General features: G+C 35.3%; 2 protein-coding genes, 1 long non-coding RNA gene and 4 other non-coding genes across 7 annotated transcripts in view; all 7 read right to left on the bottom strand.

Moving 5' to 3' along the window:
* Positions 1-86,620, bottom strand: part of eya (eya transcriptional coactivator and phosphatase 2) — a 630,584-nt gene extending 543,964 nt beyond the window's left edge. Inside the window, exons 1-2 of the mRNA XM_069822274.1 lie at positions 86,537-86,620; positions 52,641-52,871 (exon numbers count right to left, since the gene is read on the bottom strand). Of these exons, the coding sequence (XP_069678375.1) occupies positions 52,641-52,871; positions 86,537-86,620 (315 nt within the window). The remainder of the gene's footprint in view (positions 1-52,640; positions 52,872-86,536) is intronic.
* Positions 62,549-62,621, bottom strand: TRNAS-GCU (transfer RNA serine (anticodon GCU)). The gene has a single exon. It is a non-coding gene; the product is annotated as a tRNA-Ser (tRNA).
* TRNAS-GCU (transfer RNA serine (anticodon GCU)) lies at positions 63,131-63,203 on the bottom strand. The gene has a single exon. It is a non-coding gene; the product is annotated as a tRNA-Ser (tRNA).
* On the bottom strand, positions 63,422-63,494 carry TRNAS-GCU (transfer RNA serine (anticodon GCU)). The gene has a single exon. It is a non-coding gene; the product is annotated as a tRNA-Ser (tRNA).
* Positions 64,150-64,223, bottom strand: TRNAS-GCU (transfer RNA serine (anticodon GCU)). Its single transcript has one exon. It is a non-coding gene; the product is annotated as a tRNA-Ser (tRNA).
* A 13,764-nt stretch (positions 86,621-100,384) lies between the features above and the next one.
* Positions 100,385-350,918, bottom strand: LOC138697086 (uncharacterized). Its single transcript, XR_011331512.1, has 3 exons — positions 350,825-350,918; positions 350,305-350,483; positions 100,385-100,743 (listed from the first exon to the last, which is right to left on the bottom strand). It is a non-coding gene; the product is annotated as an uncharacterized lncRNA (long non-coding RNA).
* Positions 350,919-374,809: 23,891 nt separating this feature from the next.
* On the bottom strand, positions 374,810-394,131 carry IFT52 (intraflagellar transport 52). Its single transcript, XM_069820052.1, has 7 exons — positions 394,046-394,131; positions 393,752-393,882; positions 390,130-390,347; positions 388,714-388,852; positions 386,396-386,693; positions 382,646-382,891; positions 374,810-377,824 (listed from the first exon to the last, which is right to left on the bottom strand). The coding sequence occupies exons 1-7, from the start codon at positions 394,058-394,060 to the stop codon at positions 377,528-377,530; spliced, it is 1,344 nt and encodes a 447-aa protein (XP_069676153.1). The 5' UTR covers positions 394,061-394,131; the 3' UTR covers positions 374,810-377,527.
* Positions 394,132-405,000: the final 10,869 nt, after the last annotated feature.

Below are 405,000 nucleotides of genomic sequence, written 5' to 3'. Positions count from 1 at the left end.
GGAGTTTAATAGCTCACTTCATTACTACACTAGCACGTAATATTCAATCAGTTTTTCTATATTATTATTATTAAATCAATAACTAGTAAATAACTGATAATAGTCATCAAAAGATTAAAAAAAGAAACTAAAATGGAGATATAGCGTAGTATTTATTTTATCATTCAAGAGAAGATGTAGGCACGTATATAAGAATTATAGTAACACTTGCTAATAAATAATAATTTTATTTATTTATTTATTTATTTATTTAATGTGCTGCACAACAGCCAGTGGCCAATTACAGTTCAGCACAAATATAACAAAAACATAAACTTACTTACAAATGGCTTTTAAGGAACCCGAAGGTTCATTGCCGCCCTCACATAAGCCCGCCATCGGTCCCTATCCTGTGCAAGATTAAGCCAGTCTCTATCATCATACCCCACCTCCCTCAAATCCATTTTAATATTATCCTCCCATCTACGTCTCGGCCTCCCTAAAGGTCTTTTTCCCTCCGGTCTCCCAACTAACACTCTATATGCATTTCTGGATTCGCCCATACGTGCTACATGCCCTGCCCATCTCAAACGTCTGGATTTCAAGTTCCTAATTATGTCAGGTGAAGAATACAATGCGTGCAGTTCTGTGTTGTGTAACTTTCTCCATTCTCCTGTAACTTCATCCCGCTTAGCCCCAAATATTTTCCTAAGCACCTTATTCTCAAACACCCTTAACCTATGTTCCTCTCTCAGAGTGAGAGTCCAAGTTTCACAGCCATATAGAAGAACCGGTAATATAACTGTTTTATAAATTCTAACTTTCAGATTTTTGGACAGCAGACTGGATGATAAGAGCTTCTCAACCGAATAATAACACGCATTTCCCATATTTATTCTGCGTTTAATTTCCTCCCGAGTGTCATTTACATTTGTTACTGTTGCTCCAAGATATTTGAATTTTTCCACCTCTTCGAAGGATAAATCTCCAATATTTATATTTCCATTTCGTACAATATTCCCGTCACGAGACATAATCATATACTTTGTCTTTTCGGGATTTACTTCCAAACCGATCGCTTTACTTGCTTCAAGTAAAATTTCCGTGTTTTCCCTAACCGTTTGTGTATTTTCTCCTAACATATTCACGTCATCTGCATAGACAAGAAGCTGATGTAGCCCGTTCAATTCCAAACCCTGCCTGTTATCCTGAACTTTCCTAATGGCATATTCTAAAGCGAAGTTAAAAAGTAAAGGTGATAGTGCATCTCCCTGCTTTAGCCCGCAGTGAATTGGAAAAGGATCAGATAGAAACTGACCTATACGGACTCTGCTGTATGTTTCACTGAGACACATTTTAATTAATCGAACTAGTTTCTTGGGAATACCAAATTCAATAAGAATATCATATAATACTTCCCTCTTAACCGAGTCATATGCCTTTTTGAAATCTATGAATAACTGATGTACTGTACCCTTATACTCCCATTTTTTCTCCATTATCTGCCGATAATGGCCAATTACAGTTCAGCACAAATATAACAAAAACATAAAACAAAAATAATTATTACACATAAATATAATTACAATTAATTACAATAATGACGATGAATGGATAGCTAAGAATACTATGAGACAATGTTAATTGAGTATAATGCCTACATAAATGATAAATCGTTGCCAAGAGCAAACAAAGTCTATACATTGAAGAGATCGAATTCGCAGCCATGCATGCTGACATTTTTAATGCATCTGGAGACTGGTGAAAGAAATTTCGAATTTCTAATATAGAAAAGTTTGTGGGCTCTCATATCTTTTGTTGGAATACGTAAGGTAATATTGTTTAAGAAAGAGTCACAGGATATATCACCTTTGAGGACTTTACAAAAGAACAGATAATCTAGCTCATGGAGTCTAGCATATAGATTTTGACAATTAAAATATTCACATTTTCTCTCATAACTATACCCGGAATTAATGGGCAGAAATCTGAATGAACATAAGGATATAAATTTTCTTTGTATATTTTCTAATTTAGCCGAGTCCGTAGTTGTAATAGAGTTCCAAACTACAGATGCATATTCGAGTTTCGATCGCACCAATGTATAGTATAGCATTAAAAGAGAATCGGGCGTGGAAAAAGAATAAGTTATTGACCGTATTATTCCTAGCATTCTGATTGCGTGATTGTAAATGTAATCAACGTGACTATGAAAATACAATTTACTGTCAAAGAATATTCCCAAATCTTTTACACAATCCGTTCTGTTAATTAGTACATTATTTAGATAATAATTAAATTTCAGTGAAGAAGTTTTTCTAGAAAAGGTTATTACATTAGTTTTGGATAAGTTAATTTTCATACCATTGTCTTCCGACCATTTAGCGACTGAATTAATGTCACATTGAAGTGACTGACAGTCAGTACTACTTTTGATTGTGCGAAAAATTTTTAAATCGTCTGCAAATAATAAACAGTCAGAACTTATTCTTTTACATATATCATCTATGAATATAATAAATAGGAGAGGTCCTAAAGTAGATCCCTGCGGGATAATAATAATAATAATAATAATAATAATAATAATAATAATAATAATACCTGTTATGCCTGTGTATTCAGCGTAATGCCCTGTAATGTCGCTTCTATATACTACTACTAATTGAACCGTTGAGCAAAGTAACATATTTCATTTTATCCGCCAGAATAACGAGTAAATTCCTCTTCCCATTCTGTACGAAACCTTCTGTTCCTGCTAGAGACAGAGGGTTTGTAGATCGACATGGTACCGACACTGCTTACCATCAGTACGTGAGCGAGACAGAGAGCAATGTACAGGAAACTCCCCTTACTAGTATGAATGTCTTTGATTACACGATGCAATCACGATACCCAGTTTGCTCACCGCTGGTATATATGAACTTCAATACATGAAGTAATTGCACAGAAAAATGTTATTTTTGGCTATTTCTTTATACTTCCGAGTTAACGATTAATAATCGCTATAGCGCGTCAAGTTGAAAGCACATCGTTACAGCAACTGGTGATAAACTGAATACTGACAATGTTGAGCTAACGTTCGCATTGTAAGTTCACAAAAAAATAAGAAAATAAATACCCCGAAAAACAATTTCATCATCATCATCATCCTTCACGAATTAGGCCTCTGTAGACCTGTTTCGGCCCATCTAGCAGTCTTCTTAACGGTCTTCCTGGTCGATGATGTCCTCTAGGTTTATACTGCATCATAATTTTTGGGATTCTTGAATTTTCCATTCTTCTTACATGATCTAGCCAACTGAATTTGTATCTGCTGATTTTTTCTTCTACTGACTCTACTTCTAATTGTTCTAAAATTTCTTCATTCCTTTTTCGGTCTAAAAGACTATATCCTGCTGTCCTCCTGAAAAATTTCATTTCTGTTGCTTTGATTCTGTCCATGTCTTTTTTTCTTTAATGTCCATCTCGCTTCCGTATAAAAGGGAGGGTAATGCTAGTGTATTACATATTTTTATTCTTGTAGATTTTTGTACTAATTTAGATTTTAATGTATTGTTTATTATTCCTAGAATTTGTGTAAATTGGTAATTTTCTTGTTCACATCTTTTTCATTTGGATAAGATATTTCACAACCCAGATAATTGAAATTTTGTACTTGTTCGAGGCATTGGTTATTGTGTATTATCTTACTTCTGACTGGGTCTTGTCGTAAAAATGCCATTACTTTTGATTTTTGTGCTGAAATTTCCACCCCAAAATCTTTTAATATTTTATTTAATCTATATAATCCTCTTTGTAAAGTATTCTCTGAATTGGAAATTATGACTTGATCATCGGCATAGAGTAAGGTATTTAATGTTGGAGCACGGGTTATTTTGATTCCTGATGTGTAGATTTAGTTCCATTTTAAAATAATTTCATTTATATAAATATTAAATAAAGTTGGTGACAGTGGACAACCTTGTCGAACTCCATTATTAACTAATTTTCTTTCGGATATACAGTTATTTATTTTGACACTTATTTTGCTGTCTGTGTAGATTTCTATAAAAAAAAACTATAGAGGGATTAGTATCCTCAACATATGTTATATGTTTAATTTTTAATATTAATTGAGTTTACTTGTACGGCAACATATAGTGTACTCACACCATACACATGGGCTTACTTATTTCTGATGATGGCTCCATAGAGCCGAAAACGTTTAAATAGATATATTATGTAACAAAATATTGTATAACCAATATATTTGTTAAATAAGGATAAGCATAGACGGCACATATAATAAATTTTAATTGTCATTTATAGTAATTAGCTTATCGGCCCCATCATGCCTCTTAAATATGTTATAAGATATTTAGTACGATTTTAAATGAAAAATTAAAAAAAAAAATTAACTGTGCATAAAAAAGGAGTTTACTATTCTGAAGAAGAAGAAGAAGAAGAAGAAGAAGAAGAAGAAGAAGAAGAAGAAGAAGAAATATGATGATATGAGGACGAATGTTGGACAATAAGTTGAAACGCAAGAACGAAGGAATAATAATAACAGTGTCTAAAAAATTTCTTGGCACGAAAGGCTTAAAAAAAACTATGTCAAGGTAATTCCAGATATGAAAATGAGAGCAACACAACATAAACAAAAGAAGAATCAGAAAAAGACTCGAAAGATGAAAGACTTCCGTGGTAGCTATTAAAACTTAATGTACCTCTTAGTATCAAATGACACAGTGTTTTAAATACAGAAAATATAGCTTGTTTACGCAACAAATTAGTCCTGTTTACCCGCAGCTGCAACGGTGCACTTGGCGGGAGATGCGAAGGCAACTGCCGGCAATTTCGAGTTCTCGTCAGCGGGACACGCCGCCAAGCCAGGAGGAATTTCGCTGTCAGCGGTGAATCGTAACTGCACGAGAAAGATAACAAAGCTCTATCTTACAATCTAACCACGAGTGAAATTTCATTGAACACTACAAATAGACCTCCGTGTTAGCGTCCTATTGGGAGAAGACAATAAATATACACCAGAGTGTTAGTATTGTAGTCTACTAGGTTCGTTCCAACAACAGTCAGGAACCGTCCGTAACCATCGTGAGCATGCGCAGTACAAAAAAAGCGTTCCAACACAATCCGAACCAGTCCTGAACCGGAAACATGTACTGCAGTCGGGCGTTCCAACAAGCTTTTGACACGGGTTCGGAACGGTCAGAAATAGTCCGCGGATTGAGGCATGTACGGAAGAGTACGCGAGACGCGCATGCGCATAAGCTCACCAACGTCTCCTGGATACTGAAGAAAGACATGATCGACTGTTCACATCAATGAGGTTAAAGATGAAAAGTGACAGTGCAGACGAATAATAAAACTAGAGATTTAATTTAAATTTTCGCCAAAAAGAAAGGGAATGGAAATTATTTGGATATTGAAACAGTTAATTACAATTTCAACATGCAGCTTTGATTAAAAATATAATAAATAACGTACATACATTAATAATTAAAAAAAAAGAACTATTTTTAGATGAGAGTTCCCCAGTACACGACGTTGAATTATCGGAATTCTTGCCTTCCATATTTTTGTCATCTTTTTATAGAAAATGATCGAAATTCTATTTTCTGCAATTAGAATTAGCTGCGAAACGATAATAATTAAGCATCCCGTTCTTAGCAAAGATGATCACAGTTATAGCATCTCTGGATTTAGTACATAACGGTCCGCGAAAGCGTTCCAACAGCGTCCAGTCCAGTTTCAATCCCATAGCAGATGCTCAACTAGCGCATGCGCATAAGATGGTACAGGAACCGTACATGAACTGATCCATGAACCGCTTGTTGGAACGAACCTACTATAAACACAAACATACATAACATTTTAGTATCTTATTCGGAAGCTGCTAACAGGTTATCCACGAGCACGCCAGGGTCCTAGTAAAAGCCACCGTAAATAATGTCAATAATTTCAGGTTTTTTTTTAAAGATATTTCAAACAAAAAAGTTTAATACAATTTTGCTCGTTTTTGCTTCCTTTTCGAAATAAAAATTGTTTTATACTGACTATTACACTTTTATTACGTCACACAACTTTCGACCAATAAAACGATACGAAAAGACGTCTTTCCACCAATCATGGCTGCTTATCGCACAATTTTATCGCCTCCCTAGTATTTGTTTAATTTTATCGCTTCCCTAGCATTTGTTTATTTTTATCACTACCCTAGCATTTGTTTCTTTGTTTGCCAACATTTCAAACTGCACTGGTCTCGACGTCAAAAAACAGAGAATTACAAACCACTCCAGTCGATGCACAGCACTTTCAAATATGACTCGCATTGGCATTCAAGAAAAAGAATTAATAAAGATCACTGGTCATATATGAAGAGCACCATTCGGAAATCCTGAATAAGTTGAGGGATACACCATGTACATCAATGAGTTCACTTCTTTTACGCACACGTCCAATATAACATCAACTGAACCACCAACCACTAAAACATTCAAATTTGAAGATTGTACTTTCAATAATTGTTTCTTTTAAAATTATTCATGTTTATTTTTATTTCATCATCGTTAATTAAAGCGTTTCTTGTTTATTTCATCATCCCTAATTAAAACTTTTCTAACACTTGTTTATATTATTTAGGTTATGTTTGTTATAGCTTCAGCTATATGATATTATGGATAGTCACGTATCAGAGAGTGTTTAATACTAAGATTTATTGAAAATTATTTGTCAAGTGACGTTGATTACTGGGATCTGGATGAATGAAGTGGAATGCAAATGTTTTAATAAAAATGAAACTGAACCAACAAAGCCTTCTTGACTAGTAACCGTCTACAGAGTTCAATGAAGATTCCATAGTTGACACACCTGATAACATCACATAATTATAACACACCACTGCCATTTAGCATGCATCTAGCGTAATATCTGTAATGTTCAGATGGTACAATAATACATTAATTGAAGACAGTTGTATTTTCGTAAGTCAATTAATATTTTATTGTATAGAAGTACTTCGTTACTTCTAATCTTTATACACTTTCTTCTAATCGTGTAATAATCAATTAAATCCCATTCGAGTTTTGATTTTCTCTAGATAAATCAAAACCTCTAGTGAGTTTACTGTTGACTATTTTGTTTATATGACGTCATTCCATTTTCGGCCAATGAAGTGTAATAAAATTTTGAATTCCAACCAATCACAGTCATACATCGCGATAATTTCTGCAATCGATTTATCAACAGTAATCTCACTAGACGTTTTGATTTATCTAGAGAAAATCAAAACTCGAGTGGGATTTAATTGACTATTACACGATTAGAAGAAAGTATATAAAGATTAGAAGTAACGAAGTACTCCAATACAATAAAATATTAATTGACTTACGAAAATACAACTGTCTTCAAATGTATTATTGTACCATCTCAACATTACAAATATTACGCTAGATGCATGCTAGATGGCAGTAGTGAGCAATGCCTTCTCATGACTCGTCGAGAAATTCTCGATCTATTATACACGATGGCAAAGTTACTAGTCAAGAAGGCTTTGTTGATTCAGTTTCATTTTTAATTAAAATGCAACATTCCACTTCAATTATCCGAATCCCAGTAATCAACGTCACTTGACAGATGATTTTCAATAAATCTTAATATTAAACAATCTCTGATACGTGACTATCCATATCATATAGCAGAAGCTATAACATAACCTAACTAATATACACAAGTGTTAGAAAAGTTTTAATTAACGACGATGACATAAAAAAATAAACATGAATAATTTTAAAAGGAATAATTATTGAATGTACAATTTTCAAATTTGAATGTGGTTCAATTGATGTTATATTGGACGTGTGCGTAATAGAAGTGGAACTCGTTGATTTAGGCCTACATGGTGTATTCAACTTATTCAGGATTTCCGAATGAATAATTTTAAAAGGAATAATTATTGAATGTACAATTTTCAAATTTGAATGTGGTTGGTGGTTCAATTGATGTTATATTGGACGTGTGCGTAATAGAAGTGGAACTCGTTGATTTAGGCCTACATGGTGTATTCAACTTATTCAGAATTTCCGAATGAATAATTTTAAAAGGAATAATTATTGAATGTACAATTTTCAAATTTGAATGTGGTTGGTGGTTCAATTGATGTTATATTGGACGTGTGCGTAATACAAGTGGAACTCGTTAATTTAGGCCTACATGGTGTATTCAACTTATTCAGGATTTTCGAATGGTGCTCTTCATTTATTTGTAAATCGGATTTCAGAAGATGCATAGGTATGATCAGTGATTTTGATTAATTCTTGTTCTTGAATGCCAATGCGAGTCATATTTGAAACTGCTGTGCATCGACTGGAGTGATTTGTAATTTTATATATATATTTTTTGACGTCCAGACCAGCGCAGTTTCAAATGTTGGCAAACAAAGAAACAAATGCTAGGGACGCGATAAAATTAAACAAATGCTAGGGACGCGATAAAATTAAACAAATGCTAGGGACGCGATAAAATTGTGCGATAAGCAGCCATGATTGGTTGAAATACGTCCTTTCGTACCGTTTTATTGGTCAAAAGTAGTATGACGTAGTAAGAGTGTAATAGTCACTATCAATTTACCGCATGGTCGTTCTTTTGTTTAGTCAGTGTCGCCAACTGTTTCCATGTAAATCGATGAGCATGAATGAACCCATTCTACTAAATAAAGTGCGAAATCCTACTTCCACATCTACAGCTTCATCTTATAATTTCATATCCATTGTCTCTGAAGAAAATGACACTCCTTCATAACAAATGTTCATTTAATCAATGTATTAATCAGGTTATTTGTAATTATATTATAAATGGTTTAAATTAAATTATGATATCAGCAGATAATGAAAACGTATTTCTGTTATAATAACAAGAGAGAAGTGCAGTACATGTAATTAACATTTTAAAACCTGTATTTCGCTTTTCTCAATTGGCATTACTGAATAACAATAGATTTCTTTATTGCAGTGATCGTTATCCATGTATTTCGTCTTCACAATGTCTGAATAGGTTAAGTATTCATAAATATACAATAATTAATATTAATATTTTGTGAGCAAATTTTAGGGATATAGGCTATTATTTACATTTTTATTTCATTCACGAAATAATCCTAATAAATGTCACTGGAGATCCGAGATTTCTCAAATAAATCTACTCGCGAAATGACATTACTATAAACCTTCCATAGCGTGTTTTGTGAAAGCTATTGATTCCCAATATACTCAGTCAATTTAAGAGAGCAATGTAATATGATAATAAATGATTGAAATAATTTTTAGTAGGTTATTATACGACGCTTTACCAACATCAAATAATTTTAGTTTTGTCCTTTAAATGTGCAGAAATATGACCCGAACAAATGTAACATTTTAAAATTCCTTTGCAGAACGAAAAGTAATATTAGTTAAGATCAAATTTCTGCTTATTTAATGGATCTTCTGTGTCCGAAGTTGCGTGTTCGATCCCGGCCTAGGTCAATGGCATTTAAGTGTGTTTAAATGCGACAGGCTCATGTCAGTAGATTTACTTGCATGTGAAAGAACTCCTGCGGGACACCGGCGACGCTGATATAACGTCGGCAGTTGCGAGCGTCGTTAAATAAAGCATTATTATTATTATTATTATTATTATTATTATTATTATTATTATTTTCAAGATGCGAGGCAAGCAACTCAGTGCGACGAAGCGTTGAGCCGTATCGAAAAAGGATAATAATAATTTTATGTATGGTATTCTCTATCTAGGATACTATCCCCCCCCCCCTTCAGAAATCTTAATTCACATCCTGGACTTACTTGGCAAGATTAGTCTATAAAAAATTAGGAAATTTTAATACAACTCATCGTCAAACCAGTCACTAACAAAATTAAACTACAGAGAAAATTGGATCCAACATGTACAACGCATGGAAAAGAACAGGCTAGCATTGCAAATTGTTAAGTACAGTATTATATCACACAGGAGAAGAACCCAAGACAGATCCATGAAAAAACTTCTCGAAAGCTACTGAGACCAAAACAGGAACTGGGCCTACAGCTTGGATTATTATTATTATTATTATTATTATTATTATTATTATTATTATTATTATTATTATTATTAGCGTGTTTCAAACCATGACATTCAGTACATATTCAGCTGCGAATATTTATAAGTTACGGCACGACGAATATTCACAATTTACAGAGCCTGTGAGGTGAAGATGATATGGCCTTCGCAAAAGTCATTAGACACTCGCTGAGAGATCTCAAAACAACTGCATGCATTAGGTATGATAGACTAAACACTGGCCTGCAATGACATGGTAAGGGTCGGCGAGGTCATCACTGGAACTTACTGGATCTGACGATTCAGAACACCTGACGCAAATATCAGCAAGAACAAAAGCTTCACTTAATCTTAGTACAAGCCACGTTGGTGACTACTACGCACATTTTAATTGGTTATCTTACGACGTTTTATCAACTGCTAAGGTTATCTAGCGTCTAAATGAGATGAAGGTGATAATGCTAGCGAAATTAATCCAAGGTTCAGCGCCGTAAGTTACCCAGCATTTGCTCTTAATGGGTTGAGGGAAAATCCCGGAAAAAACCTCAACCAGCTAACTTGCTCCAACCAAGACTTGAACCCGAGCCCGCTAGTTCCACGGTCAGGCTTGCTAATCGTTACTCCACAGCGGTGGACTGCACATTTTATTAGGCTTGATCAAGTCACAACGATATCGTCTGTCCATTTGCTCGATGTACTTCGGAAGTCGTTCCAAACGCAACAACCATTGTCTTTTTAGTTGGTTATTAAATGACGCTGTATCAATTACTAGATTATTTAGCATCGATGGATTGATGATAGCGAGACGAGGCCGAGGATTTGTCATAGATTACCTGACATTCGCCTTACGGTTGGGGAAAACCTCGGAAAAAACCCAAGTAGGTAATCAGCCCAAGCGGGAATCGAACCCGCTCCGGAGCGTAACTCCGGATCGGCAAGCAAGCGTCTTAGCCGACTGAGCTAAGCCGGTGGACAACAGTCATTGTTAACTCACTTAAATTTTCTGTGACGTCATGGGTATTGATGGCTGAAGAAGTATAATGGGTAAGAAATTAAGAAATAGGCTCTTTGTCTAATTTCTATACTAAACAACTTCAGCAGTATCATCATAACAACCATCACTACCACCTTACTTACTCATGCCTCTTAAGGAACACGAAAGTTCATTGCCGCCCTCACATAAGCCCGCCATCGGTCCCTATCCTGAGCAAGATTAATCCGGTCTCTAAAATCATATCCCACCTCCCTGAAATCCATTTTAATATTACCCTCCCATCTACGTCTCGGTTCCCCAAAGGTCTTTTTCCCTCCGGCCTCCCAATTAACAATTTATATCCATTTCTGGATACGCCCATACGTGCTCTGTCCATCTCAAACGTCTGGATTTAATGTTCCTAATTATGTCAGGTGAAGAATACAATGCATGCAGTTCTGTCTTGTGTAATTTTCTCCATTCGCCTGTAACTTCATCCCTCTTAGCCACAAATATTTTCCTAAACGCCTTATTCTAAAACACCCTTAACCTCTGTTCCTCTACCACCACCACTTAAAAAGAACAACATATCTTTAGACTTCATAAGAAATGTACTTAATTTTGAACATGTGGTGGCAGTCCACCGCTGTGGAGTAACGGTTAGCTTGCCTGACCGTGATACGAGCGGAGTCTGATTCAAATTCTGGTTGGGACAAGTTATCTGGTTGAGATTTTTCCCGGAATTTTCCCTCAACCCATTAAGAAAAAATGCTGGGTAACTTTCGGCGCCGGACCCTGGACTCATTTCGTCGGCATTATTACCTTCATATCATTCAGACCTTGATAAGCATAGATGTTGATAAAGCGTCGTAAAATAACCCATTTAAAAAAAGTGGTGGCATAGTGCACAGAAGCCGCTTAACTAGAAAGAATAAATAAATAAAGAAACACAAGGTAACGTGTCAGTGAAAAAAAAAAAAAAAAAAAAAATCACAATTTTCCTTGGTTGAATTTCTTGAACCTGGACAGACCATAAATGCTGTCCGCTATATGCAGACAGTTTTGAAGCTCCGTCGTGCATTGCGCGAGAAACACCCTGGAAAGAAGATCATCCTGCAACACGATAACGCGTGGCCTCACACTGATCGTGTCACCGTGGAGAAAATCAGAACATTTGGATGGGAAACTCTTCCGCAACCTCCCTACAGTCCCGACTTGGTACCCTCCGACCACCATCTTTTCGGTTCTGTAAAGGAGCAGCTTCGAGGCCAACGCTACGAGACGCTGGAGGACATCCGAAAAGCAGTGCGTCAGTGTCTTCCACAGGAAGGGACTTTTTAAACTTATAGTGCAGCGAGAAAAATGAGAGCAAAGAAATGGAGACTATGTTGAAAACTGACAGAAAAGTCTGTAGATTAAGATGGTGTACCTGGTTTGTCTAAAAAATAAAAATTAAGATTTATAGCAATGGGTTGCTCATGACTTTCAGTATGACCCTCGCATAAAGCATTGCAGTATTTCGACTGGCTTGTAGTGACTTTTAACTACTGTTGTCACGCCAGGAGAAGGCGGCTGAAGTACTTAGACGGGGCGGAGGGGAAACAGTCGCGCATGCGCACCGCGCTGTTCACTGCAATATTCCTGTTTCACAAACATCTACTGCACGTGTCTATGAATCTTTGCGACTTTGTGAAAATAATAGTGGGGTTTTTACTGTAGTGTTTTATTAGTTTCAACAAGACAATTGTTTTCAGTATACCACAAATCTTGTATTGCTTTAGTTATCCTTTGTTTTTCGTGTTAATAGTGTTGATAATACGGTTAATAGAATTTATGTTATTGTATATTGTTATTTAGGTTTATAGCAGTTTTTTGTTTATTGTAAATATGTCGACAAAGAGGAAACAAGGATTGACAACCTATAGCGAAGAAAGGATTATTATTAGAAGTGCAAAATAATTCTGTGATGAAGAAAAAGAACAACAGTACCTTTGCATTCCTCTTACGAAACCTATAGCAAAGGTAGAAAAGTACTCTAACCTATCCACAAGAACAATACAGCATATAAGGAATGAAATAAAAGACTGCACAGAAGAAAGTGCGTTGTCGACACCTGAGGGAGGAAAAAAAAATGTAAACGTCCAGACTACCGAAACGCAAATGTAGAAGACTTCGACGGGAGATTGACAAAAAAAAATATAATTGAGAATTTTTATTTGAAAAAGAAAGAGGGCCACCGGCGTAGCTCAGGAGGTAGCGCGTTTACCTGCTGATCTGCAGTTGTGCTCGGGAGTGAGTTCGATTCCCGTTTGCGCTGACTACCTGGTTGGGCTTTTTCCGAGGTTTTCCCAAGCGGAAGGCGAATGTCAGGTAATCTATGGTGAATCCTTGGTTTCATTTTGCCAAATACCATCTCGCCATCATCAATTCAATCGACACTGAAGAAGCTAATACATAGTTATTACAGTGTCGTTAAATAACCAACTAAAAAAAAAAGTAGTAACAAGCTTCTACCCCTACTACAAGAGAGAATTGTTTTGAAATGAAAGACAACATTAATACGAATACTGAAGAAAAAGGATTTCAGGTGGAAGAAGTGTGCAGCAAAAAAAAATTGAGGAAAACACTGTAAATTGGAATACGTGAAGATATCTACAGCAAATAAGAAAGCTTAGGAAAGTGGAAAAACAGATTTTGTATCTGGATGAAATGCGGATAGATAGGCCTACCAATTTAACGTTTCCCAAGTTCTGGCACGATAAAAATGTTACGGGAGTTTTGACTACCGTAAATGTGTCCAGAACACTCATTGTTGTTCATCAGGATGCGGGCGGTGGAGCTAATGGCTTTGTTGAGAGATTCGAATTAATATACACGGCTGGAACATAAACAGATGATTATCATGGACAGATCATACTCCAGCAATTTTGAAAAATGTGATAATAATAGTCATAGCGACAGCACCGAAGATGCGGAATCTTTTATGTCTGACTCCGTTCCCGTGTAGCCAAGTAAGTGGACGAAGTTTTCAGGTCAGAGTGTAGCGTAAAGTTCCCCCGTCCCGCCTATCTACTCCCCGCGCCAACTCGTAGCGCGAAGACAGTACGATGTACGCCCTTTAGTAGCAACATCGGCATATTTTTTAAGTTGTTTCTTATTCTCGTTTTCATGAGCTTAAAAATGAGCTATGTTCAATTAAAATGTGAAAGGTGTGTGATGAAAAGTTTCCCTTGTAAGTCCGACAGGTGGGACTCGGGTGACAATAGTGAATCCGAGAGACAGGCGGGCCATCCTTCCTGGACTCTGCACGTAAGATCCTATCATCCATTGACGAAGTTGGAGCTCCAAATCTTTACATTAGATTGTAGGCTACTGGGTGGCGCAGATTAAAGTAGCCCGCCTCCCGTTTGAATGCGAATGCGATATTTTGACTGCTTGAAATTCCATTATCGTATTCTATCGTATCTTATCCAATATAGCTGTCCATTTTTAATTCTTCAGATGCTTTAGAATTCACTTCGCACACCTCTGCCATCTGTCTTCATCAAAGAGCAACAAGAAAATGTTTTCCATTTCGAAAAACAATACATATAAATAGAAAATGCATTGTCGTAGACATTTTTTGGTACATAAGCCCTTACAATTGCATCACAATAACCAGTCCAGTTCTGCTTTTGGAACAGTGGTAGTTATCGCAGTAATCTATGTCAACAATGGCCAATGGGTCAAGAGGTGAATGAAAGAAAATAACATTTCAAAACTGTTTTCTAATTATTTACATTCTCTGTTAATGTGTTGACCTTAAAGTGAGTGTAAATCCGATTGTCGGCTGCCGATAATAATCTCAGCGTTGGTACTACCAACTTCGTAGCAATCATAACAATTTTTTTAAACTTTATTAAAGTCAGTTATAATGTCTGTTTTCATGCTAGAAAAAATAAAAATACAGATTGTATAACACGAAATAATTGAAAATTGTACCAAAAAAGTAGCTGTACGTACCAGGGTACAGATCACTTAAAATTGTACCAGATCCGTACAATTGTACCAAAAGTGGCAACACTGATCATAACTGAGAAACAGCTACAACGATGGAAAATTTTATGCAATAATCGATTCTTCCTGTCAGTATTTCATGTCATCAGTCGAATTACACATGTCTGTTCGCATTCTGCAAAACGACTTACTGGATAGAAGAAAGAGTCGAAATTGTGGAGTCCACACCTGTGGAGTAACGGTTAGCGCGTCTGGCCGCGAAACCAGGTGGCCCGGATTCGAATCCCGGTCGGGGCAAGTTACCTGGTTGAGGTTTTTTCCGAATTTTCTATCAACCCAATATGAGCAAATGCTGAGTAAACTATCGGTGCTGGACCCCGGACTCATTTCACCGGTATTATTACCTTCATCTCATTCAGACGCTAAATAACCTGAGATGTTGATACAGCGTCGTAGAATAATCCACTAAAAAATTGTGGAAGCATATGTGAGAACAGGTTCGATTAAGGACACCCGCGAAATTTCCTGGGACAAGTTTCGGAATAGAGGACAACCGGCAAAGAGAGCAATACAGGGTTTGGTTAAAAATTGACGAGCTACGGAATCTGTACAAAATGCGAAAAGAGAAAGAGTTCCTTCAGTTCGCACACAAGAGGTTACTTACTTACTTACTTACAAATGGCTTTTAAGGAACCCGAAGGTTCATTGCCGCCCTCACATAAGCCCGCCAGCGGTCCCTATCCTGTGCAAGATTAATCCAGTCTCTATCATCATACCCCACCTCCCTCAAATCCATTTTAATATTATCCTCCCATCTACGTCTCGGCCTCCCTAAAGGTCTTTTTCCCTCCGGTCTCCCAACTAACACTCTATATGCATTTCTGGATTCGCCCATACGTGCTACATGCCCTGCCCATCTCAAACGTCTGGATTTAATGTTCCTAATTATGTCAGGTGAAGAATACAATGCGTGCAGTTCTGTGTTGTGTAACTTTCTCCATTCTCCTGTAACTTCATCCCGCTTAGCCCCAAATATTTTCCTAAGCACCTTATTCTCAAACACCCTGAACCTCTGTTCCTCTCTCAGAGGTAGAGTCCAAGTTTCACAACCATACAGAAGAACCGGTAATATAACTGTTTTATAAATTATAACTTTCAGAATTTTGGACAGCAGACTGGATGATAAGAGCTTCTCAACCGAATAATAACACGCATTTCCCATATTTACTCTGCGTTTAATTTCCTCCCGGGTGTCATTTATATTTGTTACTGTTGCTCCAAGATATTTGAATTTTTCCACCTCTTCGAAGGATAAATCTCCAATTTTTATATTTCCATTTCGTACATTATTCTGGTCACGAGACATAATCATATACTTTGTCTTTTCGGGATTCACTTCCAAACCGATCGCTCTACTTGCTTCAAGTAAAATTTCCATGTTTTCCCTAATCGTTTGTGGATTTTCTCCTAATATATTCACGTCATCCGCATAGACAAGAAGCTGATGTAACCCGTTCAATTCCAAACCCTGCCTGTTATCCTGAACTTTCCTAATGGCATATTCTAAAGCGAAGTTAAAAAGTAAAGGTGATAGTGCATCTCCCTGCTTTAGCCCGCAGTGAATTGGAAAAGCATCAGATAGAAACTGACCTATACGGACTCTGCTGTATGTTTCACTGAGACACATTTTAATTAATCGAACTAGTTTCTTGGGAATACCAAATTCAATAAGAATATCATATAATACTTCCCTCTTAACCGAGTCATATGCCTTTTTGAAATCTATGAATAACTGATGTACTGTACCCTTATATTCCCATTTTTTCTCCATTATCTATCGAATACAAAAAATCTGATCAATAGTCGATCTATTACGCCGAAAACCGCACTGATGATCCCCAATAATTTCATCTACGTACGGAGTTAATCTTCTCAAAAGAATATTGGACAAAATTTTGTACGACGTCAACAAAAGTGATATTCCTCGAAAGTTACCACAGTTGGTTTTGTCCCCCTTCTTAAAAATAGGTACAATTATGGACTCCTTCCATTGTTCTGGTACAATTTCCTTTTCCCAAATAGCAAGTACAAGTTTATAAATTTCGCTATATAATGCACTTCCACCCTCTTGTATTAATTGTGCTGATTCAATTCAATTCAATTTATTTGGCCATTAGACATACAGTTTTAGGCTTCGTCAGAATACATTGAAAAAACATATAAATACATTTTAAAAAACATTAATAACAGAAACAGTAAAATTTAAGTAATACAATGAAAACATGAAATAATCTGAAGCTTTTAAATTGAAGAAAACTAACTTAATTGCAATTAAACTTCTATATTAAAATACAATTTCATACAAATGTGTGTTGAAAAACTCAGCAACAGAATAAAAAGGATTATTTAATAACCAATTGTAAAATATAGTTTTGAAGCTATTGATTGGTAATTTATAATATTGACTTGGGAGCTTATTATATAATTTCATCCCCATAATTAAAAAGTTTGTGTTGCTCTTGTGTAATCTACAATATGGAATATTAATTTGTTCACTATTTCTAATTTCATGATCATGTATATTGGCCACTAATGAGTAATTGTCGATATTTTGTCGAGTGTAAAGTACTAGATCATATATATATACAAATTTATGATTGTTAAAATCCGTGATTGTCTGAAAACTGGCCGACAATGTTCCAGATAGTTTGATTGACATAGAATTCTAATGGCCTTCTTTTGTAAAATCAAGACGCTTTCAATTTTGGTTCCATTTCCCCAGAAAATTAAGGCATATCGAATTATCGACTGAAAGAAAGAAAAGTAGGCACATCTATACTAATAATAAATCTGTAGCCCAAATTTTTCTGGTAATTTTCGATTTTCTAAAAATAATTGGTCCTAACATATATAATTAACCACCCTGAAACCGAAAATCGTTTTTTTTTTTTTTTTAATTTTTGTCTGTCTGTCTATCTGTCTGTATGTTTGTTACCTTTTCACGCGATAATGGCTGAACCGATTTCGATGAAAATTGGAATATAAATTAAGTTCGTTGTAACTTAGATTGTAGGCTATATGGCATTCAAAATACGTTATTTAAAAGGGGGGTCATAAGGGGGCCTGAATTAAATAAATCGAAATATCTCGCTTATTATTGATTTTTGTGAAATATGTTACATAACAAAATTTTCTTTAAAAATGATTTCTGATAAGTTTTATTCTCTGAAAAATTTTGATAGGACTGATATTTAATTAGATAAATGAGTTTTAAAATTAAAATAACTGCGGTGTATTGAAATAAAAAACAAATGAATTCGTCTATAAGGGGCCTTGGACACAACAATCAAAAGCTATGAAACATAGCCTACAGACAATATTTCTGTGTTTGTATGAAGTAATAACGGAAGCTAAATTAACCAATTTGTATAATTAATTATTTCATCATTGGAAAGTGTAGTTTCTCTGGATGGACATAATGCTATAATGTTATTACAGTAACTTCTGAGTGAATTGAGGACAGGTAAGATTAAAATAGCTTCTTATGCACAGAAAACTTGATAGGTTATTCTGTATAGGCCTATTCATTTCCTGTATTTCTTATAATAATGTTTATGAACATATTCAATTTATCTCAGAGAATTAACGAACTACGAGAGAAAACGGAACACTTTTTATTATTAATTTCGTACACTTATATAGGTCTACGAGAGAGTATTGATTTAGTATGCAGTAATAGTACGTTAGCTTAGCAATCCATTATTTTATAATTCAAATTTTAACTATGCTCAATTGAATCGTGTTAAAATACATAAAATACATATGCAATAAATGCAATGCAAAAAAATTGGTAATGAGCAGGGAAAGGATTTATATGTAAATACATATTTACTTATAAAGCTAATATAATTTATATTTTGCATTATCTTTATGTTTCACAATGTGTAGGGTTGAAAAATCCTACTTTTATTTTCCATATTTTTCCATATTTTAGAGTTTAGTACATATTTTCGTTAATTTCCATATATTTTCCATATTTCATATAAAACAGTCCATATTATATTAGGTTTAACAATAAAACAAAACAAAATTCCATTAACTTTTAAAAATACATTTCAACAATAGAGATTTAAACACATGTTCAGTAATCCCTTTAACATCAGAGTTATTTGAAAATTAGCAGTCCTATCAACAATGGGAAAGTAAGTTACAAAACTGTATTAATTTAATTTAAAATTTTTAACAGACTTCAGTTGTGCAGCTCAACAGTTAAATGCCAGTCAGAGTACACATAGGTTCAGTTTTGTAAATCATACTATAAAGACGGTAAATATGCCAAAAGTACGTCATTCAGTCAATTTAAAATCAAAACTAACAAGTTACATTTCAGAATTTAAAGAAGATGGTTTATCAACTGACAATAAAATATTATTTTGTAATTTGTGTCAGTGTGCAGTATCATCTACACAAAAGTTCCTGGTGCAACAACACATTACAACTAGTAAACATCAGGCCAACAAACAACTAAATTCCAAGCAGAGACAATTGTTTTTAACACAACCAACAACATCGAATGTAAGATCTGAGTTTAACATCGACCTGTGCCGTTCTCTCATCTCTGCTGATATTCCTCTCTACAAACTAAAGAATAAGGTCTTCAGGGAATTCCTTGAAAAATATACTCAACATACAATCCCGGATGAGTCAACACTTAGGAAGACGTATGCTCCATCCATCTACGATGAGACAATACAGAAGATAAGAGATGAAATTAAAGATAGTTCAATTTGGGTTTCCATTGATGAGACTCCCGACAAAGAAGGTAGACTTGTTGGTAATGTAGTTATCGGTTTGTTAAGTGAACAATATTCTGAACGAATTCTTTTACATTGTGATGTTCTAGAAAAGTGCAATAACAAAACTATAGTTAAACTGTTCAACGAAGCTATGGGTATCCTGTGGCCAAAGGGTATTATGTACGATAATGTGTTATTCTTTATTAGCGATGCTGCCCCTTATATGGTCAAAGCTGGACAAGCATTATCTGTTGTATATCCTAAATTGACTCATTTTACTTGTGTGGCGCATGCATTTCATCGTGTGGCAGAAGTGGTCAGAGACAATTTCCCTAAAGTAGATTTGTTGATTTCATCAGTGAAAAAAGTATTTCTCAAAGCTCCCAGTAGAGTTAACGTGTTGAAAGAAATGTACCCTGAAATTCCATTGCCACCAAAGCCAATTTTAACTAGATGGGGTACATGGCTAGAAGCAGTTGAATATTATGCCGAACATATAGACTCTATTAACAATGTTCTCCTTGCATTGGACTCTGAAGATGCAGTCTCAATTGATACTGCGAAAACAGTTACCTGTGACATAAGTGTGAAGAATGACTTAGCTCACATTCAGCATACATTTTCATGCATCATAAAAACGCTCAAAAGTCTCCAAAATAGGCACCTTTCACTATCTGAAAGTTTTGAAATTATAAATAGTACTGTGGAACAACTGAATCGTGGTAGAGGTAAAGTTGCAGATGCAGTAAGAGCTAAGGTGGACACTGTACTTTCAAAAAACCCTGGATATGAAGAACTACAAAAGGTTGTTGCTGTGATGAGTGGTGAATCAACAGTGAAGATTAACTTGGACTTATCCCCAGCAGACATTGTGAAATTGAATTATGTACCAGTTACTTCTTGTGACGTCGAACGCTCTTTTAGTCAGTATAAATCTATCCTCAGAGACAATAGAAGAAGATTCACTTTTCAGCACTTGAAAGAAATGTTTGTAACCTATTGTTATGGTAACAGACAATAAAAATTGTGTTTTGTTGAAACTACATTGGAAGATAAGGTACGTCCATTATATTTTTTGTTTAGTTTGATTAAAATGTACCAATATTTAACGTACATAGTCATTTTTTTATAATTTTAAGTCCATATTTAATTCCATATTTTGGTAAAAATCCATATTTAATTCCATATTTTGGTAAAAATAACTACATATATATTTACATATTTCATATATTTTTAGTCCATATAAATCCGTTCCCTGGTAATGAGCCAAGCAGATTATGTTGCGCTGTTGTAAAAGTTGTTCCTCCTGAGATTCAAGAGCTCCCACAACAAATTAAAAACTTCCTAATTCGAGTACATCCGTTATCAACACACTTTTTCATAATATAATATAAACATAATAATAAATCTGTAGCCAAAATTTTTCTGTTAATTTTCGCTTTTCCAAAAATAATTGGTAATAACAATTAAGAAACATGTTAAAGGAATTGTCATTGCACCAAATGAGTGGTCTCTGGATCAAAATGATCGCATTTTAATATTTTAAATACAATTTAAATTAAGTAACATATTAAACGATTTATCCTTCTATCAAACACGAATGTTCCCTGGATCAAATGTCCTATTTTAATTATGTAATTACTTTATATTTATTTCTAACGGGTGCAGCGGAGCGCACGGGTACGGCTAGTATTAAATAATTTTGAGAAACGAAGTAGTTAATGAGGACATCCGCCGAAGGATTATTCAATGTCCAAAGAAGTCTACACGTAAAAAGGTGAGTCATTTTCAGTACTTCGCTCCTGTATTTCTTTTTGTCTGTTATTTATACTCGCTTTAACATCTTCGGTCATATCGCGAGTTACTCTTTTGAGTGAAATCCGAAGGTCTACTGTTCTCCAACCAGGAGATTAACCGTGAAAGGAATGTGCTTACTATTGCGTCATCTATTGGAGCGAAGTAGGCAGATAATATTACCGTTATAACGTCAGTTTAAAAAACATGCGCTCTCCTGCATATGTTATTTCCTGTATGGAGGGATTAAAAGACCAGGAAATTAACCGTGATCTAATTTTGTAACTAGGGTAGTATAAATATGTGTGTATCAATGTTATCGTTTGTGCTTTGAGAGATAGCCAATGGAGATGCGTCTACCCACGTGTGTGATCCTTATGACATCTTATGGCATCAGCATTCATAGCATCACCCCGCTACGTCTCATTCCCCTGAGACTTTCTCGTGGTTGGAGTACAGTATGTTTGTTGTTGAGACTGGTTCTATTGTTGTGAACTAGATGGCGACTGTATATGTATTACTGATTAGTTATGAATATGATTTCGGTGATGAATGAGGCCGGTGATATTCAGGGATGTTGTGGCCCGAATTTCCTGGCATTTGCCTTACGGTTGAGGAGAAACCCTGAAAAACCTCAACCAGGAAATTCAACCCGACCGGGAATCGAACCCGGGCGTAAGAGACCAGCATGCTGATCCCTACACCACAGAGGTGCTCTTCTGTATTTACTCTATACTTACACGGACTACTTTTATCTGCACCATCCTGTAGATTGGAATTGAAAACCCCCAGATATAAGTTACCAGACATCACCCCAGCCTATATAATATATTTAGAATACTAATACAGACGCTGTATTGCGTCAACTTGGGTTGCGAGGACAAAGGAGTAAGCGATGGCACGCCAGCCAACTCCTCGCCCCGTTCCGTGATCAATTGATCAATCTCAGCCCCCCTCGCGTATATGGTACCTAAGAGGTTACGTCCAATTTCGGCTTCCCCTTCAAAATTTTCTAGAGCTCCTTCAGGGGAGCAGCGTAACCCGGAGTGAGACTAGTGGCCAACAGGCTTGGAGCTCACATATTTAGCTATGTACAGCCCCAACCCCTTGCAAGGACGCGTTTTGCGTACCTTTTAAATTTTCCCCCAATTCTCCTTCGATTTTTCGATTTTTCGATAATACAGACGATAGATGAAATGAGGGGGAAGTGAAGTGTTAGTGGAATGATGAAGAGATTCGTAAGTCTTTCTGGAACGTCTGTTTTGTTCACAAATTCCACCCAGACCTAACCGGGGATCGAACCCGGGCCGCCTGTATGGAAGGTCAGCGCGCTACTACAGTAGACATAGATGCAAGCAACAAAAAAATACTCTCCCCGTTAACCAAGACGTTTGCGGGGACCCTCTGAAACTCGCTCATCGGCCTTTTCGATCAATTGAAACGAGTGCTGAGGTCGGCATTCCAGGTACTCCCCGTAGCTATAATTACGCACGGCCACGCAGCATGTACATATATAAAGAACTCTTTCAGCCATTTGTGCAGGACAACAAATCGACTCGGGCAGACTTTGTCAACTACACAGAGCGTACTGCGCGGCGAACTGATACGGGTGTTTACAAAGTGTCGGCCTCTCCCCATTACAGCCCACCGGTGGGCCCCGTGCCTAATTACAAGTGCGTTATAATGGAAATATCTTAATGTTGCTACAATACTCTTTCCGATTAATTACAAGATGGAAATGTCCGAAATTCATATTCATGAAATAGACTTCATTAATTCGCATCGTGGCAACCGGCGCAGCTTAGAGGTTAGCGTGCTGGACTCGTGTTCCAAAACTGCGCTCGGATCTGAGTTCGAATCCCGCTTGGATGGAGTACCTTACTCAAAAATGGCTTTTAGAGAAACTGGAGGTTCATTGCCGCCTTCACATAAGCGCAATTTAAAGGGAAAATGATTACAAACTAAAAGGTACTGGTGATGAAGGATGGGTGGAGCGGAGGAAAAATTCTCTCCGGCACCGGGATTTGAACCCGGGTCTTCAGCTCTACGTGATGACGCTCTATCCACTTAGCCACATGGAAATATCATATATACTTCGATACAGCGTAATAATATAGAAGGTACTGGGTTCAATTCCAGAGGGTGGCAATTCTTGTTGCCAAAACTTCCAGAGATTCGCTCATCCTCCTGACAAATTGGGCACTGAGCCTTTCCCGGAGGTAAAAGGCAGTGCCGACCACACCATCTCATTCTAGTGCCGAGGTCAAGCAAGGGTTCGAATCCCACTTGGGCTGATTACATGGTTGGGTTTTTTCCGAGGTTTTCCCCAACCATAAGGCAAATGCCAGGTCATCTATGGAGAATTTCGGCCTCATCTCGCTATCTCCAATCCCAACGACGCTAAATAACCTAGTAGTTGAGACAGCGTCGTTAAATAACCAAATAAAAAGCATATAAAGGAAACATAAGAAGTCAGTGTGCACGTACTGATTGTACTTGTTCATTAAATCCTGTCATAGCCGGTCTACACACAAACTGTTGTCAGGAAACTCATATATTGTCATTTAGGGCTATCATAAAGTAGAATTAAGATATGAATTGTAAATAACTTAATTATGTATCATGTTTAGTTAATAGTTCATTATAGCCCATGTACAGTAAGTTTGTTAATGTGCATGAAAAATATTTTTATATTTAAGTCTGACTTTACTATTTTTGTCATTGTTTCAATATGTATTTCAGTTCTGGTAGTGTGGAAGAGAAGGCCTCATGGCCTTAACTCTACCAGAATGAATGAATGAATGAATGAATGAATGAATGAATGAATGAATGAATGAATGAATAAGTAAATAAATAAATAAGTAAATAAGTAAGTAAATAAATAAATAAGTAACTAAGTAAGTAAATAAGTAAATAAATAAACACATAAATAAATAAATACATAAATAAATAAATTAATTAATAAGTAAGTAACTAAGTAAGTAAATAAGTAAATAACTAAGTAAATAAATAAATAAATAATATGATCGCAGATATACACAATAAACACACGTGAGCATAAATGTTTCATACAACCGTGTTTCTTTCGGTAACCATTCTAATTAAAATTAAAAACAGGACGACGTGCCAATGATCCAGTTCTACGAAAGACAAATACTTGAACGTCGCTTTCATCAAAGGGCTCGACACGATTCAATGAAGACGAAACTAGAGGGAGCGGAAAAGCTATCGGTCGATCTACAACTATCAATCAGACATGGTAATTACGAGCAGGGTTTCGTGTCCGACACAAAATATATTTGTAAAACTGTTAAAGTATAAGCACGCACAATTCCGACGACCTTCCATCCAATAAGAAACCCAAGCTGTGCTTAAAAGTAGAAGGAGAGCAGCAAGATGCCAGATCCCTCGCCTTCTTGATAGGAATTCAATCACAGACTGTGTACACAGCACTAAAATAACACAAATTAAACAAACTGTTATTCATTAAATATGAATCTTACTGCACAAAGCTATAGGCCCAGGATTGTCAAAACACCCCGAAAATCGACACTGTCACGATTTCTGTAATCCTGAAGGTGTCCCGCCCGAAAAGGGAATGTAATATCGTAAAAATTACGCCTTTGTGAAATTAATAAAAAACACAAAATTTAATATGGAAATATCAACCGAAAAAAAACCAAAAACAAATGCCTTTTTAGGAAAAGATCCAGTTCCATCCAAGATCATTATAAATGACACATTAATAGAACGTGTGATTTCATTCAACTATTTAGGTTATAATCTATCATTCATCACTGATGTTGATGATATAGGCAACAAAATCTCAAAATTTCTAAAAAGTGCTGGAACAATCAACAGTGTATTCAAACCTTCCCAAATACAGGGACATCATTTTATTTTTACTAACATTTTTAATGTTAACCTGGCTATACCTTTGGATTAATGATTGACACCCGGAAACACCGTTTGCTACCTCCTTCCACGACTGGAGTTCGATGATACTGGCGGAAAATACAAACAAATCACTTTCCTAGGTACAGGAGGGAAGAAAAGTAGTTCATCCATTTACGTAAAGTAGGAAATATCGCGATTTTGAGTGTGACAATTTTCATTAGGTTCTGTTTAATCAAAATATAGTACAGTATTAACAAAAAGTGTTTTTACTCACGAACTGAGTTATCCATGCGAACGTATTCATTATGCAGTGTATATTATACTGTCTACAGTACATTAGCGTACGATATAGAGAATGAAGTTGAAATGAAAAAAAAATCATAATATGGATATTTAAACACATTTTTGAAAATGGAGGCCGTTCATTTCGATACAGGCTTCAGTTCTTTTGTGCCTATTATCGCACTATAGACTATTGCATATAATTCCAATTACCAGTTTCGTCCTTCATACTTAGTAACTCATGTTGAAATAATTCTGTACCTGCTCTATAAAAGAGTACCTTACGTACTGTAAATTCAGTCTTCACTTCTGCCCGACCCGCACAGATAAAATTACTCACACATGCTATCTACTGTCCGTCCAAGTGGTTATGTCGCAGGATCGTAGAAAGGGAGGGGAATCACGTGATAGTTAATTATTTAACGAGGCCCTTTAATTTAAGTTATTTTAAACAGTAGCATAATATTACGTAGACGTCCAATTAATTCCTAACAGAAATTAATGTTTTCAGAAAAGAACTAAGAAAGCCCAGCCACTAGTCTTTACAGTGGTGCGAGCAGAAGCAGGTGGGGGAAATCGGGATGCGACGTAGGCAAACGGACGACAGTACCTGTGCGAAAAAATGATTCAATATTGGAAGTTTTCGTCACTAGAAAACGCGAACATATTTCTGAAACGTACTATAATCACTAACTCAGTACTGCGGCCTTGGTTCTGTGTGGAGGACAGTTGGAAATTCGTTAGTAGAAGGGGGTGGGAGTGAAGTACATTCAAAAACTCAGGTACAATAAAAGTTGAAGTAAAAATAAAATGATGTCCCAGTACAAAGACATATAAGGCTGAAAATCTACAAAACTCTCGCACGACCAGTTTTGGCTTATGGCAGTGAAGTATGGACACTAAGAAAATGCGACGAAAGACGGCTAACAACTGCCGAAATGAGATTCATGCGAAAAACTGCTGGTTACTCTCTTCTCGACCATCATCGGAACGTAGATATCTGAAGGAATTAAAAATTGACTCTATTGTCCATTATCTGTAGCAATACAGGCTTCAGTGGCAGACACATGTCAAGAGGAGGACCGCTCTATATGGCCCAGGAAGATTTTATTGTATGTCGCAAGCGGTCGAAGAAATTTAGGAAGACCTAGGAAACGCTGGCAAGAGACCGTAACAGATCCATTGAGGTCTAACACTTGAAGGCTGATGATGATGATGACGATGACGATGATGATGATGATGATGATGATGATGATAAAAACACATGTTTGCGTTGAAAATATATTTTCGTTTTCTTCCTGAAATAAACAGTCTCCTATGTATTGTTGTTTAGTCAACTATCCGAAAACAGGTCTGAATCTCATAAGTGACATCAATAAGGCACCACTCATGAGGCAACTAAGCCAGGAGATAATGGGGTAGGTTGGCTAGTTCCTTTCCACTCCTCTATGCCATACATCACTTGGCTAGTAACGTATTAAACTGATCAGACTTCAGATATATGGACACAATAATTTTGTTATTCCTCTGACACATATCGTCAAGTGAGATGTACTGACTGACAATAGATAATGGCATCATAATAGAAGTCATGACGTTTTAGTTGGCATGGTAATATCTTGTAGCGTATGTACGGTAACTGACTATACTAAAACTCATATTATATTTGGAGAACTTTAAAAGATATATATTTTTTCAATTGTAATATTCAAACCGTACTGTAAGAAGAAAATTACTTTACAGACTTGTAATTGAAGTTACATTAATAAGAACGTACCTTTCTGAACAGATTCCATGTCTCACAACACAAATCACTAACAATTGGGTCTTTTTCACTCACATAGTGAGTACGACTGAACGGGAACGAGAAGGGTTAGAAGGAAGTCATCGATTACTACTTACTTACTGGCTATTAAGGAACCCGGAGGTTCATTGCCGCCCTCACATAAGCCCGCCATTGGTCCCTATCCTGAGCAAGATTAATCCATTCTCTATCATCATATCCCACCTCCGTCAAATCCATTTTAATATGATCTTCCCATCTACGTCTCGGCCTCCCTAAAGATCTTTTTCCCTCCGGCCTCCCAACTAACACTCTATATGCATTTCTGGATTCGCCCATACGTGCTACATGCCCTATCCATCTGAAACGTCTGGATTTAATGTTCCTAATTATGTCAGGTGAAGAATACAATGCGTGCAGTTCTGTGTTATGTAACTTCCTCCATTCTCCTGTAACTTCATCCCTCTTAGCCCCAAATATTTTCCTAAGCACCTTATTCTCAAACACCCTTAACCTATGTTCCTCTCTCAGAGTGAGAGTCCAAGTTTCACAACCATAAAGAACAACCGGTAATATAACTGCTTTATAAATTCTAACTTTCAGATTTTTTGACAGCAGACTGGATGATAAAAGCTTCCCAGCCAAATAATAATAGGCATTTCCCATATTTATTCTGTGTTTAATTTCCTCCCGTGTTACTGTTGCTCGAAGATATTTGACTTCTCCATCTCTTCAAAAGATAAATTTCCAATTTTTATATTTCCATTTCGTACAATATTCTCGTCACGAGACATAATCATATACTTTATCTTTTCGGGATTTACTTCCAAACCTCTCTCTTTACTTGCTTCAAGTAAAATTCCCGTGTTTTCCCTAATCGTTTGTGGATTTTCTCCTAACATATTCACGTCATCCGCATAGACAGAAGCTGATGTAACCCGTTCAATTCCAAACCCTCTGTTATCCTCGACTTTCCTAATGGCATACTCTAGAGCAAAGTTAAAAAGTAAAGATGATAGTGCATCTCCTTGCTTTAGAGTTGTTTATACCCTTCTAAAATAGCTTGCCGCTGATAAAACAGTGAAAATTATTCCTCACAATATTCTCTAAATGCTAACGAAGATGATTTCATATTCATCTATGCTTAACTAAGGAAGTCTAAATTTGATTTATGTCCACCTAGATTGGGAAAATTGTATATTGTACATCGGCTCGAACCGCTACCATAGTAATCGCTGGACCATCGAGTACAACTCTATTTTTTTCTACACAGTAACCAATTAAACTAGTTCGTCACAGCTACAGCACCATGTAAGAAATATCTGCCGAACTATGCTAACAGAATCGATCGTTACTGCCCCTCATGCGAGCTATGAGTAAATGGCAATGTAGTAGCATTGGCCAACATGGCGTCGACGAATGACTGAAATGTGATCTACACTTGTGTTAGAGAGGCTCACTGGCGCAGTGGGGGGCCAAGGTAGACGGAAATGTCCTCTAGCCATGATCGGTAAACCGAATTGCGTTGATTTCTGTGTAGAGTCCTCGTATCGTTGAGGACCTGACTTCAACAATAGCGACGGATATCGTAAGAAGCACTTCCCTTGGAGCTAGCCATTTTCTAAAAGGCTCAAATTACATTATTATAACATGTACTTACGAGAGGACTACAAATTATTTCGCAAAAAAAGAAATAGCGTTTTTCGTTAAAAATCTCCAAAGTATCAGTGTTCGATTCCGGGCAGTGAGTGGGGACGGATCCTTGCACTTGAGCTTGCTTTGGCCCACTGAGCGGCCTTTATTATATGGACGATTGTCGAAGTCCGTTGATCCGGGTGACATTCGTGAATCCGATGCTGACATGTGGGTCATTCTGTTTCAGTTCTCAAAGAGCGAGGTCCCATCCCCTAGACGAGTACCTGAGAAGCAAACCCTCTGCAACGTCTGTATTGGCCACCAGAGTTACATTAAATACGACCTAGCCGAGGATCGAACCCGGGCTGTCTCAATGAAAAACAAGCACGCTAGCCCTTAGCCATAGACGCGGTATCAAAATACATATCGTCGTTGTTCCTTGCAATAACGCCTATGTGACATATTTATCGATTTTCAGATTTCTGCTCTATTAAATAACTTAATGATACAGCAAATAATACAATTTCCTATATGTAATTATATTTCTTTTCGAAAATTTAAGAATTCACAGTTTCCCACTGCCATAGATTGAATAAATGTGTTTTTCTTCCTACTGAACAATTTTATATTTTGCAGTTATAGGAGTTATTGCGGGAACAACGACGAGATGTTGAAGAATTTACTGTCAACTCATTTCATTTTATATTTTTATGAAAATATTGGCCTTGTAAGCCAAAAATAAGCAATACTTTTTTTTTAAATTCACACAAAAGATACCGTAACTACATCACATATTCATTTTGTATGAGGTCTCGCCCACCTCATTGAGGGGTTCGGCCGGCGCCGTGGATCGTGTCCCGGCATAGCTCATTTGGAAAGAGCGCTCAGCGCGCAGAGCTGAGAGGTCCTGGGTTCGATTCCCGGTGCCGGTACGAATTTTTCTCGTATTAAATAGTAATAATACTGTAACTACTTAAACTGTTGTTTTCTAGTCTGCACACATAAAGCATACTTAATTACTTATTTACTTACATATGGCTTTTAGAGAACCCGGAGGTTCATTGCCGCTCTCATATAAGCCTGACATCGGTTCCTATTCTGAGCAAGATTTATCCAGTCCCTACCATCATATCCCATGTCCGTAAATTCCATTTTAATATTATCTTCCCATCTATGTACGTCTCGGCCTCCACAAAGGTATTTTTTCCTCAGGCCTCCCAACTAAGATTCGCGTACATTTCTGGATTCACACATACGTGCTACATGCTCTGCCCGTCTCAAACGTCTGGATTTAATGTTCCTAATTATATCAGGTGAAGAATACAATGCGTGCAGTTCTGCGTTGTGTAACTTTCTCCATTCTCCTGTAACTTCATCCCTCTTAGTCCCAAATATTTTCCTAAGAACCTTATTGTCAAACACCTTTAATCTCTGTTCCTCTCTCAAAGTGAGAGTCCAAGTTTCACAACCATACAGATCAACCGGTAATATAACTGTTTTATAAATTCTAACTTTCAGATTTTTTGACAAGACTAGATGGCAAAAGCTTCTCAACCGAATAATAACAGACATTTCCCATATTTATTCCCCGTTTAATTTCCTTCCGAGTGTCATAATAATAGTAATAATAATAATAATAATAATAATAATAATAATAATAATAACGAGAAAGTCTATACCAATAACGTCAATAACTTGCTTCTTCCTGTCTATAATATGAAATCAAAACAGTACAATCAGAATGTGAGTCCGTGTGATTTCTACGTTTCACATTTGTTTGTAATATGAACCAGGAAATTATAGACACAACACGGATACTTATACTACTATACAAATGCTGAGTAATGAATTTGCTACGCATTACGTAATCACGATAAACTTATTTCTCCGTCATGCGTTACGTTCTCCTTTCACGAAGACTTACAATCCAATGAGGTGTAAGGGAGGGTACATTAGATAGTCACACATTGCGGGGCTCCCTGATCGTGTGGTCTGCACGACACACGGTCACCGCTGAGAAAATGTAGCGCAACACGTGACATGATATAAAGACCCAATACCATAGACAAAAGACGAATCTCTTCACTCCCCACGCCTGGAATCGAACCTCGCACAGTTTGGATAGGAAGCTCATACACTGCCCCAAGAACCAAGACGGTGGACATTATACATGCACAGAGAACAGCAAAGAATTCACATCGCTGCTGTAACACGTCCAATCAATATGACTGATTAAGACATCAAATCGGCGATGAAAACCAAAATATTTTACCGTTTATACACCAGCTAATTAGTGAATTTAAGAATTTTTGGAACTACGTAGGTACGTAGGTAGTTCTCAAATACTGGACTTCACGCATGTTCGTGTATCTTTTTAGTCCAGCGTTTCTCAAACTATGGTCCGCGGACCACCTGTGGTCCTCGTAGTCTGCCCTTGTGGCACTTCAAAAAGGGCAGAAGAAAAAATAAAATTCAAACGAATTACGTATCACTCTATAGCTGAAAAGCTCAGAGTTTGGAAATGACACATGACAATAGCCTTTCATTTTTTCTCTCAGTACTGACATTTTATGAAATTTATTACCCTATCCGCCTACTGACTTCCCACTCTATTCTCAGCAACAAAAAAGGGATTTAAAGCACTATGAACGTGGCGTTTCTCGCCATCTTTTCCCTGCACATCTGGCCCCGCCCCTGTAACCCGCCCAGGGGTCGAACCTTTTCATGTATTTATGACTTTCTTAATTATTTTGCCGACACCCTCTCTGCACATTGAAATGGTCACGTACTGTACGTCGTACACCAACAATACAACTCTGAGGTCACAATTTGAAACTTATTTTCCAAGTAAATATGACGAATTTTCATGGGTTCGTGATCACTTTCATTGCGATATTGAAAATAACAAACTTTCATTGAGTGAAAGAGAACAGTTAATTGAACTCTCGAATGAGACCGGACTTGAAATGAAATTCCAAGCGGAAGGTATGGTTAATTTCTGGACCACATCACAAGTGAAAAGAGAATATAGTGAACTGTACAATGGTGCTTTAGAAATTATAATTCAATTTGCTTTTACGTATCTGTGTGAGAAAGGGTTTTCCATCACTAACTCTAATAAAAACAAAGTACCGAAATCGACTCGATGTATGTGACGATCTCCGATTTAAGCTTGACAGCATACATCCAAGTATAGAACAACTGTGCAAGAATCGGCAGGCTCATCCATCTCATTAATGTGAGTAAAAGGTAAAGGTATCCCCGTAACATGCCATGGAGGCACTTGGGGGCATGGAGGTAGAGCCCCATGCTTTCCATGACCTCGGCATTAGAATGAGGTGGAGTGGTCGGCACCACGCTCTGACCGCCTTTTACCCCCAGGAAAGACCCGGTACTCAATTTTATAAGAGGCTGAGTGAACCTCGGGGCCGTTCTGAAAGTTTGGCAACGAGAAAAAATCCTGTCACCACCTGGGATCGAACCCCGGACCTTCCTGTCCGTAGCCAGCTGCTCTACCAACTGAGATTTATTATTTTTAGTTAATTTTTAGTTAATAAGTTAAAGATTATGCAAACTCTAATAGCCTTGAATTAGTAAAGAAACAAAAATTACTTTTCTTCTATTAACATTAGCTTAATTAGTTAATACTAATATAAAATAATTTAATTTAATTAATTTTAATTAATTGATTCTATTTTAAAATATAAGTAGCTTATATGCTATAAAAATGACAAATTTGCTTTCGAAAGGAACAAGAGTAAGGTGGTCAGCAGAACTGTTCTGACTTTAAAAAGTGGTCCTCACTTCAAAAAAGTTTGAGCAACGCTGTTTTAGTCGATTATTCAGTGACGCTGTAGCCCTAAGAACTGCTAGGTTAGTCTACTTCACGTCAGTGAAACAGGTGATAGTAAGATGATTTGGCGAGATGATGCCGAGGATTCGCCACGTGATTACGAGACATTTGCCTTACAGCTGGGAAAGACTCGGGGGAAAAAACTCAAACAGGTAATGAGCTCAAGCGGGAATCGAATCCACGTCCGAGAGCAACTCCGGATCGGCAGGCAAGAGCCTCAGCCGACTGAGCTACACCGGTGGCTGATGAAGGATATTACAACAAATAAATAATAATAATAATAATAATAATAATAATAATAATAATAATAATAATAACGCGTGGATCCCCTTTCTCCTGTGGCCCCTAGACAACTACAGTCCAGCCACGTCTCTGCCCAGACTTATCAAATGCTGGGCCTGATTTCGCGGAAGCTAATCTTTCATTATACGGTGATCCACTGTACTACTTGCAGAGTCTGCAAGTTCATATCTGAGACCTTTTTCTTCGAAACGATACACTCTCAAGCTGGTGACATAAAGGACAAATGAATCTCGAATTTCATATTGTGACCTGACTTAACGGATGATAAGTTCATCAAATCGCTGTTTCAGTCCTTTGCAAATGATATGGTTTCAAATTTTCATCGTTGAAAAAACTAGTGACTGTTATTACTATTGTAGTCACATTGTATTTATTTATTTATTTATTCATTTATTTACTTACTCACTTATTTATTTACTCACTTACTCATTTATTTATTTATTTATTTACTCACTTACTCATTTATTTATTTATTTACTCACTTACTCACTTATTTATTCATTTATTTATTTACTCACTCATTTATTTATTTATTTACTTACTCATTTATTTATTTATTTATTTATTTATTTATTTATTTATTTACTTACTCATTTATTTATTTATTTACTCACTCACTTATTTATTTATTTACTCACTCATTTATTTATTTACTCACTCACTTATTTATTTATTTATTTATTCACTCATTTATTTATTTACTCACTTATTTATTTATTTATTTACTTACTTACTCACTTGTTTATTTATTTATTTACTCACTTACTCATTTATTTATTTACTTATTTACTCACTTATTTATGTATTTACTTATTCATTTATTTATTTATTTATTTACTCACTTACTTACTCATTTATTTATTTACTTACTTATTTATTTATTTATTTACTTATTTACTCACTTATTTATTTATTTATTTATTCATTCATTTATTTATTTACTCACTTACTCACTCATTTATTTATTTATTTACTCACTTATCTATTTATTTATTTATTTACTCACTCATTTATTTATTTACTCACTTACTTACTCACTTATTTATTTATTTATTTATTTATTTATTTATTTATTTATTTATTTCCTTATTTATTTATTCACTCACTCACTTACTCACTTATTTATTTATTTATTTACTTATTCAATTATTTATTTATTTACTTACTTATTCAATTATTTATTTATTTATTTATTTATTTATTTATACTGGCGAAGTTAAGACCATAGGGCCTTCTCTTACATTCCACCAGGTCATAAAGTTCATAATACTAACATATAACAAAATTGAGGTTCTGGCTGATAATTATGTACATCTATTATCAGGCAGTATATCTCACTTGGTAATATGTATCAGAGGAAGAAAATTGGAAGGAGTCACGCAATAAGAGACCAAGCGCCAAAAACCTGTTTCGAGACAGTAGCCATTGAAATAAATCTGTTTTTATATAAAACATTTTATGCAAGAAGTATTACAACTTTCATACTATTACAAAAAATAACTAAAATAATACGAGAAAAGACTAACCGATTTTTAATAAGAGACCGGCTGTTGAATTATTATTTCAAAGCAAAATAAATAAATGAATTTTATACAATAAACGAATTTTTGCTTATAAATAGCAGCAAAATTCAGATATCATATTCTTGGGTTTTTTCCGAGTTAAATTAGCCTGCCATCAACAGATCTGTGCAAATATCTCTTTTTTTTTTCTTTTTTTTTTTCAAATTGTCGGTTGGTCTAATATTGCGTAACTCGGTCCAATTGTTTGTATTCATCTGAAGTCTGATTAGTGTAATATGTAGCTAGTCGGCGATGTATGCAATGGAGGGGGAAAGAAACTGGCCGCCCTACCCCATTAGCTCCTGGTCTAGTGCCTCATAAGTGGTGCCTTCTTGGTATCACTTGTGAGGTTCAGATCTGTCTTCGGACAGTTGACTAAACAACAAAAAAATAAATAAATAAAAACAAAATTGACACAATACAAAATGAAAATAATACCATAATAGAAAAAAAGGATTGGAATATAACATAAGCTAATGAATTAGTACAAATAGATAAGAGGGAAAACTTAAGGAAGAATACAACACATTGAATGTAATAAAATAATAAGAAACGAAATTTAAATTAAAGCGACAATAGAGATATCTATGCTAATAAATTAATCTAGTGATCAAGGGAGTGAAGACTGTCAATTTTTTTACTTAAAATTTACGAAATAATCCCAACATTTGAGTTAGAACTGCTCTGAATCCTTTTATTAATATATTATTATTATATTATTTATTATTAAATTATGGACGTAAAATTCTAAACCTTTATTCGCAGATGTGCTTTGTGCGAGTAACAGTTCGAAGATTTTAATTTTTTTCAATATTCTGGATAGCACATGCATGTTTCTTTTCCAGAAATGATACTGTTGATCAATGAACCTTTTAACTGCTATCATTTTAGCTTCACACATTTATTAGAAAAGTATATGATAATCTTTGTAAACAATATCCTCCCCGGAAAACAATGTTTTACATAAATTACCCGCTTTAGTTTGGGTACCTTTAACCATGCTACATAAATACACATGGGATGAATGCATACGAATCAGACATACAGGCTACGGAATATATAAATGGAAACTAATGTAGATCTTTACGAATTAAAAACCTGAGAAACACCTGGACTGCCTTGTATTTCTCTGAATCTATATTAATAATAAATCTGTAAGCGAAATTTTTCTGGTAATTTTCGCTTTCCAAAAATAATTGGTGTTAAGATGTATAATTAATCATCCTGAAACCGAAAATCGCTTTGTTGAAATTTTTGTTTGTATGTCTGTCTGTCTGTCTGGATGTTTGTTACCTTTTCACGCGATAATGGCTGAACGGATTTCGATGAAAATTGGAACATAAATTAAGTTCGTTGTAACTTAGATTTTAGGCTATATGGCATTCAAAATACTTTATTTAAAAGGGGGGGTTATAAGGGGGCCGGAATTAAATAAACCGAAATATCTCGCTTATTATTGATTTTTGTGAAAAATGTTACATAACAAACGTTTCTTTAAAAAGGATTTCCGATAAGTTTTATCCCAGGCAAAATTTTGATAGGACTGATATTTAAGGATATACAAGAGTTTTAAAATAACAATACATTTCCACCGCCGCCTCAGATTATAGTGTAGTTGTTCCGTAAATTCTGTGTGCAAAATATTAAATTTTTTAGTAGGAAGAAAAACAAATTTATTTATTCTATGGTAGCAGTGCATAGGAGATCGTGAATTCTTACATTTTCGAAAGAAAGAAATATAATTAAGTTTTATATATAGTAGACTGTATTATTTGCTGCGTCACTATTTAAGTTATTTAATAGAGCAAAAATCTGAAAATCGAGATGTGACATAGGAGTTATTGCAGGAACGACGACGATGGCTACAATGAAATCAAAACAAATGACTCCGTCTATTTAAGGCGGCCTTGACGTTTATCAATATTAATATACAGAGAATATTTTGTGTGTTTGTATGAAGTAATCTCAGAAGCTAATTAACCTTCACTATTTGAAATTTGTAATTTCTCTAGATGGATGTAATGCTACAAATGAGGACAGAGGTAAGATGAAAAGAACTCTGTACGCACAAAAAACCTGATATTCTGTCGAAATATTGTATAACTTGATTATTGCAACTTTATTTGGTCCACATAAAATACTCTAATTTTATACGCTCATTTTACCATAGAGATCACTGGAGCTGAGTTATTTTAAAAGTTGTCATGAAATGGCGTTCCTGCGCTCATAATTTACCCTTATTCGTTTCCTGAGTTTCTTAAAATAATATTTATGTAGGGTACCTCATTTTTTTTATTTGCATAAACAATGATATACAACCGAACGAGTTGGCTCAGGCGGTAGCATTTGAGACACGCATTCGGGGGTCCCGGGTTCAAACCCCGTGGCCGACCAATCTGACTGAGGTTTTCATGATTTCCCTTAGTTATATGGGATTGGAAAGATACATGCCATTATTCATCACCGCCTCAATTACCAATACCAAAAACATTAATCAAAGTCTATAATCAGTTACATGAACACAAGCCATCTACAATAGAAACAGGAACTCAACAAGAGTAAAAACGGCCTACTGATATACCGACACATTCTAAACATGCGACATGACCACAGATGTTAAGACGTGAATAAAATAAACTTAACAAAAAAGAAAAAGATGCACAGTAAGATTAACATAAAAATTATCTTCGTACACAATCACCTCTATTAAATTGGAGTGATTTATTAAAGGATACATTCAAGACTAATTTAGAAAAATGTTAAACGAATTATATTTGCACCAAATGAGTGGTCTCTGGACCAAAATGATAGCATTTTAATTATTTAAATACAATTTAAATTAAGTAGCATATTAAACGATTTATTCTTCTATCAAACACGAATGTTACCTGGACCCAATGTTCTATTTTAATTATGTAATTACTTTATATTTATTTCTAATAAGTGCAGCGGAGAGCACGGGTACAGCTAGTATGAAATATGATTCGAAAATAGAACCTGTCTACTACAGAAACAATAGTTACTTTAACCCACTTACGTCATTTCCAGTTTAGTTGCAGTAACACTTCAGAAGCGTGGATATTTTAAACCTCTAAGGTAAGGTGATGTATGTTTAAAGCTTATTTAAAACCTAGAGAACATTATCATCTCAGTCCAACAAACGTGTCCTGAAATAGTTTAATTTAATAATATTTTGGTTATTTGGATTGAAATTCAAACTACATTGAGAATTCTTCTTCAAAAAACTGAATTATAGTAACAACGTCAACTTAATAATGGAAACGTATACATATGAGTTTATTAATATTTATAATATAGTCCCGTCGCTCTAATTTCCGGCAGCCAATCACGTTTCAGGTCGGCTACATTTAAACGTGTGCGTCTTGTGATTCGCTGAGAAAGACGTTATTCATTTCTTAAGGCTCGATAAATACTTAATATAATCGCCCGCCATTTTGGCTCTTTCGTTGGCGTTCGCAGAAAGCACACGAAGACGTTATTTGCCGCTCAATTATTTGCTGAATTACAGTGCGTTTGATTTATTATCATAGGAGCTACGAAATGATAATATTTAACGGTATGGCAAATATAGTATAGTAGCTCGGCAACGAAAGAACAAAAATGGCGAACGATACTACCTACCTAGACTTTATAGAGCCTTCATTTCCTAAGACGTAAGCAAAGAGGAGGAGTCACGCCGGGAATAACAGCGTCGCGACTATAACATCTGAATTTAAACCCAAATAACCAAAAAATTATTAAATAAATCCATTTCAACCTAAAATAAACGTATATATTTTGTAGGTATTCAATAACGACTTAATAGCACACCAATTTCAAGCACAAAATAAGCTTAAAAACAAGAAACAGAAGACGCAAATTTCATTTTATATTACGTAGAATCATTACACATCTCAACAGACACCACGACATTAATTAGTAATATTACCAATTATTTTATGAATTATGACAAATATAAAATGGAGATATAAATTACATCAACAAAGCTTTACATAAATTGAGCTATATATTCGAACATAATATCATATATTTAAACACAAAGTTTGAAAATGTATTTGAATTTAAAATTGTGACAATTTAAAATACCGTACACATATAACTAAAACCATTATAACATGAGTTTTATGTACTTCAATATTAAATAGAATATAATTAGTTATACAATGTAGACTTATTTATAACCTAAAAATTTTTCCAACAAGAAAATACATAAAACTCGTGAGTCATTATTACTTATTAATACAACACCAATTTGATGGTTTACTGTAAGAGAAAACGAAAATTCCATTATATAATTTAGATATCGTAGAAGCAAGTTGTATCTGATGATGCCGTAAAAGGCGAAAACGTTTATACATTATTTATATTTAACATGCATTAACAAATGTTAATATTAAATTGATAAATCATAAGATTGAACATTTTAACATTATTTATTGTATTGTCTACTCACGCTTTCAGTAAACACTGAAAATGGAACCTTACACAGCATATAAATACATGAAAATATCTGGAAAAGGCCGCAAAGCAAAATATGTATTTCACAATGAAAAAAATCCATAAAATTACCACAACGACGAGAAACCAGAAAAATGGCCTAGAATCTAAAATCATTATCTTCAGCAATGAAGAGTTTTTGTATATATGGGTATTGTTTGTTATGTGCCAATATAGAGACAACATGCCATCAAAATCCGGACCTTGATCATAAGTGTTCAGTTCTTCGAAAGAAAGGTGAGCCTAGCGTAAAGATAAAAAAAAAATTAATTATGCATTAAGAGAATTATTGCGAGAAGAAAACAAAGAACTTAATATGTTCAATTTCTATGTAGCACAATTCATTGGTATATCCATCTAATAAATTAAATTCACAGTAGCTTTGTAAATTGTGACGTAATAAACTATGAAATATCAATAAAGAAATCTGAACTTTCTAATGTAATCACACATCTTATTGAAAAACAAGAATTTGATATTAGTGACGCATTTAGACCTATATAGGCCTAGATTGGATTTAAGAAATTTAATTCATGTCTGCTGATACACTATTAACTTAAATATAAGCAAAATTAAATTAGCATATGCTAAAACCACTTCTTTTGTTTTTGGACAACTAAAAAATGTATTTTCAGCAAAACTCTGGAATTAAAAATAAGACTAATATTGAAAAAAAATAATAGGTACTTGGTGATTATTAGAGCCCGGACGTTTGGAAAAATGCCTTTTTATTGGGTGGAAGTAAATCATTATTTGCATAGATATAAATGTGATTTGGAGTAAATCAAAGTGATAGGGCCATTTTATTTTGCCTATTTTGCCTCTTTTAGATGTTTTTTACTATTGCGCCTTTTTTTTTGTCATTTTAAAGCAATATTTCTTGTATATTTCCAACTTTCTAATTAACTGTAATGTAATGTGTATGGAATTTAAATATTTGAAACAATGACTAACTTCACTAACAATAGTAAATAAAAGTAATTTATTTCGATTCTTAATTTGCTAATAATCGTGCTTTAATGATATTGGTGTAATATGAATAATGATCGACAATCCACAGTTACAAATATAATATTGTCATGTCTTCACGATACCAACAATCAGCTTTATAATTTTCTATATTAAGCTCGTTCTCATAGAAGTTGTCACGTAGCATTTCCAATTGTTTGCTTTCATATTTTCAAATCTTACTGTTACAATTTTGTGCTACACGTGTTTATTATTGTAGGAGAAAGAAATCTGAGTGAGGAACAGTCATTTATTGTCGGGTTACAAAGTGTAAGATCGGTTAGCTAGAATGCTTAAATTCAGTAAACCATTGAAAAGTAAACTTCATGCTTACGTTAGTGAATTTGGTGTTTTCAACCGATGGAACAGTTTTGTTATGTGAGGTTTTTGAAAAGACAGTTAATCACGAAAAAAAGTATTTTCTAAGTCAACATGTGTCAACTACGAAGTAAATATGTGAGTTATGATATAATTTAAATTTATTGCTAAAATATGTGAGTAGTTTAATATCAAAGACGGACATCTGTCTCCGTAATTTTGATCTAGAGGCAATTTTTTGTTGTACAGTGTTCTTTGGAATATTTAACATAATTTATTTTATAAATGTAGTGTTAGAGTTTGCATATGGTTTCACTATAACTGGAAAGGGCTTGAAAAATTGTATAAAAATTCACAGCTATCTAAATTTCGATCTGAGGTCAGATGTCAGTCTTTGATATTAAGTTACTCATATTATGTCTTTTTCAAAGATTATTGTGCCTTTTTTAAGTTTTATTGCCCTTTTTGCCTGCCTATTTTAACTGTTATAAATACCTAAACATCTGGGCTCTAGTCATTATGAATCAAAATACGTAGAATGGAAGGAGATTCGCTCTTACTAGACATGTATACCTAATTTATGACTCTAAAAAAATGCATTTCGACAGTCCACACACGTTTCTTACTTCTTTCTGAGATTCAAAATGGCAGAAAATTTGACTTTTTCATTGTTAGTAATGTATAAAAGTAACGTTTCAAAGCTTGGTTTTGTACCTTCTGAAACTTGGTGAACTTTTTATACTTCACTATAATGAGAAAAGTCCAAGCTATAGCTCTCCTGAATGACCTACGATGGATGTTCCCCTCATTTTAAACAATCTTTCTGAGACATCATGTTTCACTGCCATATGTTGGAGTCAGAGAGTGACTAACACAGTTTGATTTTCTTTCCTTTCTGGTCAAATACCGATCACTCTGTCATCTGTTCCACACACACATTTCTTAAAAAATGTTATGGTTTATTTAACGACGCTCGCAACTGCAGAGGTTATATCAGCGTCGCCGGATGTGCCGGAATTTTGTCCCGCAGGAGTTCTTTTACATGCCAGTAAATCTACTGACATGAGCCTGTCGCATTTAAGCACACTTAAATGACACCGACCTGGCCCGGGATCGAACCCGCAACCTTGGGCGTAACATTTCTTAATAATCTCTCTTCATTTAACGTAATGTATCCAAAGTGCATTATAAACTGTTGCACAGAAAGAAACAGTTTACGCCTAATACTAGAACCCGGATGTTTAGGCATGTATAATAGTTAAAATAGGCGGCCAAAAAAGGGAATAAAAACGTGAAAAAAGGCAAAATAATCTTTGAAAAAGGCATTATAAATTTTAAAAAGGCATAACACATTTTAGCAATAAATTTAAATTATATCAACATAACTCACATATTTATTTCGTAGTTGACGCATGTTGACTGATAAAATACTTTTTTTTCGTGATTAACTGTCTTTTTACAAACCTTACATAACAAAACTGTTCTATGGGTTGAAGACACATGGACACCAAATTCACTAACGTAAACACAAAGTTTACTTTTCAATAGTTTACTGAATTTCGGCATTCTAGCTAACCGATCTTATACTTTCTGTCACTCGACAATAACCGACTGTTCCTCACTCAAATTTCTTTCTCCTACAATAATAAACAGGTGTAGCACAACATTGTAACAGTAAGATTTGAAAATATGAAAGTAAACAATTGGAAATTCTACGTGTCAACTTCTATGAGAACGAGCTTAGTATTTAAAAGTATAAAGCTGATTGTTGGTATCGTGAAGACATGACAATATTACATTTGTAACTGTGGATTGTCGATCATTATTCATATTACACCAATAGTATTAAAGCACGATTATTAGCAGATTAAGCACCGAAATAAATTATTTTTATTTACTATTTTAAAGTTAGTCATTGTTTAAAATATTTAAATTTCAGACACATTACATTACAATTAATTAGAAAATTGCAAATAAACAAGAAATATTGCTTTAAAATGACAAAAAAAAGGCATTTATTACTAAGAAACACCATAAAAAGACAAAATAGGCAAGATAAAAATTGGCCCTATTATTCCAAATCACATTTATCTATGCAAATAATAATTTATTTTCACCCAGTAAAAAGGCATTTTGCCAAACATCCGGGCTCTGCTAATTACTAAAGCATAGAGTAACGAAAGCATTATGTCAGAATAATGAAGCAATTATAGATCTATAAGCATATAGGCTATCCTAGTTGTACGCGGAAAAATAAAAGATGACAATTATTTTTGCATATTAATACAACTAAAACATGTACAGGCACGCTACTAGAAATTAATACGAATATCTAAAAATGTTAAACGATATTTTAAATAAATTGAAATTATAAACATATATGATTGCGAACGAAATTCTGTTTAATTACATGATATATAACTTCAACCAAATTGAAGTATAAAGCTCAATAAAATATTTAGAAGCAGTATATGTGACGCAAACAAGAGAGCACTAAAAATAGAGTAAGAAAAGACACTAAATTAAAATATCACATTAAAGATGATTGCAGTTCCCACCTTATTACAAGGTAGTGAAGTGTGGACTGTAAATAAAATTCAATATAATGCTGCTTATCTACGAGCGGTGAAAGATTACATGAGGTTGAAACGCAAACTCAATGAAGATACCCGCAAAGAATAGAAGATTATATTACTAACAATTCAAGATATGATTATTAGTACAGAAAAAATGGGGTAATCACACGGAAAGGATGAAGATTAACTCCCGAAAATAGCCTTTACCTATCAACCACAGAGAAAAGAAATTGTGGACGCCTATGGAAAAGATAGGCCTAGAAAAAGGAATAGGCCTGCGCCTAATCCTTGATGAAGATGAAGAAATTTCAAGCACCGCCCTCAAATACTGTCGTGAAAAATCCTCATAATGAATTAGTTGACGTTCAGGCCAGTTTTACTCGCCTGTTCTCTCTTCAAAACTCCGAAAATGACCACGGCACTCCGTCATACATTTTTTTCAATAATCTTCTACCTCTTGGTGTGAAATTATGCATTTTATTAAGGTTCATTCTTACTTTGTTCTAACAAGTTGTTTCGTTAAACATTTATTTTAGTTGAAATATTCTGTTTCTGTTAAATTTTACAAGTTTCTATCTTATTCTTTAATTAATTTTATAGGTATATAACGAATATACCCAGCCAAAGTCTCAATAATTTTATCTGTACCGCCTTATTGCATTCGAACAACTGTTAGCATAAATTTAAATATTTCTCTGTAACTTCGTATTTAATAAATAATAATCACTGACACTATGAGACTAATTTATTTAAAATAATTATATTTGATCTCATGAAGAGTACCTAATGTTAGGGACTGTTAGATATGAAACCAATTTAAGAATAGACTAACGAAATATTTTTCTAACAATAGTAGCTGTTTCAGGTTTCTCAATGTTTAATTATTATATAATTTATTTCCAAGAAATAGTCTGCCCAGGCATGCTGGGTTGCCAAAAACACAGAATAACACACATATAAGAGTAATAACGATTACAATGAAATAGATGAGTCAAATTGAAATGTGAACTAGGAGCTTAAATTTAAGAAATAATAAATTTGTACATATATTGTAACAATCACACACTAACGGATAGAAAGGGGGAGGGGGATTATGATATTCCGTATAAATGATTTTTCAGAATCGCTACAGACCCTTTAATGCTAGAAGTAATTACTTTTGGAACTAGCCGTACCCGTGCGCTCCGCTGCACCCGTTAGAAATAAATATAAAGTAATAACATAATTAAAATAGGACGTTTGATCCAGGGAACATTCGTGTTTGATAGAAGGATAAATCGTTTAATATGTTACTTAATTTAAATTGTATTTAAAATATTAAAATGCGATCATTTTGATCCAGAGAGCACTCATTTAGTGCAATGACAATTCCTTTAACATGTTTCTTAATTGTTATTACCAATTATTTTTGGAAAAGCGAAAATTAACAGAAAAATTTTGGCTACAGATTTATTATTATGTTTATATTATATTATATTATATTATGAAAAAGTGTGTTGATAACGGATGTACTCGAATTAGAAAGTTTTTAATTTGTTGTGGGAGCTCTTGAATCTCAGGAGGAACAACTTTTACAACAGCGCAACATAATCTGCTTGGCTCATTACCCAATTTTTTTTGCATTGTATTTATTGCATATGTATTTTAATACGATTCAATTGAGCATAGTTAATATTTGAATTATAAAATAATGGATTGCTAAGCTAACGTACTATTACTGCATACTAAATCAATACACTCTCGTTGTTCGTTAATTCTCTGAGATAAAAATGAATATACAGAATAACCTATCAAGTTTTCTCTGCATAAGAAGCTATTTTAATCTTACCTGTCCTCAATTCACTCACAAGTTATTGTAATAACATTATAGCATTATGTCCATCCAGAGAAACTACACTTTCCAATGATGAAATAATAATTAATTATAGAAATCGGTTAATTTACCGTCCGATATTACTTCATACAAGCACAGAAACATTGTCTGTAGGCTATGTTTCATAGCTTTCGATTGTTGTGTCCAAGGCCCCTTATAGACGAAGTCATTTGTTTTTTATTTCAATATACCGCCTTAGATGACAGTTATTTTAATTTTAAAACTCATTTATCTCATTAAATATCAGTCCTATCAAAATTTTCCAGAGACTAAAACTTATCAGAAATCATTTTTAAAGAAACTTTTGTTATGTAACATATTTCACAAAAATCAATAGTAAGCGAGATATTTCGATTTATTTAATTCAGACCCCCTTATAACCCCCCTTTTAAATGATGTATTTTGAATGCCATATAGCCTATAATCTAAGTTACAACGAACTTAATTTATATTCCAATTTTCATCGAAATCGGTTCAGCCATTATCGCGTGAAAAGGTAACAAACATACAGACAGACAGACAGACAGACAGACAGACAGACAGACAGACAGACAGACAGACATACAAACAAAAATTTCAAAAAAGCGATTTTCGGTTTCAGGGTGGTTAATTATATATGTTAGGACCAATTATTTTTGGAAAATCGAAAATTACCAGAAAAATTTCGGCTACAGATTTATTATTAGTATAGATGATATCATGAATTCCAAATGTTTTGATAGCATATATCACAGAATAAATATTTAAATTATCTCTTTATTATTATTATTATTATTATTATTATTATTATTATTATTATTATTATTATTATTTCTTACCAACGTTTATTATTGCCTTACTAACATTACTTATCCAACTTTCATTATTTACTTTCATGTTGTTTTGCGGTCTAGATTTTAATTTAATAACTATGTAATCAATATATATTATACGCATAATAAAATGACGAATGGTATGTTATAGTTCGTTTGACAGCAAAACAAATAATTACGTATTGAATTACAGGTATATTGTATTCAATTAGAATTAGAGTCTGGCTGGGCGGAAGAGAAGGCCTACTGGCCTTAGCTCTGCCAGATTAAATAAATATATTATTATTATTATTATTATTATTATTATTATTATTATTATTATTATTATTATTATTATTACACTCGGCAAATAAATCTGCTATGAAAGAGTTAGGCACAAGGTTATTTAATAAAATGTTAGTGCAATAAAAAAGGTTGAATAACATATAAATACATATAAGTATATCTGAATTAAGCATCCAACATTTAGGGTTTACATGAAGACCGAAAAAAGAAACTCTTGTCACGAGAAAGAACTTGAAATTTACCAGCACATATTGTACAAAAATGTATTAATTCGGATACAATCTAAAAACCGATAAAAGTTGCCTACCATAATAATGAAGTAAATATTAAATTACTTTATAACGATTTCAGAGAAGTCTGTACTATTAAGGCAATAATAATAATAATAATAATAATAATAATAATAATAATAATAATAATACGAGACATATGCGGAGTTTCATGAAGATAATTCCACAGATAGTAACAGTATATTTCTATTACAAAAAAGAGTAATTAGAATAATAGTAGGTGCCAAATCTAGGGAATCGTGTAGGACTATTTAAAAAAAACTACAAATAATGCCCGTGGCTTGTCAGTATACTGTATCTTTTCATTAATAATCTTCCTCGTATGTAATCGTGAAAACTTTGAAACTAATTCAACAGTTCATAGCATAAATACACGTCAAAAGAATGACTTTCATACTTAATCGGCAAGTCTATCGTGCTAACAAAAAGGAGTGCGTTATATGGCAGTAAAAATTTTTAATAGGCTCCCTAACGATATAAAAAATTAAACTCAAAACATAAAATTATTTAGGCCAAATTAAAGAAGTACCTAATTTCTCACGCCTTCTATTCTGTAGGTGAATTCATGACATTCAACAACGCTTCATGAAATTGATACTAAAACTTTGTGTTGTACTAGTAGACTATATTGTAAATCTCGTCTGTATATATTTCATCTAGACTGTGACTATAAATTAAGACTTTATAATAGTATTAAGTTTTTTGACTTGTTCCATATTCTAGCTGTAAGCAGTGTATGAATACCTTTGAATGTTAATAAATACAATACAATACAATATAATACAATACAATATGTCGGTTTCAATTTTATTGCAATAACGGAACTCGTGAGGGATAAGAAAAATATGTATCTGCAAAAATGCGCAACTGAAATGGCCATTAAAATAAAAAGTACAACAATCAAGATAACCAAAATGATGATAACGAAGAAGATAGTTTTATTAATCACCAATACAGAGTGGAGAAATTACTATACATAAATATCACTTCAGTAGCATGGCGAATGAAATTTCTCAACAAAATATAAAAAAATAGGAAACGCGTGGTAAAATGTACTGCTCTTCCATTAGAATGTAATGCTAAAATCGGAAAAGGAAACTTTACCAAAACATTAAGAGTTGATAATAATATGATGATGTACATAAAATGTTATGAAATAGGTTTTAAGAATGTTACACGACCACTGTGTGATAATATTCAATTAATGCGTTATGACATTATTATTAAAAGAATTGGACTTAGCGTCATTCAAGTTTCAGAGGAAACAAAATAAAGAAATCACTTTTTAATAGCTATGTTGGAAATGCGTAACCTGATTAAATCCGGATATTTCAACTAATGACAATTGAATAATATAACTTAGCAACGTCAAAGGTCCTGCGACGTGAACATTATTTTTCCTACTCCTTTAATTTTGTTTACCATTTTATCTTAAAACTCAGCTTTGATAGTTCGATTTTGGGGGGAAGATTTGGTTATGATGTCATGAAATTCCTAAACAGGATAATGGTGATTGCCATTTAATAACAAACAACATACAAACGATATTTTGTGAAATGAGTTGATCCCGCTAAGAGAAATTTTAAATAAGTATAAATCATTCCCAAAACACAAAAGTGTTACGGAAATATCACTTTAATGTAAGTATCAAAACTTAGTATCGTTTATCACCATCCAACTATAACGATCAGTTAAAATAAACAAAGAGCAACCTTAAGGAACACAATGTTTTTATTCCGGTAATAAAAAATAACGCCCTAAAATACTTCAAAATGGATATAGCCCACACGACAAGAGGCTATCTCCTCTATTTGGCAACTTCTACACTGCAATAGGCCTCAATTTTTGGATTTACAGTTGGCTGTTAAGGAAATATCATGTTAATATAAGTATCAAAACTTGGTACCGGTATCATTTATCACCACCCAACTATAACGATCAGTTAAAATAAACACAAGAGCGCCCTAACGGAACACAATGCTTTTATTGCGGTAATAAAAAATAACACCGTAAAATACTTTAAAATGGATAGGCTATAGCCCGCAGGACAAGAGACTTCTCTATTTGGCGTCTTCTACACTGCAATAGGCCCCAATTTTTGGATTTACAATTGGCTGAAAATTAATTTAGATAATTTGGCATACTGGTAAAAATGTTTCACTTCACTTTAAAGGGTTAAATATTAAAAAAAAAAAAGTATTCCTCGGATCGAGAGATCCCTTACCTGTATGGTTTGAAATAGATTACAATAATTTTTATGCGGAGAGTTGATTGAAAATTAATTTAAAGACTTTTAAAACGAAGAACAATTTGTACTTAACACGAAAGGATTACATAATTTTAAAATGGAAGTAAGTAACGGGAAAAGGGTACCTCTCTTCCACTTGTTTATATGTAATTAATTAACATTAACCTTTTGGTACGCAGTTCATTGAAAATTAATTTAGATATTATATTACACAGGCGAAAATATTTTCCACATAAAAGAGTTACAAAAATTTTAAAATAGTTGTGGCCTACGTGACGAGAGAATCATTCTATTTATTTGTAGAATACAACAATATTTATTACGAAATTGAAAACTAGAAACTCTGTTACGACAATGGAAATACTGAACTTTACGCCAAAGAGTTACCTAATCTGTTTCTGGCTAAATGGAAGAGAAGGCCTGATGGTCTTAACTTCGCCAGAATAAATAAATATATAAATATTATTATTATTGAGGATAATAGTAAAATGGATTGAGGGAGGTGGGATATGATGATAGAGACTGGATTAATCTTGCACAGGATAGGGACCGATGGCGGGCTTATGTGAGGGCGGAAATGAACCTTCGGGTTCCTTGAAAGCCATTTTTAAGTATTATTATTATTATTATTATTATTATTATTATTATTATTATTATTGTTATTATTATTATTATTATTACTATTATTAATTTTAAGTGACTGTAGCCTATTGGAAGAAAGAACATACCTCTTCTATTTGTTTATCTGTAAAATACAACAATATTTATTACGAAATTGATTGAAAACTAGAAACTCTGTTACGACAATGGAAATACTGAATTTCACGCCAAAGAGTTACCTAATTTCTTTCTGGTTAAGTGGAAGAGAAGGCCTGATGGTATTAACTTCACCAGAATAAATAAATCAATATTATTATTATTATTATTATTATTATTATTATTATTATTATTATTATTATTATTAATTTTAAGTGATTGTAGCCTATTGAGCGAAAGAACAAAGCCTATCTCTTCCTTTGTTTATTTGTTAGATACAACAATCTTTATTACGAAATTGATTGAAAACTGGAAACTATGTTACGACAAAGAAAATACTGAACTTCACACCAAAGAGTTGCCTAATTTTAAATGGCTGTAGCCCACTGGGCGAAAGAACATACCTCTTCATTTGATTATTTGTAGAATACAACAAACTCTATTACGAAAGTGATTGAAAACTAGAAACTCTGTTACGACAATGGAAATACTGAACGTCACAACAAAGAGTTAGCTAATTTTAAATGGTTGTGGGCCAATGGGCAAAAGAACATACCTCTTCTTTTGTTTATTCGTAGATTATTATAAATTTTAAGTATAAAGTAGTTGAATGAAAATTCATTTAGGTATTGTATTAAACTTATGAAAGTGTTTGTAGTTTCCGGATGAAAAGTCTCTCTACTTGTTAATTTTTACATCAGAATAAACCTTATGTATTAGTTTGGTTCTCTCTGCTTGTTAATTTTTACATCAGAATAAACCTTATGTACTAGTTTGGTTGATAATTAACCAAACACCGAGTTATACTTATAAAATCGCATACTTCGTGTTTGTTGCTTACAATTTTTATGTACGAAGTCGATTGATAATCAACCAGAAACTGTTACAATAATTATAAAATCCTGGACTCTACAACAAGGACTTAATTTATTTTAAAATGTTTTTGTTTATGTAACAAAATAACTATTTTCTATATGTCAAATTTTAAATTACAATTGTTATAGGAATGAAGTTGACTGATAATTGATCAGACATTCTGTTATACTTTTAAAATCTCGGACTTCGCAGTAGAGAATTAATTAATTTTAAAATGTTTGTTGTAATTTACGGGACAAAATGTCTCTCTTACTTGTTAAATTCTACATCAGAATAATTTTATGTACCGGTACGAAGTTGATTGATAATTAATTAAATTTATACTTATAAAATTCTCTACTTCACATCATTTTTATTTGTACTATATAGCCTATTAATGTTGGTAACCTTAATAATTTTATTTACGACGCTAGTAGAAAATTAATCTGACAATCTGTAGTAAAGTATCGTACTTCAGAATAAAGATTTACATAATTTAACAATGTATGTAGTTCAAGGAAAAAGCGAAATGCCTTTATTTATGTCAGGGTTGCCAGTTGTCCCGATTTGGCGGGACATGTCCCGATTTTCATATAAAATTCCCGGGTCCCGCTTCGATTCGAGGCGGGACGCAAAAAGTCCCTCTTTTAGAGAATTAACATCACTTGAGTAATTTTATCATTACGTAGTAACTATTTTCTTCTAGGCCTAAATAATTACATTAAATTTCAATTTATTTTCTTAACAATGTAGGTTTGCACATTGGAAAAAAAAAACGAATATTTTGGCAAGTGTATGGTTTGTAACAGCGAATTCAGTGGTGAATATGATATTTCTAAATATTTAAAAAGAGACGTTCATCAGAAATGTATGGCCCAGAGAATGGACAGAAGCTTGTTGAAAATGCTGAAGTTCAGTGATAAATATGTAGGAAGCTCTAAAAATGTATGCTAAATGATGGGTTTGGAGCATTAATATGCTAAGGCACAATTTAAATATGAATTTAGGTGTAAATCAATTTTGCCATTGTTATCAATTAATAAACATTGAAATTTAAATATTTTGTCACATATGATGCCAGACAGAGCTATTATTAAGTCATTTAAGTTAATAATTTGGCATAACCTATTGCCACAATCCCTTCGGAAAGACCCCAGAGAAATGTGTTTTAACTTACAGCCAGATAAATATTGTGTGTACTTGGATATAGCTTTTATTAAAATTGCAAATTTGAGATTCATATTAGTTATTTCAGCTGCGGGAACATTTTTATTTATTATTCTTTTTTATTTATTTTGTATAGTCATGAAAATGTCAACTCTGCCCAAATTCATATCACTCTTTCTTTAAGACAAAACGTAAGTAACAATACCATCCTATCGCACCTCCTCATACTCATCTTCTTTCACAATAGCCCTGCCAAGACCCTGGAATTCGCTACCTGCTAGCATCAGGGACTGTCGAAATAAAATTGAATTCAAACGAAAACTTACTAGGCACTTGGTCAGTAATTGATTTCTTGTAAATAGTTTCTTTAATCTATCACAAAATATTTCAATATTCAGTAATTTCATCACTATACAATTTTGTTATTCTAGATTTAATTTGTAATTCAGTAAATATAAAATATTCTTTGTTTCTCTATGATAAATTATCTAGCTTTAATTATTCAGATAATCTTTTCGTACTTTGATTTTATTGTAATTGTAAATTTAATATTAATTGTATTGTTATTTGTAATTGTAATTGCAAATTTAAAACTAATTGTAATTTTATTGTTCATATTGTAGTTGGAATCTCCTGGTAGAGGGGCAGAGAAGGCCTGACGGCCTTGTCTCTACCAGGTTAAATAAATAAATAAATACTAAATAAATAAAGTAAATAAGTACTACATATGGTGGAAAAGGATGTCCCTCCTTGGTAGATCTAAAATCTGGCAACCCTGCTTTATGTTATTTGTAGATTACTATCATTTTTAGGTACGGAACAAGCTGACAATTAACTTGGTTACTCCGTTATGCTAGTCTAAAAATTTTACGCAAACTATCGTCTTCAATAATTTGGAATTTATGGAGACTTCTCTTTTAACATACTGTGTATAGATGGAAATAATTTAAGTCCAAAAATATTCATAAAATAAGAGCGGGATGGGAGTGCCTCACCTGATAGCAGGACAGGGGCGAATAGTTGTGGTAGTACGGGACGTTGTAGAGCATCGCTGCTCCAGAGGATGCGGCGTGGGGCGCTGACAAGAAGCTTCCTGCAGTGTCCGATGATGGGGCAGCAGCACAGTAATTGTTCGTCTCATTGGCCACTTTGAAAATGTTAATTCGACGAATTAAACGCCATACATACGCTAGGAACAAGTAATGACAAGTAATACGACACTCGGACTGTACAAAAAACGTCACAATTCAAGGTCACTCGAGGAGGTACTCGTAAAATACACCTCACTGAAGAAGAATGGATTCATTGTACGTCAATTCAAATCTTGTAACACAATATGTCTGGTTACTAGAGTGCCCTTTCCAGCACACTGAGAAAATAATAGAAACTGAAACACTGTTAATTCGAAAAGAGCACAATTCATGCACAAAAAACACGAGACACAGTCTTGGTTCACTGTCCAGGAATTTGCTTCTTTACCAAGTCACGAAATATTACAACTTTTAAAGTGCATTAAAAATGTCGAAATCGTAGTACTTGCAATGTGTTAAAAATCACGAACTAATATTCCACATACACTCCACTAAGTTATAATCGTTTAGTTTCGTGTTACAAGTCACAGTGGTAAAAGTTCATTTCATTATAAATTGCTTTTATAACTCAAACAAATAATTTTATCGTTATAAAATCAGTTCCCGTAGTTGAATTTAATCGATCACTCTAGCTTGTCATACTTATATAAATGTCAACGCTAAACTGTAAAACAGATTAAACATAAAGACAAATCACAACTGATATAAACTCTGTAGTTTTAAAACTTGCCGCAAAACTAACAAGATCGTTCGAAAAGGTGCGAACTGGGTAGAAATGCACGGAGAATGGAGAGGAGACAACAGACGATCGACGAACACGAACGGAGAGAAGCGACTATGCTTCCCTCACGCGACGGCTGCTTGAAACTTCCCCAAGTCTCCTAAATCACGTGAGGCCTTCGCAGCAAGAGCGGTATAACAGCACGGACGTAAAAACGTCACGTGGTTGTTAAAAGACATGTCAACATAACGACATTTTTTATGCAAATTACACGATAAGAGAAGATTTTCTCGGGGTTTTTACGCAACTGTTTGAGTAATACTATAAAATGTACATCATCTCATTGAACTTTCCACTATTTGCATGTTGATTTTGCCATACACAAAACATCGCATGCGCAATTAAATTTCTTTAATAACAACGTAAATAATTAACATAAACGCACTTAAAACAAAGTGCATAATTTCACAAATATTGTTTTATCAACACATCCTAATCTACATCAACCTAACAACTTAATAGTTGCATTTGCTCGTATTGGGTTGAGGAAAAACCCTGGAAAAAACCTCAACCAGTTAACTTGCCCCGACCGGGATTCGAACCCGGGCCACCTGGTTTCGCGGCCAGACGCGCTAACCGTTACTCCACAGGTGTGGACAATAATAATAATAATAATAATAATAATAATAATAATAAGTCTAATATAATGTAATATAACGTAATATAATCATATATAATTTATTATTATTACTTTTATTATTATTATTATTATTATTATTATTATTATTATTATTATCATCATCATTCTACAAATGAAACGTTATAGGCCTAGTATAAACTCGCTAAAATAAGACAAAAGATTACATTCGTTTCGATAACAAAAAGATCTCTGAAATGTAAAGTTATATCTATTATTATTATTACTTACTTACTTAGTTACTTACTTACTTCTTACTTAGCCTACTTACTTACTGGCTTTTGAAGAACCCGGAGGTTCATTGCCGCCCTCACATAAGCCCGCCATCGGTCCCTGTCCTGAGCAAGATCAATCCAGTTCTCTACCATCATATCACACCTCCCTAAAATCCATTTTAATATTATCTTCCCATCTACGTCTCGGCCTCCCCAAAGGTCTTTTTCCCTCCGTCCTCCCAATTAACACTCTATATGCATTTCTGGATTCGCCCACACGTGATACATGCCCTGCCCATCTCAAACGTCTGGATTTAATGTTCCTAATCATGTAAGGTGAAGAATACAATGCGTGCAGTTCTGCGTTGTGGAACTTTCTCCATTCTCCTGTAACTTCATCCCTCTTAGCCCCAAATATTTTCCTAAGCACCTTATTCTCAAACACCCTTAACCTATGTTCCTCTCTCAAAGTGAGAGTACAAGTTTCACAACCATAAAGAACAACCGGTAATATAACTGTTTTATAAATTCTAACTTTCACATTTTTCGACAGCAGACTGAATGATAAAAGCTTCTCAACCGAATAATAACAGGCATTTCCCATATTTATTCTGTGTTTAATATCCTCCCGAGTATCATTTATATTTGTTACTGTTGCTCCCAGGTATTTGAATTTTTCCACCTCTTCGAAGGATAAATTTCCAATTTTTATATTTCCATTTCATATACAATATTCTCGTCACGAGACATAATCATATACTTTGTCTTTTCGGGATGTACTTCCAAACCCAGCTCCTTACTTGCTTCAAGTAAAATTCCCGTGTTTTCCCTAATCGTTTGTGGATATTCTCCTAACGTATTCACGTCATCCGCATAGACAAGCAGCTGATGTGACGCGTTCAATTCAAAACCCTCTCTGTTATCCTGGACTTTCCTAATGGCATACTCTAGAGCAAAGTTAAAAAGTAAAGGTTGTTATTATTATTATTATTATTATTATTATTATTATTATTATTAGTAGTAGTAGTAGTAGTAGTAGTAGTAGTAGTAGTAGTAGTAGCAGTAGTTGTCGTCTGCATAGTTACTTCAATAATAAGTATGGAAAACTTTGTGTTCAGTTATAGTATCACAATCTACACTCCCAACTAAGATATTTAGAATACATGCGCATCATCTCTTCAACGATTTTAAAAGAAATTATTACAAACTGGGTACAGTGTATCCTGATGCGTGAAAACCACAAACTTAATAATAATAATGATAATAATAATAGGTAATAATAACAATGATAATAATAATAATAATAATAATAATAATAATAATAATAATAATAAGGAAAAATAATTTAAGCATGGTAAATCCCTTACGTAGAGCCTATTTTAGCCTGAATAATTAATATATCTTCTCTAACATTAAGCCTATGTACTCCTTATGCAAACCTACCTTCAGCTACTTTTTTAAAAATTACGATGTTTTATTTTAACAAAGTTCGCAACTGCCCAGATTATATCAGCGTCGCCGGTGTGACGGAATTTTTAACGCAGGAGTTTCTTTAAATGCCAGTAAATATACTGACATGAGCCTGTCGGATTTAAGCACACTTAAATGCCATCGATTTGGACCGGGATCGAACCCGCAATTCGAGCATAGATAGCCAGCGCTAAGGCTAATATTCCACGTATAAACTAGCGCAAGCTAAAACACAGCATTACACTAATGAATACACAACGCCGGTCCTTACTGTTGATTATAAAATAACTATCGTTTTTTCATTATTGGATGGATTAGTAATACGGACTAGTATAGTGTGAAATTTTATAATTTAATTTTAATAGCAAAAATAAATAATCAAACAATATTGACAAGTACTTATACAAATTATTTTTCAGAAATTTCGAGAACGAAAACGTTCCCCATAGTCGCCTGCTTATCACAATTGTGGTTGAAAACAGACCCATAGGACTCAAACCCGGCTGATATAGAAGGAGTTTTTAGGGCGAAAACATTCTTAGCAAATCTTCCTTCGAAAAAGAAAATAAAAATAGAGAAGCCCATCTCGTAAATTTATATATTGCCCTTCAAGAATTTCGTTAGTTATAAGTCATTACTTGTGCTATCATTTCAATTATTGTGCTTGTTCCTGAATCACGTATGTAATTTGTAACCGTAAATCATTGCTTGTAATATCCTTTTATTACTCTTCACTGTTCCATTGTTAATGGATTAAGAATTAATTTGAAAGTGAAAGACAAACTTTGTTATATTAATGTATTATTGATTATCTTTTTAGATCGTGTATCCTCAAGGATCAATATTAGGTCCCCTACTTTTTCTAGTGTTTATAAATGATCTTGCCCCCCTTATAAAAGATGTAGGTCATCCCATATTATTTGCAGATGACACAAGTATAGTAATTACAGCCAATAACTCCAACACATTCCTATCTTCAACAGAGGAAATTCTCTTCAAAATATGTGACTGGTTCTCAGTCAATGAATTAATATTAAATTGTAACAAAACTAACAAAATTCAATTTAAATCCTGTCCAAATTCAACCTCGCAAATTTGTATCGCAATAATTAACAATAGATCCCTATTAGAAACAACAACAACCAAATTTCTTGGCTTAAAAATCGATAATGTATTAAATTGGAAAAATCATATTAAAGAAATTACACCCAAACTAAATTCAGCTTGTTTTGCTATTAGATCTATGCAAAAGATAGTAAATATCAATACCTTAAAAACAATATACTTTGCATACTTCCACTCCGTAATGAGTTTTGGAATAATATTCTGGGGAAATTCCACAGATAGTAACAATATATTTTTATTACAAATAAGAGTAATTAGAATAATAGTAGGTGCCAAATCTAGGGAATCGTGTAGGACTATTTCAAAAAACTACAAATAATGCCCATGGCTTGTCAGTATATCTTTTCATTAATAGTCTTCCTCATATGTAATCGTGAAAACTTTGTAACTAATTCAACAGTTCATAGCATAAATACACGTCAAAAAATGACTTTCATACTCCATCGGCTAGTCTATCGTGCTATCAAAAAGGAGTGCGTTATATGGCAGTAAAAATTTTTAATAGCCTCCCTATCGATATAAAAAATGAAACTCAAAACATAAAATTATTTAGGGACAAATTAAAGAAGTACCTAATTTCTCACGCCTTCTATTCTGTAAGTGAATTCATGACATTCAATAACACTCCATGAAATTGATACTAAAACTATGTGTTGTACTAGTAGACTATATTGTAAATCTCGTCTGTATATATTTCATCTAGACTGTGACTATAAATTAAGACTTTATAATAGTATTAAGTTTTTTGACTTGTTCCATATTCTAGCTGTAAGCATGTATGAATACCATGGAATGTTAATAAATACAATACAATACAATACTCTGAAACGGTTAGCCATTCTTGTATATCTTTGAATCGATTATTCCTCAAACATCTCATTAATCTTTAATAGGATCCATTCTTTCATTAAGGTACATTCTTCTACACAATTCATGTGAATTGTAACCTTGACCACAATTTTGTTTATTGGTTATAAAATATGTATTTTGATGTCAACTATAACCTTAATATACCTCAGGGTGAAATACGGTTTATTAAATTCGATAATAAAAATAATTACAGCACAAAAAAGAATCCTATCCATGAATGAGAGAGTTCCATGCAAAATTTATAGTCTACTTCTAGACACGTCAAACATCAACTCTGCTATGAAGACATCATCCTTGTCTACTATTCAATATCCGAGAAAAGCAGGGTTGCCACATAAAGGAATCGAAACCGTCGCAATAACTTATGAAATATGTCGTACTTCAGCATACAATTGTAAATTTCTCAACTTCCTCATATACTTCAAGTCCACCGCTGTGTAGTAATGGTTAGCACGTCTGACTGTGAAACGAGCGGGTCAGAGTTCATATCCCGGATGAGACGTGTTATCTGGTTGACGTTGTTTCCGGGTTTTCCCTCAACCCACTAAGAGCAAACGCTGGTTAACTTTCGGCACTGGAGTCATTACGCTTCATGTCATTACGCAGTTGATAAAGAATCGCAAAATAAATATATCTACCAGTAAATTTTAGTTCCAATTAAAAATACTACTAATTATAGTACACATCCACAATGACATTCAGCATTGAAACAAATCACCACCCATTTCTTCATCATCAACACTGTCATCGCAGTAAGGCGTGCACGATGACGCTTTGTTTGAATCAACTTTTTTACATTTAAAGTCAGCAGAAGTCGACCTTTGGCCGGCGAGGCGGCAGATAGGCCAATAAATGCGGCGACTGAAAATTATATCAAATTAATTCATCTACAGTCGACTCAAACCCGACACCTCCATAATGTCGGCGCGTTTAGACTTCTTAATGCTACTGCGGGACTATTTAATTGATAAAATATTTCCTTTATCCTAGATCACGTATACAGTATATCCCAGATAGGTCGCCTTATAGGCTTTGACGTTAACAACTTTTGTCAGGTTTACTACGCTGCCATCTAGTTGTTACACAAGGAATCGCGTCATAATTCCCATTTGAATTTCATTAGCGACTGTACTGCTATCTCGTGTTCGTTTACGGCGGACGAGTTCTCTTCAAAGTGCTAAAGATTTTCACATATCGATGACCTATCTGATACATATATGATCTATCGAACAAACAAGGAATTTAACAAAATTAAACTCGTATTATTTTTATATAATTGCGCCGTATACTTGAAACCTACAGCTCATGATGACAAATTATGACTTGCATGGCAAACATGGTTACCAGATCAATTTTCAAAGCATCCCCCCCCCCCTTAAAAGCATGTATCTTTCATATTAGTCCACGACATATTAAATGAGGAAAACTTGTCTAAAAGGAACGAATTAACCATCAATTTTATTTTAATTATAAACCAACATTATAAGTTCCCAATTATTTTTTCCCTTCAGTGAAATCCGTGGCGCTACAGCCCGTGAAGGGCCTAGACCGACCGACCAGCCGGCTGCTGGTCTCACGCCCACATGCGGAAGCAGAGGTGGACGATCATCCAACCAGAATGGAGGTATCGTATGGTTAGCACGATGATTCCCCCAGCCGTTTTAGCTGGTATTCGCAACCAGATTTCGCTACCTATCGTAGCTCCCCAAGTGCATCACGATGCTGGGTGGGCACCGGTCCCATATACTGGCCGAAATTTCATGAGAAAATTTCTTCCCCCATGAGGACTCGAACCAGCGCGCACTCCGTAATGCGAGTCCTAGGCGGGATGCCTTAGACGGCGACGCCACGGCGCGGGACCTTCAGTGAAGTAGTCGTACAAAATTGCGTACGACATAGAGTGCGGTCGTACCTCGTACAATTAGTCAAAATAGTCATAGTTAGATTAGATTAGATTAGATTTATTTATTTAACCTGGTAGAGATAAGGCCGTCAGGCCTTCTCTGCCCCTCTACCAGGGGATTACAACTATAACATGAACAATAAGATTACAATTAATATTAAATTTACAATTACAATTACAATAAAAATTAAAGTACGACAAGAATACCTGATTAATGAAAGCTAGACATTTTATCATAGAAGTTAAGAACAAAGAATATTTTTGTATTTACTAAATTACAAATTAAACCTACAATAACAAAATTCTATAGTGATGAAATTACCGGATATTGAGATATTTTGTGGTAGATTAAAAGAACTATTTACAAGAAACCATGTCTGAACGAGTCTCAATTACTGACCAAGTGCCTAGTAAGTTTGCGCTTGAATTGAATTTTATTTCGACAGTCCCTGATGCTAGCAGGTAGCGAGTTCCAGAGTCTTGGCAGGGCTATTGTGAAAGAGGATGAGTATGAAGAGGTGCGATGGGATGGTATTGTTAGTATTGTTTCATGGCGAGAGCGTGTGTTCAGATTGTGGTGGGAAGAAAGGTAAGTGAAGCGAGACGACAGGTACGAAGGAATAGAAGAGTTCAAGATTTCGAAGAGAAAGAGAAGTGAATGTAAATTTCTTTTCTTATCTAGTTTAAGCCAACCTATTGCTTCCAGGGATGGGGTAATATGATCATATTTACGAACATTGCTTACAAAACGTACACACAAATTATGAGCACGTTGAAGTTTCATTTTGTTGTCGCTGGAAAGGTCAGTCAGTAAAATGTCAGCATAGTCAAAATAGGGAAATACAAGGGTCTGCACAAGGGACTTTTTTAAGCAAGAGGGAAGATGAACATTTATCCTTTTTAGCACATGAATAATAGAATATACTTTTCTGCAGGTTTCTGTGATTTGCATGTCCCAGTTGAGATTATTATCCATGTGAATGCCAAGATTTTTTACCGAAGAACTGAAAGGGATATGCACTGTACTTACTTTAACGGGGGAAATGTCGAGGTGCTTTACAGCGTCGGTTTGCCGTTTGTGTCCTAATATGATTGCTTGTGTCTTTCCAGGATTGATATTAAGATGGAATTTCTTTGTCCATGTCACAATCGAGTCAATGTCTTCGTTCAATTTATCTATAGCGTCATTTATTCGATCTAAGCGGGAAGAGATGTAGCATTGAAGGTCGTCAGCATACAAGTGATAGTTACAATGCCTTACATGAGATGTAATATCACTGACATATATTGTGAACAACAATGGTCCGAGTACCGAACCCTGTGGTATACCTGATGTTATGTTAAGCCAGGAAGAGCTTCGATTCCCGGATACAACACATTGTTGTCTTTCCCGTAAGTAGGATTCGAACCAACTCACAGCAGTCTCTGACAAATGCAGATTTCTCAATTTATGGGTGAGCAGGTCGAAATTTACAGAGTTGAAAGCTTTGCTAAGGTCAAGAAGTGTTAGTATTGTTACTTTATTAGAGTCGATTGCTTCACGAATGTCTTCGGTCACTTTAAGTAGAGCAGTGCTTGTGTTGTGTCCAGTTCTGAAACCTGACTGATACTTGTCGAATAGTTTGTGTTCGTTCATGTAGTTAGTAATTTGTCTGTGTACGATTCTTTCCAGTCGTACGTATGGCAATCCTGTAGACAAGTAACTGCTCCTATAAGCCTATGCCCTCTTGCCAGGAATGCAATTTTTCATAACTCAGACCAGCAAAGTGAGGGGAAAGGTCTACTTATCACATATGAAGACGTTAGCAATCCTACAATAAAGTCACCGTTTTAATACTATTCTACAATTGCTTGATATAATTATCTATAGTCCCGACGCTGTTATTTCAGGCGTGACTCCGCCTCTTTGCTTACGTCTTAGAAAGTGAAGGCTCTATAAAGTCTAGGTAGGTAGTATCGTTCGCCATTTTTGTTCTTTCGTTGCCGAGCTACCAGACGAGGAATCTATTTGCCACACCGTTAAACATTATCATGTCGTAGCTCCTATGATAATAAATCAAACGCAATGTAATTCAGCAAATAATTGAGCGGCAAATAACGTCTTCGTGTGCTTTCTGCGAACGCCAACGAAAGAGCTAAAATGGCGGGCGATTATATTAAGTATTTATTGAGCCTTAAGAAATGAATCAGCGAATCACAAGACGCACACGTTTAAATGTAGCCGACCTGCAACGCGATTGGCTGCCAGAAATCAGAGCGACGGGATTATAGATTCTAGTGTCACGTCTACTTCTTACGAATTCTAAGTAACTGTTATCTTTGTAATAGTGCCCACCATTATCATATCGACCCTTATGTCAAGATACACACACATAATGATAACTGATCACAGTATTAAAAATTCTTCTTTATATAGCAATTGTATTTAATTACTGCCGTTCTGTTACGTCCATAATGAAATTGCTCTAACAATTCATTTTTAATTTCTATGACATCACTTCTTAATTACAAGGAAAAAATTTCCGGGTCCGAGTATCGATCCCGGGACCCTTCGCTTAGCGTGCGAACGCTCTACCGACTGAGCTACCCCGGAACTATACACGACACCGTCACAATTTTTCCTTTTATAACCACACACCTCGCATGAGCTGACAAGACGCCAGAACTCAAATGTGAGTGCACACAAATACTGTGTGACTTAAATTGTGGCTTTCTGTTAACGTGCCTCCAGTAACGAATGTATTATATAAATCTGGCTTTCAGGTAGTAGCTCCCTGTAAAGCAGGTTTGAATAATTTCAAGGAAAAAATTTTCCGGGGCCGGGTATCGATCCCGGGACCCTTCGCTTAGCGTGCGAACGCTCTACCGACTGAGCTACCCCGGAACTATACACGACACCGTCACAATTTTTCCTTTTATAACCACACACCTCGCATGAGCTGACAAGACGCCAGAACTCAAATGTGAGTGCACACAAATACTGTGTGACTTAAATTGTGGCTTTCTGTTAACGTACCTCCAGTAACGAATGTATTATACAAATCTGGCTTTCAGGTAGTAGCTCCCTGTAAAGCAGGTTTGAGTAATTTCAACGAAAAATTTTTCCGGGGCCGGGTATCGATCCCGGGACCCATCGCTTAGCGCGCGAACGCTCTACCGAATGAGCTACCCCGGAACTATACACGACACCGTCACAATTTTTCCTTTTATAACCACACACCTCGCATGAGCTGACAAGACGCCAGAACTCAAATGTGAGTGCACACAAATACTGTGTGACTTAAATTGTGGCTTTCTGTTAACGTACCTCCAGTAACGAATGTATTATACAAATCTGGCTTTCAGGTAGTAGCTCCCTGTAAAGCAGGTTTGAATAATTTCAAGGAAAAATTTTTCCGGGGCCGGGTATCGATCCCGGGACCCTTCGCTTAGCGCGCGAACGCTCTACCGACTGAGCTACCCCGGAACTATACACGACACCGTCACAATTTTTCCTTTTATAACCACACACCTCGCATGAGCTGACAAGACGCCAGAACTCAAATGTGAGTGCACACAAATACTGTGTGACTTAAATTGTGGCTTTCTGTTAACGTGCCTCCAGTAACGAATGTATTATACAAATCTGGCTTTCAGGTAGTAGCTCCCTGTAAAGCAGGTTTGAATAATTTCAAGGAAAAAATTTTCCGGGGCCGGGTATCGATCCCGGGACCCTTCGCTTAGCGTGCGAACGCTCTACCGACTGAGCTACCCCGGAACTATACACGACACCGTCACAATTTTTCCTTTTATAACCACACACCTCGCATGAGCTGACAAGACGCCAGAACTCAAATGTGAGTGCACACAAATACTGCGTGACTTAAATTGTGGCTTTCTGTTAACGTACCTCCAGTAACGAATGTATTATACAAATCTGGCTTTCAGGTAGTAGCTCCCTGTAAAGCAGGTTTGAATAATTTCAACGAAAAATTTTTCCGGGGCCGGGTATCGATCCCGGGACCCATCGCTTAGCGCGCGAACGCTCTACCGAATGAGCTACCCCGGAACTATACACGACACCGTCACAATTTTTCCTTTTATAACCACACACCTCGCATGAGCTGACAAGACGCCAGAACTCAACTGTGAGTGCACACAAATACTGTGTGACTTAAATTGTGGCTTTCTGTTAACGTACCTCCAGTAACGATATCTGGCTTTCAGGTAGTAGCTCCCCGTAAAGCAGGTTTGAATAATTTCAAGGAAAAATTGTTCCGGCGCCGTGTATCGATCCCGGGACCCTTCGCTTAGCACGCGAACGCTCTACCGACTGAGCTACCCCAGTAACTATACACTATATAGTATGCAAATCTAACTTTCGGGTAGTAGCTCCCTGTAAACCAGGTTTGAATAATTTCAAGGAAAAATTGTTCCGGGGCCGGGTATCGATCCCGGGACCCTTCGCTTAGCGCGCGAACGCTCTACCGACTGAGCTACCCCAGGAACTATACACTATACAGTAAAATGTATTATCCAAATCTAGCTTTCGGGTAGTAGCTCCCTGTAAAGCAGGTTTGAATAATTTTTGCAAATTTCTTGACTCGAATGAGACATTTCCCATCGTGATAGGTGCTGTAGTTTTCTAAAAATGTTTTTTTTTTTTTTTTTTTCGTTGTTGGTAACTCTATAGCATCTATTAGATGCTTTATGGTTGTGCTAACAGATGGCGTTATTTGTCAACAATGTGACGCTGAAACTTGTGTTCAGGTTACTGCCCAGCAACAGTCCTGATGTATTTTTATACATGTGATGATTAGTTAATTAATAATAACCCGGCACACTCATATTCATAAAAATTTCCAAGACTCTAGACACCCAGGGAATTCCTCTTCCTCAAGAAAAATTCACCGAGAGCCTAATCGCGAATCTAACCTGGAACCTCCCGATCTGGACGCCAGCACGCTGACCAACAGACCACGGAGGCAGTCAAAAATGTTTCGTAAGCAACAAAATTATACATATAGATATAAGTATAGTTAGATCATTTAAATTAGTCTCATTTGGTAGAGAAATTTACAAGCTAGGTAACGTATGAAATAAAAATACCGTATATATAACAAACAATTTGCAACATTTATCTAATTTTTATCTCTTGCGCATACTACACGTAGTCTAACATCTCTATATAAACGCGAATTATACATAGAGTAAGAAGCGGGGTGGTCTGGCTTGGTGATAGTAGGGATATGTATGCGTTAACAGTGAAAGGACTGTATAAATCTGAATTTAGGCACGAAGATATGAAGATGGACTTATAAGTCAGAAGATAGAAAAATAAAATAATTGAAGACCTCCCTCAAAGAAGGTTGTATGTCATAGTCATATGAAAAAATATACATGATATACAACCTTCTTTGAGGGAGGTCTTCAATACGAAGATGGAAGAAAAATAAAATAATTGAAGACCTCCCTCAAAGAAGGTTGTATGTCATAGTCATATGAAAAAATATACATGATATAGAACCTTCTTTGAGGGAGGTCTTCAATACGAAGATGGACTATAGTCTGAAAATAGGAGCTGGACCGGCCAACCAGCAAAAAGATGAATACAAAAAATAAAGGAGCCGCAACGGGTTTAAAGCCTACTTATAGTATGAATACAGGAATCTAGGGAGATTTGATGATGGACTTATAAGTCAGAAGATAGGAAGATAATTGAAGACCTCCCTCAAAGAAGGTTTGTATGTCATAATCATATGAAAAAGTATATGATATACAACCTTCTATGACTATGACATAAACCTTCTTTGAGGGAGGTCTTCAATATGAAAATGGACTATAGTCTGAAGATTGGAAGACAGGAAGATGGACCGGCCAACCAGCAAAAAGGTGGAAACAGGAAATAAAAGTACCGTTGCGGCTTAGCAGATTCCTACGATCCCAAGTCAGCCTACCGGCGGTGGTTGCCGACCCCGATTAATTTTTTCCTTCGTTGCTTTGCTTATGATGAAAGACTGCCCGAAGATGGGTAAAACATAACTGGTCAATGATGAAAATTTGAAAATAAAATTTTCAAAATGTGTACGTATGGCCATGAAACGATCAGGCCCGGGTTCAAATCCTGGTTGGGAGGACAAGTTACCTAGTTTTTTCTCTCGATCATTTGAAGAAGAATTGCTGGGTAACTTTCAACTATACATTTACAGTCTTAATAATAAACCGTGTACAGTTTTTATACGAGACTTATGCAGAGTTGAGACACAAAACGTTACTAATAAACCGTGAATAAGCTATGGACGTATAAACAGGCTGTAACTATACAATGGGAATTGCTTTGCTGTAGTAATATACACGAAACCCCTTGTTTAAGCGTTGTATATAGGGAAAAAATGGCTGCCCCTCTAACAGCTGTTCGTATCGACTGTCATTTTATGATGACGTTTACCTTGTAACCACAGAAGAACAAACCACAGATCATAGAATTATTAGAATAATATTGCTGTAGCTTGTACTCTTTGACCAAAATGTAGTGTGGTAATCGATTAGAGCCAGTTGTACTATCGATATTTAACACGCCACACTAGAGCGCTCTACCGGATCCAGTAGAGAACCTCAGATATTCTATTATCTTTCGTAACGAAGTAATGACGAAACTATGACGTAGCTGTGTAACAGTTATACTGTTATACACGACGTATGTAGTGATTATTAGTAAGGAATTTACACACCACTTATAAACGAGCTACTCATTGTATAAGACAGTTAACGGTCTGTATATAGAGTTTTTATTAGTAAGACCGTTATTATACCTCAACTTCATTCTGGACATGAACTGATAATCCAAATGTAATTTAACAATGTTAACAATTGAAATACCCGCGCGGGAAGGCAATGGCAATCTTGCGAACTTCATTTCCAATAAGCCACGCGCCCCTATTTTTTACTTATCATCATAATCATCATCATCATCATCATCTTCATCACGGCATAAGCCTTGTGGCCGTCTTCAAGAAAACTGATCCGACCATCCCATCCGTGGACTGCCGACATTTCTTCTACCTACAGGTTTATACTTTATACTAGTGGCTTGTGCAGCAAATGCTGCAAACTGAGTTCATTAGACGTTCAAATATACATTTTTCAGATTTATTTTCAATGAAGAATACCAAACATTCGGAAAGTTATTTGCTTCCATAAGTGAAAGCGTGGGGGGGGGGAAATAAAAGAGGAATAGAAGAAGAAGAAGAAGAAGAAGAAGAAGAAGGAAATAGAAAGAAAGACAGATAGAAATAAAGCAGAGACAAGCAGTAAAGAAAGGTCAGAACCTGCGACTGCTGAGGATATAGCAATGGTATTAGATATGATTAAAAAATGTGGGGATGTGATCAAAAAGTACTAGTAAAGGGTAATTGTATTTGTAAATGATAGAGAAGTATAGGGGAGCGAGAAAGTGTATAAGCTGATGTGTAGAGAGAAATATAAGTATTTATAGGAAGTGAGGGTATTGTGAAAGGATTAGGTATAAGTGGAATAGAGAGAAAGTTAAAAGTGAGAGCAAATATGAATGAGTGAAAAGTGAAAAAGGGTTAAGAGAAATGAACAAGTGACAGCATAAAATTAGTACCCACATTTGAACGTTGGAACAGTAAATGAATATAAGAGAAAGATAGGAGAAAAGGTCAAAGAACAAATAAGGCAAATAATTCAATATGATAATTTATAGAGAATAAGTGAAATTGAAATCTTAGTGAATAGTAGTTAGAGGGAAAAGGGGGTTTGAAAGGCGTATATAAATTTAGACATATTACGATTAATGATCAAATAGAGAATAGCAAACGAAATGTAGGAGAAATACTGAAAGGGAGATTGAACAAGTAATAATAAAAAAAAAGGTACATAGTTTAATTGGTAGAAGTTGTGTAGACGTGTACTGCAAATATGTGTTACTGTATGTGTTAATGGTGGTACCGGATACAGAAATGTGAAGTACACCATTACATGTAAAGAAGTGCTGTGACCAAATATACCAAATATCAAATATTTGCTTCCATAACAATGAAAGATACTCTCTCTCGAGCCAATACTGAAGAGAACCACGCATATAAATATCGCACACGGCCATTAAATATATGAAAAAGACCCAACCCCACTTGATTAATAATTACCATATTGTTATCTTACGTAAGTTTTATAGCATTCAGTAACATATACTATATAGCCGCCACTCAGTAAAATATAGAAATCAAAATCTAATTTAAGTTATTCTCTACATCTACTTATATAACCCCAAAACGTTTCACTTTCATATCATCAATATAGCATTAATATGTATAATTAATGAAAAATAGTCACATCAAGGCATTAACTACAATAATATTTCATTTCTAATGGTAATAATGTCATCAAACCACTTCAAGTTTTGTAGTTATTAATATACAATACACAGCTGTGCCCAGAAAATTACACACCACAGAATCGAACCTGTAAATTATTTTTAGTAAGTTAAGTTTTTAATGACCAATTTAATTTGAGCTCTAAATATGTCAGCATTCTTGCAGATCATGGCCTTCGTGTAATATTGTTTACTGTAGTATGTGTCTTGTTTTATTCTGAAATGCAACACGGCCGACTTGATGCTCGCTTCGCTTCTCCTTTACAAAAAAGCGAAGGGAATATCAAGTCGGCCGTGAATGCTATTAGCTAGTTCTCAAAACTGACGACAGATGGATTTTGGAAAAAAGGAAAATGATGTAGGAAAATTGACATTTCACTGAAAACTACTATTTTTCCGAAAAACTTTGGGTTCGAAGCTTCAAAATGAGGGGTCATTTATTAAAATCCGTTCTGCCGTTTTCCCGTAATTTCCATTACCAGTTCAAATTATATATATAGATTATTATTTGTGGTATACGATCTTCATCCATTCTTTGTATATGATCTTGCCATCTTTGTCTGTATTCAATGATTGTTTCATTTAGACTCTGAATTTCCAATTCTTTTCTAATATCTTCATTTCTCTTTTTATATATGAATCTATAACCTGCCACCTGTCTCAAAAATTTAATCTCAGCAGCCTCTATTTTCTTCTGTTGTGAGATAGTCAAAACCCAACTTTGACACCCATAAAGCAAGGTTGGGATCGCCATTAGTTTGTAAAGTTTTAACAGTGTTGCTCTATTACAATTTTTGAAAGTTCTTTTTATTGTATTTATTTGTAATATTTCGAAAAAAAAAATTGCGATAGTTATTCGAGAAAATACGGTGGGCTATTTATATTGGCCCCTTTCTTTGCTGGACACTGTACGATATAAGATAGGCACTGCCTGTATATACAGATATGTATAACTTTCTTTTGTAAAATAACTTTTAAAAATAATTCACATTATTCCGACATAGCCTAGGCATACATGTAAATTTGAATTTAAAAAAGACTTTCAAAACGGCAGAATACGTATAATCTATTAGCCTATATCAGTCAATTTAAAAGCTAGTTTTTTATGGTTTATTTAACGACGCTCGCAACTGCCGAGGTTATTTCAGCGTCGCCGGTGTGCCGAAATTTTGACCCGCAGGAGTTCTTTTACATGCCAGTAAATCTACTGACATGAGCCTGTCGCATTTAAGTACACTTAAATGCCGTCGACCTGGACCGGGATCGAACCCGCAACCTCGAGCACAGAAGACCAACGCTATGCCAACTGCGCTACCGAGGCCGACTTCAGAAGCTAGTACAGTAGTATCAGAGTTGTAAGCTCCAAAACCGGTTGTGGAGCTAGAGAGTGCAGTCGGAGCGTGAACTTGCTTATGTCTGTGGGAACACCGGAGCACGCAACGAGTCATAGTGGAGCGCTCCGCTCCGTTTAGTCTCTGTCTGACAACGCTGAGCTAGTACAGGGACATCATTTTATTTTTACTTCAATTTTTATTGTACCTGCGTTTCTGAATGTACTACTCGACTCCCACCGCTTTCACTAATGTCCTTGCTAACGTCAGTCACACAAACTTATGGCTAGCAGTGAAGCAAACAGTACAAAGTACAGTGTGTTTCAGAAATATGTTGCGTATTCTATAGAAGAAAGAGCTTATATTATTGAAGTTTATTTTCACACAGTTATGGTGTGTAGCGTAACTGAATTTATCTGTGTGGACTGAGCACAAGTGAAGATTAGAGTTCCCGAAAGTACGGTACCCTATAATATGGTACGGTACTTAACAGCATTATTTAAACAAGAGTTTTGTTTTACTGTTTGTAGGTATGAAGGACAATGATGGAAACTGGAATTACAATGTAACCGAATGTGAACAACAGTTTTTCTTGTTTTTTTTTTCTTCACAATTTCCTGATTATATCATTACGGAATATTTTCGTAGAAATGTCATTAATCTGGTAGATAAATTTAAAGCAACACAGTGTACAGAATGGAAGAAAAGTGTAATATGGCCAACTAAGGTGACAGAAGATGCTGTAGAAGATGCTAGAGAAAGGATGGAGTGAGGTCGTAATAAGTCGGTCAAGAAGTTAGCTGTAGAAATTGGGGTTTCTTACGGAAGTGCTCACAAAATTCTCAGGAATAAATTAGGTTAGCAATATGCTGAATAAAGTAGACATTACATAATGTATATAACCGCCTGAAGAATTGAATTTGTGAAAAAAATTGTTACTATTCTACTGTTTTTTGATAAAATACTGTAACGTAATGACAAACTGAAAATCGTAATACTATATTTCCCTGTAACATAAATGGATGCACTACTTTTCTCTCCTCCTATAGCTAGTAAAATGATTTGTTTACATATTTCACTAGCAACTCCAAACTCCTGTAATGGGAGGGGGGTAACAGTGTTTCCGAGTATAGCCAGGTTAATGTTAAAAATGTTAGTAAAAATAAAGTGATTTCCCTGTACATCATAAATATACAAACATAAAAAATAATCAGGAGTTCAATACGTTCTAGCTCCCTGAAACAGACACGAGATCACGGACTTACAATCCATCGCAAAAGATGACAGATACTTAAACCAATCTTCTCTGCTAGGAATCGAACCTGAGTCCGTAGATTTATTAGTGAATGTACTATCAGCGGAAGCTATTAGCCCTACATGGTACTGCAGTAAGTTTCCGATTACTCGAATGTGAATATGCGGTTTGCAGGTCATTCTTGCTTCCTTCCCTGAATTTGCATTGCGAGTGGTATCTTTTATGACGTAATAAAGCATCGCCTGCATTCAGTTCATGACAGGCTGTTATTACAATTTACTTGCAACTTAAATCAAGCACCATGTCTATTGTTCTTTGTATTCGGACGGAGAAATTAAAAAATCTATACTAATAATAAATCTCTAGCCGAAATTTTTCTGGTAATTTTCGATTTTCCAAAAATAATTGATCCTAACATATATAATTAACCACCCTGAAACCGAAAATCGCATTTTTGAAATTTTTGTTTGTATGTCTGTCTGTATGTTTGTTACCTTTTCACGCGATAATGGCTGAACCGATTTATATGAAAATTGGAATATAAATTAAGTTCGTTGTAACTTAGATTTTAGGCTATATGGCATTCAAAATACTTTATTTAAAAGGGGGGTTATAAGGGGGCCTGAATTAAATAAATCGAAATACCTCGCTTATTATTGATTTTTGTGAAAAATGTTACATAACAAAAGTTTCTTTAAAAATGATTTCCGATAAGTTTTATTCTTTCCATAATTTTGATAGGACTGATATTTAATGAGATAAATGAGGTTTAAAATTAAAATAACGCCACCTAAGACGCTGCAACGAATTAAGAACAAATGTCTTCGTCTATAAGGGGCCTTGGACAACAACAATCGAAACAGGGGCCTTGGACATCAACAATCGAAAGCTATTAAACATAGCCTACAGAGAATGTTTCTGTGTTTGCATGAAGTAATATCAGAAGCTAAATTAACCGATTTGTATAATTAATTATTATTTCATCATTGGAAAGTGTAGTTTCTCTAGATGGACATAATGCTATAATGTTATTACAGTAACGCCTGAGTAAATCGAGGACAGGTAAGATTAAAATAGCTTTTTATGCACAGAAAATTTGATAGGCTATTTTGTACATTCGTTTTCTGTATTTCTTAAAATAATATTTATGTACACTCATTTTAATCTCAGAGAATTAACGAACAACGAGAGTGTATTGATTTAGTATGCAGTAATAGTACGTTAGCTTAGCAATCCATTATTTTATAATTCAAATTTTAACTATGCTCAATTGAATCGTGTTAAAATACATAAAATATATATGCAATAATGCAATGCAAAAAAATTGGGTAATGAGCGAAGCAGATTATCTTGCGCTGTTGTAAAAGTTGTTCCCTGGATCAAACGTCCTATTTTAATTATGTAATTACTTTATATTTATTTCTAACAGGTGCAGCGGAGCGCACGGGTACGGCTAGTAAATAAATAAAAATAGAAAAGTTACACGTGTGAACAATTCAGATAGCCTACATCTGTTTCGTTAGTATTTCTAAGTCTTCGATTGCAATTGTCTTTTTTTTTTTTATTATCTTAATGGCTGAAAAACTAAAACAGTTCTACTTATAAGAACGAATCTTATTTATTTATTTATTTTATTGCTAGTAAGTTTGAAATGAATACAAGTTAATAAATACAACGAAAGATAAACTAACCACTCCTGAATGAGTAAGACTCGTGCTCAGGAGGGGATTCCAATACAGACAAAAATAAAATTAAAATTGAGAGTGAATACAGATCTAATAGTGTGTAATATGTTTAAACCCAAACTATAAATCCAATACAATTTTCTTTCAGTAATTTGGAGAGGATTCGTGGTTGAAATATGATTGGAATAAAATTTGTTTAATAATCTGGGACCTTGACTCATGCTAAGATAAAAAGCTGCATTGGTTCAGACAAACGGAGAGAATTTATATTTTTAGTTCTACATTTATGTATATACCTTTCAAAGTTATTAAAATTGCTATGAAAATATTTTAATAAAATAAAATAATACATTTGTTTAATATCGAAAACTTTGAAGTGTTTAAACAACAATTCAGTTAGATAATCTTTCTGCTTATTTAACCAAATTTTTAATACTTTTTTCTGTAGTAAAATTAACGGATAAAGGTTGGATTTATAAGTTCCACCCCAACCTATGATAGCATCTATACTAATAATAAATCTGTAGCCGAAATTTTTCTGGTAATTTTCGATTTTCGACAAATAATTGGTCCTAACATATATAATTAACCACCCTGAAACCGAAAATCGCTTTTTTGAAATTTTTGTTTGTATGTCTGTCTGTCTGTATGTTTGTTACCTTTTCACGCGATAATGGCTGAACCGATTTCGATGAAAATTGGAATATAAATTAAGTTCGTTGTAACTTAGATTTTAGGCTATATGGTACTCAAAATACATTATTTAAAAAGGGGATTATAAGGGGGCCTGAATTAAATAAATCGAAATATCTCGCTTATTATTGATTTCTGTGAAAAATTTTACGTAACAAATGTTTCTTTAAAAATAATTTGCGATAAGTTTTATTCCTTCAAAAATTTTGATAGGACTGATATTTAATGAGATAAATGAGTTTTAAAATTAAAATAACTGCCATCTAAGGCCGTGTAATGAATTAAAAAAGAAATGATTTCGTCTATAAGGGGCCTTGGACAGCAACAATCGAAAGCTGTGAAAGATAGCCTACAGAGAATGTTTCTGTGTTTGTATGAAGTAATATCGGAAGCTAAATTAACCGATTTCTATAATTAATTATTATTTCACCATTGGAAAGTGTAGTTTCTCTAGATGGACATAATGCTATATTGTTATTACAGTAACTTCTGATATAATATAATATAATATAATATAATATAATATAATATAATATAATATAATATAATATAATATAATATAATATAATATAATATAATATAATATAATATAATATAATATAATATAATATAATATAATATAAGTTATTTGAAGGGTTCAGAACCATAGTGGGCCAAGCGCCATTTACTGAATACGTAGAAAACAAGGGTTAAAATTAAGTTATTACCATAATTCAATGGAAACCTATAACAAGGAAAATAAAATATACACTTTAAATCTAAATGATGTCAATGTTCATTAAACTATGGTTGCATGTAATAAAAATTAAGAAACATGTTACAGGAATTGTCGTTGCACCAAATGAGTGTCTCTGGACCAAAATGATCGCATTTTAATTATTTGGATGCAATTTAAATTAAGTAACATATTAAGCGATTTATCCTTCTATCAAACACGAATGTTCCCTGGATCAAATGTCCTATTTTAATTATGTAATTAATTTATATTTATCTCTAACGGGTGCAGCGGAGCGCACGGTTACGGCTAGTACATAAATATAGATTGAAATATTGCTAAATAAATTATACGTAAACAGTTAATTGACAAAATAGTTCTTAGAATAACAAAGTAACATAATGTTTTACGTAATTTATTACAAATATAATGAATATGATTATTCCATTTTAAATGATTATCAATAATTATAACTAAGTATTTAACCTCATTAACTTAATTAATAACTCAAAAATTGCAATTTATATCGGAACAATCAGTATTATGTATTTTAATTTGTAGTACAGATGAAATTGGTTTATTACCTTTATCATTTAAAGAAAATGGGATAGCTATTGTTTTATCTTTATTAATTACAAGTGAATTTAAATCGAACCATTTTTTATTAATTTTAAGCCGCAATTTGCATTATAATAAGCATCAGTCCAAGTTTTTCCACTAAAAAGTAAAACAGTATCGTCAGCATACGAATATAAATCACCTTCATATTCTTTATGGTCTATCCTTAAAAGGTCATTAATATATATTAAAAATAAAATCGGTCCAAGGACTGAGATGACAAGAGATTGAGAAATTAAGGGCGAATCGGATTCTAAGCTGGAGGTGGATTATGAAATATAATATAAAGGAAGGAAATTAAACGCAGAATAAATATGGGAAATGCGTGTTATTATTCGGTTGAGAAGCTCTTATCATCCAGTCTGCTGTCCAAAAATCTGAAAGTTAGAATTTATAAAACTGTTATATTACCGGTTCTTCTGTATGGTTGTGAAACTTGGACTCTCACTCTGAGAGAGGAACATAGGTTAAGGGTGTTTGAGAATAAGGTGCTTAGGAAAATATTTGGGGCTAAGCGGGATGAAGTTACAGGAGAATGGAGAAAGTTACAGAACACAGAACTGCACGCATTGTATTCTTCACCTGACATAATTAGGAACTTAAAATCCAGACGTTTGAGATGGGCAGGGCATGTAGCACGTATGGGCGAATCCAGAAATGCATATAGAGTGTTAGTTGGGAGACCGGAGGGAAAAAGACCTTTAGGGAGGCCGCGACGTAGATGGGAGGATAATATTAAAATGGATTTGAGGGAGGTGGGGTATGATGATAGAGATTGGATTAATCTTGCACAGGATAGGGACCGATGGCGGGCTTATGTGAGGGCGGCAATGAACCTTCGGGTTCCTTAAAAGCCATTTGTAAGTAAGTAAGTAAGTAAGTAATATAAAGGCTGCACAATGTCAAGAAAAACAAGATCTATTACGCAAATATCGCTGAAGTGTGGTAAAACTGGTGGTAATTCGAAACTTGAAAGTTTACAAAAGTCAATCTAAGGAAAAAAATCAGATGTAGGCCTACATGTAGTCCTTCTATATTAAACTAATTCAGGGCCCAGATCGACCAGCCGAATGATGGCCACATGCGGAAGCAGAGGTGGACGATCATCCAACCAAAATGGAGGCATCGTGTAGATAGCATGATCCCGCCAGCCGTTATAATGCATCGCGATGCTGGGTGGGTACCGGTCTCTAGCCAAAATTTCTTCCCCAATGAGGACTTGAACCAGCGTGCATTCTGTAACGCGAGTCCTAGGCAGGATGCCTTAGACCACGACGCCATAACGCGGGATGTCCTTCTACAGTGGTTAAATTTAAAATGAATTGGTGGGATATAGCCCTACTTTCTCATTGTACACTACGAAATAACTTGTTTTTCACATTATTAATATTAGCCAACATTCCTGTCTGCGATATACACAATTAATTAATTGAAGATTTTAGTCCCTCGGGATTTTAGAGTCGTTAAAAATCTTACTCTTCATTAACAAGGATAATCGCAAATTTTATAGTCCATAGCAAAAGTATCTACGTATATTATATCGACTATTTCGTTTATATGGCGTCATTCCATTTTCGACCAATGAAGTGTAATGAAATTTTTAATTCCAACCAATCACAGTCAGACTTTGCGATAATTTCTGCAGCTAGATTTATCGCTATCAATTTATCGCATGGTCGTTCTTTTGTTTAGTCGTTGTCGCCAACTGTTTCCCCGTAAATTGATGATCATGAATACATTAAGATGCAACTACACGGTTAAACTTTTCTTTCAACTTTAAAGCAATGAATGCAAGATTGATATTTAATATTAATTAATAGGGCCTATATTTACGCAGTGAAGACCACGTTCAAAACGGCGCACCATGTAGACACAAAATCTTTATGCATCTTAATTGAACGTACCTTTTAAACTTGATTCTATTCTTCCCAGATTGCACGCATACGCGATTGGAATATTGAACTGTGTAGTTGCAGTTTTAGTTCCGTTACACACTACAGCGAGAATGCGTTTGTCGAGCTATAAAAATGCTTTCGTGTAGCACTCATTGTAAGTAACGGTCGAAACAAGGCACAGCTGACATTGGTCCTGCTTCCACAGGTAGGCCTAACGTAACCTATAAAATTGTAGCCTATAACATTTGTATTGAAATTAAACTATTAATAGACGTTCAAATTTATGTAACATCATCGCATATTAAACTCAAAGACCTTGCATAGTAATAATGTCTTTGATCAAACTGCCTTTCGTATGGCGTAATAAAATTCGTGTTTTAATTAAGCCTATCTATACAGAGATGCTTCACTGTGTAGCAACATGTCTCACTGTGAATACATAAGCATTGATATATAGCTGTCCCCACTGTTACTGTTAAATTAAATTATGATTTCAGCAGATAATGAAAATGTATTTGTTATTATAATAATAAGAGAAAAGTGAAGTACATGTAATTAACAATGTTAAACCTGTATTTCGATTTTCGCAATTGGCATTACTGAATAATAACATCGAATTTCTTTATTGCAATAATCGATATTCCTCTACGAGTTTTTCAACTTCACAATGTTTGAATACGTTAAGTAATCGTTAATATACAATTATTAACATTTTGTGATCGAATTTTAGGGATACATTATTTAAATTTTTATTTTATTCACGAAATAGTCCTAATAAATGTCACTCGAGGTCTGAGATTTCCCAGATAAATCCACTCGCTTCGCTCGTGGATTTATCGGCACATCTCAGACCTCTCGTGACATTACTACAGATAAAAATCGACATAATATTGATATTTATCGACATTTTCTTGAGTACAACATATGAATATAACATACGAGATTTGATATTTTCTGTGCCTATTCTATTTTGTTTGTAACTACGATTTATAAATTAGTATGAACATATAATTGTATAATTTTATTATTGTATCTTATGTATATTCCTATGATTGAGGTTCTCACTGATATATACCTCTAATGTCAGGCAGTACATCCTACTTGACGATCTGTCAGAAGAAGAACAATTGAGGACCGTTTTTATAAAAACTTGCTAACTGAAAAAAACTAAATTTTACAGGAGAGACAAAAAACTGAATGAAGACAAATAGGTTATAAGTGCAACCATCACACTTTGACACACTATAATGAAGAGAAATAATTCAATTTTACTAAGATAATTTTAACATCGTGTAGAGGCCTGTTTTATGTTAACGAATCCACCAGAATCTCAATTTTGCAAATTTTTCTGTTAGTAAGTTTTGCAAAAACGGTCCTCAATTTGTTTGTATAAATCTGAAGTCTGATTAAAGTAACATGTAGCTAATCGGCGATGTATGCAATGGAGGGGGAAAGGAACTGGCCACCCTACTCCATTATCCCCTGGCCTAGTTGCCTCATAAGTGGTGTCTTTTGGTATCACTTGTGAGGTTCAGATCTGTCTTCGGACAGTTGACTAAACAACTTATTTATATTCCATGTCCAAACAATGTATCTGTGTAATGGAAATTAAACTACTACCAAATAGCTTAGGCCTACTATAATAATACCGGACAGCTGTATACTAGCAGTATTGACGTGAGCGCGAAATATCGCGGACTTGACATCTAGCGGAGCGGCGTGGAATTACGTCCACATATACAAATATTAACATAGCGGAAATCGGACTATTGTTTAAAACGTGGGTTACTAATGTGGAATAATATACGAGACACTTAAGAAATGTTGAATAGTACCGTATTTAATGTAACATTATTTTATATCAAAGCTGCATATTATGAGAAATATTGCACGCTTCATATTATTTTCCGTAATTAATTATTGTTGCGTATGTTTTCTTTGCTTTAGTGAGACAAAATTAATTCTGACATTAAGAATGAATTCACAATAACGCTTTATATACCCATTGCTGACAATTGCAAAGATAAAAATGGTAGTAATCTGATGCTTGTAATAATTAGTAAAGGCATGTGGACAACAATAAAACTTAATTTGAAAAAAAACCTTAAAATTTCTAATATATTTTAACTTCTATTCATTTATTAGGCCTAAATAAAAGAGCTAATTTTTATTGTTGTATCAACACAGAGACAAAGGCATTAGGACTAATGAAGAATTTTGTTGACTCACGTTTTATGAACCCTCGGAAATCGAAAGTACGATTTGGAGCAATTTGTAATGCTGTAATTGTAGCAATTATAAACAGCACATATACACCCTGACATTTTAACACAGCACTAATTAATAAAACTATTAACTAGCCCAGCAACAATATACATTGCAGTTGATTACAGCTTGTTTCGCGAGTACCTCCACACCGGCCGCCTAGATAGCAGCACCAGCGTCGTTCGCGCGAAAAACTGCTAGCTGTCCGGTATTATTATAGTATGGTGTTTGCTACTACTACAACACCGATATTGTACCGACGGATACCGATATATCGATAACCAAACCTCTAACCCACTGTAGTGAAGGACTAAACATCCAACCGAAAAGTAAGTAGTATATATTTAATTACGAAGCATTCCACCATTCGAGTGACTTCTGAGACTAATATCGTATCATCGGAGAACGCGAATTCGATTATGCGCACTGTTCAAAACATACAGAGGTGAGCCTGCCTGGAGAGAAGTAAAAAATAGGTTGCAGCCGCCAAATTACTCTTCAAGGAACGACCACTCATATAAATTGAGGGAAAGAAGACAGAGGACGGACACTGGAAAGTTTTCTTTTCTCAATCGTATTATTAGGGACTGGAATGCTTTACCTGCAGACTTACTAAAGGCTTTACCAATAACCAAAAATGTATTTAAAAATAGGCTTAAGGACTTTATTAATAGACGGTAGTATATTATACACACTATTTAAAGGGTGTATTTGATTCTTGTTATTTGAACTGTTCTATCAGTGAGGAAGTGTGTTGTGTCAGGGAAGTGTGTAGTGTCAGTGAAGTCTATTGTGTAAGTGAAGTGTGTTTGTGTCATTGAACTGGCTGTGCAAAAGTGCCGAAAGGTACTTGTGCAGGTATAAACCCGTCACACTCGTGGGTCTTAGTTCGAACTTATGGTTAAGATACAAATTAAATTTACTTTAAATGTTATTTTAAGTGATCGTGCTTCATTTAATTTAGGATGCTCCTTATTATTATTATTATTATTATTATTATTATTATTATTATTATTATTATTATTATTCCGGAGGAAATTAAACACAGAATAAATATGGGAAATGCCTGTTATTATTCGGTTGAGAAGATTTTATCATCCAGTCTGCTGTCAAAAAATCTGAAAGTTAGAATTTATAAAAACAGTTATATTACCCGTTCTTCTGTATGGTTGTGAAACTTGGACTCTCACTTTGAGAGAGGAACATAGGTTAAGGGTGTTTGAGAATAAGGTGCTTAGGAAAATATTTGGGGCTAAGAGGGATGAAGTTACAGGAGAATGGAGAAAGTTACACGCATTGTATTCTTCACCTGACATAATTAGGAACATTAAATCCAGACATTTGAGATGGGCAGGGCATGTAGCACGCATGGGCGAATCCAGAAATGCATATAGAGTGTTAGTTGGGAGGCCGGAGGGAAAAAGACCTTTGGGGAGGCCGAGACGTAGATGGGAAGATAATATTAAAATTGATTTGAAGGAGGTGGGATATGATGATAGAGACTGGATTGATCTTGCTCAGGATAGGGGCCTATGGCAGGCTTATGTGAGGGCGGCAATGAACCATCGGGTTCCTTAAAAGCCAGTAAGTAAGTAACATTATTATTAATTATTGTTTTTTTATTAGTTGTGTTTATTATTAATTGTCATTATTTAGTGTAATTAGTTACCACTGCCACCCATTTGCTGTGTGAATACATACATACATCAAAACCAAAAAAATTTCCTTACAAGGATATACACGCAAACAAATGCAGAGACGGGAACGCATTGCACGTTGCAACTGTGGGAGACACTTGTGCCACTGTTGCTCTAAGGCCGTGTCGTGAATCTATAGTACAAAAGCGCAGACCGACCCATCTAACAAAATGAGAGTAGCAAGCCAAACCCACAACGAAAATGGTTAACCAATCATAACACGTTTATCCATCTGACGTCACTGAAACTCCTGTTAACAAAATAAAAGGGAGATGAGATGGAGTGATGGGGGCTCCTAAAACTGGGTGCTCTATCCATGAGATCCAGCATGTGTGAGCAGAAGGGAGGGGGGACAGAAAACCGGTTCACTCGTGGAACCTTCGTGTCAACACCCTTCAGGAAATAAAATGATTAATTTCCTGTAAGCTGCACTTTCTCCATTCACAGCTTCTTGTATATTTTGGAGATGAATGTGAAGTGTCACGCATAAATTTCATTGTAAAAGTATTTAAAGTCGTGGCTCGATTTATAACACACGTTCAGTGCACACAGAGCGATTTCGTCAATTCACAGTAAAAACTTCTGCCCCGTGCGGAAGAACAAGAATGTATTTCTTTATTAATAAATACTTACTTACTTACTTACTTACTTACTGGCTTTTAAGGAACCCGAAGGTTCATTGCCGCCCTCACATAAGCCCGCCAGCGGTCCCTATCCTGTGCAAGATTAATCCAGTCTCTCACCTCAAATCCATTTTAATATTATCCTCCCATCTACGTCTCGGTCTCCCTAAAGGTCTTTTTCCTTCCGGCCTCCCAACTAACACTCTATATGCATTTCTGGATTCGCCCATACATGCTACATGCCCTGCCCATCTCAAATGTCTGGATTTAATGTTCCTAATTATGTCAGGTGAAGAATACAATGCGTGCAGTTCTGTGTTGTGTAACTTTCTCCATTCTCCTGTAACTTCATCCCGCTTAGCCCCAAATATTTTCCTAAGCACCTTATTCTCAAACACCCTTAACCTATGTTCCTCTCTCAGAGTGAGAGTCCAAGTTTCACAACCATACAGAAGAACCGGTAATATAACTGTTTTATAAATTCTAACTTTCAGATTTTTGGACAGCAGACTGGATGATAAGAGCTTCTCAGCCGAATAATAACACGCATTTCCCATATTTATTCTGCGTTTAATTTCCTCCCGAGTGATTAATAAATACTGCGCCTTGTTTTATTATACTTCCGAACTGCTGAGCCTAGTAGCTATGAGATGACCAATGGTAATGGAGTAATGGTTCAAGAAGAATAGTGGGGAGGAGGTCAAAATGTAGACAAAGCACGCAGCGAATAGGGATTATAAAGAATGGACACTGAGCGAATTTTCCTGTGTTTTGTTTCTCTGTGCGCCGGCGTTTAGTTCCACTTTCAAGCGCTAGAGGTTAGTGTAATCGAGCATACGCTAAGATAATTGAGAGTAGAGTTGAGACACAGGATCCAAACATCGCCTACCTTATTGCATAATCCAGTAACGCTTTGCTTCAAATAAATTCAAGTTAACAGCTTTTCCTTATTTCTCAGTGGCAAACTAGCATCTGCTGCTGAATTAGCCGTGAAGAAGAAAGTCAATAAGTATGCTCATCTTTTAGACAATTATATCTTTGTCCCATTTGCTGTGGAGACCTTCGGTCCTTGGAGTCATGACGCTAAAGTTTTGGTATCTCAAATCGGCCAAATTTTGATCTCCATTACTGGTGATCGCCGTTGCACTACTTATTTGCGTCAACGCTTAAGTATTGCTATTAAACGCGGAAATGCAATGAGCGTTTTGGGTACTCTTCCAGAGTCCAGCCCTTTGGACGAACTTTTTCTCCTGTAAAATTGTTTATCTCTATGCAAATGTTTATGTTGTAATAATATTTTTTTTTATATTTCAGAAATAATAAATTATATTATAGAATAATAAAATACATTATAAAATTAAGTATCGAATTCGTTTAATATTTGTATATAATATAACATAGGGATATGGTTTTACTTCTCATAGGAGTTTTGTTTTTCCATTTTCAGCGTTTTTACATATTTTAATTGTTGTTGTGGTCAACGTCTCAACTCTCATTATAAAGGAACTATAGGGCCGTATTCATTGACATTTTTAGCGCGGGCTTTCGGTGGATTATCAGCGTTTTTTGTATCCATAAACCAGTGTTAGCGATAGGATATGATTTGAATTCTGTACTAGTAACCAGTGGATAGCCGGGCTAGCTTAGTACGCTCGTAGCGCGTGCTGCGAAATGTCTATGAATAGCACCCTTAGAGTCTAGCCATTACAGTTAATGACGGATTTATTATTTTATGGATCCAATTTATTTTATTTAAGTACATAATGTACCTAGATGTATTAATTATATGTGTTATATTTCCGCTGTGTCGACTGCTAGCTGGTGTGATGTCAGCGCCAACTCTAGGGAGAAAGCAGAATCTCACGCTCTAGCTGGCTTGAAGGTCATTGAAATCAGTCCGGCTACATCAAAGGTACCGACGCGAAGTGTCCATACTTAATAACCCATATGCTGGAGCACCTTTCCATAACCGATTCTCACCTTTTTCTTCTCTTCTCAGGTTCAAGGTTCGGAATCATGGATTTTTACAACGTAAGGGAAAGGAGGGTAAAGGTTCATTCAATATGAAAATTAAACATAACATAAGCGTTAACTTAAACATGTAAACGTTACGGTAAAATCAAGAACATTCACAATGGGGATATAAACATAACTGCAAAGATACTTGGTAACCATGGAAACATAACAACAATGTCATTTCCTCATATTCTGTCGTATACTTCAGCGCTCCACGATTGTGTTCTGTTTGCAAATCACGTAAGCATTAGCATGAAAGTTTGGAGTTTGCAAACTTTCATGTTAACGTCTAACGGCAAAGTTAATGTCAGTGTTTATGTGAATCATTGTGAATGATCCCATTTGGTAACCTGGGCGCAAACTTCTGTGTTTATATAATTTATAATTGTTACCATAACATATGTATTCTGTAGGACCAAAAAAAAAAAAAAAAATCTTTACGTAGATTCTGTGATTATGTTACGGTTATGTTTAATTTTCATCGTGACCGGGCCTTAAGTGTGAGCACCTACTGTATTATTGTCTGTGGAATCTATTGTATTATAGATGGAATATTGAAAGATTGTTTAATGAATGACAATATTATACAGATTATAAATTCAGCAGATGGACTTTAGGAGAAGCTACAATTTGCTGATGATCAAATTATACTACCAGACGACTATGACGATATTGAATACATGAGCAGAAAAATCATTGAAGAATATGAAAAATCTGGATTAAAATTTAATTTTGAAAAATCTCATTATATGGTTATTGGGGGAAAGAAACAAAATCTGATAACTGAAAATAAAGGTGTTATTAAATATAGTAATAAATACAAATATTTAGGTGTTAATAGCCTACACTTGTAACTGAGTTTTTTTTACATTATTCTAGAGTACAATGCCCGCAACAGAAATATGAGATTTGGTAATAAATTTAACTATAACTGTAGAAACGAGAAATAATAGACACTGATTACAAAAAAGGGCCCCAGAATAATAGTCGCATACAAATCCTTCGTAAATTGAACATAACTCGCGCACTCTTATCCGCTCATTCTGTGCATTTCTACATCCTTACTTACTTACAAATGGCTTTTAAAGAACCCGGAGGTTCATTGCCGCCTTCATATAAGCCCGCCATCGTTCCCTATCTTGAGCAAGATTAATCCAGTTAATCCTAGGCTACTATCATATCCCACCTCCCTCAAATCCATTTTAATATTATCCTCCCATCTACATCTCGACCTCCCAAAGGTCTTTTTCCCTCAGGTCTCCCAACTAACAGTCTATACGCATTTCCGGATTTACCCATACGTGCTACATGCCCTGCCCATCTCAAACGTCTGGATTTAATATTTCTAATTATGCTGTGTCAGGTGAAGAATACAACGTGTAGTTCTGTATTCTCCTGTAACTTCATCCTTCTTAGCCCCAAATATTTTCCTAAGCACCTTATTCTCAAACATCCTTACCCTCTCTTTCTCTCTCAAAGTAAGAGTCCAAGTTTCACAACCATAATTATAGAACAACCGGTAATATACATAACTGTTTTAGCCTATAAATTCTAACTTTCAGCTTTTTTGAGAGCAAACTGTATGACAAAAGCTTTTCAACCGAATAATAACAGGCATTTTCCATATTTATTCTGCGTTCAAATTCCTAAATCCAACTGAAAAAATTTTTCATTCTATTCATGTACGTAGTAATCTGTCCTGCCTCATAATCTTGTGAGTGTAACGACTCCTATTTGTAGTATATTATTACGAAGTTAAGAAACACAAGCACTAAGTTAACTTGTGAGTGTAACAACTCCTATTTGTAGTATATTATTACGAAGTTAAGATATACAAGCACTAAGATAACTTGTGAGTGTAACAACTCCTATTTGTAGTACATTATTACGAAGTTAAGAAATACAAGTACTAAGATAACTTGTGAGTGTACAACAACTCCTATTTGTAGTATATTATTACGAAGTTAAGAAATACAAGTACTAAGATAACTTGTGAGTGTAACAACTCCTATTTGTATTATATTATTACGAAGTTAAGAAATACAAGTACTAAGATAAATTGTGAGTGTAACAACTCCTATTTGTAGTATATTATTACGAAGTTAAGAAATACAAGTACTAAGATAACTTGTAAGTGTACGACTCCGGATAACGTGTGAGTGTAACGACTCCTGTTTGTAGTATATTATTGCGAAGTTAAGAAATACAATCACTAAGATAACTTGTGAGCGTAACGACCCGGATAACTTGTGAGTGTAACGATGCCTATTTGTAGCATATTATTACGAAGATAAGAAATGCAGGTACTAAGATAATTTGTGAGTGTAACGACTCCTATTTGTAGTATATTATTACGAAGTTAAGAAATACAAGTACTAAGATAACTTGTAAATGTACGACTCCGGATAACGTGTGAGTGTAACGACTCCTGTTTGTAGTATATTATTGCGAAGTTAAGAAATACAATCACTAAGATAACTTGTGAGCGTAACGACCCGGATGACTTGTGAGTGTAACGATGCCTATTTGTAGCATATTATTACGAAGATAAGAAATACAGGTACTAAGATAACTTGTGAGTGTAACGACTCCTATTTGTGGTATACTATTACGAAGTTAAGAAATACAAGTACTAAGATAACTTGTGAGTGTAACGACTCCTATTTGTAGTGTATTACGAAGTTAAGAAATACAAGTACTAAGATAGCTTGTGGGTGTAACGATTCCTGTTTGTAGTATATTATTACGAAGTTAAGGAATACAAGTACTAAGATAACTTGTGAGTGTAACGATTCCTATTTGCAGTATATTATTACGAAGATAAGAAATACAAGTACTAAGATAACTTGTGAGTGTACGACTCCGGATAACGTGTGAGTGTAACGACTCCTGTTTGTAGTATATTATTACGAAGTTAAGAAATGCAGGTACTAAGATAACCTGTGAGTGTAACGACTCCTGTTTGTAGTATATTATTGCGAAGTTAAGAAATACAATCACTAAGATAACTTGTGCGTGTAACGACTCCTGTTTGCAGTATATTATTGCGAAGTTAAGAAATACAATCACTAAGATAACTTGTGAGTGTAACGACCCGGATAACTTGTGAGTGTAACGATGCCTATTTGTAGCATATTACTAAGATAAGAAATGCAGGTACTAAGATAACTTGTGAGTGTAACGGCTCCTGTTTGTAGTATATTATTACCAAGTTAAGAAATACAACCACTAAGTTAACTTGTGAGCGTAACGACTCCGGATAACTTGTGAGTGTAACGACTCCTATTTGTAGTACATTATTACGAAGTTAAGAAATATAATCACTAAGATGACTTGTGAGTGTAACGACTCCTATTTGTAGTACATTATCACGAAGTTAAGAAATATAATCACTAAGATAACTTGTGAGTGTAACGACTCCTATTTGTAGTATATTATTACGAAGTTAAGAAATACAAGCACTAAGATAACTTATGAGTGTAAGACTCCGGATAACTTGTGTGTGTAACGACTCCTATTTGTAGTATATTATTACGAAGTTAAGAAATAAAACGATGATGACCATAATATAATTTAATGATAATTTTTATATATTTAAGTAACTTGCGCCTGACAGTCACTTGTCCACTTACCTCATTCTCCAGGTCCACGTTGTAGTCGAAGAAGTGGGGCTCTGTGTACATCCACTCGCAGCAAGTTTGTAGGTAGGCGTCCATCACATGTGCTGAGCCACTCGAGTGAGTGTGCGACACCTTGGATACTCTCCGCGAGTGTAGCGGCCCTAATCCCACCGAGTAGAACCCACCAAGTATGCGTCACTGTTAGGGCTTGCAAGTTGCCATAAGCTACTAGCAGAGCTGGAAGTTCGCACATCGAACCTATGAAGTTAGATACGTTGTGTATTATACAGGGACATCATTTTATTTCTACTTCATTTTTTATTGTTCCTGAGTTTTTTTAATGTACTTCACTCTCACCCCCTCTACTAGTACACTTCCAACCGTTCTCCATACAGAACCAAGGGTATACAGTCAAAGTCGCCTTACGGTCACAGTAAATACGAACAGTATTGTCGGACCATCGGATCTATGCCCCTTCAGCGCTGTCGTCGTTCTTGGAAAAGTTAACGCCTCTACTCACCCCATTCCACCCGTTTCTCTCCCACTACGTCAAACACCAGGCCACGAACCTTGCTGAATAGGGATGTTGCCAAACTTCCGTCAAACAGTATCATGTCTCTTGAATATTGCTTATAATACTGTAAGGTTAATTATTATTTATTCATAATTTAATTTAAGTAGGTCTAATGACGCTGACTGCCTTATGCCAAATGCTATTATTTGCTTAATAATATTTCTTTCGCCACTCCGTGCTACAGTATTCATGTTGAGTTGACAACACTGGACTGCAAGTGCAAATATTGTCAACTGTCCCGCAAGAAGGCTCAAAATTGTGAGTAGTGGGGGAGAGAAAGAGAGAGGGATAGAAAAGAGAGAAATAGGAATGCAGGGAGAGAAATGAATTGCCGAGGCTGAAAAGGAATTAAGGTTCAGTTCGCATATCTTACGGGGGCACAGATCCGATGGTCGGACTATACTGAGTTAGTGAAATATGTTCGCGTTTTCCAGTGACGAAAGAGCTTTCAATATTGAATCATATTTTCACGCAGGTACTGTCGTCCGTTTGTCTACGTCGCATCCCGGTTTCCCCCACCTGCTTCTGCTCGCCCCTCAGTAAAGGCTAGTGGCTAAGCAGTCTTAGTTTTTTCTGAAAACATTAATTTCTGTTAGGAATTGGACGACTTCATAATATTATCCAACTGTTTCAAATAACTTAAATAAAAGGTTAATTAATTAATTGCCATGTGATTTCCCTCCTTTGTACAACCCTGCGACAAAACCACTTGGACGGACAGTAGATAGCATGTCTGAGTAATTTTATCTTTTCGGTTGGGCAGAAGTGAAGATTGAATTTACAGTACGTAAGGTACTCTTTTATAGAGTAGGTACAGAATTATTTCAACATCAGTTACTAGTATGAAGGACGAAACTGGTAATTGGAATTAGGTACAACAGTATATAGTGCAATAATATGCATATTAGAACTGAAGCCTGTATTGAAACGAACTTCCACCATTTTCAAAAAGTGTTTAAATATCCATATTATGATTATTTTTCAATTTAACTTAATTCTCTAAATTGTACGCTAATATGCTGTATACAGTATAATATACACTGCATAATGAATACGTTCGCATGGATAACTCAGTTCGTGAGTAAAAACACTCATTGTTAATACTGTACTGTATTTTGATTAAACAAAAACCTAATTAAAATTATCAAACTCAAAATCGCGGTATTTCCTAGTTTACGTAAATGGATAAACTACTTTTCTTCCCTCCTGTACCTAGTAAAGTGATTTGTTTGTATATTACGCCAGTATCATCGAACTCCAATCGTGGAAGGGGGTAGCGAACGGTGTTTTCGATTCTCAACAAGGTATAGCCAGGTTAATATTAGAAATGTTAGTAAAAATAAAATTATGTCCTTGTATATGCTTTAAATTGAATAGTAATCTACAGGGACATCATTTTATTTTTACTTCAATTATTATTGTACCTGCGTTTCTAAGTGTACTTGATTCCCACCCCTTTCACTAATGTCCTGCTAACGTCAGTCACACAAACTTACGGCCGCTGTTGCTAGCAGTGACGTAAACAGTACAAGGTACAGCGTGTTTCAGAAATATGTTGCATTTTGTATAGAAGAAGAAGCTTATATTATTGAAGTTTATTTTCACACAAGTATGGTATGTAGCATAATTGAATTTATCTGTGTGGACTGAGCACAAGTGAAGATTAGAGTTACCGAAAGTACGGTACCCTATAATATGGTGCGGTACTTAACAGCATTATTTAAACAAGAGTTTTGTTTTACTGTTTATAGGTATGAAGGACGATGATGGAAACTGGAATTACAATATAACAGAATGTGAACAACAGTTTTTTTTTTCACAATTTTTTATTATACCATTACGGAATATTTTCGTAGAAATGTCATTAATCAGGTAGATAAATTTAGAGCATCAAAGTGTACAGAAAGGAAGAAAAGTGTAATATGGCCAACAAAGGTGACAGAAGATGCTGTAGAAGATGCTAGAGAAAGGATGCAGCGAGGTCGTAATAAGTCTGTCAAGAAATTAGCTGTAGAAATTGGGGTTTCTTAAGGAAGTGCTCACAAAATTCTCAGGAATAAATTAGGTTAGTAATATGCTGAATAAAGTAGACATTACATAATGTATATAACCGCCTGAAGAATTGAGTTTGTGAAAAAAATTGTTACTATTCTACTGTTTTTTGATAATAAACTGTAAAGTAATGACCAAATTGAAAATCGTAATACTATATTTCCCTGTAACATAAATGGATACACTACTTTTCTCTCCTCCTATAGCTAGTAAAATGATTTGTTTACATATTGCACTAGCAACTTCAAACTCCTGTAATGGAAGGGGGGTAACAGTGTTTCCGAGTATAGCCAGGTTAATGTTAGAAATGTTGGTAAAAATAAAGTGATGTCCCTGTATATACCTCTATTGATGAATTGGTTAGGGTCTATGCTTGTAATTTGAAGTAATTTGCATGATATGTATTATTAATTTCTGTGTATCTCAACTGATTGCATTGTTTATGCCTTAAATTGAATTAACTTGTTATGTATTATATTTAAAACTCAACTGATGAATAATCGTTTGCGTTTGTAAATTTAATAATCTGATTGGCTATGTATTGTATATTTTTAGTAGAGCCTCGATGTAGCTCAGTCGGCAGACTCGCTGGCCTGCTGATCCGGAGCCGCGCTCGGGCCTTGGTTGCCACTCCCGTTTGGTCTCATTGGTTTCTTCCGAGGTTTTCCCTAGCCGTGGGACTGATGCCGGATGGTCTATGGCATACATGGGCACAATTTTCGGTTACGTGAGGCACTCGATTTGAACTAGTTTGTTTACTAGGAGAGGAGACTGCAGAGTAGGATGGGAAATATAAACTGCTGTGACCTGCGTCACCTTATCGTAATCGCTAAGGCGGTCAGTGGCGAATTATTAGGAAAGCGCTTGGTTAACGTGAGAGACTCGAAAACTTTTATTCGATTTGGCAAATTAATTCGGCAGCTTTAATCATAAACCTCTTTACTATTTCTCCATCACTGAACTGATATAAATCACAGGCGAGAAATTGCGTAACTAGCCAATAATATTCCATCACGTTGTCTACGTTTATTTTCTTGAATATTCTGGCGTTTCTCGAGATTACTTAATAGATTTGCACGTTCTTAACCTAAAATAATTTCAGAAAATCATATTTCGTTTTCTACGCACATTTGATATATTTTTTATAAATTTCTTTTGGAAATAATACGTACAGACGACATTTAATTCCTCGTAGGCTACCTTTTAATGCAGCGTGTTTAAGGTATAATATCGTATTTAGTATACTATGCAAATGTTAAGATCATAAATTTTCTTCGGAATAGTACGAAAAATAGCATTTAATTTGTCTTACCTTCTGATTCAGCATGTTCTTTATGACAGAAGGAGTAATGTCGTTGTATATTAAATTTATTAATGCCGAATAGGATTTTCGAGCATAACATACATCGTATGTTCTCCCCTTCTAAACAGCAAAAAAACTCTTCCTTCCATTTCTCATGAAATAATCGTTTTCTAAAGCGTACACACTGCTTTGATAATGGCATTATGCCACCACTGATATTGCTTATGAAACTGATATAGAACCTGTCCACGCCTAGGAGCTGCGTGAGGGAGGAACGGGGACTGTGAAGATGATGTCACTCAGAGCGATAAGCTCTGTGAAGGTCAGTGAGGCATTATTTCTCAAGTGAGGCACGATGCCCATCTCTGGTCTATGGCGAGTTCTCGGCCTCACTTCATTTCAGCCCCTTTGATCTGATTATCTGGGTGGGTTTTTTTCCGAGGTTTTCCCTAACCATAAGGCAAATGCCAGGTAAACTTTTGGCGAATCCTCACGCCTCACCTCATCTCACTAAATCTCGCCAAAATATTGTAAAAAATTGTAGAAAATTGCAAAATTGTAAAATATTGTAAAAATTGTAATTGTAATCTTGTAAATTTTTTACTTGTTCCACATCTTAAAGCTTCATTGCTTATGTAAGATCTGTGCAATATAATAAATGAAATGAAAAAAAAAATACACTTCGGACATAGATGTATGAGGTTAAATCGATGTAGATTAACCCAAACTACATTATCCTGAAGTATTTTACATTCCTCCTGAGACACCCTGTATAGGCATACACCTATAGTTGTCTCTTCTATAAAGATCTGTATTTGCAGTTTCAGGGGAATTTTCGAAATGAATTCATTAATAATTCCCTCGTATGTAGCTACAATTTATTAAGAAAGCAAACCGTTATTTGGAATATTGAGTGCCTTATAAAGCGAGTAATAATGAAAAAGGCACAACCAACAGAGTAATGCAAAGACTGTGTAGAAAAATATGAACCGCAAAACTGGTCACTTTGTAAACCTGTTCTCTTTTCTTAAGAGAATTATAGCCGTACTGGAATCCGAACCGAGTAACTTTAGAATGGGAGATCTCATGTTTCCTCCTTTAAGGTAACACATTCTTCCTTCAAGTCTGTACATTCTTATTGCACGATCACTGTGACACATCAAGAACAACTAACAATAAAATTCATAGTTACTCGAAGCTATGGAGTGGTAAAAAGAAGTTTGATGAACGGAACACAGCTCTCCAAACAAATAAAATTGTATAAAGTGACGGCACTCCCAGTGTTCACCTGCAGCCTTAATAATACTATTTTATAGTTCTACACAACGCAAAAAGAAACAATTCATAATATACCGTGGTTACAAATTATTACACGATTTCAGAAGGCTATATTTTCACCAATATTGAACATAAATACATGATCTTACCACCATATTTGAAGTTTTATACAGACCTTAGATGCACTCGATTTGAGTCCCACGTGTAATACTGCAGACGTTTAGGCGGTGATCCCAATCTTGCCAAACTCTCTCAAGCATGTCTTGTGTGATGTTCCTGATTGCTGTGTTAATGCGCCTTCTCAATTTAGCCAACGTCGCTGGAAATGGAGGTATGTAAACATTGTTCTTGACGAAACCCCACAGAAAGGAAACACCCTGAAATCCGGTGAAAGGGGTGGCCATGTGCAGAAGGTGTTGTCCGTTGCACGATCAATCCATCGACCTGGTAGGTGTTGATTTAGGAAAATTGGTAATGTCATAACTAAGCTTAGTATTCCTGCTACCAAAAGACTCAAGTTGCGGGTAAATAGTCTATATAGTAAGTGGAATCCGGGTGATGCAGCAGAGAAAGAGACAGACAAATATGTTCTTACTGCATGTTCGTAGAGTACATCCAACCTGAAATAAAAGTAGAGCAACTACTGACTTTATCATCTAACGGCGCAACAGCTCGAAGTTGGCCAGGGCCTACCTGCGTGACAAACATTATTTCTTCATAAAGTATGGGTACAAAGTGCTGACGGATTTGGGGCTCATTTTGAATATGTTCCTTCATGTACTTTTCTAGAAATTCTCTAAAGTGTTTATTTTTCAATTTATTAAGCGGTATATTGGCATTGGCCATCATGGCACATAGATCCCTGCAAAACATGGATTTCTTATCGTACTCTCAGAGTTTGATGGTAACTTACTGCTTGTTTTGAGTTACGTTCAACCATATTTCTTTGCCTTTTTGTATTGCAGTGTCTTTCAGTGCACTGTTTTCTTGTAACTTTCATATCTACCTTGCACAACTTACATGTAATGTAAATTATTATTGGCTCCGAACTCCTGAATTAAGTCCTCCAGCCTTTCATACTTCGAACTTTCTGTCTTCGGCATTTTACCTCCTCACAAACACAAATGTTACGTTAAGTAAATAATACTTTTACACTTCATTAGTTTAAAGCACTCACTATGGCCGTGTTCCGGCTTTAACACAAACTAGAGTGAGCGTGAGTAAGATGCGGTTCTATGTTGTATCAGACGGGACGTATCCCTAGGCTGTGACGTCAGGTACAGTATGAGAGTAGGCAACTGTATTCCAGCTTAGACGTAGCTGAAATACTAAGCTTAGTCATAATTCATGAACGAGGAGGAACGGGATTCATTTTCCAACAAGACTGAGCCCCACATTGACGTCCGGAGGTACTTAAATCAACATCTACCAGGTCGATGGATTGGTGGTGCAACGGACGCAGACAGCATCTTCTGCACATGACCACTCCGTTCACCGGATTTCACAGTGTGTGATTTCTTTCTGTGGGATTTTGTCAAGGACAATGTTTACATACTCCACTTCTAGCGACGTTGGCCGAATTGAAGAGGGGCATTAACACAGCAATCATGAACGTCACACAAGACATGCTTGACAGAGTTTGGCAAGAATGGGATCACCGCCTGGACGTCTGTTGTATTACACGGGGGGCTCAGATCGAGTGCATCTAAGGCAGCGGTGACCAAAACTCGAGCTGCAGTGATTACATGTGACAGACAGCCTATGAAGTAAGGAGACGGAGGAAAGGTACTTGGCGTGAAAACTACAACCAGTGGTGGTTCCTGTACTAACATCTTGATCAATCCCGCGGATAAAAATCTCAAACTTTGCTGTATCAGTAATGTCACTGCTGTCATCAAGAGCCAGTGAATAATATACGATTTTTCTTGCTTCTTTTTTTAAGCTTCCTCTTGAATATAATCATGAATTTTCTAAATTCTTCTCTCGACACTTGATCAAGAAATTCGCAGTTTTTCAAAATTAAAAACTTCTTATGGACAAGTTATTTAAGCTATTTTAAACATTACTCTTTTGAGAAATTCTGTTCTATTAAAAGGCTTTAGAGCACGAGATATTTCAAATCCCATTACGTAGCTGACTTCCTAACATTTATTTGTGTCATCTTTCTCTTCCTGGCTATGATTTAAGGCATGTCAATTATTCCTGGAGTTTAACAGTTCGTTGACACATAATATTGAATCAGTTTTACTACAATATTATTATTAAATGAATAGCTAATAAAGTTACCCTCATCTAAATATTTAGAAATTAAAATTGAGATAAAACGTAATAACTGTATCCTACTAGGGAGAAGATCTAAAAAAATATCACTATTCATGCACGTACGGAAGACTTATAGAAACACATAGTCCACACCTGTGGAGTAACGGTCAGCGCGTCTGGCCGCGAAACCAGGTGGCCCGGATTCGAATCCCGGTCGGGACAAGTTACCTGGTTGAGGTTTTTCCGGGATTTTCCCTCAACCCAATACGAGCAAATGCTGGGTAACTTTCGGTGCTGGACCCCGGACTCATTTCACCGGCATTATCACCTTCATTTCATTCAGACGCTAAATAACCTGAGATGTTGATATAGCGTCGTAAAATAACCAAAAAAAATAGAAACACATACTTAGTCAGTAATAATAATAATAATAATAATAATACATTATTCAGCGTGGCAATTAATGTTTCTATATACTCCTAATTGAACCGTTGAGTAAAGTAAACATATTACACTTTTTCCGACAGAACAACAAAAAAGTTCTCCTTCTCATTCTTTACGAAACCATCTCTTACTGCTTGTAGAGACAGAGTTTGTAGAGCGACATGATACCGCCACTGCTTGCCTTCAGTACGTGAATGAAACACACAACAATGTACAGGAAACTCCTCGTACCCGTTTGAATGTCTGTGATTACACGATGTAATCACGACACCCGCTTTGGTCACCGCTGATCTAAGGTCAGTATAAAACTTCAAACTTCCCTCTTTGAAATGGTGGTAAGTTCAATACTGGCGAAAATATAGCCTTCTGAAATCGTCTAATAATTTGTAACCACGGTGTATTATGAAACCTAATGCAACATATCCATTTACCTTACATGTAATTCACAAACCAATTGCCTTTTATTAATGTCATTCTGAAGAAAAACCGAAAACAAAGAACATTCAAGTGACAATTTTTATCATTTTTTGGGGGGGGGGGAACTTCACATTCTTCATCGCTTTTCTATTTTCCAGCTTGTGTTTCTTCAAGCTGTCCTTGTTTGTATTCTTTTTTTACAAAGCTGTATCAACTACTAGGTTACTTAACCACGATGTAATAGATGATAGCAAGATGGTATTTGGCGAGATGAGGCCGAGGATCGCCATAGATTACATAACATTCGCCTTACATTTGGGGAAAATCTCGAGGAAAAAACCAACTTGGTAATCATCCCAAGAGGAAATCGAACCCACGCCCGAGCGCAACTCAGGATCAGCAGGCAAACGCCTCAGCCGACTGAGCTACGCCGGTAGCTTTGCTTTTCATTTTTAAATACTCGTATTTCATTCCGATATGTTCTTTGTAAAATAAAAGCTTGTACAACTTCAGTTGGAATGTGTGAAATAGCCATATATTTTTAAATGTCCATATGACACTATTGAACAAAAGAGCCAAAACACCCTGTGCAAATGCAATCGTAACGAGAGAGGACACGATATTTCAGGAAACACTTTCTGAAAGAATAAGAAAAGCAAATCTGCATATACGGACTAAGGGGCTACATCGTTATGTAGTGAACACACAAGAAACTTTAGCTGTGCGGAGTTCTAACATGACGGTGGAAGGATCCAATTTGCATGTTCTTCTGCAGTGCCCGAGATATTACTTCTCAATCGACAGAAGAGAGCTTGTTGTCGAATCAAAAGGCAAGCACCGCCGGTTTTGTGCTCGGGTTTCGTATACGGAATTTTGCTAACAGAAATTATTCCGGATACCAATAACAAGTAGTACGTAGTCCAAGGAGGTTGCTGTTCCTTCAGACAGGCGCCACAAGTCAAACTTTGGACACTTCTTTTGCAAGAATTTGGAAGTTTCAGCATCGTGTGCTGTAGAAAAGCCAATTTCTCTCTATGTATCGGTGTATAATTTTGAAAGTTTCCTTTGTGATATTTTTTTAATGGAGTGATAACCATTTATTTTATACTAGCCGTACCCGTGCGCTCCGCTGTACCTGTTAGAAATAAATATAAAGTAATTACATAATTAAAATAGGACGTTTGATCCAGGGAATAACTTTTACAACAGCGCAAGATAATTTGCTTCGCTCATTACCCAATTTTTTTTGCATTGCATTTATTGCATATATATTTTATGTATTTTAACACGATTCAATTAGCATAGTTAAAATTTGAATTATAAAATAATGGATTGTTAAGCTAACGTACTATTACTGCATACTAAATCGATACACTCGTTGTTCGTTAATTCTCTGAGATTAAAATGAGTGTACATAAATATTATTTTAAGAAATACAGAAAACGAATGTACAAAATAGCCTATCAAATTTTCTGTGCATAAGAAGCTATTTTAATCTTACCTGTCCTCGGTTTACTCAGACGTTACTGTAATAACATTATAGCATTATGTCCATCTAGAGAAACTACACTTTCCAATGGTGAAATAATAATTAATTATACAAATCGGTTAATTTAGCTTGTCGTTCATACAAACACAGAAACATTCTCTGTAGGCTATCTTTCATAGCTGTCCAAGGTCCCTTATAGACGAAGTCATTTGTTTTTTAATTTATTACACGGCCTTAGAGGCCAGTTATTTTAATTTTAAAACTCATTTATCTCATTAAATATCAGTCCTATCAAACTTTTCAAGGAATAAAACTTATCGCAAATTATTTTTAAAGAAACTTTTGTTATGTAACATTTTTCACAAAAGTCAATAATAAGCGAGATATTTCGATTTATTTAATTCAAGTCCCCTTATAACCACCCTTTTAAATAATGTATTTTGAATGCCATATAGCCTAAAATCTAAGTTACAACGAACTTAATTTATATTCCAATTTTCATCGAAATCCGTTCAGCCATTATCGCGTGAAAAGGTAACAAACATCCAGACAGACAGACAGACATACAAACAAAAATAAAAAAAGCGATTTTCGGTTTCAGAGTGGTTAATTATATATGTTAGGACCAATTATTTTTGGAAAATCGAAAATTACCAGAAAAATTTCGGCTACAGATTTATCATTAGTATAGGTTCTTCTGATTTAAAAAATCTCACTTAGAATCTATGGACTATTTTGCCATATTCATTACTGCCCACATCATGAGGACTGTGAAGAAATCATATAGGACGTCTGTTGACTTGAAAACATATTATAAAATTGGTAAAAATCGGAAATAAATAATTGATCGGTGTAGATAACCTTAAAGTGATTATTTAACACGTTAAATAAAGATGTAGACCACTTAAAAATGAACGTGTAATGCGTATTTCACTTCATTTAATACATGCAAGGCATACCAAAAGCCTAAATTAACCTAACATAACCTGTCATAGATTCGTATATTAGGACTACAAGGCACATCAAAAGCCTAAACTAACCTAACCTAACCTGTCACAGATTTCCGCACCGTAGAACTTATAAAAATGCAAATTGGAAGATTCAGCATCGTGTGCTGTAGAAAAGCCAATTTCTCTCTATGTATCGGTGTATAATTTTGAAAGTTTCTTTTGTGATATTTTTTTAATGGAGTGATAACCATTTATTTTACATTTTTCTGATTTCACACATCTCACTTAGAATCTATGGAGTATTTTGCCATATTCATTACTGCCCACATCATGAGGATTGTGAAGAAATCATATAGGACGTCTGTTGACTTGAAAACATATTATAAAATTGGTAAAAAAGGAAATAAATAATTGATCGGTGTAGATAACCCAAAAGTGATTATTTAACACGTTAAATAAATTTGTAGACCACTTAAAAATGAACATGAAATGCGTATTTCACTTATTTAATACATGCAAGGCATACCAAAAGCCTAAATTAACCTAACATAACCTGTCATAGATTCGTATATTAGGACTACAAGGCACATCAAAAGCCTAAACTAACCTAACCTAACCTGTCACAGATTTCCGCACCGTAGAACTTATAAAAATGCAAATTGGAAGATTCAGCATCGTGTGCTGTAGAAAAGCCAATTTCTCTCTATGTATCGGTGTATAATTTTGAAAGTTTCTTTTGTGATATTTTTTTTTAATGGAGTGATAACCATTTATTTTATATTCTTCTGATTTCAAACATCTCACTTAGAATCTATGGACTATTTTGCCATATTCATTACTGCCCACATCATGAGGATTGTGAAGAAATCATATAGGACGTCTGTTGACTTGAAAACATATTATAAAATTGGTAAAAAAGGAAATAAATAATTGATCGGTGTAGATAACCCAAAAGTGATTATTTAACACGTTAAATAAAGATGTAGACCACTTATAAATGAACGTGAAATGCGTATTTCACTTCATTTAATACATGCAAGGCATACCAAAAGCCTAAATTAACCTAACATAACGAACGTTTTTCAGTAAGTAATCTTAAAATAATAATTATCTGCGTCTCTATATAATAACTCGTATATATTTTTGCACTTATTATCATTTCTCCATCTCAATTTTCAGATGAAACACATACATAACACACGAACATCAGCTACGCAAACTATCTTATATCTTACGACAATCCTCAGCTATGATTACTCTTAAAATATCTATTTTATCATCATCATTATAAATTTTAAAATTTTAACATTATTGACAAATTTTAATCATGATTGTATATTTTATTTGTAACATGAGCTATATGTATAAAATATCCGTCCAATTCAATTTCAAAATCCAAAGATTATATCAATAATTATCCTGTATTATGTCATATTTTACATAAAGCTCATGAATCTCATGTATTGCATACATACATTGTTCTTTATTCTTTGTTATTTGCATAATTTACTATTATAGGTCCAGATTATATGTTTTTTGTTATATCTGAAGATGCCCCAAACGCCGAAAACGTTCATATATTTTATTAAATAGCAAATAAACATTTGCAAGTTGATATGTCTTAAGATTGAAAATTTATTATATACTTATTAATAATTCACCAGGCATATTGAAATATAAAAATGAATTGTAAAATAACTAACATAACCTGTCATAGATTCGTATATTAGGCCTACAAGGCACATCAAAAGCCTAAACTAACCTAACCTAACCTGTCACAGATTTCCGCACCGTAGAACTTATAAAAATGCAAATTGGAAGATTCAGCATCGTGTGCTGTAGAAAAGCCACTTTCTCTCTATGTATCGGTGCATAATTTTGAAAGTTTCTTTTGTGATATTTTTTTTTAATGGAGTGGTAACCATTCATTTTATATTCTTCTTATTTCAAACGTCTCATTTAGAATCTATGGACTACTTTGCCGTATTCAATATTTCCCACATCATGAGGGGAGTGACTGTGTTGCACCTCGATGAAGTCGTTAAGAAATGGCAGAGCGGTAACAAAGTAGACGTGAGTTACCACCAATTTTATCGACGATTCATTACAGCACAATCTGTATAACATAGTTAAAATAAACGATAACAAATTATCTCAATATACTAATAAAAAGTAAATGAATGGATAGTCTGCAAACAGAATTTGCTCTACACCAGGCATGTCAATTGATGCCCACAGGAGCAAGCGCGCGCTTTAGAGCCCAGGAGAGCCTGAGCGCTTTACAGTGGAAAGGAAAGAGACAGACGAAAGAGGTAGTATATGCAGCTTGGTCGAGCTATACACAAGGATGGCCAGCACTGATTCAATAGATAAAGGGAAGAGAACTTATTAAAACTGTATCCATGTCAATTTTTTTATTTGTCTGAGAAGTATAAGTGCATTATAAGAATGTAAGTTTTAATTTTAATGCTCATTTTTCACAAGTTTGCTTTTTTATTCAAAAGGAATATTTTCTCAACTTTTCGTATAGAAAAGTGAAATTTTCAGGTATAGGCCTATTTATTTAGTAGCCTTACAGAATGTTTTCGTAAATCTAATATACCGTAAATACGTATTACTGAAGATAGTATATTGAAATTTTTGAAAATATTCGCATGGAAATTGTTTGTAAGGAAATGAATTAACAAAGCAGCTACTGTTACATCATAAGCAAAAGATACGTGCCCATGTGTTGTAAAAATGTCAGCTCTATAGCTTCAGCACATTTCGAGAAAATAATTTAATATTCTGATGATAGGAAGTTGCTCACAAATATCACCTTAAAAGCATAATGCGATAAGAGTTTTGTTATGTAATATTAGTTACACTTAAAACAGACACAGTACCTAGGTAACTTTGCTTTGTACTGTAATATTATTTTGATTAGTTTATTGATTACTTTTGTAAGGCTAAAGATACGATCAATATAAATTCCAACTTATCATGTCATACTCAATCTCTTTAGAATATCACTTTCTTTATGAACGATGTGTTTCATCCACTTAATACAGTATAATATTATACCACTATTGAATTTAAGTGAATATTCCTTCTTAACTCTATATTATGTTATTAAGATTTAAAACACAAGTGCAATATTAAGGAATCAGTGTTAGTACTTTTGTTTTACAGACAATATAGATAATATTAAACAGAAAGAAGCCATATAAAATAACGACATAAAATTTCACGTTCCGTTTGAAGTTTGTGCACCACTGTTTTCTTAATCCAACAGGTTGCTTATTCATACACACAACACTTCCTCTTTCCATACTTAGCGCTTGCTGCCCGCGCACGACGTCAAGGTCAGAAAAATGCGCTTGCTTTGACATCACTGCTCTACACTATCGATGAATAATACCATAATTCATAACTTACGTATATTCGGAGACACAGGGTAGGTCCACTCACCTGCAAAGAGACAAAACGATAAAATTAATGGTCAAATATATGAAACAGGCACGGTAAACAGCATGGTGAATATAAATTAGACTGAATAAATTTGACTTTATAGAGCTACCCACGAAAGGGAGACGAAATTATTGCATCCAGAGTCTCCTCATGTTCTTTTCTTACATTTATTCGAATCACAACTCGAACCTTAAACTTCTTACAGCAATTTATCCTACGAAGAAGTCCTATGAAAACAAATAACAACAGCCGTTTTCTGTTTATGATTGATAAGAAATTCACATGCAATGCATGTGCTCTTCCTTGGTCCGATAAAAATAGAATTCTTGAGTCTCGCAATATCTCCAGTTCGTAATTATAGAACATAATACTCAAAATTGTAGGATTTCTAATTAATGTGGTCAACGTGGCGCAAGGCCAATCTTCCGATAGATGACGGCAAACACAATCGGCGAATATCTGATCAATATAGGCCTAAGTACAGGGACATCATTTTATTTTTACTAATATTTCTAATATTAACCTGGCTATACCTTTGGATCACCGGTTGATAACAGTTTCCTACCCCCTTCCACGACAGGAGTTCGATGATACTAGCATAATATACAAACAAATCACTTTACTAGGTGTAGGAGGGAAGAAAAGTAGTTGATCCATATACGTAAACTAGGAAATATCGCGCTTTTGAGTTTGATCATTTTCATTAGGTTTCCGTTTAATCAAAATACAGTACAGTATTAACAATGAGTGTTTTTACTCACGAATTGAGCTGTCCATGCGGACGTATTCATTATGCAGTGTATATTATACTGTCTACAGCACATTAGCATACACTATAGAGAATGAAGTTAAATTTTAAAAAAATCATAATATGGATATTTCAACAAATTTTTGGAAATGGTGGTCGTTCATTTCGATATAGACTTCAGTTCTAATGTGTGTAATTCCAACTACCAGTTCCGTCCTTCATACTAGTAACTCATGTTGAAATAATTCTGCACCTACACTGTAAAAGAGTACATTACGTAATGTAAATTCAATCTTCACTTCTGCCCGATCCCAAAAGATAAAATTACTCAGACATGCTATCTACTGTCCGTCCAAGTGGTTATGTCGCAGGGTCGTAGAAAGGGGGGAAATCACGTGACAGTTATTAATTACTTAACGAGGCCCTTTTATTTAAGTTATTTTAAACAGTTGTATATAATATTACGTAGACGTCCAATTCCCAACAGAAATTAATGTTCTCAGAAAAGAGCTAAGACAGCCCAGCCACTAGCCTTTACAGAGAGGCGAATAGAAGCAGGTGGGGGAAACCGGGATGCGACGTAGGGAAATGGACGACAGTACCTATGCGAAAATGATGCAATATTGGAAGACCTTTCGTCACTGGAAAACGCGAACATATTTTTGGAACGTACTGTTTACTATGACCGTAAGGCTACTATGACTGTGTATGCGGTCTTGGATCTGTGTGGAGGACGGTTGAACTTCATTAGTAGAAGGGGTGGGAGTGAAGTACATTAAAAAACTCAGGTACAATAGAAATTGTAGTAAAAATAAAATGATGTCCCTGTAGAAGGCAAGTCTCATTTTTTTTTTTTCAGGGAAAGAAACTCGGTTTTACTCAGTCTGAAACCTTTGGAAAAGTCAATAAATCAATACGAAACAAAGTTTTATTGCTATAAAAGAGACAGGCGTTCTGTGGAATTACAATATGCGCGAAAGAAACATTTTCTGTTGAAATCAAGACTCGAAGCAGGGACGTCTAGTTTGAATTTCGCAATCAGTCTCGAAAGAGTTGCGTGGCGCCGTGAGATGAAATTCTATGCCCGTGTGACGTAGGGATGCTTGCTGTTGCAGAACATGACAGACATTCAAGTCAGCCAAGGGTAGCAACAAGACAACATGCAAACCGCTCCCAGTCTACTTGCTAACTCGAGTGTCCACCTTCACTGGTAACTGCGTCACCCAGGATACAAAGCGCAAGCAAGATACCTCGCCATCATCACCATCATCATTGCATTGTATTGTATTTATTTACATTCCATGGTATTCGTACATCGCTTCACAGCGTCGTCAAAAAATCTTAACAGTACTAATAGACATAGTCACAATCCAGTTGAAATATATACAGAGAATTTTATCAGCTCCACCCATCCTTCATCATATGGCAATGCAGAATTCTTGCACGGAAATATCATATGTACTTCGGTACATCACAATAATACTTTTGGTACGGGCTATTCCATATGAAATCGATCAGTAAAAAAACCTCTCATTTTTTTATACTCTAATTTTTTCCCTATTTATACAAGGTGCTGAGGAGAGTGCATTTTCAAAAATATACTATCGAAAGTCAAACATTTTTCGTATTGTTGAGCGACAAATTTATCGTATTTTATAAAAACAAGCCTCTTTCAGCGCTCAGAACTCTGGAACCATTTACTGCAGAGCATTGAACGAGAGCTCATTTTGAAGCTGACATTTGGTAGGTTATGTTAAGAAGTAATCATTATTTTTATTGTATACAGAGAGACAGATAATCTGATTTTACTTACTTTTAGGCTTTTTGCCAATTTGTAAAAATGTAAAAAAATATTGAGAAAAAACCTTGCATTATTAAGAGGGATTCGGCATTGTTTGCTTAGTGGTAGGGCAATAAGTTTCGAGGGTATTAAATAAATTATTTTGACACGCCTGGACTTGAACGGTGCACTACCGCACGCACTGGCCGAGAGCTGAAGATAAGCGAGCGTTGAGCGTCATTTTACTCCTGTGTTTATGAAAACCTGTGATAAAGCTAGCACAGCCATGCGCTGCTAGACGACACATCACGTGTTTATGTGTCCTGGCTTTGCTTGTCTCGGCTAGATCCCGCCTCACAGTCAGCTGGTTAGTTCACGCGCGTACTATTTATTTTCTTTATTTGATATTTCAATACTTCCTTATCAAGGTGCCATCAGTAAAATATGTGTTTATTTGTACTTTCAATGCGGAATCTAACTAAACATTTTTAAAATATTTTTTCCTGGGCAAAGGCGTCTTAATGAGGAAAAATCTAAATTTCTCCATTTCCATAAAAAGTAAGAAAATCTGTTTATATGTCAATATAAACTTCAATTTCTCAGCATCAAAATAAAGCATGATTTTCATCATTGGGTGAAAGGGTTTCGGAGTTACAACAGTTTAAATTTGCTAATTTTATGAAAATACGATAAATTTAAATATTTTTAATTTAAACACTATGAAGTTCTGATGCCTCAAACTTTGCACAAAGCATTGTATCACAGTTCTCTAAATACAAAAAAGTTTCATTGTATAGGGACATCATTTTATTTTTACTTCAATTTTTATTGTACCTGAGTTTTTTAATGTACTTCACTCCCATCCCCTCTACTAGTGAACTTCCAACTATTCACGTCACAGAACCAAGCGTATACAGTCAAAGTCGCCAAACAGTATTGAGTTAGTGAGTATAGTATGTTCCAGAAATATGTTCGCGTTTTCCAGTGACGAAAGAGCTTTCAATATTGAATCATATTTTCGCAAAGATTCTTTCGTTCGTTTGCCTACGTCGCATCCCGATTTCCCTCACCCGCAACTGTTTAAAATAACTTAAATAAAATAATTAACTGTAACGTGATTTTCCCCCTTTCTACGATCCTGCGACATAACCACTTGGACGGACAGTAGATAGCATGTCTGAGTAATGTTATTTGTGCATTGAATTTACAGTACGTAAGGTACTCTTTTATATAATAGGTATAGAATTATTTCAACATGAGTTACTAGTACGAAGGACGAAACTGGTAATTGGAATTAGTCTATAGTGCGATAATATGCACAAAAGAACTGAACCCTGTATCTAAATGAACGGCCACCATTTTAAAAAATGTGTTTAAATATCCATATTATGATTATTTTTAAATTTAACTTCATTCTCTATATTGTACGCTAAAGTGCTGTAGACAGTATAATATACACTGCATAATGAATAGTTCGCATGGATAACTTTACTCAGTTCGTGAGTAAAAACACTTATTGTTAATACTGTACTCTATTTTGATTAAACAAAAACCTAATGAAAATGATTAAATTCAAAATTATGATATCTCTTAGTTTACGTAAATGGATGAACTACTTTCCTTCCCTCCTATACCTACTTAATAAAGTGATGTGTTTGTATTTTACGCCAGAATCATCGAACATCAATCGTGGAAGGGGTTGGCAAATGGTGTTTCCGGCTCTGAACCATTAATCCAAAGGTATAGCCAGGTTAATACAGGGACATCATTTTATTTTTACTAACATTTTTAATATCAACCTGGCCATACCTTTAGAGAACCGGAAAACCCGTTCGCTACCCCCTTCCACAATTGGAGTTCGATGATACTGGCGTAAAACGCAAACAAATCACTTTACTAGGTATAGGGGGGAAGAAAAGTACTTCATCCATTTACGTAAACTAGGAAATATCGCGATTTTGAGTTCGATAATTTTCATTAGGTTTTTTATTTAATCAAAATGCAGTACTGTATTAAGAATAAGTGTTTTTACTCACGAACTGAGTTATCCATGCGAACGTGTTCATTATGCACTATATATTATACTGTCTACAGCACATTAGCGTACAATATAGAGAATAATGGAGTTCAAATGAAAAATAATCATAAAATGGATATTTAAACACATTTTTGAAGATGGTAGCCATTCATTTCGATAGCCTACAGGCTTCAGTTCTTTTGTGCATATTATCGCACTATAGACTAATGCATCTAATTCCAATTACCAGTTTCATCCTTCATACTAGTAACTCATGTTGAAATAATTCTGTACCTACTCTATAAAAGAGTACCTTATGTAATGTAAATTCAATCTTCACTTCTGCCCGACCCGCATAGATAAAATTACTCAGACATACTATCTACTGTCCGTCCAAGTGGTTATGCCGCAGGATTGTAGAAAGGGAGGAAATCACGTGACAGTTAATTACTTATCGAGGCCCTTTTATTTAAGTTGTTTTAAACAGTTGTATAATATTACGTAGACGTCCAATTCCTAACAGAAATTAATGTTTTCAGAAAAGAGCTAAGACAGCCCTGCTTTTACAGAGGGGCGAGCAGAAGCAGGTGGGGGAAATCGGGATGCGACATAGGCAAACGGACAGTACCTGTGCGAAAATATGATTCAATATTAAAAGTTCTTTCGCCACTGGAAAACGCGAACATATTTCTGGAACGTACTATACTCAGTATCTCAGTGCTGTTTATTATAAGCGGCCTTGATTCTGTCTGGAAAACAGTTGAAACTTCATTAGTAGAAGGGGTGGGAGTGAAGTACATTCAAAAACTCAGGTACAATAAAAATTGAAGTAAAAATAAAATGATGTCCCTGTATTAAAAATGTTAGTAAAAATAAAATGATGTCCCTGTATTTAGAAATTGTAAGGTCAATTTTCTCTATATTTCGGTCGATTTAAGATGGAAAGCTAGTACAAACTTCTAACATCTGGTCATAACTATCGATAGTATCGATATTACTATCGACTATCGCCCATCACTGCTTTAAAGATATATCGCTCTCGGCCAGGTTTGAAACCGATAACTTCGAATATGATAATTAATAGGCAGTTGTGATGGTTACTTAGGAATTTATGTTATAGTAGTCATAAATTGGTGGGACTGGAACCTAAAGGGTTATTCGCGGAAATATGAATATAACGAGGAGTGGCAGACTGTTTGTGCCGGTGTAGAGTAACCCTATCTCGCGCGCGCCACAGTGGGTTTGACGTACCTGACGCTGCATCGTGCGTTCCACTTACAACACGCACGCTGCAGTTGTAATTGAAAGCCCGCCTTGTATCAAATGCATGCCGGCGCAAAAAACAGCCAACTTTGTGAATATAACGTAACGGCACATAAAAGCGGTTGTGAATGCACCCCCTCCCATGTCCGTTTTCGTATCTCGCAACGCCAATGACGTGATTCTTTAACCTTAATACTCAGTGTTAATGAAGTTATTATTATTTTCAAGTCTACTGATCATTTGCGCAAAGTTAATCCCGTCAATAAAACTAGACGATGCTCCATAATAGTGGTAATACTATTCTGTCAGAGGTCAGCTTAAAAGCGCTACAACTCTCAGGGGTTAAAAAAAGTGAAACTGACACCAGGTAACACAATGTAATGCAGGGACAACAAATACTCGGATGACATTAAACAGGCATTCGTGACTGAAATACCGGCCACACGACAACATGTTGACTTCTTATCATGTAGGTCCACAGTTCGATTCCCAGTAATAATAATAATAATAATAATAATAATAATAATAATAATAATAATAATAATAATAATAATAATAATAATAATGATTTATTTTAGCTAGCAGAGTTAAGGCCGTAAGGCCTTCTCTTCCACTCAACCAGCAAAAAGTGTATATAAATATGCATGAACTTACAAAGAATCCAACAATTTGATTTAGATGAGAGTTACATGTATACAAAAGTTATTTACAAATTAAACAACAAAATACTATGAACTATTAATTAAACACTGAAATAAACTGTGTAGCAGAATTAAACTAAAATACATAGAATGTTAATATATTTCAAATAATATTAGGTAATAGAAAGAGATTATTACCAGACAATTAAAATACAGCACAATCAGGATGATGTCTAAAGAAAGAAGTAACAATGTAGTCAGTGATAGTTTAAATCAGTATGATTGGAGTGAAATGCTAATAAGGTTATCTTTTAAGCTGTTTTTAAAGGTGTTTGTTGTCTTGCAGCCCCTAATACTTTGTGACAAGGAGTTCCATTGGCGCGAGGTGGATACTGTAAAAGATGATGAATAACAAGATGTTCTATGAAGAGGTATACTTAGCGTGCCACAGATAAGTGATCTGGTATTTACGTCGTGGTTAGAGTATAGATAAGAGAAACGAGACGAAAGGTAATTTGGTGTTGAAGTGTGCAGAATTCGAAAGAGTAAAGACAAAGAGTGTAAAGTTCTACGTTCTTTAAGTCGGAGCCACGAGAGACTTGCGAAGGACGGTGATATGTGATCATACCGTCGGATGTTGCACACGTATCTGACGCACATATTCTGAGCTCGCTGTAACTTGACTGACAATTTAGAACTTAGGTCACTTAACAAAACGTCACAATAATCGAAGTGCGGCGTGTGAATCTCTGCTTAGTACCTATAGTTGTTCTCAATCTTACCGGTAAACATCGCAGTCATCAGCATCAGCATCAGCAGCAGCAGCATTAGTATGAACTGTAGAACCATCAAACACAATTAGATAAATAAATGATTAAATGGCGACCTTACTCGTGTTAATTATGTAAGCATGTGTGGCTTACAGCTGTTTCGGTTGTACTTGACACCATCCTCAGAGCCTACTAGATCTCGGCGCTATCTCAACTTCGCTGTCTGTTGTGTGGGTGCGTTCGTGTGATGAAGAGTTGTGTCAAATAGTGTGTGTGTTCTGAAATTGATCTGTGTGTTGAGAATTTGATCAGGGTGTGTTTTAGTGTATCTGTATATTTCATATTGTTCTAGTGTGTTGAGTTTTTGGTTTTTGGGTTGTATGTGTAGGATTTCCATGTCTGTATTTATGTTATTGTATGTGTGGTTAGCATTAGTTATGTGTTCGGCATATGTAGATGTATTGTGTCCTCTGGTTATTGCTTTAATGTATTCTTTGTATCGAGTTTGGAATGATCTGCCTGTCTGTCCAATGTAGAAACTGTCGCAACTATTGCATGTGAGTTTGTATACGCCTGTGTGGTTGTATTTATTTGTTTGTGTTGTTTGTGTGTTGAGATGTCTTTGTAGTGTGTACACACTACGTTTTCCTAAAGTAATAGGTTTGTTGTCTACAATATTTTGGACTTATTCGATTTTAATAGAATACAGAGCACGGAAAGACAAGTCTGGGAGTGTACTTAACTTATTTTACACAAAAAGTGGACTTAATCGGTTTTACTAGTAATAGAACGATTTTTTTGGATCAAATTTCTGCACATTTAAAGGACAAAACTAAATTCCGGTCAATCATTTATAATAATAATAATAATAATAATAATAATAATAATAATAATAATAATAATAATAATAATTCAACGCTCCCTTAAATTGACTGAGCTTATTGGGAATGAAATCAATGGCTTTCCCAAAACATGCTATGAAATTTCAATTTCATTTTTGTTTTGTTACCGATAAGCTGCTATAATTTAATGTGTAACACTTTTATTAAGCCGCCAATGCTTATCTACTACAATAATCATTTACATGAGTAAGATTTTTACATGAACGTTTTCGATACTATTTTTTGTATCATCTTCAGATGCATTATAATTATTATTATAATATAATATAATATAATATAATATAATATAATATAATATAATATAATATAACACAATATATAATATATTATTATATAATTTGCTAGCCAAGCAAAACTTGTAAACTTAAGAGCTAATTTATAATTATAATGCATCTGAAAATGATACAAAAATAGTATCGAAAACGTTCATGTAAAAATCTTACTCATGTAAATGATTATTGTAGTAGATAAGCATTGGCGGCTTAATAAAAGTATTACACATTAAATGCTAGAGAAATGTTTCGTATAAAACCATTTTTATCTCAAAAAGGAAGTAAACGAGCAAAATCGTATTAAGCTTTTTTATTTGAAATATCTCAAAGAGTAACCCCTGAAATTAATGACATTACTTACAGTTTTCTCTATATAAAGGCTCATTCCGGACTAATGAAGGATGAAAATTTTTCATCCTGTACTTTCTGCATCTACCTATTATAATTTTATAAGGCTTATTCTAGTCTCATGAAGGACGCAACTGGTCAATCCATCGTTTCTTCGGCCTATTTACAATCATATAACGCTCGTTCCGGTGTCTTGAAAGATGGAACTGTTCAATCTAACGTTTTCTTGATCTATCTACGATTCTACAAGACTTGTTTGGAAATCTCTGTCGGCGCTTCCTCGACCTAAAAATGTTTCTGCGTGAACGTTTTGTTGCCTAAATGCTACTGAGAATGAAAGAGGATGAACACAAACTCGCATTCACTTAATAAGATCAACTAGTTCAAGAACTGACTTTTAGGTCCTTTTCGTCTCGTTTTGATTTTAGGGTAAACATTGATAATTTCGTGGCAGTGGTTATTTCGTGATACTTTTTCTTTGCTCTTTTGTGAACTAACCAATGGTGTTACGACATCCAAATTTCCGCCAACGGATTGCATATTTTGTCCAGTTTCCAGAAACATACAGCTAAGCTTTGTGTGACTATTGTAGTTGCTTCAGTGAGCTTTTATGTTTGGAGAGAGCAAGTTTGCGTCGACTTCTCAGGCATACAAACTTTGTGTATGTTTGTAATTACATTACAGGCTTATTACTAAAGGTAAGCATAAGATATTTGGTACAAAGATTTATTATATCTTCATTAAATTTTAGGAAATGTTTTTGGAATTTTAGATACATCTGTAGTCGCCATATAGGCTTAGCTTTACTGATAGAAATCTTAGCTGTTTGAGGCGAAATTTTGTTGAGTATTAAGTGTTACAATTTTTAAAACAGTATAAAATGTATTACAATAGGAATTTTAGAAATCTGTAGACAGGATGTGATAACAAAAAAAAAAAAAAAAAGAAAAGAAAAAGAAAACGGAGACGCAATGGGTTTAGTGTAGCTTCTGTTTGATTTGTTATCATGCTAAGTGTCAATGATAAGTGCTAGATGACTTGCAAGAATTGTAACAGAAGATGGAACATGGCTCCACCATTTTGGACCGGAGACAGAGGCAGACAATGGAGTGGCATCATGCAAAGAAATAGAAATTCAAAAGTGCACCTTCGGCAGGAAAAGTTATGGCTACTGTTTTTCGATTCAGAAGGACTTTTGCTTGTGGACATCATGCCACACGGAACCACCATTAATTCTGACGCATATGTGGCAACTCTCAAGAAACTTCAAGTTCGACTGAGTCGTGTTCGACATCGGGAGAAGCAGGATGTTCTGCTATTGCACGACAACGCACAACCATATGTCAGTCACAAGACCACAGACCAGATCAGAAAATTCGGATAGACAACGCTGAAACATCCGCCTTACAGTCCTGAACTGGCACCGTGATTACCATCTCTTTGGTAAACTGAAGGATCCCTTCGTGGAACGAGGTTAGAAGATGACTCCCTTGTGCACACTGCTAAAGAGTGGCTCAGACGTGTTGGTCCAGACTTTTACCGTGCTGGTCTACAGGCCCTCGTTCCTAGGTTACGTAAGGCAATTGAAAGGGACAGGGATTATGCGGAAAAGTGACATTTTGTTCCTTAAGGATGCATCTACATTCTGTGAAAATGGGAAAGCTGTAGGATAAAAATATGATTTTTAAACAAACTTTATGCATTACTTTTGGAGTTATCCTAGTAACATAGGCTATAGTAAAGTCCGTAATAAAGGTGTTCACGCTTTCAGGGCAAAGAAGATCCCTTTTCAATTTCAATTTTTACTTTGATTTCATTCTTATTATGTGTTGATATGTATTTCTATGTTTTCTTATTATGAATATTAGACGAAATTACTATGTTTGAAGTCTTGTAACAATAAATGAGAATTTCATTTGACTTTAATGAATTTTTCCACAATTCTTCTACCTCTCACGAAATTATCAATGCAATATCACGAAATTACCGAGGTTATCACGAAACAACCAACCTTTCAGCTTAAGTTGTAAAAGTGGTTTTTGGCACATATTCAAGAACGTATCTAATCTTTTGTCTCCAGATTTGTACAGCAAGTTATCGTCTTTTAGATGAAAAAATCGGAATAAGGATATATTTACACATTTGCATTTTAAATTAGTTTTCATGAAATTATCACGAAATTACCAATGTTTACCCTACATCAACACTAGATACAATCAGCAAAGTTTTCCAGTTTTCTACCAAATGACCTGCATGGCCCAACACTACCAGCTCAGACAATTAATATGTCATAATTATTATAAGGAAAACAGACCCAGCTGCACAGCGTTAAAATAAAATTAATAAATATTTAATGACTGTATAAGTAAAACAAGCAAATTTGATTAACAGGTTGTTAATAGAAAGCTCCTTTAATTTTCTGATTAGTTTGTTGTTTGCTAAGTGGTTGATTTGTGTATTTCTTGGTTTGTTGGTTGATTTGATTTGGTTGGTGGATTGACTTATTGGTTAGTGGTTGATTGGTTTTTGCTTGACTAGTTGGCTGGTTGATTCGATGCTTGATTGTCTTTTTAGTGTCGTGGGATTTAATCGAGTAATCTAATTGTTTAATCGATCAGTTTCTATTGTAAGATTAATCGATGAAAAATATTTAATCGAATAATCGAGTCGATTAAAATTAATCGATTGTAGTTGATATTACAGTAATTATTATTTTGTTAATACAAACTCATGCTAAAAATTCCGACAATATTTCTCTCTCAGAAATTGCTTACTTAAAGGCACAATAGTACTGTTATTTTCTAACTGTAAACCAGGTAGCGTAGGGAAAATTATTGTACAAACACTTCAGAAAGAGTTGGATATATGAGGACAGTGACCTAGTCTACCTCTATTGAAAGTTGAAACACAATGCGAAACCCTTATTAAGTTTTATGGTTTTCCAAGAAAACTTCCACCTTGTTGTCAACTCATCTTCCTAGCGTATGAAATACATACTTTTCTGGGATTCGTTCCCCTCATTCCTTATAAAATAGCCATGTCTACACTGTGTGCAAGTGAGAGCGTAACTATCTTCCTCTCTTTCTAAAATCTGGTAATTCGATTACAATAGGGGCCAGTCTTCTGTTTCGACAGCTGTACTTTTGTAGGTGCTTGCAGTTTCTGTACTGAGTTTGTATATGAAGGTTGTGTGTTTAGTTTGACAAAGAAAAAAAATCAGTTTTCTGTGGTCTGTGAAAAGTGTAAACTCCATTATGTCATATGAGAATTTGAGAGGTAAACTCGGTGAAACGTTTGGATTTAAATTGAACGATCGTGGAGAAGCGCTTGACAGAAAAAGTTTTTTCGTGTTTAGTGATGCAGGAAACATTGTTATTAAACGTAGAGCGGCACTTAATTCGGAGCATGTGAATGCACTCACATGTTTAAAATCATAGATGAAGCAGTATTAACTAGGCGAGTCTTCATACTGTTTGTTATTTTTGCTTGTCCCAAAAATTCCCGGGGAAATTGATACAATAAATTATAAGCCTCATAATAAATATATTAGTAAGTAATTAAAATATTTATTTTGTAATATAACGATATAATATATACAGATATACAACACTTAATAGTCATGCTTATCACCGAACACAAGTTAAATTTAACAATAAGTGCGTATTATAGTATATTAAGTCATTTTTTCAACTCGATCAAAACTGGATTAATGTATCGATTAATCGATTAAATTAAAATTGTTAACCGATTAAATATTTTGATCTATCGACAGCACTAGTATTTTTGCATTGTTTCTTAGTGGGTTGGTCGATTGATTTATTGATGGATTAATTGATTGGTTTTTCCGTGGATTTTTGGTTGGTTTCTAATGTTTCCAGATATGAACAAAGATATTTATGGAATTCTGTTAACATACTAGACTTTAATTTCATTCTAAAGTAGAGTTAGATGTACTTGTTAGATGGAATTCTTTAACTCCGATGGTAGGGTAGTAAGTAAAAATAACGACTAGGGACATTGAATCTTAGAGTGAACGAGAGAGGCCAGGTATATTTCGATTGGACCTCTCTCATCCAAATATAGGATTAGGCCTATTTTACGTATTGAAAGTCTACGATGTAGACATTAAAGCCATACTAATTAAGATAACCATACACATACATTTTCAGGATGAAATTAACAGAAAGGATTGATCAGCACTTACATGAATTTTGTTCTCAGTCAAGAATAAAAACATTCAACATAAATAACGGTCGGTTTTATAGACAATAAAAGGGGCAACGTTTCCGACGATAAAACCCATCCGCTCTTAAAGATCCAATAATAGAGCATTGACTGCATTCTACTACCGCATGATTGATGCACATTTAGCTCCCATTCGATAGTTTCATTCATGTTCTACGGATTAATTCGGTGCTGCTTCACGAAATGTGAGAAGGAAGAAACTGTAATCAATTTTCATGTCTTGGGTTCATGCTCCCACGGTGAGCTCTCTTCACATATTTTTTATTTTTAAAAGTTCTCCCCTCGGAACAACGGACAGAAGCCCATAAAATACAGAGGAAGGAAGATGACTTAAAAAGCCTCGTAGTAACATCCTTGTGACAGGAAGTGCAGATCGGTGCATGTGTCCATACTATTTTATGCTCTCATTCATCCCACGACAGCTCTACTTGGTCATCTGAGAAAGAGGGGGAATTCCCATAGGCGCACGTGAAGCGACGCTTAAAACAATAGATAAGAACTCGTCGATTGTCAGAACTTTTAAGAAAAAAATATTTCGTACAGATGACACATACTTCAGCATTAGTCTATAAGTTCAATCGTTTCGTAAAAAATGAGCTACTTTATCATAATGTGAATGATTACTTACTTACTTACAAATGGCTTTTAAGGAACCCGAAGGTTCATTGCCGCCCTCACATAAGCCCGCCAGCGGTCCCTATCCTGAGCAAGATTAATCCAGTCTCTATCATCATACCCCACCTCCCTCAAATCCATTTTAATATTATCCTCCCATCTACGTCTCGGCCTCCCTAAAGGTCTTTTTCCCTCCGGTCTCCCAACTAACACTCTATATGCATTTCTGGATTCGCCCATACGTGCTACATGCCCTGCCCATCTCAAACATCTGGATTTAATGTTCCTAATTATGTCAGGTGAAGAATACAATGCGTGCAGTTCTGTGTTGTGTAACTTTCTCCATTCTCCTGTAACTTCATCCCGCTTAGCCCCAAATATTTTCCTAATCACCTTATTCTCAAACACCCTGAACCTATGTTCCTCTCTCAGAGTGAGAGTCCAAGTTTCACAACCATACAGAAGAACCGGTAATATAACTGTTTTATAAATTCTAACTTTCAGATTTTTGGACAGCAGACTGGATGATAAGAGCTTCTCAACCGAATAATAACACGCATTTCCCATATTTATTCTGCGTTTAATTTCCTCCCGAGTGTCATTTATATTTGTTACTGTTGCTCCAAGATATTTGAATTTTTCCACCTCTTCGAAGGATAAATCTCCAATTTTTATATTTCCATTTCGTACAATATTCTGGTCACGAGACATAATCATATACTTTGTCTTTTCGGGATTTACTTCCAAACCGATCGCTCTACTTGCTTCAAATAAAATTTCCGTGTTTTCCCTAATCGTTTGTGTATTTTCTCCTAATATATTCACGTCATCCGCATAGACAAGAAGCTGATGTAATCCGTTCAATTCCAAACCCTGCCTGTTATCCTGAACTTTCCTAATGGCATATTCTAGCGCGAAGTTAAAAAGTAAAGGTGATAGTGCATCTCCCTGCTTTAGCCCGCAGTGAATTGGAAAAGCATCAGATAGAAACTGACCTATACGGACTCTGACACCTGTGGAGTAACGGTCAACGCGTCTGGCCGCGAAAATAGGTGGCCCGGGTTCGAATCCCGGTCGGGACAAGTTATCTGGTTGAGGTTTTTTCCGGGGTTTTCCCTCAACCCAATACGAGCAAATGCTGGGTAACTTTCGGTGCTGGACCCCGGACTCATTTCACCAACATTATCACCTTCAATTCATTCAGACGCTAAATAACCTAGATGTTGATATAGCGTCTTAAAATAACCCAACAAAATAAAAAAAAATGTAGTTTATTTTACTAAACTATTATTCCAAAGATTATATAGAGTGTTAGTTGGGAAAAAAACCTTTGGGGAGGCCGAGACGTAGGTGGGAAGATAATATTAAAATGGATTTGAGGGAGGTGGGATATGATGGTAGAGACTGGATTAATCTTGCTCAGGATAGGGACCAATGGCGGTCTTATATGAGGGCGATAATGAACCTCCGGGTTCTTTAAAAGCCAGTAAGTAAGTATTATTCTAAAGATTATACACAACTAAATTAAAATCTTTGCATTATGGATTCATCCCAATCGATCATCTGGCACGTAGATCATTACGTAAAACTCCGATGAACTAGTCAAAATGCATTCACTCTACAATCAACAATACACCTCGGCCATAGTAAGTAAATTCCAATATCTTATACAGGGACATCATTTTATTTTTACTAACATTTTTAATATCAACCTGTCTATATCTTTGGATTAAAGGTCTAGAACCGGAAACACTGCTTGCTCCCCCTTCCAAGACTCGAGTTCGATGATACTTGCGTAAAATACAAATCACTTTACCAGGTATAGGAGGGAAGAAAAGTAGTTCATCCATTTACTTAAACTAGGAAATATCGCAATTTTGAGTTTGATAATTTTCATTAGGTTTCTGTTTAATCAAAATACAGTACAGTATTAACAATGAGTGTTTTTACTCACGAACTGAGCTGTCCATGTGGACGTATTCATTATGCAGTGTATATTATACTGTCTACAGCACATTAGCGTACACTATAGAGAATGAAGTTAAATTGAAAAATAAACATAATATGGATATTTACACACATTTTTGAAAATGGTGGCCCTTCATTTCGATACAGGCTTCAGTTCTAATGTGCATATTATCGCACTATAGACTATGGTACGTAATTCCAATTACCAGGTTCGTACTTCGCATCAGTAACTCATGTTGAAACAATTCTGTACCTACTCTATAAAAGATACCTTACGTACTGTAAATTCAATCTTCACTTAAAATTCAGACATGCTATGTACTGTCCGACCAAGTGGTTACGTCGCAGCGTCGTAGAAAGGGAGGAAATCACGTGACAGTTAATTACTTAACGAAGCCCTTTTATTTAAGTTATTTTAAACAATCGTATGGGTATAATATTACGTAGACGTCCAATTCCTAACAGAAATTAATGTTCTCGGAAAAGAGCTGAGACAGCCCAACCACTAGCATTTACAGAGAGGCGAATAGAAGCAGGTGGGGGAAACCGGGATGCGACGTAGGAAAATGGAAAATGATGCAATATTGTAAGGTCTTTCGTCACTGGAAAAAGCGAACATATTTTTGGAACGTACTGTTCATTATGACCGTAAGGCTACTATGGCTGTATATGCGGTCTTGGATCTGTGTGCAGGACGGTTGAACTTCATTAGTAGAAGGGGTGGAAGTGAAGTACATTAAAAAACTCAGGTACAATAAAAATTGAAGTAAAAATAAAATGATGTCCCTGTAGTACGTCGTTGTGAACTTCGGGTCGGTGTTAGCGATAGGTGGACAAGGGATGGGTGAGGGCGGTTCGAACGGAAAGAGTAGGCCTAAGTTACAGCTGTACAATCGCACTCAAAGTTCTAATTAAATTCTGGCGATATCTCAAAGTTGCGGACAACAATGCTAACGACCAGTGAGCAGCACCCTGCACGAATCTAATTAACAGTCGATACATGCCTGCAAACCAAAAGAAATGAACTGTTCAAACAGGACTCGACTATAGTGTAATTGCAATCGTTCAAATTCCCTTGCAAAGCATTTGTTTCTGATGTGACGTAAAGCGTGAGAAGGAAAGTAAAACAGGGAGCGAAGAAATAAACGGAAGAAATGGGATGCACAATACTGTTGAGCTTTTAAGTTTTCAGGGTGATTTTATTCAGAAGTTCACTTTTGGATATTCCACCGTTTGCTGGAACTTGACATCTCCAACATGTCGAAACTGCATACAGTTACAATTATTAACTTCGGCGTAGCTCAATGGTTAGAGCGCTTGATACGTAGAACCAAGGACCCGGGTTCGATCCCCTGCGCGAAGCGAATTTTTCTCCTCTAATTTGAATTGTTACCGTAACAGATGTATTCTGTAGGACCAAAAAATTAATCTTTACGTAGATGCATACAGGTTGCCCTGAAGACGGAAACTGTATGTAATTCCGAAACGTTGGAAATGTTAAAAACCAGGACAGGATGGAATACTCAAAAGTGGTAGGCCTACAGTTTTAGAAAAAAGTTTTGTCCCACAGATACATGATTAGAGAACGAGCAATCTGGTTCACAAGAGAACGACTAGTTGAGGTAATGAAATTAGTTTTGTTTCGTTGTATGTCTGATCATGCGCACTGTCTCCTTTTTGGGACTTGTTATGTATCTGTGTGACAAAACGTTTTTCTAAGACTGTACGTATTGACAATAATAATTTGTTAACGAAAAGTAAAATTATATAAATTGTTGCAATTTCCTCAACTGTCAAAACTTCTCCCGTCATCAACTCGATCTGATTTCAGGAAATTTTCTTCAAAATGGCAATTCTATCTAAAACGCATAACTTTGATAAAAAGCGTTCTATGGATGCGACATCAATTGAATGCCAAGTGCCAATAGAGTTGCCATACAAGCAAAAAAATCGGGACTGCTCTTATTTTGGAGCTTCTATAATTGTCTGTCCAAATTGGAAAATCTTTAAAATGTCGAATATTTTAAATAACAAAATATACGTTAAGCCTAGGCCTAATAATAAAAATGCTCTATTATCGGACAGTACAACTCACTTAACGATGTGTGTCAGAGGAAGAACAATAACTGTTTTTTTATACATCTGAATCTGATTAGTGTTAGCCTATATGTATCTGGCAGTGGCGACTCGTGATATTTTTGTATGTAGTATATGAGACTGACGACTGATGACCAAAACAGAAACTAATATTAATAATAATAATAATAATAATAATAATAATAATAATAATAATAATAATAATAAGGCATGCAAAATCAATACAAGTAGGCCTATGTTAGTCTTCGACTCAACATTCTGAAACTGGCAATTTATTAATAGTGAAGTTCGATTCTCCTCCCCTTTTTATTTGCGAAGATGGCTCCTAAGCCATTGTACTGCCCGATATTTACCGATGTTCCGTCGTACGTTTGCGCAATTAATTTCTTGCTACAGTTAAATTCTTCTAAACGATCAAATACAACTTCAGATATTCTTTCGGCTGTCCTGTCATCTCAACGTCCTGTTAATTCTTGCATTTATTATAGCTTATTTTATTTATCTTTATGTAATTTTGTTTTTTATTCAATTTATTTTTTATATTATATCATTTTAAATTACTTATTATTTCGTTTATTCTATTCTTTTAAAATGACCAATGAACCGCATTTAAGGAGGCTACAAGAGTACTTGAAAATTCTTATGTAGTCTCTGACAGGGTCTCCATCACCCAGAAAGAAGGGTCGTAGTATTAGAATACGCGGTCATATCCTCAAACGCGGTTAAACTCACGCTATACCCCTCCCGCCACTCCCTCCCCTGTCCACTAACTTCAATGTTAGAAATACCGCTTGCTGCAAGATATTTGGATGGTTCCTCGGAGATTATTTCTGAACTGTGCAGTGGCGACAACTCACGACAGAAAGTGGAAGCTTAAGGAAATTAATACGTCGGGACGCATTGAAAATCAAAATCTGTAATTAAAATGTTTTCGCAGGAGTTAACATACAGGGTGATTCATTATTACGTGTAAATACTTTGTGTTTATATTGTAGAGGTGAAACTAAGACTAAAACGTTCTATACAACTTTTTCTCAAAACCTTTAATTCCAGAGTTCCAGTAGATGGCACCTACGTCGTAGTAACTGCATAGGCATTACTGTTCTCCCACACATTCGGTGCGGTATTGTGGGGAATCAGTTACTCGGACCTCGAGTTCTACCTCCGCGGTTGAATGAGGAACTCTACCGCGCATACTTGGAACGCGAATTGCATGGTCTGCTACATGATATCCCTCTTGCAACGCGAGTGAACTTATGATTTAAGCACGATGGTGCTCCTGCGCATTACTGCCGCAACGTAAGGGCGTATCTCAATGCTGCGTATCCAGGTCAATGGATAGGTCGCGCAGGGCCAACTCCTTGGCCAGCCAGATCACCGGACATGAACCGTCTGGACTTCTACCTTCGGGGCCGCCTGAAGTCGTTAGTGTATGCCTCTGCTGTACCTAACGTAGAAGTACTACAACAGCGAATTGAACATGTGTGTGGAATTGTTCGTAATGAGTTGAAGGGCTGTGTAATGTTCAGAGATCACTAAGGCGGCGAGCACAGGTATGTCTTCAAGTTGAGGGACAGCACTTTGAACATGCATTAGACTAAGAATTGTGCAAATGTGTAAAGTCTAGAAGAAATTCCTTTACATTCTTTACTGTGTTTGGTTTTAGTTCACAAAACGTGCATAAGTGGACTGCCGAGGATATGGGTTTAGTGACTTTGGTTGTTTTTGTATTGAAGTCCAAATGCATTGTACGAAAGTGATAATTAGTTTACATTTAGTGTGTTATCCTTTCTTTGTTTGGGAGCGCAAGTACCACGCAAAATGGCGTTAACTCTGGAATTAAAGGTTTTGAGAAAAAGTTGTATAGAACGTTTTAGTCTTAGTTTCACCTCTACATTACATACACAAAGCATTTACACGTAATAATGAATCATCCTGAATATTTTCTATCCTCAGAGGCACGAAATTAAACTGTAGGATCATTCTCATATCCTCCATGGAAGAATCGCCACTGGCATCTGGTCAGCGGTGTGTACAATGGAGGGGGAAAGGAACTGGCCACTCTACTCCATTATCTTCTGGCTTATTTGCCTCATGCGTGATGTCTTATTGGTATCACTTATGAAGTTCAAACCTGTCTTCAGACAGTTGACTAATAGCACTTATGAAGTTCAAACCTGATTTCGTACAGTTAACCAAACAAAACTACTAATTCGAATTTCAGTAATTCCGAATTCGCTATAATTCGGACAGCTCTTTTGTATTTTGTGCACATATCACTTGGAGATTAATATTCAACACACTGAAGGTAGAAGTGAAAACAAAGAATTAAAAATGCGGTGATAAATTCAAATTATACAAAACAAGATACATTCACAGTCTACTATATACAGTCACGAAGCTTGGGGTGATTTTTTGCAAATCTCGCGATTGTTGCTAGCCGCTTGGAACGCTGTGAGTACTAGGAACAATAGACTGTGCCACAGCCATCGTGATCTAATACAGGCCGTAAGGCAGACCATGTGACTCGCTTAACCCGATCACGAAGGGCGGCGTTTCAACCATATAAATTAGTTGGAATGCATAAACAGTAACACATGTTTCTCTCAAATGTAGTGTAATTCCATTAATAAAATTTAAAACAATGATTATGAGACACTTCAGACATAATTCACTTGTGAGTTAAGGTGTAATATTATTTATGGTGTGAAAATTACGTTGTTCGTATGTGTAATACCTGCCTTTATTTCGATTAAATATTGCGAAATTCTTGTACATTCATTTATGCACGATTCAATAATTTTCAATTGCACAGCATGGATATTTAGATATGTTGAAATTATAGGTTATGTACCAGTTGCCCCTTTCTGTCTAAATTTTGTGATCTCCAATGCCTGCCATTCATATGAAAATTATAGGTTATGTTTACTATATTTAACTTATATTCCTAAATTCGCAATCATACATTTTAATTAAGCATAATGTCATGTATGATACCCCGGACATTCAATTTGTCTGTATTTTAATACTACAACTGAGTACTGAATTACTGTATTTATCTACTACATAAGAGACGAAGTAACACAATTGTACGTACACTAATTTCATAGGAGTGGTATGGTACATCTTTTGTCTAAAATTAAGGAAGGTAGATGTGCTAAATTGAAATCACAATATAAATTCTTTTTTATTAAACCTCAAAATAGCTTCCATTCTAAACTTGAAATGTTGACACGAACAGATTATGTTAACATGTAAAAGTCTCTTCACATTAAAATAACACAGTTTTGTAATTATTTCTGCAACATATTATGCAACAAGAAGTAAAAGGAACTTATGGACACATTACACTAAATAAAGCTTAGCAATGATAAGCAATAAAATTATAATATATTTCACTGAGCTCCATACACTAGAAAACCCGAACAAACATTACGGCCTGGTCTAGATCGGAAAAGCATTGACTGTGCCATATTTCGCATTTTTGTGAAAAGCTATGTAAACTGTGAAATGTTCGTTATCGGTTGTAATAAATGTAAATGGCTAAAATACAATAATTTGAATAATAATATGGGACAAGGAGACGTTTGTAGTACTATAAATTGTAAGAAAAATAGGTTAGAGTTATCTTTCTTCCGAAAGATACAGGAAGGTGAGTTTATAGAATATAATATATATTTTATGAAAATAATATATAAACCTTATGTATTTCATATTTCAATAGTGGAAGGAAGATGTTATTTTTTTCAAAAGAACGCGATATCGAAAGTACAATATATTTTATGGTCTGCTAGGGAAAGAGTCTGTGATGAGGCGATAGTAGCGATCCTGGTGGTGAGCACCTATCTATGGATGCATATTTCAACTGTCTATGTTTGCATATTTAGTAAGTATTAAGCTTCGTGACTGTATATACTAGACTGTGATACATTTAGATACATTAATTAAATTTGTGAAAGTGTTCTTCATCTCCGACTTCTACTCAATCTAATCCAAAAATATTTTGCATGGATGGAGCAGAAGTGAAGTTTGGAAGTACCGCAACTCGAAACAGGTTCAGGCGCTTGTAAACAAACGTAAGTTTCACCTACTTCCCTCGCATCAAGGGTGAGCCGAACTGAGTCATTAACCAAACAACAAAAGAGCTCGTAGCCCTAGCTACGATGGCTCTCAGCAGCCTAATGATACCGGCCACGTGACCTGGACAATGTGCAGCATCCTCCACGACCTGCTAATGGGTCGATGTGCATATACACGTGACCGACGGCTTTTACCTTCCTCACAGTATGATCTGCTCTTCTGATCCATATTATCGTACGACTCACTCCATGAATTCGGCTTCCTGTCATACTGTGTAGGCTATTTATCTTCTACACTAAATAGTGGAACAGGTTTCGAATTTTAATTATCTGTGCTGAAACATAAACTAGTTAAATAAGGGTATAACGAAACTCTGAAGACAGTGGAATTATTTTCGTCATATTCAAATTTCGTTAAACATTCAAATCACGCAATACAATAATGAATGACGAAGATGTAGATGTTCTTAAAGGTACCGCAAACTGGGGTAAAGAGGATCACATGTGGTAAAGTTGATCATATGTGTATTGTTAGATAAGTCAACGCCACATGGATCGCACATGCAAAGAAAACCTTTCTTCTATAAATGCCATTAAAAATAGCTTTCTTTGAATGTGTGATCCATGTGCCGCTGACTTATCTAACAATACACATATGATCCACTTTACCACATGTGGATCCTCTTTACCCCAGTTTACGGTATATGTACGTGAACGACCACAAATATTATCAGGAAATGCAGGCTTTAAATTTCTAAACTTTTATAAGAAAATTAACTCACAATTGGACAAAAATTACAAGGTAGCACAACGAGACTTATTAGAACTTAAAATATCTGATAAAAGTATGAAAAAGGTTACTAATAATATTTTTCAAACCAGTTTTATCAGAGTATGAAAAAAAAAAATTCTGCAGTTCCATTATTTTGTAACCGTAACATTGTTATGGTCTCTCTGACATCTTTAATATTTTCCCTGGATGTAATAAACACTTATTTCTGAAAAGTAGACTACTCTCAGACATGTAGAGTTGTTTATTTTAATACAATTAATTTTTTATTTGTTCTATATAAAGTACATTAAAATTTACGTAATGTTTTGTGACCTAATTTTTCTATTTTCAAAAAAGTGGGCATTATTGTAGTCTACCTTTTGCATAAATTCATGTTAAATAAGTGTACAAAATTTCAGAATTCTATCTCTAATGGTTGTGGAGTTATGAAATAATATGTGTGAAAATTTTCAAATTTTGGAAAATTTAATTTAAAGTAAAAAGCGAATTCTTAAAAATATTATTAGGAACCTATTTTATACTTTTATCAGATATTTAAGATCCAGTAAGTCTTGTTGTTTTACCTTGTAATTTTTGTCCAATTGTGAGTTCATTTCGTTATAAAATTTTAGAAATCTAGAGCCTGCATTTTCTGATAATAATTGTGGTCATTCACGTACACATACCCTTAAGCGATTATTTCTTTGCTACAATGGACTTTTTCTGGTCTTCGTATAAGCTTACTTGTTCAAAAAAAATCTTTAAAAATATCAACAACAAAAAACAACAGAGCCTAGTGAATAAAATAAAAAACAAATATATTCCACACAGTACAACATTATCAATTTTCGACGTAACTAACCTATACACGAACATACACATAAAAGATACACAACAGATACTAGAACAAATGCTCAAAAGCAACAACACACCACAAGAACACATTAAAGAAATCATCCACACCACAGACATCATCACAAAACAAAACTACTTCACATACAATAACAAATATTACACTCAAACCGAAGGCCTACCCATGGGATCACCCATTTCCAGCATACTAGCAGAAATATTCTTACACTGCATAGAACAGACATACATACTAAACAAAGACAACAACAAACACGCAGACAACATCATATATAGGCACAGATACGTAGATGACATACTAATATTATACAAAGGAAACAAAAGACAGATCCAAAACCTGCATCAACGCATAAACAAAATACACCCAAAGCTACACTACACATTAGAAATTGAAAACAACAAATCCATACATTTTCTAGACATCACAATAACATAAGTAGACAACAAACACACATTCAAAGTATACAGAAAACCCACAACAACAACACACATACACAACACATTCAACCACCCAACACAACACAAACAAGCTGCATTCCGAACAATGGTACACAGACTACTCAACATACCAATGAACCAACAGGATTACAACGAAGAACTAAACACAATCAACACATTCAACCACCCAACACAACACAAACAAGCTGCATTCCGAACAATGGTACACAGACTACTCAACATACCAATGAACCAACAGGATTACAACGAAGAACTAAACACAATCAACACATTCAACCACCCAACACAACACAAACAAGCTGCATTCCGAACAATGGTACACAGACTACTCAACATACCAATGAACCAACAGGATTACAACGAAGAACTAAACACAAACAACACATTCAACCACCCAACACAACACAAACAAGCTGAATTCCGAACAATGGTACACAGACTACTCAACATACCAATGAACCAACAGGATTACAACGAAGAACTAAACACAATCAACACATTCAACCACCCAACACAACACAAACAAGCTGCATTCCGAACAATGGTACACAGACTACTCAACATACCAATGAACCAACAAGATTACAACGAAGAACTAAACACAATCAACACATTCAACCACCCAACACAACACAAACAAGCTGCATTCCGAACAATGGTACACAGACTACTCAACATACCAATGAACCAACAGGATTACAACGAAGAACTAAACACAATCAACACATTCAACCACCCAACACAACACAAACAAGCTGCATTCCGAACAATGGTACACAGACTACTCAACATACCAATGAACCAACAAGATTACAACGAAGAACTAAACACAATCAACACATTCAACCACCCAACACAACACAAACAAGCTGCATTCCGAACAATGGTACACAGACTACTCAACATACCAATGAACCAACAGGATTACAACGAAGAACTAAACACAATCAACACATTCAACCACCCAACACAACACAAACAAGCTGCATTCCGAACAATGGTACACAGACTACTCAACATACCAATGAACCAACAAGATTACAACGAAGAACTAAACACAATCAACACATTCAACCACCCAACACAACACAAACAAGCTGCATTCCGAACAATGGTACACAGACTACTCAACATACCAATGAACCAACAGGATTACAACGAAGAACTAAACACAATCAACACATTCAACCACCCAACACAACACAAACAAGCTGCATTCCGAACAATGGTACACAGACTACTCAACATACCAATGAACCAACAAGATTACAACGAAGAACTAAACACAATCAACACATTCAACCACCCAACACAACACAAACAAGCTGCATTCCGAACAATGGTACACAGACTACTCAACATACCAATGAACCAACAAGATTACAACGAAGAACTAAACACAATCAACACATTCAACCACCCAACACAACACAAACAAGCTGCATTCCGAACAATGGTACACAGACTACTCAACATACCAATGAACCAACAGGATTACAACGAAGAACTAAACACAATCAACACATTCAACCACCCAACACAACACAAACAAGCTGCATTCCGAACAATGGTACACAGACTACTCAACATACCAATGAACCAACAAGATTACAACGAAGAACTAAACACAATCAACACATTCAACCACCCAACACAACACAAACAAGCTGCATTCCGAACAATGGTACACAGACTACTCAACATACCAATGAACCAACAGGATTACAACGAAGAACTAAACACAATCAACACATTCAACCACCCAACACAACACAAACAAGCTGCATTCCGAACAATGGTACACAGACTACTCAACATACCAATGAACCAACAGGATTACAACGAAGAACTAAACACAATCAACACATTCAACCACCCAACACAACACAAACAAGCTGCATTCCGAGCAATGGTACACAGACTACTCAACATACCAATGAACCAACAAGATTACAACGAAGAGCTAAACACAATCAACACATTCAACCACCCAACACAACACAAACAAGCTGCATTCCGAGCAATGGTACACAGACTACTCAACATACCAATGAACCAACAGGATTACAACGAAGAACTAAACACAATCAACACATTCAACCACCCAACACAACACAAACAAGCTGCATTCCGAACAATGGTACACAGACTACTCAACATACCAATGAACCAACAGGATTACAACGAAGAACTAAACACAATCAACACATTCAACCACCCAACACAACACAAACAAGCTGCATTCCGAACAATGGTACACAGACTACGCAACATACCAATGAACCAACAGGATTACAACGAAGAACTAAACACAATCAACACATTCAACCACCCAACACAACACAAACAAGCTGCATTCCGAACAATGGTACACAGACTACGCAACATACCAATGAACCAACAAGATTACAACGAAGAACTAAACACAATCAACACATTCAACCACCCAACACAACACAAACAAGCTGCATTCCGAGCAATGGTACACAGACTACTCAACATACCAATGAACCAACAGGATTACAACGAAGAACTAAACACAATCAACACATTCAACCACCCAACACAACACAAACAAGCTGCATTCCGAACAATGGTACACAGACTACGCAACATACCAATGAACCAACAGGATTACAACGAAGAACTGAACACAATCAAATACATAGCACAAGAAAACGGATACAACCCCAACATAATAGACAACATAATACGTAAGACAAAACATAATCACAAAAAACATTAGAATAATAAGAATACAACACAAACACAAGAACACAAAAAAATACATCACACTAACATACGAAAACAAAAACACACACAAAATTGCAACCTCATTCAAGAAATTAAATTACAACATCGCATACAGAACAAATAACATTCTACAAAAACATCTCAACACACAAACAACACAAACAAATACAACCACAAAGGCGTATACAAACTCAAATGTAACATCTGCAACAACTTCTACATGGGACAGACAGGCAGATCGTTTCAAACACGTTACAAAGAACACATCACAGCCATAACAAAATTACAAATCACCTCCACATATGCAGAACACGTCACAAATGCTAACCACACCTACAGAGACATTAACACAGATATGGAAATCTTACACATTCCAACCAAAAAGCCAGAAACTAAACACACTAGAAGAATATGAAATATACAGACACACGAAAACACAGCCCAATGAAATTCTCAACACACAACTCAATTTCAGAACACACACACTCTTTGACTCTACATTACACCACACGAACACACCCTCACAGGAAAAAAAAACAAGAGGCGCCAAGACCAACAACGGCCAGATCTGAGGTTGACCCATAAAAGGTTGAAACAGATACGATATAATTTAACATAAGAAAGTCATATAATACATATTCCGAAGTAAAAATATCTGTTTATATTTTCTCTTCGATGTTTTCCTGGCCATCATATTCTCTGACTTTCATGCTCTACCGCTTGCCGATTGCAGGGGACTTGTTCCGCATGTTAAGTAAATAAATAAATAAATGTAATAAAATTCAAAACCTACTGTAGACGTAATACATTAAATATGCACCAAGTGTTCATCAGTTCCCAGGCTACAAACGTGTATTCCTTGAGGTAATTCATTCCAGCGCTTCGTATTAAGCCATCACTTATTCTTTGAAACGATAAACTGACAATGCACACTTTCCGCGTGTTTCTTAGTTACTCGCCGAGTCGATACAGATCCCAGTCATCAAAGACTACCGACGCGACGGCTTTCATTATGTGAATTTTGTCACTGTGTTTGCTATTATTCCCACCGGCTTATTTTTCGCCGAACTCCTTATATCACTACCTACTCTTTTAGGACGGCAGGAAGTCGGAAGACTCCAAAGCGCTGGGCAGAAAATTGGCCATCACCATGCTTCGAGACTTGGGACCCGATAAAATAAGTTTACTGTGCATGTACATTCTGAAAGTAAATATACATTACACAATGACAATGTCAAAATAATGTGAAAAGCATTTATTCTCCTATCTTTTATAAGCATTTGTGTTTAATTATACACAGTGTTAATGGTGGAAATAAACATGTAGCAATTTTAATTTCTTCATTTATCCTATTGGTCGTCTTTAGGAAGTGCAGTTACAGTACCGAATTGCAATGTACCTACTACAAGATACATTCTCAGTGTCTCAAACGTAAATCTTTTCCCGTTATCTGCCAAACACAGTTTGTAATGTGAAAAGCTGCGCTCTACGTCGCATGACGAAAAAACCTAACATCATTGCAGTCTCTAAGAGACAGTCCTTCATTCTCGGGTGACTCTATGTCCACTAATTTGCTGTTTATGTTACACAATGTTCCATATCCGTTATTTTTTACCTAAAATTGATTTCCACTTCTATTTTGTTCAGTAACCGGTGTACTTGGTGTCTCATTAATTCTCTGTGTCATTTCCTCAACTAATTTGAGGGCTTCCGGCATCCCTTGCTCTGACTTTTCTGTGTAATAGTTTCAGGCACAGTTTAAAAATGGGTTTGTATGAAAACCAAATTATTCGTCAGAACCTTCAAATCCAGAGCGTTTTCCTTTGCGTATTTGTTGGCATTCATTCTACAGTACTCCCACCCACTGTACGCTTTACCACTATACTCAGTACGCCGTTATGCGGATTTCCCACTGAACTGCCTATCGGGTCCGAAGTCTCGAAGCCTGGTCATCACCATCGTCAACTGATTCATCATCAAGTCATCATTAAAGAAAAATAGGGCTCACCTAAACAAAGGTAAAAGAACAAAAAGTTACAGTGCCCCTTCGCTGAGACTATGAGGTGATTAGCTGAGTACATAATGGATTACGGAACAATTTTGAAATGAGACTGATAAGTACTGAAAGCAAAACTGTCTCAGGTCCTAATACTCATTACTAGACAGTGGATGCGGGATAACTTATCGTTGAATGTAGGTGCACATTTACTATATATTACATTTTTGTTTTCATTCTGACCATTGGCTCAACAGGTTTCAAACGTAAACAGATGACGTCAACATGCTACTGTATCTACGTAGTCATAAGGAAAAGAAAAATGAAGTATTGTAGCACATACCTCGTCATCATTGATGAAATTACCAGCGTTGCAGTAAACGACGATATATTCTCGTAAGTTATTAAATCTGAATCGTCTCCGCCTATCGCTCAAGGGTATATGTACGTGAACGGCTACAAATATTATCAGAAAATGCAGGCTCTAAATTTCTAAAATTTTATAAGAAAATGAACTCACAATTGGACCAAAATTACAAGATACCACAACAAGATGTATTAGAACTTAAATATCTGATAAAAGTATAAAAACAATTACAAATAATATTTTTCAAACCAGTTTTATCAGAGTATGAAAAATAAAAACAAAGAAATTTTGCACTTATATAATTTGGTAACCATAACATTGTTGTGGTCTCTCTGACATCTTTAATATTTTTCCAGCATGTAATAAACACTTATTTCTGTAAAGTAGACTACTCTCAGACATGTAGAGTTGTTTATTTTAATACAATTAATTTTTTATTTGTCCTATGTAAAAATATTAAAATTTACATATTCTTTTGGAACCTAATTTTTCTGTTTTCAAAAAAAAAAAAAAAATGGGCATTACTGTAGTCTACCTTTTGCATAAATTCATGTTAAATCAGTGTTGCGGAGTTATGAAATATTGTGTGTGAAAAATTTCAAATTTTGGAAAATTTAATTTAAAGTAAAAAGTGAATTCTTAAAAATATTATTAGTAAACTTTTTAATACTCTTATCAGATATTTAAGTTCTGATAAGTCTTATTGTAATACCTTATAATTTTTGTCAAATTGTTACTTAATTTCTTTATAAAATTTTAGAAATTTAGTGCCTGCATTTTCTGATAATAATTGTGGTCGTTCACGTACATATACCCTTAAACAGTTTTTGTATCGAGAGAATTTCTGAAGAAAACCTCTAAAATGGGGATCACTCAATTTCTTAGAGGAATATTTGCACATGTTGCACATGTATTTGCAAAATGTTTCGTTTAGACCCGCACAACTAAATGATGATGATGATGATGATGATGATGATGATGATGATGTAGATGATTCCTCAGATTTCATTTCAACGCATTTCCTGTGCGATGTACTGTTGCAATGTTTCTCTATAGCCTGAGTTGTTCTGGTTTTTATTTTAATTTTACATACATTACACACGATATTGTCATCGTTAAAACATAAAATGTCACTCCCATACTTAATTGCACTTCGTATCTCTGAGCGAATTGAACGTTTTGCCTTCGAGATTATGAATGGATCAGCACAACACAACTGCACACATTGCGTTGCAATGAGCGTATTCCGAATCTCAGCGCTGAGCAATCTGATGGCATCACGGTGTTCCGAATTTCACCGATGGCGTCACTGATGCTCCACCGGCGTCGCACCGGTGCCATCAGCTTGCAGAGGTGGTGGCAGTCTCCATCAGCCGCCATCAGTGAATCTGATTGGTTCTTGCATAGGGCGGGAATTAGCAGACGAATGACATCGTGCACTGTTGTGTCATGGCGGTGTGTTCTGCTGTATTGTTTGTAATGAGCACAACGTAAAAATAATATGTCAATGGCTTATGAGCGAACATGTCAACGGACCAGTTATTACTACCGGTTCAAGAAATAAATTGTTTGTGCTCTCTTTTCATTGAATGAGATGGCAGTACGGAAATTTCGCAAAATTTTGCTAGCGTAGCACAGACAACAACTTATACAGTCGCCATGACAGCTATCGATCCTTCCAGCAGTTTTGTTCCTATTTTGCTGCAGCGTGACGTCATTGTTGTCCACCGGTCCGGTGAGATTCGGAATACGCTGACTATTATTATGTACGTTGCTGTACTCGCCAGGTACACAAAAGACGGACGACGAGGCACGTGCCATATGCTCTGATAGGAAACAATTTCACTTTTCCTTAATTCATCCCACATACACGTCTGCTTATTACAAATCTCGCATAATCCACCGGCATAAAATTTTGTCGCTATTCGTAAAAAGTGGTCGGTTGAGCTACGCCTGTACTCATTTGAGAACTATATTGGCTAACAATGTAACTGCAATTCTACATGTGTCCTAATGCCAGTTTACAGAACCAGTTAATTGTAGGAAGATGGGAGATTGGGAAGTTGTGTTTCGTGTTGAGACAGCTTTCTCAAGACTAAATGCATCAGCGTCACATGTCCAAACCCATTACCAAATGCCAAACTTTTATGTATAGACATATTTTCTCATTTTCTTCTGGCCGATCAGATGTCATTAATGGAGTGACGACGTGACGTAGACATTACAACGGCAACATCCATGGCATTACTGGTACGAAGTAATATGATTAGGTAAGCACAGTGACCATAAATGGCTGCAGGGCGATGTTGTATCGTTCTCGCCTGTCGTAACAGGACTCTACCCATAACAATCAGGGTCGTCTAAAGTGGAGGCCACAAGGCAATTAAGAAGAAATTCGAATTCTGTATAGTAACATGACGAATGTAGTTGTTATATAGTCTGATTCGTTAGGGCATGGATGGGCATCGTGCCTCACTTGAGAAATAATGCCTCACTGACCTCCACAGAGCTTATCGCTCTGAGTGACATCATCTTCACAGTCCCCGTTCCTCCCTCACATAGCTCCTAGGCGTGGGCAGGTTCTACATCAGTTTCATAAGCAATATCAGTGGTGGCATAATGGCATTATCAAAGCAGTGTGTACGCGTTAGAAAACGATTATTTCATGAGAAATGGGAGGAAGGGTTTTTTTTGCTGTTTAGAAGGGGAGAACATACGATGTATGTTAAGTATGCTCGAAAATCCTATTAGGCATTAATAAATTTAATAAACAACGATATTACTCTTTATATCATAAAGAACATGCTGAATTAGAAGAATGCTATTTTGCGTACTATTCCGAAGAAAATGTATGATCCTAACATTTGCATAGTATACTAAATACGACATTATACCTTAAACACGCTGCATTAAAAGGTACGAGGAATTAAATGTTGTTTGTATGTATTATTTCCAAAAGAAAATTATAAAAAAAATATCAAATGTGCGTAGAAAACGAAATATGATTTTCTGAAATTATTTTAGGTCGAGAACGTACAAATCTATTAAGTAATCTTGATAAACGCCAGAATATTCAAGAAAATAAACGTAGACAACGTGATGGAATATTATTGGCTAGATACGGAATTTCTCGCCTGTGATTTAAATCAATTCAATGATGGAGAAATAGTAAAGAGGTTTATGATTAAAGCTGCCGAATTAATTTGCCAAATTGAATAAAAGTTTTCGAGTCTCTCACGTTAACCAAGCACTTTCCTAATAATTCGCCACTGACCGCCTTGGCGATTACGATAAGGTGACGCAGGTCACAGCAGTTTATATTTCCCATCCTACTCTGCAGTCTCCTCTCCTAGTAAGCAAACTATTTCAAATCGAGTGCCTCACGTAACCGAAAATTGTGCCCATGTATGCGTTAGGGTATGAATAATTTTAATTTATTATCATAAAGCTATTATGATAGTATGAAAAATTTCTTGCTAGTTATATTATGATTAAAACATGGGAGTTTCCATATATGACAATCAACAATGCATAAACTGAAAGGAAAAATGAAAATCGTAGATGATTAAAATGGCTACAACAAATCAACAGCGGGCACAATGTGTTCTTTGGTATGATAAATTTAAGTGTTAAAAGAGTTCAAAGGGAATTTCGACGTGAGTATGGTGTGCGTAATGTACTTAAATACGATTCCATAATCTTGTGATATCGAACATTTGTAGAAACAGGTTCTGTGTTCAAAAAAAAAAAAAAAAAAAAAACATGCAAGAGGTCCCAGGCGAAACCCAGTACGACAAAAAAAGCTATCTCTTTTGTTCACACCATGTTAATAATGTCAAAAGAAGTGCTTATACAAATTTTGGCCACTCGACCGCAATTACGAGGGCCGTAAAAAAATAAGTTCGCCAGGAACCGTTTAGCAGAAAGAAAACATAATTTCATTGGAAACATTGGAACAGACGGAGCAAATGTTGATCTATTTTTCAACATATTCCCCACTGGAATTGAGACAACTGTCATATAAGGGATCGACAGAGAGACGTAAACGGCTGTCAAACGCTGGTTCCGATCCCAGGCGGCTGACTTCTACGACACAAGAATACAAAAACTGATGCTATGGTATGACAAATATCTCAATTGCAGTGGGGGGATATGTTGACAAATAGCGCAACAAATGCTCTGTCTGTTTCAATAAATCTTTCCAAGCAACTATGTTATTTTTCTGTAAACGGCCCGAGACAAAATCACTTTCTGGACGCTCTCGTAATTGCGGTCGAGTGGCCAAAATTTGTATAAGCACTTCTTTTGACATTATTAACCCTTTCTAACCCAAATTAAATTTACAAGCAATCCATGTTGAAACAAATAGCTGTATTAGGACCAATTCAGTGACCAAGTTACGGGAGTGGCAACATTTGAAACAAAACTATATTGATGAAAATGTATTCAAATAGAAGTTATCCAGCAAAATTTACCTTCATATGTAACACACAAGTATATAAATGCTATAAAGTTAATTATTGCCATATGGTATCTATAGGTAAGAAAGGGTTAACATGGTGGAAGAAAAAAAATTAACTTTTTTTATCTGCCCCCATCAGAATGTTTGCTTGTGAGAGTATAAATGACTCAAGCTTTTCAACAAATCACCCCTCTTATGTTACAACGGACATGGGCTGAATTGCATCACCGTTATGAGTTGTGCAGGGTGCGCAATGGGGGTCATGTTGAGCTCTGAGGAATCTCCCATCTTTCAGTGTTGTATGCACAAAGTTTCAACAAACAAAGTTCATTAGTAAATGTTTTATGGTGTTTTTATTTTATCCATACCCAAACGGATCACCCTGTATTATTAGGCGTAGGACCAAGCGATTCAGTAGCCAAATTTTATAATTTAATGCACATACTCAGAACTGGATTACGTAATTACAATAATAATCATTAATAAGGACAACTATCACCATCATTCATCATGAACATTTTCCGTCCTCACTCTTGTGATGTTTATGAACCAGCAACGTTCACAAGTAACAACACTCCTCACTCATGTGGGGAGCGAGATGCAAGTCGTTGGTTAAGATAACGCAGCACAAGAAAAAATTCGTATACCAAAGCACCTATGAGAAAGAATAAATCTCCATTCTCCTGCCGGGAATCGAACCCGAACAATTTGGTATGAAGCTAGCAATACTACCTCCTACGTAATAACAGGTGACAAACAGAACTATTAACATTAAATATATTTAAGGACATTTTTAGCAACGTAGTTAAAGGAAAACTGACTACTTTACGTAAAGATTACTTTTTTGGTCTTACAGAATATATCTGTTATGGTAACAATGATTATTAGAGGAGAAAAATTCGCTCCGGGCGCCGGAATCGAACTCGGGAAGTATTGGGAATAAATTTGAATAAGGAACAAGAAAAAGTTTCCTTCCCAGGCAGGATTCGAACCACGAAAGTCTTAGTTACCACTCTATCGTGCTCTGGAGTGAACAAGGTTCTGAAATCAACTACAAGGATCGGTCCAGTTTTTTTTTTATCACTACTGTACATTGTACTCGTAAGTACCAAAATGCCTAAGCTTAAAATTAAAATTTTTAGTGCATGTTTTCGAAACTATGAAGCATATTTTAAAGATTTTGACAGCATAAATGCATGTATATTTTAGATATTTTTAATGTATATAAATCCGATGTCTATTTACCAATTTTAACATTTTTTTAAGTTTTAAGTTTTTAAAAAGTTCTATATTTTATAACGCGTGTATGTATCCAATGCCTATCCACTTCATTTTATGTGATTCTGGTTCCGCATATTGCGGATAGATGGCAGGACTGTGACCCACTTTCAAGTTGCACACCACTTCGGCGGACCAAGCTATGCATGATGTGTATCTGTGAAGAGTTATGTCGTGTAAGTGTAAGGAATGGGTGATGATGATGATGATGATGATGATGATGATGATGAGTTGATTGGGAGAAGGGGAAACATGGTGCCGACACGTTGCATACTTCTGTGGAATAGCACCAAAAGCTCAATGTCCCAGTCCGACGGACGAATAACAATCTACAGTGACAGATGCGTTCTCTTCATATGCAACATATTATGCCTTCTCTTCATATGCATTGCAGAGTGATTTAATCCAGGAATATTGGTGCACAATCTAGTGATTAGAAGTTGTGTATCGCCACATCTCCTAGTCCAGAGGTAAAAATTTTACATAGGCCTACAATCTCTGACCCCGCCGGGAATCGAACTCGGGCGAACATCAAGGGAAATAAGATGAATGATTTTGTGAGATTGAAAAAACTTTATTCCAGAGGATAAGGAGCAAATTGTTCATGATATTTTGAACTGACCAGCGATAACAGCAGTTCCAAGACAAAATGACGACTAGAATGATAGTGTGTTGTTAAGAAGTAAATTTTTATAAGAAGAATAATTTTGCATACATTAATACAGTATTTTCCAGATTTGGCTATATTGCAATAAATATCATCAATGTTCATTAAATAAAAATAACATTTAATAGTTTCACACTTTGTATTCTCAATTTTTGTTGAAAGGGCATCATTTTGTAAATAAAAAAATTATAAAAAAGTAATTATTAATATAACATTACAATTTTTGCCATTCTATATCGTACATAATGAAGAAACAGAAATAAAATAATACATTATGCAACGAGCCTATAATGATAGTAATTAAGATGCGAGTATGTTTGTTTATGAAACGAGCGCAAGCGAGTTTCATAAATTTTCATACGAGCGTCTTAATTACAATTATAGGCAAGTTTCATACGACTTTTTATGCTCGACCACATTTCTAGCTTGAAATTATTCAGAAGTATTCATTTTATTTGTATTTGACTGAAGCTCGGAAGTGACCTTGTGCATAGCTCGTGAATTGTGAGATGTGCGCAGACGCGAAAGTATTGATTTTTTCCGAGGAACAATAATGTCATTGACCTTATTGTAATGTAGAGAATAACATGAACTAATTTTGATATAACCTGGAAATTGATTTAGAATTGAAAAACGAGATGACAAATTGCATTTATTTGAATATTATTTACAATTAACGCTAATTATTATAGTAACAGAACATAACTTTCTGCGACAGTATTGGATATCCAACCTCCGTGACTTTCCCTCGTTGTCTTTCGATTGCATATCCGAGAATAATCGAAAACCTGAACTTTAATGAATAGGTGTACTTTAATTACATGCATTAAAGGACTGCTACCAGGTGTATAATTACTACATTTCGGCATGGTCGAGCATAAAAATATTATTTAAACCTCTCTTTCAATTAATGTAATTTTTTTGTTGGTTTCCTCAAATTTACGTTAATTGACTGCTGCCCTTTAAAAAAAGAGAAAGATATTATGTTTATTTATTTGTTCACTTATTTAATGCGGAGTTATAGGCTAAATGATAATTACATAAGGCTTGTATACAAGGAAACCAGGCTAATAAAGTGGCCGACGATTTAGAAGGCAGGCTGGAAGCACGTTGAGACCCCTGACGCCGTCGACCGCAGGTTGTCCCAACCCATACATTACGGCTGTTGAACCAGCAGGGTCGAAGGGTGATTAGCACTGACAAACACTTATACGTGTGGTCCAATGTTCTCCTCTGGGCTCACAAGATTTCCTACAGAGTTAAGATTGTTTTCTTTTATTTTTTGTAAGAGATGGGGGGTACGAGCGGGAGGCACCTGTCTCTTCGCGACACCTCCACTTATAGCGCCTTACCAACCAGTCCCTACAAGAAACCAACATCAAAAATGCGGGTACAGAACCTCACATTAAAATTATACTTGCTGCAGATGCGGTAACCCTATTTGACTTCTTGTTATATCAACTGCAGAGGAACTGACAGATATGATAGACTTACGCAGTATACATGTTTGTCTTTCTTGTTTCTCAGGTTATAGTAATAATAATAATAATAATAATAAGAATATTATTATTATTGTATCTCCAATGGGGGTAGCCCTATTTTACATACAGTAGCGTGCAAATTAATCCCAACAACGTAATTACTTATGCAAAAACACTCAAATGGGATAAAAAAAAAAAAGGATCTAAGACATACCTCAGTAATCTATGTGGCCTCCCTTGTTCCTAATAACAGCTCTGAGACGATTTGGCATGGATTCCACTAATTTCCCACAAATATTCTTCATTTCTTCATCGCGAAACCATACACCAATGAGGGCACAAATCATCTTCTCCTTTGTAGAACAATCCATTTTTTGCATTCTTCTTTTTCAAATTGACCACAAGTTCTCAATGGGGTTGATGTCGGGTGAGTTGCTTGGCCAGGGGAGTACCTGAATATTCTTTTTGTTGAAGAATTCTGTAGTTTTTCGAGACGTATGGCATGGTGCCAGGTCTTGTTGGAACACACCTCTGCCATCCGGAAATGATGTTTGCAGCTGGGGTACGATTCTGGTTTCCAATAAGTGAATATATTTGTCAGAATTCATCATTCCCTTGATAGGTATTAATGCTCCAGGCCCTTCATGTGTAAAACAACCCCAAAACATTACTTTAGGGGGGGTATTTGGGTGCTTGTTGGAGATGAGCTGCTGTTACTTTTTCGGATCCTTTCCGTACGTAAGAAACACGGTGGCCGTGGACCTCGAAATGAGACTCATCGGAAAAAAGTACATTCTTCCAGTCATTCACTGTCCAGTGTTGATGTAATTTTGCCCACATTAAGCGTTTTTTGCACATAACAGGGGTTTGCAGTTGCTTCTTAATAGGCTTACGAGCCCTTCGTCCAGCTTCCAAAAGCCTACGCCGCACTGTTGTGACGTGAATATTCGCCCCAGTGGTAGCCATTAACTCGCGGGTTAAGTCGACAGCAGTTAGTCTAGGATTTAATTTACTTTTCCTGACAATTAAACGATCATCTGCAGGCGAAGTCTTCCTTTTCCGGCCACAGTTTCCTTTTTTCTGGGGTGTGATGGATCCAGTCTCCCTGTATTGTTTTATGATCGAATTAACAGTAGCCAAACCGATGTGACATTCTGCAGCAATTTGCGTCTGTGTCATAGAAGAATGCTCTGCTAATGTTATAATTTTAGACCGTTTTCGTGGAGTTGTATCCATTTGTGAAGATGACAGAATGTACACAGGATTGCAGTATTAAGTCTTCAACACAACTGAAATGCTTATAAGTACAAAACGACAGGCAAAATGTCACATATTATAAAAAAAAATAATGACAGACCTTCAACAATGGAATTACACGTACTACAGATGTCAATTAAAGCGGTATGAGCAACTGTGAGGCCAACAATGACAGAAAATGTAAAAATATGTCGTGTTCGGATTAATTTGCACGCTACTGTATGTATGCTAGGGCTATAGTTTTACACAAAAAATAGGCCTAAGCATAAAACAAATTGAAAAGAAAAATAAATTAGATTACACAATGGAAATAAAACCTAAACAATCCGTAATTTAAACATCGCGATTGCAAATCAAACATCAGGCATCAATTGAGACATGCAGAAAACAGTATAAACATAACATTTCTTATAGCCGTACTCTATAACACAATTAAGCAACTTTCCGTAACATACATCATAAATTAATGCACAATAGTCACACAAACACAATCAAACATCCCATAACTATGACTCACATACACAACAAATCAAGCATCCTCTACAACACATACACTTCAACATGATAACTATAATTTTAAAAGTTACAAATTTGGCTCCAAAAGAATAAATAGACACTGTTACTAAATACTGTTATTTTCTACAAGGTCTTAAATACACCTGTAATAAATCTGTGAAATTTATTAATAATAATAATAATAATAATAATAATGATTTATTTTAGCTGGCAGAGTTAAGAACATATGTATACATATGTATGAACTTAAAAGAATTCAACAATTTGATTTACATAAGAGCTACATGTATATAAGAGTTATTTACGAATTAAACAACAAAATACTATGAACTATTAATTAAACACTGAAATACAAACTATGTAGCAGAATTAAGCTAAAATGTTAATATATTTCAAATAAAGTTAGATAATAGAAAGAGATTATTATGAGATAATTTTGAAAGTACAGCACAATCAGGATGCATGTCTAAAGGAAGGAGTAACAGTGTGGACAGTGATAGTTTAAGTCAGTATGGATTGAAGTGAAATGCTAAGAAGGTTATCTTTTAAGCTGTTTTTAAAAGTGTTTATTGTCTTGCAGCCCCTAATACTTTGTGACAGGGAACTCCATTGTCGCGAGGTGGATACTGTAAAAGATGATGAATAACGAGATGTTCTATGAAGAGGTATAGGAAAAAAATGAAAATAAAATGTTTAGACATATTTTCTCATTGCCTATTTTATGTGTGTCGTAACAATTCAGTATGCAAGACTGTTGCACATTGAGCATAGTGTACCTTGAATCATTTTGTTTTTTTGTTTCTGATTTTTGCTGCCACCTAGCCGACTCAAACTGAAGTAGATTGTAGAGAAAGCCGCTAGGTAGCTCTGGTCACAGTTCCAGTTTGATTTATTATAAAGTGTGAGTTCTGTGGACGAAACCATTTTTTGGTGCCAAAAGTCAATATTTTGTTCATTGTTATATTATGTTTTTTTAACAGGAAACCAAATTGTATTTGTAACTATCAATCAAGTACGGTGTGTTCCCTACCATCTGGTAAGTAAATGCATATGTTAGTTTCCATGATTTATTCTCATTTCTAGTTTAGGAAGCTAAATTTGTTTATGCTCGACCATGCCGAAATGTAGTAATTATACACCTGGTAGCAGTCCTTTAATGCATGTCATTAAAGTACACCTACTCATTAAAGTAAAGGTGTTTTCAGCCAATGACAACTCAGCTTACAGGTGGTCAGCCAATAACGAGTCAGCTTTCTACCGTTATAAAACCGCAAGTATCGATTATTCTCGGATATGCAATCGAAAGAGAATTAGCGAAAAGTCACGGAGGCTGAAAATCCAATACTGTCGCAGAAGGCTATGTTCTGTTACTATAATAATTAGCGTCAATTGTAAATAATATTCAAATAAATTCAATTTGTCATCTCGTTTTTCAATGTCAATTACATCAAGGTCAATGACATTATTGTTCCTCGGAAAAAATCAATACTTTCGCGTCTGCTCACATCTCACAATTCACGACCTAGAACAAGGTCACTTCCGATCTTGTCAGATACAAATAAAATGTATACATCTGAATACTGTAATTTCAAGTTAGAAATATGGTCGAGCATAAAAAGTCGTATGAAACTCGCCTATAATGGTAATTAAGAAGCTCATATGAAAATTATGAAACGAGCTTGCGCTCGTTTCATAAACATCCAAACTCGCTTCTTAATTACTATCATTATAGGCTCTTTGCATAATGTAATATTAAACGTGCACTCTCTTGTACCTTAAAACACAAAACATCTTGTATCAAGGAACCTATTCCAAAGTACAATATGTTATCGGTTTTTGTTTTTCTTTCATTTCAAGATTGTGCCACGAAGTAAATCTGGAGTTAAGAAGACCCCAATAGATCCAGATGCCTTGAAGCAGTTATGGCTCCTCCAGGAAATAAAATCGCAATCAAAGAAGCCTGCAAATGATGGCAAATGCTGTACATTTCTAAAATTATTGTGAGTTTTTACAGATATTGCCTGTGCTCTAATTCTCCAAGGCGAATCGTTGGTGAATTAAGTTCAACTTCCACACGCCATACCGTCGTAAAGGGGGCAAGAAGAACAAGCTTTGACCTTCTTTTTAGTCGTAGCACGGGAAGATAGCGGTCATCACGCTCCTTCCTTACTTACTTACTTACTTACTTACAAATGGCTTTTAAGGAACCCGAAGGTTCATTGCCGCCCTCACATAAGCCCGCCATCGGTCCCTATCCTGTGCAAGATTAATCCAGTCTCTATCATCATACCCCACCTCCCTCAAATCCAATTTTAATATTATCCTTCCATCTACGTCTCGGCCTCCCTAAAGGTCTTTTTCCCTCCGGTCTCCCACCTAACACTCTATATGCATTTCTGGATTCGCCCATACGTGCTACATGCCCTGCCCATCTCAAACGTCTGGATTTTAAGTTCCTAATTATGTCAGGTGAAGAATACAATGCGTGCAGTTCTGTGTTGTGTAACTTTCTCCATTTTCCTGTAACTTCATCCCTCGTAGCCCCAAATATTTTCCTAAGCACCTTATTCTCAAACACCCTTAACTTATGTTCCTCTCTCAGAGTGAGAGTCCAAGTTTCACAACCATACAGAAGAACCGGTAATATAACCGTTTTATAAATTCTAACTTTCAGATTTTTGGACAGCAGACTGGATGATAAGAGCTTCTCAACCGAATAATAACACGCATTTCCCATATTCATTCTGCGTTTAATTTCCTCCCGAGCGTCATTTATATTTGTTACTGTTGATCCAAGATATTTGAATTTTTCCACCTCTTCGAAGGATAAATCTCCAATTTTTATATTTCTATTTCATACAATATTCTGGTCACGAGGCATAATCATATACTTTGTCTTTTCGGGATTTACTTCCAAACCGATCGCTTTACTTGCTTCAAGTAAAATTTCCGTGTTTTCCCTAATCGTTTGTGTATTTTCTCCTAACATATTCACGTCATCTGCATAGACAAGAAGCTGATGTAACCCGTTCAATTCCAAACCCTGAACTTTCCTAGTGGCATATTCTAGAGCGAAGTTAAAAAGTAAAGGTGATAGTGCATCTCCCTGCTTTAGCCCGCAGTGAATTGGAAAAGCATCAGATAGAAACTGACCTATACGGACTCTGCTGTATGTTTCACTGAGACACATTTTAATTAATCGAACTGGCCACCTTAATCCGCAAGGAAGATTTCAACTGCTGTAAACATTCAGAGGAATAAGGGAAAATGCTGTGAATACAATGAAGGGGGATGTACAGAGATGCAGGCAGCCTATAAATCCGCGGATGCTGGCGTGAGATGGGGCCTCCGATAAGCGGAGCCCTACCTGGAGAGCAGGCAGGCCGTGGGTGCCGCTCAGCGTACTCTTACACTTGCCTACACACGTCAAATTACAGAGCAGTCCGAATTACGTGTCAATAGCACCGACGACGCGACGGCGAATTCCAACCTAATATTCGTGATTTTACTCAGGATAAAATAGCACGCATTCCCGTTCCGAGTTTATATTGGGACAGTAAACTTCAATTCAGTCACATAATGGGCTCAAAACCGTGCAAGCTTTGAATTGTTTTCTTCTTTTGTTTTCGTCCTCCTGAGACTGGAACATTTGCCGTTTCCACCATCCATTTAAGAATAATTATTGATATTGATATTTATTTATACTAAATTAATGAAATTCGAAACTACATGTTGGGATCCCTATAGAATATATCAGATAAATTCCTTAGAAAGAATCCAGTATAGGACAGCTAAATTTGTTAAAGGTAAAAGAGAAGATGGAAACGATACGATAAAAGAACTTAAATGGAAAACTTTGGAAAACAGACGTAGGAAAACTAGAATAACACCAATGTATAGAGCACATCTCGGTCAGAAAGCATAGGTAGACATAACAGCTCGGTTAGAAAAGCCAACATACTATGTATGGTAAAGTCTGTGTGATGTATCTTGTCTCACTGTGAAAAGAGAGAGAAAGGAGATATGTCTTACTTCGTCTGTGTTGTTATGACGATGGGGGGAGTGAAGCGATGCCGTCCATCCATCCAGTGGCGGAAGGGACTAGTTGATACCTTCTGTAGCGCAAAATAAAATAAAAAAATATCTTTCTTCGTACCGGTACTGTGTAGTTCCGTCACTGAGCTTGTCTTTCAAGAGACTGAGTTCCGGTAGTCTGTACAATAACAAGGTTTTGAAAGGAATCCTGAAAATTTACAACCCTCCTATAATCTCCACCCTCATTTGAAGGGACTTGGTTTTCTTGCTACTGAGACAAGATAAACCTTACCAGGTATAGGAACGATCATGATTTTAAAATCAAATTTAGGAAACAGAAAACGGATGTAGGTAAATTCTCATTTTTAAATATAACTATAAATGATTGGAATGACCTACCTGCAGCGGTCTTTGAGGGCTGTCCTTCCTTAAGGAGATTCAAGAATAATTTAAAAAGTTGTGTATAAAGTGCAAATTAAAATTAAGGTGACATTTAACATTTAATTTTTTAAGGTGACATGTACTTATTTAGCCTGACGAGTTACTTCCTTGGTTTGAATTGTAAATTATTTTAAAATAGCGTGTAAGAGGGCTTTAGACTAGAAATGTTTAGCTTAAATGTAGTTCTGTTTATAAGTATGCATAAGGGTGTAATTATTTGACTTATTTCAACTGTTGTATCAGTGAAGCGAGGTGAGTCAGTGAAGTTATGGTTTTACAGTGCAGTGAATAGTTCCGATCAGTAATAATTTATAGCGTCAATGAAATGTGTTATATAGTGTCAGTGAAATGTGTCCTAAATTGTCAGTGAAATGTGTCCTAAAGTGTCAGTGAAATGCGTCATAGTGCCACTACAGTGAATGAGATGAGAGTAAAGTGAAAGACTATTGAAACTTATGTAGGGCCTATACATATGTAGGTTTTATTGTAAAATTAGGTATTTTATGTTTTATTATTAATTGTAATTATTGTGTTAAATTGTATTGTGTATTCTTATTGTATTGCGTATATAATTGTATTGTGTATTGTATAACTGTATTGTGTATTATTTATTATTTTATTGTGTACTGTTTATCACTTTATTGTGTATTGTTTATACTGTGTATACCACTGCCACTGGGTGCTTGCCCACTTGCAGTGTAAATAAATACAGACATACAATTATACAAAGCAGAACAAATCAGGGACACCCGTATGAGCAAAGCTCGTGTTCGGATGTAGTTCCATCATAATATAGAAATACATAAATTAATGCTTATTTCCGAAGACATTCTGAGGAAAAAAAAATGTCATATAAACATTTGTCCAAATATCAATATTTTCAGTGTTACACTAATTTGAAGTTGTGAGTAAAATACCTTTTTTCTTTAGTTTTAAGGGTAAAAAATATTGCAAATAGAGAATGAACTATTCAAAAGTATCATTTCGTTAACTGACTAGTGTTCTGAAGCTAAAAATGTGTCGTTAATTGCTTTGTACACATTTTGTTTTTCAATTTTTAACTAAAAATTACAACATCCTTAAGCAATTATCACAAAAATTGTTACAAATCATACGACTTTAGGAACTTGATTCTTTACAGTTTAATTATGCATCCTAATGTACAGTCTTAAAGAATTCACAAACGCGGCGTGATTTGTAACAATTGTGATAAATGCGTAAGAAAATGTAATTTTGTAGTTAAAAATTGAAAAAAAATTCTGTATGAAGGAACTATTAAATTCACAACACATTTTTAGCTTCAGAATACTAGCTAATTAAGGGGAGAGGATGGTATTTTTTAAATCTTTTTTCCTATTCGGTGTAAAATATTAATTTTTTGTATGTAGAGAGCTCATTGCTGTAGCATCTCAACCAAAAATAAATAATTTGAAAAAATTATTTGGGGACCCAGATTTGAAAAAAATATATACCTAATGCAGGATTTTACTTAAACCGATATATCTACACCATTTTTAAAGGTAGATTGATCCCGTTTTTTGCAATGTACTTGCAAAATCATATTCTACAAACTGTCTGTAACAGAATTTTGATATTAGTCCCTACGTTTGTAAAATAAAAAATTAAAATTTAACAACACTTTTCTGAATTCCTTTTTTGCAAACGAACGGACGTATTTTTAAAATGAAATCAATTAACAAAATTCTGTTACAGAGAAAAGTTTCATAATAGTTTAAAGAATGTGTGTTCTAAATTTCATGTATGTATCTTTAATAGTACAGAAATTATATCCAATTTTGTCTGGCAATGTAGCAAAAAAATGAAGTTACCGTAAACCGATAAATGGGAGCGAGTAATTTAAAAATGCATAGCGCAGGAAGTTTAAAAATGGCGTCTCAACATCCGATAAGGGCACAAATACCCACGAAATGTTATGCAATGCATTCCACATATATCAAAGAATATTTCAAAGAAAAAAATTTTTTTTTTGAAAATTCAATTTGTCGGAAACAACAATAAAAGGGGGCGAGTGATTTAAAAATCCATAATGCAGGAAGTTTAAAAATGGCGTCTCAACATCTGATCAGGGCACAAATACCCACAAAATATTATGCTATGCATTCCACACATATCACAGAGTATTTTAAAGAAAAAAAAATCTTTTTTAATTTACTCATTTTCCACCAAAAAATACCATCCTCTCCCCTTAAAGAAATTATACTCCTGAATAGTTCATTCTTTATCTGTAATATTCTTTTATTCTAAAACTTCAAATTTTTTCGTCTTCGTTTATTGTAATAATAATAATAATAATAATAATAATAATTATTATTATTATTATTATTATTATTATTATTATTAATTTAGTCTAGCAGAGCTTAGGCCAGTAGGCCTTCTCTTCCGCTCAGCCAGACTCTAATTCTAATTGAATAAAATTGCTTACATAGTTATTACATTAATATCTAAACCATAAAACAACATGAAAGTAAATAATGAAAGTTGGATAAGTAATGTTAGTGTGACAATAGTAAACATTGGTATAAAATAGTGATGATAATAATAATAATAATAATAATAATAATAATAATAATAATAATAATAATGAGATAATTTAAATATTTATTCTGTGATATATATAACCATTAAACATTGAGAAACCTGAAACAGCTATTATTGTTAACAAAAATTGTAAAAAAAATATTTCGTTAGCGTATTCTTAAATTGGTTTGATGTCTGACATTACTCGGTAGGGAATTCCAAAGTCGAGGAACAGCCACAGTGAAAGAAGATGAATATGAGGATGTTCGGTGGGAGGGAATGGATAATATTGAGGAGTGTTGTGATCGTGTGTCTAGGTTATGATGGGTGGATAAATTTTGAAAACGAGACGCAAGATAGACAGGAGTGGAGAAATGCAATATGTGAAAGAGAAGGGAAAGACAGTGGATTTTCCTACGGTCTTCTAGACGGAGCCAGGACAACCGAGGGATGGTGTTACGTGATCAGCCCGGCGAATATTGCAGACGAAACGGAAAATATTGACGTTAGAACAAATGTTTATACGACATTTTTTGCTTAGAGACGGTAAACCCTCGTAAATCACTCTGTATATATATACATAGGGTGAACCGTAAGTAATGTCATTAATTTGAAGAGGATATTCTTTGAGATATTTCTAACAAAATAGTTAGTACAATTTTGCTCGTTTTGCTTCCTTTTCGAGAAAAAAGTTTTTTGTGCGAGATCGTGCGTATTTGCTTGCTTTCCGCACAAAACCAACCCGCGGTAAGTGTGAAATACCACATTCAGTATTCCCATCGTAACACACATAACAATTTCCCTCTTCTTACCGCTTAAGCGCGATATTAATTTTACTGCTTTAGGCTTTTAACATATTATTTTTAAAGACGTTTAACATAGTAATAATTATAAATTGGAAACTTACCACTGCAATTTCGCCTAAATTGCACTGTTAATTATTGTTTTTAAATATTTGCAAAAATTAAGTAAAGTCTACTACTCCACGAAACTTATTGCATTCCTGGTACAAGTAACATTAAGGAAGCCGTGAAAAAATCAACAAGATTCCAGATGCCGATGTTATTACTGCAATATGTTATATAAATAATATTGTTAAAATATTAAAATGAAAAATAAATCATTATATAACCTTACCGTTTGTTTTAAGTTCGCATTTATAGACTGGGGGAAAAAAAAAGACAGACGTATATCACGGCCTGCTGGAATATAGTGAACACAGAAAACATTTTATAGCAACAATGTTGAAGATAGATACTTTTGTTTTGCTAATTTGCCGTCATTGAACAGAAACCAAGATGGAGATTTCATTGCAACTAATTAGAAATTCCTCTTTCAGGTATATAATAAACGATCTTCGCACAAAATAATGTACGATACACGAGCGGTATGTTTGTTTTCATGTTCTCGGAAATTAAAAAAGCTCAACTACGTTTCGCTTTTTCAATCTTTTCCTCGAACATGTAAACATCAACATACCGCTCTTGTAACGCATATTACTATTATGTGAAACATTTCACAGCATGTTTTGGGAAAATAATTGATTTAAAGCTAGTGCTCTGCCAACTCAGCTAAAATTTGAAAACTGAAAGAAGGAAGACAGACTTGCTCAAGAAATGATATCGAAGTGCATGAGAACTCATCATTTTGTGTCGAGGTAAACAACATCTGCATATTTTCTGGAGACAAACGAGATATTAAAAAGCCTATTATCAAATCAATAAACTAAAAAGTAGATAAACTTGAATAAGACCAAAATTCAGTAGCTATGAGATCAATATTATTTTATGTTCAAGAAGACAAATTACATTTATTTTAAATTCCTACAGTCAAATTGATTGGCCACAACTGCTAATGTGAAAATGATAGTTGATTGATTTATTCACACATGCTAACAAGCATAATGAATTCCAGTTTTTTGTCGAGACTGTACGGTTTGATAGCCTCAGCATCAAGTCGTGAGAGGAATTTATAGTGGAACGGTTGTGGGTGTTAATTGTCTCCTGTTTTATAACGTGTTGTTTTATTGTATAGACACCACCACTAGATTTGTCTCTTTCCCTCACGCGCGCGTGTGTGAGTACATCTGTTCATCTCTTTGACTACCTCCATCTTTCTTTGTCACTGCCCAAGTTTTATACCTTGTTCCAGCTCCAGGTAAGCCATCGTCTGCGCTGCCGAGACCGGAATGCCTGGCAACCAAGACTCTTCGGCGCTTGTTTCAGATGCAGAGGGACGTAACTACTTACTATCAGACTTACTGTTAGCACAGTCTAGTACATACAGTCACGAAGCTCAATACTTACTTACTCACTGGCTTTTAAGGAACCCGGAGATTCATTGCCGCCCTCACATAAGCCCGCCATCGGTCCCGATCCTGTGCAAGATTAATCCATTCTCTATCATCATATTCCACCTCCCTCAAATCCATTTTAATATTATCTTCCCATCTACGTCTCGGCCTCCCTAAAGGTCCTTTTCCCTCCGGCCTCCCAACTAACACTCTACATGCATTTCTGGATTCGCCCATACGTGCTACATGCCCTGCCCATCTCAAACGTCTGCATTTAATGTTCCTAATTATGTCAGGTGAAGAATACAATGCGTGCAGTTCTGTGTTGCGTAACTTTCTCCATTCTCCTGTAACTTCATCCCTCTTAGCCCCAAATATTTTCCTAAGCACCTTATTCTCAAACACCTTTAACCTGTGTTCTTCTCTCAAAGTGAGAGTCCAAGTTTCACAACCATAAAGAACAACCGGTAATATAAATGTTTTATAAATTCTAACTTTCACATTTTTTGACAGCAGACTGGATGATAAAAGCTTCTCAACCGAATAATAACAGGCATTTCCCATATGAAGGGTACACGGGAAAAACGAACAATGTCACATTCCCATTAAGGGTGAGATCGTGATCTATTTCAGTATATTACTGCTAAATTTATTGATGTTTCTACTTGAAATGTATGAAATGATGAGTGTATCCGTGGTTTTAATTCTCCTTTACCACTTTTGGTAAAAATAACACTAACGTTTGTAGTAATACAGTGAATTAGATAATGACATCACCCTTAACAGCATTGTGACATCGTTCTTTTTTCCCGTGTACCCTTCATATTTATTCTGTGTTTAATTTCCTCCTGAGTAACATTTATATTTGTTACTGTTGCTCCAAGATATTTGAACTTCTCCACCTCTTCAAAAGATAAATTTACAATTTTTATATTTCCATTTCGTACAATATTCTGGTCACGAGACATAATCATATACTTTGTCTTTTCGGGATTTACTTCCAAACCTAACTCTTTACTTGCTTCCAGTAAAATTTCCGTGTTTTCCCTAATCGTTTCTGGATTTTCTCCTAACATATTCACATCATCCGCATAGACAAACAGCTGATGTAACCCGTTCAATTCCAAACCCTCTCTGTTATCCTGGACGTTCCTAATGGCATATTCTAGAGCAAAGTTCAAAAGTAAAGGTGATAGTGTATCTCCTTGCTTTAGCCCGCAGTGAATTGGAAACGCATCTGGCAGAAACTGACCTATACGGACTCTGCTGTACGTTTCACTGAGACACATTTTAATTAATCGAACTAGTTTCTTGGGAATACCAAATTCAATAAGAATATCATATAAAACTTCTCTCTTAACCGAGTCATATGCCTTTTTGAAATCTATGAATAACAGATGCACTGTACCCTTATACTCCCATTTTTTCTCCATTATCTGTCGAATACAAAATATCTGGTCAATAGTTGATCTATTACGCCTAAAACCACATTGATGATCCTCAATAATTTCATCTACATATGGAGTTAATCTTCTCAAAAGAATATTGGACAAAATTTTGTACGCCGTCAACAAACGTGATATTCCTCGAAAGTTACTACAGTTAGTCTTGTCCCCCTTCTTAAAGATAGGTATGATTATGGACTCCTTCCATTGTTCTGGTACAATTTCCTTTTTCCAAATAGCAAGTACAAGCTTCACGAAGCCCAATACGTAGGGAATATGCATTCAATGACAGTTAAAATTTAGTTGCTAGCCATTAGGATCGCTACTATCGCCTCGTCACAGACAATGCGAAATAGTACCGGCACAGTCTATTGTTCCTAGTACTCTCAGTTGCTAACCGCTTGGAGCGATGTATCGCAAGAAATGCAAAAAATCACCTCAAGCTTCGTGACTGTATATATTAAACTGTGCTGTTAGTATGTAAGTTCAAATCTATTGGGCATCTTGACAAATTCTGACACAATTTAGCATTTCATTTTCTTATATTTGTCAGTGAATTACAACGTTCAATTTTTAATTTAACAAAATTGGAATTAAATACATGAAAATCAATAAAGGAAAAACTAAATTATGGCCTTTAGCATATAACTTTTTTATTTTTGTCAGTGAATTACAATGTTCAATTTTTAATTTTAACAAAATTGGAATTAAATATCATATGAAAATCAATAAAGAAAAAAGTGAAATTATGGCCCTTAGCATATAATAGGTCTATAATAATGTTATTATTAAAATAAATTAAACTGCCAAGTATGACAGCCTTATCATTAATATTTTAGTCATACGGATGACTGAAAAATGGGTGGTAGTTACACGCTATCCATAATTTGAAATATTCTAGACACCCTATATGAAGTGTCATCGAAACTAAAGAGACGCCATTGTAATCCTGAACGACCATTTTTAATACCTTAAAGACTAATTCGAATAATGTTAAGGGATGCTCATAAAAACACCTCATTTAAAAAAATAAATAGTTTTATAATCGAATGCACCAATTTAAATTAATGCGAATTTCAGTCGTATTGAAGAAAATCTTATTCTTAATCCATCTCTCAAGTTTTATGATGTTATCTCAAAAACCTATGAATAATTAAATTAATAAAATTATTAATTTTTGTTCCGACGGTTGAAAATCGCTTGCTATGTGTGGCGGTCGCAGTATTCGCGAGACTTCATAGCGATGAGTAATCTCAACTGACCTTGATCGCGCATCATTCTGTACGACGGGAGAGCCTACCTGCTGAGCTCCTTTATTCCGGAAAGTTATTTTTATTAAAAACTGACATAATATTTAAGTCACCATTCTGAAATGTTCACAGTGGAATCAATATACCCTAAAGAATTAAACACATGTTTTTTTCGTCTGTAAAAATGAATTGCATTTTGTGTTCTATATTAATTTAAATTATTTTACGGCGGGTAATTACTTAAAAAATTATACATTTTTTTTTTATTTTGAGGGAATTATAAACAAGGCTCTCCTCTTTCGAATTACATTGAAATCACTTTTCCATCTTCCTTTACATAGTAAGAAAACTTCAATGAATGAAACCGTGTTCTTTGCTAAACCAATGTTTTAAATGCTGATTGCTGCCAAACTATGAAGGATATAAATATAATATTGCGTGAAATTCATATTTAGAACATTCAAAATAACCTAGTACAATATTTTTAACTTTTGAGACATCATGGTTCAAAAGCATACTTTTTTGCATGGAATGACCCACTATTAATGTTACTACTTTTGTTATTGTTTCAATGTACAGGGACATCACTTTATTTTTACTAACATTTTTAACATTAACCTGGCTATACTCGGAAACACTGTTACCCCCTTCCATTACAGGAGTTTGGAGTTGCTAGTGCAATATGTAAACAAATCATTTTACTAGGTATAGGAGGAGAGAAAAGTAGTGTATCCATTTATGTTACAGGGAAATATAGTATTACGATTTTCAGTTTGGTCATTACTTTACAATATTTTATCAAAAAACAGTAGAACAGTAACAATTTTTTTTTCACAAACTCAACTCTTCAGGCGGTTATATGCATTATGTAATGTCTACTTTATCCAGCATATTACTAACCTAATTTATTCCTGAGAATTTTGTGAGCACTTCCGTAAGAAACCCCAATTTCTATAGCTAACTTCTTGACCGACTTATTACGACCTCGCTGCATCCTTTCTCTAGCATCTTCTACAGCATCTTCTGTCACCTTTGTTGGCCATCTTACACTTTTCTTCCTTTCTGTACACTCTGTTGCTCTAAATTTATCTACCAGATTAATGACATTTCTACGAAAATATTCCGTAATGATATAATCGGGAAACTGTGAAAGAAAAGAAACAAGAAAAACTGTTGTTCACATTCGGTTATATTATAATTCCAGTTTCCATCATCGTCCTTCATACCTATAAACAATAAAACAAAACTCTTGTTTAAATAATGCTGTTAAGTGCCGCACCATATTATAGGGTACCGTACTGTCGGTAACTCTAATCTTCACTTGTGCTCAGTCCACACAGATAAATCCAATTATGCTACACACCATATTTGTGTGAAAATAAACTTCAATAATATAAGCTTTTTCTTCTATAGAAAATGCAACATATTTCTGAAACACACTGCACTCTGTACTGTTTACTTCACTGCTAGCAACAGCGGCCGTAAGTTTGTGTGACTGACGTTAGCAAGAACATTAGTGAAAGGGGTGGGAGTCAAGTACATTTAGAAACGCAGGTACAATAAAAATTGAAGTAAAAATAAATTGATGTCCCTGTATATTTCACTTCTGATAGTGTGAAAGAAAAGGCCTCATGGCCTTAACTCTACTAAAATAAAGAAATGAATGAATGAATGAATGAATAGATACCTTAAAATCTCCTGCGTACTTCGTTCGTTACTTCTCCGTAATTATATTCGGAGTAGTTGGTTACTCTTGTGGATCGAGCATTTTTAAAGATGAAAACGGGAAGAATATATTTTTTTTCCTCTCACCCTTTTTCTTTCGCTTGAGGACGAAGATAGACTGAACATTGGAAATGTTGTGAACTATTTTATGTATATTATTTCGGAATATGTATGATAAGACTTTCTTGTGTTAAATTCTAACGTACCTCGTTTACATGTTTCCACCTATTTATGGGTCATCTTCAGAACTGGTCGTTGTTGGTCTTGGAGCCTCTTATTGTTTCCTGTGAGGGTGCGTTCGTAGTGTAGAGTCAAAGAATGTATGTGTTTTGAAATTGAGTTGTGTGTTGAGAATATCGTTGGGGTGTGTTTTCGTGTGTCTGTATATTTCATATTGTTCTAGTGTGTTTAGTTTCTGGCTTTTTGGTTGGATGTGTAGTATTTCAATGTCTGTGTTGATGTCTCTGTAGGTGTGGCTGGTATTTGTGATGTGTTCTGCACACTGTACTCCAACCACGAGAAAGTCTCTGGGGAATGAGACGAAGCGGGGTAATGCTGTGAATGAATGTTGATGTCATAAGGTCACACACGTGGGTACTCATATCTCTATTGGCTAGCGTCGACCTGGTTGGCGAGTTGGTATAGTGCTGGCCTTCTATGCCCAAGGTTGCGGGTTCGATCCCGGGCCAGGTCGATGGCATTTAAGTGTGCTTAAATGCGACAGGTTCATGTCAGTAGATTTACTGGCATGTAAAAGAACTCCTGCGGGACAAAATTCCGGCACATCCGGCGACGCTGATATAACCTCTGCAGTTGCGAGCGTCGTTAAATAAAACATACCATTTACCATCTACTGGCTAGCTCTCACAGCACAAACAATAACACTGATATACACATTTTTATACTACCCTAGTTACAAAATTAGATCGCCGTTAATCTCCTGGTCTTTTAATCCCTCTATACAGGAAATAACATATGCAGGAGAGCGCATGGTTTTTAAACTGACGTTATAACGATAATATTATCTATCTACTTCGCTCTAATAAATGACGCAATAGTAAGCACATTCCTTTCACGGTTGATCTCCTGGTTGGACAACAGTATGTGGAGGTGTTTTGTAATTTTGTTATGGCTGTGATGTGTTCTTTGTAACGTGTTTGAAATTGGAACAGATACGTAGATGACATACTAATACTATACAAAGGAAACAAAAGACAGATCCAAAACCTGCATCAACACATAAACAAAATACACCCAAAGCTACACTACACATTAGAAATTGAAAACAACAAATCCATAAATTTTCTAGATATCACAATAACAAAAGTAGACAACAAACATACATTCAAAGTATACAGAAAACCCACAACAATAACAACAACAACACACATACACAACACATCCAACCACCCCACACAACACAAACAAGCTGCATTCCGAACAATGGTACACAGACTACTCAACATACCAATGAACCAATAGGATTACAAAGAAGAACTAAACACAATCACATACATAGCACAAGAAAACGGATACAACCCTAACATAATAGACAACATAATACGTATGACAAAACATAATTACAAAAAACATAAGAATACAACTTAAACACAAGAACACAAAAAATACATCACACTAACACACGAAAACACACCCCAACGATATTCTCAAGACACAACTCAATTTCAAAACACATACACTCTTGGACTCTACACTACGAACGCACCCTCACAGGAAACAACAAGAGGTGCCAAGACCAACAACGACCAGTTCTGAAGATGACCCATAAATAGGTCGAAACATATAAACAAGGTACGTTAGAATTTAACACAAGAAAGTGTTATACATATTCCAAAGTGATAGAGTGTTAGAAGTTGTGTAATCAAGATGTATATATTTTTTATCAGAAATAAGAAAGATTCATTCGAAACCCCTTTTGAATTATTTTAACTGAAAAAGTGACGTCAAGGACATTTTTTTCAAACCATTCAAGACAAAATATTCACACTAAAACTTGGCCTGATAGAATTAAAATGTTTAGCATCTCGCAGGCAGTTGGAGTTTCATGTGAGCAGACAGACGTCAAGTGCGATTACAAGTGCAGGGGCAGGGACGGGCGATAAATCAGGGACGCTGCGAGGTACAGATGTATGCCACAGTGTAACCGTAGCTCCTAACTTCGCCTCTCTAATTGGGAAGAATTTGTCGTGCTGACGCCTAGCACGCAACTTGTTATACTTGTCCGAGATCAGATCTAACTTCCAATTGGAACTTCACGATTACAAGTTCCAAATTGTGCATCCACAGCGCTATAAAATATCCTGTTTTACTGTTCTAATAAACAGCCAGATTCAAGAGTCCAACACTTTAAGCATTCACAATCGCCTCGTGCTCCTCAGATCCAACATACAGTCCGACAACAAAGCGGCTCTACATTTTCACGCTCTACTGTTTGTTTACCGGTTACTGAACGACTCTGTTTCAATTGCAAGGTTATCTAGCGTCTGTGGAATCGGGGAACGATGCAACTCGCAATATACAATTTTTATTGAAAAAATAAATGAAGTTTCAATATCATCGTTTAAAGTCCGTAGGCCTAATTGTTATTTCAGGTTTCGAATTATACTGTATCTAAGGGCTGTATTCATAAACGAGGCTTTGGATGAAGACTTCCCAAAGTCGAATTTCGTAGTAAAGTTTTAACTTTGTTAAAAGTCTATTCATAGACAATACTTCTGAGACTTTGACTTTGACTTCAGTAAGTCAAGATTTGAGAATCTTGTTCTAATGTTGGCAATCACAATCACTGCTTTCTAAACGAATTAAATTAACAGACAGTTGAAATAGAGTAAGCATTGCCACAATCAAAGCCATCCTTTGAGACACAAATCAATGAAACAATTGAACATTGGTACAAGTTAAGCGATTGTTAACCGTTCTTGCAGCTTTACATAACAATAATTTATTCGAGGGCTTAGTGTGAAACTAATGTGAGTATAAAAATTGGCATTTTTATATCGTTACACCTTTCGATAATAATTCGTTTTTCTACTTGGTCACAAAAAATCGTAACTCAGTTCCGAACAGTCTTGCATTCGTATATAATAAAAAAAAAAATTCGTAACTACAAAACATGATGGTATAGTTCATCTGAAATAGTATTGCCTGTTAAGAATTTTGTTGTGAATAAAACATCGATTGTAGTTACAGTACGTTAGGTTCATATTAAGCCCTCGATTTATTTCATTATAAAATAATTTTATTCTGAACATATGAAAGATAAGAAGATACCAGCAATGACAAAGGTATTCCCTGCATGTCTGCAGAAACTACATAAAAATTAATTGAAATCTATATTCAGAAAACATTATGACGACCGCAAGGATTATACTCGTAAATTAACTGCATATCCAACTGTATAACCTATCCTCTGTAGAATTAAATAGGCAAATCAATATTAAGATATCAATCCTTACTTGTAGCGTAAAATCGCGAAGAAATAAGTTCGATTATTGGTGGAATACCATGATCCTCTTTGACTATTATTCATCAATGAAAGTTGAACAGGAAGTTGAAACATGACGAGGATATCTAATGCTATCAATCTGTACCTTGATTTGAATTTATTATCTATATCTAATAATACGCTAAGGAACATGACCAGCTTTAATAATCTCCTAGATGTCCTCAATATTCTCGGAAAATTCAACAATTTTCGAAATATCAGCCATGTTCCTTATGTCCACGAACGAAAGTCAAAGTCAAAGTCTAGATTTTCGGCCACTTCGAAATAAAGTCACGATTAAAGTTTACTTTCGTCAAAGTGTCGACTGTGAATAGGAAAATGGTGACTTTGTACTTTCCAAAGTCAAGTTTGATCCAAAGTCTCGTCTATGGATACGACCCTTATATAATTATGGTATTCATAGTCGGCTAATAAGTCGTACTTTGCTAAGTCTGAATTAATAAGGGTCGTATTCATAGACGAGACTTTGGACCAAAGTTGACTTTGGAAAGTACAAAGTCACCATTTTCCTATTCACAGTCGATACTTTGAGGAAAGTAAACTTCAATTTTGACTTCACTTCGAAGTCGCCGAAAATCTAGACTTTGACTTTGACTTTCGTTCGTGGACAAAACGAAAATTATTGATATTTGGGAAATTGTTGAATTTGCCGAGAATATTGAAGACATCTAGGAGATTATTAAAACTACTCAAATTCCTTAGCGTATTATTATAGATTATAAATTCAAATAAAGGTACAGATTTGATAAACAGACAGTATTAAATATCCTCGTCATGTTTCAACTTTCATTGATGAATAATCAAATAGGATTATCTGTTCCACCAATAAATAATACAACTTACACTTCATCGCGATTTTACGCTATAGGTAAGGATTAATAGCTTAATATTGATTCTTACTATTTAATTCTATAGAGGATAAGTTATACAGGTGGAAATGCAGTTAATTTATGATCCTTACAGTCGTCATAATTGATGTTTCCTGCATATTGATTTCAGATAATTTTAAGTAGTTTCTGCAGACATGAAGGGAGTAACTCTGCCAACTGTCAGCAGGATAATATGTCTCTTTCATAGTCTATCGTTGGTGGAATCTCATCTTCCATATCTTCACAACAACATTATTTTACAATGAAATAATTTCAGGGCTTAATGTGAAACTAACGTAACTACAATAGATGTTTTATTCACAACAAAATTCTTAACAGGCAATGCTATTTCAGATAAACTATACCATCATGTTTTGTAGTTATGAATTGTATTATATACAAGACTGTTCGAACTGAGTTACAATTTTTTGTGGCCAGGTAGAAGAACAAATTATTATCGATTGGTGTAAAGACCTAAAAATGTCAATTTTTGTACTGACATTAGTTTCACAATAAGCCCTCGAATAATATTATTATGTAAAGCTGCAAGAATGGGAACAATTGCTCAACATGTACCGATGTTCAATTGTTTCACTGATTTGTGACTCATAAGATGGCTTTGATTGTGGCAATGCCTACTCTATTTCAACTATCAATTTAATTCGTTTAGAAGGCAGTGATTTTGATTGCCAACATTAGAACAAGATCGTCAAATCTCGACTTACCAAAGTCAAAGTCAAAGTCTCAGAAGTATTGTCTATGAATAGGACTTTTGACAAAGTTAAACCACAGTCTACTATATACAGTCGCGAAGCTCAATATGTACTAAAAATGCAAACATGGGTAGTTGCCCACCACTAGGATCGATACTATCGCCTCATTATCGCAGATCTCTCTCCTAGTAGACGACAAAATATGTTACACTTTCGTTGTGTTCTTTTAGAAATATTAACACCTTCCTTCCATTATTGAAATATTAAATGCATGAAGTTAATTTATTATTTTAATGAAGTATATTAAATTCCACCATAAACTCGAAGATACCTGCAAGAAATAAGTTAATATAATTTTTGTTTGTGCAAAACGAACTGAAATTTACTATAATCGCTTCACTCATTCAAGATTATAGCGATAATTAACTATGAAACCAATAAATATTAATTTGCATTTCCCTTTACAGCAATAATAATGGAAATATGAATTAATGGAGTAACGTACGTGTACCGGTTCTTGTAGTGTAGGCTTACGTAGTTAACAAAGTGGGATGAGGTTAAGCAATAATAATCACACCAGAATTGGAAATAAAACGTGATCAATAAATTTTATTGTAACAGACTTACTTTTTCTACGTCTCTAGTAAAGTAACAAATAAAAATAACAACAAAATTAACAGCTATAATTAAAAACATATCCTTTGAAAAAAAAGTAGGCCTAAGCAATAATAATCCCACCAGAATTGAAAATAAAACGTGATTAATAAATTTCATTAAAACAAACTTAATTTTTCTACGTCTCTAGTAAAATATTATTTCAATTATTGTATTTTAGCCATTAACATTTTCATTACAACCAATAACGAACATTTCACAAGCATCAATGTGAAATACGCAACGAGCTAGCACTCGATGGAAATACGACACAGTCCAAAGTCGATCGTGGACAGTCTATTGTTTCTAGTTGCTAACCGCTTGGAGCGCTTTATCACGAGATTTGCAAAAAATCACCTCAAGCTTCGCGACTGTATATAGTAGACTGTGGTTAAACTTTACTACGAAAGTCGACTTTGGGAAGTCTTCATCCAAAGTCTCGTTTATGAATACGGCCCAAAGTGTGACTTATGCGTATACAAATAAGTAGAACTTATTCTTACGAGAAATTGCAAGGTTACTGTCACGACAATGTAAATCAGATAGTCGTTTTTCTTTTGTCTGTAAATTTGTATGCAATTGAGACGAGATTTAAGTTCGACTTAGCTATATATTATAAGTATAACTTATCTCGACTATGAATACCGGCCTTAGACTCAAGTATGACGTAATGAAACGGAATCGACTAGCACAATAACAACAAGTTTTTGAGAAGGCGAAGACAGTCCTTTTCAACGTCTTTAAAACTATATATAACAAACGCAGTGTGGATATGAATAGGACAAGGACGAGGCCATCACAATAACGTGCCTCATAGTCGCTTTGTTCACAATAACCCCAAGCAACACATCGTAGAATTTCGGTCCCGCAGTGAGAAAGTCACTTATGCGAGTGGTCTGAGAGTATGAGTAGCGGACACGGCGAAGCCAAGTCTGGATTTATCTGCCGTCAATAGAAACTTCTGCTGTGAAAAACAAAAAAAGAACACGTTGGAATTACTTCAACTGTCACCGGAAAGGGAGGGGTCACAAGAATACACCTTTTCGCCCAAATTGAACGGGTGTTTCAAGTACATAAAATCTTGTTTTAATTCCCGAGTTTACAAGACAAATAAAGCTTCAAGCGCAGACAATAAAAATAAAGTGTTGTTAAAAATTCCATTTCTAATACAAAGACCGTGGCAAAGCGCCAGTGAAAACCTTGACACTCCGTTTCCCACCAGATCAGAGGTCCGATACTGGCGACGGCCTCAACGTTTCCGTACAAACATTTATGAGGAAACACAACGTTTTATCTGGGAATTATCTTGAAATCTCGTCAGTATGTTAAATTCAGATTTTTATTGTAAATATGCCTGAAAATATCGCGTGTGGAGCTGAGTAAGAGCGGTTGTTGGGCTGTTTAATAGCCCCCGTGGGGGCCTTACCGTCCGGCAGAGGACCTGACGTATCACGGACCGCAATCACTTGTAAATGTTCCGTGGGGCAGAGCCATACTTCTTGTGGACACAGCGCAACCGCTAAGGCCGCGTTGTGCATGCGGTCTCTCTATATCGCTCTTAACTTTCTGTTCCTATAATATGGGGGACGCAGTAGAGTAATGCTGCAAGCCGGAAAGTCGCGGGTTCAGATCCCGGTGGGATCATGGATTTTCTCCTTCGATTTAATCCTTTCGGACATACTATGACTCTGGGGTTCACTCAGCCTCTAACAAAAATGAGTACCAGGGTTATTTCCTTGGGAAGTAAGGGAGGAGAGCACGTAGAATTGACATTCTTACTACCATCTACTGGGTGTTCAGTCCAAAATGTGTCATGACTCGCTGTATGTCGTCATGTGGCTAGCCGATGAGCCTAGACAATTCAATCTTCCTACACTTCCGCAGAGGAGTATTACCTATGTGCCAGAGAAGTTGCCTAGCAAGTACGGCGTTCATTCTGAAGAGTACTTACCGATACGTACGGTAACGCCAGTAGTGGCAGGAATGTGAACTGTTTGGAAACATGTACTGAGGGTTGGGATATGGGAAGAGAGTTAAGACGATTACTTAGTATTTGTTGACATTAACTTCGATGCTCAACATGGACATGGAGCATTTGATTTGTATTGTGGAATGTTGCCGTACGCAATCGATGATAACAAATATCCTGCGTACGACTTGCCCGCGCAAAACACAGTTCGAAAGAGGTTATGGTAGCACACATACCGTACAGGCCGCCATCTGTTGCTAGCACGTTCAAGTTATACCGTACACGTTCTCAAGTTCAGATTGAACGCCTTGATTAATAGGCAACTTCTCTGACATAAAAGCTCAAACTCGCTTCAAATCGCTAACTCACAACAATGACGTCATGACACACTTTGAAATGAACACCCAGTAGTATGAATTGTCTCTACAGGTGGAACCCTTAACCTTCCACCGTCCTGTGGACTGTGGACCTCCATGGCTCGTGATGGGGATGACTTTACCAAAGTTTAAGTCGAAAAAATGCACAAATGAAAAATATTTGTGCAAATTGCGAAATGCTTATGAAACATTCTGAATCACTGTATAGAAAGATAAAGTTAATAAGTTTAGAGAAACAAAAAATATGTAATTTGCTTCTTGCAGTGTTATTACTTCCAAACAAACTTATCGCACTCTAGATATACACCATCTTTCATAAGTCCGTGAAACATTTCAGAAATTCACCACAAATAAATTCTGCAACGGATACCGAATTTTATTATGCTGAAATAGAAGCAAACGTATCCAGTTTTTCTTTTTATTTCACAGATTCTCAATCTTTCAGCCTCCGCTGATACAGCAAACATCTATGTCATAACTAGGGCCAGAAAGTTTATGCCCTAAAAACCTTAAAATGTGCCAATAAATATTCACTGATAAAATTCTATAATTATTGATTTTTTTGTTGGGTTATTTTACGACGCTATATCAACATCTAGGTTATTTAGCGTCTGAATGTAATGAAGGTGATAATGCCGGTGAAATGAGTCCGGGGTCCAGCACCGAAAGTTACGCAGCATTTGCTCGTATTGGGTTGAGGGAAAACTCTGGAAAAAACCTCAACCAGGTAACTTGTCCCGACCGGGATTCGAACCCGGGCCACCTGGTTTCGCGACCAGACGCGCTGACCGTTACTCCACAGGTATGGACTATAATTATTGATATCACTAACAAATAATAATAATAATAATAATAATAATAATAATAATAATAATAATAATAATATGAAATAACAATAATAAGTGAAACTAGATGAGATTAAACTTAAATTTATGTTGAGAGCGGCATACTACTGTATTGTGAGATTCGCTAGGTGTGCCGCGAAACTTTCAATACTTTACTGGTAAAAATTCTTATAATAATTTCACTCAATATAAGCTTTCAAAGATAGAATATGATGTTTTTATTTTACAAATCCAAACTATCTATTTTTATGCAACATAAAATCAACTTTATTGAGCTCAAACGCGAAAATATGCCACAGTAACATAAATATCATGAAATATTAGGCTATGCATTTATTTAACAGAAACGTCAAACTATACAAATAGAAGCAACATAACATTTGGTTTGATAAGCGTAAGTGTTGACGATTCGTGAAGATAATTAATCAGCAATTAATTACAGCCAATGGAAAAATATATGCAAATGTATGAACTTCCTGGCCCTAATGGTAACTGATAATACATAATAATTCCATGTGCGTGTGAGCATATCGCAGTCGACCAGAGCCACAGCTTTGGTGATGCAGTTGAAGATTAGTGGCGAGCAGAGGCACAAACCCCAAAAGGAAAAAGTCACGGGGTTAAATCTGGGGACAGGGGTGGACACGAAATTAACGCGTCATCTTTTTGTTCTCTGCGTCCTATCCTTTGTGGCAAATTTTGATTGAGATACTCTCGCACGTGTTTGTGGTAGTGAATCAGACAGCAGTCTTGTTGAAAGATGTAATCATTACCCGTTTTCATTCAGCTGTAGCATCAGCCAATTTTTCAACACGTTCATGTAAATCTGAAATTTCTCATACCATTTCTTGATAATGTTGAAACGAGTGCTGCCTTCTGGAATTCTTCTAGTAATCATCTATGTATAGCCACAATGGACGAGGCTCTTCAGTAGAATTAGAAACACACAAAATGACTGTTTAGATTCACTGAACGCCATATTAGCTACTATTGTCTCCTAGCGGCAAACTAAGGCAACTATGAGATCGGACTTTTCCTTTAAAAGAACCTTAGAGAGTTTGTCTCTCAATCGGCGTAAGAATTACCACCATCTACGTCTCGGCCTCCCCAAAGGTATTTTTCCCTCCGGTCTCCCAACTAACACTCTATATGCACTTCTGGATTAGGCCATACGTGCCACATGCCCTGCCCATCTCAAAACTTCTGGATTTAATGTTCCTAATTATGTCAGGTGAAGAATACTAGTTCTGCGTTGTGCAGCTTTCTCCATTCTCCTGTAACTTCATCCCTCTTAGCCCCAAATATTTTTCTAAGCGCCTTATTCTCAAAGACCCTTAATCTCTGTTCCTCTATGAAAGTGAGAGTCCAAGATTCAGAACCATACAGAACAACCGGTAATATAACTGTTTTATAAATTCTAACTTTCAGATTTTTTGACAGCAGACTAGATGACAAAAGCTTCTCAACCGAATAATAACGGGCATTTCTCATATCTATTCTGCGTTTAATTTCGCCCCGAGTGTCATTTATATGTGTTACTGTTGCTCAAAAATATTTGAATTTTTCCACCTCTTCGAAAGATAAATCTCCAATTCTTATGTTTTCATTTCGTACAATATTCTCGTCACGAGACATAATCATATACTTATTGTATGGATTCGTAACAAGCTGTTTTTTACGGTAAAGGGTTGTTAGCCTTTCGCCCAACCCCCAAGCTGGAGGGCCACCCCTTGTCGGCTGTCCACGACTGCTTATTCAATATATTCGCAGCTACCCTCCATATCCGGAGGCCGTCTCCTCTATCCGCAACCTAAGGACGCGCCATGCCGTGGTGATGGGAACCCACAAAATATGGTCTGATGAATTTACATTACGTTAAAATACGTATATTTTTATGAGCATTACATATATTTAAAGGATATGACAAATCAAATTCTTTACGAGTAGGTCCTTCAAGATTTATGTATGTATGTATGTATGTATGTATGTATATATGTATGTATGTATGTATGTATGTATGTATGTATGTATGTATGTATGTATGTATGTATGTATGTATGTGTATTTATTCACACTGCAATGGGTATATACCCGGTGACAGTGGTAACTAATTATATTCAATAAAGACAATAATAAACACAATTAATAAAAAAATACAATTAATAATAATACTAATAATTAATACTAACAATAATTTATAATAATAATAATAATAATAATAATAATAACAACAGGGAACATCCTAAATTAAATGAAGCACGATCACTTAAAATAACATTTAAAGTAAATCTAATTTGTATCTTAAACCTAAGTTCGAACTAAAACCCACGAGTATGATATGTTTATATCTGCACAAGTACCTTTCAGCACTACACTCATTTCGCTGTCAACTCACTCACTGCACTGGAACTACGACACATTTCACTGATTCTATCCTGATTTCACTAACACTTCAAAAACATTTCACTGTTCACATACTTTGTACTACCACTATAAACTATAAAGCTTCACTGACAGGAACACGTCTCACACAACACACTTAACTGACACAACACACTTCACTGACACGACATAATTCTTCACTGATACAACACTTCAATAACAAAATATCAATTACACCCTTTAAATACTGTGTATAATTACCGTCTATTAGTAAAGTCCTTAAGCCTATTTTAAATACATTTTTGGTTGTTGGTAAAGCCTTTAGTAAGTCTGCAGGTAAAGCATTCCAGTCCCTGATAGTACGATTGAGAAAAGAAAACTTTCCAGTGTCCGTCCTCTGTCTTCTTTCCCTCAATTTATAAGAGTGGTCGTTCCTTGAAGAGTAATTTGGCGGCTGCAATCTATTTTTTACTTCTCTCCAGGCAGGCTCACCTCTGTCTGTTTTGAACAATGCGTTCTCCTGTCCGTAAGTGTGTCCCATTTTAATGGTGAATTTTTCCGACAACACTTGAGAGTCCGTTTTTTAATCTTTCCCAGTGTCTTAATATGTTCTAGTCTGTAAGGATCCCAACATGCAGCACCATATCCCATTACTGGACGTACTAGTGATTTATATGCAATCTCTTTGGATTTATCAGAGCCTTTTCTTAGTACCCTCATCACAAAGTGTAACGCTCTCCATGCTTTGTCCGCTGTATCTGTAACGTGTTCCCCCCAGCCGAGATCTATGGTTAGCAGAGTGTTAATTCTTTTATTGATATGCAGTTTATAATTTCAGTTTTTACAAGATTCATACAACTAAACTATCGCTCACCACCTACATACAGTATGCAATGGATCGCAGCATAAAATACCACAACACGTTCCGTTATGACCGTAGGATGGCAAATAAGTACCACCACTTCTTTGGAGTTGATTGTAACTCTGTAATACCACTTGCGCCACAGTCAAGGATAAATAATTTGGTCGGTGCAGCCTTAAGTACACGTGATTTCTGTCTAGAAATTTTTGTAGTGGACTTTTACAGCTCTTTTATTTTTATTATTACAAGGTAGAGGGAGAAAGCTTTATAAAGGATTAACGGTATTTTAAAACTGCATAGTACCCAATAACTTGCTTGTGACAGCGCCTTTATGCGACCAGTTCATGAATCCGCACTGCACGACTTGTGACACTATCGAGCTTCGAGCAGCGATGCTCGTAACTGATTGCTTTAATTTACACCCAGTTCAACGCCCTTCCTCATACTGATTGTTACGCATTCTTCCCAGACAGATTTCCAGCTTCAACAACTTCTACAGCGAATAGTACTTCGTAAAGATGTCTCTTAAGTTCACAGATAGACCTCGAGCATTAAATTCTACTCTGGATCAACAAACAGGAGCACCGTTAGCCGTATGCTTACTGCGTGGACTTTCCAAGATGAAGAGTTCAGTTCAAATTCCGATAATTCTACGAGGTTCTTTTGAAAAGTTTTTCCTCTCAATTTTTTGTTTGAAAATGGCTATAGTTATTTGAGTAAAACAAAGTGGTCACTTCCTACAACTTTATTGTTGATATCAATATAATTATCCACACAATCGCCCTGGCGATCAACAGCAGTGTCACCAATTCAACGGTTTTCCCGCTAAATCTAGCTTTTTTTGGGATAACAGTCTCGCGGGGAAAAATTATATTATCCCGCTTAGCGGAAATACTAGCGGTTTTTAATCTTTAAAGTTTCTGAAATGAAATTCATATTAGCATTATTGGCGGCTTTCATAATTACATTTAATTCGTTCAGTGTGTATTTTTTAAATAATGTACGTGTTAATGTGGTGATAATTCCATATGTAGGCCTATGTTACTGTTAAAATCCGAAATCCGTCAAAACCAGTTTCAACTAGTAAAAACTAGTTTAAGTAAATACAGATAGATAGAAAGTGAGTTTTCGTACACTCTAGAATCAAGGTCAGGTTAAGTTTGATTTGTTTAGGTTTTTGTTTGGTAAAATCCTAACAAAAAAAAAAAAAACAAAACAAAACAAAAACCTAAACAAACCAAACCCAACCTGTCATTGATTCTAGATCTTACGAAAATTCGCTTTCTATCTACATTTTAAAACTAGTTTTTACTAGTTGAAACTGGGTTTTGTCGGATTTCGGGTTTTAACGGTAACATATATATATATATATATATATATATATATATATATATATATATATATATATATATATATAGTGCAATAAGAATTGAAATATGTTATATCTGTGATAAAAGTGTTCAAAATTGCTTTATAGCGTCACATTGGCAATGATAAAAGTGTGCAGTATTCGTTACATTGGCAGGTAGATGCTCTATCTTGACCATTATTGTTATTATTATTATTATTATTATTATTATTATTGTTGTTGTTGTTGTTGTAAAATTGAACAATAATAAGTAATAAGTACACATTAAAATCTAGAGATATTTGTTAGAAAATCGCGGGTTTTCGAAAGTCATCTAGCGGGATTATATGAACAACTGTTGGCAACACTGATCAACACATCTCTCTCAACGAGAGACCATTTTCTTTAGGGTAAACTAGGGTCTGTTGGACACTCTGTACTTTAAAGTGTTACCTCGCCACTTGTGGGCACCACATTCTGCTAGAAGTCAATGTCGGAAGTAGCCACGAGTGGGGCTACTTTCGTCATTGACTTCTAGCAGAATGTGGTGCCCACAAGTGGCGAGGTAACACGTTAAAGTACAGAGTGTCCAACATGTACGACTGTCCAACAGACCCTAGTTTACCCTATACCGTAACTGTACAATATTTCACTTCGACGGCAGAATCACAGCCTCACTTCTTTCTGAACTGCTTCGTTAGAAATTGAAATTTGATGGCGCCAGATCGGGACTGTATGGAGGATGATCAAAGACAGTGAAACCAAGTCCCATAGTCCACAAAATTTTCGAAATCCCAGTTCTGCGATTATCGCCTGCACACGTTCCGTCCTTTGTCACACAATTTGAGAGTTGCACCAGATTCATTACAATCACGAACAGACCAACGTTGCACAGTACTGATGTCTGCACATTCATCTCCTCAAACAGCCTTCATTCTCCCGATGAATGTAAAATCGAGGTCACATTTTCTGCCATCAGAAACTTTATCACAGCACGCTACTTCAGACGCTGCTGTTACATGCCGCCATCTTTCAGACTATAATTCAGAGCTCTCTAGAGGCAGAAGTACGAAATTTGCGTCAGTGAAGCAGAAAAGTTAACTGAGTAGAATGTAGACTGGGAATTGAAAATAATTACAGTACGCTTATATACATACTAGGTTCAAAAAGTTCCCGGAATTTGCTAGTATCATAGAAACAACGTACCTTAAACACTATTCTACAGCATTCCCTTCAAAATAGTTGCCTTCCGCAACAACACACTTTTGCCAACGCGTGTAGAGTTCCTGCAAGCAGGCCTGGAAGCCATTTTGTGAAACCCGTCTTAGTGCTCTCGTCGCGTTTGCGATAACCTCTTCAGCATTGAATCTCCGTCCTTTCAGATGACTTTTCAGACGGGGAAACAGAAAGTAATCAGGTGGTGAGAGATCAGGAGAGTATGGTGGGTGATCCAAAGCAGTTATGTTGTGCCTGGCAAGAAAATTCTTTACAATAATTGCGCGATGAGCAGGTGCATTGTCATGCATAAGGAACCAGTTTCCTTCTCTGGACGTTTCCTTCTCACTGCGTCCCGGAGGCGACGGAGGATTTCTACGTACAATTCTTTCGTTACAGTACGACCTTCTGGAATGAACTCATGGTGGATGAGACCCTGAAGAAAACTTCCAACATAACTTTGCCTTTGGAAGTGTCCCTAGGAAATTTCTGCTTCCGAGGGGATGTTTTCGATTTCCACTCAGATGACTGTCGTTTAGGGACTGGGTCGTACAAGTAGCACCAAGTTTCATCACCAGCAATAATTTTGTTTAAGAAATCACCATCTTCATCAGCCATACTGATCATGTCCCCAGCAAGAGTCATTCTTGTTTCTTTCTGTTCTGCCGACAACATTTTCGGAACTAACTTCTGAGACACGTAATGCATGTTGAGATGCTTGTGAAGAACATTGTATACACTTCCGACTGATATTCCGACCTCTGCCACTATCTCTTTTATGGTTTTACGTCAGTCGTCCCTCGCAACATTAAGCACACGCTGAGCGATTGCTTCATTTGTTGCAGTTGTTGGTCGGCCGCTGCGTACGTCATCTTTGATGCTATCGCGGCCACCAGAAAAGCGTTTATGCCAGGCATACACTTGAGTTTTTTCATTGCTGCTTCGCCATATGCTTCTTCCAACAATCTTAATGTCTCTGCAGGAGTTTTGTGTAACAAAACACAGAACTTCATGTTTGTACGTTGCTCTGTGGACATAATTACAAAATGCGACGAACAAACAAAACACTATGATAAACAATTGCCTACAACTCAAAACCAACAATCGCCATTATCAACAAACTTTAAGGAAATGACATCATGAATGTTACCAACAAAACAAATGTATAATATCCCTTGTTATATATTAATACGAAAAATGGTAGTAAAATTCCGGGAACTTTTTGAACCTAGTAGTATATCGTCATCTTTATTGATAATGTGAGGTCAGCTTTTCCTAAAGATATATTTTCCTGTCAGATAGCCCATCACAATTCACAAGTGAATTCTTTTCGGGGTCAAAGTCTGCTTAGTTTTTTCGTCTTTCGATCATTCTCTTACTATACATATCTGATACAAAAGGAATGTCCTGACATAATATAATTTTTAAGGTAGGAATTTAAAAGGCAGAGAAGCAACGACCGAATAGTTGAACGTATAGGGAGAAAAAGCCAAATTCTATGGCTGTTTTTCGTAGTGATATTTTGCTAACGAACCGCTGACGTTGATACGACATTGCTAAATAAACTATGAACATACCTGACTTTAATTTTAAAATACTTCCTCGGAGATTTATATCTCCTGAAGTACATTCAGAAAGATAAAGTTCTTCACTGGAGAGATGACAATAATTTAGTGATGTTAACGAAACTTCCCTGATAAAATCTCTTAAAACATTTGAATATCAAGTTGCTTTAAAATATTTTCAGTTGGATATTTCAACCGAAGGTGGCGATGAAATTGGGTGCTGTTACTTATTACGAAAGGGTATTAAACAACAGAATAAATTCACATCTATACACTTGAGTATATTTTATTATTTATATCGGAATTCTTTTCACTTGCTCACATTGCAGTTACCATGTAATATTTCTCTTTTCAATTATACGAAGTGTAAAACAAGAAATATTATGATGCTTTTAAAAATGTATTTTGAGATTTTCACTCTTTTTCAGGATCCCTTATCCTGAAAGAATTGCTATTGACACGTTTTTAAATAGCGAGGTTTCAAGTGACATGTAATAACACAAACTTTTACGCAAGGAGTGAACCAACTAAAAATTTCACATTTTGCGATTATTTTTTTATTTTTACTATCTGACCTTCCAAGGCTTGCCTTTAGACACACAATAAAACACAATTTACAATAATGGTTGTACATGAATGTGCATATGAAAAAATATATAGATAGCTTTATTGATACAGGTGAAAAATAATGATACAAAACTGAGTCAGAGTGTATTTATATTAATATTTATTAGGTTTTCAAACATCAGGCACACAATTCAATTACTAATCATACATTGATCTCACTGTTGCTTATTATTTTTATTTTTCACCTCTATCAATAAAACTGAATATCGCAAAATGTGAAACATGTAGTTGGTTCACTCTGGCATAAGATCCTCCAATTCTGAACAACTAAACATTTGAGGTTATAATACGATCCAGAAAAACAATCGATCGGTTATAATGCCGGTAAGCTGTATAAGCCGCGCGCTGTACTATTGGTTCATGATTCACAGGAGTACCAAAAAGTGCATCCCAATTTACATGAAGATATCTGTCATGGATGATTTTTGTTGTTTTTTTTTTTTAAGTAGCTTTAACTTCGAAGTAATTTTTACGACTCTTTGATTGTTTACAGCAGTACACTGTAGTTGTTACGTTGGATTGCTGCTAATCCATTCATCACCAAGCCATCTAGCGGCCACTTACACTGGCGTTTAAAGATAAATGTTGAATGTTATGTTTTATTTAACGACGCTCGCAACTGCAGAGGTTATATCAGCGTTGCCGGATGTGCTGGAATTTTGTCCTGCAGGAGTTCTTTTACATGCCAGTAAATCTACTGATATGAGCCTGTCGCATTAAAGCACACTTTAATGCCATCAACCTGGCCCGGGATCGAACCCGCAACCTTGGGCATAGAAGGCCAGCGCTATACCAACTCGCCAACCAGATCGATATCTGATCCTACTAATCGATAGTGACCGATAATTTGTTGGTGTAAGTGTGACTTCTTTAGTTATTACTTCTAGGAATAGATGGTGAAGATAATAGTCAGTGTTGTCAATCGTACACAAATATACTAGCATCATAGAATTCAATATTTCATCCTCCTCCGCTGATTGTAAAACAACACTGGGTTTAACTGGAAACCGCTGACATTGTCAATTTTGAGAATAATTCATGCTTAATATACCGTACAAAATCATTTTCCCCCAAACTTTTTTTAATCGCCCCAATAATGGTGTCACCTATTGAGAACTAGTGGAACTATTGGTATTTCAAAGTTTGTCAATTTGTTATATGGAAAAATATATAATAGGATGCGAAACTTACTGAGTTTCCCGTAACACATGCTAGAGGCGCTAATGTAGAAATTGATCTTGCTGCCACCTGTTGGGCGGAGGAGAACTTATTATATCTAGCAGCGCACCAACTAGAGAAAATAAAAACTAATAACTCCATGTATTTAGCAGCGCACCTGGTGACGAAAATGTTAAACTATGGAGAAAGTATTCCCTCCCTCCCACCCTCATCCATATACTCAAACTAACTCAATTTAAAATAAAACATTTACATTTTTATTCCTCACAGCATCTTCCTCTGAAAATTCTTACCGGAGCCAACAGGAAGATAAAAGAGACGATCTATTTTACACTACCCAATTAAAATATAACCAGACAGAGACAGAAAATAAAGCAAAAGATTAGATAATTGGGATTGTATTCTTTGGGCATTTAGTGTACAGCGCAATGGAAAAGTCTGCAAAAAGTACTTAGAAAGTTCAATTTATTATATTACTATTACTTTACAACAACACTAGTTTTATAATGTCCATAAACATCACTGTTTAACATTCATTGCTTATACACACACGTAGTATCACTTTATGTCCACTTATTAGCAAGTTTCTGGCTGCCATCTTGTCTTCTCGAGCAATGTCTCGAACGCACGAATAAACAGAGAACTCTGGGTAACCTACCCAACACATAGTTCTAATGTTCACCACCTTCGACGTCGGGCGCTGATCATCTTATTTGAGCCCCTGCCGTCAGATGCTGCTGACCGCAGTTTCGCATCCTATTATATATTTATCCATGCTTTAGTTTTTACTTATCCCGTGTTAGAAAGTTCGCTTACACGATCATAAAATCGTACGTTAGATATCTTTGAACGTCAGTGTACAATGAACAGAAATTGCGACCTTATGAAAAATTATCTGTAGCCTATGTTTTATAGTGGAAATGGGAATCAATCCGGGATTTATCTAACCAATCCGGGATTTATCTTTTAAATAACTAGGTTCCTACTTCTTTCATGATCGAGGAATCTGGGATCTCCCCAATGCACGTTTAGAGTTTTACCGCTGAGCCACCTTACTCGTTATATGAATTTTATTAATCATAACAGCATAGTTATTGTGTACATTATATTAGTAAACGTATATAGGTATTTAAGTAACTCCTATTTCATAGCCTACATATCCGGATTCTAGTCATAACTGTATACGTTTCAACGGAGTTCATTGTGCAACTTTTTTCTGTGAAGTTGATGAAAAGTGTATGATAATAAAAACAAGGTTTAGTGAAGCAGAAGAGAAAAAAAGTCGGTGACTGCGCAGTATGTTGTCGCTGTCACACATATTAGCGACTTATTTCTACAATGTGGCCGAGACTTGGCTGTAAATCGTGTTTCCCTTCCCCTCCGCCCTTCTCTGTTCACCTCTGTCACAAAATAGTGCCTCCTTGGTCGTGGGGGTGCTTGTATTTTGTTGCGTTTTTATAAAGCCTTATTACTTGTAAATTTTACGATAGTTTTTGGTGTTTCTGAGTTGAAGTCAGAATAATGGTCAATAAAAACGAACTAACGCGGTGTAAATAGGAAGGAAGATACATGCACCGAGCTCGTCTTTGAATAATGCAATAAACAACAAGTCTGGTCGTCGACTCATATTCGAAAAATAGCGTGTAATGTTTTGAGTCTCCTAGTTTCCATCACTTAAACAAAAAAAAAATCGTTATTTAAAAAATTACACATAATTTACTAATAATTTTTACATGAGGTGGAAAAATTCAAATATCTTGGAGTAACAGTAACAAATATAAATTACACTCGGGAGGAAATTAAACGCAGAATAAATATGGGAAATGCCTGTTATTATTCAGTTGAGAAGCTTTTGTCGTCTAGTCTGCTGTCAAAAAATCTGAAAGTTAGAATTTATAAAACAGTTATATTACCGGTTGTTTTGTATGGCTGTGAAGCTTGGACTCTCACTTTCAGAGAGGAACAAAGTTTGAGGGTTTTTGAGAATAAGGTTCTTAGGAAAATATTTGGGGCTAAGAGGGATGAAGTTACAGGAGAATGGAGAAAGTTACACAACGCAGAACTGCACGCATTGTATCCTTCACCTGACATAATTAGGAACATTAAATCCAGACGTTTGAGATGGGCAGGGCATGTAGCACGTATGGGCGAATCCAGAAATGCATATAGAGTGTTAGTTGGGAGGCCAGAGGGGAAAAGACCTTTGAGGAGGCCGAGACGTCGATGGGAAGATAATATTAAAATGGATTTGAGGGAGGTGGGATATGATGGTAGAGACTGGATTAATCTTGCTCAGGATAGGGACCAATGGCGGGCTTATGTGAGGGCGACAATGAACCTCCGGGTTCCTTAAAAGCCAGTAAGTAAGTAAGTAAGTAAGTAAGTAAGTACACAAGCATTCAGTTATGAAGGAATATTCACATAACTTCCATAGTAGCATTAATTATACTATACTAAGCGAATGAAACACATCATTCATAAAGAAAGTGATATTCCAAAGAAAGGGATTGAATATGACATGGCAAGTTGGAATTGATATTGATGGTATCTTTAGCTTTATAAAAGTTATCAATAAACTAATCAAAACAATATTGTAGTAAAAATCAAAGTTATTTAGGTATATGTTTTAACTGTAATTAATATAACATAAAAAAAACTCTTATCGCATTATGCTTTTAAGGTGGTATTGGTGCAGAACTTCCTATCATTAGAATATTAAATTATTTTCTCAAAATCTGCTGAAACTATAGAGCTGACGTTTTACCAACACATGGGCACATATCTTTTGTTTATGATGTAACAGTAGTTGATTTGTTAATTCATTTCCTTACAAATATTTTCCTACAAATATTTTCCATGCAAATATTTTCAAAATTTTCAATAGGCTAGCTATCTTGAATACTACGTATTTACGATATATTAGATTCATCGATAACATTGTTCAGTACCTGTAAGGCTACTAAATAAACATATCTGAAAATTTCACTTTTCTGTAAAAAAGTTGAGAAAATATTCATTTGGAATAAAAACGCAAACTTGTGAAAAATGAGCATTAAAATTGAGACTTACATTCTTATAATGCACTTATACTTCTCAGGCAAATCTAAAAATTAACATGGATACAGTTTTAATAAGTTTTCCTCCCTTTATCCATTGAATCAGTGCTGGCCATCCCTGTATATAACTCGACCAAGCGGCATATACTACCTCTTTCGTCTGTCTCTTTCCTTTCCGCTGTAAAGCGCTCAGGCTCTCCTGAGCTCTAAAGCGCGCGCTTGCGCCTATGGGCATCAGTTGACGTGACTGCACTATTGGATTATAAACGAAACGAAGAAATTTTGCAACAATTAGAAGTAGAATATACAGTAGCCTACACAAAATTCAAAACCGCAAAAACAATTCTCTCCAACACGTTTCGTGAATGCATAATACAAGATTGCCTGTTCTTCTTACAAAGAACAATGCACAAGAACGTCGAAGTCTTGGGAAACAGCTCTTGCTCGTAACGACTGCCAGACCTAGCAGAAGGAAGAACTCTTCCATAGGCACTGGGTGAGTCCAATTGAAGACCTTGGTGCAAAAACCGGTTTGAATTGTAAATTATTTAAAAATAGCGTGTAAGAGGGCCTTAGACTAGAAATGTTTAGTTTAAATGTAGTTCTGTTTATAAGTATGCATAAGAATTATTTGACTTATTTGAACTGTTGTATCAGTGAAGCGAGGTGAGTCAGTGAAGTTATGGTTTTACAGTGCAGCGAACAGTTCCGATCAGTGATAATTTATAGCGTCAATGAAATGTGTTCTATAGTGTCAGTGAAATGTGTTACAGAGTGTCAGTGAAATGTGTGCTAAAGTGTCAGTGAAATGCGTCATAGTGCCACTACAGGGAATGAGATGAGAGTAAAGTGAAAGACTATTAAAACTTATGTAGGACCTATACATAATTATGTAGGTTGTGTTGTAAAATTAGGTGTTTTATTTTATGTTTTATTATTATTGTGTTAAATTGTATTGTGTACTCTTATTGTATTGTGTATAAAATTGTATATGTGTTGTAAATTGTATTATGTATTGTAAATTTTATTGTGTATAGCTTATCATTTTAACTGTGTATTGTTAATATTGTATATACCACTGCCACCGGGTGCTTGCCCACTTGCAGTGTAAATAAATACATACAAGTCCAGAAATGAAAATTTTACAGAAGGTAAAAAAAAAAAAAACTTTTCACAAAATTGAATGTGCATTAATTTAAAACTAATTTCTTACACGATAACTTAGGAAATTAGTAGATTTTTTTTTATTTGGTTACCAATATTCTTGTTAGTTCTCTTTCGCCTATAGAATTTTTTTAAAATGGCGAACTTGAATGTTTTTAGCTCGAAGAAAAATACAACAGATTTCTCTATCATATTTGAACTTCATTTACTTCTTATTGGAAAACTTATTTCTTGTGTGTGAAATATGTGTAAGAGAAAATGGACATCACATACAGCATCTTCTGCGAGGAGGGTGAGTACCAAATGTTGTGTTATATATACCGAACTCCTGACAGCACACATCGTCGTTTAGCGGCCGACCAAATTCCCGATCTATGTGATTCAGACACATCATCAGCAGCACAGCAATGACAAGTAACAACAGCAACAGCAGCAGTAACATTATCAACAACTACAGTAGCATCAGCAACGACAACCAATAGTTAGCCTACAACGTTAGGAATTGTAGTAACTAGGGGGCGGATTTTAGGATATTTGCATGTTTTATTCATTAGTTTGCAAATCATATGCTACTATTATATAAATGCATTTCAAGTTATTTGTAACCAAAGGTCAAAAGATTTTATCTTGCATATATAAGCATATTTAAGGGGTAAATGCATATTTCTGCTTTTAGTGCCCATAAAAGCATATTTCGTTATTTTTTTAACAATCTGGTGTTGAAACCAAGATTAGGAACACAGAAAATCGAAAAAAAAAATGCAATACAGAAGAAACGCAAGACATTGAATATTTTATTTATGGCAATCTGACAACATAGACCAGTCATGTCAAATGATGCCCACAGGCGCAAGCGCGCGCTTTAGAGCTCAGGAGAGCCTGAGCGCTTTACAGCGGACAGGAGACAGACGAAAGAGGTAGTATATGTTGCTTGGTTGAACTATATGCAGGGATAGCCAGCGCTGATTCAATGGATAAAGGGAAGAGAACTTACTAAAACTATATTCATGTTAATTTTTAGATTTGTCTGAGAAGCATAAGTGCATTATAAGAATGTAAGAATTTTAACGCTCATTTTTCACAAGTTTGTTTTGTTTTTAATTCTAACTTCTTTTTTATAGAAAAGTGAAATTTTCAGTTATAGGCCTATTTGTTTAGTAGCCTTACAGGTACTGAAACAATGTTTTCGTAAATCTAATGTATCGTAAATACGTGTTACTGAAGATAGTGTATTACAAATTTTGAAATTATTCGCATGGAAAATATTTGTAAGGAAATGAATTACCAAAGCAACAACTATTACATCACAAGCAAAAGATACGTCTCCATGTGTTTTAAAAATGATAGCTCTATAGCTTCAGCAAGTTTAGAGAAATTAATTTAATATTCTGATGATAGGAAGTTGCTCACCAATATCATCTTAAAAGCATATTGCGATAAGAGTTTGTTATGGAATATTAGTTACACTTAAAACATATACATAGGTAACTTTGCTTCGTACTATAATACTGTTTTGTGCGAGATCGTGCGTATTTGCTTGGTTTCCGCACAAAACCAATCCGCGAAAAGTCTAAAATTCCACATTCAGTATTCCCAACCTAACACACATAACAATTTCCCTCTTCTTACCGCTTAAGTGACATATTGATTTTACTCTTTTAGGCTTTTAACATATTATTTTTAGAGAAGTTCAATATATTAATAATTATAAATTGGAAACTTACCACTGCAATTTCACCTAAATTGCACTGTTAATTATTGTTTTTAAATATTTGCAAAAATTAAGTAAACTCTACAACTCCACTAAAGTTACTGCATTCGTGATGCAAGTAACATTAAGGAAGCCGTGAAAAAATCAACAAGATTCCAGATGCAGATGTTAGTACTGCAATATGTTATATAAATAATATTGTTAAAAAATTAAAATGAAAAATAAATCATTACATAACCTTACCGTTTGTTTGAAGTTCGCATTTATAGACTGGTGGAAAAAAAAGATAGACGTATATCACGGCCTGCTGGAGTAGGCCTATAGTAAACACAGAAAACATTTTAAAGCAACAATGTTGAAGATAGATATTTTTGTTTTGCAAATTTGCCGTCACTGAACATAAACCAAGATGGAGATTTCATTGCAACTAATTAGAAATTCCTCTTTCAGGTATGTAATAAACGATCTTCACACAAAATAATGTACGATACACGAGCGGTATGTTTTCTTTCAATTCTCAGAAATTAAAAAAGCTCAACTACGTTTCGCGTTTTCAAACTTTTCCTCGAACATGAAAACTTCAACATACCGCTCTTGTAACGCATATTACTATTGATTAGCTCATTGATTACTTTTATAAGGCTAAAGATACCATTAATATAAATTCCATGTCATAATCTCTTTTGGGGGGGGATATCACTTTCTTCTCAGTGTTTCTTTTATGATTGTAAGAGTTTTGCGGTCTAATTAAACGATAGTATTGTTATTATTATTATTATTATCAGGGAAAGGATTTATATGTAAATACATATTTACTTATAAAGCTAATATAATTTATATTTTGCATTATCTTTATGTTTCACAATGTGTAGGGTTGAAAAATCCTACTTTTATTTTCCATATTTTTCCATATTTTAGAGTTTAGTACATATTTTCGTTAATTTCCATATATTTTCCATATTTCATATAAAACAGTCCATATTATATTAGGTTTAACAATAAAACAAAACAAAATTCCATTAACTTTTAAAAATACATTTCAACAATAGAGATTTAAACACATGTTCAGTAATCCCTTTAACATCAGAGTTATTTGAAAATTAGCAGTCCTATCAACAATGGGAAAGTAAGTTACAAAACTGTATTAATTTAATTTAAAATTTTTAACAGACTTCAGTTGTGCAGCTCAACAGTTAAATGCCAGTCAGAGTACACATAGGTTCAGTTTTGTAAATCATACTATAAAGACGGTAAATATGCCAAAAGTACGTCATTCAGTCAATTTAAAATCAAAACTAACAAGTTACATTTCAGAATTTAAAGAAGATGGTTTATCAACTGACAATAAAATATTATTTTGTAATTTGTGTCAGTGTGCAGTATCATCTACACAAAAGTTCCTGGTGCAACAACACATTACAACTAGTAAACATCAGGCCAACAAACAACTAAATTCCAAGCAGAGACAATTGTTTTTAACACAACCAACAACATCGAATGTAAGATCTGAGTTTAACATCGACCTGTGCCGTTCTCTCATCTCTGCTGATATTCCTCTCTACAAACTAAAGAATAAGGTCTTCAGGGAATTCCTTGAAAAATATACTCAACATACAATCCCGGATGAGTCAACACTTAGGAAGACGTATGCTCCATCCATCTACGATGAGACAATACAGAAGATAAGAGATGAAATTAAAGATAGTTCAATTTGGGTTTCCATTGATGAGACTCCCGACAAAGAAGGTAGACTTGTTGGTAATGTAGTTATCGGTTTGTTAAGTGAACAATATTCTGAACGAATTCTTTTACATTGTGATGTTCTAGAAAAGTGCAATAACAAAACTATAGTTAAACTGTTCAACGAAGCTATGGGTATCCTGTGGCCAAAGGGTATTATGTACGATAATGTGTTATTCTTTATTAGCGATGCTGCCCCTTATATGGTCAAAGCTGGACAAGCATTATCTGTTGTATATCCTAAATTGACTCATTTTACTTGTGTGGCGCATGCATTTCATCGTGTGGCAGAAGTGGTCAGAGACAATTTCCCTAAAGTAGATTTGTTGATTTCATCAGTGAAAAAAGTATTTCTCAAAGCTCCCAGTAGAGTTAACGTGTTGAAAGAAATGTACCCTGAAATTCCATTGCCACCAAAGCCAATTTTAACTAGATGGGGTACATGGCTAGAAGCAGTTGAATATTATGCCGAACATATAGACTCTATTAACAATGTTCTCCTTGCATTGGACTCTGAAGATGCAGTCTCAATTGATACTGCGAAAACAGTTACCTGTGACATAAGTGTGAAGAATGACTTAGCTCACATTCAGCATACATTTTCATGCATCATAAAAACGCTCAAAAGTCTCCAAAATAGGCACCTTTCACTATCTGAAAGTTTTGAAATTATAAATAGTACTGTGGAACAACTGAATCGTGGTAGAGGTAAAGTTGCAGATGCAGTAAGAGCTAAGGTGGACACTGTACTTTCAAAAAACCCTGGATATGAAGAACTACAAAAGGTTGTTGCTGTGATGAGTGGTGAATCAACAGTGAAGATTAACTTGGACTTATCCCCAGCAGACATTGTGAAATTGAATTATGTACCAGTTACTTCTTGTGACGTCGAACGCTCTTTTAGTCAGTATAAATCTATCCTCAGAGACAATAGAAGAAGATTCACTTTTCAGCACTTGAAAGAAATGTTTGTAACCTATTGTTATGGTAACAGACAATAAAAATTGTGTTTTGTTGAAACTACATTGGAAGATAAGGTACGTCCATTATATTTTTTGTTTAGTTTGATTAAAATGTACCAATATTTAACGTACATAGTCATTTTTTTATAATTTTAAGTCCATATTTAATTCCATATTTTGGTAAAAATCCATATTTAATTCCATATTTTGGTAAAAATAACTACATATATATTTACATATTTCATATATTTTTAGTCCATATAAATCCGTTCCCTGATTATTATTATTATTATTATTATTATTATTATTATTATTATTTATGAGATTTATTTATTTCAACTTATAACTCGTGTTTGACCCCACCCAAAGTTTTCCAAAAGTTGGCGCCAGTATGAAGGTGATAATGCCAGCGAAATGAGTCCATGGTCCAGCACCGAAAGTTACCACAATACAAAGGTTATTCCTGGATAATAAAATAGCTATAGGATAACAATGAAACAGTAACTGAGTGAGAATACAAGAAAACTTGCAGTAGTCTGAAAATACCTGTCATATAACACTTAGGTCATTAAAGTTTTGCAGGATTTGCCTGACATCGAACTGTTCTCTTTTCTGAGAATTCATTATGCAACAAACTGAGTTAAGGCTCGTCCGCTCGGGATTCGAAATGGGATCTCTCGAACACGTCGGTTTTTCATGATAATCTATTACAAATATGGGCCTGAAGCGACATGCAATGCGGGGCAATTCATGTTTTGTTCTGCGCACACTACACCGGTAATGAACCACAGACAGAGCATTCAGGACGCTTCGCTCCGGGGTTCGATTCCCTGATCTCCCGCACATGCTGGAGGCACAAGCAAACAATGCCCACATCAATACTGTACCTATAACGTTACACGAGCCTGTATTAAATAGATGTCAAATCAGGTAACAGACATACAATGGCAATCAAATCCACTGGACACTTTCTGTTGTTTCAATTCCGTAGAATTTACATTATAATAGAATTTACATTATCTATACTAATAATAAATCTGTAGCCGAAATTTTTCTGGTAGTTTTCGATTTTCCAAAAATTATTGATCCTAACATATATAATTAATCACCCTGAAACCGAAAATCGCTTATTTGAAATTTTTGTTTGTATGGCTGTCTGTCTGTCTGTCTGTCTGTATGTTTGTTACCTTTTCACGCGATAATGGCTGAACGGATTTCGATGAAAATTGGAATATAAATTAAGTTCGTTGTAACTTAGATTTTAGGCTATACTGCATTCAAAATACATTAATTAAAAGGGGGGTTATAAAGGGGCCTGAATTAAATAAATCAAAATATCTCGCTTATTATTGATTTTTGTGAAAAAAGTTACATAACAAACGTTTCTTTACAATTGATTTGTGACAAATTTTATTCTTTGAAAAATTTTGATAGGACTGATATTTAATGAGATAAATGAGTTTTAAAATAAAAATAACTGCCATCTAAGGCGGTGTATTGAAATAAAAAACAAATGACTTCGTCTATAAGGGGCCTTGGACATAACAATCGAAAGCTATGAAACATAGCCTACAGACAATGTTTCTGTGTTTGTATGAAGTAATATCGGAAGCTAAATTAACCGATTTGTATAATTAATTTTTATTTCATCATTGGAAAGTGTAGTTTCTCTGTATGGACATATTGCTATAATGTTATTACAGTAACTTGTGAGTGAACTTGAGGACAGGTAAGATTAAAATAGCTTCTTATGCACAGAAAACTTGATAGGTTATTCTGTATATTCATTTCCTGTATTTCTTATAATAATGTTTATGAACATATTCATTTTTATCTCAGAGAATTAACGAACAACGAGAGTGTATTGATTTAGTATGCAGTAATAGTACGTTAGCTTAGCAATCCATTATTTTATAATTCAAATTTTAACTATGCACAATTGAATCGTGTTAAAACACATAAAATATATATGCAATAAATGCAATGCAAAAAAAATTGGGTAATGAGCCAAGGAGATTATGTTGCGCTATGTAAAAGTTGTTCCTCCTGAGATTCAAGAGCTCCCACAACAAATTAAAAACTTTCTAACTCGTGTACATTCGTTATCAACACACTTTTTACATAATATAATATAATATAATAATAAATCTGTAGCCAAAATTTTTCTGTTAATTTTCGCTTTTCCAAAAATAATTGGTAATAACAATTAAGAAACATGTTAAAGGAATTATCATTGCACCAAATGAGTGTTCTCTGGATCAAAATGATCGCATTTTAATATTTTAAATGCAATTTAAATTAAGTAACATATTAAACGATTTATCCTTCTATCAAACACGAATGTTCCCTGGATCAAATGTCCTATTTTAATTATGTAATTACTTTATATTTATTTCTAACGGGTGCAGCGGAGCGCACGGGTACGGCTAGTAACTGGATAGAAGAATACAATTATGTCAATTACCATTAAGACATGAGGTCATAAAGTAATTATATTAGAATACTGTATATTCTTCCACAAGTACAAATTGCGACGTGCAATAAATACATTAATAATGGGGATTTATGGCTAAAATGAAATGAAAATGCCCCAAAAAATGACCGAATAAGACAAAAAAATGCTCTTATGAATTGTAAGAGGTAAGAATGCAAAAAAAAAGTGCCCTAACAAATATGTCTTAAAACACTCAGTTTATCACATAACATATAAATACTAAAGCGGCTATGTTTCTGGCTTACTAGAAAAAAGATGCAATTTCATGCCATACTTATGAGGGTCGAAGCTGTCTTCGGACAGTTGACTAAACAACATTCACAAGATGTAGAATTTCCGGTAATGTGGTTCCATGGCACAAGGTCATCGTGGTAAATACGAGCTATTCCATCTCAAATCGACTGGAATATAGAGAATTTTGACCTTTTTCTGTCCGTAGGCAACTGTGATACAATGCTTTGTGCAAAGTTTGAGGCATCAGGACTTCATAGTGTTTAAATTAAAAATATTTAAATTTATCGTATTTTCATAAAATTAGCAACTTTAAACTGTTGTAGCTCCGAAACCCTTTCACCCAATGATCAAAATCATGACTTATTTTGATGCTGAGAAATTAAAGTTTATATTCACACATAAACAGATTTTCTTACTTTTTATGGAAATGGAGAAATTTATATATATATATTTTTTTCATTAAGACGCCTTTGGCTAGGAAAAAATATTTTAAAAATATATAGTTAGATTCCGCATTGAACGTACAAATAAACACATATTTTTTACTGGTGCACCGTTGATAAGAAAGTATTGAAAATATCAAATAAAGAAAATAAATAGTACGCGCGTGAACCAACTGACTGTGAGACGGGAGCTAGCCGAGACAAGCAAGGCCAGGAGACAAACACGTGATGTGTCGTCTATCAGCGCATAGCTGTGCTAGCTTTATCACAGGTTTTCATAAACACAGAAGTAAAATGACGCCCAACGCTCGCTTATCTTCAGCTCTCGGCCAGTGCGTTCGGTACTGCGTCGTTCAAGTCCAGGCGTGTGAAAATAATCTATTTAATACCCTCGAAACTTATTGCCGTACCACTAAGCAAACAATGCCGAATCCCTCTTAATAATGCAAGGATTTTTCTCAATATTTTTTTTTTTACATTTTTACAAATGACCAAAAAGCCTAAAAGCAAGTAAAATCAGATTATCTGTCTCTCTGTATACAATAAAAATAAGTATTACTTGTTAACATAACCTACTAAATGTCAGCTTCAAAATGAGCTCCCGTTCAATATTCTGCAGTAAATTGTTCCAGAGTTCTGGGCGCTGAAAGAGGCTTGTTTTTATAAAATACGCTAAATTTGTCGCTCAATAATACAAAAACCGTTTGACTTTCGATAGTATATTTTTGAAAATGCACTCCCTTCAGCACCTTGTACAGGGACATCACTTTATTTTTACCAACATTTTTAACATTCACCTGGCTATACTCGGAAACACTGTTGCCCCCTTCCATTACAGGAGTTTGATGTTACTAGTGCAATATGTAAACAAATCATTTTACTAGGTACAAGAGGAGAGGAAAGTAGTTTATCCATTTATGTTGTAGGGAAATACGATATTACGATTTTCAGTTTGATCATCACTTTTACGGAATTTATCAAAATACAGTAGAGTAGTAACATTTTTTTCCAAAAACTCAACTTTTCAGGCGGCTATGTTCGTTATGTAATGTCTACTTTATTTAGCATATTAATTATTGATGTTATCATACAATATAGAGAGTGCATTTAAATTGAGGGGGTTATAAGTAAAGGGCTGTAAGTGCACTTAAGTTACTTTTGAGAAAATGGGGTTTAAATATTTAAGCTTTCGTAAAATCGGTGAAATTTTTTATTTAAATTTTAATGTGTGATGCGATTAAAATATCCCTTTGCCACTAAAATTTTAGATACTTTTGCTTACACTGGATGCACTTAACTCATGTTATTACAAATGTCACTAGCATTCCTTTGCTTCTAGCCACCTCAATTCAAAAAAGCTAAACTAAATTTTTAAACAAGTTGCTGAAAATAGTTGCCGTTCATTACAATGCAGGCTTCAATTCAGTACGCATATTATTAAAAACATTTTGAAGCATATTCTGTGAAATTGAATTGATCGTTTCTTGAATATAATTTTTTAGTACGATATTATTAATATAGGTTCTTTCTTCTATAGAAAACGCAATCATATTTATGAAACACACTATACACTGCAGTGTTTACTTCACTGCTTGAAGACTTCGAATGCAACAGCGGCCGTAAGTTTGTGTGTCTGACGGGAGCAAGGACATTAGTGAAGGGGTGAGAGTGAAGTACATTCAGAAATGCAGGTACAATAAAAATGCAAGTAAAAATAAAATGATGTCCCTGTATAAGTAGGGAAAAAATTAGAATATAAAAAAGTGAGGTTTTTTACTGATCGATTTCATGTGGAATAGCCCATACATACAGGTACGTACAGCCAATTTTATGGTGGGAATCGAAGCAGAATCTGTAGCTGGGAACGCCACCGCCAGGTTCACAGAGATAGCCAATGCATAGACACAATTATTGCGCCTTGGAAAAGTCCAGACGCTTGATGAAGGTTGCGAGCAATCGATTGGAAAATTTGAAGCCGATCCGAGGTGACACTCACGTCCGAGAAACAAGAAACACAACAGCCGTGAGACAGCGAGGGCAGACAGCTGGCTGCTGGACTGGCTGGCACAGATGTGTGGCCTGCCTGCCTGCACTTCGCGAGTCAAAATACCAGGAGACGCTGAGCTGCACCGATTGCTTCATCTTGAGACGATTAGTAGGGGGCAAAAAAGGGGACTGTAGTGTTTTGTTACTTCATCGGCTAACACACGGAACTGCAATCTTAGAAATAAAACAAAAAAGACAGACAAAAGAAAAAACAAAGACAGAAGAGTGGAAGGAAAGGAAATAGCGAAGAGAAACGGGAAAAGCTTATAAAATAGATGGCGAGTAAATTATTCCGTTATCTTTGGTTCAGTTATCACGCTTGACATCCATATAATTATCAAGATTTATAATGCTCTGGACTATAAATTCGTATAAGTACAGGGACATCAATTATTTTTACTTCAATTTTTATTGTACCTGAGTTTTTTAATGTACTTCACTCCCACCTCTTCTACTAATGAAGTTCAACCGTCCTCCACACAGAACGAGGCCGCGTATGCAGTACTGAGTTAGTGAGTAGAGTGCGTTTCAGAAATATGTTCGCGTTTTCCAGTGACGAAAGAGCTCTCAATATTGAATCATATTTTCGCACAGGTACTGTCGTCCGTTTGCCTACGTCGCATCCCGGTTTCCCCACCAGCTTCTGTTCGCCCCTCTGTAAAGTCTAGTAGCTGGGCTGTCTTAGCTCTTTTCTGAAAACATTAATTTCTGTTAGGAATTGGACGTCTACGTAATATTATATCAACTGTTTAAAATAACTTAAATAAAAGGGCCTCGTTAAGTAATTAACTGTCACGTGATTCCCCCCCCCCTCTCTACGACCCTGCGACAAAACCACTTGAACGGACAGTAGATAGCATGTCTAAGTAATTTTATCTTTTCGAATCGGGCAGTAGTGAAGATTGAATTTACAGTACGTAAGGTATTCTTTTATAGATTAGATACAGAATTATTTCAACATGAGTTACTCGTACGAAGGACGAAACTGGTAATTGGAATTAGGTACAATAGTCTATAGTGCGATAATATGCACAAAAGAACTGAAGCCTGTATCGAAATGAACGGCCACCATTTTCAAAAATGTGTTTAAATATCCATATTATGATTATTTTTCGATTTCACTTCATTCCCTATATTGTACGCTAATGTGCTGTAACAGTACAATATATACTGCATAATTAATACGTCCGAATGGATAGCTCAGTTCATGAGTAAAAACACTTATTGCTAATACTGTACTATATTTTGATTAAACAAAAACCTAATCAAAATTATCAAACTCAAAATTGCAATATTTCCTAGTTTACACAAATGGATGAACTACTTTTCTTCCCTCCTATACCTAGTAAAGTGATTTGTATTTTACGCCAGTATCATCGAACTCCAGTCTTGGAAGGGGGAGCAAGCGGGGTTTCTGGTTCTAGACCTTTAAGGCTGGTTCACAGTAAACCGGGAACGAGAACCAGAATGAAAACGAGAAGCAGAGGACGTGAATATGAAAATTTTTGATTTACAATAAACCGAGAACGTAGACGACTATGGATATCGATATATATGTCAATAACGATATGTAAAGTCGATATTACGCATTCTGATGTTATTTGTGTATAATTGACCAATGGCGTTCTCTCATGAGTACAAGGCAGCCAACATAAACACAGGTTAACCAACTTCGAAATTTCAACTGAAACATTTCATTAGGTACGGTACTATAAATATGCCCATGCATCTTTATTATCACAACCTATTTTAAGTCTACCATAATGTAAAATAATTGGAGAAGAAACATTTGTAATAGAACAAAAATGAACACAACAGTAGTTATTGAATTGAAGCATGAATATGTAATGTGTAATACAACAAATACAGTAATAAAATATGATTCGCTTACGATCGGTGTTCAAAGATGCAGCTATTGAAAGCCACGTATTCTCCTTCATTTTCTCATCGATATACGAGGCGCGCCGTTTATCGTAAACGTGAGGATTTTCCTCAACACTCAATATTAGAATCTCATCAAATAAAACTTGCTCCATGATGCACAGCACAGAACAAAATAATGCATAGGTTATGTCACGGTCTTCTTGCTACAAAGTATACGACGACAAAATAGCTTTTAGATGGCAATAGAATGAATCTAGTTGGCTGTGATCGGAAACGTGAACGCCAAAGTTGAAACTTGGCCAACTCTCCGTTCCCGATCTCGGGCTCCGGCAAGCTTTTCGTTAATTGTGAATGCTCACATTTAAATGTACACATTTTAACAATTTTACCGTTTTCGTTTTCGTTCCGATTCTCGTTTCCGGTTTATTGTGAACCAGCCTTAACTCATGAAGCTGTACTAGAAAGAGTGGTTGAAGAAAGAATAATGCTGAAAATGATCAGCAAGAGAAAAATAAATTGGTTGGGTCACTGGCTAAGAAGAAACTACCTACTGAAGGATGTACAGTACTGCAAGGAATGGTGAACGGGGAAAAAAGTTCGGGCCAGAAGAAGTTTTTTTAGTAAGTTATTTTACGACGTTTATCAACATCTTAGGTTAGCGGCTGAATGAGATGAAGGTGAAATGAGTCCGGGTCCAACACCGATAGTTACCCACCATTTGCTCATATTGGGTTGAGGGAAAACCCCGGAAAAAACCTCAATCAGTAACTTGTCCCGACCGGGAATCGAACCCGGGTCATCTGGTTTCGCGCTAACCGTTACTCCACAGGTGTGGACTGCAGAAGAAGTTATCAGATGATAAGGTACATGGATCGTATGCGGAGACTATGAAGAAAGTGGAAAATGGGGACGACTAGAGAATGCTGGGTTTGCAGTGAAAGACCTGTCATTGAATGAAATGAATGACTAAAGGCTGATCTACAATAAACCGGAAATAAAACGACAACGGGAACGAGAACGGAAATATATTTATAGTCCCGTCGCTCTAATTTCCGGCAGCGAATACGTTGCAGGTCGGCTACATTTAAACGTCTTCGTCTTGTGATTCGCTGATGAAGACGTAAAGCATTTCCTAAGGCTGGATAAATACTTAAAATATAATCGCCCGCCATTTTGGCTCTTTCGTTGGCGTTCGCAGAAAGCACACGAGGACGTTATTTGCCGCTCAATTATTTGCTGAATTACAGTGCGCTTGATTTATTATCATAGGAGCTACGACATGATAATGATTAACAGTGTGGTAAATAGATCCCTCGTCTGGTAGCTCGGCAACGAAAGAACAAAAATGGCGAACGATACTACCTACTACTTTATAGAGCCTTCACTTCCTAAGACGTAAGCAAAGGAGGAGGAGTCACGCCGGGAATAACAGCGTCGCGACTATAAATGTGAGCATTCACAATTAACTTTCACGTTCCCGTACCCAGGATCATAGCTTCTAGTTAATTGTGAATGCTCACATTTAAATACATTTATTTTAACAATATTTCCGTTCTCGTTCTCGTTTCCGTTCTCGGTTTTTTGTAGACCAGCCTTACAGGTCTCCTTTTCGCGTAAAAATGTTTACCAAAATGAGGACAGAACGAACGGGCCACGGGATCTCAAGACAAGACAAAATAACACAACATGGTGTAATAACAGTTTATGGGTGGTAGAAGGGAAGATTCATTTGTAACTATATGCAGGGGACATCCTCCACTCCATCCGGAAGACTTACGTCCTCCGCGTGTTTCTACAAGGAACTGGGAGACTATTTCATTACATGGCGATTAGTATAAGGTTACAGACAGTCTTTTTTACTGGGTATTTAATGGAATTTTTATTGGGTCATTGATGAATCCGCTGGGAGCAATTCTGTGTTTTGAGGAAGTTGAAAAAAGCTTCCCGACTCCGTTATGAAGACATTTTGTTTACAATTTTCTCTTCTGAAGATGACGCGTGCTCATCAGCTGTGCATCTATATATTAGCCCAGGGTTTCTACTGGGGGACGTGCTGTCTAGAATTACATCTGCGGAATGATTTAAAAAACGACGCATAAAGAGTAGGATTTCTTCAAAAATACTTGGAAGTCTGTATCTTGAGAACCATTTTAAAGTGTAGTAACAACAAAAAGAAACTACAAGCCATTAAAGAAAGAAATCTAACTATGGGTATTGCATTAGACATAATACAGTCCATTTTGTGTGCGTTCTAGACACACTGGAGCCACGAGAATCAAAAGGATGCTCTGGCCAAGAGAGTGGCTCAAACTATACCCTTACGGCCAGAATTAATTAATCATCATCATCATCATCATCATCATCAACCACAGGGATTAGGCCTATTGGCCTGTTCCGTCTTCAAAGTTTATGTCGTCTATCCATCTTGTTCTTGGTCTACCAACATTTCTGTGTCCTCTTGGTTCATAGTTCAGTATTACTTTAGGTAACCGGTCGTCATTCATTCTTCTTATATGTTGGTACCAATTATGTTTTTGTTGTTGTATTTTCTCAGTCAAATTAAACATATTTAGTTGTTCTCGTATATTTTTGTTCTTTTGATGATCTAAAAGAGTGAGACCAGCAACACTTCGAAGGAATTTCATTTCGCTGGATTCAATTTTCTTTTTAGTTGTTCGGTTTATAGACCAATTTTCTGAACCATAGGTTAATAGTGGGACAGCTAACGTTGTATAAAATTTTAGTTGTGTTGAACGTTGTGTTTTATTTTTTAAGGTCCTTCGTATTGTTCCACACATCTGTTGAAATTTACTCATTTTATTTTTGACGTCTTCTTCTTTTACGTATGATATATTGCAGCCTAAATAGTTAAAGGAGGATACCTGTTCTATGATTTCATGATTTAAAACTATTTTACATCTTCTGTGATCAACTCCTTCAAATGCCATTGTTTTTGTTTTATGATTAGAAATTTTAAGATTATATTTTTCCATTATTAATTGTAGTTGATAAGCTGCCACCTGTAAGTCATCCTCCGATTCTGCCATCAAGATCTGATCGTCAGCAAAAAGCATGGACTTCAATAATGTCGTGCCTATATTTATGCCGGTTGTTATTTTATTCTGCCATTCTTCTGTGGCTTTATCTATGTATATATTGAATAATGTTGGAGATAAAGGGCAGCCTTGTTTAACACCCTGATTTACAATTATTGTATCACTCGTTTTGTTTCCTATTCTTACTGATATTCTTGTCTCGTATAAGCTTTTAACTGTTTTCACTAGGTGTGTTGGATATCCTTCTTTGGACAGTATATTCCATAATTTATTTCTTAAAACCTTGTCAAAGGCTTTTTCGTAATCCACGAACATTATGTATGTAGGGAGATTAAATTCTCTTCTTTTCTGGATTATTTGTTGCATCACAAACACACAATCGGCACAATTAATTAACTAATTAATTAATTAATTTAATCTGGCGGAGTTAAGGCCATAAGGCCATAAGGCCTTCTCTACCACATCACCAGAATACTGTACTCCAACCAGGAGAAAGTCTCAGGGGAATGAGACGCAGCGGGGTGATGCTGTGAGTGAATGTTGATGTCATAAGGTCACACACGTGGGTACTCGCATCTCCATTGCCTAACTTTCAAAGCACAAACGATAATACTGATACATACATATTTATACTACCCTAGTTACAAAATTAGATCACGGTTAATTTCCTGGTCTTTTAATCCCTCCATACAGGAAATAACATATGCAGGAGAGCGCATGTTTTTTAACTGACGTTACAACGGTAATATTATCTATCTACTTCGCTCCAATTGATGACGCAATAGTAAGCACATTCCTTGCATGGTTAATCTCCTGGTTGGAGAACAGTACAAACACACACTGGTTCCGATCCCAGGTGGAAGACTTCTACGACACAGGGATACAAAAGTTGATCCCACGATATGACAAATGTCTTAATTCCGGTGGGGAATATTTTGAAAAATAGCTCAACAATTGCTGTATCTGTTTCAATAAATATTTCCCTTAAATAGTGTTTTATTTCTGTAAACGGCCCCAGTGAAACATTTTACAGCCCTCGTAATTGCACTCGAGTGGCCAAAATTTTTGTAAGAACTTGTTTTGACTTTATTAACATGGTGAAAGAAAAATATTAATTTTTTTATCTGCCTCCATGAGAATATTTGCTTGTAAACTTGAGGACTATTTTGAAAAGTAAACACTGTGTGAATTTACAGACGTGGACAAATTATTAACAAAATTTACTATTTTTATGATAATTCTGTTTAGAAAATTTGACTTTTCAATTTAGATTGCAGTTGATTCTGCATGTTTCCATCATTTCAGTAGACAGAAATATGCAAAAATGTGAACTGTAGTTTAAATTGAAGAGTCAAGTTTTGTAAAAAATATATAATAAAAATCTTCAATTTTGCTAATAATTTGTAAATTAGCAAAAATGTCAACTGCATTGAAGAGCCGAATTTTGTAAAAATATAAAACAAAAATCTTCAGTTTTGCTAATAATTTGGAAATATCCAAAATGTCAACTGAAGTCCAAATTGAAGAATCGAATTTTGTAAAAATATACAATAAAAACCTTCAGTTTTGCTAATAATTTGTAAATATGCAAAAATATCAAATGTAGTCCAAATTGAAGAGTTAAATTTTGAAAAATATACAATACAAATCTTCAATTTGGCTAATTATTCGGAAATACACAAAAAGGTCGACTGTAGTCTAAATTGAAGAATCATATTTTCTAAAAATATATAATAAAAATCTTCAATTTTGCTAATAATTTGTCCACGTCTGTATTTATTTATTTATTTATTCATTTATTCTCTTATTCATTTATTTATTTATTTATTCATTGATTTATTCATTTATTGATTTATTCACTTATTCATTTATTCATTCATTTATTTATTCATTTATTTATTCATTGATTGATTGATTTATTTATTTATTTATTCATTCATTGATTTATTCATTAATTCATTTATTTATTCATTTATTTATTTATTCATTCATTCATTTATTCATTCATTCATTCATTTATTCATTTATTGATTTATTTATTTACTTATTTATTCATTTATTTATTTGTTCATTTATTTATTCATTGACTTATTTATTTATTTATTCATATATTCATTCATTCATTTATTCATTTATTTATTTATTTATTTATTCATTCATTTATTCAGTTATTCATTTATTTATTTATATAGTTATTTATTTATTTAGTTATTTATTTATTCATTTATTCATTCATGTATTTATTGATTTATTTATTGATTGATTGATTTATTATTTATTTAGTTATTTATTTATTTATTTACTTATTTATTATTTATTTATTTATTTACTTAGTTACTTACTTATTTATTTATTTATATATTTAGTTACTTACTTTTATTTATTTATTTATTTAGTTATTTATTTGTTTGTTTATTTATTTATTTATTCATTTATTGATTTATACATTTATTTATTTATTTATTTAGTTAGTTATTTATTTATTTACTTATTTAGTTATTTATTTAATTATTTACTTAGTTACTTATTTATTTAGTTACTTACTTATTTACTTTTATTTATTTATTTATTTATTTATTTGTTTATTCATTTATTTAGTTACTTATTTATTTAATTGTCAATTTTTTTATTTATTTAATCTGGCGAAGTTACGGCCATCAGGCCTTCTCTATCGCACACCAAAATACAAATAGGCACATACAAAAAAAAAAAAAACAAATGCAGAGAGTAGAAGTGTGATATGTCATGTTCACAAATAAATAAACCTGGGATAAAATTTGAAACCTCTAATTATATTACTCCGATTTAGAATATAAATATTAAATTAATAATAAATCGTACCACTTGATTTTGCATCCATGACAGTTACATAACAATGAGGCAGTAAGAAAGAGAACAGGTTCATCCGGTAGTCGAACTCTGAACGTAATCTAATAAAGGCGAAATTCAACCCTCATGTACCCACAATGCACACCAACTTCAATAAGTGAAAGGTAACACAGTGTATATATCTTCCGAAGCGAACCGCGGGAGAAATGCCAAAGACATTAATACGTCTTGTAATATGTAAATTAGACGCACTGATGAAAAAAAAAAAAACTTAAGAAAACATGTAAAGATTACATAGTTAAAGCTTAAGTACGAATGTGTCTAAGTTACCGCTAAGGTATTGCATTTAACAAGTTATAAGCTGTTAGAAGGAAATAATAATAATAATAAAAAAGTGAAGTGAGATAGTCATGTAGCAGTGACGTGTCTGCTGGACCTCATTAATTTTCGTTAGTGACGGTCTGTCTGCTTTGGAGTGAATTTATGGGTAATAAAGAAAGTAATTGAAAAACAGAATTATGGTAATGCTAACGTAAAATATAAGGAATTTCTTGGACATACATTTTGTTTCCATGCATATACAGAAAAAGGAATTAACGTCGCGTTTTCCGTATTCTTCATAGACTGTCTTCATAATTCTTGACAAGACAAATATTATAAAGTATTTTACAATACGTTGAAAACCGTCAGGTGGTAAAAATGGTTAAGTTTTCCATCATATCCGAGGCTCGTAGATTCAAAAGAAGGCTAAAGATGAGAAAAATCTTTAGTAAGACTTCCATTTGGTAGGAAAGTAACGCTGGTGTAGGCCAATCTTATAGAATAATCATGGTGATAGGGCATTCATATTTCTGGTGGAAAAAACCAATGTTCTTTAGGGATTTTCTCGGGAATCTCCCACACCCCTTCATCATTCATCCATCACTCTATATTCCAATATTTACTCTCATAATTTCAATAATCCATCCGGCTATCTACCATTTAAGAATTAACTGTAATTCGATTTCCCCAGAATAGTTTACAAGACTATAATATCCATATAAACCCTTACTTACTTACTAACTTACTTACTTACTGGCTTTTAAGGAACCCGAGGTTCATTGCCGCCCTCACATAAGCCAGCCATTGGTCCCTATCCTGAGCAAGACCAATCCAGTCTCTATCATCATATCCCACCTCCATCAAATCCATTTTAATATTATCCTCCCATCTAAGTCTCGGCCTCCCCAAAGGTCTTTTTCTCTCCGGCCTCCCAACTAACACTCTATATGCATTTCTGGATTCGCCCATATGTGCTACATGCCCTGGCCATCTCAAACGTCTGGATTTAATGTTCCTAATTATGTAAGGTGAAGAATACAATGCGTGCAGTTCTGTGTTGTGTAACTTTCTCCATTCTCCTGTAACTTCATCCCTCTTAGCCCCAAATATTTTCCTAAGAAACTTTTTTCTCAAACACCCTTAACCTATCTTCCTCTCTCAAAGTGAGAGTCGAAGTTTCACAACCGTAAAGAACCGGTAATATAACTGTTTTATAAATTCTAACTTTAAGATTTTTTGACAGCAGACTGGATGATTAAAATTTCTCAACCGAATAATAACAGCATTTCCCACATTTATTCTGTGTTTAATTTCCTCCCGAGTGTCATTTATATTTGTTACTGTTGCTCCGAGGTATTTGAATTTTTCCACTTCTTCACAGGATAAATTTCCAATTTTTATATTTCCATTTCGTACAATATTCTCGTCACGAGACATAATCATATACTTTGTCTTTTCGGGATTTACTTCCAAACCTATCCCTTTATTTGCTTCAAGCAAAATTCCCGTATTTTCCCTAATCGTTTCTGGATTTTCTCCTAACATATTCACGTCATCCGCATAGACAAGCAACTCATGTAACCCGTTCAATTCCAAACCCTCTCTGTTATTCTGGACTTTCCTAATGGCATATTCTAGACTTCTAGAGCAAAGTTAAAAAGTAAAGGTGATAGTGCATCTCCTTGCTTTAGCCCACAATGAATTGGAAACGCATCTGACAGTAACTTACCTATACGAACTCTGCTGTACGTTTCACTGAGACACATTTTAATTAATCGAACTAGTTTCTTGAAAATACTAAATTCAATAAGAACTAGTGGCTTGTGCAGCAAATGCTGCTGCAAACTAAGTTCGTTAGACGTTCAAATAAAAATTTTTCAGATTTATTTTCAATTAAGAATACTTGTCTTTTTAATAGTTATTTGCTTCCATAATAATGAAACATACTCCCTCTCAACGGATTTTTTTAGGCCAAATACTTTTTCTTGAATCTATCCAACTTCAGTTTTTGAGTTTCAACGCGAAAACGCAAGTATCAATATCAGGACGATAGCAGTAGCTATTTCAGGCCATTGTGGATTGTAGGCAAAAGTTAAAAAAATGTCAGGTTTGCTAAGCCTTCGAACAATAGCATTTTCGTATAGCTGCTGCATGTAGAACTTGAAATATAGAGCGTAAAATCATTTTATCCTACTAAGAGATCTTGCTGAAATGATCTGGAGACTAGAAAATTTTCTAGGCTTATTATTTTATCAGTAAGTAATACCTTTTGATCTTTTCTTAGGAACTGTAATTTTTGCGCTCTCTCGAGCCAATACTGAAGACAATGACACATCAATATCTACACTACTCCGCCATTAAGTATATGAAAAAGACCCGACCCCACTGGGTTAATAACTATAAAAATATTTGATTTTTAATAACAATATTATTATCTTACTTAAATTTTGTAGTTATATGTAGCAGCCACTCAGTAAATTATAGAAATGAAGATCTAAATTAAGATATGCTCTACATTTACGTAGGCTACATAACCTAAAAACGTTTCGCTTTCATGTCATCAATATAGCATCAATATTATGTACAATTAATGAAAAATAGATGCATCATGAAATTAACTATAATAATATTTAATTTCTAATGGTAATAATGTCATCAAACCACCTCAAGTTTCGTAGATTTGAATATCCAATACACAGCTGTACTCAGAAAATTATACACTGCAGAATCAGTTTTTAATAACAAATTGAATTGAGCTCTAAATATGTCGGCAATCCTGCAGGTCATGGCCTTCGTGTAATAGCCTATTGTTTATTGTAGTGTGTGTTTTGTTCTGAAATTCAATCAAGTCGGCCGTGATTGAATAAAATTAGTTCTCAAAACTGACAACAGATGGATTTTGGAAAATAGGAAAATTATATAGGAAAATTGACATTTCACTGAAAACTACTATCTTTCCGAAAAACTTTGGATGCCAGGCATGAAAATGAGGGGTCACTCATTAATATCCGTTCAGCCGTTTTCCCGTAATTTCCATTACCAGTTCAAATTATATATATATATATATATATATATATATATATATATATATATATATATATAATATAAAAGGGCACAACATTATGAATAATAATACTTACTTACTTACTTACAAATGGCTTTTAAGGAACCCGAAGGTTCATTGCCGCCCTCACATAAGCCCGCCAGCGGTCCCTATCCTGTGCAAGATTAATCCAGTCTCTATCATCATATCCCACCTCCCTCAAATCCATTTTAATATTATCCTCCCATCTACGTCTCGGCCTCCCCAAAGGTCCTTTTTCCTCCGGTCTCCCAACTAACACTCTATATGCATTTCTGGATTCGCCCATACGTGCTACATGCCCTGCCCATCTCAAACGTCTGGATTTAATGTTCCTAATTATGTCAGGTGAAGAATACAATGCGTGCAGTTCTGCGTTGTGTAACTTTCTCCCTTCTCCTGTAACTTCATTCCGCTTAGCCCCAGATATTTTCCTAAGCATCTTATTCTCTAACACCCTTAACCTATGTTCCTCTCTCAGAGTGAGAGTCCAAGTTTCACAACCATAAAGAACAACCGGTAATATAACTGTTTTATGTAAATTCTAACTTTCAGATTTTTTGACAGCAGACTGGATGATAAAAGCTTCTCAACCGAATAATAACACGCATTTCCCATATTTATTCTGCGTTTAATTTCCTCCCGAGTGTCATTTATATTTGTTACTGTTGCTCCAAGATATTTGAATTTTTCCACCCCTTCGAAGGATAAATCTCCAATTTTTATATTTCCATTTCGTACAATATTCTGGTCACGAGACATAATCATATACTTTGTCTTTTCGGGATTTACGTCCAAACCGATCGCTTTACTTGCTTACGAATACTTATGAATAATAATAATAATAATAATAATAATAATAATAATAATGTTACTGTGTTGGTGTATGTTTAAAGGCAGAAAAATAATGAAAAATTACAGAATCATTTGAGTGTTCAGGACGATGACTGCACTTGAATTGATAACCCTGAGGTGCAACCCTTGCACCCGCCGGGACTCGACATCCCTCCCACCCAGAGCGGACATGTCAGCAAGTCGCAGCCACCCAGAAGCAAGCGTTTCGCTGCGTGGCGCTGGCACCACGGCGTCTCCAGCTGCGAAGACCCGCTACATTACTTAGTCGTGTCACCTCAAGGATGACCGCGCGGCGCGAATAATGGGTATCTCCTGCGTGTGTCTTCATTCCAAGTTTATTATTTCATTACAGAAAGGGTGCCCAAGCACAGCAGGGACATTATAAGTCTTCGTCCGTTCTCTACAAATTAAGTCTATTGGTTTGAAATACTGGAAATATCTACTTAGACTACTTACAAATAGCTTTTGTTTCATAGTATATCAAATTTTACTTCTTTCCGTACTCCAAACCAGTACGGAAACTGGAACTTTAAGTTATAGCTACTTTCCGGACTTCAGGCCTACGAACATTGAGGTGGACAGCAGTAAAATTTTTGGAAATATTCAACATTTTTTTTCCTGCATTACTCTATCTTGTACAAAAATGAAAACTGGTATGTGTAAAACACTGTCCTCCTATATGAAAAAAAATATATATATTTTGTGCGAGATCGTGCGTATTTGCTTGGTTTCCGCACAAAACCAACTCGCGGTAAGTCTAAAATTCCACATTCAGTATTCCCAACCTAACACCAAATACTCTCTAACATTAATACTGGAAAGCTTTCCTGTTTAGCATTGCAAGCGGCGGCGAAAAGTAACAGTGCTGTCATCTAGCGGCTTGAAACGTTCGCACACTCCGTGCGTCGTGCTGGGTTACGTGAGGAAAAGAGGAGAGGTGTGCATTTGGTTTCAATAAGAAGCTGCAAAGCAATAAATAGTATACTTTAGAGTCACTTTGTTCATAACATTTTTAATTAATAACAAATTACAAAGTTATTAGAATAGAAATGAATTGATAAATTCTCATATTTTCAAATTTGATGAAATTTAGTTTTGCATGACTTTAGCAGCTTTCATATATCGCTTGTTTTGTTTTTTAGCTGTCTGGTTGTCCATTTTATTTTTGATGTAACAATTTATTAACACATTGAAATATTTATCAATGAAGACATTGGCACAGTCACTGCAAATGGACACGTTAACAGGCAGCACTACCATTTTAACTAGCTCTTTTTTACACCAATTCTAGTTTTACAAATAACATGATCAATTTCTTTGAAAACATCAGAACACAATTGGCTGAGCATTAGAGAAACATCATTAGGGAAACAATTTTTTGAATCTTTACAGTATTTTTTATTTGCGATGTGCGTTGTTACGTCATCGTTGGGGTTTTCTTTACAAGATAAATTTCTTCGACAAATTTCGTGATTCATTCTGGTACACACCCAACCTGCAACATAAGACCTTGCATTTTCCTTGCAACACGGTTTCTTCATTTGTATGCTGTACATTTTTGTCATCAACAGTTACATCCAAATCGGAGACATCTGTAATACCGCCTTCCCATTTTTTTCTTTCTTTTTAAGCGCACTTGCGACATAATGAATTCATCACTAGAAACAATTTTGATTAAATCAGTATTTGTACTGGTTGTCTTCAGAGCTCTCACTTCCGCCCGAAGAGATGAAATAATTTTTTTGTGTTTAGATACCAACTTTTGAGCTGCAATCAATTTCTTAGAAAGTGTCTTTATCTGAAGATCCTGAGCCATCTTTGACCTTTTAGGATTTCTTTCATCTTAAAAAATAAACAGGGACTTAATTTAGTGAAATATTAATAACGTCTTGAAAGTCTAGGGCTAGGTAAATAATATTTTGCGAATAACTAACTGAATCAGTTTTTATGAGAAAACATGAGTTCACTCACTTTCTTCACAAAATCAATAGTTCGTATTTTTATGTTACTTATCACAATATGCGTCTATTTAGTTTCAAAAAGTCATGACGTTCAGTATTTTATATGGAGAAACTATAAAGAAATAATGTTTGGTATGATGGAAGTAAAGTAGTTTTATGCAGTTTAATAACTGATTCACTTAGCACAGAGAACATGTTATTGCTAACGTACAGGGACATAATTTTATTTTTACTTCAATTTTTATTGTACCTGAGTTTTTGAATGTACTTCACTCCCACCCCTTCTACTAAGGAAGTTCCAACTCCACACAGAATCAAGACCGCAGATAGTAAGCAGTACTGAGTTACTGAGTATAGTACGTTCCAGAAATATGTTCGCGTTTTCCAGTGACGAAAGGGCTTTCAATATTGAATCATATTTTCGCACAGGTACTGTCCGTTTGCCTACGTCGCATCCCGATTTCCCCCACCTGCTTCTGCTCGCCCCTCTGTAAAAGCTGGGCTGTCTTAGCTCTTTTCTGAAAACATTAATTTCTCTTAGGAATTGGGCGTTTACATAATATTATATAGCTGTAGCTGTTTAATTTAACTTAAATAAAAGGGCCTCGTTAAGTAATTAACTGTCACGTGATTTCCTCCCTTTCTGCAATCCTGCGGCATAACCACTTGGACGGACAGTAGATAGCATGTCTGAGTAATTTTATATTTTCGGGTCGGGCAGAAGTGAAGATTGAATTAACAGTACGTAGAGTAGGTACAGAATTATTTCAACATGAGTTACTAGTACGAAGGACGAAACTGGCAATTGGAATTCGATGCAATAGTCTATAGTGCGATAATATGCACAAAAGAACTGAAGCCTGTATCGAAATGAACGGCCACCATTTTCAAAATTGTGTTTAAATATTCATATTATGATTATTTTTCAATTTAACTTCTTTCTCTATATTGTACGCTAATGTGCTGTAACAGTACAATATATACTGCATAATTAATACGTCCGAATGGATAGCTCAGTTCATGAGTAAAAACACTTATTCTTAATACAGTACTGTACTTTGATTAAAGAAAAACCTAATGAAAATTATCAAACTCAAAATCGCGATATTTCCTAGTTTACGTAAATGGATGAACTACTTTTCTTCCTTCCTATATCTAGTAGAATGATTTGTGTTTTACGCCAGTATCATCGAACTCCAGTCTTGGAGGGGGGAGCAAGCGGTGTTTCCGGTTCTCTAAAGGTATAGACAGGTTAATATTAAAAATGTTAGTAAAAATAAAATGATGTCCCTGTACTATCTGATTATGAGGTACCTGGTAGAGGACTATCGTCGTTTCTGTCTGGAATCGGAGAACCTGTCGCCTCCTCGATGGAAGGTGTAATGCGTTTCTTTGGGGACCTTCGCGGTTCTTTCATCGTACTTTGACCGATATTTTCGGAAGAAGGAGCTGTTAAATTCAGTGAAGGAATAGCTGTTCTCTTCAGTCTGTTATTTAAAATTAACAGGTCTATGACTCATTTGAAACTTCGGTACTTTTCCAATTACACATTATTTTTACTTACCCCTGACTTTTCAAATTAGGTTTATTGAAGTCCGATAATCTAAAGTGATCTGAACATATTCTGTGATTTTTGTACAGAAACTCTGTTCCTCTAGTTTTAAACGCTTCGTCTAGGTCCTGTCTTTTACATTTATTTACCCATATGGCACATCTATAAGACAAAAACAAATAATAATAATAATATGATGATGATGATGATGGTGAGGAGACGAGACCTGTCATGTGAATCGTGCGAGTGGGGAAAGAATGAGCTAACAGAAAGAGAGTTTGTTTCATGATTAAAATTATACGAATCTACTGACACGAAAGTTCATCTTAGACTAATTATCTTTCTTCTCCATACCCATTGGTGATAGCCACAACACATGATAAGGTCACAGAATAAGTTATCTACTGTCTCCTCTACTGTAATAATAATAATAATAATAATAATAATAATAATAACAATAACAATAATAATAATAATAATAATAATAATAATAATAATTATTATTATTATTATTATTATTATTATCATTATTGATGTTGTACCTCACAATATTCTGATAAATAAATTAAAAAACTTTGGTCTCTCTTCTAACTACGTGAGCTGGTTTGAAAACTATTTAACTAATAGACAATGTTGTGTTCGTCTTGGTGATTCTCTCTCGGACCCATTTAATTGTTTATGTGGAGTTCCCCAAGGATCTACATTGGGCCCTCTATTATTTTTATTATTTATTGATGACATATGTAAAAGAATAAGTTCAAACTACCTGTTATTTGCTGATGATCTCAAAATCTTTCGGTCAATAAATAGTTCTGCCGATTGCCAAACTCTTCAAAATGATATTAACTCCATTGAACTTTGGTCTGACATTAATGGAATGAAAATTAATGAAACAAAAACTTTTGTCATTTCGTACTCTCGAAAAACTACTTCCATAAAATTTAATTATTCTCTTAATAACGCCTGTATTATTAGGAAAAATTCTATAAAAGATCTTGGTGTACTACTCGATTCTAAATTATACTTTCACGATCATGTTCAATATATTTATAATCATTCAATAAGAATGCTTGGTTTAATAAGGTCTATAACTTATTCTTTTTCTACTCCTGAGTCACTATTAATTCTATACTTTACTTTGGTTCGCTCTAAACTTGAATATGCATCTGTAGCCTGGAATTCCATTACTTCAACCGATTCGGTTAAATTGGAAAATATTCAAAGAAAATTTATTTCCTTATGTGCTTTTCGATATATATACCCAATTCCACTGACTTTAACTATGATATTACCTGTAAATATTTTAACTGTTGTAGCCTTTATGCTAGACGTCTAAATCTTGATTATCAATTTTTTTGCAAAGTTATCAAGGGTGATATTGATTGTGAGTCTATCATAAACAATATCAGCCTTCGTATTCCTACAAAAGGTTTAAGATTTCAAAAAAATTTTTATAACCGAAATTCAAAATCACTTTCTCCAGTCTGTAGATGCATAAAATATGCCAATTTGCATGGGCACAATTTAGATCCTTTTAAGGTTTAGTTTCGTTTTGATTATTAGTTTTTACTGTTTGTACTCAATTGTATTCATGTATGTTTTTGTTATTTATGATATTATTTATTTTTGTTTTGCACCTTTGTATCTTCTGTTTGTGTATTGTGCTGAACTATAATTGGCCTCTGGCTGTTGTTCAGCACACAAATATTAATAATAAATAAATAAATAAATAAATAAATAAATAAATAAATAAATTATAATCATCCTGTGGCAGAAAAGTAATAGACTACTCGTATTTATATGACTACTCACTCACCTATCTGTATCTTTCGGAAATCTGAAGAACGATCTAGCATCTTTTTGCCAAGCGTAATTTTTACAGAAGAACACAGAACAAACAGTTCCACTTTTCCCTGACATTTTGTGGAACAACCATGAGAATAATCCTTACGACTTACACCACGTGTTGAAGTACAAAAGTCTAGTTAGATGCAGTTCACCGCGCTACGTGTCACGTTATCCTCACTGTCAACATTCCCTGCCGCTAGATAGCACTGATGAGTCATTCGCCTCTCTTATCGTGAACTTTCCAGTATTAATGTTAGAGAGTATTTGCTAACACACATAACAATTTCCCTCTTCTTACCGCTTAAGTGACATATTGATTTTACTGTTTTAGGCTTTTAACATATTATTTTTAGAGACGTTCAATATAGTAATAATTATAAATTGGAAACTTACCACTGCAATTTCACCTAAATTGCAATGTTAATTATTGTTTTTAAACATTTGCAAAAATTAGGTAAACTCTACAACTTACTCCACTAAAGTTACTGCATTTCGTGATGCATGTAACATTGAGGAAGCGGTTTGTTTTAAGTTCGCATTTATAGACGGGGGAGGGGGGGGGGAAGCAGACGTATATCACGGCCTGCTGGAGTATAGTAAACACAGAAAACATTTTAAAGCAACAATGTTGAAGATAGATATTTTTGTTTTCCAAAATTGCCGTCATTGAACAGAAACCAAGATGGAGATTTCATTGCAACTAATTAGAAATTCCTCTTTCAGGTATGTAATAAACGATCTTCGCACAAAATAATGTACGATACACGAGCGGTATGTTTTCTTTAAATTCTCGGAAATTAAAAAAGCTCAAATACGTTTCGCTTTTTCAAACTTTTCCTCGAACATGAAAACTTCAACATACCGCTCTTGTAACGCATATTACTATTTACGATTTGAAACAATTATTTATATTTATTTTTCCAGAATTCAAAATAGTAGCAGTTTACTGTCCCGTGTTGAAGCGTTTCCCTTATAACTCATAAACCTTTTAACTTTTTCATGTAATCTCTCTCTTTTATTTAATGGTTGAAACTCATGTTTATAATGTCATGCTGTTTCAACTACATTCCTTAATAAATAATTTTTTTTTTTTATTTTGTGTTAGAAGAAAATACTGATATTTAAATATTGTTTAAATAAATTTATTTTTTATCAGACAATCTATCAAAGCTAGAGAAGTGATCTTGTATCATCATAATGTAGATATGATATGAATAAATACACACAAACGATACATAGCACAAGAAAACGGATACAACCCTAACATAATAGACAATATAATACGTAAGACAAAACAAAACCACAAAAAACAGAAGAATACAACACAAACAAAAGGACACAAAAAATACATCACACTAACATGCGAAAACAAAAAAACACATAAAATTGCAGCCTCATTCAAGAAATTAAACTACAACATCGCATACAGAACAAATAACACTGTACAAAAACATCTCAACACACAAACAACACAAACAAAGAACTACAACCACACAGGCGTATACAAACTCAAATGTAACACCTGCAACAACTTCTACATAGGACAGACAGGCAGATCATTTCAAACACGTTACAAAGAACACATCACAGCCATAACAAAATTACAAAACACCTCCACATATGCAGAACACATCACAAATGCCAACCACACCTACAGAGACATCAACACAGACATGGAAATACTGCACATCCAACCAAAAAGCCAGAAACTAAACACACTAGAACAATATGAAATATACAGACACACGAAAACACACCCCAGCGATATTCTCAACACACAACTCAATTTCAAAACACATACACTCTTTGACTCCACACTACGAACGCACCCACACAGGAAACAAGAGGCGCCAAGACCAACAACGACCAGTTCCGAAGATGACCGAAAATAGGTCGAAACATGTTAACAAGGTACGTTAAAATTTAACACAAGAAAGTTTTATCATACATATTCCGAAGTGATACAGTCTTAAAAGTTGTGTAATCAAGATGTACAAAAAATATCATCACAGAATGTTGAATAGTTTTTTAGTTACATGGGAAACGCTTCATCACTGCACAGTGAATTGAATTTTGGAAAAAAAAAAAATGTTAATATTTTTTTATTGTAAAAATATATATATATTTTTTTTTCATATAGCAGAAGGACAGTATTTTACACATACTAATTTCATTATTGTACAAGATACAGTAATGGAGGGGAAAATGTTGAATATTTCCAAAATTTTACTGCTGTAAGCTGTACCTAACCCCTGAAGTGACGTTATATAGTACTATAAATATCTAAAATATGAAAATACAAAAATGTTGTACAACCAACATTAATTTATGGCTCTGAAACTCGATGTAACAGACCACGAACATGCAAATACTCGAAACTTCTGAAATGAAAACTCTTAGAAGAATTGTATGGAGAAGTGAAAAGAACTAGAAGATTTGAAATGTGGATATGGAGAAGAATGGAACTCTTAAATGGACAGACAGAATAAGAAGTGAAGCTAGAAAGAGCGAAGAAACAATAATGCTGAAACTGATCAGGAAGAGAAAAAAGAAATTGGTTGCGTCACTGGTTGAGAAGAAACTGTCTACTGAAGAATGCACTGGAAGGAATAGTGGACGGAAGAAAAGTTCGAGGCAAAAGAAGATATCAGATGACAGACAACATTAAGATCATGGATCATAAACGGAAACTAAAAGGAAAACGGGAAATAGGAAAGATCTGAGAATGCTTGGTTTGCAGTGAAAGACTTGTATATGAACAAGCTTCTTTTTAGAAATTTCTGTACATTGGCAAACTCGGTATCAGATATGTTTAAAACGTCATATAGGCCTATTTCTGTAAGAATAAAAAAATCTATGATTTGCAGCAACACAATACTTTTTCTTTTTTATTCGTATAATCATTTAGAAAAATGTTTGCGGAACTGTTATTGTTTCGAGTTGATTTCATTATTTTACTTTATAAATTAAACAATTACTCGTAATTTGCCAATTATAGCTATATTTCACATTTTTGGCTATAATATCTATACTTAACTCTTTTTAATTTATTTTTATTTGGTATTTTTCATTTACATCTATATCTGTGTCTTTTATTTAGCTAGTATCCATTTGTTTTTTTTTTTATTTTTAATTTTTCATTTGTGACTACATTTGTATCTTGCATTTGTTTCTGTTTTATTTTTTTCATGTTACATGCAATTCTATGTTTTTTAAACAAATCGATGGCTCAGAACGAGACTGTTACAACTAAAAAAATTCACTTTTTGAGTTATTACCATCATTTGAATACTTGAATTGAGAACTATGCTATGTGAAAGAGTTAAAACTCTATAAATTTCCTAGTGAGACATAAATGCACATTGTTGTGCCATGATTCTCTGATTTGCCATATAGAATGGAAAACTGTAAATGGCTCTACTGAAAAATCTCTATTTTTGAGTTGTAACAGTCTCATTCTGAGCCATCGAAATATCTGTACTGTCTACTGTAATTGGGACTTTGCCTTGTTAAAGAAAGAAAGAAAGAAAGAAAGAAAGAAAGAAAGAAAGAAAGAAAGAAAGAAAGAAAGGAAGGAAGAAAGGAAGGAAGAAAGAAAGGAAGAAAGAAAGGAAGAAAGAAAGAAAGGAAGGAAGGGAGGAAGAAAGAATGAAAGAAAGAAAGGAAGGAAGTAAGGAAGAAAGAATGGAAGGAGGAAGAAAGGAAGGAAGGAAGAAAGGAAGGAAGGAAGAAAGAAAGAAAGAAAGAAAGGAAGGAAGAAAGAAAGAAAGAAAGGAAGGAAGAAAGAAAGAAAGAAAGGAAGAATGAAAGAAATAAAGAAAGAAAGAAAGAAAGAATGAAAGAAAGAAAGAAAGAAAGGAAGAAAGAAAGAAAGCAAGGAAGAAAGAATGAAAGGAAGGAAGAAAGAAAGCAAGGAAAGGAAGGAAGGAAAGAAAGGAAGAAAGAAAGAAAGAAAGGAAGGAAGAAAGAAAGAAAGGAAGAAAGAAAGGAAGTAAGAAAGAAAGAACGAGAGAGAGAAAGAAAGAAAGAAATCAATGAATAAATAAATAAATAAATAAATAAATAAATAAAATATCTGAAAGTTAGAATTTATAGAACAGTTATATTACCGGTTGTTCTTTATGGTTGTGAAACTTGGACTCTCACTCTTAGGGAGGAACATAGGTTAAGGGTGTTTGAGAATAAGGTGCTTAGGAAAATATTTGGGGCTAAGAGGGATGAAGTTACAGGAGAATGGAGAAAGTTACACAACACAGAACTGCACGCATTGTATTCTTCACCTGACACAATTAGGAACATTAAATCCAGACGTTTGAGATGCGCAGGGCATGCAGCACGTATGGGCGAATCCAGAAATGCATATAGAGTGTTAGTTGGAAGGCCGGAGGGAAAAAGTCCTTTAGGGAGGCGGAGACGTAGATGGGAAGATAATATTAAAATGGATTTGAGGGAGGTGGGATATGATGATAGAGAATGGATTAATCTTGCTCAGGATAGGGACCAATGGCGGGCTTATGTGAGGGCGGCAATGAACCTCTGCGTTCCTTAAAAGCCACTTGTAAGTATAAATAAATAAATTCAGTGACTCATCCCACAGTTTTGTGTCCTTCGCACTGAAAATCCTGTGAATTTAACACTGTCCTCTACAAGGATCACTGCTTCTTCCTTATTAGAAATCAATATTGCTGATTATGATAATTATTACGTATTTGATAAGATACTGCAACTACCATCATGTTCCTGCCGCTATGCTCCCTTTCAATGGACAGAGTCTTGAAAATAAAAGGTAACTAGAACGTCGCAAAACTTGACACGCGAAAGGAAGTGGTACCCGTACATTTGGTGTGCAGATGTACAGGTTTCATGTAGTGAAATACTGGCGAAGTCACAAAGGTGACTGTCTGGTTGGGGTCGAATCCCATTCATAATGCGCTGTTATTGGGGCTGCATCGGCACTTCCAAGCAGGCGAGAGGACACCAAGTATGCGCTGCAAATGTCAATATTTGTGCATGGCCGCCAAGAGTTAATGACGTCAGCAGCCGCCTAAGCTATTTGATCTTTTGAATGAGCGACACCTGAGACCATACCCACGTTTCCTCTAGCAAAGAACTCGAAATTGCATCGACTGTGAGCAGGGAGAAAACTGGGGCAAAAATCTTTCTTGAACGATTTTGTTTCTTCACCTCCGTTAAATTATTATTATTATTATTATTATTATTATTATTATTATTATTATCACCACGGCATGGCGCGTCCTCAGGTTGCGGATAGAGGAGACGGCCTCCAGATATGGAGGGTAGCTGCGAATATATTGAATAAGCAGTCGTGGACAGCCGATAAGGGATGGTCCTCCAGCTTGGGGGTTGTGCGAAGGGCTAACAACCCACCACCATAAAAAACAGCTTGTTAGGAATCCCTACAATAATCAGGATAACAGGCAGGGTTTGGAATTGAACGGGTTACATCAGCTTCTTGTCTATGCGGATGACGTGAATATGTTAGGAGAAAATACACAAACGATTAGGGAAAACACGGAAATTTTACTTGAAGCAAATAAAGCGATCGGTTTGGAAGTAAATCCCGAAAAGACAAAGTATATGATTATGTCTCGTTACCAGAATATTGTACGAAATGGAAATATAAAAATTGGAGATTTATCCTTCGAAGAGGTGGAAAAATTCAAATATCTTGGAGCAACAGTAACAAATATAAATGACACTCGGGAGGAAATTAAACGCAGAATAAATACGGGAAATGCGTGTTATTATTCGGTTGAGAAGCTTTTATCATCCAGTCTGCTGTCAAAAAATCTGAAAGTTAGAATTTATAAAACAGTTATATTACCGGTTCTTCTGTATGGTTGTGAAACTTGGACTCTCACTCTGAGAGAGGAACATAGGTTCAGGGTGTTTGAGAATAAGGTGCTAAGGAAAATATTTGGGGCTAAGCGGGATGAAGTTACAGGAGAATGGAGAAAGTTACACAACACAGAACTGCACGCATTGTATTCTTCACCTGACATAATTAGGAACATTAAATCCAGACGTTTGAGATGGGCAGGGCATGTAGCACGTATGGGCGAATCCAGAAATGCATATAGAGTGTTAGTTGGGAGACCGGAGGGAAAAAGACCTTTAGGGAGGCCGAGACGTAGATGGGAGGATAATATTAAAATGGATCTGAGGGAGGTGGGGTATGATGATAGAGACTGGATTAATCTTGCACAGGATAGGGACCGCTGGCGGGCTTATGTGAGGGCGGCAATGAACCTTCGGGTTCCTTAAAAGCCATGTGTAAGTAAGTATTACTCTGCAGATTCCTAGGACGGACCATAGGTAGTTTACTACTATGGAGCCAGTTGCATCCAAGTTAAAATAATGAATTTCAATTGACGATGTCTTTGCTAGTGACGGTAAAACTGTGCTGTGCAAAGTGTATGACAAACGCATTTAAAAGTTGAACTTCATGTCACAAGTAAAAAACTTGCTCCGTCGAAAAAAAAAAAGTTCTTCTTACACAAGTGGTGCTGGAACCTTCTTCGTCTTCTACCAGTGAATTTAATAAAGTTTTGTGCATGGCAATGGTTGCTGCAAACATACCGTGGTATAAGCTTGGAGTGCCAACGTTTCAAGCATTTCTACACAAATACTACAACTTCAACATTCCGGATGAATCAACACTCCGGAAAAATTATTTGAACTCCAGCTACACTGATACAATGGAAACGATTAGGGCTGAACTTGGCGATTCCTACGTATGGGTTACCGTTGACGAGACAATCAATGAGAGCAGAAAATATAGAACAATATTTAATTATTAATTGTGCCTCCATACAATAATTAAATGAGGTTGAATCACATGTGCACCTGTAATTGAAGGGTTCAGAGCCATAGTGGGCCAAGCGCCATTTATTAAAAACGGAGAAAGTAAGGTTTAAAGTTAAGTGAATACCATAGTTTAATGAAGATTGATATGTCGTTTAGTTTTAATATGCATAATTTATATTACTTGCTACATATGTCATTAAATTAATTAACTAACTTAATTTTAACCTTGTTTTCTTAGCTTTTTATTTATGGCGCTTGGCCCACTATGGCTCTGAACCCTTCAATTCTTACCGTTGTGCAAAAATACATCTAAAAAAGCTTAGGGCCGTATTCATAGACATTTTTAGCGCGGGCTTTCGATGGATTATCAGCGTTTTTCGTATTCATAAACCAGTGTTAGCGATAGGATATGATTTGAATTCTGTACTAGTAACCAGTGGATAGCCGGGGCTAGCTTAGTACGCTCGTAGCGCGTGCTGCGAAATGTCTATGAATACGGCCCTTAAATTTTACGTTACATATTTTTTATTTATTACATATTTATCTACATCTTTTTCCATTTTAGCTGCATATTATACCATTTTAGCTAAATATTTCTTATTTTCACATTACATAAAATCCGGGTTCTAGTTATCACCTTCGAATTTGCTGTAGAGGTCCAACAGATATTAATTTTGCTTCATGAAATAAGTACTATGTTTTATGTTCCTTTCTTTGGTACAGTGTCGTCTTAAAAAGCGGTCTTTTGTAAATATTCAGTCTAGATTAAAAATTGTCATAGGCGCATAGTGTGCAATAACGAAAATCTAGCTGGAAGTCCAACAGATATTAATTTTGCTTCATGAAATAAGTACTATGTTTTTTTTATGTTCCTTTCTTTGGTACAGTGTTGTCTTAAAAAGCGGTCTTTTGTAAATATTCAGTCTAGATTAAAAATTGTCATAGGCGCATAGTGTGCAATAACGAAAATCTAGCTGGAAGTCCAACAGATATTAATTTTGCTTCATGAAATAAGTACTATGCTTTTTTTATGTTCCTTTCTTTGGTACAGTGTTGTCTTAAAAAGCGGTCTTTTGTAAATATTCAGTCTAGATTAAAAATTGTCATAGGCGCATAGTGTGCAATAACGAAAATCTAGCTGGACAAAATTCGTAACTTCTCTGCAAACTTTCTTAGTCAATGGTTCTTTTCTGCTGTTAAGTCAAACACGGAACAGTTACCGTACGCCCCACCACTGAAAAAAATTAATTACTGGTAAATGCGCAAGAACGCGCAAACTTAAAAAAAAAGGATTCAACACTCTAAGGCCCAATTGTATAAAATTCCCTGACTAAAGATCAACTTTGATCGAAGATCGAAAAATGTACCGAGTTCAAACACTTCTTCTATTGTATAAAACTTTTCTGCGATCATATTACCTTGGTTCAAATGCAATCTAAGTTCACGTGAAAAGCATTTGGCAACATCGCATAAACAGGTGAAATACGTGATGCGCGGACCGCGTTATACAGGTTTGTTCAGTGTTGCCAATCTTGCGACTTTAACTCTTTTTCAACAACAATTTCTTTTAACTTTTATATTGCATAAATAGGGATTTAGTGACCTTTTTAGCACCCCATAGTGACAAAATTTAATCTTTCTTCGTTGATAATTAGAAATCTAGCGACTTTACAACTACTTTTTGGCGACTTTCCATATTACACTCTGTTGGAGACACTGGTTTGTTTGTGCAATGTAAATAATGGTGGACAATAAGAAGAAGGTTGACTGTTCTCCAAGTTGTTATCATGTTATGGTCTTTGATACTGCTAAACATAATAAAGCTTTATAAAACGACAATTTTCGTTTAGTAATACAGTTAATTGAACATTTATGAATGTACCTATCATATCCATTAATAATTAATGGTTGTTATAAACATAATATAATTATAGGTTATGTTATTTGATACTGCCTTACAAGATAGAGCCTTATAAAATATAAGAATGTTTGTGTATTAAGGAAAGAAATTGAAAGAAATATATATAAATGTACCTAACACATCTAATAATATTAATAATAATGGATATGTTATTTGCACAATCTGTCACTCGTATAGTTCAAACAGAAAAGAAATAACTGAACTTGGATCATCTAACTTAATCGGAGAAATTTCTTCAGTCAAAGTTGACTTTAGTTTGAGACAAATTAATCTCAGATTAGACTTTATACAACACAAAATTCCAAGTTCAGCTGAAACAAGGATCAATTTAACCTCTGATCTAAGATTAAATGGTTTATACAATCGGGCCTAAATGATGCTGTATTAAATGGTAAAAGAATTGCTGTAACCGACGTGACCGGCTATACTAAAACTCACATTACATTTGGAGAATTTTAAAAACATCAGTTTTTCAATTGTAATACTTAAACCCTACTGTAAGAAGGAAAATATTTTATGCTCGACCATGCCGAAATGTAGTAATTATACACCTGGTAGTAGCCCTTTAATGCACCTCATTAAAGTACACCTATTCATTATAGTTCAGTTGTTCAGCCATTGTACCATTATAAAACCGCAAGTATCGATTATTCTCGGATATGCAATCGAAAAACAATTAGTGAAACGTCACGGAGGCTGGAAATCCAATACTGTCGCAGAAGGTTATGTTCTGTTACTACAGGGACATCATTTTATTTTTACTTGCATTTTTATTGTACCTGCATTTCTGAATGTACTTCACTCTCACCCCTTCACTAATGTCCTTGCTCCCGTCAGACACACAAACTTACGGCCGCTGTTGCATTCGAAGTCTTCAAGCAGTGAAGTAAACACTGCAGTGTATAGTGTGTTTCATAAATATGATTGCGTTTTCTATAGAAGAAAGAACCTATATTAATAATATCGTACTAAAAAATTATATTCAAGAAACGATCAATTCAATTTCAGAGAATATGCTTCAAAATGTTTTTAATAATATGCGTACTGAATTGAAGCCTGCATTGTAATGAACGGCAACCATTTTCAGCAACTTGTTTAAAAATTTAGTTTAGCTTTTTTTGAATTGAGGTGGCTAGAAGCAAAGGAATGCTAGTGACATTTGTAATAACATGAGTTAAGTGTATCCAGTGTAAGCAAAAGTATCTAAAATTTTAGTGGCAAAGGGATATTTTAATCGCATCACACATTAAAATTTAAATAAAAATTTCACCGATTTAACGAAAGCTTAAATATTTAAACCCCATTTTCTCAAAAGTAACTTAAGTGCACTTACAGCCCTTTACTTATGACCCCCTCAATTTAAATGCACTCTCTATATTGTATGATAACATCAATAATTAATATGCTAAATAAAGTAGACATTACATAACGAACATAGGCGCCTGAAAAATTGAGTTTTTGAAAAAAAATGTTACTACTCTACTGTAGTTTGATAAATTCCGTAAAAGTGATGATCAAACTGAAAATCGTAATATCGTATTTCCCTACAACATAAATGGATACACTACTTTTCTCTCCTCCTATACCTAGTATGTTGCATAAAGGAATTTCACATATTTATTACAGGTGTATTTAAGACCTTGTAGAAATAACAGTATTTAGTAACAGCGTCCTATTTATTCTTTTGCAGCCAAATTTGTAACTTTTAAAAGTATGGTTATCATGTTGAAGTGTATGTGTTGTAGAGGATGCGTGATTTGTTGTGTATGTGAGTCATAGTTATGGGATGCTTGATTGTGTTTGTGTGACTATTGTGTATTAATTTATTATGTATGTTAGGGAAAGTTGCTTAATTGTGTTATAGAGTACCGCTATAAGCAATGTTTTGTTTATGTGTTGTAACTGTTTTCTGTATGTCTCAATTGATGACTGATGTTTGATTTGCAATCGCAATGTTTAAAATACGGAATGTTTAGGTCTTATTTCCATTGTATAAGCTAATTTATTTTCTTTTCAATTTGTTTTATGCTTAGGCCTAATTTTTGTGTAAAAATATAGCCCTAGCATACATATGTAAAATAGGGCTACCCCCCATTGGAGATACAATAATAATATACCTAGTAAAATGATTTGTTTACATATTGCACTAGTAACATCAAACTCCTGTAATGGAAGGGGGCAACAGTGTTTCCGAGTATAGCCAGGTGAATGTTAAAAATGTTGGTAAAAATAAAGTGATGTCCCTGCATAATAATTAGCGTTAATTGTAAATAATATTCAAATAAATTCAATTTGTCATCTCGTTTTTCAATTCTAAATCAATTTCCAGATTATATCAATATTAATATTCATGTTATTCTCTAGATTATATCAAGGTCAATGACATTCGTCCCTCGAAAAAAATCAATACTTTCGCGTCTGCGCAAATCTCACAATTTAGAAGGTCAGTTCCGCTCTTCACTTAGATAACCATAACATGAATACTTATGAATAATTTCAAGTTAGAAATATGGTCGAGCATAAAAAGTCGTATGAAACTTGCCTATAATGGTAATTAAGAAGCTCGTATGAAAATTATGAAACTCGCTTGCGCTCGTTTCATAAACAAATATACTCGCGTTTTAATTACTACCATTATAGGCTCGTTGTATAATGTACTATTATAAAATCTGTAATTGAAGTTACATTAGTAAGAACGTACCTATTATGAACAAATTCCATGTCTCACAACACAATAAATCACTAACAATTGGCTCTTTTTCACCCACATAGTAAGCCTCTCTCTCTCTACGACTGAATCGGAACTAGAAGTGTTAGAAAGAACACAAAGTTTATACCTTTCTAAATATAGTTGCCGGTGATAAATCAATAAAAGCTATTACTCACATTCTTCAAATGTTAAAGAACACAAATTCATATTCACTTATCCATATCTAAACAAATCGGAATTTGATTTCTGTCCACCTAGATCGCGAAAATTGCACACTATGAGGCGTAAGGAAGTAGCGGCTCGAAATGCACAATCTTTTAGGTAGATGATGATGATAAATGCTTGTCCAAATCACTACCAGCGGCATCACACGATGATTTATCCCGCTGCGGCGGGCGGCAGACCATGGGTCGCGGAACACATGTTGCCTAGCAGTGGGATACAGGGCGTAGGACGTCATAATTCATCATTAAAACAGCACGTCGAAGTCTTAAAAAGTGTCTTCCTCCCCCGATGATGTATGGAAATTCGTCGCCCCTTGGTAGATGCTAAGGAAAATGTTTGTGGGAGCATATGTAGTGGTAGGAGAGGGTGTGTGACCGCAAAGTGTCGCGGGGGTGCTAATTTGTTCCGGAGGGAGGAGAGACTGGGCTCACATCATTAAACTCGTCCTTCCTGCTCTTCTTCCCTTGTTAAAAAGTTTGAACTGGATCGGGGAAGGGTACTCTTACCCTATGCAATCATTAGTGGTCTCTGTACTTCTTCCTTGTTTGGCAGAAGAAGCTGGACCAACACTGATAGAAGAAAACTTTTATGGACGGTTTCTTCAAGTATTTCTAGAACATTTAACGGCTGTTAAGCTCTAAAAAAGTTTGTTAAATATCGTTTTTTCATCTTTTTTAATACTAGTTTGGCTTAACAAATTGTTAACTGCAAATCTAGGTTTCAGGTATAGCGCTCTACCGATATAAAGGGAAAAATTGAGTCGGTGTCGGTTATAGTTCCTAGGTAGCTCAGTCTGTAGAGCGTTGTTGCGCTCAGCCAAAGATCACAGGTTCGATACCCGGCCCAAGAATAATTTCTCCCTTGAAATTATTCATATTGTTAACTTTAAATGTAGAATTTTAGGTAGTTAACTCATTTGACAAATAGTTAAATATGGCATGTGACAACACAGCTGTTCAAACAGAAGTACTTACTCGTTTACTGGCTTTTAAGGAACCCGGAGGTTCATTGCCGCCCTCACACGAGCCCGCCATTTGTCCCTATCCTGAGCAAGATTAATCCAGTCTCTATCATCATATCCCACCTCCCTCAAATCCATTTTAATATTATCCTCCCATCTACGTCTCGGCCTCTCCAAAGGTCTTATTCCCTCCGGCCTTCCAACTAACACTCTATATGCATTTCTGGATTCGCCCATAAATGCTACATGCCCTGCCCATCTGAAACGTCTGGATTTAATGTTCCTAATTATGTCAGGTGAAGAATACAATGCGTCCAAGAAAACGTTGAAATGACAATAACACAATAATTAACCTCCACATAATCAGAGTGGGCTTGTGGTATACTTTGCGTCTTCATGATGACGGTAATGCCAAATTTTGAACCCGTTCTAATAACGAAGCGTAAAAAAAAAAAAAGATTAATTAAATTACCGCGATGTGTTTTGATGCCAGTCTGGATATATTACAGGGTTGGGGAGCGTCAGAGTGATAAATGTATTTAAAACTGAACGATCCCAATCGTTTTGACGCCGCGCGGTCATGTTGCGATATTTACAATAGTGACGTACACAGTGCACAGTGGGTCCATTGTGGGGCTGCGCGCTATCTAAAAGCAGCGCAGCACGCTGTGTCTAGACAGGAATGCGTGTGAGAAATCCGAGAACACTAATGCGGATTTCTTTTTTAACTTCGCACGCCATCAATTGGTTGCACCTCAAACCACTGGTATAAATAAAGGCAAGAGGTGTGAAGTTGCGCCCACGCGCCTCACATGCCTCCAGAACGTAATAACAGCATGGATGTGCTGCGATAAATACATTCCATGTGCAATACTCGCCGTAACTTCAAAGCCCTCTCGTAAAACGCGTGGCGTGAAATGAAAAGCAATGCCAGAAAGCGTGGTTTACATCAATACAATGCACGTGTAGTGTACTGTGATTTCCATCAATTTTTCCGAAGCGTGTTCTTATTTGTTGTTCGAGTTTGGTTATAGTTCAGCATTTTATCAACAGTAATCTCACTAGAGGTTTTGATTTATCTAGACCAGCCGTGGCGAAAAGGCCATGGTGCGCCGAGCCACTGTGTAAGCTGCAACGTGCATAGCACCTATGGAGGGAGGCGGACAACCGAAGGGGAAGTTAATGTTTAGAACGTGTAACAAAGAAAGAAATGAACAAGAAAACATAGGTCACATTATCACAACCTAAAATTAACTGTCTTCAGAATGTCTCTGCGACAAAGTTTCAAAATCAGGAATTATGTCACTTACTGCCAATCGTAGTTGATCACGAAGGTATTTGTCTGTCAGTCGTGATCTAAATTTGATTTTTACTATTTTCATTGTTGAAAATAATTTTTCACAAACGTACAGCGAACATGCCTTCAACAGAGCAAGCGAAAAAACGAAGCTTCAAATATTTATTTTTTTCCAAGGATTTGAAAAGTACAATATTTGTCAAGTCCTTACATCTAGCTTTCATTTAACGTCACGTTGTAAATCTGTGAGTTTAAATTGAAAATCTAACCGCATTATTCGTACATCTGCTGTAAAAGAATCGACGTACAGAGATAATAATAATAATAATAATAATAATAATAATAATAACACTTAACCTTTTAATGTTTCATCAGTAACATGTAGTAACTTGTAATGCCGTTTTATGTTATACAACCGTTTTCCCAGTAATATTTGTGAACAAATCATACATTTAATATTTTCATCATATTGTAAGCAAAAGAATGCATCCTCCCATCCTACTTGAAACTTTCGTTTTTTATAGAGGTACATGCTTTCGAGAGAGATATTGCGACGATACGCCACTCGCAGGTCCGAGACAAATACAAATAGAACGGAGTTTGACTCCAGTGAGTAAGAGGGTGGGGGTTGTAGGTAGGAAGCGAGAGAAAAGCACTGCGAGCCACAATGTGCTGGTGAGTCGCATTTTCGCCGCGGCTGATCTAGACTATTACACTTTTACTACGTCATACTACTTTTGACCAATAAAACGGTAGGAAAGGACGTATTTCAACCAATCATGGCTGCTTATCGTACAATTTTATCGCGTCCCTAGCATTTGTTTAATTTTATCGCGTCCCTAGCATTTGTTTCTTTGTTTGCCAACATTTGAAACTGCGCTGGTCTGGATGTCAAATAAAAAAAAAAAATTACAAACCACTCCAGTCGATGCACAGCAATTTCAAATATGACTCGCATTGGCATTCAAGAAAAAGAATTAATAAAAATAACTGATCATACCTAATGCATCTTCTGAAATCCTATTTACAAATAAATGAAGAGCACCATTCGGAAATCCTGAATAAGTTGAATACACCATATAGGCACACATCAACGAGTTCCACTTCTATTACGCACACGTCCAATATAACATTAATTGAACCGCCAACCACATTCAAATTTGAAAATTGTACATGCAATAATTATTGCTTTTAAAATTATTCGTGTTTATTTTTTATGTCATCGTCGTTAATTAAAACTTTTCTAACACTTGTGCATATTATTTAGGTTATGTTATAGCTTCTGCTATATGATATTATGGATAGTCACGTATCAGAGATTGTTTAATACTAAGATTTATTGAAAATCATCTGTCAAGTGACGTTGATTACTGGGATTCGAATAATTGAAGTGGAATGCAACTATCTTAATAAAAATGAAACTGAATCAACAAAGCCTTCTTGACTAGTAACATTGCCATCGTGTATAATAGATCGAGAACTTCTCGACGAGAAGGCATTACTCACTACTGCCATCTAGCATGCATCTAGCGTAATATTTGTAATGTAATAAAGAATAGAAGAATTAATAAAGTACTCTAATGCAATAAAATATTAACTCACTTACTGAAACTCTATTTCACTAATGTTAACTTCACCAAAAAGTTTCAACAGAACCGCCATTTTCAGTTGACTGTCTATGCGGTAAACAAATGACGATCGCAAAAGTATGTTTTATAGTACCGTAAAGAATTTGCAGTTTGAGATGTTGGCAAATACAGAAAAAGATGGTAGGAAGGTGATAAAAACAGGAGAAAGTATATAAAGATTAGAAGAAATAAAGTACTCTAATACAATAATAGTACATTATGCAACGAGCCTATAATGGTAGTAATTAAGACGCAAGTATGATTGTTTATGAAACGAGCGCAAGCGAGTTTCATAATTTTCATACGAGCGTCTTAATTACCATTATAGGCAAGTTTCATACGACTTTTTATGCTCGACCATATTTCTAACTTGAAAGTGTTCAAAATTATGGTTATGTGCGAACTGACCTGCATTGTGAGATGTGCGCAGACGCGAAAGTATTGATTTTTTCAGAGGCCGAATTTCATTGACCTTGGCACAGAATAAGATGAACATTACTCTGGTATAACCTGGAAATTGATTTAGAATTGAAAAACGAGATGACAAATTGAATTTATTTGAATATTATTTTCAATTAACTCTAATTATTATAGTAACAGAACATAACTTTCTGCGACAGTATTGGATTTCCAGCCTCCGTGACTTTTCGCTAATTCTCTTTCGGTTGCATATCCGAGAATAATCGATACTTGCGGTTTTATAACGGTACAAAGTTGACTTGTCATTGGCTCAACACCTGTAAGCTGAGTTGTCATTGGCTGAACACCTGTACTTTAATGAGTACGTGTACTTTTTATGACATGCATTAAAGGACTGCTACCAGGTGTATAATTACTACATTTCGGCATGGTCGAGCATAAAATATATATTAATTGACTTACTAAAATTCTACTTCACTAATGATACCTTCACCAGAATGTTTGAACGCAGCCATCATTTTCAGTCGACCATCTATGCGGGAAACAAATTACGATCGCAAAGCATGTTTTATAGTACAGATGCCTCAAACTAGGAAGCTGCCTGGAGAGGGGAAGTAGTAGAGCTAACGGAGGGGCCCACCTAGGCTCCGATACCCAGGTATAGTCATATTATCTGAAAAGTTGACCTCTTGACAATGTATTCAAGATGTATGCAGCCTTCTCAACTGTTATTAGAACTGAGCTGTACCGTTCTAGTCCACAGTGCACAGCAGTAGGCGGACAGTGGTAGGGGAGAAGTGCTCTATGCGCCTGCGCGAACGAGACAGCTTGCTAGTTTGAGGCATCTGTACCGTAAAGAATTTATACTTTGAAATGTTGGCAAACAAAGTAACAAATGCTAGGGTAGTGATAAAAACAAATAAATGCTAGGGAAGCGATAAAATTAAACAAATGCTAGGGAAGTGATATTATGCGATAAGCAGCCATGATTAGTTGAAAGACGTCCTTTCGTACCGTTTTATTAATCGAAAGTAATACGACGTAGTAAAAGTGTAATAGTCAACATTATCAATAAACAAATTGAAATTTCATGAAAACTATGTTTACCAGTTACTTTTTACTGTTATTTGGGTGTATCGTGGACAATTATTATATGCAGATACATATGTACCCTATATAAAATTAAAAAAAAAAAAAACTAGATGGAAGGACACACAAAAATGTGAACTAAAAACGAATGTGATAGAACGGGAACAACACATATTATAAGAAAAAGTTATTATATGTAAAGTGCATATTGAAATCAAATTCAATTTAACATAGGGACATCCCATGCAAAATCGTTCAGCAACATAGAAAAAAAATCAAGCGAATACAGAAATTCATTTCAGCCCATATCAGCTTCCTCTATGCAATAATTTTCATTATATATAAAATGTTGAACGTAATAGTAATTTATGTAACTAGTGTATAATCTTGGTAATTATGACACAAGTGAATGCTAATTTTCAGAAGTGTTTATAATGAAGATAAGAGACGTGTTACATACAACGTTTTGTGCTATTTTAGCATTAAAATACGTAAAAAAAAACGATTATAAATTACGGTCGTACAGTTCTTGAAGATTAAAGGGGACTGGGGCACAAAAACGTCTTCACAAATCTCCACAAAAAAAATCACAAGGTGTTAAACCCGGTGACCTAGGTGGCCACCTATTAAGACGTCATTTTCTTGTCCACAGCGTCCTATCCAACACTGTGATAAATTTGTGCTGAGATAGATTTACGTCATTGTGGAACTAAGCCGGACAGCGGCAACTATGCGAGACAGGCTTTTTCCTAACGAAACTTGGAGAGTTTCTCGTTCTATCGGTATAAGAATTACAATTATCCGTTGCTTAGTTTATTTGTGGTGAGTTTCTACAATGTTTCACCGACGCATGAAAGAGGTGTATATAGTGACGGACACCAGACTGTCCAAAATAGCACATGACTACAGACAATCGGGAAGAAAAGAGATGTAGGGAGTGCAAAGAAAGGATGGAAGATCATCAGTGAAGTCACAAGTATTAACTCGGAACAGGCAATGTTTTTAATCCTTGAAGAGGAGACGAAGGAGTGTAGGAAAACATAAATGAAATATATTTTATGCTCGACCATGCCGAAATGTAGTAATTATACACTTGGTAGCAGCCCTTTAATGGACCTCACTAAAGTACACCTATTCATTAAAGTTCAGGTGTTCTACCAATCAGAAAATACCATTGTAGCAATATGAAAGTGCAAGTATCGATTATTCTCGGATATGCAATCGAAAGACAACTAGCGCGAGATTTCACCAATTGCACAATAAATCACCTATATTTGAAATAAAGTCAGTTCTGTTACTATAATAATTAGCGTTAATTGTAAATAATATTCAAATAAATTCAATTTGTCATCTCGTTTTTCAATGTCTAATTCAATTTGAAGGTTATATCAAGATTAATGTTTATTTTACTCTCTAGATCAGACGTCTCCAAAAGCGTACTCGCGAGTAAGCCCCTGAACGGGACCGAAGCCAGTACGTAATGAGCGCGTTCCGCCTCACCCATCCCCACCTGTACTGTACTCAATGTTTATGCGCAAACGAAGAGCAGTGGCGGACTGCCATTATCACTGTGTTGGTCGGAGTGTTCCTCCGTTTCACAATGTCTTCTAATCATGGACGTAGTACATTCAAGAATGAATAGGAAGAGAAACTTTTTTGTGTTAGTGGGGAGAATGTGAAATGCTTAATTTGTTCGAAAATTTCTAGGGGTGTGTTAAAATTCAACATGCGACGACAATACTCGACTCTTCACAAAGAATATCATACAATTACAGGCATGTTGGACATGTGAAAATAATTTATTTTGGGGCTATCTGTATAACTGTTGCTTATACATAATAATCAGTATATTACAATACGTTTACAATCAATTCCGCATGACAAACACATAGTTTTTCGTTTAATTTTAGGTAAAATGCCTAGGCCTACAAATATTTTGATAAATAAAAAACAATAAAATACAAACAAAAATCACACACGTGTCCTCAGTCTTAAACAAAAAAAGCTTCTTGCTATCTATGTTCTAGCTTGGAATATTAGAAAATCAATTAAGCCCTTTACAGAAGCATCATTTGTAAAATCGTGCATACAGGACGTTACTAAAATACTGTGTCCAGAACAAAGTCAAAGTTTAAGAAAATTAAATTGTTTCCAATTAGAGTTCAGAGAAAAATTTCAAGATTTTAAATGTAATTGAATCTGAAGTCGAAACCACAATTAACCAGTTTGTAGTTTACTCACTTGCATTGGACGAAAGCACAGACAGAAATGACAAAGCTCACCTAGCCATTTTCATCCGAGGAGTTAATGAACATTTTACTGTGTCTGAATGTCTTCTAGATGTAATTACAAAATACAACTGGAGAAGATCTTTTCCAGGCACTGAAAGGCACCATAGAACAGAAGAGGTTGAATTTGCAATGGCTTGTGTCAATAGCAACAGACGGGGCTCCAGCTTCATAGTATGTCAAAATAATATACAAACGTATATTTTTTATTCTTTTCATGTTATTATTTGTAAACATAAGCAGACCATTGCCGCTATCCCCCACTGATCGCTTCCATTTGTTGAGGTACGAGTCTCTCCCCCTTCTCTAGCCTTACAGCACCCTGTGTTCGGCGGGTAGCATCGAGAGCACGAATGACGATACGCTTTTTGGAGACCTCTGCTCTAGATTATATCAAGGTCAATGTCGACATTTGTTTCTCGGAAAAAATCAATACTTTCGCGTGTGCGCACATCTCACAATTTACGAGGTATTGCACAAAGTCAGTTCCGCTCTTCAGTCAGATAAGAATAACATGAATACTTATGAATAATTTCAAGTTATAAATATGGTCGAGCATAAAAATTCATATGAAACTTGACTATAATGGTAATTAAGACGCTCGTAAGAAAATTATGAAAGTCGCTTGCGCTCGTTTCATAAACATACTCGCGTCTTAATTACTATCATTATAGGCTCGTTGAATAATGTACTATTTCCATTGACATATGCAGAATTAAAGCAAGTAAAATAATCAGCTAAGGAAAAGTTTTAATACATCTCTTGAGCATGCCTGACATATCACTTGCAATATTTATTTAGCATATAAATCTGGACCTGTCATTACATAGTGGAGAATGAACCCGATGTGTGACACTGGTTTACAGTTGACACTTGTGTTAAGACCGTCCTCTACTACGGGCAGAGAACCGGATTTCACGTCTCCTTTAAATCTTAACAGTTCACACTTAGCGGATAAAACAACTCTCCCTTCTTGAAAACAAAGAAACGTTAACAGAAAATAAATTTAAAAGCCAGAGAGCGAAGAAAGACCTGTGCTTCATAGTTTTAAGTTTCTTCAAGCCTCTCAATTTCACGCCGTCACCCCTAAAGGATTAGGGTTCTGTGATGAATGTCATCGAGTTTATTTGTCAAATTTAACGTCTGATGCAACGCCGTTAGAAAAGCGGTTAGGGCGTTAGTTTTTCATGCCGAAGACCCAAGTTGAAATCCCGGCGACTCTTCAACTGTAATTTTTGGCTGGCAAAGAACGTATTGTGTTTATCTTTTGAGACGAAAGTTTAGGAGCATCCATTATACAGGGTGTTAAAAAGGGCCTAATATTTTGAGGGGTGGCAGTATGCATCACAACAAGAAAAAAAAGTTCAATAAACATAAGTCCTATCCTGAGCAACATTAATTCAGTTCCTATCATCATATACCACCTCCCTCAAATCTCAGGTCTTCCAAATAACACTCTATATGCATTTCCAGATTCACCCATACGTTCTGCATGCCCTGCCATGTCTGGATTTAATTATACTCATTATGTTAGGTGAAGAGTACAATGCGTGCAGTTCTGCGTTGTGTAGCTTCTTTCATTCTCCTGTAACTTCATCGTTTTTATTAAGTACATTTTAATTTAATATATTGATGAAATAATGTATGTATTTATTTACACTGCAAGTGGGCAAGCACCCAGTGGCAGTGGTATACACAGTATAAACAATACACAATAAAATTACAATACACAATACAATTATACAATACACAATAAGCCTACAATTTTAAACGCAATACGATAAGAATACACAATATAATTTAACACAATAATAATAAAACATAAATAAAATACCTAATTTTACATTACAAGCTACATTATTATGTATAGGCCCTACATAATTTTCAATAGTCTTTCACTTTACTCTCATCTCACTCACTGTAGTGGCACTATGACGCATTTCACTGACACTTTAGCACACATTTCACTGACACTATAACACATTTCACTGACACTATAGAACACATTTCATTGACGCTACAAATTATCACTGATCGGAACTGTTCACTGCACTGTAAAACCATAACTTCACTGACTCACCTCGCTTCACTGATACAACAGTTCAAATAAGTCAAATAATTACACCCTTATGCATTCTTATAAACAGAACTACATTTAAGCTAAACATTTCTAGTCTAAGGCCCTCTTACACGCTATTTTTTAAATAATTTACAATTCAAACCAAGGAAGTAACTCGTAAGGCTAAATAAATACATGTCATCTTAAAAAATTAAATGTTAAATGTCGCCTTAATTTTAATTTGCATTTTATACACAACTTTTTAAATTATTCTTGAATCTCCTTAAGAAAGGACATCCCTCAAAGACCGCTGCAGGTAGGTCATTCCAATCATTTATAGTTCTATTTAAAAATGAGAATTTACCTACATCCGTTTTCTGTGTTAACTGTAAGCTAAATTCAACCTGAAAATTGAGGGGTGTTTAGCAAAAATGAGTTGTCCAAAATCATATTTTGTGGGAATCTTGAAAAAACTTCGCAGCATCAACAATTATTGGCATTTCACGGTGGTAATTTGTATGAACACACTTCTTAGTTTTATTTTTAATTGGGTTATTTTACGACACTGTATCAACAACTCAAGTTATTTAGCGTCTGAATGAAATGAAGGTGATAATGCCAGTGAAGCGAGTCCGCGATCCAACACCGAAAGTTACCCAGCATTTGCTCGTATTGGGTTGAGGGAAAACCCCGGAAAAACCTCAACCAGGTAACTTGCCCCCACCGGGATTCGAACCCGGGCCACCTGGTTTCGCAGCCAGACGCGCTGACCGTTACTCCGCAGGTGTGGACTACTTCTTAGTTATTGGATTATCTGCAATATGTTGTTCACATATAACGCATAATATTTGGGTAATTTGAGCAAAAATTTCTTTGGACAAATGACATTTTTACTTAAGTTTCACAATGCAGAATGCAATAAAACACACTAGCGCATGCAGCTGCTACTCTGGTTCGATGGTGCTGCCAACAATGTGTAGATCAATGAAACCTCAATAAATTTAAAGGAAATCAATGCCTAAACAATAATAAATATTCACGTGAATAACCTAAAGAATAAGAATAAATACCAGAATAATATATTCCATGTTGACTATAAGAATACACATATAAAGTATAAGCAGCACTGAAAAAAGATATAAAAATCAAAGTACATATAGTTAGTCCTGGACAAGTGATAATCTTGCAAGAAATAGTGTGGACTACTGACGTTTTAACAGAAACAGAATTTTTCAGAAGCCATTCGACATTGTACTATTTACGTTTTCATAGAACTGAATACATGTGCTTATGCATGTCCCAGAGGAGCATCAGATGGCCGCTCTAAATAAATGAGCAGATTTTGGACAACTGACGATTTTGCTGAATACCCCTCAATCTATACTAATAATAAATCTTTAGCCGAAATTTTTCTGGTAATTTTCGATTTTCCGAAAATAATTGGTCCTAACATATACGAGTATAATTAACCACCCTAAAACCGAAAATCGCTTTTTTGAAATTTTTGTTTGTCTGTCTGTCTGGATGTTTGTTACCTTTTCACGTGATAATGGCTGAATCGATTTACATGAAAATTGGAATATAAATTAAGTTCGTTGTAACTTAGAATTTAGGCTATATGGCATTCAAAATATTTTATTTAAAAGGGGATTATAAGGGGGTTTGAATTAAATAAATCGAAATATCTGCCTTTTTATTAATTTTCATGAAAAATATTACATAACAATAGTTTCTTTAAAAATAATTTCCGATACGTTTTATTCCATGCAAAATTTTGATAGGACTGATATTTAATGAGATAAATGAGTTTCAAAATTACAATAACGCCATCTAAGGCGGTGTAATGAAATAAAAAACAAATGACTTCGTCTATAAGGGGCCTTGGACGACAACAATCGAAAGCTATGGAACATAGCCTACAGAGAATGTTTCTGTGTTTGTATGAAGCAATATCGGAAAATAAATTAACCGATTTGTATAATTAATTATTAATTCACCATTCGAAAGTGTAGTTTCTCTAGATGCTATAATGTTATTACAGTAACTTCTGAATGAATCGAGGACAGGTAAGATTAAAATAGCTTCTTATGCACAGAAAACTTGATAGGCATTCGTTTCCTGTATTTCCTAAAATAATTTTTATGACCAAATGAGTGGTCTCTGGATCAAAATGATCGCATTTTAATTTTTTAATACAATTTAAGTAACATAATAAACGATTTATCCTTCTATCAAACACGAACGTTCCCTGGATCAAATGTCCTATTTTAATTATGTAATTACTTTATATTTATTTCTAACGGGTGCAGCGGAGCGCACGGGTACGGCTAGTTGTAATGTATATCTAGGGACCGTATTCCGTCCTAGGGTGTACGGAGATACGGTTAGTTGTCTATAGACTACATTGACGTGACGTGCTTAATAAAATCTGTATTGAAACAATGAGAAGAGAGTTCGAAGAGGTTTGCTGTGGCTATTTCAAAATAACACATCACATTTTTTTAGTAGTGTTTCCGTACAATTACGAAAAACTTCAGGGACAATAGCAGCCCTCTAGGTTCGAATTCCGTACCCACAGAACATGAAACCATCGTCCTAATTTACAACCAACCCTCTCGGCGACCTGCTTATTCAGTCCCTACAGCCCACACTCGGATGTATGTAGTAAAACCACTCAGATGCAATCACAATATACCCCACCAATCAGAGTGCAAGATGAGCAGCCAGTGTTACAGATAGGAGAGGAGGGCTTCAACAAGTGCTATATTGAGCCACTTCACCGGAACCCTGCTCCAGGCTACAAAATGGTTGCGATATATCAAAGAGGAGGCAGGAAAATTGAATTGTCATAACGTGAAGAATGTAATAAATGCTTCAGCTAAAGGCTGGTTCACAATAAAACGGAAACGAGAATCGGAACGAAAACGGTATACAGTGAAATCTGTCTAAAGCGGCCATCTGAAGTTACCTTGTAAAATGGCCGTTTTATCAGGTGGCCGCTTGATTAAGATTGCGGTTTTTATGAATCTGCATGAAAATACTGAATTTCATTGACTTTTTAGGACTGTGCGCGTACGACAATCGTGCATATCAATGTCAGCCTCTTCCATTCTTGGCAACTAGCATATTCAAAACTCGCTTGCAGTACCTCAGTTTAAATGACTGAATAATACCTTGTTCAAGGGGCTGGAGGTGTGATGTCGTATTTGGAGGAAGAAACACCAATTTCACGGATCACATTGCGATTTTGTCGTTTAATCTTGGAATTGAAATCACATAGCCAATTCTCAAACAATGATGATGCCATCCAAGCTTCATTGTTGGCTGTCCACTTCACCACCAGTAAGCCCATGCCAACATTTTTTAAACATCTCGGTTTCAATGATTTCCCTATCATTAAGAGTGGTTCTTTTTCTCCTGCAGCATTACAAAAAAAAAAAAACAGCAGGGTTATTCTGTCTTTTGCCAACTTCCCCCCTTCACACTCTTTTTTCTTAAAAGGGCTCTGAAAAAAAAACCTGTATGAAAAGAAGAAACATTCGTAAAAGCTGATCCAAATAGAGAAAGATAGAAAGAGGAGGAAAAAATATAAAAATTCGAATGGCTAACTACTAACCTAAAACATACTGTGACATTTTCGATAGAAAAAGACCGTGTTCCAATCCTTTAAAAACGAGTAAGAATTTATAGCTGTGCAGGGTCGGAATGGAAAGTAACAAAAGAGTCATAAACAGTAACCAACTAACCCCAAGCTATGGAGGGTGTACTGTTGTACACTTAGCTATTGTCCCCTGTCCTCTAACCATCGAAAAAATAGGTCAGACAGTATCCATGAAAATATTTTTTGTTGGACAGTGACTGTTATAGTCAGGTTCCAATCCAAATAGACCCCGGCCGCTGGCCGGCGCATGAGGTGGCCGCTAAATAGAGAGAGAATTTGTACTGATCTTATGGAAAATCCAATTGGTTTCAGAGAAAATTGGCCTTTTGGCCAGGTGGCCGTATAAATAAAGTGACCGCAAAGGCAGGTTTGACTGTATTTGTTAAAATGTGTACATTTAAATGTGAGCATTCACAATTTACGAAAAGCTTGCCGGAGCCCGGGATCGGGAACGGAGAGTTGGCCAAGTTTCAACTTTGGCGTTCACGTTTCCGATCACAGCCCACTAGATTCATTCTATTGCCATCTAAAAGCTATTTTGTCGTCGTATATTTTGTAGCAAGAAGACCGTGACATAACCTATGCATTATTTTGTTCTGTGCTGTGCATCATGGAGCAAGTTTTATTTGATGAGATTCTAATATTGAGTGTTGAGGAAAATCCTCACGTTTACGATAAGCGGCGCGCCTCGTATAAAGATGAGAAAATGAAGGAGAATACGTGGCTTTCAATAGCTGCGTCTTTGAACACCGATCGGAAGCGAATCATATTTTATTACTGTATTGGTTGTATTACACACTACACATTCATGCTTCAATTCAATAACTACTGTTGTGTTCATTTTTGTTCTATTACAAATGTTTCTTCTCTAATTATTTTACGTTATGGTAGACTTAAAATAGGTTGTGATAATAATGATGCATGGGCATATTTATAGTACCGTAACTAATGAAATGTTTCAGGTGAAATTTCGAAGTTGGTTAACCTGCGTTTATGTTGGCTGCCTTGTACTCATGAGAGAACGCCATTGGTCAATTATACACAATTAACACCAGAATGCGTAATATCGACTTTACCTATCGTTATTGACATGCATATCGATATGCATAGTCGTCTACGTTCTCGGTTTATTGTGAATGAAAAATTTTCATATTCACGTCCTCTGCTTCTCGTTTTCATTCTGGTTCTCGTTCCCGGTTTATTGTGAACCAGCCTTAAATCTCTGCTCACAACAGGTTTGTGTTATATATCCACTGAATTATTATTATATTTTTTTTAGTTTTTATATATTTTGCTATAAATATTTAAATTAACAGTTGATAGAAATAAATTAGGATAATACTTTAAAATAGATTCACGATAAATGTGTTGTATAAAATTTAGAAACTGCTTGTAATAACATTGTTTGACGGAAAACTTTGTAACGTCTTCAGAGATTTCAACCCACAAAAATTTAATCTACATTCTAGTGAATATTAGGATTAGTTATTTCCTTAGGTTATAATATAGTATACATTTCATGAAACTTGTTAATTGAAATATAAGATTGTATTTTAGTATTTAATTTCATCTCATTGCATTTCATTCATTCATGCGTATAAATTATAAAACTTTGTAGAGATTTGCTGAATTTATAGATTTGTAAAAGTGTGTTAATTTCATAATTTAAACGTAAGATTAATTCACTAGGAGACTTCATTAATCAATATCATATTATTATTATTATTATTATTATTATTATTATTATTATTATTATTATTATGTATTTATAACCCTAACATACCTATCTCATGTAAAATAGGGTTCTCTGTAAAATTGGAGTGTAATAAATAAATAATAATACGTACATTATGCAACGAGCCTATAATGGTAGTAATTAAGTCGCGAGTATGTTTATGAAACGAGCGCAAGCGAGTTTCATAATGTTCATACGAGCGTCTTAATTACCATTATAGTCAAGTTTCATACGACTTTTTATGCTCGACCATATTTCTAACTTGAAATTATTCAGAAGTATTCATTTTATTCTTATGTGACTGAAGAGCGGAAGTGACCTTGTGCATAGCTCGTAAATTGTGAGATGTGCGCAGACGCGAAAGTATTGATTTTTTCCGAGGAACAGATGTCCACATTGACCTTCATATAATCAAGAGAGTAAACTAAATATTAATATTGATATAACATTGAAATTAAATTAGACATTGAAAAACGAGATGACAAATTGAATTTATTTCAATATTATTTACAATTAACGCTAATTATTATAGTAACAGAACGCAACCTTCTGTGACAGTATTGGATTTCCAGCCTCCGTGATTTTTCGCTAATTGTCTTTCGATTGCATATCCGAGAATAATCGATACTTGCCGTTTTATAATGGTACAATCAGTACAATGGAGATTTCTCATTGGCTGAACAACTGAATTATAATGAATAGGTGTACTTTAATGAGGTGCATTAAAGGGCTACCTACCAGGTGTATAATTACTACATTTCGGCATGGTCGAGCATAAATAAATAAACAGGTTTGTGTTATACAGGTTAATAAATTCATACGTAGCCTAAATCTGAAGGAAAGGTTGATAGCGTAGTGGAGATTAAAATCACTTTGTGTCCCATGTGACGGTAGCTCAGTTCAAGAATGCAAGCTTGTCTATCCGCGAATCTGAATTCGATCCAGTAACTGAGTTACAAGATGTCCATAATTTATTTTCCTCTAATAGTTCTGGCGCTAGGGTCATGTTACTGCGGGGAAGTACAGAGACTGTTAGTTTCAGTGGTATTCAATCTTTTTTGCTAGCGTATCCCCATATCTTTGTACCCACAAACTGCATTGCAATAAAATTATATAAAAAAATAACAAAAGACTATGATTGATTCTGTATGCATAATAAGTTATTATTATTGTTGTTATTATTATTATTATTATTATTATTATTATTATTATTATTATTATTATTATTATTATTATTATTACAAAAAGATCCTTCGAGGTCCATGAAGAGGTTCACTGCGTTGTGTCTGAAGGCGGTGGAATTAGAAGAGCGGACATCGTGTCTCTAGACAGACTAATAGTAAAAGTTTTATACTGGACCCAACTGTTATTTTTTAGATGAGTCAGACTCAACCATCTGAGGTCAACAAAGAGAAACAACAAATTTATGAGCCTTTTATTCCGTATTTTCGAGAAAAATATCAGATAGAAGGCACCTGGGAAGTACATGGTTTAATGATCGGAGCGAGGGGCACCATCCCACGATCAACTGTAAACACTATCAAAACATTTGGAATCCATGACATCATTCCAAAAATAATTACTTCTAGCATTAAAGGGTCTGTGGCAATTGTGAGAAATCATTTATACGGAATATCATAATTCCCCCCCCCCCTTCTATCCGTTAGTGTGTGATTGTTACAATATACGTAGAAATTTATTATTTCTTAAATTCAAGCTCCTAGTTCACATTTCAATTTGACTCATCTATTTTACTGTAGCTAATCGTTATTATTCTTATATGTATGTTATTCTGTGTTTTTGGCAACCCAGGATGCCTGGGCATACTATTTCTTGGAAATAAATTATATAATATATATATAATTATTATTATACTTACAATAGTTACTGATGAAATAATAACACTAACGAATTATGTAAAATATTATTGAAGCATGGAAAAAACAAGAGTTAGGCCCGTTGTAACCAAAGCCACCGTTTCTGGCTCGTGAAATAAGTAATGGGAACGTTGAGCGCGAGTATCTTACCTTTGTCACAGTTTTTGGACGAAAAAGCTGACAACTGTGACTGGCAGATTGCTGACGTCACATCTGTTTAGATAGTGGTACCACTTTCAGCCGAAGTGGCAACAGATGCTACTAACTGGACAGTGTATTCAAGGACACATCCCAAAAATGCAAAGTATGAGTATCTTGCCTTTTACGCAGTCAGTAGGCAGTAAGACTGACAACTGTGATTCGCAGATTGCTGACGTGACGTGTTGGATAGTACCGTTCTCAGCTGCACTGGCAACAAGTGCTCACTGACTGGCTTTTTACTCAAGGACACGCGCCAAAATCGCTGGCACTGGCTGTACATACTACAGCGAGAAATATGTAATACGTTTGTCGAGCTATGGAAAATGCTTTCCTATAGCACAGAGTAACGCTCGAAATAAGGCATAGTTGATATTGGTCGGCTTGCGATTTTTTGAAAACATAGCTGTCCCACCACCTGTATTTCCCGCTCCCATAGGTAACCATACCTAAATGTAGCCTATTAAAATTTATTACGTGAACGAAATTGAATAATTAATAGAAAGTCAGACGTTCAAATTTCTGTAACTTTATTTCTATCAGCGCATATCAAACCCAAAGACCTTGTATAGTATTGTATACAAGGTGTTTGATCAGACTGCCTTACGTATGGCGAAATAAAATTCGTGTTTTAATTATCTATACAAGAGTGTTGTAGAGTGTTGGCGCGCTCAGCCAAAAATCTCGGGTTCGATACCCAGCCCTGGAATAATTTTTCCCTAGAAATTATTCGAGTACTGAAAAGATTTGTATAATACACATCACTGTTCGTTAACAGAAAACCACAATTTAAGTCACACAGAAAAAAGTATGCACTCAATGCAGGGTGTTTGACGTCTAAGTCAACCCACTTGAGATATGTTGATATAAAGGGAATAATTAAGCCGGGGTCTGATAGAGTTCCTGGGTAGCTCAGTCGTTAGAGCGTTGGCGCGCTCAGGCAAAGGTTCCGGCCTCAGAACAATTTTTCCCTTAAAATTATTCATTACAAAGAGCAAGTGGACAGCTTCAAATACTATACGCAGTAACATGAATTGCTGCCAGGAAGTCAAAAGGAGGATAACAATGGCAAAAGAAGCTTTTAACAGAAAAAGCAGCATCTTCTGCAGACCTGTAGAAAAAAAACTAAGCAAGAGACTAGTGAAACGCTTTTTGTGGAGTGTGGCATTGCATGGGGCAGAAACATGGACATTACGACGAAGCATATAGAAGCATTTCAAATGTGGATATGGAAAAGAATGCAGCGTGTGAAATGGATAGAGAAAATACGAAATGAAGCTGTTTTGGAAAGAGTGGTTGAAGGAAGAATAATGCTGAAACTAATAAGGAAGAGAAATTCTATGTAAGATCGTAACAGGGTTTATGGCTTAAAATTTTATCAGGAAGATGATGACAATAATGATGACATATTTTTATTATTATGTTCCATTTAGAGCAATGCCGGATAATGGATTCGTAGATACTGAGTGTGGACAAATTCATCCGACAGTTTAGGAGCTAGACAAGCAGAGAGAGGAAATTGTTCAAGTCTCCTTCAAAGGAAGCTTTACCTGAAAGCCAGATTTGCATAATATATACGTCACTGTAGGTACGTTAACAGAAAACCACGATTCGAGTCACAAAGTTTGTGTGCACTCAAAGTTGGGTTTCTGGCGTCTTGTCAGCCCACTTGAGTTGTGTGGATATACTTACTTACTTGCTTACTTACTTACTTCTGAGTAACCCGGAGGTTCATTGCCGCCCTCACATAAGCCCGCCATTGGTCCCTATCCTGGGCAAGATTAATCCAGTCTCTATCATCATATCCCACCTCCCTCAAATCCATTTTAATATTATCTTCCCATCTACGTCTCGGCCTCCCCAAAGGTCTTTTTCCCTCCGGCCTCCCAACTAACACTCTATATGCATTTCTGGATCCGCCCATACGCGCTACATGCCCTGCCCATCTCAAACGTCTGCATTTAATCTTCCTCATTATGTCTGGTGAAGAATACAATGCGTGCAGTTCTGTGTTGGGTAACTTTCTCCATTCTCCTGTAACTTCATCCCTCTTAGCTCCAAATATTTTCCTAAGTTGTGTGGATATAAAGGTAGAAATTGAGACGGTATCGAGTGTAGTTCCTGGGTAGCTCAGTCGGTAGAGCATTCGTGTGTTAAGCGAAGGGTCCCGGGGTCGACACCCGGTCCCAGAACAATTTTTACCTTGAAATTGTTCACGTCTGCTTCACAGGGAGCTTTATCTGAAAGCTAGACTCGCATAAAGCAGAGAGATGGAATGGGCAAAATGACATCTGCCTTCACAGGAATGCTGAAAAAACGTGCATTTCTGCAAAAATCTCCAAACTGATTTTTGAAAAACATAACAAATTCTTTCTTTTATACTTCGTATAACAAAAAACTAGCAATAGTATACGTTGCTGTATTGCTAGGGAGAAGAATGAACGGAGGAGCCAGTCAATTACACGAACATCATGGGCCATTCCCCCTCCGTTTACGTACAGCCAACATATGCAGCCGTCATGTCGTAATATATATTGAGTCGTGTTTGCAGTCAGGACCACATAGATTTCCCATCCCTTTCCCTGCGGACATGGAAGAATTTCCCGCCGACGGCGACAAGTTTCTCTTCCAGTCCTCGAAATACTACAGTCAGTTTAAAAAGGACTTGCACTCTTGGGCTCTATTCCACAGTAGTATACTACAGTACATTACAAATTACAACTGAATATATATTCTTCAGGACCTCGCCGCCCTGTTATGGAATATTCTCTATTTCATTACTTATATAGTCATCACGTACACTATTAATGAAGAAAAATTCGTTCCGACACCGGGAATCGAACCCAGGAACCCTCAGCTTGACGCGCTGAGCTATGCCAACTGAGCTATGCCGGGACCCGACCAACAGCGCCGGCCGAAATCTTCTCCTTAGTGTCTTCAGTTGCCTATTACCTGCATTTTAGACATAGTCTACATGTCATAGGCCTATTTAAATGACTTTTTTGCACGATCGTGTTTTTTTGTTGTATTTACAACTATTATTGTTAGGCCTTGAAAGTTAGAATTCCCACACAGAAACTTGTTGCTAGGGAAACCATTCTTCACAACATAAAACTATACTGAAATCTGAGAGGATAAAAAGAAAGGAGGGAGTACTTCAACCCAAATATGCTTGAAATCTGTGCGACGGATATAACGTCAAACTACACCTTTTACGCCCCATAATCCATCGCAAAATATCGCCAATTGCCAAATATTAAATTGCTACTATCGGTTTTGGTCATACGTAAACGGATTAGAATGGATCTGGAGGTAACAGGACTACTAGCAGATTATTATATCAATGTATGTTTCACTGTATATTTATTAAAAGTGTTATGGTTGTGACATGGATTGAACACTTCATTTCCACATTCTTTCTCTTATCAAGAAGGATGTGGGCATTCCTTCATATGTTAAAGCATAGGGGGACATATCAACGGACATATTCTACAGTTGAGTCGAACAGAATATTAGCTTATTTATAAAAAAAAATAACTCCTGTTGAACTTAACTACACTTTTGAAATATTCACAACACGAAACAATTTGTAATCGTAATAATACTAAACAAAACAGCTGATAAACACACCGGAAAAAGAGATGAACTATGGGTAATTTGACGGCCATAGTACTACACCTTTTTGGTTCCACTGTTTCAAGCTTATGGCCTGGGGTTGACTGAAATAGACTCATTACAGTGCACGTATTGTTACTTAGTTACCACTACAGTATAGCTTTGCGAAGGCTTTGGAATAATATTGCTCTAAAATTTCAATACAAAATATATTGTATTTGCAATTTTAAAAATATGATCGTATATGGCCATTTGAACAACAGTTTTTGTTCACTGGTAATACATACATACATACATACATACATACATACATACATACATACATACATACATACATACATACATACATACACACATACATACACACATAATTTATTATGAATGAATGAATGGATGAAGCCACTGTGTCCCATGAAGGGCTAGGGCTCCTACAGGAGGGGAAGCTCGGTTGGTGTGGTTCACATGAGGAGCTATTTCACGTGAACAATATTCACATTCACATTCACTACATGAGATACACTAGAGTTTGTCAAATTTTAGTTCTATATGAGTTTGTTCACTATCTGTCTCCACTCGTTCCTGTTGCGGGCGATGGTTGACCAGTTCCCTCCCAGCTGCTGCTTGAATGTATCTGCCCATCTTCTTCTTGGCCTGCCTTGTGTTCTCCTTCCTATGTACGGGTCCCACATGGTGGTTTCTCGCGCCCATCTCCCTTGTTGCTGCCTTGCTACATGACCACCCCACTTCCACTTCGTTATGAGGGCTTTTTGTGTGATGTTCTCAGAAGCTGTAATTTTCTGCAGTGCCGTGTTGGAGACCTTGTCTTTCAGTGAAACGCCAACTATCTTCCTCTCCATTTTCCTTTAATTTATTATACAGTAGTCTAATATATCTTACATAATTACAGTAGCCTATATTCTTTTGAGGATCTCGCTGCCTTCTCATTGAATATTATGTACTTCATGACTTATGAAAGAATATTTCTCCATTAATACTATATACGCGATGACTATGTAGGCCTATTTATTTACTTAATTAGTCTACTTATGATTTATAGGAAAGAACGGTAGCTAATATGCTCATCACAGCACCTTCTTCAAGCAGCCTATAATACTCTACAATATCAGTATTTTTAATTGGTTTATTTTATCACGCTTTATCAACTGCTATGGCTATCTAACGTCTGAGTGAAACGAAGGTAATAATGCCAAAGAAATGAGTCCAGGGTTCAGAGCCGAAAGTTATACAGCATTTGCTCTTAATGGATTGAGGAAAACCCCCGAAAGAACTTCAACCAGGAAACTTGTCCCTACCAGGATTTGAACTCGGGCCCACTCGTTTCACGGTCAGGTATGCTAACCATTACTCCACAGCTGTGGACTTATAATGGGTGTGATCTTGTAATCAAATTAGACCGTACTTCCTTCTTCATTCAAAAGTCCCGACTTTGGTTTAGGGTAATGAATGTCGCTAGAATAATAATAATAATAATAATAATAATAATAATAATAATAATAATAATAATAATAATAATAATAATAATAATAATAATAATAACAATAATAAGCCCGCCATTGGTCCCATCCTGTGCAAGATCAATCCAGTCTCTATCATCATATCCCACTTCCCTCAAATCCATTTTAATATTATCCTCCCATCTACGTCTCGGCCTCCCCAAAGGTCTTTTTCCCTCCGGTCTCCGAACTAACACTCTATAGGCATTTCTGGATTCGCCCATACGTGCTACATGCCATGCCCATCTGGATTTAATGTTCCTAATTATGTCAGGTGAAGAAAAGAATGCGTGAAGTTCTGTGTTGTGTAACTTTCTCCATTCTCCTGTACCTTCATCCCGCTTAGCCCCAAATATTTTCCTAAGAAACTTATTGTCAAACACCCTTAATTTCTGTTCCTCTCTCAAAGTGAGAGTCCAAGTTTCACAACCATATAGAACAACCGGTAATATAACTGTTTTATAAATTCTAACTTTCAGATTTTTGACAGCAGACTAGATGACAAAAGTTTCTGAACCGAATAATGACAGGCATTTCCCATATTTATTCTGCGCTTAATTTCCTCCCGAGTGTCATTTATATTTGTTACTGTTGCTCCAAGATATTTGAATTTTTCCACCCCTTTCAAGGATAAATCAATAATAATAATAATAATAGTAATAATAATAATAATAATAATAATAATAATATTCCGTTGAGAAGCTCTTATCATCCAGTCTGCTGTCCAAAAATCTGAAAGTCAGAATTTATAAAACAGTTATATTACCGGTTCTTCTGTATGGTTGTGAAACTTGGACTCTCACTCTGAGAGAGGAACATAGGTTAAGGGTGTTTGAGAATAAGGTGCTTAGGAAAATATTTGGGGCTAAGAGGGATGAAGTTACAGGAGAATGGAGAAAGTGGCACAACGCAGAACTGCACGCATTGTATTCTTCACCTAACATAATTAGGAACATTAAATCCAGACGTTTGAGATTGGCGGGGCATGTAGCACGTATGGGGGAATCCAGAAATGCATATAGAGTGTTAGTTGGGAGACTGGAGGGAAAAAGACCTTTAGGGAGGCCGAGACGTAGATGGGAGGATAATATTAAAATGGATTTGAGGGAGGTGGGATATGATGATAGAGACTGGATTAATCTTGCACAGGATAGGGACCGATGGCGGGCTTATGTGAGGGCGGCAATGAACCTTCGGGTTCCGTAAAAGCCATTTGTAAGTAAGTAATAATAATAATAATAAAAAAAAATAATAATAATAATAATAATAATAGTAATCATTACCAGCAGAATCATGTGTGAATCTTACAAGCCATGGGGCAATTTCGCTGCAAAACAATATCTCGGTATAAAGGCCCGCGAGAACTTCTACAGGGAAAACGTCAATGAGGGACGTTCTGCGGCGAATTTCTGAACTGTCATTGGAGGCTGCCAACTTGTGAGTATGTCTGTACTGCATAACTAGCATATTTATGTTCGGCGCTCTCTTAGCATGTAACAGAGGAGCGATGTGTTGTGAAACCGTGATACCCCGTGTCGCAGTCACAAGGGAAGAAGGATGGCGTGGAAATGGGCTTGTTTGTTGTTTCCGGACTCCTCTCAGCCGATATATTGAATTGCGTAAACACGTTATTCGTTAAATATCGTTTATTTCTGTAGAGTTCATTACACTGGAAATCTGTTGCAGGCCGGGAAAGAGTTCAAATTGTGCGGAACCACGATGATATGGCTATCGGATATCTCTATTCTACTGAATCGGTTTCAATTCATCGAGTTGTGGAGTAACGAAAAAATTACCACAGTGTTATTATTAGGCTATACTGTTAGCACCTAAGTTTGAAAATAAAACTAAGTTCTGGATACCGCCACACAGAAAAGAACCACGTTACACGATTTCGAACCAATTAAGTGGGGAGGTACACCATCGGTCTGCAAAAAATTAGTGAAATTCTTTTTTTCTTATATCTTAGCTACTATAAAAGCTAAATGAATAAAACTTTTCATGCTTAATACACATACATTACGCTTTATAAAACACTATTCAGAATATTAAAATAGCTACTAATTACCTGTAAAAATAATATCATCATCATCATCCTTCACGAATAAGGCCTCTGTAGACCTGTTTCGGCCCCATCTAGCAGCCTTCTAAAAGGTCTTCCTGGTCGACGATGTCCTCTAGGTTTATACTGCATCATAATTTTTGGGATTCTTGAATTTCCCATTCTTCTTACATGATCTAGCCAATTGAATTTGTATCTGCTGATTTTTTCTTCTACTGACTCTACTTCTAATTGTTCTAAAATTTCTTCATTCCTTTTTCGGTCTAAAAGAGTATATCCTGCTGTCCTCCTGAAAAATTTCATTTCCGTTGCTTTGATTCTGTTCATGCCTTTTTTCTTTAACGTCCAAATCTCGCTTCCGTATAAAAGGGAGGGTAATGCTAGTGTATTATATATTTTTATTCTTGTAGATTTTTGTACTAATTTAGCTTTTAATGTATTGTTTATTATTCCTAGAATTTGTGTAAACTTGGTAATTTTCTTGTTCACATCTTTTTCATTTTGATAAGATATTTCACAACCCAGATAAATGAAATTTTGCACTTGTTCGAGACATTGGTTATTGTGTATTATCTTACTTCTGACTGGGTCTTGTCATAAAAATGCCATTACTTTTGATTTTTGTGCTGAAATTTTCATTCCAAATAAATAAAATAATATCAAATTTGCATCATTTTTTACAACCGTAAAGCATTTACATAATAAAATCTAAACTTAGGCCTAATGAGGCCTAAATATCTGGATGATTCTGTTACAGAAATATGAGTTGAACAAAAATTTGAAATTTAAATGCATTGGGTATGTTACATGGTATGGCTAGATCAGGAATGACGAACCTACAGACTGTCTGTGTGGAATCTGTGAACGGACATTAGGAATATGAACTGACAAAATATACGATGGCCTAACAAAAGAAAAACTTCGGCAACCAATGTCTACGTATAGCGAAAGGTTTGTTTTAATTGGATATTTACGACACTTTATCAACTGCTACGGTTATCTAGCGTCTGAGTGAGATGGTGTTAAAATTGCAGCGAGATGAGTCCAGGGTCCAGCGCCGAAAATTACCCAGCATTTGTTCTTGATGGGTTGAGGGAAAACCCAAGGAGAAACCTCAACCAGGTAACTTGTCCCAATCAGGACTTCAATCCGGGCCCGCTAGTTTCACGGTCTGACGTGCTGACCGTTACTCCACACCGGAAGGAAGACCATGAACAGATCACATAGGAGAAATTACGGAATAAGTCAAAACTTTTCCGGAACGGATATCCGAAAATTTTATTTGTAAGCCATCTTGCTTCATTGCAACGGACTCTTGCCCCAGAATAATAATAATAATAATAATAATAATAATAATAATAATAATAATAATAATAATATTATTATTAATAATAATAATAAAAATAATAATAATAATATTTACTTACTTACTGGCTTTTAAGGAACCCGGAGGTTCATTGCTGCCCACACATAAGCCCGCCATTGGTCCCTATCCTGAGCAAGATTAATCCAGTCTCTACCATCATATCCCACCTCCCTCAAATCCATTTTAATATTATCCTCCCATCTACGTCTCGGTCTCCCCAAAGTCTTTTCCCCTCTGGCCTCCCAACTAACACTCTATATGCATTTCTGGATTCGCCCATACGTGCTACATGCCCTGCACATCTTAAACGTCTGGATTTAATGTTCCTAATTATGTCAGGTGAAGGAAGCAATGCGTGCAGCTCTGCGTTGTGTAACTTTCTCCATTCTCCTGTAACTTCATCCCTCTTAGCCCCAAATATTTTCCTAAGAACCTTATTCTCAAAAACCCTCAAACTCTGTTCCTCTCTTAAAGTGAGAGTCCAAGTTTCACAGGCATACAAAACAACCGGTAATATAACTGTTTTATAAATTCTGACTTTCAGATTTTTTGACAGCAGACTAGATGACAAAAGCTTCTCAGCCGAATAATAACAGGCATTTCCCATATTTATTCTGCGTTTAATTTCCTCCCGAGTGTCATATATATTTGTTACTGTTGCTCCAAGATATTTGAATTTTTCCACCTCTTCGAAGGATAATAATAATAATAATAATAATAATAATAATAATAATAATACAGGCTCCTTTAAAAATAGACGCCAAAATCTCAGAAATTAATTCCTAATATGTAGAGAAGAAAAACAGATTACATCAAGAGCAGTTAATAGCCAATCCAGAAAAAACTTTACAAAAAATATAATTCATTAATTTTCATAATCAGCAAGTGTTCTCCATTCGACTATAGAATCATATCATAAACAGAGATTCTGCATTAACATCTGAGACGACATTTTGCTGTCGAGATTCCCAAACAGCCTTACAAGGCAGAACTATAAAGCTTTCTTGCAAAACGATTTGGCTTATTTCTTGGATTATTATCTAAGTTACCATTACCACTATATCGAGGACTACACTTCATGCATGATGACGCTTCCGCACATTTTAGTCAACATGTCCGCGAGCACCTCGATGAAGTATTTCTTCGTAGGTGGATAGATATGTGAACCAACAGCTTGGTCTCCATGCTCACCTGATTTAAATACATTAGACTTCTTTCTGCACAATTATGCGAAGTCATTGGTGTATTCGACTGCAGTGGATAATGCAGAAACTCTTCGAGACCGAACTGTGACAGTTTTTCAGATGATTTCCGCCGTGCCAGGAATTTTGGACTGTGTTCAGGGCTCAAAGAGGCGACGAGCTTAGGTTCGTATTTAGACAGGAAGTGGATTTATGTTAAACATTCCTGCAAGGTGATGTGAAAAGATTTCCTCATAAAAACCTTAATCCATTAGATACTAAGCTTTTCCGGTCTCATGCTGATGTAGGCTAATATATATTTATTTCCTTTCTACATAACTTATTAGGACTGCATTCCAAACACCCTATAATAATAATAATAATAATAATAATAATAATAATAATAATAATAATAATAATAATAATAATAATAATAATAATAATAATAATATTAATAATAATAATAATAATAATAATAATAATAATAATAAAGGTAAAGGAATCCCCGTAACATGCCATGAAGACACTTGGGGGGCATGGAGGTAGAGCCCCATGCTTTCCATGACCTCGGCACTAGAATGAGGTGGTGTGGTCGGCACCATGCTCTGGCCGCCTTTTATCCCCGTGAAAGACCCGGTACTCTATTTTATAGGAGGCTGAGTGAACCTCGGGGCCGTTCTGCTGAAAGTTTGGCAAGGAGAAAAAATCCTGTAACCACCTGGGATCGAACCCCGGACCTTCCAGTCCGTAGCCAGCTGCTCTACCAACTGAGCTACCCGGCCGCAATAGTAAAATAATAATAATAATAATAATAATAATAATAATAATCATACTTGAAGCAAGTAATGAATAGGCTCGGAAGTAAATCCCGAAAAAATAAAGTATATGATTATGTCACATGACCAGAATATAGTACAAAATACTTACTTACTTACTGGCTTTTAAGGGACCCGGAGGTTCATTGCCGCCCTCACATAAGCCCGCCATTGGTCCCTATCCTGAGCAAGATTAATCCAGTCTCTACCATCGTATCCCACCTCCCTCAAATCCATTTTAATATTATCTTCCCACCTACGTCTCGGCCTCCCCAAAAGTACGAAATAAAAATATAAAAATTGGAAATTTATCCTTTGAAAACGTGAAAACATTCAAATATCTTGGAGCAATAGTAACAAATATAAATGACACTCGAGAGGAAATTAAACCCAGAATAAATATGGGAAATACCTGTTTATTATCCGGTTGAGAAGCTGTGTGATCTAGTCTGCTTTAAAAAAAAAATCTGAAAGTTAGAATTTATAAAACAGTTATATTACGGATTGTTCTGTATGGTTGTGAAACTTGGACTATCACTTTGAGAGAGGAACAGAGGTTAAGGAGCTTTGGAAAATACGTAGATGGAAAGATAATATTAAAATAAATTTGAGGGAGTTGGGATACGATGCTAGGGACTGGATTAATGTTGCTCAGGATAGGCACCGATGTTGGGCTTATGTGAGGTCGGCAATTAAACTCAGGGTTCTCTAAAAGTCATTTGTAAATAAGTAATTAATAATAATATAATATACTATAATATAATATAATATAATATAATATAATATAATATAATAATAATAATAATAATAATAATAATAATAATAATAATAATAATAATAATGGTGTATATGTGTATAAGAGAGAAATAAATCACTGCAACACAAGAAAGTACACAAGCTTATGTAGGTACGTTCGTATTTGTCTGTAAGTCGAAATCAAGAATGCTCATTTTGGAACCTTAACAACAGACATTAATAACGAAGTCAGAACAAAGCTAAGAAAATGATGATGAAGAAATTTAAGATATAGGCTATTATGTAACACAATTTTCCGCTCCATTATTTCGGAACTATTAACTAAAAATAAAATTCCAACAGACCTATTTGATTTTTAAATTATACCTTTTATTTCTCCAGGGGTATCTAAGAAGGAGAAAGTCCACCTCTGTAAAGTAACGGCTAGCGTATCTGATCGTGAAATGAGCTGGCCCGGGTCCAAATCCTGGTTGGGACAATTTTTCCGGGGTTTTCCCTCAACCCATTAAGAGCAAATGCTAGGTAACATTCGGCGCTGGACCCTGGACTCATTTCGCTGGCATTATCACCATTTCGTTCAGACGCTAGATAACCATAGCAGTTGATAAAGCGTCGTAAAATAACCAATTAAACAGAAAAAGGAGATAGAGAAAGAAGGAAAGGAGAGAAAAGGGAGAATTGAAAACAGGATGAAGAAGAAAACGAAGTAAAAAAGAAAATAAAGAAATAGTAAACAATAAAAATGAGAAATGCAAGAAGAAAAGCGAAAAGGAAAGAACAAATAAACAGAATAAAATGTCAGAAAAGAAGAAAGTAGGTAGAGAAATATATGAGGACAAAAACGTCAGGAAAAGGAAGAAGGGATAAATACAAAGAGACAACAAAAATAATGCATGATAATATGTATTATCAATTTCTGTATATCACAACTGATTGAATTGTTCATGCCTTAAATTGAATTAACTTACTTGTTTTGTATTATACATATAGCTCAACTGATGAATAAGCGTTTGCGTTTGTAAATTTAATAATCTGATTGGCTATGTATTGCATATTTTTAGTAGCGCCATCGATGTAGCTCAGTCGACAGACTCCGGAGCTGTGTTCGGGCTTGGGTTGGATCCCCCTTTGGTCTCATTGAATGGTTTTTTTCCGAGATTTTCCCCAACCAAAAGGCAAATGCCGGGTAATCTTTTGGCGAATCCTCGGGCCTCACCTCTTCTCACTACATCTCGCCAAAATATTATAAAAAATTGTAGAAAATTGTAAAAAAAATTGTAGAAAATTACAAGATTGTAAAACTGTAAAAATTGTAAAATATTGTATAAATTGTAAGAATTTGTAAAAATTGTAATTTTAATATTGTAAAATTTTGACTTGTTCCACATCTTAAAGCTTCATTGCTCATGTAAAATCTATGGAATATAATAAATTAAATGAAAAAAAAAAATGAAAAATAAAGCGAAAGGAACGACAGAAAAAGATAAACGAGGAAGAAATCAAGGAAAATGCAATGTAACAGTGATATTGAAATGCACGTTAATGTTTGTGTGCGTGCAAGAGCCCAAAGACACTTTTATCTGGAGTGCAATCTATGTATAAATCTTTTCGCTGTAAGAAAAATCCTAATTTAAACAATAGCACGTGACTGAAGTGAGGCTCATTGGCCGCTGTTTGGCGCCATAGATTCTCAGTACGTGTTCCCGCCTACTGTTGTACATTCTGTTTCATGTTAAACATTTCCCGTTACTCGTCAAGTAGGCCTAACCTCACTACAATGCATTCGTTTGCTTAGGAAACATTTACTTTATAATTACTGTATTAAATTATTTTTAAGTCTTATGTCTTCACAATGGACAGTTGAGGATGCAAAAGTCATACTTCAGTACCACGTGCTTACGTAAACAACTACGAGCTCAAGTGACGCCAGCTTGTTATAAGAACAGACTACCTCGGTATTACTGTTGGTATTCATCCGCGTTCATAGTACATAACAAAATATAAAAGTAGCTTTTCTTTTACATAGCGTTTTACATATGAGTGAAGTTATATGTTTCATCGTATTTAACAACTAGAATTCAATTTTTTATTTTCAAATAATACAAGATTGTAGTTTCCAAATACGAACTATATTTTGTGCGAGATCGTGCGTATTTGCTTGTTTTCCGCACTGAACCAATACGCGGTAAGTGTGAAATACCACATTCAGTATTCCCAACGTAACACACATAACAATTTCCCTCTTCTTACCGCTTAAGCGCGACATTCATTTTACTGCTTTAGGCTTTTAACATATTATTTTTAGAAACGTTTAACATAGTAATAATTATAAATTGGAAACTTACCACTGCAATTTCACCTAAATTGCAATGTTAATTATTGTTTTTAAATATTTGCAAAAATTAAGTAAAGTCTACTACTCCACGAAACTTATTGCATTCCTGATACAAGTAACATTAAGGAAGCCGTGAAAAAATCAACAAGATTCCAGATGCCGATGTTATTACTGCAATATGTTATATAAATAATATTGTTAAAATATTAAAATGAAAAATAAATCCTTATATAACATTACCGTTTGTTTTAAGTTCGCATTTATAGACTGGGGGAAAAAAAAAGACAGACGTATATCACGGCCTGCTGGAGTATAGTAAATACTGAAAACATTTTATAGCAACAATGTTGAAGAAAGATATTTTGGTTTTCCGAAGTTGCCGTCATTAAACAGAAACCAAGATGGAGATTTCATTGCAACTAATTAGAAATTCGTCTTTCAGGTATGTAATAAACGATCTTCGCACGAAATAATGCACGAAATAATAAATGTTCTCGGAAATTAAAAAAGCTCAACTACGTTTCGCTTTTTCAATCTTTTCCTCGACCATGAAAACGTCAACATACCGCTCTTGTAACGCATATTATTTTTCCTGCGTCATGTGAGTGTTTCGACTGGGAGCCAATCACGGGTATGACAGCAACGTGCTTATGTTTACATTATGATTTTTCTTACAGCGAAAACAGTATAGTGTTAAGGTTCTGTCATACTATAGCTAAGGAGATCAAACTACCAATCCAGAAATATATTGATTTTCCCTAAAGGAGGTGACAAGACCCCAGACCACCGAACGGGAAATCTTGATATTGTACATAATGGTTATGTAAAGCGTTTGTTTAGCTACCACCATTGTATGAGCCGTGTACGAACTGCATTGTTCTATTACTGCATGTCCATGATGAATAAAACAGCATGGGACTGGGGATATTTCACTTCTTTTAATCCCAAACCACCCACGACCACAGCTATTCAACTGTGGACCCGCACATAATTTACTAAGTGATGCCTCTTCATTACTTCCGTGAGTAAGAGCAAGACAGATCTACGTCATCGTCATCTCCCTTCAAGGATTGGTAACTATAGCCTGTTCTGTCCTCATTTTTGTGAGAATTATAAACCAAACATTCGACACGTAGGCTATAACTAACGACAAAACACAACAAGCAATACACGTCCAATCCCAAAGGCAGGATATATCTTCAAGACTCTACAGCAGCCGTGGCGAAAATGCGACTCACGAGCACATTGTGGCTCGCAATGATAGCTGTGCATTTCCTTTGCTTCCTACCTCCCCCAACTCCCACCCTCTCACTCACTGGAGTCAAACTCCGTTCCATTTGTATTTGTCTCTGACCTGCGAGTGGCGTTTCGTCGCAATGTCTCTCTCGAAACCATGTACCTCCACAAAAACGAAAGTTTCAAGTAGGATAGGAGGACGCAATTTTTTGCTATCAAAATGGTGAGAGTATTAAATGTATGATTTCTTCACAAGTATTACGAGGAAAACGGTTGTATAATATAAAACGGCATTATACTACATGTTACTGATGAAACATTAAAAGGTTAAATGTTATTATTATTATTATTATTATTATTAATATTATTATTATTATTATTATTATTATTATTCTCTAACAACGTCTGTATTATTAGGAAAAATTCTATTAAAGATCTTGATGTACTACTCGATTCTAAATTATACTTTCACGATCATGTTCAATATATTTATAATCATTCAATAAGAATGCTTGGTTTATAACTTATTCTTTTTCTACTCCAGAGTCACTATTAATTCTATACTTGAATATGCATCTGTAGCCTGGAATTCCATTACTTCAACAGATTCGGTTAAATTGGAAAATATTCAAAGAAAATTTATTTCCTTATGTGCTTTTCGATTTATACCCAATTCCTCTGACTTTAACTATGAGATTACCTGTAAATATTTTAACTGTTGTAGCCTTTATTCTAGACGTCAAAATCTTGATTATCAATTTCTCTGCAAAGTTATCAAGGGTGATATTGATTGTGAGTCTATCATAAACAACATCAGCCTTCGTATTCCTACAAAAGGTTTAAGATTTCAAAAAAACTTTTTATAACAGAAATTCTAAATCACTTTCTCCAGTCCGTAGATGCATAAAATATGTCAATTTGCATGGGCACAATTTAGATCCTTTTAAGGTATAGTTTCGTTTTGATTATTAGTATTTACTGTTCTTGTTATCTATTTTATTTATGTATGTTTTTGTTTATTTAAGATATTATTTATTTGTTTTTGCACCTTTGTATCTTCTGTTTGTGTATTGTGCTGAACTATAATTGGCCTCTGGCTGTTGTTCAGCACACAAATATTAATAATAAATAATAAATAAATAATAATAAAATAAATAAATTATTATTATTATTTCGATCCTTTTTCAGCAGATGTACGAATAATGCGGTTAGCTATTCAATTTAAACTCACAGATTTTGTAATGTAGCCCTAATGTTACAATGAAAGCTAGATGTAAGGACTTGACAAATGTTGAACTTTTCAAATCTTTGTCAAAAAATAAATAACCGAAACTTCGTTCCTTCGCTTGCTCTGTTGAAGCCATGTTCGCTGCAACTTACGTTTGTGAAAAATTATTTTCAACAATGAAAATAGTTAAAAACCAAATTTAGATCACGACTGACAGACAAATACCTTCGTGATCAACTACGACTGACAGTAAGTGACATAATTCCTGATTTTTGAATGTCTGTCTCAGAGACATTCTGAAGACAGTTAATTTTAGGTTGTGATAATGTGTCCTATGTTTTCTTGTTCATTTCTCTCTTCGTTACACGTACTAAACATTAGTTTGTAACATTATACTGTATAAAATTATATTTAAGTGCTTGACGTAAGGAAAATGAAAATCCGTTAATAAGTCAGACAGTTGCTTCACTTCCCCTTCGGGTGTCCGCCTCCCTCCATAGGTGCTATGCACGTTGCAGGTACACAGTGGCTCGGCGCACGATTACATTTTCGCCACGGCTGCCGTAGATTAATAGTACCTGAAGGAACCCTGTGTCTGATACAGGGCTGCAGGCAAAATTTGTCGACCACTTCTTTCAAATTTAATTTCGACGCTTAATAAATCTCTGAAGTTGAAAACGTAGTTTAATGAAATACTAATACAGGGACATCATTTTATTTTTACTAAAAGTTTTAATATTAACCTGGCTATACCATTGGATCAAGCTTGAGAACCGGAAAACCGTTTGCTACCCCCTTCCACAACTGGCGTTCGATGTTACTAGCGTAATATACAAACAAATCACTTTACTAGGTATAGGAGGGAAGAAAAGTAGTTCATCCATTTACGTAAACAAGGAAATATCACGCTTTTGAGTTTGATAATGCCCATTAGGTTTTTGTTTAATCAAAATACAGTACAGTATTAACAATGAGTGTTTTTACTCACGAATTGAGCTGTCCATGCGGACGTATTCATTATACAGTGTATATTATACTGTCTACAGCACATTAGCGTACACTAGCCTGTAAAAGAGTACCTTACGTACAGTAAATTCAATCTTCACTTCTGCCCGATCCGAAAATTACTCACACATACTATCTACTATCTACTGTCCGTCCAAGTGGTTATGTCGCAGGATTGTAGAAAGGGAGGAAATCACGTGACAGTTAATTACTTAACGAGGCCCTTTTATTTAAGTTATTTTAAACAGTTGTATGGGTATAATATTTCGTAGACGTCCAATTCCTAACAGAAATTAATGTTCTCAGAAAAGAGCTAAGACAGCCCAGCCACTAGCCTTTTGCAGAGAGGCGAATAGAAGCAGGTGGGGAAAACCGGAATGCGACGTAGGCAAATGGGCGACAGTGCCTATGCGAAAATGATTCAATATTGAAAGCTCTTTCGTCACTGGAAAACGCGAACATATTTTTGGAACGGACTGTTTACTATGACCGTAAGGCTACTATGAATGTATATGCGGTCTTGCATCTGTGTGGAGGACGATTGAACTTCATTAGTAGAGGGGTGGGAGTGAAGTACATTCAAAAACTCAGGTGCAATAAAAATTGAAGTAAAAATAAAATGATGTCCCTGTACTATTAACATCACAAACGCTAACAAAAGTAAATACATACTGAAAGAATAGAACTGTACCGTTAGGACACTCTTGCACGCAGCCAGCTGGTATCTACCAGCATAGTGATGCATGGACACTGATTAACATTAGTGATAATATACACGTAGGCAGACACGACACATCTTTGCAGTCCCCCCTCCCCTTTATATTCTTTAGCAAGTCCCTTTCTTTTCAATCCAGCATCCTTTATTGCAGCGACCCCTATTTTCTTTTGTTTCCCCTTGTCTTCTCTCGCTGTTGTGTGTTTTTCATTATTGCACCTTATTGTGGGCATTTTGCTGTCACACACAAAGCCACTTACGAGATGCGAGAAACATAAAATTGAAAAGGAAAGAAAAGAAAGGAAATCTTACATTAGAATACAGCTACGTAATATATTATTGTCATCACCATCAATAAATAATAATAATAATAATAATAATAATAATAATAATAATAATAATAGACTAATAATAATAATAATAATAATAATAATAATAATAGACTAATAATAATAATAATAATAATAATAATAATAATAATAATAATAATAATTTCGTCTTCGGTGATGTTGTCATTGCCATCCGATATTTATGGGTTCAAACCCAGTGGAGGACGACAAAAATCTATAGTAAGGAATCAAGCTGACGAGTCCCATGCCATAGATTTACAACACGCAAAAGTACACTGTCCTTGAATGAAAGTATTCCAGGTAAAATTTATCGCACATTTCTTGCATACACTGCTCCGCCGATTTAGTAGAACGGGTTTGAGTCTAAAGAAAGCATAAAACAGTACAATGTGGTCTGTTGTGACGAGAATTCAAACCCCGCATACCGTTAAGGCGTCATGTCACAAACACGTTCAAGTCTGAGTATTTCTGACAATGTAAATATTATTCAACGCCTAGAAAACGGTGCAAATATTAAGGATACTGCTGGAGAGTTTAAGGTAATATTTATTTAGCCTATTTACGTGTTTATTTATGTACATATATATATATATGTACATATATCGGATTCCTTAATAGCCATTTGTAAGTAAGTATATATATATATATATATATATATATATATATATATATATATATATATATATATATATATTGCCACCGGCGTGGCTCAGTCGGTTAAGCGCTTGCCTGCCGATCTGAAGTTGCGATCGGGCGCGGGTTCGATCGCCGCTTGGGCTGATTACCTGTTTGGGTTTTTTCCGAAGTTTTCTCCAACCGTAAGGTGAATGCCAGGTAATCTATGGCGAGTCCTCAGCCTCATTTCGCCAAATACCATTTCACTATCACCAGTCCCATCGACGGTAATAACGTTGTAGTTGATACAGCGTCGTTAAATAAACAACTTAAAAAAATAAAAAATATATATTATTTATTTATTTACTTATTCATTCATTCATTCATTCATTCATTCATTCATTCATTCATTCATTCATTCACTCACTCACTCACTCATTTACTTAATTATTTGCTTACTCACTTATGAGGTCCAATTTACGTATTTGTTTATTTATCTATTTTATTTATTTTTATCTATGCATTCATTTATTATTGTATTCTATAGCTAGACTAGGTATATTCCAAGAAATGAAATAATTTATATTAACGACGCTGTATCTTGTGTCAAATTCACTTTTTATAATGAATTCATTCATTCATTCATTCATTCATTCATTCATTCATTCATTCATTCAGTCTTCTGCCCAAGGCCAGATCTTTCACTGCAAATCCAGCATTCTCCATTCTTTCCTATTTCCTGCCTTCCTCTTTGTCTCCTCATATGATCCATATATCTTAATGTCGTCTATCATCTGATATCTTCTTCTGCCCCGAACTCTTCTCCCGTTCACCATTCCTTCCAGTGCATCCTTCAGTAGGCAGTTTCTTCTCAGCGAGTGATCCAACCAATTCCTTTTTCTCTTTCTGATCAGTTTCAGCATCATTCTTTCTTCACCCACTCTTTCCAACATGACTTCATTTCTTATTCTGTCTGTCCACTTCACACGTTCCATTCTTCTCCATATCCACATTTCAAATGCTTAACAACTCTTAAATACCCATTCCCGTATGATCGGTGTTTTCCTGTCCATAACATTCCCCGACTTACATGCTCTATCGCTTGCCGATTGCAGGGGATTTGTTCCGCGTGTTATAAATCTAAGTAGGTGAAAATTGACTTTACCCTATATCGACGGAGCAGTGTGTGACGTAGTGCCTCACGAAAAACTTTTAGAGAAACTAAGCAGGCTTCCAATAGATAATCGAGTAGTAAGATGGATAAATAAATTCTTAGAGAACAGGATCCAAATGGTCAGACTAGAAAAAGAAATATTGGAAATGGGAAATGTAACATCAGGCGTATCTCAAGGGGTGGTTCTTGCACCTCTATTGTTTCTTATATATATATATATATATATATATATATATATATATATATATATATATATACGATATAAATAGAAATACTACGTCTCAGGTAAGGTTATTCGCGGACGACTGTATAATATATAGACAAATTAATGATGAATCCGATATCGCCGCCTTACAAAACGATCTTAACGTTATTGAAACCTGGACGACAGAAAATAAAATGAAAATCAATTTCAGTAAAGTAAATCAATATTCTTCTGTAGAACGCATAAAGAAATTTGTCTCGGATATCAGCTGAATGGTACATCGGTGCCACAATGAACACTTGTAAATACCTAGGTATATATTTAAGTAACAAACTGGGTTGGGAGGAGCAAGTCACTAATACATTTCTCAATGCGTATTCTGAAGAAATCTAACCGAAGGTCAAAAGAATTAGCGTACAAAACCCTTGTTCGCCCAATTATGGAATATGTAGCAGTAGGTTGGGATCCGTAAAGACAAACCATATCGATTCAATAAAAAGATTCAACACAAGGCATTAAAATATGTCAAAATGGGAAAGGGACATGTTGAGGAGATAGTAAAAGACTTAGGGTGGGAATTTCTCAAATCAAGGCGACGAAAAACCAGACTCACCGCATACAATACTTAGGCAGGGCTGATCATATTAGGAAGATTAAATGCAGAAAACAAAGAACGGACGTAGCAAAATTTTCCTTTCTTAACCGCACAATAGTAGACTGGAACAGCTTACCTGCGGCAATCTTTCAGGGTGGTCCTCCCAAAATCAATACATTTAAGGAAAAGTTGAGAAGATTAGACTGAAAATGTAATAATTGTAGGTGCAGTAATTATCTAAGTTATGTCATGTAATTAATTAAGTTGATATGTAATTAAATAAGATGATATGTAATTAAGTTTATATGTAAATAAATTAAGGTGATATATAATTAATTAAGGTGATATGTAATTACTTAAGTTGGTAATAGTTGGGTGAAATAGAAGTACTTATAAGTTAGGTTTACTTTTGCTTATTGTAGGCGTTATTATAGCATAGTTTTTTTTATTTATATTCCTAGGTTTATTGCATCTATTTATTTATAGTTAGAAGTAAATTTACGTTTACTTTATTCTTTTTATTGCTGTAATTATTGTATCACTGTAATGGTAGACTATTATTGTATATTATATCTCACTGCCACCGGGTGTAGCTATACCCAATTGTAGTGTTAATACATACATGCATACATACATACATACATACAGTAGCGTGCAAATTAATCCGAACACGACATATTTTTACATTTTCTGTCATTGTTGGCCTCACAGCTGCTCATACCGCTTTAATTGACATCTGTAGTACGTGTAATTCCATTGTTGAAGGTCTGTCATTATTTTTTTTATAATATGTGACATTTTGCCTGTCGTTTTGTACTTATAAGCATTTCATTTGTGTTGAAGACTTAATACTGCAATCCTGTGTACATTCTGTCGTCTTCACAAATGGATACAACTCCACGAAAACGGTCTAAAATTATAACATTAGCAGAGCATTCTTCTATGACACAGAGGCAAATTGCTGCAGAATGTCACATCGGTTTGGCTACTGTTAATTCGATCATAAAACGATACAGGGAGACTGGATCCATCACACCCCAGAAAAAAGGAAACTGTGGCCGGAAAAGGAAGACTTCACCTGCAGATGATCGTTTAATTGTCAGGAAAAGTAAATTAAGTCCTAGACTAACTGCTGTCGACTTAACCCGCGAGTTAATGGCTACCACTGGGGCGAATATTCACGTCACAACAGTGCGGCGTAGGCTTTTGGAAGCTGGACGAAGGGCTCGTAAGCCTATTAAGAAGCAACTGCTAACCCTTGTTATGTGCAAAAAACGCTTAATGTGGGCAAAATTACATCAACACTGGACAGTGAATGACTGGAAGAATGTACTCTTTTCCGATGAGTCTCATTTCGAGGTCCACGGCCACCGTGTTTCTTACGTACGGAAAGGATCCGAAAAAGTAACAGCAGCTCATCTCCGACAACCACCCAAATACCCCCTAAAGTAATGTTTTGGGGTTGTTTTACACATGAAGGGCCTGGAGCATTAATACCTATCAAGAGAATGATGAATTCTGACAAATATATTCACTTATTGGAAACCAGAATCGTACCCCAACTGCAAAAATCATTTTCGGATGTCAGAGGTGTGTTCCAACAAGACCTGGCACCATGCCATACGTCTCGAAAAACTACAGAATTCTTCAACAAGAAGAATATTCAGGTACTTCCCTGGCCAGGCAAATCACCCGACATCAACCCCATTGAGAACTTGTGGTCAATTTGCAAAAGAAGAATGCAAGAAATGGATTGTTCTACAAAGAAGATGATTTCTGCCCTCATTGGTGTATGGTTTCGCGATGAAGAAATGAAGAATATTTGTGGGAAATTAGTGGAATGCATGCCAAATCGTCTCAGAGCTGTTATTAGGAACAAGGGAGGTCACATAGATTACTGAGGTATGTCTTAGATCCTTTTTTTTTTTTTTATCCCGTTTGATTGTTTTTGCATAAATAATTACGTTGTTCGGATTAATATGCACGCTACTGTACATACATACATACATAATTACATACATACATACATACATACATACATACATACATACATACATACATACACACAAAATGTGGAAGTAACACAAATGGCCATATCAGTGGCTTAAGTGAGCATGGGTCTTTCTGACACTTACCCTGTAGTGCATAACACACACCCTGCTGGAAATGGATCGCGGTTCTCTGGATTTTAATCTGGGAGAGTTACAATTTGAGCTACACAACAGGAACAGTATTATTATTATTATTATTATTATTATTATTATTATTATTATTATTATTATTATTATTATTATTCCTTTCAAATGTTCAATTTGTATCACTGTAGTGTCATAGGCCTACAATTGATGCTAATACCATTACAACAGAGATATGAAAGTTGCACTCGAGTGAGATTAAACGCAGACAACAGAGAATACCGACTGGTAGCTAAGGTTAGCAGCCTCAATAACAAGCTAAAGCGATTTTCGTAGCACGTGCAGCTTCCGCTCACATTGTGCGTTACACTTTTAAGTGCGCGGTATGCAAGTAAATATGGATCTGCTACTTGCACACCGGATGCATTAAATGATGCACTTTTACAACTGCCGCGATCGCGGACGATGACCAAATAAGAACAAGGGTACGTTCACGTGCAACCAAACCTTAGTTCACAGTGTCTTACGTCTATTACTATCCGTGACAAATCGTACAGGAAGCCGTTTGTTCATTAAATTACTCATAAACGGAACCAGGACTAATTTTCGAAAGGTATGTAGATTTATTACAGAGGAGAATAAATAAAATATGTCTCAAAACATACTGATTATCCTATTCAGATACCCACACCTGTGGAGTAACGGTCAGCGCGTCTGGCCGCGAAACCAGGTGGCCCGGGTTCGAATCCCGGTCGGTAAAAGTTACCTAGTTGAGGTTTTTTCCGGGGTTTTCCCTCAACCCAATACGAGCAAATGCTGGGTAACTTTCGGTGTTGGACCCCGGACTCATTTCACCAGCATTATCACCTTCATATCATTCAGACGCTAAATAACCTGAGATGTTGATACAGCGTCGTAAAATAACCCAATGAAATAAAATCCTATCCAGAAGCGCACGCAAAGGGGGGTTACCGGATTTGAACCCCCCCCCTTGAACTTAAAAAAAAATACATATTTAAATTTTAGTATTCTTTTGTCTATGATCGTTTTCCCTCTTCTAATTTTCACTATCGGAGTAACAAAATCTACATCGACATAAGGCATAGAGAAGAGAAGAGAAGAGAAGGGGAGAGGAGAAGAGTGAGAGGAGAGGAGAGGAGAGGAGAGGAGAGGAGAGGAGAGGAGAGGAGAGAAGAGAAGAGAAGAGGAGAGGAGAGGAGAGGAGAGGAGAGGAGAGGAGAGGAGAGGAGAGAAGAGAAGAGAAGAGAAGAGAAGAGAAGAGAAGAGAAGAGAAGAGAAGAGAAGAGAAGAGAAGAGAAGTGAGGGGAGAGGGGGATGAGAGAAGAGAAGAGAAGAGAAGAGAAGAGAAGAGAAGAGAAGAGAAGAGAAGAGAAGAGAAGAGAAGAGAAGAGAAGAGAAGAGAAGAGAAGAGAAGAGAAGAGAAGAGAAGAGAGGGGAGAGGGGGAGAAGAGAAGAGAAGAGAAGAGAAGAGAAGAGAAGAGAAGAGAAGAGAAGAGAAGAGAAGAGAAGAGAAGAGAAGAGAAGAGAAGAGAAGAGAAGAGAAGAGAAATTAAAATAAAAATTAGAAGAGGAGAAATGTATCGGAAGAAAAGAAAGGGAGGGGAAAGATGTAGTATAAGAAGGGGAAGAGAGATAGAAGAGGTGAAGAATGGAGAATATTTAAAAAGAAGGGAAAGTGGGGAAAAAGAGAAGATAGATGCGTTTAGAACAGGAGAGAGAGAGAGAGAATAATAAACGAAAGAAGACGGAAAGATACAAGAGAGGACAGAAGAGGAGAAAGAGAAACGAGGACAAAAAGAGAGGGGAAAGTAAGTAAGAGAGGAGGGGAGAGAAGAGTGAAGAAGGAAAAAAAGAAAAGAGATAAGTTGAGTAAATAAAAGAGAAGCAAAGTTATTTTGTTATTTTAGCCGCAAATAATTAATTTGAAGAGTGTGACTTGTTAGTCACTTGTTTAATGATACTTAAAACTCACTTGTATTCATTAAAAGCTAACTAGGTGTACAGAGTTCAATTACATTTCTAAGAAGGCATTTAAACTTGACTTGCTGTTGAAATTTGCAAATAAAGTCCCTCGACCACTAATTTTCCAGTACATTCTCCCTGCCGAGAAAACATTAAAAGCATAAGTAGAAATTCTCGATGTTAAAAATCACATTATAAACAACAAGAAAAGTCTGTGAACGACCTGTGGAACAACGTCAGCGTTGCAATAAACCTGAATAAAGCAGTAAACCTTATACGTCCTCATGATGCAACGCAGTATCGCTATGGTAACCGCGGTTAATAGAGCAAAACAAGCGAAAGACACCTCGTAAAAAATGCCACGATGATTCACCGTGTCAAATAACAAATAAATGAAGCGTAAAATGATAATAATAAAAAGTTTTTGTGTGCTATAATATACTATCCGAAGCAACTCAACTGAAGTTATGTTTCCTGTCATATGTATAATAAAGGACCTACACGAATGAATAAAAACAAAGTTAAAAACACGTGATACATCAAGACCCCCGTTCACCGTCTCTTTCTGACACCGTGGTGCGCACTTCACTCCTCACTCTCCGCTGTGTGCTTAGAATACGTTTTTATTTGCTGGATTATTTATTTGATTTGAAGTTGTCCACTTGTTTATGAAAAAACAGAAAAAAAGAGATGGTAGTGGTAGAAATGTTATCGTGATCAAAACTGAGTTTTACACGACTCTTAATAGATAAAACAAGCCTAAACTTTGACCACATGCACACTCAATTTTCTTTCCGCTATTAATAACTCAAACTGCATTAAAAGACGGCAAGAATGTTAGTTTCTTGTGTCGGGTATCAGCAGTTCGAATCCCGAAGGGACAATAGGCTTATTATTTTTAAAGGCGAATATGATATTAAAGTGTGACTAGCCATAATAATAATAATAACAATAATAATAATAATTATTATTATTATTTATACTGGCAGAGTTAAGGCTATAGGGCCTTCTCTTACACTCTACCAGGTCACAAAGTATACAAGCAGTTAAAATTTAACAATAAGTTAAAGAACAGAATACTAACATATTACAAAAAAAAATAATAGCATAATAAAATCGACAGTAAACAACATGAAAATTATACAATACTAGAAAAAAGAAGGTAAAATACATTGGAATATAGTAAAAGCAACTCATTTAGTACAAATGGTTAATATGGAAAACGTAAGGTAGAATATAACAAAATGATATGTGATAAAATAATAATAAAAAAAGAAAAGAAAAACGAATATTAAATAAAATTCACAATAAAAAGGCTATGATAATAAATTCATCGGCTGATAACGAGAACAAAAAGGGGAAAGGAAGGAAAGAAATATATAGCCCATATTTTTACAAAACTATCGCAGAGAAAAGGACTTATAACTGAAAAGAATCTGAATTGAAAAAGTGCAATTTTAATTTATTTTTGAATCTAGACAATGTCCGACAGTCTCTGACATGTTGTGGTAGAGAATTCCAGAGATGAGCTGCAGAGACGGTGAAAGATGAAGAGTAGAAGGATGTTCTGTGTTTAGGAATGGAGAGTGTGATATGGTGTTGTGAGCGAGTATCTATTTCGTGATATGAGGACAAATGTTGAAAACGAGAAGCTAAGTAGCTAGGGTTAGAGCCCTAATGGATACCAAAAAATGAAGTCCGTGTGTGTGTGTGTGTGTATGTGTGTGTGTTTGTATTCGTTATATAGGATTGTAAGCCATGTACTGTGGATTCCTATCACCACGGAACGGCGCGTCCTCAGGTTGCGAAGGGTAGCTGCAAATATATTGAATAAGCAATCGCGGACAACCGATAAGGGGTAGTCCTCCAGCTTGGGGGTTGGGCGAAGAGCTAACAACCCATCACCGTAAAAGAGAGCTTGTTTCGGAACCCCAACATAAGTTCTGTATGGTTGTAAAGCTTGTACTCTCACTTTGCGAGAGGAACAGAAGTTAAGGGTGTTCAAGAATAAGATGCTTAGATAAATATTTGCGGATATGAGACATGAAGTTACAGGAGAATGAACAAATTTACATAACGCAGAACTGCACGCATTGTATTCTTCATCTAACATAATTAGGGACATTAAATCCAGACGTTTGAGATGGGCAGGGCATGTAGCAAGTATGGGCGAATCCAGAAATGTGTATAGAGTGTTAGTTGTGACCTTTGGGGAGGCCGAGACGTAGATGGGAGAATAATATTAAAATGGATTTTAGGGAAGTGGAATATGATGATAGAGAATGGATTAATCTTGCACAGGATAGGGACCAATGGCGGGCTTATGTGAGGGCGACAATGAACCTGCGGGTTCCTTAAAAGTCATTTGTAAGTAAGTAAATAAGTAATATGGGTATCTCACAATGAAGAGATGTTCATTTACCTGAGTCGATATACAGGGACATCATTTTATTTCTACTAACATTTCCAATATTAACCTGGCAATACGTTTGGATTAACGATTGAGAACGGGAAACACTGTTTGCTACCCCCTTCCACAACCGAAGTTTGACGACACTAGTGCAAAATACAATACAAATAACTTCACTAGATATAGGAGGGAAGAAAAGTAGTGCATCCATTTACGTAAACTAGGAAATGTACGATTTTGAGTTTGATCATTTTCGTAGGGTTTTTATTTAATCAAAAAACAGTACAGTATTAACATAAGTGATTTTACTCACTAACTGAACTATCAAATCGGACGTATTTATTATACAATGTATACTAAACTGTCAACAGGACATTAGCATACAATATTTACAGTGCATTTAAATTTTAAAAATAATTTTATGATTATAAATTGAATTAATCTACTTGATATTAATTGCACAAATTTGTATAGCTTAACGAAAGTATGCTACTTTGTATTTTATATATTTGTATAGTTTTGGCCGATGAATTGTATATGCTTTAAATTGAATAGTAATCTATATAGCTCTACTGATATTGTTCGTGTTTGTAATTTGAAGTAGTTTGCATGATATGTATTATCAATTTCTGTATATCACAACTGGTTGAATTGTTTATGCCTTAAATTTAATTAAATTGTTTTGTATTATAATTAGACATCGGATTTTTAGGCACTAAAAATTGCAGTTTTAGGCGCCTAAAATAAGCTCAAAATTTGTAAAATTAGGCTCTATTTTAATGAAAATAGGCATTTTAAGCACATCAAGATATCATACTTATTTCTTTCACTGAAATTTTTAGTTATACACTAAAATACGCACAAAAAAGTATGTTTAAACATTAAAAAAGAATACTATATTATATTTATAAACAGAGCTGCACAAATTTAATATATTGAAACTAATGAAATAATGATTATTGATATCAAGATTACTCATTTTAAGTTATTGAAATTCAGTTCCATGCTCAGACTTTATTATAATTATCTGCACAGTACACCACCAGAATTTTTTCTAAATTCTCCACAGTTAACCTTTGCCTTTTGTCACTGAGAATCATTTTGAAAGCAGAAAAACTTCTTTCAACCGAAACTGATGTGAGAGGCGCAAATTTTAAATTAGGTACAATAGAAACATCAATACTTACTGGAACATTTACACTTTCCCCCGATATCACTCTTGATACTTTTTCCTACAATGAAAATCCTACATTCTTATTTAATACGTTGTCCCACTTATTTTTAACTTTTTTCCCAGTTTCGCCCAAAGCAGAATGTATGTTCACTTGAGCTTCCTTTACTATTGCTATTTGGCTACAAAGAGATTGTTTTTCACGTTCTAATTGTTCAATGCTTGCAGGTATGAAAGAAAAGTTTGATGTTATGTAGGCAATATCGTTTTTCACTCGTGAGTCATTCAGACAATCTTTCACTGCTTTCACACACGCTGCACTATCAGTTTCAGGTAATTTATCAATAACTGTGACCACTTCTTTAAAATACTTAGAATAATACACCACTGACTGAATCCAGGTTCCCCATCGTGTAACAACCGGCTGAGGTGGGAGTGGGATATCTGGAAAGTTCTCTCTGAATATTGAAATCCTGGATGGGGCTTTACAAAAACATTTTTTTGTGTTAGAAATAAACGAATTGACAAGAGGAAATTCATTCCGGATTGTTTCAGAAACCCTGTGAAGGCCATGTGCTAGACAGGTTACATGCGTGAGGTTAGGATAAAATGTTTTAAGAAGTGGAGCTGCAGCAACCATGTATGAGGCAGCATCAGTACAAAACAACAGAACTTTAGAATCGTCTATATTACCTGAGTATAAAGACTGTAGGCCTTTATTTACAAAATAAGCAATGGCTTGGCTATTCACTTTCGAAAGTTCCTTAACACATACGAGGTGTGGAATCGAAGGTCCATCAGGACTAAGTTTTTCTACTACCATATTTGCTATATACCTATTCATAGGATCTGAGGTTTCATCCACAGAGACCCATATGTAAGAATCACCTATATCCTCCCGAATGGAAGCTAAAGTTTCATTCTATATTCTGTCTAAGTAATTTTTTCTTAGGGTCGACTCAGATGGGATATTTTGTTTGCAGTATTTTTGTAAAAACTGTCTTAAAACCAGATTTTCAATTGCATTCCAGGGAATCTTAGCAGCAACAAACGCTCTGGTTAAATCAGCATAGAAATTGCTGCTGAGATTGGATGAAGTAGGCTGTGTTAGTAAAGCTTGTTGCAGTTGATTTTTCTGCTGAGCTTTAGCCTTATGAGCCGCTCCTTGCACATGCTGCTTTAGGTGGCACTTCTTTTCTTGCGAAATCTAAAAATGTAAAATAAACTGAATTAAAATAAAATCCTAATTCTTGTATTGCCGTATTTCTATCACAAAGTTAGTGGGTTCGAACAATCAAAATTTTAATGACCTGCAAATACTTTAACTATCGGAATTTAAAAGGTTAAAGTGCAGTGGTCTTAAAAAGAATTATACCTCAGGATAGCTCAGTCAATGTATAAATATTATAGGCCTACTCATTAAAATTAATAGAATTTATATATTTCAACTATTGTTACATACCTGTTTGCTACAAATCTTGCAGAATATTATTTTTCCATCGTAAGTGAATTCTGAATATTCTGTTAGCCATTGCCGGATCAATGTAGATTTTGCACTTATATTTTTCGGCATTATCGCGTTAGACTTCACAGGAAAACGTCCTACCGCTCAAAACTTCTCAACACAAATAAGTGAGGGAAAGAGCAACTGTTAACGAGCATTTAAATGAACCGTTGTTATTGAGATTCAATTGGACAAAAATACAAAGTTCCACTTATTGTTGCATTTCCTGGTAGTGTTAACACTAGGAGGGCCATTCTTTTAAATATTTTGTAACGGTTTACCCTACTAATTCGCAGTTTTACGACTTCTCATAAATATTTCAAAAACACTCTTTCTCCAAAAATTGTGATTTTATGACACTCTGAAGGGCAGTACAGCTAATCGGTTTCAGACCGAAAACAGTCATTTTTATAGTACGGTATAGTATATCTCTGAATCGGTAGCAGCACATGTTGTGATTGTTGCCTGCTTCAAAACTAAGGTTGGTTCTTTGTCGGCATTTATGCCTCCAAACATGTTAAATTCGGTGAAATCTATTGCAAGTGTCGTGAGATTCAAAACATTTTGTTTCCTTTGTCAATGGTTTCATGGCCGGTGTGAAGCAAACTTTCCACTTTTTAAATGCCTTAAATTTCGCAGTGAATACATGTATAAATTATAAAAAGTAAGAGTAAAATGCGAAACTTTACAGTGAGTTAGGCATTTTTAGGCGAATATTAACAAATTGGGCTCTAATAACCGTTTTAGGGCATTTTAGGGCACTATAAAACTCTTTGAATACCTTTCAATTTCCATGAAACACAAATATTAATAATTATTTTTACTTTTCTCCTAAAGAAACAAAATAGGCATTTGCCCTAGAATCCGATGTCTGATTATAATATAGCTCAACTTATGAATGATCGTTTGCGTTTGTAAATTTAATAATCTGATTGGCTATGTATTGTATACTTTTAGTATTGCCATCGATGTAGCTCAGTCGGCAGACTCGCCGGGCCGCTGATCCGGAGCTGCGTTCGGGCTTGGGTTGGATCCCCCTTTGGACTTTGGTTTCTTCGGAGGTTTTCCCCAGCCGTGGGACTGAAGCCGGATGGTCTATGGCGAGTCCTTGGCATCAACCCCTTTGATTTGATTACCTGGTTGGGTTTTTCCGAGGTTTCCCCCACCGAAAAGGCAAATGCCGGGTAATATTTTGGCGAATCCTCGGACCTCATCTCATCTCACTACATCTCGCCAAAATGTAAAAAAAAAAAAAAAAAAAAATGTAAAAAAAAATGTAAAAAAATGTAAAAAATTGTAAAAATTGTAGAAAATTACTAAATTGTAAAACTATAAAAATTTGTAAAAATTGTAATTGTAATATTGTAAAATGTTGACATGTTCCACATCTTAAAGCTTCTTTGCTCATGTAAGATCTATGGAATAAAATAAATGAATGAATGAATAAACAAATTATTGAAAATGGTAATCATTCATTTCGATACAGGCTTCAAAACCGTTTTCAAGCATATCTCGCGAAATTGAATGTATGGTTTCTTGAATGTAATTATTCAATTCGTCCATTGTTGTAGGATGTTTAGAAACACATGTGTTTCACAGTAACCCCAAAAAAATAAGGTAAAGCACTCAAATCAGGCGACATGGGGAAGTCATAATCCTACGTCTGTTGAAATAATTCTGCACCTACTCTATAACAGTGTACCTTACTTACTGTCAATTCGATCTTCACTTCTACCCGATCCGCATAGTTCAATTTACTCAGATATGCTATCTATTGTCCGTCCATGTGGTTATGTTGGAAGGTCTCAGAAAGGGGGGAAATCACGTGACAATTACTTACTTATCTAGGCCCTTTTATTTAAATTATTTTAAATAGTTGTATAATATTACGTAGAAGTCCAATTCCTAAGAGCAAATGTTTTCAGAAAAGAGCTAAGACAGCCCAGCCACTAGCCTTTACAGAGGGGCCAGCAGAAACGGGTGGGGGATACCGGGAAGCGACGTAACTAAACGGATGCACAGTACCTGTGCGAAAATATGATTCAATAGTGCATGAATGCTCTTTCTTCACTGTAAAATGCGATCATATTTCTGTAACATAAAAGGTGCGTCAGAAAGAACGGATGGATTTCAAACTATTGATACGCAACGAGGAGAGAGATATAGTGAGGGGGACCACGACTGTTGGATCAGCCATAGAATGCAGTTTCAGTTGAGAATATGGTGTTGGTCTGGTGTACAACGTGCTTTCATCGTAGAGACATTTTTGAAAAATGAAGAGTCTGTGATCGCCACTCAGGACTCATTTCGACATCGGATGTCACGCTAGGATTCCAACTCGGAATACAATTTTGCGGTGGGTGGCTTCATTTCGTATCACAGGTTCAACATTAAAGAAGAAATCACCTGTACGAAATTCTATTGCACTGAGATTGTCCGAGGCTACGGTAAGATCTCGCGCCCTGCGACTTCTTTCTTTGGGACCATTTGAAGGCGTAAGTTTGTAAACATCGATCACATACACTGGACGAACTGAAAACAGCGATTCGTGAAGAAATCGTGGCAATTGCACCAGCTATGACTGTGAAAGTGATGGCGAACAGCAGAAAACGCCTCGATGCCTGTATTGAAAGCCAAGGACATCATATGAATAATGTTGTTTTCCATAAATAAACTGCATGTATTGGTGAATATGTTGATAACAATACATTTTTGATTTGATGAATCTTTACAATTTTCTTGCCATGTGAAATCCATCCGTTCTTTCTGACGCACCCTGTACTATACTCACTCACTCTGTACTGTTTACTATGACCGTAAGACGACTTTGCGGCTTTGGTTGTATGTGGAAGTTTGCTACTAGAAGGAGTGGGAGTGAAGTACATTAAAAAACCCAGGTAAAATAAAAATTGAAGTAAAAATTAAATGTCTCTGTATTTAAGGCCAGAACTTTCACATGTGGTCTTTTATTCAATGAAGCCTCATTGTGGTCTTCTGTATTTCCAAATATTAAAATTCTCCTAATACACCCTGTACATACGGCAAAGACGAGAGAAACCATTATGTCTCAACCGCTGCATGTTCCACTCTGTTCCCAGTCTTAATGTAGACTCTTTGTGAGAGAATATACACCGAACAATGCAGTGCAATAGCTTTAAAAGGAACGACAATATTAAATCCGTGAAAATATATCCAACAGCAGCAAATTCGTAGATAGTAAAAATAGACAAAACAATAACGCTCTCTTGTGAATGATATTTTACAGCTGCTTGTGCCAAGTCTGAGGCTGACGGTTCTGTGTCTTGGACCATTTCCCACTAATTCATGTCGGATCAATTCATTTTTTCTTTCAAAATAAGATATAACGGGCTAATGAATCACCGTACGGTCTAAGTTCGGAATCTCCGCTAGAAATTTTTGTTTCTTTAGTTTTTAACTTCGTATAAACGGTTTATTTCACTGAGTGAGATACTATTAAGCCTACTTACTATTTCTGTTACGATTCTTCGTTTCAAATAAGCAGTCATCTTTATTTCCTTTATAAACATTCTGATAATTTTCATATTCTCTATTGCACTTAATTTCAATAGACTAGCGGACGGTGTTTTATCACAGCTGCCGGATTTCGATATCAGGCAGATCCTGTGAGATGTCCAGTGATCAAAACGGTAGTGGAAAAAGCTTTCCTCGGTCCATTTTTTTTTAGTTCAACTCGCATTTCTTCATTCCTTATACTTGTAATTGCGTCCTAGGTTCACGGACTTCAAATCCAGCAGAGAAAGATTAATTTTTAAGGTCAATAAAAGTCAACAGCATGCCTTCCTTCGGAAGGAAGCAACTTCATATTTACAGCACATAAAAAGAACCCTATTGGAATAAACTAATGGGCCCAAGCGGGATTCGAAATCAAGACCCAGATCAAGTCTGGATTACGATTCCCACTCACAGCCTCGAGACTATACCGGTGATCATGTTTCTTTTATACAGATTTGTTATATTTTCCTCTATATAGTGCTATGTACAGAATATAGCCGGAAAAAAAATGCAATCTTGTACTCTCACATTAATAGATTATTACTCACTTACTGGCTTTTAAGGAACCCTGAGGTTCATTGCCGCCCTTACATAAGCCCGCCTTAGGTCCCTATCCTGAGAAAGATCAATCCAGTCTCTATCATCATATCCCACCTGCCTCATATCCATTTTAATATTATCTTCCCATCTACGTCTCGGCCTCCCCAAAGGTCTCTTTCCCTCCGGCCTCCCAACTAACACTCTATATGCATTTCTGGATTTGCCCATACGTGCTACATGCCCTGCCCATCTCAAACGTCTGGATTTAATGTTTCTAATTATGTCGGATGAAGAATACAATGCGTGCAGTTCTGTGTTGTGTAATTTTCTCCATTCTCCTGTAACTTCATCCCTCTTAGCCCCAAATATTTTCCTATGCACCTTATTCTCAAACACCCTTAATCTCTGTTCCTCTCTCAAAGTGACAGTCCAAGTTTCACAACCATACAGAGCAACCGGTAGTATAAGTGTTTATAAATTCTAACTTTCAGATTTTTTGACAGCAGACTAGATGACAAATGCTTCTGAACAGAAAAAAAATAGGCATTTCCCATATTTATTCTGTGTTTAATTTCCTCCCGAGTGTCATTTATATTTGTTACTGTTGCTCCCAGATATTTGCATTTTTCCATCTCTTCGAAGGATAAGTCTCCAAGTTTTATAGTTCCATTTCGTACAATATTCTGGTCACGAGACATAATCATATACTTAGTCTTTTCGGGATTTACTTCCAAACCTATCGCTTTACTTTCTTCAAGTAGAATTTCCGTGCTTTCCCTAATCGTTTGTGGATTTTCTCCTAACATATTCACGTCATCCGCGTAGACCGCGTAGACAAGAAGCTGATGTAACCCGTTCAATTCCAAACCTTCTCTGTTATCCTGAACTTTCCTAATTATTATTATTAGGCCTATTATTATTACTATTATTAGGCCTATTATTATTACTATTATTAGGCCTATTATTATTACTATTATTATGATTATGATTACTATTATTATTATTATTATTATTATTATTATTATTATTATTATTATTGTAAGCCTCCAAGTCTGGCCACATATGCCGTGTTTGCCAATTGACAAAGAATAACTAACAGTGAATTTTACAATTAATATTGAATGGAAAGAAAACAATTTTTTTATATAAACGGAAATTAACTTGTTCTATGTACTTTTTTTCTACCATACAAATTATTCGGAAATATCATGACAGAGTAGCCTATTTAATTATAGTTATATCATCTTGCAACTTTTATGAAGTTCATAATTTTTCCCTCCATTATTATTATTATTATTATTATTATTATTATTATTACTATTATTAGGTCTATTATTATTACTAATTATTATTATTATTAGACCTATTATTATTACTATTATTACTAATATTATTATTATTATTATTATTATTATTATTATTATTAGCCTCCAAGTCTGGCCACATATGCCGTGTTTGCCAATTGACAAAGAATAACTAACAGTGAATTGTACAATTAATATTGAATGGAAAGAAAACAATTTTTTTATATAAACGGAAATTAACTTGTTCTATGTACTTTTTTTCTACCATACAAATTATTCCGAAATATCATGACAGAGTAGCCTATTTAATTATAGTTACGTCATCTTGCAACTTTTATGAAGTTCATACTTTTTCCCTCCATCATCATTATTATTATTATTATTATTATTATTATTATTATTATTATTATTATTATTATTATTATTATTATTATATTACTATTTTGTTCAACTAAAATCCAGCATCGACAGTACAGCTCAAACATAATGAAATCTATTCTCAGCATCAGATGAAGCACCACGAAACAAAAATGAGTACAAAACAATCTGGTTTCACATTTTCATATTCTAATTAGGTTATAGGCCTACTTTAGAAAACAAAGGCACGAAATTTGACATAGATGTAATGCAACAATGAATCTACCATTTGTCACGAATGCTGTAAGAAATAACAAATTCCAGTGGCGTGCTGTCAAAGAGATGTGCGATGTATGTCAGTGGCGTTGATTAACAAAAACAAAAGAGAGCACTAAAAGACAATAGACGAGCAGTCTCGCTGTGTCAGTTATCCACTCTCCACGCCGACGTTGGGCGGCTGCCCGCATTGTTACGAAAGCCAATTGGGACAGGAGTGCCGGGTACTCGTGCAGGGCATCCGATGACCGACAGACAAGTAGCCTTTCATCTGTCATGGAATTCCCGACACGACGTGGGTCATCCCGGTCGTTACTGGCTTCGTATCTGGGAGAGAGGAGCTCGGGGTTCATCGAAGTAATCAATCACTAATTCTCTTCAATGCATTTTGATTATATTATAATAAAGAAATGTCACCGACTTCACAGTGTAATTTGTTACAAAAAATATATGTACAATTTAGAATTTCATAACAATTAAATTCTTTATTATGTGATATGGAGAAGAATGGAACGTGTGAAGTGGACAGACAGAATAAGAAACGAAGCTGTGTTGGAAAGAGTGGGTGAAGAAAGAACGATGCTGAAATTGATCAGGAAGAGGAAAAGGAATTGGTTGGGTCACTGGTTGAGAAGAAACTGCCTACTGAAGGATGCACTGGGAGGAATGGTGAACGGGAGAAGGGTTCCTGGCAGAAGAAAATATGAGGCGTTCAGAAGTCAACATGATTAACTCCACTTTTGGTTATTTCAGAGTTTCTAAGTTGGCAATGTATTAAATTGACCATATTTTCAGTGGTCAAAGTGATTAACTCCATAGTTCAGTAAAAAAGCCCACAGCATGCAATTTTCTTCTTGACTACAACACAGAATCAATTGTGTGTATTCAACTTTAACCTTGAATATCTCAAAATCTTTGGAAAAGGAGTTAATCATGTTGACTTCTGAACGCCTCATTTATGGATCATATGAGGAGACTAAGAGAAAAGCAGAAATTATGAAACATTGGAGAATGCTGGGTTTGCAGTGAAAGACTTGTCCTTGGGCAGAACACTATGAATGAATGAATGATCATGTGTTGAATGATATCACTGTTTACGGTATACTTTCTTGTAGGCCCTACTATTAGTAAATAAAAGCATTTAATAATGCACTCAAATAAGACCAAGTATTGTGTTCTGAATTGCACACCATAGCATTTTTAATAATGTTAAAAAAATAATAATTTGTATTTATAAACTGCTGGCGGCCTGGTAGCTCAAATGGCCAACTTGATTTTGGGCGTCTCAGGTTTCTCCACTCCTTCGGTACACAATGCAACGCTTTTCTGTGATATCCTATCGGGATATTTATTTAAACGTTACCTCCATTTGAAGAGGTGGAAAAATTCAAATGCCTGGGACCAACAGTAACAAATATAAATGAAACTCGGGAGGAAATTAAATACGGAATAAATATGGGAAATGCCTGTTATTATTCGGTTGAGAAACTTTTGTCATCTAGTCTGCTGTCAAAAAATCTGAAAGTTAGAATTTATAAAACAGTTATATTACCGGTTGTTCTGTATGGTTGTGAAACTTGGACTCTCACTTTGAGAGAGGAACATAGGTTAAGGGTGTTTGAGAATAAGGTGCTTAGGAAAATATTTGGGGCTAAGAGGGATGAAGTTACAGGAGAATAGAGAAAGTTACACATCATAGAACTGCACGCATTGTATTCTTCACCTAACATAATTAGAAACAATAAATCCAGACGTCTGAGATGGGCAGGGCATGTAGCACGTATATGCGAATCCAGAAATGCATACAGAGTGTTAGTTGGGAGGCCGGAAAGAAAAAGAATGTTTCGGGAGGCCGAGACGTAGATGGGAAGATAATATTAAAATGGATTTGAGGGAAGTGGGATATGATGATAGAGACTGGATTAATCTTGCTCAGGATAGGGACCAATGGCGGGCTTATGTGAGGGCGGCAACGAACCTCCGGGTTCCTTAAAAACCAGTAAGTAGCCTGTTATTATTATTACTTACTTACAAATGGCTTTTAAGGAACCCGAAGGTTCATTGCCGCCTTCACATAAGCCCGCCATCGGTCCCTATCCCGTGCAAGATTAATCCAGTATCTATCATCATATCCCACCTCCCTCAAATCCATTTTAATATTATCCTCCCATCTACGTCTCGGCCTCCCTAAAGGTCTTTTTCCCTCCGGTCTCCCAACTAACACTCTATATGCATTTCTAGATTCGCCCATACGTGCTACATGCCCTGCCCATCTCAAACTTCTGGATTTAATGTTCCTAATTATGTCAGGTGAAGAATACAATGCGTGCAGTTCTGCGTTGGGTAACTTTCTCCATTCTCCTGTAACTTCATCCCGCTTAGCCCCAAATATTTTCCTAAGCACCTTATTCTCAAACACCCTTAACCTATGTTCCTCTCTAAGAGTGAGAGTCCAAGTTTCACAACCATACAGAAGAACCGGTAATATAACTGTTTTATAAATTCAAACTTTAAGATTTTTGGACAGCAGACTGGATGATAAGAGCTTCTCAACCGAATAATAACACGCATTTCCCATATTTATTCTGCGTTTAATCTCCTCCCGAGTGTCATTTATATTTGTTACTGTTGCTCCAAGATATTTGAATTTTTCCACATCTTCGAAGGATAAATCTCCAATTTTTATATTTCCATTTCGTACAATATTCTGGTCACGAGACATAATCATATACTTTGTCTTTTCGGGATTTACTTCCAAACCGATCGCTTTACTTGCTTCAAGTAAAATTTCCGTGTTTTCCCTAATCGTTTGTGTATTTTCTCCTAACATATTCACGTCATCCGCATAGACAAGCAGCTGATGTAACCCGTTCAATTCCAAACCCTGTCTGTTATCCTGAACTTTCCTAATGGCATATTCTAAAGCGAAGTTAAAAAGTAAAGGTGATAGTGCATCTCCCTGCTTTAGCCCGCAGTGAATTGGAAAAGCATCAGATAGAAAGTGGCCTATACGGACTCTGCTGTATGTTTCACTGAGACACATTTTAATTAATCGAACTAGTTTCTCGGGAATACGAAATTCAATTAGAATATCATATATTACTTCCCTCTTAACCGAGTCATATGCATTTTTGAAATCTATGAATAACTGATGTACTGTACCCTTATACTCCCATTATTATTATTATTATTATTATTATTATTATTATTATTATTAGGCCTATTATTGTCATTATCACGAAACAAATGTTTAAGACTTTCAAATAGTCCACCTACAGTACTTAAGAAAGCAAATAAGTAAGGTGTAAATCGTGAGAAAAAGCAGATCAAAACAGGGTGCGATTTAATAGCAGTGGACTTTAATTTTATCTGGCTGAATTCTGCAGTAGGAAGCCACATGCGAGCTACCTCCCAGACTGCAGGACAACACGCACATGTCCGACCATCTCTAGTTGTCTGTCCGTCTGTCTGCAAGCTGTCCACGCCTCGCTGCCTTCTTCTGTCAAGTCTCTTTTTCCCTGCCCGAAACAGCGCGAAAGAAGAGAATCCTACGCAAGGTAGTATATACGTCTTGGAATACTAAGACGAACTTATCGGTTCCTCGGGGGTAATGTCTCTATCCAGCGTCTATATTCTAGTAGTAGAACTCAACCGAGGCAGCTGACAATAATCCTTAGCAATTAATATCAATAAGTACTGCTTCAACTTAACATTGTACCAGAACAATGGAAGGAGTCCATAATTGTATCATTTTTAAAAAGGGGGACAAGAATAACTACTAACTTTCGAGGAACATCACTTTTGTTGACATTGTACAAAATTTTGTCCAATATTATTTTGAGAAGATTAACTCCATATGTAGATGAAATTATTGGGGATCATCAGTGTGGTTTTAGGCATAATAAATCGACTACTGGTCAGATTTTTTGCATTCGGCAGATATTGGAGAAAAAATGGGAGTATAAGGGTACAGTACATCAGTTATTCATACATTTCAAAAAGGCATATGACTCGGTTAAGGGAGAAGTTTTATATAATATTCTTACTGAATTTGGTATTCCCTAGAAACTAGTTAGATTAATTAAAATCTGTCTCAGTCAAACGTATAACAGGGTCCGTTTCTGTCAGTTGCTTTTCCAATTCACTGCGGGCTAAAGCAAGAAGATGCACTATCACCTTTACTTTTTAACTTTCCTCTAGAATATGCCATTAGGAAAGTTCAGGATAACAGAGAGGATTTGGAATTGAACGCGTCACATCAGCAGCATGCTTATGCGGATGACGTGAATATGTTAGGAGAATATCCATAAACTATTAGGAAAAAACACGGGAATTTTACTTGAAGCAAGTAAAGAGATAGGTTTGGAAGTAAATCCCGAAAAGACAAAGTATATGATTATGTCTCGTCACAAGAATACTGTAGGAAATGGAAATATAAAAATTAAAATTTTATCCTTTGAAGAGGTGGGAAAATTCAAATATCTTGGAGCAACAGTAATAAATATAAATGACGTTCGGGAGGAAATTAACCGCAGAATAAATATGGGAAATGCTTGTTATTATTCGGTTGAGAAGCTCTTATCATCCAGTCTGTTGTCAAAAAATCTGAAAGTTAGAATTTATAAAACAGTTATATTACCGGTTGTTCTTTATGGTTGTGAAACTTGGACTCTCACTTTGAGAGAGGAACAGAGATTAAGGGTGTTTGAGAATGAGGAGCTTAGGAAAATATTTAGGGCTAAGAAGGATGAAGTTACAGGAGAATGGAGAAAGTTACACAACACAGAACTGCATGCATTTTATTCACCATCTGACATAATTAGGGACATTAAATCCAGACGTTTGAGATGGGCAGGGCATGTAGCACGTATGGGCGAATCCAGAAATAAATACAGAGTATTAGTTGGAAAGCCGAAGGGAATAAGACCTTTGGGGAGGCCGAGACGTAGATGGGAGGACAATATTAAAATGGATTTGAGGAGGCGGGATATGATGGTAGAGACTGGATTAATCTTGCTCAAGATAGGGACCGATGGTGGGCTTATGTGAGGGCGGCAATGAACCTCCGGGTTTCTTAAAAGTCATAAGTAAGTAAGCCTATATGTAATGACATCTGCGGAAAATGGCAATATCTTCCTTACGACAGGACAAACTTAGGAGGTCGTGCACTATATCGTCTTTGAACCTTGATTGTAACTCAACCTTCTTACGTTGCCTTCGAAACCATCTTGGCGCGCTCGTTGACTGTCCGCCTTTCCTAACACGAGATTTTTTTATTGTCTTTAAAAAGAAATCTCTATACAGTCAGGTTAAATCTTGAATAAAAGCACCCTCAACACGGATTCAGTTGTAACGCATGCGTAATCATAAAATAAGTTCCAACTTATTTATAGGTCCTCCTCTAGTCGTGTTGCTGAATTCTGCTGAACCTGACATTACTAGGTGTATAGTTTAGTCTTTATTAGTAAGTACTAGGTTTATAGTTTAGTCTTTATTAGTAAGTACTAAGTTTATAGTTTAGTCTTTATTAATAAGTACTAGGTTTATAGTTTAGTCTTTATCAATAAGTACTAGGTTTATAGTTTAGTCTTTATTAATAAATACTAGGTTTATAGTTTAGTCTTTATTAATAAGTATTAGGTTTATAGTTTAGTCTTTATTAATAAGTACTAGGTTTATAGTTTAGTCTTTATTAATAAGTACTAGGTTTATAGTTTAGTCTTTATTAATAAGTACTAGGTTTATAGTTTAGTCTTTATTAATAAATACTAGGTTTATAGTTTAGTCTTTATTAATAAGTACTAGGTTTATAGTTTATTCTTTATTAATAAGTATTAGGTTTATAGCTTAGTCTTTATTAATAAGTACTAGGTTTATAGTTTAGTCTTTATTAATAAGTACTAGGTTTATAGTTTAGTCTTTATTAATAAGTACTAGGTTTATAGTTTAGTCTTTATTAATAAGTACTAGGTTTATAGTTTAGTCTTTATTAATAAATACTAGGTTTATAGTTTAGTCTTTATTAATAAGTACTAGGTTTATAGTTTAGTCTTTATTAATAAGTATTAGGTTTATAGTTTAGTCTTTATTAATAAGTACTAGGTTTATAGTTTAGTCTTTATTAATAAGTACTAGATTTATAGTTTAGTTTTTATTAATAAGTATTAGGTTTATAGTTTAGTTATTATTATTAATAAGTACTAGGTTTATAGTTTAGTCTTTATTAATAAGTATTAGGTTTATAGTTTAGTCTTTATTAATAAGTATTAGTTTTATAGTTTAGTCTTTATTAATAAGTACTAGGTTTATATTTTAGTCTTTATTAATAAATACTAGGTTTATAGTTTATTCTTTATTAATAAGTATTATGTTTATAGTTTAGTTTTTATTAGCAAGTACTAGGTTTATAGTTTAGTCTTTAAAGTATTAGGTGTATAGTTTAGTCTTTATTAATAAGTACTAGGTTTATAGTTTAGTCTTTATTAATAAGTATTAGGTTTATAGTTTAGTCTTTATTAATAAGTATTAGGTTTATAGTTTAGTTATTATTATTAATAAGTACTAGGTTTATAGTTTAGTCTTTATTAATAAGTATTAGGTTTATAGTTTAGTCTTTATTAATAAGTATTAGTTTTATAGTTTAGTCTTTATTAATAAGTACTAGGTTTATATTTTAGTCTTTATTAATAAATACTAGGTTTATAGTTTATTCTTTATTAATAAGTATTATGTTTATAGTTTAGTTTTTATTAGTAAGTACTAGGTTTATAGTTTAGTCTTTAAAGTATTAGGTGTATAGTTTAGTCTTTATTAATAAGTACTAGGTTTATAGTTTAGTCTTTATTAATAAGTATTAGGTTTATAGTTTAGTCTTTATTAGTAACTATTAGGTTTATAGTTTAGTCTTTATTAATAAGTATTAGGTTTATAGTTTAGTCTTTATTAATAAATACTAGGTTTATAGTTTAGTCTTTAATAATAAATATTAGGTTTACAGTTTAGTCTTTATTAATAAGTATTATGTTTATAGTTTAGTTTTTATTAGTAAGTACTAGGTTTATAGTTTAGTCTTTATTAATAAGTATTAGGTGTATAGTTAAGCTTTATTAATAAGTATTAGGTTTATAGTTTAGTCTTTATTAGTAACTATTAGGTTTATAGTTCAGTCTTTATTAATAAGTATTAGGTTTATAGTTTAGTCTTTATTAATAAGTACTAGGTTTATAGTTTAGTCTTTATTAATAAGTATTAGGTTTATAGTTTAGTCTTTATTAATAAGTATTAGGTTTATAGTTTAGTCTTTATTAATAAGAACTAGGTTTATAGTTTAGTCTTTATTAATAAGAACTAGGTTTATAGTTTAGTCTTTATTAGGAAGTACTAGGTTTATAGTTTAGTCTTCATTAATAAGTACTAGGTTTATAGTTTAGTCTTTATTAATAAGTATTAGGTTTACGGTTTAGTCTTTATTAATAAGTACTAGGTTTATAGTTTAGTCTTTATTAATAAGTACTAGGTTTACGGTTTAGTCTTTATTAATAAGTACTAGGTTTATAGTTTAGTCTTTATTCATAAGTACTTGGTTCATAGTTTAGTCTTTATTAACAAGTGTTTGGTTTATGGTTTAGTCTTTATTAATAAGTACTAGGTTTATAGTTTAGTCTTTATTAATAAGTACTAGGTTTACAGTTTAGTCTTTATTAATAAGTACTAGGTTTATAGTTTAGTCTTTATTAATAAGTACTAGGTTTACAGTTTAGTCTTTATTAATAAGTACTAGGTTCATAGTTTAGTCTTTATTAATAAGTACTTGGTTCATAGTTTAGTCTTTATTAACAAGTGCTTGGTTTATGGTTTAGTCTTTATTAATAAGTACTAGGTTTATAATTTATTCTTTATTAATAAGTACTAGATTAATAGTTTAATCTTTATTAATAAGTACTAGGTTTATTGCAATTATTTATTTATAGTTAGACTTAATTTTACACGTTATTTTATCGCTGTAATTATGTTATTTTATTCAATCTTAGCATTAAAACACGTTTGTTATGACGCTACATAATCCTGCACAATTGGCCTATTTCTGGCACTAAAAAGGAACTGAAATTCCATTGCTTGAGTATTGAATTTTGGTAGTTGAAATTATATTTATTATTTAGAATTATTAAAAACAGAATTGAAATAGAAATTATTATTTATTATTTCTAGTTTTAGCAGCAATAACTATAAAAGAGCTGAAATGCCATTTATATCAATGGAAAATGTGGATGTACCAAACAAATTAGTTTAAGTCACAAGAATAGGCATTTAGAAAGTAAACAAATGTAATTTCGGAGGCGGTAGAGGGCGCGGGAGGATTATGCACCCCAAAAGGCTCGAGAAGAATGCGACGTAGCAATTCCGCAATCCAGGTTCTGGCGGAGGCAAGGATTGTAATTCCCCCAATGAGTGTTCAAGTGTCGACAAGTAATGAAACGGTGCGCTTATTAAGGCTGTGTAGTGGAAAGACGATTCCTCGCGTGTCTCTGCCTACCGTGTGCTCCAAAACGTCAGCCGACGAACGGATATTTCGTTAGCAACTGTCACATGGCAACTTGTCAACAGTGAAGAGGATGCTGCCTTGCGAGCAATATCTCTCCACTTTGTTTGCACCTTCTCATTACACGGAGTGAAGCAGCAGACCTGTCTTAGTAGGTCAGACGTCGGTCTTTCACCGCGGAGGCTGGGATTCGATCCTACATAAGTCCTGCAATCTTTCACTTTGGATTGGTTCCCGAAAAAAAAGAAGTATTACCTAAACCAGCGTTTCTCAAACTATGGTCCGCGGACCACCTGTGGTCCTCGAGTTCTGTCCTTCTGGTCCTTCAAAAAAAGACAGAAGAAAAAATAAAATTCAAACGAATTGCGTATCACACTATAGCTTAGAGCAGCGTTTCTCAAATTATGGTCCGCGGACCACCTGTGGTCCTCGAGTTCTGTCCTCCTGGTCCTTCAAAAAAGACAGAAGAAAAAATAAAATTCAAACGAATTGCGTATCACACTATAGCTTAGAGCAGCGTTTCTCAAATTATGGTCCGCGGACCACCTGTGGTCCTCGAGTTCTGTCCTTCTGGTCCTTCAAAAAAGACAGAAGAAAAAATAAAAGTCAAACGAATTGCGTATCACACTATAGCTTAGAGCAGCGTTTCTCAAATTATGGTCCGCGGACCACCTGTGGTCCTCGAGTTCTGTCCTTCTGGTCCTTCAAAAAAGACAGAAGAAAAAATAAAATTCAAACGAATTGCGTATCACACTATAGCTTAGAGCAGCGTTTCTCAAATTATGGTCCGCGGACCACCTGTGGTCCTCGAGTTCTGTCCTTCTGGTCCTTCAAAAAAGACAGAAGAAAAAATAAAATTCAAACGAATTGCGTATCACACTATAGCTTAGAGCAGCGTTTCTCAAATTATGGTCCGCGGACCACCTGTGGTCCTCGAGTTCTGTCCTTCTGGTCCTTCAAAAAAGACAGAAGAAAAAATTAAATTCAAACGAATTGCGTATCACACTATAGCTGACTTTGGAAATTACATATGGCAATCGTCTTACACTTTTTCTCCGAGTACTAATATTTTGTAAAATTTCTTACCTTACCCGTCTACCCACTTCCCACTCTACTCTCAGCAACAAAAAAGGGATTTAAAGCACTATGAACGTGGCGTTTCTCGCCATCTTTTCCCTGTATATGTGGTGCCGAGCCTGTAACCCAGCAGGGACCACCCGCATTCATAACAGAGGACCAAAGTACCGAAACTTTTCATGTATTGATGACTTTCTTAATAGTTTTACCGACACCCAGTCTGCACATTGAAATGGGCACGTACTGTACGTCGTACATCAATAATAGAACGTGTCAAATTACATTATTATACTTGTTGAAAATCGGGAATGTTTCTGAATTAAATTTTTTGTTTGTTTTCCCAGATGACGATACAAAAAATTTTAAGACTCCGCCTATTTTAAAATTCGACAGGTTTACTTTTTACACTTCCCGTTTCAATTTCGCGGGTTTCACACACTCGTTTAAAGCACTTCGTAACAAACAACGCACCGAGGTTTTGGTTCACTCTCATTGCCACACCAAGTAAATCAAAGTTCCAAATAACTCTTGTCATATTTACGAAAGTATTTTTTCTTTGAATAGATTCTAGTAGGGCTATATATTTCTTTAATGGCACTATAATTAATACATATATTTCTTCACACACAGGGCTTCTGATCTATTAGCACTGCCTAAATGAAGCGTATCATCATGTTCCTTTCTTTTCAAAGATCCGGATCAAAACCAGTTTTCCATAATTTATAATGGACACTGTTTGTCCACACCTGTGGAGTAACGGTCAGCGCGTCTGGCCGCGAAACCAGGTGGCCCGGGTTCCAATCCCGGTCGGGGAAAGTTACCTGGTTGAGGTTTTTTCCAGGGTTTTCCCTCAACCCAATACGAGCAAATGAATCAGAAAATTCAGAAACCTCACATGTAGCCTACACTAAACCAAATTTTTCAGGAGTAACAAAAAACTGTACAGATATTGTTGTCTTGGGATTATAATATTTAGATTTTATGTATACTTATGATGGGCAAGTAGAAGTATGTACACAAAACCCTGATACTCTGGGTCAAATAGTAAAGAAAATGAACATTATATTTAATGTACATGTGAGGTTTCTGAAATTCTTAGGTGCAATTAAAATACTTTTCAGATTAACTGGAGTATACTTCCTTCTTCAATGTTTTATAAAATCACAACGTTGTAACAGTCAATCTTCTGGGTTTTGTCGCATACAACCGATTGTATATGTTAGGATAGAACATATTTATATCATCTTCGTTTGGAAGGTACGATTTGAATTTCTGAAGATCTACCGTTTTCTTCCGGTTTATAGATATACTCCCTGGGAAATGCAGAAACCGCCAAATATATACAATATATGGGGTTTCTGCCTGAACTGAGATATTTGCACACTAGGAGTGGGCACATGTGTCCTTTCTGTTTGAAACAATGCGTCTACATCTGAAAAGCATGAAATTCATGTAGGCCTAATCTCGATTTTCATAAAATGTCGACATGTGGGATTTCTGCATTTTCTGATTCATTCATAATGAAGCAAAGCTTAATTCAGTAGAGCACATCTCAAAATTTATGATGTAGGCTACTGCACTCACTCACATAACAATAGCATGAATACTTATGAATAATTTCAAGTTAGAAATATGGTCGAGCATAAAAAGTCGTATGAAACTTGCCTATAGTGGTAATTAAGACGCTGAATCAGAAAATGCAGAAATCCCACATGTCGACATTTTATGAAAATCGAGATTAGGCCTACATGAATTTCATGCTTTTCAGATGTAGACGCATTGTTTCAAACAGAAAGGACACATGTGCCCACTCCTAGTGTGCAAATATCTCAGTTCAGGCAGAAACCCCATATATTGTATGTATACGCGTCTTAATTACCACTATAGGCAAGTTTCATACGACTTTTTATGCTCGACCATATTTCTAACTTGAAATTATTCATAAGTATTCATGCTATTGTTATGTGAGTGAGTGCAGTAGCCTACATCATAAATTTTGAGATGTGCGCAGACGCGAAAGTATTGATTTTTTCCGGGAAACGAATGTCGATGACCTGATATAATCTACAGAGTATTAGTCTTGATATAACCTTGAAATTGAATTCGACATTGAAAAACGAGATGACAAATTAAATTTATTTGAATATTATTTACAATTAACGCTAATTATTATAGTAACAGAACATAACCTTCTGCGACAGTATTGGATTTCCAGCCTCCGTGACGTTTCGCTAGTTGTCTTTCGATTGCATATTCGAGAATAATCGATACTTGCGCTTTCATATTGCTACAATGGTGTTTTCTGATTGGTGGAACACCTGAACTTTAATGAATAGATGTACTTTAATGAGGTCCATTAAAGGGCTGCTAACAGTGTATAATTACTACATTTCGGCATGGTCGAGCATAAAATAAATAAACGATTAAGTGATTTTTCCTATGTCACCCAATTTTCGCAAAATTCCGGGCGTAAGTCGCCAAAATGGCGTTCGTCGTAATTCTTAAAAAAAAATGCTCGCAAAATTTCTGTATATGTACCCCAAAATGGCGAAATATCACCCAATCTGGCAATCCTAGGAGAAGGTTTTATTAGAATTATTCATTTCTGGGTTACATTTCACATTAACAAGTTTTAGATTATAGTTTTACCCAAATAAAAACTGCATACATCATGAAGTTTTAATGTTTCTGTGCTTGTTGGATAGAGAATAATTAAGGCTTATTTAAGCTTGACGTGGCACGTTGTTTTATTTTAGCTTGCGCTCGTTTCATAAACATACTCGCGTCATAATGAAGCAAAGCTTAATTCAGTAGAGCGCAAGCGAGTTTCATAATTTTCATACGAGCGCGTCTTAATTACTACCATTATAGGGTCGTTGCATAATGTATTTTATTGAGTAGTCCTTTGCTGATACATCGCTAATCCAATTCAATGCTTGACATGAAATATTAGACTTATCATTGTTGATAGGCCGGAACTTGTTTTTATCCAAGAAAGCTTTATTATAGTTGTTTATAGTTGAACGCCGGAACTTGTCATCGATCTTTGACACTTGTTTAAACAAACGTATGGCTCTTTCTTCCTCACCCCAGGAAGTAGGCCTACTGCGCTATTTTTTCTTAATCTGAGGACCAATAAGCTGATCAATACTGGTACTTACAGACGAAGCATTGCAGAGAATTTTGTAACAACGTGAAAAATAGCAATCCAACCGTAGTTTCTACTCCAGCTCCTTAAATATTTAATTCTTCCAAAGGTGTTAATATTCAGATTGGTTTAATTTGTAGAAGAGGGGAGGTTAACAGTGACTTATGTTGTGCAAAATTGGAGAAGTGGGGAAAATTTGAAGAGATCGGCATAAAAACCAATTCAAAGCCATAAATACTAAATTTATAGAATGTATTACAATATAAATGAGGACATAATGCAAGAACTTCAAATAGAACCCATTATGCAGTTCATCAGCAAATATCAATTTCAGTGGAAGGGTCATTTCGAACGAATGGATCGATGCAGAATTCCAAAACCACTGTTTCATTACCATCCGCATGGCAAAAGATCTCTGGGTCGTCCGAAGAAGAGATAGACTGAAAATTCTAGTTTGAGGCCGTAACAGGCTACTCGGCTAATACTTGTTAGGAAGACGATGATTACATAAATATGACACAAAGAAACGAGATTATATTATTATAAAAACGCATACATTAAAATTACTTATTTTTAAAATAGAAAATTGGCGTCATTGGGCTACACTAGGACCAAGATTTGCCGACTTTAGGTAAAATCAATCTGGCAACCCTCACTTCCCCTGTAAAATTTAGTTTTCTAAACTTAGGCTGTTGTTTTATTGGGGACCTCAATAAATTCCTTAGAAAGAATCCAGTATAGGGCAGCTAAATTTGTTAAAGATGAAAGAGAAGATGGAAACGATACGATAAAAGAACTTAAATGGGAAACTTTGGAAAACAGACGTAGGAAAACCAGAATAACATCATTGTATAGAGCACATCTAGGTCAGAAAGCATGGGTAGACATAACGGCTCGGTTAGAAAAGCCAACGTACTATGGTAGGAACGATCATGATTTTCAAATCAAATGTAGGAAACAGAAAACGGATGTAGGTAAATTCTCATTTTTAAATAGAACTATAAATGATTGGAATGACCTACTGCAGCGGTCTTTGAGGGCTGTCCTTCCTTAAGGAGATTCAAGAATATTTTAAAAAGTTGTGTATAAAGTGAAAATTAAAATTAAGGTGACATTTAACATTTAATTTTTTAAGGTGACATGTATTTATCTAGCCTGACGAGTTTACTTTCTTGGTTTGAATTGTACATTATTTAAAAATAGCGTGTAAGAGGGCCTTAGACTAGAAATGTTTAGTTTAAATGTAGTTCTGTTTATAAGTATGCATAAGGATGTAATTATTTGACTTATTTGAACTGTTGTATCAGTGAAGCGAGGTGAGTCAGTGAAGTTATGGTTTTACAGTGCAGTGAACAGTTCCGATCAGTGATAATTTATAGCGTCAATGAAATGTGTTCTATAGTGTCAGTGAAATGTGTGCTAAAGTGTCAGTGAAATGCGTCATAGTGCCACTAAAGGAAATGAGATGAGAGTAAAGTGAAAGACTATTGAAACTTATGTAGGACCTATAGGCTACATAATAATGTAGGTTGTATTGTAAAATTAGGCATTTTATTTATGTTTTATTATTATTGTGTTAAATTGTATTGTGTATGCTTATTGTATTGTGTATAAAATTGTATATGTGTTGTAAAATTGTATTGTGTATTGTAAATTTTATTGTGTATTGCTTATCATTTTATTGTGTATTGTTAATATTGTATATACCACTGCCACCGAGTGCTTGCCCACTTGCAGTGTAAATAAATACATACATACTTCTATTTCCACAAACGTTAGACATTTTACAAGCAATGGTACAGAGCATTCCTCCCAATGAAACAGTTCTGCATGGCTATTACCTGTAATTCATACTCTCTGGTACAGAGACGTAGGAAGTAAGGAACTCTGACAAGGGAAGGGTTTCGGCTCGAACAGGAATTTTTGGTTAAACATTTGTACAGACGCTTACCTCACAATGGTGATAACGTCCGTAAAAGCATTCATTTGTGTAACTCTCCGTTTGGTTGGTATTGGTCAATGCACTTCTTTAAAAATGTACATGAGGATTCTCTATAAAATGCATGAAACAGCATGGAGCAGAGCAATAAGCACAACACACAGTGCAACACCTGAACAATCTTCTGAACCACACTCCACTGCTGAAAAATCAAATGCCACCTGAATTACATTTTTGAAGTCCGAGACTTGTTCAGGATTCACGTAACCAGCTGACTGCCAGGAATACTGAAGCATAGGGCGGTATACTGGAGCAGACAACTGGTTATGAACAACAGAGTGCATTTTCATTATAAACACTCGATTTCCCAAGTTAAGTTCTGGATTCTCAGCAAGAGTCCTTATGCAATCTGTTATCCTCCGGGCATATATTTCGTATTGTCTAAGGAAATAGATATTCAGAGGCTGGAAATATTTAGTTTTTTTTTTTTTAGGTGGAATGATCATACATTCCATGTCCTAGCCGTGGAATTATTCATTTATTAAGGTTGCGTCCTTGTGCGCATTCTTTGACTCTCACAACAGTGTACATTTTTGCTTAGCTGCAATATTTTCAGACAGAACGTTGGAGAAAAACGTTCTTACATGTGGCTTTAGACATTTTACCACTCGCACTAGCTTCTAGGCTAGGCTAGGCTTACGGGTAAGGTGTCCCATCCCCTTAATTTGTGCAGTGCTCTCCCCACCCCTCAACTTGTACAGTGCTCTAACAGACAAACCACACATTACACAAACGAATGCTTTTGGGAGCTTTGTAGAGATGTAAAGATGGGCCTGTTTACAAATTTTGGATACGAAATTCCTGTTCGAGCCGAAACCCTTCCATTGTGAGTAGTCTAGCCAATCAGTCTTAAAAATGGATCACCCTGTATATAGACAGTGAAAACACACCCTTATCCTGCGACTACGGAATCCTCTCAGAGCGGTTGCGCCTAGGAAACGCGCTGTAGCAGGGGTTGGCGCTGTATAGGAAATTTGAGCCGTGTTTCAATTATCTCGGCTTTAATGTGATTTCTGACGAGAAAATTGAATAGCGTCTCCTGCAGTTATGTTGTATTATACGTCTAGAGCGAGACAATTCATTTTCTCGAAGAACCGAACAGCCGCAAGGAGAATAACTGGTAATCGGGTGTAGTTCTCCATGGAAATCTATCACAAACCCGTGTAGAATATCACCGGCGCTAGGCACACACATTTCAATGAGTGAAATGTACTTAAATCTTCTACAGTTCTATTCCAAACAGCGGATATCGAAGCTATATTTTATGGCGTTGCAATACATGCTAGACTATAGCTATCCAGAGTCCCGGCTAACATTACAAAATCTACACAATTAACACAAATGATTTCATATTCTGATTAAATTCTATGTAATATTACCAAATTTAATAATAATAATAATAATAATAGTAATAATAATAATAAGTAAATTGGAAGTAAATTCCGAAAAGAAAAAATCTATGATTATGTCTCGTGACGAAAATATTGTACGAAATGGAAATAAAAAATTGGAAATTTATCCTTTGAAGAGGTGGAAAAATTCAAATACTTGGGAGCAACAGTAACAAATATAAATGATACTCGGGAGGAAATTAAACACAGAATCAATATAGGAAATGCCTGTTATTATTCGGTTGAGAAGCTTTTTATCATCCAGTCTGCTGTCAAAAAATCTGAAAATTAGAATTTATAAAACAGTTATATTACCGGTTGTTATTTATGGTTGTGAAACTTGGACTCTCACTTTGAGAATAAAGTTCTTAGGCCCAGTTGTACGAACATGGAATAAAGTCCTGTTAAAATTAATTCCATGGTTACGCGAGAAATGTGTTGTACGAATTCGGAATAATGTTTTATCCGGAGGATATCTTCCGAATAAGCTATTCCATGCTTTCAGTCGCTGTTAAATTGTTATCTAGAGAATAAATTATAAAATGGCAGCAACATTAGGCATGAATCTTTGTGATAATTTTGATGGATTACTATAATAATAAAGTATTTTTGAGAACGTGCAAACAAACAAAAAGAGTGTAATAGGTCTGATCTATGAAATAAGTATGACGATAAAGAGTTTCTGGCAATATTCAGACTGAAAAAGGACCTGTTTTAAGCGTGTTGGAATAAATGATTTGAAACACATGATAGACAGGTAAAAATAGTTCACATTATCATCATTGTAAAGCAATTGTATCTTTTTAATAAATAAAATTAAATTTTAAGCAAATTCATAAAACAGTAATTATTATAATATCAGTATCACTTTTTACATTCCTGTAGGTAGGAGTCTGAGCATATAACCTAACTTTAGACTCCCATGCTCTTGTCTTTTGATAGATGTTATGACCTCAGTTCTTTTTTTTTTTTTTTAGCACATTCTTATAATCATTTATTATCTCAACTACCTTAAGTGCATATTCTATCTTATAATTGTGATTTCTAATTAATTTCGATGTATTTATTTCTTTATAATAAACCCCGTAGACAGAATAGTAATAATATGTTCAGAAATATTAAACAAAAAATACTGGTATTGTGAATGCACTTTATAAACAAAACACCATCTAAAGTATTGCCAATCTCTGTTCCAATTATGCTAACTATGGAATAGACAACCTTGGAATAAATGAACGTCATACAACACGATACTCCATTTATTCTATGGTTAGGCTATTCCACGAATTGTTATTCCAAGATTTATTCCGCGATCGTACAACTGGGCCTCAGGAAAATATTTGGGGCTAAGAGGGATGAAGTTACAGGAGAATGGAGAAAGTTACACAACACAGAACTGCATGCATTGTATTCTTCACCTGACATAATTAGGAACATTAAATCCAGACGTTTGAGATGGGCAGGGCATGTAGCACGTATGGGCGAATCCAGATATGCATATAGAGTGTTAGTTGGGAGGCCGGAGGGAAAAAGACCTCTGGGAAGACCGAGACGTAGATGGGAAGATAATATTAAAATGGATTTGAGGGAGGCGGGATATGATGGTAGAGACTGGATTAATCTTGCTCAGGATAGGGACCAATGGCGGGCTTATGTGAGGGCGGCAATGAACCTCCGGGTTCCTTAAAAGCCAGTAAGTAAGTAACAATAATAATAATAATAATAATAATAATAATAATAATAATAATAATAATAGGCTATTATCTACTAATTAACTGCAAGAAAGTGAACTTTTATAACAACTGAAAGAGTTGCAATCCTTCAAACACAAATAGGCTATATGCGAATTCAAACCCGACTACGAGAGATTGATTTTTAAGGGAACTAAAACGTTTAACAAGGCTTTCTTCAGCAGTGTAGTGAAACTAGAAGACTTGAGTCATAGATTTACACCACATATAACAATTCAAAAATTAAAGAAGGAAAACTTGCGAATGCGAAATGAGGCAGTGGAATAACTTGGCAGCTTCAAATACTTGGAGTGTAAGTAGTAATACGAGTATGAGCTGCTGCCAGGAAGTCAAAAGGAGGCAAAGGAAACTTTTAATAGGAAATGGAGCATCTTCTGCGGACCTATGGAAAAAAATTAGGGCCTTGTGTGAAGTGTGGCATTGTATGAGTCAGAAACTTGGACATTACAACAAAGTGAAGAGAAACGACTGAAAACATTTGAAATGTGGATATGGAGAAAGGAAAAGAAAAATAAGAAATGAAGTTGTACTTGAAACAGTGGATGAAGAAAAAATAATGCTGAAACTGATCCGGAAGAGAAAAAGGACTTGCCTAGGTCACTGGCTGAAAAGAAACTGCTTACTGAAAGATGCACTGGAAGGAATGGTGAACGGGAGAGAAGAAAATATCAGATGACAGACAACATAAGAATTTAAGATATATGGATTGTATGCGGCAACGAAGAGGAAGGCAAAAAAGAGGGCAGACTGTAGAATGCTGGGTTTGCAATGAAGGACCTGCTGTTTGGTAGAAAGCTATGAATTAATTAATTTCGAAGAAAATTATGTATGAATGAATGAATTAATCCTATCCTTGAGTAAGACGGCTTCAAGCAAAATTTGCCGGTCATTTCTCTGGAGACAGAATAGGGCCAATATTAACTGTGAATAAAGTGTATAAGATTTTCTGATGATATGGCATTGTCAGCAGAAAATGATACTACGGGATATGCTACTGGAGCTAAATGACAGCTGTGAGCAGTATGGGATGAAGATAAATGCCAACAAGACGAAGACCATGGTTGCCGAAAGAAAAATAAAGAAGGTAAACTTGCGAATTCTAAATGAGGCAGTAGAGCTAGTGGACAGCTTCAAATACTTGGGGTGTACTATAAGCAGTAACATGAGCTGCAGCCAGGAAATCAAAAGGAGGATAGCAATGGCAAAGGAAGCTTTTAATGGAAAAAGGAGCATCTTCTGCGGACCTCTGGAAAAATAACTAAAGGAGAGACTAGTGAAGTACTTTGTGTGGAGTGTGGCATTGTATGGGGAAGAAACACGGACATTAAGACGAAGTGAAGAGAAGCGACTAGAAGTATTTGAATTGTGGATATGGAGAAGAATGGAGAGTGTGAAATGGACAGAAAAGTAAGAAATGAAGCCTTGCTAGAAACAGTGGGTGAAGAAAGCATAATGCTGAAACTGATCAGGAAGAGAAAAAGGAATTGGCTGGGCCACTGGCTGAAAAGAAACTGCTTACTGAAGGATGCACTGGAAGGAATGGTGAACGGGAGAGAAGTTCGGGGCAGAAGAAAACATCAGGCGACAGAGAACATTAAGAATTTAAGATATATGGATCATATGCGACAGCGAACAGGAAGGAGGAAAAGAGCGGGGATTGGAGAATACTGTATTTGCAGTGAAGGACCTGCAGTGACGTAGAAAACTATGAGTGAATTAATTTGACAGAAAACTATGAATCAATTAATTTATCCTATTCTTGAGTAAAAGGGCTTCAAGCAAAATTTACCGGTCATTTCTCTGGAGACAGAATAATGGGCGAATATTAATTGTAGCTTCAATAAATTAATCCTTGTGTGCCACCTGTATTCCATACATCTTTCAAACATGTCATGTTTTACGGAAGTTGCTAGCGGTGAAGACTGGCAAGGTCAATAATAATAATAATAATAATAATAATAATAATAATAATAATAATAATAATAGTTACTGTACTTACCTACGGGCTTTAAAGGAACCCGGAGGTTCATTGCCGTCATCACATAAGCCCGCCATTTGTCCCTATCCTGAGCAAGATTAATCCAGTCTCTATCATCATATCCCATCTCCCTCAAATCCGTTTTATTATTATCTTCCCATCTACGTCTCGGCCTCCCCAAAGGTCTTTTTCCCTCCGGCCTCCCAACTAACACTCTATATGCATTTCTGGATTCGCCCATACGTGCTATATGCCCTGCCCATCTCAAACGTCTGGATTTAAAGTTCCTAATTATGTCAGGTGAAGAATACAATGCGTGCAGTTCTGCGTTGTGTAACTTTCTACATTCTCCTGTAACTTCATCCCTCTTAGCCCCAAATGTTTTCCTAAGCACCTTATTCTCAAACACCCTTAACCTATGTTCCTCTCTCAAAGTGAGAGTCCAAGTTTCACAACCATAAAGCACAATCGGTAATATAACTGTTTTATAAATTCCAACTTTCAGATTTTTTGACAGCAGACTGGATGATAATAAAAGCTTCTCAACCGAATAATAACAGGCATTTCCCATATTTATTCTGTGTTTAATTTCCTCCCCAGTACCATTTATATTTGTTACTGCTGCTCCCAGGTATTTGAATTTTTCCACCTCTTCAAAAGATAAATTTTCAATTTTTATATTTCCATTTCATACAATAATAATAACAATAATAATAATAATAATAATAATAATAATAATAATAATAATAATAATAATATTTGAATAAAGTTGCATTATGACACTCAATAATCTGATAACAATTCTCGGTTGCAAAAAAATTGATGCATAACGAGCTTATGTGAGAAATATGGTAATAACAGATTATATTTCCCGAATGAATCCCTTGATCCAATTCGCGACTTCACCCTTGAGACAAAACACTCGAAATTAACCGGCCTCAAGGGAAGGAAAAGCCTTTAGCATACGGCTCTGTCACCTCCCAATTAAATTTAGACGCCCACCTCATCGGATCCCCTCTGAATCCATTAATAGAATACATACGCCGGAGGGATCCCCGCTCTCATAAACCTCGGCTCTCGCTCCTTGCACTCATGCGTTAATGGCATGCCATGAATGAAAAAGCGGCGTATTCGTTACGTCACACTATTACCCCCGCGTATCAAAATGGTGGACTATTCCGTCAATTATTTTCTGCTTAGCTGTTGCAACATTATTCTTTCTCCAGAAAATACTGACATCAACCGCGATGTATGCCAGGGTTGATAAGCAGCTTCAACGTTGCGTGGGAGGCACGGTCGTGATTTCGAACCCCGAATATGACATGGAAGTTTCTTGTCAATGTTCAATCCAGTGTTGTCTCATGTGAAGGCCTAATAACGTACTATATGTAGCTATGATTCTTCGAAGAGTTACATTTTACAGGAGAGATCACTTCTGAAAACTAGGCCCCGAAAAAGTACAAGTCTCCAGGTATTGATCAAATTCCAGCAGAATTAATACAAGAGGGTGGAAGCGTATTATCTAGAGAAATTTATAAACTTGTACTTGCAATTTGAGAAAAGGAAATTGTACCAGAATAATGGAAGGAGTCCACAATTGTACCTATTTTTAAGAAGGGGAACAAGACTACAGTAGACTTACTGTAGTAACTTTCGAGGAATATCACTTCTGCTGACATCGTACAAAATATTGTCCAATATTCTTTTGAGAAGAATAACTCCGTACGTAGATGAAATTATTGGGGATCATAAGTGCGGTTTTAGGCGTAATAGATCGACTATTGATCAGATTTTTTGTATTCGACAGAAAAACTGGGAGTATATTTTTTTATTGGGTTATTTTACGACGCTTTATCAACATCTAGGTTATTTAGCGTCTGAATGAAATGAAATGAGTCCGGGGTCCCGCACCGAAAGTTACCCAGCATTTGTTCGTATTGGGTTGAGGGAAAACCTAGGAAAAACCTTCAACCAGGTAACTTACCCCGACAGGGATTTGAACCCGGGCCACCTGGTTTCGCAGCCAGACGCGCTGACCGTTACTCCACAGGTGTGGACATGGGAGTATAAGGGTACAGTACATCAGTTATTCATAGATTTCAAAAAGGCATATGACACGGTTCTTATTCAATTTGGTATTCCGAAGAAACTAGTTCGATTAATTGAAATGTGTCTCAATGAAACTTACAGCAGAGTCCGTATATGTCAATTTTTGTCAGATGCTTTTCCAATTCACTGTGGGCTGAAGCAAGAAGATGCACTGTCACCTTTCCTTTTTAACTTCGCTCTAGAATATGCCATTAGAAAAGTTCAGGATAAAAGAGAGGGTTTGGAATTGAACGGGTTACATCAGCTTCTTGTCTATGCGGATGACGTGAATATGTTAGGAGAAAATCCAAAAAAGATTAGGGAAAACACGGAAATTTTACTTGAAGCAAGTAAAGAGATAGGTTTGGAAGTAAATCCCAAAAAGACAAATTATATGATTATGTCTCGTCACCAGAATATTGTAGGAAATGGAAATATAAAAATTAAAATTTTATCCTTTGAAGAGGTGGAAAAACTCAAATATCTTGGACCAACAGTAACAAATATAAATGATACTCGGGAGGAAATTAAATGCAGAATAAATATGGGAAAACACGGTTATTATTCGGTTGAGAAGCTTTTGTCATCTAGTCTGCTGTCAAAAAGTGTGAAAGTTAGAATTTATAAAACAGTTACATTACCCGTTGCAGTGTATGGTTGCGAAACTTGGACTCTCACTTTGAGAGAGGAACAGAGATTAAGGATGTTTCAGAATAAGGTTCTTAGGAAAATATGTGGGGTAAGAGGGATGAAGTTACAAGAGAATGGAGAAAGTTACACAACACAGAACTGCACGCATTGTATTCTTCACCTGACATAATTAGGAACATTAAATCCAGACGTTTGAGATGGACAGGGCATGTAGCACGTATGGGCGAATCCAGAAATGCATATAGTGTGTTAGTTGGGAGACCGGAGGGAAAAAGACCTTTAGGGAGGCCGAGACGTAGGTGGGAGGATAATATTAAAATGGATTTGAGGGAGGTGGGATATGACGGTAGGGACTGGATTAATCTTGCACAGGATAGGTACCGATGGCACGTTTATGTGAGGGCGGCAATGAACTTCCGGGTTCCTTAAAAGCTATAAGTAAGGTATATCTGTAGATAATATCAATAACAATCTTCTTCTGGAGACTAACAGAATTGGGCCCTTAAGGTCCGTTCTTAGTCTTACGACAATTGATCGGACTTCATCCTCCGTTACCTCTGTACATTCCTCCGTCCAATGGCACACAATACATCGCGCTCTTCGGGAATCTAACAGCTGTCAATCGAAATACGTGCAACTTCCATTGCTTTATATAGGCCTATTGTATTATATCTTGCACTATAGCCTACTACTGGCTCCTGAACGTTCTCCTATTATTTGATTTGTTCTGATAAAATTTGTCAGCGATGTAAGAAATCTCATCTGTCTCGCCTCCAATCTCCTTTCGTCATTTTCTTTTTTTTTTTGCGAATCCAGGTTTCTCATCCAAACTTCATTCTTTTCTTGCCATATTTTTTTTCCCCAAAAGTGTCTTTTTATTTTTTTTTTCATTTATTTTATTGTATTTGCACATTTTATTATAGAGATCCTCTTTAGCATTATAAGAAATTGAAGTGTGTGATCCCATTTATACAGTATCATTATGTTTGAGACCTCTATCATTATATTTTAAGTTTCTTTTCTTCCAAAACAACGCCAATCCTTGTCTATAAGTTTGAGTTATTGTGCACGTCACTTGAAAACTCGCTCTTTCCGTAGATCGGTGGATAAAAAAAATTGCGCAGTCCTTTCATAAAAATGGACTTAACGCGTTTTGGGATCCCGCTCTTCAATTATATTTCCAAGAAGACTGAACGCCTTTACTTATCCGATGATTTTATCATCGATGATTATTTTAACCGATCGTAATTCCTTTTCTTGCATGACCATTTTGATTCAGTTTTTTTTACGAATATGTATGTACGTATGTATGTATGTATGTATGTATGTATGTATGTATGCATGTAGGCCTATGTATGTATGTATTTATTAACACTACAATTGGGCATACACCCGGTGGCAGTGATATATAGGCCTAATATACAATAATACCATTAAAATAATACAATAATTACAGCAATAAAAGAAAAATAAAAGAATAAAATAAAATAAACCTAAATTTATTTCTAACTGTAAATGACGAGATGCAATAAACCTTACTTACTTACTTACTCATTTACTTACTGGCTTTTAAGGAACCCGGAGATTCATTGCCGCCCTCACATAAGCCCGCCATTGGTCCCTATCCTGAGCAAGATTAATCCAGTCTCTATCATCATATCCCACCTCCCTCAAATCCATTTTAATATTATCTTCCCATCTACGTCTTGGCCTCCCTAAAGGTCTTTTCCCCTCTGGCCTACCAACTAACACTCTATATGCATTTCTGGATTCGCCCATACGTGCTACATGCCCTCCCCATCTCAAACGTCTGGATTTAATGTTCCTAATTATGTCAGGTGAAGGATACAATGCGTGCAGCTCTGCGTTGTGTAACTTTCTCCATTCTCCTGTAACTTCATCCCTCTTAGCCCGAAATATTTTCCTTAGAACCTTATTCTCAAAAACCCTCACTCTCTGTTCCTCTCTCAAAGAGAGAGTCCAAGTTTCACAGCCATACAGAACAACCGGTAATATAACTGTTTTATAAATTCTAACTTTCAGATTTTTTGACAGCAGACTAGATGATAAAAGCTTCTCAACCGAATAATAACAGGCATTTCCCATATTTATTCTGCGTTTAATTTCCTCCCGAGTGTCATTTATATTTGTTACTGTTGCTCCAAGATATTTGAATTTTTCCACCTCTTCGAAGGATAAATCTCCATTTTTATAGTTCCATTTCGTGCAATAAACCTAGGACTATAAACAAAAACTATTCTATAATAACGCCTACAATAAGCAAAAGTAAACCCAACTTATAAGTACTTCTATTTCACCCACCTATTACCAATTTGAGTAATCACATATCACCTTAATTAATTACAAATCAACTTAATTACATATCATCTTAATTACATGACACAACTTAATTACACTGCACCTACAATTACATTTTCAGTCTAATCTTTTCAACCTTTCCTTAAATGTATTGATTTTGAGAGGACCACCCTGAAAGATTGCCGCAGGTAAGCTGTTCTAGTCTACTATTGTGCGGTTAACAAAGGAAAATTTTACCACGTCCGTTCCTTGTTTTCTACATTTAAACTTCCTAATATGATCAGCCCTTCCTAAGTATGGTAGTGTTGCTAATCTAGCATTGATATCGGTCCATGCTTTGTGTCCCATTTGTGCCTTAAACAATGCGGTGAGTCTGGTTTTTCGTCGCCTTGACTTGAGAAATTCCCACCCTAAGGCCCAATTGTATAAAACTCCCTGACTAAAGATCAACTTTGATCGAAGATCGAAAAGTGAACCGAGTTCAGACACTTCTTCTGTTGTATAAAACTTTTCTGCGATCAAATCACCTTGGTTCAAATGCAATCTAAGTTCACGTGAAAAGGATTTGGCAACATCGCATAAACAGGTGAAATACGTGATGCGCGGACCATGTTATACAGGTTTGTTCAGTGTTACCAATCTAGCGACTTTAACTCTTTTTCAACAACAACTTCTTTTAACTTTTATATTGCTTAAATAGGGATTTAGTGACCTTCTTAGCACCCCATAGTGACAAAATTTAATCTTTCTTCGTTGATAATGAGAAATCTAGCGACTTTACAACTACTTTTTGGCGACTTTCCGTATTACACTCTGTTGGAGACACTGGTTTTTTGTGCAATGTAAATAATGGCGGACAATAAGAAGGTTGACTGTTCACCAAGTTGTTATAATGTTATGGTGTTTGATACTGCTAAACATAATAAAGCTTTATAAAACGACAATTTTCGTTTAGTAATACAGTAAATTGAACATTTATGAATGTACCTATCATATCCATTAATAATTAATGGTTGTTATAAACATAATATAATTATAGGTTATGTTATTTGATACTGCTGAACACGATAGAGCCTTATAAAATATAAGAATGTTTGTGTATTAAGGCAAGAAATTGAAAGAAATATATATAAATGTACCTAACATATCTATTAATATTAATAATAATGGATATTTTATTTGCACAATCTGTCACTCGTATATTTCAAACAGAAAATAAATAACTGAACTTGGATCATCTAACTTAATCGGAGAAATTTCTTCAGTCAAAGTTGACTTTAGTTTCAGACAAATTAATCCCAGATTAGACTTTATACAACACAAAATTCCAAGTTCAGCTGAAACAAGGATCAATTTAACCTCTGATCTAAGATTAGATGGTTTATACAATCGGCCCTAAGTCTTTTACTATCTCTTCGTCATGTCCCTTTCCCATTTTGACATATTTTGCTGCCTTGCGTTGGACCTTTTCTATTGAATCGATTTGGTTTTGTCTGTACGGATCCCAGCCTACAGCTCCATATTCCATAATTGGGCGAACAAGGGTTTTGTACACTAATTCTTTTGACCTTCGGTTAGATTTCTTCAGAATATGCATAGAGAAATGTAGTGCTTTCCAGGTTTTCCTTGTGGTATCAGTGACATGCTCCTTCCAATCCAGTTTGTTACTTAAATATGTAGGCCTACCTAGGTATTTATAAGTGTTCACTTGTGGCACCGATATACCATTCAGCTGATATCTGAGACTATTTCGTTCACATGACGTCATTCCATTTTCGACCAATGAAGTGTAATGAAATTTTGAATTCCAACCAATCACAGTCACACTTTGCGATAATATTTTCAGCTAGATTTATCGCTATCAATTTATCGCATGGTCGTTCTTTTGTTTAGTCGTTGTCGCCAACTGTTTCTCCGTGAATTGATGATCATGAATACATTAGATGCAGCTACACGATCAAACTTTTCTTTCAACTTTAAAGCAATGAATGCAAGATTGATATTTAATATTAATTAATATATTCACGCAGTGAAGACGACGTTCAAAACGGCGCACCATGTAGACACAAAATCTTCATGCATCTTAATTGAACATACCTTTTAAACTTGATTCTTTCAATATTCTTCCCAGATTGCACGCATACGCGATTGGAATATTGAACTGTGTAGATGCAGCTTTAGTTCCGTTACACACTGCAGCGAGAATGTGTTTGTCGAGCTATAAAAAATGCTTTCGTTTAGCACTGATTGTAACGGTCGAAATAAGACACAGCTGACATTGGTCCTGCTCTCACAGGTAACATAACCTATAAGTAGCCTATAAAATTTGTATTTTGTGAATGAAATGAAACAATTAATAGAAAGTTAGACGTTTAAATTTATGTAACATATCAAACCCAATGACCTTGAATAGTAATAATGTCTTTTCATCAAACTGCCTTCCGTATGGCGTAATAAAATTCGTGTTTTAATTAGGCCTATCTATACAGAGATGGCTTCACTGTGTAGCAACATGTCTCGCTGTGAATACATAAGCATTGGTATATAGCTGTCCCCAAAATTACTGTTAAATTAAATTATGATTTCAGCAGATAATGAAAATGTATTTATGTTATAATAAGAAAAGAAAAGTGCGGGCCATGTAATTAACATTGTTGAACCTGTATTTCGCAATTGGCATTACTGAATAATAACATCGAATTTCTTTATTGCAGTACTCGATATTCATCTACGAGTATTTCAACTTCACAATGTCTGAATAGGTTAAGTATAAATAAACAATTATTAACATTTTGTGATCGAATTTTAGGGATATATTATTTACATTTTTATTTTATTCACGAAATAGTCCTAATAAATGCCACTCGAGGTCTGAGATTTCCCAGATAAATCCACTCGCTTCGCTCGTGGATTTATCGGCAAATCTTAGACCTCTTGTGACATTACTACAGACAAATTTCTTTATATAAAACATTAAATATTACATTTTTAGCAATAATTACGTATCAATCTAAAGACGGCGGATGTGAGAAAGACGGAAGCAAAAACAGCAAGATAACATAGTATATGAAATATTTTACAAGTATGAACTTTAAGATGAAATTCTTAGATCATATGTCTAAAAATATTTTGTCGCCACTTTCGAACTAAACGCAAATCACTTGTGCAACGGCGTCTCTCTGCCAGCATATGCCTAAGTGTGTTGTACGAGTCAAGGCAAAAGTGGTTGAGAGTAAATCCCAACGTTAAAACAAGTGACATCTGTTCGGCGTTTCCTTGTGTTCAAACTTTTAATTAAATCACACAAAAGCAGCAACGAGAAAAAAAAAAGTCACTGTCCTCTTACATAACAAACAGGAGCGAAAGAAAATAATTAATTTCTGGCAGGGCATACTACGAGGTAAAATGGGTGTTATTATTTGAAGCGAAATGCCCACCCCTTCCTGCAACCCCGGCGCGCGGAGGTTCGAGCGCTGCATCCGTGCACACAGCCCCGGCTTCTAGTACACTCGTTATCACCATGGCAACGCATCCAGTCCCATCCCATCTCAACCTACCAAGTGAATCAGTCCGCCAAGACCCGCCTCCCGGCAATACCGTGCTAAAGCGCTCGCTGATTCATAACAGCGTCCTGCACGAGAAGTTACCAGGAATACTACTACCGCTTCAAGGAACAAGATATTAAGACGCATGGTGATGAAATGATGAAGGAGCTAGACTCTCCTTAATGCCATAATAAGCCCCGCAATTTCAGAATCTAAACACATTTATTTATTTATTTACTTATTTATTTATTAACTTATTTAGTTATTTACTTACTTATTTACTTATTTATTAGTTATTTACTTATTTACTTACTTATTTAGTTATTTACTTATTTACTTATTTATTAGTTATTTACTTATTTACTTATTTATTTAGTTATTTACTTACTTATTTACTTATTTATTAGTTATTTACTTATTTATTTAGTTATTTACTTACTTATTTACTTATTTAATAGTTATTTACTTACTTATTTAGTTATTTACTTACTTATTTACTTATTTATTAGTTATTTTCTTATTTACTTACTTATTTACTTATTTATTAGTTATTTACTTATTTACTTACTTATTTAGTTATTTACTTACTTATTTACTTATTTATTAGTTATTTACTTATTTACTTACTTATTTAGTTATTTACTTACTTATTTACTTATTTATTAGTTATTTACTTATTTACTTACTTATTTAGTTATTTACTTACTTATTTACTTATTTATTAGTTATTTTCTTATTTATTTACTTATTTACTAGTTATTTACTTATTTACTTACTTATTTAGTTATTTACTTACTTATTTACTTATTTATTAGTTATTTACTTATTTACTTACTTATTTAGTTATTTACTTACTTATTTACTTATTTATTAGTTATTTTCTTATTTACTTACTTATTTACTTATTTATTAGTTATTTACTCATTTACTTATTTACTTACTTATTTACTTATTTATTAGTTCTTTTCTAATTTACTTACTTATTTACTTATTTATTAGTTATTTACTTATTTACTTACTTATTTAGTTATTTACTTATTCATTAGTTATTTACTAATTTACTTACTTATTTAGTTATTTACTTACTTATTTATTAGTTATTTACTTATTTAGTTATTTACTTAATTATTTACTTATATATTAATTATTTTCTTATTTACTTACTTATTTACTTATTTATTAACTTATTTACTTATTTATTTATTCTCGTAGAGTTAAAACCATAAAGCCTTCTCTTCCACACTACCAGGAGTGAAATATACATTCAAACAGTAACAATAGATTAATAATAACTTAATACTTAAATATAAAAATCATTATCTAGCAAATTAAGGAGCTTACTGAAATATTGACTAAACATGATACATAATTAAGTAATTTACAACTTATATCCTAATTGTACTTTATCATAGGTCGTATTTACTTACTTACTTACTTACTTACTTACTTACTTACTTATTGGCTTTTAAGGGGAGTCTGTACTGCCATCCCATCAATGTAAAGCAGAGTAATAAAAGATAAAGACCGTAATTTTAGCCTGTTATATACAATAATACTTGAAGACTAACCCCTAAAAATTTCAAATGTGTACCGTATCTTATGTAAGTCCTGAGAAAAGTGCATCTAAATTAGATGAAATTTACATTGCTGGGATAGGCAGTACAGACTCCCCTCAAGGAACCCGGAGGTTCATTGCCGCCCTCATATAAGCCCGCCATTGGTCCCTATCCTGTGCAAGATTAATCGAGTCTCTATCATCATATCCCACCTTCCTCAAATAGATTTTAATATTACTGTATCCTCCCTTCTACGTCTCGGCATCCCCAAACGTCTTTTTCCCTCCGACCTCCCACTAACACTCTATATGCATTTCTGGATTCGCCCATAAGTGCTACATGTCCTGCCCATCTCAAACGTCTGGATTTAATGTTCCTAATTATGTTAGGTGAAGAATACAATGCGTGCAGTTCTGTGTTGTGTAACTTTCTCCATTCTCCTGTAACTTCATCCCTCTTAGCCCCAAATATTTTCCTAACCACCTTATTCTCAAACACCCTTAACCTATGTTCCTCTCTCAAAGTAGAATCCAAGTTTCACAACCATAAAAACAACCGGTAATATAACTGTTTTATAAATTCTAACTTTCAGATTTTTTGAGAAGCGACTGGATGATAAAAGCTTCTCAACCGAATAATAACAGGCATTTCCCATATTTATTCTGTTTACTTTCCTCCCGAGTATCATTTATATTTGTTACTGTTGCTCCCAGATATTTGAATTCTTCCACCTCTTCAAAGGATAAATTTCCAATTTTTATATTTCCATTTCGTACAATATTCTGGTCACGAGACATAATCATATATTATCATAGGTCTAAATGACAAATTATACAATTTGGCTAACACAAATTAATTCCATGTAAAAGTGTGTATTCTTAATTTAAATTGATTAACCGTTCGGCAATCCCTGACGTGACCAGGTAAGGAGTTCCATAGACGACAAACTGACACTGTGAAAGAGGTTGACTTGAAAGAGGTACGGTGACGAGGAATCGATAATAAAGCCTGATGTTGATTCCGCAATGTACTAAGGTGTTCAAAGCGATATTTTGGAGTAGAAGTAAGTAATATTCTAAACAGAACAGATAAAGAATGTTTTGTTCTTCGCTCCTTCAGGCGTACCCATGAAAGAGTTTAAAAAGTTAGTGTTATATGGTCAAATTTACGAATATTGCAGATGAAACGGACACATTATGAGCACGTTGTAGTTTTTAAGTTAAATTGACGGTTATAATTTGTGAAGAGAGAATCGCAGTAATCAAAATGGGACATCACTAGTGTTTGAACAATGTTCATTTTTATGGAAAGAAGAAAACATTTCGCTGATAATTTAGAGAGTGGAGCAATAAAAATAGTACTTTCTTACAGATGTGAGTTACTTGACTATACTATTTTTCTTCGAAACGTGTTTTAGCATTTATAGAATTCTAAGAATTTTTACGAGAGATGAATAAGGGATTGGTGTGTTGTTAAGTGTAAAGACTGAGGGGAAAAAAAAGACAGTTAAAAACTAAATGTTTATGCCCAATAATTACAGACGTGGACAAATTATTAGCAGAATTGAAGATTTTTATTACATATTTTTACAAAATATGATTCTTCAGTTTAGACTACAGTTGACATTTTTGCGTATTTGGAAATTATTAGCAAAATTGAAGATTTGTATTGTATATTTTTTACAAAATTTGACTCTTCAATTTGGACTACATTTTATATTTTTGCATATTTACAAATTATTAGCAAAACTGAAGATTTTTGTTATATATTTTTACAGAATTTGACTCTTCAATTTGGACTACAGTTTACATTTTGGGTATTTCCAAATTATTAGCAAAACTGAAGATTTTTATTTTATATTTTTACAAAATTTGACTCTTCAATTTAGACTGCAGGTGACATTTTTGCATATTTACAAATTATTAGCAAAATATGAAGATTTTATTTTATATTTTTTACAAAATTTGACTCTTCAATTTAAACTACAGTTGATATTTTTGCATATTTCTATCTACTGTAATGATAGAAATATGTAAAATTGTCAACTGTAGTCTAAATTGAAAAGTCAAATTTTGTAAACAGAATTATCATAAAAATCGTCAATTTTGTTAATAATTTGTCCACGTCTGTATAGCTTGAGTCTTACTTGGATTAAGAGCGAGTCAGATTTTGGACGCCCAAATGGAAACGGCGCACAATGGCAAAATGAGCTTATGTATGGATCAATTCCGAGTCCTATCATTGAAAATCCAGTCAGAGCTTACAATACATTTTCCTAATAATAAGAATTATTCTGACCTGTCCCAAGTCGAACAGGCCTCCATATCGCAACATCATATTATTATAAACTAGTGTTGTGGGATTTAATCGATTAACCGATCAATTTCTGTTGTAAGGTTAATCGATCAATTTCTGTTGTAAGATTAATCGATCAAAAATATTTAATCAAATAATCGAGTCGATTAAAATTAATCGGTTGTAGTTTATATTAATTATTACTTTGTTAATACAAACTCATACTAAAAATTCCGACAATATTTCTCTTTCGCAAATTGCTTACTTAAAAGCATAATAGTACTCTTATTTTCTAACTGTAAACTAGGTAGCGTAGGGAAAATCTTAGCACGAACACTTCAGAAAGAGATGGAGATATGAGGACAGTGACCTAGTCTAGCTCTATTGAAAGTTGAAACAATGCGAAACACTTATTAAGTTTTATGGCTTTTCAAGAAAATTTCCACCTTCTTGTTAGCTTATCTTCGTAGCATATGAAATATATACTTTCCTGGGATTCGTCCCCCCCTCATCCCTTATAAAATAGCCATGTCTACACTGTGTGCAAGTGAGAGCGTAACTACCTTCTCTTTCTAAAATCTGGTAATTCGATTACAATAGGGGCTAGCCTTCTGTTTCGGCCGCTGTAGGCCTACTTTTGCAGTTCAGTTTCTGTACTCAGTTCGTGTATGAAGATTGTGTGTTTAGCTTGATAAAGAAAAATTCAGTTTTCTGTGGTTTGTGAGCAGTGTAAACTCCATTATGACATATGAGAATTTGAGAGGTAAACTCGGTGAAACGTTTGGATTTAAATTGAACGATCGTGGAGAAGTGCTTCAAAGAAAAAAAGTTTTTTCGTGTTTAGTGATTCAGGAAACATTGTTACTAAACGTAGAGCGGCACTTAATGCATGCACATGTTTAAAATCATGGATGAAGCAGTATTAACTAGGTAAGTCATCATACTTTTTGTAATTTATCTTTGTCTCAAAAATTCCCGGAGAAATTGACACAATAATATGTATCATAATAAATATGTTGTAATACAACGATACAATATATACAGATATAAAACATTTAATACTTATGCTTATCACCGAACACAAGTTAAATTTAACAATAATTACGTATTACAGTATATTAAAACATGTTTTCAACTCGATCAAACTCGATTAATCTATCAATTAATCGATTAAATTCAAATAGTTAATTGGATTAAATATTTTGATCGATCAACAGCACTACTTTTATTGCATATGAGCTGCCCTTAAACAAATACTTTCTTAGTGTTGTTATTATTATTGTTATTTGTTATTGTTATTAACCATGTATTGTGGGTCCCTATCACCACGGCATGGCGCGTCCTCAGGTTGCGGATCGAGGAGACGGCCTCCAGATTATTATTATTGTTATCCAAATATTGAAACCCTATTTTACCTTTGGTATATTAGGGTTGTAGTTTGTTACATGTGAAATACAATATGTAGTGATAATACACAATTTTAAAGAATTAATAGTAGGTGTGAATCATAGTTACAATATAAATACACTAATTAAGAGACAGTAAACAATACTAATACGTTATGCAATAATTACTTTCAATTAAAACAAAATGAAATAAAATTAGAAATTATAATCGAAGGTGTAGAGAAATTGCAAGATTATTACATTAATTTGTGATCTTATACATAATTTTAAGCAATATTAATGAGATAATGCACATAATTGGCGTAGTTACAAATAAAACACCTATTATATAGTTGGTTTGCGATAGTAAAGAAAAAATAAAAACAAAATTACTTATGGTTACAAACTATATACCTGTCATCAAATACTCAACAATAGTAAAATCTATAATACAAACATAGTTATTGTTGTCATTACTATTATTATGTCCCAAAGATAGACACCTTGTTTTACATAGTGCATTAGGATTTTATAACATCATTAATTTATATACAATTAACAGCTACAGTCTTGCGTGGATGTGGTGTATAAACTCTGTGAATTGTTTGTAACAACATTTTTTTCTAAGAAAATGGTAAAGGGGTGTGGAGTAATTTAAATTGCAATCCGAGATATGATATCTTAAAAAGTGTCTTTTCCTTTCGAACACTGGACAGTGAAAAATCAAATGTTCAACAGTCTGATTCTCTTTGCATATGCACAGAGATTCTTCTGCACTTTTGATCCTAAATCTTTCGAAGTAGGAACCGAATTTTCCATGGCCGGTCATAAATTGGGTGTAAAAGAAGTCGGTTGAGAACTGACTGCAACATAGTCTGTCTTGTACATTGGGAAAGAATAATTTCTTGGTCACAGAGCCTTTAACACTAGAGTTCCAGTAAGTATTCCACTTGAGTGTAGTTGTGTGCTTGATCTTCTGCTTGATGTACGAAATAGGACAGGTGGAATATTTATATTCTGAGTTGGTTGAGGCCGCTTGCTTCGCTAATGTATCCGCTCTTTCGTTTCCTTCAGTACCTGTGTGGCCGCGCACCCACATTAAGCAAATACGACCTTCAAATTTAAGTATTAGGGATCTAATTTCGACGGCTATAGAATGCAAGTTGTATTTATCGTCAATGGTTTGTAAGGCAGATTGAGAGTCGCTGTGAATACATGAGTCAATCCCGTTGGTAATGCTCCATTTCACTGCTTGCAAGATGGCAAGGAGTTCTGCTTGCAACACGGAGCACATGGGCGCCAGGCGGAACGTGGCAGAGTGGACTTCAGTAGTGTTGTAGTAGGTAACAAAAGCACAGCCCACCAAGGTGACGTCGTTCTCCTTTTGCAACCGAGAGCCGTCAGTATAGATGTTGTATTCATGTCGATCTGTACATGTATTTGATGCACGGTGAAAATCTTTCGGATGACCAGTTAATTGAAAATGTGATCTTTTTTCCACCTCAAGATATGATTCTTGTTCTATAAATATCCCATTTCTTTTCACGTTAGAGATTTCAGCTTTAGCCATGGCTGTTAAAAACAATGGTGGTATACCCGCGATCACTAGGGCTGCGTCTGTCGATGTGGTTCTGTAAGCCTTCGTGATTCGTAGAATGAATCCACGCTGGATTTGTATCAATTTATTTTGAACCCACTTTTTGTGAAGTATATTTTGAAATGCCGAGACACAGTATAATATCAATGGTTCGAAAGCGCCATGATATATTGTTCGCAATATATCAGGACTAAGACCCCAGGTTGGTCTGGTGGCCCTATGCAAAGCAGATTGAAACTGGTGTGATTTAGTGACTAGTGAATCAATATGTGCCTTAAAAGACATACGTTTGTCGAGAGTGACGCCTAAATACAAGAGTGTCTCTACTATGTCGATATCCTTCATGTCCATCTGTATGTGTGGTAGGTCGTAATTTCTTTTCCTTGTAATCAGCAAGGCTTTTGTCTTAAGAGGGTTGAACTGCAGTTTGTTGTCTTTTCCCCACTTGGATATGGAAGTCAGCGTTTCATTGGCTTTGTTTTCAATACAGTTTATATTGTCAGCTGTTATTAGGACGAGAGCGTCATCAGCATATGCTATTAATTGACAATCATTTGGCAGATCCATCTGTAGCAGGTCGTCATACAAGATATTCCAAAGCCCTGGACTACAGCAGGAACCCTGGGGACATCCTTTATTAACGTCTTTCATTAGAGTAGTAGTTCCTATCGTGAGTTGTACTTTGCGATTGCTAAAGTAATTTTTGACTAGGTTATATAGGTTTCTAGGACAACATTTTTTCTTCAGTTGAGACATAATTTTAGGCCACCAAGCGTTGTCAAATGCCCCCGAAATGTCCAGTGATATGAGTAATCCGAACTGCCGACGTCTTAGAGTTTGATTTGCCCAGTTCACAACATGAAGCACTGCATCTTCTGTGGATTTTTGCGGTGTGAACCCATATTGATTCCCTTTTAACATATTTGTATTATACAAGTTATACATAATTCTATCTATAATAAGTTTCTCCAAGAGTTTTCCCATAACAGGTAGCAGACAGATAGGCCGATAGGCGTTTGCTGTTCGGTTATGACAGTGCGGTTTTGGTATTATTTTAACATTTGCGATTTTCCAGCAGTCAGGAAAGACTTGCAATGACATACATTTATTGAAAATACTCACAAAGAGATCGGCACAGCTCGTATGTACATTTTTAATTATATTGGCAGAGATTGCATCAATCCCTGGTGCTTTTTTATCATTCAATTTTTTTATTGCCCTCTCTACCTCTTCTGCTGTGAATTGTGGTTCATCTTCCGTGTCAGGTGACAGCTCGGATTCAAGTCTGGTACGCTTGTGCACATCCGTGTCTATAGAATCATCAGGAAAGAATTTATTGATTAGGACACTAGCTGTTTCGTATGTATTAGAGGTAAACCCGTTGTCGGTTTGGATAGTATTGAGAGATCTGTTGAAGTTCTCGGGTTTTCGACACATTTTATAAATTATCCCCCATGGGTTTTGTGGACTTTGCGATGAGCAGAACTCCTTCCATGCCTTAGTTTTAGCCTGCAAAATTTTGTTTTTGTAATCAGTTTTAATGTTGTTGTAACATTGACGGCCTCCAGATATGGAGGGTAGCTGTGAATATACTGAATAAGCAGTCGCGGACAGCCGATAAGGGGTGGTCCTCCAGCTTGGGGGTTGGGCGAAGGGCTAACAACCCATCACCGTAAAAAAACAGCTTGTTACGAATCCTTCAAATAAGCCTCGGAATGGGATCTGGGAGCAACAGTAACAAATATAAATGATACTCGGGAGGAAATTAAACACAGAATAAATATGGGAAATGCGTGTTATTATTCGGTTGAGAAAATTTTATCATGCAGTCTGCTGTCAAAAAATTTGAAAGTTAGAATTTATAAAACAGTTATATTACCGGTTGTTCTTTATGGTTGTGAAACTTGGACCCTCACTTTGAGAGAGGAACATAGGTTAAGGGTGTTTGAGAATAAGGTGCTTAAAATATTTGGGGCTAAGAGGGATGAAGTTACAGGAGAATGGAGAAAGTTACACACCACAGAACTGCACGCATTGTATTCTTCACCAGACATAATTCGGAACATTAAATCCAGAGTTTGAGACGGGCAGGGCATGTAGCACGTATGAGCGAATCCAGAAATGCATATAGTGTGTTAGTTGGGAGGCAGGAGGGGGAAAAAAGACCTTTAGGGAGACCGAGACGTAGGTGGGAGCATAATATTAAAATGGATTTGAGGGAGGTGAGATATGATGATAGAGAATGGATTAATCTTGCTCAGGATAGGGACCAATGGCGGGCTTATGTGAGGGCGGCAATGAACCTCCGGGTTCCTTAAAAGCCAGTAAGTAAGTAAGTAAGTAAGTAAATAAGTAAGTGTTGTTATTAAATTCAAGTGGTATTTTATGTGTGAGCACTATTCCTGTTGTTCACAGTCTTATACATACAGGTACATGAATAAACAGATGTAAACACAGTACCGGAGCCTGCGGAGAGTGTGTGAACTGTTGACTCGCAACTTGCCTTCCGTACTGAGCGAAACCCTCCGTACACCTAACTTGTGTTCAAAGTAACCAAACGCAGAACTCTAATGACGGGCATGGTTGTTCATACGTAGTCTCTAAATACGAGCTGTAGGCACAATCTAGGCATAAAATTTGTTTGTTGTGTATGTCGGTGTGATGTCACATGATGTCAGAAGTAAAGACCGGCATGTGATGAATCTACATCATCAGCGGTCCACGGTGCAGGCCTATCCTTTAGCATAAGACCTAAAATGTCGAAAAAAGATAGACACACAGATAATGCGGAACTGTTAATATGGCCGACTATGCATTATATCGGTTAACATCTGCATTAGCCATGTACAGGGACATCATTTTATTTTTACTTCAATTTTTATTGTACCTGAGTTTTTGAATGTACTTCACTCCCACCCCCTCTAATAGTGTACTTCCAACTGTTCTCCTCACAGAACCAAGCGTATACAGTCAAAGTCGCCTTACGGCCTTACTAATAAAAACTCTATATACAGACGTTTAACTGTCTTATAATTATACAATGAACAGCTCGTTTATAAGTCGTGAGTAAATTCCTTACTAATAATCACTACATACGTCGTGTATAACAGTATAACTGTTGCACAGCTACGTCATAGTTTCGTCATTACTTCGTTATGAAAGGTAATAGAATATCTGAGGTTCTCTACTGGATCCGGTAGAGTGCTCTAGTGTGGCGTGTTAAATATCGATAGTAGAACTGGCTCTAATCGATTACCACACTACATTTTGGTCAAAGAGTACAAGCTACAGCAATATTATTCTAATAATTCTATGATCTTTGGTTTGTTCTTCTGTGGTTACAAGGTAAACATCATCATAAAATGACAGTCGATACGAACAGCTGTTAAAGGGGCGGCCATTTTTTCCCTATATACAACGCTTAAACAAGGGGTTTCGTGTATATAACTACTGCAAAGCAATTCCCATTGTATAGTTACAGCCTGTTTATACGTCCATAGCTTATTCACGGTTTATTAGTAACGTTTTCTGTCTCAACTCTGCATAAGTCTCGTATAAAAACTATAAACGGTTTATTAGTAAGACTGTTAAGGTCGTAGTAAACACAAACAGTATTGAGTTAGTGAGTATAGTACGTTCCAGAAATGTATTCGCGTTTTCCAGTGACGAAAGAGCTTTCAATATTGAGTCATATTTTCGCACGTCGCATCCCGAGTTCCCTCACCCGCAACTGTTTAAAATAACTTAAATAAAAGTAATTAACTGTCACGTGATTTCCCCCCTTTCTACGATCCTGCGACATAACCACTTGGACGGACAGTAGATAGCATGTCTGAGTAATGTTATCTGTGCGGGTCGGGCAGAAGTGAAGATTGAATTTACAGTACGTAAGGTACTCTTTTATATAATAGGTATAGAATTATTTCAACATGAGTTACTAGTACGAAGGACGAAACTGTTAATTGGAATTAGATGCAATAGTCTATAGTGCGATAATATGCAAAAAAGAACTGAAGCCTGTATCTAAATGAACGGCCACCATTTTCAAAAATGTGTTTAAATATCCATATTATGATTATTTTTCAATTTAACTTCATTCTCTATAGTGTGCGGTAATGTGCTGTAGACAGTATAATATACACTGCACAATGAATACGTTCGCACGGATAACTCAGTTCGTGAGTAAAAACTCTTATTGTTAATACTGTACTGTATTTTGATTAAACAAAAACCTAATGAAAATTATCAAATTCAAAATTATGATATATCCTAGTTTACGTAAATGGATGAACTACTTTTCTTCCCTCCTATACTTAGTAAAGTGATTTGTTTGTATTTTACGCCAGAATGATCGAACTTCAGTCGTGGAAGGGGGTAGCAAACGGTGTTTCCGGCTCTGAACTATTAATCCAAAGGTATAGCCAGGTTAATATTAAAAATGTTAGTAAAAATAAAATGATGTCCCTGCATAAAAGAGTCACTAAAGGAAAAACTGAAAATATATCAAAGTCATCGTCCTCACGTGTACCATAAAATTATTAATACATTAAAAACTTTGTATTTGGACACCCCCATATGTTAGGCACCTCATTATACTGGACATAATATTTTCTTGGAACCGGACAAATTTCTATGTTTTTACATGTCCAATATATCCTCTATGTTGGACACCCATCAATTCTGGAAGCTGGTTATCCCTTATAGTTCTATTTTGGACGATTCTCTTATTCTATTGTGTATTTCTGCTAATTGTTTAGGGTTGTTTCAATGACCCTTATGTTTCACAAGGACCTTTAGCACAGTGGAATGAGAGGAGGTTTCCTTGTGCAATATAGCAACTGTGAACCTCTTTCTACTTTCCTGGAATTACCCACTTTGTCCTTTTTGTAACTGTACTGTGGCTAAATTTGAGTATGAAGTGAAGGGGTATTATTTTTCGTATCAGTGAACTTTATGATGCAAAATTATTTCAATAGTCCTGCAGTTCCACACTGCACTGTTGATGTGTTTACCTGCGAGTGTCAGTTTTTCCAGTTTGTATAGTGCCTTAATCCTTTGAAGTACAAATTAATTTTTTATATTTTTCATATCATGGATCATACCAAAGCATCAATCAATTTTTTTCAACATTTTAACACTGCATACACTTTCAAAACACAGATGGCATCTCTATACTCAAGAGGTGGTTCCTTGGTGGAAAATCTGTGCCATAAAATTTAGAGAGAAAGAAAACGGTGGTTCTTCTGGACAACCACTATGCTTCAAAGGGTTAATGCGTAAGCGGAAGTTTGTGGACTTAACCACTGAGAGAAAAAAAGAAATTATTCTGTGTTATAGCGTTACTGACGTACTTACAAATGGCTTTTAAGGAACCTGAAGGTTCATTGCCGCCCTCATATAACCTCGCAATCGGTCCCTATCCTGTGCAAGATTAATCCAGTCTCTACCATCATATCCCACCTCCGTCAAATCCATTTTAATATTATCTTCCCATTTACTTCTCGGCCTCCCCAAAGCTCTTTTTCCTTCCGGTCTCCCAACTAACACTCTATATGCATTTCTGGATTCGCCCATACGTGCTATACGCCCTGCCCATCTCAAACGTCTCGACTTAATGTTCCTAATTATGTCAGGTGAAGAATACAATGCGTGCAGTTCTGCGTTGTGTAACTTTCTCCATTCTCCTGTAACTTAATCGCTCTTAGCTCCAAATATTTTCCTACGAACCTTATTCTCAAATACCTATAATCTCTGTTCTTCTCTCAAAGTGAGAGTCCAAGTTTCACAACCATACAGAACAACCGGTCATATAACTGTTTTATAAATTCTAACTTTCAGATTTTTTGACAGCAGACTAGATGTCAAAAGCTTCTCAACCGAATAATAACAGGCATTTTCCATATTTATTCTGCGTATAATTTCCTCCCGAGTGTCATTTATATTTTTTTACTGTTGCTCCAAGATATTTGTATTTTTCCACCTTTTCGAAGGATAAATGTCCAATTTCTATGTTTCCATTTCGTACAATATTCTGGTCACGAGACAATCATATATTTTGTCTTTTCGGGATTTACTTCCAAACCGATCGCTTTACTTGCTTCAAGTAAAATTTCCGTGTTTTCCCTAATCGTTTGTGGATTTTCTCCTACCATATTCACGTCATCCGCATAGACAAGAAGCTGATGTAACCCGTTCAATTCCAAACCTTGCCTGTTATCCTGAACTTTCCTAATGGGATATTCTAGAGCGAAGTTAAAAAGTAAAGCTGATAGTGCATCTCCTTGCTTTAGCCCTCAGTGAATTGGAAAAACATCAGAAACTGGCCTATACGGACTCTGCTGTAAGTTTCATTAAGACACATTAGTTGTAGGAAAATTGCAGAAGAGTTTGGAATTTTAAATCAACAGTTTCAAACATTAGCAATAATGGGACCTAAATATTCAATGCATGGGAATAAAATTGCAGTGGGGAAAGAACAAGAGTTCGGAAAAGTGTTCGTGAGGAATAAAATGACAAAGTATTTGAATACTGTAGTTCCTTAACATTATGTACAACAATTCCTTTCCATTGCACGCTAAAAATATCTACTTCCCTCTACCTTGGGCAAACCGTTAGGTTGGACAATTTTTATTGAACCATACGTGTCCAGGTTAGAGAGGTTTCACTATAGTACTTTAATGGTTATTGGCTATCATAACCTACAAACTCTTTGACGGTCTGTACTTTCGTAACGAAGCATTTCTGGTCTATGGTTACTTAACAATATAGGCCTATGTTTTCTTTCTACTAAAAGAATGCCCAGATAATTCCTCTCCTCACTGCATATCTGCAAGTATACGCCTATGTAGGCTAGTATTACATGTTACCCTCAATGTCATGTGTGAAATATTTATCTGTGGACTTATCAATGCATAAGGAAGGCAATGACACATTCAAGAAAAAGCCACTGAGGTATGCAAATGGAAATATGTGGCATCAATAATGTATATGCAGACATTCACATTTTACACGTGAGAGCAGCTTGAAAAGAATTCGATACGACTATGAGTCAGTGGATGTAAATGCTTTATGAGTATAGAGGCGTAAATATAGTTTGAAGTGCCCACACAGAAATGTCTGCACATTCCTCGAGATAGCAGTAGCTTGTAAAATGCAGGTTCTACAGTCCGAGCTAGTGTTCATACTTCCACATAAAGAAACAAAAAAATAACACAAAAATTGTATTAAATTAATTTCTACTTTATTTTTAATATGATCCTCTTGTCTATGGTTGTGAAACTTGGACTCTCACTTTGAGAAAGGAACAGAGATTAAAGATGTTTGAGAATAAGGTTCTTAGGAAAATATTTGGAGCTAAGAGGGATGAAGTTACAGGAGAATGGAGAAAGTTACACAACGCAGAACTGCACGCATTGTATTCTTCACCTGACATAATTAGGAACATTAAATCCAGACGTTTGAGATGGGCAGGGCATGTAGCACGTATGGGCGAATCTAGAAATGCATACAGAGTGTTAGTTGGGAGACCGGAGGGAAAAAGACCTTTGGGGAGGCCGAGACGTAGATGGGAGGATAATATTAAAATGGATTTGAGGGAGGTGGGATATGATGATAGAGACTGGATTAATCTTGCACAGGATAGGGACCGATGGCGGGCTTATGTGAGGGCGGCAATGAACCTCCGGGTTCCTTAAATGTCATTTGTAAGTAAGTATGGCCCTCTTGTCACCGTCGGATTCTCGAATGCCACCCCTGCTATCCGTCGGACTTTCACAATCACCGCATATAGGGAGTACAATGGACCTAAACGTCCTAATGAGTCCAGACAGCTAGATTTTGGTAAACATTATTATAGCGTAGTGCCCATTACTTGTGGCTATTAAAAATTATGCTGACTATTACACTTTTACTACGTCATACTACTTTTGACAAATAAAACGATACGAAAGGACGTATTTCAACCAATCATGGCTGCTTATCGCACAATTTTATCGCGTCCCTAGCATTTGTTTAATTTTATCGCGTCCCTAGCATTTGTTTAATTTTATCGCGTCCCTAGCATTTGTTTCTTTGTTTGCCAACATTTCAAACTGCACTGGTCTGGACGTCAAAAAACAGAAAATTACAAACCACTCCAGTCGATACACAGCACTTTCAAATATGACTCGCATTGGCATTGAAGAACAAGAATTAATAAAGATCACTGGTCATAGCTATGCATCTTCCCTGAAACCCTATTTACAAATAAATTAAGAGCACCATTCGGAAATCCTGAATAAGTTGAGGAATACACCATATACATCAACGAGTTCACTTCTTTTACGCACACGTCCAATATAAAATCAACTGAACCACCAACCACTAAAACATTCAAATTTGAAATTTGTACTTTCAATAATTGTTCCTTTTAAAATTATCCATGTTTATTTTTTATTTCATCATCCTTAATTAAAACTTTTCTTATTTCATCATTCCTAATTGTAACTTTTCAAACACTTGTTTATTATATTTAGGTTATGTTATAGCTTCTGCTATATGATATTATGTATAGTCACGCATCATAGATTGTTTAATGCTAAGATTTATTGAAAATCATCTGTCAAGTGAGGTTGATTACTGGGATCCGAATAATAGAAGTAGAATGCAACTGTTTTAATAAAAATTAAACTGAATTAACAAAGCCTTCTTGACTAGTAACCTCCATAGAATTGAATGAAGATTCTATAGTTGGCACAACTGGTAACAAGAAAATAGTTAATCATAACACACTATTGCCATCTAGCGGAATACAATGGTACAATAATGCATTTGAAGACAGTTCAGTATTTTCGTAAGTCAATATTTTATTGTATTAGAGTATTTCGTTACTTCTAATCTTTATATACTTTCTTCTAATCGTGTAACAGTCAATTAAATCCCACTCAAGTTTTGATTTTCTCTAGATAAATCTGCTCGTGTTCCGCTCGCAGATTTATCGATAAAATCAAAACATCTGGTGAGGTTACTGTTGATAAACATTCTTTTGTTTAATTCCAAACATCTCAGATAAATGGTCTCTCCAATCCTCTCATTAGTCTAACCATAATTATTACTGTTGCCATGTAATAACTAGTAAGTTGTGCGAAGATCGTTTATTACATGCCTGAAAGAGGAATTTCTAATTAGTTGCAATGAAATCTCCATCTTGGTTTCTGTTCAATGACGGCAATTTTGGAAAACAAAAATATCTATTTTCAACATTATTGCTTTAAAATGTTTTCTGTGTTTATTATACTCCAGCAGGCCGTGATATACGTCTGTCTTTTTTTTTCCCCCAGTCTATAAATGCAAACTTAAAATAAACGGCTTCCTTAATGTTACATGCATCACGAAATGCAGTAAGACTTTAGTGGAGTTGTAGAGTTTACTTAATTTTTGCAAATATTTAAAAACAATAACTAACAGTGCAATTTAGATGAAATTGCAGTAGTAAGTTTCCAATTTATAATTATTACTATATTGAACGTCTCTAAAAATAATATGTTAAAAGCCTAAAGCAGTAAAATCAATATGTCACTTAAGCGGTAATTAGAGGGAAATTGTTGTGTGTGTTCGGTTGGGAATACTGAATGTGGAATTTTAGACTTACCGCGGGTTGGTTTTGTGCGGAAACCAAGCAAATACGCACGATCTCGCACAAACATATTCAATATATGGGCCTATCTTGTACATACAAAGGAACAAAGAATGCCTGTCATGGCGCCTGCTTGTGCTAGTCATATTTAGTGGTAGTGCAAGGGCAATAAGAAATCAGACGTCTTTGTGATAGGTTCTGACGTGAAATAGTGGCAATGCAATCAGAAGATAGTGACAGTGGTCCTAGTAGGTTCTACTGCCAAAAAATCTACATATACAGGTAAAAGGTAAAGGTATCCCCGTAACATGCCATGAAGGCACTTGGGGGGCATGGAGGTAGAGCCCCATGCTTTCCATGACCTCGGCACTAGAATGAGGTGGTGTGGTCGGCACCACGCTCTGACCGCCTTTTACCCCCGGGAAAGACCCGTACTCTATTTTATAGGAGGCCGTTCTGAAAGTTTGGCAACGAGAAAAATTCCTGTCACCACCTGGGATCGAACCCCGGACCTTCCAGTCCGTAGCCAGCTGCTCTACCAACTGAGCTACCGACGGAAACAAAATTGTAGAAAATTATAGTAAACAATTCATAAATTTAAAGCTTGGTTTTGCTCTGATGAAACAAACTGTAAAAGGTCTAGATGTAGGTTCTGGCTTTTCCGTTCCTGCTGTTGTTGGTCATTCTAAGGATCCTCCCAAGGTAAGGAGACAACAAAGTGTTTAAAAATCATTTTATACGTTGATCTTTAAATTTTAACAATTATTTCCTTGTAAGAATTAAAAAAAATCGATTAAATAAAACACTGTGGAGGTAGTTTACGTAAAATAATCAGAATATGCCTTTTGTATGTAGTGTACGATCCTTCAATCAAAAGTACGATAATCTGGAACCAATTGTGCGATCCAGTCAAGCCTCAGGGTTGGCAACGCTGGTTGGCAGTCTTCTGTCAGCAGTTCATTTCATTTCATTACTCGAACCACATGCTTCTGTTCTCATTCTACCAGATGACAATCGATCAAGAGAAGAGAGTGCAAATTGTGGAAGCATATGTGAGAACGGGTTTGTTTAAGGAAACCCGCGAAATTTTTGGGGCAAGTTTCCGGGTATAAACCAAACAGCAAAGAGAGCTATACATGCCAAGTAACAAAACACTATCAGATAACTTCCGAATGAAATTTTTACAAGGCCTAAAGCTATACACGTCAAGAGGCTAAACAATCGGAGTTGTGCGCTTTGGAATTGTTAACACTCCCAGGTTTTACCTTATGGAGTTATTCTTTCTATAGTCTACCTTGGTAACTGATACACGAGTCTACAAAAAGAATGCTATGATCACTGACAGATGGAAAGTATACCTCTTGAAACAACTTAAAGAGGTGAGTTTTCATAAGCTTTCCTGATTTTGAGGGCAATACATAAACATTTGGGGCATTATCCTTCAGAGCTGCTGTATTCAGAAGTATTTGACTTCCATCAAATTTATAACAATGTATTATTGAATTTCGTACATAAAAACCGAAAAATATTTAATTTATATTCACTTACTTACTTACTTACTTACTTACTGGCTTTTAAGGAACCCGGAGGTTCATTGCCGCCTTCACATAAGCCCGCCATTGGTCCCTATCCTGAGCAAGATTAATCCAGTCTCTACCATCATATCTCACCTCCCTTAAATCCATTTTAATATTATCTTCCCACCTACGTCTCGGCCTCCCCAAAGGCCTTTTTCCCTCCGGCCTCCCAACTAACACTCTACATGCATTTCTGGATTCGCCCATACGTGCTACATGCCCTGCCCATCTCAAACGTCTGGATTTAATGTTCCTAATTATGTCAGGTGAAGAATACAATGCGTGCAGTTCTGCGTTGTGTAACTTTCTCCATTCTCCTGTAACTTCATCCCTCTTAGCCCCAAATATTTTCCTAAGCACCTTATTCTCAAACACCCTTAACCTATGTTCCTCTCTCAAAGTGAGAGTCCAAGTTTCACAACCATACAGAACAACCGGTAATATAACTTCACATAAATATTAAACCAAAAGATCAGACAACATACACTTGACAGTACCTAAATGTACTACAACTGTACAACATACAATCACAGTAGCAACTTCGGTCCAAGGCTTTATAACAGCCGTGGCGAGAACGTGACTCGCGAGACATTGTGGCTCGCAGTGATAGCTGTGCATTTCGCTTGCTTCTAACCTCCGCCAACCCCCACCCTCTCACTCACTGGAGTCAAACTCCGTTCCATTTGTATTTGTCTCTGACCTGCGAGAGGCATATGTCTCTCTCGAAACCATGTACGAAAGTTCCAAGTAGGATGGGAGGACGCATTTTTTTGCTGTCAATATGATGACAATATTAAATGTATGGTTTGTTCACAAGTATTACGAGGAAAACGGTTGTATAACATAAAACGGCATTATGCTACATGTTACTGATGAAACATTAAAAGGTTAAGTGTTATTGTTGTTGTTATCATCATCATCATCATCATCTCTGTACGTCGACCCTTTTTCAGCAGATATACGAATAATGCGGTTAGCTCTTCAATTTGAACTCACTGATTTACTATGTGATGTCAAATGAAAGCTAGATGTAAGGACTTGACAAATGTTGAACTTTCAAATCTTTGCCAAAAAATAAATATCCGAAGCTTCGTTCTTTCGCTTGCTCTGTTGAAGCCATGTTCGCTACAACTTACGTTTGTGAAAAATTATTTTCAACAGTGAAAATAGTAAAAACCAAAATTTAGATCTCGACTGACAGACAAATACCTTCGTGATCAACTACGACTGGCAGTAAGTGACATAATTTCTGATTTTGAAACTTTGTCGCAGAAACATTCTGAAGACAGTTAATTTTAGGTTGTGATATTGTTCATTTCTTTCTTCGTTACACGTACTAAACATTAGTTTGTAGTCTTGTACTGTATAAAATTATATTTAAGTGCTTGACGTAAGGAAAATGAAAATCCGTTAGTAAGTCAGACAGTTGCTTCACTTCCCCTTCACCATAGGTGCTATGCACGTTGCAGCTTACATAGTGGCTCGGCGCACGATTACATTTTCGCCATCGCTGCTTTATAACAAGATAATATTTAAATTCCCAAACATACAATTTGCTAATGCTTCTTACTTTAAAAAAAATCAATTAAAAAATTGCTGTTTACAGAGAAAATTTGAAGTTCAATTATTATTCTTTTTCATTTTTTTTTTCTTTTACTCTGTTATTTAATAAACTATCTTAACATTATGTGGAATGCCGTATGCTGTAAATTGTATAGTAGTCTGTATAGCTCAACTGATGAACTGTTTATGATTATAAATTGAATTAATCTACTTGATATTAATTGTGCAAACTTGTATAGCTTAATGAAAGTATGCTTGTAAATTGAATTAATCTGCTTACTTTGTATTGTATATGTTTGTATAGTTTTGGCCGATGAATTGTATATGCTTTAAATTGAATAGTAATCTATATAGCTCTACTGATAAATTGTTTGTGTTTGTAATTTGAAGTAGTTTGCATGATATGTACTATCAATTTCTGTATATCACAACTGATTGAATTGTTTATGCCTAAATTTAATTATCTTGCTTGTTTTGTATTATACATATAGCTCAATTGATGAATGATCGTTTGCGTTTGTAAATTTAATAATCTGATTGGCTATGTATTGTATATTTTTAGTACAGCCATCGATGTAGCTCAGTCGGCAGACTCGCTGGGCTGCTGATCCGGAGCTGCGTTGGGGCTTGGGTTGGATCCCCCTTTGGTCTCATTGAATGGTTTCTTCCGAGGTTTCCCCCAGCCGTGGGACTGAAGCCGGATGGTCTATGGCGAGTCCTCGGCACCACTTCATTTCACTCCCTTTGATTTGATTACCTGGTTGGGTTTTTTCCGAGGTTTTCCCCAACAAAAAGGCAAATGCCGGGTAATCTTTTGGCGAATCCTCGGACCTCACCTGATCTCACTACATCTCGCCAAAATATTGTAAAAAATTGCAGAAAATTGTAAAATATTGTAAAAATTTGTAAAAATTGTAATTGTAGGTTCAAACTCTTGCACACGTCCTGGGATCCTGTCCGCAGGGCGAAGGTCTGCGAAACGCTAGACACCACCAAGTACGATCAATTATAGCCACTGCCCTTAAAGATGCCGATTACAACACCTTTGAAGAAGTACATGGTCCCTCCGTCACTGGCAGTACACGGCGCATAGATATAATAGCTTTCAAGGAATCTACAAGATCTGGATTCATAACTGATCCCACTGTGCGTTTCGAAACGAATGAGGAACAGCCAGCAGAAGTGGATAAGGAAAAAAAGAATATCTACAATCCTACCATTCCATATTACCTCCAAAAGTACCAGCTAGAAGAGCTTGGAAGTAATCGGACTTCTGTTGGAGCAAGAGGTACCGCTACTCTCTTCATGAAAGATGTGTTTAAGTGTTTAAGAGGCTTGGAATACCTACATCTATTATTCCGATTGTAACTTTAGCTGCATTAAAAGGATCAATTGCTCTCCTGAAGCATCACCTATATTCGAAATGAAACCAAGTTCATTAGCATTCTTTACCTTTTTGTAACACTTGCCCCTCTAAAACTAGGTATATTTCAACCAATCACAAAATGTATTTGCAGCTATGTACTTGTAGGAGTTTCATTGTCAAAACAAAATCAATGGTTCACTGAACTTGTAAACATTTTTATGGTTAAGTACTCTTTGTCCCTTGTGGCAGCTCACGAATAGTGAGAAGATCACTAAATTATAAATTCTAATAAAATGTAAAATTTTGACTTGTTCCACATCTTAAAGCTTCATTGCTTGTGTAAGATCTATGGAATATAATAAATGAATGAACGAAATGAATGAATGAATGAATGAATGAATGAATGAATGACTGAATGAATGAATGACTGAATGAATGACTGAATGAATGACTGAATGAATGACTGAATGAATGAATGGACTGAATGAATGACTGAATGAATGAATGAATGAATGAATGAATGAATGAATGACTAAATGAATGACTGAATGAATAAATGACTGAATATATGAATAAATGAATGACTGAATAAATGAATAAATGAATGAATGACTGAATGAATGAATTAATGACTGAATGAATGAATGAATAAATGACTGAATATATGAATGAATGACTGACTGAATGAATGAATGAATAAATGAATGACTGAATGAATAAATGACTGAATAAATGAATAAATGAATGAATGACTGAATGAATGAATGAATGAATGAATGAATAAATGACTAAATAAATGAATGAATGAATCAATCAATCAATGAATGAATGCCCCTTGAGCACGAGTATATAACTAACTCTTTCTGGGGGTACTACAGTGTTTTTATATAAAAAGTCAATATGTATCTTTGTTCGGGCAATAAATTATTATTATTATTATTATTATTATTATTATTATTATTATTATTATTATTATTATTATTTTGGACTCTCACTCTGAGAGAGGAACATAGGTTAGGGTGTTTGAGAATAAGGTGCTTAAGAAAATATTTGGGGCTAAGCGGGATGAAGTTACAGGAGAATGGAGAAAGTTACACAACACAGAACTGCACGCATTGTATTCTTCACCTGACATAATTAGGAACATTAAATCCAGACGTTTGAGATGGGCAGGGCATGTAGTACGTATGGGCGAATCCAGAAATGCATATAGAGTGTTAGTTGGGAGGCCGGGGGGGGGGGTAAAAGACCTTTAGGGAGGTCGAGACGTAGATGGGAAGATAATATTAAAATGGATTTGAGGGAGGTGGGATATGATGATAGAGAATGGATTAATCTTGCTCAGGATAGGGACCAATGGCGAGCTTATGTGAGGGCGGCAATGAACCTCCGGGTTCCTTAAAAGTCAGTAAGTATTTATCTTTGTTCTGGCAATAAAGTATTATTATTATTATTATTATTATTATTATTATTATTATTATTATTATTATTAAACATTTTCTTCTTCACGATGGCAATGGACATATGAGACATACATGAGTGGCAAGCGATTATTTTGAAAAATCATATCTCGAAGGATAGACCTTCTCCAAATGTAGATATTTATAGGAAGATTTCTTATTTTAAATGGAACATGAGGGGGAAAAATCGTTGTGAAAATCCATTATCACTTGGTGAGCCTCTTTGCAAGTGAAAAAAAAATAAATAAATTTTTAGTCAAGCACGTCGGCGTCGGTCAGGGATGGAACTCCAGATATTATAAATACAGGAACAGCGCACCACGACGAGGCAATGTCATTCTCTTGTATAAGATTCAAAACTCTGTTGCTAAATAATGAGGCTACAAATGTTACTCTTGGACGGAAGGATATGGATTTAACAGCGAGGACTTAGGCCGGTTATGCGCTGCCAAACAGTTGTGCGATGAGGGCCCGGGTGTGTTACCTGATCCGGCGACAGCCCCCAGCACCCCATCCCCCTGGTAGCTATATCAGCATGGGGGCGGGGCGTACAAGAACAGCAACAACGACTTAAGTCACCTGTCAAAATTCAATCAACAAGCACGTAATTGCTGCTCAAATGTGACAGCCTTGAAAACAAGATGAAGATAGTGCTGAATGAATTACCGGTCCTTCGTGTATCGATATACGACTGCCCGCTTATCACAGTGGAGCAAAATACCAACACAAACACACCTGTCAACCGCCGACTTCAAAGGTACAGACGCACGGAATGAAGGGACGTTCGTATATTCTATGGGCTCTAGGTTCTTAATCTTTGATGTGCATATCACGGAAGAATGGTCGTGATATGGAGTTGGTCATGGCCTCTCTGGATATGCCATATGATTGGTTGGAAGTAGAGACAGGAAAAATTGTTCTCTTTACGAAAATGTTTTGTTTCAGTTAGTCTGAAATATCATGTTCCAGATACATACTAATTGTGAGTGTGAAACTCTGATATTCGTATGTCGTGTTGGAGAGAAGTTCCGGAAGACAGAATTACATAACACATTGTTAAAATTAGCATAATGAAATTATATGTTCTATAAAACAACGACGGTACCTAGGGTTGCCAATTTTTTTTTATTTACCTAGAGAAAATCAAAACTCGAGTGGCATTTAATTGACTATTACACGATTAGAAGAAAGTATATAAAGATTAGAAGTAACGAAGTACTCCAATACAATAAAATACTAATTAATTGGCTTACGAAAATAAAACTGTCTTCAAATGTATTATTGTATCATCTCAACATTACGCTAGATGGCAGTAGTGCGTTATGATTAGCTGTTTTCTTATCAGTTGTGCCAACCATGGATTTTTCATTGAACTCTGGGGACGGTTACTAGTCAAGAAGGCTTTGTTGATTCAGTTTCATTTTTATTAAAACACTAGCTGAAAGCACCCGGTGTTGCCCCGGTTTTCCTTTCTGCTTCTATTTTTAATTAAACTGGTTATTAAATTTTCGGAAATCTCGGAAACCTAACTATACACAACCAAAGCGAATTGTCTTTACTAAGCTTTCCTCGCCCATAAAGATGAATCTTTACTTAACGTCACTTACATGAATTAATGAACTCCTTAGCCAAATGCCTGCCAGGGTTAACTCAATTTAAAACAGTTGTAAATCAGGCACCGAAAAGAAAGCATTTCATCATGTGCCTGACGTTAAACTGTTGTTTTAAATTTATTTATTTGTTTTTATTTATTTATTTGTTTTTATTTATTTATTCTGGTGTAGTTAAGGCCATTAGGCCTTCTCTTCCACACCGCCAGAAATACAAATAAAGTAATAGAAAAATTAAACTCTAAACAAAGTAAAACCCAACGAAAATATAATTCCTTCTCCTCTTTCAGATCAGTTTCAGCATCGAATCAATATATACATATAGCATTTAATTTATATTGGAAGATTTTTTTTACCTCTTGACCAGTGTACACCCACTTATATCATACCTAGTTTTTTTAATATAACTTGAAACTATATCTCATAAATTCAGAACATATTATATTTTTTCTGATTTTATACACAGAATACAGATATAATATAAACTCGCAATAAGTCATTTTTTAACATAAAGACTAATAATCTGAGAAACGTATAGGCCTACCGGTATTTTAGAAATTAAGAGATTTTTATTTCCACAACGCTTAACATACTAAATTTGCAACGTGAACAACAATATTTTGAGAATTAATACAATGTTATTTTCAGTGGGCTTATGTACATTCACATACTACATTAGCAACATGACAAAAGTATCATTGAATTGCTTATTGATATGTGTAAAATCTTTTTTTTTTCACTTCTTTTTATAAAATATAGTTGAGGATGTGAAAAACACGCAGTTTTTAAGTTAATGTCTGAAACTTTGAGCGACTGTCCTTGAGCTTCATTGTAATATGGGCATTTACAAATGCTAGTGGCATTGAAATTGCAGTTGCTTAAAATTGAATAAGTATCCTAGCAATACGTGGAATAAAAACATCTCCTTTTATTTTTGCAGTTAATATTGCCAATTCTATTAGGTTTCGTATGTTTTTCACACCAATTCTTATTCGTGCATAATTTTGGTGGGTCAATATTTCGCAATAGTACTATTGGTTATTCAATATTAAGTAAATTATGTGGTAGCAATCCTTGTAGTGTCAAAGAATTCTAGAATTCAGTAAAGTTGTATAAAACAGTTTGCTCACTATCTACAAAACTGCATCCAGGAATTCATAATACGGTCCTGGACCGCGTAAAGATACTTAATGCATGAATTATCTAGTTTTAGCCTTCATGATGTGTAACAACAATGTAATTTAATTTCGTGTTAAAATTTCCAAAGGCCTCGTGAAAGTCGATGTTGAATACAACAGACAATAATAAAAAACAATTGACTGTAGAAGATTTTGTATTTTAATATTATGCATGAAGATTTGATCTATTTATTTTTTTTTATAATTTTAATTAATTTAACTTCCATTTGCACAATTTTAATGTAGCCTATGTTCTTCTCCTGGTTATGAAGGTTAAATATGCAAACTTTGGCACATATCGGTCAAAGCGTGTAGATTTGTATAGGGAACATACACACACATACATACATACATACATACATACATACATACATACATACATACATACATACATACATACATACATACATACATACATACCCACATTCAATTTTATATATCAAGATTTGCACTTCAATCATCAGGATCCCAGTAATCAACGTCACTTGACAGATGATTTTCAATAAATCTTAGTATTAAACAATCTCTGATACGTGACTATCCAAAATATCATATAGCAGAAGTTATAACAAACATAACCTAAATAATATAAACGAGTGTTAGAAAAGTTTTAATTAGGGGTGATGAAATAAACAAAAAACATTTTAATTAACGATGATGAAATAAAAAATAAACGTGAATAATTTTAAAGGAAACAATTATTGAAAGTACAATTTTCAAATTTGAATGTTTTAGTGGTTGGTGGTTCAGTTCATGTTATATTGGACGTGTGAGTAAAAGAAGTGAACTCGTTGATGTACATGGTGTATCCCTCAACTTATTCAGGATTTCCGAATGGTGCTCTTCATTTATTTGTAAATAGGGTTTCAGGGAAGATGCATAGCTATGACCAGTGATCTTTATTAATTCTTGTTCTTGAATGTCAATGCGAGTCATATTTGAAACTGCTGTGCATCGACTGAAGTGGTTTGTAATTTTCTGTTTTTTGACGTCCAGACCAGTGCAGTTTGAATGTTGGCAAACAAAGAAACAAATGCTAGGGTAGTGATAAAAATAAACAAATCCTAGGGACGCGATATAATTAAACAAATGCTAGGGACGCGATAAAATTGTGCGATAAGCAGCCATGATTGGTTGAAAGACGTCCTTTCGTACCGTTTTATTGGTCAAAAGTAGTGTGACGTAGTAAAAGTGTAATAGTCAATTAAAAGTGAAAGGAGAACTCAAGTTCTCTATGGACTCATTATTCTATGCTGCGGTGTACGATCTCACTTAAGAAAAAGTGGACATCAGTAAATACAAGTACAATTGTTAACTTTTTTAAAGCGGAAAAGTAAATTGTGAAAAGTTACCTACCATTAATGTGTACAACAAATAAAATTTCTACTTTACGACACTCAGTGCGATAAAGTTGGTAATTTTTCACTTTACGACACTCAGTGCGGTAAAGTTGGTCATTACAATACTCGTTTCAATGTTATGTTTCACTTTACGTTATCAAAGCGGATAAATATTATTTTATTCATATTTCAAATATGTTCAAGCATTTTTGTGTAGGCTAAATAAAGTGGAAAAGAACAGCTCAATTTTGCACTTATTTGATAATTTGGTTTCTTATAAAAGAATAAAGTCACTCTTTGTATCTATTCATTACTAGACTACATAGTGTACATGAAAAAGGCCATGTAAACTACACATAAATTACACGTCGAAAACAAGCGTATACTTAAAATTATACTTTACGACACATCACTGGTTTAATGTAGACCCACCACCTGTCGCGCATTCTGTACAGTCTATGACGAACTAAGTAGTCTATACTTCTCGACACTAGCGACATCTATGCACCACACTCGTAAAGTCGGGATGAATAACAAGTTAAGGGCCCTGCCATTGGACAAATAGAGCTGATATATGAATGACAGAAACAGCTACAATGAAATTCCTGAGCTATACCACTTTGATAACATAAGAAATAATTTTCTTTTCCATAAAAGAGTTAAAACCACAGGACTTGTCAAAGAGAGACAGATAAAACAGCAAATAAAACAGAAAACTAATTAAAATAGATAAAAATACAATAAATTAGGACCACACGTATTTCATCTAAATTGTAGGGACAGAGGTTTGTTAAAATTCTTTTGATGTTACTTCCAAATGGCTTATATAGAACCCGGAGGTTCATTGCCGCTATAAGCCCGCTATCGGTCCCTATCCTGTGCAAGATTAATCCACTCTCTATCATCATATCCCACCTCCCTTAAATTAATTTTAATATTATCCTCCCATCTACGTCTCGGCCTCCCCAAAGGTCTTTTTCCCTCCGGCCACCCAACTAACACTCTATATGCATTTCTGGATTCGCCCATACGCGCTACATCCCCTGCCCATCTCAAACGTCTGGATTTAATGTTCCTAATTATGTCAGGTGAAGAATACAATACATGCAGTTCTGAGTTATGTAACTTTCTCCGTTCTCTTGTAACTTCATCACTTTTACCCCCAAATATTTTCCTAAGAACCTTATTCTCAAACACCCTTAATCTCTGTTCCTCTCTCAAAGTGAGAGTCCAAGTTTCACAACCATACAGAACAACCGGTAATATAACTGTTTTATAAATTCTAACTTTCAGATTTTTTGACAGCAGACTAGATGACAAAAGCTTCTCTACCGAATAATAACATACATTTCTCATATTTATTCTGCGTTTAATTTCTTCCTGAGTGTCATTTATATTTGTTACTGTTGTTCCAAGATATTTTAATTTTTTCACTTCTTCGAAGGATAAATCTCCAATATTTATGTTTCCATTTCGTACAATATTCTGGCCAAGAGACATAATCATATACTTTGTCTTTTCGGGATTTACTTCCAAACCGATCGCTTTACTTGCTTCAAGTAAAATTCCCGTGTTTCCCCTAATCGTTTGTGAATTTTCTCCTAACATATTCACGTCATCCGCATAGACGAGAAAGCTGATGTAACCAGTTCAATTCCAAACCCTGTCTGTTATCCTGAACTTGCCTAATGGCATATTCTAGAGCGAAGTTAAAAAGTAAAGGTGATAGAGCATCTCCTTGCTTTAGCCCGCAGTGAATTGGAAAAGCATGAGATAGAAACTGGCCTAAGCCTATACGAACTCTGCTGTAAATTTCACTAAGACACATTTTAATTATTAATCGAACTAGTTTCTTGGGAATACCAAATTCAATAAGAATATTATATAAAACTTCTCTCTTAATAATAATAATAATAATAATAATAATAATAATAATAATAATAATAATAATAATAATAATAATAATAATAAAGTATTTTCCACACAACAATCTTATTCTTCTGTAATTTCTTTTATAATTGCAATGCAGTTTGGGGGTACAAAAGTAAAAGAAAAAAAAGTTATTTTGGAGGTAAGCTATAGTCGCGACGCTGTTATTTCCGGCGTGACTCCGCCTCTTTGCTTACGTCTTAGGAAGTGAAGGCTCTATAAAGTCTGGGTAGGTAGTATCGTTCGCCATTTTTGTTCTTTCGTTCCCGAGCTACTATATGAGGAATCTATTTGCCACACAGTTAAACATTATCATGTCGTAGCTCCTATGACAATAAATCAAACGCACTATAATTCAGCAAATAAATGAGCGGCAAATAACGTCTTCGTGTGCTTTCTGCGAACGCCAACGAAAGAGCCAAAATGGCGGGCGATTATATTAAGTATTTATCGAGCCTTAAGAAATGAATAAAATCTTTATAAGCGAATCACAAGACGCACACGTTTAAATGTAGCCGACCTGCAACGCGATTGGCTGCCGGAAATTAGAGCGACGGGACTAAAGCAGAAAAGATTGAATACCACTGGACTCTAACGAAACGATATCTGTGTCTATAGCTTTATACGGCCTAGTAGATGTGGGAACGAATCCGGCGTTTGAATTTTAAATAACTAGTTTCCTGTTTTTTATGACCGAGGAAACTATTAACCATCCCGTTTCAATAAAAAAAATAGATAAAGGCATATTTTCTGACCTCGCTTTAATAAATTGAGACGAAGGTAGATGATTGGAAACGATTAAAATTGCTTCAAGCAAAATCGCACTACTATGTACAGTAATTATTGGGAATTGACCATAATTGTGGGGCGAAAATGCTACAGGACTACAGTAAACGTCGATTAACAAGCAAATACTGGAACAAGAATCCATAATTGTAACCCAAACCTAATAATATCTATCAATTACCTCCACACTATGTTTATAGATATTTATCATACACAGTGTGTAACTGGATTCGGTAGACTCTATATATATTTTACAGTTATGCTACCATTTACGTGACACTTGGGGAAGTGTTTACGTGATAAAAATACACAAATATTTGCAAGTGTTAATTAAATACCACTTACGGTTTAACCAGAAATTACTCTTTCTTATTTCAAATGGAACATCCTGTATATTAGTACATATTTTTGCTCCTTTATAAATTCTGAATCCAAAGATGTATAACATGTCCATATTTGAAGTGACAGTCTTTTGTTTAATTCAACAAACTGCAATACGGTACTCGTTTTTTTTTTTTTTTTTTTTTTTTTGTACTCCTGCATTATGAACAGTCTTTTTCGTTAGTGAAAATCGTGCATAATATGCCACATTATTTTAGCAGAGCCGTAAAATATTAGCATGCCAACTAAAACGTCATGACTTCTATTATGACGGCATAACTTGTGCCATAAAGTTAACATTATGAAACAATTTGCCGAGGTTATATCAGCGTCGCCATAGTGTTTTAAAAAGATAATATAGTGTACAACTTAAATATTATGTTGTACGGCCAATTCATTGTTTTTTTTGCCCAAGGACAGGTCATTCACTGCAAACCCAGCATTCTCCAATATTTTCTCTCTTCCGACTTCCACTTGGTACTTACTCTCCGGATATGATCCATATATCTTAATGTCGCCTATAGAGGATTCCACGTTAGGAAAAAAGCATCGAGTATATGGGACTATTCCATCAAATGACCAGTTGCCATAGAAACTCCTACTAACCTCATAGCTTCTACAATGTACTAGGCAAGGCCCCTAAAACCAATACTTTTTTCTTAACGTGGAATCACAGTCTACTATATACAGTCACGAAGCTTGAGTTGTGAGGGTGCTAGGAACAATAGACTGTGCAGGTACTATTTCGCATTGTCTGTAATGAGGCGATATTAGCGATCCTAGTGGTTAGCAACTATATATGGATGCATATTTACTATGTATTGAGCTTCGTGACTGTATATACTAGACTGTGGCGGAATGCTCTTATATCATCTGATATTTTTTTCTGCCCCGAACTCTTCTCCCATTCACAATTCCTTTCAGTGCATCCTTCAGCAGACAGTTTCTTCTCAGCCAGTGACCCAACCAATTCCTTTTCCTCTTCCTGATCAGTTTCAGCATCATTCTTTCTTCACCCACTCTTTCTAACACAGCATCATTTCTTATTCTGTCTGTCCATTTCACACGCTCCATTCCTCTCCATATCCACATTTCAAATGCCTCTATTCGCTTCTCTTCACTCCGTCGTAGTGTCCATGTTTCTATCCCATAGAAAGCCATATTCCACACAAGCACTTTACTAGTCTCTTCCTCAATTATTGTTCCGAAGATCCGCAGAAAATGCCTTACAGGTATGCAGGGGCTTGAATTCTCGTCAGTACAGGTCACATTGTACAGACCCAGAAAGAAAATCAGTTCGGAATATGTATGATAAGACTTTCTTGTGTTAAATTTTAACGTACCTTGTTAACATGTTTAGACCTATTTTGGGTCATCTTCAGAACTGGTCGTTGTTGGTCTTGGCGCCTCTTATTTCCTGTTAGGGTGCGTTCGTAGTGTAGAGTCAAAGAGTGTATGTGTTTTGAAATTGAGTTGTGTGTTGAGAATATCGTTGGGGTGTGTTTTCGTGTGTCTGTATATTTCATATTGTTCTAGTGTGTTGAGTTTCTGGCTTTTTGGTTGGAGGTGCAGTATTTCCATGTCTGTGTTGATGTCTCTGTAGGTGTGGTTGGCATTTGTGATGTGTTCTGCATATGTGGAGGTGTTTTGTAATTTTGTTATGGCTGTGATGTGTTCTTTGTAACGTGTTTGAAATGATCTGCCTGTCTGTCCTATGTAGAAGTTGTTGCAGGTGTTACATTTGAGTTTGTATACACCTGTGTGGTTGTATTTCTTTGTGTGTTGAGATGTTTTTGTAGAGTGTTATTTGTTCTGTATGCGATGTTGTAATTTAATTTCTTGAATGAGGTTGCAATTTTATGTGTGTTTTTGTTTTCGTATGTTAGTGTGATGTATTTTTTGTATTCTTGTGCTTGTGTTGTGTTCTTCTGTTTTTGTGGTTTTGTTTTGTCTGCAACACCTGCAACAACTTCTACATAGGACAGACAGGCAGATCATTTCAAACACGTTACAAAGAACACATCACAGTCATAACAAAATTACAAAACACCTCCACATATGCAGAACACATCACAAATGCCAACCACACCTACAGAGACATCAACACAGACATGGAAATACTGCACGTCCAACCAAAAAGCCAGAAACTCAACACACTAGAACAATATGAAATATACAGACACACGAAAACACACCCCAACGATATTCTCAACACACAACTCAATTTCAAAACACATACACTCTTTGACTCTAACTACGAACGCACCCTAATAGGAAATAAGAGGCGCCAAGAGCAACAACGACCAGTTCTGAAGATGACCCAAAATAGGTCGAAACATGTTAACAAGGTACGTTAAAATTTAGCACAAGAAAGTCTTATCATACATATTCCGAAGTGATACATTGTTAAAAGTTGTGTAATCAAGATGTAGGATATAGAAAATCAATGCTTACTGAGCATGCGCAGTTTGTTATAACTGGAACTCAGAAAATTTAGTTGGGCAAATTTTGTTTCTGGATCTGTACTGTTTTCCCTCCTTTCTTTAGACTCAAACGCATTTTACTAAATAGGCGGAGCAGTGTACTTAAGCCTGACGTCATGCGACGAAAGAGTTCAAAGTACAATCACATACATTTTCGTAGGACTTAGGCCCAATTGTATAAAACTCCTTGACTAAAGATCAACTTTGATCGAAGATCGAAAAGTGTACCGAGTTCAGAACTTCTTCTATTGTATATTCTATTCTATTTTCTGCGATCAAATTACCTTGGTTCAAATGCAATCTAAGTTCACGTGAAAAGCATTTGGCAACATCGCATATACAGGTGAAATACGTGATTCGCGGACCATGTTATACAGGTTTGTTCAGTGTTGCCAACCTAGCGATTTTAACTCTTTTTCAACAACAATTTCTTTTAACTTTTATATTGCTTAAATAGGGATTTAGTGACCTTTTTAGCACCCCATAGTGACAAATTTAATCTTTCTTTGTTGATAATGAGAAATCTAGCGAGTTTACAACTACTTTTTGGCGACTTTCCGTACACTCTGTTGGAGACACTGTTTTTTTTTTCAATGTAAATAATGGCGGACAATAAGAAGAAGGTTGACTGTTCTCCAAGTTGTTATCATGTTATGGTGTTTGATACTGCTAAACATAATAAAGCTTTATAAAACGACAATTTTCGTTTAGTAATACAGTTAATTGAACATTTATGAAAGTACCTATCATATCCATTAATAATTAATGGTTGTTATAAACATAATATAATTATAGGTTATGTTATTTGATACTGCTGAACACGATAGAGCCTTATAAAATATAAGAATGTTTGTGTATTAAGACAAGAAATTGAAAGAAATATATATATAAATGTACCTAACATATCTATTAATATGAATAATAATGGATATTTTATTTGCACAATCTGTCACTCGTATATTTCAAACAGAAAAGAAATAACTGAACTTGGATCATCTAACTTAATCGGAGAAATTTCTTCAGTCAAAGTTGACTTTAGTTTGAGACAAATTAATCTCAGATTAGACTTTATACAACACAAAATTCCAAGTTCAGCTGAAACAAGGATCAATTTAACCTCTGATCTAAGATTAAATGGTTTATACAATCGGGCCTTAAGCATTCAATCTCAGATCTTTTAACGTAAGAAAGATAGGTAGTATACGGTGCATCATACGCTACGAGAACGAACTTGAAGGGCTTCAGAAGATGGTCGGATTAATATCGACCGTGAAGCCACTCTTACACGATCAAAGAAGTTTATAGACAACTTGTGTGAGAGCCGAGTAAAGCAGCCTGTTACAGCCTGCCCCATCCATCAGTATCTTCCTGAGTTCACCTCTGTAGTACCTTGTCAAACTTTAATCTAAAACTCGTTGGCCTTAAAGATGTTTGCTTAGGTCAATTTGTTACTACACCACTTTATATCAGGATGCCGCTGTAAACAAATTTCATGTTTTCCAATCTTGGTATAACCAACGTTACACAACGATGAAAATAATCAAATTCTCAAAAGCGTTTATAATTAGAGATGCGATAAACTATTCTTTTTAAGAAACAGTTTCCACTGTAACTGTTTCATGAACGAAGCTGTTCCAAAATAACAGTTTCTTTAGGTTAGTTACCTCAGCACGTAGTCATAAAGAAGTAAATAATAAATAAGAATAATTAAATATATTTATAAATATATAATTTATTTCAAGAAATAGTCTGCCCAGGCATCCTGGGTTGCCAAAAACACAGAATAACACACATATAAGAATAGTAATGATTACAGTAAGATAGATGAGCCAAATTTAAATGTGAACTAGGAGCTTAAGTTTAAGAAATAATAAATTTGTACATATATTTATAACAATCACACACTAACGGATAGAAAAGGGGGGGGGGGTATTATGATATTCCGTATAAATGATTTTTCAGAATTGCCACAGACCCTTTAATGGTTGAAGTAATTATTTTTGGAATGATGTCATGGATTCCAAATGTTTTGATAGTGTTTACAGTTGATCGTGGGATGGTGCCCCTCGCTCCGATCATTAAACCATGTACTTCCCAGGTGCCTTCCATCTGATATTTTTCTCGAAAATACGGAATAGTAGGCTCATCAATTTGTTGTTTTTCTTTGTTGACCTCGGATGGTTGGGTCTGGCTCATCTCAAATCTAACAGTTGGGTCCAGTATAAAGCCTTTACTATTAGTCTTGTCTAGAGCCACGATGTCCGCTCTTCTAATTCCGCCGCCTTCAGACGCAACGCAGTGCACCTCTTCATGGACCTCGAAGGATTTGTTTCTAAGGGCTTGTGCTATTAGTTTTCGGATGTTATGATGGCGTGAATTTCTCAGGAGTTCTCCATGCTGACAGGATCCTAGGACGTGTGCTAAGGTTTCAATCTCGTTGCAGTATCTGCAACGGAAACCGTTCAAGGATCTCCCATGAAGACTTCTCACTGGTGCTACGTTAGCATTCATCTTAATTGCGTCCCGCAAATTAGTTAGCAGTTTCGATTAAATCGACAGCTCTATGATGAATCGCTGTGTCCAAGATTTGAAGCAGGGAATTCCGCTCGTCTTTAGGTTTGATCCCTCAGCACGTAGTTATAAAGAAGGAAATAACAAATAAAAATTAATAAGTAAGTAAGTGAATAAATTTATAAATAATTTAATGAGTTAGTCGTTTCGATTAAATCGATAGCTCTACGAAGAATCGCTGTGTCCAAGACTTGACGTAGGCAATTCCGATCGTCTTTAAGTTAGTTGCCTCAGCACGCAGTCATAAATGTTAGTCGTTTCGATTAATCGATAGCTATACGAACAATCGCTGTGTCCAAGATTTGAAGCAGGCAACACCGCTTGTTTAGGTTAGTTCGTTCAGCACGTAGTCATAAAGAAGTAAATAATAAATATAAACAAATAAGTTAATAAATAAATTGATATATAAATTAATGAGGTAGTCGTTTCGATTAAATCGATAGCTCTACGAAGAATCGCTGTGTCGAAGACTTGACGTAGGCAATTACGCTCGTCTTTAAGTTAGTCACCTCAGTACGCAGTCATAAAGAAGTAAATGTAAGTCATTTCGGTTAATCGATAGCTATACGAACAATCGCTGTGTCCAAAATTTGAAGCAGTTCGCTCAGCACGTAGTCATAAAGAAGTAAATAATAAATAAAAATAAATAAGTAAATAAATAAATTGATATATAAACAAATTAATAACGGGTTGACAAGCTTTTATAACCCAGTCTGCTGTCAAAAAATCTGAAAGTTAGAATTTATAAAACAGTTATATTACCGGTTGTTCTTTATGATTGTGAAACTTGGACTTTCACTTTGAGAGAAGAACATAGGTTAAGGGTGTTTGAGAATAAGGTGCTTAGGAAAATATTTGGGACTAAGAGGGATGAAGTTACAGGAGAATGGAGAAAGTTACACAACACACAACTGCACGCATTGTATTGTTCACCTGACATAATTAGGAACATTAAATTCAGACGTTTGAGATGGGCAGGGCATGTAGCACGTATGGGCGAATCCAGAAATGTATATAGAGTGTTAGTGGGAGGCCGGAGGAAAAAAGACCTTTAGGGAGGCCGAGACGTAGATGGGAAGATAATATTAAAATGGATTTGAGGGAGGTGGGATATGATGATTGAGAATGGATTAATCTTGCTCAGGATAGGGACCAATGGCGGGCTTATGTGAGGGCGGCAATGAACCTCCGGGTTCCTTAAAAGCCAGTAAGTAAGTATAAATTAATGAGGTAGTCGTTTCGATTAAATCGATAGCTCTACGAAGAAACGCTATGTCCAAGATTTGAAGCAGGCGAGACTCCATTCGTCTTTATGTTAGTTCCCTGAGGACGTAGTCATAAAGAAGTAAATAATAAATAAAAATAAATTAATTAATTAATAAATTTATAAACAAATGGGTTAGTCGTTTCTATTTAATCGATAGCTCTACGAAGAATCGCTGTGTCCAAGATTTGAAGCAGGCAACTCCGTCTTTAAGTTAGTTCCCTAAGGACGTAGTCATAAAGAAGTAAATAAAAATAAATCAGTAAATGAATAAATGAATTTATCAATAAATTAATGAGTTTATCGTTTCGATTAATTCGATAGTTCTACGAAGAACCGCTGTGTCCAAGATAGATGCAGGCAACTGCGATCGTCTTTAAGTTAGTTGCCTCAGCACGTAGTCATAAAGAACTAAATGTTGGTCGTTTCGGTTAAATCGATAGCTATACGAAGAATCGCTGTGTCCAAGATTGGAAGCAAATTAGTTTCAAATTTGCCGTTAGGTGGAATCGTTTTGTGTGCTTGTCAAGCTCCTGACATCTCTTGGGACTTACAGGAAGCACAAGAAGATCGACTCAATCATTACAATGCGTGTATTTGTAAATGAAAATGACGACCAGCAACTCAACGCCAAGGCACCGTAGGATATGCTTTCGTAGTAAGTATACAGTAAACGTTATATTTTAAAGATAAAAAATATAATATAAGATGCATGTGCAGAGACCCGAAGTATAGTATAATATACCTGGTTTTGTATATCCAAACTATAACCTGGAGAATTTTTTCAGTATTTTCCGTCATTTCAGTAACATTTTTTTGAAGTGAAGAATTATATTGAACTTTAAAAATGAAACAAAAAAAGTCTCATGACTCAGGAGGGTATGTATAATTCTACAGTTTCATTTTGAATTTTGTGAATTAATTATGGTTTGTTATTATGATTATATTACAAGTAAAATTGAAGTTAAGATGATAAACCATAAATAGTTTTAAATATAAATAAATCGTACTCTGTATTTCGTGAACAATTGGTTTCTGATCTTTGGTTCCCTATCTTTCATTGTTTAGTTGGGTGTCCTCTACAACCCCTGAAAGTTTGTCGGTTGGATTTAGATCCACCCTGTAGAGGGATCCTAAACAAGCAATTCAGATCCAGAACTCGTATATAAATTCAAATTTCCATGTTATGGCATAAAAATAATATTACTAGTCAATTTGGTATTCCCAAGAAACTAGTTCGATTAATTAAAATGTGTCACAATGAAACTTACAGCAGAGTCCGTATAGGCCAGCTTCTGTCTGATGCTTTTCCAATTCATTGCGGGCTAAAGCAAGGAGATGCACTATCACCTTTACTTTTTAACTTCGGTCTAGAATATGCCATTAGGAAAGTTCAGGATAAAGAGAGGGTTTGGAATTGAACGGGTTACATCAGCTTCTTGTCTATGCGGATGACGTGAATATGTTAGGAGAAAATCCACAAACGATTAGGGAAAACACGAACATTTTACTTGAAACATTAAAGCGATAGGTTTGGAAGTAAACCCCGAAAATACGAAGTATATGATTATGTCTAGTGACCAGAATATTCTACGAAATGGAAATATAAAAATTTGAGATTTATCTTTCGAAGAGGTGGAAAAATTCAGATATCTGGGAGCAACAGTAACAAACATAAATGACATTCGGGAGGAAATTAAAAGCAGAATAAATCTGGGAAATGCCTGTTATTATTCGGTTGAGAAGCTTTTATCATCCAGTCTGCTGTCAAAAAGTCTGAAAGTTAGAATTTTTAAAACAGTTATGTTACCGGTTGTTCTTTATGGTTGTGAAACTTGGACTTTCACTTTGAGAGAGGAACAGAGATTAACGTTCTTAGGAAAATATTTTGGGGGTAAAAGGGATGAAGTTACAGGAGAATGGAGAAAGTTACACAACGCAGATCTGCACGCTTTGTATTCTTCACCTGACATAATTAGGAACACTAAATCCAGACGTTTGAGATGAGTAGGGCATGTAGCACGTATGGGCGAATCCAGAAATGCATATAGAGTGTTAATTGGGAGGCCGGAGGGAAAAAGACCTTTGGGGAGACCGAGACGTAGATGGGAGGATAATATAAAAATGGATTTGAAGGAGGTGGGATATGATTATAGAGAGTGGATTAATCTTGCACAGGACAGGGATCGATGGCGGGCTTATGTGAGAGCGGCAATGAACCCCCGGGTTCCTTAAAAGCCATTTGTAAGTAATAAATAAGTAAGAGATATTTTTTAATAATGTTTCATTTGCGCATTTAAAACTAATATGTTTGTTTTATTTTCAGGCCCTATCGTCTAAGAGTGTGGCCCACTGTTTAAGAACTTCTGAATTCGTCGTAAGTCAACTTAAGAGTTTGAAATATTTCATTTGTTTGCGAGTCAAGAAACGATGACTTTTTAGTTACAGTGATAGAGTCTTGTGTAAAATAGCACGTGTTTTGTACAAGGAATTTTAATATTATAAGACAATCCAAACTAATTAAAAAGGATATAAAACAGAAACGCGTTGTGTTCCCAACTGAGGATTATCCATAATTCTAATGTTAAACTTTATGTTAACCGTATCCAACCGGTTTACGTGGTGGCGTCTGGCAAGGAAACTGCCGGTAATTAATTTTAAGACAGGGAGTAATGCCAATATGGCTGACATTACGCCATGTCTTAAGATAGAGTCCTTTGTATCATTCAAGTACTATACGCATTATACATACTGCACGATTGGATCGTATCTAGTAAACCCCGCCCACGACTTCCGTTGCTATGGATACATCGACGGCTTTATTTTTTCCAGAGATCGAAACTACGGCGTTCGCCAAAGAAAACAGGCTAAGACTGGAAAGCGATGTCCACATGCAAAGAAATGCAACGAGTTATTGGAAGAAAACAGCAGAGTCATATTAAATGGCTCTTCCCCCGTAACGTACTCCTCCATTGTTAGCGTAATCATACTTTATAAGGCCGCATCTGTGACTCTAGCGTTACCACTGATCTTCCATCCAGGCGGCCCAGGTTCGATCCCCGACCATATCGTGATTGAATGTGAGGTGAACAGTTTTTTCTCGAGGTACTCCCGTTTCCCTCTACCATTTCACCAATACTCTCCACCTTCTTTCATTTCATCTATCATCTGCAATAACTAAAAATAGGCTGAGATAAAGTATTATAGATAAAAAGGTTTCTGATAGTGATATACGAAGAGTTTAGAGTATGAGTCGTCATCTCAGTGCACTATGGTGCAGGCCAGAGTGCTGCATTGGAGTTAAATCGCTCGCTTGAACTCGGTCGAGTGTCGCACCCTCAAGCGAGATACGATCGGTCGTGATACGCTCGTAATAAATAGAAGCACAGTACAAGGTCATCTCACCGACATGTCTTATCTTGTATGGAAGGCGACAGATAAGATACACATATGTTTTGCTCACACGGTAAAAATAAGGCTTTATTTTCTGCGTTTATGACAAACGTTTAATGGAACAGTCAATGGAACGTACCAAAACAGGAACATGAAGTTACAAATAAAATAATATGAAAAACTTCGATATACAGTTATTATTCCTAATTAATAATTATTCAATATTTGATTTACCACATATATAATATGATAGGTTCATACATAGTGTTCCGCCTATATACTGCGACAATGTAGAAACGTTTTACAAAATATTATTGATATAGCAATAAATTAATAACAATATTAGTACAGAGATAACGTCACAGGAAATATAATAAAACGAATAATCATGCTGCACAACTGTTACAGACGCAAAGATTGATACCCTAATTATTAGAGATTATTATTATTATTATTATTATTATTATTATTATTATTATTATTATTATTATTACTAGAAAACTTGATACAGTTCTTGCATGATCGTGATTGTGTTCTCCGTTTATAATAATTACATTTACATCCAATAACATCTATCAGATGTGGCAAAAACAAAATCACTCCTGTGTGGGGAAAAAAAAAAACATTTACCTACAACATTTATATTACATTTTAAAGCAAGTTTTGTAGTTGTACTATGCAGAGGTTAGTTAAACACTGCAAAGTTTTGAAATGATAAACATCTATGATGTTACTTGACAGTTCATCACTGTAACAAGAACGAATGTCTAACGCTCGGCTTATACCGTTCGAGGATTTATCGCTCGTGACAATTTTACCCATCATGCATGTGCGCTACCTATCGGATTATGCTATGAACTACTTGGCGCTCGAGCGAAAACGTCCGATGCAGACCTATGGTACAGGCACAGTTTGCACTCTATCTCAGTTCTATCCATTAGACATCAACTGTGCAGCAGGAGTTGGGGGGGGGGGGGAGGAATCAGGTGATGGCAGTGGCGTCCATTCACTTCTTCAACTCTTTTAATCAGTTTCTAACAGTTATAATTAAAAAATATGAATTTTAAGAGGAACTGTGTAATAAGTAAATCACTTTTCAGTTTAAGACAAGAAACCAGGTGTATTTTCCCGTTATGTATTGTAACGGTTTTGAAAGTAAATATTTTTTTTCTTTCACATTAAAGTAATTGAGAACTTACAGTCCCATAATGCATTTTCACTGTTACAAAATATTAAACAAATAGAATCTATTAGTAATATTTAAATCATGCCATCCTATTCCTTTGTTGAAGTGTCGTCAATAAAATAAAATTTCACACGCTATTGGAGGTGAGTTAAGTGGGCCATCCTGTATACAGATAAATATATGTGGAACATATAAAGAACTGTATCATTGAAGCCTGTACTAAAGTCACCCCGAAAAATGCTACAAAATGTTCTATCCACATTCTCAATTTTCTCTTCATAATATCAAGCTCTTTATGTAACCCCAAAAGGAAAAATCAAGGGGTGTTAAATCTGGAGACCTGGCCGGCCATTCTACTGGTCCACGCCGATCAATCCAATGTCCAGAGAACTGTTCGTTCAGTCTGCTGCAACATTTCTGTGGCTTAACCTACCAGAATGAAGATTGATATCAATTCTTTCCTGTTTCGATAATGCCATCACGAAAATCAAGAAATTTGTTACAGGAAAGCTTCAAATAATCACAACAATGCATTAACCACACAGTAAAGCAGGAAAAGGTAATTACCAGAATTGCATAAAAACACCTTTTCCAAAGCCTCCTTATTACCGTACCATGTTACAAAATATCTGTAGATGCAATACCGGTAACTAATGTTTGTGTCATTATGACAGTTATCTTTAAATAGCTTGAAAACGATTAGAGATATCTCAAAACGGATTGCATCATTGTTTTTCTCAGAAAATTTCACATGATTTTGAGTACCTATATGACCCCCTTTCCATTTAAAATTTCAAAGTTGCATTCAAAATGTCGGCTTATGAGATAGCTGAGAGCTATACTAAAAGCCAGGTTATGAGCCGACTAAACAGGAAGTAGATGGCAGGGCGAGAGGAAAGTGCGGGTTAGAGGGGTAGCCTGTGCAGCGATGACACGTTGAGTATGGCGGGGCGGAGGGGGGAAGGAGAACGGAGCTTTTCATTGGACCTCATGTGAAAATGTCGTATGCTAATGAAAATCAGACAACGGAATCACGGAGACAGTGAATACAAATATATTGATATAGGTGTACCGCAAGGAACAATTTTGGGACCTATTTTATTTCTAATATATGTTAATGATCTGCTAAATATAAATTTAGAAAAATTTAATGGATCTATATATTCATATGCGGATGATACAATAGTTATTTTCAGTGGTTTTTCTTGGCAGGAAGCATATAGAAATGCTAATATAGGTGCTAACATTGTTAAAAAATGGCTTAATTCCAACTTCCTTTCTTTAAATATATCTAAATCAACTTTAGTTCCTTTTTCGTTAACAGCTGCCAGTGTTCAAAATTTAAAATTTAGCGATAAATATAGACTAATAATACACAGTGAAAAATGTTTAGATCCCAAAAGTTGTAAATGTCCACCTTTGAAAGAAGCCACGTATGTCAAATATCTGGGTATCATTATTCATCAGAATTTAAAATGGCCTCATCACATTACTTATCTTTGTAAGAGGCTTCGTAAAACAATTTATAAATTCGTTAATCTTCGATGCTACTTACCTATTAGAGTTCTACGAAATGTTTATTTGGCCATTATTCAGTCTATCATTCAATATGGTATAATTGTTTGGGGTGGAAGTACAAAAATTAATCTTAGTCCGTTAAATTTACTACAAAAACGAATAATTAAAATTTGTTTCAAGAAACGTTTCGATTATCCAACTAAATTAATTTATTCTGAATTTAATGTATTTAATATTGAACAAATTTATAAGTATACGCTGTTAAAATTTTATCATAAAAATCGTAATAAGTTTGTATTACAGACACACAATTATGACACAAGACGAAATATTAATTCAACATTAGTAGAACCTAAATGTCTCACATCTGCTGGTCTAAAGCATAGTATAAATTTTGGCCCTCGGTTGTACAATGCTTTAACTAAATTACACCCAGAACTTCTAACATGTAACCCACTAACATATAACAAGAAAATTAGAAACGTGTTAATATCTTCAATTTGATTAAATAAATTGATAGCCTATGTGTATGAATTAATCAATCTATATTATATTTGTATTCTATAATTTTGAAATATATATTAGTCCTACTTTTCACGTGCGATATTATTCTTCTATAGTGTTAATATTATATTATATAATTCCATTGCCGCTGTAATTATATTTTAGTTCCTATTTTATTTTACTTATTTATTTATATTATTGTTATTTTTTATTTTAATATTATATCTGAATTGCGACCGAGCACGAGCGCTGCTCATTCGGTCTCAAATTTTGTTAATACTACTGTATCTTCTTTTTATATTGCTTGTATTATTTTATTTGTATTTCTCTTTGTTTGTTTTGTAATTATATTTCCTTATTCTGTATATCTGAAATAAAAAAAAAGTGTAGCCAAACTTCCCAGTTCATTTGCAGTACCACGTGTATTACGAGTCGCATTTCGTGCCAGCGTCATTAGCTCGTGCTTTCTTAAAAAAACAGTAATTTTAATTACTAATGTTGTTGACAGTGTTATCGAGAACTATACACAGTAGTTACTTTAAACATATCGGTGACAAACGCTGAACATGCTTTGAATCTCGCGCCACTATGTGGCAACAGAGCTCAGAAAGAGAACAACAGAACGTTGCTTCCGGTTCAGTCGGTTCATAACCTGGCCATGGATAAATATATAATAGGATGCGAAACTGCGGTCAGCACCATCTGGATTTGGGGGTTTGAAATAAGATGATCAGCGCCCAACGTCGTAGGTGGTGAACATTAAAACTACGTGTTGGGTACATTTCCGAGAGTTCTCTATTTATCCTTTCGATTCGAGATATTGCTGTACGGGGGAGTCGAGGAGACGAGATGGTGGATTGAAACTTACTGATAAGTGAACATAAAGTGATACGTGTATGTATAAGCAGTGTATGTTAAACAGTGATGTTTATGGACGTTGTAAAAATAGTGTTGTTTAAAGTATTGTAAAGTAATAGTAATATAATAAATTGAACTATCTAAGTAGTTCTTGCAGACTTTTCCATTGCGCTGTACAATAAATACCCAAAGAATACAATCCCAATTATCTAACCTTTTGCTTTATTTTTTGTCTCTGTCTGGTTATATTTTAATCGGGTAGTGTGAAACACATCGTCTCTTTTATCTTCCTGTTGGCTCCGGTAAGAATTTTCAGTAGAATATGCTGTGAGGAATAAAGCTGTAAATGTTTTATTTTAAATTGGGTTAGTTTTGAATATCGATGAGGGTGGGAGGGAATACTTTTTGCACAGTTTAACATTTTCGTCACCAGGTGCGCTGCTAAATGCATGCAGTAATTACTCTTTTCGCTACTTGGTGCGCTGCTAGATGTAATAACGCCTCTCCCACAAATAGATGGGAGCAGGATCAATTTCTACAACAGCGCCTCTAGTATGTGTTACGGGAAACTCATTAAGTTTCGCATCCTATTATATATTTATCCATGACCTGGCTTTTAGTATAGAATCGAATGTGTCACTGGTAGAGCATTTGGTCTTACAAATACTGGTAACACCTATAGGCCCTAGTAATCGAAAATCAAGCATATGGAAGATATTTATATGGTTTCAGACTTTTTATTCACCCTGTATATAGATAAATAGACAAATAAATAAATAATAAATTACCTTATCTAATTCTTGTATAAACGTTACACGCAATCATACGGATTTTCTCAAATCTCCCGTCACTTTTTACCATGTTTTGCTAGATTACATTCCACGATGAAATTCAAATTTCTGCTGACCAGTCCAAGTATGAATGGTTTCTTTACTTAAAAAATATATTTAATCTCCACTACGAAGTAATTATTGTTTTTCATGAAAGTAAGAGGAAACAGTGGATGGATCGAGACAAATCTGAACAGGTTTCAGGTTTCAGATATCTTCAGGTTTGGTAAAACGATTAACAATACCCAGAATACGACACCCGCACTGCCACCGAACTCCTCAACCTCCTGGAGCCACAATGCCAACAGATATAATACCCCACCGTATAAATCCAGTTCAAAGGATTATGACCACAGAAACTGACAAGCGTTACAGAGTTAACAGCACTTTTTTGCTTAATCGTGGTTTTAACGCCCCACGATTTATAATTTTTCTTCTAAATTCAATTCTGTACAATAATCGCTTTTAACGCTTCGTTCAACAGAGGAATCAAAGACGACTTGAGCTCCCCGTCTTACGAGGTGGCCACATGGCTTGATTTATGGCTAGTACTGTCAGAATCATGGAGTCGAATCAATTCTGCTGATACAGTAACTGGTCATTTTCAGAAACGTAGTGGTTCGATTCCAAATGCGGACAAAGACCTTTCCCTTTCTAATTAGGTATATGAAACTATTGTTGTTATTGTTTAGTCAACTGTCTGAAGACAAGTCCGAACCTCATAAGTCACACCAATAAGACACCACTCGTGAAGGAACTAAGCCAGGAGATAATGGAGTAGGGTGTCCAGTTCTCTTCGCCCTCCATTGCATACATCGCCGACAAGTAACATAATCTATCACTAATCACACTTAAGGTTGAGAGTTTGAAAAATAAGTTTTGATTTTTTTCATGAAAGTGGAACATGTCTTCAGGATTCCTGATACCAAAAAAAGCGGTTTGTGCACAAAATAACAAAATTTGTAAAATACTCAGCTGGATTAGCTGACCAACTCAGCAAACCTGGAGTCCTGCAAATTCAGAATGCACATTTTATTTATTCATTTATTTATTTATTTATTTATTTATTTTTCATTTATTCTCTTACTTATTTTTCATTACTTATTTATTTTTTCATTTTACTTCTTCATTTTTTCATTTATTTACTTTTTTCAATTATATACTTATTTTTTTCATATTTACTTTTTTCATTTATTACTAATTTTTTCATTTATTTACTTTTTCATATATTTACTTATTCTTTCATTTATTTATTTTTTAAATTTATTTATTTTTTTCATTTAATTATTCATTTTTTTCATTTATGTATTAATTTTTTATTTATTTTTCATTTATTTATTCATTTCTTTTTCATTTATAAATTCATTCATTCATTCACTACTTATTCATTTGTTTATTTACTTATTTACTTACATTTTTACGTATCTATTTATTTATTTACTTATTAGTTACTTGTTCACTTATTCCTTTTTTACTTATTTATTTATCTATTTATTCATACATTTACTAATTCACTTATTTACTCACTTATTTACTTGGTGACTTTTATTTATTTACTCATTTTTTAATTAATTAATTTAATTAATTAATATATTTTACTTACTGAATTCATTAATTAATTTACTTAATTATTTAATTTATTTACTTACTAAATTAATTAATTAATTAAATTATTTATTTATAAATTTATTTACTTATCAACTTATTTATTTATTTATTCAATTAATTAATTTACTTAATTAATCAATTTATTTATTTACTTATTCAATTAATTAAATTACTTATTTACTTAATTAATTTACTTACTTATCAATTTATTTATTTACTTATTTAATTATTTATTTATTTACTTATTTATCTACTTATTTATTATCTATATATTATCTTTATCTGTTTGTCTATCTAGTCTAGTCTAGTCTATTTTATTTATTTGTTTATTTACAATTTGGTTTCTTAAATGTACTTAAGGAAATTAATCGTATTTTAATCGAATTGAATAATGACATGAAAACAAGAGACAAGAGAGTATTCAAGAATACCTGAACCACTAATGTCTTCCAACGGACTTACTAAGATTTGAACCTGGATCTTCGACATGACAAAGCAAGTACTAATCAACCGACTAATAATGAGTTCGGCACTACAATAGTAATAAAATAAAGAGAGAAACTTTGAATTATACTCCATGGCGTGGTGCACAGTCTGTTGGGAGCAGCTGGCTATTTACTTCGAGAATATATGACGGTGTAAAGAAAATAAACGGCTACGCGAGGACATCTATAACTGCTTGAACCGGTGAGATATTGCAGCGAATTAAAAATTAGTTGAGAGCGAGCTGCTGTCTGCGCAGGCGCATTAATCAATGTGGCGGACCGGTTCTGCGGAGCCCACCTCGAAGCGGACCGCCGAATTTCCAGCATTCCCAACAATCGCTCTCTGAGATACCCTGTCGCAGTAGCCGCCCCTGAAATAGAGTCCTTAAATTCGGACTTTTATCTCATTCAGCATCCGATGTTTCTATTCACACAGGTTGGCTTGTAAATATTACGCATTCAGCTTTCGTAACTCAAATACCTGGTCAGAGCCCACGAAGCAATAGTTTATGGTTTCATTTTATGCTAATCTTCAATTACATACAAAATGGATACTATAGTCCCGTCGGTCTAATTTCCGGCAGCCAATCACGTTGCAGATCGGCTACATTTAAACGTGTGCGTCTTGTGATTCGCTCATGAAGACGTCATGAATTTCCTAAGGCTCGATACTAAAACTATTATACTTGATACTAAAACTATGTGTTGTACTAGTAGACTATATTGTAAATCTCGTCTGTATATATTTCATCTAGACTGTGACTATAAATTAAGACTTTATAATAGTATTAAGTTTTTTGACTTGTTCCATATTCTAGCTGTAAAGCAATGTATGAATACCATGGAATGTTAATAAATACAATACAATACAAATACTTAATATAATCGCCCGCCATTTTAGCTCTTTCGTTGGCATTCGCAGAAAGCACACGAGGACGTTATTTGCCGTTCAATTATTTGCTGAATTACAGTGCGTTTGATTTATTATCATAGGAGCTACGACATGATAATGTTTAAGGGGAGGTAGAGGTGAAATTTTCGAACAAAACTGAAGAAAAAATGAAAATTTGTTTTTTTTTTTTTTCATTCTTATTATCTTTATCTTGATATTCCGATGTTAGTTTTTGATTTTGTGCCCTTAAAAGTATGAAATTAAAACCAAGATAACTGTATTACTATATTATTCCCATAATAAACTAATACTTATCATTATTTATATACCTTCTCTGAACAGATAAATACAAAGAAATGTTGAAATTTTCTTACAATATGGTGCATAGAGCATTTTATATCAAACGATATAAAGTTTTATAAAATTATTAATATTTACAGAATTATTGTACTTAGAAAGTTGAAACTTGGTATATCCATTACTATAATCCCGTCGCTCTTATTTCCGGCAGCCAATCACGTTGCAGATCGGCTACATTTAAACGTGTGCGTCTTGTGATTCGCTTCAGATGACGTTATACACTTCCTAAGGTTCGATAAATACTTAAAATAATCACCCGCCATTTTGGCTCTTTCGTTGGCGTTCGCAAAAGCAGACTAGGGCGTCATTCGTCGCTTAATTATTATTTGCTCAATTACAGTGCGTTTGATTTATCATCATAGGAGCTACAACATGATGATGTTTAACGGTGCGACAAATAGATCCCTCGTCTGGTAGCTCGGCAACGAAAGAACAAAAATGGCAAACGATACCGCCTAGCTAGACTTTATAGAGCCTTCACTTCCTAAAGCGTAAGCAAAGAGGAGGAGTCACGCCGGGAATAACAGCGTCGCGATTATAATAACATACTTAGTATCCATGATCAATTTCAAACAAATCGGATAAATTTTGTGGATTTTGAAATATTCACCTCTGCCTCCCCTTAACGGTGTGGCAAATAGATTCCTCGTGTAGTAGTTCGGCAACGAAAGAACAAAAATGGCGAACGATACTACCTACCTAGACTTTATAGAGCCTTCACTTCCTAAGGCGTAAGCAAAGAGGAGTAGTCACGCCGGGAATAACAGCGTCGCGACATAAAGGCTGGTTCACAACAAACCGGGAACGGAAACGACAACGGGAACGAGAACGGAAATAATGTTAAAATAAATGTATTTAAATGTGAGCATTCACATTTAACTATTGTGAATACTCGCATTTAAATACATTTATTTTAACATTATTTCCGTTTTCGTTCTCGTTGTCGTTTCCGTTCCCGGTTTGTTGTGAACCAGCCTTCACTTAAATGCCGCAAGCGAAGATCAGAACGTAACAAATAGAATCAATATAAGTGAGTCGTCTAATATCAAAAACAGCGCCATCTATTTTAATAATTTTTACTAAAGTGACAAAAAAAATAATTTTACCGTGTTCTTTTCGTACCAAATAGCTATAACATAGACAAAATGTACTAAAAATTTGAAATTCTGAGGAACAGGATTGTTAACATATTTTTTTTTCAGTTGGTTATGGGTACCAAATAGCTATAACATAGACAAAATGTACTAAAAATTTGAAATTCTGGGGAACAGGATTGTTAACATATTTTTTTTTCAGTTGGTTATGGATACCAAATAGCTATAACATAGACAAAATGTACTAAAAATGTGAAATTCTGGGGAACGGGATTGTTAACATATTTTTTTTTCAGTTGGTTATGGGTACCAAATAGCTATAACATAGACAAAATGCACTAAAAATTTGAAATTCTGGGGAACAGGATTGTTAACATATTTTTTTTTTTCAGTTGGTTATGGGTACCAAATAGCTATAACATAGACAAAATGTACTAAAAATGTGAAATTCTGGGGAACGGGATTGTTAACATATTTTTTTTTCAGTTGGTTATTTAACGACATTGTATCAACTAATCGATTATTTAACGTCGATGAGATTGGTGATAGCGAGATGGTATTTGGCGAGATGAGGGCGAGGATTCGCCATACATTACCTGACATTCGCCTTACGGTTGGGGAAAACCTCGAAAAAAACCAACCAGGTGATCAGCCCAAGCGAGAATCGAACCGAGTGCAACTCCGGATCGGCAGGCAAGCGCCTTAGCCAACCGAGCTACGCCGGTGGCCCCAATAGATATTAAAAAGCGCATAAGAAGACGTAGGTACTGTTCTCACCGAGGAAAATTTGGTTGACAATGGACATCGCTTGGAAAATTCTTCTATAACAATCGCTTCGTCGTCCTTGGCAGGAAATAGTACACCGTGTCCATGAATTATCCTTACAAATCCAGATGTAAATAACTAAATAATGAAACGAGGTATCTTAGTTCTGCTTTTTTTTTTCATGTGAAAGAGAATCTCTCAAAGGTTGCGGCGTCTCTCACCACAAAACTTACGATTGTGAGCAACGAGATTTGCCTTCCTAACGTATCGTAATATTATAATACCAGTAAGTTCTTTCAGTGTTGTCAACTGGACGGAAATCCCGTCAAAACTGACGGAATTTCAACGTAGCAGACGGGAAAAGAATGGCTTTGACGGGTGACGGATTTTCTGGCGGAATTTACGATTTACATCCGTCTTTTGACTTTTTTAGCTGCTGTCATTTTAATTGTTTAATTTTTGGGGGATTTTACTTTTTCTTTGAACAGTCCTTACAAGAGGCCTCGTCAATGTGATAGTATAAAAAACAATGTGTCAATATTTAAAATATTAAAAGAGTAAAAAATAATAAAATTTAACTAAAAGACTAAATCATTTTCAAAAAATTCATTCATATTGTAAAAGGGATTATTTTGTAGCTATCTCTTAATCTGGAATTTAAATTGTGTTTCATTAAGTGCCTTTACATTTGTAGGTATTTTATTATATACTTTTATTGCAGTAATTACATAGCTTGATTGTGTTTTTTGCAGCCTCACATGTGGTACATTTAATTGATCATTATTTCGTGTTTCATAGCGATGCAGATCTACTATACTTGTGTGTATACTGAGTGCGTTATATGGCAGTAAAAATTTTTAATAGCCTCTCTATCGATATAAAAAATGAAACTCAAAACATAAAATTATTTAGGGCCAAATTAAAGAAGTACCTAATTTCTCACGCCTTCTATTCTGTAGGTGAATTCATGACATTCAATAACAATTCATGAAATTGATACTAAAACTTTGTGTTGTACTACTAGACTATATTGTAAATCTCGTCTGTATATATTTCATCTAGACTGTGACTACAAATTAAGATTTTATAATAGTATTAAGTTTTTTGACTTGTTCCATATTTTAGCTGTAAGCATGTATGAATACCATGGAATGTTAATAAATACAATACAATACAATAATTAGTAATATTCTTGTTTACATACATTAAAAGTTCAGAATTCCACGTAATCAAGTCACAGGTTAACGAATTATTATTTTAATCAAAATTGGTAAGTAAGTTGTGTTAAAATTTGCTTTTTATTTGTATTTTTTTATATAGTGAATGGTTCTTTTTTTATTTTGGCGGATTCTGACGGATTTCCAGATGCTAGACTGACGGGGATACAATTTATGTGTTGGCAACACTGAGTTCTTTAAGGTTATCACTTGAGACTCTCATGATGAGAAGGCATAACATTGAAAAAAGTGCTGTGACATTATTATTATTGAAAAACTGACTTTCTTCCGTTGGTAGACCATTGATTAAATTAAATTTGAGCTGACTGTTGCCAATGTTATTCATATCCTTTTCCTTGTGGTTTAAGTTCATGTACTCTTCTAAAGAGTTATGAATAAAATTTAAAAAGTATATAAAAAATAATAGTAATACGGTAGCTTAAAAACCGCCCCCTCATATCTGCCGTCCTAGGCAGCTGCCTAAGCCTAAATACGCCCCTGCATAGATCAGGTTCGGTCTGAAGGTCAAGATAGAAGATATCGCTATAGCTGACCTTCATGGATACATCATCCTGCTTCATCACCATCTTCATCATGATCACTGAAAACATTATTTCTTTCTCCACTTCATCTACATGAATTTAAATCTTCATTTTTGAACACACTCTTTTAACACTTATATAATCACAGATGTTAACATTATAAATTGGTGTTATGTTACCTGTATGTTGTATTCGACAGATAATGGAGAAAAAAAAAGTATAAGGGTACAGTACATCAGTTATTCATAGATTTCAAAAAGGCATATGACTCGGTTAAGAGAGAAGTTTTATATAATATTCTTATCGAATTTGGTATTCCCAAGAAACTAGTTCGATTAATTAAAATGTGTCTCAGTGAAACTTACAGCAGAGTACGTATAGGCCAGTTTCTATCTGATGCTTTTCCAATTAACTGCGGGCTAAAGCAAAGAGATGCACTATCACCTTTACTTTTTAACTTCGCTTTAGAATATCCCATTAGGAAAGTTCAGGATAACAGACAGGGTTTGGAATTGAACGGGTTATATCAGCTTCTTGTCTATGCGGATGACGTGAATATGTTTGGAGAAAATCCACAAACGATTAGGGAAAACACGGAAATTTTACTTGAAGCAAGTAAAGCGATAGGTTTGGAAGTAAATCCCGAAAAGACAAAGTATATGATTATGTCTCGTGATCAGAATATTGTACGAAATGAAAACATAAAAATTGGAGATTTATCCTTCGAAGAGGTGGAAAAATTAAAATATCTTGGAGCAACAGTAACAAATATAAATGACACTTGGGAGGAAATTAAACGCAGAATAAATATGGGAAATGTCTGTTATTATTCGGTTGAGAAGCTTTTGTCATCTAGTCTGCTGTCAAAAAATCTGAAAGTTAGAATTTATAAAACAGTTATATTACCAGTTGTTCTCTATAGTTGTGAAACTTGGACTCTCACTTTGAGAGAGGAACAGAGATTAAGGGTGTTTGAGAATAAGGTTCTTAGAAAAATATTTGGGGCTAAGAGGGATGAAGTTACAGGAGAATGGAGAAAGTTACACAACGCAGAACTGCACGCATTATATTCTTCACCTGACATAATTAGGAACGTAAAATTCAGACATTTGAAATGGACAGGGCATGTAGCACATATGGGCGAATCCAGAAATGCATATAGAGTGTTAGTTGGGAGACTGGAGGGAAGAAGACCTTTGGGGAGGCCGAGACGTAGATGGGAGGATAATATTAAAATGGATTTGAGGGAGATGGAACATGATGATAGAGAATGGATTAATCTTGCACAGGATAGGGACTGATGGCGGGCTTATGTGAGGGTGGCAATGAACCTGCGGGTTCCTTAAAAGCCATTCGTAAGTAAGTTATGTTACCTGATTGACTAGTTTCGTTATTTATTTATTTATTGAAATAACAGCAGTACATCAGAAATTTAAATCGACAATGACTGTAGTCTTTCCGTCAACTTTTCTATCACTCGGCTAAAAAAATAATTACTATTATTTCTATGCTTTTGTATCTACTCTGTCCATTGTTGGCACCCGGTGACTGCAGGGATTCGTTATTGTAAGTTTACAATAAATTTATATAGTTACTATAAAGGAGAAATATAACAATGTAACTTAGCATAGCCTATATCAGGGATACAATTGTTTTAAAGACACTAACAATGTTATCCACCATGTAGCCTATTGTTACTAACTACATAGCAGAAGACAGTCCTCTGTTAACAAAGATAAACTTCAGCAACATCTACAGTTTTATTCAGCTAATTTTGACTTCGGCCCACTATAACAAAATATGTTTTGAATTTATTTCCCTCAGTCAAGCAAGTCCTTTAATTTCCTGTACTGAATATTTTGGTAAATGATTTCTATGAGAAAATATTAATTACAGATATAAGTTATTGGTTAACTTTAGCAACAAATGCAACAAATATTTTTATAGGACTAATAGTTTCAATTCATATCCTTGATATCAGTCTGTTGTTTTGCATATTTAATTCCTCGTAAACTTTTATTGATAGCGAAAAAGCTTTCGACCGTGTTAACAGAAATAAGCTCTTTCATATTCTGGCAGATGATTCAGTTCCAAACGCAATTATAGGAACAATTTACGAATTACATAACAACAATATTATCAAAATTACTGTCGGATCGGAACATACCGAATGGAGACTGATAAACTGTGGAGTTCGTCAAGGATGCCCCCTCTCACCACTTTTATTCAATATATACATCAACTCCATCATCAGACATTGGCGACTAAACAATTCATGGAAACATCCCATTCTTCCGAAATTGTACTCTAGATACATTATTATATGCAGACGATCAGGTTCTTTTTGCTACAAATGAAGACGAGCTGCAATACTCAATACATAATCTGAATATAATAGCACAAAATTTTAATATGAATATTTCCTCAAACAAAACAAAAAATATGGCGTTCCAAGGTAAACAGCCAGTTAGGAGTAAAATTTGCATTGGAACAGGTAAACTCATTTAAATATTTAGGTCATAATTTAACATATTTACCTGTTACTGACATATCTGAAAATATTCAGCATTTTAATGGAGCCTTAAGAACCATCAACCGGGTTTTCACAACCACGAAAACCCAAAAACATACCAGGTTAAAAGCATATAAAGTTCTAGCAAGACCTGTCCTCATGTATGGTAGTGAGGCCTGGACTGTCTGAAACTCAGATGTTCAACGCCTAACAACTGCGGAAATGAGATTTCTAAGGAGGACTGCCGGCTACAGCTTGCTTGACCACAAAAGGAATGAACTAATTACACAAGAATTGAAAATTACACCTATTTATGAACATCTTAACCACTATAGACAAAAAATGGCTTAACCCTGCCAATAGGATGGACCGTTCCAGACTCCCAAGACAAATTCTCCGCTATATACCACATGGAAGACGATCTTTGGGACGCCCCCTGAAAAGATGGACAGAGACCATAACAGGCCACTAGGCCTAATACCTGCAAGGACGATGATGAATTTCTCGTAAAATTAAATTATGATAGTATAAAATAATATTAAACAAGGAGAAATATCACAGCATGAAAACCGTACAATGATCTCTATGCTATGACAACATTAAAATGTTAATATTGAAGTTAGACAAGTAAAGTACATCAGTAGTCTTTGCATTGAAATGCTAATGGAAAATATATTGATAGATTGATACTAGCATTCACAAATTTCCACTTGTGCAAAACTACAGTACACATGCAAGAAAAAATGTATTGTAAATTACCTTTTCTGCTCTTGACTCTTCCTTCCATTTTTCTTTCTTCAGTATTTCTTTCTCCTTCTCCAAGTCTTCTGGAGTTACATCCCAGCGGCGCTTTCTCTTCTGACATTTATCAACTGGAAATGGTGAACTGTCACACTGAGGAGCCATATTATCTCTTGTCATTCCCATACACAATCCCCCTAAAACAGAAACATTACAGGTTATGTTCAATATATCCTTCTTCAAATAACGTACCCTATTTTGTTGTGGTAGTTGGTCAGCAAGTCCTTCTATTTAAAATTGCATCACATTATCATTTACTACATAAACTAACCAATGTTGGAAATGTATTACTTGTAGTCAGCATGAAAATGCTTGTGAGGTTAGGATTCCCAGAACCTGTTGATTCTGTAAACTCGGCTTGATTTTTGTCACTGGTGACATTATGATTATCCACAACATGATGAAATACCTACACATTAATTCATCTTTATAATGTGTATTACACTCATAATCAATTAGTTTTATGTAATAACCTTACCTTGTTAAACCTCCACGTTCAAAACTCTTATGTCAAATTTTAAGTTTGGGTTCAACCATAGGTGGCAGCACCATACTGTCAGCTTGTACTGTCATCTATTGTATTACGTACGAAACAAGAGGGCTAAGCCCTCTTTGTACGAAAGTCCAGCTTGGTGTTATATTCCAAAAACAGCCTTTCAGCCTCTTCAAATTGTTCAAAATAAAGTGCTCCGAATAATACATAATTCAGACTGGTACACAACAAATGCACAAATACACTTTGATTTGGACATGACATTTCTGAAAGACTCATTATGTGAACAAGTTAAGAAGTTTCATAACAGTGCAAATTCAAGTGAAAATCCATTCATCAAGCGTCTTGATCAATACAATGCAAATTTCTACAAGAAACACAGAACACCAAAATCCTTTTTAAGTGAATAACATGCACTTTTTCACAACCGCTAACTTCCTTAAATCTACACTAATGTCTCTGTGCCCAATTGTTTTGACAGTTGGACATGAACAATATTTGTGCATTATTATTTGAATTTACACAAAAATACGAAAAGGCAGAAAACATATTTGTTTTGGAACTTTATCAATAAATTGCTGAATGTGAAAAAAAAAAAAAAAAAATGTACGAAAGTAGTCTTTGTCAATTATCACATCAATATGCTTCGACCCAGTATAACAATTTTTATGTGAGCTGTTTGCAAAATTGATTGAAAATATATGTCAAGAATACCCACAAAATTATCTTTATCTAAAACATTGAGAAATTTACAGTATAATGTGCGTCCATATTTCAAACATAAATCACTCAATTTTTTTCTAGATAGGTAATAATGTGCTTTGATAAATCCTGTAGGTATTATAACAACTAGCTAGAAGCTAGAATTTGAAAACTCATTTTTATAAAATCTTATTCCATAAAGTCAGAAAATAGCCTGTGTTTTGATACTTGATCATTAATAATAAAGATTTTTTAAAAATCCATGACACAGTCCAAACTGCATATTTGTTGCAACTTCCTGGTATCAAAAGTCCAATATCATATTAATATAGACGAAAAATGACTTAAAACGTGACCCAATACTATAAATCCAGATAAGTGTCAGTCCATAAAGTTTACAAGGTGTAAGAAGAAACCCAGAACTTATCTTGACAAGAGATAACTTTTTTTGTCATAAGCATATTGAAACAATTGAAGCAAAACGATCTGCAAGGATATCTCAGCTCTTTTCTATCTTTAAATTTTCAACTCTAAACAGGAAAAAAAAAAGTTATAATTTATAAAATGTTAATTTTTACCATCCTAAGATGTAGAATGCTCTAGCCTAGTACTACATGTCAAGAACAGTGTACAAGCCCCTACAAATTTTGTACAACAAAGTTTTAAAAATAATCTATTCTGTTGACCAATACATATAGTGCTTCAAGATTTACAAGTCAACAAATTCTATGCAAACACTGAAAATAATTATGATTTCTTCCTTAAGCAAATTGGACAATGTAACTCTACACACAGGACACCAAAAATGTTCATTATGGATTAAATATAGATAAAAATGTATTTCAATTATTATCTGTTTTTGCGAGAATAGGTCACAAACAATGATGTAGGGTATTATAGAACTCTCAAGGTTTTTCCTATTTCTTACAAAGTCAAAAATACTTTGTGTTTTCTTGAAACTTATCCTTAAAATGTAAAACATAATAAAGTTATTCACACTTTGATTAAAAAACAGTTGTGTTGGAATAATCCCTATGAAAATTCTGCTAGCATCAGGATAATTTTATTGTGAGTGGAAGAGAAAGAATCTAATGTCTTCTGTACTATTTTCTTTCTATTAGTCTGGTTATCAAGATATAATACATTGCCATGTTTTATGCTCTTAACTGACTCATAAAATAAAATACCAATAATGCAGTATGCAGTACACATCACATGATGGCAGATCAAAGTGATGACCAGAAGAGTTGTGTTTTGACAATGGCAAGAAATGGTCAGCAAATTTTTCCGGTACCTAAGTAGTCTGTTGTCAATCTACTAAACGTAACACCAGCTTCGTATCCTTTCTGAAAGAAGTGAAAAATTTTGGAAAATTTTATATTGAAGGTAACGACTAAAAAAAAAAATATTTCTTGAAGGAATAGGTAAAAGATCCTAGACTATATTTTTGATGTAGTCTTTAAAACATTTCAGTGAAATAATCATGCAGATATTTAATTACAGCTCGATCCAGCGTTAATGGCCCCTGTCCTTGGTTGTTTGGCTAGTGAGCGAGCTGTTTGTTGCGTCATAAGAAAGAAATTTAATCACAAATGTGCTTAGGAGGGGAAGAGGAAGAATGAAAATAATATCTATGCTCAAGCTGAGGGACACTCATAATTGTAAGATATGTTTTATTATGTAAATGCTTTATGGTTGTACAAAAATTTATGCAAATGTGATATTATTTTTACAGCTATTTTAATATTCTGAATAGTGTTTTATAATGTGTAATGTATGTATATTAAGCATGAAAAGTTTTGTTCCTTTAGCTTTTATAGTACTAGCAGAGATATAAAAAAAATGAATTTCACTACATTTTTGCAGGCCAATGGTGTACCTCCGCCCTTAAGGTTATTCATTCACATTCATATTTATTATAATCATAAGGCATTCAAGTAGTGATTTCTCTCACATTTCTGCATACGGTTCACCATTGCACCTGATTACAATTCAATCATATATCCTAAAATATTTCTCCCATCATCAAATCTCCCCATAGCTTCCAATTACCTAAAGTTAAACCCTATTTCAGTCCACTATTTTCTTTCTTTATCCTTTCTGTTATATAGTATTTTCATCTCTTCACATTTTTTTTTATCTTCCCTCAATTCCATTCCCGAATACTATGCAATACCGTCTACCTTACCCTTGTTTACAAACATTCTCGACTACAATCTACTCATCCATCTCTACTATCATTGTCATCTTTCATTACTATTATCCCTATTTTTCTGTTTATCTTAAAACCTTTTTATCTCTGACCAGTATTCACTAATTTTTCTACTTTCTCATCTGCATTACCCTATTATATTATTTGTCTCATTTATTGTTCCAATGTTCTACTGTTTGTAATACTTCCTTGCTATTACTTGTTCAACTCACTTATCACTTTATTGGCTAACTTTTATGGTTCACTCTCACTACTAGTACTCACTTTCTACTTCCTCCACTTCCCATATTCTTCCTCTCTCAATTACATAAAACCCTAAATATTATTTACTTACTATTTATAACTCGTATTAGTCTCTCTACTTTTATTGCTTTTCTTCTCACTGTTTTATTCTATTCATATTCTCTTTAACACTTCACTACTCATTCCTCTATCTCAGCATTTCTCAAACTATGCTCCGCAGACCACCAGTGGTCCTCGAGATCTGCCCTTGTGGTCCTTCAAAAAAGACACAAGAAAAAATAAAATTCAAACGAATTGCGTATTACATTATAGCTGAAAATCTCAGAGATTGGAAATTACAATGGCAATCGCTTTCACTTTTTCTCCCAGTACTGACATTTTGTGAAATTTATTACCCTACCCGTCTATTGACTTCCCACTCTACTCTCAGCAACAAAAGAGGGATTTAAAGCACTATGAACGTGGTGTTTCTCGCCATCTTTACCCTACACTTCTGGGGCAGCACCTGTAACCCAGCCAGGGACCACGCGAATTCATTACAGAGGACCAAAGTACCGAACCTTTTCATGTATTTTCTTATGTGGTACACGCTAGTAGTTGTCTATGTCTCTGTTAAAGTGCCCATTAGACATAATGAAAAACTGGCTTCGATCCATGTCTTTGAAAAGAAAGGAACGTGTTGAACGCTTCATTTAGGCTCTGCTAATAGTTCAGAAGCTGTGTGTGAAGATATTAATATCAATGATTCTAGAACAACTGTGTAAGAATCGACAGGCTCATTCATCTCACTAATATGAGTACCAACATTTTTTTTTTTTTTTAGTTAATAAGTTAAAGATTATCCAAACTCTAATAGCCTTGAATTATTAAAAAAAATAATAATAAAAAAATAAATAAATAAAAAAAAAATTTCTTCTATTAACATTAACTTAATTAGCTAATACTAATATAAAATTAACTGAATTAAATTAATTTTAATTTAAAATATAAATATACTGGTATTAAAATATGCTACAAAAATTATAAATTTACTTTCAAAGGGAACAAGAGTAAAGTCGTCTGCGGAACTGTTGACTTAAAAAAGTGGTCCCCACTTCAGAAAAGTTTGAGAAACGCTGCTCTTTCTTATTCTCAGTTCCACTTCATTTACACTAACTGATCTAATCCTCACATTTTTTGATCGCATCGATACCTCCGACTAGGCCAGATTTCTCTTCTAGTTCATTTATTACACCTCTCACGTCTTTGTTTGCACTTTCTTGTTTCTTTAACTATCACCACAGTCTAGTATATACAGTCACGAAGCTTAATACATAGTAAATATGCATCCATAGATAATTGCTAACCACTAGGATCGCTAATATCGCCTCATTACAGGTAATGAAAAATAGTACCAGCACAGTCTATTGTTCCTAGCACCCTCACAACTCAAGCATCGTGACTGTATATACTAGACTGTGATTTAACATAACTTGCTAACTTTTTTACAAGTTTCCTCTAGTTTTTCGCACATCTTTAGTACTCTATCAATATCTCCCACGGTCGCTGGACTTGGATCATCTGTGCTCTCCTTCTCTGTTACATTCTCGAATTCTTCTTTTTTCTCATCACACTCCCTTTCGTAACTTACACTTGTCAACACTCCTTTCATTACATTCTCCACACTTACCTTAGAAGATGATTCTACTATTATTCCCAACCCTGGATTCCTCTCCTTCTCTTTCCTTCTCGTTTCCTCTATTATCCCCTCACTTGATTCATATCCATCAGTAGCTCTCCCTTCTTCACTAGACTCATTCATCATTACACAGATTAAATCTTTCTTTCTCCTATCATTCGCATACTTCTTTGCAGCTGTGTCTTTTATGCCACTTTTCTTTGAAGTGTGCTTCTCTGCTTCTGCTAGCTTGGTAAAATTTTTCTTGATTTCGGAATATGTATGATAAGACTTTCTTGTGTTAAATTTTAACGTACCTTGTTAACATGTTTCGACCTATTTTCGGTCATCTTCAGAACTGGTCGTTGTTGGTCTTGGCACCTTTTGTTTCCTGTGAGGGTGCGTTCGTAATGTAGAGTCAAAGAGTGTATGTGTTTTGAAATTGAGTTGTGTGTTGAGAATATCGTTAGGGTGTGTTTTTGTGCGTCTGTATATTTCATATTGTTCTAGTGTGTTGAGTTTCTGGCTTTTTGGTTGGACGTGCAGTATTTCCATGTCTGTGTTGATGTCTCTGTAGGTGTGGTTGGCATTTGTGATGTGTTCTGCATATGTGGAGGTGTTTTGTAATTTTGTTGTGGCTGTGATGTGTTCTTTGTAACGTGTTTGAAATGATCTGCCTGTCTGTCCTATGTAGAAGTTGTTGCAGGTGTTACATTTGAGTTTGTATACGCCTGTGTGGTTGTATTTGTTTGTTTGTGTGTTGAGATGTTTTTGTAGAGTGTTATTTGTTCTGTATGCGATGTTGTAATTTAATTTCTTGAATGAGGTTGCAATTTTATATGTGTTTTTGTTTTCGTATGTTAGTGTGATGTATTGTTTGTGTTCTTCTGTTTTTTGTGGTTTTGTTTTGTCTTACGTATTATGACATCAACACAGACATGGAAATACTGCACATCCAACCAAAAAGCCAGAATTCAACACACTAGAACAATATGAAATACAGACACACGAAAACACACCCCAACGATATTCTCAACACACAACTCAATTTCAAAACACATACTCTCTTTGACTCTACACTACGAATGCACCCTCACAGAAGAGGTGCCAAGACCAACAACGACCAGTTCTGAAGATGACCCAAAATAGGTCGTAACATGTTAACAGGGTACGTTAAAATTTAACACAAGAAAGTCTTATCATACATATTCCGAAGTGATACAGTGTTAAAAGTTGTGTAATCAAGATGTATTTTCTTGTTTATACGTTTTTTGTTTCCTGGTTCGATGTCTTCTTTCTGCATGTGTCACCCTCTTGCTCCGACTCCTGATTCATCATTTTTCGTTCCATGCTTTCCATTCGTAACAGCTGTTACGTCCCTTTACTACTCGGTATTAAACCAACCCATTGCTTTCCCAACATTTTTTGACGTTCCATATTGTGCTTTGCTAAATTTTTATTCTCTCTAGTTTGTACCTTGCACATCCATTGGTCCACTACATATTCTACATTAACTCCAATTTTGTCTTTTCGTCGGTTGCTCTGTTCGCTTGAGATCATTCTCCTCTTCTGCTTTCGAGTCCCGCTGTGCGTGTTTGTCAGTCTACCTCTGATATTTCTCTGCACATCTCTGGATGATTTATGTTCTCCTCACAAACTCCAGATCATAGTAGCTCCCGTTGACTTTCAGCTTGTCTTAATGTATCTTAGCAAAATGTCCCTTATTCCTTGCTGCTTTCATGAATGGTATCAGTGATTTGAGTCTGCTTCTTGTTTCATAATTTACGTTTTTTTCAACCCTTATTTCCATTTTCCTTAATTTTCTCAAACTACTTAACGTTAATTCTCTTTTGCAAAGCAAAGTCAAATGACTTAAGTCAAAAGACAAAGCAATACCGTAGCATTTGTGGAGGTGTATCAAATTCTACATTATTTAGAATTTCTCGTTAGAGATCTTTCGTTCTCCACTCTGTCCTAGAGTAGTGATTGACAGAATTTTTGTCACCACACTTCTTCAGCTAAAGAGACGAATTGAAGCCGAAACAGAGAAAATGCAAAATTACAAATAGAATTTACACACTTTAAAACAAGTTTGTGTTTTCGCAGATCATTGTCAAAGGTTTAGTCCTTTGCAGTCTTTGGATTTTCCAAAGGCTTTTGCCCATGATACACAAAATGGGACGATATTTTTTTTTACTCAGTTTGCAAATCTCCAGTTTCAAACTATTCAGTCCTCATCAGCACGATGAAGTCGTGGAACAGTAATCTTGTCAGAAATATTGCAAAAGCAAAGTCAAAAGGCATCACAGGCAAGTGCCTTAGCAGACTGAGCTATCCTGGTGGCTGGAAAAGGGTATCTCAGACAGATTATTACACTGGTAAGTACGAGAACTAATACTGCAAATAAACTCCAGGAATCTGAAAACAAAGCAACTTATAGAAATTCAGAGTAATTAATAAATATAGATATTTTGATATCATCATACAATTTTAATAAATCTTCCTTCATAACATTTACATGACTGTAACTACTATACAAACAGGGTACAAGAAATACAAGTGAATAACACATTATACTTGCTATGTGATATCCAGTTAACATTATCTTCTATTTACACTTGCAATCTAATTAATGACATCTAATTAACAGGTCCTCAACTTTACTGAACTGTAAAGTACAAATACAAAAGGAAACTACCTACCAAATCAGGAATTCTAATAGAAAAGGTTATGAAAGCAAGTAATTTAATAGCCATACAAAAACTTAATATTAACATTGCTAACTGTAAAATTAAACGCAGAAATTACACAATTTACATAAAACAAAATGTCAAGACATCATGAAACAAACAAATTTCGTTCACATCAATATTCAGAAGTTAGAATTTAAAAATAGTAATTTTGCATTTGTGAAGTAGAGTCAAGTAGGACTAATATGATCCAGTAAAAAAAAAAATTCGGGCTAATTTGATACAGACTTTAAAATGTACCAAAGGCTCAGTTTGAAAATGTTTAAAACTACGATTATAGAAGTACATTTTATGCTCTTCAATACTATAAGGACTAACACTGGTCATTTTGACCAACACATTTTATCGTGAATTTTTCTCTTATTAGAAACTTTTATTTGAAATAATATCTTACTACGGACTTAGTGACTGCAATTAAAGGGTTAAGAGTAAATTTCAGAACATAATTTGAGACCGGTATACTCTCTTCAACAAAAAAAATTTTATGCTAAGCTGAAAAAATTTGTTTTATTAACTGTGTATAACTACGGTACTAACATATTAAGTCTACCATTTCTCAGATGCAATTGTTCTTAACATAATGCGCAATGAATTATTCATGTTCATCAGATTTATATTATATATTATGTTTTCTGATTGTTGTTGTTTTCTAATGCCAGGCGTTTGACAATAAAGCCATTTGACCTCTTGCACTCCAATATTTTTCAAAGATATTGTCATGGTCAGCCACTGAAGCACAGATTTTGAGGTGTTCCGAATCCATTTCTTGGTTTGAGTTGCACAATGGGCAGTTAGGGTACTGATATATTCCAATTATTCTATGCAGGTGTTTGGCCAAACAGTCATGGCCTGTTGCCATTATAAATGCAGCTACAGACGATTTTCGTGGTAAATCGGGAATCAACTGTGGATTATGACGCAGAAAGTTCCATTTTTCCCCTTGGGATTGAGTTATCAAATTTTGTTTGTTAAAGTCTAAGTATGTAGATTTAATAAATCTCTTCACAGAGTAATACGTAGATTTAGTAACAGGTCTGTAAGTAGCAGTGCTGCCCTTCTTTGCTAAAGCATCCGCATTCTCGTTTCCCAGGATTCCAAATGGGATGGTATCTATTGTCTATTGGTTATTATAATCACATCTTGCTCACACATACGTTATTATTTCAGAACACTGGCCACACAAAAATTTGCGCAGATATGTGCTGTCTTGTTTCTGCTATGACAACCTCCAATCTTACAGGTCTTCCTCCTTGGTTTCCTAGACACTGCTGGGATATACAATCTTGCGAGATATAATTAGGATCACCAGTCTCATTCTCATCTTCGTTACAAACACTAACTGGATATTCACTCTCCGAATACGAGGTCTGTCTAAAAAGTATCCGACCTTTAGCCAGAAAAAATATTTCAAATACCTGACGGGGTTGGGACCCTAATCCCCTTCAAAGTAGGCTCCTTGTGCTTGCACACACTTAGCCCACCGATCCTTCCACTGCCGGAAACACCTCTGGAAGTCTTCTTTTGGAATGGTGTTCAGCTCCGTCGTCGCATTCCGCATTATCTCTTCTCTACTCTCAAAATGGGATCCTTTCAGTGGTGTCTTCAATTTTGGAATCAACCAGAAGTCGCAAGGAGCCAGGTCTGGAGAGTAGGGAGGTTGGTGAACGGTTGTAATTCCATGTTTGGCCAAGAAAGTGTGTATCAATTGGGATGAATGTGCGGGGGCGTTGTCGTGATGCAAGTGCCAGTTGTTCGCCGTCCACATGTCTGGTCTTTTGCGCCGAACTGCATCACGGAGTCGCCAGAGAACATCGTGATAGTACTCCTTTGTCACCATTTGTCCTTCCGGTGCGTATTCGTGATGCACAATTCCACGGACATCAAAGAAAACAGTCAGCATCACCTTGATTTTGCTTCGCACCTGCCGCGCTTTCTTCGGCCTTGGAGACTCGGGATGCTTCCATTGCGACGACTGTCTTTTTGTTCCTGGGTCGTACCCGTACACCCATGACTCATCTCCAGTTATCACGGTGTTCAGAAACCCAGGATCAGTGTTGGCGGTGTCCAGAAGGTCCTGTGCAACGTCACGACGGAGGTCTTTTTGTTCCGGGGACAACAACTTGGGCACGAATTTCGCAGCCACTCGGTTCATGTTCAAATCATCACACAAAATTGCATGTGCAGAATCTTTACTCACTCCAACCTCTTCGGCAATCTCCCGCACGGTCAAACGACGATCTGCCATCACCAAATTTCGCACCCTCTCAACAACAGCTGCACTCCGAGCAGTTTGGGGCCTGCCACAACGCTGCTCACTCTCCGCTGATGTGTGGCCATTTTTGAATCGGTTGAACCACTCCTTAATTTGTGTTACACCCATCGCATCTTCCCCAAACACCTGCTGAATCTTACGAATTGTTTGACTTTGAGAATCACCAAGCTTTTGACAAAATTTGATGCAGTATCTTTGCTCAATTCGTTCAGTCATCTTGCGAGAAAACTAAATCCGACAAACACCTAGAACAGCACCTTACTTGGCGACCACCAGCCAGTGACTGGCACAAGCGAATGCGGTGAAAAAATTCAAGCATGCGCATTACAGTTCCTCCTTCCACCATGCACAGAGGCGCCGCCTTAGAATCACAACTTTACGCGGGAAAAATTAAGGTCGGATACTTTTTAGACAGGCCTCGTATATTTCTGACAATGTTTCTAAATAATGCAGAATTCTTCATCACTCATAATCTTTTATGCCAGAAGTTCTTCATCGCTCGAATCTTTTCGTGCCATGTTTGGAAAAGAACTACAGTAAATGGTGAATAGGAATGTTTGGACAGACTAATGAAATACTTCATGCAGTTGTCAAAAGAATTGCTGCTGTCATTAAAATACATTGACTGTATTGTAATGTCACAGAAAAGTGGTTATAAACTCCTTATTGTTGTTCATATGTTTTGAGCATCAACCACTCTACGTAAAGGGAATATTTTCGGTAATGTGAAAGACTTTCTGCATACATTCAATAAAATTGCTACATGGCGACGATATATTGAGTTCATTGTTAGCTGGTGGAAGACGATCATAAAACAGCAATATTTGCAGTTTGCTGCTGCATGAAAATAAGAGAGAGTGGACTGGTCAAAATGATCTGTGTTGGTCCTTCTAGGTAGCTGTACTTGTTACACCCATAAATAATATTTGGAACTTGAAATTTTCAGGGAACCTAAAGAGAGTAAATGCAATAGAAGTCTCGAAGAACGAATTTGATGAGCCAATATACAGAGGAGATACAAATAAATGAAATATCAAAATTGGTCAAAATGATAGGTTCGTCCTTCTAGTGTTAAGGGGCAACATTGAACAAAGTTAAAAAAATCATTATCAGCCTCATAAATGTATTAAAAGAAAAGGTAGTTTTGTTGCTGGAAAAAAATGTGATGTGATACTCTGTGTTATTACAAAATTTATCTGGCGGACTAGTTTCAACATGGTATTCATCATTGTCTGAATCCTAATTAAAAGAGTGTATTCAACAATGAAAAAAAAAATAAATAAATTTAACTCCAAATCCTTCATATATGTCTAAGTAGCACATGACTTAATTTTTTTTAAATTTGTACTGTATATCCTTTGATAGAAAAATTACAGCAAGATTTAATTTTTTGTATCATAATAGCCCTACTTGACTTTAGTGTAGTTGACAGTGGCTCTGATGTCATGCAAACACAAGAGATGTCATATTTTTCGAAATGGAGATGATACTGGAGGAAGAATTGTGAAGTGTTGGTGGAATGACAAGGGAAAAACAGGATAACCTGAGTAAAGCCCTCACAATATTGGCAATGTCCACCACAAATATAACTCTGCTATCATCAAGATTTGAACTTGAGTCTGCAGCCGTCATAAGACAATACTCTGACAACTGAATTATCAAGGTGGTATAGTTCCACAGTGGAGAAACATATTTAAAATACAAAAGTGCTATAATAAATTAACAACATAAACAGAATAAGTTATACTACTAGCTTCAAAAAGTTCCCGGAATTTTACTACCATTTTTCGTATTAATATATAACAAGGGATATTATACATTTGTTTTGTTGGTAACATTCATGATGTCATTTCCTTAAAGTTTGTTGATAATGGCAATTATTGGTTTTGAGTTGTAGGCAATTGTTTATCATAGTGTTTCGTTTGTTCGTCGCATTTTGTAATTATGTCCACAGAGCAAAGTACAAACATCAAGTTCTGTGTTTTGCTGGGGACATGATCAGTATGGCTGATGAAGATGGTGATTTCTTAAACAAAATGAAACTGGTGCTACTTGTACGACCCAGTCCCTAAACGACAGTCATCTGAGTGGAAATCGAAAACATCTCCTCGGAAGCAAAAATTTCCTAGGGACACTTCCAAAGGCAAAGTTATTTTAAATGTTATGTTTTATTTAACGACGCTCGCAACTGCAGAGGTTATATCAGCATCGCCGGATGTGCCGGAATTTTGTCCCGCAGGAGTTCTTTTTCATGCCAGTAAATCTACTGACATGAGCCTGTCGCATTTAAGCACACTTAAAGCAAAGTTATGTTGGAAGTTTTCTTAGACTCTCAGGGTCTCATGCACCATGAGTTCATTCCAGAAGGTCGTACTGTAACGAAAGAATTGTACGTAGAAACCCTCCGTCGCCTCTGGGACGCAGTGAGAAGGAAACGTCCAGAAAAGTGGGTAGAAAACAACTGGTTCCTTATGCATGACAATGCACCTGCTCATCGCGCAATTATTGTAAAGAATTTTCTTGCCAGGCACAACATAACTGCTTTGGATCACCCACCATACTCTCCTGATCTCTCACCACCTGATTACTTTCTGTTTCCCCGTCTGAAAAGTCATCTGAAAGGACGGAGATTCAATGCTGAAGAGGTTATCGCAAACGCGACGAGAGCACTAAGACGGGTTTCACAAAATGGCTTCCAGGCCTGCTTCCAGGAACTCTACACGCGTTGGCAAAAGTGTGTTGTTGCGGAAGGCAACTATTTTGAAGGGAATGCTGTAGAATAGTGTTTAAGGTACGTTGTTTCTATGATGCTAGCAAATTCCGGGAACTTTTTGAACCTAGTATGTAAATACATAAAATTACAACCACATCTTCTTCTTCTTCTTCTTCTTCTTCTTCTTCTTCTTCATTGGGGTTTAGGCCACAAGGCCTATTTTGACTTTAGGGGGTTATGTCGTTTATCCATTGTGTTTTAGGTCTTCTAACACTTCTACATCCTTTCGGCTGATAGTTAAGGAGCAAATCGCAATATAGCGAACGTAGAAGCTCCGCCCACGACCCCTTCCACTTTTCCCCTACTAGCTCACCAGACACTCTACGTGATAGGCTAGTGTTGTGTCGAATGCACATTTCATGTGGGTGGGGATAACTTCCCCTACTCGCGTTCGCTATATTACGATTTATCCTAGTTAAGGAGTATTTATGTTTTGGTAATCCATATTCTTCCATTCTTTGAATAAGTTTGTACCAATTTTGTTTTTGTACTTCTATTCAATGGACTAGATTGTACGTATTTTATTGGTATCTTATGTCTTCATTTCTCTGATGGTCTAATAATGCATAACCTGCAACACTTCTGAGGAATTTCATTTCACTGCTCTCCAGTTTTCTTTTAGCATTTCTGTTTAAAGTCCAGTTCTCTCGTACCCAACAGTCTAAAGTGAAATTACAGAATTACAAAATATAAACTTACCAATTAATTCACTCATCAAATTTTATTTTGACTAGAATAAAACCATCACGTATTCCAATGACAGTGTGATACTACTGTATAATACACAAAGTACTTCAACATTCTTTTGTACGAGGGGGATCCAGGAAATAACGACCGTTCGCGCATACCCGCCGCGCAGCTGACTCCCCTTCCTTGTTTGAAGGTCAACTGGCTTCCTTAACATGTGTTCTCATAATGTTGTGAGTACTGGTTGCAACAAGTCGCCATTGTGCATTTTGTGTTACTTCAAAATGAACGACGTGATTGATAATCCCGCCAACTGTGAGGTGAGGAGTGTGATTCGATTTTTGAATGCCCGACATTTGAAACCTGCAGAAATTTACCGGCAATTGAAAGAAGTGTATGGTGATACTGTAATGAATGAAAGAAATGTGAGAAAATGGTGCGAAATGTTCAACAATGGGCGAACAAATGTCCACGATGAAACTCGACCCGGACACCCATCACTCATCACAGAAGACCTGAAGACTAAAGTGAACGACAGAATCTTGCAAGACAGGCGCACATCACTCGACAAATTGCATATTGCCTTTCCTGACATTTCTCGTTCTTTGCTTGGTGAAATTGTGTCGCAACATCTTGGCTACCACAAAATCTGTGCACGATGGGTTCCACGGCAACTGAGTGACCAACACAGAACTCAGAGAATGGCCTCAGCATTGACATTCTTGATGCGATATCACACAGATGGAGACGCCTTTCTTGATCAAATTGTGACTGGTGATGAGACCTGGGTGTCTCACAACACCCCAGAGACCAAGCGCCAATCACGTCAGTGGCATCATCCCTCATCACCCAAGAAACCGAGAAAATTCAAACAGACTCTCTCAACACAAAAAGTCATGGCTACTGTCTTTTGGGATCGCAAAGGTGTTCTTTTGCTGGATTTCATGCCAAAAGGCACTATGATCAATGCAAATCGTTATTGTGAGACTTTACGAAAACTACGGCGAGCCATCCAAAACAAGAGGCGAGGAATGCTTTCGAGAGGAGTTGTGCTTCTTCACGACAACGCCCGCCCGCACACTGCTGCTTCAACTCGAGAAATGCTGGATCAATTCGGTTGGGAAATCTTTGATCATCCGCCCTATAGTCCAGACCTTGCTCCTAGCGATTTTCACCTTTTCACTAAGCTGAAAGACTTTCTGGGTGGTATGCATTTTGGAAGTGATGAAGAGTTGAAGAAGACAGTGAACACCTGGCTTAATGAACTGGCGGCAGAGGAGTATAACACGGGAATTCTAAAGCTAGTGAACAGATACGACAAATGTTTAAATGTAGGTGGTGATTATGTAGAGAAGTAAAGGATGCTTCAGTTATGTAACAGACTTTGTTTTTTCAAATAAATATATATTTTTTTTAATTATTACAACAAAACGGTCATTATTTCCTGGATCCCCCTCATATGTAAATAGACGCCATTTAATTGTTAGCTCTACTATAGAATTCATAGGCACAAACTGGATTTTTTTTTGTGTAATTTTGTCTTTAGAGTTTTACATATCTGAAATATTCAAAATTATTCAGTTTTTATTTGTCTACAGGGAGTCTTCCACTCACTTTGATGGAGAAATTGCAACAATCAACAGGGCTTTAACACAACTTATTCCATGTTGAATCTTTCGTACACTACTTTTAACACTTGAATATAAATAATTGATTAAATGGCGATCTTACTCGTGTTAATTATGTAAGCATGTGTGGCTTACAGCTGTTTCGGTGCTACTTGACACCATCCTCAGAGCCTACTAGATCTTGGCGCCATCTCAACTTTGCTGCCTGTTGTGTGGGTGCGTTCGTGTGATGAAGAGTTGTGTCAAATAGTGTGTGTGTTCTGAAATTGAATCGCTCCATACAGAAAGGGCTTTAGTCCATTAGACCTAGTTTTGAGAAAACTAAAGAAAACATTCTGTAAATGCCTACTCTATTCCTTTCTGCATAGAACTCTGAGCCTGACGCTTCAGTTTCTATCTTTCCAAACATTGGACTAAATACCTTTCTGCACAGGCCGATGGAGCCACCCATAAAGATATGATTTTCATCTATGTCTCGTTTTTAAAAATTTGTGACTGAAGCCCTTTCTGTATGGACCGATTCAATTGATCTGTGTGTTGAGAATTTGATCGGGGTGTGTTTTAGTGTGTCTGTATATTTCATGTTGTTCTAGTGTGTTGAGTTTTTGGTTTTTGGTTTGTATGTGTAGGATTTCCATGTCTGTATTTATGTTATTGTATGTGTGGTTAGCATTAGTAATGTGTTCGGCATATGTAGATGTATTGTGTCCTCTGGTTATTGCTTTAATGTGTTCTTTGTATCGAGTTTGGAATGATCTACCTGTCTGTCCAATGTAGAAACTGTCGCAACTATTGCATGTGAGTTTGTATACACCTGTGTGGTCGTATTTATTTGTTTGTGTTGTTTGTGTGTTGAGATGTCTTTGTAGTGTTTTTTCTGTTCTGTATGCTATGTTGTATTTCTGTTTTCTGAATGAGGATGCGATCTTGTGTGTGTTGTATTTTTGTTTTGTCTTCGTTATGATGTTGTCTATTATGTTTGGGTTGTAACCATTTTCTTGTGCTATGTATTTGATCGTGTTCACTTCTTCATTGTAGTGTTGTTGGCTCATGGGTATGTTGAGTAATCTGTGTACCATTTTCCTGAACGCAGCAAGTTTGTGTTGTGTGGGGTGATTAGATGTGTTGTGTAAAATGGTACACAGATGGTGTAGTAGTGGTGGCTGTAAGCCACACATGCTTACATAATTAACACGAGTAAGATCGCCATTTAATCAATTATTAACAACTTATTTATCAAATTAATATATTAAAAAATGCTGTTATATTAAGTGACTCAATTTCTGCAATCCAAGCCATAGCTTCAATCAATAATCTTACAAATTCCAAAATTGCAGAAATTCATTCATTCATACACATACTGGCAAATCAAAATAAAACCCTGTATCTCCAATGGATCCCTGTCCATTGTGGCATTACAGGCAATGAGATTGCAGATTGTTTGGCAAAGAAAGGAACTAAAATATTACAAGTACCCTTGAAAAAGATATCTTATCACAGTGCCAAATTGTTCATACAAACACAATTTCAAATCAAAATTCTGTTTAAAATTGAAATTTTTGTTCACCAAAATGCATCTTGCGTACTCTAGAAGACTCTTTGATGAATCAAGAACATCTATGAAAATATCCAGCTTTGGCATCAAATCTTCTGGATTCGGACTCTAGATTATACTGGGAAGCTAGAAGGCGAATGGAGAACTTCCAAGTGCCTGGGCAACAGATACTACTACAACGACATATCTGAAATAATACAAGGTTGGGAAATGCTTTTTACAAAATCGAGGAAAAGTTTGAAAAACGAGTGGAGCGAATTTTTCAATTTCCAAGATTTTGTAATGCACTTCACAAACGTGTATTGTACAACATTATTTGCACGATCATATTTTTATAATTGCATATACAATATATTTTACATTGAAAATTTAGAGTAATATTATTCCAAAGCCTTCACAAAACTCAACTGTAACAATAACTAAGTAACAATAAGTGCATTGTAATAGGTCTATTTCAGTATAATTTTATATTATGAAGAATGGTTTCCCTAGCAACAAGTTTCTGTGTGGGAATTCTAACTTTCAAGGCCTAACAATAGCTGTAATACAGGAAAAAAAAAAACACAATCGTGCAAAAAAGAAGTATTTCTAGCTTACACTATACAGACTTTACAAGAGAGTAAAGGTAGTCCCAAGTTCGACTAATTCCTTAAGTTTTCTTAATCTGGATTTCTGGAGGACAATAGGCCTAATGCAAACACACCAGCAACAGTAAATACTATTTCCTTATATTGACAATTTAATTTATTTTAAAACTAAATCGGACAATGCCTAAATTTAATACAATGAGCTTCCGAAAGAAATGGGTGATAATTTTTTGTTGACAGTGTGAATAACATTTCAGTCATATTATGACTGTAACACCATACACAAATTATTAGTTACACTTTGTCATATACTAACAATAATAATTATGATATTTTACACATTCTGTGAAAAAGGATCAACGTCTTCCTTGTAATAATCTGACCACAATTACAGTAACAGAAATGTCACACATATTACATTATAGTGTGTTATGTTTGTATGTAATGTAGCTATGTTACAACTACACATGTGTGCCTCAAGTGTTTGTGTGTTCGAATATGCGAGAAGTGGATCTAATAAACAGAGAAAACGACATCAATTTTATTTAAGTAGGATAAATAAACCATGAGATAGGCATTCTTTGTAATAATAATTTTAGAGAACATTACTGGTTTTGTAGTATTGTAAACAAGATTAACATAAAAATGGGTCATCTTCAATTACTGTTTTTTTTGTCATACTGGTGTTTTTCTCGATATCTTTATAATACTACCTGACAAGGCTTAAAAAAATATACGTACATCCTTCAGAGATTCGTTAAAAAGAGATTCTACTGTACATGCAAATAGATTATGTAACTTTTTATAACATATTAGAACTCATAAGGATGTCAACTGGAAAGAATAACATACACATGAGGAACTCAATTTCTGTTAATAAAAGATTTGTTGCTATTTTCATGTTCTTAACCAATGATATTAAATTTTCTACTGCTACTCCACCGCAAGTGCCGGGAAAAATCATCCAGGAAACTTCAATCTCTACTTTTCACTCTTCACAGGTACTGATAATCTTATACACATCAATAAAATCAGAAAAAAATTGAAGATGTCAGTATTGTCCCTGACTATGACATTTTAGAAAACCTGCTCTCTACAAAGGCAGACATAACTACAAGGAACTCCAGTCTTATTATATCATCTGATAAACTGATTCACGCCATTGTTTAGTCGGGGAAATGGTCAGGCAGGGCCAGACAGGAAAACACTAACTGATCCAGACATGCAATCAGGTTGCCTCATGGCCACTAATTCTGGCCATATACACGTCAGTATTTCTTCCGAATATAATTAATCCATTCAGGCCATTCATCAGGCGCCTTGAGGCTATTAATAGATGTGTGTAAGGGGCTTGAGGTATAGACAGTCAGTCCGTTTTTAACAGATTCAACGTGGTTTACTAGATAATGATATAGAATAGTATGGCAGAGGATCTGAAAATATTTGCCACTGCCACAATCAGTGGCGGTTCCTCGGGGGAGGGAAGGGAGGAACGTCCTCCTCACATTTTCTTCTTTTGAAAGTAAATACCAAATAAAATATGTGCCTTGAAATTCGAGGAAGATTCGATAATTTTTAGGTTCACAGCTATAAGAAAAACTCGGTTGATCGAGTTTTAAACGATGCGCGCTCATGTGCTGCTAGAAAACTGTGAGAAAGACGTGAGATTGTTTGTGAGGAGGAAAGTCAATCCATTCCTCCTTTACTGCAGTTAATACACATAGACAACAGCGCACTAGCGGCCAGAGAAAGAAGCAGAGTTTTAAAGCGAGTAAATGAACGGAGAGGGAGGAGATCCTCCTCTGAATCAGTCATGGGCGGAAAATAGAAACCGACTGGTCGTGCAGCTAGCTCGCTACTGCTGTCACCTAACGATGTTGCATTCAACCAGACTATAACACATCTAGGAGGAGGCACAACAAAACGCTATGAAAGACACCATGTAAACTTTTTTTTAAATTATAAATAAAAAATATTATTCATTGCACTTTATATAGGCTACTATGCATTGTTTGAAACTTTCAAGGATATTTGAAAGTTAAAGTCGGGTTTATGTAAAACAAAGAGGAAGTAGTTTTACATAGTCGGCCCCTGAAATTCACTTCTAGTCATTGTTTACTAGACAGGGCAACAGCCAAGTTGTCAGTTTTGTACAAATATATTTGAAACTGAAAGTAGGTACTCCAAACTACATCATTTTTAACATAAAAAATTAATCGGCCACCGGCAGCTTTGAACAATAATGGTAGTATGACTTTACAAGAACTGACATTCTTCAAAAGTATGTGATACTGAACTTGTAAAATGTACATGTGGCAACACAGACCACGTGAGTGGGTGCAGTGTTCTCACTTTCCTCAGATTATTTCCCATTCCCATTTTTCCGTAAAACGGTTCCGGTTACGAGTTAGTAGCTAGTCTCTTCCAACACGTGTGATGCTGTAGTGTGCTCGAAAAATGCTACGAGGTTGTGAATTTCCTTGTAATTGCTCATTTGTGCAATTATTCAACAATGAATGGAAGTGAAATCATAATATATTTTGGACAATTTAGGAAACTCAATTTACAAGAACAGATTATTGCTATACAGAAGGGAAGGCCAACCCCAACACTCCCTGGTCTTACATGTATGCATGTAGGCTAATTTGTAGCATGTTTCATTCAAGAAGATGTCATTTAGTGCTGTTAATTTCTTTCCTCCTCTTAAGAAATATGCAGGAGCCGCCACTGGCCACAATACTGATAATCTTTAATTGAATTTCACATTATCTTTGGACACATTTCTCATATCAAGTTAGGAGACTAACACGTACTACATGCACCTAAAAAAATGGGAAATTCAATTATGAGTACCGATATTATAATTAAGCTGCGGATTTATGCCTATATGCCTATTTTATTCCTTAACCTGAAGGCGCAAGATTTTAGGTTACATATCCATTTTATGGCATTGTGAGTATAATATGCGAATTCTATAGTGCCTATAATTACCTACTTCACTAGTAAATGCCTATTATTGTACTAAGGAATATGTCTCGTTTTCTTTTACCTATTTGTTATATTGGAAAATAGATGTCGCTGGTATCGTTCGATCAGTCACCTAGATCCTGGATTACATTTTGTGGGATTTTTGCTATGCTATAAAAGAGGTAACTAAAAAACGCAAATTTCGAGTTACCTAGTTCTTGCATTCACACGACGATATTATACTTGAATTTATTGATCATTCTATCAATATTTTTTTAATCTGTAATTTGTTTCTTTTTTATCCAGCATAGGGCAGTGATACAGAACTATCGATAATTCTGTGTGTTACGTTTTACTGCCACCAGAGTGTGGAGAAATCTTATAATTTAAAATCAACCAATAATAAAAAAAATGTATTTCGAAAGCCACATGAATCATTGATGGTAGTTGACTAGGATAGTTGTTTTAAACTGTGTATCCAGTTTGTGAGTTGCGTATGGAATTGTGTTTTCTGCTGTAGTACGTGGAGATATGCCAAGGCAAAAGTAATCAAAAGCACTGACAGGAAAATACATTGGCATTACTGCATTCCCACTGGTTTGGTCCCCAGCTGAGTCTGGATCCCTGAAGTACTGTCCCATCACTTGATGTGAAGTGGAAGGGAGTTTCTCTCAATTTAAGAATATACAGACAATAAACATCAGTTTTCATTCCAACATTTGGAGGAATATTTAGTTATTCACTGGCATAATGACATTTCTATAAAAACTAGTGTATAATGCTACACTATGATCGTGTTATCCATTAAGAATTAGAAATTGTTAGTGCCTTTTTAAATGCCTATTTTCGAATTTTGAATGCCTATTTTGCCTGCCTATTTCAACTGTTTTTAGTGCCTAAAAATCCGCAGCTTGATTATAATACAACAACTTAGGTAATCAACAGTAGAAAATAATGAAGATAAAAAAGTGGTAAGTATTGAGATTCGAACTGTAACCCTCTCACAAACTAGTTAACTATTAGCCCATGCTCAGACCTGTGGCAAACAAGCTACAAATGATGGGAAATCATGAAAACTGACAACTAGAGATGGCCGATATTTCACAAACCGATATTTTGTCACAGGTATTTTTTTGTCACAGATAAACCTGTGACTGATGACGCGAAATATCTGTGACAAAATATCGCTATCGAAATCTGCTCCGTATTCAGTACTCTGCGACTGATATTTTTTCCTTTACGTCGTGAGTTTGCGCATGATACAATAACAGCAATCGGGCGGAACGATGGTTACCAGTACTTTATCTTATGTAAAATCCTGTCTGATCAACTGTATTGTTTTGTAATTATTTTCCAATATTTTTCCGAATACTTACAGTAGGTTTCGTTAATTTTTATTCTATGACTCAATATTATAATGTTAATGCACGACTTAGGCCCGATTGTATAAACCATTTAATCTTAGATCAGAGGTTAAATTGATCCTTGTTTTAGCTGAACTTGGAATTTTGTGTTGTATAAAGTCTAATCTGAGATTAATTTGTCTCAAACTAAAGTCTACTTTGACTGAAGAAATTTCTCCGAGTAAGTTAGATGATCCAAGTTCAGTTATTTCTTTTCTGTTTGAAATATACGAGTGACAGATTGTGCAAATAAAATATCCAGTATTATTAATATTAATAGATATGTTAGGTACATTTATATATATTTCTTTCAATTTCTTGCCTTAATACACAAACATTCTTATATTTTATAAGGCTCTATCGTGTTCAGCAGTATCAAATAACATAACCTATAATTATATTATGTTTATAACAACCATTAATTATTAATGGATATGATAGCTACATTCATAAATGTTCAATTAACTGTATTACTAAACGAAAATTGTCGTTTTATAAAGCTTTATTATGTTTAGTAGTATCAAACACCATAACATGATAACAATTTGGTGAACAGTCAACCTTCTTCTTATTGTCCGCCATTATTTACATTGCAAAAAAAACCAGTGTCTCCAACAGAGTGTAATACGGAAAGTCTTGAAAAAGTAGTTGTAAATCCGCTAGATTTCTCATTATCAACAAAGAAAGATTAAATTTTGTCACTATGGGGTGCTAAAAAAGGTCACTAAATCCCTATTTAAGCAATATAAAAGTTAAAAGAAATTGTTGTTGAAAAAGATTTAAAATCGCTAGATTGGCAACACTGAACAAACCTGTATAACATGGTCCGCGCATCACGTATTTCACCTGTTTATGCGATGTTGCCAAATCCTTTTCACGTGAACTTAGATTGCATTTGAACCAAGGTAATTTGATCGCAGAAAAGTTTTATACAATAGAAGAAGTGTCTGAACTCGGTTTACTTTTCGATCTTCGATCAAAGTTGATCTTTAGTCAGGGAGTTTTATACAATTGGGCCTTACAAAATAATTTATTCAATATATAGAATAGAAAGGATCAATTTTTAAAACGATTGGAATAATCACATAACCTCAATTTCTCCATACCCAACTACATTTAAAAATTATCAAATGATTCACTACCGACAATATAACCTCTTGGTACATGAGGTTAAGTTTCGACATGTTACTGTTTAGTTAGGTAGGTATTTATTTGTTAATGGTACATGTACATAATTTATTTGTTGGATTTTCCCATAGGCTATAAATCACTGATGTGTGGTGTGTATAGAGAAATCGTATTCACATTTCATTGCTCTTTAATATTTCGTGTTAATTTTTATCAGTGTGACAAAATATCGGTGTAATTCATGCATATTATGCTTACTTATTGATATAAAATATCGGTGTGATAAAATCACCGATAAAAGTCACAGATATTTAATTGTCACAGTCGCAGTTGTCACAGATACTGGAAAATATCGTTTAAGCTCATCTCTACTGACAACAGACTTTTAAATTATAATATAGGTGTGTTTGGACCTACTATTTAAATATTACAAAAAATTTTACAGTCTGTACAAAAGAAACCAAATGACCTGGAAATGTACAAAACTTGCCCAGACATGTTCAAACATTTTTAACAAGAGCCAGAACAGGTCACATTGTCACTCAATTGTACCTACACCGATTTCACATTTCTGATAATCCTACTTGTCTGTGGTGTAATAATCATGATGAAGATCTGGAACACATTCTTCTATACTGTCCGCCCATAAACCACAAAAGAAGTAAATTAAAATCATCAGTGCCAGTTGCAGAAGACACAGCCCTGCAGTATATATTGACTGGCTACTAGCAACAGGCATCTATAATGAACATAGATCAAAATACCCCTCATTTCTCGTGAAAAACAACAACTGAATAGACTACAGTGGACTATAGTGGACTTTATGTTGTCAGCAAACAGCTGGATACATTAAGGCCCAATTGTATAAAACTCCCTGACTAAAGATCAACTTTGATCAAAGATCGAAAAGTGAACCGAGTTCAGACACTTCTTCTATTGTATAAAACTTTTCTGCGATCAAATTACCTTGGTTCAAATGCAATCTAAGTTCACGTGAAAGGATTTGGCAACATGTCATAAACAGGTGAAATACGTGATGCGCGGACAGGTTTGTTCAGTGTTGCCAATCTAGCGACTCTAACTCTTTTTCAACAACAATTTCTTTTAACTTTTATATTGCTTAAATAGGGATTTAGTGACCTTTTTAGCACCCCATAGTGACAAAATTTAATCTTTCTTCGTTGATAATGAGAAATCTAGCGACTTTACAACTATTTTTGGCGACTTTCCATATTACACTCTGTTGGAGACACTGGTTTGTTTGTGCAATGTAAATAATGGCGGACAATAAGAAGAAGGTTGACTGTTCTCCAAATTGTTATCATGTTATGGTGTTTGATACTGCTAAACATAATAAAGCTTTATAAAAAGACAATTTTCGTTTAGTAATACAGTTAATTGAACATTTATGAATGTACCTATCATATCCATTAATAATTAATGGTTTTTATAAGCATAATATAATTATAGGTTATGTTATTTGATACTGCTGAACACGATAGAGCCTTATAAAATATAAGATTGTGTATTAAGGCAAGAAATTGAAAGAAATATATATATAAATATACCTATCATATCTATTGATATTAATAATAATGGATATTTTATTTGCACAATCTGTCACTCGTATATTTCAAACAGAAAAGAAATAACTGAACTTGGATCATCTAACTTAATCGGAGAAATTTCTTCAGTCAAAGTTGACTTTAGTTTGAGACAAATTAATCTCAGATTAGACTTCATACAACACAAAATTCCAAGTTCAGCTGAAACAAGGATCAATTTAACCTCTGATCCAAGATTAAATGGTTTATACAATCGGGCCTAAGAAGATTGATTGATTAAATATTGCAATAAATTTGGTTTGGATTTCATTGAAACATGTTTCTACAGTCCAATCGCCACTTGTTAGAAATGTTAAACGAAAATTCAGAAACATTTCCAGCATCTTCTATAATTTCTTTACTACAGTACTTACTGAGCATGTGCAGTATGTTATAACTGCAACTTCGAAATACAAGTGACCCAAATTTAGTTTTGGGTCTGTACAAAGATCTGATTTTGAAAATATTTTATTCTTTTTTAGTTCTACACTTTATGAGCATGCATTTTGTTAGTCCTAGCTTCACAGATCTTAAATTCTTTCCCTGTTGTTTCGCTTATCCTGAGGGTTGTAGTAGATAATTTACTATTTATTTTGAGTAAGTATTCTGTCCATATTTTGAACTTCGTTTCTATTTGATCTAATCTAGTCTAATCTGTAGGAATTTTATTTCAGCTATTTATATTTTATTAAATTCATTTTGTACTGGCACTTGGTTTTCATCCACAAAGCAATGTTGATACAGCCATGACTTTACAGAATTTAATGTTCTTTCTTACTACATTGTGAACTGATCCATGAAACACAAACTGCTTGAAAAATCCTAAATTTGGTCAATTATATCAGTGTCATATTTGTAGCTAATTGCAGTCAATAGTTAAATATATAAGCTGCCATAAAATATAATAACTTCTGAATATGTATGGTAAGACTTTCCTGTGTTAAATTTCAATGTACCTCATTTACATGTTTCGACCTATTTATGGGTCATCTTCAGAACTGGTCACTGTTGGTCTTGGCGCCACTTGTTCTGTTTCCTGTGAGGGTGTGTTCCTGTGGTATAGTGTAGAGTCAAAGTGTGTGTGTGTTTTGAAATTGAGTTGTGTGTTGAGAATATCGTTGGGGTGTGTTTTTGTGTGTCTGTATATTTCACATTGTTCTAGTGTGTTTAGTTTCTGGCTTTTTGGTTGGATGTGTAGTATTTACATATCTGTGTTGATGTCTCTGTGGGTGTGGTTGGCATTTGTGATGTGTTCTGCATATGTGGAGGTGTTTTGTAATTTTGTTATGGCTGTGATGTGTTGTTCTTTGTAACGTGTTTGAAATGATCTGCCTGTCTGTCCCATGTAGAAGTTGTTGCAGGTGTTACATTTGAGTTTGTATACGCCTGTGTGGTTGTATTTGTTTGTTTGTGTTGTTTGTGTGTTGGGATGTTTTTGTAGAGTGTTATTTGTTCTGTATGCGATGTTATAATTTAATTTCTTGAATGAGGTTGCAATTTTGTGTGTTTTTTTCATTCAAGAAATTAAACTACAACATCGCATACAGAACAAACAACACGCTACAAAAACATCTCAACACACAAACAACACAAACAAACAAATACAACCACACAGGCGTATAGAAACTCAAATGTAACACCTGCAACAACTTCTACATAGGACAGACAGGCAGATCGTTTCAAACACGTTACAAAGAACACATCAACAAAATTACAAAACACCTCCACATATGCAGAACACATCACAAATGCTAACCACACCACAGAGACATCAACACGGACATGTAAATACTACACATCCAACCAAAAAGCCAGAAACTAGACACACTAGAACAATATGAAATATACAGACACACAAAAACACACCCCAACGAAATTCTCAACACACAACTCAACTTCAAAACACACACACACTTTGACTCTACACTATACCACAGGAACACACCCTCACAGGAAACAGAACAAGTGGCGCCAAGACCAACAGTGACCAGTTCTGAAGATGACCCATAAATAGGTCGAAACATGTAAACGAGGTACGTTGAAATTTAACACAGGAAAGTCTTACCATACATATTCAGAAGTGATACAGTGTTTAAAGTTGTGTAATCAAGATGTATATATAATAACATAACTATTTTTGATCAAAATGAGTTTCTTCTTTAGTTTTATGTTGATGATATTTTAAAATTAATTGTTTTACATATCTCATTTAATTGGTGTATTAACATCTAATTTGTCCTTATTCTTTGAAATATCAGTAGGTATAATCACATAATCTACAAAACATTGAATGCTTCTTTTTCTACACAAGTATTAAAAATAAGTTATACTATTCAATGAAAAATAATAAAAAATTCTTGATAGGTACAAACTGAGATCTTGCAAGTTGGGAACCTGAGCTCTAAGAGTGCGCACATCTCTGTCGATTTCAAATGCACTTAATCACAATTCATCATATCAGAATGCAAGATGTGTTAAGGCACATCAATATATCAGAATACAATACATAGGGACATCTGATCATTCTCCGAGATGTCCAAGTTTCTTGAATTCAGCTATACGTAAGCTGACAGCATTTAAAACTTGTCTAGCATCCATCTCCATTCCTGAAACAGGAGTTCCACTGCTCACGCCCAGAACTCTGCCGCACTCTCTAACAAAGTACTCCAAGTCTGCCTCGTCATTGCCACTGTCTCCCCCACTCAGGCACTTGTTAGCCAGCTGTGCCAGGCGAGATCGCTCCGAACTGAATGCCTCATCCAGGTCAAACAGTTCCAGGCTTGGTGGCGGCAATTCACGAAAGGATGGTGGAAAAACCTGAGAAAATAAAATCGACAATAAGTAATTGATGAACTAGCAGACTTACTCGTGTTAATTATGTAAGTTTGTGTGGCTTACAGCTGTTTTGGTGCTTCATCGCACCATCCTCAGAGCCTACTAGATCTCAGTGTCATCTCGAACTTCTCTGCCTGTTATGTGGGTGCATTTGATTGTTGAAAGATGTTGAAAAGTGGAGTCAAATAGTGTGTGTGTACTGAAATTGATCTGTGTGGTTGAGAATTTGATCGGGGTGTGTTTTAGTGTGTTTGTATATTTCGTAAAGTAAACACTGAAATACTGAAACAATTGTCTTTAGAGACAATTAATATTAGGTACCCTCCACAAAACTGGCTTCATTTATACACCGACGGATCCTTGATCTCCAGAGAACAAGGTGCCGGTGCAGGTGTTACGTGCTGTCTCTTCTCACTTTATAGATCTCTTGGATATGGAAAAACAAGTTTTGATGGTGAAATCATTGCAATAAGTGAAAGTCTCAGGAATCTTCTATGCCACATCAATAAATTTAAGAATGCAGTTATATTGTCAGACTCCAAAGCAGCTATTCTATCAATCGTCTCTAAACACACACCTTCATCTCAAACAGCAGAAATAACTAAAATGCTCTCTCAATTAATATCACTCAATAAAAGAATTGTATTCCAATGGATACCATCCCATTGTGGAATCCTGGGAAACGAGAATGCGGATGCTTTAGCAAAGAAGGGCAGCACTGCTACTTACAGACCTGTTACTAAAACTACATATTACTCTGTGAAGAGATTTATTAAATCTACATACTTAGACTTCAACAAACAAAATTTGATAACTCAATCCCAAGGGAAAAAATGGAACTCTCTGCATCAAAATCCACAGTTAATTCCCGATTTACCACGAAAATCGTCTGTAGCTGCATTTAGATTGGCAACAGGCCACGATTGTTTGGCCAAACACCTGCATAGAATTGGAATATATCAGTCCCCTAACTGCCCATTGTGCAACTCAAACCTAGAAATGGATTCAGAACACCTCAAAATCTGTGCTTCAGTGGCTGGTCATGATAATATCTTTGAAAAACATTGGAGTGCAAGAGGTCAAATGACTTTATTGTCAAACACCTGGCATTAGAAAACAACAACATATTTCGTATTGTTCTAGTGTGTTGAGTTTTTAGTTCCTGGGTTGTATGTGTAGAATTTCCATGTCTGCATTTATGTTATTGTATGTATGGTTAGCATTGGTTATGTGATCGGCGTATGTAGATGTAATGTGTCCTCTGGTTATTGCTTTAATGTGTTCTTTGTAGTGTGTTTGGAATGATCTGCCTGTCTGTCCAATGTAGAACTTGTCGCAACTATTACATGTGAGTTTGTATACACCAGTGTGGTCGTATTTATTTGTTTGTGTTTTTGTGTGTTGAGATGTCTTTGTAGTGTGTTTTCTGTTCTGTATGCTATGTTGTATTTCTCAACACACTCAGCACAATAGAACAATACGAAATATACAAACACATTAAAACACACCCTGATCAAATTCTCAACACACAGATCAATTTCAGTACACACACTATTTGACTCCACTTTTCAACACCTTTCAACAATCAAACGCACCCACATAACAGGCAGAGAAGTTCGAGATGACGCTGAGATTTAGTAGGCTCTGAGGATGGTGCGATGAAGCACCGAAACAGCTGTAAGCCGCACAAACTTACATAATTAACACGAGTAAGTCCGCTAGTTAATCAATTACTTATATTCAAGTGTTAAAAGTAGTGTACGCAAGATTCAAAATGGAAAGTCGACAACTTTACATCCAGTTTTAATTAGAGGTGGAGTGTGACAGCATTTTGCCGTCACAGCTCTAAACTGTGACTGCTCCAGAAAAATCGCTGTCTCATATAATAACGATTCTGTCAGTGTGGTTTTTGTGTTCAGATGATTCTTGGAGATTGTAAATGTTTCTCATCACGAGCCAATGACAGTTGTTTATATTTATCGCTCTTCTGTGAATTGAATTGATATACTGGTGCTATGTCTTACATCAACAGTAGTGATTAGCGCAGCAAGTATACTAAAAACAAGACAAGCTCTTAGCTGTGTTATCAGGATGTGTGAGCATATATATTCGCCGAAGAATGTTTACGAATGATTGGATAAATCATTCGTGGAAGAATGTAACAAGTGCACAGCTTCAGTATCAAAGAGTTGCCGACGTTAACCTTTTGAGTGGGATGAAAAAAAATTAGAATCTCAGTTATGTTGTCCTGCAAGTTAATCTTCTGACTTGCAGTTGTCTGGACTCTGGAGCTTTCACATACAGAGTGCACTGTAAGCAATTTCATTAATTTCAGGGGGTTATTCTTTGAGATATTTCAAACAAAACAGTTTAATATAACTTTGTACGTTTTTTCTTTCTTTTCGAGGCAAAGATTGTTTTATATGAAACATTTCAATGAGTTTTATGGGAAAATTATTGACTTAATTCCCAATATGCTCAGTCAATTTAAGAGAGCAGTGTATTTTGATAAATTTGAGATTTATCCTTTGAAGAGGCGGAAAAATTCAAATATCTTGGAGCAACAGTAACAAATATAAATGACAGTTGGGAGGAAATTAAACGCAGAATAAATATGGGAAATGTCTGTTATTATTAGGTTGAGAAGCTTTTGTCATCCAGTCTGCTGTCAAAAAATCTGAAAGTTAGAATTTATAAAACAGTTATATTACCGGTTGTTCTGTATGGTTATGAAACTTGGACTCTCACTTTGAGAGAGGAACAGAGATTTAAGGGTGTTTGAGAATAAAGTTCTTAAGAAAATATTTTGGGCTAAGACGGATGAAGTTACAGGAGAATGGAGAAAATTACACAATGCAGAACTACACGCATTGTATTCTTCACCTGACATAATTAGGAACATTAAATCCAGACGTTTGAGATGGGTAGGACATGTAGCACGTATGGACGAATCCAGAAATATATATAGAGTGTTAGTTGGGAGACCCGAGGGGAATAGACCTTTGGGGAGGTCGAGACGTAGATGGGAGGATAATATTAATATGGATTTGAGGGAGGTGGGATATGATGATAGAGAGTGGATTAATCTTGCACAGGATAGGGACCAATGGCAGGTTTATGTGAGAGCGACAATGAACCTTCGGGTTCTTTAAAAGCCATTTGTAAGTAAGTATGTGTATTCTGATAATAAATGACTCAAAGAATTTTAGTTTTGTCGTTTAAATATGCAGAAATCTAAAGGACGAAACTAAATCTTTTTCAATAATTTATTATTATAATACTCTGCTTTCTTAAATTGACTGAACATATTGGGAATTAAATCAATTATAGCGTGCGTTCCCAAAACACGCTATAAAATATTTAATATAAAACAATTTTTATCTCAAAAAGGAAGCAAAAACGAGCAAAATTGAATCGGTGATTTCATAAAGGGCATGAGTCACTGAAACAATATTTTTCAGGAAAGACAAAAAACATTGTTACGTGATAGAGGAGGACACTAAAACTTCGAAAATAATTATGTGTAATACCCTAATGTAGATAAATATTCAGAATATATTAATGACTAGTTATTGTGCATGAATACACTGAAAATAATTGTATTGTTCTATGACTTGTGCCCTTTGTGCAATCAACTGACTTATATTACATTCGTACATGTACAAATCATGTGCTAAACTGCAAAATATGTGTACTTTAATTGACATATATCAAATTCAACACATACTAACATGTAAACTCTGTTTTTAATCAGCTTCATCCTAGTTATCCACAGAAACTTCTCGTCTGTTGGCTTCTTCCCCACGGGTTGGCCATGCTATCAACTCAGTATAAAAGGGAATATGTTCTGTTGGTATGTACTGAAGGGATTTCTTCATGTCGTTAATTTTTTCCATGTTAAGAGGAATCTTTCCTTGATAGGCTCTTGCAGGACCTGGTAGAGATGTAGTACTCCAATGATCTCTTGCAAGTGCAAAAGAATGTTCAGTTGATCCATCAATAAATTCTCTTGTTTTTACTTCACCACGATGTTCATTGGAGTATGTAAACATTGTAAACAGTGATGGTTGAAAGCTTACTTTTTGATCTCGTGGAATCTTTTTCCCTAGACTTTCACTGGAGAGACAGGTTTTTTGAAATAGGTAGGCCACTAGGCTGTGAAATTTAGAATTTCATCTGTTTTCACATGTTTTATGACGTTAAAACTGTTGACAGCAGAATGGGCATGAAGCATGACTCATGCCCTTTGAACAGTCAACGAGAATTTAACATGGCTTTATCTCAGACTGAGTTAATGGGACCCATGCCCATTCTACAACCAACAATGTATCGACCTTCAAGACAATGGACGTTCACAAGTCACTTTGTGAAAAAAGTTGACTCATGCCCTTTATGAAATCACGGATTCAATTGTATTAAACCTTTTTGTTTGAAATATCTCAAACAATAACCACCTGATATTAATGACATCACTTACGATTCACTTTGTGTACATCAGTCGCCATCATTATCACATACAGGGTAATGGCGATTTTTCAGAGCAGTGACTTTGAAACTGTAGTCACAGTCAGAGCCAGTGACAAAGCTGTCACAGCGACAAAATCACAGGTCTTCAAATCACACCCCACCAATAGTTCTAATGGAAGAGAGCAGTAAATTATTGGCAACTTATCTGTACAAACACTTATCCCCACACAAGGAACACTGTGTTGGATACCCCTAGACCATGCTGCTGGTTCCTACAAGCTGTTCTATCTTGTTTCTACTCCATTCTCTGAAGTGAGAAGAGGTTTAAATACTTACAGCTGCCTGCAAAGGTGGTAAAGGTGTCTCAAACTGAGGTGTGATAAGTCGCAAAGGCTCGTGTTTCACGTTCAGTTCCTGATACGCCTGGATGGCAGCAGGTACACAGCCCGTATTGATTGAAAACAGGCGCTGGTTAAAAAGTTTGGTGTAATCTGTAGGAATCTCGTCTGCTGATTCCTGAAGGCACACTCTTGGTTTTTCTGCTAGTCTTGCTGTATCAGGTACCATGATATAATCCGATATCTGAAATAAAATAACCAAGTATTGACAGATAATTCTATATGTGGATCAATAATAATGTTATATTGAAAAAGCAATTTCTATGACAAATAAAATAATCGTAGTCATGAATATGAACGATTAGGGAAATTCTACTTGAAGCAAGTAAAAGGATAGGGTTGGAAGTAAATCCCGAAAAGACTAAGTATATGATTATGTCTCGTGGTCAGAATATTGTACGAAATGGAAATATAAAAGTTGGAGATTTATCCTTCGAAGAGGTGGAAAAATTCAAATATCTTGGAGCAACAGTAACAAATATAATTGACACTCGGGAGGAAATTAAACGCAGAATAAATATGGGAAATGCCTGTTATCCGGTTGAGAAGCTTTTGTCATCCAGTCTGCTGTCAAAAAATCTGAAAGTTAGAATTTATAAAACAGTTACATTACCGGTTGTTCTGTATGGCTGTGAAACTTGGACTCACTTTGAGAGAGGAACAGAGATTGAGGGTTTTTGAGAATAAGGTTCTTAGGAAAATATTTGGGGCTAACAGGGATGAAGTTACAGGAGAATGGAGAAAGTTACACAACACAGAACTGCACGCATTGTATTCTTCACCTGACATAATTAGGAACATTAAATCTAGACGTCTGAGATGGGCAGGGCATGTAGCACATATGGGCGAATCCAGAAATGCATATAGAGTGTTAGTTGGGAGGCCAGAGGGGAAAAGACCTTTGGGGAGGCCGATACGCAGATGGGAAGATAATATTAAAATGGATTTGAGGGAGGTGGGATATGATGGTAGGGACTGGATTAATCTTGCTCAGGATAGGGACCAATGGCGGGCTTATGCGAGGGCGGCACTGAACCTCTCCGGGTTCCTTAAAAGCCAGTAAGTAAGTAAGTAAGTCATGAATATGAGACACAAGTAGAATGCATTTCACAACAATTCAATTCTCTATCACAGAGCTAGGAAGTTGATGACCTAAAAATCACAGAAAAATAACCTATAAAATGACCTTAAAATTAAACAAAAATGACCATGATTTTAACAGGTTGATCCATTCGGGTATGGATAAAATAAAAACTCCATAAAACATTTACTACTGAACTTTATTTGCTGAAACTTTGTGCATACAACACTGAAAGAAGGGAGATTCCTCAGAGCTCAACATGACCCCCATTGCGCACCCTGCACAACTCATAACGGTGATGCAATTCAGCTCATGTCCAATGTAACATATGAGGGGCAATTTGTTGAAAAGCCTGAGTAATTTTTACTCTCAGATCATCAATGTTCCTGGGTTTCTGTGAATAGGCAATGTCTTTAACAAAACCCTACATGAAAAAGTCAGGAGAGGTTAGATCTTGGGAGTTTGAGGGCCAAGTCAAGAGATAGCTGCTTCTCATACTGGGTTTCGCCTGCGACCTCCTGCATGTTTTCTTTCTTTTTTCTTTTTTTTTTAACACAGAACCTGTTTCTACAAATGTTCGATACCACAACATTATGGAATCGTATTTAGGTACATACGTACACCATACTCACGTCGAAATTCTCTTTGAACTCTTTTTAACACTCTCAAATTTAGGATACCAAAGAACACATTGTGACCGCAGCTGATTTGTAGTAGTCATTTTAATCATCTATGATTTTCATTTATCTTTTCAGATTATGCATTGTTCACTGTCATACCTATATGGAAACTCCCATCTTTTAATCATAATATAGGCCTAACCAGCAAAGAATTTTTTCTACTACCATAATAGCTCTATAATAATAATTTAATATTATCCATACCCAAAAGTATCAGACTGTATAAACAAAATAGTATATTTTCATATGTGGAAAATACATTATCACCAAACAAAGTCACTGTAGCAAAAAAACTTCGTTTTACTTTTGACATTTTTACGCCTTCACTTGTGAGATACTGCATTCTGCTGTGTTGAATGGGGGCAAGCACGTAACACACGTGATCAGCAATATGGAGAGTCAGATCGAACAAAGATTCACGAAAACTGTAGAAAAGTATAACACACATCAAAAAGAAAAAGCTACAATGGATTGGACATATTATAACAATGGATAAAGAAAAGTTGACAAAAAAAAATTTTTAGCAGTAAATTATAAAGGAAAAGAAAAAAAGGAATGTGCAAAGATGAGATGGCTGAAAGCAAACAAAAATGACTTCAGAGAAATGGAAGTAAAGAGATGAAGAAAAAAGGACAGTGAGAAGGAGAGAATGGACATATATCACGAAGAAAACTAAAGGTACGGTCACACGTCGCTACTTTTGCTGCGCAACTTTTGTACTGCAGCTGCAAAAGTTGCGTGTCGTGTTCACACGTAAGCCAAAAGTAGCGCGCTGCACGCTACTTTTCGTGCTGCGCAACCCGAGTGCTGCAAAAGTTGCAACTGGAGGTTGCGAGTCTGTTCACACACAAGGCGCTACTTTTGCAGCCGCAGTCATGCTGCAGGTTTCCATCTCCGTGTTGACTTCTCAATATACATTTTGTGGTTATGTTCACATTATTAAGAAACTCATGCGAAAGCTTACTTATCTATTATTTGCTTTTCTGTCCTAACTAGTATCCAGAAATTGGCATTATTTTTACTATAAAGCTTTTAAAAACGCCTACATACTTAAATGATAACCAATAGCATATTCACGTAATCAATGTTGGCAACCCTCCTGTTTGAAACTACGCTATGGAAAATTAAAAGAAATGAATTATATCGTCAGCAAATGTACTCAGACTGCGTTGTGCATTTAGTAACTGTTACAAATAATTTATTTTCATCACATCTAACATTAAAATATATCCAAACAATAAAAGTATCATTGGCACATTTGGGTGGCAACACTGGTCGCAATCGCAGCAAAAGTTTCAACAAAACCGATATCAAAAATGCTGCGGCTGCAACCCTGAGAACCCTGATCACACGTCGCTACTTCTAAGCTGCGCGCAGCATGAAAAAGTTGCAGGCAGCAGGTTTGGCAGCCGCTACTTTTCGCGTTGCACCGTTGTTCACACATCGCAGTATGAGAGTTGCGCAGTTTTTTGTACTGCAGAGCTGGCGAAAGTAGCGACGTGTGACCGTACCTTAAGGTTCTGATGACTGTAATATTTAGGAGTATGTAAGTGAGTGAGTGAGTGAGTATGCAATACTACCATACTTTACTACTTACGAAAATCCGCAATTAAAATAGATAGAAAAAGAAGAAATAAAAAATATAGTATGTTAGTTGGGAGGCCGGAGGGAAAAAAGACCTTTGAGGAGGCCAAGACGTAGACGGGAGGATAATATTAAAATGAATTTGAGAGAGATGGGATATGATGCTAGGGACTGGATTCATCTTGCTCAGGACAGAGACCAACAGCAGACTTATGTGAGGGCGCTAATGAGTCTCCGGGTTCTCTAAAACCCATAAGTAAGAAAGTAAGTAAAAAATAATAAAAATGTGTGCATAGATCTTCGTATGTGTCAATAACATAAAAAATTTAACAGTTCCTCTTACCTCTGGATCATCTGCGTCTATTTGATTAAGTACTATATCAGAAGTTGTAAGAAATCTGAAGAGAACATCTCGTACTTTATCATTGTCTTCTTTGTCAATATATTTATCAGCAAAGATGTGTGCCGAACCCAGCACTGCAAGTTTACCACCAGGGGGACCTGCAGCTGATTTTGTATGTGTATACAGAGCACACACTGGACGGTTCAATGGGAATGCAACGGTGCCTGTTGATAACGCTGCCACTGCTGGACGAGCTACATTCAAAGTTGCACCATATGGATAAATAAATCTCAGGGCTCTGAAGAACAAATAGGAAAATAAAAAAAAAATGGGATTCAGTTTTATGATAAAATAAACAAGTGAGATTGTTTTAGTCATCGTTCTTTCTACTGGATATAAGAATATATGGAAATAGAAGCTTATTAAATAATAATAATAATATAAAGAAACATGCAATTTATCAATTTACAATCTGAAGATAAAAGAATGCACATAATTTCTTGTTCTATTCTCTATTTGGATAAGTACACTGATCTTTCACAAAATTAGACATTTTTTGGCTAATTTCCAAGCTGAATGATAAATAAACTAAAGACAGTCTGTTTAATTTAGAAACTCTACAGGTAATAATTAATAGTACCCAATCTTAAAAATTGATATAATATTCATTTCTTTAATGTGATATAACTGTACTGGAGAAGAAAGATTTTAATTAAAATATATAAAACGCAATCTTTCAGAATGTATAAACTGGAGAGGACTGTATAACATTACCAGTATTTCAATTACTAGTAAATTTGATCTAGAACTGATTTTAATAGAATTAAGAGTCCCAATTGATAAGAAATTAAGAAGAGTAAGCAGATTTTAGAGAAGGACGTATATGTATTAACTATATAAACCAAATCAATACAGTAAAAAATATTTTAAGTTAGAACAGTTTTATAATAGACATCTTTATATCTTTATGTAATATGTGAACTCATAGCAAAGAACTCATGGTGCGAAGCAAAGATCATGAATAAGAATAGAGAGTTCAATGGCGAAGATAGTTTTTTTTTTTTTTACTGAGTCTATGTTCGTTTTTCTACTTATGAACTCAAAAGATAATGATGATATAATTGCAACAGAGAGAGAATAGAGAGTTCAATGGCGAAGATAGTTTTTTTTTTTTTTTACTGAGTCTATGTTCGTTTTTCTACTTATGAACTCAAAAGATAATGATGATATAATTGCAACAGAGAGAGAATAGAGAGTTCAATGGCGAAGGTAGTTTTTTTTTTTTTACTGAGTCTATGTTCGTTTTTCTACTTATGAACTCAAAAGATAATGATGATATAATTGCAACAGAGAGAGAATAGAGAGTTCAATGGCGAAGATAGTTTTTTTTTTTTACTGAGTCTATGTTCGTTTTTCTACTTATGAACTCAAAAGATAATGATGATATAATTGCAAACAGAGAGAGAATAGAGAGTTCAATGGCGAAGATAGTTTTTTTTTTTACTGAGTCTATGTTCGTTTTTCTACTTATGAACTCAAAAGATAATGATGATATAATTGCAAACAGAGAGAGAATAGAGAGTTCAATGGCGAAGATAGTTTTTTTTTTTTTTTTTTTAACTGAGTCTATGTTCGTTTTTCTACTTATGAACTCAAAAGATAATGATGATATAATTGCAACAGAGAGAGAATAGAGAGTTCAATGGCGAAGATAGTTTTTTTTTTTTACTGAGTCTATATTCGTTTTTCTACTTATGAACTCAAAAGATAATGATGATATAATTGCAACAGAGAGAGAATAGAGAGTTCAATGGCGAAGATAGTTTTTTTTTTTTTACTGAGTCTATATTCGTTTTTCTACTTATGAACTCAAAAGATAATGATGATATAATTGCAACAGAGAGAGAATAGAGAGTTCAATGGCGAAGATAGTTTTTTTTTTTTTACTGAGTCTATGTTCGTTTTTCTACTTATGAACTCAAAAGATAATGATGATATAATTGCAACAGAGAGAGAATAGAGAGTTCAATGGCGAAGATAGTTTTTTTTTTTTTTTTTTTACTGAGTCTATGTTCGTTTTTCTACTTATGAACTCAAAAGATGACGATATAATTGAAACAGAGAGAGAATAGAGAGTTCAATGGCGAAGATAGTTTTTTTTTTTTTTTACTGAGTCTATGTTCGTTTTTCTACTTATGAACTCAAAAGATAATGATGATATAATTGCAACATTAAGAGCTCTGTGAACGTCGTTCAACAATACATTACTTTCTCTCCCCTTAATTCTTAAAATTAAACACATTTTATTGTAGACTTACTGGCTATTGTTTTGGTCGTAACTACTACTGTCCGAAAATTTTCCAGATGCTATTGCAATTGCTCTATTCAGAATTCCATTGGCAACTAAACACTCTTTGGGATGGAAATATTTGAAATAATGTGTCCGCACCACACAATCTGAAAAAGATAAGCAATCTACATTTAATTAATTGGCAAAAGAAAATATCAGAGCCCACATTTATTCAAATTTTTAGTAACTTAGTTGTCGCTTACTTCATGATTTATCTTACAATCTACTTTAAATATTATGATTGTTGGTAATTCATCAAACAACTCATGTCGAAAAAGAAACCAAGGTAGCTACCGGAGTTTTATCTAATCTAATAACCTACAACTATGTCTAATGACACCACCATACAAATTAACCACTGTATTCCAAGCATCAGTAGTGGGAATAGCATACAGTGCAAGTGCAGCCCTTGATCAAAACACTTATAACTAGGAGGCGGATGTAGATGACCTAAAAATCTACTTAAAATGATCGATAAAATGCCCCTAAAATAATGAAAAAATGATAATAAAATATTATTCACCATACTCGCACCACTTCTTAAAAATTAGTCACCTTGTTTCAATGACTGCCCTGCAAATCTCGGAGAGAGGAGGCAACTTCCTGGAATTTGGCTAAGATAAAGGAAAAGAACATGCAATAAAATGAATGTTTTAAGAGAAAACTATAGATTTTAATGAGGGTTTACAATATGTTTCAATCAGGGGTGGTCCATGTCAGTGCCTTCATTCTCCATCTCCTCCGTCTGCTCTTCACTTTTGTTACCAGACCTTTCAAGTTAGGGACTATATACGACAAAAATTGTGGGCATAGCGTGAATTCTTGCAATCTTTATGTTAAAAATACTGTCTACTGTAGTACATCCCTTCCAAACCATATTGGGAACACAAAGTCCTGTTGTCCAGGAAACTGTAAAAGTTTCCCCTCTTCCAAACATGAATTCTAAAGATATCCTCGTACCAAAGGCCAGTAGTGGTCAAAACCCTCACTTAAACTAACTGTTCTCAAACACTTTATATTGCGGTACTTCTGTGGTGCGAGGTGGCCTTCAATGAAATATGGGACGGATTTTAGAGTTTGCTCCAAACTTGAAAAATACTAGAGGAGGCAGATTCGATCCGGTACTGTGGATTGAACTTCGGTGTAGCTCAATGGTTAGAGCACTTGGTCGTAGAGCCAAGGACCCGGGTTCGATTCCTGGCGCTGGAGCGAATTTTTCTCCTATAATAACCATTGTTACCAACTGATCAGCTATAAATATGCGAGCACACGAACAAACCAACCCTAGCAGTAACTAAACGACTGTTAAATCATTTGGAACACCTATCTCAAATTCAATCATAAGTGAAGAACTAAAATCACTAATAACACAACTGTTACTTACCACTGTTAATCATGATACCATATTCTTCAAGTAAAAAGTTGACATTTGTCTGGAAAGTTTTTTCTCCTCCCTCTCCAAGAAGAACCAATATATTTCCACCTGAATCAAGGTACTTCTTCATACAGTTAAATTCACTTTCAGTAAACTTTTCTCTAGGGCAGGGAATTACAAACAAAGCTACTCCAGCGAGAACATCAGCGCCAATTTCATCTTTATTTCTGGAAAATACCATATCAGAAATTAGACTTAATATTTAACAACGTACACTGACACAAGTGAACTATTCAGGAATTACTAATTACAATATTTAAACATTTTACCCATATTACACTAATTCACACCAATTTTTTTTTCAATCATAGTCCCTATCACATTAGAAAATGGAGGACACGAAAAGAAAAAAAGATACAAAACACCCTATTGTCAATTATGGAGAGAGAGAGGGGGGGAGAGGGAGGAAGAGATGGAGAGAGGGGAGAAAGGGATAGAGGGGGAGGGAGAGGGAGAGAGAGAGAGAGAGAACTTCAGACTCAATCCATATGCTTCAGCAGTACATTCTAGGATACTCTATCAGTAATGGGATCTAATGAGAGAGGCTATACAAATAAAAACCAATTCTCTAGCCTGCCAATGAAGAAATTGGAGCCTGCTGTATTAATTTTCCAGAGGAAATTCAATACTTATTACTAGTGTCATAATAGTTTTAATCAGGAAGAAGAAAAGGAATTGGTTGGGTCACTGGCTGAGAAGAAACTGCCTACTGAAGGATGCATTGGAAGGAATGGTGAACGGGAGAAGAGTTTGGGGTAGAAAAGATATCAGATCATAGACGACATTAAGATATATGGATCATATCGACCCTCCCAAATACTAAATTAAAAACATAAAATTTACTTTGTCATACGTTAAAAGTGTACATAGGACAGACAGGAAGATCCTTTCATACAAGATATAATGAACATATTAAAGCTATAACCAAACCTTACATCACATCAAATTATGCAGATCACATTATCAACAATAATCATGACTACAATAATATAGAAACAGATATGGAAATTTTACACATCACACCAAAAAGTTCACAATTAAACATCCTAGAACAGTACGAAATATATAAGAATACAATAGCACACCCACAATATATACTTAACACACAACTACAGTTCGATACGCACACATTATTTGACGTCATAATACATCATAACATACAAACAGCCAACCCCCACCATAGGAGCAACACACCCCACCCCTACCATCGACAACTGCACATAGCAGAGTCAAGATCACCAGTGGTTCAAGAGACACTGAAGACGATGACACATAGCGTCGAAACGGGCTGTCTGTCGAAGGTAAATACCTTTTTTTAACAATTTTAACACTTTTAACGTATGACAAAGTAAATTTTATTCTTTTAACAAAGTGTTAACGAGAACTTTAATCAATGAATACTAAATTAAATTTCAAGTGGTCCTGGATGTCAGAGCATAAAAAGCATTACAATCTTTTACTATCTTTCTTTCCACCTCACCAAAAACTGTGACGCTGCACAAAGGCAGGGATATAATAAAAGAATTGTATAACAAATTACGTATCAGTTAAATTCCTAAATATCATAGACTGTAAACGAAATCCTCTAGCCTAGCCTATACAAATCAAAAGTGTTTCGTTCCAAAACGAATACAACATAGCTAACAATGATACAGCAGATTTATTACCAAAAAGGAGTAGCATGCCTTCTGAGAGTTTTGCACCCAAATATCTCCACCAGTACCCATCACTGAGAGAATAATCTACGCAATTTCGCTATATTTCAGAATACCGAGTAAATACTTATGTACAAACACTGTGCAAATTAAAAAACATATTTATTTATCTATCCTTGTGCCATCAACAGGACTGCCGAGAAGGGGGGCAAAGGGGGCGAGTGCATAGGGGCCCGTCAGATTACGTACTTTTTATTATCATGAATAATTATTCTTAGATACATACAGGTACTATAAAATTTTGTAAGAACATTTGTTACATAAATTTGACATATTAAATCAACAATAGTAGAATTAATTAATACAAATTACCACTACATATGTAAATATTTCACTTTTATATAATAGAATATCGGTTTCCCGCATTAACGTTCACCGACACGACACTTGAGGGCCCCGGCATTTGCCTGAACTATGTTCCCGTCGCTTGTACTGAACACGTTCAATTACTTATTCGCTTGTCCTTTTTAACCACTTTTTAACTGCTGGCCCACTGCAATATGCTAGTGGATGCTCCCAAACCGAAGTCTCAGGATCACGTTTCCTTTTCAGTATATTGTATGTCTCGTGTCGAAACTTTCGTCTTTTCGTTGTTATTTGTCTATTAAATTCTGTTCATCAGTGTTACCGGTTATAGTTTAACTGCACAATAGATAAGTACAGGCATAAGTCGGGGGCTGAGAAGCACAAGGAGAGAGAAAAAATTGGAAGATATTAATATGGGTGCTAGACTGCGTGAAAAATATTATGAAGATATTAACAAAGAGATCAGTGATGAGCCGAAATATTTAAAATCAATTCATACCTCTAGTTTAGGGCCAGCCCCACTGAAACCTATGAATCTCCTAAATAGTCTGAGGGAATTAAAACTGGACAGTTTATTTCCAAATATTTGTATAGGCTAGCGATTAGAATATTCTATACAATTCCTGTGACAGTTGCTGATGCTGAAAGATCCTTAAGCAAAATGAAGGAAATAAAAATTGTATTCATATAAACAATGTGTCAAGAACGACTGAGTAACCTTGGCCTCCTTAGTCTGGAGAGCGATCTTGCTAGATCTTTAAATTTTGGTGATGTAATTGATGATTTTGCTTCAGTGAAGTCAAGGAGAGTTGTTTGTTGATGTTGGGCTGCAAGTTAGAAATTACAGGTGTTTAGGAATGTTTTATGAATATAATATACCGGTATTGTGCTAATGTGAAGTTTTACTAAAAGTTTTCAATGTAATAAAAGTGTATATTTTAGGTTCGTATCTGTGTATGGGGTTATATTTTATTTATTTTGCAAATAATTATTATGGTTAAAATAACTGGTAACTTGTGATTGTTACTTTTTTCAATGGGGGTCCGAGTAGGCCTACAGTATTGCATATGGGCCCATAAATTCTGTCGGTGGCCCTGGCCATCAATAAAAAACAAGTAAGCCTACATGAAAATAGGTTAAATATGTCCCCTGGACCAAAAATAAATAGGCCTAATTCAATAAAACAATAATGACATATGTACTTACGCGGCATTCTGTAGTCATACCTGCAATTTATATGGATTGTTATACGAGAGCGTTGAATTAGCCTCTCGTACAAAAAAAATGGGAAAGATTATGCAACTCACAGAATGTTACTCCCGAGTATTCGCGAAAATCTGCAGTAGCAACGTGTAAGCTAGGCTGACAATGTTACATGACTGCGTAACTAAACATTTACGAGGAATTGTACATAATAGGCCGATACCAATAACATGCATAACGCTTTATGTGATGTCAATTATTAAAAGTTGGATCGACTACACATTGACTAATGTCCCATCTATATTCATCATCCCAACCCATGAGAGATGTGGATCACTTATACTTACGTTAGTACTTTCCAGGTTCCTTTCAACTTTCGATGTAGCGTTTTATAGTTGTCACTTATTTTAAACAGCTCATTTTTTGAGCAATTAAATAATACTGTATTACTCTTATCTTTCAGATCTGTCATCAACTCCTGCAAGTAAAAAAAAAGTATACATAGGTCAAGTACATTATCACAGACAAACATAATATTCAGATTTATCTATTTACATTCCATTAAATCATCTCATCGCCTTAAGCAGTTAATCATTATAGTATAATACAACAAACTTAATACGATTTTACAATTTGATTACCTCTGCAGGCGCCATTATATTACTAGTATTCTAGAATTCTGGTATGCAAGGTTATACCCAAGATGACTCATACACCTAAAATTGAGTTTTACTTCAAAAACCGAACACTAGGGGGCAGGCGCTTACAGTTCACTAAAATGGGAGGAATGTAGGTGAAGAATATAAATATGACAGCCCAGATTTTCACAGAAGTGAGATGGTTATAGCACCAACTTAATTATACAACATTATAAATTTTCATCTTCGCTTATCAAATACAATAGTTCATATCGGACGACAGATGGCTAGTTATGCCTACGTTGATAACGTCACTGTGATCCACGTGTTGCCAACTTTAATATTTAACATGGCCGCCACAGAGAAGGAAGAAGAAAGAAGTAATGAAAAAATACAATCAATAAGAAAGAAAGTAACATATTCGGATATTCAAGATATGATCGACAATTCTGATTACAGTATAAGTGATTCTGATCATGTTCCTAGCATTGATAGCGATTCAACAATGGATGAGGTATGTTTTTTTTTTATGTCTGTGTGGTCTGTACTGTTAGCCAGAAGGTTATCAAGTTTTTCCACGTATTTAATACTATTTTTTCAAATCTAGTAATATTTAATTGAGCCTATTGTAAATGTTTACATTTGTTACTTTTTCTGCACTATAGTGCAACATATTTTGAACATCTTGTAAATTATTCTTAATACATTTATTGTGTGATTCATTAACATGTTCAATATAATCTGTAGTATAACATCTGTTTATTCCACTTGGGTATTGCATGGATTCTTAAGGCTCAGTTTCACAACGCGTTTCAAATTTAACAATATTATGAAACTCTCTCGATTAGCAACTAAAATTATTTAGTTGATAATGTAATAACTATACAATTTTTATATGGACAAATAAAATCATTAAATGGGTTGATTTTGTATTTTACTTCATAACAGCTTTTACGACCATGTTTTTGAGTTCTTTATTTCTTAACTGGATGATGATGACGATGATGATGATGATGATGACGCTAAGAAAAAGAGAAGGACCACAACGATGATTATTCTTTATGTTTTTAGTGTCTTAATATTGTAATTTTTTTTATTGAACAACAATGTAATTTTATTATCTCAACAATTTAACTTCACTCCCGTCAACAATGGGATTTGCTCTCCGCACAGCAACACAGCGTTCGTTATTGCACTCCACCAACGACAATGACAATTTACTTGGACTATTCCGAACAACAATGAACTGTTAATGTTAACTAATATTCTCAAAGCACTATTTACAACACAGAACTGTCAGTTCTCAGTTTACAGCTCGTTTGTCTTGGCTAGTTCTAGCTCAGTCACTCGCGTTCACAGAATCTCGAACCCCAGACCTTCAGAGAGACCCGCTGCACTTCGAACTCAGGTCCCCCAACTGCGGTCCACTGCACTCGAACTCCGGGCTTCAGGCTCCACAGTTACGGACACAACTCAAGTCGCGCTCTGGTTTCGAAGCTGGCTTCACTGCTACACAAGACTGTCTGGCTTGCTCTCCACTGACTTTAACAACACTGCCTTACTGACTGACTGACTAAACTGCTCAAGTTCGCTCGCGTTTCTTCTTTTATAACTAAACCATAGTTACGAGAAATTTCTACGGGTGTCCAGAGATGGCTCTCTCGAATTATCTGGATATCTCCACTTTGACGGACTTCTGGACGATTCGGGAGGGTCCGTCCCCCCTTCACTCCGCACGTAGCAGTTTGCTTCCATCCTCACTCGGCAGGTAGCAGATGCGCGCGCAACCTCCCCTCGCCGCGTTGCCGTAATACACCCCCTCTACCCTCTCAGCATACAGATGCTCCCCGTACCAGCGTTTCGTCTGCCGCGCGCCCTGTCGGACACGTGTTCGAACCCCGGTGCAGCTGTCACAATATTAAAAACTTGATAAATGACATAGAGTCTTGAGAATGTAAGTGGTATCGGTACCAATAGTCTTTATGAATTATGAATGTAAAAATCATCTTATATGAAACTATTTAGTTACTATTTCACTTTCGTTATTTCTCTTGCAGCTATTAACAGCTGACTCCACACGATTCTCGAGTGAGTACATGTCAAAAACGTCGCAACGGCCACTGTCATCACCAATAGGCCTACTTGAAGAAGAGCCCAATGAATATATTGAAATAAGTAATAGTTTATCTAAAACTCCCATCGAAAAATTAAGAATTAATCTTCGATCTCAAGCGAAACGAAATAAAAATTCTGGAGAATCCTACAAGACATATAGAGGAAAGGGAAAAGTGAAAAAAGCAGCTGAAATAGGACCAGACTGCAAATGTCCAATGAAATGTTTCGATAAAGTTAACGCTGAGACCAGAATGGACACGTTAAAAAAGTTTTGGAGTTTGAAAAATTATAACTCTCAGAATGTTTACCTACAGGGTCAGATTCGCCTCCAAGGTGTCAAGAGAAGATATTCGAAATCCGGGAATTCTAGTAGAAACAAAACAGTTATCTATTACATACAAAGTGAAAGTGGCGAAATTAAAGTGTGTAAAGTGGCATTCTGCAATATTCATGGGTTGACAAGAGGTCGTATTGACATTCTGATCAAGAAAATGGAGCAGAATTCAGTGTCAATAACAGATGGGAGAGGACGTCACCCCAATAGATCTCATTCCATGAAGAAAGAACAGGAACAGCATTTTCACACTTCCCAAAGAAGTTCCGACCTATAGAGCGAGTATTCCAGAAAGAAAAATCCAAGTTACATGTATCTTGAACATCAGCATGGTGCAAACGTTTTATGCAATGATTATAGCTTGATGTAGGCCTACATACACGAAGATATTCTTGGAAAAGCAGTTTATAGATACTAAAGAGAAACATTTTAGTGACAAGTATAAGGCACCAAAGAGTAAAGACTAATATGTGCAAGATCCCGGACAGTTTTAATGTAACAGCACAGTGTAGTACAGTATATACAGTACAATCACGAAGCTCAATACGTAGTAAATATGCATCCATAGATAATTGCTAACCACTACGATCGCTAATATCGCCTTATTACAGACTATGCGAAATAGTACCGGCACAGTCTATTGTTCCTAGTACCCTCACAATTCAAGCTTCGTGATTATATACTATACTTGTTTTTTTTTTAAGATGGCACATGACAGGAGCGTTGCGATCGGAAAAACAACTGAATGTCACATAGCGTGGTAGGCCTGTTGCTATTGTAACAACGGTTGAGTTGCCAAACTTACAGTTTCCACGTGGCGAGTGCTAAATAGCTCTCTCGGCGACATTTATTGTGCACACAATGTTAGCATTGGTATGTTTCGTGGTTTGATTCTCTGTCGATTTTTGTATTGTTTTCTTACCTTCGCGTCAGTTGTCAGTGAATGTTTTAACGTCAGCCATCTTAACGACAATTGCTAGCTTTCATCAGCTGGCAGCGTGGTAGTCCATATTGGCAACATTGCACTGTAGTTCCAAGCTCGGCCGCTTAACTGTCATGTCCCATCTTTAAAAAAAAAACAAGAATAGACTGTGGTTTAATGGTATGAATGTTACTATCGATATGTATTGTTGTTATAATCGATATAAAATATATTTCCAACTTCTAAATTAACAGTCAGTTTTATATTGTTGACTTGTACTTCAAAATGGAAATAACGGCAGTAATAGTACAATTTATTTTTCCTGGCCCAAAAATATAATATAAACTGACTAAAATCGCATATACAGGGACATCATTTTATTTTTACTTCAATTTTTATTGTACCTGAGTTTTTTAATGTACTTCACTCCCACCCCTTCTACTAAGGAAGTTCCAACTCCACAGAACCAAGACCGCAGATAGTAAGCAGTACTGAGTTACTGGGTATAGAACGTTCCAGAAATATGTTCGCGTTTTCCAGTGACGAAAGAGCTTTCAATATTGAATCATATTTTCGCACAGGTACTGTCCGTTTGCCTACGTCGCATCCCGATTTCCCCCACCTGCTTCTGCTCGCACCTCTGTAAAAGCTGGGCTGTCTTAGCTCTTTTCTGAAAACATTAATTTCTCTTAGAAATTGGACGTTTACGTAATATTATACAGCTTTTTAATTTAACTTAAATAAAAGGGCCTCGTTAAGTAATTAACTGTCACGTGATTTCCTCCCTTTCTACAATCCTGCGGCATAACCACTTGGACGGACAGTAGATAGCATGTGTGAGTAATTTTATATTTTCGGGTCGGGCAGAAGTGAAGATTGAATTCACAGTACGTAGAGTAGGTATAGAATTATTTCAACATGAGTTACTAGTACGAAGGACGAAACTGGCAATTGGAATTAGAATAAATAGTCTATAGTGCGATAATATGCACAAAAGACCTGAAGCCTGTATCGAAATGAACGGCCACCATTTTCAAAATTGTGTTTAAAAATTCATATTATGATTATTTTTCAATTTAACTTCTTTCTCTATATTGTACGCTAATGTGCTGTAGACAGTATAATATACACTGCATAATGAATACGTTCGCATGGATAACTCACTTCGTGAGTAAAAACACTTATTCTTAATACAGTACTGTACTTTGATTAAAGAAAAGCCTAATGAAAATTATCGAACTCAAAATCGCGATATTTCCTAGTTTACGTAAATGGATGAACTACTTTTCTTCCTTCCTATACCTAGTAGAGTGATTTGTGTTTTACGCCAGTATCATCGAACTCCAGTCTTGGAGGGGGGAGCAAGCGGTGTTTCCGGTTCTCTAAAGGTATAGACAGGTTAATATTAAAAATGTTAGTAAAAATAAAATGATGTCCCTGTAGTAACAAACTATTTAAATTCTTTTTATTTAATTTTTTGATTTGGTAGTATTTAATGCTTATCGAATATCGAATACCAGAAACGCTAATGGAACCATTAATTCCGCTGATTTTTTTTTTGTGCGTATAATGTGTGATAGGTGGCCCCTATAATGCATCTGTTGCCCACACCTGTGGAGTAACGGTCAGCGCGTCTGGCTGCGAAACCAGGTGGCCCGGGTTCGATTCCCGGTCGGGGCAAGTTACCTGGTTGAGGTTTTTTCCGGGGTTTTCCCTCAACCCAACGCTGGGTAACTTTCGGTGTTGGACCCCGGACTCATTTCACCGGCATTATCACCTTCATCTCATTCAGACGCTAAATAACCTTAGATGTTGATAAAGCGTCGTAAAATAACCTACTAAAAATAAAAATGCATCTGTTTCCAGAATTACTGAATAACGTACAGCTAAACTCTCAATGACTTACAAACTTGTGGGACACAGAAATTGAGGAGGCTGAAACAATTTGAAAATACACTTACTTCATAACACTGGAACGAATCTGGTCTTAATTCTATATGAAGATGGTAATAATTATAAAACAAAATGACTCGTAAAATTAATAATTACCTCTTCGTTGATATTAGTCACCTAATGACGATATACTTCATTTCCGTATCTTCCTAATACTCCATTGCTCCTCATACCGGTTCCCCTTGTTGACTCTTACACAAAATCATCTACAAGGAGAATGTTTCTGCAAAATACCATTACAAGTAAAACAGTTAACACGTGAAAAAACAAAAGTTTAATTCACTGAATTGATTGCCATGAATAATGGTTAGGTGGAAATCCAGATAGGTAGATAAGTGGGTATGTAGATAAGGCTGAAAGAAAGGAAGGAAGGAAAAAAAAAAAAGGAATATGGCAGGGTACCTAAATATGTATAGGCCTAAAAAATAGCTTGATAAATATGCATACAATTACATGACTAAACAGATAGGCTGTAATAATAGTTCGATTGATCCTGTTTTAGCCAAAGAAGGATGCATACACCAAGTAAATTTAAAACTGAAAGACAACCAACAGGGAGAAGAATATTTTGGTCAGCTATATGTAATTTTTCTATAATATACTTCTATGATTCACTTGACATTCTTGTTTAATATAATTTTAGAGCATATTAAATTTGTGAGAAAATACTGTAGCTGTAACCAAGTTCAGTCTTTAAAAAATTGTCGCACAGATAATTTGTAAGTTCCAGAAAGGACGCAGTGCGCATGATCAGACATACTTGTTTACTTATGGCTTTTAGAGAACCCGGAGGTTCATTGCCGCCCTCACATAAGCTCGCCATCGATCCCTATATGAGCAAGATTAATCCAGTCTCTACCATCATATCTCACCTCCCTCAAATCAATTTTAATATTATCCTCCCATCTACGTCTCGACCTCCTCAAAGGTATTTTTCCTTCCGGACTCCAGCTAACACTGTTATGCATTTCTGAATTCGCCCATACATGCTATATGCCTTGCCCGTATCAAACGTCTGTACTTAATGTTCCTGATTACTGTACGTCAGGTGAAGAATACAATGCGTGCAGTTCTGCGTTGTGTAACTTTCTGCATTCTCCTGTAACTTCATCCCTCTTTGTCCCAAATGTATTTTCCTAAACACCTTAACCTTAAAGTAAGAGTCCAAGTTTCACAATCATACAGAACAACTGTTTTATAAATTCTAACTTTCAGATTTTTTGAGAGCAGACCGGATGACGAAAGTTTCTCAACCGAATAATAGGGCCTAACAGGCATTTCCCATATTTATTCTGCGTTTTATTTCCTCCCGAGTATAATTTATATTTGTTACTGTTGTTCCAAGATATTTGAATTTTTACACATTTTCAACGGATAAATTTACAGTTTTTATATTTCCATTTCGTACAATATTCTGGTCACGAGACATAATCATATACTCTGTCTTTTCGGGATTTACTTCCAAACCTATCTCTTTACTTGCTTCAAGTAAAATTTCCGTGTTTTGCCTAATAGTTTATGGATTTTCTCCTGACAAATTCACGTCATCCTCATAGACAAGCTGCTGATGTAGTCCGTTCAATTCCAAACCCTGTCTATTATCTTGGACTTTCATAACGGCATATTCTAGGGCAAAGTTAAAAAGGATCAGACATACAACGAAACAAAACTAATTTTATTATCTCAACTGGTCCTTCTCTTGTCCTCTGATCATGCGGACTGCCTCATTTCTGGGACTTGTAGTAAAGTTTCTGTGTGACAAAACTTTTCTAAGACTGTACATGTAATCAAGTCTTTTTCCGACATCCAACTGCAGCGTTATGCAAGAAATGCGAAAACATTTAGTAGGTACTAATGAAGAAAAGTAATGAGAGCTGTGTGTTAAAACATAACCACATGTCGTCAAAATATAACAGGCTCGATTTATTGTGTCTAGTATTTTAACAATGGACAAATACAAAGTACAAATGGTGTGTGAATAAGCTTCGGGGCTTCTACCGCGTTGTCTTGGTGTTGGTGGCTGACGTTTCGACCGCTGTGTTGTGGTCATCTTGCTCTGAAGATGACCACAACACAGCGGTTGAAACGTCAGCCACCAACACCAAGACAACGCGGTAGAAGCCTCGAAGCTTATCCACACACCATGTACACCAGCCGCGGAAGCCTACGCGAACACAAAGTACAAATGTTTATTTCTGTATACAGACTATACAAAAAGTGCTGGAAGAGGCCGGTGTTCAAAATCAGAGCGCAAGTATTGAATAACAAACTATTCATACTGAGGTTAATGTTGGTGATATTTTAGGTAACAACTATAGGCTTAATATTTAAGAGAGCTTACTTTTTTGCGAAATCAACAATACTTTCTGTATATTTCGCATAGTGAGAAGATTAATTAACTGACCATTTTAAAGACCTTTCGAAATAACTAAACGTTTTTGGCATGCATCATTCTTTGTTTCACCCGCTCGCCACGATGAGGCACAGGACACAGAGCACAAACCATAATCCGCCAAACTTATGCAGGTAGTAATGTAACTTATGTTACAGTCCACTGAACATGTCCAATAAAATACTCCTAGTTTCTTCTAAGTGTATTGGTTTGTCCAGAAAATATACACTGACGGGTAAAAAAACGTGAATCACTTAATTTTTGTAAGAACTTCAATAATTTTTTAGCTTATGCTTTATTTTTTTCTATATCCTGACAAAGGCATATTGTAAAAATGAAGTAAACATGTATCCTGGGCACTTCATTTACTTAAAATGCTTTTTGTTTGCAGTTTAAAATAAATATGCACTTAATTTATGGAAAGACGAAGTATTTTACAAGGACAGCGCTTTATCAAGAATGCCTTTTGACAGTCAGGTTCCTGTACCGATAAATTCAACGTTTTCAGCTACTCTCAATAGCTTCGTGTGATCTAATACCATAAACCCCACCCTACACACAATGTATTTTGTTACATTAATATTAAATTAAGGTGAAAAATAGAATAAAACTTTATAATATATATTTTTCAGTAGCTTACGATGTACCACATACGTAAGTTTGGCAGTTTGTGGTTTATCGTTTACTCTGCAGAGCGGGACCTGAAACAAAAGAAAAGAAAAAAAAAACACACATGACATTGCGAAACATGAAAACAAATGAAGGAATAAGCATTCAACTGTCTGTGATACGTACCTTAAACCTTTTCATCTTCGTTTCGTCTTCTCAAACTAAAATTGTTTTCTATTACGCATTTTTTTTTTATTTTACAATTTCTCTCGCTGATGTAATACTGGATATCTAAAAGTAATGGTGAAAGCATTTTTAATATGCAATGAGAACTTATACTCGTTAATTTCTTCAAACGGCAACTTTATTGTAATATTTTTGTTGATTATTAATTAATACGTCATTCAGATAATGTTTATTGTAATTTTTTCTAACGGTGAAATAGAGCGGCTAGAATTATATCAAATAAGTTTAAGTGTGGAATACAAAACAAATACGTTGCAATTTGAAACGAAGTAAAATTTAAACTCCGATCACTTAGAAAGCACAAAAGCAGTAGAACGAATAATGAAGCCTAGCAGTCTCTAAATAAATTAACAATATGTTCCTTTCTAGTATGTAAGTCGTATAGATATATATTTACTAACCCTAATTTCCCCCTTGAGAAAGCTTGCCAAACGTGATTTATAAACTTCTTCTCTCTCTCTGTATCACGCATTGGTTGTACTGAGAAACTAAATATTATCCTGTAGAGAAAATACATAAACATACGCAACAATGCAACACTATAAACACATGAACTTAACATTAATGTACTTAACCTGTTCCTGTGGAGAAAAGACACATTTTATGCAATAATGCAACACTACAAACATATGAACATAACACTAATGTACTTAACCTGTTTCTGTGGAGAAAAGACACATTTTATGCAACAGTGGAACATTATAAACATATGAACATAACACTAATGTACTTAACCCGTTCCTGTGGAGAAAAGGACATGAGTACAGAAGAAAACTGATCTACACGGCACTTACTAAATAACCTGAACCTGTGGAAAAAGGGAATTACAAAAAAACTGCACTAAAAGTGATAACATGGTACAACTTTATCACTGGCCTTTATCCAGTCCGATGGCTTCATGTCTTCACTTCATTGGACTCCAGTAATCCTCAGGAATAATCCATTAATCCAAATGATAGGCACATTAACACGATATTCACTTCACACGCGGGCGCGGACGAAATTATAATACGCCTGTCTGTCTGAACTATACTGTATAACACACCTTTCTCCTATCTAACACGCTTGCTTGTTTCATTTATTTAACTACCTCTTTCTTCTACAGTAAACATCTGATTTTCTTTTTGGCTACACTTGCTTCTTTCATTTACCAAATTTACTTTTCGTTTCTTCTGTTCACTTTCTATAATATTCTTCATGCACTCACTTTATTCAGTTTACCAACTTATCCACTTTGTTTCTTTCACATATCACTCGCTATTTTTCATTCAAGTAACATTCCTGTTTGTTTTACTTCTTTTTTTTTTACTAGCTTTTAAGGAACCCGGAGGTTCATTGCCGCCCTCACATAAGTCCGCCATTGGTCCCTATCCTGAGCAAGATTAATCCATTCTCTATCATCATATCCCACCTCCCTCAAATACATTTTAATATTATCTTCCCATCTACGTCTCGGCCTCTCTAAAGGTCTTTTTCCCTCCGGCCTTCCAACTAACACACTATATGCATTTCTGGATTTGCCCATACGTGCTACATGCCCTGCCCATCTCAAACGTCTGGATTTTATATTCCTAATTATATCAGGTGAAGAATGCAATGCGTGCAGTTCTGTGTTGTGTAACTTTCTCCATTCTCCTGTAACGTCATCCCTCTTAGCCCCAAATATTTTCCTAAGCACCTTATTCTCAAACACCCTTAACCTATGTTCCTCTCTCAAAGTGAGAGTCCAAGTTTCACAGCCATAAATAACAACCGGTAATGTAACTGTTTTATGAATTCAAACTTTCAGATTTTTTGACAGCAGACTGGATGATAAAAGCTTCTCAACCGAATAATAACAGGCATTTCCCATATTTATTCTGTGTTTAATTTCCTCCCGAGTATCATTTATATTTGTTACTGTTGCTCCAAGATATTTGAACTTCTCCACCTCTTCAAAAGATAAATTTCCAATTTTTATATTTCCATTTCGTACAATATTCTCGTCACGAGACATAATCATATACTTTGTCTTTTCGGGATTTACTTCCAAACCGATCGCTTTACTTGCTTCCAGTAAAATTCCCGTGTTTTCCCTAATCGTTTGTGGATTTTCTCCTAACATATTCACGTCATCCGCATAGACAAGCAGCTGATGTAACCCGTTCAATTCCAAACCCTCTCTGTTATCCTGGACTTTCCTAATGGCATACTCTAGAGCAAAGTTAAAAAGTAAAGGTGATAGTGCATCTCCTTGCTTTAGCCCACAGTGAATTGGAAACGCATCTGACAGAAACTGACCTATATGAACTCTGCTGTACGTTTCACTGAGACACATTTTAAATGTTTGTTTTACTTATTAACAATTTTTCTATTTCTTCATTCATTTAACACAGTATATTCCTCCA

This window comes from Periplaneta americana, chromosome 3 (assembly GCF_040183065.1).
Source record: "Periplaneta americana isolate PAMFEO1 chromosome 3, P.americana_PAMFEO1_priV1, whole genome shotgun sequence".
Lineage (NCBI taxonomy): Eukaryota > Metazoa > Arthropoda > Insecta > Blattodea > Blattidae > Periplaneta > Periplaneta americana.
The sequence above is the reverse complement of the archived record's forward strand: the minus strand, read 5'-3'. Positions and strand labels throughout refer to the sequence as shown.

What these genes read in the sequence shown, in the direction of transcription:
- IFT52 (XM_069820052.1), bottom strand. An exon ending in TAGACGCAGATGATCCAGAG is followed by an intron (nt 382,892 to 386,395) that starts GTAAGAGGAACT and finishes ATTTTATTTCAG; the next exon opens with ATATCGGATTATATCATGGT. An exon ending in TACCACCTTTGCAGGCAGCT is followed by an intron (nt 377,825 to 382,645) that starts GTAAGTATTTAA and finishes TTATTTTCTCAG; the next exon opens with GTTTTTCCACCATCCTTTCG.